At 41.0% G+C, this 492,396-nt stretch overlaps 2 protein-coding genes and 1 non-coding gene across 8 annotated transcripts; 2 read left to right on the top strand and 1 right to left on the bottom strand.

Annotated features, from left to right (window-relative positions):
• The first annotated feature begins 63,410 nt into the window (after window positions 1-63,410).
• Rtn4 (reticulon 4) lies at window positions 63,411-112,084 on the top strand. Of its 6 annotated transcripts, XM_052198124.1 has the most exons (10): window positions 63,411-64,003; window positions 77,709-77,765; window positions 78,608-78,637; window positions 80,852-80,977; window positions 105,864-106,071; window positions 108,217-108,355; window positions 110,115-110,184; window positions 110,628-110,674; window positions 110,827-110,885; window positions 111,140-112,084. In XM_052198124.1, the coding sequence occupies exons 1-10, from the start codon at window positions 63,496-63,498 to the stop codon at window positions 111,180-111,182; spliced, it is 1,287 nt and encodes a 428-aa protein (XP_052054084.1). In that variant the 5' UTR covers window positions 63,411-63,495; the 3' UTR covers window positions 111,183-112,084. The 6 variants fall into 6 exon arrangements, with proteins under 6 accessions (XP_052054084.1, XP_052054083.1, XP_052054085.1 ...); XM_052198123.1 differs by having other exon boundaries at window positions 78,608-80,977; XM_052198125.1 differs by lacking the exon at window positions 80,852-80,977.
• A 36-nt stretch (window positions 112,085-112,120) lies between these two features.
• Window positions 112,121-437,132, bottom strand: Eml6 (EMAP like 6). The gene is made up of 42 exons (XM_052198122.1): window positions 436,873-437,132; window positions 435,334-436,052; window positions 283,137-283,296; window positions 276,762-276,860; window positions 266,236-266,304; window positions 260,125-260,310; window positions 258,622-258,757; window positions 234,820-235,021; window positions 231,214-231,351; window positions 228,670-228,926; window positions 219,832-220,044; window positions 212,109-212,276; window positions 210,782-210,888; window positions 207,761-207,879; window positions 205,116-205,302; window positions 204,548-204,653; window positions 185,407-185,500; window positions 180,327-180,427; window positions 178,931-179,133; window positions 176,937-177,048; window positions 176,152-176,279; window positions 171,174-171,315; window positions 167,965-168,117; window positions 167,654-167,785; window positions 160,900-160,988; window positions 159,237-159,413; window positions 147,229-147,430; window positions 146,993-147,119; window positions 133,261-133,339; window positions 130,794-130,923; window positions 129,475-129,573; window positions 128,388-128,561; window positions 124,549-124,757; window positions 122,974-123,131; window positions 122,369-122,483; window positions 120,101-120,289; window positions 118,721-118,893; window positions 118,179-118,341; window positions 116,596-116,699; window positions 115,942-116,095; window positions 115,437-115,537; window positions 112,121-113,886 (listed from the first exon to the last, which is right to left on the bottom strand). The coding sequence occupies exons 2-42, from the start codon at window positions 435,528-435,530 to the stop codon at window positions 113,862-113,864; spliced, it is 5,877 nt and encodes a 1,958-aa protein (XP_052054082.1). The 5' UTR covers window positions 435,531-436,052; window positions 436,873-437,132; the 3' UTR covers window positions 112,121-113,861.
• On the top strand, window positions 229,313-229,451 carry LOC127696939 (small nucleolar RNA SNORA81). The gene has a single exon (XR_007980373.1). It is a non-coding gene; the product is annotated as a small nucleolar RNA SNORA81 (small nucleolar RNA).
• Window positions 437,133-492,396: the final 55,264 nt, after the last annotated feature.

Consider the following 492,396-nt stretch of genomic DNA (forward strand, 5'->3'; position numbering starts at 1 on the left):
TTGGTGTTTCATCGGCTCCCTGGAGTCACTGTGTGGCCAGGGCCTGCTGTTCAGTCATCAATTCCCCCCTATATCAGATACCACCAACACTACCGCAGCCACCACTGCTGCCACTGCTGTCTTCTTTATTTTATTTTATTTTATTTTATTTTATTTTTATTATTGGGTTTTTTCTTTATTTACATTTCAAATGTTATCCCCTTTCCTGATTCCACCCCCCCTCTTGGAAACCCCTTATCCCATCCTCCCTCCCCCTGCTTCTATGAGGGTGTTCCTCCCTACCCTCGATTCCCCTACACTGGGGAATCAAGCCTTCATAGGACCAAGGGCCTCTCCTCCCACTGATGCCTGACAAGGCCATCCTCGGCTACATACGCAGCTGGAGCCATGGGTCCCTCCATGTGTACTCCTTGGCTGGTGGCTTAGTCCCTAGGAGCTCTGTCTGGGGTCTCTGGTTGGTTGATATTGTTATTCTTCCTATGGGGTTACAAACCCCTTCAGTTCCTTCAGTCCTTTCTCTAACTCCTCCATTGGAGACTCCATGCTCAGTCCAACAAGTTATTTTATAACTCCATTTGAGGGTTAACAGAAAAAATAAAATAGAGAAGTCAGTACCATGGTGAATTATCTTACAGAGAACTTTGCCTCTGTCATCAAGAGAATTGAGGATTGTCTGTTATTTTAATTATCATTGATATTCAGCCACTAATTATTTGGCTATAGGAGTGCAAACCTGAACGTTCAGGAAATTTGTCTTCAGTAAGTTGACTCAAGCTGCAAGACTGGGCCAGGAGCACATGGCGGCCTGGGTGCAGGGATTGCATGGTCAGGCTCCAGGTCCCACTGAGAGCTGTTGCAGTTGCAGCTGGGCAACCTAGCTTGGAGTCTGCAGGAGGGAAGTGTCTGGAAAGAGCTGCTCTATATAAAGTGCAGAGGTCATTCAGAGGCTCTGCATTCCTTAAATCTGGAACAGCATGAGCATGGAGAGTGAAGTTTTCTGTCACCCACCATCTAGACTCACACCTTGTAATTCACTGCTTGGCTTGGTTCTGTGACTTTTGGTTCCTCACTTGTAAGATGATTTAACTGTCTACTTTTTTCCAGGACTGCTATAAGAGACAAGAGCACATACCAAGGGCTCAGTACCCAAGTACTGAGTCCATAACATCTTGTTCAGTAGTATTACCTACTGTCATTGCCATCACTGCCACAGGCCCACATTCACAGCCTGGGAAGTGGGCCTGGACGGACTCTTAAGCAAACTTACCTACAGGGAGAGCTTCTGGGGCCTTGGAAGGATGAATGGTGAGTTAGAGGCCAGCCTGAGAACACATTTGCAAAAACAACCTAAAAACAGCCACTAAGCTCTTCAGCTCTGGTGGGCTCCTATAGGGGAAGGGTCTGTCCTTCTGAGTATCAGCATTGCAGCAGAGTCCCTGGACACTCATTGCTATCAGCTGATTCTGGTAGTCAAAGCAGGTCTGACAGCTCGGCATGCCCACAAAGCTAGATTCATGTATGCTGAGTCACACTGCAGGGCTTTAGGGCAAAGCCAGACACTGAGGCAGAAGGCAGACAGCAAACAGCAGGCCCCGCCCCGCCCCGCCCCGCCCCGCCCCGCAGCGTTAAATACAGTCATGTGGTGAATATTGGTTCCTGTGTTTGGATGAAGAGAAAGAGCATGAGTGCTAATGTTCATATGCACCACCACTCAGCTTGAACTTCTCAAAGTCCTTCTTCTCACACTGCTCCAGACCCCGCAGCCCAGGGGGTCCCCACAACCCAGGGAGTCCTTGAAATAGTTTTCTGTTTCTCGGTGGGAGGCATCTGTGAAAAGCAAAAAGCCTCTTCTGTGGCTCTGGTTAGGAGATCCCCGCCCCCCCCCCCACACACACACAGAGAAGCACTGTAGGTGAAGTTATGGGATTATGTCTCTGCTTCTGCAAAGGTTGAGTGAGGTGTCACAAGAGGGAGGGGCTCACAGAGGATGCACTAAGATCTGTTTTCTGTAAGGCCTATGGACATTCAGTTGTTTCTGCTGATCCTGCTGTTGGGGCATAGGATCAGAGAATGTCTCTTATCCCAAAGGCTGCATCAGTCACCCCTGGACAGTCTTGTGAGACATTTCAAGAAAGAGTTAAAGTAAAAAAGTTCCTTATCACAGGGGTATTTTAAAATTCCCTCATAACTTAAATAAAATTTTAGAAAACAGAAAGTAACATATTAGCAGACAACTTAGTAAAAAAATAAAAAGAAGATGCATAAACTCTAGATCTGTGTCTTTACTGATTGAGGTTGCCTTTCACATTTTATTTCTAGGGTGAATAGCAATAGTATCTATTTAAAGACTGCTAAACAAATTTTAAAGTCTCCAGATGGATGAATGGCCTGCTGAGATAGGGTGACATCCGTCTGCATTATTAATAAGGAGTCAGGAGATGCTGCCTGGGAACTCGCTTTCATCTATAAGACTTTTGTTTTTATTTTGAGCCTTTATTGACTGTGATATTTTACAAGGTATTACTGATGGTTCTGTTTTGAACTTCCTATAACCTTGAGTGAACATCCACCGTCATCAGAGCACAGGCAGTGAGAAGGAAGAGGTACTGGAGTCATCTTGGTTAAGTCAGTTTCTTGCACAGAAACAATTGTGCTTCATATTGATAAGATATTTGAGATGGCGATCTTAGAAATTTTTCCACTATTTAACTTCTTCCTTTTAAGTGAGAAGAGTCACCATATCCTTCCAGGAGCCCGAGACGCTGCACCCCGTCTTTTCAGAGCTGTGAGGCTTTGTGGCACTTCCATGTGCTACATGTGGAAGGTGGGAGGTAAAGGCGTCCCTTCGTCGTGTGCTGGAGGAGCCCTGGCACAGGGCTGGCATAGTAACGTGCTTTTGCTCCAAAGCATGGCTGCAAAATAACTGCCCTGCCTAAGTGCTTCCTCTTCTAGATGTTTCAGTAGAGTGGTTGAGGAATAGCAAGTGAATAATTTTTGTAATTTCAGAGGACAGAAATTCCAGCAATGAATAATCTCATCAAAACTGAGCTTTTCCTATTGAAGGCCCATACAGCCCTGATACTGAACACGTGTGTCTCTCTGTAGAATGTGAGGATTGTGAGACATTTGCTTTTGCAAGCACAGTTCGTACCAGAGGAGACCGGTGGAATGAACTGTGCTTGGCTCGTCCTCAGTAGTTTACCATGGGCATTGACATTTCCTTCACTTTGCATCAATTATTGACATGGATCATGAAAGCAATGGCTTCTGCTCTGTAGGCCTCTGCTGGAGGTTTTCGTTATGGCTAGACTTTGGGCAACTAGAGTATTTATAAAGCAATATAGCATTTTAATATATAGCTTTTTAAAAAAATTTAAGGCTTCAAGACCTTGTAGTTTGTCAATCTTTAAAGATTATGGTTAGAATATTTGACAACGGAGATTAGCCCATAGATTTTTTTATTTTTTTATTTTTAGGTTTTTGAGACAGGGTTTCTCCATGTAGCCCTGGCTGTCCTAGAACTCATTCTGTAGACCAGGCTGGCCTCGAACTCAGAAATCCACCTGCCTCTACCTCCCAAGTACTGGGGTTAAAGGTGTGTGCCACCACTGCCCGGCTAGCCCATAGATTTAATAAAGCCTCACTTCCCCTAACTCAGAAACTTAACTTGGAGCAATGGGCCCCTCAACTTGCCATCACTGGCCCTCTGTGGTCCATGGCCCCGAGAAAGCTTCCAGCTGACAGTTGTGCCATGGGGCTTCCCTCAGCAACACAGAGAGGGCTTGACAGAGTGTGCAAACCTTCAGCTTGTATGGCTTCCTGCAGTTTTAGTCATTGGCATTGGTCACTGCTTCTTTGTGGGACAGAAAGAGAAACAGACAATAAACAGGACTTGGTGATTCTTATTTCTAACTCCAGTTCCAACAGGTTTGGTTAGCTATGCCCCCTCTTCACTTGAGCTGCTCAACCCCTCAAAACACTGTTAAAACTAAACTAAAACCTCAACCGAGGCTGGCAAAGATGTCACATTTCATCAGTTTGTGGTTCTTAATATAGTGTTCTTCCCTGTTCTGCTGTCTCCAACACTGACATCCTGAAGTTGACAGCTAGGAAAGCTCTGGGTGCTCAGAGCCCTTTGTCTGTCTAGAGCCTCTCTGGCATCACTTCCACTTTTGTATCTGTTTAGCCTGAAGTGTGTGAGTTTGTTCTACAAATACCAACCGTATTCAAATAAGGATTGCCTTAAATCCTCTATCATAAAGCCCTCAGATGTGCAAATATGCCAGTCCCATCCTGCCTATGAAGGTTCATCTGATATTTCTCTGCAGGCTGGGGGCCAGCAGTCCTGGGGTAGAGCCTAAAGCTGCTATTTCTCTCCTTTTCTTTCCATAAGTATATGAGGCCTCAGATGAGAACTGTGGAGAAAAAAGAAGAAGAAGAAGAAGAAGAAGAAGAAGAAGAAGAAGAAGAAGAAGAAGAAGAAGAAGAAGAAGAAGAAGAAGAAAGAAGAAGAAGAAAGAAGAAGAAAGAAGATGGAGGAGGAAGAAGAAGAAAGAAGAAGGAGGAGGAGGAAGAAGAAGAAAGAAGAAGAAGAAGAAGAAGAAGAAGAAGAAGAAGAAGAAGAAGAAGAAGAAAGAAGAAGAAAGAAGAAGGAGGAGGAGGAAGAAGAAGAAAGAAGAAAGAAGAAGAAGAAGAAGAAGAAGAAGAAGAAGAAGAAGAAGAAGAAGAAGAAGAAGAAGAAGAAGAAGAAGAAAGAAGAAGAAAGAAGAAGAAGAAAGAAGAAGGAGGAGGAGGAGGAAGAAGAAGGAAGAAGAAGGAAGAAGAAGGAAGAAGAAGAAGAAGAAGAAGAAGAAGAAGAAGAAGAAGAAGAAGAAGAAGAAGAAGAAGAAGAAGAAGAAGAAGAAGAAGAAGAAGAAGAAGGGGAAGGGGAAGGGGAAGGGGAAGGGGAAGGGGAAGGGGAAGGGGAAGGGGAAGGGGAAGGGGAAGGGGAAGGGGAAGGAGAAGGAGAAGGAGAAGGAGAAGGAGAAGGAGAAGGAGAAAGAAGGAGAAGGAGGAGGAGGAGGAGGAGGAGGAGGAGGAGGAGGAGGAGGAGGAGGAGGAGGAGGAGGAGGAGGAGGAGGAGGAGGAGAAGGAGAAGGAGAAGGAGAAGGAGAAGGAGAAGGAGAAGGAGAAGGAGAAGGAGAAGGAGAAGGAGAAGGAGAAGGAGAAGGAGAAGGAGAAGGAGAAGGAGAAGGAGAAGGAGAAGGAGAAGGAGAAGGAGAAGGAGAAGGAGAAGGAGAAGGAGAAGGAGAAGGAGAAGGAGAAGAGAAGAAGAAGAAGAAGAAGAAGAAGAAGAAGAAGAAGAAGAAGAAGAAGAAGAAGAAGAAGAAGAAGAAGAAGAAGAAGAAGAAGAAGAAGAAAGGAGAAGGAGGAGGAGGAAGAGGAGGAGGAAGAGGAGGAGGAAGAGAAGGAGGAGGATGACGAGGAGGAGGAGGAGGAGAAGGAGAAGAAGAAAGTGAAGGAGGAGGAGGAGAAGAAGGAGGGGGAGAAGGAGGAGAGGGGCAGACCCAGTCATAATTGTCAATGGAAAAGTCAGAAATACAGCGAGTAATAAGACAGGAGAGAGACTTCCCCAGAGCTCATGTAATAGTTCTGGTGTTGAAGATCACACAAGACTGAAGTATTTAGAAAACTTTTACTTTTGACAACTGGTTTATATTGAATTCCAAATTCCAATCATTTGCTGATATTTAAAAACAAAAACAAAAATTTCCTGATATTTAAAAATAAAAATTTTCTATAGCAGAAAATATGATTGAATAGTAGCATGATCTTGAGATAGGGGGATATGTTTTAATCCTGACTCCAGGTCTTTCCGTATAGTTTAGGCTGGTCTTGAATTTGGAGAACATCCCTTCTCAGCCTCCAGAGTGTTGGAAGGATCCTTGTCCTTAATGTGACTTAGTGGGAAGTTAGTTTTAAGTGTCAGAGAAAAGAAATAATTTTTTTAAAATAAAGAAAAAAAAAGATTGCTTTTGACAACAATGAATGCACAAGATAAAAGAACAAGGTAAATATTTATGATTTAACAATGGATAAAGTATAGTATCATCAATACACAGAACTTGCATACAACAAACTAGAAACTAAACATGATAATAGAAAGTCAAAAGACAATGAACAGTTCACACACACACACACACACACACACACACACACACAGGTAAAAGCCTATGAAGATGAAAACCATTTTCATCCAAAGTGTTGCTGAAAGTAAGGGAGATGATCTCACACTGCCAGTGTGGGCACTGCACTCTTTTCCTTTCCTAGAAAAAAAAGAAAAGAAAAAGAACAAGAAAAAAAACTGTTCCCCAATATCTAGCAACAAAGAAAAAGGGGGGGATAGGCACCTCTTTTGCTTAAAGTTAACATTTAAAATTCACTGCTTTTTTAAAAAAGCGTATTTTGTGAACTTGGTTTTAAACTGTGGTGTGGTATGTGCTTCCCCTGGGTGTGGGCACACATACATGAAAGCCTGGCACTCAGGAAGTGGGAAGCAGACATGGTCCAGGGTTCAAGGCTATAGTGGGTTTTGAAGTAAGTTCCGGGCTAGCCTGGGCAAAGTAGGGCAAACCTGTCTCAATGGAACAAAGCAAAATATGTTCTTTATAATAGTAACTTTGAATTAATAAAGGGATTATGTTTCCTTCATTGTGGAAAACAATAGTATGATGTTTTGTTTTATAATCTCTTAGATCCTATCCTGCCCTCCTCCCACTCCCACCCCAGCTCCCACTGAAGGAAAAGTACCAAACATGAACTGACCTGGCCTTGGCCTTGGGTCAAGTCCAGTGTGACACCATCTTGTTGGGAGGTTGGCCAGCCAAGAATCCAATTGATATTGTTCAATAATGGAAAAAGTTGAAAAACAACTTGTGAAATGGAAATTACATAATTATAATGTTCAGTGTACATAAGTCAGGTTTTATTGAAGTGCTACTATGTCTATTTGTTTTTGTATCGTTTGTGGCTACTTTTGTCTGACCTCAGCAGTGTTGAGACTATTTCTGCTGCATCTCACTCAGTATTGACATGGGTCCTCCCTACCTTTCCCCCTCATCCTCATCTGTTTCATAAAAGTACACATATGATTTGGACTGAAGGTTATGAAATAAAAATTTCATCTTTAAACATGTTGATATGGATGGTATTAAAATGCTGACTTTGTAAGTCAAAATAAAATAGCTTTAGAATTCAGAACTTGAATATGGGGATGAAATAAATAATCTTTTCAATCTTTTCTTATCAAATGAAAAAATAACCTTAGCAGTAAAAATTTGATTAGAAGTTGTACTGGCTGATTTTGTGCCAACTTTAACTCAAGCTGATGTTATCACAGAGAAAGGATCTTCATTTGAGAAAACGCCTACATAAGATCCAGCTCTAAGGCATTTTGTCAATTAGTGATCAATGGGGGAGGGCCCCTTCCCTGTGGGTGGTGCCTTCCCTGGCCTGAGCAAGCCAGGGGAAGCAAGCCAGTAAGGAACATCCCTCCATGGCCTCTGCATCAGCTCCTGCTTCCTGACCTGCTTGAGCTCCAGTCCTGACTTGCTTTTCTGATGAACAGCAGTGTGGAAGTGTAAGCTGAGTAAACCCTTTCCTCTCCAATTTGCTTCTTGGTCATGATGTTTGTGTAGGAATAGAAACCTTGACTAAGACAGAAGTATAATTAATTTGCATATGACTTATTCTTGTAAAGAAATGCTGTAGTAAATTGTTGATGTGCTCCAAAACACACTCGGTGCTGGTTCATAGTATAAGATGAGAACAGAACCTGAGTTCATCCTTTTTATCATTATTGAGTTAGTACTGCGGATGCTTAGCACATTGCCTGCTACATGCCATGTAGCAAAATGTATGCTGAGAGAATGAAAGTGGTTAGCTGGTTGTTCTGAAGATATCAAAGTTTTAATACTTTCTGTATTTAACTTAAATTTAAAACTTTGTATGTATATATGTATAAACACATACACATATATACATACAAAGTTTTATATAACGTATGCTAAACTATTTTGGAGTCAACAAAGACTAAGTATAGAGTTTTCAAATACTTTACATATATTTTAGTCATAACTTTTATTTTTCAGAAGATTATTAATTAATATTATAGAAGTTTCCCAAGAAATTATCACAAAAAATCTCATTAAAATTGTTATTACAATAAGTAATACGTGTTCTGAACAAGTTATAACAGTAGTGACTTTCCAAAACATTTTTTTGATTGAAAGAGCAATACGTATTCATAAGAAATTAAAAAAAAAATTCAAAATAGATTCCAGCTCAACATGAAACCTTAGCTCCTTGGTTGGTCCACTACACGAGCTGTTCCTGCCAACTTACCCCTTTCCAGACAACGCTAAAAAGCAGAAAATGCCCTGGTACTCAGGACATCTGAATACTTCCAGTTCTGTAAAGCTGTAAAGCTTGGATCCTTTCACAGGAAATGCTTTAATATGGGTGTTCCTCTCTATTTCCTAGAAGGAAGACATCTTCCTGAATCTCTGAAGACAACTTAATTCTATTGACCACCTGGACTGTCTTCTGTCATAATTCTCCATATAGTCTAGCATGTATGACAATTATTTTTCTTTTTTATTTTATATATATATATTTTTCTATATTCTTTGTTTACATTCCAAAAGCTTTCCTCTTTCCCAGTTCCCCCCTCCCCATATGTCCCATAAGTCCTCTTCTCTCCATCCATTCTCCTATCTTTTCCCCTCCCTTTTCTCTGTCCTGGTACTCCCCTACAATGCTGGATCAAGCCTTTCCAGGATCCGGGCCCTCTTCTTCCTTCTTCATGGGAATCATTTGATATGCTAGACAATTATTTTTCTAAAATACAATCTTACTCTGTAATAATGTTTTGAAATTTCTTTTTTCCTGAAAAGAGAATTTCTTTGATGATACTCAAAGTCTACTTTATTACTTTTAGTAACTGAAGAGTATTCATTATATGAATATATCATTTCTTTCTGTTACAAACATTTGGATTACAATTCATTTTAAAGTGCTTTAAATTCCAAATAGTCTCACTTGCAAATATCTACTTTATAAAAGGTCAAGTGATGTCAAGAGGGAAAAAGTACAGAAAAAAGAAAAGGAAAAACTAAAGCAAGCTAGTATCTTCTGTAGAGGCAATGAGAGGCCTCGGTGCTCTGGGGAGTTTGTAGGCAGCCAACTGCAGATGACTTGGTGTGACCAGAGCAATGACAGCACAGTGGGTCAAGGACCTCAACACAGAACTAGACACATTGGAACTAATAGAGGTGAATATGGAGAAGACCCTCGAACACACGGACACAGGGGAACAAACAGTTCCTGAAAGAACACCAATGGTTTATGCTCTAAGATCTAGAATTGACAAATGGGACCTCATAAAACTGCAAAGCTTCTGTAAAGCAAAGGCCACTGTCAATAGGACAAAACAGCAACCAACAGACTGGGAAAAGATCTTTACCAATCCTATATACAATAGATGGATAATATTCAATATATACAAAGAACTCAAGAAGTTAGACTCCCGAGAGTCAAATGACCCTATTAAAAATGGGGTACAGAGATAAACAAAGAATTCTCAACTGAGGAATCTCAAATGGCTGAGAAGAAAGGTTCAACATCATTTAGACATCAGGGAAATGCAAATCAAAACAACCCTGAGATTCTACCTCACACCAGTCAGAACGGCTAAAATCAAAAACTCGTGACAGCAGATGCTAGCAAGGATGTGGAGAAAGAGAAACACTCCTCCATTGTTGGTGGGATTGCAAGCTGGTACAGCTATGCTGGAAATCAGTCTGGCAGTTCCTCAGAAAGTTGGACCAGCTGTACTACTTACCTAAGGGCCTAGCTATACCACTCCTGGGCATATACTCAGAAGATGCTCCAACAAATAACAAGGACATGTGCTCCACTATGTTCATAGCAGTCTTATTTGTAATAGCCAGAAACTGGAAGGAACCCAGATGTCATCAACAGAGGAATGGATACAGAAAATGTGGTACATTTACACAATGGAATACTACTCAACTATTAAAACAATTAATTCATTAAATTCTTAGGCAAATGGATGGAACTAGAAAATATCATCCTTAGTGAAGTAACCCAATCACAAGAGAGAATACACATGGTATGCACTCACTGAGAAGTGGATATTAGCCCAAAACCTCTGAATACTCAAGATTCAATTCACAGACAACATGAAACTCAAGAAGAAGGAAGACCAAAGTGTGAGTGCTTTGGTCTTTCTTAGAAAGGGGAACAAAATACTCATGGGAGCAAATATGAAGACAAAGTGCAGAGCATAGACTGAAGGAGAGGCCATCCAGAGACTGCCCCACTTGGGGATCCATCCCATTACAGTCACCAAATGCAGACACACTAGTGGATGCCAAGAAGTGCATCTGGCAGGAGCCTGATGTAGCTGTCTCCTGAGAGGCTCTGCCAGAGCCTGACATACACAGAGACCGATGCTCACAGATCACGGTGTCCCCATGGAGGATTTAGAGAAAGAACTAAAGGAGCTGAAGGGGTTTGCAACCATACAGGAAGAACAACAATATCAACCAACCAGTATACCCAGGGTCTAAACCACCAACCAAGGAATACACATGGAGGGACCCATGGCTTCAGCCGTATATGTAACAGAGGATGGCCTTGTCCAGCATCAATGCAAAGAGGCCCTTGGTCCTGTAAAGGCTCGATGCCCCAGTGTAGAGGAATGTGAGGGCCGGGAGGCAGGAGGGGGTGGTTGGGTGGAGGCATACGCTCATAGAAGCACGAGGAAGAGAGATGGGATAAGGGGGATAACATTTGAAATGTAAATAAATAAAATATCCAATAAAATTTTAAAAAAGAAGAAGAGCATGCAATTGCCAACAAACGCTGCTTCTAGGCCCTGGGGAGCCCCAGGCTTAGAGAAGTACCCTGGGGCTTTCTTGAGACCTGATGGGTCACAGGAGTACCCATAGGACCATTGCTCTTGATTGTCATCAGACTTTAAGAAAGTCCTCAAACTTGCAGAAAGAATGGAGTGGCATAGACTCCAGACTTCAGTATCGATAGGCTTCCAGGTGGGTGGGGTGGGGTTCATGTGATCAGGAGTGGTTGCAGCTCTACCTGTTTGATTAGAGAGGGAGCTGGAGGTCTCAGAGATGGCTGCACTTGTAGTTCCCCAGGTTTAACCAGGGAAGAATACACATGTGGCTTGTCAAAGACTCCAGCTTAGCGAGAAACATTCATTCCTTGGTTGGTTCACTTCTTCCTAGTTCCTGCCAACTTGCCCTTTTCCAGACAAGTCTAAAAAGCAGGAAATATCCTGGTATCTGGGACAATCTAAATACTTGCAGTTTTGTAAAGCTTGGATTCCTTCACAGGAAATGCTCTAATATGGGTGTGGGTTGAGTCATTTTAGAGCAACATGTTATTAGGATAAATGCCGTAGATAGAACACTAGAATAGATTTATTAAAATAAACCATTATGTCACTAGGTCTGAATAAAATGCAGTATGAGTAAGCACAGTGACTAGGCTAGAAAAACAGTAGTAATGAGAACAGTGAAAATCGTATTACACAGAGCCAAGTGGCAGTCCCTATTCTACATTCTTTATGTTACATTATTCAAATCTCACCAGAATCCTACAAATTCAGCCACAGTTATTCACATTTTTATAAACTATTAAACTACAGTACAAATAAATCAGTAAACTGACTCCGTGTCATGCACATAATAGGTGGTAGGAGAAATGATTCAGATGTGGAGCCTCTGATATTAGCCACAAATGAGAAACCCACAATTTCAAAGTTAATGTCTAGCCAACACTGAAGCAGTAAAAACCCTTGGACTCCAAGTCAAGGTTTTGAAATAACATCTTCCATCAGCAAAAGTCACACTACTTCATAAAATGGCAACTCACAGTCTGAGGCAGCAAGTCTGAATTCACAGCAGGAAGCAGAACACCTGTCAGACATGGTGACAAAGCTGGCAGAGATGTCCAGGGCTGTTTTGAAGGACTCCAGAGCCACCTCAAAGAGGCCAAAGGTGTGATAATTGGAATATTAGTAGGATTAGCAATGATAAAATGGAACATATCAAACATGTTTAAATCTGTGAGCTCATAGTACTAAAGATAATAGTCATGTTCAGAGGATGATGAGAAAGCAATTCATTGCTCAAATCAGAAGCTGGTAAATAAATGCTACCAGGTTTTGCTGCTTTCCTTGTGTAGACTGTGTCCTGAAGTAACTATTAGTCAAGAGATAAGAGAGAGTTAGAGCATAGGCTGAATATATCTTGTCTGAAATACTCTGAGATGTTATATGAGTCAGGTGTGGAATTTTCCATGTATATCAAGTTGATGCACGAAGTTTAAGACATTAAAGACTTCTGGGTTTTGGATTAGGATGCTGAGTCTCAATCATCTTTCTACAGGCCCTAAAGATCTGCTGCAGTGGCTCCAGTAGATTCTGTGAGACAAACTTTTACAGACTGAGGTGAGAAATGTCTCCTGGAGCCCTCCGGAACACCTCTATTCAGAAGCCGAAAATCTCACTTGGCAATTTGCTTTGCTCCTAAACTCTCCCCCTTCTTAGTAGCTGGGACTAAGAAAAACCAAGCAAACTAAGATGTAAAAGAATCCATCTTGAAGTAAGTCACTAGCCAGAAAATTCTGAGCCGTAGTTCTCAAAATGCAGTTTACTCTAAATTTCCTCTTTTTCTCTCTTCACAAGGATTCCTAATGGCCCGGCCGATAATCCGTTCTTTGAAGTTGACTCACTGCCCACAAACTCCTTTTTAAGAATTGCAACACTTTGCCTCATAGTCATTTACATAATTACAACCTTCCAACCACATGCAGGCTTATATGGCCATGCATATGTGGATGAGGGTGGCTCTGACACTCTGGTACAGAAAGCATTGATTAACTCAAGAAGCTAAATGTTAGATAAGAATTTCTCACAAAAACTTGTTAAGACCCAGGGGGTATAATAAACTTCAAACTCTTTGAAGGTTTACTGTTAACTGCAAATAACTCTGTATTCTAATCAGGAAGATTGATGACATCTATAAATTGATCCTCTGAATCTGTTACATGAGAAACATTGTACCTGATTGATTTTGCATTTCCTTATACCAAATGGTTATGATAATTGTGCCTGGCTCACTGGCTACATCTTTTGAAATGGTAATACCAACTCTTCGAGTATAAAAATCCTTGTTTTAGAGCTTCTAAATACATTCAGATTCAAACCGCCTCTGTGTGTGGTTGTTTCTGTCTGTCATCTCGCCAAACCTGTGCCTTTTCCGGAAATCCAAAAGTTCCCCCTTGGATCTAAATTTTCCCGGCTGGAGTGTCCGTGGCAAAAAAATCAGGAGAACTGATTGCTAACACAGGAAAACCACAGTTGACCAAGCAGTCCATGCCTCCCGGTGGTCAAAAAAGAGCAGGCCCTCTCTCATAAAAAAATTGTCCAAAATAAGCAAAATCTTGGACAACACAAGCTTTTCATTCCAACTTCAAATTCCAGAAAGATTATGGGAAAGAGGAACATCTCACACAGTGCTGGCAGCACGCAAGCAGCAGAGATACAGAGATGATCTGATCTCTTCAGTAAAGAATTCCCAACAGGGAAGGAAGGTGTGAGATCAAGTGAGACTTTAACGATATACTAACCAACTGGAACACAAAGACCATTACTGAATCTTAACTTCCTAAAACCATGAATGAAATTATAAACGAAAATGGATTGCTTGAATAATGACTATGCATTTGATGATATACTTTTTGGAGCCTGATAACGTGGTTATTAAATTTTTTAAATTTAACTCTATGTATATGTATGTGTGTGTTTGTGTTTGTATGTGTATATGTGTTTGTGTATATGTATATGTGTATGTGTTTGTGTGTATGTGTGTGTATGTATGTATGTATGTGTGTATGTATGTATGTATGTATGTGTGTGTGTGTGTGTACATGCTTGTAGATGCCAGAGGTATTGGAGTTACCAGTGGTTATGAGTTGACTGACTTGGGTCCTAGGAATCAATCTTGGGTTTCCAGCAAGAGCAGTACATGCTCTTGATAGTTTCATCATGTCTCCAGCCCAAAAAGTGGTTATTTTTAAAAGCTTTTCCTCTACTGATGAGATTTTTCCCCCAAGATTTGCTTCAAAACAATATATTCTGTGATAGAATGTAAAGTTGAATAGATTGTTGAATTGATAATTCCTGGCATTGGGGGCTGGCTAATAGAGGTTGTCACTTTTCTTTCCACTATTGTGGTAGGTTGATGATCATCATAATACATTTTTAACTAAATGCTGACATTTGTATTGTACGAAGTGCACACTGATTCTGACCTAAGAATTCACAGGTAATTTGGTCGAAAGTATGTAGAAAAGGATTGGTTATACCATAAATTTTATTTATTTATTTATTTATTTATTTTACTATTTTCGTGTTTTTCAGACCAGGTCTTACTCTGTAACACTGGATGGCCTGGAACTTGCTATCTAGAATATGCTGGCTTCAATGTTTATAGCAATCCTTCTGTCTTTGCCTCCCAAGTATTGCGATCACAGACACACCTGCTGCTCCTAATCTATCATTTGCTTTATATCACCCATGAGGTTAAGTTATTTATATGTTATCCAGTGGTATGGAAAAGATAGGTTTGAGTAGCTATTGTTAAAATAAACTATTACAGCTGCAATTAAAAAACAGAGCCAGAGGCCGGGCGGTGGTGGCACACGCCTGTAATCCCAGCACTCTGGGAGGCAGAAGCAGGCGGATTTCTGAGTTCGAGGCCAGCCTGGTCTACAGAGTGAGTTCCAGGACAGCCAGGGCTACACAGAGAAATCCTGTCTCCAAAAACACAAATCCAAAAAAAAAAAAAAAAAAAAAAAACCCAGAGCCAGATATATTATGTTATCTATATCATAAAACAGAGGCTTGCCATTACGGGTCATCAGTTACTTTTGTATAAACTCATTTACACTTTAAGTGTTAGAGTTTAAGTATAGATTGGTAATTTATCCTTAAAATTTTACCACATTGTCACAAACATCTACTGAATACCTACTCTGTGCTAACTGTTAGGAGCCAAGACAGGAGATGCAACCCAGGAAAATATGAAGATGGACTGTGGCTCCATATGAAGATTAATATGTCTAGGATGGTTAGGATGTACTGGGGAAGAGATTAGGAGAGGGGCCTCTCATAGAAGCAAAGGAGGAGGCAGAGGGTGAGCCAGGGCAGCACTTAGTGCTCCTGCCTTTGCCCAGCAAAGATGGCCTGTGTGGCTGGGGAATCTCATTTTCATGGCCTACTCTCCTGAGAAGGATTCAGAAATCACCCTCTGTAGCCACTACCTGTATTCCAGAACCTCTAGCCTCTCATTTCACCCTACTTTCCATTTTGCGGTCTGAGTATGGGGGCTCCAAAGCTCCCCTCAGACATGCTGATCAGAAATGCAAATGACCAGGCTCTCCTGGGAAATCCTGATTGTCTGAGTCTTGGATGGGGCCAGGGAATTTAGGGAATTTATGTTCTAAGAAGGACCTTGTTTTATCATCTTAAGGAAGTGTGAAAAACAGTTTGGAAATGCAGTCCTGCTGACTGGCCTTGCAGCACCGCTGGGAGCAATGTGTTGTACAGCTCATGTAAAAGGTGATCTCTGGTGAAAAAAAAGTTTACATTGCAAGTCCAAACATGCATACACACATGTGCGCGCGCGCGCACACACACACACACACCTATATGTGAGGGAAAAGAAACACATTTTCCACAAAAATAATGTTTCTATTTCACATTAGAATACTCATAACTAGAACTCACTAAATGATCCACAAGTTGAAATTGGCTGTTCTTTGGATGAAAATTCAAGCTTTAGTCCTGTTTAATCCTCTTTTGAAAATTTTCCATATTATCTGAGGTTGTGGCTTAACAGTATGATATTTCCTAGGATGTGGAAGTTTCTAGGTTTAATTTCTAAAAGTATTAGTTAAACAAAACAACAGAATTTCATGGGCTAGAAAGACACACTGGTTCAATAACCTCAAAATTGTAAAGATTATCAAAAATAGGTAAGTTTTATGAACTCATATAGCCCAAGGAAATATGACTACAAGTTGTATGTTTTCCTGGATGGGATCCTAAGAAAAAAGGAGTACTAGGAATCTGAATCAAGTGTGAATTTGTGTTAATGATGTATCAGCATTGGCCTATTAAGTGTAACAAAAGCACCCCACTGATTTTTAATTTTACAAGTGAACACAATAAATTGTGGATGTAGTTAACGTCATGGTGTCATACAGATGTTGTATGGATAATCGGTCCTTCTGAAACCATCATTATTTTACTGTTATTTAGAAGCCAACTCTTCCTGAATCTTCTGGCTATCCAGCTCTCACATCCATATCTGAAAACTAATACTCAAGTCTATCTTGTACTTATGTCATTCTTTACTGACATAACTCAGAGTGACTTTCCCATCTTACATAAGCACAGTATTGGCAGCTTGGTTCTCAGTGCTTGAGTTGTTTTTCCACTAGACTGTCTCCTACTCGCTTCTCCTTGCACTTGACTCAACTACTCCATCTTTAGAGCACCCTTTGCCTGCTTTTAGAGGCACCTGCCTGCCTGCCTGCCTGCCTGCCTGCCTGCTTGCCTGCCTGCTTGCTTGCCTGCCTGCCTGCCTGCTTGCCTGTTTTCCTGCTTGCCTGCTTGCCTGCTTGCCTGCTTGCCTGCTTGCCTGCTTGCCTGCTTGCCTGCTTGTCTGCTGCTTGCCTGCTTGCCTGCCTGCCTGCCTGCCTGCCTGCTGCTTGCCTGCTTGCCTGCCTGCCTGCCTGCTTGCTTGCCTGCCTGCCTGCTTGCCTGCTGCTTGCCTGCTTGCCTGCTTGTCTGCTGCTTGCCTGCTTGCCTGCCTGCCTGCTGCTTGCCTGCTTGCCTGCTTGCCTGCTTGTCTGCTGCTTGCCTGCTTGCCTGCCTGCCTGCTGCTTGCCTGCTTGCCTGCTTGCCTGCCTGCCTGTCTGCCTGCCTGCCTGCCTGCCTGCCTGCTTGCCTGCTTGTCTGCTGCTTGCCTACTTGCTTGCCTGCTTGCCTGCTTGCTTGCTATGGTCTGCAGCAGAATTTCCCCAACAAAATCAAAGTCCTATGAAAACTAAACCTTGTCTGATTTACTGCTGCTTTACCAACAGAGATGCATCTAGAAGGTTGCAGTACCTGGGAAGTAGCTTCTAGGTGGGTTGTTGTAACCTGGGTGCCTTCAGTAGACACTTATTCTGCAGTGTTCTGAAGGCTGAAAAGTCAAAGAATAAGATGCTAGAAGATTCTGTTCCTGAAGGGAGGGGTTCTGCTCCTAGTCAGCAGAACATAATCATGCTGCTGTCTTCACACTATAGGGAGGAAGCGCTCTCTTGTTTTTTTTTTGTCTAGAGCACTAAACCCACCACATGGTCTTATTTAAACCTAATTATCTTCTAAAGGCTTTAACCCCCTCTTATGACATTTGGGTGAATTTTAGGCATATGAATTATGGGGGGAGGGAGTTGGTCCCAAATAAATACCATCATGGCTTTACTGTTATCCAGATACATTAACTTAGGGTGTTAGTGATAGGGAGCAAAAGGAGTGCCTCTAACACTCTTTGTAAAAAGAAAAAATAATCAAGATAGTTTTTATTATAATCTTTCCTGAGTTTTTTTTTTCTCTTAAAAAGGAATGAAGCACTCAGGCACAGAAGCAAGTGCACCAAAATGCAATGCCCTTGCAAGACCTAAACAGGAGTTCATTTAAAACCTCTCAAACTACCTGCTGTCCCTGGTTATGATCAGGAAAGGGAAACACTGACCCCATTTACCCCTTCCATCTTCCTGTGCTCTCTTCCCTTTCCTTCATGTCTCACTACCTCCTACTTTTCCAGGCATGATTAGGGCAAGAGCAGTGTGAACGCTCTCAGGGAGGAGCTGGGAGCTTATTTCTAGAGAACTCTTTCCTATAAGCAGTGGTAGGAAATTGCCTGGAGATTATCACAAGAAATCCCTTCAACACAGCAAATATCATTGTGCCCTGTTAGGAGCATGGGAGTGAGGTCATTGTTGCTTCTTTATTCAATACATGCACTTTAGAAAAGAGGCTGTGCCTAAGGAGCGTCTCAATTTCTCACATTTAGGAAATATTAACAGAAAAGACTAATGCACTACACATCAGCTGACAGTGTTTGCTTAGTTAGGGTGGAGCGTTTCTGTGCTTTAAACCCTGAATTGTAAGCATGTCCACACAGAGAGACGGCTTCTGCAGTTGACATATGCATTGATGCAACTAATACAAGAAAGCAGCTATACTGACCAGAGTCAGAGGTGAGCAGAAAGAACTGTAGCAGTGGACAGGGAAACATTGCATGTTTTCTTTCCTTTTCTAATTAATTAATTAATTAATTTTTAATTTATTTACACTTTTTGTGTGTGCGTTTGTTAATATTTTTATTAGATATTTTCTTTATTTACATTTCAAATGTCTGCTTTCCTCTTTTCCCCTCTGAAAACCTCCTATCTCATCCCCACTTCTACGGCTCACCAACCCACCGACTCCTGCTTCCCTGTTCTGGCATTCTCCTACACTGGGGCATCGAGCCTTCACAGGACCAAGGGCCTCTCCTCTCAATGATGTCCAACAAGGCCATCCTCTGCTACATATTCAGCTGGAGCCATGGGTCCTACCATGTGTACTCTTTGGTTGGTGGTTTAGTCCTTGGAAACTCTGGATGTACTGGTTGGTTCATATTGTTGTTCCTACTATGGGACTGCAAACCCCTTCAGCTAATTGGGTCCTTTCTCTGGCTCCTTCATTGAGGACCCTGTGCTCAGTCCAATGGTTGGCTTAGAGCACCTGACTCTGTATTTGTCAGGCACTGGCAGAGCCTCTCAGGAGATAGCTATCCTGAGAGCCTCCTGTCAGCAAGCACTTGTTGGCATCCACATTAATGTCTGGGTTTCATAACAGTATATGGGGTGGATCCCCAGGTGGGACAGTCTCTAAATGGCCTTTACCTTAGTCTCTGCTCCACACTTTGTCTCTGTATCTCTTCCCATGGGCATTTTGATCCCCCTTCTAAAAAGAACCAAAGTATCCATACGTTGGTCTTCTTTCTTGAGCTTCATGTAGTCTCTGAATTGTATCTTGGGTGTTCCGAGCTAATATCCACTTCTCACTGAGTGCATACCATGTGTGTTCTTTTGTGATTGGGTTACCTTACTCGGGATGATATTTTCTAGTTCCATCCATTTGCTTAAGAATTTCATGAATTCATTATTTTTAATAGCTGAGTAGTACTCCATGGTGTAAATGTAGCACATTTTCTGTATCCATTCCTCTTTTGAGGGATATCTGGGTTCTTTCCAGCTTCTAGCTATTATAAATCTGCTATAAACATAGTGTAGCATGTGTCCTTGTTATGTTGGAGTGTCTTCTGGGTATATGCCCAGCAGTGGTATAGCTGGGTCCTCAGGTAGTACTACGTCCAATTTTCTCAGGAACCACCAAAATGATTTACAGAGTGGTTGTACCAGATTACGATCCCACCAACAATGGAGGAGTGTTCCTCTTTCTCCACATCTTTGCCAGCATCTGCTGTCACCTGAGTTTTTGATCTTACCATTCTGACTGGTGTGAGGCGGAATCTCAGGGTTGTTTTGATTTGCATTTCCCTGATGATGAGCCACGTTGGACATTTCTTTAGGTGCTTCTCCGCCATTCGAGCTTCATCAGTTGAGAATTCTTTGTTTAGCCCTGTACCCCATTTTTAACAGGGTTATTTGGTTATCTAAAGTCTAACTGCTTGACTTAAAGATCTTTTCCTAATCTGTTGGTTGCCATTTTGTCCTATTGACAGTGTCCTTTGCCTTACAGAAGATTTGCAATTTTCTGAGGTCCCATTTGTCAATTCTTGATCTTAGAAAATAAGTTATTGGTGTTCTGTTCAGAAACTTTCCCCTAAGCCCATGTGCTCGAGGGACTTCCCCAGTTTCTTTTCTATTAGTTTTAGTGTCCTTGATGCACTTGGACTTGAGCTTTGTACAAGGGGATAAGAAATGGATCAATTTGCATTCTTCTGCATGCTAATTGCCACTTGAACAAGAACCATTTGTTGAAAACACTGTCTTTTTTTCCCACTGGATGGCTTTAGCTCCTTTGTCAAAGATCAAGTGACCATAGGTGTGTGGGTTCATTTCTGGGTCTTCAATTCTAATCCATTGATCTACATGCCTGTCACTATACGAATACCACACAGTTTTTGTTTGTTTTGTTTTGTTTATTTTTTATCATGATTGCTCTGTAGTACAGCTTGAGGTCAAGTATGGTGATTTGGCCAGAAGTTCTTTTATTGTTGAGAATAGTTTTCACTATCCTGGGTTTATTTTTGGTTTTGGTTTTGGTTTCTGTTATTCCAGATGAATTTGGAAATTGCTCTTTCTAACTATGAAGAATTGAGTTGGAATTTTGATAGAGACTGCACTGAATCTGTAGATGACTTTCTCAGCAAGATGGCCATTTTGACTATATTAATCCTACCAATCCATGAGCATGGGAGACCTTTTCATTTTCTGAGATCTTCTTCGAATTCTTTCTTCAGAGCCTTGAAGTTCTTGTCATACAGATCTTTCACTTGCTTAGTTAGAATCACATCACGGTATATAATATTATTTGTGACTATTGTGAAGGGAGTTGTTTCCCTAATTTCTTTCTCAGCCTGTTTATCCTTTGAATAGAGGAACAGCACTGATTTGAGTTAATTTTATATCCAGCCACTATACTGAAGTTGTTTATCAGTTGGGGAGTTTTCAGGAATTTTTGAGGTCACTTAAGTATACTATCATATCATTGGCAAATAGTGATATTTTGACTTCTTCCTTTCCAATTTGTATCTTTTTTACCTCCTTTTGTTGTCTAAATGTTCTCACTAGGACTTTGAGACTATATTGAATAGGATTAGGACTACACTGAATAGATAGGGAAAGAGTGGACAGCCTTCTCTTGTCCCTGAATTTAGTGGGATTGCTTCAAGTTTCTCTCCATTTAGTTTGATGTTGGCTACTGGTTTGCTGTATATTACTTTTACTATGTTTAGGTATGGGCCTTGAATTCCTGATCTTTCCAAGACTTTTATCATGGAGGGATGTTGGGTTTTGTCAAATTCTTTTTGGCATCTAATAAAATGACCATGTGGTTTTTTTCTTTGAGTTTGTTTATATAGTGAATCACATTGATGGATTTCCATATATTGAACCATCCCTGAATCCCTGGGATGAAGCCTACTTGGTCATGATGGACGATTCCTTTGATGTGTTCTTGGATTTGGTTTGTGAGAATTTTATCGAGTATTTTTGCATCAATATTCATAAGGGAAACTGGTCTGAAATTCTCTTTGTTGGGTCTTTGTATAGTTTAGGTATCAGAGTAATTGTGGCTTCATTGAATGAATTGGGTAGTGTTCCTTCCATTTCTAATTTGTGGCATAGTTTGAGGAGTATTCATATTAGGTCTTCTTTGAAGGTCTGATAGAACTCTGCACTAAACCCATCTTATACTAGGCTTTTTTTTTTTAATTGGGAGACTATTAATGACTGCTTCTGTTTCTTTAGGGGTTATGGGACTGTTTTGATCATTTATCTTATCCTGATTTAACTTTGGTACCTGGTATCTGTCTAGAAAATTGTCCATTTCATTCAGATTTTCCAGTTTTGTTGAATATAGGCTTTTGTAGTAGGATCTGATGATTTTTTGAATGTCCTCAATTTCTGTTATTAGGTCTCCCTTTTCATTTCTGATTTTGTTGATTTGGATACTGTCTCTGTGCCCTCTGGTTAGGTTGGCTAAGGGTTTATCTATCTTGTTGGTTTTCTCACAGAAACAGCTCCTGGTTTGGTTGATTCTTTGTATAGTTCTTTTTGTTTCTATTTGGTTGATTTCGTCCCTGAATTTGATTATTTCCTGTGATCAACTCCTCTTGGATGTATTTGATTCTTTTTGTTCTAGAGCCTTCAGATGTGCTGTCAAGCTGCTAGTGTATGCTCTCTCCAGTTTCTTTTTGGAGGCACTCAGAGCTATAAATTTTCCTCTTAGCACTGTTTGGGTATGTTGGGGCTTCATTTTTATTAAATTTTTAAATGTCTTTAATTTCTTTATTTCTTCCTTGACCAAGTTATCATTAAATAGAGTGTTGTTCAGCTTCCATGTGTATGTGGGCCTTCTATTATTTCTGTTCTTATTGAAGAACAGCCTATTTTATGACCAATTATATGGTTAATTTTGGAGAAGGTACCATAAGGTGTTGAGAAGAATGTATATTCTTTTGTTTTAGGATAAAATGTTCTATAGATATCTGTTAAATCCATTTGTTTCATAACTTCTGTTAGTTTCACTGTGTCTCTGTTTAGTTTTTGTTTCTATGATCTGTCCATTGATGAAAGTGGAATGTTGAAGTCTCCTACTATTATTGTGTGATGTGCAATGTGTGCTTTGAACTTTAGTAAAGTTTTTTTTATGAATGTGGGTGCCCTTGCATTTGTAGTATGGATGATCAGAATTGACAGTTCTTCTTCGTAGATTTTTCCTTTGATGAATATGAAGTGGCCTTCCTTATCTTTTTTGATAACTTTAGGTTGAAAGTCGATTTTATTTGATATTAGAATTGCTATTGCAGCTTGTTTCTTGGGTCCATTTGCTTGCAAAATTATTTTCCAGCCTTTTACTCTGAGGTAGTATCTGTCTTTGTCACAGAAACTTTGACACTGTTTCTGAGATGGGTTTCCTGTATCCAGCAAAATGTTTGTGTATCCATTCTGTTATTCTATGTGATTGGGGGAGGGGAATTGAGTCCATTGATAGTAAGAGATATTGAGAAAAAGTGATTGTTGCTTTCTGTTATTTTTCCTGATATCTTCTTTTTGGTTTGTTAAAAGAAGATAATTTTCTTGCTTTTTCTAGGGTGTAGTTTCCCTCCTTTTGTGGGAGTTTTCCATTTATTATCCTTTGAAGGGGTGGATTTGTGGAACGATATTGTAAAGATTTGTTTTTGTCATGGAATTCCTCTGTTTCTCCATCTATGGTGATTGAGAGTTTTGCTGGGTATCATAGCTGTGTTGTCTTTTGTGTTTTCTTAGGGTCTGTATGGCATCTGCCCGGGATCTTCTGGCTTTTATAGTCTCAGGTAAGAAGTCTGGTATAATTCTGATAGGTCTGCCTTTATATATGTTACTTGTTCTTTTTCCCTTACTGCTTTTTTTTTTTTTTTTGGTTTTTTTGGATTTGGTTTTTGGAGACAGGGTTTCTCTGTGTAGCCCTGGCTGTCCTGGAACTCACTCTGTAGACCAGGCTGGCCTTGAACTTAGAAATCTGCCTGCCTCTGCCTCCCAAATGCTGGGATTATCCCTTACTGCTTTTAATATTCTTTCTTTGTTTAGTGCATTTGGTGTTTTGGTTATTATGTACTGGGAGGAATTTCTTTTCTGGTCCAGTCTGTTTGGGGTTCTGTAGGCTTCTTGTATGTTCATGGGCATCTCTTTCTTTAGGTTAGGGAAGTTTTTTTCTATAATTCTGTTGAAGATATTTATTGGCCCTTTAAGCTGGAATCTGGAAGTCTTTGCTCTCTTCTATGCCTATAATCCTTAGGTTTGGTCTTCTCATTGTGTCCTGGATTTCCTGTATGTTTTGAGTTAGGAGCATTTTGTGTTTTGCATTTTCTTTGACTGTTGTGTCAATGTTTTCTATGGTATCTTCTGCATCTGAGATTCTCTCTTCTATCTCTTGTATTCTCTTGGTGATATTTGCATCTATGACTCTTGATCTCTTTCCTAGGTTTTCTTCTTTCTTCTCCTCTTTCTTCTTCTTCTTCTTCTTCTTCTTCTTCTTCTTCTTCTTCTTCTTCTTCTTCTTCTTCTTCTTCTTCTTCTTGATTTTTCTTTTTCTTTTCTTTCTTTTTTTTTTTTTTTGTTTTTTTGGGTTTTTTTTTTTGGTTTTTTGAATTTGTTTCGAGACAGGGTTTCTCTGTATAGCCCTGGCTGTCCTGGAACTCACTCTGTTAACCAGGCTGGCCTCGAACTCAGAAATCCACCTGCTTCTGCCTCCAAGTGCTGGGATTAAAGGCATGCACCACCACGGCCCGGCTCCTAGATTTTCTATCTTCAGAGTTGTCTCCCTTTGTGATTTCTTTATTGTTTCTACTTCCATTTTTAGATCCTGGATAGTTTTGTTCAATTCCTTCACCTGTTTGGTTGTATTTTCCTGTCATTCTTTAAGGGTTTTTTTGTGTTTCCTTTTTTAATGGCTTCTACCTGTTTACCTGTATTCTTCTATAGTTCATTAAGGGAGTTATTTATGCCCTTCTTAAAGTCCTATATCACCATCATGAGATGTGATTTTAAATTCAAATCTTGCTTTTTCGTTGTATTGAGGTATCCAGGACTTGCTGTTGTGGGAGAACTGGGTTTTGATGATTCCAAGTAGTCTTGGTTTCTGTTGGTAAGGTTACCTTTCACCATCTGGTTACCTCTGGTGCTAGTTGGTCTTGCTGTCTCTGGCTGGAGCTTGTCCCTCCTGTGGACCTGTAAGTCTGTGTTAGCATTCCTGGGAGACCAGCTCTCTTCTGGTAGGACCTGTTTATATCGTGCTGTGGAATAGCCCCAGCTCCTGTGTGCAGTTGGAGATTGAAAGGATCCTGTCCCAAGTACTGCACCATTTTCGCACCCTGTGAGCTCATAGCTGGTCCCACTCCAGCCAGTTATTGGAGAGAAATGTGAAAACTCACCTCTGAGCTGACAATGCCATCCTCTAATGCATATGTGGCTGGAGCCATGTGTACTCCTTGATTGGTGGCTTAGTCCCTGGGAGCTCTGGGGGGGTCTGGTTGGTTGATATTGTTATTCTTCCTATGGGGTTGCAAACCACTTCAGCTCCTTCAGTCCTTTCTCTAACTCCTACATTGGGGGACCCCACACTCAGTGCAACGGTTGGCTGCAAGCTTCTGACTCTGCATTTGTAAGGCTCTGGCAGGGCCTCTCAGGAGACAGCTATATCAGGCTCTTTGCAGCAAGCTTTTCTTAGCATCTAAAATAGTATCAGAGTTTGGTGACTGTAATGGGATGGATCCCCAAGTGGGGCAGTCTCTGGATGGCCTCTCCTTCAGTCTATGCTCTGCACTTTGTCTTCATATTTGCTCCCATGAGTGTTTTGTTCCCCTTTCTAAGAAAGACCAAAGCACCCACACTTTGGTCTTCCTTCTTCTTGAGTTTCATGTTGTCTGTGAATTGAATCTTGGGTATGCTATGCAGAGGTTTTGGGCTAATATCCACTTCTCAGTGAGTGCATACCATGTGTGTTCTCTTGTGATTGGGTTACTATACTCAGGATGATATTTTCTAGTTCCATCCATTTGCCTAAGAATTTAATGAATTAATTGTTTTAATAGCTGAGTAGTATTCCATTGTGTAAATGTACCACATTTTCTGTATCCATTCCTCTGTTGAGGACCTCTGGGTTCCTTCCAGTTTCTGGCTATTACAAATAAGGAACTATTGAACATAGTGGAACACATGTCCTTGTTATATGTTGGAGCATCTTTTGGGTATATGCCCAGGAGTGGTATAGCTGGGTCCTCAGGTAGTAATATGCCCAATTTTCTGAGGAACTGCCAGACTGATTTCCAGCATAGCTGTACCAGTTTGTAATCCCACCAACAATGGAGGAGTATTCCTCTTTCTCCACATCCTCGCTAGCATCTGCTGTCACCTGAGTTTTTGATCTTAGCCATTCTGACTGATGTGAGGTAGAATCTCAGGGTTGTTTTGATTTGCATTTCCCTGATGACCAAGGATGTTGAACATTTCTTTAGGTGCTTCTCAGCCCTTCAAGTTTCCTAAGTTGAGATTTTTCTGTTTAGCTTTGTTCCCCCAATTTTTGTCTGACCAGCACCAGATGTGAGCGGAAAGAACTGTAGCAGTGACCAGGCAAAACAGTGCCTGTTTTCTATGGTACACTATTCTTGTGCTTCAAGGAATTTCTGTTTTTCATCAAAGAAAAAAAAATTTTTTTTTTGCTACCCCAGTCCTTTTGAAAAAAACATGCTGTGTGCCCTCATCTGAAAGAAATGCATGTATGAGTTTGTATATTGTTCGTGCTGCTAACTCCCCAGGGGCCAGGGAAAGACTGTGAAATAAGGGCTGTGCTCCTGCCTCGCTGTGGGGACCTGGCCAGCTCTGCTTTCATCCTTGTTACCTATGAGTATAGCCAAGCTTCTTGTTATCTTTTCTGGAAAATGAGACATTGGAGTTAGATGATTTCTGTCATCTCCTTAGCATATTCTCTGAAGGTATTCAGAGAGTATTCCTCCACATTGTGAGAAAACATTTATATAAAAGAGTAGGTCTCCGGTGCCATTAATCCAAGGTGAAAACTGTTTACATTAAATACATTGTGGCCAGAGTGCCTTGTATGTAGCTGTGATAACTGGTAATGAAGTTACTGGTAAAGAAGAAGCCGTCTCTCTGTGTGGACATGCTTACAATTCAGTGTTTAAAGCACAGAAACGCTCCACCCCAACTAAGCAAATACTGTCAGCTGATGTGTAGTGCCTTGGCAATTGTCAAATTACCTAATACTTAAAAGAATATTTGTGTGGTTTACATCTCAATAAATAAATTTTACGTGTGCTTCTAGATATATACGCTCTTGAACAAAACAAGCACACACACACATTTCCATTTTTCTTTCTCTTTCTTCCCTTCATCCTTGAAAACTCATTGAGTCCACAATGAGCCAGGTTCCACAGACATATTCATAGACTCTGTCTCTTCCAACCCAGAATCCCATGATCTAGTTAGACAAGGTAATATAGCTACAGACACATGAGATAACTTCATTACCAATTATCACAACTACTTTCAAGGCACTCTGGCCACAATCCTTAGCATAAAGGCCCAGACGTCTATGTGGATGGTCAAGCAGGTTCTTGGGTCCTCCTTAGATAAAAAAAAAAAAAAACCCAAGATTATAGGACCACAGTTCTATGGAAACAAAGGTGAATCTTTCCTGTTGGCAAGGGTCAGAAGTAATAGACAACCTCAGGGTTTACCTATGGTAGAGTAAGTTGGTGCAACCATGTCAGAAAGCAATTTTGAGCACTCTTTGGTGACAGACATCTATAATTCCTGATGTTCTGGAGGTCAAAGGGTGAGGATCACAAATTTGAAGCAAACTAAGAAAATATATCAAGATTCTTTTCCAATCCACCCTACAAAGATAAAAAATGAAGGTATACTATTTTTTTCTAATATAATTGAAGGTGTACTATTTATATTGCTGAGAAATTCTCACACATAAGCCAAAGAGTAGTTACATCATTATCTATAATCATGAAAAAAATAGATGTCACCTCAATGATCAATAGGACTCAGATGTTAAACACTGGGAACTATAGTGGTGAAAGGCAAATGAAAACTGTATGTGTGAACACAGATAAATCTCACAGCATGACAAAATTCCTATGAAGTGTTAAAGACTTACTTTACGTTGTTATAGATTGATTTATGTAAGAGTATAGCATTATACAGAGAATTAATAATAGTTAACTTTATGTCCAGCTTTTTTGGTCAAGCATATGTGAGACATATTTTAAAGGTGTGGCTAACGTTGAAATCAGTAGATTTGGGGTAGATCAGATTGTTCCTTGTTATGGGAATGGGCATCTTCAGCCCAATGGGCATCTTAACAGAAATGCATGGGATGACACGATACCTTTGCCTTTGAGTGAAAAAAAAACCAAAACATTGTATGCTATCTCTAAAGGTCATTTTTTTTTTACTTCTCACCATCTGTTCATTTTCAATCAGAATCGAATGTCCTTAAAAAGCCATCAATGTAAGCAGATACATGAGAATCCCTGAAATTATATTATAAGTGATACACATTAAATCCTTGGAACAACTGATACAGCACTGCAGCCTCATATATAGTATAATAGCATTTCTGTCATAATTCCAAAAATTATCTCCAAAAGACACAGGGTTGTTCATGAACCAGTCCCTTGTGAGACTGGCTTGCTGTCAACTCTCCCTTGATCTCTCTACTCTGAGCCCCATACACATTATAGCTGCTGCTGTTGCTTCCCCAAGTCACCAGTGTAGGGTTTTACGGTGCTCTCTGTAGACGGGTAAACATAAGGATATGATGGAATGCACATTGAATGATGAAATTAACACTGCAAGTTGTTCGATATGTGTGGGAAGAAGTGATTAATGGGAAGGGATTAAAGGTTGTACACCATGTCTAGCAAAAGGGTTCTTCTGAGTAAAAGAAGTTCTAATTGTGTGTGTGTGTGTGTCTGTGTGTGCATGCGCGCGCGCTTGTGTGTGTGTGTGTGTGTGTGTGTGTGTGTGTGAGAGAGAGAGAGAGAGAGAGAGAGAGAGAGAGACAGAGACAGAGACAGAGAGACAGAGAGAAAGAGAAAGAGAGAGAGAGAGAGAGAGATCAGGGCATAGGGCATGTACATGTGTAGGCAGAGGGCAACTTGCAGGAGTTGCTTGTCTTTTTCCATTACAGGGATCTCAAGGATTGGACTCAGTTCCTCAGACTTGGAAGCTATTGTGGGAGCCTGAATTTATTAATAAAATTGGTTTAGTGAGAAACATAGTTTCTGTATTATTATTTTACAGTATGTTCAACACAGTTATTATTTATAATTTATTTTAAAATATTTAAAGCCTGAGAGTGATGAGATGGCTCAGTGAGTAAATGTGCTCACACTGAGCCTGACAACCTGAGTTTGATCTCCAAGACGCATAAGTGGCAAAACTGAACCCAGCGTTCTTCTCCTTTGATCTCCACATGCACACACTGACACACACATAAATAATAAGCAAAATTAAAACCATAGACAATCAAGTTGACAAGGGGTCAATTGTACTGGCTGGTTTTGTGTGTCAACTTGACACAGGATGGAGTTATCACAGAGAAAGGAGCTTCAGTTGGGGAGGTGCCTCCATGAGATCCAGCTGTGGGGCATTTTCTCAATTAGTGATCAAGTGGTGAGGGCCCCTTGTGGGTGGTTCCACCTTTGGGCTGGTGTTCTTGTGCTCTATAAGAGAGCAGGCTGAGCAAGCCAGGGGAAGCAAGCCAGTAAGAAACATCCCTCCATGGCCTCTGCATCAGCTCCTGCTTCCTGACCTGCTTGAGTTCCAGTCCTGACCTCCTTTTTGTGATGAACAGCAATGCAGAAGTGTAAGCTGAATAACCCCTTTCCTCCCCCCCCACCAAAAAAAAAAACATAGACAACCAAACCTACTTTCTTTTTTCTTTTTTTTCACTTACATGGAAAATATTTCTGATAAAATAGAAGAGATATGTAGAAAAACATGTTAAAATTGACAATTTTCATGGAAAATTAAAGAGTAAAGTGGTAGGCATAAAAACATTGCTAAGTTAATTGAGAAATGAAATAGAAACATTTTATGATAGATTTGAAGATTTTCTTGGAAAATATTTATGATAAAATTGAAGAAATATCTAGAAAAAATAAAAATTGAAGATTATCATGGAAATTATAGATAAAATGGTAGGCATAAAAATAACTCTAAGTTGATTGAAAGTGGAATTATAAACATTTTCAGGTAAAATTGAAGATTTACATGGAAAATATTTTTGATAAAATTAAAGAAATATATAGGCAACATATTAAAATTGACTATTTCATGGAAAATTATACAGATAAAATGGTAGATATAAAAAACCTTTCTAAATTAATTGAAGGTGGAATTAAAACATTTTGTGATAAAATCAGAGATTTACATGGAAAACATTTCTGATAAAATAGAAGAAATACACAGAAAAACATATTAAAATTGAAGGTTATCATGAAAAATAGTGCAGTTAAAATGGTAGACATAAAAAATTACTAAATTAATTGAAAGACGAAGTATAAACATTTCTGATAAAATTGGAGATTTACATGAAAAATATTTCTGTTAGTCTATGTCTTTTTATTGGGGAATTGAGTCCATTGATGTTAAGAGATATTAAGAAATAGTGATTTTTGCTTCCTGTTATTTTTGATGTTATTTTTATGTTTGTGTGGTTACTTTCTTTTGGTTTTATTGGAAGAAGATCACTTTCTTGCTTTTTCTAGGGTGTAGTTTCCCCTCCTTGCGTTGGCGTTTTCCATCTATTATCCTTTGTAGGGCTGGATTTGTGGGAAGATACTGTGTAAATTTGGTTTTATCATGGAATATCTTGATTTCTCCATCTATGGTGATTGAGACTTTTGCTGGGTATAGTAGTCTGGGCTGACATTTGTGTTCTCTTAGAGTCTGTATGAGATCTGCCCAGGATCTTCTAGCTTTCATCTTCTCTGGTGAGAAGTCTGGTGTGATTCTCATAGGTCTGCCTTTTTAAGTTACTTGACCTTTTTCCCTTACTGCTTTTAATATTCTTTGTTTAGTGCATTTGATGTTTTGATTATTATGTGTCAGGAGGACTTTCTGGTTTGGTCCAGTCTGTTTGGAGTTCTGTAGGCTTCTTGTATGTTCATGGGCATCTCTTTCTTTAGTTTAGGGAAGTTTTCTTCTATAATTTTGTTCAAGATATTTACTGGCCCTTTAAATTGTAAATCTTTGCTCTCTTCTATATCTATTATCCTTAGGTTTGGTCTTCTCATTGTGTCCTGGATTTCCTGGATGTTTTGGGTTACAAGCTTTATGCATTTTGAATTTTCTTTGACTGTTGAGTCAATGCTGTCTGGGGTATCATCAGCACCTAAGATTCTTCTATCTCTTGTATTCTGTTGTTGATGTTTGCATCCATGACTCCTGAATTCTTTCCAAAGTTTTCTATCTCCAGAGATATCTCACTTTGTGATTTCTTTATTGTTTCTACTTCCACTTTTAGATCCTGGATGGGTTTGTTCAGTTCCTTCACTTGATTGTTTGTGTTTTCCTGTAATTCTTTAAGGGAATTTTGTGTTTCCTCTTTAAGGACTTTTACCTGTTGACCAATGTTCTCCTGTATTTCTTTAAGGGAGTTATTTAAGTCCTTCTTGAAGCCCTCTATCAGCATCATGAGATGAGATTTTAAATCCAACTCTTGCTTTTCCAGTGTGTTGGAGTATCTGGTACTTGCTGTGGTGGGAGAACTGGGTTCTGATGTTACCAAGTAGCCTTGGTTTCTGTTGGTAGGGTTCTTGGACTTGCCTTTTGCCATCTGGTTATCTCTGGTGCTAGCTGGTCTTGCTGTCTCTGGCTGGAGCTTGTCCCTCCTGTGGGCCTGTAAGCCTGTGTCTGTACTCCTGAGAGACCAACTCTCTTCTGGCAGGGGCTGTGCACAGAAGGCTGTGGAGCCACCTGGCTCCCTGGTGCAAATGGCAGCCTGAAGACCTCTGTCCCAGCTGCTCCACTGATCTTATGCCCTATGTGCTCCTAGCTGGTCCCCTCCAGAGAGGAGGTAGAGATCTCACCTCTGTGCTCAGAAGTGAAAGTGCTGCTGGGAGATCACTCTCTCCTGGAGGCCATGCACAGAAGCCTCTGGAGCTGCCTGGCTCCTTGGTGCAAATGGTGGTGGGAGGACTTCTGTCCCAGCTGCTCCACTGAGTCTATGCCCTGTGTGCTCCTAGCTACTCCTCCAAGCCTACTTTCTTAATAGAATTGTCTAACAATGCAAACATTTGTAATTGTTTGGGTGATGGCAACCAGAAGAGACCATAGTATAAGGGGAGAGATGGGTAGATCAACCCAAGGCTTGTCTTGGGGTGGAGGTACAGACCGATCACTTAGCAGCCGCTCTTCTGATTACACACAGCACACTTAAGCCTCCAGCAGAAACAGCAAGCCTGACAGAGAAGACAAAGAACCACTGTGATTATGTTCTATCTATTTAGAGATTCCACAAACTTAAGAGCATACATACATTTCTTTGGAAAATTCCAGAATTAGGATGTGTATTCATTTCCACTAGGCATGTGCTCAAGGGCTAAGTGGCAAATTTACAAGTAACACAGCAGGAGGTACATTATGAAACCTAAAAACAAGCAATTTCTAAAAAATAATGTGTATAAAGCTTTAAATTGTGTACAGAAGTTGATAAGGCTTTACAATCCAGAGTATATCAGAGTGAAACATTGTTAGCCATTTCTTTATGATTGCTTTTGTTTTATTTATAAACCTTAGTTATAATTTTAGACATTTATTTATGATGTGTGTGTGCATGCCTGTGTGTGTGCATGCATGGGTGAGAGTATACTCACACATATTTGTGTGGAGGCCAGAGGTTGACATCCTCCATCACATGCATTTAAGGAAGGATGACCTTTGCAGATTTAATTTGTATTTATTATGATTGTGCAAGAGAGCAGGAGAGCAGATGGACGTCAGGACACAGCTTTTGAGCACTGACTCTCTGTCTCCACTGTGGGTCCCAGGGATCAAGCTCTTCTTGCCAGGCTCATGAGGCTTGTCACTTTGACTTTCTAAACCACCTTGCCAACTAAGAGAGAAAGGAAGAAAATCATGAAACAATGTGTATCTTTACCAATAACATTATTCATAGAAACTGAGGCTCACTTGACTATGAATAATCTTAATAAGTTAAGTTTTGATGGAAGCCATTTAGTTCAGGAAGTAGAAAGATGAAAGTTATCAACATTGTGACTTTCTTATGCCTTGGAAAGTTTTCAAGTAATTGACATTTATCTTGGCAATCTTGCAATTTCCCCTCCCGCCCTTTTCTCTGAGGAGTCGGCTCCTCTTTCTGTCAGAGCCTAAAATCTTAAAGCTAATTCAGTTGCTATGGTGTCTATGCCCCATACAGTTTGGATTCATCTCTCCTAAACTCTTCATCCCTGGAGCCTCTGACACAGCTCTGGCATGTTTGCTTTGCTTGTTTCTGCTGACAGCACTACAGTCTATAACTGGGCATGGACGAAGAAGGCTGTCTCAGTGTCTGAAGCCAGTGGATGCAGGGAGTATCTTTTACACCGGTCAGAGCACATTTGTTCTGTGTTTAGCAGTAGCAAATTACTGCCATTTAGGGGGAAAAGGATCCTCTCCTATACTAGTAAGACAAATCATCCATAGTTAAAAATAAGAAAGCACGTGGAGCACGTTATGCTGTTCTTAACTCCATGATGTGATGTGCGTGCGGAGGTGAGAGCACACTTGAGGCAGGCAGTCCCTTTCTCCTGTCCACAGTGATTTACAGACATTGGCTCAAGTCACTGAGCTTGGCAGCAAGCACCTGTACCCACTGAGCCATCTTGACGATTCTATTCATGTGCTGTGTTTATTTTGTCCCCCAGACAGTACTGACTTGTTAGTGTTTGGTATGTCGTGTAACATTCAGAAGACTTTCCTAGCTCTGCTCACTTTCTGCTCACAGGCCATCCATGTTTATAATGAGGGTGAGGTACAATTTCTCTCACTCGAAAAAACAGTAAAACTGGGACACAAGGGGTTAATTGTAAGGTTGTAACAGAACCCAAGATGACGACTCTGAACCAAGCAGTCTTTCTTGCAGATCACAGGCAGGGTCTATCATCCCTGTAGCTAGTAAATTATTACTATAGCAGCCAGGCAGACTTTGAAACCATTCCAGGAACTCATCCTGGAGCTTTGAAGAGAATTTTATATGCAAAGATTAATACATCCAGACAGTAGTGTTTAACTAAGGTCAGTTTTACTTCCAAACCTGACCTTTTAACTCTTGCTTGATGGAAGTGTGTTGAGCCAATTATGGTTGTCAGGAAAGGTAGCAAATATTGCTGAGATTTGGTGGGCAGCAGCCAGGGGTTCTGATAAATATCCTACAAAGCATAGGACACGGCAAAGAAGACTGGGGCTCATGAAGGGCATAGTACTGGCGTTAAGAAGCCAGCCTCAGCTCGTTGTGGTGGTGCACACCTTTGATCCCAGTACCTGGGAAGTAGAGGCAGGAGAATCTCTGCGTTCTAGTCCAGTCTAGTCTACAGAGTGAGTTCTAGGACAGCCAGGGCTACACAGGAAGCCTCAGCCTCAGCGTCAGCCCCCCGGCTGCCTTATGTAATGGTGACTAGTACACTCCTGTTTGTCACATGTATAACTTCTTCCTTATCCTGGGCCAGAGCCACAGTGAGAGAGCTAGGATCTGGCCCTACGCTTTCCAGTTTAATCATATTTTTATAATAGTACTTGTAAAATAGATTTAGAAACCATTAGAAATTAGTTTGTGGCTGGGCAGTGGAGGCACATGCCTGTAATCCCAGCACTCTGAGAGGCAGAGGCAGGAGGATTTCTGAGTTCAAGGCCAGCCTGGTCTACAGAGTGAGTTCCAGGACAGCCAGGGCTACACAGAGAAACCCTGTCTCCAAAAACCAAATCCAAAAAAACCAAAAAAGAAAAAATAGTTTGTGAATAAGCACATTTTACAAGTTGATTAAATTACTTTTGGAAAAGGGCATAAAACTCATATGTATGTGTGTGTGTGTGTGTATATATATATATATATCACATTGGGCTTGAGTTATGCAGTACGTAGTGAACATACAGATTATTTGAAATGGCTGAATTAATGATAGCTAAATCAGGCTGCAGAGATGGCTCAGCTGTTAAGCACTGACTACTCTTCCAGAGGTCCTGAGTTTAATTCCCAGTAACCACATGGTGGCTCATAACCATCTGTAATGAGATTTGATGCCCTCTTCTGGTATGTCTGAAGAGAGAGACAGGTACTCACATAAAATAATAAGTAAATAAACTTTTTGTTTTGTTTTGGTTTGGTTTTGGGGGCTTTTTTTTTTTTTTGATTTTGTTTTTTCGAGACAGGGTTTCTCTGTACAGCCCTGGCTCTCCTGGAACTCACTCTGTAGACCAGGCTGGCCTCGAACTCAGAAATCCACCTGCCTCTACCTCCCAGAGTGCTGGGATTACAGGCGTGCGCCACCACCGCCCGGCATAAATAAACTTTTAAAAAAACAAAAAAAGGGCCATGGTGGTGCATGCCTTTAATCCCAGCACTTGGGAAGCAGAGGCAGGTAGATTTCTGAGCTTGAGGCCAGCCTGGTCTACAGAGTGAGTTCCAGAACAGCCAAGGCTACACAGAGAAGGCTATACAAGGCTATACAAAACAAACAAACAAACCAAAAGGCTAAACCAATTATAAATAACTTTTATTTCAATTTCGAGTACTGATATTCTCCCAAATATTACAAAATGATCATTTCATAGGACCAACCTAATAAGGTGCTAAAATACAGAAAATATTAACAAAGCCTTATAGGATAGGTTAAAAATAAAAGTATTAAAAAGTATTATAAACTAAAAAAGTAAAAACCTGTATATAGGCCCCAATCCTTAGCCCTACCCTCTAGTATATCCTTCTAACAAATCGTCCAAGCACATACAACTATCTGTAATATATAAGTATGTGCATCCTATGTGTATATATTTTATTTAGTGAATTCAAACTTCTTAAACTCCGGGCTGCTCTCCACATGAGGCTATGTAACTGATTGTGGAAGTTGATAAAAATTTGGTGACTGAAAAAGTTTCTGAAGGCACAAGCAAAAATTAACCCAAAGGGCTGTGGGCTTATTGTATCCCCCAGCCTCATAGCAGCTGTGGTTCTGAATGGGTGGCGTATTCACTTTGTAGAGTGCATGCAACACGCATGGAACATCAAGGAGCATGTCTGCTGAGACACCAGCTCAGCACCGAGACTGTTCTGTCATGAACTGCAGTGTTTTTAATGTATGTGCAATGCTTTCTGCCCTTATGGTATCTTACAGCATAATTATGGGAAAGAAAAACTTTTCATATTTTCTTATTACCATTACTTAGCAAGTAAGCATCCAGTTAGTCCATCTTTGAGTTATATTGTGTTAGAATGTTCTTTCCCCCCCAACTCCCTCCCAGAATGTTTGATTTTGAAAGCTTCTTCTTTAAATTGCTGACAAGTTTCTTTTTAAAAAATTGTTCAATGAATTTTATCTTGGGATTAGGATGGAATTTCCAATTTTTGAAATAGCCCTAAACACATATTTATTTATATGAAATGGCCTTCTCACCCTTAATGACTATAAAATCAAAATATTGGCCAAAACTGTGTTCTACATTAGCAAATACTCAGCAAAATTTTGTCTTTATATAAAGATAAACAAGTATGTTCATTTTGATACTATTTAATTTTGTGGTTTAATATCTGTAAATGTTCCATTTATATTCCTGTATATTGTCTGTATACCTGCAATGACATAAAAGTTTCTTGGATGAGAAAGGTTATACATGGAAAAAGTATAGAAAGCCCTGTCTTAAAAACACAGGCATAGGCATGCATGCATGTACACACACACACACACACACACACACACACACACACACACACACACGCACGCACACATCACTGAGAGGTTCCCTAGATGCTGTTTTGAACTAAGGATTCCTGCCTGCTATGTGGACAGTTCACAGAAAGACACCCATGGATGAGTCCCCAGACAATGTATGTCGTTACACTGTCAAAGAGCAGGCGCCCAACTCAGCTGTTCATCTCGGGTAAGAATCATGTGAATCCTGATAAGCCCATGAGCCTCCTTTCTCTCCATTAAGAGATGTGCATAGGCCCATGTCCCCAGGGGCTTTCATTTTTGACTTCTTTTTTTTTAAAGACTTATTTAATTTATATGAGTATACTGTAGCTGTCTTCAGACATACCAGAAGAGGGCATGGGGTCCCATCACAGATGGTTGTGAGCCACCATGTGGTTGCTGGGATTCGAACTCAGGACCTCTGGAAGAGCAGTCAGTGCTTTTAACCACTGAGCCATCTCTCCAGCCCAATTTTTGAATTCTTGTAGAACATGTTTTAACAGGACATTCGGATGCTATCACATCTGTAAACACAAATAAGGCTTTGCTTATTTGTTGTACGAAACCATCATTATTGATATATTAATAGCAGTGTTATCAAATGGATATCTAATAAGAAATGGGCACTTATAAAATACCAAAATAATTACACATAGTTGACTTTTTCCTTAAGTAAAATTTACCGTGGAGGAGTTGGGATTGTGCTGGATCTCTGAGGAAAAAGGTATCCTGGCAGGTGAGAGCCAAAGAATATCTATCACAAAGTCACACCTTACAACAAATATACACAAATTTATTAGGAGGTAAGGAATCAGGAGAGTGGTTGCCTCTGCTTGGGTGAGAAGCAGCAGAGAACAGAGCAGAAGATGTGGTATAGACAGGGCTTTCTTGTGTGTGGGGCTGGAGGCAGAGCTTTTCAGGGAGGAGATTTCCAGGGTAGGGATTGGTGGGATTTGAAGTCCTGAGCTTGAGCTTCTTAATCTGTAGGGCGGGGCGGGGCGGGGCCTTAGGGCAGTTAAGAGTGTTCTGTGAGTGGAGCCTAGTGCTTAGAGGTCCTCAGCAGAGGGCTGGCCACTCACATACATCTATGGTTATTTTACCCATTGCTCAAATATTCTGTCCCATTAGACTAATGGTGCGATCTTGCCCAAATGTTTGGTTTGAGTCTAATAAAGCCCTTTCAGCCCAGCCTTTTGCTAATTACAAAAAAATGTAAACACATGGCGCCTAGAAGAAAGGAACAAACTGAGAAAGCTGGGACATTCTACACAAGAGGGCCTATATTTCTGCACAGGAGGGCCTATATTTCTTTCTCTAATATTTAGTAACAGCAATAAAAGAACTATTTTGTACATATTCTTAATTTACCTTTTTAATTTTTAATTTTTTGAGCATTTTATGGATGAGTCCTAAATCTGCATCACTATTTTCACACTTCCCCAAGCACAACAAGATGTAGCACAGGGCCCTCAGCTGGATCCCAGGCTCAACAAAGCTGCTGTAAAGGGCTCAGGAGGAACAGTGAGAGGAATTTCAGTGTGTGAGGGTATGCATAGCACATAATAATGGAGTTATTATCAACTGTAACACTCTTTTGCCTAGGTCTTAGTTTTTCAATATATATATTAAGCTTTAGGAGAAAATTTTATTTAATTGATAATTTCTAGCATGACATAGGGAATGTGCTTCTGAAGAAGGTAGCAGATTTGAGGGCCCATGAGGACATGTTAGCACACTGCATGCTGGGCCCCCAGCATGGGAATAACTACTACAGCTGGTTGTAAGCAGAGCCTAGTGTGGAGGAGGGACTCCAGCACATTTGTTAAAGGACTGAAGATGCAGAAGGAATGCAAAGATTATGTACATTGAGAATCCAGAAAATGTTAACTCTCTATACCTAAAAGAGAGTGTCCCTGGCACATCGCAGCCATGCAACAGTGAGGGCTACAGAGCTAGGAAGGATCTTTAGGTAGTGTATGGCTCAGTGGCTAATGTAGTGGAAGCAATTGCAAGGACTGGAGTTAAATCACTGTAAATGCTGGGTGGGCATGGTATCTGACCTGAATTCCAGCTCTCAGAAAGCAGACCCTAGAGCACGCTGGCCAGCTAGACCAGCCATGCTGGAGAGCTCTGGGTTCTTCTGGGAGACCCTGCCTTAATGAATAACGTGCATAGAATTCAAGGAAGACCCCAAAGTTCAACTTTGTGCCTTCAAGCACATGTGCACATACATGTGCACCTACACACACAGGCAGAACATATGCATGCATGTGTGTGTGTGTGTGTGACACACACACACACACACACACACACACACATGAAAAGGAAAACTATGAAATTATAAAGAGTAAAATGGAAAGGAGAAATCATTGAAATTGTAAAATAACTGTTAAAATAATGTTCTTAATTTAATTGTTCCATAGTCACTCAAAATCTGTGGTATTGAGATGGTTTGCTGCGGTAGGAGAAAAATAACCAAATATTAAATACTAAATTCTGGGTGTTTTTCAAGAGGTTTTATAAATAGACTTAACTCCTTTTTCTCCCCTCTCCACCTTCTGCCTTTCTCCTTATACAGTTTTAGTGAGATAGTAAGACACACATTTGCTGCCTTGCTGGCAACATATATCCAAGTAGCTAAATACATCCAAGTAGACATTTTTCTCTTTCACCTTTAACCAAAAGAATTATATATTCAATATATATATATATATATATATATATATTGAAAAATGGATTGACTTTAAATGATAAATCTCTCTCTTGAAGAGTTAGCATCAACACAAAGAAAATACCGTGCTGAAGGTGTACTCAGACTAGAGTGCTCACCTTGCGTGCTTGGAGCCCGAGACTCAAGTGTGGTATTCATGTCTGTAATCCCAGCCTTCAGAAACTCAGAATCATCGTTGGCTACATGGCAACTTAGAGGCACAGCTTAGGCTACATGGGACTCTTTCAAACACACACACACACATACACACACACACACACACACACACACACACACACACACGTTTTAAAAAAATTTAGAAGATCTCCAAGGTCACCTTTTTTATTCTTATATTTACATTCACAATGAGCTTTGACAACAAAATTTCATTTATTCTTGAAATGAGATGTTACTATAGGATAGGTTTTAAAAGTGAAAGGCCGATGGATACAGATTAGTGATAGAGTACTTGCGTAGCAGACTTAAGAACCTGAGTTTTACTCCTAGCATTGAAAAGATAGACTTTTAAAAGATTTTTTTGGTGGAGGGCAGGCAGTAATCCCAGCACTCTGGGAGGCAGAGGCAGGTAGATTTTTGAGTTTGAGGTCTACAGAGTGAGTTCCAGGACAGCCAGGGAGGGCTACACAGAGAAACCCTGTCTCGAAAAAAACAAAATCCAAAAAAACCAAAAAAAAAAAAAAGATTTTTTTTTAAACATACACTCACCAGGCAGTTGTGGCACATGCCTTTAATTCCAGCATTTGAGAGGCAGAGGCAGGTGGATCTCTATGAATTCAAGGTCATGGTTTATAGATTAAGTTCCAGGACAATCAGGGCTACACAGAGAAACCATGTCTCAAAAATCCAAAACCAAAACAAACCACTACCAAAAACAAAACAACAAAACAAAAACAAAGCATGCATTCATACAAACGCTAAAGCACAACCTTCAGGTGTTAGCACTCCTTTTCTGCCATGTGGGTCTGGGGCCTTAAACTTAGGTTGTCAGCCTTGGCAGGAAGTTCTTTACCCACTCTGTCATCCTGCCTCACTCCTTTTTTAAAGTAAGCTGCTCCATGGCTGTAATCTCAGAATACAGGAGGGTCCACGGAGAGCTTGCATCTGTAGATCAAGTGATCACCAAGAGAGAAAACAGTACATCACCTACAAACCATGCTGAACACCATAAAAGAACATTTCAGATATGCTACCAACCTCTGCTAGAATCCAACAATTCAGAAACTGTAAAGCATAGAGCAGGCTGTAAGTGGCTCTAGTCGCTGGCATGTATCCCATGCAAAGTCCATATGGGTAAAAAAGGGGGATCTGAGATTTTGTGTGGCATATTTAACATTACCACCTACACATTCAGTGTAAAGCTGTTCATGCTGAAGAGAAACCCCCTTTTCCCTCCTACATGGTATCTCAGCTTAGTGTTGGTGAGAACCGAGGTAGTTTCCTATATGCTCAGAACAAATATGCTAGCAGTGCTGTGCTCACAGCATCCACACTAGGCAGACTGACTTAGTAGTTAGTGTCTGATAGATCATAATGGTATGCACTCAACAAAATTTAAGATAGCTTCTTTTCTTCCTTATCCTTTGTAGTCCACCAGTCCTGGAAGCCTTTCTTCAACTGTGCACATGTATGTAGCACATATACGAGAAGGTCAGAGGACAGCTTGCTAGAGTTGGTTTTCTCCTTGCACCTGTGGATCCTGGGGATCAAACTCATGTCATAGACCTGGTAATGATATCTCTGAGCCCTTTATCAACAGTTTTAAAGGTAAAATTTTGAATGGTAATATATACTTTAAAGATCAAAACGGCATAGAAAGATTAGGCAGAGATGCCTTACTCCCACCTGAGTTTATAGGCAATTATTAACTAAAAGCATTTGAGCAGATGCGGTGACTCATGAGAAGATCACAAGTTCAAGGCCAGCCTGAGAAACAAAATGAGTAATTTAACCACCTAGATATTACATGATGTCTGTTGCTTCATTAATTAAGGTTCTTTGGGAATTAGGTAAGAGAAATTTATTTCAAAACAAGCATAAACAAAAAATATATTTTTAAAATGTTTCAGGGAAGATAGAAAGTACTTGTTTTTATGAAAGATATGCACCAGGATTTGGGAAAGAACCCATGAAGAACACAAATCCCTATTTTTGTCTTCAGCTGCCCACTGATGCCCCCACCCTCTCTCCATGCCCTGTGTTCCGGCTTAGGTATGCATAAGGAAAAACACGGCTATGTCCTTGCTGCTTAGTCTACACAAACTCAGCTCACATCCCTAGTAGAATTCCTACCAAAATAGAAACTGGCCTGACCTGAGTTATGCACACATCCTTGCTTAATCAACTCTGAACTGTATGCAAGAAATAGCGGTGCCAGTGCTTAGGCCCCATGTAAGGAAATTTTGATAAAAGAACTGTGAACCAACCTAATATTTCCCAAGCTGACTGCCTGAGTTGTGCTAACCACAATCAACTGGGTGTTTACTTTATGGGCCTAAGGTCATTTTCAGCCCAGATGGGTAGGTTCTGCCAATGACTCTGTTGGTGGGACAAACCTAGCAGAAAGTCTTCCTTTGTGGAATAGTCTGGAGGGCTCTGTGTCCCTAATTTGTGTTCTAACTTGTGTGTAGCTGTGAGTGTATGCCATGTGAGTAGGATTCCCTGGGAGGCTGGAGGAGGGCATCTGACCTTTTAGAGCAGGTGTTACAAGGTGGTTGTGAACCATCCAGTATGGGTTCTTAGAACTGTACTCTGGTCCCCTGGAAAAGCAGTTAAGTGTTCTTAACCACTGAGCCATTTCTTGAGTCCCCAGTTTTCCTTTCTAGTAGAATTTCTTGTTTGACCATGTCTATCTTCTAGGTGGTCAATGCTGAACTGCATCAGATTTCTGAAAGTAGAAGTGTTAGCAAAGCTTGGGTGAGACCCGACAGTGGGGGAGACCATAATGGGATTCAGGCCTTGGGGAGGCTTTGATCTGAATAATTGATTACAGTGTCTTTGTAAGGCTCTGAAGAGTTAGTGTAACCTGATAAAGATGGCTTGAGGAATGCCATGCTGAAACCAAATCACGACCCTGCAGTGCCTGTGGTTCCCAGAAAGACACCCCCCCCCAAAAAAAGTATATCACACATGGTATGATTAACAGCCAACATTGAGGGTGCACTTGAAGTCACTACCCATGACAAGAAGGTTAGACTCGGTAGTCAACGGTATGTTTGAAGGGTTTCTATCATGCACTTGTCGGATGCCTTCATGTAAGTGGCCTTATAAGAGTTTGACATTTTAGGATTACCGCAGAATTCTGAAATCGATTATTGCTCTTAGATTTCTATTTTGGAGACTCAAATAGCTTTCTACTGACAAGTGCTGGGGTGGCTCTGCCAGGTCAGTTGTCAGGCAGGTGTCCTCTAAATCTTTACCCTCTGAGTCGGCTGTTGGCCTACTCAAAGATGCCTTGATTCTCCCTTGCGACAAAAATCTTTTCTAGAGATACTGGAAAGGATCAGGTGGTGGAGAGAGAAGGGGAAATAGAGGGCAAAAAACCAAAGTAATACACTATTAAAATATGTACTGTGATGGAATTTTTCCAGTCACTTTGGCCTTTGTGGAATTTCTACTTTTTTTTAACTTTGATAAGAGCTCCGAAGGCATTATTGCTTATATTTTGATTGATATATATGATCAAGTCAAAGACTTGAATACAGTTTTCATGAACATTTTTGCAAATCTACTCGGCTTCTCACAGTTTGCTTCTAGAGATGAGGAATGAGTAAAGCGCCCTGGTAAGTTCAACAGGCCGTGCGGGTTTTCTTCTCTCTAGTTTGTTGCTCTGAAATGTGTAAAAGGAAAGTATCTGTCTCTCAGAAGCCTGAGAAGACTCCCATAGGATCCATCAGAGCCTCTTTGTGTGTGTGTGTGTGTGTGTGTGTGTGTGGTGTATGTGTGTGTGGTGTGTATGTGTATGTATGTATGTGTGTGTGTGTGGTGTGTGTGTGTGTATGTGTGGTGTGTGTGTGTGTATGTGTGTGTGTGGTGTGTGTGTGGTGTGCGTGTATGTGTGTGGTGTGCGTGTATGTGTGTGTGTGTGTGGTGTGTGTATGTGTGTGTGTGGTGTGTATGTATGTGTGTGGTGTGTGTGTATGTGTGTGTGTGTATATGTGTGTGTGTGTGTGGTGTGTGTGTATTGTGTGTGTGTGTGTGGTGTGTGTATGTGTGTGTGTGTGTGGTGTGTGTGTGTATGTGTATGTGTGGTGTGTGTGTATGTGTGTGGTGTGTGTGTGTGTATGTGTAGTGTGTATGTGTGTGTGTGTGCTGTGTGTGTATGTGTGCAGTGCTCAAGGAGTCCAGAGAGGGCATTGGACTTTCCTGGAACTGGAGTTACAGACAGTTTTAAGTCACCATATGAGTGCTGAGAATTAAACCTAGGTCCCCTACAAGAGCACCCAGTGCTCTTAACTGCTGATCCATCCTTCCAGCCTATTACTTAAATTTATAAGATACACACACACACACACACACACACACACACACAGGATTTGAACTACGAATACCTTGTGGAATGACTGAGTTAAGCAACATCTCTTAGCTCATTTGTGCTTCAGCTAATGTATGGAGAGCACTTAAAATCCAATCTGTTGTTTTCAGGACTCAGTGCATTGTTACTATCTGTGGCCTGAAATTCTATCTGGAATTTTGTCCTCTTTTCACCAAAATTGATTTTTCAAAAAGTTCCCCCCATTTCCATTTTATTTTTTCTTGATGTAACTTTTTGTTCATTAAAAAAATACTCTTGGAGTTTCTTCAACTTTATTTTTTAGTGATTCTATTAATTAAAAACATTGCAATTAAAAATTTAGTGTGGTATACCATTTGTGATATAAAATGTATCATTTTAGTCAGTGCTGTTTTGTTCAGTGCTGGGGATCAAAACCAGGACAGTGCTGGGCAATGCCCTACCCATGTGCTACAGCCTGGTTCCTGGTTTCAAGCATTTCTAAGAATATAATGCAGGGGCTCTACGTGTTTTCATACAGCCATTCCCACTATCCAGCTCCAGAATTTTTGTATCACCCATATTGAAACCCCCTAAAATTCTCCATTCCTCCCTTCTACTAGCCCCTAATCCTCATTATTCCTTTTGTCTCTACGGACTAAACTGTCTTCAGCGGCTATATAGGTAGACTATGTGGCTCCTGTACTATGTGGTTCGTTCACTTAGCACGGTGTCGCTGAGGCTCATCTGTGTGGTGATGTGGACCCCGGCACCGCACTCCTTATAGAGGCTGATGTCTACCCCACAGTCATCCCATTTTCCTAGCTATGTACCGATGAACACTTGGTGGTTTGATTCTTTTATCTATTGAGCACGGTGTTGCTATGAACATACAATTGATTTTGTTTTATGAACTTGTCTCTCTTTTTAAAAACGTTTTATTTACTTATTTGTTTGTTTGTTTATGTTATATATGTGAGTACACTGTCACTGTCTTCAGACACACCAGAAGAGGGCATCAGATCCCATTCCAGATGGTTGTGAGCTACCATGTGGTTGCTGGGAATTGAACTCAGGACCTCTGGAGGAGCAGTCCGTGCTCTTAACCACTGATCTCTCCAGCCCTTGTCACTTATTTTTAACTTTGTATTTTTTGCTTTGTTTGTTTGTTTCATAGAAGCACTATTTTCTCAAATATCCATGACAGAGTTTTTTGTCCATATAGTAGTATACAATTTTTTGCCCATTTGTTTCCATTTCTAGATTTCATTGAAAGGTTTTGTCAAACATGTTATATTTTATTTGTTTCACATGTCAGAGTGCACACTGAATGCAGAGGCCTGGACTCTGTGGAGAGGAAGCAGAATGCTAAATGAACGGGCGAGGTGGTCAGGCTCTCCCCTTCAGTATCACAGATGCCACTCAACTGAAACTTTCCTCTGGAGCTGATTTTCTCCCTGGAGGAGTCATCCCACTGGGAAGAATCTCAGGGGAGCAGGCTGCAGGGGATGCTGGCAGGAAGATGTCCAAGCCTCACTTCCGCTTCGGGCTGCTGCTGCTGCGGGGAGAACCAGGACTTTGCTTTTTCCTTCTCGGTCACAGCATCACAGAACAAACTGTTTTGTTTCTAGTTGATATCTGCTTCTCTCCCCACGCTGGGTTGTTTAGGCTGTGATTTCATTTATTCTGCCAAGCCAGTAACTTCTCCATTTGCTTTTTTGCCTTCCAAAGATTCACTGTGATTTTTCCTTCATTCTCTCTGTCTTTATCCTGCCATCTGTATTGCTTTGATGACATTGTGACAGTTTGGGCTGCAAAGAACAGAAATGCATACTGCATCATATTCATCAGAGTAACTAACATTTACCATTTATAATTGACATTTCTTTTACCACTTGAAAAAAATACTGCTCAGGATAATGAATAAAGGTAGGATAAAATTTAAATTCTAAATAGAAATAACTTTTTATTTTTAAAGTACTTTTAAATTTTTTTTATGAGTATGAATGTTTAGTTCACACCATGTGTCTGTGCACACACTAGTGTCCAAGGAGGTCAGAAGAGGACACTGAGTTAGCAACAATTGTCAACTGTCATGTGGGTGCGGGGAACCAAACCTCTGTAAGAACCTCAAGTGTTCTTAACTATTGAGCCATCTCTCCAGCTCCATAATAACATATTTTATTTTATTTTATTTTATTTTATTTTATTTTATTTTATTTTTGTTGTTGATGTTTTTTCAAGACAGGGTTTCTCTGTGTAGCCCTGGCTGTCCTGGAACTCACTCTGTAGACCAGGCTGACCTCAAACTCAGAAATCTGCCTGCCTCTGCCTCCCAAGTGCTGGGATTAAAGGTGTGTACCACCACAATAACTTTTAAATAGTAAAAGTAAATGAATTTTAAAAAAAAAAAAACACAGGCAGCACCACCTTGCCACAGCTGTCTGAGACTGGCAGGCCTCAGCCCAAAGGTCCTTAGGGGGAGAGCAGCATGCAACACTCACAAGGGAGGCATATGGGGACGCCTGCAGAATGCGGGCTGTGCCCTGAAACTGACAAGAAAGCTGAGGCGGGAGCTGGCTTAGCAACTGAATTCTGTTTAGAGAAGGCTTTCGTTGTAGATGTGGTCAGTCACCTCAGTGAAGTTGGAGATCATGTATTTCATAAACTTTAAAGAAAAAAAACCACATGCAGATGATATAGTGCTTCTGGCCTAGATGTCCTGGGAAAGGCCGTGTTTGGAGGAATCTTGATTTACTGGGCTGGAGAGATGGTTTAGTTGTTAGGAGCACTGACTAATCTTTAAGAGAATCAGGATTTGATTCCCAGCACCCACATGGTGGCTCACAAATATCTGTAACTCCAGTTCTAGGGGTTCTGCTGTCCTGTTCTCAGTTCAGAGGGTACCAGGCCTGCTTGTGGTGTGCATACATACCTGCAGGCACAATGCTCATGCATAAAATACATCTACATTTTAAAAATAGATTAATTTACTTTAAATATAATTGTATCATTTTCTCCCTTCCCTTTTCCTTCTTCAGCTCCTCCCAAGTCTCCTCCCTCCAACTTTTCCCATGCTCCCCCCACTCTCAAACTGATAGACTACTATTCCCTGATCATTGATATTTTACACACACACACACCCAGTGTATGTATACTTATATACAAATCTGTAAACACAGCCTGCTGAATCCATGTTTGTGTTTGTGTGTGTATGGTTTCGGGGCTCACCGCCATATTGGACAATGACTCTAGAGCTTCATGCCTGGGGAAGGTTAACTCTTCCTCTGTTATCAGTTGTCTGTAGATCCTTGCCCAGGGCTGGGATCCTATGAGATTGCCCCCATTTTGTGTGAGCATTTCTATTGATATTGCAATCGTTCAGGCCTTTGTACAGAGTCATATTGGGTGTCCTGCCACTTGGTAGGAACTCCACATTGATCAAGGTGAACTTCCTCTCCCAGCCTTTGTTGAGCAGGGATTCCTGTGCAGTTCAGGATCTTGCTCCACCTAGGGTAGAGTGCTCAGAGTGAAGGTGAAGTTCATTGGGGGGGGGGGGGAGAGGGGACTATGTTAAACTATCATCCTGGCCTCCTTCTTTTCGCCCTTTTCCCCATCCATCCCTAAGTTTCTCTTCCAGAACAGTTTGCAGTAACAAAAAAGGCATTGTTTATGCAGCCATTTCTAGGAGAGATATTTCACTCAGACTTCCAGGCGTTCTGGCTCTTACAATCTTTATACTCTTTCTTCTTAGATGCCCCCTGAGCCACCAATGCAGAAGTGGTTATGTAGATGTATCTGTTGAGGTTGGACTCCTCATGATCCATTGATCTCTGCACTCTCCAATTGTGGGTTTCTGTGATGGTCTCCATTTGCTGTACACAGAGGAGTCTTTGAGAGCTGGTAGCTACACTTATCTGTGGGTGTAAGGATACAATTTAGAATGCAGTAAGGAATTATGTTGGTCAAGGGAAAGTGGTGGAAGTATATTCTGTCCTTGTAAGGGTCCATGATTTGTGATACCCGGGATTCAGATAGTATGTAAAAGCAAAGAGAGTTTTATTCTGCAGAAGCCCAGCATGCTGTGCCTTCCAGGATGGTGGTGCTCCTGTGAGTTTGCAGGCCTGATTTAAAGCACATTAAGGGAATTCCGGGGAGGAGTGGGTGACCTCTATCTTAATCTGTTGGCTCTATCTCTAGGGACATTCCAGAACCATTGCTAGGGCCTGGGAGGCTGGAATCTGTTGCTAAGGAAGTCTGGAAACTGCTGCTGACCCATTGTCCTTGCCTCAGGCCAGGTGGCCAGTCAGCTTCTGAGGCCTGGACTTGCCCAGTTCTTGGAAACAGAGATTTAGGCCTAGGCTCTAGAACTGCCGGTTTGAAGCATACTGTGGAGTGAGTGAGCCTGTCTCATTCTAAGATCTATGACCTCACTAGCCTCAGAAAGTTGGCTACATTTCTAGTACTAGGCATGTTTTCCCTCCTGTTGAGTGGGCCTTAAGTTTATGTAAGACAGCTGTTAGTCACTACTAACATGAGTACCTTGTTTAAAAAGTATATAAAAATATAAGGTGTCATTTATTTAGGGTTTTTTGTTTTTGTTTTTTTTTTTTGTTTTTGTTTTTGTTTTTTTTTTTTTTTTTGGTTTTTTGAGACAGGGTTTCTCTGTGTAGCCCTGGCTGTCCTGGAACTCACTCTGTAGACCAGGCTGGCCTCGAACACAGAAATCCACCTGCCTCTGCCTCCCAAGTGCTGGGATTACAGGTGTGCGCCACCACGCCAGGCTTGTTTAGTCTTTAATTTAATGGAACTTTTCTATCAACCACTTCTTTTTGTATGCTAGTGATACTGGAGTTTGAACACAGGGCTGCTGTAGTAGTTACTTTTCTGTCCTGTGATAAAACACTGTAACCAAAGGCAACTTACAGAAGAAAAGGCTTATTTTGGGTTATGTTCCCAGATGGTGAGCCTATAAAGGCAGAGGAGGTGTGGGAATAGGTAGCTGGAGCAGGAATCTGAGACAGCACATCTTCAACAAATACGCAGCAGAGTCAGAATATTTGAAGTCAGGCAAACTATAAATACTCTATGATCTGCCCCAGTAAAATACTTTCTCAGGCAAGGTTGTACCTCCCCATAACTTCTACGAACAGTGCCTCCAACTGTGAACCAAGTGTCAAATGCTTGAGCCTAGGGGAATATTTTCTTTTTCTTTTTCTTTTTCTTTTTTTCTTTTTCTTTTTCTTTTTCTTTTTTTTTATTGAAAAAGTAAGTAAAAACGTTTTATGATAAAATTGAAGATTTACATGGAAAATATTTGTGACAAAATTTAAGAAATAAATAGAAAAACACGTTAAAATTGACAATTTTCATGGAAAATTAAAGAGGAAAATGGTAGATAGAAAAAACATTGCTAAATTAATTGAAAAAGGAAGTAGAAACATTTTATGATAGAATTTAAGATTTATGTGGAAAATAGTAAGACCAGCTAACACAAGAGATAATGAGTTGGTCAAAGGAAGACACAAGATCATTACCAACAGAAACCAAGGCAACATGGTAACATAAGAACCCAGTTCTCTGACAACAGCAAATCCTGGATACTTCATCACATCAGAAAAGCAAGAGCTGGATTTAAAATCACATCTCAAGATGCTAATGGAGGCCTTCAAGAAGGACATAAATAACTCCCTTAAAGAAATACAGGAGAACATGGGTCAATAGGTAGAGGCCATTACAGAGGAAACACAAAAATCCCTTAAAGAAATACAGGAGAACATGGATCAACAGGTAGAAACCCTTAAAGGGGAAACACAAAAATCCCTTAAAGAAATACAGGAGAACATGGGTCAACAGATAGAATCCCCTAAAGAGGCAACACAAAAATCCCATAGGGAATTATGGGAGAACATGGGTTGACATGCAGAAGCACTTAAAGACGAAACACAAAAATCCCTAAAAGAAACACAGGAGAACATGGGTCAACAGGTAGAAGCCCTTAAAGAGTAAACACAAAAATCCCTTAAAGAATTACAGGAAAAAACAAACAAGTGAAGGAACAGAACAAAACCATCTAGGATCTAAAAATGGAAGTAGAAACAATAAAGAAATCACAAAGTGAGACATCTCTGGAGATAGAAAATCTTGGAAAGAATTCAGGAGTCATAGATGCAAGCATCAACAACAGAATACAAGAGATAGAAGAAAGAATCACAGGTGCTGAAGATACTATAGAAAACATTGACTCAACAGTCAAAGAAAATGCAACATGCATAAAACTTGTAACCTAAACCATCCAGGAAATCCAGGACACAAGGAGAAAACCAAACCTAAGGATTATAGGTATAGAAGAGACTGAGGATTTATATCTTAAAGGGCCAGTAAATATCTTCAACAAAATTATAGAAGAAAACTTCCCTAACCTAAAGAAAGAGATGTCCATGAACATACAAGAAGCCTTCAGAACTCTAAACAGACTGGACCAGACCAGAAAGTCCTCCCAGCACATAATAATCAAAATACCAAATGCATTAAATAAAGAAAGAATATTAAAAGCAGGAAGGGAAAAAGGGCAAGTAACCTATAAAGGCAGACCTATCAGAATTACACCAGACTTCTCACCAGAGATGATGAAAGCTAGAAGACCCTGGGCAGATGTGATACAGACCATAAAGGAACATGAATGCCAGCTCAGACTACTATAGCCAGCAAAACTTTCAATTACCATAGATGGAAAAAACAAGACATTCCATGACAAAAGCAAATTTACACAATATCTTTCCATAAATCCAGCTCTACAAAGGCTAATGGGTGGAAAATAGCAACACAAACCTGGAAACCACACTGTAGAAAAAGCAATAAAGTAATCTTTCAACAAACCCAATAGAAGATAGCTACACAACTAGAATTTCACCTTTAACTAAGAAGATAACAGTAAGCAACAATCACTTTTCCTTAGTATCTTTTACTATCAATGGTCTCAATTCCCCTATAAAAAGACAGAGGCTAACAGACTGGATATATAAACAGGACCCAACGTTTTACTGCATACAAGAAACCCACTTCAACTACAAAGACAGTAACTATTTCAGAGTCAAAGGTTGAAAAACAATTTTCCAAGCAAATGCTCCCAAGAAACAAGCTGGAGTGGCCATTTATATCAGATAAAATTGATTTCAACCAAAAGTTGTCAAAAAAGATAAGGAGGGACACTTCATACTGGTCAAAGGAAAAGTCTACCAAGATGAACTCTCAATTCTGAACATCTATGCTCCAAACGCAAGGGCACCCACATTCATAAAAAAAATTTTACTAAAGCTCAAAGCACACATTGCACCCTACACAATAATAGTGGGAGAATTCAACACCCCACTGTTAACAATGGACAAATCATAGAATCAGAAATTAAACAGAGATACAGTGAAACTAACTGAAGTTATGGACCAAATGGATCTAACAGATATTTATAGAACATTCCACCCAAAAGCAAAAGAATATACCTTCTTCTCAGCACCTCATGGTACCTTCTCCAAAACTGACCTCTATAATTGGTCACAAAACAGGCGTACCTCACACTGGTTAGAATGGCTAAAATGACAAACTCAGAGGACAGCAGATGCTGGAGAGGATGTGGGGAAAAGGAACACTTCTCCATTGCTGGTGGGAACCACTCTGGAAATCAGTTTGGTGATTCCTTTGAAAATTAGACATAGTACTACCTGAGGACCCAACTCCTGGGTATACCACTCCATACCACTCCTGGGCATATACCCAGAAGATGCTCCTACATGTAACAAGCACACATGCTCCACCATGTTCATAGCTGCCTTATTTATGATAGCCAGAAGCTAGAAAGAACCCAGATGCCCTTCAACAGAGGAGTGGATACAGAAACTGTGGTATATATTGCCACAGTGGCCCCAATGAAATCTGAAAAAAAAATTTTACAGACTGAGGCGAGAAATGTCTCCTGGGGCTCTCCTGAACACCCTATTCAGAAGCCGAAAATCTCACTTGGCAATTTACTTTACTTCTAAAGTCGCCTCCTTCCTAGTAGCTGGGACTAAGAAAAACCAAGCAAATTAAGATGTAAAAAAAAATGCATCTTGTATTAAGTCACTAGCCAGAAAATTCTGCAACGCTTTGCTCCAGTCATTTACGTAATTACATTTACCTCCCAACAGGATATAAATGAAGTATGGCTCCAACACTATGGTATAAAAAACATTAATAGCAGGCACTATAATTTTCCAGGAGCCCTAAAATTACAGGTTCCTTTGTTTTTTTTGATCCTCATAGTCACCCTTACAGGACAGGTGGATTTGAAACAATAGGCCCAGACTAGAAGATATTTATATCTGAAGAACCTTATACAAAGCCCTGGCTGAACAGGTGGGTGTTGGGCAAACTAGAAAGAATTTACGTTTGATTTGGGGCAGAGCTCAGAGTTGCCTCAAAGGAAGCTTGTGAGGAACTGCTTTTGTCTTACAGACCCCACCTAGGGAGTCTTTGACCAAAACAACATTCTTAGCTTATCCAGGTGTGATTCAGGATATAGTTCATACTTACTACTCACAAAGACTCATTTAGACTCAGGGAGTTTGACAAAATTGCCTTTAAAATATCTTTAAAAGTTTATATCAAGAAAATTGTTGTTGTCTGTGTTTGAGTTTCTCAATTTGTTACATGGGAAAACATTTTTACCTGGTTGATTTTATACTTCCTTGTACCTAATGGTTATGCTAATTGTTCCTTGGGCCTGCTTTAATGGATATATCTTTTGATATGTAAATGTCAACCCCTCATGCTTAAAGGCTTGTGCCTCAAAACAAAAAATACACTCAGATCCAAAAACTACCTCATTGTCTGTGTGTCATTTTGCTGAACCCGTGCCTTCCTGGACCAAAAGAATCCTGGTTATCCCATGGCTGAGTTTGGACTGTGGCAATATATACACAATGGAGTACCATTCAGCTATTAAAAACAATGAATTTTCTGGGCAGTGGTGGCGCACGCCTGTAATCCCAGCACTCTGGGAGGCAGAGGCAGGCAGATTTCTGAGTTTGAGGCCAGCCTGATCTACAGTTCCAGGACAGCCAGGGCTACACAGAGAAACCCTGTCTCGAAAAAAAAAACCAAAAAAAAAAAAAAAAAAAAAAAAACACCAAAAAACCAAAACCAAACCAAACCAAACCAACCAACCAAACAAACAAAAAAACCCCAATGATTTCATGAAATTCTTAGGCAAATGGATAGAACTAAAAAGTGTCATCCTGAGTGAGGTAACCCAATCACAAAAGACCACACATGGTATGTACTCACTGATAAGTGGATGTTAGCCCAAAAGCTCAAAATAAACAGGTTACAATTCACAGACCACAGGAAGCTCAAGAAGAAGGAGGACTCAAGTGAGGGTGCTTTGGTTCCTCTGAGAAAGGGAACAAAATACTCACAGGAGCAATAAAGGAGACAAAGTGTGGAGCAGAGACTGAAGGAAACGCCACCCAGAGACTGCCCTACCTGGGGATTCAACCTATAAACAGTCACCAAACCTGACACTACTATGGATGACAAGAAGTGTATACCAAAAGGAGCATGCCATGGTTGTCTTTGGAGGGGCCCTGCCAGAGCCTTACAAACACAGAGGCAGATGGTAGCTGCCAACCATTGGACTGGGTGTTGGGTCCCCAATGGAGGGGATGGAGGGTGGTCCAGAGGAGCTGAAGGGGTTTACAGCCCCATGGGAAGAACAATGATGTCGGCCACCCAGATGCCCCAGGACTCCCAGGGACTAAACCATCAACCAAGGTGTTCACATGGTTCCAGCCAAAAATGTTGCAGAGGAATGCCTTGTTGGACATCAGTGGGAAGAGTGGCTAGGTGAAGGCTCAATAGATGCCCAACCAAAGGGAAACTGATGGGGGGGGGGGGTAGGAGTGGGTCAGGTGGAGGGGCATATACTTGGAGGCAGCGGGTGTGAGAAGGAGTTGGGGGTCTTTGGTGAGGGGGGAAATCGGGAACGGTTTTACCATTGGAAATGTAAATAAAGAGGATATTCAATAAATAAAATTTAAAAAAATTTCTAAGTTGATTGAAAGTGGAATTAAAAACATTTTCTTTCTTTCTTTTTTTTTTTTTTTTGTTTTGTTTTTTGAGACAGGGTTTCTCTGTACAGCCCTGGCTGTCCTGGAACTCACTCTGTAGACCAGGCTGGCCTCGAACTCAGAAATCTGCCTACCTCTGCCTCCCAGAGTGCTGGGTTTACAGGCGTGCGCCACCACGCCCGGCTTAAAGATTTATTTATTTATTATATGTAAGTATACTATAGCTGTCTTCAGACACTCCAGAAGAGGCTGCCAGATCTTGTTAAGGATGGTTGTGAGCCACCATGTGGTTGCTGGGATTTGAACTCAGGACCTTCAGAAGAGCAGTCAATGCTCTTAACCTCTGAGCCATCTCTCCAGCAAAAAACATTTTCTGATAAAATTGAGGATCTACATGGAAAATATTTCTGATAAAATTCAACAAATATATAGAAAAACACTTTAAAATTGATTATTTCATGAAAAAAATTATACAGATAAAATGATAGACATCAAAATATTTCTAAGTTGATTGAAAGTGGAATTAAAAATATTTTGTGATAAATTGGGGATCTACATTGAAAATATTTCTGATAAAACTCAAGAAATATATAGAAAAACACATTAAAATTGACTATTTCATGGAAAAATTATACAGATAAAATGGTAGGCATAAAAATATACCTAAGTTGATTGAAAGAGGAATTACAAACCTTTTCTGATAACAATGAAGATTTACATGGAAAATATTTCTGATAAAATTGAAGAAATATCTAAAAAAAAAACATGTTAAAATTGAAGATTATCATGGAAAATAATACAGATAAAATGGTAAGCAAAAAATTACTAAATTAATTGAAAGAGAAATTACAAACATTTTCTGATAAAATTGAAGATTTACATGAAAAATATTTCTGTTAGTCTAAGTCTTTGTTATTTTTATGTTTGTGTAGATATCCTCTTTTGGGTTTTATTGGAAGAAGCTTACTTTCTTGCTTTTTGTAGGGTGTAGTTTCCCTCTTAGTGTTGGTGTTTTCCATCTATTGTCCTTTGTAGGGCTGTATTTATGGGAAGATATAGTGTAAATTTGGTTTTATCATGGAATATCTTGGATTTTCCATCTATGGTAATTGAGAGTTTTGCTGGGTATAGTAGTCTGGGCTGGCATTTGTGTTCTCTTAGGGTCTGTATGAGATCTGCCCAGGATCTTCTAGCTTTCATCATCTTTGGTGAGAAGTCTGCCTTTATAGGTTACTTGCCCTTTTTCCCTTACTGCTTTTAATATTCTTTCTTTGTTTAGTGCATTTGGTGTTTTGATTATTATGTACCGGGAGGACGTTTTGATCTGGTCCAGTCTGTTTGGAGTTCTGAAGGCTTCTTGTATGTTCATGGGCATCTCTTTTTTTAGGTTAGGGAAGTTTTCTTCTATAATTTTGTTGAAGATATTTACTGGCTCTTTAAGAAATAAATCCTCACTCTCTTCTATACCTATAATCCTTAGGTTTGGTTTTCTCCTTGTGTCCTGGATTTCCTGGATGGTTTGGGTTACAAGTTTTATGCATTTTGCATTTTGACTGTTGAGTCAATGTTTTCTAAGGTATCTTCAGCACCTGTGATTCTTTCTTCTATCTCTTGTATTCTGTTGTTGATGCTTGCATCTATGACTCCTGAATTTTTTTTTTTTTTGAGACAGGGTTTCTCTGTGTAGCCCTGGCTGTCTTGGACTCACTCTGTAGACCAGGCTGGCCTCGAACTCAGAAATCCGACTGCCTCTGCCTCCCAAGTGCTGGGAATACTTTCCAAGGTTTTCTATCTCCAGAGATGTCTCACTTTGTGATTTCTTTATTGTTTCTACTTCCACTTTTAGATCCTGGATGGTTTTGTTCAGTTCCTTCACTTGTCTGTTGTGTTTTCCTGTAATTCTTTAAGGGATTTTTGTTTTTCCTCTTTAAGGGCTTTTACCTGTTGACCCATGATCTCCTTTATTTCTTTTTTTTTTTTTAAAGATTTATTTATTTATTATATGTAAGTACACTGTAGCTGTCTTTAGACACTCGAGAAGAGGTTGTCAGATCTCATTATGGATGGTTGTGAGCCACCATGTGGTTGCTGGGATTTGAACTCAGGACCTTTGGAAGAGCAGTCCTGCTCTTAACCACTGAGCCATTTCTCCAGCCCTGATCTCCTTTATTTCTTTACGGGAGTTACTTAAGTCCTTCTTGAAGTCCTCTATCAGCATCATGAGATGAGATTTTAAATCCAACTCTTGCTCTTCCAGTATCTTGGGGTATCCAGGACTTGCTGTGGGTGGTGGGAGAACTGGGTTCTGATGTTGCCAAGTAGCCTTGGTTTCTGTTGTGAGGGTTCTTATACTTGCCTTTTGCCATCTGGTTATCTCTGGTATTAGTTGATCTTGCTGTCTCTGGCTGTAGCGTGTCCCTCTTGTGTGCCCGTAAGCCTGTGTCCATAGTCCCTTCTGTCAGGGTCTGTGCACAGAAGGCTGTGGAGTCTCCTAGTTCCCTGGTGCAAATGGCAGCCAGAAGGGAAGACTCTTATAATGCTTTTATAAGAGTTGCCATGATCATGGTGTCTCTTCACAGCAATAAAACCCAAACTAAGACAACTGCTACATTAAATCTCATCTATTTTTACATTGCTTCCTGGTCCATTCTTCCTATCTTCCTCCCTTATTTCCTTTCCCCTTCCCCTCTGTCCTTCTCTTCTGGTGTGTGTGTATGTGGTGCATGCAGTGTGTGTGTGCAGAGCCGGAAGGAGGTTTCCTCAGCTATCACTCCTTCCTCATTCCCTCGAGACAAGCCTGCTTTCTGAATAGGCTAGAGGTCAGCAAGCTCCAGCAATCCTGACTCCAGCTTTCCATCCCCAAGCAGTGTTTTGTTCTTGAGTGCTGGGGATTTTACAGGACTTCAGGCTTGCACAGCAAGAAATCTTCCCCATGGGCCATCTCCCAACTTGCTTTCTGATTATTTATAACCCATTGTTCCATAGTCAACTTAAGATGAATGTATTTAAAGCTTAGACCATTGTATTCTTTCCAGCATGACTCATCTAAACTGTACTACATTGCCTGGTTTTCCTTGGGTAAAGACAGCAGCACTTTATCTGGCCACCCAAGCATAAATCTTTGAATCATCTTTTCTATCAGACCTTCATTTTATTAGTCATCAAATTCTATGAATTCATCTTAGTACCTTTCAACCTTATTTTCTCCCATTTCCTATGTTATTGGTGTAGGTCTAAAAGGGCATAGGTATACTTTAGTTTGGATTTCTGTTGCTATATGAAAATTTTTTTTTCAGGCTACAATATAACCTTTTGACAGATCAAAATAGATTTCACAAGAGAAATCATGCATATTGAAATTGCCCAAGGAAAGGTAATACTGCAGAGGAGGTCCCATGGAAATTAAAGAGATTAAAGAGATTAGCTCCTTTCTCCCTTCCCTTCCTCTTCTTTGGTACAGTCTCCTGCCATCCAGGCTAGCCTTAAACTCTCTTTGTAGCAGAGAATGTCCTTGAATTTCTTCTCCCCCTGCCTTCATTTCCTGATTGCTAGGATGGTAAGTGTACCGCCGCCTGTAGTTTATATAGTCCTAAGTCTCAAACTCAGAGCTCTCTGCATGTTAGGGTCACACTCTATCAACCAGAGCCCTGAGCCTAGGTTCTTTTACTTGCCTGTTGGCTTTTTATTTTCACTGTTTTAAAAGTAAATATTTAGGTGAGTATGAAAAGTACTAGGTTTCACCATGGCATCTTTGTGCATATGTGTACAAATGTGTCATTATACTATGTCCTCATTTGTTCCTCTCACCCTATGCCCTACCTAAGCTAGCTAGCTTTCTTCCCTGCTGAGTCTCCCTTCTCTATTCCTAGTATGTGTTTTCTATTGTGTGATGGTTTGGATATGCTCGACCCAGGGAGTGGCACTATTAGAAGGTGTGGCCCTGTTGGAATAGGTGTGTTACTGTGGGTGTGGCTTTAAGACCCTCACTCTAGCTGCTTGGAAGCCAGTATCTGCTAGCAGTCTAAGGAAGAAGATGTATAACTCTCAGCTCCTCCTTCACCCTGCCTGCCTGGATGCTGTCATGCTCCCACCTTAATGATAATGGACTGGACCTCTGAACCTGTAAGCCAGCCCCAACTAAATGTTGTCCTTGTAAGAGTTGCCTTGGTCATGATGTCTGCTCACAGAAGTAAAACCCTAAGACATATTGTCATTGCTTTCCCCTACCTCCCTTAAAATCTCCTCCTCTCTCACAATCCCAGATTGGAGATATTTCCCATCCATTCACATAGAGGCAGTAAGAGGCCAGTGATTGGAGAAAGGAGGAGGCGCTAAGAGAAGTGAGGGGCGGGGAGGAAGAGAGAGGTCTGGGCAGGGGAGGCTGCAGGAGCAGAGAGAAGGGACACAGACATCCAGATGGCTTCAGATGTGTTTCTGGTGTTCTGAGAGGCTAGAAATATTGGGCTAAAACTTTATCATTGTAAATTAGCATTATATAATTGGGAGTTTCATGTACATAAATATATTTGGCTAACTATTCTAGTTTAAGAGTCATGCTTTACCAGATACTTGGAGCAGAGGTTTGGTAGGGCAGAACTATATTATAAATATTTCCCACTACAAATCTCCTTTGTAGTTTTGTGACCAGCAAACATACAGAGATAAACATGCTCCCAACATGCGTATAATTCTGGACTTAGGTTTCCCTTCTGGGAGAAAACAAGCAATCTTTGTTTCGTGTCTGGTTTATTTCACTTCACAATGTTCTACCCATTTCCCAGCAAATTCCATTTGATTTTTCTTTACAGCTACATGCAGTTCCCTTGTGTATCTATGTCACATCACATTTTCATTTTGCTCTGAAGCAAAGATAGATTTTGTTTATGAACAAATACATTTCCCAGAAAGCTTTCTAAGTTACAGCTTCTCGCAAAGCTACTATCTGTGGAAGAAAAGGTTGAGAGGGAGAGGTGTGAAGAGGAAGAGCGGCCCTAGAGGAAGAGAAAGAGGGGCAGGAAAAGCAAGAAAAGAAAGGGGAAAAGGAAGCCTGTAAAGAAGGAAGGATGAAAAACGGGCAAAACTGAATCGCTTACATCGGCACTGCAAAGGGCTGACTATGTCACACACATATCCTTGGGTCTCAAACTGCTTCACCTGAGCCCGCTCCAGAAAAAGCAGCTGGACCTAGAGGAGACATCCCTGGGAGGGGTTCCCTGACACAACGCCCTTACAAACCTTCACACCACACACCACACATAGGTCCCTGAGGCCTCCCTGAAGGGCATGAGTGAGACCACACCCAGCACAGTCTTCTGGAGCAAGGTCTGTTGCTCCTTCTTACATTTAGCCTCTGAAAGCCTAGGCTGTTCTTATACTACTGTGGCCAACACATCCTCTTCTGGAACCTGCAGTTATGACATCGGAAGTTTGGAGACGGCTGGAAGCTGCCCCTCAGGTTTTTCTGGCTTGTGGTAGAGACAGCAGAACTTTCCCAGGGCTGGTTAAATGCAAACAGGCTTTGTTTTGCTGCTTCTGGACCCGGGTTTGCTTGCTGGACTTCAGAACCAGCTGCCCATCACACGTTCTTGTTCAAGAAGAACTAGGAGAGAAACCGAGGGAGAAATGGGTGCACAGGTTTGGGCACTCTTGCTAGCACTCCGGACATGTCCTACCAGGCAGCATTCAGAGCCCATCACTTCAGGAAGCAGAAGGTGTTTATGACCTGAGCAGGCAGTCAAGGCAGGAGTTGTAGTTGGGATACCTTTTACCACTGAGCACCAAACTGCAGTTGAAGGCCCTTTCCTGCTTTGACAGGAGCAGAGATAACTATTGATAAATGGCCCAAAGTGGGGCCTGGTGTCCCAGGTTACTGAGCAAGCTACTCATCCAATTCTGCCCTGGTTCCCTTACAAGAATACCACGTTGCCTACCTAATAGCAGTCAATGGGATGTTGGGCTGTACTCGGGTCCCCCAGAATGGTTACACGATGGCTAGCGCAGACTTCTGCTCAGATCTGCCCATAGAAACAAGCCTTTCAGAGGCCTCGGCTCCTTAGGCTTCCCGGGATCGATGGGGCAGTGCATAGCAGATAGGGTGGAGGCCTTCTTTCCCTTACCACGGGTGGATTTTGTACTGTGAAATGAGGGCCTTGCCCTCACTATCCAGCTTTGCAAGGTCCCTTTGGTGAACTCATTTGTGTTTCTATAGCAACTAACATCCCTGTTGTAGCTGGCAAAGCGACCGCTCAGGGCTTCCGTGCCACTGGAGCAGTGCTGTCTTCACAGCTGCTGCTGATACAGAAATAGGAGCTCCTGCTCTCGACGATAGATAGCTAGGGACATCCACTGTTAGTAGATCACTCTGGTCTGCTGGAGACAGACAACATCAGCATCCAGTTTGTTCAAAATGTGCCTCAGGGCCGTGGGGCCATGGCTGCCTTTCTGGCAGCTCAACCCTTATACGAGCTTCACTGATGTCCCTTGTGATGACACACGACTTAGCACAGGTGGGGCGTCCCAGGGAGGCTGGCGATGCTTCGTGCACCACAGCAGGAATTCCTCCGCATTTCCCAGTCATCTGTTGATAGATGTAAATGCCATCGCCTGGCTATTTGGATTGTGGGATTCCTTTTTCTGACTTAAATTTTTATTTTAGGTCTAAGACTAATTACTACCATGGCTGAAGAAATTGATCTCATCTCTGCTTTTACTCTTATTAGTGAATGAATGTACTCTGAGCCAACACACTAATTAATAGGATTACAAAGCTACATTTCATAAAATGCTATACTATATGGAACCTAAAACTAGGGGAGTGTTAGGGCAAATCATGCAGGAAGCTGTTAAAACTTCCACTTAAGCAAAATTATGTCTCAGTAATTTTTTTTCAGTAGAAAGATTGCACTTGAAAAAAGGCAAGTCCTTTCCAGTAAGTGAAAGAGCTGTGGCAGAAAGTTCTTGAAACAGGTCTTATGTCGGAATCCATCTTTCATATTCTAATATGTATACATATATATATATATGTGTATATATATATATATATATATATACACATATATATATCCATCACTGGCCCTTTAACTTTTTCAAGGGGCATACATGATACAAGGCAAATTCAGTTTGTTCCACATATGAGGTTAGGTAGTGATTACGTGTTTTTTAATAGTATTAATACTACAGAATTAGAACAGCCTATTCTTCTGAGTAGTGACCCTTCCTTTATCTGAAAATGTATAAACGCACTTTGTATCTGCTTTGTTTGGTGCTGGTATAGAGTACACACCTAATGTATATTTTCGTATAAACCAATAAAACATAAAATGCAAACACAAAATAGATGATATTTCAAGAAATTTCTGCTGTGTAATGAATCACCTAAAAAGGCAGTAGTTTAAAACAACAGTAACACATTGTCTTTCATGACTGTATATTGGCTCTATGAAGTCACAATTCTGAGAGAATATCACTATGGCTGGGATAGTTAGGTGTTTCTTTCAATGTCTCTTTTCTTCCACAGTGAATTCGACCAGAATGTGTATGTTTGTTATGCTGTGTATATGGGGCACACTCTGCAGGTGCCTGGCCCCTGAGGAAGTCATAAGACTTTGTATTTGCTGGAACGGGTGTTATGGAGAGTTGGACATCACCATGTGAGTACTGACACTTGAACTTGCACTGTCTGCAACAGCAGTAAGTTCTCTTAACTAGCCGTCTTTCTACCCCCTTTACATTTTTTAAGTTATTTTTTTAAAAGGTGCGCGCGCCTGACCAATGTGTACAGGTTTCAGAGGAGGCCATTAGAGACTGAAGGAACTCCTGTAACTGAAGTTACAGTGAGTATGAGCTGCTTGGATGCTGGGAACAGAACTCAGGTCCTGTTAAAGATATTGCTGAGTCATTTCTCCAACAGAAGTCCACTCCACAGAATTCTTTCTTAAACGTTAAACTAAATCTACGGTTGGGACTAAGAATTTGCTTAAAAACCAACAAAATACATGACAATCAAATTTCTTAGTTATTAGAACATGCATTTAAAAGTTTCTACAAGCTGTTCCAAAAAGAATGCAAGTGAATTTGATAGTATATTGTACTCATCCCACTATATCCCAAATGTTATCAATGCCAACATAAAGTCAAGGTGAAGCGGAAATGATAACATTTCTTATAAATTCTGGCCGGGTGGTGGTGGTGGCGCACGCCTGTAATCCCAGCACTCTGGGAGGAAGAGGCAGGCAGATTTGAGTTCGAGGCCAGCCTGGTCTACAGAGTGAGTTCCAGGACAGCCAGGGCTACACAGAGAAACCCTGTCTTGAAAAAAACAAATCCCAAACAAACAAACAAACCAAAAACCCCACAAAAAAACAAATTCTGGGGATGTAGTGTATATTCTATTCACACAGCACACCTCATTTCGGTGCTCAGGAGCTAAAAGCAGCCAGTTGCTCCATGACTAGACAGTGCACGTAGACTGAACAATTGGAATGCAGGAGCCTCTCTCCAGGCCTCCAGTATTTTTGAAAAGTGTATCGGAAAGATAAAAGGACTCTCCGAACCTTTGGAGCAAAGTTTTCTACGTTCTACCGGTTTCCTTAAAGTGCAGCTTTGGGGGGTGGGGGGGGTGGGGAGTGGGGGGTGGGGGTGGGGGAGCACATCAGGAGACTTGCCCTTCCAGATCAAGCCAGTGAGTGCTGGGCTTCCTGACTCCTGGAAGCCTGAATCATCAGGGAAGTTGACTCATCAGCCTAAGGTGACTGAAAAGTAGTGAACCAATTTTGCCTTCCAAGGCATCTATTTCAATGTTCCTTCCCCCTTCTCCCTTTCTGGTGACTCATTCTCTTTGCACTATTACAGTCCAGCAGAAGGCAAGGACGAAAGCATTTTAACAGTGAGCCCAGAGCTCCAGATAATCTAGCACAGCTGTTTTGCCTATCTCATTCCAGACCTGCAGTCTAGAAAGGGGGGTGAACTTGAAAGTGTCAAATAAATGTTTTCTTTCTCCTTTTGAGATGATGGTGGTTATGCGTTGGGACCTTGTCTGAAATAAGTCTTTTATTTAGAAAATCGGTAAGGCAGTCTTGTTAGTACCTTTCTCGACTGTTTTTTTTTTTTTTTTTTTTTCTTTTTCCTTTTAGGGGAGGAAACTTTCCACTCCTAGGTCCCCAGGATAACGCCCTTCCGCAGGCTCTCGGAAAAGTCTCCAAATCCTGGGGCCGCAGCCCGCCCCCTTTCGTATTACCATAGACTAAAATCCCGCCGTAGGCAAGGCCAAGTCCCCACCCCATTCCCCTTCTACTCTAGGAGGGGGTGGATCGCAGCTCCAAACCCCGCCCCCCGCAACACCGCCAGCAGGAGAGAGGAAGTGCGGTAAGTCCCGCCTATACCCTATTTCTGTTGGACAAGTCCATGGTCCATCTTCCCTATCCCGTAGCCTATTGGCTCTTTGTCTCCCGCGCCAGCCAGCCCTCCCCTGCCAGGAAGGTGAGTCACGCCAAACTGGGCGGAGAGTCTGCTGGCCTCTCTCCGTCGCTCGTCTGGGCGGCGGCGGCTGCAACTGGGGACTGGGCGGGTGGCGCATCTCGAGCGCGGAGGCAGGAGGAGCAGTCTTATTGTTCCGGGAGCCGTCGCCTCTGCAGGTTCCTCGGCTCGATTCGGCCTGCCCGGCCCCTGCCAGTCCTGCCCAACCCCCACAACCGCCCGCAGCTCTGAGGAGAAGCGGTCCGCCGCGGCAGTAGCTGCAGCAACATCGCCGACCCGCCAGCCATGGAAGACATCGACCAGTCGTCGCTGGTCTCCTCGTCCGCGGACAGCCCGCCCCAGCCCCCGCCCGCCTTCAAGTACCAGTTTGTGACGGAGCCCGAGGACGACGAGGAGGAGGAGGAGGAGGAGGACGACGACGACGACGAGGACCTGGAGGAACTGGAGGTGCTGGAGAGGAAACCCGCAGTCGGGCTGTCCGCGGCTCCGGTACCGCCCGCCGCCGCCGCCGCGCCGCTGCTGGACTTCAGCAGTGACTCGGTGCCTCCCGCGCCCCGCGGGCCGCTGCCGGCCGCGCCCCCCGCCGCCCCTGAGAGGCAGCCGTCGTGGGAACGCAGCCCCGCGGCGTCTGCGCCATCCCAGCCCGCTGCTGCAGTCCTGCCCTCCAAGCTCCCGGAGGACGACGAGCCTCCTGCGCGGCCTCCGCCTCCGCCGCCCGCAGGCGCGAGCCCGGAGCCCGCCGCGCCCCCTTCCACGCCGGCCGCGCCCAAGCGCAGGGGCTCGGGCTCAGTGGGTGAGTGCTGCTGCGCGTTACACCCCTCCCTCTTTTGTTTCTTGGCCGGGGGAGGTGGGAATGGGCAGGGCTGCTCGGGACCCTAGGGCTTTGTCTGCGAGTGGCAGGGCGATGGCGCCCCCGCAGGCGGGAGACGGGCAGAAGGGTGGGGCGGCCGCGGAAGCCTGGGTGCCTTCATTGTCTGTCGGGTTTCGGGGAGCACGTGCACCCCAGCCAAGTCTCTAGTTCTTCCTTTTGGCTCCCATTCCAGCACTCTTCCGAAGTTATCACCGATCAGCAGCTAGGTGTGTGTGTTGAAGAACTAGGATGTAGGAATCCTTGGGCTGGGCTGGGCTTGGAGGTGGGAATGGGAAGGCTGTGGCGCCCTAATCCCTTTATTTAAAGGATGGGCATCTGTCGACCACTCTACAGTTGTTTTTTAGGACCTGCCTTCCTTCCTGTCAGGCGTCGGGGGGCGGGGGTGGCCTTGCCCTAATCCCGTTTCTTTCTCCCCTTACTGGTGGGGAACTGGCCGAGCTGCTGCGGTCTATGTGGTGGCCCAACTGCGGTGAAGGGGGAGCGAGCGCCTCCAGTGGCGTGGTTCCAGGAGAATTGGGAAGGAGAGACTTTTGGTGAAGTTCTGCCACCGCCCAGCTCATTAGGGTTTAATGTCCCGAGTCCTACACCAGCCAGAGAAACGAGATCTGGGCATTGTGTTCCGATGGGGCATAGCTCTCCAGGGCCTCAGTTGTGCAGTAAAAGAAATTGCCAAATTTAATGTGCATCTCTCAGCCTTTAAATGCATCGCGATTGACTCTTAGAGAAAAGGCAAAATGGTTGACCTTAAAAAGGGGTAAGCCTGTGGATTCCTGGTCAGGAATTAGTCGAACTTGTGGTAGATTTATCCTGAGACATAATGAAATGTTTTAGGACAAAGATTTCATATATTAGAAGTTTTTATAAGTATATGATTTAGATTGACAAAAATACATTGAATATTGTACATAGTTTTATTGCCCTTTTTATTTTGGAAAGAAAAAAATGAAAATCGATAGAGCACGAGAATGCATCTTTGGAACAAAGTGTCTTGCTAGCAATAAGCCTTTTTTTTTTTCTTTTTGTAAATTAAGGTAGAAAATTAGGTGGTATAACTGCCTGCTGGGAAATTTTCACAACGTTCCAGATCTTGGAGGTTTTATTTTTTAGGGAAATAATATCACCCTGAGCTCACACTATCTTTTTTGTTACAATTAACTCTTTCACAATGGGGATAATGAACCAATAACAATGTTTCTGGGTAACAATTCATTATGGACACACTCAAAGGCACTATCAAAAACAGTTCCTACAGTAAAGAATTTAGAAGGTGAAGACTACCTTGCTTTTTTATTTTTCTTTTCCTTTTTTGAGGGACACTAAAGTAGAAAAAAAAAAGTATTAAAAATTTAAACTGGAAACATGATTGACCAAACTATACTTTTCGTTTTTGTACTCTCATAGAAACACGATTAATAGTTTTGTCCTTTGAATATTGAGGAGACTCAGGCAGCACCAGCATTTTCTTGAAATACTGACAAATTTTAGAAGATTTAGAAATATCAACAAAGTTTAGAAGACAAAAGAGGAATGTTATCTACCCAGGTATTCTGTACTCATTGTATTTATTTGGAAGCTTTATTCCCTTTATTGAACACAGCAATGATGAGTTGTGGTAATTGATAGTTAAATCATCACAGTGCATTAGATTTCTTAATGCACTGAAGAGTTTGTTTATTGGCTGATTCCTATTATTGATTACCTAGGATACTTTACGAAGCACTGTTCTGGGCTTCCAAGTTGTGGCAGTGAGCAAGACTCGTGCTCCCCTCATGGGAGTAATACACTAAATAAGCACATATATAAAAGAACTAAGAGTGATGGTGTTATGAGGACGATAGCAGCTGGAAGGGGTGAGAATAATTGGAACATGCGGACCCTTTTTAAGGTCGTTTGATGATAGGAAAAAGAACTAAGGCTTGAGCTGCAGAGAAAAGAACCTAAAGGAATTCCTGGGGCAGGACTGAGCTGCTTTATTAACTAAGATTAGTGAGGAAGACCTGTGCAGAGGCAGGGCAAGGTCAGGTAATTAGGAGCCTCTTGGGTGACTTAAAAAATATTTTAGGAATATTCCACTTGAATAATTACATTGTGATTTTGGAACAAAAATGTAGTTTTAACGGTTTAGAGAGGATTAGAATAAAGACAAGGGTGAAAGGACTCTGTACATGGTTAGAATAGACAAACTAGGAAAGATCCCTAGCAACTGTGTATTTAACTAACATTGCTATTTACATTCATTTTTTTTCCTTAACTCTGATATCCATCAGTTAGTAAGTTACAGTTTTCTTGATTGCAGTTTCTCTGTTGTAATGTGCTGAGACCTGTACCTTTACTTGATGACCATTTTTCTAGAAAGAATGGTTCATTTGTTCTAAGGAAACATAGAGATTGATTTGAGAAAACTGCAAACATCAATTAAGATGACTAAGCTGATCTTTAGACACATTGGTAACATGAGAGTGACTGAAAGTGTGTGATAGATTAATTGGGATTCTAAAGGGTATTGAGTCAAAATAAAAGAATCTGGATCTTATTATACTTTAATTGATATTCTGCCATCTAAAACTGCTTTTACCATCATGAAACCAAACTGGTTCTAACAACAACAACAAAAAGATTAGTACATTTGTTTGTATGTGTGTGTATGTGGGTGTGGGTGTCAGGAACAAGAAGATGGTGCCTCTGTTGTTGAGTACAGACTTTTAGATGTTGGTATCCAGCTTGATAATGAGATTTTATAAGTTGGCTAGTCTGTTTTGCTTAGTTTCAAAAGAAGAAAGATTTATCAAGCTTCTGGTTATGGTGGTTTCAAGGCAAAGCATCTGCCATCAGCTCAGCTGTGGTAGAAACTTTGTAGATAAAGTCACAGTGGTGAGAGCCTGGATTAGAGGACCACAATTACACGGTGAGACAGGGAACGTGGGGGAAGGTAGGAACTAGTCTTGGCCTTTTATAACCATCATCTGAGAACTTAGGTTCTAGTAGAAACTTTATTCATCCTGGGATTACAATCCAGATTACAACCACTTCCCAGTAGGCTGGTCCCTTTTTGTCCCAGGGTATTGAATTGATGGCGGCATGTTCTATAGTGAAGCCACTACTGACCGAGTCACTTCTCCAACCTCCCCACCTTTTTTATTTTTGCGATTTATTTATTTTATGTATATGACTACACTGTAGCTGTACAGATAGTTGTGAACCATCATGTGGTTGCTGGGAATTGAACTCAAGACATCTGCTTGCTCCAGCCCAAAGATTTATTTATTATATGTAAGTACACTGTAGCTGTCTTCAGACACACCAGAAAAGGGCGTCAGATCTTATTAACGGATGGTTGGAACCACCATATGATTGCTGGGATTTGAACTCAGGACCTTTGGAAGAGCAGTCAGAGTGCTTAACGGTGGAGCCATCTCTCCAGCCCCCCTGTCCTCTTCCTCCTCCTCCTCCTCCTCCTCCTCCTCCTCCTCCTCCTCCTCTTCTTCTTCTTCTTCTTCAGTTTGTTGTTGTTGTTTTGTTGTTTTTTTGGATTTGGGTTTTTCAAGACAGGGTTTCTCTGTATATCCCTGGCTGTCCTGGAACTCACTCTGTAGACCAGGCTGGCTCGAACTTAGAAATCCGCCTGCCTCTGCCTCCCAGAGTGCTGGGATTACAGGCATGCACCACCACTGCCTGGCTCCTTGCCCACTTCTAATATTAATGTAAGTTAATTTATTTTGTGACTTGGGATCTTTCTGAGCTTCTTGAGTATCTGGAATTACAGGTTTGGACAGACGGGCCTACCTGTGATCCTTACTTTTTCTTGTTTTTTTGAGACAGGGTTTCTCTGTACAGCCCTGGCTGTCTTGGAACTCACTCTGTAGACCAGGCTGGCCTCAAACTCATAATCCCCACTTCTTAAAGATTCTATTATCTATTGATGTAGCCACATGGGAGCCAAGCCATTTTCTAGTATTTTCAAACAGTACTGAAGTAATGCCAAAAATACCTTTTCATCAGCTTTTCTAAGTTGTAATCTTGAAGATCGTACCTGTTCCAAGTGTCTTTGATAATCTGTCTAGAGTTCTATGGAATAGCATTTATATATGTATACCTTTTCCATTTTGTACCAAAGTGTCTGCAGAGGTCCTGGGACTATGGCTCAGTTGTAGAGCATTGCCTCAAGGATACCAAGTCAGGGGTTTGATTTCTTTTTTTTTTTTTTATAAATTTTATTCGATGTATTTTTTATTTACATTTCAAATGATTTCCCTTTTCATGGCTCCCCACTCCCCGAAAGTCCCACAACCCCTCTTCCTTCCTCCTGTTCCCCCATTCACCCCTTCCCACTTCCCTGTTCTGGTATTGCCCTATACTGCTGCACTGAGCCTTTCCAGAACCAGGGGCCATTCCTCCGTTCTTCTTGGACATCATTTGATATGTGGATTATGACTTGGGTAATCCAAGTTTCTAGGCTAATATTTGCTTGTCAGTGACTGCATACCATGATTGATCTTTTGAGACTGGGTTACCTCACTTAGTATGATGTTCTTCAGCTCCATCCATTTGTCTAAGAATTTCATGAATTCATTGTTTCTAATGGCTGAATAGTACTCCATTGTGTATATACACCACATTTTCTGTATCCATTCCTCCGTTGAGGGACATCTGGGTTCTTACCAGCTTCTGACTATTATAAATAAGGCTGCTATGAACATAATGGAGCATGTGTCCATATTACATGCTGGAGAATCCTCTGGGTATATGCCCAGGAGTGGTATAGCAGGGTCCTCCAGAAGTGTCATGCCCAGTTTTCTGAGGAACCCCCAGACTGATTTCCAGAGTGGTTGTACCAATTTGCAACCCCACCAGCAGTGGAGGAGTGTTCCTCTTTCTCCACATCCTCGCCAGCACCTGTTTTCTCCTGAGTTTTTAATCTTAGCCATTCTGACTGGTGTGAGGTGAAATCTCAGGGTTGTTTTGATTTGCATTTCCCTAATGACTAATAATGTTGAACATTTTTTAAGATGCTTCTCAGCCATCTGAAGTTCTTCAGGTGAAAATTCTTTGTTTAGCTCTGTACCAGGGGTTTGATTTTTAGCATTGGAAAAAACACTGCTAAGCACAGGTCCCAACTGATCAAACATAGCATGCAGAGAATTCTGTATAGCATAGTAGTCCTCATCTCCGATTTCACTGCATGAATTTCAGTACTTTATGTTAAAAGAGACTAAATGGAAAGATTCCAGAAATAACTCACTAGCTTTAAATTACATGTTGATCTGATCAAGGTAATAAATTATCCCTTTGCCCAATATATCTATGCCGTATGTCTATACCTCCCGTTTTGTCTCTTAGATGCATCCTTTGTTAGGAGATAAACTAGTGGCTTCAGATGAGCTTATATTTGAATGAGCGCTAAAGTAAAATTACTTCCCTTGATTAAAACATGAAAATTTGCCGGGTAGTGGTGGCACATGCCTTTAATCCGAGCACTTGGGAAGCAGAGGCAGGTGGATTTCTGAGTTCGAGGCTAGCCTGGTCTACAGAGTGAGTTCCAGGACAGCCAGGGCTATACAGAGAAACCCTGTCTTGAAAAAACCAACCAACTAACCATGAAAATTTATCTTAAGTGTATATGTATATGAGAGAAAATCAGTTTATTTAGATTTTATTTATTGTGCTTTCAAGTGTCTACTGTTATCTGGCATATATATCCTGGTTGATGATATGTGATCTTTATTTCACTTAGTAATAGCCCCAAAGGTGTGTGGTATAAGAAAATAGTATATGGAGTTGAATATTATTCCAGTTTCAGGCATCCACTGGCAATTGTAAAAAGTATGAATAGGAGACTGCTGTATTTAATGACTTCTGCTCTGTAGTTAAGTAGATTAGCCTTTCTGTTGCAAACAGTGTTGCTATGAACACCTTTATGTACTATTTCCTTGCAGATGAATGCTGAAGGGTTCACTGTAGGCTTGTAGAATAAATCCATTCAGGCAAGATTTCTAGTTCAAAAGGAGCTTGTGATACAACCTTGGGTGCTAACCAAGTGCCCTCTGGAGAGGTGGCACTGCTTACACTTCCAGTAACATTGTGTTACAAGGACTAATTCTTTCTTAAGCCTTTATCAACACTACATTGGTAAACTGGTAAATAGTTTAGCAAGTAGTTATAATTTACATTTGTAAATATTTTCTATAGGCTTAGGTTGCTAAGATGTTTTTCTAATCATTGCTTTTGCCTGTTTTGAGTTTTGATTTTATGGCTGCAGGATCATTTGAGCTTATCATAAGTTTCTTTACAAAATTATTTTATATGTATGGTTGTTCTGTGTGCTTATCTGTGCACACCTTGCATGCACAGAGGCCAGAAGAGGGCATGGGAGCCCTTGAAACTGGAGTTAACAGTTATGAGGTCCATGTGGTTGCTGGGAACCAAATTCCAGTCCTTTAAAAGAGCAGCCAGTGCTCATAACTGCTGAGCCATTTTTTCAGCCCAGGTGATTAGTTTTTTAGCATGTTTTTCTTGAGTGGTATTTGCATTCTTTGATTCATTTGCTGCTTAGTTCTAGAGTGTAAGGTTTAATATAATTTTCATGATTCAGTTCCATTTATTGCGTACTCTGTCTGACCTGAAAATGGATATATCCTCTGTTCTGCTCTGTTGTCTATATATAAGTTCAAAATTGTTTTGATTACTAAAGGTTTTAAATAAAATACTTAATGATAGGGTTTTTCCATCTGGATATTAATGTATGTATAATCTTTTTACTGATTTTAAACATTAAGCTGGATGCTTCTGTTAGGTTATATTTATGAATTAATCTTAGATAATTGATATATTTTAAAACTGGTACTATGTAATTTTTATTACTATCCATTAATGAACAATAGTTTTTAATGTATAGATTTATAAAATCAGCTTTTGTGGTATATGGCTGTAATTTATGTGTATGTGTGCACACATACTCATGCACATGTGCATGATGTGGATGTGAGAATGTAGGAAGTCAGCAGACAACTTTGTGGCGTTGGTTTTCTCCTCACCTGTCTGTCAGGTAGCTAGATTTAGACATCTCATCAGCCTGATATTATGGGTTTAAGTATTAACACTAGTATTTTACTCAGCATGTAACATTTGAAGTACTGGATTGTATAGTTGTTTAGCTATTTAGTTCTCATAGATCATAGATAGACTAAAAAAGAAAGATTTCCAAAACCATTTTTCTATTGAAAAAGAAAAATAGTGTTCTCTGTACTTCTGTACCAAGAGCTGCATCTTTGAAATACTGGGTCTATAATTCTAGTTTAGGCTGTGCATGCATGTAGGCAAAATACTCATACACATAAAATAAAAATAAATATGTTAACTATTTAAAAGATAATTTATATATTATAGAATGCATAGATCTTAAATATTTGTTTTGACAGATGTCCATGCATATTCTAGAAATTTGCATATTGTTTGGTTATATGTCTTTTGGTTATATGTTGGATACATTTTTGCTGAAGTGTTTGTGATTCATTCTCCTACTTTGATTTTATGTTTTTATTTATTTTTAATTTATTTATTGAGACAGGGTCTCTTTCCTGGACTTGGCTGACCTTGAGCTCTCAGAGATATGGCTGCCTCTGATTCCCAAATGCTGGGACTAAAGGCCTGTGTCACCATGTCTAGCTCTATTTTTAAGTTTTAATTTACCTTTTCTTTTTACAGGTAATGTTTATTTAGTGTGTGCTAGTCTCCTCCAAAATTGCTGTTTTTATCTTGATGTTTAATTCGTTGCTATGTTCATTTATTATTATTATTATTATTATTATTATTATTATTATTATTATAGTTTATTAAGCTCTATTTTGAAGTAAATTTTGCTTATGGGATATGGGGCGAGTTAGCTGACAAGGAGACAAGAAAAGAAGCCTGCCTAAAACAGACGCACTATAGCTACTGACAGTAGTGTCAGTGTCAGCACTGTCTGCAGCTATGGTGGATTTTATTACGGGGGAGGACTTTTGAGCTGAGTGAAATGAATTTTTTATACTGTAAAGTATGTATGATCTTTGTTGAGGAAGACACTGATGATGTTTGCTGAGTCCTGTTTATCACAGGATAGCCTTTGCAAAGGTACAAACAAGGACACTCAGTGTCCAGGCTTTCCACTCTTAAAATGTGTAAAATCCCAAGAAGTCCATAGAAACATGTTTACTGATTCAGAATTAATGAACATGTCTGTTGATACAGGATAGAGATTTTGTATATCTCTTGTTAAATTTGTGCCTAAGCATTTTATTGCTGTTACTAATGATACTTTTTCCCAAGCCAGGTGTAATGCCTTTAATCCTAGCACTCACGAGGCAGAGGCAGGCAGATCTGAGTTCAAGGCCAACCTCAGCTATATACTAAGTTCTAGGAGAGCCAGGACTACATAGTGAGATATCTCAAGTGGTTTTGTTTTTCCCATATTATATGGAAGTGCAGTTTGAGTTTTGTTGTGTGTTATCTTTATATCTGTCTTACACCCTTGATAAGTTCACTTTCTTTCTAGAAATGTATGCCCATTATATATTATATTATATATTTTGAGTATTTTTGTGTCGGATCTTCCAGCATTGTGTGACCTTCACAGTATTCATTTAACTGATAGATCTGACTACCCCTTTGCTTAGCTTTATACATGTGCAATAGTTCCCCTTGTCTTATTAGATAATTTTTTTTTAATTCATCAACTATATGTTTGGTAGGTAAATCTTTAAAATGAATGTGTTAAAGAAAACAGTATTTGAGTTGTGGACATTGGTGAGATTGTAGTAAAAAGACAAATTGCAGTAATATATTAAAAACTAACATTTTAGTTTTACTTTGTAAAATAATGGACTTTTCAAAGAATAAAAATAAAAAGAATAAATCTCATTAGTAGACTTCCATTTGGAAACTGGTCCTTGTAAATGTATTTAGAATTCAGAATAAACTCTTATTGAAGTTGTGTACACAGATTTGGATTCTGTTAAGAAAATGCAAAGTCATGCGAACAGTCAATTCTGTTCATTTCACTGGGGGTAAAGGAAAACAAGCACTGATTATAGGGATAGGTAAGTTAAAATTCTGTAGCTTTGTCATCATCTGACTTTGTGACTTCGAGGTTTTATAGATGTGACATTCAGACACAATGGGAAGAATTAAGTTTGGCCAGCACAGACGATACTGGAAGAACTGGGATGTGTTGGGACCATTTTACAGAGGACCTTATTTTAGCCAAGGTTTGATAGTAAATGAACAACTGGGAGCTTTTAATTTTTGACCAAGAGAAGGGATAGCTCTGCCTTGCCTTGCTTCTCCCTCCCTCCTTCCCTCCCTCCCTTCCTCTCTCCCTTCTTCCTTCCTTTTCTCCCTCTCTCCTTCCTTCCCTCCCTCCCTCTCTCCCTTTTTCCTTCCTTTTCTCCTTCCCTCCCTCCTTTCCTTCCTCCCTTCCTTCCTTTTTTCCTCCTTCCTCCCTTCCTCCCTTTTTCCCTCCCTCCCTCCCTTCCTTCTTTCCTTCCTCCCTTTCTCCCTTCTTCTCTCCTTCCCTCCCTTCTTCCCTCCCTTCCTTTCTTTATTTAAAGGATCTGAAGACCTTTTTTTTTTTTTTAATTATTTTTTTATGTGAGTTACACTATAGCTATCTTCAGACACACCAGAAGAGGGCATTGGATCCATGTACAAATGGTTGTGAGCCACCATGTGGTTGCTGGGAACTCAGGACCTCTGGAAGAGCAGTCAGTGCTCTTAACCTCTGAGCCATCTCTCCAGCCCTCTTCCTTGTTTTCTAAAGTAATATTAGTGTGATGGCAGTAGAATGGAAGGACCTGCAAAGTTGTGATTTCCTCTTTAGCATATTTTAAAATAACATTTTCATATAAATATAGTTGCCTTTATATAAAATACATATACAATGGTCTTACTGCTCACAGTAGCACAAGTGAGGTAATGGAGAGCGTGCTCCTGTTCTCAGTGCTGGCGCTGCAGACATACACGCCACGGCTTAGCTTCTGTTTCATTCAGTAAAGCTTGGCATTCCCAATAGTTCTCAGAAAAGAAGCCATTTCCCCCTTTTTATGAGCTTAATTAGTGTATATGTAAACTTCCTCAGAAATTCAGAGTGTTACATCTTTTTATTTAACATAGTCTCCCTGATTGCATTCCTTTGCAAAAGTGAGGATCTTTACAAAACAGAAAATGACTAAGCTAACACCAACAGCTGTTTTTCAAAATAAGCAATTTTCTTAGGTATTTTTAGACTAAAATTTGTTTCCCCTTCTGAACAATTTGCGATAGATGCTAGTATGTTGTTTTATGAGTGAGGGGTTGAGGAGGAAAGCTAGAACATCACCTTCCAGGGCCGCACGTGTGTAGAAGACCTGAGATTTGAAGTCATTGGTACCTGTCGCTCACCACTGCTTGAAGGCCCAGAAGGCCTCCCCTCCTGCGAAGCATGTTTAAAAATACAAAACTTATTTTTGTGATTAGTCCTGGATGAATTCCAAGTTTAGATAATGAGGATTTTGTTTTCTTTAAATTAATTATTTGAAATACTAACTTAAATGCCTTAGTTACTTGGCTAAATGCCAGGTTTTTCTACTTGGGTGGGGGGAAGATTAGATGAAAATAAGATACACTTTAAGAGATTCTTGAAAAAAAATTAGCACAATTTTAAATTAGTTCATTTTGTGTCTAGTCTTAACAATAGCTTTTGTTGTTGTTTGTTTGTTTGTTTTTTGGGTTTTTTTTTTATGTTTTTGGGGGGTTTTGTGTTTTGTGTTTTTTTGGTTTGTTTTTTTTTTTTCGAGACAGGGTTTCTCTGTATAGCCCTGGCTGTCCTGGAACTCACTCTATAGACCAAGCTGGCCTCAAACTCACAACTCTGCCTGCCTCTGTCTCCCAGAATGCTGGGATTATGGGCGTGTGCCACCACCGCCCGGCTAACAGTAGCTTTTGAATCAATGACTTCTAACGATATTGTGTAGAAGGTACCATTTTATTTAAGAATTTTCTTTTTAAATTGCTTCATCTAATTGAATACCTTGGTTCTGCCTTTTGAGCCCAAATTTGTTTTTTCTTTTTCATTTTTGATTCTTCAGCTGAGAGCAAGAGGATTAATTGTGCACAACATACACTTGGCCACAAGTGAGAACAGAACTAGTCCAGAATGCCAAAGGTCCAGGGCAGAGGGCCAGCAGGACTGTTCTGGTTGTAAGAAAGGCAGTCAGTTTCCCTGGTGATCAGAGCAAGAAGACATCCAGGCCCACTGAAACTTACTACTGACAGCAACATGCTGTCCAAGCACTGCACCAGTGCCCTGGCCTGCCTTCAGCATCTCTGCACTCCTGTCCTTCCTGGGTGCACAAGCTAGCTTACTCGGCCCTCTGACTCATCTCTCTTGAGCTGCGCTTCATTCTGAGCATTCTCTTCTGCCATTTTGCTCTCATGGCACAAGAGGTTCTAGGAAGATGGTGCTAAGGCTGAGAACTCTTCTTCTTCTTTTTTTTTTAAACCTGATATCACTGTGATGCTTATCTTTGTTGGCTTGACACAACCTATAGTCATCTGGGAAGAGAACCTTAGTGCAGAGCTGTCTATATTAAGTTGGTCTGTGAGTGTGTCTGTACAGGATTGTCTTAGTTAATCCACTGTGTAGGTTGAACCATTCCCTAGGTAGGGTCCTTGAAATCTCTAAGAGCAGAAAAATGGAGCTGAGCTCAAGCAAGCATGCATATTGTTTCTTTTTTGCTCTTGACTGGGTATGATGTGACTAGCTGTTCCTACTGTGATTTCTCTATAATTATGGACTGGAATTGTAAGTTAAAATGAATCCTTTCTCCCCCAAGTTCCTTTCAGTGAGGATATTTTATCATATGAGCAGAAATGAAACTAGGAGAGTCACATAACATTTAAAAAATGTGTCCATGCTGTACATACCGCAGAAAGTTTCCTAAGGCATTGCTGGCCTTCTGGCTGGGTGATGCTCTTTCCTACCTATTCCTTGTTTTAGGTTCTAAGAGATCATACGTTTTACTGTTTTTAGTTTGACTATGCTTGTTTGTGACCAGTGTCTAGCCAAGTTGTTTAACCTGGTCTTGAACATGTGAACTCAAGTGATTCTTCCTTCTTAAGTCTTATGAGTAGGTTGGGATTGTAGGCATGCACTGCCATGCCTGAGATACGGAGACCTTTAAAAACATATTTCAGGGTTTTTTCCTCACCATCTATTTCATCTAAGGGTGCTAGGACATTGTGCATTGTGGGGATTTAGTCACAACTTATTTGGCATTATGAAATTAGCTATCCCCTGTTTATCAAGGGGACTTTGAAGACAAGTCCATATTTTTGTTAGATATATACATCTCTTTTACTCTGTTTTAATCAGCCTTTTCTAGCTTGTATTTACTGGTAGAAGTGTCTTTCCAAATTTACTGGGTCTTCTTTCCTATTATGCCTTGAATTATTCCAAGTAGTCCTATGCTGGAGTCTTTCCCTACTATAAAACAGAAGATATTTACTTTTCTGAACCTGTAACGATAGGCACAAAAGATATTATATACAGTGTTAACACTGTAGTATATAGTGTATTGTCTACTTGAGTTGACAGTACAAAATGTAAATTGGGTAGCTTAAACAATAGACTTTTCTCACAGTGCTAGAGATTAAGAAAATTCAAGTTACCTTGTTAGCAAGGTCGATTTTATTGTGAGACAACCTCCTGGTAGCTTGTTCTCTGTGCATGCTCTCTGGTATCTCCTCTTGCAAGGGCAGTTATCACATTGGGTCAGAGCCTCATTTTCAGGACCTGTCTAATTCTGATCACCTCCCCTCAACTGTGTCTGGACATCTAACGTAGGAGGTTAAAGATTCAACCTAGGAATGAGGCCAGGGCACAAACATTGCTGTATTTTATGTAGGAAAGACTGGAGCTTAATTATGGAAGTGCCTCATGGTAGTTGTGAAACTAGTTTTTGTTGTTGTTGAATTGTTTTTAATTTTTATTTAAAGGGGAACTATTACCACCATTATGACAATAGGGTGGTAAGCAAAGTAAATTGTAGGGTATAAAATACTGAAAACAAATGAATAGGTAGCTAATAATAATAAGAGGAGGGTTGCTTTTATTTTTGAGTGACATTTGGACAGTGGCACATATGACTTCAGTACTGCATAGTGGCACATATGACTTCAGTACTGCACAGTGCTGCCACGCATTATAAGAGAAGAATGTAAAAGAAAATATGTAATTCTCTGAAAGTGTTCTTTTAAATGAAACATATGCTAGGACCAAATGATTACATGAAATAGTTATTAATTTTATCATATTTAATCTTTTAAAGTTTTGATTTGAGTAGGACAAGACTTGGATGCAGTATACTAAATGATAATACTGTGTGGAAAACTGCTTTGGTCAAAAGTCAACATAAACATGCTGTATTGCCTCTTAAAAAGTGACTAACATTTAGTCATACGTGAGAATTAGTTACTATTTCCTGCTTCCTTTCTGCCTTCCTTAGCCTTTTCTCTGTGTGGTTAACTTACTGTGAGCTTCCCTGCTTAGCCTCTAGCCCACACTCCTCCAGCCTGCTTGTATTTCTGCTGAGGTCGTATTCTGTTTGTTTTTCAGATGAGACCCTTTTTGCTCTTCCTGCTGCATCTGAGCCTGTGATACCCTCCTCTGCAGGCAAGTTTCTTCTGCCAGCCTTTGTCTCTGTATATTCTAACTCACTCTAGTGTTAACTCAATAGAGTACTTTGCATTTACTAGAAATCAATGTTGGTCTGTGAATGTTGTTTTTACTGGAAAATAAAAGACTAAATTTCCTTTTTATATGTTACATCCAAGAGAAGCATGCTCAGGATTTGATTCATAAGGAATTCTTGGACCCTTGGCTTATATTTACATAATCATTCATTTTCTTCAAATAGTTTGTCTTTGTATAGCCTTTGATAATCCTGTACCCTGTCTAGCCTATGCATCTGGGTACTCATTCATCAAATCTTAGATTCTCTTTAAAGTATTTAGAAGTAACTGTTTCCAGTTAGTAACACCTGAGGTTTCCTCAGATTTGATTTGTGTCTCTGCATAGCATTTAACTGCCTCTGAAAAATGCATGTCATTTTTTTCTTTAGGTATTTTAAATTAATATTTAAAGGTATTTATAGGGTGCAGTGTGATGGATCACTTTATTATTCATTGTTGCATGGTCAGGTCTAGTTGATTAGCATATGCATCATCTTAGATGTTTTTAATTACTTTGTAGTGACAGTATTTAGAGTCTTCACTTTGCTGTGTGATAGACAACATTGTTAACTATGTTGTACAGTAGCCATGCACTCTTTAAAATTGACAACAGTTCATATTTTCAGTAATGATCCAAGTCTGTGTGTATTTATTAACTAAATGCTATTCATATTTCACTTAATAATAAGTGTTTACTAACACTTTTATTAATATGTCATAAAACTTGCATTAGATCTGAGAACACTGGCATTCTCTAATTTTCCTTTCTATCCATGGCCACAGAAACAATTATGGATTTGAAGGAGCAGCCAGGTAACACTGTTTCGTCTGCTCAAGAGGATTTCCCATCTGTCCTGCTCGAAACTGCTGCCTCTCTTCCTTCTCTGTCTCCTCTCTCAACTGTTTCTTTTAAAGAACATGGATACCTTGGTAACTTATCAGAAGTGTCATCCACAGAAGGAGCTATTGAAGAAACTTTAAATGAAGCTTCTAAAGAGTTGCCAGAGAGGGCAACAAATCCATTTGTAAATAGAGATATAGCAGAGTTTTCAGAATTAGAATACTCAGAAATGGGATCATCTTTCAATGGCTCCCCAAAAGGAGAGTCAGCCATATTAGTAGAAGACACTGAGGAAGAAGTAATTGTGAGGAGTAAAGACAAAGAGAATTTAGTTTGTAGTGCAGCCCTTCATTATCCACAAGAGTCACCTGTGACCCTTACTAAAGTGGTTAAAGAAGACAGAGTTATGTCTCCAGAAAAGACAGTGGACGTTGTTAATGAACTGCAAGTGTCAGGGGTAGCACCTGTGAGGGAAGAGTATGCAGACTTTAAGCCATTTGAGCAAGCCTGGGAAGTAAAAGACACTCCTGAGGGAAGTAGGGCTGTGCTGGCTGCTAGAGCTAATATGGAAAGTAAAGTGGACAAAAAGTGCTTTGAAGATAGCCTGGAGCAAAAAAGTCATTGGAAGGATAGTGAAAGCAGAAATGAGGATGCTTCTTTCCCTAGTACCCCAGAACTTGTGAAGGATGGCTCCAGAGCATACATCACCTGTGCTTCCTTTACCTCAGCAACCGAAAGCAACACAGCAAACATTTTCCCTTTGTTAGAAGATCACACTTCAGAAAATAAAACAGATGAAAAAAAAATAGAAGAAAGGAAGGCCCAAATTACAACAGAGAAGGCTAGCCCCCAAATGTCAGATCCTTTCCTTGTGGCAGTACAGGGTTCTGAGGCAGATTATGTCACAACAGATACTCTATCAAAGGTGACTGAGGTAGGAGTGGCAAACATGCCTGAAGGTCTAACGCCAGATTTAGTTCAGGAAGCTTGTGAAAGCGAACTGAATGAAGCCACAGGTGCAAAGATTGCTTATGAAACAAACGTGGACTTGGTCCAGACATCAGAAGCAATGCAAGAGTCACTTTACCCCACAGCACAGCTTTGCCCGTCATTTGAGGAAGCTGAAGCAACTCCGTCACCAGTTTTGCCTGACATTGTTATGGAAGCACCTTTAACTTCTCTCCTTCCAAGCGCTGGTGCTTCTGTAGCGCAGCCCAGTGTACCCCTACTAGAAGCATCTCCTCCAGTTAGTTACGACAGTATAAAGCTGGAGCCTGAAAACCCCCCACCATATGAAGAAGCCATGAATGTAGCACTAAAGGCTTTGGGAACAAAGGAAGACATTAAAGAGTCTGAAAGTTTTAATGCAGCTGTTCAGGAAGCAGAAGCTCCTTATATATCCATTGCATGTGATTTAATTAAAGAAACAAAGCTCTCCACTGAGCCAAGTCCAGATTTCTCTAATTATTCAGAAATAGCAAAATTTGAGAAGCCGTTGCCTGACCACTCTGAGCTGGTGGAGGATTCCTCACCTGAATCTGAACCAGTTGACTTATTTAGTGATGATTCAATTCCTGAAGTCCCACAGACACAAGAGGAGGCTGTGATGCTCACGAAGGAGGGTCTCACTGACATATCTGAGACAGTAACACAACACACACATACAGAGAGATTTAGTGCTTCACCTCAGGAGGTAGGAGAGCCGTATTTAGAGGCTTTTCAGCCCAATTTACATATTACAAAAGATGCGGCATCTGATGAAATTCCAACATTGACCAAAAAGGAGACAATTTCTTTGCAAATGGAAGATTTTAATACTGTGATTTATTCAAATGATGACTTACTTTCTTCTAAGGAAGACAAAATAAAAGAAAGTGAAACATTTTCAGATTCGTCTCCAATTGAGATAATAGATGAATTTCCCACATTTGTCAGTGCTAAAGATGATTCTCCTAAATTAGCCAAGGAGTACACTGACCTAGAAGTATTCAACAAAAGTGAAATTGCTAATGTCCAGAGTGGGGCCAGTTCATTGCCTTGCTCAGAATTGCCCTGTGACCTTTCTTTCAAGAATATATATCCTAAAGATGAAGTACATGTCTCAGATGAATTCTCCAAAAATAGGTCCAGCGTATCTAAGGTGTCCTTATTGCTTCCAAATGTTTCTGCTTTGGAACCTCAAACAGAAACGAGCAACATAGTTGAGCCCAAAGTACTTACGAAAGAAGCAGAGAAAAAACTTCCTTCTGATACAGAGAAAGAGGACAGATCCCTGACAGCTGTATTGTCAGCAGAGCTGAGTAAAACTTCAGGTAATAATCCATGCACTGTCTCACCAACTTCTTGATTTACAGTGGAATACAGATAACTTTTTATTACATAGCATTTATAGTGTCTAATGTATCATGTTGATGAGAATCGTTTTTACTAGTTCAGTTTTAGTTCTGTGTTGCTGGAAAGATGGCTCAGTAGTTAAGAACACTTGGTGCTCTTTTACCCTCTATAAGACTTATGTTTGCTTCCCCAGCACCCGTGTGGTTTCTCACAACTGGCTATACCTCCAGTTCTAAGCGATCTGATGTCTTCTTTGACCTCTATGCACACCAGACACATTTGATCTGTGCATGTGTGTGTGTGTGTGTGTGTGTGTGTGTATTCACACACACACGGTAGGTGAATCATTCATACACACAAAAAATAATTAAAATCTAAAATAGAAAATGATTAAGAAATTTTTTTTTTGTTATAACCAGGTAGTACAGTATAGTCCCAACTACAATCTGGAGCCCAAAGTAAGAGGATTATTGTGAATTTGTTGCAAATGTCAAAAATGCAAAAGTTTTCTGCTCTTTCTCACCCCCTTCTACTCAACACTCATCTTTGTTGTAGTCTATAGTTAACATTGTATCATGGAACTGGGACAAAAATTAGTATGATTATCTTTCATGATGCATTCTTTCCTTCAGTGTTTTCTGATACTGTGACAAGCAAGGGATATTAAAACAATATTTTCTTATCGGTTTATTTTTATCTTAGATATGATTTCATGCCAAATTTGTGAAAGATGACCATATCTTTAGCTTGCTTTTAGTATTTACATATAATACATTATTTTTCTAGTGAGATGTATGAGGCTAGAAATACTAAGTATAGATTTTTGGGGGGAAAGTAATTATTGAAACATGCTATCAATTTATGAAAAGCTCTGTTTTATGTACTTTTAAGTGTAGGAATGCTCTGTCTGCATGTACATCTATATGCCAGAAGAGGGCATCAGATCCCTTTATAAATGGTCTTGAGCCACCACATGGTTGCTGGGAATTGGTCCTCTGCAAGAGCCAGTGTTCTTAACCGTCCCAACTGCCGAGCCATCTCACCAGCCCCCATTTATACTTTTGATTCAACATTTGCTATGCTTGTTTTGAAAGCTTTTTAAAAAAAAAAAATTGGCATTCTGTTAGCTGTGTTTTCTAGTAGTAATTATGTTGTATTTACTTACATATTAGAGACAGCATCAGATGAGTATAGAAATTAATTGTATTACAAGAGGAGATTCTGAATATTCAGATAATGAATCAGGAATGGAGATTTCCTATTTGGAGGATTTGGAGGATATGGAGAGAAGTGCCAAGATTCTGGGTTCGTGTCGTGCCTGTGTGCGTAGTTAGCAACATGAGAAACAAAGGTGGGGCTACATGAGAAAATACAATGGGTTTGGGAGAAGACAAATTCAACTTGAATATGTTAGTACTGAGACAGAAATTAGTACCATATCTAAGAAACTTTGAAACAACTTGTCAGGCTATTATATGCACAATTTGCCCTGAGCTTGGAGCTGAAAATTGAAGCCACAGATAGGAACAAGGGAAAATCAGAACACAGAGATAAATGGTCAACACATTAAGAGTTAAGGATTGGAAAAGGCGGGAAGGGCCTGACGTAAGTGCATGGAACCAGGACCCATACAGACTCAATTCTGATAACCGTTTGGGAACAAGAAGAAAAAATGTTAGCCAGCAGAGGAATGGAACTGAAGAGGGGATTCCCTTTCCCCCTCACTTTAGGAGGGTCAGAACAGTTGATGATAGGTGCTGATAAAATATCCATAGGTGCTGGGGTAAACTCCAGAGTTCAGGTGAAGGGCTTTGTAGAGGAAGAAAGAATACTGCACGTAGAGGGTAGAAAGAAATCTGTGGATGGGTATTGGTACTACTAGGGAGGGTTTTGTGTCTGAAACTGACGGACCTAGTTGATCTTAATGTTAAAGCAGTATGTGAGGTATTTGCTGAGAATAAGTTGAAACATATTTGGCAAAGTAAGTATGAAATTGTTCCAACTAGAGAAAGCAAAGGCAGTGTGTTAAGAGCTTATTCCAGGGCCTTGTGACAGCATGCTAGGCAAGTGTGCTTTATTACTGAGCTATACCCTCTGCCCAGTGACTTTCAGTGTGCTAAATAGTCTGCATATGGGATCAGAGAAGGCAACAGGTTTTATTTGAGATAGTTCTGTTTTGTTGCATGGGTGGGCCAGTGGAAGGACAGGGAGCCAAGAGAGTTGAGAATAATAGGAATCGGAGTAGTCTGAGGTCATTGAAATAATGGGCTCACACCCAGGCTGAAGTGAATAGAACATTGATAGAGAATAGTAACTGATCAAGTGGATTGTAGGTCCAGATTGGGTCTAAGAACCAAAAGTGTTAGGAAGAAAAATGTGACTCTTAGAATGTTGTGGGAAACATAGTAAGATGTATGTGTTGGCATTGAGTTTAGAATTTTACAGCAAAAGTAGTTCAGTGACCAATGTTTGGCCATTAAGAAAGTTGCTGAGACCAAGAGGTGTCTGTATTGCATATGTGCTAACATCGCTTAGAATAATGACAGACTTCAGGTAGAGATTATGGTAAGGACAAGGGAACTAGGGAGATGGTTCAGGGGATAAATCATATGGCCAGAGTCCAGATATCCAGTGCCCACATAAAAGCTTGCAGGCAGAAAGTGGAATCCTCTGGACGGGCTTGTTAGCTGGCCTACCTGAATCAGCAAGCTCAGGGCTGGGAAAGGAGATCCTGGCTCAGTAAACAACCTGTGGGCTCTGTATGATGTGCTTAAATGAGCACATGCACCCCCTCCCCAAAGGCATAAAAACAAATGAGGACAAGAGTCTTTGGTAAAAGGCATTTGGGTAACTGATGAGAATAGACAGGAGCAGCAAGAAAAGATAAGAGTGTGACCTAGCCAGGCTTCTGAAATCATCCTCTGCATTAGATAGCAAAGAGTACTTAACACTCCTTGTTTTCAGGTGTGCAAAGTATGGGAGAGTAAGCAGCCTTGATTTTGGAAGCACCACAGGGAAAGCAATGTCAAAGAAGAGTCAGGTTTTAATGAAAGGGAGGTGAAAGAAGGAATGCTTTGTAAATGAAATGGAGAATTAGAAGATATGGCTCAGGATTAATAGGAGGATCAATCAATACTTTCCTCCATGCTTAGGGGAAACTCTAAACATGCCAATGAAGCACAGCAGCATGCTAACACAGTGAGGTTAGCATGCATGTGAGCAGCAGCCACAGGCTTACCAGAATCAAACTAAGAACAGAGGAAAATCAGAGTTGAGTTTTGGGAGGGAGCTTGAAGGTAGAAGGTTTTGATTTTGGTAAACCTAGGATCTTTAGCCCTTAATTTGGAATTAAAAGCATTAAACAGCAGCAGTGCCTTTGAAGGCTAAATAAGAATGCTGAAGAATGGGTTGGTGCTGATTTTTAAGGAAACAATATCTTCAAGAAAATCATTTATGACTCTTTAGCTCAACCTTTTCTTCTTCTGAATGTATGTGGAGAGAGACAGTGGATGTGTGTGTCCCTGAGGCTGATGTTGGGAACCATTTGCAACCACTTTCTACCTTATATTGAAGCAGGTCTCACTAGACAGTCAGTCTGTTGTAGGGACCCCATCTCCACTTCCCATGTGCTGGGATTACAGGTGAGTCATTGCCCACCTGGCTTTTTGTGGTTCTAAGATGCACACTGGTTCTTGTGCTGGTGTGGATGGTGCTTTATCTTCTGAGCCGTCTTTCTGGCCACATTTTTAGAAACTCTAAATTGGATGATAAAATTGTTTTTAACTGAAAAAATTATAGATATATTTAGGGTATGATGTGATAATTTGATAAATATGCAGTGACCAAGGTAATTAGCATTCCCAGGTGTTTTTAATTTTTTGAGACAGAGTTTCTCTGTGTAGCTCTGGCTGTCCTGGAACTTGCTCTATAGAGCAAGTTATCCTTGAATTTTCAGAAATCCACATCCGTCCAGCTTCTGAGTGCTGGGTTGCACCACCAATGCCCAGCTTGTTCAGTAATTTTTAAACTTATCATTAGCTGCTATATCCATGCTCACTGGAGGAATAGAACATAATTTGCATATAACAAATGTATAAGCCTTTAATCCTAGCACTTGGAAGGCTAGGCAGATTCTCTGAGTTTGTGGCTAGACTGGTCTACATTGTGAGTCCAGGACAGCCAAGGCTACACAGAGAAACCCTCTCTTGGAGTAAACAAAACAAAACAACAAATGTGTATATTCCATAAAATCCAAAGAAATTGTTTGTATAATTTGGATGACAAGAACTAGTCTTTCTCACTATCTAGATGTTGACTTCCTTTTCTGTAAAAGTGGAGTTAGATTATTAGATTCTGTACTTGATATTTTTCTTTTCTTTTTTTCTCTTTTCTTTTCTTTTTTTTTTTTTTTTTTGGATTTGGTTTTTCCAAGACAGGGTTTCTCTGTGTAGCCCTGGCTGTCCTGGAATTCACTCTGTAGACCAGGCTGGCCTCGAACTCAGAAATGCGCCTGCCTCTGCCTCCCAGAGTGCTGGGATCACAGGCGTGTGCCACCTCTGCCCGGCTGATATTTTTCTTAATTAATAGACAATAAGCGTCTATTAAAAGCAGGTAGTTGCTTTGGCATGGTTGTTTGGAGCACTATACTATATTTCTTTTCTTTGAGAGTGGGGGGAGGGCTGGAGAGATGGCTCAGCGGGTAAGAGCACCGACTGTTCTTCCAAAGGTCATGAGTTCAAATCCCAGCATCCACATGGTGGCTCACAACCATCCGTAAAGAGATCTGACACCCTTTTCTGGAGTGTCTGAGGACAGCTGCAGTGTACTTACATATAATAAATAAATAAATATTAAAAAAAATTAAAAAAAAAGAATGAGAGTGGGGGGAGACAGAAAACTTTGTTCTCATGTAACTTAACTGACAGACACACAACACACACACACACACCACACACACTCACACGGTTTTGTTAGAGTAGCTTACAGGCTGTCGTCCAAGTAGTCCAACAATGGCTCTCTTGAAAGAAAGGCCAAGGATCTGGTTATAAGATTGAAGTCTTAGCCATCTCAGTCTTCTGCAGTCTCAGATAATTCCTTCAGAGGTCTTGAGTCTATGTTGGAACCTCACAGAAGTAGATTCTAATACCAGCAGAGGAGAGCCTTAGTAACGGGATAGATGAACTTGCCAGAGAGGTTGAAGATAAGGAGGCAAAAAGCAAAAGCTTCCTTCTTTCGTGTCCCTTTATGACTTGAAAGAGGAGGTCTTTTAGTTCTTTAACTACTCGTTATCTGGGCAGGCTGGCTCAGATTTAGGATCTTTTTCCACCATCAAACTATCCTGGTTTAAGGTGCATCTTCCCATCTCAAATGATCAAATCAAGAAAATCCTCCATAGGTGTGCCCAGCTACTTGGGATTCTTCAGATTTATTTTATGTGTATGAGTGCTTGCCAGTATTGCCTGTGTGTATGCATCGTGAGTTCCTGGTGCTAGGGAGGAAAGAATGTATTGAGTCTCCTGGAACTGGAGATAAAGATGGTTGTGAACTATCATGTTGGTTCTGGAAATAGCACTGTGGTCCAAGTGTTAATCATCAAGCCCTACTGCTTCAGTTTTATTCTTTAGTATCTTAAAAGTTTTCATGGTAGAGGTTTTTAACTTTCCTTGTTAGGTTTATTCTAAGGGTTTTAGAATTTGAAACAGGGTCTCTCTATGCAGCCTTGGCGGGATCCTGGAACCCTTCCTATGTAAAGCAGATTGGCCTTGAGTTTAATTCTCCCTCCTCTGCCTCCTGCGCGAGAGAGTGCCCTTCATCGCATTGGTCTTGTTCAGTGCGCCCTTTGGGATGGAGAGAATCTACTGCTGTCTGTTTTTAATGCTACTTTTGAATCCTAACCATTTTCATTTATCAGAATATGAGCCTTCTTGTGGGGTCTTGAGGGTCTTTGATGTACAGAATTTAACATCTGAAAATAGGATTTTTTTTCTTGACTCTTCCTTTCTTATATTCCTTTTAATAACTTCCTGTGTATTACTACCAAAGCCAGGATTTCAAACATTTATTGGTCATTTGTGCTTTAGTTTTATGAATTGCTTGTTCAACCTTTGCTCATTTTTCAATTTTGGTACTCTGATCTTATTTTTATGGGCAGGGTGCAAAGTCTTCTGTTTCTCAAGATTTTTATACGTGTCAGTTTGACTTTTCACAAAAGAAAGTCTGTTCATTTTTTTTAACTACTACTTATTTTATTCTTACTTAGTTCCAATTTATTTATAATTGTCTGGATTTTCACAGTTATTTTTATCATATCATATTCTGCCAGGTAACCGTTGTACTCAACTGTGGAATGATTGAAAATAGCTTTTGCTAGTTTCCCAGTGGCTGGTTAGGTGGTCAAATGCAGACTTAAGTGTTGGTGCCATCTAGTGTTTGTAATGGATACCCATTCCTATGGAATATTTGATAATTAGCCATACTGAATAAATGTGGTTGGTCACAAAATTCACCCTTGCCAATGATTTTAAAAGTGAATTTATAAGCTATTTTTAATTTTGACATTTCATACAGAATTAAATACTTGAGTTACTCTGTAAGCATTCTGAAATGACCCTGAAGATGTGTTCTCGTTAAAGACCTATGACTTTTAAATTTTAAATTTAGAGATACTTTGGGTCTTTAACTCTCTCTCTCTCTCTCTCTCTCTCTCTCTCTCTGTGTGTGTGTGTGTGTGTGTGTGTGTGTGCGCGTGCGCGCGCGCGCACACGCATTTCAGTCTCATATTTGATGAGGCATGTCAGTTTGACTTCACAAAGGAAAGCCCTTTTCATTTTTTTGTTTTGTTTTTTTGAGACAGGGTTTCTCTGTATAGCCCTGGTTGTCCTGGAACTCATTCTGTAGACCAGGCTGGCCTTGAACTTAGAGATCTGCCTGCTTCTACCTCCCAAATGCTGGGATTAAAGGCCTGCGCCACCACGGCCTGGTCTGTTTCATTTTTTACTACTCATGGTTTTATTTTTACATTTAGTTCTGATTTATTTATAATTGTCTGGATTTTTGCAGTAACCTCCAGTGCAAGAGAAACATTTTCAGTTTCTCTGGATTTTAATACTCACATTGAAATTGCTATGTGATGTTGTTAAGAGACTTTGAAAATGCTCAATCTTTTTTTTTTTGTCATTTTGAATGTTATTTATTTTTTAGATTTCAAGCCCTTTTCCACTTTTGAATATTAAGTTCACCATTGTTGAAGTGCTTACTTTCAGTCCATAGAGGGCATTAGATTACAGCATATGGTAGGATTTATGGTTGCTAATGTCTCTTAGTAGTAAAACATCTAGTTTTGTACCTCTGTGTACTTAGAATTCTAAAATTAGTTTCAAGACTGCTGTGTAGCTGTCACAGATTCATATTAATAAAAGATTCTGGCTCTCTCCATTGTTAGTAGACATATAAATTGTAGCTTCCCAAAACAGTATACAAGCAATGCAAATGACTGCTTTCTTCTCCCTCCCTCCCTCCCTCCCTCCCTCCCTCCCTCCCTCCCTCTCTTTTAAATTTCCCAGTGCCTTTAAACACTGTAAAGGAAAAGGGGAGGGAAAAAGCAAAAGAAACAAAATGTTGCTGGCATTAAAAGTAAAAGAAATGGGAGAATTGGGGCGAGCAGGGGGAGGTGGGCACCAGTGTGGGATTACTGTCTGAGTTTGTTTACTTTTTGAAGCAAAAATTACATAGCTTTGCTACATAGTGTTAGCTGGCCTTGAACCCAGAATGCTACCTGACTGCTTTTCTTGCATTTTAAAATGCTGGTTTAAAGGTCTGTCCCATTCTGGGCTTTAACATCTGCTTAGAGACAGTTCTCTTGTGCTTAAAATCCTTCCAAATAGATACAAGCTTTATAAAAAAAAAATGCTCACACAAGCTACTTTATTATTTTTTTTATGAACACTTTCAGAGATTATTTTTAAATTAGGAACTTATTTAATATTTTTCTTAGTTAACCATGCATTGTAAAAAACCAGTGTTTTGACTAAGTTAAGAAAAGAGACATTGAAAGTAGGTGATTTTAGAGCATCGTACTCTTTAGAAGTGAAGTGGAGAGATCTTGTAGATCTTTGGTTTTATTTTTTAGCATTATATTTAAAAGTTTGTTCTGTGACTCTTCCTTTGGGTTAGGGTTAGGACTTTTCCTTCTGTACTTTTAAGAGAAAATAAAATACTACACCAAATAATCAAAGCATCATGTTGCAAGTTGAATTGCATGTGCATTATTTGAGGACTAGTCTTGAGAGTTTTATCCTTTAAAGGTTGGAATTTAAATTGATTTAGATGAAGTTTGATCAGAAAGTATGATCCATAAATTGTGTACTCATAAATTTTAAATTAAACTTAAAATTAATTTTCAAATTAAACTATTTTTGCTTAGCTAACTTAAAAACTGCAGTTTTAAAACACTGAGAAAGAAGTGGGTAAAAATGTCAGCTGGTACCAATGAATTAGCTAGTTTTCAATTAGCTAATTGAACAACTTAGCATAAATTGTAATAACTAAAACTAAAATATTGAGTATCATTCTACAAGGTTGAAAAACTTCCTGAACTTAAGGCTTCCAATTTGCTTTCTTAAATATAAGCTTACAGTATGAAAAGTACATTTAATATTTATAAGAGTGGATTATTACACACACATTCTTGGCACCTTAAAAATTAGCAAACAAGTGAAGTTTTATAAATACGTGAGTTATGCTGAATACGTTTACCGTAGAAAATATGTAAATACTTACTGTCTTCTAGTATTTTTGTTCTAGTGGAATTCAGATTAGAACCCATACCTTAAGCCTGCTAGGCATACACTTTACAAGTTAGCTACACTCCCATTCCTTGTCTGTCAGTTTCAAAGAGTTCATTTAAAAAAATACTATCTTGAAAGTATTCTGTATTCATTGAACAACAGTTTTGGATGCTAAATAGTAAGTGAAGAGGTCACACAGTTTCATCCTTGATGTAATATGGTTCTGACAGTGTTCTCAGAATAATTATATACGGTCTCAGCAAGTACAGTTAAACATTAGTTCTTAAACTGAAAATATTTTAAATTTTTTTGTTCTTGTTTTTGTTTTTGTTTTTGTCTTTTTTAAGACAGGGTTGCTCTGTGTAGCCCTGGCTGTCCTGGAACTCACTCTGTAGACCAGGCTGGCCTTTACCTCAGAAATCCGCCTGCCTCTGCCTCCCAGAGTGCTGGGATCACAGGCGTGCGCCACCGCCGCCTGGCACTTTAAAATTTTTTAAAAATTAGTTTTATTTATAATTGAACAAGAGACACAAAAACGAATAATTGGCATTCTCAACACTTAAGGATTTTGCAAGGTTTTGCAATCCACACACTGAGCAAATTTCAGAAAAAAGTCCCCATTTCAGTGTGGTAACAGTCATGAGATGCATGTACTTCCCCCCCCCACCCCCACCCCCACCCGACGCAGGGTTTCTCTGTATAGCCCAGGCTGGCCTTGATTACAGGTGTGTGCCACCACTGCTTGACTGAGATGCGTGTGCTTTTATGCATTGATTATATACATTATATCTTGGATGCTATATGTATTTAAAAATATTTTAGCTGATTGAATTGCCACTGTGCATTTCCTTTTCTGCTTAGGCAAATTTAGTGTCAAGTAAAAACAGTTAGTAAAAACATTAGAAAGAAAGTCTACACTGGAATGACTGAAAGTTTAAGAAACTTTGAAAAAACCATAAATTCTGAAGGCACTTATTTTTATGCTTATTAAATTATGCCATTTTCATGGGCAAATGATATAGTTATGAGCACACGACTGTTTCTCTCCCAGCCAAAGATCTATTGCAGTGGTAAGTAGTTGAGTATTTATTAAAAGATTGAATTGGAGCAGCTGATAATTTTATTTGGAGGAATCTAGATTATTAGCAATGTAAAGGGAAAAAAAAGCATAGGTTACTGAAACGGAAAATTTCTCCACTGAAGTAATTAATAAACATAAATAACTACATTGATTTTTTTTTTTTCCCTTCTGATCATACCTTCCAGGATGCAAGGTATGAGTGCTTTGAGCCTCAGTAAACCCAGAGAAAAGGGCAGGTCGCAAGCTTGAAATTGAAGTTATTAACCCCTTTGATTAGTCCGTTTCTGTCTTGTGGGTTAACTGTGATTTTAGAGTTTCAAGTGAAATTGAAACACAGCAGCACAATTGAACTGTCCCTCGTAAAGAAAAGAGAAGTGTTTGGGTACAGACTCAGCTCTGTGTTTCAGCTGTATTTAGTGGTTGGCTCTGCTGGGAGAGTCTTTTCCTTTTTTTTTTGGTAGCTGCCCCCCTTCCATGCAAAGGCAGCTCCATTTGGCATGAACAGCAAGCAAAGGCTAGGACAATAAACAGAGAGAAGGAAAGCATTAATGTCTGGGTATTAGTAGCCTAGTTACAGCTTGCACTGCGTCAGCTTGCTCCACACCCCGAAGATGTCAGGTGACTCATTCCTACTGCAGTTGTGCAGCAGGGACTGCAGGCTTAGGTTGAGCAAACGGGTATCTCATGTCTCAGGGAGAATTGTGCAGTTTACAGCTCTTCTGTTGGTATGCATAATTTGTAATTGCTGCTGGAGGGGAGATCGTGGCAAGAAATGGACGGTCAGAAGAAACATTGGAAGGACAAGGGTATGTCTTTTAATCTTTCACTCATTTTTTTATGTAACCAGGAAGGTTTCTTTCTGTGGGCAAGCTTCACAGTTTATACTTAGGATTGACAGTGAAGCCTGTGCGCATGAGATGCTTGAGATTAACGTAAAACAGCCTCTGGTGTTTTTATAGTGGTCTGTGTGCAGGAAAGATGTCACACTCTGTTTCTGTGGTGTTCGGTTTAGTAATTTTAGACTTGTCGTTTATTTTCCTAATCTTGCGTGTTGAGATTGGTTTGGGATTAATATCTCCTTTGTTGGTCACTTTGGTGTGAAGAATGTATAACCCGTCTTAGTCTGTAGTCTTTTATGGGATTTCATGATGACTTTAAATAAAGCTCAGCTGGTGTGCCTGAAATCTATCCATAGGTTCGTAGGTAGCAGAATTGCATTGTATCTTTGAAAAATCAAATGTGAACCTCTGAAGTTCTTACTTGAATGCCTTTTAATTTTTATGTAACTTGAAACTATTCAGATGTATATATAGTTTTAATTGCATACCTAAATTTAAAGTATTAACCTTTGTCCTGGTAATAACCTGTCAGTGATCTTGATCCCCTTTGTCTCAGGGGCTCTCTGTGTAAGAATTTAAGCCTGCAAAAGTAGTAGTAAAATATCGACTATTGAATATTTCAACAGCATTTTATTATGTAGCTTGACAAGCCTTATGAGAGAAGGGGGTTATCTGACTACCTAGAATAAGTTGTCTTAAACATTGTTAGAACTGTTTTTAAGTGGCTGAGATAAACATATTACTCAGAGGTGGGGTTTGGTTTGGTTTTCCTGACTAATTTCAAGTTTTGTATTTCTTTTATTTTTATCATGGGGATAATGTTAAAAGCATTTCTGCAGCTGACAATGGCAGTGACCTGCTTTAAAACTAAAACCAAAACCGATCAGTTAAAAAAAAAATGTGGGGGAAAGGTAAGTTTAAAACATTGAATTCATAGGAGTCTTTTATTCAACATGAAGGGCCTTTTATTCAACATGAAGGGGAAAACAGCTTTGACTTTTAAAAAAAGATTTCATTAAAAAGCTTAATAAAAAAGGACTTTTCTTTAGCTTAGCCATAAATACTTTTGTAAATACTAAGTAAATACTAAGTTTTTGGCAAGTAAAAGATAGTAAGTGGTGAGAAGCCACAGTAAGGGCCCATTCTGCAACTTTGAAGTCTCTGTATGAACGACTTCAATTGTAGAGTATTAAAATGTTAAGTTCTTACTTATAATGTAGGGATATAAAGACAGAAATTAAGATGCAGCAGAATCTATCTTTTATCAGAGATTTAACTATTAAAGGCCCTTAAATTTAGAGTCACTCTTGAGTCTGCCGATCCTTGCTTTATGTGTTTGTAAATCTGGTTGGCTGATACTTTTTAGTGCCTTTTGTTTTTAACCCTTGTTTGAATAAATCAGGCCAACTTAACTGTTTTTTTTTCCCCTTATCCAGGTGTGTTATATTTTAGTGTTTTCTGTATCAGCTACTAATGCTAAAGATCATAGTGAGATTTAAATAGGAAATCACTGAGATGCCTGAGGTGAATGAGTTTTTCCATACTTTGAAAAAGTGAGGAACCTAGAAGAAGGAACCTAACCTGAGGTGTCTGGGTAAATGTAAACTATATACTTAGGCCTGGCCCCACACCTGCATTCTTGTGCTAAGCTGTCAGCAGTCACAAATGCCCTCAGTTCATGCTTGGCTCTGTCTTTGTTTTGGTGATGTTTTAAATTAAATGTGTTTGCTGTTTGGGTGATTTTTGTTTTTGCTTATTAGATGTCTAGTTCTTTTGGCAAAGAGCAGTATTATAATTGTTATTGTTACATTTTTACTATTTTCTGTTCATTAGCAGGATATTTTGGCAAATGAAATCTATAATATTTCATTATTGAGGTTATATGGAAAACTTAAAGATTAAGATGAAGGATGGGAAGACTTGCGAGTTTAGGTCAATTGGGTGGAAGAAATCACTATTTTATTTTATTTTTTGTTTTTTTGAGACAGGGTTTCTCTATATAGTCCTGGAACTCATTCTGTAGACCAGGTTGGCCTCGAACTCAGAAATCTGCCTGCCTCTGCCTCCCCAGTGCTGGGATTAAAGGTGTGAGGCACCACTGCCTGGCCTTTTGGGTTGTTAAGTAGCAGGAACTGTGTTGTAGAAAATAGAGAATGGCTTTGGGTTTTGTTTTTTTTTTTAATAATGAGATAAGGGATTAGAAGATTATATTATACATTGTATTCTGTAATCTTGAACAATTCAGTAGCTATTTCCACCTTTAAAATCACTTACATCATTTTAATATGTTGCTGGTTAAATTGAGTAAAATTAAATTCTGTTTTTATTCATGGATATTTATTGTTCAGTTGATTTTTATTTGGACTTTAGCGCATGCTTGCAGCATTGCTTTTCAGAAATATTGAGTGAAATGTTGCTTTGAGCAACAAGTTAGTGTTTGGGAGCCATGGCTAAAATTAGTTCTGATGGTTTTCAATTTAGGAATTTTTATCAGTTTTAAGTAAATTACAGAAACAGATTTGCATTTTTCAAAAGTGAATGTATATATGTTTTCAGTGGTTATAGAAAAATATAAAAAAGAATCTTCAAGGGATATATATTGGGACCAGTGGTAGAAATTTATTCTGTTGCTTTCCTTATTTACCCCATCTGAATATTCATATTTATCAGAACTGCTAACTGATCCATATTTCATGCGATGGCTGAATTAAAATTATCTTCTTAAAGGATAGTTCTAATTGTTCCACTGCAAGGGTTTTTCTTTGCTTTCCAAGTTAAGCATATACTGATGATCCTGGGCTAATTATAAAGGCATTCCATGACTCAGTCCCAGCTTACTCCCATCCCCACACCAAGCCCGAAACTGACCTGCTCCCTCAACGCGCCTGCTATTGTATTTCTGCGATCTTACCTCTTCCACCCTTTCTTCTTATTTTTATTTTGACTATGCAGTATTTAAGACCCATTTTCCCCAGATAGACATGATGTTGGCCTTCTTTAAACTCATTTTTTGAGTTCTGTCTTCTGTTATCATTACATCCAGAGTTTATGTCTGTAACATTCCTTAAGGCAAACATGGTGCTTCCCTGCTTGGCCTCCTAGTTGGCAGTGCATAAATAACAGGCAGCTTTGATGCTTTACTCCTTGCCTTGAACTTTGTACATACATTTTTTTTGGATTTGTTTGTTTGTTTGTTTTTGAGACAGGGTTTCTCTGTGTATCCCTGGCTGTCCTGGAACTCACTCTGTAGACCAGGCTGGCCTCGAACTCAGAGATCCGCCTGCCTCTGCCTCCTAGAGTGCTGGGATTACAGGCGTGCGCCACCACCACCCGGTTTTTTTTTCCCAGTTGGGGATTTAGGATTCTCCTTTCCCAGTTTCTTAAAGAAGCAATGAAACAACTTATAAATTAAGAATCTTAGGGGTTCAGAAAGATAGCTTAGCAGTTATAAGCACTGGCTGCTCTTGTGCAGGACCTAGGTTTAATTCCAGCATCCATGGTGACTCACAACCATTTGTAAGTCCAGGTACAGGGTCTCCTCCGTCCTCTCCTGCCCTCGGGTGCCAGGGTGACACATGGTGCACAGATTAAATGCAGGCACAATACATGTGTGAAAGTAAATACTTCTTAAAAAGAATTTTAGATTTCACCTGCAGATAATGAGTCTTGTCATTTACATTTATCCTAACCATTTTGTTTTGTAGGGAAGGAAACCAAGAAAACTAAATATGCTAAATTATTTGCATAGACTCACAAAGTATAAGGCCTTTATTTTATAGTTTGTATGAGAACAACCAAGGAGTGATGAGGAAAAATGCTAGATTGATCCTTGTTGTGATATTTTACTCATGCATAGTCTACTGTGGCAGCTTTTTGTATGTGATACCATTTACCACTTGTGTTTTGTGGCTCTCTCTCTCTTTAAAGATTTATTTATTTTTGTATACAAGTACACTGCAGCTGTCTTCAGACATGCCAGAAGAGGGCGTCAGATCCCATTACAGATGGTTGTGAGCCACCATGTGGTTGCTGGGAATTGAACTCAGGAAAGAGTAGTCAGTGCTCTTAACCACTGAGCCATCTCCCCAGCCCCTGGTTCTCACAGTAGTCTTATATGAATTGCGGAAAAAGGTAAGTGTGATTAGTAGCTTAGTATTACTGAGACTTCTACTGAGCCTGTGATATAATTTCTCTTAAGGACTAGATTATATACTTGATTGATTGTAGGAAGAACATTTAAGCAGTCAATAGAATTCTCTTTACTTTTGATCATTTATTTATTTATTTGTTTGTTTGTTTATTTCTTACTTAATCTCATCTGCTGCTAGAATTTGGGCTTACAGGTGTTAAGCTTAATTTAGCAGTGTTGTCTGAGTTCTTGGAGCTGTGTTCTGAGAAAAAATCATCCTTTTCTGCTTTATCATAGCCAAGGCTGACTATCACTGTTGGTATGTAACGTGCTGTGTGTGTGTGTGTGTATGTGTGTGTGTGTGTGTGTTCTGTTGAATGGCTTTGTATGCACGTGCGAAGTATGATAGTCATTAAAATACTAACATGTTGGATTTTCTTATGTAACACCACCATCTTTTTATTTTGTATAAATGCTAACCAACTGAAATATGAAAAGCCATGAAACATTAACAGAAACCTCGCATATCGGAAAGTGAAGAGTTGAATATTGAAACAAATTTGGGAATGTCTCCTTTCAGACTACAGACTTTGCAAAATTAAAATTTTTCTTTAAGAATATGAGGGATATGCATATATTCATGTATGCAGTCTTTTATAACTAATTTTATAACTAGGTTTTATAACTAAATATTGTCAACTTTTGTGCAAGGAGTGCTTAGGAGTAGATAAATGCCTATTAAAGAGAAAATACTTTAAAATGGTATTAAACGTATGGATTTTGCTAAGAATGAAAAATTATACCATGGTTTAGAGAAATTGGTAATGTGAAGTTAGGGATATTTTCTATTCAGTTTTTGTATGATGCTCCCCAACATTAAAATTTTTTATGTGTATAAGTGTGTGGGCTCCCATGTTGCAGTGTGTGTGAAGATCGGAAGATGCTGTGTGTGAGTCCTGGGTCCAGGTATCTGTCAGACTCTGGTCATCCAGCTTGTTGTCCTGTATGTATCTACCCACTGCACCGACTTGCCAGCCCTTTTTGTATTGAAAGCTATATGAACTCAATAAATCAACCAATGTTTTAGTTATTAGTGAGTCAAATGTAGTGTTGATAGGAGTTTATTATTCTCTATTTTTTTTAAGTTGTTTTTAAAATAGGGCTTTAAAATTGAAACTTGACTTCAAGCTAAGTAGAATGCAAATTTCATTTAAGGAAAATGTAACAGGATGACTTGTGCATGTAAGGCATGTGGTCTAGCACTATTTTTAGCTGTAACAGATGACAGCCTGTGATTACCAAATGTATGCATGCAGCACTTCTTTCTTTGCACTGAGTCACTGAAAGAAGAACTGGCTTCCTTTAAATTTAAATTTTAGTTAGGTAAGGTGCACCATACAAAATAATCAAAAGTTTTCTATATTTTTAAATTTTGAAAACAAAGATAAAACTATGGGGAAATACATCCCCTTTTCTAAATTATAGGTGTTTATTTAAATAGATTGGCATAACCCATGTGTGTGTGCCATAGTTGTAAGGGGAAATCACTGTTCAGTTCTTGGATCTTTAAAAGGGGTGTTCTATGAACATTTTATATATAAGAGTTTAAAAGTTCCTTATAAAAACATCCTTTATGCAATACTTTCATAAGAATTTCCTGCATGTGAGTGTGCTGACTGCCTGAATGTGTGTGTATCATGGCGTCTGCCTGGTGCCCACAGTGGCCACTAGAGGAGTGGGGTCCCCTGAACTTCAGTTACACATTGCTTGAATCACAGTGGGGTGATGGAAATCAAACCTGTATGTTTCTAAAAGCGCCTTCTTTCCAGCACCTCTTATCAACTTTGTGTTTTCTCCCATGTTGTAGATTGTCTTCTCACTTTCTTCATTATGTCCTTTGAAACATAAAATATTTTAAGAGGCTCAATATGTTTACTTTTCTTATGTTTATGCTTTAAGAAACAAAAGTCTTGAAGATCTACACCTACTTTTTTCTTTTAAAAAATTGGTTATTTTTAAAAGCTCCCCCTCATGTAAGCCTGTGTAGGAATGTGTATAGAGGTCAGAAGGCAGCTTATAGGGGTTACTTTGTCTTCTACCGCGAGGGTCTAGGAGATAAAAGGGCTTATCAAGCTCTGTGACAGCTTTACCCACTCAGCCATTTTGCCAACCGCCTAAAAGCATTATTATTTAAACACCTATCTTTAGATTTTTATTCTATTTTGAGTTAATTTAAGACAGTATTTTGTAGCCGAGCGTGGTGGTGCACGCATGTAATCCCAGCACTTGGGAGGCAGAGGCAGGCAGATTTCTGAGTTCAAGGCCAGCCTGGTCTACAGAGTGAGTTCCAGGACAGCCAGGGCTACACAGAGAAACCCTGTGTCTTAGTCAGGGTTTCTATTCCTGCACAAATATCATGACCAAGAAGCAACTTGGGGAGGAAAGGGTTTATTCAACTTAAACTTCTGCATTACTGTTCATCACAAAAGGAAGTCAGGACTGGAACTCAAGCAGGTTAGGAAGCAGGAGCTGATGCAGAGGCCATGCAGAGATGTTCCTTACTGGCTTGCTTCCCCTGGCTTGCTCAGCCTGCTCTCTTTTAGAACCCAAGAACACCAGCCCAAAGGTGGTACTACCCACAGTGGGCCCTCCCCACTAACTGAGAAATCACTAATTGAGAAAATGCCCCACAGCTGGATCTCACTCGTGGACGCACTTCCCAATTGAAGCTCCTTTCTCTGTGATAACTCCAGCCTGTGTCAAGTTGACACACAAAACCAGCCAGTACACCCTGTCTCGAAAAAAAAAAAACCCAAAAAAAAGACAGTATTTTGTTATTTTTAATAGTGTGTTTGTCATGAATGCAGATAGCTACTGCAGCTAGAAGGATCAGATCCTCTGGAGCTGAAGTTATAAAGACTTGGGAACCATTCTTAGCTGGGCCATCTCTACCCCATAAGTTAACCTTTCATGTAATATAAAGTACTGGAATCTCGGGACTCCAGTGGCATTCCTCTGCAGTTGGACATCTGCTTGTTCTTAGCTTCGTTACCTGACGATAGATATAAAGGTTGATTGTATTTCACTTATGTTCCTTGTAGGGTTAGCTTCTCTTTTTTTGAGACAGTCTTGCTGTATAGTTCCAACTGTCCTCTCGCTTGCCATTCTCTCTAAAAGCTTTGCAGGGAATTTTGCAGAGGAGAAATGTGAGCTCTCTTTTATTGTTTTCCACGACTGCTTTGTTTATTCCAGATTTTTTTTTTCAGCTGTCTTGTCAGTTTCTGTTGGAGACACAGCTGGGCTCTTGTTTTGATGGGGTTTGATCTTGGGGACTAATTAGAGGAATGTTATATGTCATCCAAGACTTTGGGATAGCTTTCTGTTTAATATATCTTTCTGTTTAATTCAGTCATTAAATTCTGAAGTTTTCAGTTTATTTCATTTGTTTTCAGCTATGTATGTTCCTAGGACTTACATTCGTTGTGAATGTTAACAGTGTTGTTTTGAGAATTTGTGTTGTCACATTGCAGTTAGCTTTGTATGATGTTGTACCCACAATGTCACTAAACTTGTTAGGGAATTCTAGTTGCTGTTTTGTGGTTTCCTTAGGAAATTCTAAATGTAAGATCATATTAACTACAAATACCTTATTTTATTATTTTTTTTTTTGCCCAATCATTCATTGCCCAAATTTTAGTCAAAAACTTCCAGGACATTTATGGGCGTGAAATGCCAAAGAAAGGTTACCTTTGTTTTATATTACTGCCAGTCTTGCACCATGATGTTCACTGTGATTTTGTTTTTGATCAGTTTGAGGATAATTCTTTTTTTTTTCTTGCTGTTTTGTTGACTGTTAACCACGAAATGATGTTGGACTTCATCATATGCTTTTTATGCAACTATTGTGGCGAGTGTGTTCTATTCCTATTTTGTTTATAGGGTGTATGTGTGGGTTATTCATATGTTGCACTAACTTTGCATTCTCAGAACAGATCTACTAAGCTATGATGTAATCTGTATGCATTGTAGGATTTCGACTTGTTAGTATTATGGTGAGATTACTGTTCTGTATTTATATAGTATGTTTATCTATAGTTGTCTACTGATGTCTTTGCCTGATTTGGGTATCTGAATTGAACAAATTTCTAAATTAATGATGTAAGGCTCTGATGAGTTACCAGAAGCATGTAGATATATCTTGGGATTTTTATATCCTTTTTTTTCCCCATGGAGAATCACTGCTCTTGGGTGACTTTAATCTTCCTGATTTTAAAAAAGTAAAACCAACATAAAGAGTCTATATGAAACTAAAGTACTTTTGACAAGTATGACTTAAGATAACTGTCTTTGCTAGAAATGTGTGTTTTTCTTCTTTGCAGCTTCACTAACAACCTCTTTACAAAATGGGATTGAAAATCTTTTAGTACTTGTCACAGTGCTATTCTGTCACAGAATGTATTCTGTCCTGTGTGTGCTCATCACTGTGCAGCTGTCTCACCTGCTGCCTGTACTTCCCTAGTGGTCTCATGAGCATCTCAACTGCTGCATTCCTAGGACTTACTTCAATTTGACTATCGTGGTGTTTGCTTTGAGGTAGTCATGTGTTTTCCTGTGGTATCTGTGAACTTTCATGTATGATTTCCAGAGTTCTTGCATTTATTGACAAGACCTGATTGCATCTGATCATTTATTAAATTATCAGGCAGCATTGTTCTTTGTGTGTGTAAGTATGTGTGTGTTTGCACACACAGGTGTGAGGCTATGGAGGCTCTAGGGCAGCCTTGTGTGTTGGTACAGAGACAGGGTCTTGTTGGCCTGGAGCTGGCGTATTATTAGTAGGCGGTTTGCCCAGGGAGCTCTAGATTCTTCCTCTCCCTGCTTTCCTGACATGAGGGTTACAGGTGTTTGCCATTGTGCTGGCCTTGATGTGTTTGGGGATTGAATTGAGGTCCCTGTACCAACTGAGTTGCTTCTCCAGTCCATGGTGTTCTTATAGTAGGAAATCCTACTGTACCACTCACTGAATAGGGATTAAGGCAGGATTTTGTGATTATAAATTGTGGTTGTCACTAGAACGAGACAGTTTCAAGTAGTTCAAGAATGCATAAAGGAACAGGTAAGACTTATCTATAACCCCAATATTAAAGAAGTAAAATTATTATTTAGTATATTTTTTCAGACTTCATGTTAGACATGTGCTTATTTGTTTGTTTCATAGAGACAGGGCCTTGCTGTAGCCCAGACTGGCCTTGTTCTCACGATTCCTTCATACTCTGTGTTCAGATATCATTATAGGCATCTTTCCTTACAGGCCAGTGTTTCCATTGCATGTATACTGGTTTTAATGATCAAAATCATACTGCTTTTAAAAGGTATTTTCAAAAACTTGATGGAACAGCGAGAGAGCTAAGTGGGTAAGGTTCACGGCACCAAGTCTGACCTCCTGAAGTCAATCTCTGGACCCCACATGGAATAAGATGAACTTTATACCGACTCCCATAAGTATCCCCCGATTTCCACACATGCACTATGGTATGCACATGCTCAATTCATTCACAAGCACACGAAAAGTGACTTTAAAAAAATGAGAAGTACTTGTTAGATGTCTTGCTCTTAGCTGCCTTGTCATTGGTGAGTAAGTGTAGGTATCTATGCTGGCTAGTATATGTCAGCTTAACGTAAGCTGAGTCATCTGAGAGGAGAGAACCTCAATTAAGGAATTGCTTCTGTAAGATTGTCTGTAGAGCATTTTCTTGATTAGTGATTCATGGGAGAGTGCCCAGACCATTTGGGTGCTGCTATCCCTGAGCTTCTGGTCCTGGTTCTTGTAAGAGCGCAGGCTGAGCAAGCCCTGGGGAGTGTGCCAGTAAGCAGCATCCCTCTGTGGCTTCAGGACCAGCGTCTGTCTCAGGCACCTGCCCTATGTGAGTTCCTGTCCTGACTGCCTTCAGTGATGGCTATGATGTGAAAGTGGAAGTCAAATAAACCCTTTCCTCTCCAACTTGTTTTTGGTCATGGTGTTTCACATTAGCAATACAAACCCTAACTAGGACAGTATCCTGTATCTTTTTAATTTCACATAGACGTTCTTCTTGGCCTTTGTGGTTCAATTTACATGCAATGACTCTTAGTCTATATTGTGCCCATGTATCAGATATGCAGATGTACAACATTCTGTAAAACTTTAATATGCGGACCCTTTAGTTTATGCACACACAGTGTGCATTAACAATAGGAAGTCTCATTGTATCTTACCTTCCATTTCTAAAGTGTAAAAAGCTGTTTATATATTTTTTGGTTTTCTCATAATTATAATTATATAATAAGTACAATCACAATTATGTACAATTGCTTGAAAAGTGATAGGATTAGGTACTTAGTGATTTCATGAAGTTTATGTTTGGCACATAATAATGTTTCCGAGATGGTTCAGTTTAAAACATTTAAGCCTCCTATAGTCAGGAGTATAGATCTTAAAAGGAGATCTGTTTTAAAGCTATATAGGCACAGGCTAATGCTAATAGTAAAAGTTCATTGACTAGGACCCACTAATAATAAATTTGAGTATAGAACTTTGTATTAAGTATGAATCTTGTTAGCTTCTGAAGGGAAAAGAAATGGGAAGACTTATTACCCTTTGTTAAAGGTAAAACTTAAGTCAAGGGAGGTTCAAGTGTCACCTAAGAGTTACACCATTTCAGAGCCCATGCTAGGAGGAGGTCTCTGAAGTTAACCTTTTCTTTCTACAATATTCACTAGTGTAGAACCTGTAGATTAATTATAAATCTTGCCTAATCATTAAACCTCTGAGTTTCCTCTGGTTTTTACACATGCACACAGACACTTTGCAAGATCAGTTTTGACTTAATAGTTTTTGGGTGTTCTTACCGAAGCACAGTGAGTGCATGTGCATTTATTTGATCTCAGTAGGGACACTACAGATGAATAAATGCCTTCGCGTGCTTTGAGAGCACTCACATTTTATATAAGTATTTTGATATTAATTGGAAGAAAAGAAAATTCTGATTGTTCAGTTCTAGGTCAGTGTTATTTTAAAATGTATTATTGTGTATATGTATTTGGGCATGCTTATGTGGAGGTCAGAGGTCAACCTTAGCATTTGCTCTCCTGCACTTGGGTTCCAGAGTATCATTAACAAGTACTTTTTCCATTGAGATGTCTAAATTTTAAAATCCTTTTTTTTTCCTGTGTGGGTTTTAAAGTGACATGTTTATGTGTAACATCATAGTTCAGGTCAATAACTTTATCATTATGTTGAGGTTTTCCCTTTTTATGTCTTTGCCTCTTAAGTTTTCCAGGTACTTAAGTACCTGGAAATAAAGGTGTTGGTTTTTTTTTTCAGTATTAGTAACATAACTAATAACAATCCTGAGTCCTATATCAAATACTTTATCATCTTATTGATAGAAAATCTCAATTAATTTTCCTCACTTAATGAATCCTGTCTCAGTGAGACAATTTCTATTTTTATATAGTTTAATGATGAGGCTGTAAGTGTAGAAGGGGCTGACTTGGCCCGAGGTTGCATTGCTAGTAATTCTGTGCTGCTGCTGGAGTCTAGGTCACCCAGCTCTGGAGCTTTGAGTCCGGGCTTATATAACCCACTGTTGCGCACACAAGGGAACCTCACAGGAATATGCTGCTGCTACTGCCTATGTCGTGTCACTCCCTACCTTCCTTGCATTTCCAAGGGGGATAGATAACATTATTATTAGAGCTTCAGGAAGATGTGGGCCCTGTCAGTGTCCCCAGCTTCTTCTTCTTTTTCTTATCAATGAATGCACCGTTGCTCTCTTCAGACACACCAGAAGAGGGCATTGGATGGATCCCATTACAGATGGTTGTGAGTCACCATGTGGTTGCTGGGAATTGAATCAGTACCTCTGGAAGAGCAGCCAGTATTCTTAAACCGCTGAATCATTTCTCCAGAACCCCTGGCTTCTTAATGGCAGTTGGATTCCTCTGTTTCAGAGTTTTTAAATTTCTTTCAGCTTCTTTGTCCCATTCTTGAGTTCCTAGTACTACCTAATACTTAAAATACTTTAAAAACTTTACTGACTGTTTTCTATAAGTCATGTAGTCCTAGAAAAGATACTTTTGCATTTTAGAATTGAAAAGAGCCTTAAAAGTACATTTCCCAGCTTTCTGCTCATTTCAGCAGGCTTACTTTCTGACTTTGAGTTATGATCTTGTTCTGTATACCTGGCTGGTCTGGCACTTGTGCTTTTAGTCTGGTTAGCCTGACACTTGAAATAGGTGCTAGAATGCCATTATCATGCCTAGCTCAATGTCAGAACTGTTGACGTTGACTGTGATCTTATTCACAGTATCATTTTGACAGCACAGATTAGGCTATTTCAAGGTCTGGTGAGTCCTCAGATGCATTGGTAGGAACAAGTCGCACACATCAGAACTGATGTAGGTATTATGGATGGAGGCCTAAAATCAAAGTGTGAAAACAGTCAACAGAACATGCTAGGCACATACCCAACTGGTAAGCTATACTTCTAGCCCCACTTACTAAGTGCTTAAGATAGATACTCAGGGGAATTACACCTTTGTAATAGTCCTTAGTGTTTTATAGTTTACATAATTTTCTTCCAGTGATAATTGGAAGCCATGCTCATCTAGGAGTTCTGGGGATCAAAACCAAAGCATCCCTTTAAAGTGTGTCTTAAAGATGTTACTTCCTTTATCTTAAAATTAGCAGGAATTAAAAAGTTCGACTGAGTATAATCCTGTTTATTTTACCATAAAGTGTGTGGAGTTTTGCTTTGTTTTGCTGCTCCTGGTTGTTCACTATCTAGAGAGGTGAATCCTGTGTAGTGTGTCAAAGAGTCCTTCTGTGCACTTTTGAATATAATCTGATCTTTTTGTTTGGTTGGTTGGTTTGGGGGGGGGGGAGTTGTTTTTGTTTTCTGAGACAGGGTTTCTCTGTGTAGCTCTGGCTGTCCTGGAACACACTCTGTAGACCAGGCCTCGAACTCAGAAATCTGCCCGCCTCTGCCTCCCAAGTGTTGGGATTAAAGGCCTTTGCCACCACCGCCCGACTAATCTGATCTTGAGACTATAAGCCAATGGTTATTTGAGCCTTGCAGTAGCTTTGTTTCCAGTGGCTAAAAGATGACATGCTAAATTGGATGGGGTATTGTAGTGTGTAAGGTGGGAGGGGGATGTCTTGGTTTTTTTTTTTTTTTTTTTTTTTGTCCCCTGCAATATTTATGACTTTTTTCTTCTGTTGAAGGAAATTAGTTTTGTAAATGTCTGAATGCTATTCCCCCTCCGCCTTTTACAGCAGGTCACTTCAGTTAGTATTGGCTAAGATACCATTTTAGGATTTTCAAAGGAGAGCTTCTAAAAGCCAAACTGTAAATCTTAGATTTTCAGCTGTTAGTATTTCAAATTTTCACATTTTTTTTTTAGATTTTTATTTTATTCTCTTTGTTTTAACTAAATTATTTATTTACATAAGGATTTATTTGCTTATTTTATGTATATGAGTACACTGTTGTTATCTTTAGACACACCAGAAGAGGGCATCGGATAGCATTGCAGATGGTTGTGAGTCACCATGTTGTTGCTAGGAATTGAACCAGGACCTCTGCTCTTAACCCCTGCGCCATCTCTCCAGCCCCTCAACTTTTTAAAAAATTTGATTTTCTATACTTATGTCTTACTATTTCAGTATTCAATATATACTATTTCTCTGTAATTTGAATATCATGCATAGTATGAAGAAAAGAGATGTCTCAAGATGATTTTAAGTGATCTCTGCTAGGCCTAAGAAGTGTAAGGGTAATGTGTAGCGAGAATGATTTGGTCACTCAGGTAGAGGTTGGTTCAAAAGAAGGACTACGGGAAAAGTACAAACTTAGCATTTTACTGATAGGTAGCATATACTGGGTTTGATGCTTTAGGTTTGTTTCTTCCATATAGAACATGTAAATGTGCTAGATCCAAATGGTTAAGAAAGCATTCTAATTTCAGACTTCTTCTTTGAACTTCTAGTTGTTGACCTCCTCTACTGGAGAGACATTAAGAAGACTGGAGTGGTGTTTGGTGCCAGCTTATTCCTGCTGCTGTCTCTGACAGTGTTCAGCATTGTGAGTGTGACGGCCTACATTGCCTTGGCACTGCTCTCTGTGACAATCAGCTTTAGGATATATAAGGGTGTGATCCAGGCTATCCAGAAATCAGATGAAGGCCACCCATTCAGGTGAGATGTGTGAAAAATGAGGCAACAGTGTTACTACTGTTAAGACTTCATCTCCTGTCTGTAGGATTGTAGTTGTGTGATGTCTTTGTTGCTTACTTTGAGATCTCTTATGGTAGACTGGACTTAATATTTATTAGTAGATATTTTTACTGTTTGCATTTAATATTCTCTAATGCTATATACCTTTCCCATTGCCTTCCCTAGTACATGTCCTTGCCTACATCTGCCTCAGCTTCTCAGGGCTTTAGATATAGAGGTGAGGTGTGGATTTTAGTAACTTCCAATTGAAGCTTCCAATGACAGTCTTATGCTAGGAACCACTGACAAATATGATTTCAAAGCAGTTGTAATGAAATACATGAAAATGTTGTAAACTTCTAATTTATCCACAGTATTAATTTTATATATCATTTAGTTTTAAAGAATTTTTGAAAAGACTACCAGTTTTGTTTTTAATTTCTTTTTAGACACACTTTTTTCATAAAGGCATTTACAGTCTTTTACAAATTCAGCTGACATGCCAGTTTAGGCCTGTTGAGTAGCTCTTTAGTTGCCTAGTCATACTAGTGCAGATGAAATTATACAGTGGTAAGTGGGAACAGTGATGAGAAGTGTGTTATATTTGTCATACAGATGTCTACCAGGTGACACTGATGCAGGATGCTCTCAAAGAACTAGCCAGTTTTTTTTTTTAATATTTCTAGGAATTGTATAGACAAGGCTCAGAAGATGGCTTTGTGGGTAAGACTTGTAGAAACAGGAGGGCCAGAGTACCACATAAAACTGGTCACTGCTATGGATGTCTATAATCCAAATATTGGAGTCAAAAACAAGTGGATCCTGAAAACTTACTGACCAGCCTTGCCAAAAATAATGGGCTTCACATGGGCCCACATATACCCATAAAAAAACTGCATAAGTAACTTCCTCTTCGGATGTTTTAATTTGATATTTATGAATAACATTGGTATCCCAGTATTTCCTGCTGTTGTTCTAACAGTCTTTTGCTTGGATGGGAAAGTGATGCTGTGTGCATTCAGAGCTGGACGTGGTCATGGAGTATAGCAGAGTGGTAGATTACTGGGTCTCAGGACGTGGGTCTGCCCAGTCTTCATGTCGGGCTGGGGTCTGAGAGGTAGCTAGTTCATGGTTGTCAGCACAGGAAGACGTGACCTTTGCTTTAGGAAAATGGCATGACGACCAAGGCATTATGGTTTAAAAAAAAAAAGTTTTAAAATGACTCATAAATTATCTCTAGCTTTAACATAGGGAGCAGAGGAAAGGTGACCAAAATTAGGTATGCTCTCTGCTGGAATAGAGTAGCAGTGCTTGAACTGGACATGATTCTTTATCTAATTTATAGAATTGGAAATGTGACCCAGAGAATTGAAATGCTTTTTTTGCAAGTTTAGCTAGAAAGTAGCCAATATTCTAATGCCCACCTGAGCTCAACTTACCCTGCTATGCTAGGAAGCTCAGATAGGCTAATCTGTCTTTGATGAAAAGAAAACAGGTTTGCGAACTGATAAGACTATCTCAGTATGCAAATAATAACAAATACTTAACAAGAGTGATCAGGAGACATACCTGGCGTACTGCACAGGTAGGAGTCTGAGATAGGGATTGTTTCAGAGGACACTGTGAGGAAATAGGGTTAGTTTAGGTATGGTGAATGTTATCTTTGAAATAATCAAATGATCTTCCCCAAATTATTATCTTGTTAAATATAACACTTCCCATTAAATATAACACTTCAGCATTCACGAGATCATGAAAATAGAGACTATTATCCTTTATTGGTATTGCCACTGTACTTTAAGTAGCCTTTTTACATGCTAGTAATTAACATTTTTGACATTTTTCTATAAAGAGAATATGGAAATTAGTAGGATCTTTTAGCAGACCCTAATAAGACTCAGGAAATAATTAGTAACAATCCTTCTGTCTGAGCTTCAAGTGCTGGGATTATAAGCATGAGCCATCACAGCCGGCTTACTTTGTATTTTTATAATAAGAGTAGGCCTTTATAGTAGATTGTTATACTCTATTAATTTCTTTTTATATAGCCGTGATTGGTGTTTAACATGGAAATCAGTGTCAGTTGAGGACTGGTTTTTTTTTTTTCTTTTTTCTTTTTTCTTTTAGGGCATATTTGGAATCTGAAGTTGCTGTATCAGAGGAATTGGTTCAGAAATATAGTAATTCTGCTCTGGGTCATGTGAACAGCACAATAAAAGAACTGAGGCGCCTCTTCTTAGTTGATGATTTAGTTGATTCCCTGAAGGTAAGTTTATTTTACTTTTCATTTCTATATATCAGAAAGATTGGCAATATAAAGTTCATGAAGATGAAATGAAATCACATCAATGTAAATTTAGGTTTGAAAATTCAGTGTCCTGTGTTTAGATTTGTATGAGAACTATAGCTTGACACTTTTTCTCCTTAAGGGAGTACTTTAAGAAAGAAATTGAGAAGACAACTTTGTTTTTGATTGTGGATTTAAAAACCCAAAGCTGAAGAAAAGTGGGTTGATTTCAGTCTTCAGATGTTCATGCTATCAGCATACAGAGTGAACCTGAGGAGGTCTGAGTCTGCCTTGGCACAAGTGTAAGACAGACTGTCTTCTCTTCCTTTAAATGTGACAGATAAACACATCATCATTCAGGTGCACACCCTACAGGGGAGGGTCTTCCGGGTGAATGGGGCTCTGCTACATGAGAATTTACTTTCTGCAACGTGACAGCTGGTCTCTTCAGACTGAGAAATTCTTTTTGGAGATCTACACCCAGGCATAACCTTGGTTTGTGACTTAGATGAAGAAACTTGAAATGGGGAACAGACATCACAATCCATCCCTTGTCAGTTTGACACATAGTCATATCTCCTTATGTCCAAATGAAGATAACCCGGCCATAGTAACACCCTAACAGTCTATGACTCTCACACAACTGCAAATGGATGAGTTTAGCTGTGTGGGGTCACCCTGAGATCACCATTCCCTTAATCTCTTTATCTCCTTGAACATCCCACTTCCTGTGCCCCTTCACTCTTTGAACCATACACCTTGTATTTTTCCCTTTCTAAGCTTGCTATGCTTGATCAAAATGCTCTTTGTGAGAGAAAAACTGGAGGACAACATCTATGCTGGGCTTTATCTTATTTTTTATTTTTTGGTTTTTCGAGACATAGTTTCTCTGTATAGCCCTGGCTATCCTGGAACTCACTCTGTAGACCATGCTGGCCTTGAACTCAGAAATCTGCCTGCCTCTGCTTCCCAAGTGCTGGGATCAAAGGCCTGCGCCACCACTGCTTAGTTAAAGTACAGTTTAATTTATTATGATATCTGGGCCCTGAAGGAAACAGTGAAATCTATATTGCTTTAGTTGGACACCAGGCAACTTAGTAAACCTTTCAGGTTTCCTTTTCTATGTGCTGTGGTTATGAATAGACAGAATTAGAGGAATAAAAGAGTTTGTCATGTCCAGTGCCTAATATTTGGTAAAGCCAGTTAAAGCAATAGTGATCAATTACATTGATTAATGTTTACATCCATTACATTAAATAATAATCTGGAAGGTTGAGATGTTGTTCTCCCTGGATTAATTGTAACCCTCATGTGTTAGACGCACTGAGCACTGAAATTTTGGTCCTGAAACTCTTTGTTCCATTGCTTATCTATCGTAGCTGCTATTTTGATGTCTGAATTACTCAGTTTGTGTATTTTTCTAGCATCTTTAGATGCTAGTTAATTTCATGGTGCTTTCTTTTCTCCCATTGCTGAAAAGCTAGACTGTGAGTAGAGCTGGAGGGGCAGTGTGTCCTTCCCATGCTCTCTGTTCTGGGAGAAAACAGTTCTGCTCTGTCATGCCTTCTAAGGAAAGTGGATCAAGTCCCATTTCTGGTCGTTAGGTCTCTGAAGTAAGACAATAAAGACTGAGTTTACTTGGTTTTCAAGGTGTGTGCCTATTAGACTGGCATCTAGATGTATACTTTTCGGGGGGAAAGTTTAATTTTGCTTATCATGGGCTCTTGTTTGATTACAGTTTGCAGTGTTGATGTGGGTGTGTACTTACATTGGTGCCTTGTTCAATGGTTTGACACTACTGATTTTAGGTAAGTCTACAAAAAGATTGAGAAGCACTTAGAGATATTTTTGTAGAGAATATCTTTATTCTAAGAAAAAATATAAATGTGAAGTCTTTAAGTAGCTGATATTAATACTGTTTTATTGAAATGCTATGTTAGCTCCTGAAGGCTACTCCAGCTAACAGCTGTCTTACCTAATGGTAACTCCTGAGTTTAAATTGGGGCAACTGTAGTTTATAAACTCTCTGTGATGTGATTGAAGCTAAGCATGGTTCCTCAGCACATGCAGGAGAAGGGGAGCATTCCCAGGCCTCAGGACTGTGACCGTTTATGTTGGCTTTTCGAGTACTGCCTGGTCCCTTGATAACCGTGGGCATGAGGGGGTGATGCTTTCCTAGCATGGTACCAGTCTTTGTTTGTTTGTTTGTTTGTTTTTTAATTATTTTAAAGCTGCGTGTTTACTTTTTCAGCTCTGATCTCACTCTTCAGTATTCCTGTTATTTATGAACGGCATCAGGTAATTTCTGGAGACTGCAGAATATAGAGCTCACTCTTACTATAAAGGGCTTAGAAAAATGAGCTAGTCTTAAGACTAATTTGTTGGTATGTAGTAGTGGTTGATAGTCTTTGGAAATGTTAATTTTGTAACGTTTTTATCATCTTTCTCAGGTGCAGATAGATCATTATCTAGGACTTGCAAACAAGAGCATTAAGGATGCCGTGTCCAAGTAAGCATTCCCTGTGGCCTCCTCACCAGGGTCGAGGCCACGCAGCACCCTGCAGTGTCTGTCCTCAGCCCCGCAGAGCTCTGGCCTTCCAAGGCCACCATTAACTCTTTTTAAAGCTTTTTTAAAACATTAGGCAAAGGTGGAAAAATTAGCTTTATGATTCTCTAAATAATGTACGGCATAGTGTTTTTTTTTTTTTTTTTTTAAAGAAGTAGGAAACAAAACAAATTTGACATTTTTCTTTTCATTCGTAGAATCCAAGCAAAAATCCCTGGATTGAAGCGCAAAGCAGAATGAAAAGGCCCCAAACAGTAGCCGTTCATCTGTTTCCCTTTAAAGGGGACACTCACTCGATTCCGGGGGTGGGCGGGTCAGGGGTAAGCCCTTGGTGGCCGTGCTGTTCAGCTCTTTATTTTTAGCAGTGCACTGTTTGAAGAAAAATTACCTGTCTTGACTTCCTGTGTTTTATCATCTTAAGTGTTGCAAGCTGCTGTGTATGGTCTCATTGTAGTCATACATTTTTCCCCAGATGAGGCACTTGGTGAATAAAGGATGCTGGGAAAGCTGTGTATTATATTCTGTTGCAGGTAGTCTGGCTGTATTTGGAAAGTTGCAAAGAAGGTAGATCTGGAGGCGGGGAAAACCCTTTTCACAGTGTACTGTGGTTGGTGTAAAATTGATGCAGATTTTTCTGAAATGAAATGTGTAGATGAGCATACTACTAAAGCAGAGTGCAAAAATCTGTCTTTATGGTGTGTGCTAGGTGTATTGTGAATTTACTGTTATATTGCCAATATAAGTAAATGTAGACATTATATATAGTGTTTCACAAAGCTTAGATCTTTAACCTTGCAGCTGCCCCACAGTGCTTGACCTCTGAGTCATTGGTTATACAGTGTAGTCCCAAAACACATAAACGAAGAAGAGAATGTATTTGTTACCAGCGCTACCACCTGTTTTCAAGAAAACATAGAACTCCAACATAAACGTCATTTCAAAGACTTACTATATGTGTAGTTAATTTTGTCACAGACTCTGGACTGAATTTAATGCTTCCAAATGTTTGCAGTTACCAAACATTGTTATGCAAGAAATCATAAAATGAAGACTTACACCATTGTGGTTTAAGCTGTACTGAGTTATCTGTGGAATGCATTGTGAACTGTAAAAGCAAAGTATCAATAAAGCTTATAGACTTACGTTTGTGTTTAGTGTTTTAGTTTCATGAATGCACAGCAAAAACATGGTTCTGGGCTTAGAGAGTGTACACATGGTAACATGCTTTTAGAAATGTTTTAGTTCATGAAACAGCTTAAGAACAAAGAATATATTTACATAGTGAGATTTATTTGACCCATAACAAAAGATTTTAAATTATTTTATACTTTGAAAATAAACTCATGCACCAATATTTTAACAGAATACAGTGCAAGATTTATGAATATACATAAAATTATACCATATAAATCTTACAAATAAGACTTCCAAAGCCTTTATAACAGACACTATTGCTCTTCAAATATATACGTACATATATCATTGATTAGTCGGTTGTTCATCCACATGGTTACATAATGCAAGATCTGTCTGAATGAAATGTCAGTAGTACAAGAGAAGCAGACACGGTTACCACTCATCACTAGATACAGAAAACAGAATCAGGGCTGCATAGGGCTCTACTGAGGACCCAGCAACCTGCTAGTGTGTTAATGTAAGGCATTAATTAATTGGTGTGTAAAATAGCTTAATGTGTAATCTAATCCTTTTAGAATGCTGAAGCACTTCTGTGATAAATGTTAGTAATCTATTCTTTAACTCAAAATGCTTATTTCAGCCTTTCTTCTAAATTGGCAACTTGAGATAGCTAGGAACTCAAGGTCTAGAATTTTAGTGCAGACTGGAAGGACTCAGTGGTGTGTACTGAGGACTCCCAGGGCCCACCAGCGGTCTTCCAGTGAGTGCCCTCTGTGTAACAGAACTTAGTGAGGGCCTTTCTCCTAATAGCCTTCAAGTCACATTCTGTCCTACAACTGACTGGAGAAACTCAAATACTCCTTATAGTAGGGAATATGTTCAAGAGGCTTTTAAAAATCTGAACTTACCCTGCATTAATCATCTGAAATGAACAGAGCCAAGCCGGCCCTACCCAAGAGGGTGTGAATGAACAGCAAGACAGGTTAGCCCACGGGTCACATTGGAGCTCTCCCCGCCACATGTTGTAGAAGCTGTTTTATTTGGGGGTGACAGGTTACGTTGAGGAATCTGACGCTAACATAAAATCCATGCTGCTTCCTGTAGAACTGGCCTCTCTTTGCTGCTCACCTTATAACTGCTTTCCAGAGCAGGACAGAGTGATGATGACTCTGCTAATCCCATAGCCTCCTCAGTTTTGAGGTTTTAGCACCACGTGAAGGAAGGAGACGACGTGGGAGGGGAGGCAGCAGCACACACAACTGGGAACTGTGAAGGCACTTAATGGATATAAAACTGCAAATGAAACTTTAGAAAAAATTTTAAACTTGTTTATACATGGCTCATTTGGTTTTGAAAGCTAAATGTGGCAAACCGGTATTTCTGTACTTAAGTGCTTTCAACTTATATTTTGTCCAATGAACATTCTTGAAATACATAGAAACAGAATAGCAAAACACCTTTGTAAAAGTCTTAATGCAAATTAAAAGCTACATATTGGTTAGGGTAATTGAAGATGTAAATTTTATCAGTGGGCTACATCATCCCAATTTTGTCGTTAATATAGGTTTTAGTCTCCAGAACAGAAGCAAACAGTCTTAATATTTGTAAGAATTTACTGTCCTTCTTAGCATCACCATCTTGCAAAGTTCAGATTGTGAGAGTCCTACAACATCACTAGCGTTCAGAGCTTGTGTGTCCCGTAGCAGTTGGCATCGAGGAGGTGGCCCTGCACTGCCTGTAGGGAGCTTGGGAAAAGCAGCCATAGTGCACGGGTTCCAGCGTTTACAGACATCGCCATACAAACACACTGAAAGGCAAACCGGACATTTGTGTGGTCAGATCCTATAACGCTGCCAGGTGTAAGAGACTGAGAAGTGTAAAGCCATTGCCACCGTTCTAGCCTACTCTTTTCCAATCACTGCTTTGTTTTTGTTTTTTTGTTTGTTTGTTTTTGTTTTTTTAAAAGGTCTTTTGGGATAGGGTTTTACTATATAGTTGGAGGATTATAGATGTGAGCCACCATGTCTGGTGTTCTTTTTTAGAGTTCTTTGATGTGTATCTCCTTAGATTCCCTTTGCTACCTTGAGCATTTGTGCAGAATGAAGTCACTGGGGACTTTTGGCAGCCCAACTTACACTGTCTGTCCTGTTATTGAAGACCGTTTATCAGTGTTTGAATGAAGCTCTTTTTACATGTTATACACCATGTCCTTAGGCCTTATGTTTTTAAGTCACTTTTAAGTCTTGTTTGTAAACAGAAGTCACCTTGTATTTCCTGCGCCAGGCTGGCCAGTTCATTTAGGTCTCTTCTTCCCAGCTTATTCTGTTTGGCTGGTACTCATTTTTCCAAAGGAATTGGCGTAAGTACCACCCCAAGCAATAATCCCCGCAGTAGCTAGTGCAGTGAGCTGGAGGTGGCTCAACAGGCGGTCATCACAGCGCACCGCGTGGCTCAACGGTGCCTCTCTTACAAATTACTCAGACCACTAAAAATGTCAAAATTTATTAGTAATGGCTTAAAATTAATTTTGTACCTGTACATGTACATGTGTAAGCTCAGGTTTTATTAAACAAAAACAATATTTGGTAATGTAATAAAACCTTTAAATATGTTGAAATTGAGTTATAGAATGACCTAGTCCTGTCCTCTTCGTATGCTAAGAAACCCTCTCCTACCTGCAGACATATGGGTCAGGTTGGTAGGGTTCCTTTCTGCTAAAACAATGGTTTCTAAACCATGCTTCATGCCAAATAACCTGAGTATTTCACCTCAAGGTCAAAAGTTGCCTTGGCTCTTTGTTGGACTACAGACTGGCCCTAAACCTTGGTGTCTCCCGCACTTCCTGGCAACTCATTTGCCTCCATTGTTTCTTAGTGCCACGAAAGGCTCGGTGTTACTAGCATCTTTAAGCTTAATAAGATATTATTAGCATCATTAAGCTAGGCTATAATGATGCATCTGAAAGACATTAACACAGATTGGCAATTCTGAAGGATACACGGAAGAAGGTTGATTTAACCTGCTTCTCAGAGATTGTTTCAACTGGAGTTAGCCATTCCAGATTTCTTACCCCTTTGCCCTTCACCCCCAGCAATGTTCAGAATAGCTTTCATATGACCTGAACTCAGCCAATCCCAGGATAGCCCTAGAGGGGACACAGGCCTGTCAAAATTTGTTAAGAACCCCAACAACAGAATATAGTAGGAAGTTTTTGTCTTCCCCTCAAAAACTTGTGAAGTTTCCTTTTTATTGTTCCATATCAGACCCCTCCTGTGTCCCTGGCAGAGCCTGGCCCAGAGGACACCCCAACTAAGCAGAACCCAGCCCGAGGAGCCAACCAAATTAATCCAGTACAACCTGCAGTCGTCCCCTCCGGTGCTGACCACATACTTGTCATCGTAAGAGAAACGGATATTCGTCACATGAGCAGAGTGACCAAAGTAACGTTTATGCTTGGCCTGTGAGGAAAAGCAAACAGCTGAGCACAGGTTGGTTCTGGTAACTTTTTGGGGTTATTGATCCACCTGATGCCCCACTCCCAGAAACCCTCACTGCTCTGTCTGTGTAAGGCCTTAATAAGAAGGGTGCCTGTAGTTCCCCTTCCTCTTGAGGCTGCAGACCTCTCTCCCAGGATACCCAGGCTCAAGGCTCAACAGTAAGCACTGCACTTTGTAGGTGCATCTGTCAGCTACACTTTTGCTGATTTCCCTGCCTGATTTCTTCCCCAACCTTGTGACCATTTGTCCATCTACCAGAGGCGAGCCAAAACCCCATAGGCTGGATCCATGGTAACTGATGGTCATCTAGATGACTGTGTAGAAGCATGGCCTGGAGATAGCTTGGGTTACTTGGGAAGACTCACAAATTTTTCTGTGCATGGAAAATCAAAGAGCTTCACCAGCCCAAAGTCATCTCCTGTGACAATGTTCAAGCCAGCATGGGTCACACATGCACAGTTGACATCAGCCTTGTCTGCATTTCTTGGCCAGATTCCAATGACTTCATCTCCGAGAACACTGTTCCAAGAGGAAAAGGTGTTAGGAAGATGGGGTAAGAAGTAGATAGTAATTGTACTGATTTGGTCATGTGGCTCCTGTCCTGAAACAGCCACACCCTGCTCTGCATTTTCACTACCAGGCACTGCCTTCCCCAACTCCCTCCCCTACATTCCAGAAAGAAAACTTTGATTTTTTTCTTCCTTATAGTTCTACTGAATATGTATGTTGTCAAGGACAGAGCTCCTGTACCTACTATCTTCAGGTTACCAGAAACTTCATTGTTGCTGGGCTTGGCAAAACGTTTGAACTTGCTCAATGTGGCTTGGGGTTGGGGCGATTGATTAAACAAGAAGGAAGCACTGGTCACCTCAAGTCCGCCCCTAGGCCAGTGCCAAGTGGCTTCGCATCCACCCTCCCGCTGAGGAAGGACTGGTTCATCCCAGCTCCCCCTGTCCCGGCTGTCCCAGCCCAGACGCAGAGCTGGTGCCTCTTCCTCAGGAAGAGTTCTCCTCATGTACCTTGTCCAGGAAGCCCAGGTGATCTTCTCAACGACCACGGCTTCAGTTACCTGCTTCCCCAGGGGAACCTCATGTATTTGGCGCTTATAGGCTCCTGTTGACACCTGTAAGAGGAGAGGAGCTAAGCCTGTGCTTCCTTAGTCCCACAGACTCGTGGTTCTCTTCCCCAGCACTAACTCTGCCCCAGTTATGCTTTTCTTTAAACCCAAACTCAGCTCCTGGTGACAAAGCCAGCAAACAGTCCATTTTTCCCATACCCCATGCTAAATTTCATGGGGTAGGTGTATTCTACCCATCCCCCATAGCCCATGCTAAAATTCATAGGAAGGGTGTCTTCTACTTCCCCAACCTCTACCAACATACATACAACAGTCCATGCTAAAATTCATAGAGTATCTTCTATCCATTTCTACCCCTACCCTGAGGGACAATGTACATGCAAGTGCCCTCTAGGAGTCCCCTCAGGGCAGCTGGCCGCTGTCTTCACATTAAAGGACATTTGCCAGCGTTTTAGGACCCTTCTCTCCCCGTGGTGATGATGCCTCTACCTACGTCATCAGGGTTTTCCTTGAGTTCATGGAAAGATCCTAAATCTTTCCCACCTCAGGTTTCAATGCAGATGGCTTAGAACAGAAATCCTGCCCCCGTTGTTAGCCCTCTCCTACACAGCAGACACAGTTGCTCAGCCTAAAGAACGCTTCTTTAGAAGGGAGGCAGGTCCACGCCGAGTACCGTGCCTCTCATGCTGCCCGGCATGCCTGCCACGCCTGGCCTTTTCCCTTCACTAGCATGGCATGCTGTTAGCCTTGCGTCTCCATGGAAGTGCGATCAGCTCCAGAGGAGAGGAACACACTGTCTCTCCAAAGCCCCCCTAGCTGATGCTTCGTTTGATACATTTGAAAAATGAATATAAGACTCCTCTCCAGGCTCACAGATGCGGGGTCTAAAGGAACTTGTTTTTAGCCATAAGGTAGGACCCCCCTTGATCTTGTCTCTGAGCTGCGCTGAGACCCTGGGCTCTCCACCCACTCTGGTATGCAGCAACCATGCTGCCCGATAGGATCTGAAGAATAAACAACAGCAAGTCTAGTACAGCCTAAAGAACGAGAGAGTCGGAAGTTTTCTAAAAATATTGTTAGTCCATGGGTATATGTGTGTACATGCATGCAGATGTCTGCTGTGCTACATGTCAGAGGACAAATTGTAGGAATCGGCTCTTTCCTTCCATCATGTGGGTCGCGGGGAGGGGTTGAACTTGGTTAGCAGCAGGCCATCTCCTCAACCAGAAATTAGGAAATGTTGATGATGAGTTGGTGAAAGTAGGCTAAAGGTGACTAGGGCTATCTCCCTGGTATTCACGTTTCATTTCTGTTTCTTACTAAAGGATGGGCACACACACACACACACACACACACACACAACTATTACTTTGTTAATTCTCCAAGCCTCTGTCTCTGCATTTATAAAAGAGGGATAGTACTTGGAAGTTGCCTATGATTTAGTGCCTAGGACACAGTAAGCACTCACTCTGGAAACACTGGTTTTTCTTGGCTGTCTCTGAGACAAGTTAACCAGAAACGTACCTGAATGTATTTGCTGTCTGCAGAAAAGTCCATCTGAATGACAAAGCTTGGGATGTCTTTGCAGTAGCCAATGCGGTTCAAACTTGTGCCCTGAGTAAGGTCATAGAAGTCAACTGTGTGCTCAGAAGAACCCACAGCTAAGAATCTGTTGTCTGGGCTGATTCTAGGGGGAAAATCAAATGCAAGGTCCGTGAGGAGGTCAACCTGGACACATGAAGATGGGCTAGCTCTGTCCCAAGCCTAAAGACATGTGCCTCGAGTCTCCCCAGGTTCTATGAAATTAAACAATTTTTTTTAAATCTAATCCCACAGGAAAAAATGGTGTTATGCAGTCTTTGGTAGAATTACAAGTACTTTTATCATCATATCTAAAAAGACTGTGTGGGAGGTACCCTTGATGGCTGGCTGTGGAAGCAACCCTCTCTACTCAGTTCCCCCCACTGTCTCCCCCACCAGCAGAAGGACCCAGGCAAGGGAAGAGTGCCTACCCCTCGGCCCCAGATCTCACTATGGACCTGAGATCTTTGTTGTTGTTGTTATACCTGATATCTTGGATGGCAGATTTCCGGTCTCGCTTTTTCCCCCAAACTTTCAGGCTGTTCACCAGCAAGATGACAAACTCTCCATTCTTCATGCCGATGGCCACCATCTCCCCGTCAGGGCTATAGGCTGCACATCTGGCCGAATGCCCCAGGCTCACCTTGTTTAACAGTTTCTACATGGAGACACAGTGAAGCAAGCACTCACCACCTGGGCGGATCTCTAGGGGAAGTCATCAGGACAGGGAAATCAGACTACCTCAGCCCCGGGGGGGTGGGGGGGTGGGGGGGGAAGCCACCCATGCCATCTCATAGTAGACATCCCTGGGCCTCCTGAGTAGAGCTGCTTGGGGGCTAACACCTTTTAGACGGGTTGGCAAACACCGCCTGTTATGTCATAGCTTTACATTGAGCACTGTAGGATCTATGTTCTAATCTATGTACCAGCTTTGTCATGCCAGTGTGGACATAGGTAACAAATGTGGTTTCACCTATTGCAACAGGCAGCTGAGCAGACACAGGCATTACCCTTTGCCATACTAGCCAAATCTTGACTGGACTCTCACTTTCTAGTTGGGTATGTGTGTGTACATTACTGCCATTACCACTGAACAGAAAGGATACTGATAGCAGTGTTGGAAGATTTTTGTAAGTATTAACAACAGCATATATAAAATATCCACTATACAGTGGGTTTTCAGTGATTAGAAGCTGGTTTAGTAGCTTGACAGCTTTAGAACTACAGTGTAACACATACAGGTGTTTGTATGGCTGTTCTTTGACCCTTACACTAAAAATGTAACTGAAACATTTCCTAGCCATTTTGAAACAGAATTTGGTGTTTCTTTTGTGTTGGATAAGGTTCAGTGACCTTTTCCTTGATATTTTACATTTTCACTTCGGATGAGCTTTAAAATTGCTTTCCCAACCTTCCTGGGATCTGATGGGAACAGCTGACATTCTCAAACACTTGTTTCCCTCGCCTTCTCCCTTGTCCTTTCATAAAAAGATAGTAATTCCTGGTTTGGTTATTCCAGAATTACCAACATCTGGGGCTTCGGAGAGTGTTTGCCTAACATGCACGAAGCACTTGGTTCAATCCCCAGCCCTGCCTTCCCAATGCTGGAGAAGTAGAGGCAGGAAGAGGCAGGAGGTTCCAGGCTTCCTTTATCTCACACTGAGCTCAAGGCCAGCCTGGCTAGAAGAGATCCCTTCATAATACAAGTGCATCTAGACAGATGAACTGCTGAAAGGGCACATGGCACGTGTGAAGGACTTTTATTAGTAGGCTTCCTAACAATGCTGAGCGACCCACGCCCATCTCTGGCTTGACACAGGCCCTCTCTGCTCCGCCTGCTGTGAGCCTGACAGTAGGCTCCTCACCTTGTCAGCCAGATCCCAGATCCTTGCTGTGCCATCATTGCTGGCTGAGATGAACATGTCCTTGGAGGGGTGTGTGGCTAGGCCCCAGATCTCCCCCTCCATGTGTCCATCAATCAGGATGTTTGAAGCAGCACTTTTTTCCCCAACTTCAATGATTTCACCATCTTTGGTTCCTACTAAGATTTTTCCCTGTTAGAATAAAATACTATTAGAAAAGGAGCTGTGTAAGTCCAGTCATCTGAGGTCCCCAGAACGACTCAGTTCACGGGTCCTAAAGGAGAGGTGGGTACCAGAGGCAGCAGGGGAAGGGGGAGCTGATGTTTGATAGTCAGATATTTTCTTATTACAACATTTGAAGGTGACAGAGGTGGTGGTCGACCAAGAGTGTTTAGTGGCCCTTTTCTTCCTTCTTCATGGGAATCATTTGATATGCTAATTGTGTCTTCAGTATTCAGAGCTTTTGGGCTAATTAATATCTATTTATCAATGATTGCATTCCATGTGTATTCTTTTGTGATTGGGTTACCTCACTTAGGATGATATTTTCCAGTTCCAACTATTTGCCTAAAAAATTCATGAATTCATTGTTTTTAATTGCTGAGTAGTACTCCATTGTGTAAATATACCACATTTTCTGTATCCATTCCTCCACAGAGGGACATCTGGGTTCTTTCCAGCTTCTGGCTATTATAAATAAGGCTGCTATGAACATAGTGGAGCATGTGTCTTTATTGCATGCTGGGGAACCCTTTGGGTATATGCCCAGGAGAGGTATAGCAGGGTCCTCCGGAAGTGTCATGTCCAGTTTTCTGAGGAACCGCCAGACTGATTTCCATAGTGGTTGTACCATCTTACAATCCCACCAGCAGTGGAGGAGTGTTCCTCTTTCTCCACATCCTCGCCAACACCTGCTGTCTCCTGAGTTTTTAACCTTAGCTATTCTGACTGGTGTGAGGTGAAATCTCAGGGTTGTTTTGATTTGTATTTTCCTAATGACTAGTGATGTTGAATACTTCTTAAGGTGCCTCTCGGCCATCCGAATTTCTTCAGGTGAAAATTCTTTGTTTAGATCTGTACCCCATATTTTAATAGGGTTATTTGATTCCCTGGGGTCTAACTTCTTGAGTTCTTTGTATATATTGGATATTAGCCCTCTATCAGATGTAGGGTTGGTGAAGATCTTTTCCCAATTTGTTGGTTGCCGATTTGTCCTTTTTACAGTGTCTTTTGCCTTACAGAAACTTTGTAATTTTATGAGATACCATTTGTCAATTCTTGATCTTAGAGTATAAGCTATTAGGGGAGTACCAGGACAGAGAAAAGGAAGGGGGAATGATTGGAGAATGGATGGAGAGAAGGGAACTTATGGGATATATGGGGAGGGAGGAACTGGGAAAGGTGAACACATTTGGAGTGTAAACAAAGAATATAGAATATATATATATAAAGAGTGTTTAATGGCAATGACTTGTACACAAACGTGGCTAAAATGCTGTTTTATGTGTTTTGCCATAGTTTAAAAATAACTTAAAAGCACTGCTAGTGAAACTGCCTGTTTTACTAAACGGACAAGCTGAGGCGATTTGCGAAGGACTGAATGTCTGTCAGTAAGAAGAACCCCTCCCTTCTCGCCATGGAGCTCTCCATCACCAACATCCCACAGGCCGTAAGCTCCCTCTAGACTGACTTAATTCCTTCCAGGGCCATGCTGGGTGACCTTGGCTGGTAAGTAAGTTGGTCTTAGACATTAATCTTGCGTACCCAGTGTAGCTTGTCAACCTCATTGCATCCTGGCAACTACAACTGATCCTGGCGATTCTCATTATATTCTGTTTCTAATAAAGGTATAGAAAGTCTGATTGCACTCAATAGACTGTGGACACTCAACAGGCCTGACTTAAGTCCTCTCAGCCATCACCAGCAGCAGTAAGCATGGCTGCTCACAGGTATTGTTCAGCTTATGAGAACAGTGATTGAAGTGACAGTGGCTAACATTTCCTAAATGACTTCCTGTCAGGTAGACAGAAAGACACCCCCATCTATGGAACAAGAAGCCCTCTGGGATGATCTAGGTGCTGGACACACACAGGTCAGAGACACGCCTGGCTCCTGGAGGAGCAGGTTCACCTGGCTATGACTAACTGATGAGCTGTAGTATAATCTACACATTCTATAGGATGAGCAAACACACGCTAGCAAAGTGACTGGAAAGCCAGCCAGCCTGCTGGGGTCCCATCTCCGTCCTCAGCTCAGCCCAGCAGCACTCACCTTGCCACGGCACACGGAGCGCACGCACTCCACCAGCTGCCCTGTCTCCAGCTGGAAGGCCCGACAGCGCTTCATCTCCTGGTCCCACAACTTTACAGCTCCTCCCTCCTTAGTCCTGGAAAGAAGGCGGCATAAGGAGGCACTTACCTATAGCCTCAAGGCTTCCCTTCCCAGCACCCTCTACACCAGCACTGATGGCATGACTGCCTCGGCCCAGAAGGGCTCCTAACTTGCCTTCAAATGCATAAATGTGGAGGAAAGCATGTGTAATCCTCAAAGCCAGTACGCTTTTATTACCCTACTCAGAGTGCTTCACAGATCTGCCTTCCCACCACAGGTCCCTCCTTTCTGTCGTCCCTTCCCCCAAGAGCTGCTGAGAAGTATTTATAAGAGCGAAGTCACAACAGCTTGTTGAGAAGTATCTCCTAAGGTCTTAACTGTTAGTGGCTCTCTATGCTGCCCTCTTGGAAAGACCTTGGGCTCTGCTACAGAGATGGCAGACTGATCTAATACAGAAAACAGAGGGACACCATAATTGGCAGAGGTTTCTGTCATTTTGCCCTGAGATAGTAGCACACAAGTCCCCAAGAGGGACCTTTGCTTACGGCCGTTCTTTTCCGCCAGTCACAATAAGTCCATCTCGGAGGGTGGTGTACATTGTGAAAACAGGGCCTGTGTGAGCCTTGGCCACCAGCCGGATGAGGAAGTGCTCCTTCCACACATAGACATCTCCATTGATGGCACCAGTAAAAGTAAGGTTGTTCTGCAAATGAAGGGACACGTTGAGAACCAGGAACACGCTGAAGTGCTCTCTCAGACACTGGCTTCTTTTTTAGTTTGAGATTAATCTTCATTATTTTTAATTTTGCATTTGTATGTGTGTGTTCAGGCACATAAGTCTAGGTACCTGTAGAGGCCAGAGGCACTGGATGCCATGGAACCAGAGTTATGGGCAGTTATAAGACACCCGTGGGTACCGGGGAGTGAACTAAAGGCCTCTGGGAGAGCAATAAATGCCCTTAGCCACTGAATGACCTCTTTGGTTACACTGCTCCTTTGCTTCAAGGATCAGCCACGCATGATCAGTCTGATTCAAATTAAGCCAAACAGATTTGCAGAGAACCAGGGAGACAGTCACCTGACTTTGTAATCTACTTGCTAATTGGTTGGGACTTTTTTTTTTTTTTTTTTTTTTTTTTGCATCCCTATTATGTGAAACTCCGGCACTCAGAGTGTCACTCAGGAATGACAGATCACCCCAGGCCACTGCCAGAGAGGAGACCTGTCTGGGCAGCAGTCTGCCGCAGACTCCAGGAGCTGCCTTACAGATGCAAATACCCTAGCTTCTACAGGGTCTTTGTGGAAGAGGAGGAGGAGGAGGAGGAGGGCCAGAAAGAAAAGGGGCCACTCCTTGAGGGTGGAAATTATCCTTGGCATCCGCAGGGGTTGCCTGGGCAGAGTTCACTCTGGAGTCACCTGCCCTGGGTGGGGACCTTACCCCTTCGTGGTTGCTCTCTGTCAGTTTGGATGGATTAAAAATCATCATGGAAACTACTTCTCCAAGTGTCTTCATTTCTAGAAAGGACAATGTAAATGGAAGGCCACCTGGGTGTGGATGAAAAGACCGCCGTTTCCGGGGTGTCAGACTGAACAAGGGCAGGGCAAGCTGAGCACTGAGCTCATCTCTGCCTCCTGACTGTGGACGCCTCGGGCTTGGGCTGTGCTGGAACGTCTCTCCTCACTGGCCACAATGGACCCTTCCTTGCTTAAGTTGCTTTTCTCAGCTATTCTGTCATAGCAATGAGGAAAGTAACTAATACTTTTGACTCAACATTTTGAGAACACCAACAATAACAACAACAAAGTGTAAAATGTAGTTAATTAAGGGACTTGCCTTTGCAAGAACGAGGTCCTGAATTCAATCCCCAGAACCTAACATTTAAAAAGCCTGGTGCGGGACGTGCTTCTGTGTCAGTGCTGGGAGCTGGAGGCAGGGCACACATGGCTCAGGGCCATCGGCCAGCCAACCTAGCCTAACTAGCAAACCGCAGGTTCAGTGGTAGTTCTGCACTTTGCCTGTTGATTTGAACTTCTTGGCCGGTCCCCTCCCCCCCCCCCATCCCATGTCTATGCCTAAGGGATTCAGGGCCCTCATTGAAGAAACATCTGCTGGAACTCACAGCACCAAAAGCCACGGACAGCATCGTCTGCATCTTGGCGGCTTGCATGGACCCGATGACCCCTTTCTTGTACAGCAGGGCACTTCCCGCTAGAGTCCAGAACTTCATATGCTTGACTCCAACAGACACAAACTGTGTGTCTGAGTCAGGGCGAAATTCCACCACAAAGATTCGTTCCAGGTGACCCCCTCGGCTGGCAACCTTGGTACCTGTGTGGGTGATAGAGGCCAATGATGCCAGTCCTTTTTCTGGCCTTGGACCGGGACAGGAATTCCAGCCAAGGCTGGTCTTCCATTCACTCTGAAAAAGGTCAGTGTTCCTTTAACTGCACCAGCAACCTCTCAGACATCCCAGGGAGGCCATCTAAGCAAGCTTCTAGGCAGGTAGAACGGATCATGCCCACATCTTCCTCCTCCCAGATCTATTTACCCCAGCACGCCCCTCCCGACTCAGGCTCACTTGGGCTCAGATTCTTCGACACCTTTTATTTTTTTCTGCATTTATTTTCCTTAACCTCAGCATTCCTTTTCAGTTTGTGGGGTTTAGGTTTAAATATTTCACTTTTTATATTTAGCTACTTATTTTTCTTACTCCATATTCTAAATGTCTTCTGTGTCTCGCTGAGCCTTCATCTTGAATCTGAACTCCACTTGAAGAACAGCTTTGAACATCCTAACCCCTCGGCTTTGCTGTCGGCTTCCTCGCCTGCAGTCAGCAACAGATGCAGTGAGGAGCCAAGAACCGACGCAGGGGCCGTGCTTGCTCATGGCGACCACTCCACATCAGTGGCTAATTTACCGCTCCTTTGGGTCTTTTTAAAAACCTCTGGGTTTCTATTCCTTTGGCCTGCTTTTGAAGACTCTCTTTTTATTCTTTTGTTATTTTTTGTTTTTTGTTTTTCGAGACAGGGTTTCTCTGTGTAGCCCTGGCTGTCCTGGAACTCACTCTGTAGACCAGGCTGGCCTCGAACTCAGAAATCCTCCTGCCTCTGCCTCCCGAGTGCTGGGATTACAGGTGTGCGCCACCACCGCCCGGCTTCTTTTTATTCTTTTAAACTCTTTAAGTTCACATTTTTATTTTAAACTTGTTACTTTTTCTCTAAGGCTCTTTCCACATGCTTTCAATGTTTCAGTTCCAATCTCTCCCCCTCTCTCTTATTTCTCCTGATCTTTTACTTCTCATTTTCTGTTCATTTGTTTTTCATGATGGCTCTCCAGGAGAGGAGAGGAGAGGAGAGGCTGTGTTGGTAGTGGATTTTGAGTGAAGTTGGCTTTAGAAACTCCACAGAGGAAGCCTTTTCTAGGGGAGGCCGTGTCAGGAGAGACCCTCTGTTTCATATGGTAACCAAAACATTTATGGCAACTGAAACTCATCACAGTTGTAACAGATGCCTCCTACTTGGGGCTTTAAAAACTTATGGGCTCCAAAGATAATATAAACTAAGTTTGAAAGCAAAAAACGCATAAGAAGAAAAGTATTCACAACTCTTATAAGAATCAGGATTAACATTAATGATCTATAAGGACCAACACATCATTGCAGGTAGACACTCTTGTCTCCAGGGGAAACACCTTTCACCAGACAGATTATAGAAGCAGCAGTGTAAGTGGCCAATAAGAGATTCAAAGGGGATCGGCCTCACTAGCTATGGAGAAAATGCAAAATTATAATGAGAGTCATATTTAAAACCACTGTTTTTCTCCTCTTGTTTTAATATCATAGGCAGTTTTCATTGTAGAGATGGTGACTTAGTCTCTAGTCTGTTCAGAACAAATTATACAAACATACATAGGACCTGAAACACATGTTGTATGTAATAAGTTCACTTAAAGTCATTGTTATATAATAATATAAAATATATATTAAGTATTTTATTACTCACACACGTGCTCTCCAAAATGACCCACTAGCAGCTCAGGAATGCACACTCTGCTCCTTACTATAACACACATGTATATATGTGCTCCCCCCAATATGTTCTACCTATAGAAAGGCAGGACTTGAAGGGAAAAACACAACATACTAGCAAAGGGAAGAGAAGCAATGTCCATTCAACTGTGAAGAGCCCTCGTGTGTCGACTGACAAACCCAAGGAGTCCACCCTCCAAGCTTCCCTCCTGGGAGCTGGTCGGAACGACTGGCTTCTAGTCCTCACTCCCCTGGGAGCTCAGAAGAGCCTCAGAGCTAAGGCTAGAGCAGGCCTGGTGAGCTAGAGGGACAAGTAGGGGAGGAAAAGAAGGAGCAGGCGCTTGAAGACTGCGGAGGGATGGGACACATGACTGGGTAGAGGCCGTGGCCTCACTCTTCCCTCAGGAACTGGAGCCAGAGGCAGCAGCCTGAGCAAAACGGCACCTGGAACAGAATTCTGTCCCATAGAGAGGACTCTGTGGAGAGAACTAACAGTGGGTGGGCTTCTGGGGAAGTGATGGGCTGTGTCCTTGGAGATACCCGTGTAAACGGAAGGAAGCCTGCCAGGAAAGAACTGCGGGACTTCTGGGTGTTGGTCCTGGAGGGTAGGTAAAAGATGTTCCTAGCCCTTCCAACTCTGAGATGCTTTGAGGCTGTAAGGTAAGAAACTCCATTTCTCATCGGCACTGTCTGCTTGGTTAACTGACTACCTAGTATCACAAGCAATCAGTCTGCACCCCAGAGAGATGGGTTGTGGGGACACTTGGACACAATGAACTGTCAATAAGAAGATGGTGGTGTGCTTTCCTAAAAATACTATGGGTCAGGCGGCTCCCAGTGCAGTGTCAGGAGACTTGTCCTTACCATTCGTCAACCTCCAGTCTCTCTTAAGTTGAGCTGAAGAAAGAGGGCATCTTCTCTCAGAATGTATACTTCCGTTTAAGACCCTTCTTCCCACCCCTTCCACGAGAAGCTGGGGAGATAATGGGATCCTGAGTCCCAGATTGGAGCCGTGCCACCTCTCACTTGCCTGCCCGGTGTGTCCCAGATAGCAGCTGCACACAGACCTCATTACTGCCCTTACTAATTGGATCTGCTTTTGCCAAGGCCGATCTGAGGATATACTCTGAAAATTGCATATTTTTAATTGTGAGACAATTACAAATTTAGTAGCAGATGGTGTGTGTGTGTGTGTGTGTGTGTGTGTTGGGGATGAATAAGGAAAGCATCATTAGTTATATTATAAACCAGTGCCTCTCACCCTTCCCGTGGCTGTGACCCTTTAATGCAGTCCTTCACGTCCTGGTGACCCCAGCCATCACATTATCTTTGTTGCTGCTGTAGAACTGTAATTTTGCTACTTTATGAATCATAATGTACATATTTGTGTTTTCTGCTGGTCTTGGGCGACCTCAGTGAAAGGTCGTTTGACCCCTAAGGCATCTTGACCTACAGTGATTAGTGATTAAGGTGAATCCTCATTTCAGAGGCATTAATGCATAAAAACACTTGAACAGCTAAAATTTGCTTTCAGTGACTTTCATCGCTTCACTTCTAACAAGGCAGCTAACCTTCTAATAAGGTAAAGCAGTTGGAACAGAATCCAGAGGCCCTCAGAGGCTCCAGAAAGAGCACTGAGGATGGTGTCTGGGTGGGAGGTGCTGGTGGCGCAGAGGGACAGCGTTGGCACTCTCCCAGCATACCCACACACCCTTCACTAGCCACCATGGTGTCCTGAGCTGCCTCTAACTGGCCATGGATGGGGCATGGGGTAAGGAGGGGTAAAGTGGGTCTGAGAGCGGCTCACCAGGGCTTGTGCTCGCCTTGACGCCGGACCCATGAGGGAGGGTTGGGGAAGGCACTCAGGAGCTTCATCCCAGCTCACTCTACAGGGGAGCGCTATAGGGGCGCCACGAAGCCCAGCATGTTACCTTCTTGCCATCTCCAGACAGTGATGGTGTGCTCTGGATCCACGCCCACAGACACCAGGAGCTTCCCGGTTGCACTGAAGTTGATGTAATTCACCCCCTTGGTGTGGAAGCACCGCAGCATGGAAAGGGTGTGCTTGCTCATTGCATCCCAGATATGAATTGAAGGTGTAGTCCCTGAGTGTGGGAGGCATGACAGAGATGGTGGCACCTCAGTGTTTGCGTTCCATTGAGGACTTTCCTCAGACAGTTACAGTGAGGGTGGCAGAAGAGACAGCTAGTCTGACCTGGCCAAAGAAAGACACTGAGGACCTTGCTGCCGAAGGCAGAGCACATGGACATTCACGTCTGACATGCTTGCAGAGGGGTTTAGTCAGAGGAAGCTGGCGAGGATGGATTTGTATCTGTAGCACAGCCAGATACAACCAGCAAATGATACATTGACAGGATCTTGCTGTGCGGGCGGGAACTGTGCCGGCTGGGACAGCCTTACCTGTGCTCTCTGCGCTGTCACCTGCAATGTGGGCAATGACAATGAAGAAGCATCAAGGGAAACAATAGCAAAGCAAGTCTTGTTCCTATGAGTGCAGCGCAGCCCAGCCCAGCGGCTCCACACGAAGCATTAAAACGGACAAGGCTTGGATGAGAGCAAGCAAGAGACTCTTGGGTAAGGACTTCCTTTGAGAAGACAAAGTAAAACCAAAAGCGGATGACTTCACAAATATGCCAGCTCACATTTGTGGCAGGCAGTTTCTCAGGGCAAGGAGCTGGCACACATGCTTGCTAAGTGTAACTGGCAGGCTTTAAGACATGGGGCTCACTTACACCTACGGGGCCAGTCTGCAGGGAAGAGGACCATCTATTGTTTGATTATCAGGCTTTTGTCTGATAGTTTGGTCCCTCAGAATCACTGGTCACTATGTGTATCAACACAAGTTACACAGGTGTTATATTTTAGGACTCAAAAAAAAAAAAAATCAAGAGAGACATCAGTCAGAAAGGGTCTAAACTGCTCCTCTCCTGAGAGGGTTGATAGCCCAGAGGCTTTGTACAGCCACAAGAACAGTGAGCAGCAAGCAAGGAACCCTACCTATCTGGCTGGTAGCCACCACATTTCTGTACTTTGGGTGCTGATTCACTGTGAGGCAGAGGATGTCATCCGTGTGCTCCAGGTAGAAGCTCTGGCTGCCTAGAAAAGAGGAATCACAGGGGGGAGCAGTGAGATCCAAGGGCTCTCTGCAGCTATCACAGAGCTGAATCGGGAAATCTGGAAATGCCTTATAAAAGCTTATACTTCCAGAAAGCCCAATTATCATTTTCAGAATGGTCCTGGAAGCTATGGTGGACTGTTTAAAAACATTCGCATGCTCTGAAGTAGGTCTGGAGGGACAACAGCTAGTGCCTACCATCTGCCTTTCAGACCAAGCACCACGCCCCTCAGAGACTGACGGATGGATGACCAAGGGGAGGAGGGATGCCTCTGCCCCTTGGCACAAGAGCCTTTTCTCAACAACTGCCCCTGGCCCGACAAGGGGCAGGGGCGCTGAAGATGCTGCTGCTGACGGCGATGCTGCTGCTGACGGCGATGCTGCTGCATGTGGCTCGAGAACTGCCCAGAGTTCCCACCACAGGGATCTATCCGCCTGCCGGAACGGCACAGGCGGAAGCTTTATCCTCAAGTCAACACGGTTCATATGATGGAAGGAAGTATTTTACCATCTATTGAAGTGTGTTTCCAGATTCCCTAAAGGCCTTTTAAAACCCACTCAAATACCCAAGTGGCAGTGTTGATGTTCAAGGGGACAGTGCTATTAAAATGATGGCATGTGCCTAAAAAAAAACTGAGAAAACATGAAAAACCTCAAAGCCTTCTACCCAAAAGGGAGGAAAATCTAAATGACTCAGTGACTGCACTCAAATCTATCCATGAATTACAAGAACTCAGCAAGGAACATGAACTATGAAGCTGGTAAGATATGGGCAGGTATATCTGATCTGGTGGCGAGTATACAGATGTGGGTCTGTTACACTCTGTTTGAAATGTTTCCTTTTAAAGCTTTATTTCCTGGTTGAAATCATGGAAGAGGGTACTGAATACTTCTATTCATGACATTATTTCTGTGAATATTGCTCCAGAGTCAGAACAAGCTAGGCCCCGCGGCACACACGGCACGGCACACACCCGGGAGACAGAAGCAGGATCACCACCACCCTGAGGGGAGGAACTGGCTCCATTTGCTTTACTCTTAGCCTCATTTCTGTTTCTACCCTGGCTTCTCCCCAGACTTTCCTCTCACTGAAGAGAAGCTGTCAGAAGCACAGGTGGCTCCCGCCACTGCCTACACCATAGTCAGATTGAGGCTAGAAAGGCAGGAGGTCTGGATCCAAGAGCTCAGTGGGCAGGGCTACCTGTGGAGAGGTTCTGCACAACGCCAGCAGCCGCAGTGTGGAAAATGATGTCCGCGCCATCATTAAGGTAATGCAGATTGTTGCGGCAGTCAAATCCTCGGTAGCCAAACACGTGGTCCAGAGCCAGCTCCTGTGCACACAGTTAGTCATCCTTAGAGGTGAACGGTGGAGAACATGCCACACTGCACATTGTACAAGTAGCCACATTTCTCACATGTGAGGCTGATATCACTTACTGAAGGCACTGGACCAGCTGAGGATGAAACACAGCCCCCTTTTCTAGTCCCCTGAGATGTTAAATAACAGTGACTTTCCCTAAATAAACTAAAGTGACTTCTAGGTTCTTCAGGTGAGTCACAATGTGCAGGCTGGGTGGCCTCCAGTGGTCACCCAGAAGTCACACACGTGTGCCCTGGCACATCCTCATTCCTTAGCTCAGAGACCACCATGAGCAGGTCCCATGAGCAGCTGTGACAGCTGTCAAGGCTGCTGGGTGAGCTGAGGCCAAGCCTGATGTGCTGGTTATGACTCGTCCCACAAAATTTCTGTGCATTTGCATTTTCCAAGCAACTAGACAGTACTCTGCACTCACAGTTTTCTCCTTTGTCTCATCCTCTGTGTCAAAGAGCAGTGGCTAATTCAGATCAGCTCTTGATTCCGTTCAACACACTTACATTGAACTCCCCCGTGCCTGGCCTCGTGTTAGCTCCAACACAAGCTTTCTAGTGGGTGGGCCCTGCTCTTCTAGGTTCCCCAATTCTGGCCCTAACTGAAGCTTGCCATTAGCAAGCATCCCATTATAGCTCCTAAAACGCAGTCATCGTCTTTCACTGTCTTTAGGGTAAAGCCCAAACGTCTTGAGTTGGCATGAGAATTACCCCCACACACCACCATCTTCTGAGCATACTGGGTGATCTAACCGGTGTTCAGCCCATTGATTCTCGGCTTCCCTAGTGTTTCACCTTGTTTTCTAATGTCCCCCTCACCTGAAAAGCCCTCCTCTTCCTTTCAACTAAGTGAGGCTCTGCTCACCCCAGATTCCTCCAAAGTGTTTCCCAGGAATGTGTGTAATATGGGCATTGCCCTGAATACAGAAGCCAATTGAACCAAGAGTGGTCGGTCAGAAAGTCTTCTGGGAATTTAGAACAGACATTGGTGGGCTCAGTAGAATAACTATTTCAGGAGCTGTAAACTCAGGTACTAGGAAGCACTAATAGTTCACTGTGTTTATGACAGCAGTTCAAGAGTTTCTCAGAGAAAAACCATTTCAGGTACCCATGAGTCCCTTGCTTGACAGAAGATAGGAACCATCTCGGCTCACGATGACCCTTCTACTGTAAGATCCTGTACAAAGTCCCACATCAGCTATTTTTCCTAACTTGAGCTATCTTCCAAAATAAATATCTCAAAAAAAATCCTTTCCAGAACAAATATATTCTGACACCACTGATAATTTATGGTCTATCAGCAGAGGCAGACATGGGAAGGGCAGGGAAGAATGTGCTGAGGCCTTAGAACATGGGTGTGGTAAAGCTGGGTAGGAGGGCTCTGGATGATGGATATTATAAATGAAGGTCCCACAGAGACAACCCAGAGAAAGTTCTGGAAGAACTAAAGTGTCGGGGGAACTAAGAGGTTCTGCATCCTGGTGGCAGAATTAAAATACAGGACTTCACATCTCCAGACCATTGGAGAACATTAGGTGGTGAGTTTGGGGTTAGAGGTTTTCAGTTGCAGGGAACTCATAGGTCACGAGCCAGCAAGGCCACTTTAGTTGAGGTTTTCAAAGCCTGAACATGACTCTCATTGGCAGGGTAAGACTCTTTTGGGTATTAAAGTCAGCACAAGGTATAAAAGATTTGAACTTTGAAGAGAGGACGCTGGGCTGTGGGTTTATGAAAACAGTAGGCTCACTGGAGCTGATCCTCAGGTCTCAACTATAGGCCCATTTCTGCCCCCTCACTGGACTGGTGACCTTGGGAACGGGTTCTACAAGCTGCTTGACTATCCTTCCACCACAGGAAAGTAACAGTCCCTACTTCTCTCATGAAGAGTGAAGAAGAAACACATACAGCACCTGGCACTGCGACAGAAGTGAGATAAGAGATGGTGACACTTCCTTCCTGTCCATAAAAAGGAGCTGAAGTCCCAGGAAGCAGAGTGCATAGGACAACGCAGCCAGGTTTGAGGGACACAGTGCTTTTATAGTTAGCTATGATTAGGTAAGGCTTGGTGACAGGGCTGAGGGAGAAGGGATGTGACCCAGTAGATGTAGTGTTGGTCCCAAAGATGGGACAGGGGATACAATGCCATATAGAATGGAGAGGGGGACAAGAGGGAGCCAACAGACCCCATTTGGGTTCATTTGATGGGCTGTGCCCTTTAAGTCAGGCAAATGTAGACATCACCTGGCTGTGTCAGAGCATCAGTAATCAGATGAACACGCATGGTGGCTGAACCTCCTCACCTCAACCAGCTTCTTTTTTTTGGTGATATTGTTCCTCTGGAGTTTCTCAGGCTGGGGAGCTGCACGGCTGACAGGTGGTCTGAAACAGAGGTCAGAAGCAGCACAGGGTTGAATAAAAGGCTAGCTAAAGGCTAGTCCAGCAGCTGGCTATAGCTAGAGTCAGGGAAGTCCTTGCTTCTCTCCCACCTCAGAGGACATTCCCCTACGGGAAGTTCAGTTCAGTTCTCCCCTCTCTCACCATTAGAAACAATACCTTGAAATACACGCTGTCCCACTGCAGATATGGGTGGGTCTGGGTTCACAGGTCAGAGGATTTTCATAGCATCAGGTCCCACTTCCCCAATACCTAACATTGTCTTGGGTCCCAAGAAGAATCCTCGGCTAGAGGGACTCAATTTAAAACTAAGGACAAGCCCATGTTTGCAAAAGAAGAGGTCATGCTTCCTGACCTCACTGGACATTTCTCCAACACATGGTCAAAAGCCTAGCCTGCTATGTAGCAGAACTTAGGAACAGAGCTTTGGCATAGGCTCTGAGGTGGTGTGAAAAGGATCTGGCTGGTCTGGCCACAGACAAGGGCAAGAAGAAGACAGGGCTGAAACCCTCGCCCCCACTCTGGTCTGCCACTTGGGGTTATGGTCCATGTTAAGCTGCTGCCACTACACCAAAGTTTGCTTTTCCCTTCTACATTTTGGTGAATGATACTCCCAACTTTAGCTAAGAGATTTTACTAAGAGGAAACCCTAACGGACTCCTGCAGAAGCAGGCCAGCTGTTCTGCAATTTTAGCATGGGAGGAGGGAGTCCTGTGACGAGCCCCACACCAGCTGTTAGTGTTCTAGGGAAACACAAAAGGAAGAATTACCTGGAGCCCCTTGGAAGCAGAAAACAAAGGCAAGTAAGAAACTCAGTACAGGTCACGGCAGCACCGGCAAGCACCTCACTCATGCACAAGCATGGCCCAAGTGACCAGACATTCCTGTGTAGTACAATCCATGCTTCCCCAGCATGCCAACCAAGAGGTAAAACAAATCAAAGAGTGCACCAGGCTACACGTTTACAAAGTGGCATCTTTGGGCAGCCTGTACTAAGTGCCTACACGGTGGGACGAGAAAAGGAGGCCTTGCCAATGTTTCCTGCACACTTGGTTTCATGCTTGGGGCGTCTGCTTAGTTTAGATGTGCTGGCGAGAGACTCATTGTCAGGAAACTGCATCCTCTTGGACGTCTTGAACAAAGCACAATGGGTGGCTTTGTTCCCAAGTTAATTTTGACTCATAATTTAGCTTAATCTCAGGTTTTTCAGTAGGTCAGCTTGTCGGCTGGAATAGCTAATGGATTGGGGGGGGGCAGGGGAAACAATGTACCTTTATTTTCTCAGAAATTCTTCAATCAAAACACATTATGTAATCATAAGTGATAACTGGACCAAGTGGTATTAAAACGCGGAGAAAGGACATCTGTGTAATGACATCCCAGCTGACATTATTACCGTCAAATTCAGCAAAATGTTGGGATTGTGGCATGCCAGTTCAGTTCTCTCAACAGATGTTTCCTGCACTTTCATTATTGCTTCCCATGACATCTTCTCTTTCTCCTGTTTTAGCGGGACTTTCAAATACAATCTGTGGGTTTCTTTTTTTACCTAGGAATGTTGAAGTATGTGACAAAAGCAAGCCGGGGCTGCACTGGGAGCAAGAATGTGCTAGATCCACTGCGTGGGTCAGAACTTCCAATCAACACAGGACTTGGTTCCAGGGTACACACAGTTTGTATAATATACAACATATTATACAGTATAGAGTATGCATATAAGCGCAAACACTGTGTTTATATATATACATGAGATTGTATATATACACAGAAAGACAATATGATGCTTTTTGTCATCTTTCTTTTCAGTTAAGAAAGAAAAAAAGACCCAAACTCTAAAGAACCAAAGCAGTAAAGCAGTCGGAGAGTGTGCCTTTCTTCACAAGCACAGTCTAGAGCTGCATTGTTTCAAAACTGAAGGCGAGAGGAGCAGAGGGCAGAACCTGCCCCAGGTAGAGTCAGCCCCTTCAGGACCGACCCTTCCCGCTTGCTCATGGAGCCCCAGTGACACCTGAGCTATTTCCAGAGCACTGTGGATACTTACTTGACAATTCCCTGCCTCCAAAGGAAAGCAAGTTAAAACATAATACAAGTATTAAAAGCTTCTTTCCAAGTATCTATAAACAGTGTTCGAAATATCAGACGTGGGAGGAACTGCCAAAAATCTTAAAGCACAGCTAAATGCTGTTGGGTTAGCATTTTCAGCGCATCCAAATCCTTCTAGATTTAGATCCTACTGGAAATGCCACTCTGAGAAACTCTGCCGAGGTGGAATGAACAGAAGACACAAGAACACTCACTAACTTTTTGGTCTAATATACTCTTTACAGTTGCCTAGTTGTTTTGGCTCAAGGTCGGGGAGCCAGGAGCACAGCCAGTGTTTGGGAAGGGACTCAACAGATTTAAGAACTGCAGAGGTGATCAGGATAGCCGGGATGGAAGGGTGATGGGGGGAGGGGAAGGAACCAAGACACAAAAGAAAGGGGGGCTTGAAATGACTCAGGGCAAGAAGCTTACAGGACAGCCGCTAAGGGAACTGGCCCTGAAAGAAAGCCAGTGGGTGGACAGGAGCCACAGCAGCCTTATTCCTGGGTGAAGTACTGCTGAAGGCCTGTCTTATTCATGTCGGCATAACCTGTGCACAGGCAAGGACCATGGGAGGCTCAGCACAGTGCCGGCTCTTCTTCCCACTGGCCTGGCTGCTGACGGAAAGCGGTCCAGACACAGCCTTTCTCATGAACGCCCCCAAGGGAGGCTGCTGTGCTTTAATTTCCCTTCTAAAAGCTGCTAGGTGGAGAGATCCCTAAGGAGGCTTGAGCAGAGCACACTATGACCTGAATGCGTAAGAGAGCAGAGTTACAGCCCTTAGGAACGTTCCTGCAGCCACGGGACAAGCTGAATGGAAAGTGAGGTTCTGAGACACAAGAGGCTTCCCTTCACTACAGAAGACAGGTTTGAAGGTTTTTAGTTTTTAGTTCGACAATGTGCAATGTTGAAAGTATTCTTAGAGGAAATGTAAATTGGTTCAGGTATTAAAATGGCTCCTAGAATAATGGGCCAGAGATAGGATCCTGGGGTTCCATGAACAATATTTATAAATATGTAGGAAGGGAGGCACATGTCAGAGAGGGGGAACTACAGGGAGGTGGGAAGAGAGAGAGAGAGAGAGAGAGAGAGAGAGAGAGAGAGAGAGAGAGAGTGTGAGTATGAATATCTCTACCATAGTCTCAATGTTTCAAGATTAACTCAGGTTTAGAGAAAGTCTCCAGAACTGTGGGAGCTATATAGTACCCAAACATTCTATTAGATCTGTTCCTATGTCTTCCAGAACCATCTAGAGCAGTGGTTCTCAACCTTCTAATGCTGCCATCCTACGATATAGTCCTTTATATAGTGGTGACTTAAACCATGACATTATTTTCATTGCTACTTCATAACATTTTTGCTGCTGTTATGAGTTGTAATATAAATATCTAATATGCAGGATATCTGATATGTGACCTCTGTGTAAGGGTCCTTCAACCTCCCAAACGGTTGTGACCCACAGGTTGAGAAACGGAAATCTAGAGGGTTGCTCAGTGTCGAAGTGGAATGAAGGGCCAAGAACTGGGCAGAGAATCATGGGATGTCCCGAAAAAGCCTGCCATCTTGAAAATGTCTCTGAAGTCTAGGGCAACACACGGGTTCCACAGAGCGTGGACTCACGTGGCTGAAGGCAGAGAGGGAAGCGAAGAGCAACACTTGTTGGGTTACTGAGGAGACCTCTGTACTGACACAAAGACGGATGAAGAACCTGACTGGGGGAGTGGCTGGGGAGAAGACAGGTAATTGTGAAGCAGGCGTCACGGTGGCGTTTTAGAATGAAGTAACCCCAGCAGAATTTCGAACAGGAGCCAGCCTGCAGGGGATGATAGGTTGTGAGGGGAAATCTTGACTTCAGATGGGCGTGGGAGCTTTGAACAATTCTAACCCAAGCTAACTGCAATTTGACCTGAACAGAGGTAGTAGCCAGGAGTCCCCAGCACTTTACCTCTGGAAAAGCCTGGCTGCTCTATCATGCCTAGCAGTTTCAGTTTTATAAATTGTCAGTTTTATATAGGCGTCATTGCTTTGCTTCAAACCAACCTAAAAAGTCCTGAGGTTTACAGAAAGAAACCCACTTATGAAAACATCATTAAATTCAATTAAAACTATGCAGGTTTTTGGTGACCACCCACCTAAACATAGGCCTTAGAAATGATTAATTTTAGCACTTCAGGGTTTGAACAGATATTTTAATTTTAGTTTATTCCACCCACCTTAATAAAAAAGCAAGAATCTGCTACATTGTACTTGCTCAGAGAAGTCACTGAGAGCGAGTTTTTCACAGACAGTGGGGTGAGGTGAGGAAGGAGACTTGAGCTCAGGGAGAAAAGACTGGGAATGGGACCTGCGGGCTCCTCACCAACCGATGGGAATGCTGGATTAAAGGAGCTCCCTCCCAGTGGGGCACAGCCAGATCTGTAGTGCTGCCTGCTTAGGGGACTAAGGATTAATGGAGGGAGGATTTAGCAGTTCTCAGTATGACCTATTCTGCATGCAGCACTTGCTTAAAGATTGTCAGTTCTTGGCAACAATGCAAGCTTACAGAGCAGCTATTGACAAAGCAGGGTCTCTGTGAGGCCCACGAGCCAAGGAGGGTGCTCGCTCGCTCCCAGCTGTGACCCTGGAGGAGAACCTTGTCCCGCTTCATCTCCACTCTGGCTAGCTTGAAATGCCACACGCGGTTACTGATTAAAAGTGACACTTTTTTTTTTTTTTAAATTGGGGGCAGGTTCTCTCCAGAGATTTCCTTCTCCAAACATAGCATAAAAGCTTAGGGGAAAAAAAAATCCCCGAGATTGCCTATATATGGTGATTTGCTTTAACTCAAGGAAGTGTGTCTACTTTCCCTGTGTTTTTAACGCTGCCAGTCTTGAACATGTTCTAGCCTGCTCTTCCTTCTATCACAGTTGGCTGGCAAGGCAGCTTTGTATGTAAATTAGATACACGATAACTCAAATTTGTTTATTTTCAGCTCCCTTTGCCTTTTGTGGCACAGACTTAAACCAAACAAACATTCAATTTCTATTTCTTCTTCTTCTTCTTCTTCTTCTTCTTCTTCTTCTTCTTCTTCTTCTTCTTCTTCTTCTTCTTCTTCTTCTTCTTCTTCTTCTTCTTCTTTCTTCTTCTTCTTCTTCTTCCTCCTCCTCCTTCTTCTTTCTTCTTCTTTCTTCTTCTTCCTCCTCCTCCTTCTTCTTTCTTCTTCTTTCTTCTTCTTCCTCCTCCTCCTTCTTCTTTCTTCTTCTTCTTCTTCTTCTTCTTCTTCTTCTTCTTCTTCTTCTTCTTCTTCTTCTTCTTCTTCTTCTTCCTCCTCCTCCTCCTCCTCCTCCTCCTTCTCCTCCTCCTCCTTCTCCTCCTCCTCCTCCTCCTCCTCCTCCTCCTCCTCCTTCTCCTTCCTTTTTTTTTTTTTTTTTTCTCGAGACAGGGTTTCTCTGTATAGCCCTGGCTGTCCTGGAGCTTACTCTGTAGACCAGGCTGGCCTCAAACTCAGAAATCTGCCTGCCTCTGCCTCCCAATTGCTGGGATTAGAGGCATGCGCCTCCACTGCCTGGCAAACATTCAATTTCTAATGTGTACATGATGTGGATAAAACATCATTTAATTAAGTTGTCCCCATAGCCAGTTGGAGCATCCTCGGCTTGTGCATGGGTCACCTATCTCCCACAACTACAGGTGCTAATAAAATGAGAGTAAAAGCAGTTCCTGACAAAGAGTGGATTTGCAGAGCCTTTGGAGGATGGACTTACTCATTCAAGAAGTATTTGCTTGCTATTTACTATGTGCATAGCACTGTACCAGCTACCTACTATGTGCAAGGCACTGTACCAGTTGCCTACTATGTGCATAGCACTGTACCAGTTACCTACTATGTGTAAGGTACTATACCAGCTACCAACTATGTGCATAGCACTGTACCAGCTACCTACTATGTGCAAGGCACTGTACCAGTTACCTACTATGTGCATGGCACTGTACCAGCTACCTAATATGTGCATGTACTGTACCAGCTACCTACTATGTGCAAGGCACTGTACCAGTTACCTACTATGTGCATGGCACTGTACCAGCTACCTAATATGTGCATGGTACTGTACCAGCTACCTACTATGTGCACAGCACTGTACCAGCTACCTACTATGTGCAAGGCACTGTACCAGTTACCTACTATGTGCATGGTACTGTACCAGCTACCTACTATGTGCAAGGCACTGTACCAGTTACCTACTATGTGCAATGTACTACGCCAGCTACCTAGATGGTGGTACTATGATCATTAACCTTGAGGAAGCCAAGAGTTCCACAGGAAAAGTCTGCATTAGTAGAAATATCTCAGTGTTACAGATGAACATATTAAGAAATTACAGGAGGCAGCCAATTTGGAGCAGAAACAAGGAAATGAAGCCAGACTGGAGAGCCAGCTGGTTACTTGCTAGTCCTGCCTTTCTGAGCCCAGCTCGGTTCCCAGTGCCCACACATGACAGCTTATAAGACCTGCAAGTGCAGCCCTGGGGGTCTAACGCCTCTGATCTCTGAGAACACCTGCATACGCGCACGCAGATATACCTGAGTAAAAAAACTAACAACAAACAAAATCCCTGTAACATTTCTTGATAGTATATGCAGTAGACATTCTATTATAAATAGGGTTTTTTGTTTTTGTTTTTGTTTTTTTTTTTGCTTATGTCTGTCTATAAACATAGTCAAAATAAAATTTTAGATCATATCCATTTAACCATAAGTATATAAAAAGTTTGGAAAATCTTAATGCCACAGTGGAACGCTGAAGTCATTTGCAGGTATCCCGTCAGTTAGCAGGTAAAGACACTGTCATTTAAAAAATGCTCATAGTCAGGGCTGGTGAGGAGGCTTTGTGGATGAAGGCACTTGGAAACTCTCAGGTCTGTGTTTGACTCCTATACTGACATTGTGGAAGAAGTAGTGCATGCCCCACACATATAAACACATACAAACACATACGTAAATGCAAAATAAGACAAAACAAAAAATGTGTTTTGAGTTCAAAATCTGATTTTAGGAATGGTAAAGTGCATTGCTTTCCTCAGGAATAAATGCCATAGACTTAAGAGTGGATATGTATCTAAAATATTAATGTAAGAGACAACTTACAGGTTCTTTTTCCATAATCCCTGCTAAGACTAATTCTTGTCCTGCCACCTCAATGTTATAGGTACCATTCTTGGATAAAAGTGAGCTGGGCCTAGGAGGTTGCTGTTGTTTCTGAGGAGGGACCAAAAGAGCTAACCTGAAGCTAAGCCCCATCTGCAGTCTGGTTTAGGTTGCCACGGCACTGTTGCAGAGAACTCATACTTTAATAAGCAAGCCGGGAGTTTGGGAGTTTGGCTCCTAGAGACTCAGGCTGTTTTATACTGACAGTCTCAAGAAGAAACAACTGTGAAATTTATTCCTCCAAAAGGAATGGCATATCCACCTTAACACCCAGATGTGGGCCCCACAGCATCCTTCCACTCAGCAAGACCTCACCTGACACGGTGCAGCGACACTGAAATACCATCTGTCCACATGGAAGCTGACCTGTGCAGGGCAGCCCCTCCTTACTGTCTTATCCATTATAGCTGTCAACACCATGCAGCCAATGAACGACAAACCTCTGCCTTTTCCCTCTTGGAAAATGTTTTCACTGTTCATGTGTCACCGGCCTGTCACTGCTGATCTGTTAGCAAGTATTTCTTCCTGCTGGCTGATGAGACTCAAGGAGGGTGAGCTATCTTTGTGGTAGACGGACGCTTTCCTCAGTCCCCACAAAGAAGAATGGGAAACGGCTCACGTGGAACATCCCCAGGTTTAGGGGGGACCTAAACCCTATGTAAACAAGGAGACTGTCTCTTATAGGAAAGTCGTTAGCCCCTCTCGTTGCTAGGGACAGGGAGAAGAGAAAAATGGTGAATCCCAAAGAGGGGCATTGTGGGAGAATCCGAACTGTCTACAGGGTCCGCAGCTGGGATTACGGAAAGATAAGAAACTGACAGCCAAGTTCAACTCACGATGGGGATTGTAAGGAAGTGGGTGCCACTGTATGTACTACCCTCAATACACATGGAAAGAAACCTGGCAGAAAAAGAGGAGCCACCTGATCCCCAAATCCCTAACAAACACCCACTGTCACACATTCCTGAACAAAGGGGACAGAGGGCAGCCGCACTGAGATTCAGCCTGAAGGCAAGGGCCTTCCACTTCACGACGTGCCTTACAAAATGTCTACGGTACAGAGGTCTTCCCAAACCAGCTAAAGCAATGAAGGCTGTTTAACTGGTTTGGGAAGCCGCTCTGTATCGTAGGCATTCTGTGTTTCTTACTCTATCGGCCTTTGCTCTAACTGGAGAGGTCATCCAGTCGGCTGTGGCCACTGCTGACCCGTTTGCTGATATTAGGACATGCTTCTCTGAGCCTCAGATGGGGAGTAAAGTTCAGTCACTCTGCAGTAATGCCCCAGGCCTTCGGCAACAGACTGGAACTCCTGCGCACCAGCCTCAGAGACTGAGGCGCTGCTGGGCTGTCTTTTCAGTGCACCACATTCATCGTTGGGCTATTCTGACTGCATTGTATAAGCCAATCCAATAGTTTCCTCCTTAAATATATATTCATTCTTCCAGTTCTGTTCCTCTAAGGATGCTGACTAATGCGGCTGCTCTTGTCAGGTTTGCCACCACAATGGGAAAAGCAATCTAAAATGTTTTTATATTATAATGTAATATTGTATTATAATATAATATACACATAATTTAAGTCATTTTAAAACTTTTTAGAAAATAAAGTGGTTATTGATACACACCTTCTCTCTCTCTCTCTTACACACACACACACACACACACACACACACACACACACACACACACACACACACACCAGCTGAGTATCTAGACCAAATCTATCTGATCAGAGCCAGCGAGAGGCTCAGCAGGGAAACTGCCAAGTCCAAAGACCTGGCCCACATGACAGAAGGCAAGAACTGGCTATTACAGGCTGTCCTCTGACCTGCTCAATGACACAAGTATACCCGCCCTCCACGAATGTAAAAACATTAAATGTATCTGAGACCTCAGCAACTAAAATAGGTGCCATAATTGTATAGTTACTCACAGCTAATAAGTACATAAACTGGGGTAAGACAAGGTCTAGGCAATACACTTTGCTACTTCACTTTTTAAGCCTTTCCCAGGCTAGAACAAAGCACGAATGACTGGCAGCAGCACAAGGCCTTTCTGAGCAGAGGAAACTATGCCTTAGGTCAAGCAGGATTTTGATTTGTGGTCACAGGTTATGCAACTTCTGGGAGAAGAACACAAAGAAGGTGGGGTTGAGCCTGCCTTAGTCGTAGGTGACAAGGACCTTAACTGCACCAGGATATGGAAACTGCATAGAAGCAGAGAGTGGGTGTCCTAGAGCCTTTGTTTATCCTTGTTAGATCATCAACAGCGACCAGACTCGGTGCTTATTAATTAAGGGTCTTGAAAAGAGTGTAGGCTTCCCGTACACGTGCAGAGAAACTGACCTGAAAGAGGGCTACTTCTCATAAGACAGCCCAGGCTGTGCCCATGCTGTATCTGTGCCTCTGCTTCTGTCTCAGCGGTGGGTCCAACTGAATGCAGTAAATAAAAATCTCTACTATTACCATCTTTCACACAGTTTATATCTTTAACATTTTTGTTAATATTTTTAAATGTATATGGGCATTTTGCCTGCATGTATATATGTTCATTGTATGTGTGCCTGGTGCCCACAGAGGCTAGAAGAAGATGCCAGATCCCCTGGAACTGGAGTTACAGATAGTTGTGAGCTGCCATGTGTGTGCTAGGAATCAAATCGGGGTTCTCTACAAGAGCAGCCAGTGCTCAGCCCCTGAGCCATCTCTCAGTCCTAATACCCATGCTAAATGGTAGGCACTTAAAATTAAATGGCTGGTGGGAGGGCGCAGAGACCAAGGGGAGGCCAACCTGAGACCCATTCCATGGGCAAGCACCAGTCCCTGACACTGTTAATGATCCTCTGTTATGTTTGCAGACAGGAGCATGCTGCCCACCCAGCAGCTGACTCAGACAGATACAGACACCCACAGCCAAACAGTCGATGGAGCTTGGGGACTTTTGTGGAAAAATAGGAGGAGGATTGAGGCCCCAAAGGGTCTAGGAACTCCACAGGAAGACCAACAGAGTCCATTAACCTGGACCTGGGGTTCTTGGCATCTGAACCACCAACACGTTTGACCTAGGCTTCCGCATACTTGCAGCAGATGTTCAGCTTGATCTTCATGGATCCAGGGCAGTGGGAATGTGGGCTGTCCCAAAAGTCGTGCCTGTCTGTGGGATATGATCTTGTAGCTGGGCTGCCTGGTGGGGGAAAACCTGGGGGGGGGGAGAGGTTGTCCCTCTGCACTCACAGGAAAAGGGGAAGGGGAATGGGGGAAAACTGGGAGGGGTAACCAGGGGCGGGGCAGTGAGTGGGATGTAAAATAATAAAATAAAATAAAAGGCTGGCTTAAGGATGTAGCTCAGTGGCTAGAGTCCTATGCAAGTATGAGGACCCAAGTATGAGGACCCAAGTTTGAATCCCAGAACCTATGTAAAAGCTGTCAATTTTCAGTCAGCAAAAGCAATTAAAGGAGAATGTTTTAGGCATTGTAGACCCTTCCCACATCTCCTGCCCTTTTCCTCCCACTAGCCCTTATGGTCAGCATCCACAAGTTCTTCCAGCCTTTCTGCTTCTGACTGGCTTCAGCAAAGGCGAGGACCGTGGGAGGAGAAGGTTGGGGCTGCCCGAGGGGGGTATGGTAAGCTGGGACAAAGCTGAAACATGATTGGCATATTTCCCATTTGCTAAGTGTGGTCCAGTATTCTCTTCAGGGCAATTATTCTTTTTCTTCAACTTTCTCACTTCCCAAAATATTGGAACTGAAGGTCATATGACTTTTGAAGCATGAAAGTCACAATTATGTTAGAAGTTGCACAAGAAGGCGTCATGGAGTCTCACAGCTATTTAAGGTCAAATATCTAAATGTAATTAGAAACAATCCATGGCTGTCTTAGAAACTTAAAAGTTCAGTTGCTTCTCAATGACTGAAGCAAACTGTGCAGCTGTCAGCTGGCATGCCGATCCTCTGAACGACAGCTGCTGCACCCTTCTCAGACTGCAGGGTTGGGCGGGGTTCAGCTAGACTCGGGAGCAGCTGCCGCTGGGAGCACTGCGAGGAGGAGCCACTGCTCCTAGGCACGCCTCCATCTGTGCTCCGGTGCTCGGTGCTCGGTGCTGTCTGTCCCACGTCCACTGGCGCATGCCCTGCCTTACACACCGTGGGGACACGGAGAGATCAGCAGGGCTTGGAGGAGCCAAAGGAAGGCACTGGCTTTAACACCCCGGGGAGAAGCTGGCTCTGCTTGATGCCACACTCCTGACACAGGGGGCACCACCTCCTTCTTCCCCCTTTCCCAGGAGGCTAAAACTCATGAAGCCTGCTTTCTCTTTCATTTGAAAACTAAGTTACACACATGATTTATTGTCACTCGAGGCTCCGAGGCCTCAGCCCCATCCAGCCATTCTCTCTCACTGCGGCTTCCCACTAACTCCCTGAAGGCACCACCACCTGCCCGATACTTCCTGTCTTCTGTGGTCACAAGCTGCCTGTTTTATCTCTGAGGTCGAGCCCCCTAAAATTACTGGCGAGGATGGTGAGAGACTGCTTGGTTCAGATTCTGACTTTCTCGCTACAGGTTAACTGGTTGCTGGGCACTGGGCTCCCAGCATGGCGTGCAGCGGCTACTGCTACCGTCTCTGGTTAAAAGCCCGTCTATAAACTGGGGCTGTCAAGTGGGTTTGTTTTTTTTTTTGAGACAGGGTCTCTCTGTGTAGCCCTGGCTGTCCTGGAACTCACTCTGTAGACCAGGCTGGCCTCGAACTCAGAAATCCGCCTGCCTCTGCCTCCCACACCTTACAGGTGTGCGCCACCACTGCCCGGCTTTTCCCCTTGGTTTTAAAAAATAAAGATTAACTCAGTGTACCCTAACATGCAGCAACTCTTCAATATGGAACAATAAAGTAAATAAGGTGTGTTCACAGCCTTAATCTTAAATGAGAAGCTGTGGGCCTCCTCATCCCCTGTCTCATCCTAAATCAGGCCACACGGCTTTTTACACAGTTGTGCTAAGAGGTCATGAGATGAGGAGCTATCATGTGATCGTGGGTTTCGTGAATCAGATGTAGGACCAGGGAATCCGCACGGTGGCTACATGGCTGGATACGGCTGAGTTTTATAGAACCAGCTTGAACACTCTTGGAGTGATGCATAAGTCAAATCCACTGACAATGGAATGTGAAATTGGAGAGGCTGGATACTTTATTTTTAAAAAGATTTAACCCAGACCAAATGTCTTTCTCAGATAGATCGGTTAAGTGGCAGGCCTACTCCCCTATTCCTGCATTTGTGTGTGTGTGTGTGTGTGTGTGTGTTTATTTGTTCAGTTCTTAGGATTAAGTCCTTTAAACATTATTTTCTCCTTGTAGTCACTTTCAGAAAAAGAAACTGTATTTTAAAAATCACTGCCAGAAAATTTATCTTTTAAGCAAAAGAAACTTTTCTGTTAGCACTGTAACATGTGATAAAGATGTAAGGGGAGAATTAGGGCTTTTCTGCCTTGTGCATCTTGCCAACAACACGCCCACCACTGAGCAGCTAACCACAAGGCTGTCACTAAACGGAGGCAAGAGGTCAGATCTAAAGCTACATCTTGAGAGTAAGTGGGGGGGGGGCATCTTGTTTACCACATAGCTTTATTAGGCAGATGGATCTGTCAACAGCAAACACTTGAATCTCCCAGCATACGGTGCAGTGAAGTCATTGTGACCATTCAGCAAGGAAAAGAACCCACAGACAGCTCTCCTGAGGTGGGTCAGATCTTTGAGATTCTCTTCAGATTCTAGTTTTTATTCAGTATTTTCTCTTCCCAACTAGGAGCATAGTCAATTATGTAATTACGAACATTGTATTTTAAAATTATGCGATGTTTGGTAATTTCTCTTGCCAATACTTAAAACTGAATCAGACATGTACAAAATAGAAGCCCACTGTCTATGCAAGTGTTCAGGGTAACAAAATCAAGCAGGTCAGGTCTAGCAATTACAGCTCCTACACAATGAGGATGCAGTAAGAGGAAGCACGTCCAGTGACACGGTGTTAAAGAAAGACTGGTCAGAATGGAAGGAGAGTCCCACAAATCCCACCTGTGTCAAAGTCTGACCTGCTCCTACCCTGCTGATCAACACGCTGTCTTGTTACCTGTGCATTTGGAACATCCCCTGCGTCTTCCCCTACTCAGGGAAGCCGAGTCCAACCAAATCTCTTACCTACCTAACTAGACACAATAACCAATCTGTATTGGTCGACTTCCTTCAACTTAAGTCTGTGTTAAGACTCTAGGCAGATAATAACACTCTCATTTTGTCATAATTTAAAGGGTAAATAAAATGTACTCTGGTTCAAATCGGTTTGCTGTCAGGTACAAATGCAAAAAGACCTTGAAAACACCGTACCTTTCTTCCATAGACACCTCTTTCAGCTGCTGGTGTGGTTTGGTGCCTTCCATTTCTCTGATGCTCACGGCATAGATCTTGGTGGTATAGTCAATGGCTTTCTCTCTAGCAACATCACTGTCATAGCCTCAAACAACAGGAAGAGAATGGGGGTATGAGAAGGTTTTCAAGTGCTCAGGAGGATACCAGAAAACCAGGCCACCGTACTGGATGGCACATGGCTGATTGGGGCTCACCTCCGTCTTCCTCTGCGTCTGTGTCAGACTCTTCACTATCAACCAGCTTGCTTTCCTGAGTCCCCACAAATTCCCTGGTCCAGATCATCAAGGCTGTGTCAGCGCCTCCTACAGTGAGCAGCACAGAGTCATTGTGTAGCCACCTCACATTGGTAACATGTGCACTGTGCCCCACATACTTCTTAAATCTTGCATGCTGCCCCTGCAAATAAAGCCAGAAAGTGGCAGTTACCAATCATTCCTGCTGTTTTTACTGTTATCTAGGATGTAACAAAACTGCTCATTTTCTAGTTTTCTAATTTTGCTAGTATCATGAGAATACATGTGCCATACAGGCTGTGAATGGTCTCCCCTTAAGATTGGCTCACAGTAGGTCTTCAACAGGTATTTTTGAGGTGGATTTGAGAACTAAGGAAATATAAACTGTTTGTTTCCGTGTCTGACATCAAAAGAATCAGGCCTGTAGGGTTTTTGTTTTGTTTTGTTTTTTGTGAATTCCTGATTGACACTTTTGTGGCCACCCCTACAGTGGGTTTTACATACAGTCCTGACAAGGAGAGAAGGCAGCAAGGGACCTCAAGGAACGTTTAAAACAGTTTCATCCTGGGACCTGTAAAGCACCTCTAACCCCAAAGTCACTCAAAGGACTGCTTTTAGGATAACACAAGCTTCTCTCCACTAAGTAAATCTAAATAAATATAATTCAGTTTTCAAGTCATTACTTTTGGGCTGTGGTGCCAGCCTGCACCACTCTATCAGCAGGCGGTGAGGGGTGAGGGCTAAGGGTTTGACTGTGGCTGGCCTGACAAGGGCTGGGAAGCCAGTGTTGGCACCAGGAAGAGCTTCTATTCTGGGCTCCGGAGACACAGCAGGGCAAGAATAGCTCCCGTGGGAGCCACTTAAAGAGGTAGTTTTCCTATCCTCTCTGTGGCTCCCAGGGAATACCTTATGCAATGTGGTAAGCCACATGAACTCTCGGGTCAGGAGCCAGTAGCTGGCTTACCAGATGAAAACTTCAGCACATAACTGACAAGAAGCTACCCTGGGGCTTTGGACTGGTGTACTAGGAAGTCTAAAACTGCAGGACACAAGACAAACGGGGGTGGGGGGGGGGGTGGGGGGGTGGGAGCTGGGAAGGTACTGGGGCTGCAATCCTACAGATTTCTAGACCTGGCTGACCTGTCCCTGTCACTTGGAAATTGCCTACTTCTCAAAAAAACACGGAGAGTGAGAAGAAAAGATAAGCCAACAGGCAGCTAGTGTTTCCAAGAGCTCCGTGCTCCAGAAGACCTCTTGCCCCTCTGCCTTCTGAAGGCAACCGCACACACACACAGACACACACACACACACACACACGCACACACACAGGCGCGCACGCACATCCCCGCGTGCACACACACACACACACACAGGTGCGCACGCACATCCCCGCGTGCACACATACACACACACACACATACACAGGCGCGCGCGCGCGCACACACACACACACACACACACACACACACACACGCACGCACATGTACACGTGCACGTGCACGCCCACTCCACTCACATACATACATATACATTCTTTAAAAAGTAATAAAAATATATCTTAAAAGAAGAGAAAGAAACTAAAATTAAACAAATGACCCGAACAGACATATTTCAAAGAAAGCGTGAAACTGTAAAATGACTCTAACAGGAATATATTTGCCAAGTGAAGAACAATGCCTAGAACATGTGCCTAGTAACTGAGAAAAATCCACCAAACCCAGTGGTGAAATGATCAAGGAGACTATTTACGATATAGTAGCTACAAATGGACTAAGAACTACAGGCATCATGTCGGAAGCAGGGTTTTATTACACAGCCCAGGCACAGCTTACACTTACAACACTCCACACTACTGAGTGCTGGGATTCTAGGCATGCAGCACCACATCGGATTCAGGCAGCCCCTTCTGTAGCTCACTAACTGGTTCAGACATTGCTCCATGCTCATCCTGCCCCACTATCTTCAAACACAGTCACAGTTGAGTCAGAGGTACACTGTGTTTAGAGAGAAGATACATTCACTTCTTTTTTTCTTTTTAATTTATTTATTTTATTTTAACATTTTTATACAAGTATACTATATTCATATCTTTTCTTTCTTTTTTATTAGATATATTCTTTATTTATATTTCAATGATTTCCCTGTTCCTGGATCCTGCTCCCATAAGTCCTCTTCCCTCCCCCTGGTTCCCAACCCAACCATTCCCGCTTCCCTGTCCTGGTATTCCCCTACACTGCTGCATTGAGTCTTTTCAGGACCAGGGGCCTCTCCTTCCTTTTTCTTGGACTTCATTTGCTATGTGAATTGTTTCTTGGGTATTCCAAGCTTCTGAGCTAATTTCCACTTATTGGTGAGTGCATACATGTGTGTTCTTTTGTGATTGGGTCACCTCACTGAGGATGAAATTCTCCAGTTCCATCCACTTGCCTAAGAATTTCATGAATTCATTGTTTTAATAGCGGAGTAGTAATAGCATAGTGTAAATATACCACATTTTCTGTCTCCATTCCTCCATTGAGGGACATCTGGGTTCTTTCCAGCTTCTGGCTATTATAAATAGGGCGGCTATGAACATAGTGGAGCATTTGTCCTTATTACATGCTGGGGAATCCTCTGGGTATATGCCCAGGAGTGGTATAACGAGTATACTATCATATCACCTGCAAATAGTGATGATTTGACTTCTTCCTTTCCAATTTGTATCCCTTTGACCTCTTTTTGTTGTCTAATTGCTCTAGCTAGAACTTCAAGTACTATATTGAATAGATATGGAGAGAGAGGGCAGCCTTGTCTAGTCCCTGATTTTAGTGGGATTGCTTCAATTTGGACACTGTCTCTGTGCCCCCTGGTTAGTCTGGCTAAAGGTCTATCTAGCTTGTTGATTTTCTCAAAGAACCAGCTCCTTGTTTTGCTGATTCTTTGTATAGCTCTTTTTGTTTCTACTTGGTTCATTTCAGCCCTGAGTTTGACGATTTCCTGCCTTGTACTCCTCTTGGGTGTATTAGCTTCTTTCTGTTCTAAAGTGTTCAGGTGTGCCATTAAACTGCTAGTGTATGCTCTTTCCAGCTTCTTTTTGGAGACACTCAGAGCTATGAGTTTTCCTCTTAGCACTGCTTTCATTGTGTCTCATAAATTTGGGTATGTTGTGCCTTCATTTTCATTAAATTCTAAAAAGGTTTTGATTTATTTCTTCCTTGACCAAGGTATCATTAAGTAGAGCATTGTTCAGCTTCCATGTGTATGTGGGCTTTCTGCTGTTTTTGTTGCTATTGAAGACCATCCTTACTCCACAGTGATCTGATAGGAGGCATGGAATTAGTTCGATCTTCTTATATCTGTTTAGGTCTGTTTTGTGACCAATTATATAGTCAGTTTTGGAGAAGGAACCATGAGGTGCTGAGAAGGTATATTCTTTTGATTTAGGATGAAATGTTCTATAGATATCTATTAAATCCATTTGGTTTAAAACTTCTGTTAGTTTCACTGTGTCTCTGTTTAGTTTGTGTTTCCCTGATATGTCCATTGAGGAGAGTGGAGTATTTAAGTCACCCACAATTATTGTGTGGGGTGTGATATGTACTTTAAGTTTTAGTAAAGTTTCTTTTACAAATAAGTGTACCCTTGTATTTGGAGCATAGATGTTCAGAATTGAGAGTTCTTCCTGGTAGATTTTTCCTTTGATGAGTATAAAGTGTCCTTCTCTATCTTTTTTGATGACTTTAGGTTGAAAGTCATTTTTATCCCATATTAGAATGGCTACTCCAGCTTGTTTGCTGGGACCATTTGCTTGGAAACTTGTTTTCCAGCCTTTCACTCTGAGGTAGGGTTTGTCTTTGACACTGAGATGTGTTTCCTGTATACAGCAAAATGTTGGGTCCTGTTTATGTATCCAGTCTGTTAGTCTATGTCTTTTTATTGGGGAATTGAGTCCATTGATGTTAAGAGAGATTAAGGAATAGTGATTGTTGCTTCATGCTATTTTGGATGTAATTTTTATGTCTGTGTGGCTATCTTCTTTTGGGTTTGTTGAAAGACGATTAATTTCTTGCTTTTTCTATGAGTAGTTTCCCTCCTTTAGTTGGTGTTTTCCATTCATTATCCTTTGAAAGGCTGGATTTGTAGAAAGATACTGTGTAAATTTGTTTTTACAAATTTTGTTTTTTCATGAAATACCTTGGTTCCTCCATCTATAGTAATTGAGAGATTTGCTGGATGTAGCAGTCTGGGTTGGGATTTGAATTCCCTTAGGATCTGTATGACATCTGCCCAGGCTTTTCTGGCTTTCATAGTAGCTGGTGAGAAGTCTGGTGTAATTCTGATAGGTGTACCTTTATATGTTACATGACCTTTTCCCATTACTGCTTTTAATGTTATTTTGTTGTTTAGTACATTTGGTGTTTTAATTATTATGTGATAGGAGGAATTTCTTTTCTGGTCCAATCTATTTGGATTTCTATAGGCTTCTTGTATGTTCATGGGCATCTCTTTCTTTAGGTTAGGGAAGTTTTCTTCTATAATTTTGTTGAAGACATTTACTGGCCCTTTAAGTTGGAAATCTTCACTCTCTTCTATACCTATAATCCTTAGGTTTGGTCTTCTCATTTTGTCCTGGATTTCCTGGATGTTTTGGGTCAGGAGCTTTTTGTAATTTTCATTTTCTGACTGTTGTATCAATGCTTTCTATGGTATCTTCTGCATCTGAGATTCTCTCTTCTATCTCTTTTTCTTTTTCTTTTTCTTTTTCTTCTTCTTCTTCTTCTTCTTCTTCTTCTTCTTCTTCTTCTTCTTCTTCTTCTTCTTCTTCTTCTTCTTCTTCTTCTTCTTCTTCTTCTTCTTCTTCTTCTTCCTCCTCCTCCTCCTTCTCCTCCTCCTCCTTCTCCTCCTCTTCCTTCTTCTCCTCCTTCTCCCCCTTCTCCTCCTCCTCCTTCTCCTCCTTCTCCTTCTCCTCCTTCTCCTTCTTCTCCTTCTTCGGTTTTTTGAGACAGGGTTTCTCTGTGTAGCCCTGGATGTCCTGGAACTTACTCTATAGACCAGGCTGGTCTCGAACTCAGAAATCCGCCTGCCTTTGCCTCCCAAGTGCTGGGATTAAAGGCATGTGCCACCACTGCCTGCCTTATCTCTTGTATTCTGTTATTGATGCTTGGATCCATGACTCCTGACTTCTTTCCTAGGTTTTCTATGTCCTGAGTTGTTTCTCTTTGTGATTTATTGTTTCTACGTCCATCTTTAGATCCTGGATGGCCTTGTTCAATTCCTTCACCTGTTTTGTTGTGTTTTCCCTTAGTTCTTTAAGGGCTTCTCCCTGTTTACTTGTGCTCTCCTGTAGTTCTTTAAGGGAGTTATTTATGTCCTTCTTGAAGCCCTCTATCAGAATTATGAGCTGTGATTTTTAAATCCAAATCTTGCTTTTCTGGTGTGTTGGGGTATCCAGGACTTGTTGTTGTGGGAGAATTGGGTTCGGATAGTGTCATTTTGCCTTGAAATTTTTTAGTAATGTTCCTACATTTGCCTTTTGCCATCTGGTTATCTCTGGTGTTAGTTGGTCCTGCTGTCTCTGGCTGGTGCTTGTCCCTCTTGTGTGCCTGCAAGCCTGTCTCAGCACCCCTGGGTGACTGGCTTTCCCCTGGCACAGATTGTTGTGTGGCTGTCCAGATCCTGGGTGCAGGTCGGGCCCTGGCAGACCAAGTCCCAAGTGATCTTACACTCGGGTGTTCTCTGCGTTCCTGGCTGCAACAGCCTGCTCAGTCGCAGTAGAGAAGATGTTGGCCTCACCTCTAATCACGGGACTCAATGCAGAGCAGATAGCCCCTAACAGACTAGGTGCACAGACTGCTGTGGCAGTGCTCCCCAGGTCCTGGGTGCAGATGGGACCCTGGAGGGCCATGCCCCAAGCACTTTTCTACTCCGGTGATCCCTGTGTATCTGTCTGTATCTGTCTACACAGTCACAGGAGTAAAGATGGCAGTGCCTCACCTCTAAACGTGGTACTCCCTCTAACTGCCTCCTGCAGGGCAGATGTCCCCTGGCAGGGTAGGTGCCCGGATAGCTGTGGTGCTGCCAAGCTCCTGGGTGCAGGTGGAGCCCTGGCAGGGTGTGTTCCAAGCGATCTACTGGGGTGATCCTTGCGTACCTGTCTGCACCTCTACACAGTCACAGGAGCCTACATTCACTTCTTAATAGTGAATTTGTTCAACAGACCCAGAACACTGGAGAAGCAACTATATTATCCCACATAGTGTGCATCAATTGGGTAAAGGAAGTGAGTTAGAAAAACTAGATTTAAAAAAAAAAAAAGGAACTAGGTATGGTGCTACAGACCTGCAATAGCAGTATGTGGAAGGCAGAAGTAGAAGAAATACAGCAAGTTCAAGGCCAGTCTGATATATGAGTGGTGGGTGAGGGGAAGAGAGGGTTTAATAGCCGTGAGTGACAACCCCTTGTCCCGTGGACTGGGGTTCTCGTCTTAGCACAATATTAGGCACTCAAACCACTTTTAACTTAGTTCCAGGAAAGCTAAAGCTCCCTTTGTGGCCTCTGAGGGTATCTGTTCTCATATGCACACATACTTTTTAAAATAATAAAAATGAACCAGAGAGGAAGAAAGAAACAGAAAGAAAAAGAGAGACAGAGGGTGGGGTGGGGCTGGGGAGGGGAGGGACACAAGGACCTGAGCAGACATTGTTGCTCATGTGAAGGGAACTGCATGGAAATGGGGGCAGGCACGGAAAGCCTCTGGACCTCACTCATCTGGGCATGCAAATAGAAACCACAGTGAGATAGCACCACATATATTAGGACAACAGGTGCCCAAAAGACAAAAGAACAAGTGTTTGGGAAGTTGTGGGGAAAGGGGACACTGTTGGTGAGAACACAAATCAGTGCAGCCCCAGGGAAGACAGCGTGAGGGCTCCTCAGACACCTCAGGGGTGAACCTCTACCTGTTATTTCAAAGTTGTGATGATTAAAACCAGTACTGTGCCAGGCAAGCACAGTTCCACTGCTCCTTAGATCTGACTTCTGTGGAACTGTGTGAGTTCCTAACATGTTTGGGATACTAATCCTTTATTTGACACTAGGAATGTGTTCGGTCACTTTGTGATTGATTTTTTTTTTATTTCATTGATCATTTCATTGTATCTTTCGTTTAGTGCAGTCTTACTTGCTTATTTCTGCCCTTCATTAGTTTTGCTTTGGGTGCAGTATCTGAAGGGCACAGCTTTAAATGCCTGCCCCAGGCATCCCTCCTGGTCAGGCTGGAGAAATGGCAGAAGACCTTGCTAGAACAAGAGTAAAATCCAATAATGCCAAAAGGTTTCAGCTAAGTACTTGTTAAACCTTGAGTCTACTAAAACCAAGGTATCACAATTAAAAGAATTGTCCTAACAACACAATTTAATCTAAAGTAAAGACGAGGGAAGGGCTGAGGAGGGCTTAGCTAATAAGTGACCGCCCTGAACCAGTGAGGGCTTCAATTTGGATCCCCAGTGCCCATGTCAAAAATTTGGGCATGGTGAGTGAAAACAGAAAGGCTCCTGGAGCACGCTCGTTAGTGACTCTAGCCAGCTGGTCAGTTCTAGGCTTAGCGCGAGACCCTGACTCAAAATCTAAGAGAGAGGCCTGGAGCTATGCCTCACAAGTTAAGAACACAGGCTGCTTTTCCTGAGGATCCAGGTTTGATTTTCAGCACCTACACAGTGGCTCACAACATCTATAACTCCAATTCCAGGGGCTGGATGGCCCCTGGCTTCCAAGGGCACAAACACATTCATGGTGCCTAGATATATATTCAGGCAAAACACCCATGTACCAAAGGTTTTTAAAAATTAAAAACAAGGTGTAAAGCAACAAAGGAAGACATATAACATCTGGTCTCCATATGTAAGTATGTACACATGCACAGCACACCAACACACACACACAACACACACAGACAGACACACACATTAAGAAGTAGAAGAATCAGGAGAATGGCTGCTGACAATTGAATTCTGATCAACTAGGCAAGCTTGGGAGGTGGGGGAAGTGATGTCTACACTGGGCACAGCCACTAAAGAAGGCTTTTGACACTGATGACCTCACTAGGTCTAATAACAAAGAAGTAAAGCAAAAAGCATCCCAAAAAAGATCTGAAGTGGGTGCTTATTTTAAATGTGTTAGTTTTGCATAAACCTTGGTTTCAGTACAAACAAAGAAAATAGAGGAAAGTTAAGATTAGATCTTTGACTGGATAATATGTTAACAGACAGTGAATTTACTTATTTTTCTCTTTCAAAGAGAATGTCCTTTAAAGCAGAGGGGCAAACAGACCATGGTTCCACGTATTGTCAAATGTGACCCCAAAGCTGTCGCTAGCGGCCAAGGAATTTAGAAATCAGAGGAGCTGGTGTCACAGACACAAAGGCTATTCCACCCATCAGAGCAAACAAGTAGGCTCCGGGAAACAAGGACTCAGAAACTGCGTGCATGTGACGTTAGACAGGAGTTCAACAAGGGTTTCAGAGAAGATCAGGCAAGAGCTATGACTCCCAGGAACCGATCTCATCTTTTCTATTGGGTGCATCATTAGCAGGGACTGGAGACAACTGAGGCACAATAAACACAGCTTTCAGCTATACGTTTACCCTATTTTTTTATTGTATGTTTGTTTTGAGACAGGGTCTCATGTAGTCCTGACTGGTCTCAAACTTGCTGTGTTGCCAAGACTGGCCTTAAGCTCCCTCATCCTGTGCCTGCCTTTCAATGACAACATTATAGCCCAAGCTTGCTGCCTGGCTGATCTCAGCACGCATTTTAATGATGTCTTTGAGGAGGCCACAGTATTGTACAGCTAGAGAGTTTTAAATATCTGGTATCAGTTGCAGTTGAAACTAAATGTGGATTGATACATGGAATGGACATTGACAGGGGTGTCTGGCCCTAGTGCTTGGCTGTTACCTCTTTCCACACTTTAGAAATAATAATATGAAACCAATATGGCATGATACTGGACTGGAGCAAGCACTTCAAAGGCATTTTAAAGATGTGGGTAGGACTGACAAGTTAAGTAAGATCAAAGTTTTCTTGGTATAGACATTAAGAACTATCACCAGATTTCAGAAACGATTCTGCAACTATAGGCTGGGAACACTTCTGAGAATGACAGCTACATGCATAGCTCAGCTATGGTTTCAACTCCACTGGTGCCATTTTAATTTTATTCAATGAAACTATAAAATCTTATAGTTCTTTATAAAATAAAGAAGCTAATAGTCCAGGTGTCCTGTGAGCTAGCCAGGCTGTATCTGAAGCACTGGTTCAACTCTAGGTAGTGGAGAAGATACTGATAATATAATACCCATGGGAGGAGATACAGAGACAAAGTGTAGAGCAGAGACTGAAGGAAAGGCCATTCAGAGACTACTCCACCTGGGGATTCATCCCGTATATAGCCACCAAACCCAGACACTACTATGGATGCCAACAAGAGCTTGCAGACAGAAAGCCTGATATAGCTGTCTCCTGAGAGGCTCTGCCAGTGCCTGACAAATACAGAGGTGGATGCTCTCAGCCAACCACTGGACTGAACACAGGGTCCCCAATGGAGGAGCTAGAGAAAGGACCTAAGGAGCTGAAGGGCTTTGCAGTCCCACAGGAAGAACAACATGTACCAACCAGTACCTCGCAGATCTCCCAGGGACTAAACCTCCAACCAAAGAGTCCAAATGTAGGGACCCATGACTCCAGCAGCATATGTAGCAGAGGATGGCCTTGTTAGACATCAGTGGGAGGCGAGGCCCTTGTTTCTGTGAAGGCTGGATGCCACAGTGTAGAGGAATGTCAAGACAGGAAAGTGGGAGTGGGTGGGTTGGTGAGCAGTGGGAGTGGGGATGGGATAGGGGGTTTCTGGAGGGGAAAAGCAGAAAGGGTATAACATTTGAAATGTAAATAATGAACATATCTAAGAAAAATATTAATATAGAGGGAGAGGCAGCTAGATAGAAATCATGGCTCATGGGAAATGGTTGAAGGAAGCTCTGAGATGCCCAGATGGGGAGCTAAGCCTACGGGCTACAACCTTCCTGTATGCAAAGGCTGCTAGAAGACTGGAAACACGTGTCAGTGATCAGGAGGCAGGGTGCAGGCTACAACAGGAGCTTAGCTCAGAGTCTAGTGCCTATTGCCAACAGAAGCTGATGGAGGCAACAAGGGTGGGGCCTCTGGCATCTGCTGCAGAGCACCAAGGAGCCTGAGACACCAGGGAGGCCCCGAGAAAAGTGAGGAGAAAGGTGACACTGCAGCAGAGGAGGAGTCTACAGAGCCCATGGTAGGTCCAGGACACAGCTGCAGCAGCAGCAGCAGCAGCAACAGCAACAACAACAACAACAACAGAAAGAAAGGAAGAAAGAAAGAAAGAAAGGAAAGAAGAAAGAAAAGAAAGGAAAGAAAGGAAGGAACAAAGAAAGAAAAGAAAGGAAGGAACAAAGAAAGAAAGAAACAAAGAAAGAAGAAAGAAAGAAACAAGAAACAAAGAAAGAAGGAGTGGCCTCATGAAATTGGAAAGAAAGATGGAGCCAAGCAGGGCAGAGAATGAGGAATTTACACCCTTTACTGCCATCTCAACTAGCAAGCTATAAGCACAAAGGCTCTTGCTATGAGCCCAGGGGCTGCCTTCTCATCAACAGGGAGATGTGCTTTAGCCTGGAGCTTCCACAGAAACAAGTCAATACGGAATAGGAGTGGCCAGCCCCCGCCCCGCAGGAAACACCACCTCTGCAGTGTGTCAACATGCAGACACCACTCTCCACAAGGCATGCCAGCACTGGGGAGGTGCAACAGCAGAGGTGCTTGTCTGTAGGCTAGAGACACTACAGGAGAGATGGAGGCGCTTCAGTGGACTGGAGCACGCGTGGCTGCTGGGTGGGGCGCTTGGTGATATGCAGCAGCCTGGAGCTTGCACAGACTCAGCCCCCAGAACACACTGTGCAGCCTCAGGATCATCCTGGCTCTGAGCGATGGCAGGATACCTGGGAAAAAGAACATTTCATTTTTCTGGATTGGACCTCCTTGAAAGATCTCTATGGTCCACGCTGCCCCTGGAGGCCATGTGTATGTCTGAGGCCTGTGCCACCTTAGAGGTCAGGGAGATCTCTGTAGTCTGTGTGTCCATCGGAGGCCATATTAGTGTCTGTTGTCTGGGTTGCCTCTGGAATCCATGTTGATGTGGGTGGCCTGTACTGTTGCCTGAGGCTATGCTGATGACTGTGGTTCATGCTACTACCAAGGCCATGTTTGGGTCTGTGTTCCTGTTGCAGCCTGGGGCTCTGTTGATGTCTGTGGGCTGTGTCACCAACAAAGTCCAGGTTCGTGGTTTGTGTTGCTCCCTAAAGCCACGTTGATGTCCAAGGGCTGGACTGATGCCAGGAACCATATTGATGTCAGCGGTCCATGCAGTGGCAGAGGGCCATGTTGACGCTCATGGTCTGTACTGTCACCAGACCATGTTGAGGTCCATGACACAGCTGTCACCAGAAACCATGTGGAAGTCCATGATCTGGGCTCCCACTGACTGTAAAGGGCAAAGAAGCTACTTTTGCAGTGGTGTCGATCACAGTTGAGAAGGAGAGACAGAAGGTTTCTGCCAAGCCCCCAAAAAGTAATAGCCTAGAGAGGAAGCTATTGAAGAGAATGCTTACAAACTGTGATACGGATGCTGATGTGTAGCTCTTCACAACAGCTTCTGGCAGGGACGCAGGCAGAGAAGGACTCCGTTTTCTCTAAGGGGCTGGCACGGGGACTTTGGCTGTAGTATCTGGGGACTTCACTAAACTTATCCACTTAAAAACAGCATCAGGAAAGTTTCTACCCAACATCACAGAAGTAATAAATACATTTCTGACTATGCATTCAAATAAAAAGAACCATTCAGGTACAACAGATAATTAGGGTAACTAACTGAATAGATAAAATCTATAACAAACATACAATATTACCTTGACAGGATATGAAAAAAGCTTCACAAAACCAAAGTCATCTCCAGTGGCTAAGAGGGAGCCATCTTTGGTAAGGCTGGCAGCATTGACATCAGTCACATCACTGTGAGCAGGCCAGATTCCTTCACAGGTGGGCCCCAGGACACAGGTCCATGTGTCCCACTCTATCTTCTCAACCTGTGGGGGATGAGCAGTGTGGTCAGTTTGTATAGCCTCATTTCTTTTTGTTTTATTTAAGAGGGATGATTTGGGGACAGCAGGCATTTGTGCTGGGTGATGAGATGCTCCACTTCTTAGCTGCCACTGTTGTCTGTCAGCCTTTTTTTTTTTTTTTTTTTTTTTTTTTTTAATGAGCCAGGGTTCCATTCTGCATCCCAGGCTGGCCTTGAACTCTACACGTGCAAATATTACAAGGGCGCAAGCATTGTATCCAGCAACTGAGCTGCGTATTTATAACATAGTTTCTCGTTAAGCAAACACTACTGTCAAATATACTCAAATGTTTTTTTTTAGACCAAAAGCATACTTTGGAATTATAGAACTCTGAGCACAATAAAGGATTGTAAGATTTTAACTATATTTTAATCACTCCATGAGCTAGATCAGGTTGTTTCAGCACACTGCAGGTAGCCATGTTTAATGGCATGCCCGACTGTCACCCCTTGGATGCCAGTACTGTCCTTCTCCATGGACAATGACAAATGTTCCTGGGGGGGGGACTGCTTCTGGGTAGGAATTATTGGGTTCATAGATAAAAAATGTTTACTTACATTCGGTGTGTGTATGTATATACCTGTGAGTGGAGGTGCTCACATGCTACAGTGTACGTAGGGAGGTCAGACAAAAACTGTGGGAGTCGCTGCTTTCCTTCCATAGTGTGAGTTTCTGAGGACTGGACTAAAACTACCAGCCTTAGCAGCAGGTTCTAGACTCTACATTTTTCATTGGCCTGATCTCAGTTATTTGAAAAATTACTTATGGGGCAAAGGGCATAAGGAAGACATAGGAAAAAGAAAATAGTTTGACATTGGTTTAGTTGGACTTCTGTTTCAGAAGGCATCTTTCATTATCATTATGGATAAAATTGCTTATTATTACAAATGAACACTTGGAAAATACCTAAAAAATTTACAGTCATAAAAAGCATTGCACCAAATAGCATGATGAAGGAAAAGGAAATGTGCTGTCCAGTTAGTTAGCATACAGGGTCCTCAGGAAAACCAAACAGTAGAATACCCCATCACCATAACACAGTCAGCCCGTGTCCTCAGCAGCTAGGAAAACAGACCAATAGATCATATTTAAGAAATTAAAGGTGTAGGGTAGAAGGTGACCTATGTTCATGACCTATGTTCATGATTAAAATTGACAGGTTTGATTAAAATCCACATTTTCCACCAACCATATATATATATATATATATATATATATATATATATATATAAATATGTCATTTATTTTCTTTTTATGTTCACTGCTGTCTTATCTACGTGTTTGTTTGTTTGAGGATGTCAGAAGTCCTGTTACTGGAGTCACAAACGTGTGAGCTGTGGATGCTGGGAGCTGAGCCCAGGTCTTCTAGCAGTGCAGCCAGTGCTCTCAACCGCCGAGCAAACACTCCAGTCCCCAAATATCTTTTAACATCTTTATGTAAGGCAGGTACCTCTGATGGCCTTATTGTGTGTTTTCTGCCTCTTGGAGCTTCAAAGAAAAGCTGTTCTTTGGCACCTGAATTAACTTGCAACAATTTTCCTGTTATGGTAGAAATAAATGGTAGGAAAAGAGAACAAATTAAACTGTGCATTTATCATTTTGTTATAAGATACTAAGCATAGCTGCCACAATTTTATTCATTTTAGTTAGTCTAATAAATTGAGTCAAAGGTTTGTTATATTATTCCAAAAAGCACATAAATATCAACACAAAACATGGAATAATTCCCCAAACTCTTTATTTAAAACACATGGACCTCATAAAATTTGACCTTGAGTGTCTGTCAAGTAACAAGAATCAAGTTTGCTGTTTGTTCCACAGCACTAAAATGAACTCCGATTTTTTCTAAGATTTATTTATTTTTATGTGCATTGATGTTTTTCTTGAATGTATGTGTGTTCAAGTGTATCAGATCCTCTGGAACTGGTGTTTTAGACAGAAGTGAGCTGCCACATCGAACCCTGGTCTTCTGGAAGAGCAGCCAATGCTCTTAACTGCTGAGTCATTGCTCCAGCCTCAAGGTCTAATTTTACAAAATAAAATTTCCACTCATTTCTCCCACTGCTGTCTATTAAGAGGTAAAGGCAAACAGCCTGTCATGAGTCTGGCATCAGAAGTGAGATTCATGTGGGAACATGAATTCATTTGCTTAGTTTTAAATTCTAAATCTGCTTTTCAAGTTAGGGACACACAAAGCAAAATAAAAATACTGACCCTCCCAACCTTGTTTTATCTGAAACTTCTAAAGGAGAAAAAGGCTATCCTCAAACAACTGAGCTACTGGCCTTTCGACCATCCTGATACACAACTATGGTCTCATCACTGATGTTGAAAAAGATTCAGCTTCCAAATTCTCTGAGGGCAGCAATCCTTGGAAAATGTCATATGTTGGAGGATGGTGTCTACTATTTTTCTGTAATGGTTTAATTAGGGAAAATCTCAATCAGCCTTGGACATGAGAATAGTTTAGAGAACCACGATGTGTCCACGGTCTAGCTTCCTCTGGCTTCCACAACTAGGAACTCACTTGACTCGGGACCCTCTGTTGACTGCCTCGGCCCAGACGTCATGCATTTGCTCGGTAAATAATTTACATAAAATGCTATTTCCCCTACAACTGTGTATCTAGGAACTTTGGGGTGCTCTTGGAAAAATAAATACCCAAGATTCTTCTGTGGTTTGCATGCATGTGGTTTGCATGCATGTGGTTTGCATGCATGTGGTTTGCGTGATATCTGTTACATTTGTTATATGGTCTGACCTGAGTAAGGTCTAAGTGAGTGTTTTCAAGTGATAAACTAAGAAATGAAGTTCTCCAGTCCCTTCGCTGCTGATACTAATAGTTTCTCATGACTGGTGGTGGGACCACACAGACTCTGAGGGTCAAAGGATCTGAAAGAGGGCCACGTGAAATAGACATGCTTTGCAGATTATATGGTAAACGGGATAATGGCGAAAAACAAAGCAAGAAATGAGGGCGGTTAAGGGCTCTTTTCCTGGCTAGCATTAGAAGGAAGTGAGCAACCATTACTTTTCTAATGAGCTAAACATATGTGCAAAGAAACTATATATTAGGACTTTCAAAAATGGCTGCAAAATATGTGGGAAATAAAATTGAGGCAAGCCATTTTCTGAATGACTTTTGATAGCTTTTGAGATAGAAGGTACTAGACAGAAAACTCAGAGACAACTGCAGCATCTCAGCAGCTCATTGTAATAACTATAGTTTCAAAGATCATAATTTAGAATTAAACCTCCAAATACTGAGCTAGCCAGGTGAGGGATTGACTACAAGGGAGTTAAAGACTCAAGACAGACAGGCCCAAGCAGGGCCAGACACCTGTGGGCCATCAGCTGGCTCACCCCACCCCCACCCCCACCCCCAACAGTCACCTCTACTGAAGGCCAGTTTAACTCTGGGAGCTGATGCTGACCCAGGAGGAACCAGGCCCACACTAGGCTAGGCAATCAGAAACCTGTTTCTTGCAGGAAGTTGCCATCAGGGATGCTGGGACGTGCCATGGCAATCTGTAGGTGCCCAGCTGGGATGAGACATGGATTTCAGAACTGAGAGTCACATTTGGGGGTGACTGAGACTGGGCAGCATGAAAATGAATTCCCTTCTCTCTTCTCCTGTCCTCTCCTGTCCTGTCCTGTCCCGTCCCGTCCCGTTCCGTCCCGTCCCCTCCCCTCCCTTCCCCTTTCCTCTCCCCTTTCTCTTTCCCTCCATCCCCTCCCGTTGCTTTCTCAAGTCTGGGTTTCTCTGTGTAGTCCTGGCTGTCCTAGAACTCACTCTGTAGTCCAAGCTGGCCTTGAATTTAGGGATTTGCCTGCTTCTACCTCCCAAGTGCTGGGATTAAAAGTGTGTGCTACCACTGCCTGGTTTTCAGTTCATTAGTGAAGCCAGTTACAGTTTCCTGCTCTTGGAGGCTATGAACATTCTAGATCTCTCAATAAACTTATCCTTCATCATTATTTTGAATTTGACCTAGTTTGAGTGGGCTTCTGGTCCATGCAAGATATAATATGACTTAAAAAACAACTATTTTTTGTATTTAAGAAAACCATAATTATGAGTATGTGTTTTTTCCCTTCTTTTAATTATTACATGAAGAAACATTTAGGTCACCACTCTTTCTTTCCCTCTGCCTGCTGTACATTCTATTTCTTTGCTTTCTCTTCTGATCCATGCCCACAAGTACATGTATTCACACACACAAATACATCTATTGTGTATAAACATATACACAAACACATATACAAACATACACACATACACAAACACACACAAACATTTACACATACACAGAAACATACACACAAACATACACAAACATACACATACACAGAAACACACACATACAAACACACCCACACTCAAATACACCTACACACAAACATGTACACAATCATACATACACATACACAAACATATATACATACACACATATATACACAAACATACATACAAACATACACATACACAGAAACATACATACACATACAAACATACAAACACACCCATACCCCCACCTGCATACACACACTGAAATCTGAGGACAAGGAGCAGAAGCAAAGATGAAAAAGTCTGCAGTTTGATCCATATATTTTTGCCCCAAATAATAGAAACTAAATTATTTCAAAATCCACATTTTTATCACTAGAAAAGTCTGCTCACACAGAAAACAGGACAGAAAAACAAAACAAGCAAACAAACAAAAAAACCAAACCAAACCAACCAATCAACTAACCAAAAAAATGTCCTCATTGCTAAGGAGAGATAGATAGATAGATAGATAGATAGATAGATAGATAGATAGAGAGAGAGAGAGTCACATGGAGCAAACGCTGCAGGCATCAGCCTGGCTGCCGTATCTTACAAGTCAGGCTAATTCCAGAATTGTACTACATGAATCAAACCGATGCACTATATGATCCAAATCAATGCCCAACCATTTGCAATGAAAAGAATGGAGCTTCATATGAAGCTCCAGCTGTTGACTGCCTACGATCATACAGTCCTCCTGTTTTCAAAAATGAACTTTTGCTATCTAGAATAAAGCCTGTATCCTGTCTCTTCCCATGTATTCTTTTCTCCAGTGTTCCATGCACGAGCTTTCATTTGGGGCACTGCTGTTCCTGCAAAAGCAAAGGCGCACGAGGGTTGCTGAAGCTGCGCCTGCGCCTGCGCCTGTGCCTGCGCCCACACCACCCCCCACTCCTGCCAAGCCAGCTGGCTCTGGCAAATGCTTGCACTATTTCTGATGAGATGAGATGAACAATCAAACTCCTGCATGTAAGTCTTGCTCTTTACCCTGTCCATATTCTCGGGGTCTCTGCTATCAAAAGCTAGGCTGGTCTTGGGGAACATGGCACTTTCCTAAGATGTAACACCTTGGGACCTGGCATTCTGGATGACAAAGGGTTCACAGCTGATGAGACTGTAGTTAAAGTAGGCAAGCGGTATGGGTGCACCTGCTCCTGTTCTCCAGACGGCATAGATTTTAGAGGTGACACATATTCTACTATGCTCGTAAACTATAGGGCCCGCGGGGTCTGCTCCTATTCTCAAGATGGAGTAGATTTTAGAGATCACATGTGTTCTGCTCTCAAGCTCTAGGGTGTCAGGACCACTGCTCTGCCACCCTCACTTACTGAGGGACCTTTTGGAGAGGGAGGTCACTGCTTCTTCAGAAACAGTGACCCCTCCCTCCTTTTACTCTGAGTGCCTCCCCAGTCCTGGGGGCTAGCCTTGGGTAGAATAAAGGACAAGGTATTGCACCTCTCCCTTTCCCTTTCCAAGTGATGGCTCCATTTTGAGGTACTTTATAAGACCCCCTTTCAGTGCTCCCCATCTCCCATAGCAATGACATTGCCAACAGTCTTAGTGACCATGCGATTCACTGCCTTCATTCCTGGGCATCTACCCAAGGCACTGAAAACAGGGTCCTGGAAAGATACTTGTGCACCCAGATTCACGGCAGCTTTGTTCACAATAGCTAAAGTGTGGAGGCGATCTAGGTGTCTATCAACATGTAAGCAACAAGTGGGACAGACAGATAGCCAGCTATCATCTGCCTTAAAGGAATTCTGACACAGGCCACTGTGTGGGTGATCCCTGAGGACGCCATGTGGAGGGAAACGAGGTAGTAATGAGAGGGCAGTGTTGTGTGATTTCACTAAGATGAGCTACATAGAGAAAGTACCTGTTCCTAGGGACTGACAGGAGAGCTACTGTGTGCTGGGTGGCGAGTTCTTATCTTGTCTCACAAGAGGAAGTGAGTTCTGGAGGCAGGTAATATAATGGCCATACCACAAAGAGAATATGCTCCATGCGTGAGCTGGCATATTTAATAATGGTAACATGTTTATATATTTTGCATTTGAAATTCCTTTAAAATCTTCCAAATAAAAATTTCATACATCCCATTTTTTCTGTTGCCCCTTCACTTCCAAAATAAAATGGCTGAAGGGTTTCCTTCCCTCGCAATGACTTGGGAAGGGAGGCAATGTCCCACATGACACATCCTATGTGGTGGTGTGTGCAGTGGGCTCAGAACAGTCATCTTACTCCATCTTACACACAGAGAGAAGGAATGGGGACAGGCAGCTCTTCCCACCCGCCCCCTGCCTCACCAAGGTAAGGTGACTCAAGTTGCAGTATGCCTGCCTGACCCATCTCACACCCTTGACTTTCTGTCTGATCTGAAAGCTGCGGGGACTTAGTTGATTTCTCCTGCCCTTGTTGGAACTGGCACCTTGTACAGTAAGTTACATGGTTTTTTTGGTACTGACTGTACTGCAAAAACTCCCGCGGGCCGTAAAGCTCAAACAAAGTTCAAATTCTAGTGCAGCACAGCTAAACATCTGTCTGGCCTAGTCTGTGACTATCTCAAAAAATAATTAAAATAAAGTATGATTTATTAAATAATGACATATTTATTAAACATCACTTATTAATTTATTAATAATATTTTTAATTTAATAATGTATTAAATATTAAATAAAAATAGAGTCTGTGCAGGAACCTATTCCTGGGCCAGACTCCTGCTGCCGCTGTCTGACTTTTATCAGCTGATTCTGGGAATGCCCCAGTGAAAATAACCTGCAGCTACACAGTACCTCCAGAACAAACTCAGCGTGGATGAGGTGATGGAAGAGCCCCTCTTGACTCTCTCCCAGGCTGGCTTTCCACAGTCCTCCCTTTCACCCACTCAGCTAGGTGCTCCTCATCATTCTTTAACCACTCACTGGTCCTCCTCCCCAGCTCAGCACCATGTTCCCTTTGCTGGGAGACCCACTTACCTTTGCTATCTGGTGAGCCATGCCTACAAAGGCATCTTGAATTTCCCTTGGAGCTATCTCCTCAGAACAGACACAGCACTTGCTGCTTTCCTACCACAAGAGTCTAGGACTTCTATGCAAGTGAGGATCCTGCCTACTCCTAAATGCTTGCTCTGGTGTCTTAGCGTCAGCCACGCCCCCAGACAAGATCTAACGGTGACACACTGTGTAGCACTCACAGGGACTCAGAACTCCTCAGCCCATACCTAGGTCATTGTATTCTTACATTCTTTCAGAACAAGCCCATTTCCCTCCCTAAATTATAAGGTTTACAGAGAATAGAAGCCATGTCTTACGTCTAGATCCATATTTTCTGACTTAAGACTTTGCAAATGGTAGATGCTAGATGTAGTAAATAGACAGGAAGCAACTTGGAGGACACAAAGGGGAAGCTAGGTGCTTTGGAGAAAGATATAGTCAGGTGAGCTGAATATAGCTTTCTATCTCTGCCAACGGCTGAAAATTGCTTGAGACATCAGGGCTGAATTCCTGGAGACAGAGTCCTGGTCAGGAAGGATGAATAGATAAAAGCAAGGACAGATGATACGCAACCTAAAGCATGGTAACTCAACACACCACAGGCTGTCTTGATCTTAAGCCATAGTGGCTTCCATTAATAATGAGATGCTTATGGATAGGAAAATTATTAAAATGTTAACAGTAACCGCTCCTGGACTGTCGGGTTAGCCTGGGTTATGCTGGGCTAGCCTGGGTTATGCTGGGTTAGCCTGGGTTATGCTGGGCTAGCCTCATACACTGCCATGGATCTTCTTCCTGTTTTCCACTAAAATTCAATGCCATTCTCTCTGGAAATGATGCATGAGTTTAAGTTTTATCTTAAAAACCACAGCCTCTTTTACCTCTAGAGTCCCAGTCAATGTGTGTGATGTAACTAGAAGCTCCTTTACAGATGCCAACCCTCTTGCTTGTAAGCACGTTGTAAATGTCCACGAAGTTATCATGAGATGCCACAGCAAGGTATTTTCCTGTATCTATAGAGACAAGTATGTAGTTAACAGAAACACAGTACCAGAACACAAGTTCACCTCCAGGGACTTAAGATTTGAGGTGGGAGAAAGGTCAAAGAAACTTTTAGAACAGTCTATTTTTATATAAAAAATGGCCTCAAGATTGTTATTTTTTTTTTAAAAAGTATTACTGCCATCTTCACCTTTTGAAAATTTTATGTCAGAGATCATTTCTTTTCTGTGATGGAAGGAGAGCATGTCTTCCACAGTGTCAGCGTTCACTACCAAGAAGCTTCCATCATTCAGTCCAACTGCTAAGGCTTTCCCATCAGGGGAGAAGGCACAACATCTTCCTCCTACAAAAGGACCCAAGAGAATCACAACTGAGCACTTAGCTGTTGAGTAAAGCAGATGGAGACACAGGAAAAATATGCATGTGTGCATCACATGCTTGCATGTGACTGGGCCTTTAGCACCACTACCCAGGTGGGAATTAAAATGTCATTATTTGGGGACTAGTGAGATGGTCCTGTGGGTAAAAATACTTCTTGTGTAAGTCTGACAACCTGAGTTTGAACCTGAGAACCCATGGTTGAAGGAGAGAACCAATTTCCAAAAGTTGTCTGCATGTGTATGTATGTACAGATAACATAATAAATGTGCACTTTTAAATCTTTGAAAAATAGCATAATTTAAATGTCTTTTTCCCAGAGTATCAAACTCGTATTTTAGGACTAGAGAAATAGCTCAGCGGTTGACAGCACTTGCTGCTCTTACAGGACCTCAGCCTGGTTCCCAGCACCCACATCAGTTGTTGACTCTCAACTTCCTGTAGGTACAGCTTCAAGCAATCTGTCGTACCCTGATGTGGGCACCTGCACACACATGTACATAGCCCTACACAGACACACAATTAAAAAATAAATCTTAAAATACATTTTTATTTTCCATCATGTTTTTCCATTCATTTCTTTATCTTGGAGTATCTGGGCTTCTCAAGGCAGGCAGGGTGAGTTGGTACGGGAGAGGGTTAGGTAGACAACAACCCTCTGAGGAAAGAGGACACATTTAAGAACATGTGTTCTTTAACAAAATTTCTAGAAACCACTCTTTGGACTTCATAACTGGAAACACATTTGTTTTATTTAGAAACCCTCATAATTTTAATTTTTCTGCTTCATGGATCATAATGCAGTCAAAAGGTAGAAAATTCGAGCTGACACAGCCCAAGTCATGCTGGTCTTGCTTCTGTAGGGAGCCATGCCTCGCTGATAGATGTTGACTCTGGGTAAAGCTAGTTGACTTGGACTGGCTTATGTATGCAATGTCTTCCTTCATTTGTCCAGTTAATGCTTCCCTCCTGTGAGTCCGTCAAACCAAGCGAGATAGCAAAAAGGCCAGTTAGCCTGAGGACAGCCATCAAAGTGGGTAAAGCACAATTTACCATACAATTTAGGCCATGGTTTAGAGCAAAAGAAGAGATATTTATACCAGGATAGCAAGGGCAACTGGAGGAGTTGTTATCTAAGATAACAGTTGCTCCTTTGAACCAATTTTTAACCTAAAGAATGAAGTCCATTGATTAGCTTCTACTAAGGCCTTAGTTTCATCATTTTACAATGCAAGCTAATGGGCAAATGATTCAATTATTCAGAGCACAGCTCTGAACTTGGTTGAAATCCCTGCCCCACCTGCTGCCAAGCCATAGGAGTCCAGGGTAAGTGAGGCCATGTGGGGGAGGGGCAGGCAGGGTGCAGCGCACTCTTGCGGGCGGGCGACTTGCTGCGGTGTGCACTGCTTCACTACTCATTGGTTAGGTGATGCTGGATGACGTGCCACCAGAACCTGGCTCCGTGTCCTGATCCGTAAGTGATGTGCTAGTGTGGGCCCTGGCTCACCCTGATACTACCAGTCAGTATGATTTCATTTGGCATTGTTATGTCCCTGCATATAGAACGACCAAGTACAAATATTGAAAGGCCTGAGCCCAAGCTCAGCCTTTCCTGTCTTTTTTTAAATTTATTTATTTATTTATTTATTTATTTATTTATTTATTTATTTATTTATTGAGACAGGGTTTCTCTGTGTAGCCCTGGCTGTCCTGCAACTCACTCTGTAGACCAGGCTGGACTCGAACTCAGAAATCTACCTGCCTCTGCCTCCCAAGTGCTGGGATTACAGGCATGTGCCACCACGCCTGACTCAGCCTTTCCTGTCTTAAGAAATTTTGTAAGAGCCTCAAGGCTTGGGAACTGGAGAGATGGCTCAGCGGTTAAGAACACTGACTGGTCTTTTGAAGGTTCTGAGTTCAAAGCTCAGCAACCACATGGTGGCTCACAACCATCCATAATGAGATCTGACGCCCTCTTCTGGTGTGTCTGAAGACAGTGACAGTGTAATATATATATATAATAAATCTTAAAAAAAAAAAGACCTCAAGGCTCACCTCTTGTTGCCTCTCTGAGAAAGCAGTGCTCGGTGGCAAGTCCGAGCTGAGCCTGTGGCCTCTGGCTCTCATGGGAACCTCATCTACTCTGGCTAAAGCTGGCCCAAGCAGTTTGTGTCAGAGGCTCCCCTGTGTCTTGCTGTCTGGGGATGGAGTCGGTGAGACTGGAAGGTGGAGAACTGGCAGGCTGAACTGTCTGCTCCTCCAGATACCTCCTGAAATGCCACCATCTCAGACACTCCACCAACCACTCTGTCCTTTTGTCTTTTAAAGCCCAGGCCTTGCGAGGACACCTGCAGTTGCTGCAGTGCACATTCCTGGCCATTTCTTTAAACCCTACCCACTCCTTTATAAAGAGTCCTATTTTTAGGCCCTTCTCAAATTATCTGAGTAAGCAGGCCAGCTGCTGCTGGGCTCCTTTCAAATCTTGTCTATGTCTGATTTTAGGGACTAGACTGTCTCTGGAACGTCAGGGCCTGACATACAGAGGCATGCGGAGGCTTTTGCTGAACTGTTACGGCCTGGCAGATGTCTGTACTGTGGGCAGATGTCCAACAGACATTTATGACATCAAGAATTGTTTTCTACCAAACTGACCTTTTATTTTCCACAAATTCTGGGGACTATTAGTCATAGACATAACTAGTGTTTTTTCCCTTTGTTTTGTTTTTATAAGCTGACACACTTCAGCTCTCAACAAGAAGAGAACACAGGGACAAGCACCTACGTAGTTCAAGCAAAGAGAACGGACTGGAGCACTCTGAGATCAGACCAGCCTTCTGGAAAGTCTCCACACACTCTTAATTTTTACTGCACAGTGAACCCTGAATTGCCTTGCTCATATTTTTTAGGATTGACACAGGTGCTCTCATTAAATAGTGGCTGAATGAGTAAGTGAGTGAGTGAACCCAACAGAATCTGCTGCCGGTAAACAGACACCTTTACCTGTAAGGAGATGTTATGTACCTTTTTTAAGTTTCCGTACTGCCAGCATGCGGTGCTGGGAGGATAATTCCCAGATCCGAAGTGTTTTGTCATCACTTACTGTTGCACAGATGGGCAGGAGTGGGTGTGCTGCCAGCCCCCACACTTCCCCTTCCATGTGTCCCTGTGGGAGAGCAAACAAGGCAAAGTAAAGCCATGCTTTCTGCCCAGCCCTGTGCTGAGAACACCTCAGGCGGAGAGTGCCTCGGACAGGTGAACACATGAATAAATAGCTCCCTTCAGCCACAATGGCCACACCATTTCATTTCTTCCTTCCTTTCCTTTCCTTTCCTTTCCTTTCCTTTCCTTTCCTCTCCTCTCCTCTCCTCTCCTCTCCCCTCCCCTCCCCTCCCCTCCCCTCCCCTCCCCTTCCTTCTCCTCTTTTCTTCTTTTCTTTTCTTTTCTCCTCTTTTCTTTTCTTTTCTTTTCTCTTCTCTTCTCTTCTCTTCTCTTCTCTTCTCTTCTCTTCTCTTCTCTTCTCTTCTCTTCTCTTCTCTTTTCTTTTCTTTTCTTTTCTTTGAGACAGGGCTTTTCTGTATAGCCCTGGGTATCCTGGAACTCACTCTGCAGACCAGACTGGCCTTGAAACTATTTCATTTCTTATGTATGACCTTTAAGCTAGGTGTTCATGAAACAAATCATTCTTTCAGAAAGAAATGCATAGGACTCACTGCTTGTGGGCTGATAGCATGGAAGACATTTTCCCACCTAGCAACAAATATCCAGGTAAGTGATAAACTTTCTACCCCTCACCCTTGCTTGTATATGTGTGCACATACAGATGATTAAGTACACAGTGTACCACACGTATTTGCTGCAAGTGGTAAAAATAATGTGATAAAAATAATGATCTTTTCCTCACCCGTGGGAATCATGTCTTCGTCCATATGTCCAGGCTCCTCACTGAGATGTCTCCTGGAGAATCTTAAACCTCTAAACCTGGCACCTGATTTAAAGACTTCTAGACTCATATTCCTTTGCAATCAAACTTGGCCACAATACCCATTATATAGTGACTCACATAGCCTCCTAATGGCACTCTGATCCTATCATTATAAGGCATCTTTACAATGATTGCTAGCGATCTGGAAGATGGAAGGAGGCTTCCTGTGTTCAGTTGTTTTTCTTACTTTCACTCCAAACCTTCTCTCTGTTCTTCCTGTTTTCCAACCCAGCTCCTCCTAGCTATGAAATCTCAACTAGAGGAAACGTCCACTATCGCTGATCCAGCTCGTGGGCCTCGTCCTTGCTGTCCCCATTGGAAATGTCCACTATCGCTGATCCAGCTTGTGGGCCTCGCCCTTGCTGTCCCCATGGCTTCTTCTGCTTATCCCACTCCCCTAGCCTCTTCAGCTTCCTCTGCTCTCTCAACTTCTCCAGATAGATTCCTCTACTCCCTCACTAGCTACAAGTCACTCTAACCACCCCACAGGGACATCCGTCCCGAACCATCCTTCAGCCAATCTCCTAGGCCTGCCTGGCCATGAACAACTGAAGGGGCCTGAGCTCCCTTTACCAGGTCCCTCCCATCACCAACAGGGAGCCCTGTGTGGTCATTATGGTATCCAGTCGACCATCTGCCTCCTTTTGGACATTGGGGTCACTTACTTGGTCCTGATGGAGTTTTGGGGCTCTACCTCTCAGGGTAGGGGGTAGCCTTACCAAACTTACCAGATCCCTTTACTTAGCTGCAGTTTTTAGAGGTGTTACTCTCACCATTCTTTTCTGGTAGTGCCAATGTGTTCTGTTCTCTTATTAGGAAGGAATCTTCTAGGCAATGTGGAAACCTCTATTTCTTTTGCCCCCCTCCATTCGCCTGAACTCAAGCTTTCCAGCAGTCTTTCTCCTCCTCCTTCTAGCTAGCCAACCTACTGGCTCTAACATTTCTTTTGCCATTCCCCCCCCCCAGGTGGACCCCCAAGTCTGGGACATGGAGAACCCCTCTGTTGACAAACACAATTCCTCTGTTGTCATCCAACTATAGGATTCTACCCAGTACATCATGCATACTCAGTGCCCACCCTTTCTCCAGAGCCTCAGGGGACATAAGCCTCTCTCTGACCTCCTAAGGAGAAAAAAAACATCTCCATCCCACTTCTTCCCCTTTTAAGACCCCTATACTTCGATTAAGAAACCCAACAGGACCCTATCTCCTGGTTCAAGATCTCAGGCTCCTTAATTTTGTAGTAGTTCCTCTCTCCCTGTTGTGGCTAACCCTTACATACTTCTCTCTACTAACCCCTCAGGGCCTTCTTGTTTCTCAGTCCTAGATCTCGAGAAGCATTCTTTTCTATCCCTTAGATGCCCAGTCACAAAACATCTTTGCCTTGACCTAGACTGACCTGACATCCGTTTCTCTCCCTGACTCTTCAATCCAGTTCCACTGATCCACCTGCCTGTTGCTGTACCAATACCATGCAGTTTTTATCACTATTGCTCTGTAGTAAAGGTTGAGGTCTGGGATACTGATTCCCCCTGAAGTTCTTTTACTGTTGAGAATAGTTTTAGCTATCCTGAGTTTTTTGTTATTCCAGATGAATTTGAGAATTGCTCTTTCCAGCTCTATGAAGAACTGGGTTGGGATTTTTATGGGGATAGCATTGAATCTATAGATTGCCTTTGGCAAGATGGCCATTTTAACTATATTAATCCTGCCAATCCACGAGCATGGAAGATTTTTCCATTTTCTGAGATCTTCTTTGATTTCCTTCTTCAGAGATCTGAAGTTCTTGTCATACAGATCTTTCACTTGTTTGATTAGAGTCACCCCAAGATACTTTATGCTGTTTGTGGCTATTGTGAAGGGTGTCATTTCCCTAATTTCTTTCTCAGTCTGCTTTTCCTTTGAGTATATAAAGGCTACTGATTTGCTTGAGTTGATTTTGTAACCAGCCACTTTGCTGAAGTTGTTTATCAGCTGTAGGAGTTCTCTAGTGGAGTTTTTTGGGTCACTTAAGTAGACTATCATATCATCTGCAAATAGTAATAGTTTGACTTCTTCCTTCCCACTTCACTGTTCTGGTTTTTTATTTTTTAAATTGTAGCAATTCTGACTGGGGTTAGATGGAATCTAAAAGCAGTTTAACTTTCCTTTCCCCAGTGGCTAAGGGTGTTCAGCACCTTATAAACTGCTTATTGGCTATTGAAAACCACTTGTTCATATTTACTGGCAGAGTTTTGTCTTCATGTTTAACTTGCAATTCTTTATATACTCTAAATATTGCTTGCTTTATGGAGTGCAGCTGGCCAAACTTCTCTCCCACTTTGTAGGGTGTCTGCTTACTCACTGGCTATTTCCTTTGCTGTATATTCCCTTCCCTTCCCTTCCCTTCCCTTCCCTTCCCTTCCCTTCCCTTCCCTTCCCTTCCCCTCCCCTCCCCTCCCCTCCCCTTCCCTTCCCTTCCCTTCCCCTCCCCTCCCCTCCCCTTCCCTTCCCTTCCCCTCCCCTCCCTTCCCCTCCCCTCCCTTCCCCTCCCCTTCCCTTCCCTTCCTTTTCCTTTCCTTTCTTTCCCTTCCCTTATGTAGTCACATCTGTTGACGTGGGGTCTATTTCTCGTGTTATTAAGAGACCTGCTCAGAAAGTTCTTGACTACACCTGTGTTTTTTTTAATAAATCTTTTTAAAAGATTTATTTATTTTTATTTATATTGTAGCTGTCTTCAGACACACACCAGAAGAGTGCATCAGACCCCATTACAGATGGTTGTGAGCCACCATGGGAATTGAACTTGGAACCTCTGGAAGAGCAGTCAGTGCTCTTCACCTGTTTAAAATGCACTGTTCCCCTTGGCAGTTTCAAAGTTGCAGGTTTTAAGTTATGGTGGGCCGTAAGTTATAGAATGAGACAAACGCTTTCCTCCTCAAGTTGGTTTTGACCCTGGTGTTTTATCACAGCAATAGAAGCCTGAATGACCGAGCATATTTCTTCATTTCTCCTGAACACACCCTCATGTCCCAACATGCCTTTTCACTTGCAAGGTCAGTGTCATCAGACCTGGCCGGACGCCTGCCCGTCTGTGATGTTTGAGTCTGGTTCTTCCTAAGCATGAATCCTAAGGGAAGGGGCTGAGAAGAACATAATGCAGCTGTGTAAAGCAAGGCCTGAAGAAGTGTGCAAGGAGCAGCTGAATTATCCTCAGTTTTATGAACCAACAGATCAAAGGAGATAAAGCTAAGGTGCCTCACCCACACTTAGATCTGCCTTGGATAATGAGATTCTGAACTTTGAGCATGCATCATCAAGAGATAAGGCTCTTAGAGACACAGAAATGGGTTTTACATGTGGCTGGGATATTTGTGGTTAGTGGCCAGGAGTAGCTCCTGGGGTGATCCCTGTGAAGTCTCTGATTTTCAGAGCTGGCCTAACATAATCACCTCCTCTTGAGTGTGGCATGACCTGTGGTTTGACTCGAACCAGTAGACTGTGTAGAATGTGGTAAAGGTGACAGAAAGTTCCAGGGAACATGTGACTTAAGTATGTTGCATAAGATCATGGTGTCTTTTTTGTTGTTGTTGTTTTGTTTTGTCTTGCTTGCCTGCTTGCTCTGAAAAAGTAAGTGTATGAGAAATCCTATGTGTGCCAATGAATGCTGAGGGTAGTCTGGGTAACAGCTAACGAGAAAATAAGTGCCATTTCTACAGCCACAGGAACTAAACTCTGCTAGCAGCCTAAGAAAGGGATAACGTTCTTCCTTCTGCTGAGCCTCGGCCTTGATTGCAATAAGAAGAGGAAGCAGTTCAGCTGAGCTCAGGCTCCTAGCCCGCACATATGGTGAGATATTAAGAAATGAGTGCTGCTGTTGGTGTGTGGCCATGCACTGCACACCAACAGGCAGTGAACACCACGCTGGAGCATCCCAGGGAGTTCTGTGTAATCTTTACACCCCATGCGCCTACTTTGTCCCACACCATTCTCAGCCTTGTTGTGAACATGGTTTGCTACATATAATAAATAAGGTACCTGAACAAGCAGAGTCATTGGGCCACTCTTATCAATTTCTAGAATCTCTCCATTTTTTGTCCCCACGAGAATGTGTCCATGCCCCAGAATGATTGCACGAATTGAAGGGTTATCCTCTAAAAGCAGGCCTGAGAGGGAAAATGCTGACTTTAGTAAACAACACCAAGGCAGGTTAACATAGAGTCTTCTATCTTCAAAACGCTAGGTGACAGGTATTCTCCACAGACAAAATAAGCCAATTCCAGCCATGTTTATTGGGGGCAGCTCTCAGGTGGGTTCAGTGATCTCACAGGATGTCAGTGAAATCACCATGGAGGAGACAGAGATGGGGGGGGGAGAGAGGGAGGGAGAGAGAGATATATAGAGAGAGGGAGAGAGAGAGGGAGAGGGAGAGGGAGAGGGAGAGAGGGAGAGGGAGAGAAGGAGAGTGAAAGCCAAAATGTCTGGATTATAAAGAGCTTCTTAGGTGAGAGGAAGCCCAGCCCCTGGGCTGGAAAGTTTTGAGTAGAGGGCAGGGTGTGCCATCCGTGCCCTGTGATAGGAACTGAGGGATGCTAGAAGAGCCTCAGGTCTGCTTTGCTATGTTAAATATGCATCTCAGTCACTTGTCCAGGGTCTGGATCCTAACACTGGATACTAGGCAATCATCCTCAATATACCTGCCAGAGACTGAGAGTTCTGACTGGAAGAAAGTAATGGCTAAGAACCACTACTATTAAGAAGTTGATATCACTGCCCCCATTCCTGTGAACAGAATGCTTTCAATTGCATATTGAGTATGGTACCTTTTGAGCTGGTTGACAATGCAGTCCTTTTGATGGCATAAGTCTTCAAGCATCTTTCAAACATATCATCCCAGAGTTCCACAATTCCATCCTTTCCACCTGTTACAAAGCCCTGCGAAGGCATAAGAAACACACACACACACACACACACACACACACACACACACACACACACACACATCAAAACTACAAGTCACGTTCCCAGTCTCACAAGGACTCAGGTATTTCTATGGATTCTTCTAAGTGAACAAAGCTGAAAAAAAAAAACCAGTAATACCAGTGTTTAAACATTTTCATTATTTTTATGTGCATGAGTATGTTGTCTGGATAAATATATATATGCATCATGAGCATGAAGTGTCTCTGGATGTCAGAAGAGGGTATTGTTTTCTCAAGAACTAAAATCATACACGATTGTGAGCTACCACATATGAGTGTATGGGTATATGGTACCATATACCATACCTGAGTCCTCTGAAAGAATGGTCAGTGCTCTTACCCACTGAGCCAATTCTCCAATCCATGATAAAACCTAGTTCAGTATATTTAATCAAGCTCACAAGGAAATAGTATTTTGAAGTTCATTATAGTAAAAAGCCTTATTCTTATTACATGTCTGGATTCTTCACTCACAGACAGAATATGAGGGAAACAGAGCACTGCCTCTGTCCTGAACATGCACAGCTATGTTTCTTGTCATTGTTTTCCTAATGCAGAACATCAGTGGCTTGCACAGCATTTGCATTGCATTAGCTTGTTATAAGTAATCAAAGTGCACAGTGGGGTGTTCATAATTCTAAGTACATGGTGTGTGTGTGTGTGTGTGTCTGCCTGCCTGTTTGTCTCTGTGCATGTGTGCATGTGCTTAGGATATAGGCAAATGCTATTCCAGTTTTTATATAAGGAACCTGAGAATCTTTTGATCTTAGGATCCCCTAGGGTTCTAGATGGGCTCAGTGGATACTGAGAACATCTGGGTAGACTGTAGTACAGAGAGTCATTCCTCAAACTAAATATAAGTATAGTACATGAGATTGAGCAATTCTTGCCTTTATGGTGATTTTACAGCTTAATTTATTAAAAACTAAAAGCAATTGAAGGTTATACCACACTGACTTCCAGGCCTCCACAAATTTTACATTATGTTTTAATTTTTTTCTATTATTTACAATTCAGCCAAAATTAAATTTGCTAGTAAAGAGCAGCTCTACCACACACACACACACACACAAAACCCCCCAAAAACCAAAACAACTATCATTATAACTGCACTTCTAAAAAAGACCTACTTTGTTGTGGGTTCAACATATTTACTTGATATATTTTTAAAAATGTGTTGAGTAGCTCAAACTAAAGGTGAATAGTGAAGAGATGAACTAGTACTACCAACAAATTAGAACTGAGTGAAAACTTGTCATTCTCAGGCATATTAATAGAAAGAGGGCTTTAAACACACTGACTGGTAAATAATGTCTTTGTAGGGAACACAGTGAGGCAGATGGGTAGCTGGGAAGTCTAGAACAGTGACCTGGTATGGAAACACAACCCATACATAAACTCACCTGCTCACTCTGGTAACTGAGCCTGTCTATTCAGGAGCAAATGGGTTATGAATATAACCGTTGGTCGTAACAAACGAATGCACTGGGCAATGAGCTAGACCACTTGTACTTCTAGGTCTTGCTGTGTCACTGGAAAGCTTGTAATCACTGAAACGCACCTGTGGTCTCTCCTGCTGTTCTATGTCCATATCTACCTCCAGACTCCCTAAGTGACTTCTAGGGGTGACAGCCAGGAAGTCCAGATATGAGAAAATGGAGAAATGGTACATCTACCAACAAAATAAATTACAAAATTCCATGTGTTCTCTTCCTTATTATCCCTTGCTTAGTCCTTTCTGAGAACTTCCTAATTCAGCTAGGACTGTTTTTAGATACAGGGATCTCAGTGGTTCTAAAGCAGATAAGGAAAAGAACCTGACAAACATACCATACCTTGTCCAATGCATACATGGCAAACACAGGCCCGTCATGAGCCTTCACCGTCTTCAGTAGCAAAACATCCTTCCAGATGAAAATGTCTCCAGTGGCTGCACCTGAGAACACCAGATCTTCCATTCGCCCATAAGAAACACACATCATTGTTTCTAGCTTTCCAGCACTTCCAAAACTTCCTCGTTTAGAGGTGAAGCCCCCTCCTGGAATGGAACGAGGGGATTTGTTACCCTAGAAAGCTGAAGCTTCCCAAGAGCCCATAAGGGATTGTCTTTAGAGGAAAGAACAGTGTCTCCATTATGTATCAAAGTAACAAAAACAGCAAGGGCATCATGAGGGTCTCAGCCATTCTGTCAGTATCTGTGGCATTCCTGCCTGCCCTCAACTGTGGTACTGAATGTCAACATATAATCCTGGACAGAGCCCCTACTTTCAGGAAATAGGGTCTGGTTAGATGGAGGAATTAATATGCCTTCTAGTTGGCACACATACATAAACTAGGTCCTTCTCCTAAGGCGAAGACAGAGACTCAGCAGCTGGGAGCAAGGGAAGCTAATGAAACAGAAGAAAAGAACACAGCAGACAGGGTATGTGAAATGTCAGGGCTCTGGGTGTCTGCCTCCATCTGTTCTCTTAGCAGTTCCGGAGTAAGAAGGACCTGTTGCATAGGAGAGATGATATACAGGGTAAAAATCATCACAATTTTCTGTACTCTTTGACCATCACTGACAAAACCAGCTCCATTCAGGACGTTACATCCAGGCTGACTTCAACATACACTGGGCGCTACTCCTGTCCTTCCTGCCAAAGCCTAAAGCTCCAGGACATCAGCCTGCGCACATTCGTACACCGTACGATTGGGCGTTGGTACTCAGAATTCAGATATGGTTGTAATAAAGGCTTAAAGTGAAAAGAATTGGTCACTTTCCTATTGCTATTCAGGGTTCTTTGTCCCCCACTCTTGTCAACATAGAATCTAACAGATACTTACTTTGTACCTTTTATGTACAGAGTCAGGGTTTAATTCACATGCTAAATTTGGTGATGTATTACTAAAAGAATCCTCAAAATATTGAAAACTTTATTCATTCAACCATAGTAATTACATCCTACTCATCACTAAAATATAATTACAGCTTTCAGTTCAGATGACTAAATATAAAAATCATTGTTTTCATGACAGAGCATTTCCCAGAACATTTTAGACATGGTGACTATGCATAGCATCATATATGGTTTTAAGTTTCACATTCTCCCTGTTAAATAATCCAATGAAAAGCTGGGGGAGTGTATTAACCAGGTACAGTTTCACTGAGTTTGCAGGGAGACTGGCCACATAGTGGCAATAGGTTCCCTCATCGCTGCGTAAGGAGAAATGCAAATAATGCAACAGTACCTGCTTGTTGCCAGAACCTGATGTGCTTAATTCCGACTGTCACCAGCTTGTCAACGTGGTGTGGATTACATTTTACCACAAATATTTTATCTTTGTGTCCCCTGTAAGAGACAAACAGGGAAAAATAATGTCTAGTTTGGATGAAAGTGTTGATAGAGTTATATTAAAAGCCTGTATTTGGTTTAATTTTCACTAAGGGTACCTAATAGGATAAATAAGCAGCCAAAAATAGTTTAAAACATGCAAGAGTCTCCTACACAATATATAGCACGGGGGTGGGGCTATTTTTACCTAATTATTCCACACTTATATGCTTAGTTATCAGGAAAAAAAAAGTCTGAAGTCTCGATAAGATAAAATTAACGACACCACTATAGGATTTCATGTAATTCTGAGATAGTGAGCTCTTGGGTAGGAGAAATAGAAGAAATGGACAACCTGTGTAAGATCTTTCAGATTAAGCTGATCTTTGGCTAAAAATGTATTCACTATGAATTGGAGCCCTGACACACACACAGCCATTGATAGAGAAAGGGTGTCATCTACTGATTCAGCACCTTAGAATGGCCATCAGTGCAACAGTGACAGTTACTTCCAGGCAAGATGCGTCCACTGGTGGTTGTGGAGGTAACCAAGCCTTTCTCGCGGCATGTGGCACTGACTCCACAGTAGGGAATGCATGCCTTGTACTGTAAACCTGATCAAAGCCTGTGGCTGGACAAGCCACACGCCGTCATGGGGAAGCTACTGCTGCTTTGCTAAGTGGACATGATGTCTCTTGTCAAATTGCCTTTTGAATATTTTGTTTATGCTCATAGTTTAGTGCTACTGTCAGCTTGGGTCATGGAAACTTCTTTTGTTGTTCTTGGAGGTTATTGCAGAGCTTTATAACTGGCCCAAATGCTGAGAAGAAGTGACTGCTGAATACTCGCTCTATATGGGACATACGTATCGCACCTCCAACTCAAGAAAGGTAGGAAGCAGTGTAAGAGCCGCAGGAAAGGGTGTTGTGGAACACTGTCTTCCTGGCACTCCCGATCCTCAGCATCTGTGATTACCTGTATAAGTCCTACACAAGGGCCCACCAGCATTCCATTATGGAGTTGGCGGGATTTAAGAGGCCTCCTTCTGTGCATTTATAGGCAACTAATGATTGCTGGTAGGGAAAGACATCCTCAGGAGGGTAGTCACTGATAAATTCCATGTTCCTTAAATAATCCCCATCCATGATGCTGTATATTACCCTAATACAGACACACACACACACACACACATACCCCACAAAAAACAGAAGCTAACTAGTTGGAAACAAATTAGAGGGGAAAAGAAGATGATAATGAAGAGGAATATAATCAAAATACATTATCTACATGAATAAAAATATCATAATGAAACCCATTATTATGTAAAATTAACATACTACCACAAAGCTTAGAAATAAAATAGGTATACTAATATTTTCTTTTAAGAATTAAAATAAATTTAGTTTTATAATCAGAGGCAGACAGATGCACATACATCTAAAAATCCCATTTGTGTAAATAGCTGGCTGAAATCATTCATGAAATTAGCAGTGGTACAAAGATATCCAAACAGAGTGGCTCGGTCTTAGTGGAGATCTTATGAGACCCCTATTTGATAATTCTAAATGTCTGTTTTCCTGAGCTGATGATGAAGGGCGACCCAAACCGTGCAGCGGAGATGGCACAGGCGGGCACTGGGCATCAGCAGCAATGCCTTGGATGTCACCACAGCTATGTGCTGAGCACTCCACCCCCAAGGGGGACATTCCCAACCCTGGTGACCACACTGCTGAGGAGCAGCTGTCCTGCTAGAACAATCTGCCAGAATCAAGGCCGTGGTTAGAAATACCATGCTTCAAAGCAACCCTGGCAACAACTTAGACTCAGCAGGGCAGAGCTACGAGCGGCACATAGCCCGTCTGCAGAAATTATTCAGCAGAAGCTGAGAGAGCTACTGCAAGCCAGGAAGGGGCCACTTTATATAGCATGCATTCTCTGTTACCTGTTTAAGATTCATATTTACCTTAGGACTTCACTAGGGCCACTCTACAATTTTTTACTTAACTAGTTGTATTTGTTCAAACAGCATACATACTACATAAACATATTTATCCAGTATTTTAAAAATCTAGTATTCTCCCACAGCGCTTCACTGATTCCTGACTTTCCACTGGGAAAGAGTACTAATTAATGCCACTGTCACAAGAAATGCTCTCTCTCTCTCTCTCTTTTCTCAGACAGGGTTTCTCTGTGTAGCCCTGGCTGTCCTGGAACTCACTCTGTAGACCAGGCTGGCCTTGAACTCAGAAATCCGCCTGCCTCTGCCTCCCAAGTGCTGGGATTAAAGGTGTGTGCCACCACTGTCCGGCTACAAGAAATGCTCTTATAGGGCAATACTTTCTGCAGATTTCTTGTCTTTGGCCTGAACATAGTCCTGGGGAACAATTTCAAACGTAAACTGTCACTAACATGATGGAATTAGCTTGCTTTGTGCTAATTAGACAGACGTGATATTCTCCATAGCCTGTAAGAACAGACTTTTTAATATAGAAAGTCCCCTTGTGTTCTCATAGTGTCTCCCTCCGCGTGCAGCTGTGAGCCATCCACAACTACGGAGGTTAGAATGAGGGACACCAGCGTGAGAGAAAAGAGAGAGAAGCGCACAGGCAGGTGGAGCTGTGTGCGCTCCTGCTGCCAGAGCTGCCTTTCGACAGCCATCCCGGGACAGCTCATTTCCTAAGGTCAGCTGCAGTCCTCAAGACTCCAGCCGCAGCTCTGTCATCGCCAGCAGTTCGTCGCTCTTCATGCATTACAATCAACCTCTGTAAGCTTTTGATCCCATGTAACACTGTGTAGACAGTTTTTATTTAAAAAGTGAATATTAGAGTCCAAGGCCATTAACACTGATACTGCAACAAAGACAGAATGTTGGCCATGTAGGTCATAGCTCACAGAGAGGGTATGAAACTGTGCCAGGGCAACAAGCTAACCTCCCGGGCTGTGGCTGTCAGTGGTCCTGACCTCTCACCAGCCCTTGTGCTTGACAGAGCTGGATGTGACTAGAGTCATGTTCAGACTTAGTGCTGAGAGGGCAGAAAGAGAAGCCGGGGTAAGGGAGGACAGATGGGCTATAAACAGCAGTCGGCCTTGAGAGCCTATTTATAGGGTGTGGAGATTAGGGAAACAATTTGCCTGCTCTGAAACTGAGCAGCAGATGCACTCGATAGGGCTTCCTCTCCAGCAGGCCACAGCCTCATGACAAATGGAGCTTCTGACTCCAGTGACACTGACAACCCTTCCCAGCTGCTACAGAGAGACAGAGAGACAAGAGGTGAGGCACACAGTTTTCTGCTGCTCGGGTGTACTGGCTGGTTTTGTGTTTTAACATGATACAAGCTGGAGTTATCACAGAAAAAGGAGCTTCAGTTGAGGAAATGCCTCCATGAGATCCAGTTGTGGGGCATTTTCTCAATTAGTGATGAAGGGAGAGGGCCCCTTCTGGGTGGTACCACCTTTGGGCTGGTGCTCTTGGGTTCTATAAGAAAGCAGGCTGGGCAAGCCAGGGGGAAACAAGCCAGTAAGAAACATCCCTCCATGGCCTCTGCATCAGCTCCTGCTTCCTGACCTGCTTGAGTTCCAGTCCTGACTTCTTTTGGTGATGAACTGCAACATGGAAGTGTAAGCTCAATAAACCCTTTCCTCCCTAACTTGCTTCTTGGTCATGATGTCTGTGCAGGACTAGAAACCCTGACTAAGACATGCAGGGAAAATCAAGAGGACAGATCGGCAACCAACAAATTGGGAAAAGATCTTCACCAATCCTACATCAGATAGAGGGCTAATATCCAATATATATAAAGAACTCAAGAAGTTAGACTCCAGAAAACTGAACAACCCTATTAAAAAATGGGGTACAGAGTTAAACAAAGAATTCTCACCTGAAGAACTTCGGATGGCGGAGAAGCATCTTAAAAAATGCTGAACTTCATTAGTCATTAGGGAAATGCAAATCAAAACAACCCTAAGATTTCATCTTACACCAGTCAGAATGGCTAAGATTAAAAATTCAGGAGACAGCAGGTGTTGGAGAGGGTGTGGAGAAAGAGGAACACTCCTCCACTGCTGGTGGGGTTGCAAATTGGTACAACCTCTCTGGAAATCAGTCTGGCGGTTCCTTCGAAAACTGGGCACCTCACTTCCAGAAGATCCTGCTATACCACTCCTGGGCATATATCCAGAGGATTCCCCACCATGTAATAAGGATACATGCTCTACTATGTTCATAGTAGCCCTATTTATAATTGCCAGATGCTGGAAAGAACCCAGGTATCCCTCAACAGAAGAGTGGATGCAAAAAATGTGGTATATCTACACAATGGAGTACTATTCAGCAATTAGAAACAATGAATTCATGAAATTCTTAGGCAAATGGATGGAGCTAGAGAACATCATACTAAAGTGAGGTAACCCAGACTCAAAAGGTGAATCATGGTATGCATTCACTAATAAGTGGTTATTAACCTAGAAAACTGGAATACCCAAAACATAATCCACACATCAAATGAGATACAAGAAGAAAGGAGGAGTGGCCCCTGGTTCTGGAAAGACTCAGTGAAACAGTATTTGGCAAAACCAGAACCGGGAAGTGGGAAGGGGTGGGAGGGAGGACAGGGGAAGAGAAGGGGGCTTACGGGACTTTTGGGGAGTGGGAGGGCTAGAAAAGGGGAAATCATTTGAAATGTAAATAAATTGTATCGAATAAAAAAATTTTAAAAAAGGAAAAAAAAAGCTTTCATAGAGATAATGAAAACATTACAGAAAGAGACGATGAAGAGCTGTTTGGGAAGCATTCTAGAATGTTCTAATTTTTTTTAACCACAGACATTTAAAGCAGTCTTGGCACTATGAAAGGGAGCAGCATGTGTTCACCAATGTGTTAAGTTTCTATGTGAATTTCGCCTGACTTTGAAGATGAACTCCAAGCAGAAAATGCAAAGGGTTGACTTTGGCCAAGGGGAGCTATGAGCAGGGTGTCCTGAGCAGTCTACAATTCTTACCTGGTTGTGGCTATCTTTTCTCCCTTTTTCCAGTCCCAAAACACAACACTGTGGAAATCGTCTAAACCAACCGACACAAGACATTTTCCGTCAGCTGTATGAAAACAACACAAATGTCAAACAGGTCATTTCTTTGATGAAAACCTGAAGCATTTTACATATTACAAAAAGGAACAAGAAATTCTGCAATACTCTTTAGGCTCAAATGCATTTGACACAGAGTAAACTATGTGACTAACAATAGGAAAGATACTGAATGCACACCCTGGCTAGTGAGGTCAGTCACCCATTGGACTTCCAACAGGAGGCAGTTGATGGGGCCTCTCAAAGAAGCGACTGAGTCTTGTTTATTCTGAGACAGACCAATCTCAGGAAATGTAGTAGAAGGAAGAAAATTTAGCTGTGTGACTCTGAAATGTGTGTGTGTGTGTGTGACTGTGAGAATTGGGCTATTTTCAACTCTAAACATTCTAAAAAGCTGAACTCTGGTTTAACTCTCAAGCTACAGCATTACAGAAATAAAGTGCAGCTTCGGATGTTCTTACAAAGGATCACCTCACAGCTGAAAGGTTTGGATTTGTTATTTTCCAATTCAAATGGAATGTGCTTATTATAGACCTTTAGAAAACATGCATGAAGAAAATTTTAAGCTGAGAGAGTGGCTCATTAGTGCAGAACTTGCCTGATAGGTATATGGCCCCGTGTTTGAGCCCAAAAATGACACACATACAAAATTACATGTGCATGTGCAAACATGTGCATGGACATATACATACATCTGTTCTTCCAAATTTCTTGTAGTGCCACATTTGATGTCAACCTACTTGTCTTTTTCTCCACACAAATCTCCTTTGAGAAATAAAAGGAAAGCCACACTATCTGCTAATTTTTTTTTATTTATTTTCTATATTCTTTGTTTACATTCTAAAAGCTTTCCCCTTTACCAGTCCCCCCTCCCCGCCATATGTCCCATAAGTCCTCTTCTCTCCATCTATTCCCCCATCTTTCCCCCTCCTTTTTTTCTGTCCTGGTACTCCCCTACAATGCTGGATCAAGCCTTTCCAGGATTAGTCCCTCTTCTTGCTTCTTCATGGGAATCATTTGATATGCTAATTGTATCTTCAGTGTCCAGAGCTTCAGGGCTAATTAATATCCACTTATCAATGATTGCATTCCATATGTATTCTTTTGTGATTGCATTACCTCGCTTAGGATGATATTTTCCAGTTCCATCCATTTGCTTAAAAAATTCATGAATTCATTGTTTTTAATTGCTGAATAGTACTCCATTGTGTATATATACCACATTTTCTGTATCCATTCCTCCATTGAGGGATATCTGGGTTCTTTCCAGCTTCTGGCTATTATAAATAAGGCTGCTACGAACATAGTGGAGCATGTGTCCTATTGCATGCTGGGGAATCCTCTGGGTATATGCCCAGGACAGGTATAGCAGGGTCCTCCAGAAGTGTCATGTCCAGTTTTCTTAGGAATCGCCAGACTGATTTCCATAGTGGTTGTACCATCTTACAATCCCACCAGCAGTGAAGGAGTGTTCCTCTTTCTCCACATCCTCGCCAACACCTGCTGTCTCCTGAGTTTTTAACCTTAGCCATTCTGACTGGTGTGACGTGAAATCTCAGGGATGTTTTGATCTGCATTTCCCTAATGGCTAATGATGTTGAGCATTTCTTAAGGTGCTTCTAGGCCTTCCAAATTTCTTCAGGTGAAAATTCTTTGATTGGGTCTGTACCCCATTTTTTTAATAGGGTTATTTGGTTCCCTGGGGTCTAACTTCTTGAATTCTTTGTATATATTGGATATTAGCCCTCTATCAGATGTAGGGTTGGTGAAGATCTTTTCCCAATTTGTTGGTTGCCATTTTGTCCTTTTGACAGTGTCCTTTGCCTTACAGAAACTTTGTAATTTTATGAGATCCCATTTGTCAATTCTTGATCTTAGAGCATAAGTTATTGGTGTTCTGTTCAGGAACTTTTCCCCTGTGCCTATGTCCTCAAGGGTTTTCCCCAGTTCCTTTTCTATTAGTTTCAGTGTGACTGGCTTTATGTGGAGGTCCTTGATCCACTTGGAGTTGAGCTTAGTACAAGGAGATAAGAATGGATCAATTCACATTCTCCTGCATCCTGACCTCCAGTTGAGCCAGCACCATTTGTTGAAAAGGCTATCTTTTTTCCACTGGATGTTTTCTGCTCCTTTCTCAAAGATCAAGTGACCATAGGTGTGTGGATTCATTTCTGGGTCTTCAATTCTATTCCATTGGTCCACCTGCCTGTCCCTGTGCCAATACCATGCAGTTTTTAACACTATTGCTCTGTAGTATTGCTTGAGGTTTGGGATACTAATACTTCCAGAAGTTCTTTTACTGTTGAGAATAGTTTTAGCTATCATGGGTTTTTTGTTATTCCAGATAAATTTGAGAATTGCTTTTTCTAACTCTGTGAAGAACTGAGTTGGGATTTTGAAGGGGATTGCATTGAATCTGTATATTGCTTTTGGCAAGATAGCCATTTTAACTATATTAATCCTGCCAATCCACGAGCATGGCAGATTTTTTCATTTTCTGAGGTCTTCTTTGATTTCCTTCTTCAGAGACCTGAAGTTCTTGTCGTAAAGATCTTTCACTTGTTTGGTTAGAGTCACACCAAGATACTTTATATTGTTTGTGGCTATTGTGAAGGGTGTCATTTCCCTAACTTCTTTCTCAGCCTGCTTATCCTTTGATTATAGGAAGGCAACTGATTTGCTTGAGTTGATTTTATAACCTGCCACTTTGCTGAAGTTGTTTATCAGCTGTAGGAGTTCTCTGGTAGAGTTTTTTTGGGTCACTTAAGTATACTATCATGTCATCTGCAAATAATGATAATTTTACTTCTTCCTTTCCAATTTGTATCCCTTTGACCTCCTTATGTTGTCTAATTGCTCTAGCTAGAACCTCAAGTACTATGTTGAAAAGATATGGAGAGAGGGCGCAGCCTTCTCTAGTCCCTGATTTTAGTGGGATTGCTTCAAGTTTCTCTCCATTTAGTTTGATGTTGGCTACCGGTTTGCTGTATATTGCTTTAACTATGTTTAGGTATGGGCCTTGAATTCCTGTTCTTTCCAAGACTTTTAGCATGAAAGGACGCTGAATTTTGTCAAATGCTTTTTCAGCATCTAATGAAATGATCATATGGTTTTTTTCTTTGAGTTTGTTTATGTAGTGGATTGCATTGATGGATTTCCTTATATTGAACCATCCCTGCATCCCTGGGATGAAGCCCACTTGATCGTGGTGGATGATCGTTTTGATGTGTTCTTGGATTCGGTTGGCAAGAATTTTATTGAGTATTTTTGCATCGATATTCATAAGGGAAATTGGCCTGAAGTTCTCTTTCTTTGTTGGATCTTTGTGTGGTTTTGGTATCAGTGTAATTGTGGCTTCATAGAACGAGTTGGGTAGTGTTCCTTCTGTTTCTATTTTGTAGAAAAGTTTGAAGAGTATTGGTGTTAGGTCTTCTTTGAAGGTCTGATAGAATTCTGCACTGAAGCCATCTGGTCCTGTGCTTTATTTTGGTTGGGAGACTTTCTATGACCCCTTTTATTTCTTTAGGGCTTATGGGACTGTTTAGATGATCTATTTGATCCTGATTTAATTTTGGTGTTTGGTATCTGTCTAGGAAATTGTCCATTTCCTCCAGATTCTCCAGTTGTGTTGAGAATAGGCTTTGGTAGTAAGATCTGATAATTTTTTGAATTTCCTCGGTTTCTGTTGTTATATCTCCCTTTTCATTTCTAATTTTGTTAATTTGGATACTGTCTCTGTGCCCTTTGGTTAGTCTGGCTAAGGATTTATCTATCTTGCTGATTTTCTCAAAGAACCAGCTCCTGGTTTTGTTGATTCTTTGTATGGTTCTCTTACTTTCTACTTGACTGATTTCAGCCCTGAGTTTGATCATTTCCTGTCTTCTACTCCTCCTGGGTGAATTCGCTTCTTTTTGCTCCAGGGCTTTTGGGTGTGTCATTAAGCTGCTAGTGTATGCTCTCTCCATTTTCTTTTTGGAGGCACTCAGGGCTATGAATTTTCCTCTTAGCACTGCTTTCATTGTGCCCCATAGATTTGGGTATGTTGTGTCTTCATTTTCATTAAATTCTAAAAAGTCTTTGATTTCTTTATTTCTTCCTTGACCAAGGTATCATTGAGTATTGTTCAGTTTCCATGTGTATGTAGGCTTTTTGTTGTTTTTGTTGCTATTGAAGACCACTTTTACTCAATAGTGATCTGATAGGAGGCATGGGATTATTTCGATCTTCTTATATTTGTTGAGGTCTGTCTTGTAACCAATTATATGGTCGATATTGGAGAAGGTACTATGAGGCGCTGAGAAAAAGGTATATTCTTTTCCTTTAGGGTGGAATGTTCTATATATATCTCTTAACTCTAATTGGTCCAAAGCTTCAATTAGTTTCACTGTGTCCCTGTTTAGTTTCTGTTTTCCTGATCAGTCCATTGAAGAAAGTGCAGTGTTGAAGTCACCCACAATTATTGTGTTAGGTGCAATGTGTGCTTTGAGCTTTAGTAAAGTTTCTTTTATGAATGAAGGTGCCCTTTCATTTGGAGCATAGATGTTCATGATTGAGAGTTCTTCTTGGTATGTTTTTCCTTTGATCAGCAAGAAGTGTCCCTCAGTGTCTCTTTTGATGACTTTAGGTTGAAAGTCAATTTTATCTGATATTAGAATGGCTACTCTGGCTCTTTTCCTGAGACCATTTGCTTGTAAAATTGTCTTCCAGCCTTTTGCTCTAAGGTAGTATTTGTCTTTGACACTGAGATGTGTTTCCTGAATGCAGCAAAATGTAGGATCCTGTTTCTGTATCCAGTCCGTTAGTCTATGTCTTTTTATTGGGGAATTGAGACCATTGATGTTAACAGATATTAAGGAATAGTGATTATTACTTCCTGTCATTTTTTATGTTATCTTTTATATTTGATTGGTTATCTTTTTGGGGGGGTTGATGAAAGAAGGTTACTATATTGCAATTTCCAGGGTGAAGTTTCTCTCCTTGTATTGGTGTTTTCCTCCTATTATCCTTTGTAGGGCTGGCTTTGTGGATAGATATTGGGTAAACTTGGTTTTGTCATGGAATAGCTTAGTTTCTCCATCTATGGTGATTGAGAGTTTTGCTGGGTATAGTAGTTTTGGCTGGCATTTGTGTTCTCTTAGAGTCTGCATGAGATCTGTCCATGATCTTCTAGCTTTCATAGTCTCTGGTGACAAGTCTGATGTGATTCTGATAGGTCTTCCTTTTTATGTTACTTGGCCTCTTTCTCTTACTGCCTTTAATATTCTTTCTTTGTTTAGTACATCTGGGGTTTTGATTATTATGTGACGGGATGTATTTCTGTTCTGGTCCAGTCTGTTTGGAGTTCTGTAGGCTTCTTGTATATTCATGGGCATCTCTCTCTTTAGATTAGGGAAGTTTTCTTCCATAATTTTGTTGAAGATATTTGCTGGCCCTTTCAGTTGTAAATCTTCACTCTCATCTATGCCTATAATCCTTAGGTTTGGCCTTCTCATTGTGTCCTGGACTTCCTGGATGTTTTGGGTTACAAGCTTTTTGCATTTTCTTTGACTGTTGAGTCAATGGTTTCTATGGTATCTTCGGCATCTGAGATTCTTTCTTCTATCTCTTGTATCCTGTTGTTGATATTTGGATCTATGGTCCCTAATTTCTTCCCAAGCTTTTCTATCTCCAAAGTTGTCTCCCTTTGCAATTTCTTAGTTGTTTCTACTTCTGTTTTTAGATCCTGGATGTTTCTGCTCAGTTACTTCACTTGCTTGTTTGTGTTTTCCTGTTATTCTTTATGAGATTTGTGTGTTTCTTCTTTCATGACTTCTGCCTGTTGATCAAAGTACTCCTGTAATTTTTAAAGTGATTTTTGCATTTCCTCCTTATTGGCTACTATCGTTTGACCCATATTCTCTTGAATTTCTTGAAATGATTTTTGTGTTTCCCTTGTAAGGGCTTCTAGCTTTTGATCATTTTTCTCCTGAATTTCTCTAAGAGATTTATTTATGTCCTTCATGTATTCTTGTAATAGCATCATGACCAGTGATTTTACATCCAAATCTTGCTTTTCTGGTGTGTTGGGGTATCCAGGACTTGCTATTAATGGAGAATTGAGTTCAGATGCTGCCATATTGCCTTGATTTCTGTTAGTAACGTTCCTACGTTTGCCTTTGCCATCTTGATCTCACTGGTGTTAGTTGGTCTTGTTGTCAGTGCAGGACTCACCCTTGCATGATGCCTCCCTGCAGCTGGCCTCCAGATGCACCGCTGGCTCTCTGCACTGCTTGGGGACGGGCGTGTGGCCCAGGCTGCTTCCGATCTAGAGGTGGGGACCGGAAGGCTCCTGCCAGTGGCCTCTGGATGCTCTGCTGGGTCAGACAGACTCACTGGAGCAAGCAGCCTCTCTGTGGCCGGCCTCCAGATGCACCGCTGGCCCTCTGCACTGCTTGGGCACGGGGCGTGTGGCCCAGGTTGCTCCTGATCCAGAGGTGGCAACCGGAAGGCTCCCGCCAGAGGCCTCCAGATGCATCCTCAGCTTTGCTGGGTCAGATGGACTCACCCTAGCAAGATGCCTCCCCATGGCCGGCCTCCAGATGCCTGCTAATCTTTTTTTACATACTGTATTGTGAAATATTATTATTAATAATGCTCTTATAATAAAACTTTATTATTAAATATTTATAGTATTGCCCACGATAACTATAATTTTGACATATAGGCTGTTTTTATGTTCTAAATGTAGTTAGTGTACAATTAAATCAGAAATGAATATAGCTAATACTCATTTCCTCTTCAAGATGGAAGAGGAAGCACAATCAATCAGCACTTCCTTTGTGTCTCGTTGCAGGGCTAGGTTCAAAGGAATAGTGTCTGTCACAGGGCAGCGTCTCCTTCCTCCCAGCACTGCACAGTTGCCAGGAGATGAGTGATTCAGTGTCTTCTGCATCAGTTAATCAGGAACTTCTCTCCTTCCACAAAGAATGAGCATTAACCTGAAGACATATGGGGGTGTGAGGTACTGCTTTCCTGGGTTGCCTCATCCACTTAAGGTATCAACTGTCACTGTCAAATGCAGGCAGGGATGAACCCCTAACCAGGGTAAAGGAGAGGAAGCTTAATGAAAGCGGAATGTCAGAGAAGTAATGAAAGATGCCTGATGTGTCTCATGCAGTGTCTGAATTGGCTCTGCAGATTTACATTTGTGTTGCATGGAACTTACAGCAAAAAAAAAAAAAAATTCTTATCAAAATTTATCAAAATCTACTTGAGCCTCTTGAACTTTTTACAGGATGAATCTTTGGCAACCCAAATTCAAGTGCCAACCAGAGCCTAAACTTTGAGTGGCTATATTTGTACAGATGGGAAAGCTTATTCTAAGCAAATGGGAATGATAGTCTACTCCCACTTGTCTGCAGGACGCAGGGTAAGTAAAGTGGAATCCACCTTAACAATGTGGATCTTCCCACCTCAGTCTCCAGGGAGATGTGCAGCAAGGGTTTAAAGATGTCAGGTGAGTATATTACCTTCAGGCACTGACAGTGTGCTGAAGGACTCAAGTACTAGCTGACCACTACACTCCAGCAATTCATGTCCTTCTTCTCACAGGAGATAGAGCTTTGATTTTGGAGCAGACACCTCCTATTCATTACCCACACCACCGTTCTTTCCCTATTTCTTGGCATCTAAGCTAATGAACTCCAGCAGTTGGCAATTTTATTTTTGGCGCTTTTCCCCCTCTCCTTTCAGATCATAAATTCTTTTAAAACCCAGAGTAAGCACATCCTATTTTGTAACCCTACACCAAACTGTGTTTGGGTCCATGTTGGTAGTTTGGTGAAGGAGGACAGGGATGATAAAGATGGCATGTGCCTATGGATAGTCAAGTAGAAAGAGAAAAACTGTACTGTTATGACTATGTTTAAGCACCACAAGTGTCTTAGACAACAGTGCACACATATGCCCTGACTCACGCTAAAACTTAGGATGTCAGGAATGCTGTCTTGATATGTCAATATGACCTTGGCATGTGAGATCCATACTAAAGGGTCAGTCTTTACAATTCTCATCTTCTGAAGAAGCTCTGTATGTAGACAGATAGATTTTGGGGGGAGGTTCTGGAGGCTCCTTTTTAGAGTTTCTCTGAGTCCCTCATCTCACTCTCACAGTTATGTGACCTCTCTACCCCAACAAAAGTGCACACTTTTCTGGGATGGGAGTTTTCTTGAGAATGGCAAGTATAAACTATTTCTGTAAAACACACTATTTAGAAATAAAATTGGGGCCTTTTAATTTTTTCCCCCTAGCTTCCATTTTCCCTGTAAAGACTTGACCTTACCTTTGAAAATCTATTGTTTCTGGACCCTAGTGAGTTGGTTCTTTTCTCCTATTCTTATAGTCTAAGTTCTTTGCCGTCTTTCTAGGCACAGTGTTTATTGATTATGGATGGTTGTGACATAGTCTAAAAATAGTTCTAAGACAGTTAATGTCAACAGTAAAGGGCGAATTAGAAAAAGAAAAAAAGTATTCAGACAATTATAAGTCAGTCTTCCTATTCAGGACTCATTGAAAGCACACATGTAGACATAGCCTGAGGCTAAGATCGCTTGGGTCTCAGCCTGTCAGGCTTTTGCCTGCACCCAGGGCCTGTGCAGCTCTGTGGGCAGTCTGTGTGCCAACCCTGTTGGGGAGTTGTTTGTCCTGCAGACTGCCTGGCACTTGGAGGAGCACACTAACATCTGGGCTCCCAGACGCCCATGTCTGAGATCTAACAGACAGCATCAGCTACTCAGACATAGCCCGAGGCTAACATACTTGGGTCTTAGCCTGTCAGGCTTTTGCTTGCACCCAGGCCCTGGGCAGCTCTGCAGGCAGTCTGTGTGCCAACCCTGATGGGGGGTCGTTTGCCTTGCAGAGTAATCAGCACTTGGAAAAGGGCCCCCCAGCATCCATCTTCACTTTCTGACAGAGCAGACGGGCAACACCAGGTTCACAGAGACAACCTGAGTATAGAATTGCTTGGGGCAAGACACACCAGGTCTCCAAGGGCACCCAAGAGGAGGGCAGCATATCAGCAATCTGTGCCAGGGGAAACCCAGTCATCCAGGGGTACAGAAATAGCCTTATAGGCTCACAGGAGGTTCAAACACCAGCCAGTGACAACAAGACCAACTAACGCTAGAGATAACCAGATGGCAAAAGGCAAAGGTGGTAATGTTACTAACAGAAATCAAGGCAATATGGCAGAATCTGAACCCAATTCTCCAACAACAGCAAGTCCTGGATACCCCAACACAACAGGAAAACAAGATTTGGATTTAAAATCATTGGTCATGATGCTGTTAGAGGAACACATGAAGGACATAAATAAATCTCTTAAAGAAATACAGGGGAACATGAATAAGTTAGAAGCCCTTACAATGGAAACACAAAAATCACTTAAAGAAATTCAGGAGAATATGGGTCAACAGATAGAGGCCTAAAAACAGGAACCACAAAAGTCCCTTAAAGAAATGCAGGAGAAATTGAGTGAATAGGCAGAAGTCATGAACAAGGAAACTAAAAAATCTCTTAAAGAATTACAGAAAACTACAAACAAATGAGTGAAAGAACTGAGCAAAACCACCCAGGATCTATAAACAGAAGTAGAAACAACTAAGAAATCACAAAGGGAGACAACTTTGGAGATAGAAAACCTTGGGAAGAAATCAGGGGCCATAGATGCAAATATCAACAACAGAATACAAGAGATAAAAGAAAGAACCTCAGATGCCAAAGATACTATAGAAACCATTGACTCAACAGTCAAAGAAAATGCAAAATGCAAAAAGCTTGTAACCCAAAACATCCAGGAAATCCAGGACACAATGAGAAGATCAAACCTAAGGATTATAGGTATAGATGAGAGTGAAGATTTACAACTTAAAGGGCCAGCAAATATCTTCAACAAAATTATGGAAGAAAACTTCCCTAACCTAAAGAGAGAGATGCCCATGAATATATAAGAAGCCTACAGAACTCTAAACAGACTGGACCAGAACAAAAATACCTCCCATCACATAATAATCAAAACCCCAAATGTACTAAACAAAGAAAGAATACTAAAGGCAGTAAGAGAAAAAGGCCAAGTAACATATAAAGGAAGACCTATCAGAATTACACCAGATTTCTCACCAGAGACCATAAAAGCTAGAAGATCCTGGGCAGATCTCACGCAGACTCTAAGAGAACACAAATGTCAGCCAAGACTACTATACTCAGCAAAACTCTTAATCACCATAGATGGAGAAACCAAGATATTCCATGACAAAACCAAATTTATACAATATCTTTCCACAAATCCATCCCTACAAAGGATAATAGGTGGAAAACTCCAATACAAGGAGGGAAAGTACACACTGGAAAAAGCAAGATAGTAACCTTCTTTCATCAAACCCAAAAGAAGATAACCATTCAAATATAAAAATAACATTGAAAATGACAGGAAGTAATAATCACTATTTCTGAATATCTCTTTATTATCAATCATTGATATTATCTTTAATATCAATGGACTCAATTACCCAATAAAAAGACATAGACTAACTGACTGGATACAGAAACAGGACCCTACATTTTGCCACACACAGGAAACACACCTCAGTGTCAAAGACAAACACCACCTCAGAGTAAAAGGCTGGAAGACAATTTTACAATCAAATGGTCTCAGGAAACAAGCCGGAGTAGCCATTCTAATAATATCAGATAAAATTGACTTTCAACCTAAAGTCATCAAAAGAGATACAGAAAGACACTTCTTGCTGGTCAAAGGAAAAATCCACCAAGAAGAACTCTCAATTCTGAACATCTATGCTCCAAATGCAAGGGCACCCTCATTCGTAAGAGAAACTTTACTAAAGCTCAAAGCACACATTGTACCTAACACAAAAGTTGTGGGTGACTTCAAGACTCCACTCTCCTCAATGGACTCATCAGGAAAACAGAAACTAAACAGGGACACAGTGAAACTAATTGAAACTTTGGACCAATTAGAGTTAACAGAAATATATAGAACATTTCATCCTAAAGCAAAAGAATATACCTTTTTCTCAGCACCTCATGGTACCTTCTCCAAAATCGACCATATAATTAGTTACAAGACAGACCTCAACAAATATAAGAAGATCGAAATAATCCCATGCCTCCTATCAGATCAATGTGAAGTAAGAGTGGTCTTCAATAACAGCAAAAACAACAGAAAGCCCACATACACATGGATGCTGGATAATACTCTACTCAATGACACCTTGGCCAAAGAAGAAATAAAGAAAGAAATGAAACACTTTTTAGAATTTAATGAAAATGAAGGCACAGTATACCCAAATCTCTGGGACACAATGAAAGCAGTGCTAAGAGGAAAACTCATAGCCCTGAGTGCCTCCATAAAGAAACTGGAGAGAGCACACACTAGCAACTTGACAGCACACCTGAAAGCTCTGGAACAGAAAGAAGCTAATACACCCAGGAGGAGTAGAAGACAGGAAATGATCAAACTCAGGGCCGAAATCAATCAAGTGGAAACAAAGAGAACCATACAAAGAATCAACAAAACCAGGAGCTGGTTCTTTGAGAAAATTAACAAGATAGATAAACCCTTAACCAGACTAACCAAAGGGCACAGAGACAGTATCCAAATTAACAAAATTAGAAATGAAAAGGGAGATATAACAACAGAAACTGAGGAAATTCAAAAAATCATCTGAACCTACTACAAAAGCCTATACTCAACTGGAGAATCTGGAGATAATGGACAATTTCCTAGACAGATACCAAATACCAAAATTAAATCAGGATCAAATAGATCATCTAAACAGTCCCATAACCCCTAAAGAAATAGAAGGGGTCATAGAAAGCCTTCCAACCAAAAAAAGCACAGGACCAGATGGCTTCAGGGCAGAATTCTATCAGACCTTCAAAGAAGACCTAACACCAATACTCTTCAAACTATTCTACAAATAGAAACAGAAGGAACACTACCCAACTGGTTCTAAGAAGCCAAAATTACACTGATACCAAAACCACACAAAGATCCAACAAAGAAAGAGAACTTCAGACTAATTTCCCTTATGAATATCGATGCAGAAATACTCAAGAAAATTCTTGCCAAATGAATCCAAGAACACATCAAAACGATCATTCACCATGATCAAGTAGGCTTCATCCCAGGGATACAGGGATAGTTCAGAATAAGGAAACCCATCAATGCAATCCACTACATAAACAAACTCAAAGAAAAAAACACATGGTCATTTCATTATATGCTGAAAAAGCATTTGACAAAACTCAGCATCTTTTCATGCTAAAAGTCTTGGAAAGAACAGGAATTCAAGGCTCATACCTAAATATAGTAAAAAGCAATATACAGCAAACTGGTAGCTAATATAAAACTAAATGGAGAGAAACTTGAAGAAATTGCACTAAAATTAGGTACTAGAGAAGGCCCCTCTCTCCATTTCTTTTCAAAATAGTACTTGAGGTTCTAGCTAGAGTAATTAGACAACATAAGGAGGTCAAAAGGATACAAATTGGAAAGGAAGAAGTCAAACTATCACTATTTGCAGATGATATGATAGTATACTTAAGTGACCCAAAAAATTCTACCAGAGAACTCCTACAGTGGATAAAAAACTTCAGTAAAGTGGCTGGTTATAAAATCAACTCAAGCAAATCAGTAGCCTTCCTATACTGAAAGGATAAGCAGGCTGAGAAAGAAATTAGGGAAATGACACCCTTTACAATAGGCACAAACAATATAAAGTATCTTGGTATGATTCTAACCAAACAAGTGAAAGATCTGTATGACAAGAACTTCAGGTCTCTGAAGAAGGAAATTGAGGAAGACCTTAGAAAATGGAAAAATCTTCCATGCTCGTGGATTGGCAGGATTAATATAGTTAAAATGGCCATCTTGCCAAAAGCAATCTACAGATTCAATACAATACCCATCAAAATCTCAACGCAGTTCTTCATAGAGTTAGAAAGAGCAATTCTCAAATTCATCTGGAATAACAAAAAACCCAGGATAGCTAAAGCTATTCTCAACAGTAAAAGAACTTCTGGAGGAGTCAGTATCCCAGACCTCAAGCAACACTACAGAGAAATAGTGTTAAAAACTGCATGGTACTTGTACAGTGACAGGCAGGTGGATCAATGGAATAGAATTGAAGACCCCAAAATGAATCCACACACCTATAGTCATTTGATCTTTGAGAAAGGAGCTGAAAACATCCAGTGGAAAAAAGATAGCCTTTTCAACAAATGGTGCTCGCTCAACTGGAGGTCAGGATGCACTATGTGTAACTATTTACGTGTTGTCTTGTTTTACTCTGGCCTGCTTTATATGTCCACCACAGTTTGCTTTTCTAATAAAATGCAAACTACTATTTGCTGGTTCCCATGAGACCCCCACAAGGAGCTGAGACAGGTGATGTGGGGCACATAGCTGGGACCAACAGTCACAGAACTCTTTGCACCATGAGACCACCAATTGGCTCTGGTCACCCGTTCACACAATGTTGGCACCCTGGGTACATGGCAGAAGAGGGGCAGCTGAACAGCTGTGTGAACCAAGCCACTTACTTTGCAGAAGACACTTTCCTCTTTTGTTACTTCCAGTTATTCAGGCGTTCAGAGCCACGCTCTGTGCTCACGGGAGCCTGTTCCACTCGGTGGCCTCTTGATACCACTTGCCTCTACACATTTAAACTGGAGGATGGGAGGGGCAACTTCCGCTGCTGGTGAGTGCAGGGAGAAGGGAGTAAGGAAGCACACAGGGTGCTACACCAGATGTTACACAGGTGGTCCACATCTGTCATTTCACCAGTGAAAAGTAGGGACAGAACTAAAGACCAAGAATGCAGCATTCCCAAGAGACCTGCCCGCTGACACTCCCAGAAAGAGAAGCAGGAGACCTGAGTTCTTGTTTGATGTCCCCAAACTGCCTCAGTTCTTACTGAAGCACAAGAGGCTTAGTCTACAGTTACATCATTATAACACTGTACTAGCCATAGAAATTAACCCCAAAACTTCTCCATACAGGGGCTGCGGGGATCAACCACCTTTCCCATTCATCTGGAGGCAACCGTTTGTGGTGCTGAACCACTTATAACAGATCTCAGTGAAAACTCCTGACTAGTCCTCAGGGGTTCTCTCAAGCCACCAACCACATTCCTCTCTGGTCACTTTCAGACCAGCACTATACTTAACTTCAAAGACAAAATGCAATTTCCCGGGGTTCTTCTTTAGTGGTTATCTGGGAAATGGGGGCAGTTAAAACAAAAATGTTCTTCTTGTGCAGAAGTACTTCACACCCTAGAACTCACAGAACAAGGTGTCTTAGAAACATAAAGTGGGCTGGTATGAGAATAAAAATCATAACTGTTACATGATAAAAGGACTTCAATTCATCTACTCTTGCCAGTGTTCTAACAGAAACAAAGACATTTCTTTAAACATGGGTAGGAGATGAAGATCATCGACAGAATCATCTTCCCCACGTCCTCCTAAAGAGTCTGATTTCCTTACCCCACAATGATTAAATTCTAGTTGTATTATTGTTTCCTTTATATGCTAGCATACATTACATAGGAAATTGGTGGTAGACATTACCTTTACTTTATTTTTGTCCAACATGAAAGATACTAATAGTTCACATGATTGAAATTTTAAGGTACAATTTTTATAAAACACTGAAAAACTGCTTGCTACACTTATTGAATCAATTTTCAATGTCACCAAAATCAAAGATATATGGGATTCTCATAATCCTATGAACTTCTAAGCTTTACTAGTTTTATTTCACTATTTTAATAAGGGCATTGCTAACCTTCTAAAGCAGTTACTTATGTCTCTTCCGTGGAAATAAGTGTGAATGTTTCTCCCAAGGAAAAGAAAATCTAGAAGTCTATCATGAGTTGTAACCCTCCTTTGCCTTTACCCTACCCAAGGACTCTTAAGTCAACACAGCACAGAGACGCCTGCACACCTCATGATTAATGAAGTTCTATGCACAGCAGGTATGGTACTAGCCTAGGTGTCCAGAAATAAAGGGATGGATAAGAAAACTGCGGTTTATAAATGCTGTATAAGTTTTCAACAATAATGAAGAATGTCTGCAGGAAAATACATGGAACTGGATATTATAGACAGCAAATTAAACCAATTGCAAAAAGATAAATACTTTGTTTTTCTGCTTTGTGGTTCTTAGAGTTTATAGACATATTCATGCATTTATATGTTACAATCTGTATTAAGTGGAAATTGAAGTAAAATTGTTTAGGGGAACAAAGAGATGGACTAAAAGACGAGGATGAGGAATGGGGCAGGGAGAGTATGTTTCATATATAGTATTTATTATATATAATTTCTAAGAAAAAATTAAAATAAAATGCTTTAAAATTATTATAAAGCAATATATGCTTATGTATCTGTGGGTAAAGTCAATTTTAAGACAAAGGTGGTTCAGCTTTTGAGTTAAAAAGAAAACAAAAGAGGAAATTCCTAAGAGTCTTTGGGAAAGAGCCACACAGGAACTAATGGCTTTGCTTCTTTGAGATCTTGCTATTTTGTCAAGGATCCATGGCACGCATGTATCCTTTTAAACCTGCATAAAACCCTTCCTGAAGCCCAAGGCCTTGCATGCACTGTGCTCTGAGGTGCAAGCTGAACATACAGCAGGCAGTGTGCTGTGGAGTGGTCTCTCCTTGTACTGCACGCCTCCTCTTGTCACACCAGCCTACTGGATTAAGCATAAACTGTTCACCATTATTTCTACTAATTCAATAATCACTTTCAGAAATGCTATAGCAACTCAGATTTGTGTAGCATGTGAGAATTTGAAATTTAATAAAGGAAAATACTGCCTTATCTTGGAGTGGCTAAGAAAATAGACAATTTTCTCCCAAACATGATTTGCAATGTGAAACAGAACAAAGCTCATTAAGCAAAGCCTTATGTGTTCATTCATCCATAACATATTCTGAGGTAAATTCTCTACCTACAGCACATATACTGTGGGAGAGAGAGGTGGGCTCTTCTCAACACCCTAACCATAGTCTGTGTGGGATACAGAGATTCTGGAACAGTACTGAAAATGCATGGCCCCTGACAGGTCCCATGGAAGCTCTCAACAGTGAGCTGCAGGAGACAGAAGAGGCACATTATCTCTGCCAGGCAGGATGGAGGAGAAGAAGCCTATCTCACTCCTCAAGAGTTGAACTGACACATGGGAGCCCTGAATAAAGCCAGGAGCAGAACGAGATGGAAGCACGCAGCAGGCAGGCGTGAGGAAGCACACTGCAGGCAGGCGTGAGGAAGCACGCAGCAGGCAGGCGTGAGGAAGCACACTGCAGGCAGGCGTGAGGAAGCATGAGGGCTGTGGGTAAAATGCTGCCACGAGAAGCTGATGCAGCACCATCCATCCAAGGGTACAGCTCTGTCAACTAAGCCCAGGGAATCTACAGGAGAGATGACACTGTGCTTCTGGAAGACTCCAGAAATGAGCAGGATGAACTGAGAGCAGCGTTAATACGTTGTTTTCAAAAGCCCAGCCCAGCATCATTGATTGTCTGAGGCACGCTCACTCCTTATTCTCTCCCCTCCCTGCCCCTCCCTCTCTCTCCTCGGCTATCTTCCACTTTCTCTGTTTACTGTGGTGTCGATGCAGGGATGCAGGCCAAGGACTCTGTGAGTGAGGCATGACCACAGAGAATTAAAGCGGCATGACTAGGGGAGAGGGCGTGAGTGAGGGACACACAGTAAGGGACAATAAGAAGAGACTGTGCAGTCTTAGAATTTAGTTACCACTATTGCACATGTGAAACATCTGACGGCTACTTAGAAAAAGGAAATTATACAATCAATTTTACTTTAAAAGTTTAGGATTTGGCTTTATATTTACCAATTTCTATAATGAAATGTTTAAAATTGTCTTAAAGGTAGTAAACTCTATACTTCCTTTTTTTTATTGTATGTGTGGGTCCTTTGCCCCCATGTATTTATGCACACCATGTGCGTGCCTGGTATCTGTGAAGGCCGGAAAAGGGTTGGATCCCATGGAACTGGAGTTATAGACAGAGATACGAGCTGCATGTGAGTGCTGGGAATTGATCCACAGTCCTCCAAAACAACAGCCGGTGCTCGTAACTATGGAGTCAACTCTCTAGCCCCTGGGATAGACTTCTCTTACATAATTCTAGCTTCAAGCAAATTTACTCTAAAGACAGCAGTATCTACAAGTAGTGTTCTTATAGTGTTGAGTTTACAGCTTAACTTGAAAACGCTTCTTTCGGAACAGGAAATGTGTTTCCAACCAGTTTTATAAAGTGACACTTCGCAGATCTGTAGCCCTCTTTCTAGCTCTTTATAGTGCGAGTCAGAAGCAATGTGCTTCTACGTATTTGGAGACAAACTGTGGAACTGATCTCATTTTTGTTTTCTAAATAGAGTCTCACAGTGTATTCCAGGCTGGAAGTGCTGGCTCACTTCCATCCAGTCCCTTCCTGGCTAGGCCTCATAATGGCTCTAGTTAGAGGTGAAAATCAACATGTCTGGCTTAAATTTGATGTTCTTCATCACTGCAAGATGCTTACAGTTAAGACTTTCTATAGCAACTGGTGTTCCTGACTTCAAATCACTCAAGCAGATTGCAGAGCTTCATGTGAACTCCAGATGATGACTTGGGAGAGTATGAAACTTGAGAATATCATTCTGAGTGAGGTAACCCAGACCTAAAAAGATATCCATGTAATGTACTCACTTATAAGTGGACATTAGCCATAGTGGACAAAGCTATAATCCACAGACCCCAAGAAACTGAGTAACAAGGAAGGCCCAAGAAAGGATGTGTGATTCTCACTCAGAAGGGGAGCAAGGAACTTGGAGGGGAGGAGGTGAAGAGGGGTACTGGGTGACAATTAGGTACAGGAAGAAGGTGGGGTGGGAGAGGACTGGGGGTGAGAATGGAAATTGATGGGGGGCATTTCTGAGACTAGCTGGAGGCCTGAGACAGGGGAGGCCATGGGGAGTCTGTGGGGGTGACCCTAGCTGACATTCCCAGCAGCTGGGGATATGCAGACTGATGTGACCACCCCCTCTAGTCACAGGACTTCCAATGGAGGGAGCAGGACATCAACCCATCTACAAAACCTTCAACCTAAAAACTGTGCTGTCTACACGATGTGCAGGGCTACAGATGAAGCAGAGACTGAGAGAATAGCCAACCAATGACTGTCCCAACTTGTGACCTATCCAATGTGAGAGAGCCAAGCTTTGATACTATTAATGATACTCTGCTATGCTTGCAGGTAGCATAACTATTTCCTGAAAGACTTCATCCAGCAGTAGATGGAAACAGATGCAGAGATCTACAGCTAAAGATCAGGCAGAGCTCAAGGTATCCTGTGGAGGAGTCAGGTTGGGGGGCACGGATTGAGAGAGTAAGAGGAATCAAGGATACAACAAGAAGAACTAACCTGGGCCCAGGGGATCTACAGAGACTGAACCACCAACCAAAGAGATGCAGGGGCTGGACCTAGGCCCCCTACATATTTGTAGCAGATGTGCTGCTTGGTCTTCATGTGGTTCTCCTAACCAGTGGAGCAGGGGGTGTCTCAGTCTCTATTCCCTGCCTTTGGATTCCCTTTCTCTCTACCTGGACAGCCTGCTTGGGCCTGAGTGGGAGAGGACTTGCCTAGTCCTGATAGAACTAGATGTCTCAGGGTGAAATGGTACTCTGAGAAGGGGAGGGGGGAATGTGGGAGGGATTTTTAAGGATAGGGCTGGGAGGAGAGGAGGGGGCAGGGCTTCTGCTGGCATATAAAGTTAGTAAAAAAAATATTGGAAAAAAAAGTGACAAGGAAAAGATGTGCAAACTAAAGGCCACACTCTCATGGTGAGGTATTCCCATGTGGTTTCCAGACTCATGGAAGGTGGCGTGCAAACAGCTTACCTCATCACAAACAGAACTCAAATGAGTAGAAGGCTGCTTGTTTGTTTTTAATCAGCCACAGACTCATATATTATACTAGTGACAGCTTACCTGAAAAATCCAGAGCACACACTCCTCTCTGATGGTGCCCTTTCAATAATGACAAACATTTTAGAGTCTGAGTGTCCCACACATGAACAGCAGCATCTCTTCCAACCTACATAACAGGATGAATACTGTTAACCACGCATTCATGGCAATGAGAACATCATAGCTTCTTAGGGTCAATAGCAACTCAGAAATAAAGCAGCACACATTATTTGTAAGCTAGTAAGATGCCTGGAAATAAGCTGGTCTGGCCCAGGATTTTCCAGATGAAGAAACAGGCTTAAAGCTTCTAAGAGGCTCATTGTGACCTCCTTGTGAGTTGGGTTTTGGCAGATTCTTGTCCTGCATATGGCTCCCTGTTAAGGGACTTTTGAAGGCATCTCTTTAAATGTATGCTTTGCTGTTATTCTGTCATGGCCTTTGCCCTGCCCCTGCCTCTGCAGTGTTCTAAGAACTGTTATGTCTTATGCTTGTTCCTACCAAAGACATTTTTCCTATTTCAGGTAAACTGGATTAGAAACTAACTACCCTTTCTCTTTTGATAGGTTCTGGTCATTGAGGAGGGACAGACCTGTCCAGTGGCCACAAAGTCCTTCAGCGGATGAATGGTCAGGCTGAGAATGTCGTCATCATGCCCCAGGTATAGCCTCTGGGTGTGTTGTTGCCTGTTGTACACCACAGCAACTGCAGCAATGTGGTACACCACTTCTCCAGCTTGTGTGTAGAACAGATTGTTTCTACAGTCATAGCCTCTGTAACTGAAGCACAGGTCCAAGAGGCACAGTGGTTGAAGGAACAGCACATGAATAGAGCAGGAATTGTTGAGGCAAAGCAACTGTATTGATGTGAACTGTGTAAGTGGAGGCACATGGAGACTGGTTATTGTCACAGAATCTACTTGCAGACCTTCAACTACTATCTGTGTTCTTTGCTAAAGCAGTCCTTATTCAGGAGTTAGCAGTGTGCACCTTCAGTCCTAGCACTTGGGAAGAAGAGGTAGAAAAACTAGAAGGTCATCCTCAGCTATGTAGCAAGACTGAGGCCAGCCTGGGATACATGTGACTCTGTCTCAAATCAAGCCAACCAATCAGCGATCCAATCCTGTGACAGGTAGGGAGTGAGGTTCCAGCTCCCCTGTGCTATCTTCCACACAAGGTGTGACTTTGGGCGTGGTACCTTCAGGGCGCCAACGCAAACAATTCCAAATACAACTGAATAACTGGTTTGTTTTTCCTTTCTTAGAAATAACTCTATTTACTTCTCACTGTGTAGCTCTGTATGTCTTAGAACTAAACTATATAGACCGGCCTCAGATTTGTAGAGCTCTGTCTGCCTCTGCCTCCTGAGTAAGTGCTGGGATGAAACAGTGCATCCTTTTGTAAACCTTGTGCTGTCTTTGTTCAACAGAATTAAACAGACATTGTATTGAATAATATCAATGAATTAGTATTTTTATGATATCAAAATCAAAATGTTGTTTCTAGCTTACAACATAGGGAGAATTTAGAGAACTGGAAAACATTTGTATTTTCTTTTTTCCTATTTATTTGTGAGAATTAGTCTAATGCCTTAATCTTTTAAAAATAGCTGAAAAGTGGATCTAGACTCAGAGCTAAACACTGCCACATTATATCCATAGATAACAACATCCATCCATCCGAACATGAAAGCTGCATGGGCTGGGAAGAGGGCTCTGTCAGTCCATGTTTGCTGTGCTTAAACATCAGTTCAGAGTCCTAGTGCCACATAAGAAGCCATGTGCTGTGCTTAGTACTCACTGCTGGCACCCCGGCCATGGGTCACAGACACTGCCAGCAGCCAGGGAGGAAACTTCAGGTCCAGTAAGAGACTTCTTCAAAAAGTAATGTGAAGCGGCAGTTCTTAAGCTGTGGGTTGTAACCACTTTGGCAAACCTCTATCTTCAAAAACTATTCTCATTATGATTCCTAACAGTTGCAAAATTATAGCTATGAAGTGACAGTGAAAAATAATTTTACGACTGGGGGTCACCACAACTTGAGGAACCTTATTAAACAGTTGTGGCATTAGAGAGGCTGAGAGCCACAGACGTGGGGAGTGGCTGGGGAAGGAAGGCAGCAACTGCTCTCTTACCTACACACATACACATCATCTTACGAAAATAACATCCAAATAAAGTTTTCTGCCCTTAACAATTAAATATATCAATATGAAGTATAAATATTTGATTTACTCAGCTTTTCAGTAATAACTGAATTTAAAAAAATTAACAGTAGTGCTGTCCAGTAGAAATATGTGAGCCAAAGAGCTAACAGCATGTTCTCATTGCATAGCATGGAGGATACTGAGGCAGGAAAATTCTACAAGTCTGAAGCTAGCCTGGGCTACAGAGTAAGCTTTGTACCTGTTTTGAGAACTTTTAACTCACTGCATTTAAATCACCATATCAACATGCACATGCATTTGGTAAGATAGTCTGTTTTTTTCTGCCACATCTTTAAGGCCAAAGTTTATTTCACATGCTGAACACATCTCATTTCAGACAAGCCATGTTGTCTTAGATTATTTTTTTTACATTTTACTTAGTATTTGCATGTATATGTTTATGAATACGTTTGTACATGCATACTGTGAGCATGTATGTGTCTTACTGTGCACTGTTTCCCACTCCTAGACTTCATTTTCTTATAGATGGTATGATACAATACCTGAAGACTTTTACAGCATATATTAAGTACAATTTATGGGATAACTATAATGAATTTAGAAGTTTGTATAAGCCATGAGTGATGGGGAGTAGCATCACGATAGGACAGTCACCCTTTTGTTTTCAGAGGTGACAACAGTGAAAGTGAAGCCCAGAATCTGGGTTCCTTTGGCTACATGCTGAGGTATCTGTACTGTGACACAGACATTTTTATTCTTCTCAGCCATTTAAGCTCACAAGGAAAATACCTGGGTGTCTACTGTGTATAAAAAAAAATAAGTATCTGAAGAAACCTTTGTCCTTGGGTGGATCTAGAAGCACAAGCCACGGTTAGAGGGGTCGACCGTGTGGACATTGTGGTGGCAAAGCCCTGAGTAGCAGGGAACTGCCCAGGAAAGCTGGACAGAGCCAGCTGAGACCTCACTGCAGGGATAGGTACAACCTGGAGAGAGGAACATTTAAAAGAAGGTTCTTTTTGGCCTGGCAGGGACAGAGGAAGAAACTCAGGGTTCCCAGGGCAGGCTCCCTACCCGTGTATGAACTGCAGTCTCAAGCTGTCCTCAGGAGCCTTCTCCCTCTTCAGGAATGGCACTGCATGGTTTTTCTCTTTACTTTGTTGTTTTAGCTGAGGTAGATCTTCTTTGTAAACCTGCAAGCACAATAAAAATGTTTAGCCAATAACCCTCCCCTCAGGCTTCTAGACAGTGTCTGGGCATTGCTTCACTACAATGAGGGGTTTATGACCAATAATACTTTTCCCTAATAGAGCAAAACTAACATGAAATCTTTCAAATATCCAGATGTAAAATAATTTCCTCTCCCCCCTTGATTGATACTTTCTTAAAGTAATTATATCCATAAAACAAAGGAAGCAAAGAAATTATTAATTAAATATATTTAACTTCGTAAGGCAAGACATCTTTGATGATTCAGATGTTTGTAAAATGGGAGCTTCCTTGGTCATTTTCTCTCTAGATTTTTTTCTTTGTAGTTTCCGGTCTTTCCTGGCTTCATAAAATTTGCAGATCTGAATCTGAAATACCGTTGGGTTCAACCAAGACTCATGGACTGCTATTAAAAGAGTATTTTCTACAGTTTATATGTACATGAAAAAATTAAATCTGTTATTTATCTTTCTCATGTTTGATTCTCATGTAAAAAAACCAATTTATCAGTAATTCCCCATCTTCAGGAAAGAAGCTTTTCATCTTGAAGTAGAATATGATAGAAAACACCAATTATTAGATACTGATTTATTGATTACTTAAGCGTTGCCTGTAGTACACATTTGTCAAGCGTGACTTTACTTGCTACCTGGAACAGAGTGACCTGGAGGAATGGCTGAGACCATACGCCATTGCCCTTAACATGCTTCCTGCTCAGTTTGCTTCTGTCAAATCTCGATTGTATGCTCACCCCAGCATGTGGTTTTAGGATATAAATGAGAATATAAACTGGATCCAGTATCAAAGCTGTCCTGGCTTCCAGCACACTTAGTAGGAATGTCCACTAGTGACATTTCTCCTCCATTTGCATTGGTGTCAGACAGAAAATTTTCCACAACAATTAGGTCAACGGTCAACTATATTACTGAAAAATGAAGAACTACAGCTACAATAGTTCCTTTGAGGACATGGCCTGAGTCATCCAAAAGAAAGTCAGAGGCTATTTCATCTGTCTTAGATGCAATGAACTCCTCTTCTCAGTGTAAAGAGAATTATTCATCTGAATGCATCAACTGTTTATTCAGAGCACTGAATTCTGGGACATTTCTACTGCTTAGATGATCATATGTTACAGCATCATGGGCCTCAATTTCCCATCAGTAGAACAGAATAAAATTCTCTCCTCAGGAATAACTTGGATACAATTAATACAATAACATATTGTAAATCAATATGTGGAAACACTGAAAAATAAGTCACAGATAATAAGCAAGCCCAAGGCATGATTTCACCAGCCATGCTGTGCCACTGTTTCCTAGCAACATTAAAGAAAAACCTTCCAACAAAACAAAGTGGCATCTCTCCCAGAGCTTATACTGTCTGCTTAAACTGCAGTTCTCCTGGGCACATTGCTTAGTGTTTGTGTAATATTTTCACTGTTAGAATTTCCTTCCAAATCTTTTTTTGTGCTTTATACTGCATAATAAATTGTATTGGTTCACAGTTAAAGTGATCTAATTATGAGGTTGATCTGAAGCGTCAGCTGCACTGTCTTTATACTAATCAGACTTTTCCAACATGGAATTAGGAAGAAATGACTATAGTAAGAAAAGCAGTAAATTTGGTGCTTATACGGAGTCACACTTGAAGTGCACAGAGAGAAGTCCAGGTCAGCATTATCTTAAAACAGCAGCCATGTAGAAGTGGGTGAGCCACTTAACTAACCTGCCTGGATTCTTATCAGTCACACAAAGACAGTTGTTGTGTGGCAGCAACCATAGGCCTATCTGGTACATCTGCCTGAGCAACACTGACAGCTATGTATCTGGGCCTTGGTATCTTATTCACTCTATATTCATGTGTAGAATCTGTTTTACCTATAGACCTATAAACACATGTTGCTTATATACATACTTCTACTTTTTATAGGATAAAAATACTGTATCTATATGAAGGGGAGAAGAATCAGACCCCAGCAGTTACCATTGTGATCTGGTGCTATGTGAAGATTCCTTCAAAGCACTACTTTGACAGTCTCTGCTTTCTGCTAAAATGATACTAATGTTTGTAGAAGGAAAACTGGATTCAATAGAAGTAGGTTTTTACTGGAGACACTGTAATTGGATTTACTTAAATAAACAGATAATGGCTGTCTACATTGAGCAAGAAATGAAGATGACAGTTACCATTCTTGGAGGACACCCATCCTAAAAATATACATTTTTATGATTTTTCTTTGCAAAATAATAATAATGTAGGTATGTATACAATACAGCTTCCTATGAACCAAATGGCTCAAATATTCAGAATTTTTCTTGAAAACTTTGCAACTACCTTCCATTTAATGAAAAAAAAATTGTTTGTTCTTTTTCCTCTCTCCTTCCCTACCTCCCTTTCTTCTTTCCTTTCTTTCTTTTTTTTTCTTTCTTTCTTTGAGACAGCTCTGGCTGTTCTGGAACTCACTATAAATAGACCAGGTAAGTCTCAAATCCACAGAAATCTGCCTACCTCTGCCTAGCTAAAAATTAATTTAATGTGTAAAAGTGTTTTGCTTGCAAGCATGTCTGTGCAGTCCATGTCTGACTGGCACATGCTGAGGCAGGAGAAGATAATGGATCACTTAGAACTGGAGTTAGAGGTGGTTGTCACTATGTGGCTGCAGGGAGTTGAACCCAGGTCCTATGGAAGAGCTCTTACCCACTGAGCCCTGTCTCCAGCCTTTCATTTAAATACTTAATGATGTGGTACATGTTATTGTTAACCTGCATCCAAAGGCAAGGTATGGACATTTTTCTTATTTTTGCTGCATTTTTGTTCTGTTCTTCTGTGCTGTTTTCAGGGCAGTGTTAATATCTAATGTGGTCCAGGCTTTTATTCCTTACTGACCTGGCGATCATAATTGATCTGAGTTTCTTGCTCAATATCAGAGTCCAGTTCTGGAACATCAGAGAGGTCTGAGTCGGATTCTTCACTGTAGGAGTCGGCACCACCTGCTGCAGAGACAGAACCCATTACAACAGAAAATGCTGAGATGTTAAAGATCATGAAGGCACTTCAAGTAGCTTTTTAAATGCTAGCAAAGCAAAGAAAACAGCCTCTGTCATAGTTTTCATTTAATTCAGGCCTGGAACCTGATATGTAGGCAGGGCAATGTTGACCTCCAGAGGCTATTCCCAGGAATAATCAAGGACTCCAGAGCCTAGCCCTAGGGATGACCTTGAACTCCCAAGCCTAGAACCAGAAGTGATTTTGAATTCCCAAGGCTAGCCCAACTTCTCAAGTACTGGCATTGCAGGCACGTGTCACCGTACCTGGTTCCCTTTTCTTTTCTTTCTTTCTTTTCTAAAATTAGATTTCTAGATTTTAAATCTTGCTTTGTAAAATCAGAAAGCATAGCGTGTAGCAAAGCCATAGGTAGGGCTAAAGAAAACTCCAAGCGTTCACTACCATCAAGACAATCTTTATTTTTAAATATCCCCACCAAGCACTAGAGGCCGTCATGGTCAAGTCCCTACAGACTCATGTGGGTGAGCACAGTGACTCACATCACTGAAAACTTTCTTCTGCTTGTTTCCATGGACACCTCAAATGGGTGTAAGTAAGAAGACTATACAACATGGAGGTGGGTCGCCTGGCTTCACGTGCTAGGCTGTGTCTTACTCCCTTAGCTTACACCCTGAAGTTCCCTCTCTCCTCGCACACTGGCCGAGCAGGTCCACTCTCTCATCTCCCTGGGAGCTGCAGTGTGTGCTTTCACCTTTTCCCCAAAGACCACTTTTCCAGTGTGAGCCTTCAGTCGATAACCTGAGTCTTGTTTAAGCAAAACCCTCCAACGACCATTCCTTAACCAACCTATGCTAATCTCCCATTTCCCCCCTTTCTTTACATTTATTTTATGGCTCTGAGAGTTTTGCCTGTGTGTATACCACATGCATGCCTGGTGCTCTCAGAGGTCAGAAAAGGGTGTCAGATTCCCTGGAGCTGGAGACAGAATGGTCATGAGCCACCATGTGGGTGCTGGGAACTGAAACCTGGTCTTCTCCAAGAGCAACAAATGCTCATACCTACTGAGCCCCTCAGAAGATTTTCTTTACATCAAATGGATTTTAAAAAAATACACCTTATCTCTTTAGCTCCAGAACAGATACTAAGATTATTCTTTGAAATGATTTCTGAAAAATGAAGACATTGAAAAGTTCCGACTGCTGTTTACCCTGGGGTGTGGTTTCCAACACGTCATTGCTGACTGCTTCTGGGATAAATCTCCACTGGAAAACAGAGTGGTCAGCTCCTCCCGTGCTTAACACCCACTGGAAATCATGGGACCAACGGACATTTGTGACATGTGCAGAATGGCCCACATACTTTCTAAATTTGGCTCCTGAAACAGTATTTTGAGATTAATTATATTTCTTAATCATTCTTTAAAAAGCAATCACATTCCTCTCTACATCAAGTAAAAAATTTCAATATACCAGAAACATATTTTCAGTCTTATACATTACAATAAGGAATCACATGCCCCCCAAAAGACCTCAATTATTTCATTATGCATTAGTCTGAAGATGTGTCTTTCAAATTCAAGCTCTATAGCTAAATGTTTATTAAACCTACTCCAACTAATGCTCACAACTTCAATGTTGCTAATAAAACAAATCCAAGAATTAACATTTTACCCATTTTTTCTTTTTGTTTGTTTTATTTTTAGTAAAGATAAAAATCTTGTCTCTTATTGTAGTACAAACCCAAAATAAGAACAATTTTTACACATTGGAGTTCATTGTAATAAGGCTATACTTCAATGTCTCTCACATCACCGAAGGATTTTACCTCCATAGTAGCTAAAAGGAGACAATTCTGTTGCACCAAGGAATGAATTGTAGGCACAGTTATTTGGATACAGATTTCCTGCTATGATCAAAGCTATTTGACTTGAGTGATTGTCATCATTCTCAGCCCACAGGAACAGGTTACATTCATTTAAGAAATGGTGTGTGTATTAAAGATGGTCTAACCATGAAGCCATTTACCAACTGTTTCAATGAACAATGGTTCTGCTTGGAAGATGGCACAGACATTAGGTGGGGGTAAGATTTAGGTCCATTGACTGTGATGATTTTGAAAAGCATTATCTCAGAAAAAGAGTAACTTATAAGGTCATCCTCTTCACAGTTGATACAATAATTATAAATATCAAACAAAAAATTCAGTCTCACTCTTTGTTGTTCTCTTATAAGCCATCTCCCAAATTAATTGTCTACATTTCTTTTGGCTGCATAAATAAATTGAAATATGTAAGCTGTTCTGAAAAGCATACTATATTGTAAAAACATCAAATAAACAATCCTAATAATAGAGAGGCTGAGATAGGAGAAGCATGATTTCAAGACCATTATGTGGTACATAGAAAGACACTGTCACATACAAAGAAGCCGAAAATGTAGATGAATTGTATAATATTGGACATATTTCTCCAATTACCAAATTAGAGAGAACACTGAGTGATAGCCAACAAATTTCTAATTCCTCATATATTTGAATTTCAATCGATTAGGATATATTGGTAATATTAATTTTCATATTGATAAATATTAAGAAAAAGTGATTGTTACTTCCTGATATTTTTGTTGTTAGAGGTTGTTTGTTTGGCTATCTTCTTTTTGGTTTGTTGAAAGATTACTTTCTTGCTTTTTCTAGGGTGTAGTTTCCCTCCTTGTATTGGTATTTTCCATCTATTATCCTTTGTAGGGCTGGATTTGTGGAAAGATATTGTGTAAATTTGGTTTTGTCACGGAATATCTTGTTTTCTCTGTCTATGGTAATTGAAAGTTTTGCTGGGTATAGTAGTCTGGGCTGTCATTGGTGTTCTCTTAGGGTCCATATGACATCTGCCCAGGATCTTCTAGCTTTCACAGTCTCTGTTGAGAAGTCTGATGTAATTCTAATAAGTATGCCTTTGTATGTTACTTGACCTTTTTCCTTTATGGCTTTTAATATTCTTTCTTTGCTTTGTTCATTTGGTGTTTTGATTATTATGTGACAGGAGGAATTTCTGCTCTGGTCCTGTCTGTTTAGCGTTCTGTAGGCTTCTTGTATGTTCATGGGCATCTCTTTCTTTAGGTTAGGGAAGTTTTCTTCTATAATTTTGTTGAAGATATTTACTGGGCCTTTAAGATGTAAATCCTCACTTTCTTCTATACCTATTATCCTTAGGTTTGGTTTTCTCATTGTGTCCTGGATTTCCTGGATGTTTTGGGTTACCAGCTTTACACATTTTGCATTTTCTTTGACTGTTGAGTCAATGTTTTCTATGGTATCTGCAGCACCTGAGATTCTTTCTTCTATTTCTTGTATTCTGTTGTTGATGCTTGTATCTATGACTCCTGAATTCTTTCCAAGGTTTGCTATCTCCAGAGATGTCGCACTTTGTGATTTCTTTGTTTCTCCTTCCACTTTTAGATCCTGGATGGTTTTGTTCATTTCCTTTGCTTGTTTGATTGTGTTTTCCTATAATTCTTTAAGGGATTTTTGTGTTTCCTCTTTAAGAGCTTCCAACTGCTTACCTGTGTTCTCCTGTATTTCTTTAAGGGAGTTATTTATGTCCTTCTTAAAGTCCTCTTTCATAATCATGAGAAGTGATTTTAGATCTGAATCTTACTTTTCCAGTGTGATGGTGTATCCAGGGCTTGCTATGGTGGGATAATTGGGTTCTGATGCTGCCAAGTAATCTTGGTTTCTGTTGCCTATGTTCTAACGCTTGCCTCCTGCCATCTGATTATCTCTAGTACTACCTGCCCTCGCTATATCTGAATGAAGCCTGTCCTTCCTGTGATCCCACTTGTGTCAGAACTCCTCAGAGTCAGGCTGTGTCTGTGATCCTGTGATTCTGTGATCCAATGATCCTGAGATCCTGGGTGTGTCCAAACTTCTAGGAGTCAAGCTGCCTTTGGGACCCTGAGATCCTGGTGTAATCAAGCTCCTGGGATTCTGGGATCCTGGGTATGTTAGAGTGCCTGGGAATGGAGCTGCCTTTGGGTGATGTTGGACTGGCTGTGTAGTTTGCATCTGAAGTCTGCCCAGGGCACTGCCCCAGATCAGAAGGAACCCATGCCACTGGTAGGGCTGAGTTCCCGTGTGTCTGGGTCCTGCTGATTCCAGTTACTCCCAGTGTTAGGACAGATGTTGTGTCTTCCTCACCTCTGATTCTATGATCCTGGGCGTGTTAGAGAGCCTGGGAGTGGAGCTTCCTCTGGGTGTTGTGGGACTGACTGTGGAGTTTGCGCCCAAGGCCTGCTCAGGGCACAGTCCCAAACCAGAAGGACCATCTTACCTATTCTTAAAACAGGCAGTTCCCATAAACAAAATATTCCTCCTAGATCTCTATAGATCCTGAAATGTGGGGCTAGCCTTTTCCCTCCACAGAGATCATGTAACGTGTCTCTTCAGTGGGTTACGAAGATGCCAAAAATAAATAAAATAAATAAAAACATTAGTAGAATTGATCAGGCAGTGGTTGCACACACCTTTAATCCCAGCATTGGAAGGCAGAAGCAGGCGGATCTCTAAGTTTGAGACTAGCATGGTCTACGGTGTGAGTTCCAGGACAGCCAGGCTACACAGAGAAACTTTGTTTGGAAAAACAAAAACAAAGACAAAATTAGTAGAATTCGAACCAAAGTACCAAAAGTAAAAATTTGTGATGCCTAAGAACAATCAGAAGTCACTACAGATTCCTCCTTGGTGTCTCGGGCCATGCCATGTCCTAAGGACACATAAATAGCCTGTGGAGTGATTTTAGAGCAAGAAACTGTGGCCCCCAGTAGAAAGTCACATCAGTGAAGTGAAACAGAACTTCTGGTCTTGGTCCTAGCCTCCAGATGGGTGTAAGTCATGACAGACCTTGAACTAAGAACCACCCAGTAGGATACTCATTAATTCCCCAACCCCATCCCATTTCTACCTCAGCCTCCTCCACAAAAAATCTGTGAGATCATTTCTCATATTAGCTTCTAAACTTAGAGACAGAGTTACTGTACAGCAACAGATAAGCAATACACCCTCAGAAGGCTGGAACCATTGTCACTAATAATTGTCACTAATAATTAAGCCCTTTGACCCCATTTTCTCAGATCTCCCCTTGGCCTACTCTGCTTCAGTCACTTGGCAGTTCCTTAAGCCTGCTAAATGCTCTCTGTCTTTAAGTCTTGTATTTGTTGCTGTTTCTTTGTGATGTTCTTTCCTGGGACATCTGAATGTCAGGTTCTCTCATCCTGCAGGTATCTAGTTTATGAAACCACACAGTGAGCCCTTCTTTGGCTGCACTAGTTGAAACAGCACTGTGCTGTTCTGCTCAGCATTCTCCTCTTTGTTTTTCCTGGCAGCATGTATGAGCATCAGGTATATTGTCTGTAGTTCTGTATCCTCGGCGCTCACTCTGGAACAAAGCTCCGCTGCTGGCAGCATGTATGCGCATCAGGTATATTGTCTGTAGTTCTGTATCCTCGGCGCTCACTCTGGAACAAAGCTCCACTGCAGTGGGGACTTGTGCAGATGTGCTGAAGCACTTTCATACTCTAGCACAGCACTGCACAAGTGTTTGTCCAGTAAGCTGAGGCATATCATCTCCCAAAGCTTCCCTGGGGATAAGCAGTGACTATACAAGATTTCCCTCTGGTTTTCTGTCCAAGGAAGACTTGTGTCTCGGCTGTCATCTCTTCTCTACTGACCTCTTCCATAGTGTAAAAATCTTTCCATGTACACCTGAATAACAAATATTTATTTTGTTATTTGAACCTTGGAAGCTCCCCAGAGGGACAAGAGTCAGATCTGTTTGAGTGTCTAACAGGTACATTACCACTTGGCTGAGACAAACTGCAGGACCCCCTAGCTATTCTGCCCTGTCTGTTTGAGTGTCTAACAGGTACTCAACCCTTGGCTGAGGCCGACTTCAGGGCTCCCCAGCCATTCTGCTCTTACCCCCTACAAAAGCACCTTTTCCTTCTCTCATTTCCTGTCACACTGACTCCTTCACTCCGGCTGCACAGGCTGGAAACTCAGGAGATATTCTCAATGACTCCTTTTTTTTTTTTCTCCCTCTAGTCCTAATCCAGTCTAGAAACAAAATCTTCAGCTTTAACTAAACAAGTCACCTCTTTTGACACCTACTCTAGACACAGCATCACTCAGATGAATGCTTAAAAAACTGGTTTCAATAAAAAAAATTAAAAAAAAATAAAAAAATAAAAATAAATAAATAAATATAAAATATTTCTGAAAAAAATATCGAATAAAAAAAAGAAAAAAAAACTGGTTTCATACAATAACAAAGTAGTCTTTCAGAGGATTAAACTGGCTGTATAACTTCCTAATTTATAACAGTTTGCCAGTGCATACAACACAGGAGACCAAAGGGTGGGAAGTCACACACAGGATTCAATCTACATGGTATCAGGAAAAAAATGCCTTATTTATTCTAAAGGATTTGAAAACTATTGAGATAAGAAACACAAATTGCTCAGGCTATGTGAAAATGTAAATTCAGCAATTTTCATTAATTGTAGAACACTTACATCTAATTTTTACACAACAGAATATATACATATATGTAATTCCAAATGTGTCAGATTGGCTTGGTTGTGAGGTCTGTTTGCTCAAAACAGAAACCTATAAAGTTTGCTCAGTCCTCCATGCTGGCTCATGGTTCCCAGCCTCTGCTCAGGTTTGTCTTTCTACAAGCTCAGCAATTAAAACCATTTGATAATGGCATCCTGATTTGTAAAGAGTCAAGTTTTATCAGTTTTTATTTGTAGCAAGACTCCCACATAGTTTTATTAACCTTTCCCGGTAGTTTTGGCACAAAAGCCTGAAGAACACAGGCAAAACTGCAAGATTTATGAACGGTGCCATACAAGGTAGAATCTGAGTTGTTCTGAGGACCTTGACACTTGAGCACATGGCTGAGGAAGGCTCCACTGCTCCCCTCTCACTCACCCTGTGGTCGCTGTGTCCTCGTTCATTCTGTGGTCTGCTCTGCGTCTCCCCACAGGGTTGTTTTATTCATGGGCATTGAATTTTGACAGTACTATTCACATCCTCACCAGCTCTCATAGCAGACCCTCACACACATCTCTACTTCTAAGACTCGAGTCCACTCATAAGGTGTGGAGATACAGAGAGGACACCAACTCTCACTGACTTCATGTTATTCTTGAGTCCAGACACTGGAGACCAGTAAGTTACTTCTAACCTGTGATTTTCCTGAATTTTGAATTCCCAGACACTTTCTTTCTTTTCTTTCCTTTCTTTTCTTTCTTTCTTTCTTTCTTTCTTTCTTTCTTTCTTTCTTTCTTTCTTTCTTTCTTTCTTTCTTTCTTTCTTTCTTTCTTTTCTGTTCTTTCTTTCTTTTCTGTTCTTTCTTTCTTTCTTTCTTTTCTTTTCTGTTCTTTCTTTCTTTCTTTCTTTCTTTCTTTCTTTCTTTCTTTCTTTCTTTCTTTCTTTCTGTTCTTTCTTTCTTTCCTGTTCTTTCTTTCTTTTCTTTCTTTCTTTCTTTCTTTCTTTCTTTCTTTCTTTCTTTCTTTCTTTCTTTCTTTCTTTCTTTCTTTCTTTCTTTCTTTTAGTGGTCCAATAAAACTTTATTTATAGACACAATGTAGATATCCTATCACTTCATGTGCTGTAAAAAATGACTTGTCTATTGGCATTTTACTCATTTAAATATTTGTTTTTATTTGATATATTTTTTATTTACATTTCAAATGATTTCCAGACACTTTCTAACACAACTTATTCTCAAATGCACATTAATTTAAACAAGCTATGCCCTATTGTTACCCACAAGGTCCACTAGGAAGGGTGGGGAGGTCTTGAATTTGGCACACTGAAGTCTTTTTGTGCTTCAAGCCCCTTGAGCTGACGACCATTCTGTCCAGTTCAAGTTATGGTGGTTTCATGGTGCATTTTATGTTCCATTTTGTCTTGTAACTGTCACTGCTTCAAAACTACCAGTAAGCTGAGAATTGCTTTTGGATTGTACCGTTTGTCCCCTTCTCTACTTATGATAAAATACCATTTAAGTGAAAAGTTTGCAGGCAGCGGCGACACATCCCCACTGACCACTCTGCCAAGATCTGGCTTTCTGAGCACAGTGCAGAGGAATTTGTGGAAGGCTTTCTCTAAATTTGCAAAACAAGCCCAGGATCATTGCTAGGTGGCAACAATCACAGTCTTCAAAGCTTACAATGCTTTGAATGCTTCCATAGGAGTGCAAAACATGGAAAACTGTTTTCAACCCAATTTCTCTTTCAAAAAAAATCACCTAATACAGTCTTGAAAGATTAGTCCTGAGACAATGGGTCCATAATTGTAGAATTGCCACATTTATATAATCATGTTTAAGAAGAATTGCTTTTGTTTTCATATAGAAGTGTAAGTAGGTGGATGTATCAAAGTTAAATTATAGCCAGGTGGTGGTGGCACATGCCTTTAGTCCCAGCACTCAGGAGACAGAGGCAGACAGATGTCTGAAGTTGAGACCAGCCTGGTCTACAGAGCAAGTTCTAGGATAGTCAGGGCTCCACAGAGAAACCCTCTCTTGAAAGACAAATACAAACAAACAAAAAGTTAAATTGTAATATTTTAAAGGAATAAAACCTCAATATAACTCATGAATATTTGTTCCCATAAATATAACCTAACTGGAAATGTGAAACACAGACATGGAAGTCTCATGATATTAACTCTTAACAAATTCTCACTGAAATTTGCAAAACCATATAGGACAGCAGAAGTAGAGGACTGAGCAGCGCATTCTATATAAAACAGATGAAGAATAAATGCAGACCCAAGAAAATGAAGTGTCTGGGGAAGAGGTAAGAAACTCCACTCAACTGGCAGCATCAAGAGTACAGAGAAAGGCTTCACATACCCAAACAGCTTACCTTTTTTGAGACAAGGAAATTTGAACAATTTGACCAGTCCAAAATCATCTCCAGATACCAACACTGAACTGTTATAATTGGCGTCCACTGAATTGATGTCAATAACCTCAGTGTATTTGGGCCAAATTCCACTCACTTCAGGGCCTCTCACACATGTCCAGGAGGCCCAGGGGATCCCCTTGATTTCTTCTTTACTTGTTAAAGGCTTCCCTGCTGAAATAGTCAATATGATGTTACATTTATATGTGAAGTATATTCCAATATATTTTAATAATTTTTCTTTTTTTAGTGTCTAAAGCTTTCATTACATATATAAATCAGAGGAACTTCAAGTTTTAATCTCTTCACACAGTTAATAACTTTTTTGGAAAGAATGTAAAGAAAACATCAGCTCAAAATTTAGAAGTGAAGAGAACAGGAAATGATTATTGCTAAATGTAATGTCTCAAACTATTGATACCTCTTTGACTATTGATACCTATTAATTTCCAAGGTACAGTTGCTACTACAGTGTATTTGTATTCATGTGACCTCATTAGGTTACACGTTGTCAATACTGAGTCACCAACATGTTATTAGGCTTTTAAAACCTTGGCCAAGCTTGTCTTAAAGTTTATTTTTCATATTTTTTGGGGTGGGTTATATGCATGCTCAGGACAAAGGACAACTTGCAGGTCTTGGTTCTCTCCTTCCATTGTGTGGGTTCTAGGGACTGAGTTCAGATCATGGGTCTCAGCAGAAAGTGACACCTTGCCAGGCTACAAATGTTGTTTGAAATCTTTATTTTTAAGATTTAAATTATATGCATAATGTATGTGGGTGTGTGCCTGTAAATGCAATGCTCAGTGGGGCCAGAGATATTAGATCTAGCAGAGCTGGAGTAAGGATGTCAGCCATCTGTCAGTACTGGAAATCAAATTCATGTCTTTTACCAGATCAATAAGTTTTCTTAATCACTGAATCATCTCCCCAGGCCCCCACAAGTGATTTTTTGCTTTAAACAAAATTCAGGCTTGAAGAATTTTAAAGTGGATTTTATTATTTAAGTTCTAATCACTGAATACACAAGATATGGTGAGCTAAGTGTATCTGGTTGTAGGATAATGGTCCTAACAATGGCTGTGGGTTGGCTGCTCCTATACACAGCTCAGTTCCCATTTCTGTCAGCAGATTGGTAAGGTTCACAGATGGCACAAAATACATCAAGTCACAGAATCAAATGAGTAGAAATATTTAACTAGATGCCATTTTAAAATTAAAATCAATACAATTAAGCATATATTCTCACTCCTACCCTATTAGAATAAGCATATATTTTCAAATAAAGAACTAGAACAGATACCTCTTAAAAATGGTACTCCAAAATTCTGAACTATATCTAAAAGTTCTGGACTGTATATTCTAAAAGAATGCATTTAAATGAGCATAGACTTAGAGAGGGTAGAGTTGGAGCATTATCTGTGACCGGCTCCTACTCAAGGGATTTATTTCATTCCAGGAAGTGACTCAGAATAGAGAGTGATCTCACCACTGCAGGCTGCAGAGGCAATAGAAGCTGCACTGCCTAGACAGTAAATACACTGGAAATAAATGGAGTGTCCATCACAGAGTGATAAAGTGAGCTTCAGCCCCATCACTGAGCAGGGTGTGATTTCATTCCAACTGACAAACGTGTTCCAGATGTTCTCACACATGAAAAAGTGAAGTCTGAAGCACAACACCTCCCATAGCAGGCCAGGGCTCTGCCAGTAACCCACACCTCTTTTCTTCTAATATTTTGTTTTGTGGCAGAGCCTTAGTAAACTGCCAAAACAGATCCCAAACATTGACTCTTTCTGTCTCAGCCTCCAAATTAAAAAATTCAATAAAAATTTCAAGACAATATATAATTATTGGAGGTTAAGATCTATGTTTTCTTTGTTCTCTCCTTGAAAAATCACTAAAAAAGCCAACATAATCATGATCAAAGAGGCTTCAATTAGCAGCTGATGGGAGCAGGTGCAGAAACACACAGCCAAATATTAGGCAGAGCTTGGGTTCCAGATAAAGAGGAGGAGGAAGGATTGTAGAACCCAGAAGGGTCAAGGACACCACAAGAAAACCCACAAAATCAACTAACCATGAATGCAGGAACTCACAGAGACTGAACTGACAATCCGGGAGACTGCATGGGTCTAACCTAGATTCTCTGCACATGTTACAGTTGTGTATGTAGCTTGGTGTTCTGGTAGGACACCTAACAGTTCAAGCAGGGACTATCTGTGACTCTTTTGCCTACTTTTTTGACCCTTTTTCTCCTACTGGGATGCCTCTTCTAGCCTTAACATGAGGGGAGGTGCTTAGTATTACTGCAACCTGATACACTATGTTTCGTTGATATTACTGCTATTTCCCGAAGGGAAATGGAGGAAGAGTGGATTGGGGAGAGGGTAGGTAATTGGTGTGCATGGTGTGCATGTAAGGAACTGTGGTTGAGATGTAATATATGAGAGAAAATAGATAAATAATGATTTAAAATTATTAAAGATTACATTATGGACATCATTATGTTATATGTGACAAATGTCATTAAATTTCTGTTACATAAGACAGGTAAACCTCATAAAAGTTGCAAGGTGAACACAAATACAAAATGTGCTCATTGGGATTTTAAAAAGCTACATTTCACCAGATAATAAAACTATGATAATCAGACCTGGGTCTAACTCACTCATAGCCACTGAGGACTACAATCTTCAAAGATTTGAGGACTCAGTTCTTGTCTCAAGGCTCTAAGCCGCAAAGATAGTCTCAAATTCTCTGTGGTTCCACAGACCATCTTGTTCCTTTTGAATCTTGGCAGGAACTCATTTGTCTAAAGGTCACATATCTAACGTGTATGACAGAAAAAAATGAGAAAGAAACCCTTTAGGAATGAGTTTTAAATTTTAAAGGGGAGTATAAAAGAATTTTATAGCCAGTTTGCAAACATTAAAATAAAAATGAGGTAATACTTTTTTGGCTTTCAAAGGTGAATGCAAAAAACTTAACCATGAAGATTATCCCTTTGTCTTAACCTCTGTTGCAGAGATGCACAAGAAGACACTTATAGAAATAGAATGAGCATTTTATAGAATGGCCATTCAGATATTTGTTCTTTGAGAAAGCTGTCAATGAAACATGTAAGTGGCAAAGCAGGAAGGAGATGGAAGCAAGAGAAGGACACAAAACAAAGGACTTGGGCAGCTTCTATCAGCACCTGAGGCTGACCCTGTGACACAGCTCTCTGTATGCAAGTTCTTCCAGGAGAGAGCTGTTAGCTCAAGAGTACTGACACACCTGAGATTACAAGTAAGACTCCCACTTCCACTAAATTATCAGGCACAAGAGGGGCCTTCCTGGAGATCACAGGACACAGGAACCAAGGAGCAGTCTGGGACAGGGTGCTTCCAGTTTCTGTCTGCACCCCAGAGATGAACCTGAGCCACAGCTCTCCATACCCAAATTCCTCCCAGAGAGAACTCTTCTCCCAGGGGGTACTGACACACAGGCTTACAAGAGGGACAAGTCACAGTCAGAGATAGAAAGACCAGCTAACACAAGAGATAATGAGATGGCCAGAGGAAGGGGCAAGAACATAAGCAACAGAAACCAAAGCTACTTGGCACCATCAGAACCCAGTTCTCCCACCACAGTGAGCCCTGGATAACCCAACACACCAAAAAAGCTAGACTATGATTTAAAAATCACAGCTTATAGATGGATGACTTTAAGAAGGACATAAATAATGCCCTTAAAAAAAACAGGAGAAAATAGGTAGACAGCTTGAAGCCCTTAAAGAGGAAACACAAAAATCCCTTAAAGAATTAAAGGAAAACACAAAGAAATAAAGGCATTAAACAAAACCACCTAGAATCTAAAAATGGAAATAGAAACAATAAAGAAATCACAAAGGTAGACAACTCTGGAGATAGAAAACCTAGGAAAGAGATCAGGAGTCATAGATAGAAGTATCGCCAACAGAATATAAGAGACAGAAGAGAGGATGTCAGGTGCAGAGATACCATGGAAAACATTGATACAACAGACAGGAAATACAAAATGCAAAATGCTCCTAACCCAAAACATCCAGGAAACCCAGGATATAATGAGAAGACTAAATCTAAAGATAATAAGAATAGAAGAGAGTGAAGATTCCCAACTTAAAGGGCCAGTAAATGTCTTTAACAAAATGATACAAGAAAACTTCCCTAACCTAAAGAAAGAAATGCCCATGAACATACAAGAAGCCAGAACTCCAAATAGATTGGACCAGAAAACAAATTCCTCCCATCACATAATAGTCAAAACATCAGATGCAAAAAACAAAGAAATAATATTAAAAGCAGTAAGGAAAAAAGATCAAGTAACATATATAGGCAGACCTATCAGAATTGTACCAGACTTCTCAACAGAGACTATGAAAGCTAGAAGATCCTGGACAGATGTCATACAGACCCTAAGAGAACACAAATGCTAGCCCCGTCTACTCTACCCAGAAAACTCTCAATTTACCACAGACAGAGAAAACAAGATTTTCCATGACAAAACCAAATTTACACAATATCTTTCCACAAATCCAGCTCTACAAGGGATATTAGATGGAAAATGCCAGCAAAAGGATGGAAACTACCCTAGGGAAAAAAAGAAGAAGGTAATCTTTCAACAAACCAAAAAGAAGATAGCCACACAAACTTAATTCTACCTCTAACAACAAAATATCAGGAAGTAACAATCACTTTTACTTAATATCTCTTAACATCAATGGACTCAATTCTCCAACAAAAAGACATAGACTAATAGACTGGACCCAGCATTTTGCTGTGTACAGGGAATGCACCTCAGTGACAAAGACAAAATCTACCTGAGAGTAAAAGGCTGGAAAACAGTTTTCCAAGCAAATGGTCCCACGAAACAAGCTGGAGAAGCCATTTCTAATATGAAATAAAATGACTTTCAACTAAAAGTTATCAAAAAAGACAAGGACGTGTCATACTGGTCAAAGGAAGAATCTACCAAGATGAACTCTCAATTCTGAACATCTATGCACCAAATGCAAGGACACCCACATTCATGAAAGAAACTTTACTAAACCTCAAAGCACACATCACACCCCACACAATAATAGTGGAAAACTTCAACATCAAAATCTCAGCAATTGACATATCATGGAAACAGAAATTAAACAGAGACACAGTAAAACTAACAGAAGTTATGAACCAAATGGATCTAACTGATATTTATAAAACATTTCATCTTAAAGCAAAATAATATACCTCTTCTCAGAACCTCACAGTACCTTCTCCAAAACTGACCATATAATTGGCTACAAATCAGGCCTCAACAGATACATGAGGATTGAAATAATCCCATGTACCCTACCACAGTCTAAGGGTGGCCTTAAATTCCAACAAAAAGAACAGAAAACACACATACACATGGAAGCTGAACAATGCTCTATGCAATGATAACTTGATCAAGGAAGAAATAAATAAAGAAATTAAAGACTTCTTAGAATTTAATAAAAATTAAGACACATCATACCAAAAAACTTATGGGATACAATGAAAGCAGTGCTAAGAGAAAAACTCATAGCTCTACGTGCCTCCAAAAAGAATCTGGAGAGAGCTTATACCAGCAGTTTGACAGTATATCTGAAAGGTTTAGAGCAGAAATAAGCAAATACACCCAAGAGGAGTAGATGGCAGGAGATAATCAAACTCAGGGTAGAAATCAACCAAATAGAGACAAAAAGAACTATAAAAAGAATTATATGGTTTTTTGAGATCAACAAGATAGATAAACTCTTAGCTAGACTAACCAAAGGGCAGAGAGACAGTATCCAAATTAACAAAATCAGAAATGAAAAGGGAGAAATAACAACAGAAACTGAGGAAATTAAAAAAATTATCAGATCCTACTACAAGAGTTTATACTCAACAAAGTTTGAAAATCTGGATGAAATGGACAATTTTCTTGACAAATATTAGTTGTCAAAGATGAAACAGGATCAGATAAATAATCTAAACAATCAAATAACCCCTAAAGAAATAGAAGCAGTCATTAATAGTCTCACACCCCCCCCAAAAAAAAACCCAACCAAACAAACAAACAAAAAAAAAAACAAAAACAAAAAAACCGCCCGAACCAGATGGGTTTACTGCAGAATTCTATCAGACCTTCAAAGAAGACCTAATACTAATACTCTTCAAACTATTCCACATAATAGAAACAGAAGGAACATTAACTAATTCATTTCATGAAGACACAATTATGCTTAAACCTAAACTACACAAAGACCCAACAAAGAAAGAGAACTTCAGGCCAAATTCCCTTATGAACATTGGTGCAAAATACTCAAAAAAATTCTTGGCAACTGAATCCAAGAAAACATCAAGAAGATTATTCACCACAATCAAATAGACTTCATCCCAGTGATGCAGGGATGGTTAAATATATGGAAATCCATCAATATAATCAATTAGGTAAACAAACTTGAAGAAAAAAGCATATTATCATCTCATTAGATGCTGAAAAAGCATGATAATGTGTCAGAATAGTTACGATAAAAAACTTAGGTGACAGCACATGCTGGAGAGGTTGTGAAGAAAGAGGAACACTCCTCCATTGCTGGTGGGATTGCAAGCTGGTACAACCACCCTGGAAATATAAAAATGGACAAAGTATTACCTGAGGACCCAGCTATACCACTCCTGGGCATATACCTAGAAGATGCACCAACATGTAATAAGGAAACATGCGCCACCATGCTCATAACAGCCATATTTATAATAGCCAAAAGCTAGAAACCCAGATATCCCTCAACAGAAGAATGGGTACATAAAATGGTATATTTACACAACGGAATACTACTCATCTATTAAAAACAATGACATCATGAAATTTGCAGCCAAATGGCTGGATGTAGAAAATACCATCCTGAGTGAGGTAACTCAGTCACGAAGAATATACATGATATGTACTCATTGATAAGTGGATATTAGGTAGAGTGTGGAATACCCACGATAAAATTCATCGACTACATGAAGCTCAAGAGGAAGGAAGACCAAAGAGTGATTGCTTCAGTCCTACTTAGAAAGGGGAACAAAATAATCAGGTAAGTAGAGGGTGGAGTGGACTTGGAAGGAAGAGAAGAGGAGTAGGGGAAAAGAGGGGAAGAATCGGGTATGGGAGGAGATGTACAGAGGGCCAGGAAATTGAACAGAGGTGAGTCACAATGGAGGATGGGGAACTGGGCATAGCAATCAGAAAGTCCCAGATGCTAGGAAAGCAAGAGCCTCCCACGACCCCACAGGGATGACATTAGCTGAAACATCCCACAGAGGGGAGGGAGAACCTATCCAAAGCTCAGGCATGGCCCCCCTGGTTGAAAGATGGGGCCACCCACCCATCTCCTAAATTTTAACCCAGAATTGCTCCTGACTAAAAGAAATACAGGGACAAAGAATGGAACAGATACTGAAGGAAAGGCCATCCAGAGACTTCCCCACCTGGGGATCCATCCCATATGCAGACACCAAACCCAGACACTATTTATTGCTGATGCCAACAAGTGCTTGCTGACAGGAGCCTGATACAGCTGTCTCCCACGAGGCTCTGCCGGCGCCTGATGAGTACAAAGATGCATGCTCGCAGCCAACCGCTGTGCTGAGCACAGGGACCCCAATGCAGGAGTTAAGGGAAGGACTGAAGGAGCTGAAGGGACCTTATCTGACATCAGTGGGATGGGAAGCCCTTGGTCCTGTGAAGGCTTAATGCCCCAGTGTAGAGGAGTGCTAGGGTGGTGAGGTTGGAGTGGGTGAGTGGGTAGGGGAGCACCCTCATAGAAGTGGGGCAAGGGGGATAGGATAGAGGTTTGCAGAGGGGAAACTGGGAAAGGGGATAACATTTGAAATGTAAATAAATAAAATATCCAATAAAAAAACAATAAAAACGGAAGAAAAAAAAAGCAAAAGGCAGGGCATGGACCGAGGCAGCCATGGACTTCACATGGAACAACTATTTCAGGCCATCTTTTTCTAAAAGTAATGAAATAGATCAGTTATGCAGATGATGATAAGGAGCAAGTGTTTGTAGCACTGAGTTTCAATGAGTATTGCTGGTCTTTATCATAGAAAATCATTTGTTACTATTATTGTGGTGTGTGTGGGGGTATCCGTGTGTGTGTGTGTGTGTGTGTGTGTGTGTGTGTGTGTGTGTGTGTGTAGGTCGGAGAACAACTTGATGAAGTCAGTTCTCTCCTTCCACCTGTATGGTAGGGTGTGGGTGCGTTCTGGGGATCAAACTCAGTATTCTAGGATTGCATGGCAAGTGCCATTGTGTGATGGGTCACTTCACCAGTCTCTTTACAACGCAATTTTAAGAACATATTATAACCATTTAAAATCTACTGGACACTCATCCCTAATTTAATTTCTTTTTGTTTCCTTAGAGGCAACCAGTACCCTGAATTGAATGCTAAACTTTCCCATACATTTAAAAACCATTTTCTCTGTGTGTAAGTGGCTATAATATGTGAACTTATATCATAATACTCTCTATCCTTTACCCCTTAGAACCATGCAGGTATGTATGCCCACTGCGGGCTTTGTATTTAAGTCTTCCTTGTGTTTTCCTAATATAAATTATTAATGTGACCTGACTCACTAGCATTTTCTCTGTAGGCCATGACTTAGGGATCTTGTCTCAGAGAACACTCCTTACCCTGAGGTCCCAGGACAGTCTCCACCCTTCTCTGTGTGACTCCAGGTGTCTTTCATGAGTACCTACCACAAGCATAATCATCGACCTAGGACTCACATGGCATCTTGTAGAACAGTCTCTCCCCGGCACCGTCATTGGTTTGCAAGTATTTACTATCCAGAGACCAGTCGATGTGTGTGATGAAACTAAGGGACTTGTTGCATTCTCCTATTTTCTTATAGCGCTGGGCAACAGCATAGACATCTACAAGGCCATCGTTGGACCCTACTGCTAGGTAAGAGCCGTCTGGGGAGAATTTCATCTCATGAATGACTTCTTTCCTGTCCTTGATATGGACCACTTCTGTCATATCTCTGTAAGAATCAAATACAAAGTGACAAGCAGAAAATTGAGAAATAAAAAACCCAAGTCTCATTTTAAAAGATATGTGTCATAAGAGAGAAAAATCCTACAGGAATTAAAATATTTATGTTCATAAAATGATACAACATGTTTTAAAGTTATACCCTGCTTATAAAAACTAAAACAAACATTTGAAATAATATTTTGTGCCCTTGGGTAAATATAAAATTTTTTACAAAGGAATATTTGCTTTCATATTTAACTATATATTATTGAAATATTTATTTAAAAATTAGACTTAAAAGCCACTTAAAATGTGCCAAGCAGAAATTCTAAACATTAAAAATTAGAGTAAAAATAATTAAAAATAAAAAATAATATAAAAATGATCTGTTTATGCTTTTAAAATGAGAGATGATTAAAAAAAAAAGTATACACAAGAAGAAAAATAACTAACTGCCCTGGATTGCAAAGACTGGGGTGGACCTCTTTCTTAATGTCTAGTGTCCTGTATCATAGGATTTAGTGCAATGAATCTTTAGAGAAGAGAGAGAGAGCTGATATGGGAGGTATATGCCTTTAATTCCAGCATTTGGAAGGCAGAAACAGAACGATCTTTGCGAGCTGAAAGCCTACTCATCTACATATAGGCCAGACAGGGCTTTATAGTGATATCCTGTCTGAATGAGAAAAAAAATATAAACAACTATTATATTTATTGTTATTTAAAAAGAATGAGTATTCATATATATTAGTACTCTATTTGCATATACGCCTGCATGACAGAAGAGGAATCAGATCCCATTATATATGGCTGTGAGCCATCATATGGTTGATGGGAAGTGAAATCAGGACCTTTGGAAGAACAGACAGTGCTCTTAACCACTGAGCCATCTCTCCAGTCTAGGAATAAGTCTAAAAGGAAGAAAAATATTTGCTTTTAAAATGTGAAAATGGTATTCAATCTCTCAGTTCTTACCATGAAAGATCATAATGAATATGCCAAATCACTAAAACATTTTGTATTTTTTTGGTCAAAATCTTTCTTAAATTATTAATTCTTGGAAAAATGTATACATAGTGTATTTTGATCATTTCATCCTCTTCTTCAAGCCTCTCAGATCCAGCCAGACCTTCTTTGTGTCATCTTTTTAAAAAAATCCACCAAGTGTAATTTGTGCTGCCATATATTTTTGGATGTGTGGTCAGCCACTGGAGCATAAAATTGGCCAAATTCTGTTAAGATTAATTTCTGTTCATATCTGAAAGCTCACTGGGGTTGCTTTTCCCCTAAATAGAGACAGCATTATGACTTGCAAGTCCCCTGAACTAGTGAAGGTGGAGTCAACTCTAAAACAGAGTGCATCCAATAAAACAGCAACAGGATTTGTTTTCCTATAACAACCCAATTCATGTTATCATTTATCACAGCACTATGCTGTACTATAACAACATAAAATAGATACATGGTTTTCTTTTGTTTACACTTGAGAGTTCTATCAAAAAGAAGATTTGATAATTAGCTACCTTATCAATCACTCAGCAGAGAGCAGAAACATTGCTCATTAATTTGGTAATGAGTTGTGTGTGGGTGGTAATGAGAATTCAGAGTAATAAACTGTCCTAAGAGCACTCAACACTGTACAAAATTTTCTCCATATAAAACATGTAGCATTCATTTTACAGCTGTATTTCCTTGAGTAATTACAAAAACAGTAAGCCAAGAGAAAAACTAGTTCATTCAGAGGAAATTCTATAGGTAAATGATGGGTTTTATGCAGTATAAACAGTATATGATGCCAGCAAGCAAGAAATACTCCAGTTCTGTGCACATGAATTTGATTCAAGTTTTACTTATAATAATTTAGTGCTGTTGGGTGCCACCTTATTATTTCTTCCTTTTTTTCTGGCTTAACTACAAAGGTCACAACTTTTCATTTCAAGTCCTTGGGATCAGATGTCTTTGAGGGGTCACTTAGATTTTAGAAAGGTTCATGTAGAGTGTGTTAAGGGGTTTCTAAATGTACAGGCTGGGGTAGCATCCTCCATGAAAAATAGTATTTTTTGCAGCAAATCAAACAACACATTATTTCTATGAAGAGACCGAAGACTATAAACAGATGAACATCAGGTTCCTGGATTCAGTTCTACCTCCAAACAGTTTACCAAAGACAACTGGATTTTCAGTGTTTTGGATTTCAGAATCACAGGTGAGGGATTTCCTATCAGCCTGAAATATTTTATGATCAGGATACTCTTTAAATTCTAGCAAAGTACCCTTTTCAGTACTGAATGTACCTGACTCGGAGGACGATGAAAGAGCCGTCCTTCATGCCTAGGGCCAACTGAGATCCATCCGGGCTGAAGGATACACTGCGAACTGCTTCCTCCATATTGCAGCGGGCAATCAAAGCATGGTCAGCCAGACTCCACAGCCTAGGGACCAAGATCAGAGCAGAAAAAAGGCCAAACCAACCCGTCCACGATGTGCCCTCAGCCATCATCAGGGCAGGAAAGCCTGCACGTCACACTGACAACAGTAAAGAGCACAGTGACCGCACACCTGCCTCCTTCATCACGGCCTGCCAGAAAACCCGTGCAAGTGTTTGGTCTATCTTCGGGCCACTTTCATCATTTAAAAAGCTCAGCAAGAAATACGAGGTGAAATTACATTTGCAAAGATTTTGAGATCTACAGACCAGAAGATATAAACGCCACTTTATATGTCTTCTCTTTAAAAATTAGAAATTGTCCTGCATTTATACCAATGGCTGTTGACCATGCCCCAAGGATAGGGCTGCTAGTGCTGCGTCTTAGTTAGGAGGGTTACTGTTGCTGAGACGAAACACCACAACCAAAGTAATTCGGAGAGGAAAGGGTTTATTCAGCTTATACTTCTGCAGTACTGTCCATCATTGAAGGGAGTCGGGATAGAAACTTAAGCAGGGCAGAACTCTGGAGGAAGGAGCTGATGTAGAGGCGTGGGGGGGGGGGTGCTTACTGGGTTGCGCACACAGGCTTGCTCAGCCTGCTTTCTTACAGAACCCAGGACCCCAGGCCAAGGAGAGCTGCACTCTTCTTGACCTGGCCCCTACCCCATAAATCACTAGTTAAGAACATGCTTTATAGCTGGATCTTATGGAGGCATGTTCTTAATTGTGTCTCCTTTCTCTCAGATGGCTCTAGCTTGTGTCAAATTGACAGAAAAGCAGTCAGAACATTTGGTCACTGTTAGTTTCTCTCTCTCTTTTTCAATTGGATATTTTCTTTATTTACATTTCAAATGTTATTCCCTTTCACAATTTCCCCCACTCCAGGAAACCCCCTATCCCATTCTCACACCCCTGTTTCTATGACGGTGTTCCTCAACCCACCCCACTACAATCTCCCTGCCCTCAATTCCCCTACACCGGGGCATCTATCAAGCCTTCATAGGACCAAGGACCTCCCCTCCCATTGATGCCTGACAAGGCAATCCTCTGCTACATATGCAGCTGGAGCCATGTGTACCCCTTGGTTGATGGCTTAGTCCCTGAAAGCTCTGGGGTCTCTGGTTGGTTGATATTGTTGTTCTTCCTATGAGGTTGAAAACCCCTTCATCTCCTTCAGTCCTTTCTAACTCCTCCATTGGGGACCCTGCCATCAGTCCAATGTTAGTTTCTCTTAAGCATTTATGAAAAGTTTCACATACTTGGTGCTTAAGCATATGTAGACAGAAATGCACATCACATTTACTGGCTTCCCTGGTGTGTGAGAGGAGATATCTGAGATATGAGAACAAATGATGTCTTTTATACAGCCCAAGAATTTACTCATGGTTGCCATTTGGAAGCCCTGGCGGTCCACTACTTATAGGGCAATGCTTCATGATGCTGGTAACCAAAACATACTGCTTCTGGTGAGAAATATGGACCATGAGGTAAGCACAGTTCACAGAGCTTTGGGCAAAACTACTAGAGAGTACCTAGCTCCAGACACTTAATCCAGGTACCCCAAGCTCAGTGAACCCAGAGGAAGTATTTACAATATACAAATAACAGCTTCTGTGTTGGTTGGAGGTGTTGCCTTTGATCTTTGTAAGGGATTACTTTATGACGATGGTGGTGGTGGTGGTGGTGGTAGTGGTGCTGGTGCTGGTGCTGGTGCTGGTGGTGGTGGTGGTGGTGGTGGTGGTGGTGGTGCTGCTGCTGCTGCTGCTGCTGCTGCTGCTGGTAGTGGTGGTGGTGATATATACTGAATTGATTCTCTCCTTCCCGCATGTGACTTCCAGGCACTGAGCATGTCATCAGGACTGGCAGCAGATGTCTTTACCTGCTGAGTTATCTATCTGGCCCTGTGAAGGCTTTCTTAAGACAGTCTTCTCTTCACACACTATAAATGCCTGCTAGAAGGACCAGGAAGAATGTGCAGTTCTGAAACAAGTGTTAAGTTCCAAGTGGCAGTTTCCCTAAGTGCACCCGGCCATCGGGAGGGATGAGGAGCTTCACAGTGAGTGCCTTGATTGCTCCCTGAGGAAGCCTTAAGGCTTCAGCCTAAAGCCCAGGATATTCTCTCAACACCTCATCCATTTTTCAGGACTCCATGCTGTAAGTAATATAAGTTTTCCTTTAGCAGGATGAAGACACACACACTCCCAAGTGAGCTGTTCCAGCTCCCTAAGGCTTCTGTTTATCTCAAGAAAGCATGGTATCTACCCTTCTCACTTCAAAGTTCTGTAAAAATACACTCAGATGTTTCATCAAACTAATTGCTGAAAAAATAACATTACAGGTTCTGCCAGTTGGAGTTTCTCAGACACATTTATAACTTTGAGACTTAACTCTAAAAATATAAAAATGAAGGACTTTCATGAACTCTTTCCCTTGGACGGGTAAGAATTTGGTTAATTTCGGGTACTCTTTTGGCTGTTTTAAAGATGCTCAGGTGAAAAAAAAATGAAAACAACAACATGCTCAGAATGGCAACTAAACATTTATGTTGCCTGTTAAGAACTATAACTATTTCTACCCAGTCTGAAATTAATGAGGTTTATACATTTGGTAGGAACTAAAACAGAGAATTGTGCATCCTATGCCTTGAGAGCTATATAAAATTATAGAGTAAGTGGGAAACACCAGGGGCCTTTAGCATAGCTTACATGATTATATTTTAATTTATAAGGCTCAGAAACAATAATCCATCAGTAGATGAAATGATCACTCTCAATCTTCCCTGAAAAAAGGATTTTGTTGTTGTTGAGTGCTTTAAGTTTATTATTAACACATTGTAGTCTGAAATGAATATAACAGTTGTCAGAATACTAGATCTTGCTTAATTTGCTCATTTTACCCAATATTGTACATTTAAAGAATAAACAACTCATAGCAAGAACCATTCAAGTCCTGACAAAGTCACTGAGTACATTGTCTCAGAAATTAGCATTCTCATGTGTTTGATGATAATGTCTAAATTCCCAATTCAGAATTTACAAAAAAGAAATAATTTTTTCATGTGTTGAAGACATCTTTAAAATTAGAGCTGAAGGTCTCATGAAGAATGAGAGTCTAATTAAGTCCTAAAATGGCTTAGCAATCCCCATACAGAAGGGCAAGTGCATGAATGGGAAGAAATCTTGTCTTACCAGAGAGTAGTGTGTTTGGCTTTTAGTTTGAATTAAAAATACAATTGGAAGAAAGACTAAAGGTACCCATGCATTTTCACTTTTGAAAAGGTTTCATGACTTTAGTCAAAGGCAAAAAAATAACAACAACATGCTAAGAAGTCAACTAGCAGCTGGCTAAATGTCCTAGTTTCCATTCGAAAGTGTGTGTGCCTATGCTGTGGCTTATCCTTAAATCATAAACATATTTGAGCAAAAGAAATATGTTACCCCAGAAAGTCCCTGAGGGTATGGTGGAGCCTTACCTGACAGAGCGGTCATCACTGCCTGTCACAGCCAGAGGCTTCTTGGGGTGCAAGGCCAGGGCCCAGAGTTCCCCCTCACAGTGGCCCTGAAGGATGAGCATTGGCTTATCTCGCTCTCGAACGATGACTTCAAATATCTCACTGTCCTGGGTTCCTGCTAGAAGGCGGTCAGCTTTCCAGCACACACTCCGAATAGAGAGGCCTGGCAAAGAAAAGAGAAAGCATTTATTCACACCATCCATACTCAAAACCAACACCCAAAGGGCGTACCTTTCATCAAGCTAGCATCCGACATCATACATTTGTGCAAGGCCCAAAGGTGGAGAATCCATTCTACTTGCTAGTGGATGGTGCTTTTACAAGCTGGATATTGTTTGCTAGAGTGACCACCGTGTCTGACACAGGAAAACTATGAGTTTTTACTGCTTAATTTAAATACTACATTTAAAATAGTAGAGAAATCAGACATTATGAAAACTGACCCTCAGTGAATCCTATCTCCTTTCCAGTCTGCACTTCCATGGGGCAGAATGGCATGTCTGCCCCTTTATCCAACCCACATCTGCAAGTCTCCCAGATCTGCTGTAACCAGGGACACAGGTGAGATCTCTGCCCAAATAACTCCCCTAGCTGGGACCCTTACAAAGCCCAGTAGAAGGGGAACCCCTGCTATCTGTGCAAATCCCATCTCCCTTCCAGTCTATACCTCCACTGGGACAGATCAGTGTGCTTCTTCCTCTCTCACACCCCACCATCTGTCAGTCTCTCAGAAAGTCTACTATAACCAGGGACACAGTCTGCCTGTCTCTCAGGAATTTTATTACCAGGTCACTGAAGACTGCCCTAACTCAGGGACACAGGAGACCTGCTTTAGCCAAGGATATAAGAGATTCCCCTAACCAGAGACAGAACAACCTGCCTCCCAGGAGACTGGCTCCAACCCATGTCACTCCAAGGAGGCAGGCTCTAGGCAGAGACACACAGGCCAGTTAATAACAGAGATAACAAGATGGCAGAAGGCAAGCACAAGAACATAAGCAACAGAAGCCAATGCTATTTAGCATCATCAGAACCCAGTTATCCCTCCACAGCAAGCCCTGGATACTCCAACACACTTGAAAGGCAAGATATTGACCTAAAAGCCCATCTCATGAAGATAATAGAGGCCTTTCTCAGAGGATATAAATAACTCACTTAAAGAAATACAGGAAAACATAGGCAAACAGGTAGAAGCCCTTAGAGAGGAAACGAATAAATCCTTTAAAGAAATACAGGAAAACATGATCAAACTGGTGAAACAATTGAAAAAAAAATGGTCCAAGACCTAAAACTGGTAATAGTACCAATAAAGAAATCACACATGGAGGCTACCCTGGAAATGGAAAACTTAGGAAAGAGATCAGGAGCTACAGATGCAAGTATCACCAGCAGAATAAAAGAGATAAAAGAGAGATTCTCAGGTGGAGAAGACAGCATAGACGATATTGATACAACAGTCAAAGATATTACAAAGTATAAAAAGTTCTTTTTAAAAATTTTTTTATTGGATTTATTCTTGATTTACATGACGAATGTTATACCCTTTCCCAGTTTCCCCCCTTCCAGCTACCCACTATCCCATCCTCCCTCCCCCTACTTCTATGAGGGTGTTCCTCCTCCCACCCCTCCCACCTCCCCACCCTCAATTTACCTACAATGGGGCATCTATCAAACTTTCATAGGACCAAGGACCTGTCCTCCCATTGATGCCTGCCTGACAAGGCAATCCTCTGCTACATATGAAGCTAGAACCATGTGTACCCCTTGGTTGATGGCTTAGTCTCTGAAAGCTCTGGAGGGTCTGGTTGGTTGATATTGTTTTCTTCCTATGAGGTTGAACACCCCTTCAGCTTCTTTAGTCCTTTCTCTAACTCCTCAATTGGGGACACTACACTCAGTCCAGTGGTTGGCTGTGAGTATCTGCCTCTGTATTCGTAAGGCTATGGTAGGGCCTCTCAGGAGACAGCCATAACAGGCTCCTTTCAGCAAGCCTTTCTTGGCATCCACAATAGTGTCGAGGTTTGGTGATTATATATGGGATGAATCCCCAGGTGGTAGAGTCTCTGGATGACCGTTCCTTCAGTCACTTCTCTCCCTTTTATCTACATATTTGCTCCTGTGAGATTTTGTTCCCCTTCTCAGAAAAACCAAATCACCTACACTTCAGTCTTCCTTCTTCTTGACCTTCATGTGGTCTGTGGATTGTATCTTGAATATTCAGCACTTTTGGGCTAATATCTAAGTTCTTTTATAGTTGAGAATAGTTTTTGCTATCCTGGGTTTTATGTTATTCCAAATGAATTTGCAAATTTCTCTTTCTAGCTCTATGAAGAATTGATTAGGAATTTTGATGGGGATGACACTTATTCTGTTGATTGCTTTTGGCAAGATGGCCATTTTTATTATATCAATCCTGCCAATCCATGAGCATGGGAGATCTTTCCATCTTCTGAGATCTTCAATTTCTTTCTTCAGATACTTGAAGTTCTTGTCATACAGATAATTCACTTGTTCTGTTAGAGTCACACCAAGGTATGTAATATTATTTGTGACTATTGTGAAAGGTGTCATTTCCCTAATTTCTTTCTCAGCCCATTTATCCTTTGAGTAGAGGAAGGGTACTGATTTGATTAAGTTAATTTTATATCCAGCCACTTTTCTGAAGTGGTTTATCAGCTTTAAGAGTTCTCTGGTACAATGTTTAGGGTCACTTAAGTATATGATCATATCATTTGCAAATACTGATATTTTGACTTCTTTTCCAATTTGTATCTCTTTGACCTCCTTTTGCTGTCTAATTGCTCTAGCTAGAACTTCAAGTACAATATTGAATAGATATGGAGAGAGTGGGAACCTTGTCTAGTCCCTGATTTTAGTGGAATTGCTTCAAGTTTCCCTCCATTTAGTTTGATGTTGGCTACTGGTTTGCTGTATGTTGCTTTTAGTATGTTTAGGTATGGGCCTTGAATTCCTGATCTTCCCAAGAGTTTAACATTAATGGATGCTGAATTTTGTCAAATGTTTTTTCAGCATCTAATGAGATGATAATGTGCTTTTTTTCTTTGACTTTGTTTACATAATTGATTATGTTCATGGATTTCCATATATTTAACCATCCCTGCATCCCTGGGATCAAACCTATTTGATTGTGGTGAATGATTGATTGCTTTGACGTTTTCTTGGATTAGGTTGCCAAGAATTTTGTTGAGAATTTTTGCATCAATATTCATAAGGGAAATTAGTCTGAAGTTCTCTTTCTTTGTTTGGCCTTTGTTAGGTTTAGGTATAAGTGTAATTGTGCCTTCTTAGAATAAATTTGGGAGCGTTGCTTCTTTTTCTATTTTGTGGAATAGTTCAGAAAGTATTGGTATTAGGTCTTCTTTGAAGGTCTGATAGAATTCTACACTAAGCCCATCTGGTCCTGGGCTTTTTTTGGTTGGGAGACTATCAATGACTGCTTCTATTTCTTCAGGGGTTATGGGACTGTTTAGATGCTTTATCTGTTCCTGTTTTATCTTTAACACCTAGCATGTGTCTAGAAAATGGTCCATTTTATCCATATTTTCACATTTTGTTGAGTACAAGCTTTTGTAGTAGGATATGATAAGTTTTTGAATTTCCACAGTTTCTGTTGACATGTCTCCCTTTTCATTTCTGATTTTATTAATTTGGGTACTATCTCTGTGCCTTTTAGCTAGTCTGGCTAAGGGTTTATCTATCTTGTTGATCTTCTCAAAGAACCAGCTCCTGGTTTTGTTGATTATTTGTATAGATCTTTTTGTTTCTATTGGTTTATTTCAGCCCTGAGTTTGATTTTTTCTAGCCATCTATTCCTCTTGGATGTATTTGCTTATTTTTATTCTAGAGCTTTCAGGTGTGTTGTCAAGCTGCTAGTATAAGGTCTCTCCAGTTTCTTTTTGGAGGCATTTAGAGCTATGAATTTTCCTCTTATCACTGCTTTCATTGTGTCCTATAATGTTTGATATAATGTCTTTATTTTCATTAATTTTCATTAATTAAAAGTCTTTAATTTATTTCTTTATCTCTTCCTTGACTAAGTTGTCATTGAGCAGACTGTTGTTCAGCTTCCATGTGAATGTGTGTTTTCCATTGTTTTTGTTGGAATTTAAGACCACCCTTAGACAGTGGTGATCTGATAGGTTGCATGGGATTATTTCAATGTTTTTGTATCTGTTGAGTCTTGTTTGTGACCAATTATATGGGCAATTTTGTAGAAGGTACCATGAGGTGCTGAGAAGAAGGTATATTCTTTTGCTTTAGGATGACATGTTCTATAGATTCATTTGGTTCATTACTTGTTTTTTTTTTTCCACCGTGTCTCTGTTTAGTTTCAGTTTCCATGATCTGTTGATTGCTGAGAGTGGGGTGTTGAAGTCTCCTACTATTATTGAGTGGGGTTCAATGTGTGCTTTGAGCTTCAGTAAAGTTTCTTTTATGAATGTGGGTGCCCTTACATTTGGAACATAGATGTTTAGAATTGAGAGATCATCTTGGTAGATTTTTCCTTTTACCAGTATGAAGTGTCCTGTCTTGTCTTTTTTGATAAGTTTTTGTTGAAAGTCGATTTTATTTAATATTAGAATGGCTACTCCAGCTTGGGATCATTTGGGGACTTAATTCCCCAATAAAAAGACATAGGCTAACAGACTGGGTATGCAAGCCGAATCCAGGATTTTGCTACACACAAGAAACACACCTCAGTGACATGACAGACACTACCTCTGAGTAAAAGTCTAGAAAAAAGTTTTTCAAGCAAATGGTCACCCCCCAAAAAGTGAGAGTAGTCATTTTAATATCCAATAAAATAGACTTTTAATCAAAAGTTATTAGAAGAGATGGAGAAGGACACTGCATACTCATAAAAGGAAAAATCCACCAAGATGATGTCTCAATTCTGAACATCTATGACCCAAATGCAAGACCATACACATTCATAAAAGAAACTTTACTAAAGCTCAAAACACATAATTGAACTCCACACAATAACAGTAGGAGACTTCAACACCCCACTCTCACCAATGGACAGAGCATTAAAACAGAAACTAAACACAGTGAAACTAATAGAAGTTCTGAACCAAGTGGATTTAGTAGATATCTATAGAATATTTTACCCCCAAATAAGAGAATATACCTTCTTCTCAGCACCTAATGTACCTTCCCCAAAACTGATCATATAATTGGACACAAAACAAGACTCAACTGATACAAGAAGAATGAAATAACCCATGCATTTTATCAGATCATCACAGACTAAGGCTAGATTTCAATAGTGACAAAAAAACAACAGAAAGTCCAGATACACATGCAAACTGCAGAACTCTTTCGTACTCAATGATAACTTGGTCAGGGAAGAAATAAAGAATGAAATTAAATACTTTGTAGAATTCAATGAAAATGAAGACACAGCATAACCAAACTTATGGGACACAATGAAAGCAGTGCTAAGAGGAAAATTTATAGCACTAAGTGCTGTGACAGAAAAAAAATGGCAAGATTCTACATTAGCAACTTAACAGTACACCTGAAAGCTGTAGAACAAAAAGAAGCAAACACACCCAAGATGAGTAGACAGTAGGAAAGAATCCAACTCAGGGTAGAAATCAACCAATTAGAAACAAAGAGAACGATACAAAGAATCAACAAAACCAAGAGGTGGTTCTTTGAAAAAAATATCAACAAGATAGATAGTCTTAGCCAAACTAACTAAAGGGCACAGAGATAGTATCTAAATCAACAAAATTAGAAATGAAAAGGGATACAGACACTGAGGAAATTAAAAAAACTCATCAGCTATTACTACAAAAGCCTATATTCAACAAAACTGGAAAATCTAGATGAAATAGATGATTTTCTAGACAGATACCACATACCAAAGTTAAATCAAGATCAAGTAAACTATCTAAACTTTCATAACCCCTAAGGAAATACAAACAGTCATTAGCAACCTCCCAACCAAAAAAAAAAAAAAAAAAAAGCTCAGGGTCAGATGGTTTTAGTGCAGAATTCTACCAGAACTTCAAAGAAGAACTGATACCAATACTTCTCAAACTATTCCACAAAATACAAACATAAGGATTAAGTTATCTATGCAAAAATGCTCAATAAATTTCTAGCAAACTGAATCCAAGAACACATCAAAACCATCATTCACCATGGTCAAATAGGCTTCATCATCCTAGGGATGCAGGAATGGTTCAATATGTGAAAATCCATCAATGCAATCCATCATATAAACATATTCAAAAAAATCATATGATCATCTTATTAGATGCCAAAAAAAGCATTTGACAAAATCCAACACCCCTTTATGTTAAATGTCTTAGACAGATCAGGAATTCAAGACACATATCTAAACATAATAAAAGCAATATACAGCAAGCCAACAGCCAGCATCAAATTAAATGGAGAGATCTGAAGCAATTTCACTAAAATTAGGGACAAGACAAGGCGGCCTACTCTCTTGAAGTTCTAGCCAGAGGAATTAAAACTTACAAAGAGAACAAAGAGCTACAAATTAGAAACTATTGCAGATGATATGATAGTATACATCAGTGACCCCAAAAATTCTACCAAAGAACTTCTACAGCTGATAAACAACTTCAGCAAATGGTTTGATATAAACTTAACTTAAACAAATGAGTAGTCTTCCACTATATAAAGGATAAATGGGCTGAGAAAAAAACAGGGAACCTTCACAATCATCACAAATAATATAAAATATCTGGGTATAACTCTAACCAAACAAGTGGAGGATTTATATAACAAGAATTTCTAAAGGGTTGAATGAGATACCTCCTTTATCTGTTTTCTGGTCTTCCTTCCTCTCCCTCCCTCCCTTTCTCCCTCCTTCCCTCCCTCCCCCCTCCCTCCCTCTCTTTCTCCCTCCTTCCCTCCCTCCTTTTCCCCTCCCTTCCTCCCTCCCTCCCTCCCTTCTTTCCTTCCTCCCTCCCTCCCTTCCTTCCTTTCTTCTTTCCTTCCCTCCTTCCTTCTTTCCTTCCTTTGGCACAAGGCTATTTGTATGTGAGATAACTCCCCTCAGCTAACATTGGCATCCTATTTGGTACAGTATGCAAACCTATGTGGAAAGGGTCAGAAAAGTACTAAGAAACTCATAATCTATGTCTTATAGAGGGGGGATCAGCTCAATAGGGGCTGGAACATGATCGGTTGGTAATGTTGACAGCTACACCACCTATAGTAAGCAAGTGTCAGGACCTGAGTTTGATTCTCAGCACCCATATAAAAATCTGGGTACAATGGCACATGTCTTTAATCTCAGATCTGGGGAGCTGTGAGGATCCCTGGGGTTTACCAGACAGTCAGCATAGCAAAATCAGTGAGCACCGGGTTTAGTGAGAAACTCTATATCAAAAAATAAGACATAGTGCATTTGAAAAGAACACCCAACATCAACATCTAGAACACACACATACACACAGAGACACAGACACACTGACATACAGAAACACACACCAGTACATGCAATCCCAGTTACACATTCCCACACGTCCCAGAGAATCCATACACATACATGCCAGTTCAGCAGCATATACATGTGTACACACACACACACACACACACACACACACACACACATACATCTGTGTCTCAAAATCTTATTTTTTATAGATTTCCTTGGAAAATGCTACTGGTGAACTAAATAGTTTAGCAGGGAAACTTAACACTTAGCAAAAGCAAGAAAGCTGATTGACAAGAGTGTGTGTCTAGGTGAATGTGGTGGGAAAAGGGAGAACAACTAGAAAAAAAGGATGGGAAAGAGGAGAGACAGAAGGAGGCAAAGAGAAAGAGGAAAAGTACACTTTTGTCACTTATAATGAACTTAATGGGCTGTGAACATTTCCTCTCAGAGACCAATTCAAGTTCTCCACACATTCCTGTTCTTTAAACAGATAAAGTATCTTTTGTCATATCAGACTAGCCTACTCTAAGGGCCCTTAATGACATCAAGTCACTTTCTTTTCTGAGATAACCATTTTAAATAGAAATTACTTCCCAAAGACACAGCAGTGTGAGAGCTGTATTTAAGCTTCTTATTCACGCCCACAGTCTTTGTTCTAAGCCAAATTGCTCCTCTGCTCATGAGCTCTGCACAGAGCCTTTAGCCTCTCCCAGGCGGTTCTGAGAGGCCCTGCAGAGAGACACTTCCCTGCCTAGGCCTGTATTTTCATTCTCCTGTCCATCCAGGCTTGGCATAAGTACAGAGAACAGGGCTATAATTAGAGTCTTCGTTGAGCTGGCCAAGGCAGCCATTGCATCTGCAATTAAGTTGAATTTGATTATCTTTTGCTCTGCTACTATTTGGAGTAAGGTTAGACACCTGCTAGTAGAAATGTGAAAGCAGAGACAGCTGCTACAGAAATGCTCTTCGTCTTTGAGATGCATACTGTGGGTATTTTTGACAATGTGGCAGTGTCTAAGTCATGAGGCCCCCTATGCACTATGATGAAAAAGATAGCACGCTGGCCTGCTTGGTACATGTGGACAGCAGATGGCAGTAGAGAGCAAACTACCCATCCAAACCTGAACATTTCTCTAAGGCAGAAACCAAATTCTTCATTTGCTTTTGCTTTCTATTCCTTCTAGAAAGTGGGGAACATCCTGCCAGTGCTCTCTGCTATAGCTCCAAGGCCAGCTTGAGGGGAGCGGGCCAATCGGTGCTGACAATGCCTTGTTGCTAAAGGGGAATGCCTACTTTGCACTAGTTAAGTGAATAGATGGATTTATACTCTGGCCCTCTTAGCTAGGGACACCACAAGCTATTTAACCTTTCAAATCTTCAGTCACCACAGCTGTAAGTGAAGCCAACATCTGCAGTCCCACTTCACAGCACTATGTGGCTTCAACACCAACCTAGACCTAGAGCCTAACATCTGAGAAAGTAACCAATCAGTTCCAAGTATTATTCTAACCAGCAAGTCTTTGTGCATTGTAGGGTCTTTTTTTAAAAAGTTCATCTCTCAATATGAACAATTTTCTGAGTGTGGGTCAGATTCTAACCCCATGGGAAGTCACACAGGACCTCTGAAGATGCTGCTACCCTCTTCTCCCCTAGATGGGAAGCTACTCCTTGCCTTTTTGCTGATTCTTTTATTAGTCTAATGTGCTAGTATTATGAACTCTCAGAAGGCAGAGTGGTGGTTTAGCAGAGAGAAAACTATCACTGGACTAAAATGTCCTTTCTCACAGTTATCTGGCTGGAGAAAGGAAAACCAGCAGCAGGGAAGGGTGTGGCTTAAACTCATAGTGTGAGGCCTAAAGACATGGTAAAGGGCACAAGGCAACCTGCCCAGCCTTTCTGTGCATTAGAATCTTCATGAAGTATCTAAAATATATGGATACCTGGAACCTACCCAGACAGTCCTCTCAGTTTGTATGGAGTTGGACATGGGTGGTGGTAGGTGGGTCCAACACCAAGATTGAAAAACGTTGTCTCCAAAGCCCAGCTAGAGTGTTCTCCAGGTGATGGTAAATAATATTTCTTTAGCTGAGGTTGAAAACTCCAGCCTAGTGAGTCAAGGCAAAAAGCTTGCATTTTTTTTACTCCAACAAGCAAGCACTGCAGGTGGACAATGAGGATTCCTACTGACAGCACTGAGCTGAGAGACACTATCAACTCTGTGGACCAGAATGGACTCTGGAGAAGCATCAGCAGATCACAGCATAGAAACTCCACATTTACTGGCTGGGAACAGCTCAGTGGGCCAAACTGCTTGCTATTCAAGAAGGACCAAGTTCTGACTCCTAGGCATGGAGGCACACACCTGTAATCCCAGAATGGGGAGAAAGAGAGAGAGAGACAGGAGGACCCTGGGGCTCACTGACAAGCTAGTCTAGCTAAGAGGTGACTTTCAGGTTCAGTGAGGAAACCTATCTCAAAAAATTAGGCGGAGGGTCATAGAACCTGAAGAAGCTGAGTGTTCCACTAGAAGCCGCAGCCCCACTGACTGGCATTCAGGGTTGGAAGGCGCGCTTCATGCTATGGAGGAGTAAGGTAAGCATCAGGGTCACCCAGCTACAAACCTTGTGAGCTGGGTGCAAGATACACCAATGCAATGGTGGCACAGTGATGGGAGGAGCCAAGCACATTTGAACTGATTTTAAGGCTAATTTCATGGGATGGCACCCACATCTGACACTGCTAAGGTGGTCAAGACCCTGAGACTGGATAGGTCACAGACCCAGGGGAAACAAACCGCACAACTCTGCTAAAAGAGCATAGCAGTAAAATGACTCCTAATGACATATCGCCATAACTATAGTAGTACGGCAGAGAGGCTCTGATTGGATGCTTTCATCAAACCCCACCCCTTGAGGCTCAGGAATCTGTGTGTAAAGGAAGGCAGAGAGACTCTAGGAGCTAGAGGTGGTGTCTGACTTGAAGCAAACAGCAGCTTCTAGACATAAGAGGATTGATGTACATATGTGTACAGTGTCACAAAGACTGTGTAAGCATGCACAGGACCTGCACAGTGACAAACCAGACAAAATCCCAGCACTGAGAGGAGGAAGTGAGCACGAAGTCCCACACCCAACTAGGAAGCTATTTGCAAGCAACACCTGCTGGGAAAGGTAAAATCATTTTCATTTTCTCTAATGGAATGCCATGAGTTTATCAACTACACTTCAGGGCAAGCCCAATGCCCAGGAGTTCTTGGCTAACACAAAACAGACTTCATTTTGGGGAATGGGGGAGGAATTTTTGTTTTGTTTTGTTTATTTTTTTGTCTTACTGTTTTGTTGTTTGTTTTGATTTTCATTTTGCTTTGATGTGGTGTAGAGAAAGTGGGAGTATGAATGTGAAGTTTGGTGGGTAGAGAGATGTATAAGATCTGAGAAGATCCAGGGGAGAAAAATGTTATACAAATATCAATATATGTATAATAATTATTAAAATAAGAAGAGTAATAGATGAAGGTCTGGCATTGACCTCTGGCCTGCATATGTGTACCCACATCCACACATACATACATATACATCCACACACACATCCACACACATACATGCATACATATACCCCTACATGTGCTCACACATGCATACACCACATGTCTGAATGTGTGCACAACATAGGTTACATTATCTGCTGAAGCATACAAAGGAAATTCAGCAGTTCAAAGATTCCCATAAAAGGTATATTTCCTATCTTTGTCAATGTACCCAGGATGAAGATGCAAAGGGTATGGTGGTTTGATAGGAATGGCCCTCATAGACTCATGTGTTTGACTAGTTGGCCATATGGAGTGGCACTATTTGGGAGTATGTCTTGTTGGAGGAAGTGTGTCACTGTGGAGGCACCTTTGAAGTCACACATACTCAAGCTATGCCCAGTGTGGGCCACAATCTCCTTTTTCTGTCTTTGATCTAGATGTAGAACTCTCAGCTCCTTTTTCAGCCCTATGTCTACTTGCATGCTGCCATGTTCCTTGCTATGATGATAATGGAATAGATCTCTGAAACTGTATACCAGCTGTAGTGGCTATTCCTGGTTGTCACTTGACTATATCTGGAAAGAACTACAATCCAGAATTGGAAGGCTCACCTATGATCCTAATCTGGAGGCTCAGATACAAGTTTCTGACCTGGATCGTGGCTTGGAGATCTTGAAGCATAGTGGCTATGAATTCCAGAAGATTAAGATAAGATGATCTCTGAGTTCAAGGTCATCTGGGATTAAAGGAGAGGTATCACACGCCTTTAATCTGAGCCACACCTTCTACTGGAGACCTATAAAAGGACTTTGTTCCTCCCCTCTCCCCAAGACAGGGTTTCTCTGGGTAGCCCTGGCTGTCCTGGAACTCATTCTGTAGACCAGGCTGGCCTCAAACTCAGAAATCTGCCTGCCTCTGCCTCTGCCTCCTAAGTGCTGGGATTAAAGGTGTGCACCACCAACACCCTGCAATATATTAGGACTTTGAAAGGAAGACTTACTCTCACTCTTCCTTGCCTTTGCCTGCTTGCCTCGTGGGACTGAGCAACTGCTAGATCCTTGGACTTTCATCCACAGCTGCTGCTGACCATTGTTGGGGAGTTGGACTACAGACTGTAAGTCATCAACAAATCCCCTAACTATATAGAGACTACCCATATGTTCTGTGACTCTAGAGAACCCTGACTAATACACCAGCCTTAATTAAATATTTTCCCTTATATGATTTGCCTTAGTCATGGTGTCTCTTTACAGCAATAAAACTCTAACCATGATAGAAAAGTTGGTGCCAGGTACTGGGGTATTTCTATGACAAGCTTGACCATGTTTTTGTTTGGAGGAATGTGGACTTTGAGAATTCAGGTTAGAAAAGCAGTTGAATGGGTTTCCTAGGGCTTAAAGCCATACAAGTAGAAACATGAAAGACAGTGGTACTGAGGGTGATTTTAACTGTGGGAGCCTAGCTCAGGACCTCTCAGAGAACAATGTTAGCATGTGGCCCAGAAACTATTCTTGGGATATTTTAGTGAAGAATGTTGCTGTTCTTTGTCCTTTTCTGAAAAGTCTGTCTGAGACTAAACTTTTGGATAAATTGCATTGACAGAGGAAATACCAAAATAGCTTAGTATTGACTCTGTCATATGGTTTGTTATGTTTACTTTCATGAAAATCTATAATGAAAAGGAGAAGCTAAGCAAGTAAAAATAAAAAATGTACAATTTGAGCAGAAAAGGGAGACTAGGGAGTGGAATGGAGCTAAATCATGTGTTTAAGGAGATAAACAGATTAAAGAAAGCCTGATATTAAATGGAATAGAGTGGTGACCTCAGGGTGAGACCCCACACAGCTTCTGAAAGGGAATTAACGAACAGCTGAGATCCAGGAATGGTGGTGTATGCCTTTACGCTCAGTACTCAGAAAACAGAGGCTGGTAGATCTCTATGTTAGAGGCCAGCCTGGTCTACAGAGCAAGTTCCAGAACAACTGAGCGTAGGAAGTGAAGGAAACCATTGAAAACAGAAAGCTGGTGAAGATGTAGTTGAACAAGAAGCCATGTTCCAGCCCCAGCAAGCAGCAGAACTTGGCAGCTTCAGCCATATGGTCCTGGCTTTAGAGACAAGGATAGGAGAAAGGGATTATAGAATCTCCTTCCAAGACTAAGGAAAGTCCCTGAGGCCTGGCATGTACCAGGGGTGTCTCTACATAAACGTCTAGAGAGGCTATGAATCTGTGAAGGTGAAACCTGGGTTGCCTTGGAGACCCCAAGATGCTGGAGATGCCAGAGTCATGTGATACCTGTTCAAGGAAATCTGCTAACAGGGAGTAGTAATAGCCCGAGAGAAAGAGAGAAAGAGAGAAAGAGAGAGAAAGAGAGAAAGAGAGAAAGAGAGAGAGAGAGAGAGAGAGAGAGAGAGAGAGAGAGAGAGAGAGAGAGAGAGAGAGAAGTTAGAGTCAACAAAGATGAAGGTAATGAAGGAATGTTTTGACATTTGACATGGCAATGTAGAGTTTGGAGTTTGCCCAGCTGGTTTTGAGCCTTGCTTTGATTCAGTCTTTTCATTGTGTTCCCTTTTGGACTGGTAATGGGCATCCTGTGCCATTATATGTTGGAAGTACTTGATCTGTTTGTTTTTATCTGTATGTGATTGTATGTAATCAGTTTGATTTTACAGGGGACTACAATTAAGTGACTGCATGAATCCCAGAAGAGACTTTGAACTTTGGACTTTTAAACTAGTCTGAGACTGTTTTAGACTATGGGGACTTTTGAAGTTGGACTGAATGCATTTCTGCATTATAGAATGGCTACAAACCTATGGTGGCCAAGGAGTGGAATGTGGTGGTTTGAATAAAAATGGCCCCATAGGCTCATAGGGAGTGGTATTGTTAGGAGGTGTGGTCTTGTTGGAGCAGGTGTGGCTTTGTTGAAGGAAGTATGTGTCACTGGGGATGGGCTTTGAGGTCTCAGGAGCTCAAACCTGTTCTGCTGCTGCCTGTGGATCAAGACATAAAACTCTCAGCTCCTTCTCCAGTACCATGTCTGCCTAGATGCTGCCATGCTTCCCACCATGATGACAATAGATTGAACCTCTGAAAGAATGGGCAGCTCCAATTAAATATTTTTCTTTTTGAGAGTTGTCATGATCATGGTGTCTCTTCACAGCAATAGAAACTCTAGGACATAATCATTAGTGGTGGGCTTTGAGGTGTCAAAAACCCACACCAGGCCCAGTCTTGTCTCTGTCTCTGTGTGTTTCTTTCTTTCTGTGTGACTGTCTGACTTTCTGTCTCTGTCTCTCTCTCTCTGCCTGCTGCCTGTAGATCAGCTACTGCTACAACATTATGTCTGTTTACTTCCTGTCATGATAATAATGGACTAAGCTTATGAAATTGTAAGCAAACCGTAACTAAATGCTGTTTTATAAGTGTTGTTGTGGTCAAGGTGACTCTATCAGAAAGACAACATTAACAAAGACAAGCACCTGCCTTCCTAAATGTGAACTAAAATAACAACACATACTGACATTGTGAGGTGGGCATGGGTAAACGCTAGGAATCAACAAGAGAAAGATAGTGACATTCATTATAAGATTCAGAAACCTGGAACAACAGCATAAGAAAGCCACCAGCCGTCAAGGCACAGCCAGAGCAGGAGAGAGATGGCAATCTGTCAGTGCTAGAACCCAGCTACAGGAGGTACACCGAATAAAGTAGCCTGCTCTCTGCGCAGAAGCCCTGCTTTGGGAGGAGCTCACACCATCTTCCCAGAGAATTCCTAGTGCTACAGTCAGAGGCTATCTTTAAAAGGAAGCTACTGGTTGGATTTGGGATTTCTACAATGTCTCTAAAGTCATTACATTGGCTTGGGGTGGGGGTAGCCTACCTTGAAAATCTGAAATAACTCAGCATAACAACTTTAGGACACAAGTGTCTCACCACAGAGAAATTAATAGGCAGAATCCTGAAGAACCAGGTGTTCAGTAACATGCCTTCAGAGACTAAAGGCACTGCCAATTGCACGTGGAAGTTGCCAGTGCCAGGACTGAAGGAACAGGTTCAGCCTCTAACACATCTTAACCCTGAACTGTGGTGCAGCACCTGTGGCTGGCTCACAGGTAATGAGGGTGTCAGCGGCTCCCACTGCTGCCCCACCATCAGGTTTGCCACATGTCCCTCTGAGTCAGAGCTTAGACTGTCAGGACCAAATGTGCACGGCACAAAGGATGAGCTTCAGCTTCTGTCACTACTTCTGCATAGTGTCTGCAGCAGCGCCACTGACTGGTCAGAGGGAGAGAACTTCAGATGCTTAACTACTATGGGGTCCACCATCCAAGAAGCCTTTACTATTAGCAGAGAAAGCATTAACATTAAGAGAGGAAACCTCTACTGCCTGATTAGAACCATCCCTCCAAAGTTTATTAGAGAGACAAGTAACAGAGCCAGCTCACCCTCAGCTGTTGCTGGGAAGGAAGAGATGAAAAAGAGACATAGTCAGGCCTTTAGAATGAGGAGAAAAGGAGGAAGGTCGGCAGTGGAGGTTGGCTGAAAGGGATGCTTAGCTTCATATAGTAAGAAAGCCCAGAGTACCCTGGGAAATGTACTTTGGATTTTGGCAGTGTTCGAAAGAAAAAGAAAAGAATAAGAAAACATTATGCTTTTCTGAGTTAGAATTCAGAAGTACATGAGCAAGCCACACAGGGGAGACTCTGCATGTGATTATATATATATATATATAATCTCATTACAGGGGTAATTATTTACTAGACGTAGCACAGGGGAAAGGGCTAGCCTGTCACTCTAGGCAGCAGTCTCACCTGGAAGAGGAAGAATGCTTTGCCATTTGAGCCTGGACCATGTGGGTGATGGTGTTGCCTACTGTCTTAAGGTCTAAGGCCTTTGAGTCTTCAGTGTGATTGTGCCATTACTTAAGAAATTACTGGCATTTGATATCTGCTGGGAAAGATAACTTAGTTTTCTTTAGGGGTATGACCTCTGATAGATTAACCATACTCCAAGGCATGAAGTTAGGTGGATAAGGAGGTAGAGTTAATCTAGGAAAAGATGGGGTTGGGGGGCGCTGAATATGATTAAAATGCATTGTATATGATTCTCAAAGAATACATTTAATTTTTAAAAGCTTAGATAGCAGATTAGAACAAGCAAAGGAAGAGTATATGAACTTGAGAACAAATCTTTTAAAATATCAGGAAAGGGTAGATACACTTACCTGCTATGTGTCAGGCCTGAGGTTAATCCTCTGACACAAAACAACTTTAAGGAGGCGTTGGTAGCTCAGAGAGGGAGATAACAGTGATGACATTGGAGGAAGAGGAAAATGGGAGAAAATGGTGTCCCTGGTGACAGTTATTAAATGAAAAATCTCCATATTTGTGAATGCTCGAAGGGAACAGAGGACTGAGTGAATGTGTATGGTTGATAATGGCACAATCACACTGAAGACTCAAAGGACTTCATGTAGACTTCAGTAGGACTTCATGCCCACTCTCACCTGATTCATGCTAGAATTTTATCTGCCTTGGGCTTTGGTCATAGCAATAAAACCCAAACTAAGACAAAAGACAATTTGGTACCAAGGACTGGGGTATTACTATGATAGGCCTTTGTTTGGAGGAATATGGATTTTCAGACTTTGAAAAGCAGTGAAATGATGTAAGTGGGGCTTAATGGGCCATACTAGTAGAAACATGGAAAGGCCGTGGTGCTGAGGGTGACTTGAATTCCAAGGGCCTGGATCAAGAGGTTTCAGAGGAGAATAATTTTAGTATGTTACCTAGAGATCATTCTTGTTCTAAGAGTCAGCCTAGGACTAAGGTGAAAAGATTTAGATTAATTGCACTGGCAAACAAATCTCAAAACAGCCTGTCCTGTGGTTCAATCTTAGGAAGAACATTTTAGCATTTTAGCAAGCTTAGAAAGGAAAAATACAAAATGTATTTCCTCCCATCTCCTTAGCATGGCTTTGAGTGATTCAGATATTCTATGGGTGGAAATCTGGCCAGTTGATTGATGGGTCTAGTTGACTTAAGTGTTAAAAAAAATGGCAGTAGTATATAATGCTGTAATCTTTGGAGCAAACCAAGAATATCATTTCTCTAGCCAAGGCCTGAGGTACTCCATTCTATTGAAAAGAAAAAACAAAAAAACAAAAAAGAAAAAAAAAGACAAAGCATAAAAGGACATAAAATCTGATTTTGAGGCATACTAGAGAGCTACCATGGCAAAACATTTGCATGAAAACAAGCAGATGGATGAAACTAAAAGGATACCAGAAACAAACTAGCAGAGTGAACAAAACTTGAAATAGGTCCTGTCTAGTCAGGGTTTCCATTGCTGTGAAGAGACATCATGGGCAAACACAACATTTAATTGGGGTTGGCTTTCAGGTTCTGAGGTTCAGTGCATTATCATGGCGGGAAGCACGACAGTGTCCAAGCAGCATGGTGATGGAGGAGCTGAGAGTTCTGTATGTTGCTTCTAACGGAAACCAAGAGAAGACTTGTCTTCCAGGCAGTTAGGAGGAGGGTTTCCTTCTGCACTGAATAGAACCTGAGCATAGGAGCCTCAAAGCCCAGCCCCACAGTGACACACTTCCCTCAACAAGGACACACACACTCCAACAAAGCTAAACCTCCTAATAGTGCCACTCCCTGGGCCAAGCATATTCAAACCGACACAGACGCCATACATCACATGGAGAAAGAACGGTCTTTTCAATACACAGTCTTGGGAAACTGATTATTCTCTTTGCTCACATATTTGATCACTGTCTCTCACTCTAAAATAAAAATCAACTTAAATATAAGACCTAAATATAAGACCTGAAACTACAAAATAAAACTTACAGATGAGATTACACACTAAAATAAAAACTAAAACTAAAACTAACATCCTGTATGACAAAGAAATCACCAAGTGAGCAAAGAGACAATGAATGAAACTGGGAGAAAATCTCTGCCAGCTATGCATCTGATAGACAGCTATGCATCTGATAGACAGCTATGCATCTGATAGACAGCTAATATTTTCAACACACAAGGAAGTATACAACCAAACCCTCAAGTAGTCTACTTTTAAATGGACAAATGATCTGAAAATATAATTTTCAAAAGAATACAATGGCCAACAAATGAATAAAAATGTCCACTATAATTAGGTTCTAGGGCAAGGCAAATAGGAACTATAGTGATATGCCAATTTAGGACAGTTATTACAGAAAGTAAATAACAATGTTCATGAAAAAAGGGAACTGTTATTCACTGCTGCTGGCAATTTGGATTAGGACAGCCGAAGGGAAGGGAGAATAATGGACGCCTTCCGGGACCTGGAGAATGTGAAGCCTTCCGGGACCTGGAGAATGTGATGCCTTCTGGGACATGGAGAATGTGATGCCTTCCGGGACCTGGAGAATGTGATGCCTTGGTTGCATTTCTTTTGAAAACATAGGTACTCCAATTTGAGAGCTGATCTTTGAATATTTTCCTTGGGTTTCTTCACTGCAACATTTGTGCCAGAAAATTCTTCATTGCAGGTCCTGTCCTGGCCAGTGAAGTACATTGGGTAGCATCCTTGATCTCCACCCACAACTTCTCATAAAACTTATGAAGTTTTTACAATCAAAAATGTTTCTAGACAATTCCAAATACCTTCTGTCCAATTTGAGAAATGTTATACTATATGATCCCTAGGGTATTCTGTGGAATAAAAATAGTCAAAAATGAATAACAGCGAAGAATCCAGGCCTCCTGGCCCACCTACCCACTCTCTGCTTAGATAAAAAAACATGTTCCAAGTTGGGGAATTGTTTTGAATCAGATGTTCCCCAGTCTTGTTCATCTGCACACTTGGTCCCTATTTGGCAGCACTGTTTGGAGAGGCTTGAGGAGGGTGGCACTGGGGACAGTTTATAAAGATTCATACTATTTGTAGTTTGAACTCTGTTTATTGTTTGTGGTTCAAGATGTGAGTCCTCAAATTCCTATTTCTGCAACCATGCCTTTGCTCTGCCATTATGGACTCTAAACCATGGGAACTATAAGCCTAGACAAACTCTTCTATTAAGTTGACTTAGTCATAGTATTTTATCACAGCAGTAGGAAAGGAACTAATGAAGTAGACACTTGAGGGAGACAGACAAAGAGGACCCAAATGGACAGTTGTTAGGTCCTTCTGAAATCTTCTAAAAGGCACATTTAGTGTTAATGGGTATTATAATCAATTCTGGTATTCACTTTCCTGTGAATAAAGAAAGACATTAGAAACAATGTCACTCACTCATTTGTAGCAACTGGATTACCCCATTGCCCTGACTATCTTAAGCAAAAAGACTATTAATCAAATACACAGCTGAATTACCCATCCTTATACAGCATGAGCTCACTTTGACAGAGAGACAGACAGATTGTGAGAGTGAGAGAGAGAGACAGAGAGAGGCACACACACACACACACACAGAGAGAGAGAGAGAGAGAGAGAGAGAGAGAGAGAGAGAGAGAGAGAGAGAGAAAGAGAGAGAGAAAGACTGCTGTGGAGACTGGAGAAAACTGAAAGGCTATTAAAGTCCAGACAAAGTATGGGCTCTGGTAGCACAAGAAATAAAAGTTGCATAAGACCAACCTTCAAAGAGCTTCTAGTTACAGCTTCTGTCTAGGAAGCACAAAAGCACCCTACAGACTGGCAGCAGAAGCATAGTACTCATTTCCCTAAACCCATACCAGGACCTTCTATCCAGGTCCTTGTGGGCCATGGGCAAAGTCAGAAGTTGACATGAAGAAACCTAACTATGTGTTTCTCCTTAAGTTGAGTTGGCTCTTGGTTTTACCACACTCCAGTCTGAATGTGATACTCACTGTCTGACCTGTTTGCAGGACTCCAGCACATAAGAGGACCTACTACTGTAAGCTCTCCTTAGGCATCAGGGAAAAAAAGATATCCAGTTGACATAAACAAAGCCACGCACATTGCAGATGGGTAAGTGTGCTGTATGTTACAAGGTGCACAGCATTAGCACAACTGCAAAGAGGTATCAGGAATGCCCAGGGGCTGGAAGAAGAATGAAATTTCAGGCAGGGTCAATCAGTGCAAGATTCAGTGGGTAAAAGGCTCAGGTTGGGAAGGGACAAAGAAGACAGAGTGAAATGTGCGAGGTGGCCTGGGCAAGGCAGAGGCAGCAGCAGTTGCTCTGAGGCCGTCATAAGGACTTTGGGTGTTTCAGAAAAATGGTGAGTCGTTGGAAGGTTTTGAAAAAAGAATTATTACTTGGCTTGTATAAACAAAACAACTTTTAAAGCTGTTGGACACAAGTGATAAAGCAACTGTTGAAATCCACGTGCTCAATGATGTTCCAGACCAGGAAACGCACAACACACCTTGTGTCCTGCAGAGCCCAGCCCCAGTCCCAGCTCTTGCTCTGTGATTTTCCTGATGAAGATCTCTTCCTATTCACACTTTTTAGCTCGTTAGACAAATATCTATTATGTGTTTATAATCCCCAGAAAAAATGTACTCAAGCATGCTTTTCAGAACTGCTTTTCTAGTTCTTTGGCACACATCTCAATAGATGCTTAATAAATGTTTATTGAATGGATAAATAATGCATCTTGTATTGGGTGAATAATTACTGTATTTCTTTTATACTCTGTAACAATTAGGTGAACATACTCACTTTGGTTGACACATTTTAAGAATTATTTTTACCTTTTCTTGCCAACCTGATGCATCAAAATTTAAAATGGAGTTACTGCTTTTACTGGAAGTTAAGTGTTTTAATTTGCCTGACTAAAAAAAAACATAAGAAGATTGATTGGCAATCTCTTTATAACAGAGCTATCTCATTTTCATAAGTGTAGTATTTACTTTAGTTCATTTGGAAACTCTTCATTTTTGACAACTTGGAAATTGCTAGATTCATTTCATAGACCTAGAAGTCTACAAGAGAAGCAAGAGAAGTCTTCATATGTTGCACACTAAATAGGATCTTGGAATAAGAGTTTGGGAAAAGATCTTCACCAACCCTACATCAGATAGAGGGCTAATATCCAATATATACAAAGAACTCAAGAAATTAGACGCCAGAAAATCAAATAACCCTATTAAAAATGGGGTACAGAGTTAAACAAAGAATTCTCACCTGAAGAACTTCGGATGGTGGAGAAACATCTTAAAAAATGCTTAACTTCATTAGTCATCAGGGAAATGCAAATCAAAACAACCCTGAGATCTGACCTTACATCAGTCAGAATGGCTAAGATTAAAAACTCAGGAGACAGCAGATGTTGGCGAGGATGTGGAGAAAGAGGAACACTCCTCCACTGCTGGTGGGGTTGCAAATTGGTACAACCACTCTGGAAATCAGTCTGGCGGTTCCTCCGAAAACTGGGCACCTCACTTCCAAAAGATCCTGCTATACCACTCCTGGGCATATACCCTGAGGATTCCCCACCATGTAATAAGCATATATGCTCCACTATGTTCATAGCAGCCCTATTTATAATAGCCAGAAGCTGGAAAGAACCCAGGTATCCCTCAACAGAAGAATGGATGCAAAAAATGTGGTATATTTACACAATGGAGTACTATTCAGCCATTAGAAACAATGAATTCATGAAATTCTTAGGCAAATGGATGGAGCTGGAGAACATCATACTAAGTGAGGTAAACCAGTCTCAAAAGATCAATCATGGTATGCACTCACTAATAAGTGGATATTAGCCTAGAAAACTGGAATACCCCAAACATAATCCACACATCAAATGAGGTACAAGAAGAACGGAGGTGTGGCCCCTGGTTCTGGAAAGACTCCGTGTAGCAGTATAAGGCAAAATCAGAACAGGGAAGTGGGAAGGGGTGGGTGGGCGAACAGGGGGAGGGAAGGGGGCTTATGTGACTTTCGGGGAGTGGGGGACCAGAAAAGAGGAAATCATTTGAAATGTAAATAAAAATATATCGAATAAAATAAAAATACATCGAAAAAAAAAGAAAAAAGTTTACAAATGCTAATAAGTGGTAGTCCCTTAATTTTAAAATGACATTTAGTTATTTGTGTGTGTGCATGAACATACACATACATAAATGCATATGTAGAACGCATATGAGGGTCATAAGACAACTTACAGGAGTCAGATTTTTCTTCCTATCATTGTTCAGGGATTGAAGTCAGGCCATTAGGATTGGCATCAAGAATTTTTATGGTTGAGCTATCTCACTGATCCTGATTAATATTTTCAAACTTGAGACACAAAGTAGCAAGTATGGTGTTAGAGAAATAGAACATGACCATGAAAATGTTCTTGCTGAATGTTTAGAAAGTCTTTTTAATAAAATGAAGAATAAAACCAAAACCATACAAAAAGAGCCATAAAACATAGTTTCCATGGAAATGAGGTCAGCAGTCATTGTTACCCAATAGCAAAAAGATGGGAGGAGAGAGAGATTCATGCATATCAAACGTCCTTCTGAAGATAAAGTCACTCCTACAGTCTGACATCCACATCAAGACCAACTCAATCCTGACACTGTTTTGCCTGAATCTGCTCTTCCCAAATGTACTTTACTTCCGTTTTTTGAAGCAGGCAGTAGGCAGAGCAGAAGGTTACAATCTCTCTGAGGATGAGACAGTGTATACAAACCTGCTGTCCCCTCTGTCTCCTCCACACCCGCCTTTCATCCTTGCTCTACCCCGACTCTCTGCAAACGCTCATAGGGTTGGGGTCTGGAGTTGTTTGGTTGAAGAATTTTGTCTTTTTAAAATGTGGCTCTTAGAAAAACTAACTTGCTTCTACATATTTGTATATTCTTCTGAGTAAAGTTGCTTAAGCCCACGTGATATTATAGAGCATTTAAGGATCTTGACCTTGTCCTAAATGATGGAAACCAAATTCTACAACTTTCTAAGAAGCCTGGTGTTAGGTATCCACAGATCCCTAAGACAGATCCAGTGCCATCTCCAGAAGAGCTGTGCTGCACTGTTTATAGTGAATGGCAGAAGGAAGGAGGTAGCCTGTGGTACGAGATGAGTCACTATGTGAATGGCAGAAGGAAGGAGGTACAAGGTGAGTCACAACATGGATCAGCTGCTAAATTTAAAAATAAAGTTTGATAGGAAACAACGCTGCTTAGGAAGCATGAAGACATACAGTCCATGTTTTCTTCTCTCTGCTCTCTGATGTCTACCTCAGCCACCTGAGTGCTGCAGGTAGCCACAGGTTTATTTTCACTTTTATTGACTTCCTTGTCCAGAAATTCTCCCTTTCATCACTGAAAATAATCCTGTATTCTGAGAAACCACTCAGCTTTTTCACTGTAAAGTTATCATCTGTCTTTGCTACAGGATGACTGTAGCTTTGTGCCAAGCAGGAGAAAAGATATCCACTCATGTTCAACATACGTTGGAGCTTGTATTCAATATTTTTATGTAAACCTTTAAAGTCTTCATAGAACAAAGCAAATATCAGATAGAATATAAAACTCACATATTTAACTCTTTTAAAAACTTCCACTTGTATAAGTGATATGCCCCATGTATGTACACATGTATGTGTACTCTGTGTATAACTAATATCCACAGAAGCCAGAAGAAGGCACGAGATTCCTGGAACTGGAATTAGAAGCACTTGTAAAGCACTCTGTGGGTGGTGTGAACTGTATCCAGGACTTCTGCAAGAGCAGCTGAACTGTTTCTCCAGCCCTTATATTTACATCTATTAATCAAAAAGACAAAACTTGACATTGTATGTAACCTTCTTAGAGCACACGCTAAATACTAATGCACATGTTACCTTTATATCCTTGTTCTGTCTCCCTGAGATCAATTTTGGTTATTGGTTTGAAATCAGTGTCCCATAATCGTATGCAACCATCTCGACCACCAGTAGCGAAGCCCTCTTCACATGCATACAAGCTGAAAATCCCAGCCTGTAAATTAGAAGAGGTAGAATCCAGTCCTGCAGTCACAAGTGCCATTGCTGCTAAATCTCCATGATTAAAAATAATAGATCAAAACTAATTAAAGCAGATGCTGTTTTCTGTTGAAATCTGACAGCAAACCTATATACTCTATCTCAGCTGGATTGAGTAATTACAGCTACCACCAGAAAGCAAAGCAATTCCAACACATCTAATTTGATAAGATTATTACCACCACCACCTCCAAAATGTTAGTTATAAATGCCTTGGTAAAAGCAGATACAGAATCACATTTCTGTATGACAACTGAGCCTTCTAAAAACAAAGACATGACATAGGTGTCACCCTTAAGTTCTAAATTAGTGAATTAGAGACACAGACTTTGGGCACGTGCTACACCATCTGCTAGTAGAGAGGTGCCTGAGACAGTTCTCAGCCTTTCAGGGTGGTGTCACTTTTGACAAACCAAAAACTACAAATAGTATTGTGTCAGCATTGTGTACTATTACATGACTCCCTTTTCATTTGCCTTCTTAATTATTTTAAGAGTCATTTGGCAATGAAGCCAAGACAAATGGTTTTCACCATAGACAACATGAAAGGCTCTAAAGAATGTAACTATTTAACTGAGTTGTCTAAGGTTTTCTTCATGGGAAGAGTAAAGAGGTCTGGGGATGCAGCATAATGACAGAGGTCTTGCCTAGTGTGTGAGGCTCTGGGTTCAATCTGCAGCACTAAAAGTAGTAATGGGGAATAAATTTGAAGGTATTAAGATAGGCCATTCTTTATCCTATTTCTACTATACCATGTGGGTGCTGGAACTGCACCCAGGCCTTCTGTAAGCAGAAAGTGATCTTAACCAGAGTCATCTCTCAACCCATTAAATTTAACTCTCTTAAACTGAAAGACAAAACTTAACAGCCCAGGACCAGTGAAGCAGGTGTGAAGTTAACAAGATCCCAGGACATTAGCAGACATGCAGTAATTTAAAGAGTGATGAAGTGTGCTTATGGCAAACTACTACAGAAGAGTAACACTTATCGGCCAATTTAAAGTTAAGGTGAAGGCTGGATTTAGTATGGAATTTTTTCCCCAGGTAAAAAAAGTAACTTGAGAAATCTTCATGAGTGATTTCATGTGTGTGTATGTGTATGTGTATCTGAGCATACAACTGGTGAAATCTAACTGTAAAGCAAAGGGCAAGGATATAGAGATGCGTGGCCTTAACCCATTCAGTACACTATCCCTCATTACATCATCCCTCATTACATCATCCCTCATTACATCATCCCTCATTACATCATCCCACATTACATCATCCCTCATTACATCATCCCTCATTACATCATCCCACAGCCTCATATGGCAATACTCACACTATGTGCTCCTTGAATAGTGCGGACTAAGGTGAGCCCTTTCCAGACATAGATGTCACCATTTAAAGCACCAGAGTATGTGATGTCTTCTTTGGCACATGCAAGGCAAAGGATAGTCTGAAGATCTCCTGTTTTGCCAAATATGCCTCTTTTTGCAGTCAGGGCATTTCCACATAGCGTCCAAAACTAGGAAGAAATAAAATAAATATATGCTGAAATAGAGTGCTCTCGATACATTCCATTATTGGTATTTTCAGTAATTTTACAGAATATACGTTATCGGAACTGAACATAAATTGTTTCTCTGAGTCGTTGGAGAACTATGAAAAACCTGCATACTTCTAGAAGATTAGAAAAGCTCAAAGATATCTGTTAAATTTAAAAACTCCAAAATTTCAAAATGTTAATGTTTAATGGCATTTAAATGACCCCAGTGTTCACAGAACGGAACTGGCCTTTTGTCAAATGGATACAGATTGTAGAAAAGTTCAGAAATACAGATAAGTATAAGAAGAAATCCACGTCTACAGCACATGCCTGTAATCTCAGCACTTGGGAGGCAGAGGAAGGAGGAACATTGCAGACTAGAGGCTAGTGTGGTCTACATAGCAACTTGTAGACTATCCATAACTACTTATAAGGCCATATGTGGTGTGATGTGGGGTGTGTGTGTGTACATTAATGTATTACATAAAGAAAAACTGGTTAGGAATAACTTCATATTAGCATAACACATATCACATCGTCATTTTAAAGTATATGTGTATATTTTAAAAACTGCTTTCTGGCTGATTGGTAGAGTTGGTTGGAGCATGATGGCAATAAAAATAATTCCTTTTTAACCAAAGTATTAGAGTTGTTTTACTATAGAATTGCTAACATATGTTTCTAAATACAAGTGATACTTCACAAAGGCACACAATCACCTAGGCTTCTCCATCTGATTTGCACAGATCTTGTGGATGATTTGTAGATGACAGCAGGGACACCACCATAGTTATACAGGAAGCCAGCAGTTTTCCTTGATGCAGTTTGCAATGTATGAATTGGTGTAACTTTGGTGCCACTACCATGCCCCCACGATCTCCAAATGCCTTGCACACCTGTTGTTTAGTCTCACAATACTCTTAAGTACAGGTTAGGACAGAGTCTGTTATTGTTTCATATGCAAATGTGGGAAAGCAGGCAGAAATACTTTGCTTTTTTTTTTTTTGGTTTTCAAATGAGTGAGTTTATTAAGTATGCATCAAGGACAATTAGGACAACTTGCAAGCAGTAGATAAACATGGCAGATGCACAGCAACGCATCCTGTGACCCTTGCAGTGTCCATCAGAGACCACTGGAGAAACAGTGAGGTGAACTAACAACAATGGCAACATCCATCAGGGAGAGCACGCTACGGGAAAGTGGGCAGAGTGGGGTCTTCACGGTGGCGCTTCCAGCTTCTCATTTCAGCACAGACACTCTACATACTGGATAAGCAACAGTAACTCCTGCTGCAAATAGTCCACTTTCTAGCTGTGTCCAAGGGCACAGTGTTGTTTAATGCCCTTTACTGTCTGCTAGTCTCTCTCTCTCTCTCTCTCTCTCTCTCTCTCTCTCTCTCTCTCTCTGTCTTAGGATGACTTTCTTTTCTTACTTTAATTTTAATATTTTATTATATTCAACCCAATATATATTTTTATACCAATCATAAAAATGATGGATATGTTATTAAATGTCTTTTTGTTTGTTTGTTTTGTTTTTAGCAGAGCTTAAAATCTTGGCTCTTACTGTGGTACAAACCCAAAATGAGAACAATTTTTAGACATTGGAGTTCATTGTAATAAGGCTTTACTTCAATTTCCCTCACCTTACCAAAGGACTTTACCTCCATAGTAGCTAAGCTAAGAGTTGACAGTTATATTGCATCAAGGAATGAATTGTAGGCACAATTATTTGGATACAGATTTCCTGATATGGTCAAAGCAATTTGACTTGAGTGATTGTCATCCTTCTCAGCCCACAGGGAACAAGTTATATTCATATAAGAAATGGTGTACGTATTAAGATGGTCTATCCATGAAAACACTCATCAACTGTTTCAATGAACAATGGTTCTGCTTGGAGGATGGCAGAGACATTAGGTGAGGGTAAGATCCTGGTTCATTGACTGTGAAGATTTTGAAAAGCATTCATCTCAGGAAAAAAGTAACTTATAAGGTCATCTTCTTCAAAATTGATACAATAATTATAAATAGCAAGCAAAACATTCAGTCTCAATCTTTGTTATTCTCTTACAAACCTCCCAAATTAATTGTCTATGTTTCTTTTGACTGTATAAATAATTCTGAAATATTTAGGCTGTTTTGAAAACCATAATATAGTGTAAAAACATTAAATAATCTTACTAATAGAGAGGATGAGATAGGAGAAGCATGATTTTAAGACCATTATGTAGTACACAGCAAGACACTGTCACATACAAATAAGCAGAAATTGTATATGGATTGTACAATATTGGACATACCTCTCCAATTACCAAATTAGAGAGAACACTGGGTGACAGCCAACAAATTTCTAATTCCTCATATTTTTGAATTTCAATCAATTAGGATATGTTGGTAATCTTAATTTTCATATTAAGAGATATTAAGGAAAAGTGATTATTTTCTGTTATTTTTGTTGTTAGAGATAGAATTATGTTTGCGTGTGTTTGTTGAAAGATTACTTTTTCTAGGGTGTAGTTTCCCTCCTTGTGTTGGTGTTTTCCATCTATTATTCTTTGTAGGGCTAGATTATGTAAATTTGGTTTTGTCATGTTGTTTTCTCAGTCATCTTGTCATCTTTTGTCATCTTGTTTTCTCAGTCTATGGTAATTGAGAGTTTTGCTGGGTATAGTAGTCTGGGCTGGCATTTGTGTTCTCTTAGGGTCTGTATGAGATCTGCCCAGGATCTTCTATCTTTCATCATCTCAGGTGAGAAGTCTGGTGTAATTCTGATAGGTCTGCCTTTATAAGTTATTTGCCCTTTTCCCCTTACTGCTTTTAATATTCTTTCTTTGTTTAGTGCATTTGATGTCTTGAGTATTATGGGCCTGGAGGACTTTCTATTCTGGTCCAGTCTGTTTGGAGTTCTGTAGGCTTCTTGTGTGTTCATGGGCATCTCTTTCTTTAGGTTAGGGAAGTTTTCTTCTATAATTTTGTTGAATACAGGGTCTGTCATTTTTGGACATTTTAGGAAATAGAGAAAGAAGTAAACATTACTGTGGCCATACTGGTTGTACCACTCAGTGGTGAAGTCTGGAAGTAGAAGCCTCCATAGTTTGGGAGCAAGAGCAAGAAAACAAGTCCTGAGGAGATTGTGTACTCACGCACTAGAACATGAACATATACAAGAAAAGGAAAAAGTAAGCAATGCTTGTTATTTTGGAATAACTTATAAAGTACAAAAGAGAAAAATCTGACATCATTCACTAATTTTACTCAGAGACAACAATTTAATGTTTAGTGATATTTCCTAAATAAATATATACTGTGGAATTTAGGGGCAATGGTGAGGAAAGAGCATGAGCCAGTGCAGCTCTTCAGAGTTGGTGATAAACTGTTGATGCAGGCTCACTACTCTACTGCTTCTGTTTAAGGTAAGAATGCCTTTCTAATAGCATCTGTCTGGGGAGGGAGGGCAGGTGCTTCACTGAGCTTAAGAGCTGGGATGAGAGGTATATTCTAAACTCAGAAAGACAAAGTACACATTTTCTCTCATATGTGGAACTAGATTTAAAGTGTTATATTTGTATATGTATATTGATGGGTCATGAGATTGGGAAGGTGGTCATAGGTGAGAGGAAAAGGTTAGGGAGGGAGGGAGGATAAAATAGTGTGGTACTTATTGTTGTGTAACAAGAGAGCAGGAAAGGGAGTTGTGGAAGAGAAGAACCATGGGGGACACAGTGGTGGTGGGGGGCTTTGCAGGAGGGAAGGAATTGGAACAAAGTACAATGACAAGGTAATGCCATAGCGAAACCCACTCCTCAGAGCCACAAGTAGACCAGACCACCCCATGGAAACACATTTTCATTATTTCTCGGTATTGGTAATTAGCCATCTAAGCCATGACTTACAATGATCCTACATAGCATCATAAGAATGTTGTGTATTTTATTGTGTATTTTATTTCACCATGGGGGTAACTGGGCAGTCTCATGTTTTCTTCACTTTGGCTTTGTTATTGCAAAATTACTCAGCAATGAATTAATTCTTGGTTCACATTCCTCATAAATCACTTGGTAGAAACTTCACATTATGAAATTACTGGACTAAAGGGGATTGACATTTCTAGAGCTATCAATAAATACTGCCAAACTACTGATCAGAAAGACTAAACTTACCCATCCACAGCAAGTGGCCCCTCATTGAATCCTTATCAGCACCAGATACAATGTATTAAGATCTTAATATATTCATTTTTTTAAAGTCTGCATTCTATAAGATTTAGCATTTTCATGTATCTCATGGCCAAAACTGTTTCTATTTTTTTTGTTGGTTATTCATGTTTAAGCTACAGATTTGTGTTTATATTCCATGAATATATTAATACTGTTTGTCCTTTATTCTTGCTTCCATGTGGTTTTCCTCCAGGGAGAACAAATACATAGCATATGTTAATTTATATATCTGTATACCAATACTATTATTATAGCTTCTTTCTGCACTTACAGATAGAAAACCTTTCCACAGTCAGAGAGCAATCACACATTTACTTAAATACTTCTTGTAGAGAAAGAGAGTTCTCCAGGGCCTTTATTTTATAAACGGTGACCTTATAGAAGGTTCTGTATATTGAGGCTATATGCCACACTGCAGCAAGCCAAAGACATCTTTCCAACAGCATGATGGGCGTTTTTTTGCTGATAAATTTTCTAGTAAAGACAAAGATGAAATGTACGCAGCTATGTAGCTGTTCTTTTAGTCTGGTTTGCTTCTGCCCTCTGGTGGCCTCTGCACAAATTGTAACTCTAACCAGGTGGTTGTTTTTGTCTGTGTGGGGAGGTGGCCGAGGTGGCCTTGAAAGTCTGCAGCTGCCCAGTCCATAGGCTTTCCCTTGTGACCTCTGCTAATCTTCCTCCATCTAACTACACATGTTCACATGTCTTCTGGCCTGTAAATGCCTTCCCAACATGGAAGCAACCATTTTTTTACATTACCCAGGAAAACACCATACTTCTTTAGTTATCTATGGTTTCTTAAATATTAAACACTTTAATTGGCTTAGAATTTACTTTCGTGTATAGTATAAAGTATATTACATTCCTCATTCAAAGAGTTTTAGAACCCAGTAGTTAGAGATGCTACCATATTCTAAACTGTTGGCTAGAGATGCCACTGTGTCTAAACTGTCACAAATTGTTCACTTTGCTGCTTTAAAATTTTTTATTTATATAATTTTAATTATAACTTCTAACATGCTTTAGTAAATAGTGCATATTCTTCCTCCTAATTAGTTTTACCCTGAAGTAAAACTGGTTATTATCATTGTCTTATTTATCCAGACTAATTTAGACAGGGGCTATGCTTCAGGATTGAAAAACAATGACAGTCAGGTGAAGTGCCCAGCAGCAGCTGGACAGGAAGTTTTGTTCATTTAGTACTATTCAGAAGTTGCCTGATATTTCTAAGATTCTATGTTTTAAAACAAAACCTGTATTGATGAGCGTGGTGGAGCGTGCCTTTAATCCCAGCACTCCAGAGGCAGAGGCAAGAGAACATCTGCGTTCCAGGCCAGCCTAGCCTACAAAGTGAGTTTCAGGACAGTCAGGGCTACACAGAAAAACCCCGCTTCAAAAAATAAAATAAAAATAAAAAGCAGGGTCTGGAGAGGGGTCTCAGAAGTAAGGAGTACTGGTCTGCTCTTCCAGAGGACCAGAGTGCTAATCCCAGCAACCACATGGCAGCTCACAATTTTCTGTAACTCCAGTTCCAGGGGATCTAACACAGACACACATGCAGTCAAAACACCAAAGCACATAAAATTAAAAAGGAAAATAATCAAACATACAAAAATCATCTGTTATTAATACCTATTTTTTTTTCATGCAAGAATTCAAGGCACCAAACGAAAAACCAGCATACCTTTATATGCTTCACTCCACAGCTAACCATTCTATTTGGCTGATATGGATCCCATGAAATATCAAAAATCTGTCAAGAAATTAAATGTTCTTTAGAGACCAATGTAATCACAAAGACTATACCCTAATACACTGTTAATGTGGACTGCAGGGTAGGAAAAAGGAGGACCAAGCTCTATGAACCAGTCAGAACAGGTTGGTCCTCTGTCCTAGAGGTTACTTACCTTCAGCCCAGGCAGACAAGTAACTCACCTTAGTTTCTGAGTACAACTGATGCATCCATTAAAAAATTCCATTTGCCCATTCCTTCAGATGTGGTAGACTTACGCCATTTCTGCCACAGGGATGATCCTACTTCCTGATACTTTTTAGAGAACTGGCAGCCCCAGAGCATTCAGCAAGAACTACCCCCCACCTCTAGAGGGCCAGAGCCACTCTGGGACTCAATACCAGCAACCCCCCCCCCCTGCGTTCCTTTGGATGTGGTAGACCCATGTCACTTCTGCCACTGGGAAGACCCCGGCTCCTGATACCTCCTGGAGAACCAGCTGTATTTAGGGCATTTGAGAGAAAGGGAATCCCAGGAGTATATAAACACAGGCCTGCAGGACAGAGAAGTTACAGACAAGACCAGCTAACACCAGAGATAACTAGTTCTCCCAGTTCTCCCACAACAGCAAATCCTGGATACTCCATCACATCAGAAAAGCAAGAGCTGGATTTAAAATCATATCTCATGATGCTGATGGAGGAGTTCAAGAAGGACAAAAATAACTCACTTAAAAAATTACAGGGGAACATGGGTCAACAAGTAGAAGTCATTAAAAAGGAAACACAAAAATCCCTTAAAGAAATACAAGAGCATATGGATCAACAGGTAGAAGCCCTTAAAGAGGAAACACAAAATCCCTTGAAGAAATACAGAAGAACATGGGTCAAGAGGTAAAACCCCTTAAAAAGCCAACACAAAAATCCCATAGGAAATTATGGGAGAACATGGATCAACATGCAGAAGCCCTTAAAGAGGAATCGCAAAAACCCCTATAAGAAACACAGGAGACATGGGTCAACAGACGCCCTTAATGAGTAAACACAAAAATCTCTTAAAGAATTTCAGGAAAAAACAAACAAACAAGTGAAGGAACTGAACAAAACTATCCAGGATCTAAAAGTGGAAGTAGAAACAATAAAGAAATCACAACATGAGACATCTCTGGAAATAGAAAACCCTGGAAAGAATTCAGGAGTCATAGACGTAAGCATCAAGAACAGAATACAAGAGATAGAAGAAAGAATCACAGGTGCTGAAGATACCTTAGAAAACATTGACTCAACAGTCAAAGAAAATACAAAATGCATAAAGCTTGTAACCCAAAACATCCAGGAAATCCAGGACACAAGGACAAAACCAAACCTAAGGATAATAGGTATAGAAGAGAGTGAGGATTTATATCTTAAAGGGCCAGTAAATATCTTCAACAAAATTATAGAAGAAAACTTCCCTAACCTAAAGAAAGAGATGCCCATGAACATACAAGAAGTCTACAGAACTCCAAACAGACTGGACCAGACCAGAAAGTCCTCCCATAACATAATAATCAAAACACCAAATTCACTAAACAAAGAAAGAATATTAAAAGCAGTAAGGGAAAAAGGGCAAGTAACTTATAAAAGCAGACCGGCACATAATAATCAAAACACCAAATGCACTAAACAAAGAAAGAATATTAAAAGCAGTAAGGGAAAAAGGGCAAGTAATTTATAAAGGCAGACCTATCAGAATTACACCAGACTTCTCACCAGAGATGATGAAAGCTAGAAGATCCTGGGCAGATGTCATACAGACCATAAGAGAACATAAATGTCAGCTCAGACTACTATACCTAGAAAAACTTTCAATTACCATAGATGGAGAAAACAAGACATTCCATGACAAAAGCAAATTTACACAATATCTTTCCATAAATCCAGCTCTACAAAGGATAATGGGTGGAAAATAGCAACACAAACCTGGAAACCACACTGTAGAAAAAGCAATAAGGTAATCTTTCAACAAACCCAGTAGAAGATAGCTACACAACTAGAATTTCACCTTTAACTAAGAAGATAACAGTAAGCAACAATCACTTTTCCTTAATATCTCTTAATATCAACGGTCTCAATTCCCCTATAAAAAGAAAGAAACTAACAGACTGGATATATAAACAGAACCCAATGTTTTGTTGCATACAAGAAACCCACCTCAGTGACAAAGACAGTCGCTATTTCAGAGTCAAAGGTTGGAAAACGATTTTCCAAGCAAATGGTCCTAAGAAACAAGCTGGAGTGGCTATTCTTATATTGGATAAAATTGACTTGCAACCAAAAGTTGTTAAAAAAAAAAAAGATAAGGAGGGACACTTCATACTGGTTAAAGGAAAAGCCTACCAAGATGAACTCTCAGTTCTGAACATCTATGCTCTGAATACAAGGGCACCCACATTTATAAAAGAAACTTTAATAAAACTCAAAGCACACATTGCACCCGGCACAATGATAGTGGGAGACTTTAACAACACACTCTGACAATGGACAAATCATGGAATCAGAAACTAAACAGAGACACAGTGAAACTAACTGAAGTTATGGACCAAATGGATCTAACAGGTAGTTATAGAACATTCTACCCTAAAGCAAAAGGATATACCTTTTCCTCAGCACCTCATAGTATGTTCTCCAAAACTGATCATATAATTGGTCACAAAACAGGCCTCAACGGATACAGAAATATTGAAATTATTCCATGTATTTTATCAGATAACCATGGCCTAAGGCTGGTCTTAAGCTCAAGCAAAAGCAATGGAAAACACACATACACATGGACCTTGGACAATGTTCTCCTCAACGATAGCTTGGTCAAGGAAAAATAAAAAAAGAAATTAAAGAATTTTTAGAATTTAATGAAAATGAAGACACATCATACCAGAATTTATGGGACACAGTGAAAGAAGTGCTAAGAGGAAAACTCATAGCTCTGACTGCCTCCAAAAAGAGAATGGAGAGCTTACACTAACAGCTTGACAGTGCACTTGAAAGCTCTAGAACAATAGGAAGCAAATACCCCCAAGAAGAGTAGACGGCAGGAAATAATCAAACACAGGGCTGTAATCAACCACATAGAAACAAAAAGAACTATACAAGAATCAACAAAATGAGGAGTTGGCTCTTTGAGAAAATCAACAAGATAGATAAACCCTTAGCCAGACTAACCAGAGGGCACAAAGACAGTATCCAAATTAATAAAATCAGAAATGAAAAGGGCAACATAACTACAGAAACTGTAGAAATTCAAAAAATCATCAGATCCTACTACAAGAGTTTATATTCAACAAAGTTTGAACATCTGGATGAAATGGACAACTTTCTAGATACATACCAGGTGCCAACATTAAAACAGGATCAAATAAACCATCTAAATAATCCCATAAGTCCTGAGGAAATAGAAGCAGTCATTAACAGTCTCCCATCAAAAAACAAACAAACAAACAAACAAACAAACAAACAAACCCAGTAACTGATGGGTTTAGCGGGGGAATTCTACCGGATCTTCAAAGAAGAGCTAATACCGATATTCTTCAAACTATTCCACAAAATAGAAACTCAAGGAAACGACCCAACTCATTGTATGAAGCCACAATAACGCTTATACCTAAACTAAATAAAGACCAAACAAAGAAACAGAACTTCAGACCAATCTCCCTTATGAACATGGATGCAAAAATACTGAACAAAATCCTGGCCAACTAAATCTAAGAATGCATGAGAACTATAATTTACCATGATCAGATAGGCTTCATCTCAGTGAAGCAGGGATGGTTCAATCCATCGATGTAATCCACTATATAAACAAACTATAGGAAAAAAAAAAAAACACTTGTGGTCATTTCATTAGATGCTGAAAAGGTTTTTTTTTTTTTTTTTTTTTTTTTTTTTTTTTTTTTTTTTTGACAAAATCCAGCATCTCTTCATGATAAAAGTCCTGGACATATTGGGAATCCAAGGCCCATACCTAAACATAGTGAAAGCAATATACTGCAAACTGGTAGCCAACATCACATTAAACAGAGAGAAACTTGAAGCACTCCCACTAAAATCAGGGACCAGACAAGGCTGCCCACTCTCTCCCTACATATTCAATATAGTACTTGAAGTCCTAGCTAGAGCAGTCAGACAACAAAAGGAGGTCAAAGGCATCCAAATTGGAAAGGAAGAAGTCAAAATATCACTATTTGAAGATGATATGATAGTATATTTATGCGACCCCAAGACTTCCACCAGAGAACTCCTAAAGCTGATAAATAACTTCAGCAAAGTGGCTGGAAATAAAATCAGCTCAAGCAAATCAGTAGCCTTCTTCTACTCAAAGGATAAACAAGATAAGAAAGAAATTAGGGAAATGACACCCTTCACAATAGTCCGAAGAATGAAATCGAAGAAGGTCTCCAAAGATGGAAAGACCTCCCATGTTCATGGATTGGCAGGATCAATACAGTAAAAATGGCCATCTTGCCGAAAGCAATCTACAGATTCACTGCAATCCCCATCAAAACCCCAAATTTTTGTTATTCTTCATAGAGCTAAAAAGAACAATTCTCAAATTCATCTGGAATAACAAAAACCCCAGAATAGCAAAACCTATTCTCCACAACAAAAGGTCTTCTGAGGGAATCATCATCCCTGACCTCAAACTCTACTACAGAGCTATCGTGATCAAAACAGTTTGGTATTGGTATAGAGACTGGCAGAAAGATCAATGGAACAGAATTGAGGACCCAGAAAAGAACACACACACCTATGGTCACTTGATATTTGACAAAGGAGCTAAAAACATCCAGTGGAAAACATCCATTTAACAAATGGTGCTGGATCAACAGGAGATCAGCATGCAGAAAAATGCAAATCAACCCATTCTTATCTCCTTGTACAAAGCTCAAGTCCAAGTGGATCAAGGACCTACACATAAAACCAGACACACTGAAACTGTGTGACAGGAGAAAGTGGGGACAAACCTTGAACACATGGGCACAGGGAAAAGTTCCTGAACAGAACACCACTGGCTTATGCTCTAAGAACAAGAATCAACAAATGGGACCTCATGAAATTGCAAAGCTTCTGTAAGGGAAAGGACACAGTCAATAGGTCAAAACGGCAACTAACAAATTGGGAAAAGATCTTTACTAATCCTACATCCAATAGAGGGCTAATATCCAATGTATACAAAGAACTCAAGAAGTTAGTCTCCAGAGAGTCAAATAACCCTATTAAAAATGGGGTACAGAGCTAAACAGGGAATTCTCAACTGAATGACTCTAAAGCACCTAAAGAAATGTTCAGCATCCTTAGTTATCAGGGAAATGCAAATCAAAACAACACTGAGATTCCACCTCACACTGGTCAGAATGACTAAGATGACAAACTCAGGGGACAGCAGATGCTGGAGAGGATATGGAGAAAAGGGAACACTTCTCCATTGTTGGTGGGATTGCAAGCTGGTAAAACCACTCTGGAAATCAGTTTGGCAGATCCTCTGAAAATTGGACATAGGTATATATGGTTCATAGACCATTCCCGGGCATATACCTAGAAGATATCCCAATATGTAATAAGGACACATGCTCCACTATGTTCATGGCTGCCTTATTTATAATAGCCAGAAGCTGGAAAGAACCTAGATGTCCTTCAACAAAGGAATGGATACAGAAACTGTGGTATATATACACAATGGAGTACTATTAAGCTATTAAAAGCAATGAATTCAAACAAATTCTTAGGCAAATAGATGGAACTAGAAAGTGCCATCCTGAGTGAGGTAACCCAATCACAAAAGAACACACATGGTATGCACTCACTGATAAGTGAATGTTAGCCCAAAAGCTCAAAATAAACAAGTTACAACTCACAGACCACAGGAAGCTCAAGAAGAAGGAGGAATTAAGTGAGGGTGCTTTGGTTCCTCTGAGAAAGGGAACAAAATACTCATAGGAGCAATAAAGGAGACAAAATATGGAGCAGAGACTGAAGTAAAGGCCACCCAGAGACTGTCCTACCTGGGGATTCATCCTGTAAACCGTCACCAAACCCTGACACTACTATGGACGACAAGAAGTGCATACCAAAAGGAGCATGCCATAGTTGTCTCTGGAGAGGCCCTGCCAGAGCCTTACAAACACAGAGGCAGATGCTGGCAACCAACCGTTGGTCTGGGTGTGGGATCCCCAATGGAGGAGTCAGAGGGTGGTCCAGAGGAGCTGAAGGGGTTTACAACTCCATGGGAAGAACAATGATTTCAGCCACCCAGACACCCCAGGACTCCCAGGGACTAAACCATCAGCCAAGGGGTACACATGATTCCAGCCAAAAATGTGGCAGAGGAATGCCTTGTTGGGCATCAGTGGGAGGAGAGGTCCTTGATCAAGTGAAGGCTCAATAGATGCCCCAACAAAGGGAAATGGGGGGAGGGGGAGTGTGTCAGGTGGAGGGGCATATACGTTGGAGGCGGGGGTAGGAGGAGGGGTTGGAACTTTTTGGGGAGGGGGAAATAGGGAAAGGTTTTACCATTGGTAATGTAAATGAAGATGATATTCAATAAATTAAAAAAAATTTCCATTTGTGGAAAACAACTTTTGACAATTAGGGTAATTTTTAAATGGAATTTTCTGGAAGTCTTCTCGGTGCTGATAAAACACTTTGGAGACAGCTTTTCAATAAAAATTAGAATAAATTATAAATAAAAATTAAATAAATTTTCAATAAATTATTAGAATAAATTAGAGTAAATGAAGATGATATTCAATAAATTTTAAAAAAGTTCCATTTGTGGAAAACAACTTTTGACAATTAGGGTAATTTTTAAATGGAATTTTCTGGAAGTCTTCACAGTGCTGATAAAACACTTTGGAGATAGCTTTTCAATAAAAATTAGAATAAATCATAAAACTTGGGAGTGTAATTAATGGCTATGTATACTGTATTGTGGACATATACCCTGAACAGTAACAGAAAGTATGAAAGAAGGCATTTACCTGGATCCAGATCATCCCAGTCCTTTAAATCATTTAAAATGCTCCCCAAACTCGTATACTTTCAATTTTCCAAGGAACTGAAAACATACCAGCTATCACCATTTTTTATTCTCTATGAAGAAGCTATGAGACAGTTTGCAGGGAGTTCTAGTTCCATTTCGAAGACAGAAAATACCCCTACCAACCTTGAAAACTAAGTTACCTATCGTAAGTGTTGACAACATACATGTCCAAGGCTTTTCCAGTCTACTGGTATAGAATGAGTTCTGTTATTGGCATTTAAAAGCAGATTCCAGGATGTTCTGAACAGGTGGCCTATGAGCCAGATTCTGTAAAGTGTTGATAGAAAGGATTGGAAAGTGAGTGTGATTAGGGTGCATTATATAAAATTCCCAAATTTAAAATATTATATTGGGGAAAAAAGGAAATATCAAGCAACAGAATAATGAGAGAGAAGAAAGAGAGAGGGGGGAAGAGGAAGAAGAAGAATGAGGAGGAGGAGGAGGGAAGGGAGGAAGGGAAGAACCAATTGTCAGGGTCAAAAATTGAAAGAATCCAGCCATCACTTCCTATCACCCAGGAAGAAGATACAATGAACTCCAGGCTGCTCTGAAGAGTACAGATTCAGTCCATGTGTCCATTTTAGCATCTGAGTTCAGCCAGGTTTTGGTACTTCTAACAGTTATATCATCTTTTCTAAAATTAGCTAGTTTTGTTGTGAAGCTAGTTAAGATAATGTAGTGAAATGATTTTTGAAGACTATAAAACCTTATTAAACACATATAAGTAAGTTTTTAGCACTAAAATAATCTCTTGAAGTTAATCATAAGAAACCAATTATTCCCGCTGGCACCAAGGCATCAATAATGAAGAATAATAAAACTATGTGATACTGATTAAGGAGCCTCTCTCAAAACATTCTACATTCACATTGTAACTGAGTCCTAAGCATTAAGAAATATTTTTGAAGATTGTCTTTTTCACCTCCAGCTCCCTACAGAAATACCATGCTGGAGTAAAAGCAGCCACTCTGACTCCTGGCATGTGAGAAACAGCCCAGTGATACGCATAAGTGTAGGTTTCTGTTCTGATCTTTCCATAGTTGTAACAGTGCTACAGTGAAAGGCAGAGGTACATTGAGAATTATTCCCTCCTGTTTGGGGCAAAACTGAAAATAGATTCCTTTTTACACACACACACACACACACACACACACACACACACACACACACGCCACACACACACACACACACACACACACACACACGCACACACAAATACATATATACATGTGCACATATACATACACAAATACATACACATATATATGCACACACAAATACAGGCATGCATGTAGCTATTCTCTTTTAATTTTAATTTGGCAAATGTTTGGACCTAGAGCCAGGCTTTATGGCTAGGTCTCCAGTAACAAATTCTCACTAAACTAACGATCTGCCCCTAACTATTAATTATGACAGAGCGAAGGAGCATAGTCACTGAAATCAGACAGGCAAACCATGTGACATTCTGTAATGCTAAAAGAGAATGGTTAGACAGATTAAACTTAACAGCATTTGATTGAGTAGAGGACAGTTTTGCAAAGTGGACTGCCCTCAAAAGTAGCAGCAGTCTACCACATGCACAAGTAGTATGTACAGACCAGCAGGAGACTGAGGTCCAAACACTGCTTGGTGCTAGGACTTGGCATGTGCCTTGTTTAGGCACGTCTCTCTGCCTGTGGTTTGCTATTTGTTATGAAAATATCCTCTAAGCTAACCTTTTGGTTTGTTTACTTTCCAAAGTACTATCCTCTCCATATTCAGAGACTCATAACATAATGACGGGTTAGCTAAATTTCCTTTAATAGGAATTCCACAACCTGACCAAACAGAGTGGTGTTAGTCTTTCTAAGAAGCTATCAACAATGAAGAATATTTTCAAATTTAATCTACTATTTTCCTCCAAGATAACAGGTCAACAAGTCTGATAAACAACATACTAATTCATGCTAGATACGAAACACAAGTAGCTAATTACAAAATTAGCTATAATTACAAAATAAGTTGGATGAAATACTTCCCTCTCAACAGAACCCAATGTTACATCACGACTTTGTATACTGGGTCTCAAGTCCACCTTCTGTGATCAAAGGAAACCTGTATACCAGTCCAATCCAACTCATCTCACTTCACCTCACAGGATACCGATGGAGTGAAAAAGGAGACATCTAGAACTTCTAACCTAAGCATTTTACAAAGTACAGTTACAGCTTACACATGAAGCATTACCTCGGAAGGCTCACTGTTGAGGACTTTCCCCAGTGGGACCAACTCTTGAAAAGTGGCTGCATCACAGGGTGCTAATCTCATTATCTATTAATGAGTTCATTGGAGCAGACTTCATCAAGAGATAGCGGCTGGTTGGAGGAATTGGATCAGTACCTGGCGGGTGTCTTTGAAGAGTATGTGATTTGTTCCAGGTTTCTTGCCCTGTCTGGTTCTGAGATGAGAGGCTTGTTGCTCCCAAGGTGTTTTGCCAAAAATGTGCTGCGTCACTACAGGCCCAGCAGGAAGCAGCTACATAAGCCTGGAGCAACACCACTGGCACCATGAGCCAAAATCAAGCCTTCCTCTTTTACTTCTTCATGCATTATGTCACAGCAACAGAAAACAGTCTCAATAAAATTCAAATCCCTGAGAGCAGAGCCCTCATCACTAGGCTGCAAAGCCCCTTACATGTGCAGTTACAGTTAGGAGCCAGTTGATCAAGGTACCTGATCCTTTAGCAACACTTGGTTTGAGTTCTACGAATGGTCAGTCTGGGGTTTTCTGAAGACTTGATTCTGGAAGGGAACTTACAATCAGTGTGAAGTTCCTTTATTTTGTAAACACACCATTAGAAACAATCTTCAGAATTCATACTAAGTGAGACGATGACTTTTAATGTTTAACTAGGGCCTCATTAGATATGGACAATTAAAAAATACAAAAAAAGGAAGGTAAGAAACTAGAAAGCAAGGCATACAATTATGTAGTCCACAGAGAAATTAGTGTCTGGTAAGGTACAGGCTGTACCCACATAATCCCTTATCTTGCCTGGTATACCTATGGGATTACCATTTTTGATCACACTAAATTCAGTATTAATGACAAGTAGACATTTTACATTCAGCATTAAGAAAACAAATCAAATACAAGCACTTATAGTAATATTTTTGTGAATGTTTTCTAACAACAATTTCAAGGAGGCAAACGACTATGATTTCAAATTCTGTTCTATTTTGAGTTTATAAGAAGCCAAACTCCAGCACTGAAAATCTGCTTTGCTAATGAATAGCGATAGTTAACCACTATTCATGAGTAAATTGTGTTTATCAGTTAAATATGTAGGAGAAAATTTATTTATGGCAAATTTACTTTTAAAGACATAAAATGATAGTTAGTTTACAGTTTCACAAAGGTCTTACCCGGTCAGAATGGCCAGTAGCTGAGGCCAGAAGTTTTCCCTTTCTCCAGTCCCAAATGCAGACTGTGTTTTTGGCATCCAATCCCACAGAGGCTAAATGCTGAAAGAAAAGAGAGAAAGAGAGAAAGAGAGAGAGAGAGAGAGAGAGAGAGAGAGAGAGAGAGAGAGAGAGAGAGAGAGAGAGAGAGAGAGAGAGGATGGAAGGAAGAAAAGAGAAAAAGAAAGAACAAAAAATAATTTGAATAATTTAATATCTGAAAGTAAAGAAATGATGTCCTGTTATCCATACCTTTCAATGAATAGTTACTGATTATCTACCAGAGACTAGGTATTGAACCCAAACCCATCCTAACCCCATCACTAACAGTATCCCTGCAGAGAGCCTCCAGTAGATCACACAGCCACTACAGTCCTGTATTCCTGCAGAGGGCCTCCAGGGTATTACACGGACACTGCAGTCCTAAAATATTACACTCATTCGTTCTTTTTTGACCACAGGATCCAACTGTGCAAAGTCTGTAAAGTTGCTGACAGGCCACGAAACTCTTGAGAAGATAGTTTGAAGGCAGAGATTAATAAACACTTAAAATGTGTTTTAAGTGGGAGATCAGAATGATGACTCACACCTGTGAACTCAGATCCCAGGAGGCTGAGGCAGAGGATTTATAACTCTACAGCCAGCCTGTGATACTTAGTGAATATCATTGTGAAATTCTGTCTAAAAAAATTGACATATGATCTCACTCAGGCTGACCCAGAACTCACTCTGTAGACCAGGCTGGCCTCAAATTCATGGCCATCCTCTTGCCATAGCCACCTGACTACTCAGATTATAGATTTATGCCGCCATAGTCAGATTTTTTACTGCAAGATAGAGGGAAGTGTCTTAGTCAGGGTTTCTATTCCTGCACAAACATCATGACCAAGAAATAAGTTGGGAAGGAAAGGATTTATTGAGCTTACACTTCAACATCGCTGTTCATCACCAAAGGAAGTCAGGACTGGAACTCAAGCAGGTCAGGAAGCAGGAGCTGATGCAGAGGCCATGGAGGGATGTTTCTTACTGGCTTGCTTCCCCTGGCTTGCTCAGCCTGCTCTCTTATAGAACCCAAGACCACCAGCACAAAGGTGGTACCACCCACAAGGGGCCCTCCCCCCTTGATCACTAATTGAGAAAATGCCCCACAGCTGGATCTCATGGAGGCATTTCCCCAACTGAAGCTCCTTTTTCTGTGATACCTCCAGTCTGTGTCAAGTTGACCCACAAAACTAGCCAGGACAGGAAGTATGAAGTCCAGCCTAAGCATCTCCATCACACTACATTTTGAAGAATCTGACAAACACATACCCAAAAAAAATCCAATAAATGAGCCTGATGTTGTCCTTAATTTATATAATTTCACAAACAGCTTGTGTGTAAGGATATATAATCCTATAAAAGGAACATGTTATATGCTACTCATCATTTGAGGTCACATCAGTTTCCTGTCCTCACAGTCAAACTCAACTTTTAATTACAAGCAAAATGAAAAGCATCAAAGGTAGGTAGGTGTATGTGACACTGATACAGGGGTTCTTGCAGGACACCTCTTAGAAGACAGAACCACATGTTAGAGGTCTTGACTCAGAGTAAGTGAACGCAGTTTGTTTTCTAATTAGCCAAATGGCAGGACTTGGAAATGTAAGATAATTTATTATCTTTTGAGAATTTCATCCGTGTATTTTAATTATATCCACTTCTCCCTTCCCTATTTATCCAACTTTGTGTCTTTTGATTTCCTCACCCATCAAGACTAATCTGTGCTGTCCAAATATTCTCCAATGTGTTCCCATCTAGTGGAGCACAGTTGATTTTCCAGGGGCTACACTCTTAGAGAAAACCGATTCTCTCTCTCCCAACAGCTAACGATTGCCAACAACATAGAAATTAGTAGAATTTCATGTTCAGCTGCCCTCTCTACACTGGGTTGTCTGGCCCGGCCTTGTACGGGTCTTACGTGTGCCATCACTGCTACTGTGAGTTTACATGTGTAGCAGCCCTGCTGTGTCCAGAGCATTTCCTTTCACTTTTTTCACCGCAATATTTCTGCCCCCTCATCCACAATGAGGCTCAAGTCTGGAACGTATGTAATACGTTCCATTTAGGACTGAGCAATCTTCAGTCTCCTATTTTCTGTGCTTTAGACAGTTGTGAGGTCTGTGAACTGTGAACTGTGAACTAACAACAGTTCTCTCTGTTAATCGGCATCTACTGCAAAAAGAATCTTCTCTGATGAGGGTTTAGATATGCATACATAATTGGGTATGACAAAAATACTTTGGAAAATTAATCAACATCAATAAATCTTAGTTTTCTCATTTGTGAAATGAGTACAAAATTAGCATTTACCTTGTCAAACTCCACGAGTTAGGTGAAATTATAGAAATCCAATGATTTGGACTGTGGTAATACAGAGATATGTGGGCTCACATTTCTCACTGATTTATTACCTACTTGTCTTGTTGCTGTGATAAAATACCTGATAAAGCAACTTCAGGAAGGTAGGTTTTGGCTCACAGTTCTGGGGATACGGTCTATTGTGGTAGGGAAGGGGGTGGCAGGAGCAGGTGACAGATGGTCTCAGTGCACCCAAAGTCAGGAAACAGAAGGCAAACAATGCTCATTGTTGCCTCTCTCTCTCCTTTCTGTTCAGTTCAGGGCACTACCCACAGCTCAGGAGAGTTGTTCCATCTCAATTAACCCAGTTTAGATAATTCCTCACAGGCACACCAGAGGCTCTTAAGTGATTCAAAATTGTGTCTGGCTGACGGTATTAACCATTACTACTCTACCCCCTTGTCAACTTACACCCACATGACCTACTTTTCAGCTATAATCTTCTCCTTGGTTCCACAGGCTCATAGCCATCTATATAAATGTATTTAGTTCAACATCAAAGATTCCTACCATAGTCGTTTACAGTTCTAACAGTGTTAATAGGTCTAATGGCTGAGTTTCTCCAGAGTCGAACAATATCTTAACTGTGAAGTCCTGTACAATGTTTCTAAGTTGCACACTTCTAACATACAAAGGCACAGAATAAACACTCCCATTCCAAAGGGAAGAAACAGAGCACCACAAGGAAAGACTGGAGCAGTGAAGCCTGAAACCCAGCAGGGAAAAGACCATGTCCTGAAGTTTGTCATATCTGGGGCTTGTGCTAGAATTATCTGAGTCCTAAAAGGCTGCAGCTCTGTTGCCTGCAGCACATATATTCTCTCTCGTAGCCTGGCTGTACTTTGTGCCTGAAGTTGTCCTCAACAGATGTCCCATGACTGTGACATCTCCACTATTCTGGGATCTCCACTGTAACTGATGCTTCAGCTGCACAGAATGGCTTTTGCAGGGGCCTCCTTGCAGGACCTATGACATGATGCCTGGGCTCAGCGTTTCTCTCTCAAAGATTTTATGACTAGCTCAAACTTGCATTTTCTATATTTGCAAAAAATATAACCATGCACACAACATGACTAAATTCTGTGGGTATTGGCTTCCTCAATGATAGCCTCCATTTTCTCACTCTGGGAAAATACTCTCCTGGCATTTGCTTTCAAGGAATAGAAAAACCCTTCAGATGCCTTCAAGGCACAGGCTCCACAGTTTCAAATTATTTTGCCTTTTCGTGGTTGGGGCCTTTAATGAGTGGAGTCTTGCTGTGGAGTTTGTGGGGCAAGTTCTCTGTCCTGTGCAGAGCGGCAGGTTCTCATTCTCAGTGTCCAAGTGCAGAGCAGCGGGTTTTGATGAACAGTTTTAGCCTCTTTTTTTTTTTCAGCACACACCTTGGCAGCAACTTTGAACTCAGTTAAGGTGTTTTCCTCATCAAATTATGCATTTTTAAAATTCTGTCTGTTTCATTTGTTCTTCTTTGCACTGACCTGGAGAAAGGTGGTGAGGGATAATCACACCACAGCCTGAATGCTGTCCTGCCTTCGACTTTACTCCACCAAACAAACTGCTCATTACGCTAGTCCTCAGCCTCACTCAAGGCCAGAACGGATGGACACGGCCAAACCCATTGCTGGACTATCACATCAATGACCTCTCATCCAGTTACCAGTAGAATTCTCGCTCCTGTCTGAAGCACTGTGAACCAAGTCTCTATTGTCCATGCTTCTTTGTTTTGTGTTCCAAGGTCCAATCATACGGACATACTAAGTTCTGCTTATGATACTCAATGGTTTTTCTAGTACAAACGTCCAAACTCTTATACATTAACTAAATTATAAAACATGATTTATATTTTCATCAATACAAGAATATTGGAATGGGTGAATTTTATTCAGCTTGTTTTTAATGGAAAATCAGTTTACAAACATTAGCAGTTGCACTCACTTTTCCTGAGTTCAAAAAGCAAATCAATAGAAAAAAAAAACCCGTTTTGCTCATTTATAGTGACAGGCCCCACAGCTACTGAGATAGCATTTCTATTGCCTTTGTCAATTATGAGGTAGTGATGAATTTGTCATTTCCTCAGTATTACTACAGTTCAGCGAACTCTGCCCAGAGAATGCAGCAGGCCTGAAGAAGTGGGCACCAGCAAGCTGAAGTGTCTCACCTGGCTAATAGGCTACTTTTCTCCACTGACACTTAAAACCACACAGCCCGCACAACTCCCCACCTCTCAAATAAAACCTCAAGACAAATAGCCAGGAATCCAAAAGGAGACGGATGAATAAAATGGAAATAAAGAGAAGTAAAAAGAACAATGAACTCATAGTCACAGCGGGATTGCCCTCCAGGGTAACGCATGTTTGTGATACTGGAAAACAAAATAGATTAAAAAGTGAGGGAACATGCACGAGAGTGGGGGTGCCAGCCTATGTCTGTGGCCGTCCACGCTGCATGTCCCATTCAGTTCAGCCATTCATATCAGTTCCAGCTCTCTCTCACAACAGCAGAAGATGGCACAATATTAATTACCTTAAAATGATTCTATTCAGGTCAACTCATTGTCACATGCAGTTTTCTTCCACTCTTAGTTCGGGTGAATGTCTAGGTATAATTTTACTGGTTTTTCTATGACACTGACTCACAGAATGAACACTGGAATTAGCTAAACACTGATTGAATAAAATAATTGCTATACAAAGGATGAAAGAGACAGCCGAAGGAATGCTATGTAGGGACCGGTGACGGCTGCGGTGGGAAGCGGCAAGGCACATGTGAGTGCAGCCTAGCCAGGAAGAAGCCCTCAGTTCTGCCATTCACCTTTCAAAGATACATTAGCCTTCTTTCCGCCAGTGTTGTTGTATGTCCAAGGAAGGAGACACAACTTGTGGGGACTGGGAATGTTTCATACCTCTGTGGCATTTTCAAAATGAGTCTCTTCAAGAGGGTAAAACAGGCAGATAGCAAACTTCAGATGCGGATTGGAACATGAGCCAGGGCATGCAACTACAAAGGCATAGTCCACCCTGACTACATGGAGAATGTGGGTAAAAAAGCTGGTTAACAGAGAACGCTCACCTACAGTGTTTGTACTTCACTCAATGCTACTTTCCAGGGGCTTTGCTGGCTTTAAGATACTTGGACATTTTCAGCTGGTGAAATGAATTACTGAGAAATTGTGCAGAAGAAACTAGAGAGCTGGCCAAGTGGCCTAGAGCCATGTAGTAGTCCACAACCATCTATAACTCTAGTTCTAGGGGATCTGATGACTTCTTCTGAATTCCAGGCACGACTGTGCTACACATACATACATACACATGAAATAGTAATATATGCTAAATAAATAAATAAGAATTACAAGGACAGTAATTCAGATAGTGTTTAAATAGCATGATATATGGCTCTGACTTGGAGTGAAAGGGGCTGGGCCTGAAAGTGGGGGAAGGGTAGAATCCATGTGAGTGTTATTACAAAGGAAAGCATAAACACACAGGGATTGCTGGCTGCTTGAATTAGACGGGGGCTGGTGGGTGGAAAGAAGAAGGAATAAGAAGTAACCTCACGATAGAATTAAAAGGAGTCTTGAACGGACCCCTAGGAGGTGCAGTGACCACCTGAAGCCCAGCACAGCATTTGACCAGGATGTGAGGTCTCCGCAAATGGCGTGGTCCAGCCTGGGTTCCAGGAGAGCTGCCAATGACAGGCAACAAGCTTGGGTCACTGCACCCATGGTCTGGAATTCAGAGTTCCTTTATGGAGCTTTTTAACCAGATAGTGGAGTGGAACCAGGACAGCCCAACCTGACACCTGCTGAGAGGGACGAACCAACAGTGAGAAACTCTAGGAGGTTGCCAAGGGGAGGCAGCCAACATTCGTAGCTGCCAGTATTACAATTTTAGGTAAATTTAAGGACTCGTTAAAGAAATTATAAATTAGAAAGATACGCACCTGTCCATCCGAGTCAAAAGCCAGGCATGCGACTCCATGTGTATGGACATCTTTAAGAATAGACACAGTATGGACATTATAGGAATCCCATATGCATATATATGGCTCCTTTCCAACTTGGCCAGTTGCAATCAGAGTTTTATCTGGGTGTAAGGCAAGGCTGAAAAAGAAAAAGACCTTTTATTTTTAACATTCTCTCTTTGAACAAAAACCAATATATATTGATCCTCCTTTACCCCAATTTGTTTATTTTAAATCATCAAACCAGATGATCTCAGAACAAAGAGTCTATCTGTTCCCAAAGCAGCCAACTGCCTGATTATTATAAAATAAAGTGTTCAGCTTTGGCTTAGTAAATCTTAGTAAATTTGATGGAAATTTTTATCTAATTTTACCTACTTAGTTACCTTATAAGTCTATATTAACCATGGTCTCAAGTCTCTAATAACATATTTTATATGGTCCTACCAATTTGTTAAGTTATATTTACTTATTTTCAAAATATTATTAAACATTCAACCTAGCTTTTGACTTAAAAAAAAATGCTGTTGCTGGAGTGGGTAAGCCAGCGCTGAAGACAGAGCAAGGGAGAGATGGCCCAGGTGGGGGTAAAGATGCCCTCTGTCTCCTGGTCCCTCTGTATCTGAGGCACTTTGGAGAGCTGAGCCCAGGGTCATGAGAGTAGGGAATAGCTGACCCCGAGGTAATGAGAGCAGAGAGCTGGCCCTGCCCCTCATCAACAGCGACCCTGCACCTCATCTGGGCAGCACGGTAGAGCCTGGCCCCGGTGGACTGGGCACAGGTAAGCAGGCCCCAAATGCATGAGTGTGGGAAAGCTGCTCCTGCCCCTTGTCTGGCATGAGGTGGTATGTGTGTATGTCGGGGGAGGGGGATGCACCCCCTTGACACCTGAAGTACCTAGGAGAGCTGACACTGGTGTCATGAGAACAGGAGAGCTAGCCTTCCCTCCTTACTGGCTGCAGTACTCATGAGAACAGGCCCTGTACCTCACCTGAGCAATATAGTGGAACTGGCCTTAATGCCAAAGGCATGGGTGAGCCAGCCCCAATGGTGTGAGATCAAGAGAGCTGGCCCAGCCCTCACAGGCTCCAGCACTTGGGACCCCCACACCTCGACTGGACAGCAGAGTGGAGCTAGCTTTGGAGGCATGGGTGTAGGTGAACTGGCCCCACAGAATGAAAGCAGAAAAGCTGACCCTGCTCTGGCCAATGGCTGCACTGGATGGCCTAGCCAGAGCAGTGTTGGAGAGCTTATCCTGGTGGTGAGGATAAGGGAGAACAGGCAGGCTGACCAGCTCAGCAACACCCAGGACCAGCTCTAAATTGGCCCATCAAAAATCTCTGTCATCTGTGAATGGTTGAGGTGCACGAAAGGGTCAGTCCTGCTGTTCCAAAGCTGCAGGATCTCCATGACACAGGGCAACAACAGGATAACAGGGAGAGTTCCAGTGAGGTGTCACAGAAGCCAGAGATCTCTAATCAGAACAATGACTCATTGCAGTGAACATTTGCAAATGAAGATGTGTGGACAGAGGGATCTACTGTGTGACACACTGACACACTACAGCTCCCACAGTGAGATGTTTCCCATGCTTTGTTGTTGCTGTTGTGTTTTATTTTGTGGGGGAGGCAATGGCAGAAGGTGGATATGAGGAGACAAGGATATGAACAAGAGTGGGGGACATGATGTGAAAATCACAAGGAAGCAATGAAAACAAAACTGCTATTGCTGGAAATTCACTTTTCCATTAATTAAGCAGGTTTGCAGAAACATAAGACAGATCCTGTTCTCATTAGGAGTCCAAAGGACAGAAAGGTCCCAAGGTCAAATATTGCTATGTGTCTGTTGTCATAGATTTTGCATTTGAAGTGAAACTTTCTTTTACATAAGCCACTGTGATGCCAAGGGAACTGCAGATTATTAAGCATGTGGCTTGTGGAATAGTTTCCCTCTGTAGTTCTAGCAAAATAAAACTTCAGCAAATAACAAGCCATGTTCCACAACACCTGCAGCAGCCAAGAGCAGAATGCAAGGGAGTCAAGCCGGGAAAATCACCATGTCCAACAACGTGTAAAGAAGACAACAACGTGTAAACAAAGACTGGTGCTAGGAATCAGGAAAAACGGCAGAGCCAAAACCTGGGGCTTTACCAGTCTGGAAATCCAGCCTGTTCAGCTCTCCACCCAAGCCCTGAGGGGTGAACACACAGACTCTCACATACACTAAATAACTAAATCTTCTTATAAGTGAGTCTGACATGTAACAAGTAGGTTCTCTGAAACACATATTCAGGGTCTGGTGAGATGCCCTGAGGGTAAAGGCACTTCAAACCACCAACACAGTGAGAGGAGATATAAGTGATTCTGACAAGTCATCTGCAGACTTCCATATATACACCATGACATATGTGTACCCATATACATGCACAAGTGAATAAATGAATGAATGAATAAATAAATAAATGAATAAACATGGATGTAAGTATAACAGTTTTAAAATAATGTTATTATTATGTATCTTTATAATGAGTAATAAGACAACTCATGAGAGTAGCTCTTATACTAACAGGGAATGGTAGGGACTTAGACCCTTTTAAGGTCAGAGAGCACTTTCCATGTTAGTTGAAAAATGATTTTAGTTTAAATAGTGTCTTCTCTTCACAGTATGGTTAGAATTTTCCTGTGTCTGATATTTAATAGTATTTAATAGTTCACTGGGTTTCTGTTACCATAAATAACTAAGTGCACCAATTCATACAAAGAAATTATATATTTGGCTTCAGATTTACCACTTTTTCTTTGTGAGTAAGTTGTCCTTGCATTGTGGTGGAAGCAAAATGGCTCCTATCATAGCTGGGAGGGAAAAACAAAGGAAAGAGGCAGAGCGCCTTAGCTCTAGTAAGGCCATTTGCCTCAAAAACTCCCTCCAGACTCTTTCTTAAAAGCTCCACCACCACACTCCTGAGGAGCAAGCCTTTACCCCTTGGACGTTTGGGAATACTTAAGACCAAAGCCGTCACAAAAGCTGTCCTAGAAAACTACCAAAAGGTTATGAAGTGTCATACTGCTCCATTAATAGAGTGAATGGAAGCTGTCTGTGAAACGCCCGTCTAAGACACAATGGCACATACTAAGGAATGCATTCACTATAATTTTAGGGATTTGATATGTAAAGTACACAAATAGAAAAACACAAAACAGTTATTTGTTTCAAAGTGGCCCTAAAAAGGAGTGTCAGCCGCTATACATGGTGAGGTAGAAAGATGGAGAATGAGTACCCAGCCTCCCAGGACACCAGGGGCTACCCAACTTCATATAAAATATAGGGTATGAGAGGGCGTTTGTTATGAGAAGACAATTTTCACAGTTTGGCAAGAGCAGGAAATGATATGGGTATATCAGGCAGAGGTAGCTCAGAAAAGATCCTGACAAGGCCAGAAAGTTAGGTTACAAAAGGACACAATGTGAAGGCTTCTATGGTGATGGGCTGGAGGGAAGATCTGAGAAGTCTGTAGTAAAGGGAGAAATGGTTGTAACTCTTCATATGTCTTAGAGGGAAACTTCTCAGGTTAGCACCATGATTGAAGACCTACCAGTGATGAAGAAAATAATTTGGATGACTGTATGCTTAGGGGGGGAGCTTTCCTTCATTATCTTGACAGTTTCTGAGCAGTCTCCTGGCAAAGTAAGCATTACAGAAATGCTTTGCTGAAGATGCTCACTGATATTGCTAACAATTTGGCTGTTGCAATCTCTCTCCTCTCTCCTGTGGGCCTACTCAGGGCCTAGGAAAGAAAGAGGAAGGGTATACTACCCCTGAGTGGCTAGAGACAACCCAATAGATACAACTCAATTACTGTATCATAGCTTCTACTTTAAATGACTGAGATACTTGGCAGATTCTTGGGATTCTCAAGCAGCTGGGGTGTAACCAGTAGCCTTGCGTTTTCTCAGTTGTTTGAAATGAGGGAAATTATTGGAAGAAAAGGGTGTGAACAACCTTTAAAGAGGCTATTATGGTTTAGATATGAAGTATTCTCCAATGTGCATTGAAGAATTGGTTCAATACAGCAAGGGTTTGGAAGGTGAGTTGTGAGGGCTTTGAGTTAATCAGTGGATTAAACCATCAATGGGTTCAAACTTAGACAGCATTATTGGGAAGTGGCTCCAGGAACCTGGGAGTGGGGGGTAGTAGGAAGGTCATTGGAGTGAGTGACTTGTCTTTTCCTCTAATTCCTGGCCACCATTACTCCACAATACTCTTTTGCCCTAACATGCTCCCTTACCATGAGTCAAGATAATTGGACCTTGTAAGCATGAACTTTGAAACCATAGTCAAAAATCAACTTTTTTCCTTCTCTTTCTTCAGTTGTTCTATTATAGTGACAAACAAGCCAAACCAAACAAAAATGTCAGTGAGACTTTCATGATTTAGACTTATCAGTTGAAATTACTCAGTATTGCTACCAAACACTCCTGTCTGAATGCATAGTGCCTTTACTGTGGGGTTAACTATCTCAGATGTTATCTTATACCCACACATTCACTAGATGCATTTAAAATCTCCCATTGCAATTAGCTTTTTAAATCAAAGTTATTTTATGCTTTTCTTGAAACTACCTCTTTCTAGTCCATGGTTCTCATTTCTCTAGGTTCCTTCTTTACCACTTGAGTACAACAAAAAGTAAGCTATTTCTCTTTTTCTAAGCCTCAAGTCTCAGGCTTCCTTCCCCAGCTTGCATGCAAGATGTGCATCTTAGAAAAGGGGCCAAATTATTTTCTTCATAACTGGTAGGTCTCCAATCATGGTGCTAATCTGAGAAACTTCCCTCTAAGACATACGAAGAGTTACAACCATTTCCCCCTTTACTGTAAACTTCTAAGATCTTTCCTCCAGTCCATCACCATGGAAGCCTTCACACTGTGTCCTGCTGAAACCTAACTTCCTGGCCTTGTCAGAATGGATGTAGATCAATGGGAGACTGGCAGAGTGATTGCTTGACATGCACAAGTCCCAGGGCTCAGACCCCAGCACTAGAAACAAACAGATAGACAGGACAGAGATAATGACTTCCTGTGGTAGAACATTTGTCTAGCACACCATGAGGTACTAGGTGCAGTCCCTTAGCACCAGAAGCATAAGTGCAGGCACCAGACCAGTAAAGGACAGCCCACATGACTTCATCCTTTGGCTCTTCTTTGCTGGCTTCCCTGAAACGCCACTCCTCTCATCTGATAATAAACTGACACCATCCATGTATTCCCTAGAACACAGGCAAGTTGCATTTACATTTATCTTAAATGTGCCAGTTCAATAGCACTTTGAAAGCTTAAAAAGGTTAAAAAAAACTTCATGAATATCAACAACTGGACTGTTAAGAATATAATCGGTAGCATCAGCTTGCTGTTTAGAGCAGCACAATTCTTAATTTGGTTTAGGCTATCATAGGTGTCTAGCCACTTTCCTCATACCTTGAATACATTCATGGACTCCAAGAAAACCATTTCCAGTGACTGTGGAGAACACAGCCCCAACAGATATATTTATGACACAGCTCTTGCACCTAAGGGTCAGAGAACATCAGAAGAGAGGACAGAAAGGTTGTAAGGGCCAGAAGACCAGGAAGTCTGCTGTGACACTGTGTCTCCTAGAAATAGCTACCTAACAAACCTGAACAATAGCAATATCAATAGACATTTAAGGCAAAGGGGGGATTTCATGGGGACCAACCCTTAACAAAGAACAGCAGGCACCTAATGACTAATGAGGGAGACTTAGCCTTTCCCAAGGATGTGTTCCCTAACTTATCCAGTACAAAAGGTTAACCCTAAAATCATATACATAAATCACAAACATGCATCCAGGAGACTATAGTTATATATTTGTGCATCAGCACATGCTTGCTTGCATGTGTGTGTGTGTCTATATGTCTTTTTGTCTGTGTCTATGTGTGTATTAAACAATAATAAAAGAAAAAAGTTCACCAATTTGAGAGAATTTGGGTACAGAAGATGAGATGGGCTGGAGGGAGGGGATATAAGAGGGGTTAGATGTAGCAAAGGAAACAGGGAAAGTAATGTAATTCATTTTAATTAAAAATATTTTTAGCCGGTCAGTGGTGGCACACACCTTTAATCACAGCATGTGGGAGGCAGAGGCAGGTGGATTACTGAGTTCGAGGCTAGCCTGGTCTACTGAGTGAGCTCCAGAACAGCCAAGGCTACACAGAGAAACCCTGTCTCGAAAAAACCAAAAAGAAAAAAAAAGTATTTTTAAATATAAAAACATATTTTAAAGTAAATAATAGTTTTAAAAGAATCTTTTAAAATTAGCAAAACAACAGGATCTTCCTTCCTAATCCCAAAATACCTTACATCAGTCCAGAAGCATTTTAAAAATTGGTGTATTTCTATGAATGGATTCTCCTCACATAAAACCAAGCCTATTCCTTTATAAATCATAAAGGATATTTGCTCCTTCTATACTGTTCCATGCCTAGGCAGTTCCCTATAAACCAACCATCAGACTAAGATATGGATGTCTGCATACTGTGCAACGACGCACTGTGATGACAGGTATTGTCTCCTGCACTTCTCCACATGGGACAAGACTACACTCCGTAAAGATATTCTCCCGCGTATTCCCACAAGGAAATCATCCCAGCGGACAGCAAAGGCATCCTGCAACATGTTTCAAGCCAAGGCTTGTCTCCTCGCTCCCCACAGCTCTGCTGGGATTTACTCTGAGATGGGCAGCATACCTGGTCTCACCTATATTTCAAGTCTATCTGACAGCTCAGAGTCCATAAATCTAACTCTTTGCAGTCCTAAGAAAATTTGGACTTCTTTGTCAATCTTGAAAAATTTAACAGTGGCCTGGTTGTACTATTAAAATATTTTAAATTGACTCCTGTCATCAGAGGTCTTAATCAAAGGGAAAGCTCATCCCACACCCACACTGAACAGTTTGCTGTGGTTTTGCTTTCCTTTCCCTGCTTGACTTATTGCATCTACTGTATCATACACATAGGAACAACAAACAGACCAAGTGTCAAGAGACTGATTGTCTCTGTGTGTATATAAATTGAGTCCCCACAGGAAATCCTATCTTTTGTTACCATGGTAATAGAAATCTCTGCAGAGGAAGACTTCCACCAACTTATCCAGGGGAAGAAACTGATTTGTTTCTGTAGCAGGCCAGGGAGACGGCAGATAGTATCACAATGATTTCCACATATGTTGAGGAGGGGAAACAAGATTTAACAGGGCCATGGAAAGAGAAGCCTTGCTTACCAGGTTAGACAAGCCCCCTAATTAGCAATGATCAGTCTTGATCGTCTGATATAATATTTATTTTTTGAAAATCCAATTGTTAAAAATAGTTTGAGTACTTGTTCTAAATGCAGCAATCTAAAACAATGTTCTTGATTCTAATATACCTTTGAAACCTTGTTTCCCAGTTATCCAGAGTGCTTAGCAATTCTCTCAGTGATACCTTAATAGTGGTCAAGGTCATTGGGCTGGAACAAGGAGACTGTGGCTGTGCGGACTCAAAGGGGAGTTGTCAAGGCTGAGTGGAGATGCATTTGTAAGATGGAAAACACAAAAGCAGGCTTGATTTGAATACCATGACCCCACATTACACAGCCTAAGACAGACTGAAATTAGTTTCAGTTCCTGGGGATGTGTTTGGAATTAGGACACAGTGCCATCGCCAGGACAGTGATCTCTTTTAACACCATGGAGATGGACTTTCTTTCCAGATGGACCTGGATGGGCAAATGGGAGTGAGAATCTCTCAAAGAGACTTTAAGAATCCATTGCAACCCTTTCCTCCGCTACCACCTGCTACCCATTCGTACTGCTGTGGTAGACCCCTGCCAGTTCTGCCACAAGGAGACCCCCATCTCCTCATATTTCTAAAGAACCAGCAGCATTAAATGTTAAAGGTTAAATAACATTTAACCCTTGCCAGCTCTGCCACAGGGAAGACCCCATCTACTGAAACTGGAGAACCAGACAAATGCAGGGCATTTGAGAGAAGGGGAATACCAGAAGTACAGACACACAGGCTTGCAGGACAGAGAAGCTATAATCAAAGACAGCAAGACCAGCCAATATCAGAGATAACTAGATGGCAAAAGGCAAATGCAAGATCATTACGAACAGAAACCAAGGCAACATGGCACCATCAGAACCCAGTTCTCACACAACAGCAAATACTGGATACCCCATCACATTGGGAAAAAAAGAGCTGGATTTAAAATCACATCTCATGATGCTGATAGAAGACTTCAAGAAGGACATAAATAACTCCCTTAAAGAAATACAGCAGAATATGGGTCAACAGGTAGAAACCTGTAAAGAGGAAACACAAAAGTTCCTAAAAAGAAATATGGAAGATCATGAGTCAACAAGTAGAAGCCCTTAAAGAGGCAGCACAAAAATCCCATAGGGAACTATGGGAGAACATGGGTCAACAGGCAGAAGCCCTTAAAGAGGAAACACAAAAATTCCTTAAAGAAATTCAGGAAAAATCAAACAAACAAGTGAACTGAACAAAACTATCCAGGATCTAAAAATGGAAGTAGAAACAATAAAGAAATCACAAAGTGAGACATCTCTGGAGATAAAAAACCTCAGAAAGAATTCAGGAGTTAGAGATGCAAACATCAACAACAGACTACAAGAGATAGAAGAAAGAATCTCAGATGCTGAAAATTCCATAGAAAACATTGAATCAACAGTCAAAAAAAATGCAAAATACAAAATGCAAAAAGCTCCTAAGTCAAAATCTCCAGGAAGTCCAGGATAAAATGAGAAGATCAAACTTAAGGATTATAGGTATAGAAGAGAATGAAGATTCCCAAATTAAAGGGCCAGTAAATATCTTCAACAAAATTATAGAAGAAAACTTCCCTAACCTAAAGAAAGAGATGCCCATGAACATACAAGAAGCCTATAGAACTCTAAACAGACTGGACAGAAATTCCTCCCATCACATAATAATCAAAACACAAATGCACTAAACAAAGAAAGAATACTAAAAGCAGTAAGGGAAAAAGTCAAGTAACCTATAAAGGCAGATCTATCAGAATTACACAAGACTTCTCACTAGAGACTATGAAAGCTAGAAGATCCAGGGTAGATGTCATACAGACTCTAAGAGAACATAAATATCAACCCAGACTACTATACCCAGCAAAACTCTCAGTTACCAAAGATGGAGAAAACAAGACATTCCATGACAAAAGCAAATGTATAAAATATTTTTCCACAAATGGAACTCCACAAAAGCATAATGGGTGGAAAATAAAAACACAAGTTGGGAAACCACACCCTAGAAAAAGCAAGTAATCTTGTATCAACCAACCCAAAAGAAGATAACCACACAAACAGAATTTCACCTTTAACAAAGAATATAACAGTAAGCAACAATCACTGTTCCTTAATATCTCTTAATATCAATGGCCTCAATTCCCCTATGAAAAGACATAGAATAACAGACTAGATATATAAACAGGACCCAATATTTTGCTGCATACAAGAAACCCACCTCAGTGACAAAGGCAGTCACTACTTCAGAGTGAAAGACTGGAAAACAATTTTCCAAGCAAATGTTCCCAAAAAACAAGCTGGAGTGGCCCTTCTTGTATTGGATAAAACTGACTTTCAACCAAAAGTTGTCAAAAAAGATAAGGAGGGAAACTTCATACTGGTCTAAGGAAAAGTCTACCAAGATGAACTCTCAATTCTGAACAACTATGCTCCAAATGCAAGGACACCATATTCATAAAAGAAATTTTACTAAAGCTCAAAGCACACATTGAACCCTACACAATAATAGTTGGAAACTTCAACACCCCACTCTCAACAAAGGACAAATTATGGAATTAGAAACTAAACAGGGATAGGGAAACTAACTGAAGTTATGGACCAAATGGATCTAAGAGATATTTATAGAACATTCCACCCTAAAGTAAAAGATATACCTTCTTCTCTGTACCTCATGGTACGTTCTTCAAAACTGACCATATAATTGGGCACAAAACAGGCCTCAACAGATACAGAAATATTGAAATTATTCCATGTACCTTATCAGATAACCACGGCCTAAGGCTGGTCTTAAGCTCAGAAACAATGGAAAACACAAATACACATGGACTTTGAACAATGCTCTTCTCAACGAAAGCTTGGTCAAGAAAGAAATAGAGAAAGAAACTAAAGAATTTTTAGAATTTAATGAAAATGAAGACACATCATACCAAGACTTATAGGACACAATGAAAGCAGTGCTAGGAGGAAAACTGATAGCTCTAAATGCCTCCAAAAAGAAATGGAGAGACCATACACTAGCAGCTTGAGAGCACACCTGAAAGCTCTAGAACAAAAGGAAGCAAATACACCGAAGAGGAGTATATGGCAGGAAATAATCAAACTCAGGGCAGAAATCAACAAAATAGCAACAAAAAGAACCACACAAAGAATCAACAAAACAAGGTGTTGGTTCTTTGAGAAAATCAACAAGATAGATAAACCCTTGGCAAGACTATCCAGAGGGCACAGAGGCACTACCCAAATTAATAAAATCGGAAATGAAAAGGGAGACATAACAACAAAAACTGTGGAAATTCAAAAAAAATCATCAGATCCTACTACAGGAGCTTATACTCAACAAATTTAAAAATCTGGATGAAATGGACAACTTTCTAGACACATACTAGGTGCTAGCAGTAAAACAGGATCAGATAAGCCATCTAAATAGTCCCATAACCACTAAAGAAATAGAAGCAGTTGTTAATAGTATGCCATTAAAAAAAAGAAAAAAGCCCACAATAATTCTTATACATAAACCAAACAAAGACCAAACAAGGAAAGAGAACTTCAGAACAATCTCCCTTATGAAGATTGATGAAAAAATACTCAACAAAATTCTGGCCAACTGAATCAAAGAATGCATCAAAACAATAATTCACCATGATCAAGTAGGCTTCATCCCAGGAATGCAGGGGTGATTCAATATTCGGAAATCCATCAATGTAATCCACTACATAAGCAAACTCGAGGAAAAAAAAAACATGTGCTAATTTCATGAGATGCTGAAAAGACTTTTGACAAAATTCAGCATCCATTCATGATAAAAGTCTTGGAGAGATCAGGAATTCAAGGCCCATGCTTAAACATAGTGAAAGCAATATACTGTAAATTGGTAGCCAACATCCAATTAAACAGAGAGAAACTTGAAGCAATCCCACTAAAATCAACCAGACAAGGCTGCCCACTCTCTCTCCCTATGCATTCAATATAGTACTTGAACTCCTAGCCAGAGCAATCAGACAACAAAAGGTCAAAGAGATACAAATTGGAAAGGAAGAAGTCAAAATATCACTATTTGCAGATATGATAGTATATTTATGTGACCCCAAGACTTCCACCAGAGAACTCCTAAAGCTGATAAATAACTTCAGTAAAGTAGCTCGATACAAAATGAACTCAAGCAAATCAGTAGCCTTCCTCTATTCAAAGGATAAAACATATGAGAAAGAAATTATGGAAATGACACCCTTCACAATAGTCACAAATAATTTTACATACCTTGGTGTGACGCTAACCAAGCAAGTAAAAATCTATGTGACAAGAGCATCAAGCCTCGAAGAAAGAAATTGAAGAAGGTCTCAAAAGATGGAAAGATCTCCCATGCTCATGGATTGGCAGGATCCATTTATTAAAAATGGCCATTTTGCCTAAAGCAATCTATAGATTCAATGCAATCCCCATTAAAATTCCAAATCAATTCTTCATAGAGGTAGAAAGAGCAATTCTCAAATTCGTCAGGAATAACAAAAATCCCAGGATAGCAAAAACTATTCTCTACAACAAAAGATCTTCTGGGGGAATCACCATCCCTGACCTCAATCTCTACTACAGAGCAATAGTAATAAAAAAACTGTATGGTATTGGTATACAGACAGGCAGGAAGATCAATGGAATAGAATTGAAGACCCAGAAATGAACCCACACACCTATGGTCACTTGATATTTGACAAAGGAGCTAAAAACATCCAGTGGAAAACATCCATTTAACAAATAGTGCTGGATCAACTGGAGGTCAGCATGCAGAAAAATGCAAATCAACCCATTCTTATCTTCTTGTACAAAGCTCAAGTCCAAGTGGATCAAGGACCTACACATAAAACCAGACACACTGAAACTGTGTGACAGGAGAAAGTGGGGACAAACCTTGAACACATGGGCACAGGGAAAAGTTCCTGAACAGAACACCAATGACTTATGCTCTAAGAACAAAAATCAACAAATGGGACCTCATAAAACTGCAAAGCTTCTGTAAGGGAAAGGACACAGTCAATAGGACAAAACAGCAACCAACAAATTGGGAAAAGATCTTTACTAACCCTACATCTGATAGAGGGCTACTATCCAATGTATACACAGAACTCAAGAAGTTAGTCTCCAGAGAGTCAAATAGCCCTATTAAAAATGGGGTACAGAGCTAAACAGGGAATTCTCAACTGAGGAAACTCGAATTGTTTTAAAGCATCTAAAGAAATGTTCAGCATCCTTAGTTATCAGGGAAATGCAAATCAAAACAACACTGAGATTCTACCTCACATCAGTCAGAATGGCTAAGATGAAAAACTCAGGGGACAGCAGATGCTGGGGAATGTGGGGAAAGAGGAACATTTGTCCATTGTTGGTAGGATTGCAAGCTGGTAAAACCACTGTAAATCAGTTTGGTGGTTCCTCAGAAAATTAGACATAGTACTAATAGAGGATCCAGCTATACTACTCATGGGCATATAGCCAGGAGATGCTCCAACATGTAATAAGGACACATGCTCCACTATGTTCATAGCAGCCTTATTTATAATAGCCAGAAGCTGGAAAGAACCTCGATGTCCTTCAACAGAGGAATGGATACAGACACTATGTTATATATACACAATGGAGTACTTACTATTCAGCTATTAAAAACAATGATTTCATAAAATTCTTAGGCAAATGGATGGAACTAGAAAGTGTCATCCTGAGCGGGGTAACCCAATCTCTCTCTCTCTCTCTCTCTCTCTCTCTCTCTCTCTCTCTCTCTCTCTCTCTCTCTCTCTCACACACACACACACACACACACACACACACACGGTATACACTCACTGATAAGCTCAAAATAAAGAAGTTACAATTCACAGACCACAGGAAGCTCAAGAAGAAGGAGGACTGAATTGGGGTGCTTTGGTTCCTCTGAGAAAGGTAACAACATACTTACAGGACCAATACTGGAGTCAAAGTATGGAGCAGAGACTGAAGGAAAGGCCACCCAGGGACTGCCCTACCTGGGGATTCATCCTATAAACAGTCACCAAGCCCAGACACTATTATGGATGACAAGAAGTGCATACTGAAAGGAGCCTGTTATGGTTGTCTTTGGAGGGGCCCTGCCAGAGTCTTACATATACAGAGGCAAATGCCAGCTGCCAACCATTGGACTGAATATGGGGATGTGGGGGGCTCAATGGAGGAATTGGAGGGTGGACTGGAGGAGCTGAAGGGGTTTACAGTCCCATGGGAAGAACAATGATGTCGACCACCCAGGTGCCCCAGGACTCCCAGGGACCAAGCCATCAACCAAAGGGTATACACAGTTCCAGCCAAAAGTGTGGCAGAGGAAGGCCTTGTTGGGTATCAGTGGGAGGAGAAGTCCTTGATCCTGTGAATGCTCAATAGATGCTCCAACAAAGGGAAATTGAGGGGGGAGGAGTGGGAATGGGTTGGGTTGAGGAGCATATACTTGGAAGCAGGGGGTGAGAGGAGGGGTTGGGGGTTTTGGGGGAGGGGGGAACTGGGAAAGGTTTTATCATTTGAAATGTAAATGAAGAAAATAGTCAATAAAAAAAATCCATTCCAGCCTTCTGGTTTCCATCTGCTCCTAGAGCTGATCCCTTCCACAGCACTCCAGACCCAAATATTGCTGGGAGCAAGCTGCTTTCCCAGGAGTGCTGACAGGCCTTTGAGTACAGGTAAGAACAGGACTTCTGCTCTGAAGGGCAGCCTGGAGCCCTCAGGACACAGGAACCGAGGAGCTGCCTGGGACAGGATCCCTCCTGTTTCAGTCTGCACCCCTGAGCTGACCCTGTGTCACAGCTCTCCATATCCAAATAACCCCAGGAGAGAACTGGTCTCCCAGGAGTGCGGACACATCTGTGAACACAGGTAAGACCACCACTTCTGCTCAAATTGCTGGCTCAAGAGGGACCCACCCAGAGCCATTATAAGTATAGAAGAGAGATTTACAACTTAAAGGGCCAATAAATATCTTCAACAAAATTATAGGAAAAAACTTCCCTAACCTAAAGAAAGAGATGCCTATGAACATACAAGAAGCCTATAGAACTCCAAACAGACTGGACCAGAACAGAAAGTCCTCCCATCACATAATAATCAAAACATCAAATTCACTAAACAAAGAAAGAATATTAAAAGCAGTAAGGGAAAAAGGGAAGACCTATCAGAATTACACCAGACTTCTCACCAGAGACTATTAAAGCTAGAAGATCCTGGGCAGATGTCATACAGACCCTAAGAGAACACAAATGCCAGCCCAGACTACTATACCCAGCAAAACTCTCAATCACCATAGTTGGAGAAAACAAGAAATTCTATGATAAAACCAAATTTACATGATACCTCCACAAAATCCAGCCCTACAAAGGATAATAGATGGAAAACACCAACACAAGGAGGGAAATTACACCCTAGAAAAAGCAAGAAAGTAATCTTCTTCCAACCAACCCAAAAGAAGATATCCGCACAAACATAAAAAATAACATCAAAAATAATAGGAAGCAACAATCACTATTCCTTAATATCTCTCTATATCAGTGGACTCAATTCCCCAATAAAAAGACATAGAGTAACAGAAATATTTTTCATGTAAATCTTCAATTTTATCAGAAAATGTTTGTACTTACTCTTTCAATTAATTTAATAATTTTTTAGGTCTATCATTTTATCTGCATTATTTTTCATGATAATCTTCAATTTTACCATGTTTTTCTATATATTTCTTCTACCTTATCAGAAATGTTTTCCATGTAAATCTCTGATTTTATCACAAAATATTTTTCTCCACCTTCAATTAATTTAGAAAGGTTTTTTTATACCTACCATTTTATCTGTATAATTTTCCATGAAATAGCCAATTTAACATATTTTTTGTATATTTCTTGAATTTTATCAGAAATATTTTCCACATAAACCTTCAGGTTTACCTGAAAATGTTTATAATTCCACTTTCAATCAACTTAGAATTATTTGTATGCCTACCATTTTATCTGTATAATTTTCCATCATAATCTTCAATTTTAACATGTTTTATATATATTTCTTCAATTTCATCAGAAATATTTTCCATGTAAATCTTCAACTTTATCAGAAAATGTTTATAATTCCACTTTCAATCAACTTAGTAATACTTTTATGCCTACCATTTTTATATCTATATAAAATTTTCCATGATATTCTTCAATTTTAACATATTTCTCTATATTTTCGACAATTTTATCAGAAATATTTTCCATGCAAATCTTCAATTTTATCATAAAATGTTTCTACTTTCTTTTCAATTAATTTAGCAATGGTTTTATGTCTACCACTTTACTCTTTAATTTCCCATGAAAATTGTCAATTTTAATGTGTTTTTCTATATATATATCTTCTATTTTATCAGAAACATTTTTCCATGTAAATCTTCAATTTTATCATAAAAGGTTTTTACTTCTTTGTTCAATAAAAGAACATGCTTTTAAAAAAATCATTATTTAATTTAGAAAATAAAAAGGCTAGATGAGGCATCACAGAAGGAGGAGAGGGTTCCCGAAGGCAGGAAATAAAGACAGAGACAGCTCCTGCTCCCACTGTTAAAAGTCACACACTGGGGGATGGAGAGATGACTCAGTGTTTAAGAGCACTGACTGCTCTTCCAGAGGTGCTAAATCTTTTTTTCTTTTCTTTTTTTCTTTTCTATATTCTTGGTTTACATTCTGTCTTACGGTTTCTATTCCTGCACAAACATCATGATCAAGAAGCAAGTTAGGGAGAAAAGGGTTTATTCAGCTTACACTTCTGCATTGCTGTTCATCACAAAAGGAAATCAGGACTGGAACTCAAGCAGGTTAGGAAGCAGGAGCTGATGCAGGGGCCATGGAGGGATGTTCCTTACTGGCTTGCTTCCCCTGGCTTGCTCAGCCTGCTTTCTTATAGAACCCAAGAACACCAGCCCAAAGGTGGTACCACCCACAGTGGGCCCTCTCCCCTTGACCACTAATTGAGAAAATGCCCCACAGCTGGATCTCATGGAGGCACTTCCCCAACTGAAACTCCATTCTCTGTGATAACTCCAGCCTGTGTCCAGACACAAAACTAGCCAGTACAATTGGCCCCTTGTCAACTTGACAGACAAATACATCACTATTAAGCCTCAACCCTTACTTTTTTATTCATCCCCAAGTAAGTCCGACAGTCTTTACATATTAAAAGTTCAATCACTTTAAAATGCCCAATATCTTTTAAAAATTCAAAGTCTCTTAATGTGGGCTCCACTAAAATACCTTCTTCTTTCAAGAGGGAAACATATCAGGGCATAGTTAAAACCAAATGCAAAACTCAAACTCCAATGATTCAGTGTCTGGGATCCAACTCATGATCTTCTGGGCTCCTCCAAGGGCTTGGGTCACTTCTCCAGCTCTGCCCGTTGTACACAGCTTGTCTTCTAGGATCCAGCTGCCTGTACTCCACTGCTGCTGCTGTTCTTGGTGGTCATTGCATGGAACTGGCATCTCCAAAATGCTGCTGTCTTCCACTGTAATTAGGCTTCACCAATAGCCTCTCATAGGCTCTCTTCATGGTGACAAGCCTCTGCTCCTATGCATGACCCCTTCAAGTCCTGGGACATCAATTGCAACTGAGGCTGCACCTTCACCAATGGCCTTCCGTGGCCTCTCACTCTGCCAAGAGCCTCAGCTGCTCTTCATGACCCCTTCATGCCTTCAAAACCAGAACCATCTGGGTGACTCTTACACAGTACCAAGTCCAGCCACAGCACAAAATACAACTGTGGCTATCTCTGGAACACACTCTGTGCTTTCAGAAAACACTTCCCAGAAGATTTCACCTCAGTGATGTTGGTCTCTTCTTAATCACTGCTAATTTCTTAGCTCCAGCTAACCAGCATCAATAGTCCCAGTAACACAAAGGTTTGCTTTAGTGGTTCTGGTATCTTGTTAATCACAGCTGATTCTTCAGCCCCAGCTAACCAAAACCACAGAATCTTCACAATCAAAACATGGCCCCTTTAAGAGTCTTTAATCTTCCCTCTGAAATTTTACAAGCCAGGCCTCCATTTTCTGCAATGTTCATCCAAGCCCCTACAGAACATTCCATAGAGCTCTTAACACCAAATGGATCATCTCGCCCAAAGTTCCAAAGTCCTTCCACAGTTCTCCCCAAAACATGGCCAGGTTGTCACAGGAATACCCACTCCTGGTACCAATTTGTCTTAGTCAGGGTTTCTATTCCTGCACAAACATCATGACCAAGAAGCAAGTTGGAGAGGAAAGGGTTTATTCAGCTTACACTCTGCATTGCTGTTCATCACAAAAGGAAGTCAGGACTGGAACTCAAGCAGGTCAGGAAGCAGGAGCTGATGCAGAAGCCATGGAGGGATGTTTCTTACTGGCTTGCTTCCCCTGGCCTTCTCAGCCTGCTCTCTTATAGAACCCAAGACTACCAGCCCAGAGATGGTACCACCCACAAGGGGCCCTCCCCCCTTGATCACTAATTGAGAAAATGCCCCACAGCTGGATCTCATGGAGGCACTTCCCCAACTGATGCTCCTTTCTCTGTGATGACTCCAGCCTGTGTCAAGTTGACACACAAAACCAGTCACTACACATTCCAAATGATTTTCCCTTTCCCCCGGTTCCCCCTTCCCCATAAGTCCCATAAGCCCTCTTCCCTCTGTCTATTCTCCAATCAACCCCCTCCCACTTCTCTGTCCTGGCAATCCCCTACAATGCTGCATCAAGCCTTTCCAGGACCAGGGCCCTCTCCTTCCTTCTTGGGAATCATTTGATATGTTGTGTGTTGGGCATTCAGAGTTTCTGGGCTAATATCCACTTATCAGTGACTGCATTCCATGTGTGTTCTTTTGTGATTGGGTTACCTCACTTAGGATGATATTTTCTAGTTCCAATCATTTGCCTAAAAATTTCATGAATTCATTGTTTTTAATTGCTGAGTAGTATTCCATTGTGTAAATATAGCACATTTTCTGTATCCATTCCATTGAGGAACATCTGGGTTCTTTCCAGCTTCTGGCTATTATAAATAAGGCTTCTATGAACATAGTGGTGCATGTGTCCTTACTGCATGCAGGGGAATCCTCTGGGTATATGCCCAGGAGTGGTATAACAGGGTCCTCAGAAGTGTCATGCCCAGTTTTCTGAGGAACCTCCAGACTGATTTCCAGAGTGGTTGTATCAGCTTGCAATTCCACCAGTAGTGGAGGAGTGTTCCTCTTTCTCCACATCCTAGCCAACACCTGCTGTCTCCTGAGTTTTTAATCTTAGCCATTCTGACTGGTGTGAGGTGAAATCTCAGGGTTGTTTTGATTTACATTTCCCTAATGAGGTCCTAAATCTTAAAAAAAAAAAAAATAGACCAAGCTACACAATTGGAACATACATATAAAGGGCCTAGGTTGGTCCCATGAAGCCTTCCTGATTGTAGGTTCAGTCTCTTTAAGACCCTATAGATCCAGGTTAGTTGACTCTGTTTTGTTGTTGTTGTTGTTGTTGTTGATGATGTTGTTTTGGTTTTCTTGACCCTTCTGGCTCCTACAATCCTTCCTTCCTGTCTCTAAGCTCTGTCTAATATTTGATGAAGTATAATTGAGGATGGAAAACCACACTCACTGCAGGTGGTACCATTCTATGACGTGCGGCTCTAGACTGAATGGAAAGGGGGAAATAACCGGAGAGATGGATCATCAGTAAAGAGCTTGCCCACAAGCATGGTAACCTGAATTCAAACCCTTATGGTCAATCCCCAAACCACAACTGAAGGTGTGCAGTAGTTTGTGCTAGCAATCCCAGAACTAAGAAAGAACAGGCAAGATCCTTTGGGCTCACTGCCCACCAGCCTGCTCATAAATTAAGGTTGGTTCTGGGCCACTAGTTATTTATCTAAACAAACAAATTCACAAAGCTGTTAAGACTCATGAGGATTGTAGTTTACATCCCAGAATACATATAACAATCTAGGAGTATACACAGATAAGCCTACTCATATGTAGACATGCACATTCATGTACACAGACATACACTCTCAAATAAATAAAGTAAATAAATAATAAATAATTAAAATAATATGAGAAGGAGGAGAAGGAAGAAGACAAGGAGAAAACAAAATGGAGAACCCCAAGGAACAATGCCTGAGGAAGTTGAACTTCCCCCACATGCACACAAATATGGGCATCTGCACACACACAATATAGCAAAGAAGGTGAACTCAGCACCAGGATTTCTCTTGCTCTGCTGCCTATTTGCAGATATAATGCAACCAGTCACCTGATGCTCCACTGCTGTGTCTTCTGTGCCTTGATACACTATATTCTCTTAAGCCATCAGCCTTTCCCTCTTTTACTTTATGCACATTGGATTTCGCCTGCATGTGTGTCTGTGTAAGGGTGTCAGATCTTGGCATTATAGATACTTGTAAACTGTCATGTGGGTGCTGGGAATTGAACCCAGGTCCTCTGGAAGAGTAATCAGTACTCTTAACTCCTGAGTCATCTCTCCAGCCCCAAGCATTTTTCTCTTCAGGTCTCTTTCTTTGGGCCATTTTTTACAGTAACAAAGGAAGTAAGGACTACACAAAGCAACAGAGACAAATCACATCAAGTACAGGAAACTTGAAGATATAAGCAACACGACTGCTCCAAGAGACCCTTACTCCTCAACCACTAACATAAAAAGAACTGAAGTAAGTAAAACTTCAGATGAAAGCCCCAAAGTCTACTAGTAGTAATCAGTGACCTCACAGGGGGATATAAACGAGGCAGAGGAAGTCAAGAAGTAATGCACCACCTAGAGAGGAGAGAGTGCTAGGAAAATGCACTAGGGAATCAGCAGCATAGATAAAAACAGCCAACAACATGGAAGAACTCAACAAGGAAAATGAGATTCATGAGGAGAAAAAGCCATAAATATAAATATTGTTGTGGACTATATCTATACTGGCTCAAAAACACCTGTAACTCCAGTTGCAGGGGATTTGACATTTTCTTCTAGTTTTTAAGGGCACTGCACTTATGTACACAATCCCACTGGTTTTCCACACACATACACATACACACACACACACAGCATATATAAAATATATTAGATCATATGTAATATATAACATATATTATATACTTATTATATATCACAATATATAAATATAATATATGAATATATTATAAGGATATGTAATATGTTATTTGTATATATTATATATAAAAGAAAAAAGAAAATATTTAAAATAAATATGGAAAATTTAAAAACTCAATGGATCAAAACTATGGAAAGCAACACCAATAGGATAAAAAAAATCCAAGAGAAGGAAAATCCAAGATGGACAACAAGGAAATGCTACTACATTCAAACATCGTCATCAAAAACATATGAACTTGAGTAAAGCTAACAATATTAGGATATGATAAAGAGGCCAACCCTAAGAATCTATGAGGTAGAAAAGGAATCTTTTACAAAAACATGAGGCACAGAGATAACACTCCCCAAATCTAGAGAAATAAATGTACACCTAAAAACAAGAACTATTTAGAATTTCAAATAAACTTGACAACAGGAGAACTTCTCCATGATACATTAAGGTCAAGATATCAAAATTACAAAGTAGGACAAGTGATATTGTAGGGAGCTACCTTAAAGTTGGTGCCGGCTTCTGCCTTCTGCCCCCTCGCTGGCAGGAGCCCCCTGAGATGAACAACTCCTTATTTGGAAAGCCTGCTGCTTCTTGCACCTTCCGCATAGAGATAGCCTACCCGCAGTACCCACGGGGCTTAAGCTGATTTGATCTTGGGACAGCATAAAAAGGGTCAGTGGGCACACCCTGGGGGAAGAAGAAGCTTGTTCAAGGTTCCCAAATAAACTGCTTGAGGAAGAAACTGTCCGGTGTCGCTGGTCAAGGGTGGTTGCAACAATTGGTGGCCCGTACGGGGAAAGGTCTTCAGAACCTCCTGCAGTCAGGGTGGTGCAGGTAAGTTCCCAAGGTAAGGTGGGACGATAAAGTCTGCAGAAAATAGCGGCTAGTTTGCTCTATCCTGTAGATAAAGGAAGAGTGGAAGAAAGTTCGCGAGTATAGCGAACCGAAAGTAAAGTCCAGAGAGTCAACAGACCGAGGGAAATAAAAGAAAGTTTATGGACCCTGCTCTCATAGCAGTGTGTTATCTGCTCGCCTGCGTGGTATTTTGGGGAGTTTTTTGGTTCTGCTACCCGACTTGTACCAACACGCAGCAGCAGTGATAAAAGAAACTTGTTAGGATGGGGACGTCACAGTCGCATCCAATTTTTTTTTTTTTTTTTTTTTTTTTTTTTTTTTTTTTTTTTTTTGGCTCTTCAAGAGCTGCTCTTATCCAAAAACTTAAAACTTAAGAAATCCACCCTGGAGAGATTCCTGAATGAATGTGATACGGTGGCTCCTTGGTTTGCTGTGTCAGGAAACCTCACGGTAGCCTGCTGGGATGAATTAGGCAGGGACTTGGATTTTGCCTGGGAACAAGGCACCCTGAAACCGGGGATGAAGCCTGTCTGGAAGCTTGTGAGAGGCTGCCTAGAAGATCAAAGATGTTGCAAGGCCCTCGAGAATGGCCAAAGTGCTCTTGAAATGCTCAAAGAAGAAAGGTCAGATGAAGCTGAAAGTGAGAAGGGGAGTAGGGGACGGTCGTCCCTATATCCCAGCCTCTGGGACTTAGAAGAGACGGAATCCGAGGATTCTGATAGCAAAGAGGAGCTTCAGGCTCTTGTGAGTCAGTTAGAAAGGATGGTCATCAAAAGGAAGAAAAAGGAAAAGGACAAAGGACAGACGCCATCTAGGGTGCCGGATGGCCACTCTGCTCTGTCAGCCCCGCATCAGTACGCCCCCACCCTCTCCATACTTTCTGGGCGTTCCTTTTGCCTGGAGGTCTGGCGACAGGTGCGCACGGAGCTCTCCTTGGCTTATCCAGTGCTCCAGGATCCGCAGGTCCAGAGGATTTATGAGGCCCTAGATTTTAAATCTATCAAATCTTTAGCTGAATCCGTCAGAAACTATGGGGCCTCTGCGGCCTTTACGGTGGCTCAGGTCCAGTCCCTTTCAAGGCAGTGCTTGACTCCCGGAGATTGGAACTCGCTCGTTTGAGCTTGTTTATCCCCCGGACAGTATCTAGAGTGGAGAGCTTTTGTCCTGGAATTTGCTACTGAGCTGGAGGCTGCCAATATCTCGGCAGGCAACCCGCAGTGGGACAGAGAGATGCTTTTGGGGCTCGGGAGACATGCCAATCAGCAGCTGCACTATCCAGTCCAAGTATATGATCAGGTTGATAATATCTCTATAAAGGCTTGGAAATCCCTCCCTAATAAGGGAGAGGGGACTGGTAACATTACCAAGGTTATACAAGGACCGATGGAGCCCATTTTTGATTTTGTTGCCTGACTTTTAGAAACTGCCACTAGAATTTTTGGCAATGTGGATCTGGCAGGACCCATGCTGAAACAGCTCATACTGGAACAGTGTACAAGGAGTGCAGAGCGGCTATAACTCCCTATAAAAATAAAGGAATTGAGGAATGGATGAAGGTGTGTAGGGACCTGGGGGGACCACTGACTAATGCAGGCCTTGCTGCGGCCGTGGTACAGCTAACACAAGGCAAGAGGTCACAGCCAGGAGCATGTTTTAAATGTGGCAAGATGGGGCACCTTAAACGCCAGTGCCCTGGAAGAGGAAATCCGGCTACTGCTGATGGTCCTCCATGCCCTAGACAGACAGGGCTGTGTCCAAGATGCAAAAGGGGAACCATTGGGCTAATGAATGCCGCTCAGTCAAAGATGCCCAGGGATGGCCGCTTAACCTTGGCTATGGAGGCACTCGGCCAAAAAATGGCCAGCGGGGCCGCCGCCCTCAGGGCCCACAAATATATGGGGCAGTGGAGGAGCAGAATCTGAGCCAGAATCAAGAACAATGGCCATCCCTCACTCATCCAAGAGACCGCGGAGAGCCACTAAGGGCTCTGTAAGGTGGGACCTTTCCTCCACCACCAGGCTTGTATTAACCCCTCAAATGGGGGTCCAGCTAATACTGATTTTAAGGGACCCCTTGCCTCTGATACTGTGGGCCTGCTTATTGGGAGATCCTATACAATCCTTAAAGGAATCAGGGTCCACCCAGGAATTACAGACCCTGACTATACAGGAGTAGTCAAGGTTATGGCTGAGTCACCAAAAGGGATCACTGTCATTTCTCCTGGAGATAAGATAGCTCAGTTAATAGTCCTCCCCAGTCTACATCGCACATTTAGTGCCCATCCTATACAACGGGGGACCCAAGGAGTTGGGTCCTCGGGCAATTCCCTGGCATACTTAGCATTGGATCTTGACTAATGGCCTGTTATGGAGCTCAGAGTAGAAGGAAAAAGATTACAAGGCCTGTTAGATACCGGAGCTGACAAAAGTATCATTGCAAAAAAGGACTGGCCATCAAGTTGGCCACTTCAAACTTCCTCCCAGACCTTACAAGGCCTGGGTTATGCAAGGACTCCAGATATCAGTGCAAGGCAGTTGAGCTGGCAAGGCCAGGAAGGACATTCAGGGACGATGCAACCTTATGTGTTGGAACTACCCATTTCCCTTTGGGGAAGGGACTTGTTGAAGGACATGGGTTACAAGTTAACAAATGATTATTCTGATGTGTCACAACACCTCATGAAGCAAATGGGGCATGTTCCCGGAAAAGGATTGGGGAAGTATTTACACGGCAATCCCAGTCCTATTATAGGCCAGCCGAAATCCGACCAGCATGGCCTGGGTTTTTCCTAGGGGCCGCTGAGGAGAGTATATCCATTACCTGGAAGACAGAGGAGCCGGTGTGGGTTCCTCAGTGGCCTCTCTCCTCTGAAAAACTTGAAGTTGCGAATGCCCTTGTGGATGAGCAGTTGGCCCTTAAACATATATAGCCATCAGTTTACCCCTGAAATACCCCCATATTTGTTATCAAAAAGAAAACAGGAAAATGGAGACTATTGCACAACCTCCGGGCCATCAATCAGCAAATGCAAATTATGGGCCCTGTGCAGCGTGGGCTCCCTTTATTATCATCATTGCCCAGTACTTGGCCCGTGATAGTGATCGATATCAAGGATTGTTTCTTCTCGATTCCCCTCTGTTCGAAGGACAGGGAACTGGCCTGTGATAGTGATCGATATCAAGGATTGTTTCTTCTCGATTCCTCTCTGTTCGAAGGACAGGGAACTGGCCTGTGATAGTAATCGATATCAAGGATTGTTTCTTCTCGATTCCTCTCTGTTTGAAGGACAGGGAACTGGCCTGTGATAGTAATCGATATCAAGGATTGTTTCTTCTCGATTCCTCTCTGTTTGAAGGACAGGGAGAGATATGCCTTTACAATCCCGTCTTCTAATCATGAAGAGCCTGATAGGAGATTTGAATGGAAAGTTTTACCACAGGGTATGGCAAATAGCCCCACTATGTGTCAATTATTTGTGAGCAATGTTATTGCCCCTATTAGGGAAAAGTATCCAAAGCTCAGGTGCATCCATTATATGGATGACATTTTATTGACTAGTAAAGAGGAGAAGGCCTTGGACCATACTTATCATGATTTGGTAAAATTATTAGGAGATAAGGGGCTGGAGGTAGCCCCTGAAAAGGTTCAGAAAGGCAGTTTGGTCTCCTACTTGGGGGCAAAAATAAGTCCCTTAACTATTGTACCCCAAAAAATAGAGTTGAGGAAAGATAATCTTAAGACCCTTAATGATTTTCAAAAATTGCTAGGAGATATAAATTGGATTAGAATGTATCTTAAGATCCCTAATTATGAATTGAAGCCAATGTTCAGGCTCTTGGTGGGTGATTTGGCCTTGGATTCACCCCGAATATTAACACAGGAGGTCAGAGTAGCCCTCAAGAGAGTAGAACAAGGGTTGCAAGATGCAGTGTTGTCTCGCTGCAAGGAAGGAGAGAAAATCATTTTATGCATTTTGTCTACCTTTTTTCAGCCTACAGGCCTGCTATGGCAGGAAGGTCCCCTGTTGTGGGTGCATCCTAGAGCCTCACCAGTAAAATCTATTGATCATTACCCTACTGCAGTTGCTAAATTGGCCCTCCTTGGGATGCAACAATGTCTACAGTTTTTTGGGAAGAATCCTGCATCACTGATCATTCCCTATACTGCCTCTCAGGTGCAGGTTTTGTGTGGGACAATTGATGACTGGGCCATATTGCACTGCTGCTTTGATGGATTAATAGATAATCATTATCCCAGACATCCTTTGCTTTCCTTTTTTAAGGAACATCCCGTGGTGTTTCCAAAAGTAACTGCACAAGCACCCTTGCCGGGTGCCCCCAATATATTTACAGATGGATGAAAAACAGGCTACGGGGCTTATATGATCGAGCATAATGAGCCTGTTTTGTGCCAATATCAGCCTGGCTCCCCACAGGTGGTTGAGTTGCAAATTGTGTTACAAGTTTTCAAAAAATACTCCTTTCCATTTAATTTACTTTCGGATTCATCTTATGTGGTGAATGCTGTTAGGATATTAGAAGTAGCTGGCCCCATAAAACCCACTAGTATGGTGAGCCATTTAATGAAGGAATTACAGAAAATTATCTGGTCCAGGGATTCAAAAATTTTTATACAACATATTAAAGCCCATTCTGGTCTGCCAGGCCCGCTAAGTGAGGGCAATGACCTTGTTGATCAATGCACCAGAATGGAATGTGCCTTCCAGGCCTCACCCCTGGAAGCTGCACAAAAGTTCCATCAGCAATTTCATGTTTCAGCCAAGACATTACAACAAAAATTCCATCTTTCCCATGCAGATGCACGACAGATTGTGCTGGAGTGCCAACAATGCATAGTTTTTCACCATCCCCCGGGTCTAGGAGTTAATCCAAAGGGCCTATTGCCCCTATAATTATGGCAGATGGATGTGACTCATATATCTGAGTTTGGAACCTTAAAGTAAGTTCATGTCTCTGTGGATACATGCTCTGGCATTATCCATGCTACTGCCATGAGTGGAGAAAGGCTCGCAATGTGATTGGACACTGCCTTGAAGCATGGGCTGCCTAGGGGCAGCCTTGTCAGTTAAAAACAGATAATGGCCCAGCTTATATTGTTCAGTCGTTCCAGTCTTTCTGCAAACAAATGAACATACAATTAAATCATGGCCTTCCCTATAATCCCCATGGTCAGGGCATTGTTGAGCATGCCCACCGCACCTTGAAGGAATGCTTAATAAAACAAAAATGGGGAATAGGAAATGGCAGAACACCAAAGGAGTGACTCTCATTAGCTCTCTTTACTTTAAATTTTTAAAATTTTGATCATGATGGCCGCTCTGCCGCTGATCGACATCAATGTTATGATAGCTCATTGAAGGGCTATATAAAATGGAAAGATGTGCTCACTGGTCTGTGGAATGGCCAAGATCCAGTTTAAGCATGGGCGAGGGGTTCTGTTTGCATGTTCCCTCAGGATCGACAAGACCCGATGTGGATTCCTGAGAGATTGATCTGGAAGTGCAACAAGAATGAAGAGTCTATTGTTGCTACTGATCCTTAGCGGGAGCCAGACGATGGTTTGGATGGAGCAGAGATGGGGAATACTCTCTGTGTTTCCCAAACACATGCCGATACGCCATGATGCCAAATTATTTCCCCGTCTTTTTTTTAGTACTAACAAAACTTTTGATATTCCCTATTTACCTTTAGATAAAGATATAGCTGGAATAGGTGAAAATATAAATATGACCTTGCCTGGTAGCCTATGCTTCGCATTTGGAGATAATACGTTACCTGCCTTTTCAAAATGCATCCTGGCACTATTTTGATTTAAACAATGTTGAGAAGCTGGTGGAGAGTTGTGCGGATGGTCTGACTACATGGTTTGCTGGCTGGTGGCCAAAGGAGACTACTAATAAGACCATACAGAGGAGAGGGATTGGCCAGCCAAAAAATGGCACCGCACTGTTATAGTCAGGATTGGGGACATCTATGGCCCTGGACAGGGTGCCAATCTAACCCACTTTTTTTTTTTCCGTTTTTTTCGAGACAGGGTTTCTCTGTGTAGCCCTGGCTGTCCTGGAACTCACTCTGTAGACCAGGCTGGCCTCGAACTCAGAAATCTGCCTGCCTCTGCCTCACAAGTGCTGGGATTACAGGCGTGCGCCACCACTGCCTGGCTCAGGGTGCCAATCTAAAAGAGTGAGCCAGATTAATGAGTTTTTTACATTTTCCCCATGAGTAAAGGCCATCAGGTCGTTGATAGTTGCTGTAAATTTAGGCTTTAGAGCTAGGGAAGAGGATTGTGGTGGAAGTTTGTGCAAAATCATTTATTCTACCAATCCCTTTGATGATTGGCTTTTGTGTGGCATTAATGGTAGTTGTATGAATTTAGAGCCCATGGCTATGCTTGGTGGTGGTGAACATAGAGTAGTCAATTGCCCCATAAGAAAAGGCAGAGAAGACAGTCTCAATAATAAGAGGGTTGTTTTTAAGCCGACCCCAGTGTGTGTTTTTCCTCCTTTTGTGTTTATTGTTGGTAATGCTAGTAGCGATTTTGATGGAATTTTAAGCTGCTTTGATACTTGCTTTTATAGCCAATGCTGGGATGTAAGAAGGTTTAATATTGCCATGGTTGCTCGCATGCCCAGATGGGTGCCCATTCCTGTGGATGTGCCACATGCTATGACTTTGTTTAGACAGAAGAGGGACTTTGGCATCACTGGGGCCATTGTTACTGCCATATCCCTCGCTGCTGTGGGAGCCACTGCCACGGCTGTTTGCCATGAGCCAATCGGTACAGACGGCTCATGCCCTGAGTAATCTGTCATCTAGCGTTGCCCATGCAATTGATGTGCAAGCGAGCCTTAATGGTCAACTGAAAGGAGGCTTAATGGTTATAAACCAAAGAATTGATTGAGTACAAGAACAAATTGAGACCTTGTGGCAGCTAGCCCAATTGGGATGTCAGTGGAAGTATTCTAGTTTATGTATTACCAGCATTCAGTATGAGAATTTTACAAGAGCTGCGAATTTGTCTAAGCAAATGTCTAAGTATCTTTTAGGAAACTGGACTGGTGAATTTGATGCTCTGATGGACCAACTCCGTATGGCCATCATGACCGTGAATTCCACTCGAGTGGATGTGTCTTTGGCTGAAGGACTGTCATCATGGATCAGCTCGGCGATGAATCATCTGTAGGAGTGGGCGGGACTTGGAGCCCTTGCTATTCTCATGATTTTAGTAGCATTTGCTTGCCTGTGGTGTATCTGTAGGATGAGGTTTGTCCAACAGAGACAGGCCGCGATGATGGTACAGGCACTCACAGCTATTGAAGCTGGGCAGTCCCCCCAGGCCTGGCTGGCAGCCTTAAAGGCCTAATAAGACGATTTCCATGCTCAGGATGCGAGGCTAAACACTGCACTCAGGGGACCATGATTGATGAGCCCTTGAGGGGAGCACGTTTGACTGCATACGGGTTGGTACCCCAGAACCCGTCCCTGAGCAAAAGGTACCGGACGAGTTTGATGAAATCCATTAGGCCGATGGCTCAAAAGGGCATCGAAACAAAGTCCATGAGTCCACTTGATGGGCTGAGAACATCAGGGGTCAGACCTCTATTCTCGCCTGATAGCGTGTTTAAAATAAAAAAGGGAGAACTGTAGGGAGCTGCTAAGCGCCAGGTTAAAGTTGGCGCTGGCTTCCGCCTTCTGCCTCCTCGCTGGCAGGAGCCCCCTGAGATGAACAACTCCTTATTTGGAAAGCCTGCTGCTTCTTGCGCCTTCCACATAGAGATAGCCTACCCGCAGTACCCACGGGGCTTAAGCTGATTTGATCTTGGGACAGCATAAAAAGGGTCAGTGGGCACTCCCCGGGGGAAGAAGAAGCTTGTTCAAGGTTCCCGAATAAACTGCTTGAGGAAGAAACTCTCCGGTGTCGTGTCATCTCTTGCTGGTCAAGGGTGGATGCGACATGAGATGGCTCAGCAAGTAAAGGCCCTGACTACGAACCTCAAGTCCCAAGTTCAATCTCTAGGATCTGCAGAATGGAAGGACAGAACTGCAAATTTTCCTCTGATCTCCATTTATGATCATACATACATACATGCATGCATTTTACACACACACACACACACGCTTTTAAAATTTTGTGCTTGGCTGCAAGTGCTTAAAAGACACTTAATTGGCTTATAATTCTGAGGGTTATAGTCCATTATGGTGGCAAAAAGAGATAGGAGCTCACATCTCAAACAGCAGGCAGGAAACAGAGCATCAACGGGCATGCCTTGTGGCATTTGAAACCTCAAAGCCGGGGCTGGAGAGATGGCTCAGTGGTTAAGAGCACTGACTGCTCTTCCAGGGGCCCTGAGTTCAATTCCCAGCAACCACATGGTGGCTCACAACCATCTGTAATGGGATCTAATGCCCTTTTCTGGTGTGTCTGAAGCAACAGAGTACTCACATACATTAAATAAATAAATAAACAAATAAATAAATAAATAAATATTAAAAAAAAAAAAAGAAACCTCAAAGCCTACCTGTCCACTCCCTTGCCCATGACTCCTTCATAGAGGCCACACCTCCTGATCTTTCCTAATCAGTTCCATCACCTGGAGTCAAATAGTCAAAGAGGAGTTTACACGGCCATTCTCAAACCACCACAGTAAGAAACTGCAAACCAGGTTTGCTGTGTCTAGCAACACTACCTTCTTAAATTAATAAAATAAGGATATTTCAAAAATGCACAAAGCAAAAGCTTCTTGACTACCAACCCAGCATTGCAGAAGACTCTCAAAGGCATCTTCACACACAGAGGGAAGGCAATCTCAATCATCAGAACACAGGAAAAAATAGATTTAATGGGTAGAATAGATGAACAAAAAGATAAAGAAAGGAATTTAGGATTTATAACACACACAAAAACCAACAAACCCTTAATACTAGTAGTGAAGAAAGAGTAAACAATGTAATCAAAAAGAAGAACAACTAACAAAATCTCAATAGTAATCTTAAATACAAATATTCCTAACTCAAATATAAAAAGATGAAAGCATTGAAGAAAAATATACCTACCCTCTCTAAAACATAAATATTTTGTAAAGGTTAAGAGTGAAAGAGTGATGACAATTCCATAATGCCACAAAAGACGAAAGATGCCAGGTGTGATGGTGAACACCTTTGATACCAGCACTGGGGACAAGAAGCAGGAGGATCTCTGAGTTCAAGGCTAGCCTGGTCTACAAAGAAAGTTCCAGGAAAGTCAGGATAAATGGAGAAACCTGTCTTGGAAAAAAAAGAAAGATCAGAGAGGTTCTTATTGAGTAACAGTAAGAGTGGGTGACTTCAATATCTCATTCACATCTTTCAATATTTTTTGGTAAATTTTATTATTATTACATGTATGAGTTGTCCTCTTTACATAGGATATTCAAAGTATCAACAAGGAAACTGCAGAACTAAACTACACCATAGATCAGACAGACATAATGGGTATCTACAGAATCTTCCCTCCAACATAGAATACACATTTTTCTAAGCAGACACAGAACTCTCTCAAAATAGATGACATTCTAGGCCACAAATGATTCCAAACAATATAAAAGTATTGAAATAATCTCTTATATCTTATCTGAACACAATGGAACAAAGCTAGAAATAGATAGCAAGAGAAAGTATGATAACTACACATCTACACTGAGCTCATTAGGGCAAAAATTTTAAATTTCTAGTATCAAGTGAAAATGAAAGCACAGATTCTCAGGGTCTTTGGGATGTACCTAAAGAAGAAAGTTTGGGGTTAGAAGTGCTTATGTCCCAAAGACCACAGGGCTGGCAATGTAGTGTACCAAGAAGGAGCACTTTTCACCAAGCCTGGTACCCAGATGGTGGAAGGAGAGAACTGGCTCCTACAAGCTGTCCTCTGATCTTCACATGCATACTGAGACACATGTGTGACATACAGATGATAAAAATAATAAACATTCAAATTTTAGATGGCTCAGTGACATAATTATGACATAATTAATGTCATAATTAATGACATAATGATGCATCTCAAGGTCTTAGAAAAACAGAAACAATCCAAACCCTAAACCAGAAGATAGCAAGAAGACATAAAAGAGGGGCTGGAGAAATGGCTCACCAGTTAAGAGCATTGATTGCTCCTTTAAAGAACCATGTTCTGTTTCCAGCACCCATATAAGGTGGTTCACAGAAGTCTCTAACTCAGCCTCATTGCATCTAATGCCCTCTTCTGGCTTCCGCAGGCACTGTGTGTGTGTGTGTGTGTGTGTGTGTGTGTGTGTGTGTGTGTGTGTGAGAGCGTGCTCTCACACACATACATTTAAAAATAAAATCTTTTTAAAAACAGAAAGGGAAGGAATATTATTATCAAACTCATTCTATTAAGGCAGAATTACCCAAGAAAAAGAAAGAAAGAAAGGGAGGGAAGGAAGGAAGGAAGGAAGGAAGGAAGGAAGGAAGGAAGGAAGGAAGGAAGGGAGGGAGGGAGGGAGGGAGGGAGGGAGGGAGGGAGGGAGGGAGGGAGGGAGGGAGGGAGGGAGGGAGGAAGGAAGGAAAAAGGCAGAAGTGGAACAATTTCTCTGAAGCATAGGTATAAAAATTCTGTCAGATCATATTTCGTGACCAACTTTGCTTTATTCCAGATACACAAGGATTTCAACATAACATGTAATATGGCACAAAGGACAGAAGCTGTAGAGTCACATCAACAGACATAGAGAAGGTCTTTAACAAAGTTCAGTATTGCTTTATGATAAAAGTCCTGAAAAAGCTGAGAACAGAAGGAATGTGACTGAACACAATAAAGGCGAAACATAGTAAGCACTACACTAAACAGGGGAAAGCCAATGGCATTTCCTCTAAAATCAGGGATAATACAAGGGTGCCCACTCTTTTCATTTGTTTAATACGGTGTCCAATGTCTCAGCTAAGACAATAAGAGAAATAAATAAACTGTATATAAATAGGAAAAGAAAAAGCCAAGCCTGTTTGCAGATAATATAATTCTTTACTTAGAAGACCTTAAAGAGTTCATTAGAAAACTCTTACGCTCATAAACATTTTTGGCACAGTAACAGGACATGAACTCAACATTCAAATACTCAGCAGCTTTCCTATATACCAATAACAAACTCACTGAGATACACAAGTGATCAGAAAAGAAAACCTAGCCAGAGAGAAGCCTAACCACTCAGATAAAAGACCTTTATAAAGAGGACCTTAAAACCCTGCAGGGGATCAATTCTCCTTCTGGTTTCCACCTGTGTGGAGACCAGAGCCTTGGCTCTAGATCAGAGCCCACACAGCCCACATCTCAGATGTAGCTTGACTCCCTAGGTATTCTGACACATCCAAGATCACAGGATCACAGAAGAACAGACTCTAGCTAAAGACAGGGAGGCCAGATGACACCAGAGATAACCAGATGGTGAGAGGCAAGCATAAAAACATAAGCAACAGAAGCCAATTTGACTTGGCAACATCTGAACAAAGTTCTCCCACCACAGCAAGTCCTGGATACCCCAACATACTCTTATAACAAGATTCAGATCTAAACTCTCATTTCATGATAGAGGACTTTAAGAAGGACATAAATAACTCCTTTAAAGAAATATAGAAGAACACAAGTAAGCAAGTAGAAGCCCTTAAAGAGGAAACAGGAGAACACAATCAAACTGGTGAAGGAATTGAATGAAACCATCCAAGATCTAAAAATAGAAGTAGAATCATTAAAGAAAACACGAAAGGAGACAGTCCTGGAGATGGAAAACAGTAGAAAGAGAACAGCTGTCATGGATGCAAGTTTCAGCAACAGAATACAAGATATAGAAGAAAGAATCCTAGCAGCAGAAGATACCATAGAAGACATTAATACAACAGTCAAGGAAAACACACACAAAAAAGCAAAAAGCTCCTATCTCAAAACATTCAAGAAATCCAGGACACAATGAGAAGACCAAACCTGAGAATAATACTTATAGAAGAGAGTGAAGGTCCCAACTTGAAAGGCCAGAAACACCTTCAACAAAATTCAACCAGAAAACTTCCCTAATCTAAAGAAAGAAATGCACATAAACATACAGGAAGCCTACAGAACACCAAACAGATGGGACCAGAAAAGAAATTCCTTTTGTCAGCTATATAATAATTAAAACACCAAATGCACAGAACAAAGAATATTGAAAGCAGTAAGGGAAAATGTCAAGTAACATATGAAGGCAGACCTATGAGAATTACACCAGACTTCTCAACAGAGACTTTAAAAGCCTGAAGATCCTGGTCAGATGGCATACAGACCTGAAGAGAACAAAATGGCAAGTCCAGGCTACTATACTCAGGAAAACTGACAATTACCATAGATGGAGAAACCCAAGTCTCTCAAGACTAAACAAAATTTAAACAATATCTTTATACTAATGCAGACCTACACAGAACAACAATTAAAAAAAAGTCCAACACAAGGAGGAAAACTACACCCAAGAACAAGCAAGAAATTAATCTTTTCACAACAAACCCAACAGAAGAGAAACACACAAACATAATTCCAATTCTAACAACAAAAATAACAGGAAATGTGACTTCCCCCTGCCCACTGCTCTCAAGAATAGCAGCCAGCAACCTGACCACCCACCTCCTGAAGAACAAGAAGAACCGGTTTCCAGCCTTCAGGGGAGGGGCTTGGTCTGCCTTTGTTTCCTGGGAGAGAGGCATTATTAAAGATGGAGACTTAAACCAAAAGCCATGTGTTTTGTGTCTCTCCATGTAATTTCTCTTGCAGCCTGTTCCTTACCCATCTTTTCTTCCAGAGAACCCACGATTAAGATGTATGAGCTGGCCTCTACAAGGAAAACAATGATTACTGGGCACTAATATCTCTCAAGATCACTGCACTCAATTCCCCAATAAAAAGACATAGCCTAACAGACTGGATACATAAACAAGATAGATCAAGCATTTTGCTTCATAGGGGAAACACACCTCAGAGTCAAAGACAGACATTCCCTCAAAGTGAAAGAATGGGAAAGTGTTTTTCCAAGCAAATGGTCCCAAAAAACAAGCTGCAGTAGCCATCTAATATCCAACAAAATAGACATTCAACCAAAGTTATCAAAAAAGATGGGGAAGGTCACTACATACATATAAAAAGAAAAATCCACCAGGTTGAACTCTCAATTTTGACAATCTATCCACCAAATGCAAGGGCACCCACATTTGTAAAAGAAATGTTACTAAAGCTAAAAAGCATATTTAACCTCACACAATAATAGTAGTAGATTTCAATATGCCACTCTGAGCAAAGGACCCGATCATGGAGACAGAAACTAAACAGAGACACAGTGAAACTAAAGGAAGTTATGAAACAAATGATTTGACATATATCTACAAAACATTTCACCCTAAAACAAAAGAATATGCCTTCTTCTCAGTACCTCATGGAACCTTCTCAAAATTTCACTATATGCTTGAACAAAAAATAAAGCTCAAAAGGTACAGGAACATTGAAGTAATCCCATGTATTATATTGGACCACTACAGACTAAGGATGGTCTTCAATAGCAACAAAACAACAGAAAGCCCACATATATGTGGAAGCTGAACAACTATCTACTCAGTGATAATTTGATCAGAGAAGAAATAAAAAAAGAAAAAGACCTTTTAGAATTCAAGGCAAATAAAGGCACAACATATCAACCTTATGGGACACAATGAAAGCAGTGCTAAGAGGAAAACTCATAGCCCTGAGTGCCTCCATAATGAAATTGGAAGAAATTTCATCAAAGTAAAAGGCTGGGAAAATTTTTTTCCAAACAATTGGTCCCAAGAAACAAGATGGAGTAGCCATTCTAATATACAACAAAATAGACTTTCACTAGTAGGTTAACAGCTTATCTGAAAGCTCTAGAATAAAAAGAAGCAATTATATCCAAAAAGAATAGAAGGCAGGAAATAATCAAACTCTGGGCTGAAATCAACCAAGTAGAAACAAAGAGAACTATACAAAAAAAAAAAAAAAAAAAAAAAAAAATTCAACAAAACTAGGAGCTGGTTCTTTGTGAAAATCAACAAGATAGATAAATCCTTAGCCAGACTATCCAGAGGGCACAGAGACAATACCCAAATTAACAAAACAAGGAATGAAAAGGGAGACAGGATTGATAAAGATTTTTTCCCAATTTGTTGGTTGACATTTTGTCCTATTGACAGTGTCATTTGCCTTACAGAAGCTGTGCAATATTATGAGGTCCCATTTGTCGACTCTTGTTCTTAGAGCATAAGCCATTGCTGTTCTATTCAGGAAATCTTCCCCTGTGCCCATGAGTTCAAGGTTCTTCTCCACTTTCTCCTCCATAAGCTTGTGTGTCTGGTTTTTTGTGTACAACTTGGATCCACTTGGACTTGAGCTTAGTTCAAGGAGATAAGAATGGGTCAATTTAGCCCAGCAGTGGTGGCGCACGCCTGTAATCCCAGCACTCTGGGAGGCAGAGTCATGCGGATTTCTGAGTTTGAGGCCAGGTTGGTTTACAGAGTGAGTTCCAGGACAGCCAGGGCTATACAGAGAAACCCTGTCTCGAAAAAACCAAATCCAAAAAACAAACAAACAAAAAGAATGGGTCAATTCAATTTGCATTTTTCTGCATGCTGACCTCCAGTTGATCCAGCACCATTTGTTAAAAATGCTGTCTTTTTCCCACTGGATGTTTTTAGCTTCTTTGTCAAATACCAAGTGACTGTAGGTATATGGGTTCTTTTCTGGGTCTTCAAGTTTATTCTATTGATTTTCCTGCCTGTCTCTGTACCAATATCATGCAATTTTTATCACTATTACTTTGTTTTTATGGGGTTTTTTGTTTGTTTTTTGTTTTTGTTTTTGTTTTTGTTTTTTTTTTTGGATTTGGTTTTTTTTAGACAGGGTTTCTCTGTATAGCCATGACTGTCCTGGAGCTCACTCTGTAGACCAGGCTGGCCTCGAACTCAGAAAACCGCCTGCCTCTGCCTCCCAAAGTGCTGGGATTACAGGCGTGCGGATGAGGTCAGGGATGGTGATTCACCCAGGAGATCTTTTGTTGTGGAGAATAGTTTTTGCTATCCTGTTTTGTTATTCCAGATGAATTTGATAATTGCTCTATGAAGTTCTATGAAGTTCATATGAAGAATTGATTTGGAATTTTGATGGGGATTGCATTAAATCTGTAGATTGCTTTCAGCAAGATGGCCATTTTTTCATCTGATAGAGGGCTAACATCCAATGTGTACAAAGAACTCAAGAAGTTGGGCTCCAGAGAGTCAAATAACCCTATTCATAATGGGGTACAGAGTTAAACATGGAATTCTAAACTAAGGAACCTCGAATGGCCCTGAAGCACCTAAAGAAATATTCAGCATTCTTAGTTATCAGGAAAATGCAAATCAAAACAACACTGAGATTCCACTTCATACCAGTCAGAATGGCTAAGATAAAAAACTCAGGGGACAGCATATGCTGACAAGGATGTTGAGAAAGAGGAACACTTCTCCATTGTTGGTGGGATTGCAAGCTGGTAAAATCACTCTGGAAATCAGTTTGGCGGATCCTCAGAAAATTAAACATAGTACTACCAGAGGACCCAGATATATCACGCCCGGGCATATACCCAGAAGATGCTTCAACATGTATTAAGGACACATGCTCCACTATATTCATAGTGGCCTTATTTATAATAGCTAGAAGCTGGAAAGAGCCCAGATATCCTTCAACAGAAGAATGGATACAGAAATTGTCATATATATATATGTATATATATATATATATATATACACAATGGAGTACTATTCAGCTATTAAAAATAATGAATTCATGAAATTCTAAGGCAAATGGATGGAACTAGAAAGTGTCATCCTGAGTGAGGTAACCCAATCATAAAAGACCACACATGGTATACACTCACTGATAAGTGGATGTTAGCCCAAAAGCTCAAAATAAACAAGTTACAATTCACAGACCACAGGAAGCTCAAGAAGGAGGAGGACTCAAGTGAGGATGCTTTGGTTCCTCTGAAACAGGGAACAAAATACTCACGGGAGCAATAAAGGAGACAAAGTGTGCAGCAGAGCCTGAAGTAAAGGCCACTCAGAGACTGCCCTACCTGAGGATTCATCCTATAAACAGTGACCAAGCCCAGACACTATTATGGACTACAAGAAGTGCATACTGAAAGGAGTCTGTTATGGTTGTCTCTTACACATACCTAGGCAGATGGTAGCTGCCAACCATTGGCCTGAGTGTGGGGCCCCAATGGCGGAGTTAGAGGGTGAACTGGAGGAGCTGAAGGGGTTTACAGTCCCATGGGAAGAGCAATGAAGTCAGTCACCCAGACATCCCAAGACTCCCAGGGACTAAACCATCAATCAAGGGGTACACATGGTTCCAGTCAAAAATATGACAGAGGAATGCCTTGTTGGGCATCAGTGGGAAGAGACGTCCTCGGTCCTGTGATGGCTCAATAGATGCCCCAACAAATGGAAATCAGGAGGGGGTGGTGAGGTAGGAGTGGGTTAAATGGAGGGGCATATACTTGGAGGCAGGGGATGGCAGGAGGGATTGAAGATTTTGGGGGAGAGGGGGAAGGCAGAAAAGGTTTTAGCATTTGAAATGTAAATGAAGATTATATTCAAGAAAAAAAGAAAAAAAAGGAAAAAAAAAGAAAAAAAAAGGGAGACATTACAACAGAAACTGAGGAAATTAAAGAAATAATCAGATCCTACTCCAAAAGCCTATACTCAACAAAAATGGAAAACCTGGAGGAATGGATGATTTTCTAAACAGATACCGAGTACCAAAGTGAAAGCAGGATCAAATAAACCATCTAAAGAGGCCTATGCAGTGCAGGAAGTCAGCTGTGAACCAGAGGCAAGCTGGGAAGAGGCAGCATGCACTGGTGAGTCCAGCATTGACAACAAGACCAACTAACACCAGTGAGAACTAGATGGCAAAAGGCAAACGCAGGAACGTCACTAACAGAAATCAAGGCAATATGGCAGCATCTGAACCCAATTCTCCTTTAACAGCAGTTCCTGGATACCCCATCACACCAGAAAAACAAGATTTGGATTTAAAATCACTGGTCGTGATGCTGGTACAGGAACACATGAAGGACATACTTAAAGAAATTCAGGAGAAAATGGATCAAAAGTTAGAAGCCCTTACAAGGGAAACACAAAAATCATTGAAAGAAATTCAGGAGAATACAAAAGCCAATAAGGAGGAAACGCAAAAATCATTTAAAGAAATACAGGAGAACTTTGGTCAACAGGCTGAGGTCATGAAAGAGGAAACACAAAAATCTCTTAAAGAATTACAGGAAAACACAAACAAGCAAGTGAAGGAGCTAAGCAAAACCATCCAGGATCTAAAATCAGAAGTAGAAACAACTAAGAAAACTCAAAGGGAGACAGCTTTGGAGATAGAAAACCTTGGGAAGAAATCAGGGGACATAGATGCAAATATCAACAACAGAATAGAAGAGATAGAAGAAAGAAACTCAGATGCTGAAGATACCATAGAAACCATGGACTCAACAGTTAAAGAAAATGCAAAATGCAAAAAGCTTGTAACCAAAAATATCCAGGAAATTCAGGACACAATGAGAAGACCAACCCTAAGAATTATAACCATAGATGAGAGTGAAGTTTTACAACTTAAAGGGCCAGCAAATATCTTCAATAAAATTATGGAAGAAAACTTCCCTAATCTAAAGAGAGAGATGCCCATGAATATACAAGAAGCCTACAGAACTCCAAACAGCCTGGACCAGAACAGAAATACCTCCAGTCACATAATAATCAAAACCCCAAATGTACTAAACAAAGAAAGAATATTAAAGGCAGTAAGAGAAAAAGGCCAAGTAACATATAAAGGAAGACCTATCAGAATCACACCAGACTTCTCACCTGAGACTATGAAAGCTAGAAGATCCTGGGCAGATCTCATGCAGACTCTAAGAGAACACAAATGCCAGCCAAAACTACTATACCCAGCAAAACTCTCAATCACCATAGATGGAGAAATTAAGATATTCCCTGACAAAACCAAGTTTACCCAATATCTATCCACAAACCCAGCCCTACAAAGGATAATAGGAGGAAAACACCAATACAAGGAGGGAAACTTCACCCTGGCAAAAGCGAGAAAGTAACCTTCTTTCATCAAACCCAAAAGAAGATAACCAATCAAATTTTAAAAAATAACATCAAAAATGACAGGAAGTAATAATCACTATTCCTTAATATCTCTTAACATCAATGGGCTCAATGCCCCAATAAAAAGACATAGACTAAACGACTGGATACGTAAACAGGACCCTACATTTGGCTGCATACAGGAAACACACCTCAGTGTCAAAGACAAATACTACCTTAGAGTAAAAGGCTGGAAGACAATTTTACAAGCAAATGGTCTCAGGAAACAAGCTGGAGTAGCCATTCTAATATCAGATAAAATTGACTTTCAACCCAAAGTCATCAAAAGAGACTCTGAGGGACACTTCTTGCTGGTCAAAGGAAAAATACAACAAGAAGAACTCTCAATCCTGAACATCTATGCTCCAAATACAAGGGCACCCTCATTCATAAAAGAAACTTTACTAAAGCTCAAAGCACACATTGCACCTAACACAATAATTGTGGGTGACTTCAACACTGTACTTTCCTCAATGGACCGATCAGGAAAACATAAACTGAACAGGGACACAGTGAAACAAATTGAAGCTTTGGACCAATTAGATTTAACATATATATATGTTATATATATATATAATCCTAAAGCAAAGAATATACCTTTTTCTCAGCACCTCATGGTACCTTCTCCAAAATCGACCATATAATTGGTCACAAGACAGACCTCAACAAACATAAGAAGAACGAACTAATCGATGCCTCCTATCACATCACTATGGAGTAAAAGTGGTCTTCAATAGCAACAAAAACAACAGAAAACCCACATACACGTGGAAACTGAACAATATTCTACTTAATGATACCTTGGTCAAGGAAGAAATAAAGAAAGAAATTAAAGACTTTTTAGAACTTAATGAAAATGAAGACACAACATACCCAAATCTATGGGACACAATGAAAGCAGTGCTAAGAGGAAAACTCATAGCCCTGAGTGCCTCCAAAAAGAAATGGAGAGAGCATAAACTAACAGCTTAATGACACACCTGAAAGCCCTGGAACAAAAAGAAGCTATTTCACCCAGAAGGAGTAGAGGCAGGAAATCATCAAACTCGGGGCCGAAATCAATCAAGTAGAAACAAAGAGAACCATACAAAGAATCAACAAAACCAGGAGCTGGTTCTTTGAGAAAATCAACAAGATAGATAAACCCTTAGCCAGACTAATCAAAGGGCACAGAGACAGTATACAGATTAACAAACTTAGAAATGAAAAGAGAGATATAACAATAGAAACTGAGGAAATTCAAAAATCATTAGATCCTACTACAAAAGCCTATACTCAACACAACTGGAGAATCTGGAGGAAATGGACAGTTTGCTAGACAGATATCCGACACCAAAACTAAATCAGGATCAAATAGATCATCTAAACAGTCCCATAACACCTGAAGAAATAAAAAAGGGTCATAGAAAGTCTCCCAACCAAAAAAAGCACGGGACCAGATGGCATCAGTGCAGAATTTTATCAGACCTTCATAGAAGACCTAACACCAATACTCTTCAAACTGTTCCACAAAATAGAAACAGAAGGAACTCTGCCCAATTCGTTTTATGAAGCCACAATTACGCTGATACCAAAACCACACAAAGATCCAAAAAAGAAAGAGAACTTCAGGACAATTTCCCTTATGAATATTGATGCAAAAATACTTAATAAAATTCTTGCCAACCAAATACAAGAACACATCAAAACAATCATCCACCATGATCAAGTAGGCTTCATCCCAGGGATGCAGGGATGGTTCAATATAAGGAAATCCATCAATGCTATCTACTACATAAACAAACTCAAAGAAAAAAAACATATGATAATCTCATTAGATGCAGAAAAAGCATTTGACAAAATTCAGCATCCTTTCATGCTAAAAGTCTTAGAAAGAACAGGAATTCAAGGCCCATACCTAAACATCATTAAAGCAATATACAGCAAACTGGTAGCCAACATCAAACTAAACGGAGAGAAACTTGAAGCAATCCCACTAAAATCAGGGACTACACAAGGCTGTCCTCTCTCTCCATATCTTTTCAATATAGTACTTGATGTTCTAGCTAGAGCAATTAGACAACATAAGGAGGTCAAGAGGATACAAATTGGAAAGGAAGAAGTCAAATTATCACTATTTGCAGATGACATGATAGTCTACTTAAGTGACCCGAAAACCTCCATCAGAGAACTGCTACAGCTGATAAACAACTTCAGCAAAGTGGCTGGTTATAAAATCAACTCAACCAAATCAGTTGCCTTCCTATACTCAAAGGGCTGAGAAAGAAATAAGGGAAATGATATCCTTCAAAATAGTCACAAACAATACAAAATATCTTGTTGTGACTCTAACCAAACAAGTGAAAGATGTGTATGACAAGAACTTCAAGTCTCTGAAGAAAGAAATTGAAGAAGACCTCAGAATGTAGAACTCCCATGCTCATGGATTAATATAGTTAAAATGGCCATCTTGCTGAAAGCAATCTACAGATTCAGTGCAATCCCCATCAAAATCCCCAATCAATTCTTCAAAGACTTAGAAAGAGCAATTCTCAAATTCATTTGGAATAACAAAAAACCCAGGATATTGAAATCTATTCTCAACAGTAAAAAAACTTCTGGGGGAATCACGATCCCTGACCTCAAGCAATACTACAGAGCAATAGTAATAAAAACTGCATGGTATTGGTACAGAGACAGGAAGGTAGAGCAATGAAATAGAATTGAAGACCCAGAAATGAACCCTACACACTTATGGTCACTTGATCTTTTTTTTTTTCAAATTTTTAAATTATTTTTATTATTATCCTTTTTTTATTATCCTTTCTATATATTTCAAATCATTTCTCCTTTCCTGCCCCCCCCCCAAATCCCATAAGCCATCTCCTCTCCTCCTGTTCCCCAGTCAATCCTCTTCCGCTTCCCTGTCCTGGTATTTCCCTACACTGCTGCATCAAGCCTTTCCAGGACCAAGGGCCTTTCCTCCCTTTGATGTCCAACAAGGCCATCCTCTGCTGCCTATGCATCTGGAGCCATGGGTAACACTGTGCATACTATCTGGTTGATAGTTTTGTCCCTGGGAGCTCTGGGAGTACCGGGTCGCTCATAATGTTGTTCCTCCTATGGCACTGCAAACCCCTTCAGCTCCTTGGGTCCTTTCTCTAGCTCCCCCATTGGGGATCCTGTGTTCAGTTCAATGGCTGGCTAAGAGTGTCTCCCTCTATATTTGCCATGCACTAGGCAGAGCCTCCCAGGTGACAGCTATATCCAGCTTTGGTCAGCAAGTACTAGTGGGCATGGATAATAGTGTCTGGGTTTTGCAACTGTATATGGGATGGATCACAAGATGGGGTAGTCTCTGGATGGTCTTTACTTCAGACTCTGTTCCACACTTTAGCTAAAACCATCCAGTGGAAAAAAAGAAAAATGGTGCTGGTTCAACTGGCATTTTGCATTTAGAAGAATGTGAATTGATCTATTCTTATCTCCTTGTACAAAGCTCAAGTCCAAGTGGATCAAGAACCTCCACATAAAACTAGGTTACTAAATCTAATAGAAGAGAAAGTGGGAGAAAGTGGGGAAGAGCCTTGAACACACAGGGGAAAACTTCTTCTTCTTCTTCTTCTTTTTTTTTTTTTTAAGATTTATTTATTATATGTAAGTACACTGTACACTTCAGACACTCCAGAACAGGGAATCAGATCTTGTTACAGATGGTTGTGAGCCACCATGTGGATGCTGGGATTTGAACTCAGGACCTTCGGAAGAGCAGTCGGTGGGTGCTCTTAATCACTGAGCCATCTCTCCAGCCCGGGGAAAACTTCTTAAATAGAACACCAATGGCTTATGCTTTAAGATCAACAATTGACAAACAGGACCTCATAAAATTGAAAAGTTTCTGAAAGGCAAAAGACCCTATCTATAGGACAAAATGGCAACCCACAGATTGGGAAAAGGTCAAAAATGCAGGTAGATTTTGGTGAGGATGTGGAGAAAGAGGAACACTCCTCCATTGCTGGTGGAACTTCAAGCTGGTAAAACCACTTTGGAAATCATTCTGGCAGTTCCTGAGAAAACTGGAAATAGTTCTGCCTTAGAATGCAGCTATACCACTCCTGGACATATACCCAGAAGATGCTCCAACATAGAATAAGGACACATGCTCCACTATGTTCATAGCAGCCTTATTTATAATAGTCATAAAGCTGAAAAGAACCCAGATGTCCCTCAACAGAAGAAAGGATACAGAAAATGTGGTACATATATACAATGGAGTACTGTGGAAGTGATTAAAAACAATGAATTCATGAAATTTCTCAGACAAATAGATGGAACTAGAAAATATCATCCTGAGTGGCGTAACCCAGACACAAAAGAACACACATGGTATGCACTCACTGATTAGCCCAAAAGCTCACAACGCCCATCATACAACACACAGACCAGACATATCTCAGAAGGGAGAAAAGCCAGGTGTGAATGCTTCAGTCCAGCAATGAAGGAGGAACACAATGATTGTGGGAGGGAGAGGGAGAAGGAGACCTGGGCGGGAGAGAGTCTGTGGAGGAAATAAGGGAGGCAGTATCAGGATCTGGAGGGGATGTGAGAGAGGTGCAGACGGTCAGGAAATTGGAACAAAATATGTAGCAGGGGGATGAGAACTGGGGATAGTCACTGGAGGGTCCCAGACACCAGGATGACGTTAGCTGAAATGTGTAGAGAAGGGTGGGATAGAACCTGCAGAGACCACCTCCAGTAGACAGGCATGGCCCCAGTTGAGGGACGGGGCCACCCACCCATCTCAAAGTTTTAACTCAGAAATGTTCCTGTCCAAAGGAAGAACAGGGATAAAAAATGGAACAGAGGCCGGGTGTGGTGGCACATGCATGTAATCCCAGCACTTGGGAGGCAGAGGCAGGCAGATTTCTGAGTTCGAGGCCAGCCTGGACTACAGAGTGAATTCCAGGACAGTCAAGACTAAAAAAAATTAAAAAAAAAATTTTTTTTAAAATGGAACAGAGACTGAAGGAAGGGCCAATCAGGGACGGCCCCACCTGGGGATCCATCCATCATGTCTGCAAACTCCAAACCCAACACTGTTGCTGTGGTCAAGAGGCACTTGCTGATAGGAATCTGGTATGGTGGTTCCTTGGTTGGTCCAGCCAGCAACTGACTGGTGCAGATGTGGATGCTTGGAGCCAACCATCAGTCTGAGCTCAGGGAACTTAGTGGGGGAGCTGGTGAAAGGGTGGGGGTGGGGGGAGTGGAGGGGATTGTAACCTCATTGGAAGAACAGCATAGGCTGGCTGACCACTCAGTTCTCCCAGAGACTAGGTACACCAGCCAAGGGGTGTACCTAGAGGGATCCATAGTTCCAGATACATATGTAGCAGAGGATGTTGACAGCAACAGGAGGGAGGTTTGATGCCCCAGCATAGGGGGATGCTGGACCAGTGGGGCCAGAGAGTGTGAGTGGGGAAGAGCACCCTCAAACAGGCAAAGGGGAGGGGAGAGGGCAGCTCTGTGACAGGGTGGTGGTGGAGGGGTAACCGGGAAGTGGAATATCATTTGAGATCTAAGTTGTCGGGAGCCATAATGGGACAAGCTAATACACTAGCAGGCGATCGTCCTGAAATGGCTGCTTCAGATCAGTATATAATCTGCAACAGGCGAGCCTCATTAAGCAAGGCTGTGTGGGACTAATTTTAGGAAAGATTCCTGCTATTAATCTGCTTTCCCTGTTATTGTTAAACATAAATAATAATCAATAAGTAGTAGCCCACCCCTCTGGAGCAGATATCTGCAGATCCATGAAGTTGTACTGTCTTATAGTGATGAGAACTCTGCCAGTCTCCCAAGTGTCACCAGTTAATTGCTCTTAGGCCAGACTTTCTGCTATTCAGAGTACATTCCAAGAGGTTGTAAAAGAATTAACCAAAGGTCATAAAAGGGAACTAGGATTTATTATAGGTGCTAGGACAGAAGATAAAATATTAACTGGGTTTATCTATACAAAACTTCACTTCTAACTTAGTTATGGTTTTAAACTTTCAATGAACTTTTGAAAGTCAAGTGATAGATGTTGAGCTAGATGATTACTCCTAATGGATATGCATATAAACATTCTCTGTTGCAAACTTCTATTTCAATTTATGGTTTTATTTTTGAGTGAACTTTGTGATGAACTTTGTAACATGTGATCATGTATTATGAAATATGTATAAGTACTGAGGACAAAGAGATGAAAGATTAGAGCAGAAAATTTTCCCTTTCCCCAGTTAGAATAGATTTTTTGCGTTTCCCCTATCAGAAGAATTTTTCCCTTTCTCTACTTAAGATCTTTCCGATTTTTCCTCTTAGATAGCTATCATCTAAGGATGATTAAAAAAAAGAAAACTTTTTACAATTTAGTAATAAATTCATTAACCACTTCTCTAAGTGCCCCATTTTTTTCTCCCTGTAACTTCTGACTAGCAGGCTGAAGGATAGGGCCCAGCAGTTCCTGCAGAGACAGTACAAAGGCAATTTACCTAATCCTTAGCAGTTTGAGGAAGGGGTGCTAAATGCCAGGAGCTGCAGTCTCTGACCTCAGAGGATTATAGAAGACAGGTCAGCTACAGTAGCATAGCAACCTAGATTTAGATAAGTAAACCTTTTATTATACAGTAACTCTAATTTTTCTATAAGACAAAGTCTTACCCCAGAATTTCTTCCTTTTTTTCTATGTTCTTTGTTTACATTCAAAATGATTTCCCCTTTCCCAGTTCCCCCTCCCCATAAGTCCCATAAGCCCTCTTCCCTCCACCCATTCCCCAATCACCGCCCTCCCACTTCTCTGTCCTGGTAATCCTTTACAATACTGCATCAAGCCTTTCCAGGACCAGGGTCTTCTCCTTCCGTCTCCTTGGGAATCATTTGATACGTTAATTGTGTTTTGGGTATTCAGAGCTTCTGGATTAATATCCACATATCAGTGACTGCATTCCATGTGTATTCTTTTGTGATTGGGTTACCTCACTTAGGATTATTTTCTAGATCCAACCATTTGCCTAAGAATTTCATGAATTCATTGTTTTTAATTGCTGAGTAGTATTTCATTGTGTAAATATACCATATTTTCTGTATCCATTCCTCCATTGAGGGACATCTGGGTTCTTTCCAGCTTCTGGCTATTATAAATAAGGCGGCTATGGACATAGTGGAGCATGTGTCCTTACTGCATGTAGGGAATCCTCTGGGTATATGCCCAGGAGTGATATAACAGGGTCCTCCAGAAATGTCATGCCCAGTTTTCTGAGGACCGCCAGACTGATTTCCAGAGTGGTTGTACCAGCCTGCAATCCTACCAGCAGTGGAGGAGTGTTCCTCTTTCTCCACATCCTAGCCAACACCTGCTGTCTCCTGAGTTTTTAATCTTAGCCATTCTGACTGGTGTAAGGTGAAATCTCAGAGTTGTTTTGATTTGCATTTCCCTAATGATGAATGATGTTGAACATTGCTTAAGGTGCTTCTCAGCCATTTGAAATTCTTCAAGTGAAAATTCTTTGTTTAGCTCTGTACCCCACTTTTAAGTAAGGTTATTTGGATCTCTGGAGTCTACCTTCTTGAGTTCTTTATATATCTTGGATTTTAGCCCTCTGCCGGATGTAGGGTTGGTGAAGATCTTTTCCCAATTTGTTGGTTGCCGTTTTGTCCAATTGACTGTGTCCTTTGCCTTACAGAAACTTTGTAATTTTATGAGGTCACATTTGTCAAATCTTAGAGCATAAGCTATTGGTGTTCTGTTCAGGAAATTTCCCACTATGCCCATGTCCTCAAGGTCTTCCTATACTCAAAGGATAAGCAGGCTAAGAAAGAAATTAGAGAAATGACAACCTTCACAATAGCCATAAAGTATCTTGGTGTGACTCTAACCAAACAGGTGAAAGATCTGTATGACAAGAACTTCAGTTCTTTGAAGAAGGAAATTGAAGAAGACCTCAGAAAATGGAAAAACCTTCCATGCTCGTGAATTGGCAGGATAAATATAGTAAAAATGGCCATCTTGCCAAAAGCAATATCCAAATTCAATGCAATTCCCATCAAAATCCCAACTCAGTTCTTTATAGAGTTAGAAAGAACAATTCTCAAATTCATCTGGAATAACAAAAAATCCAGGATAGCTAAAATTATTCTCAACAGTAAAAGAACTTCTGGGGAATCAGTATCCCAGACCTCAAGCAGTACTACAGAGCAATAGTGTTAAAAGCTGCATGGTATTGGTTCAGTGGCAGGCAGGTGGATCAATGGAATAGAATTGAAGACCCAGAAATGAACCCACACACCTATGGCCACTTGATCTTTTACAAAGGAGCTAAAGCCATCCAGTGGAAAAAGGAGAGCCTTTTCAACAAATGGTGCTGGTCCAACTGGAGGTCAGCATGCAGAAGAATGCGAATCGATCCATTCTTATCTCCTTGTACTAAGCTCAACTCCAAGTGGATCAAGGACCTCCACATAAAACCAGACACAGACATGCTGAAACTGATAGAAAAGAAACTGGGGATTGCCCCAGAATTTCTAAAAACAGAGTCTTACCCCTGCCAATACACTTGCCCACTCTGCTGCCTTAAGACGAACCGACAAGAAGAAACACCTCTGCCGGGTCTAGCTCCCGGAAGTAAATGAATGGATTGATTAATAATAATAAAAACAAACCTGTAGGAAGAACTGAAGACAATATTAGAAAGAGCCCCCCTCTACATGGATCTGCATAATGGTGTCAAAATGGCATTCTCACCACAAGCTAACTATAGATTTAATGCAATTGCCATCTATATTCCGGTGGTATTCTTCACGAAGTAGGAAAAGAGATCTAAACTCATGAAGGGACAGGACTCCAAGTAGCCAAGGCAGTCCTAAGCATTATAATCAGGTCTCATGCTTCACTACAGAGTCACAGAATAAAAGACAGCATGCTATTGTCATAGAGGCAGATATGCAGACCAATAGAGCACAACAGAGAAGTAAGCCCACACAGACACAGCAATCTATCCTTGATACAAGTGTCAGAAATGTATGCTAGAGAAAATCCTCCTCAAAGAACGAAGCAGGGACAACTGGACCCCACATTTAAAGAATGAGTATGAAAAACAAAATAAGATCAAATGCTGGCAGGGATATGGGGAAAGAGTAATCCTTGTGCAGTGCTGGTGGGAACATAAATTGGTACTGTCACTTTGGAAGTCAGTTTGGAGGCTCCTGAGAAACCGAAAAATGGAACAACTAACTGTATACTCATCTCTAACATTCTTGGGTATACACTCAGCGGATTCTAAGTTGGCACACCATAGTGACACACTTGCACAACTGTTTTTATTGCTGTACTATTTACAGTAGTCAACTATAAGCCAGCCTAAATTGCTATTTATGGGTAAGTACATAAAGAAAATGTGGTATAGGCCAGAGAGTTGGCTCAGTGGTTAAGTGCACTACCTATTCTTCCAGAGGTCATGAGTTCAATTCCCAGCAATCATATAGTGGCTCAAACCATCTGTAATGGAATCTTGATTGCCTCTTCTAGTGCATGAACACAGGGCACTTATAAACATTGAATAAATAAATCTTTAAAAAGAGGGTTTTTTTTTTCCCATTGGAGTTCTGTCTAGGAAGTTTCCCCCTGTGCCAATGAGTTCAAGGCTCTTTCCTACTTTCTCTTCTATTAGATTCAGCATATCTGGTTTTATGTTGATGTCCTTGATCCAGGTAGACTTGAGCTTTGTGCAAGGTGACAAATATGGGTCTATTTTCATTTTTCTACATACAGACAGCCAGTTAGACCAGCACCATTTATTGAAGATGTTTTCTTTTTTCCATTGTATATTTTTGGCTTCTTTGTCAAAGATCAAGTGTCCATAAGTGTATGGTTTTATTTCTGGGTCTTCAATTCTATTCCATTGATCAAAGTGTCTGTTTCTGTACCAGTACCATGCAGTTATTACCACTATTGCTTTGTAGAAAAGCTTGAGATCAGGGATTGTGATTCCCCCAGCCATCCTTTTATTGTTAATAATTGCTTTAACTATTTTGGTTTGTTGGCCTTTCCAGATGAAGTTGAGAATTGCTCTTTCCATGTCTCTGAAGAATTGTGTTGGAATTTTGGTGAGGACTGCATTGAATCTATAGATGGCCTTTAGTAGGATGGCCATGTGAGATCTCTCCATTTTTTGAGATCTTCTTCAAGCTTCTGTAAAGGCAAAGGCATAGTCAATAAAGCAAATCAGCAACCTACAGAATGGGAAACAATCCTCACTAACCCCACATCTGATAAAGGTCTACTATCCAAAATTTATAAAGAACTCAAGAAGCTAATCACCAAAAAAACCCAAACAACCCAATCAAAAACTGGGTTATAGAACTAAGCTGAGATTTCACAATGGAGGAATCTCAAATGGCTGAGAAGCACCTAATAATGTTCAAAGTCCTTAGTGATCAGAGAAATGCAAATCAAAAGGACCCTGAGATTCCACCTTACACCAGTCAGAATGGCTAAGATCAAAACACATGTAGAGAAATACTCCTCCATTGCTGGTGGGATTGCAAACTGGTACAACCACTCTGGAAATCAATCTGGAGGTTCCTTAGAAAATTGAAAATAGATCTACCTGAAGACCCAGCTATGCTACTCTTGGGAATATATCCAAAAGATCTCCCACCATGCCACAGGGGCATGTGTTCGATTATGTTCATAGCAGTCTTATTTGTGATAGCCAGAAGCTGGAAACAACCTAGATGTCCTGCGACAGAAGAGTGGATACAGAAAATGTGGTTCATTTACACAATGGAGTACTACTCAGCTGTTAAGAATGAGAACATCCTGAGTTTAGCAGGCAAATGAATGGAACTAGAAAATATCCTGGGTGAGGTAACTCAGACCCAAAAGGACATGCATGGTATGGTTTGTACTCACTAATAAATGGATATTAGCAAAGAAAAATGTGCAGAATACTCAAGATACAGTCCACAGAACTCAAAAAGGTCAACAAGCTGAAAGACCCAAGTGAGGACACCTCAGTCCCACTTGGGAGGGAGAAGAAAGCAATCACACGTGGGGAGGGAGGGATCTGGGAGAGAAAGTGGATGGGTAGGGATGTAGGGGGTGGAGAGGGGAACCAGATCTAGTATTGGGGAAGGGAAAAGAACTGAAGCCCTGCGAGCCAGCAGAAAGAATGGAAACAGGCAGATAGGAGGTTGGGGGGAGGGGCTCCAGAATGCACCATGGACCTGGGAGGTGAGAGACTCTCAGGACTAAAAGGGAGGGACCTTAGATGAGATGCCTGACAGTAGGGAGGGAAAACTTATAGAGCCCACCTCCAGCAGGAAGACAGGACATCAAATGAGGGAGAGGGGAGCCATCCCACAGTCACAACTCTGACCCACAAGTGTCCCCATCTGGAAGCATACAGGGATGGAAATGTAGAGGAGCCTGAGGAAAAGAAGGTCCAGCAACAGGCCCTAAGTGGGATCCAGCTCAAGGGGAGGTCCCAAGGCCTGACACTATTACTGAGGCTATGGAGCGCTCACAAAAAGGGACCTAGCATGACCACACTTCAGAAGACCCAATAAGCAGCTGAAGGAGTCAGATGCAGATATTTGCACCCAACTAATTCAGAAGCTGCTGACCCCTGTGGTTGAATTATGAAAGGCTGAAAAAAGCTGAGGAGTAGGGAGACCTTGTAGGAGGTCCAGCAGTCTCAATTAATCTGACCACCCCCCCCCAGATCTGTCAAACACTGGACCACCAAACAGGCAGCATGCACCAGCTGATATGAGGCCCCTAGCACACATACAGTAGAGGACTGCTGGGTCTGTGTTCATTCATAAATGATGCACATAACCTTTAAGAGACTGGAGTCCCCAGGGAGTTTAGAGGTCAGGTGGGGTGGGGACATCAAAGTGGAGATGGGGGAGGGGAGGAGGTATGGGATGTGGAACAGTAGGAGGGTGCACAGGGGTGGCAGGGTGGGGAATAAAATATGGAGTGTATAAAAATAATTCATTAATAAAAAGTAAGGAAAAATTTTTAAAAAAAGATTTTTTTTTTTTGGGAAAAAGAAAATGTAGTACACATATACAGTGAAGCCCATCCTATGTTAACCAAGGGGAGAGGGATATAACTTAAAGCCACGAAAGTGAATGTTGAGAATTTTAAAATGCTTCTTTGGAGAACTGAAAGCAAACATAAACATGGCATAAAAAGTCACATCTTCAGGTATATTAACAGGAAGCCTATGTCTAAGGCAATCGGAAGCTGTATTAAGCAGATGGTTTGGAGGCTTAAAGAGCGCAGAACAAGAATGAGCAGACATATGCCACAGGAAGGCATATGGTCGTTTAGAAGTCATCCAGAGGCAGGAAGTAAGAAGGAGGTCTGAGGCCAGCCCCAGATGTTCTCATCAGTATAATTGTTACTGATAAAATGAATGTGATCAACATGGCTAGTCTTACAGGAGTACTACCAAAGACTGCAACCCAACAATTTACTAATGAGAAGTTTCACTAATGAAGGGTCTATGCAAAACCCAGCTTTCTGGTACTACTTATCTTTTCTTTCCTCTTTAAGCAAAAGCATGACTCAAGCACAGAGGGTTCTATCTGGCAGAACTCCTCTTAACTTGGGATAATTAAATATGCCAGTCATGTTTTTCAGTAAGGTCTGTTTAAATACTTTAGAGAAGTCATTAGTGAGTCCATCTGGACAACAGCTTTGCCAGATGGCAGAATGTTACTACTTCTATCTGTTCTGTTTCTGGAATATTCTACCTCTTTGGTAGTGTAACATACAGTTATTTTCAGGGTCTTATTCTGCTTGTTTGCAGAGTGTTGGGTTTGGAAAGGTGAAGGGAAATGTAAGAACCATATTATACACCTAGACTGAGCATGAGATCATGAGAATCCAGGAATCCAAAGAGACCTCAACATTTCTGTCTCTAAAAAAGGTCTGCTAGATGTCAGTATTACAGGGTGAGGTGACCACTGATATCCCCACAGGAGACTGTAGGACTCCTAGATGAGGAGAAACCTGGAAGAACTTTGCTCCTGGAAGGCAGACACTCACATGCAGGTTTGATTTTTCTATAATCACACAGAAGCATTGCCTGTGTAAGTGCATAAGAATGGTAATCACAATAGTTCCAGTTACCATTGACCTACCAACTCCCTAATCAGTGGGTAAAAGTACAGGATACTAGCCGGGCAGTGGTGGTGCATGCCTATAATCCCAGCACTCTGTTCTACTGCAGAGAGAAGCAGTAATAGCTTTCTATGAAATGGAGTCCAAGGCAGAGGATGAGCCTCTGTAAATAGTAAATAGTAAATAGTAAGTAGTAAGTAGTAAGTAGTAAATAGTAGTTACATAAGACCCTTCTTCCAAACAACTAAAATTATTTTTTGACAAGTGAAAAGAATTCAAGTTTAGAAGTAACAGATGAGGTGCTATTACTTCTAGACATGAAAAATGTCTACAGTGTCTTTTAGCTGATTTCACCCTAGAGGAGGTTTTCACTCTAACTCAGCCACTATCTGGAAATCTTTAAATGCTGGGTTAGAATTTTACTCTCTTCCATGACACCTAGAACAATACAGCACTTGACATCAAGTGAATGCCCTGAAAATACATGTTGAACAAGTAAAAAGCCAGCACACACAGTTCTAGGTGCTGAATGAGAAAAACAGCTGAAATGAGTAATACAAGCCTACTCATGTGCAGAATTCTTGTCAGAAACTCTACAGGCAAGAAAAAAGTTGGAAAATACCATTTATGCTTGGTATTAATAATTCCCTGAAATATGTGAAATTATCCAGGAAATCAAAATCCAATTTTTAAGGTGTCATTCAGAGAAGTAATGGCAGAACACTTTAATTCACAGGGCCTCATGTTTTTCTAACTAAATTAGATTCAAAACAAGGCATAACCAGAAATATTAGATTTGAAGACTTGAATATTAGATTCTTTTTAATGATTTGCTTAGAAAAACATTCTATGTAAATGAAGATTCCTCGAAACCCAAACATACTACAAAGAAGAATACTTCAAGATCACTGATTTCCTTTTGTATTTTGGTTCAGCACAAGTAGTTTCTTGAGGAAACAGAACTCATCTAAATTTTATTAACATGCAAGAAAGATAAGCATGCTGCAGTCTTCAAAGCTGGGAGCGGTGAGGACCTCAGCTGGCAGGGAGGGGTGCATTGTGGTCCTTTTCAGTTCCCAATATCAAAAAAGACAAGGGGCAGTAAGAGGCATCTAACAGGCAAATCCAGGTGTTTGGTTCAATAGGTTTGAATCATGCTGTCTATATCAAATTTTAAGACAAATCCTTATAAAGCACAATTGTCTATGAATATGAGTAAACTAGGCTTACATCATAGTACAGGGAAGGAGTGAACTTCAATTAAAATTGTCCTCAAATTCCCTATGTGGCCAAGAATGACCATGAACTCCTGATTCTTCTGTGTCTACCTCTCAAGCAGTAAGGTTACAATCCTGCACTATTGTGCCCAGCTTTTAAATTTGTCTTCTTATTCATTCAATAAACATTTAAAGAATGCCACTGTGAAAAATGTCCGATGTACAGTGATGAGTAGGTCACTATAATACACAGAGAATTAAAATACTCTTAGGAAACAGATAATGAGTATCAAGCAAAAGATAGAAGAACATAAAATCAAGAGAACACGTACTAAGAATGTTCTGGAGCTACTGGGAAAGAAGAGTAGCTAGAGCAGGGAAATGGCTCTCAGCAGAGTTGTGTGCCTTAGTGAGTGTCCATTGCTATGAAGAAACACCATAACCATGGAAATTCTTATAAGGAAACATTTAATTGGGGGCTGGCTTACAGTCCAGAGGTTTAATCCATTATTGTCATGGCAGGAAGAATGGTGGCACACAGGCAGACATGGTGCTGGAGAGGGAGTTGAGAGTTCTACATCTGGATCCACAGGTAGCAGGAACAGAGTGACACTGGGTCTGACTTGAGAATTTGAAACCTCAAAGCTCACTCTCACTCTCAGTAACACACTTCTTCCAACAAGACCATACTTCCTAATAGTGCCACTCTTTCTGAGCCTATGGGGGCCAGGTCACTGAGGGTGGGAACCTCGTCTCTCATGTGTAGAAAATGATAGTCAGATGAATAAGAAGTTTGTGGTATTCTGGGTCGTTTAGTTTGGGGGTCGTTTAGTTTGGGGGAAGCCTCATAAGGACAGTTAGGGGCTGTAGATGTCAGTCTGTGATCTGGAAGAGAGATCTGTAGACAGATTTTAAAATTACACAGGGATGGCCATATGACATGACAGTCAAAGTTTCATCTTTACTTACTTTCGTCTGCTTGTCTTCTTGGTTTTGAAAGAAGCAGTAGCCTCTGAATTCTTGGGCTTCCTTTTTCCCTTCATGGTCATCTATTAAAATATTCTTAAATTATTGCATATTAAATGTCCTTGTCCAAATGCCCTAGAGCAATGTCTCAGCCCACACACTCTCACATGGAGGCACCTGGCGCTACAGCCTGTACCCTCCTCCTTAATCCAAAAAGGTGATCCAACAAATTGGGAAAAGATCTTTACCAATACTACATCCGACAGAGGGCTTATATCCAAGATACACAAAGAACTCAAGAAGGTAGACTCCAAAGAGCCAAATATCACCCCTAAAAATGGGGTACAGAGCTAAACAAAGAATTTTCACCTGAGGAATATCGAATGGCTGAGAAGCACCTAAAGAAATGTTCAACATCTTTAGTCATCAGGGAAATGCAAATCAAAACAACCCTGAGATTTTACCTTACACCAGTCAGAATGGCTAAGATCAAAAAGTCAGGAGAAAACAGGTGCTGGCGAGGATGTGGAGAAAGAGAAACATCTCTCAACTGCTGGTGGGGTACAAGTTGGTACAACCACTCTGGAAGTCAGTCTGGCGGTTCCTCAGAAAACTGGGAATGATACTTTCAGCAGACCCCGCTATACCACTCCTGGGCATATACCCAGAGGATTCCCCAGCATGTAATAAGGATACATGCTTCATTATGTTCACAGCAAGCCTATTCATAATAGCCAGAAGCTGGAAAGAATCCAGATGTCCCTCAGCGGAGGAATAGATACAGAAAATGTGATATATATATATACAATGGAGTACTACTATTCAGCCATTAGAAACAATGAATTCATGAAATTTTTAGACAAATGGATAGAACTAGAGAACATCATCCTAAGTGAGGTAACCCAATCTCAGAAGAACACTCATGGTATGCACTCATTGATAAATGGATATTAGCCTAGAAGCTTGGAATACCCAAGATACAATGCACATATCAAATGATGCCCAAGAAGAAGAAAGGAGTGGCCCCTGGTCCTGGAAAAGCTCAGTGCAGCAGTGTTGGGGAATACCAGGACAGGGAAGTAGGAAGGGATGGATGGGGGAACAGGGGTAGGGAAGACTGCTTATGGAACTTTTGGGGAGAGGGGAATCCAGGAAAGGGAACCTCACTTGAATGTAAATAAAAATGATGCTGTTGTCATATGAATTTTCTGTCCCTTTGAAAGGCTCCAGACTCCAGATGAAGCCCAGAAGCAAGCCCCTGTTGAAGCCAGTGGTTGAACAAAGCACAAAAAGTTCCAGTTATCTAGAGACCTCAGGAAAACATAAAAATCATCTGCATTACAGCAACCATGAGTCACATACCTAGAACAGGAGATGAAGGCAAAAGTCTACTAGTACAGGGTTGTATCTGGAGCAGGGGCTAGATCCCAGAGGATCTAACATGATTTGTGAGGTAGCTAGATAGTAGACTTGAAGATCATTAGCAGTTGACCATACCTCATAATCACTAGTGTCCTAGTTGGGTTTTACTTCTGTGAACAGACACCATGACCAAGGCAACTCATAAGGACAACATTCAATTAGGGTAGCTTACAGGTTCAGAGGTTCAGTCCATTATCAAGATAGGAACATGACAGCATCCAGGCAGATGTAGTTCAGGAAAAGCTGAGAGTTCTACATCTTCATCCAAAGGCAAACAGAAGACCAACTTCCAGTCAGCTTGGATGAGGGTCTTAAAGCCCACACCCACAGGGACATACTTTCTCCAATAAGGGCACATTTATTCTAGCAAGGCCATACCTCCAAATAGTACCACTACCTGGGACAAGCATATTCAAAACACCACAACTAGCCTGTAAAATCAAGAACTGGTCAAGAGAGTGGGATTTGAATTCTATCTCCAGCTTGGGTAGACACATGACATACTACCATCCCCTACCAAGAGTTAAAATGAGTCTGTTTATAACCCAGACAGCAAAACACTCTACAGAAAAGCTAGCTGTTCAAGAGTTGTTTTTTTAGAGACAGGGTAACTTTGTGTAGCCTTGGCTGTCTTGGAACCAGCTCTATAGATCAGCCGGCCTCAAACTCAGACATCCACCTGAAAGTACCAGGATTCAAAATGTGCAGTACCACTGCCCAGCTAAGAGACTTCTGAAAATAGTACAAAGCCAACCTCAACATGTATATTGGCACAATAATCCACATTCCACTCACTTTCACCCCATGTGAGTGTCCCCTACATGATGGTCTCTATGGCCAATCTACTCTTTTCTTCTACAATGGTCCCTCTGCTCACTGCTAATTCTTATTCTTGGATATATCTAGTATTATGCTGCAATATATTTTACCTATCTTCTATACTCCACTCTGTGCCTCTCCTGAATTCACTGGATGGCAACAACAAGGACCAGTTAGCCAAGGAGAGGCCAGATTAGGGTCCCACTAATATCTCCACCAGATTCGTCTGGGGAACAGAGCCAGAGCAAAGCCTGAAAGCAGAAGACACAAAAGACTTAGATTAGGTCTCAGATAAGTGTACCACAGAGGCTCATAGAGTGATTGCTTCTAGATTGTTGCTTTAGGTTAGATAGTGACTATTCACTAAAACATACCAAATATTTGCAGTTTATGAAATTCTTCCACACATACAAATGCAAACTAGGTAAATTATTCATGTTGAGAATGTATTTAGACTTTTCTTTTTTGAGACAAGGTCTTACTATATAGTCATGGTAGGCTTGGAACTCACTTTGTAGGCCAGCCTGGTATTGAATTCACCTGAGTTTTCCTGCTTCTGCCTCCCAATCACTGGGATTAAAGATGTGCACCACCACATCCAGTTCATGACATTTTTGTTTCATTATCATCTCTTCAGTATAGTAACAATCCATGTAAATTTTGCTTTGAAATGGTAAGGAGTGTGAAATGGTAAAGCAGTGTGCCCAGAAAGCACCTGGTAAGTACTTACTAAGATGAGAAAAGCAAAAGACTCTTAGTGTCCATACAGGATGTGTTCATTGCTACATCACTGCCACTCCTTGGAAAGACCTCCATCCTCCTCAGAGAGAGCAGTCCCATTTCATCAACATCACCCTCAGCAAGTGTTGTCCAAGCTTGCAAAGTGTTACTAATGAAAAATGCCAAGGGTACTATTTAAACCACTATTTCCTTGACACAATGGGAAGCAATCATCAGCTTGAATGCACTCCACATACAGTAAAAAATGTAGCTCTCGACATCTGGGCCTACTCTCTAGGTCAATGGAATACTGTGCTTGATAGGAATATCTTTGTTTGCTTTGTAGGTCTTGAGTAATAACCTTTCCATATGACTCATGGAAAGAGCTGACCATATTCCTCATGAACTCAGGATTGTGGCTGGATACACTAGAGAAATCAACAAGACTTTGATCTATGCAGTATCAGTGGACCCCTAAGACTGAGGCTATACATCTGCACTATCAATCACAGAGCCCCAGTGCAAACACAGAATATGAACTGCTGTAAGCTTTCAAGTTGGCAATTAAACTGTAACGCTTGGGAGAGTGACACATTCTGGTGCCATAGGATAAGACATGGAAGCCTCTTGAATGTTGCCCTGATGGTAATCTGGACCTTCAGCTGCAGTAAACCATGACTTTGTGGATAATGCCTTTTAGTGAGTTATGTGACACTGTCTAGCTAATAATCAGAACAGGATAACATGAGAAACTTTTGTCCTTGCAGCAGGTGTGAATAAAGACTGTACCCCCCTTCGTGCAGTATAGCTGCTCATAAAACCTTGCATACTCTCTGGAAGCAACTATGCTTAATGATTTAGTAAGAAAGGAGCATGACTAAGAATCTTGTGATAGTCAACAGGAAATTTAAGCATACTGACTGACTATAGTATACTCTAAAAACACTCTAGACGGTTGTCCACACAGGACCAACCCGTGTCAGTCACTTATCAGACTTAGATGGCATTCTCAAAGGTTTGTCATAAACATTCACTCATGTTGCTACAATATTCAATAGACTAGAGTTTTCTTCTAAGTCGGGACTGGAATAAAGCTTAGTTTACAAGACTTTTAACAGAACCCTCACATGCTAAAGCCTATTAAAGTCTTTTGGCACTAAGCCAAGGACTGCTGTTTGAAAGTGTGTGCTACCAGGCACAGTGGCACACAACTGTAATCTCAGAACTCAGGAGGCTAAGGCAAGAGAATCACAAGTTCTAGGCCATCTTTGGCTGTACAGAATAGTATGTACCAGTCTGGGCATCAGAGTTAAATCCTGTGTCAACAAAACAAGAAAAAAAAAAACAAAAATGTGTATATGTGCATAATATATTCAATTTTATTATTATATAAAATCTTTTAAAATAATGAAAATTCCAAGTATATTTAATATGAATTAAACAAAACAAAACCTCTTCATTCACTCAATATTATGTAAAAAGGCATAACATAAACCACATAATTATAAAGAAGGAATATTGTTTTTCTTTAAGGAATTGGTTCTTCAAATAATTAGGTTATTTTGTTTCTTTATGCTGGTATTGTGTTATTTTGGGTATAGTGAGCAAAGATCGAAAAGAATGGGGAAATTTAGGAGAATATTTCCTTAATTAGACCGATTCTCAGAGTGATTTTATTGGGTACAATTAGAAATGTAGACAGAAAACTGTCATATCTGGATATGATATCCCAGAGTTTTATTTATATAGTAGAAAGGTTTAAATCATCCCTGCCTTTCATTTCATTCAGAAATCCTTTGAAATCTTTGTCTCAAACATTTTTATATAGAAAGATTATAGTTTTGACCATTTATATAATTTTATCTCATACTTAATGTTTTTAATAAATGTGGCTCTATTGTAATCCTAATAAGTATACTCATGAAGCAGAAATCATGCATGCTCTGAAGAGACAGGTTCATTGAGAGCCAAATGAGTATCAGTCCTTAAATTCTCAAGACATACCTGTCTAAAATACACCTCTACATGCATCACCATTCCAAAGTCCAGATAGTCATATGCATTCAATTACCACGTGGCAAACATCAGGGAGCAGAATCGGATACTGGGAGCTAGGTTCTAAAGTCACTTATCACCAGGTCCTCAGCTCACCCTCAGCACAGCATGGTGCCTATGAAACTGGATGGAACTAAGGTGCAGGAATGGGAGAGTACAAAACCATGCTTTTAAAATTGGTCATACTCTGCCTTTCTCTTATATCTGTGAGGTAGAGCTGTGTTTAACAGCATTTCCTATACTTGTTTTGTACCTCAAGAAGTTTACAATCTAGTTCAAGAAAGAAAATCAATCTAGCAAAATAACTGACAACATGACTTCTTAGTGGAGGATGGCAGAGAAAGGGAGGAACCTGTGAAAAGAAACTGTGTCAATGTCAGCTGGAGACATTGCCAATGTGCCAATGACTTCTCCAGACAACATTAGCGTCCTGAGAATAGTTAGTTGCTATGTTACAGATGAGGCCCAGTCTTAGCTTCTCAATACAATGAAGCTACAAGGCTCTGTCCTCTCCAACTCCTTCAGGCATTTAAAAAATGAGGATTATACTTGACATAACAGAATATTTAGAATTATTTACTATTGAAGGCAACCCCTGAAGTTCACATTTACAATTGGCCTAGAGGAAAGGGGCATTTTCTGGGAGACCCAGACAAGAACTTAGAGGAAGTTTCAGAGCCAGACAGTTTAGAGAATTCCCAGGTATAGTGGGAAGGGTCTGAAGCAAGGGGACTTGGATCAGTGTTGCCCTCCTCTCCACCCAAATATTCAACAGACTTCAGTATTTGTGTGTTCCACATCTACATAATCAAGCACAGAAATAATTTGGGGAAATTGTATCTATAGTGAGCATTACAGACATTAAGAAAGTTATTATTCCCTAAAGAAAATAATGTAGCTACACCACATGAACACAGGGCTTGGCATAACAAAGGATGCACAAACAGTTAAAAGTATTTAAAAAGACTAGAAAGTATTGTCCCTATGTGTAAGGAACTTCAACCTCTGCAGACATTGGGTACCTTAGGGGGTCCAACTAATCCTCTGTTTAATACTAGGGGTGACTGAATACACTACAAGTATTTCTGCCATAAGAAGACTGGGAATTGATATTTTAATAATGAAATTGTATGGTCAATAATTCAAATTAAATCATGTGCTGTGAAAAAATATGTAGTAGAGGAAAAATTATATTCAAAAATAAAAAGGTTGTGGTTAGGAGTCTATGATGCTGAATTCAACACCTAAACAATTTGTAGCAACAAGATTTTAGACGGGAACAAATGGGAAGCATAATCAATGGCAGAGTATAAAACCAAAAGGCTTCACTCAGCTTCTTTGTGTAACCAAGCACCATGGTCAGCTACCTGATCTTTCCTAGCCTGTTCATATTTCATCTGTTAATTGTGGGGAGAGTGGTTTTCACAGACCTACTGGTGTCTGTAATGGATGTGGGAAGTACTTAGTGGGGTGTTCATGAGGGGTGCGGTGAAATATTCTTAGTGACTGCAGAAATGTCTCAGTGTTACTGAGGTGGTAGTGAAGAAAAAAGGCCCAAGACTGGAGCTGCAGACATTGTGACTGCATATTCAGTACAGTGGAGGTAAGGGACACCACCACTTCCACTGCACATGAGCCAACTATGGAGTGATCCACATCTGACTCCAAAGTGTCAGAAAAGAATGGGGTCCTGTTGGTAAGAGAAAGAAGAAATTATTGTATTCTGAAATGTATATACCTCAGTAGCCATTAGAATGGCAATTCTCATTGTGGGATGTGGGGAAAGTTCATCAGATTTTAATGGTCTCAGTAAACATTTGCCTTCCTTGATCTACACAGAAGATTTAAATGCATAGGCATTCTTGCCTAATGTGGTTTTTTTTTTGAGATGGGGATTGTCAAAAAGAGCTACATACTCAGATTAAAAATCAACTCATATATATTTACCTCACATTTTCTCAGAAAAACAAGATTGTTTTAACATGCCTTTTGATTCCCAATTGTTCCGACCAGGAGCAGAGACGTGATTCCACACATCCAATGCCTCAGTTGCATCTCAGCTCTCCAGGTATTTAGACACATCCAGTGTCACAGGTGAGACTTTAAACCCCACCCAAGGACCCTCCCTACCAGAATCCCTGAAAACCTGTGAAGGAGATTCCCTACCCATCCAGAGACCCAACAGCCTTCCTGATCCCACTACACACACTCAACTCCCCAGGCTCACAGGCTCAGAGAATCACAATATCAAAGGATCACAGGATCACTGGATCACCAGAAGGACCAGCTCCAGCTAGAGGCAGGAAGGCCAGATGACACCAGAGATAACCAGATGGTGAGGGGCAAGCATAAAAAACAGAACCCAATTTGACTTGGCAACACCTGAACAAAGTTCTCCCACCACAGCAAGTCCTGGATACACCAACACACCCTTATAACAAGATTGAAATCTAAACTATCATTTCATGAAGATGATAGAGGACTTTAAGAAGGACATAAATAACTCCTTTAAAGAAATATAGAAGAACACAAGTAAACAAGTGGAAGCCCTTAAAGAGGAAACACATAAATCCCTTAAAGAACTACAGGAGAACACAATCAAACTGGTGAAGGAATTGAATGAAACCATTCAAGATCTAAAAATGGAAGTAGAATCGTTAAAGAAAACGCAAAAGTCCTGGAGATGGAAAACAGTAGAAAGAGAACAGGTGTCATGGATGCAAGCTTCAGCAACAGAATACAAGAGATAGAAGAAAGAATCCCAGCAGCAGAAGATACTATAGAAGACATTAACACAACAGTCAAGGAAACCACACAAATAAGCAAAAAGCTCCTATCTCAAAACATTCAAGAAATCCAGGACACAATGAGAAGACAAAACCTGAGAATAATACTTATAGAAGAGAGTGAAGATTCCCAACTTGAAAGGCCAGAAACACCTTCAACAAAATTCAACAAGAAAACTTCCCTAATCTAAAGAAAGAAATGCCCATAAACATACAGGAAGCCTACAGAACACCAAACAGATGGGACCAAAAAAGAAATTCCTTTTGTCAGCTATATAATAATTAAAACACCAAATGCACAGAACAAAGAAAGAATATTGAAAGCAGTAAGGGAAAATGTCAAGTAACATATGAAGGCAGACCTATGAGAATTACACCAGACTTCTCAACAGAGACTCTAAAAGCCTGAAGATCCTGGTCAAATGGCATGCAGACCTGAAGAGAACAAAATGGCAAGTCCAGGCTACTATACTCAGCAAAACTCACAATTACCACAAATGGAGAAACCCAAATCTTTCAAGACAAAACAAAATTTAAACAATATCTTTTTTATTTTATTGTTTTTATTTATTTACTTTTAAATTTTTTTTCTAATTTTCTATATTCTTTGTTTACATCCCGAATGCTTTCCCCTTTCCCAGTTCCCCCCTCCCAATCAATCTCATAAGCCCTCTTCCCTCCTCCCATTTCCCAATCACCCCCCTCCCATTTCTCTGTCCTGGTAATCCCCTAAAATGCTGGATCAAGTCTTTTCAGGACCAGGCCCTCTCTTCTCTTCTTTGGTATCACTTGATATGCTAATTGTGTCTTGAGAATTCAGAGCTTCTGGGCTAATTAACATCCTCTTATCAGTGATTGCATTCCATGTGTATTCTTTTGTGATTGGGTTACCTCACTTAGGATGATATTTTCCAGTTCCAACCATTTGTCTAAGAATTTCATGATTTCATTGTTTTTAATTGCTGAGTAGTATTCCATTGTGTACATATACCACATTTTCTGTATCCATTCCTCCACTGAAGGACTTCTGGGTTCTTGCCAGCTTCTGGCTATTATAAATAAGGCAGCTATGAACATAGTGGAGCATGTGTCCTTATTGTATGCAGGGGAATCCTCTGGGTATATGCCCAGGAGAGGTATAGCAGGGTCCTCCAGAAGTGTTATGTCCAGTTTTCTGAGGACCAGATACTGATTTCCAAAGAAGTTGTACCAGCTTGCAAACCCACCAGCAGTAGAGGAGTGTTCCTTTTTCTCCACATCCTCGCCAACACCTGCTGTCTCCTGAGTTTTTAAACTTAGCCATTCTGACTGGTGTGAGGTGAAATCTCAGGGTTGTTTTGATTTGCATTTCCCTAATGGCTAATGATGTCGAACATTTCTTAAGGTACTTCTCAGCCATCCGAAGTTCTTCAGGTGAAAATTCTTTGTTTAGCTCTGTACCCCATTTTTTAAAATAATTTTATTTTCTATATTCTTTGTTTACATTCCAAATGATTTCCACTTTCCCAGATCCCCCCCCCCCAATAAGTCTCATAAACCTTCTTCTCTCCACCCATTCTCCAATCACCTCCCTCCTTTTTCTCTGTCATTATATTCCCTTCTAATGCTAGATCAATCCTTTCCAGGATCAGGACCCTCTCCATACTTCTTCATGGGAGTCATTTGTTATACAATTTGTGCCTTGGGTATTCAGAGCTCTGGGCTAATTAATATCCACTTATCAGAGATTGCATTCCATGTGTATTCTTTTGTGATTGGGTTACCTCACTTAGGATGATATTTTTCAGATCAAACCATTTGCCTAAAAATTTTGTGAATTCATTGTTTCTAATTGCTGAGTACTATTCCATTGTGTAGATATAGCACATTTTCTGTATCCATTCCTCCTTTGAGGGACATCTGGGTTCTTTCCAGCTTCTGGCTATTATAAATAAGGCTGCTATGAACATAATGAAGCATGTGTCTTTATTGCATGCCGGGGAATCCTTTGGATATATGCCCAAGAGAGGTATAGCAGGGTCCTCTGGAAGTCTCATGTCCAGTTCTCTGAGGAACTGCCAGACTGATTTCCAAAGTGGTTGTACCATCTTACAGCCCCACCAGCAGTGGAGGAGTGTTCCTCTTTCTCCACATCCTCGCCAGCACCTGCTGTCTCCTGAGTTTTTGACCTTAGCCATTCTGACTGGTGTAAGGTGAAATCTCAGGGTTGTTTTGATTTACATTTCCCTAATGACTAATGATGTTGAACACTTCTTAAGGTGCCTCTCGGCCATCCGAATTTCTTCAGGTGGAAATTCTTTGTTTAGATCTGTACCCCATTTTTTAATAGGGTTATTTGGTTCCCTGGGGTCTACCTTCTTGGGTTCTTTGTATATATTGGATATTAGCCCTCTATCAGATGTAGGGTTGGTGAATATCCTTTCCCAATTTGTTGGTTGCCGTTTTGTCCTTTTAACAGTGTCCTTTGCTTTACAGGAACTTTGTAATTTTATGAGGTCCCATTTGTCAATTCTTGATCTTAGAGCATTAAGCTATTGTTGGTGTTCTGTTCAGGAACTTTTCCCCTGTGCCCATTTCCTCAAGGGTTTTCCCCAGTTTCTTTTCTATTAATTTCAGTGTGTCTGGTTTTACGTGGAGGTCCTTGATCCACTTGGAGTGGAGTTTAGTCTGTACCCCATTTTTAATAGGGTTATTTGCTTTTCTGGTGTCTAACTTCTTGAGTTCTTTGTATATATTGGATATTAGCCCTCTGTCAGATGTAGGGTTGGTGAAGATCCTTTCTCAATCTATTGGTTGCCATTTTGTCCTTTTGACAGTGTCCTTTGCCGTACAGAAACTTTGTAAATTTATGAGGTCCCATTTGTCAATTCTTGATCTTAGAGCACAAGCTATTGGTGTTCTGTTCAGGAACTTTTCCCCTGTGCCCATATCCCCACGGGTCTTCTCCAGTTTCTTTTCTATTAGTTTCAGTGTGTCAGGTTTTATGTGGAGGTCCTTGATCCACTTGGAGTTGAGCTTAGTACAAGGAGATAAGAATGGATCAATACTCATTCTTCTGCATGCTGACCTCCAATTGAACCAGCACCATTTGTTGAAAAGACTATCTTTTTTTCCACTGGATGTTTTCAGCTCCTTTGTCAAAGATCAAGTGATCATCGGGGTGTGGGTTCATTTCTGGGTCTTCAATCCTATTCCATTGATCCACTTGCCTGTCATTGTACCAATAACATGCAGGTTTTTTTTTTTTTTTTTTTTAATCACTATTGCTCTGTAGTAATGTTTGAGGTCCGGGATACTGATTCCCCCAGAAGTTCTTTTACTGTTGAGAATACTTTTAGCTGTTCTGGGTTTTTTGTTATTCCATATGAATTTGAGAATTGCATAAAGAACTGAGTTGGGATTTTGATGGGGATTGCATTGAATCTGTATTTTGCTTTTGGCAAGATGGTCATTTTAACTATATTAATCCTGCCAATACACGAGCATGGAAGATTTTTCCATTTTCTGAGGTCTTCTTCGATTTCCTTACTCAGAGACCTGAAGTTCTTGTCATATAGATCTTTCACCAATTATATGGTTGATTTTGGAGAATGTACCATGAGGTGCTGAGAAAAAGGTATATTCTTTTGCTTTAGGGTGAAATGTTCTATATATAGATAGATATAGATATAGATATATATCTGTTAAATCCAATTGGTCCAAAGCTTCAATTAGTTTCACTGTGTCCCTGTTTAGTTTCTGTTTTCATGATCAGTCCATTGAGGAGAGTAGGGTGTTGAAGCCACCCACAATATTGTGTTAGGTGCAATGCATGCTTTGAGCTTTAGTAAAGTTTCTTTTATGAATGAGGGTGCCCTGGCATTTGGAGCATAGATGTTCAGAATTGAGAGTTCTTCTTGTTGGATTTTTCCTTTGACCAGCAAGAAGTGTCCTTCCGTGTCTCATTTGATGACTTTAGGTTGAAAGTCAATTTTATCAGATATTAGAATGGCTACTCAGGCTTGTTTCCTGAGACCATTTGCTTGTAGAATTGTCTTCTAGCCTTTTATTCTAAGGTAGTTTTTTCCTTTGACACTGAGGTATGTTTCCTGTTTGCAGCAAAATGTAGGGTCCTGTTTCCTTATCCACTCTGTTAGTCTATGTTTTTTTATTGGGGAATTGAGTCCATTGATGTTAAGGGATATTAAGGAATAGTGATTATTGCTTCCTGTCATTTTTTTATGTTAATTTTATATTTAAGTGGTTATCTTCTTTTGGGTTTGATGAAAGGAGGTTACTATTTTGCTTTTTCCAGGGTATAGTTTACCTCCTTGTATTGGTGTTTTCTCCCTATTATCCTTTGTAGGGCTTGATTTGTGGAAAGATACTGTGTAAATTTGGTTTTGTCATGGAATATCTTTGTTTCTCCATGTATAGTGACTGAGAGTTTTGCTGTATATAGTAGTCTTGGCTGGCATTTGTGTTCTCTTAGAGTCTGCATGAGATCTGCCCAGGATCTTCTAGCTTTCATGGTCTCTGGTGAGAAGTCTGGTGTGACTCTGATAGGTCTTCGTTTTTATGTTACTTGGCCTTTTTCTCTTACTGCCTTTAATATTCTTTCTTTGCTTAGTACATTTGGGGTTTTAATTATGATGTGACAGGAGGTATTTCTCTTCTGGTCCAGGCTGCTTGGAGTTCTGTAAGCTTCTTGTATATTCATGGGAATCTCTCTCTCTCTCTTTAGGTTAGGGGAGTTTTCTTCCATAATTTTGTTGAAGATATTTGCTGGCCCTTTAAGTTGTAAATCTTCACTCTCATCTATGCCTATATTCTTTAGGTTTGGTCTTCTCATTGTGTCCTAGATTTCCTGGATGTTTTGGGTTACAAGCTTTTTGCATTGTACATTTTCTTTGACTGTTGAGTCAGTGGTTTCTATGGTATCTTCGGCATCTGAGATTCTTTCTTCTATCTCTTTTATTCTGTTGTTCATGTTTGCATCTATGGCCCCTGGTTTCTTCCCAAGGTTTTCTATCTCCAAAGTTGTCTCCCTTTGCGATTTCTTAGTTGTTTCTACTTCTGTTTTTAGATCCTGGATGCTTTCCCTCAGTTCCTTCACTTGTTTGTGTTTTCCTGTAATTCTTTAAGAGATTCTTGTGTTTTCTCTTTCATAACTTCTGCCTGTTGACCAAAGTTCTCCTGTATTTCTTTTAGTGATTTTTGCATTTACTCCTTATTGTCTTCTATCTTTTGACCCATATTCTCCTGAATTTCTTTAAATGATTTTTGTGTTGCCCTTGTAAGGGATACTAACTTTTGATCCGTTTTCTCCTGAATTTCTTTAAGAGATTTATTTATGTCCTTCATGTGTTCCTCTAACAGCATCATGACCAGTGATTTTAAATCCAAATCTTGTTTTTCTAGTGTGTTGGGGTATCCAGGACTTGCTATTGTTGGAGAATTGGGTTCAGATGCTGCCATATTGCCTTGATTTCTGTTAGTAACATTCCAATGTTTGCCTTTTGCCATCTAGTTCTCACCGGTGTTAGTTGTTCTTATTGTCACTGGCTGGTGCTTCAACCTGCTGTGAGCCTTTAAGGCTGTTTCTGCAACACTGGATGACTGGGTTTCCCCTGGCACAGATTGCTGATGTGCTGCCCTCCTCTTGTGTGCCATTGGAGCCCTGCTGTGTCTTGCCCCAAGCAATGTTATACTTGTGTTGTCTCAGTGAACCTGGTGCTCCCTGTCTGCTCTGTCATGGAGCGAAGATGGCGGCGGGGAGTCACTCTAAATGCTGATCACCACGTACGGCACAGGACCCACGACCAGCTGGCACATAGACGAACCGCTGATCTACCCAGGTCCTTGGCGCAGGCAGACCCCTGGCGGATTGCACCCCCAGACATCTTAAACTCGGGATATCTCAGTACCTAGTGATGCCCCTCTGCTCCATCAGGGAGCAAAAATGGAGGTGGGAGTCACTCCAAATGCTGATCACCTCACAGGGCACAGGACCCACAACCGGCTGGCACACAGACGAACCACCGATCTGGCCAGGTCCTGGGCGCAGGCAGACCCCCGACGGTTTGTGCCCCCCAGCGATCTTAAACTCAGGATACCTCAGTACCTGGTGATGTCCCTCTACTACATCTGGAGCGAAAATGGCGCTAAACAATATCTTTATACTAATGCAGACCTACAGATGTTAATAGAAAATTCCAACATGAAGGGAATTACACCCAAACACAAGGAAGAAATTAATCTTTTCACAACAAACCCAAGAGAAGAGAAACACACAAACATAATTCCAATTCTAACAACAAAAATAACAGGAAACAATGATTACTAAGCAATAATATCTCTCAACTGCACTCAATACCCCAATTAAAAAACCAATCTAACAGACTGGATATATAACCAAGATCCAGCATTTTGCTGCATAAAGGAAACAGACCTCAAAGTCAAAGACAAACATTCCCTTAAAGTAAAAGAATGGGAAAATAGTTTTCCAAGCAAATGGTCCCAAAAAACAAGCTGAAGTAGTCATCCTAATATCCAACAAAATAGACATTCAACCAAAAGTTATCAAAAAAGATGGGGAAGGTCACTACATACTTATCAAAGGAAAAATCCACCAGGTTGAACTCTCAATTTTGACAATCTATCCACCAAATGCAAGGGCACCCACATTTGTAAAAGAAATGCTACCAAAGCTCAAAACACACATTTAACCTCACACAATAATAGTAGTAGGTTTCAACACACCACTCTGACCAATGGACAGATCATGGAAACAGAAACTTAACAGAGACACAGTGAAACTAAAAGAAGCTGTGAAATAAATTATGCAAGAAGAGGGGTACAAGGGAGGGAGAAAGGAGAAGGAGGAGGAAATAAGGGTGGCAGTATCAAAAACGTGAGGAGAAATGAGAAAGGTGCGGAAGGTCAATAAATCTAATGAAAAAGAGGTAACGGGGGAGGGGACGGGGGTGGGGGGATCAGAACTGAGGATAACCACTGTAGGGTCTCAGACATCAGAGAAATGTGAGGCTCTCAGGACCCAATGGGAATGTCTTTAGCTGTAATGCGCAGAGAATGGGGAGATAGAATCTGTGAAGACAACCTCTGTAGATAGTTTAGGGTTTTAGTCTTTTGATTTGCTTTTGAGGAAGGACCCTGACTCACTATGTAACTACAGCTGGCCTGAAACTTGCTATATATAGATCAGGCTAGCCTCAAACTCATAGAAAGATCTGTCTGCCTCTGCTTCTCAAATGCTGGAATTAAATGTTTGTGCCACCAAGCCCAGCTAATGTGTCCCTTTAAAACTCTTAAACATCCTGGTTGACATAGTAATACTCTTGCAGACGGCATGAGTTTGGTCCTAGCATCCATAGGGCACCTAATTATCAGGAGCAAATTCAGGTACTGGGAACTCAGTGGCCTCTCTGGCCTCTGTGGACACTGCACTAATATGCACAAGCCCACAGTCAGATACAATATATACAAATAATTGGAGAATAGTTAGTCCTGCTGAGCCTGGGCTTATGTTGAGGCAGCAAATTAAGGTAATAACTCATAACTGAGTCACCTTGTAGTCAGGACCTCAAAGGGAGAGGAAGGGACTGGGGTTCTACTGTCTCTTAACAGGGTCAATTCCAATGACTAAAAGAATTCCTACAGGCTCTCCCTCTTAAATCTCCATCACCTTCCAACAGGATCATACTAAGGAAACCAAGTTTTTGCCACATGGACCATTCATGGACAATTAAGACGCAAACTATAGGATAACAAATACCTTTAATTTTAGAAGTAATGTCATTTACACACTGGAAAACTGACTTTCCAAAGTATCCAGTTTTATGAGTTTTGACAACAACTCTAATCACGTGACCACAGTATACTCTACCTCCAAAAGTTCCTACATTTCCTTTATAGTTATAAACATAGTTATTATGATGTGTGTAGCCTTGTGTGTAAATGTAGGTTCTAACTCACTGGAGTAAGGATCTGAGATCATGCCTGCCAGGTCAGAGTGCAGAGTCACAGCTCCAAGCAGTAGTTAACTTAGCTATCAATTTTCTATTAAGAATCTTGGTAATCAACCCCGAAGATCTTTATAATGACTTACTAAAAAGAGAAACTAGAACTAATACAACTGCCGACACAGCCCAAGGGCATTAACAAAGTAGGCTAAAACTAGAGAGACACAGTACAGCAAGTTCCATTCTTCATTCTTCCCAACATGAATGACAAAAGAAAATGGTATAAGAAAGAGATTAGATGGGATAAGAATGGGTGAGGAGAGAGAAAGCTGTTGGAATAAACATGAACAAGCACGGTGATCTACTTACACAAGAATGCCATTATGAAATCTGTTAATTTTATATAACAAAATAATAAAAATAAATAAGGGACAAGAAAATATAGCCTTGAGATGAATGTGTGAGTGTTTTCTATTTCCTGCTGTAATTTATACTCCCTTCTATTCCTACACATTATACTTCTGAATTCTTCATGGTTTTGGGGGGCAATAGTGGAGATGTTAGAGGTTCTTGAACATCCCAGTGTCTAAGAATGACTGTAACAAATGCTACAAGAAGCTTTTAGAGACCTAGTTGGATGTTTTGCATCAAATAAGACATGTCATTCCTTCAGTGAAATCAACGAAAAGGTATCTCTAATGTAATTTCATCCTACACTCTCAGCTCACAGATTTAAATAAAGCTGAAACCAGAGGCAAGAAATGGGTGGTTTAAAAGCAGGAGCTGCTTAATGGTATATCCAGAGCAAGACCCTGAAAGTGTAAATTGAAAGGTGGACATTACCAGAGTTTCAGAACAGGTCCCCTGTGAAAAGTGTCTACTCTCAATGGCCACAGCACACAGAGAGGATGCTAGCCCAAGATGCTGAGAGAGCAACAGAGGCTCTGCCACTATGCTTAACGCCAAGAAGTTGTTTTTAAAATTATGTACCTCATTAATTCTTCCTTGTCCTTATGGAATATGCTCTCTGAAAGATGAAGGGTTTGAACTGTTGAACTTCCATCAATTATAAATTATCTATTACAGTATGTGAGAGAGTAACACCTGTAGATATGTTTTCTTTAAGGAGGTATGTATGCTGCAATAAGAATCAGGACTCATTCCCACCATAGCAGCACCTCTCCCATACATTATCTTAAGAGGGAAAGGAGAGAGACCGACTTGCACTGAGCATTCTGGGGGCTTCTCTGTGTTGTTATCCTAACTGTCTGTTTATTCCTCATACCAGCTGAACTCTGAAGGACAGCTCAGGGGAGCAGGAATCACATATGGCCTATCTCAGTTCACCTCTATACCTATGCTGGTTTTATAATTTTTTCCTTGAAAACAGATTTCTTCCTGCATACTATGTACGGATTGTGATTTCTCCCCCTTCGCTCCTCCTCTCAGTTTCTCCACTCACCCCAAATCTGGATCCATCCCATTCTGTCCCTCCAAAGACAATACACATCTTGAAAATCAAAAATTTTAAAAAGAAAACAGAAAACAGATTTCTAAGAAATGAAATATAATAAGTTAATACAAAAGCTAACAGAATTGGACAAGACAAAGAAAGAGAAAGAAAACTTCCCACGAGAAAGCATAAAAACCAGAGACCCATTCATTCACACACTCTGGAATCATACAAAAATGCTAAAATCTAGAAGCCACAGCAGAAGTGCAGAGGCCCTGTGCCTCCTGCCACAGTCTCTGAATTCCTCAGAGTGTAGCTCACCTAGGTTTAGAGGCCTTGTTTCGTGGAGTGCTCCATCCACTCTGGCTCTCCTGCTCTTTCCACCTTCTCTTCAGTAGAGCCCTGAGGGGAGGGATTCCATTTACTGCAGTGTTCCAAGGTCACAAGGAATAAATGTAAGCAATAAGAAAGAAATGGCAAATGTAGCCCAGCCCAGAGTGTGTGAATGTGTGTGAAATGTAATAAGGTAAACACCCTGACTAAATGAATGCCTTAATTTTAATTGACTAAAATGTTACCATAGAAACCAAGTCTGGAGTATAAGAGGAGCTGATAGGGCTCAGAGTGTCAGATAAACTAGTGCTGAATGCTTGCGCTGAAAGAGACTTAAAAACCCTGGCCTGGCAGCTAAGGTTGGCCCATTCCCGAGAGCCCCAACAGAGACTGACTCATTCCTGGAGCCAGCCAACTGATTCCAAACACCACAACCCTGGACTGAGGCTCCAGCAGGGATCCAAAGCACAGTGAGGAAACACCACTGGCCTTGCCTGTGCTTCCATCGGAACTAGGCTGCAACACTTACTAGACCAGAGATAAGTGCGTACGTGTGTGTGTGTGTGTGTGTGTGTGTGTGTGTGTGTGTGTGTGTGTGAATGAATGTGATCCCTTTTTGTTTATATTTGTTCATTGTTGCTTATGAATAAATACTGGTGTAACCTGATGCTCCAAGTCACAGGCACTAACTTTCTCTCACTCTCAGCTCCATCTCTAAACCTGCCTCCTGGCAGTCACTCACTCTACATAGTGTCTGCTTTGAGCCTCTGTATTTGTTCACAGAGAAGGAGGAAAGGACTCTGTTGATGGCTGCGCAAGGCACTGATATGAGTATAGCAGATGCCATTAGGTGACACTCTGTTGCTACTTCCTGTTCTTTTTAAGAACAGTATTATTTGGTTTTACCCCATGTCTCTGGGCTATCTAGTGTCAGGGTCTTTCTTGGTGACTTAAGCAGTACTTTTGGAGTCTGTTGGTGAGGCTTGCCTCTGAGCTTCTTGTTCAAGTTCAACCTTTCCATTTTATATTTCTCTCCATTTGGTTTTCCTTATTGGTCTATTTCTAATCTCAGGTCTTGAACTGTTTTATTCATTTTCTTCCACCATTTGTGTTTTCATAGAGTTCTTTAAGGAATTTATACATTTCCTCTTTGAGGACCTCTACATAATGGCTAGTTTAATGTCTTTTTTGGGTGCTTCAGCTATGTTGTCATATTCAGGGTCAGCTGGGGTAGTGTTGCTGGGCTCTAGTGGAGGCATATTGGTTGCTATTGTACTGCTGTCTGGACATCTGGATTTGGAAAGATTGTAATTCTAAGTACTGAGTAAGATCTGGTCTTATCTTTGTTGGGTGGATATTTTTGTTCCTTGGTTTCTATACCCTCTCAGTTCTTAGGAGAGTGTGGGGGATGTGTGATATTGCATATGAAATTTTACTGGGGGGTTCCAAGTAAAATGTGTCTCCAGGTATTGGAAGCTGACACTGGGGATGGGCTAGGAGGAAGGGCTGAAGAGTTCATAGGAGGGAGGAAAGCGCGTGCTCCATTAGGATCTGCTTAGTGCTAGGGAATGGTGGCAGTGAGTGAGGAGAGGCCACACACAGTAGAAGGTCTCCTACAGACCTGGGGATAGGAATAGAAGATTGGACTTGGAGGAATGGAAAATGAAGATCTTCAGTTTGCCTACCTGCTTTACTGCACAAAGTGGTCTGGGGTTCCCAGGGAAGATCTGTTGGATTTGGGGGCTGTGATAAAGCAATGAGTAGGGCAAAGGCAGTTAGGAGGCAAGTTCTGTGCGACTCACTAGAGATGAGGATGTGTAGGTTAGGGATTGGGTTAAAGCAGGTGACTGCTACACAGCTAGGGATAAAAATGGAGGATTGGTTTTAGAGATGCTGAAGAGGTAAAGATCTGCAGTTAGCCTGTCTGCTTCCAGGCTACAGTCTGTTTTTGCAATTTTTATTCATAAGAAATGCTGTTGATCTTAGCCATTCTGACTGGTGTAAGGTGAAATCTCAGGGTTGTTTTTATTTGCATTTCCCTAATGACTAATGAAGTTGAGCATTTTTTAAGATGCTTCTCAGCCATCCTAAGTTCTTCAGGTGAAAATTCTTTGTTTAACTCTGTACTCTGTTTTTTAATAGGGTTGTTTGGTTTTCTGGAGTCTAACTTCTTGAGATCTTTATATATATTGGATATTAGCCCTCTATCTGATGTAGGGTTGGTGAAGATCTTTTCCAAATTTGTTGGTTCCAGATTTGTCCTTTTGATGGTGTCCTTTGCCTTACAGAAACTTTGTAATTTTATGAGGTCCCATTTGTCAATTCTTGCTCTTAGAGCATACGCTATTGGTGTTCTGTTCAGAAACTTTCCCCCTGTACCGATGTTCTCAGTCAGAATGGCTAAGATTAAAAATTCAGGAGACAGCAAGTGTTGGCGAGGATGTGGAGAAAGAGGAACACTTCTCTAGTGCTGGTGGGGTTGCAAATTGGTACAACCACTCTGGAAATCAGTCTGGCGGTTCCTCCGAAAACTGGGTACCTCACTTCCAGAAGATCCTGCCATACCACTCCTGGGCATATACCCAGAAGATTCCCCAGCATGTAATAAGGATACATGTTCCACTATGTTCACAGCAGCCCTATTTATAATTGCCAGAAGCTGGAAAGAACCCAGGTATCCCTCAACAGAAGAGTGGATGCAAAAAATGTGGTATATATACACAATGGAGTACTATTCAGCCATTAGAAACAATGAATTCATGAAATTCTTAGGCAAATGGATGGAGCTGGAGAACATCATACTAAGTGAGATAACCCAGACTCAAAAGATGAATCATGGTATACACTCACTAATAAGTGGATATTAACCTAGAAAACTGGAATACCCAAAACATAATCCACACATCAAATGAGGTACAAGAAGAAAGGAGGAGTGGCCCCTTGTTCTGGAAAGACTCAGTGAAGCAGTATAGGGTAAAACCAAAACAGGGAAGTCGGAAGGGTTGGGTGGGAAAACAGGGGGAAGAAAGGGGACTGATGGGACTTTCGGGGAGTGGGGGTCTAGAAAAGGGGAAATCATTTGAAATGTAAATAAAAATATATCAAATAAAAAATTGTTAAGAAAGCAATTTTTAAAAAAAGAAAAAAAAATGATGTTGAAAATGCACTCATTTGGGCCTGTAGAAAATGTTTGCCCAAAGTTTAGTTATTAAGCAAAATGTGCATTTACTTTATGAAGTTCTGATATAAATATGGATGTGATGTATCACCAAAAAACCAAACCTAAACAAAACAAAAACCATTGCACAGTTTTAAAAATACAATGAATTTTGAGCTTCCAAGTCTCATATCCTCACTGTCAATGGGAATGAACATCAGGAGACAGAAAGACTTGAGGCCTTCAATTGTGTGGGGATCATGAAGAGCATGTGTGGCCATGTTCTCAGGTTCAGGGTCTACTCCACACAATACTTCCTGTATTCCCTTATTTTTTCCTACAATTCAGAGTAGGGTTCACAATGAAGATGCTTCCTCGAAACAAATCAACTGCTAAGATTTTCCGCTTAGAATATTCTGCATGAGCTCAGCAATATGTCACTGATATGATCCACTTGAGGAACAAGTGGTAACTGTGGCTGACACAGCAGTATGATACACTGAGAGGTAGTAGAAACTAGCCAAATACCTAGTGTTTTAGTAAAAATTATGTTTGCTTATTTCACTAGCATTCATGCTATTCATGCTATTGTATCTTCTACTACACTCTGTCTGGACAGCAGCTGTCAATTCTAGCCCTTCTGGGCAGAGGCAGACCTGGATGCTCACCTGTGCCTTTCATGGGATACTTCTTGATCCTAGCGGACAGCCTAGTGCCTCAGGACCTGACAAGTGGCCAGATGACTCGCACAGAAAGCAGGCAGATGCCTTCTAACTCCTGCCTGCACTCAGTTTTCACTTACAGAGAGGGGGATAGGTGAGACATGTGGAGGTCGCACACTGGAGGAACATCAAATGGAAGAAAGTACACGCTTGTTCACAGATCTCACAGGACCTCAGATGAGCTCCAGAGGGCGGGGAGCCAGGCCCGGTACTCTCAACCAGAAGCAGGGAATGAAGAAATTCAAGAAATTGTTAAGGCCTATGATGAAGAACCTGTGGGATTCCTGTGACATTGTGAATTGGCTAATTTGTACACAACACACAAAAGAGAAGTCTTACTTTATTTGACTGTTGTGCCAACAGCTATGTTGTGTGTTGACTTTGGTGAGGATAAAAAACAAGTAGGCTATCACATGCACCAATGACCATACAGGTGTTGGGAAGTTTCAGCCTGGCCAAGGGGATGCGGCAAACATTACTTTTATCAGTCCTAAAATTGAGTGCGTAGGAAGTTGTTATATAAGTCAAATGTAAACAACAAGTGTATGCATTCATTTACACTTAGGCTACCTTGAGTAAAGCAAATATCCTATAAAGTCTGATTTGAGAGACCTAAAGAATATACATGGCTTTTTGTTACTATTCCAATCCACTTTATCATTAAAGTCCATAAGCATTAATTAATGCTTAGATGACTGTCACCATCTGCTTAAAGGTGGCTGCTATGTGCTACTTTACATGTCTCAACTCTCACAGGCAATCCATTGGAATTATCAGACTTCTCATCATAGGAAAGGACTCTGAGGCTCAGAGAGGCCAAGAACAGAGGAAGCCACAGAGCCAGAACTCAGATCCAGGGCACAAGTACAGAGTCTTTATCATAATTCCCCCTTCCAAACTGCCTGGCACTTGCAGGGGTACTCCACCATCTTGGCTCCCGAATGACAGAGAGATCTAACAGACAGCACCAGGTACTCAGACATAGCCCAAGGCTAACATCATTTGGGTCTCAGCCTGTCAGGGCCTTGGCAGCTCTGCAGGCCGTCTGTGTGCCAACCCTATGGAGGGGTTGTTTGCCTTGCAGAGTAATCAGCACTTGGAAAAGATCCCCACAGCATCCGCCATCTTTGCTCCCTGACAGAGCAGACAGGTAGCACCAGGTTCACAGAGACAACCCAGTATAGCATTGCTTAGGGCACGACACACCAGGGCTCCAAGGGCAGCAAAGAATATGGCAGCACATCAGCAATCTGTGCCAGGGGAAACCCAGTCACCCAGTGGTGCGGAAATAGCCTTATAGGCTCACAGGAAGTTCAAACACCAGCCAGTGACAACAAGACCAACTAACCAGAGATAACCAGATGGCAAAAGGCAAATGTGGGAATGTTACTAACAGAAATCAAGGCAATATGACAGCACCTGAATACAATTCTCCAACAACAGCAAGTTCTGGATAACCCAACACACCAGAAAAACAAGATTTGGATTTAAAATCACTGGTCATGATGCTGTTAGAGGAACACAAAAATGACATAAATAAATCTCTTCAAGAAATACAGGGGAACATGAATTAGTTAGAAGTCCTTACAATGGAAAAACAAAAATCACTTAAAGAAATTCAGGAGAATATGGGCCAATAAGGAGGAAACACAAAAATCACTTAAATGCAGAAGAAATTGAGTCAAGAGGCAGAAGTCATGAAAGAAGAAACACAAAAATCTCTTAAAGAATTTCAGGAGTGTTAAAAACTGCATGGTATTGGTACAGTGACAGTCAGGTAGATCAATGGAATAGGATTGAAGACCCAGAAATGAACCCACACATCTATGGTCACTTGATCTTCCACAAAGAAGCTGAAAACATCCAGTGGAAAAAAGATGGCCTTTTCAACAAATGGTACTGGTTCAATTGGAGGTCAGAAGGCAGAAGAATGTGAATTGATCCATTCTTATCTCCTTATACTAAGCTCAACTCCAAGTAGATCAAGGACCTCCACATAAAGCCAGACACACTGAAACTAATAGAAAAGAAACTGGGGAAGACCCTTGAGGACATGGGCATAGGGGGAAATTTCCTGAACAGAACACCAATAGCATATGCTCTAAGAGTAAGAATTGACAAATGCCACTTCATAAAATTACAAAGACAAAGGGCACTGTCAAAAGAACAAATCAGCAACCAACAAATTTGGAAAAGATCTTCACCAACCCTACATCTGACAGAGGGTTAATATCCAATATATATAAAGAACTCAAGAAGTCAGACCCCCAGAAAACCAAATAACCCTATTAAAAAAGGGATACAGAGCTAAACAAAGAATTTCACCTAAAGAACTTTGGATGGCTGAGAAGCACCTTAAGAAATGCTCAACATCATTAGTCATTAGGGAAATGCAAATCAAAACAACCCTGAGATTTCACCTCACACCAGTCAGAATGGCTAAGATTAAAAACTCAGGAGACAGCAGGTGTTGGCGAGGATGTGGAGAAATAGGAACACTCCTCCACTGCTGGTGGGATTACAAGCTGGTATAACCACTATGGAAATCAGTCTGGCAGTTCCTCAGAAAACTGGACATGACACTTCCAGAGGTCCCTGCTATACTCCTGGGCATTTACCCATGAATTTCCCTGCATGCAATAAGGTCACATGCCCCACTATGTTCATAGCAGCCTTATTTATAATAGCCAGAAGCTGGAAAGAACCCAGATGTCCCTCAATGGAGGAATGGATACAGAAAATGTGGTATATTTACACAATGAAATACTCAGCTATTAAAAACAATGAATTCATGAAATTCTTAGGCAAATGGTTGGAACTGCAAAATATCCTAAGTGAGGTAACCCAATCACAAAAGAACACACATGGAATGCAGTCACTGATAAGTGGATATTAGCCCAGAAGCTCTGAATACTTAAGACACAACTCACATATCAAATGATTCCCAAGAAGAAAGAAGGAGAGGACCCTGGTCCTGGAAAGGCTTGATGCAGCATTGTAGGGCATTACCAGGACAGAGAAGTGGGAGGGGGTTGATTGGGGAATGGGCAGAGGGAAGAGGTCTTATGGGACTTAGGTGGGGGGGGGGGGGGTAACTGGGAAAGGGAAAATCATTTGAAATGTAAACAAAGAATATAAAAAATAAAAAATAAAGAAAATATCCAATTATTTAAAAAAAAAAACCTTCCTCTTAAGCACATGGAAGGCAGTCTTCTCCCAATTCTCCAGGTAGAGGTTGTTAGTCTAGCGACCTTTTTATGATATTTTCATTTTGTGAGGCTCTTTGTAATAAAATAGCACATTTCTCTCAATTATTAGACTAACCTGTACAGGGCCTGTGGTTCAGTCCATAGCAAGTGCCCTGTCTTCCTCTAAATTCTCCATTCCCCCACATATTCCCCAGACTTCTGCTTGAATGAATTAGCAAACTCATTGAGCTCCTTAGTAGTGTGGTGTGTTTCCTCATGGGCTACACTTTCTATCTCCCCTCTAGGGGACTGTGTTGCCTTGAGGGTTTTACTACTGTGAACAGATACCATGACCAAGGCAACTCTTATAAGGACAACATTTAATTGGGACTGACTTACAGGTTCCGAGGTTCAATTTGTTACATCAATGTAGGAGCAGGATATTATCTTGGCAGTGAAGGGACTGAGGTAGCAGAATAAACTCCATTTTGTTTTTAAGGCTCCATTATAAGTTAAGGCCCCTTAGAGGAGGCATGGTCCTCTACCCTTGAGGTCTGAGAAAAATCACAAAATGTCCCTGGCAGTCGCAAAATAGACAAAGCAGTTGCAGCTAGCTGATAACAGAGTATGCTGAGAAAACATGTCTTTCCTAGGTCAAGATGCTCTTTTTTGATGTATGCTTGCTCCTTGTGGTTTAACCAGGTGATGTAACCCTGTAAGCTTAAGGCCAACATTCCTTCACCCTCTCATGTCATGACAAGGCTTGGAAACCCCCACTTGTGGTCTTTTCCCTAGACCTGGGGGCTGTGCTCCTATCCTGTTGCATCAGGAAAGTTTGTGGCCCCAGCTCAAGCTTGAATAGAGACTCACATGTGCTTGCACTGGAGCTGTTGTTCCTGGTGGTCTCTTTGGGGTTTTGCCAATCTGGCATAACAAGGCATGGTACAGGAGAAGCTGAGAGTTCTACATCTTCATCTGAATGCTGCTAGGAGAAGACTTGCTCCCACACAGTTAGGAAGAGAGTCTAAAAGCCATGCCCACAGTGACACACTTCCTCCAACAAGGCCACAACTCCAAATAGTGCCACTATACTCAAACTACCAAGTATACTCAAACTACCACAGGCTCAAATACTTACAGGAACTCAGAATGGGATTATTTTGCAAATTTATAAAAAGCCAAATTAAACAAATTTCACTTGGTCAGTGTAAAATGTGGAAGAATTTGTATGGGAAGGGATCTAAAAGGAGGGAAGGAAGGAAGGAAGGAAGGAAGGAAGGAAAGAAGGAAGGAAGGAAAGAAGGAAGGAAGGAAGGAAGGAAGGAAGGAAGGAAGGAAGGAAGAATGAGATTTTAGCTTGGGCTTTAGAGAACAGACTCTTAAGGAGTCTGAATTCAGTGTGGAGATTCAAAAACAGAAAAGAACTACAATTCTTTGTTCACTGAAATCTGAACTCAATGGCATCCTACAGCTATTGCCAGAAATTCCTTAGTATACTAGAAAGGTGCGTGCATGCGTGCGTGCGTGCGTGCGTGTGTGTGTGTGTGTGTGTGTGTGTGTGTGTGTAATTGTGAGTTTGAATGTGTATGAGTGTGTGTGTGAGAGAGTACATGAGTATGTGTGTGTGTGTGAGTATGTGAGTACATGAATATGTATGTATGTGTGTCGTAACTACGTGTGTTGTATGTGTATGTATGTGTGTGTGAATGTGTGTGAGTGTATGTGTACTTTAAGTATGTATGCTGTGAATATGTGAGAGTGAGTACATGTATGTGAGAAAGTGTGTGAGTATGTGTATGTGAGTGTGTATATGTGTGTGTGTATGTGAGTATATGAATATGTATGTATGTGTGTCATAACTACGTGTGTTGTGAGTATGTGTATGTATGTGTGTGTGAATGTGTGTGAGTGTATGTGTACTTTAAGTATGTATGCTGTGAATATGTGAGAGTGAGTACATGTATGTGAGAAAGTGTGTGAGTATGTGTATGTGAGTGTGTACATGTGTGTGTTGTGAGTATGTGAGCATATATGTGAGAGTGAGTGTGTATAAGAGTGTGTGAGTATGTGCGTCAGAGTGTATATGTGTTTGAGTGTGTGTGTTCTACTATATGAAAACCATTCACCTTCCAACCATGCTCCCTAAGAAAGCTCCCTAAGTGTGCTTCATTCTCCATAGCACACTGGGAAGGGTAAGAAAGGAGCACACACGGGAACATCTGAGGGTAAACTAGAGTCTAGGGTAGCTACACTGTCTGGTCTCTGGCTCACCTACAGACCTGCAAATGCCCCCACTGTCCCTTGAAAAAGTACTTTTATGTTTGTGTTGTCAACAGCAAAACTGGCCAAGAACTCTGAGACCCCAGTCCAATACATCCCCAGCTACCCTACATACTGAAGACAAGAAGAGCTATGAAAGGCGGGAACCAGAGTCTAAAGGGAGGAACAGTTCTTGTGGGGATGGAGCAGAGTGGAATGCAAGCAATGGGGTCTCTCCAGGAATAAGCAGAGATCATAAAGGCCAGTCATGCTGTCATTCTCTTCACTGTTAATTTCCTAATCCCTAGACTGATTAAAGCCACGAAGCCAGAGGCTCTGTACAAATCCCAGCTAACTCCTTAAGCACAACACTCCTGATGGACTCTTCTTTGTCCTAGCCACACCGTAAATGGCAGGGAGTTAACTAACCGTAACACTAAGGGCTGAGATGGCTCACTGGGTAAACCACATGCCCTATCTGTCTGACAATTAGAGATGGAAATGTGGGGAAAGAGAATCAAATCCACAAAGTTGTCCTTGCCCTCCACATACATGCCATGGTACATGCACATGCATGCATGCACACACGCGCACACACTCACATGCACACGCACACACAGTGTAGCAAAGTTGGTTATACACATTCACTATTGGTACTACAGTGAAATATTCCAACCTTGGAAACATTAAACTATGTAGAAAGGGTTGTACTAGTAGTTGTACTGCTTTTATAACCTGGTAATTATACTTATGCATTTATCCCAATACAACAAAACTGTTAAATGCAATAAAGTACAGAGTTTGCTAATTGATTTTAAAATGAACAACTATAAAAAGATCTAACATTATTGAGACAATTTGATAGCTTGTGAAATGTGAATAGAATAACCTTGTTTGAAGTATTTAAATAAGCTGTCTGTTATGTGGGTCTACTTTACTAATATTATATACAATAGCATCCAAAATAGTAATGTAATGCCAGTGCAACTATATTACAGTGCACCCTCCACAGATTATCTGTATTGGTCAAGGGAATATCAACTCTTAGCTTTGTAAAACATGAATTATTTTAATCTCACCTTTAAAACTCTTTTGTGTTTTTTTATCTCTCTCCACCCCCCCCCAAAAGTTGAGGGTCTTGCCTATTTGAGACAGAGTCTCACTGTATAACCTATGATGGCTCTTAATGTAAGATTCCTCTTCCCTCTAGCTCTTAAGCATGGAGATGACAGGTTTTTGACCACAGGTAGCCTCATTTTTTCAGTGGATATTGAAGTCATAGTTGAGTCAAGCTAGCTTTCAACTAAGCATCTGCTGCAGCAGTTTATGTGTATGGGTTATGTTTCCTTCTATGCACACAGCAATCCACACTCGACTTCTTACTACATTTTAAAACTTGGAAAAACCCATAGCCTCTTTTCACCTCCTTATCCAGTTAGATGTGTTCCTAAAGGTAAACATAATTTTGCCCCAGATGTGCAAGGAGCTTTAAAGGCTATATAAAAATTGATTATATTTGTAATATTTGTAATTCTATGAGAATTATTTAAAACATTAACTAAAAGGAGACTTTAAAATGTAAATTAAAAATTCAACCTTAAGCTTGGTGCTTCCTTGCAATATAATATAGGATTTTGTAACATACTTAGATGGCATCTGTAAAAATAAAACAGAAATAAACATATACCTCAATTGTGATGGGATACATCTCATTTTACAAGATGAGTGATAAAGTCAGAGAAGGGTATTTCCCAGATACTGCAATAGACAATTTCCAAGTGACATAATATGATGTGACTAGTTGACATAATGCATATATAGAGACATATATTAACTTTCCTACCATGCACAGTAACTACAGGACAAAGCTAATGATCACTGACAGCAATAAAAAGCTCTAATTTACTGGGCTCTTACCATGCTCTGGGTAGGACACTAACTCTTTACACAAATTGTTATTTACATTTAATCATCCCAACAGGCCTAATGAGATGTGAGACTCATCATCCGTTCACTACCAGACACCTGGGGCTCCCCACAAGTTATGTGATGGACAGGTGGTGGGATAGGTCTGAAACCCAACCTTCTCATTAATGAAGCTTACAGTCTTCAGTGAAGAATCAAGAGAGATACGAAACAGATAAGCAGTAAATGAGGGAGAGGGGTACTGAAGCATTTTAGGCAACAAGGAAGACAGAACTCATCACAAAGGAAAACTTCAACTGACCCGGAGAGCTCTTTACAATCCCTTAAGATTCCCTAGCATCAATAATGTATCCACACTATCTAAGCTCCAATGAACCTTAAAGTTCTGAGCACATAAAGTGTCTGCTAGAATTTAGGCATTTCAAGCACTCAGTTTAGAGATAGTGGTGATATTTTATTATTTACATTTTATAAAAGCCTTTCTTTGCCTTGTGTTTAAAGGTGATTAAAGGTAATCAGGGTAGAGAACCCAAGACTGAATTAATAATAGCTTTAAAAGAGGGGGGGAGGGAGTACAAGGTACACACCAGCACATATTGGGTAGTTCCCATCTCTAGCCATATGGTGCTGCCTTATACCATGCCAGGAATTTTTCCAGCTAGAAAGCCATTAACAGATGTGTCCCCTCTACCATAGACCTCCAGAATCTCAAGCCAAAATAAAACCTTTTTCTTTTTAATCTGTTCCAAGTATTTCATTATAATACTATAAAAATACTATATTATATTAATACAGTGGGAACAATAATAAATCTATATGATTGGGATACTGGGGAGATGCAGCAAACACTTTGAAAGGCAAGTTATTCTTACTGCTGTAGTAGTGCGTGTTCATGTACACTACATAGATGTGTACTAATATAATACACATATACTAGAATTACCTTTTTAGATTGTACATTTGTGCCTGTTCTGCTAGAGTTAACAGTCCCTTTCCTATCTCCAGATCTTGAGTAATCTTGAATCTGCACAATGTGGACATAATCATTATATATATATATATATATATATATATATATATATATATATATATATATATATATATTTTTTTTTTTAACATTATCTGCCCTGCCCTTCCTTGACTTCTGGGGAAACTGAACACAAAATAAAAGAAGAAACAGAGTTCTTTTTAACTAGCCACCCCAGGGCAGTCCTCTTTAGAAAGCACAAGATGATCTCCCCATTAGAAGGGCAATTATTTTCCTGGACAGTCAATCATGTATCCATGCAAGTCTCAAGAGAACAATGTCAGTTTTACCAGCGCATTCTAAAAGCTAAGGGATAGGAAGTCACTCTGTTTTTTCAACTTCGACTTTGGTCTGTCATCTGATACAGGGTCTTGCTATATAACTTTGACTTTGGCCTGTTATTTGATACAGGGTCTTGCTGTGTAACTTTGCTTTCTCCGTACTGGCACTATACCTAGCTGTTTTTTTTTTGTTTTTTGTTTTTTGTTTTTAACATTAAACCACTAGGAACCAACAAATTTCTTATGCTTATGTATGAATACAGACTTACAATAATTTTAACCATGCCTGATTATTCATTTTAAATTATATTTAAAAATAAAAATAATGAGTGAGTGGTGGTGGTGCATACCTTTAATCCCAGCTCTTGAAAGGCAGAGGCAGGCAGAGCTCTGAGTTCAAGGTCACCCTGGTCTATAGAGTCAATTCCAGGACAGCCAGGGCTACACAGTGAAAATATGTCTTGAAAAACCAATAAATAAATAAAATATAAATATAATAAAAATAATAAAAACAATGAAATCATATCATAACATCTTACTACATTTGGACAAGAGAACATTTAATTGTATCATTATTTTTGACAATGAACTATTACCAGCAATCAAATTAAATGCTTTCATGTTAGCATTAATGCAGATTAGAATTTATAAATATAATAGCCAACTATGAACATTAGTGACCTCTGGAAAGTAGAATTAGTTAGGAAGTAAGAGGGTCTCAATCCACATTGTACATTCCTGTATTATTTCAAGTTTTACAACCATCTTGTTCTACTTTTTAAACATTTATAAAGATTCACCCATCCCCCCAAATGAAAAGGTTAGTGTCATGTTACCTAACATTGTAAAAAACTAAGATGTCAAAAATCTTGTGATTTCCCCCCCTCCATTTCTTCTCCTAAATATTTTCTTGGAGCTCATTAACACTTATTTAAAGAAATTGAATTTCCCGGCCCCACACACATATACATATAATTTTTGGGGGGAGGGTTTACTAGTTAAAAGAAATTGATGTTTTTCTAGAGGACCTAGATCCAATTCTCAGCACTTATGTCAGATGGCTCACAGTGCTATAACTCCAGTCTCAGGGGATTATAATGCCCTTTTCTGGCTTCCACAGATAACCTCTTACACATAGCAGATACACAGACAGACAGACAGACAGACAGACAGACAGACAGCAGATGGATGGACGGACGGACAGATGGACAGATGGACAGACAGGCAGGCAGCAGATAAGACACACACACACACACATACAGAGATCTTTTTCTTCTGCAGTAAAAAGAGCTATGCAGTAACAGAGTTTGGTGTGTCTTCAGAATCTCTCACAGAACAGCAGACTATGACCGTATTTACCATTTAGAAGTGCAAGCAACTTTAAAACAGAATGGTACTTCAGCCCCAATTTAAGAGGAACTTTCTCATACCAGATAAAAATTAAACTCTCAGATAGACAGATGATAGATAGATAGACAGACAGATAGATAGACAGATAGACAGACAGACAGACAGACAGACAGTAGACAGATAGGTGATAGATATCTTCAAAGCCTTCCTTAGTAATACATTTTGAAATTTTAATAAGATTTGCTGCAATCTTATATAAATCCTTAAACTGTCTCAAGCTGGTTGTCTGGATTTGCATACTCCTGACATAATCCCAAGTAATCTAAACACTGTCACATTCACAGATATACATACATGGGAAAGAATACCTCTTCCCAATAGCATGCTAAGGCTTGTTTTTACGATCCAGGGGTTTGAATCATTATGCGGTTCCATGTCCACTGAGCAGTTATCTCCATCTTTTTTTTTATACATTTTTGAGGTTCACAGTGTGGCCTTGGACTCACTGTAGCCCAGGCATACCTAAAGTTTTATCCTCCTTCCTGACCTCCCATGTAGCCAGAATTACAAGCCTGTGCCATCAAGCCTGGCAAGCCAGCTACCTATCAATGCCATCACTGCAGGAGTAGGCTAGTTATTGTCAGAGAGATCGTGTTACAACATCCATTTGTCCCCAGCTTGCTCACTTGGCTTTGCCTCTTTTGCCTTCTCTCCACTAGGGAGGATAGAGCAGAAATACCTCACAGAAGCTCACAACTGAACAATCTCCCATACTCTCCTCAAGAATTGTGAACAAACAAACAAACAAACAAATAAACAAACCTGTTCCTTGTTACCTATTTACTTGTGCTCTGCTATCCTGCTTAGAACAGTAAAATTAAAAGAGCCTCAATAAAGGCTTTTTTGGTTCTGTTTTTAAAAATGGAGTCTAGTTTATCAAGCTGACGTTTGAATGTTTAAGGATGTGAAACCTGGGATTTGGAACATGCTCCAAAGGCTTGTCTATTGAAGGTTTGATCACCAGCTGGTGACTCTGTAGGAAGGTGGTGGAACTTCATGAGGAAGGATGTAGCAAGAAGTAGTCCTTGGGTAGCATGGCCTTGCTGGGACCCTGGCCCCTTCCTCTATGTCTTCTGCTTTCTTGACACTAGGAGGCAAAGAGCCTCCATTGCCTACTCTCCCGGTACCTTGATGTTCTGCCTCATAAAAGTCCTAAGAACAATGGAACTTGCTGCAGACTGAACTTCCAAAATGAGCCAGAATGAACTTTTCCTCCTATTGAATTGTTTAGCTCGGGTATTCTGTCATGATGACATGCTGTTTAACTCAAGTGATGAGCACCTAGGCCATGCTATAAGTTAAACATTTTATTTATCTTTTTTCTTTTCTTGAGATGTTTAGATCTGAAGAAAGAACTATTGAAATGTAAATATTTCAAAATATTTTTATCAAATTCATTTTGGAAAATCTATTATGTGGGCAACAGAAATAAGCTTTAAATAATCATATTTCAAAATAGCTTGCCTCTTGAACTTTAGGATAGTATATTTATCAAAGAAAATGTATACTTTCAAGTAAACTCTCATTCATGTCGCAACCAATGGCAAGTTGAACTACTCAACCATGCAAGGGCTGTCCCTACTCAGATCTCTGGGATGAAGTCAGACGGTCACTCTGCGATTTTGAGAACATTATGGCCTGAACAGACCACATTTCTCCCAAATAGCCCATTACAACACTAAATGAGGCCCAACAGGAAATACTGAGGTAATGATGAGTCTTCTGGTTTCTGAGCTCTTTTCCAACACTATCAAGACTATGGTCTTCCTTTTCTTAAATTAAAATACTGAAGAATGGTGTTAAAAGCAAATCCCAAACTTTACAAGCTATCTCCTAGATAAAATGCAAAGTTCTTAGATTTATTTGAAACCTAAAGCAAAAATCCTTCAAGGAAATATGAGCCCCATATTGGGCTGGGTAAAATGTTAGCTGCAGGTGTAAGAATTCGGCTTTGATCTCTAGTTCCCCCATAAAAAGCCAGGTTCACCAGGTATCCCTCAACAGAAGAGTGGATGCAAAAAATGTGGTGTATATACACAATGGAGTACTATTCAGCCATTAGAAACAATGAATTCATGAAATTCTTAGGCAAATGGATGGAGTTGGAGAACATCATACTAAGTGAGGTAACCCAGTCTCAAAAGATGAATCATGGTATGCACTCACTAATAAGAGGTTATTAACCTAGAAAACTGGAATACCAAAAACATAATCCACACATCAAATGAGGTACAAGAAGAACGGAGGAGTGGCCCCTTGTTCTGGAAAGACTCAGTGAAGCAGTATAGAGCAAAATCAGAACAGGGAAGTGGGAAGGGTTGGGTGGGAAAACAGGGGGAGGGAAGGGGACTGATGGGACTTTCGGGGAGTGGGGGTCTAGAAAAGGGGAAATATTTGAAATGTAAATAAAAAAATATCTCGAATAATAATAATAAAAAAAGCCACGTTCAGTGGCATAAGCCAGCACTGGTGCAGGGACAGACATAGGCAGGTCCTGGGGACTAGCTGGCTAGCCCAACCAGCCAAAATAATGAGTTCTAGAGTCACAAGAAACCCTGACTCAGAAACTTAGGGAGAGGGTTTTGACAACATCTGGCACCAACTTCTGGCTTCCACATGTACATTACAGGTGAATCCCCCACAAATGTGCATGCCTATACACCCGATACATACATGTGCCTATACACCCAATACATACATACATACATAAACATTTAAACAAGCCCAGAATCCAAGCTCACAATTAAATATAAGAAGCAGAAGTCTGAGAAGATTGGTACATCCCAAAAATCCTAGCAGGTGACAAGATAACACGTGGGTTACACAGTGAGATCCAAATGGGGTGAGACGGGAGTTAAGTCATCAGGACCCTGAATTAAATGGCTTCCTGGAGACGATCTGGACCAGTTATTGGTACCTTTTCATCACCCCATTACAACTCTGTCATCCCCACCATGTAGACAACTGCACTTAACCTTGTGCAACAACCTGAAAATCTGAACCAAATGAAGAATTCAGAGCTGAAAACATTCTACTTCTAGGCATAAACTTTTTTGAAGTGCTAGGATTGAACATGCTGAGTTACACTTCCAACCCCTGTGGTATTTTCCACTACAGTCTACTCAAAGAGCATCTTCTGCAGCTTTCCCTGGCTACTCTGCTGGAATGACCTTTGTAAACTCTCCATTCCATGAGAATGTCATGCATAGTTGTCTTTGTGATCTCATTCCCAGAAATTAATATACTCTATTGTATCTATTGCAGGATACTGAGGAGTGCTACTCCTTGTCATGTTCACAGTAATTACAAAGTGCTCTCACTTTCAGATTCTATAGGGTTAAGATATGGAGCATGAACAATAAACAAGAGAAACCAGTGTCAGGGAACAATCAGACCTGTGAACGGAAGAAACTGAGGTGAGAGGGGTAGAATGGCAAGTGAAGGCATCGCAGGAAGGAAGGTCAGACACAGCGTGTGAGGAAATTGCAGGGCACGGTAACCTCCATGGTGCGCTGAGAGGAGGGCTTCAGGCACTGTGGAGAACAGATGCAGACATCCTCATTCAGACACTTCCTGGTTGGCCTGAGAAACTGCAAAGAAGCCACTGCAGCTATAGCAAAATGACTGGGCCAGAAAGGCAGTCAGAAGGGGTGGTGAGGGGTCAGTGATTTCCGCTTCTGGGAACCAAATCTATGATAAATATTTCTCTTTTTTTCTCTTAACTAGGACATCCCAATGGCAGGTGAAGAAATATCAAGAATTAGGACTATGTTTGTTTGTTTGCCTATTTTTTTTTTTGAGTCCATCGGATTTGGCATTCAAGCTCTGGTCCATGGAAAGAGAATGGAAGTCATGTATGCAACTTCTACAAAGAGGAGTGTTCCTCCCTGTGTCTCAATCCAAGTCTAGAGTGGAAGCAGCTATCTTACTCACTACTGACAAGCAACAAGAGAAAAGGCATGCTTCATACAGTTGTTGGTAGAGGCACTTCATGTGTGCATCAATGTATTAGGCTAAATTAGTTGATGTGTCCTAAGTTACAGTAAGGAATGGGGAAGAACCAGCTCTAAATCCAGAATGGACTTCCAAGGCATGCTTAGCACCCTAAGTCACTGCTAATAGGAAAACTCAATGGTAATTTTGTTTAGAGAAGTATACATTGTGATGATGTAAATTATTGTAGAAATAATTCTCTAGTGATGCTTTTCAGGAGCTATAGATGTCAGTAGCTAAGAAGCTCATAAATCATGTAGAATTACAGTTCCTCTCTAATACAGTGAAACCTGTCACTGTCTGGGGTGATGAGAGGTGGAAGCAGGCTTAGCTCTACTGGGATGAAGGAAGAAGCAGCAGTGGTCATTCCCAGATAGAAATAAGCAAGTGGCCCAGGAGGGGATAAACATATGTTTATCTACATATCTGAGACAAACAATGTGACAGTCTCAGTGTGAAGACTCCTGTCAAGCCGTAAGTGTCTAATCTTCCTAGCTTTAGGCTCACTGTACCTCACTGCTAATAGCCTTCCAAGCCTTAGTCATTGCAACTCTACTTCCTCCAAAGAGATGTTTTTTTCTAATGGATCCAGGGTCTCTGAGTTTTAGAACCTCAGAGAGAGAGCCACAGCCTGCAGGCAGCCAGCTCACAGGAGCCACCACAGATTAGGCACTGCTGGGATAGCTCCTGGCCCAAGATTCAGCTACTCCCTAACACGGGACAGCAGCATATGCCAGTGTTGTCCTGTGTCGGGCCTAACCAAAACTAATTAATACAGAACAGAATAACAAACATGGGCTCCATTCAGTGTCATTACCTTCGTCACAGAGCAGTCACCATCATAGTAGTCCTGGGGGGGCGGGGGGCGGGGCTGCATCTGTGTGCAGAGAGGCACAGCCTCTGAAGTCCAACAGACCAGATGTAAAGTCCAGCACTGCCATTTGCCAGCTGCACGAGTGTGCGGGTCCTGAGCCTGCTCAGCTAATTACATGGATACCAGCCGCACTGGGTAGCTGCTGCTCCTGAGAGTGGGATGGGAGCGTCACGACAGGCGTCCAGCACACAGGAACTGTTCCATGAGTGTTTCCCATTCTTACAGAAGCCAAATCATGAAGCTCATGCCAGTCGTAGTGCTTACTGAACTGGTGTAGTTTTTACCAAGTATCTACAGAGCATCTGCTCGGCACCAGACATGTGCTAGGTGTTAGAGACAAGGGAGGAATAACATGGGTATTGTTATCAATACATGATGAGGGAAGTAGCTGTCCTTCCACAAGTAACAAGCCACATGATGACAGGGAATTCATTCCATAACATTTAATCATGCACAAAATATTGTCTAATTTCCACAGCCCTGGTGAGTGCGCTCTCCCTGGAAAATCTGCAAAGTCTACTCCTCATCTTCTCTGTTTCTTTCTCACAAAACCAGCCAGATGGAAATGATGGCCTCTCAGTCCATAATCCCCCAGTCCGGGAGGAAACTGTTTCATTGATTTTGTTTCGAGATGGGGTCTTGTTTAGCCCATATGACCTCAAATTTACTAGTATCCAAGGCTGACCTTGAACCTTTAATTCTCCAGCACCCACATTCCAAGGCTGGAATTTCAGACCTGCACCACCAGCCCCATTTTACAGGTGTTAGGATCAAACCAGGCCTCATGAATGCTCAACAAGCATCCTTCACTCACACACATCCTTTATCATCTCCAGCCAAGTCATTAAGCTTGGCTTCATAAACAGCTCCTTTCTTCATCAGCTCAAAAGCTGCTTGATAACAATATTCCATTGCTCTCCATGAACACCTAGCACGTGTCTGTCACAGAGTGGATGCTCCATAGATACTTGGTAAAACTGCACCAGCTTAAAAAAACAAAGTGACTCCCACCAGTTTCAAGAATCTGTTCTCAGTTCCATGATTCTGATGGCAGAGTGAATTTCAAAGGCATTCAGTGCCGGTACGTCTCGCCTGAGAGACTGTCAGTTTAGTTTGTGTAGTCCACAGGGTCCTAGTTAACACTGTGTTAGACTGATAACTTTGTTGTTACAAATATGAAATTAATTCAAGTTTAAGTTTTGCCTGCTGTGTCACCTCAATTGAAAAGGGAACACACAAAGCTATCAGAGAAGAATAACAGGTAGTTTGATGCTCAGTGAAGAGTTTATTTTATTTTTATTAGATATTTGCTTTATTTACATTTCAAATGTGAACCTCTTTCCATGTGATGCCACCAAAAGCTCCCTATCCCATCGCCCTTCCCCTGCTCATCCCCCCCCCCCAATTTCCTGACTTGCATTCTCCTACTCTGGGGAAGTGAGCCTTCACAAGACCAATGGCCTCTCCTCTCATTGATGTCTGAAATGGTCATCTTCTGCTATATGTAGCTGGAACCATGGGACCCTCCATGTGTAGTCTTTGGTACTTTAGTCCCTGTGAGCTCTGGGGGTACTGGTTGGTACATGTTATTGTTCCTCCTGCAGAGCTGCAAACCTCTTCAGCTCCTTGGGTCCTCTCTCTAGCTGTTCCACTGGGGACCCTATTCTCATTCTATTGGTCATCTGTGAGCCATGAATGTTTTGATCCACTTTCCAATAAGGATCAAAGTATCCACACTTTGGTCTTCCTTCATCTTGAGCTTCATGTGGTCTGTGAGTTGTATCATGGGTATTACCAGCTTTTGGACTAATAGCCACTTCTCAGCGATTGCATACTGTGTGTGTTCTTTTGATTGGATTACCTCACTCAGGATGATATTTTCTAGCTCCATCCATTTGCTTAAAAATTTCATGAATTCATTGTTTTTAATAGCTGAGTAGTACTCCACTGTGTAAATGTATCACATTTTCTGTATCCATTCCTCTGCTGAGGGACAACTGGGTTCTTTCCTGCTTGGACCAATGGAATAGAATTGAAGATCCAGAAATGAATCCACACACCTATGGTCACTTGATCTTCGACAAAGGAGCCAAAAACATCCAGTGGAAAAAAGATAGCCTTTTCAACAAATGGTGCTGGATCAATTGGAGGTCAGCATGCAGAAGAATGCGAATTGATCCATTCTTATTTCCATGTACTAAACTTCACTCCAAGTGGATCAAGGACCTCCATGTAAAACCAGACACACTGAAACTAATAGAAAAGAAACTGGGGAAGACCCTTGAGGACATGGGCACAGGGGAAAAGTTCCTGAACAGATCACCAATAGCTTATGCTTTAAGATCAAGAATTGACAAATGGGACCTCATAAAATTACAAAGTTTCTGTAAGGCAAAGGACACTATTAAAAGGACAAAACGGCAACCATCAAATTGGAAAAGGATATTCACCAACCCCATATCTGATAGAGGGCTAATATCCAATATATACAAAGAACTCAAGAAGTTAGACCCCAGGGAACCAAATAACCCTATTAAAAATGCGGTATAGATCTTAACAAAGAATTTTCACCTGAAGAAATTAGGATGGCCGAGAGGCACCTTAAGAAGTGCTCAACATCATTAGTCATTAGGGAAATGGAGATCAAAACAACCCTGAGATTTCACCTTACACCAGTCAGAATGGCTAAGGTCAAAAACTCAGGAGACAGCAGGTGTTGGCAAGGATGTGGAGAAAGAGGAACACTCCTCCACTGCTGGTGGGGCTGTAAGATGGTACAACCACCGTGGAAATCAGTCTGGAGGTTCCTCAGAAAACTGGACATGAGACTTCCAGAGGACCCTGCTATACCTCTCCTGGGCATATACCCAAAGGATTCCCCGGCATTCAATAAAGACACATGCTCCATTATGTTCATAAAATCTTCCATATTATTAATAGGATAGCCCATTAAGCCCCACTTAAAGTATTCCACTGCTTTCCAAATCCAAAGTCCTCAAATCCACATTTCTAGACAAAAGCATGGTCAGGACTATCACAGCAATACCCCAGTCCCTGGTAGCAATTTCTGTCTTAGTTAGGGTTTTACTGCTGTGAACAGACACCATGACCAAGACAGGTCTTATAATGAATAACATTCAATTGGACTGGCTTAAAGGTTCAGAAGTTCAATCCATTATCAAGGTGGGAACAGGACAGCATCCAGGCAGGCATGATGCAGGAGGAGCTGAGAGTTTTATATCTTTATCTAAAGATTACTAGTGGAAGACTCTCACTTTTTCTTCCATTACAGGTATATCTATATGTATGTGTATGCATATGTATATATGATATCTATATATATATATGTTCATATATATGTACATATTTATGTCTGTGTGTTTATGTGTGTGTGTGTGTGTGTGTGTATGTGTGTGTGTGTGTGTGTGTGTGTGTATAATGGTTTCCAGGGTTGTGTTTTGCAGAATGCTGGGTGTCTGTCTGTACAGATATTTATTTGTGTCTCTGTATCTATAGATGTTTCTTGGTGGGGGTAACTCTTTTTTCTCCTGGTACTTTTTTGCTTTGTCCAATTTTGGCTGACTTGGTTATTTGCTTTTATATTATCTTATTATCATTTTAATTCTAATGAAAGGGGGAAAGGATGAAATTTGGGTGGGTGGGAAGTTGAAGAGGATATGGATGGAGATGGAGATGGGAAACTGTAATCAGTATATATTGTATGAAAAAAATCTATTAAAAACAATGCTATGATACTTCATCAGTGGGGCGGGGCTAAAATATGTATATTGAATTTTTTATAGTGGCTTTCTGGTATCTGAGTGAGAATGAAACAGGGAGGAATTAGGACAAAGAATATATATTTCCAGTTAGAATGTTCTGATTGTCTTAGTCTATCATCTGCTGCTATAACACAATGCCACACAGTGGAAAAAGAGAAACAATTTTTTTTTTCGGAAATGACAATTGCTGGGTGCAGCAACTAAAATCCTAACTTACAAGCCTTATTAAATCTAAGTCCTACGATGGTGAAACCTGACAGATCCGCCATTGAAACCAGGAGACACTCATGGCAACATCTTATTTTTACACTATCCCAATCCAAAAGGACCCTCTATCTCTCACCTCCTCCTCTCTTCCCCTCTCCAAACTGGAAGTCACTCCTACTTGCCCAGTGATTGGCTCCTTTATTCATTAGGGGATTGGTTCACAAGAAGTCACCTGAGTTGGAGTGAACTTCTTGTGAACCAATCCCTTAATAGATTCTGGCTATTATAAATAGGGCTGTTAGCCGGGCGGTGGTGGCACACGCCTGTAATCCCAGCACTCTGGGAGGCAGAGGCAGGCAGATTTCTGAGTTTGAGGCCAGCCTGGTCTACAGAATAAGTTCCAGGACAGCCAGGGCTATACAGAGAAACTCCATCTTGAAAAAAACAAAAACAAAAAACAAAAACAAAAAATAAATAGGGCTGTTATGAACATAGTGGAGCATGTGTCCTTATTACATGCTGGGGAATCCTCTGGGTATATGCCCAGGAGAGATATAGCAGGGTCCTCCAGAAGTGTCATGCCCAGTTTTCTGAGGAACCGCCAGACTGATTTCCAGAGTGGTTGTACCAGGTCAGGATAAGATAGACTATCTAAATAGTCCCATAATCCCTAAAGAAATAGAAGTGGTCATTGACAGTCTCCCAACCCCCAAAAGCAAAAAAGCACGGGACCAGATGATTTTAGTGCGGAATTCTATCAGACCTTCAAAGAAGACCTAACACCAATACTCTTCAAACTATTCCACAAAATAGAAATAGAAGGAACACTACCCAACTCATCCTTTGAAGCCACAATTACACTGATACCAAAACCACATAAAGATCTAACAAAGAAAGAGAACTTCAGACTAATTTCCGTGATGAATATCGATGCAAAAAAAATCAATAAAATTCAATAAAATTCTTGAACTCAGGAGACAGCTTGTGTTGGCGAGGATGTAGAGAAAGTAGAACACTCCTCCACTGCTGGTAGGATTGCAAGCTGGTACAAACACTCTGGATTTCAGTTTAGCAATTCCTCAGAAAACTGGGCATGATACTACTGGAGGGCCCTGTTATACAGCTCCTGAGCATATACCCAGAAGATTCCCCAGCATGTAATAAGGACACATGTTCCACTATGTTCATAGAAGCCCTATTTATAATATCCAGAAGCTGGAAAGAACCAAGATGTCCCTCAACAGAGGAATGGATACAGAAAATGTGGTACATTTACACAATGGAATACTACTCAGCTATTAAAAACAATGAATTCATGAAATTCTTAGGCAAATGGGTGGAACTGGAAAATATCATCCTAAGTGAGGTAACCCAATCACAAAAAAACACACATGGAATGCAGTGACTGATAAGTGGATATTAGTCCAGAAGCTTGGAATACCCAAGACACAATTCATATATCAAATGATGCCTAAGAAGAAGGAAGGAGAGGTCCCTGGTTCTGGAAAGGAGCAGTGTAGGGAAATACCAGGACAAGGAAGAGGTTGACTGGGGAACAGGGGGAGGGAAAAGAGGGCTTATGGGACTTTCAGGGAGGGGGGGACCAGGAAAGGGGAAATCATTTGAAATGTAAATAAAGAATATATCTAATAAAAAGAAATGTAAATAAAGAAAATATCTAATTATTAATATCTAATAATTAGTTAATTAACTAAATGCAAATCATTTTCAAAACCAAGTAAGATATACAGAAGATATATTTTGATAGGAAAAGGGGGTAGAAAAATTTTTATTAAGGAAAAAATATTAAAAAAACTGAAAAAAACCACCTAAAGCAGAAAATATTGACCATTGATATTTATGATTAATCCAACAAGTCCAAGTGCAATAAAACTGCTAACAGCCTTTATGAAAACACTCATGGATAAGGCTCAGCAGAGCTTGTGAGTGGTGGAAGCCATTGCTATTCTGAGCAGAAAGGAACCTGGCAAAGCTGCCTTGGCTTTGGGTGCTCCACCTCTCCAAACAGACTCTTTTCTCCCCCCCAGGCGGGCCGTCTCTGGATGGCCTTTCCCTCAGTCTCTGCTCCACACTTTGTCTCTGGGTCTACTCCTATGGGTATTTTGTTTTTTATATATTGGTTAGAGGACACCAATATCCTCTAACCACCTATTCATCCAACAAATTTCTCTATTTCTTCCTTTTCCCAAACATGTTTCTTGAAACAGGTTCTCTCATAGACTTGAAGGTTGGCAAGCTAGTCATCAAGCCCCAAGGACCCTGACTGAGCCCTCCCTCCCCCCAACACAGGGATTGCATAGAAAGGCATGTATCCAACCAAACCCTTTCCTATACACTAATTGTTAAAGAGACACAGTTAAATGAAAAATATGTACATGTGCAACACAGACATTTTTTTCCCACATTTCCAATCTAGAATTGATTGAATCCATAGCTATTGAACTAGTGGATAAAAAGACTCAGTATAACTATATTTTCAGCAGCAAGCATCAAGAATCAATAGTATCCCTTAGAGCAAAGATCACAGTTGTTTGTCTTTTGAGGCAGGGTCTCATAATTTATCTCAGGCTAAACTGGAACTTATCATGGTCTCAAACTCCTTATCCACATACCTCATTCTCACAAGTACCAAGATGATAAAGCAGGGCCACCATTTCTAGCCTAAAATTAGTTTTGTTTTTCTTTTTCTGCTGTTTTTATGTGTATGAGTATTTTGCATGAGTATATATGTTCCATGTATGTGGCTGGTGCCCTAGAGGCCAGAAAGAATCAGATCTCCTGGAACAAGAATTACTGACAGTTCTGAGCTGCCATCTGGATGCTGGGAACTGACCTTGAATCCTCTAGAGGAGCCAACATAGAAGCGAAGTCACCTCTCCATTCTTTAGAAAATATTTTTTAAATTGTAGTTCCAGTAAAAGAACCAGGGCTCCTTGGAGAAAGAAATCACTTCAGTGTCGAAGAAAGGTAAGTATAGGATGGCCCTAGAGCCATCAATCTAACAGTAATGAAATGTTCAAAACAGCAGCAAACTCTATCAAACAGACATAAAATATAAATTGATAATTTTGACATCAAAATGAATGAGAGCAGAAAGTTCCTCATTATAGCTGAATGTCAAATAATTGATATAGAAAGACTGCAAGAGACCCATGAAGTTACCAATTCAGATTTAAAATAACAACACATATGAAACCTGTGAATGGAACAAGCTCGATGAGAAATAAGATACTTATCTAGCCTTAAAGCATTGCCTCACAAGGTACTTATTCTTTATCAAAGGGAAAATAATAAATGTGGTCTTCAACCCACTAGACAATTCAACTGGACATTCCATAAGACAACTGACCTTCAGACTTTCAATACCTTAAACAATAAAGAAAAATCAGAAGTGTTTTCCTAGATGGAAGGAGGCTGAGCCTGCCTTTCTAGTTCAAGATAATCAGCGAGGACTGAGCAGCCCAGGCTTCTCAATATAATCAAGCAGAGATGCAAATCGAAAAGAAGGAAAAATAAGGAACGCTCTTGAGTGAGGAGCAGGTTGGGATGACACTGTGTGCTCCAGGAGGAGCCTAACAGAAAACAAGCACCTGCAGGCGACTCTCAGTACTGTCACTTAAATTAGAACACAGTATTATGTCAGCACACTATAATTATTTGGAAGAATATTCTTCTTGTGCTTTAGAATTGAGGGCTACAGGAATAATGTTTGCAACCTATTTTTAAATGATTCAGGACAAAGTAATAGTAACTGTGTATCTGTAGAAAATAAAGCAAAGTGTCCAAATACTAAAATGAGTGAAACTTGTGGGTTATTTTATTTTGTTAGAAGTTATTTTAAAAGTGAAAGCAACGCCAATTAAATTTTTAATTTAAAGGACAAGTACCAAGAGCTAGATTATATTTACTTTGTTTATAATTTAAGTTCTTACAAGAATTTCATAAGATGTATCTTGATCATACAGACACTCTCAACCCTTCCCAGATTTACACCCTTACCCACCCACTCAACTCTGTAACCTCATTCTCTTTAAATCTATGGAATCTAATTTGTGCTGCCCACATACTTGTGACTGTGTGGTAAATCACTAGAGCATTGTTGATCAATGGACGTTGGCCTTTAAATAAAATACTTTCCATCTCCAGGAGCTATCTATGAACTGATACTAGCTTCTCAGCTGAGATAGGACTCAGTGCCCACGCCCCCTGTCCATGCTGGGATTCTGTCTGGCTTGAGCCTGTGAGGGTCTGATGCACGATGTCTTTGCCACTGTGCAGCTGTCCTATTGTGCTCAGAAAACAATTTCCTTGTTGTCATTTTAAAAGTTTTTATACTATAATCTAGGCAAATTAAAGTCATGCTATATCTACACAGTTAATAATTTGTGTTAGTGAAAAAAGTACTTTCAACCAAGTTCACTGAGATTCATAAATGTCTACTTTATGCCTTTGTGAGTAAAAACTGGTATTTGATATTTTCAGTCAATACATTCACATTTTAAGGCATACTTTGGATTAAACTAGTAACTATTCTGAAAATGAGTAGTTTAACTTTTCAATTTTCTTATTAGTAATTATAAGCATAAAAGTAGCAAGATTTATTTAATCTCTGATATATCCCCACAATTACTAAAAACAGGCATTCCGCCAGGCAGTAGTGGCACACGCCTTTAAACCCAGCACTTGAGAGGCAGAGGCAGGCAGATTTCTGAGTATGAGGCCAGCCTGGGCTACAGAGTGAGTTCCAGGACAGCCAGGGTGATACAGAGAAACCCTGTCTCGAAAAACCAGCCAACCAAACAAACAAACAAAAACAAAAAACAAAAAAACCCAAGCATTTACCTTCATTTATACATTTTTCAATCAAGCATTCATAAAAATAAAGTATATGCGCTAGGAAGATGTCTCAAAGATGTCACAGAGCACGACACCCTGAGTTGCTCACTAGCAGAGCCCAGTGGAAGGAGAGGAGGACTGACTCTCACAAATCGTCCTCTGACCGCCACACACTTGAGTGCCCATCGTGCACATACATATAACAAAAACCCACAAAGCACACTATGCACTGGTCAATTTTTCAGTTTGCAAAATTCAAGTTTATAATATTGAACAAGTATATTGCACAGACTTGAGAACTATCACATTCAGAATCCATTTAAACTCATATTCTCAGATGAAGTAACCATATGGGAAGTAATTTCTCATCAATGAACAGCCTGGGTATTCAACACTGCCACTAAGACTAATGCAGGAATTAAATCATAATGCACCAAAGCTAAAATCTACTTCTTAAAATGCCCTGAGATTAACTTCACTGGCATGAACCTAAATATACTGATTACCACACTCAGCATTTCTGAGATGAATAAAAGCCCCACTGGTTACCCTAACCCTCATCCTCTGTATCCAGGAAATTTGTATTCCCAGTGCAGAGGGGAACTCTGTGCATCTCATTTGGCCCAGATTCTTTTTTTCTCATAAAAATATGCTCCCTTCATTTGGTAGCAGAGGAGAGAAAATGGATCTCACAAATAACCCCACCATCTTTTAAAGCTTTTAAGTAGACAAGGATAACAGAAACTCACCCAAAGCAGGGTTGCTTATGTAAGGGAGAGATAGAACATGCACACATTCATTTCCTGTGCAAGGAAGCAAACTCACAAAGAATTGCATTTGGCAGAAATGATGCAGAAGCACCATTTACTAGCAAGACTATCTTTAACCTGCTGTCTCTTGGGAGTGCAGTTCTACAATGTCAATTAAGCAAGCCCTCCTCTGAGCATATCCCCAAATAACAAGGCTCCCTCCCCCAACCCTGCCTGGCAAACAAGTATCTACCAAATCAAGTTTGGAAAGTACATAAAAATTTATCAATAGGAAATTATGTTCAAGAGTATAAACACAAAATAATCTTCCATGTGATCTTTGTAAGAATGTTAATATAAAGATCTTAATGAATACTCATCAAATATACACAGCAGCAGTAGTTAGCCTCCACAGCCTAGAGAAGAAAGCAGGGAGTCATACAGACCCTAAGAGAACACAAATGTCAGCCCAGGCTACTATACCCAGCAAAACTCTCAATTACCATAGATGGAGAAACCAAGATATTCATGACAAAACCAAATTTACACAATATCTTTCCACTAATCCAGCCCTACAAAGGATGATAGATGGAAAACTCTAACACAAGGAAGGGAACTACACTCTTGAAAATCAAGAAAGTAATCATCTTTCAACAAACTCAAAAGAAAATAACCACCCAAACATAAAAATAACATAAAAAATAACAGGAAGCAACAATTATTGGTCCTTAATATCTCTTTACATCAATGGACTCAATTCCCTAATAAAAAGACATAAACTAACAGACTGGATATATAAATAGGACCCAGCATTTTGCTACAAAGAACTTAAGAAGTTAGACTCCACAGAACCAAATAACCCTATCAAAAAATAGGGAACAGAGCTAAACAGAGTAATTGTCAATTGAGGAAACTCAAATGGCCCCATCTAAAGAAATGTTCAACAACCTTGTCATCAGGAAAATGCAAATCAAAACTACCCTGAGATTCTACCACACACCAGTCAGAATGACTAAGATCAAATACTCAGGTGACAGCAGATACTGTTGGGAATGTGGAGAAAGAGGAGCACTCCTCCATTGTTGGTGGGATTGCAAGCTGGTACAAGCACCCTGGAAATCAGTCTGGCAGTTCCTCAGAAAATTGGACCCAGCTATACCACTCCTGGGCATATACCTAGAAGATACTCCAACATTTAATAAGGACACATATTCCACTACATTCATAGCAGCCATATTTATAATAGCCAGAAACTGGAAACAATCCAGATGTCCCTCAACAGAGAAATGAATACAGAAAATGTGGTACATTTACACAATGGAGTACTACTCAGCTACCAAAAACAATGAATTCATGTAATTCTCAGGCAAATGGATGGAGTTAGAAAATATCATCCTGAGTAAGGTAACCCAATCACAAAAGAATACACACAATATGCACTTGCTGATAAGTGTATATTAGCCCAAAAGCTACCCATTTGACCATAAGGAGTGGCACTATTAGGAAATGCAGCCTTACTGAATTAGGTTTGGCCTTGTTGGAATGGATGTGGCTTTGCTGGAGTAGGTGTGGCCTTGTTCCAGTGGGTGTGGCCTTGTTGGATGGATGTAGTACTGTTGTAGTAGGTGTGGTCCTGCTGGAGGAAGTGTGTTACTGGGGAGAGAGACTGAAGTTTCAGAAGCTCAAGCAAGGCCTAGTGGTTCATTTTATCCTTCCATTGCCTGCCAATCCAAATGTAGATCTCTCAGCAACTTAGCTCATCCTCAGCACCATTTCTGCCTGCATGCTGCCACGCTAGTAATGGACTAAAGCTCTGAAAATAAGCCAACCTCAATGAAATGAATGAAATAGTTTCCTTTATTTAAAAAAATGGACGTGTGTGTGTGTGTGTGTGTGTGTGTGTGTATGTGGAGTTAGCTCTATTGACAAAGTTTATAACTTCTATAAAAAATGAGAAGCTTATTATTCCATGTACTCTATAAATTGGTGTGTAAATTCTTGTGGCAGTCATTTAACATACAGACTTGTAGAAGCTTCATGTTAAGCCACATTTGTACCCTCTTCTTAGAAGGAACTTATACAGGCAATGTGGCGCACGCCCTTAATCCCAGCTCTTGGGAGGCAGAGGCAGGCGGATTTCTGAGTTGGAGGCCAGCCTGGTCTACAGAGTGAGTTCCAGGACAGCCAGGACTACACAGAGAAACCCTGTCTCAAAAACAAAAACAAAAACAAAACAGAACAAACTTACAACACTTTACCTGATTTAGTCCCTAAAGTCCTTTGAACTAGAATGCTAATCATTATCACATATGTTTTAACATTTACACCTGTAAGCTTAACAAGATGTAACTATTGATTAATACAGTCAACGCACACTGACCCACATGGCTAGCTCTGGACAGTCTTTGACTCCCCCTCTGCTGCAGAAAGATCCTAAGTACACTTGCAGGAAATCCTCTGAGGTCTTTTCAGAATGTTAGCTGCTTTGTTTCTCCCTCAATCCTTGCACAGTTGCCACAGAGAAGTTGGCTTTGGAATTGTCCTTAGGTAAAGATAACATATCTTCCAGCAATTTTCTCTGCTAGATTTTTCTTATCTTCTCTTTATCACTGGTTATCTGCAGGTGCACTGTTTTATAGTCTAGATGAGAATTTCTTGTTACTTATCCTTGTTGGAAATCTTTGTGCTTCTCAAATATAAGGGCCAATGTTTATCACCAATTCTGAAAAGGTTTTCAGACATTTTGTCTTTGAACATTACTTAACCCCATTTCTTTCACCTCTCCTTTTCTGGATCACTAAAAGAACACATCTCTCTTGATTTTCACACACACAGCCTTTTGTTTGTTTGTTTATTTACATGCCTACTCATCTCTCATTGCAGCTGAACAATGCATCTGAAAGGTTTTGTAGAAATACCCCAAAAGTGAATGCTATTAATATTCTCTATAAGAATATTAATGTTTGTTTGATTCTCCCAGCTCCTGAACCCTAACCACCACACTATCCAAGTGTCACATCCACAGACCCTGGGCCTGATTTTACAACCTCACTGGGCCACTGAATACCCAGATAACAAGATAATCATTGTTTTAGGCCTGTGTACCTGAAGGTATTTGCAGAAGGCATTAGCATTTGAATCAGTGAACTGAGTAAAGGCTCTGGAGGGATTGAGTCTTTCACAGTAGGGTGGACATCACTCAATCCCTCCAGAGACTAATTAGAACAAAAAGGTGGGGTTTGAGCTGCCTGGATCTCTGATCCTTCAGGCTCTCCTCCATCCACTGCCATCCTTATCCTTTGGCCTAGAGATATAGATAGAACTATAGTTGACACCTAGAGATATATAGGACTATAGTTGACAGACGAGGCTTCCAGCTCTCTAACTTCTAACTCTATCACAAAGTTTTCTGGATCTCCAGATTGTAGATTATAAGATGACCTGGTTCTCCTAACCACATGAATGAATAATACCTTCTTATAAACCCCCAGATATTGATAATAAAGATATGGATACATAGATATTGATGTATAGATAAACAGAAGTCTTTTTGGAGCTTTGTAATGTGTTTACATTTAATTCAGCCTTTTTGCCTTTACTTCACTGGAAGAACTATATTAAATTATGTAATTAATCTGCCTTTAATAGGTACTGCCAGAAACTGAAGGGTAAATTTGCTCAAAAACAAAAGAATTGTAGCAACAGTTGGCTTTACAATTTGGATGACTTTAAATTACATTCTAGTTGAACAGACTCTGAACTCTCCTGTGCTTCATACAATAGCTTTCTTACTATAGTTTGCTAATTTTAAGTGAACATTTGTTTAGATTTAAATGAGTTGGCATGTATAACAGTTCTAAAAAACAGCCAGCATATAGTAAGAAATTAATAAACATCATCAAATACTATTTCTAAATTTAATACAATAAATGAAACATAGTATTTCCTCATTATATTATAGTGGTTAATACTGCTATGCTTTGTTCTAATCTTATCATAAGATAATTGTGAAACTTATTAACTTAGCTATTAAAAAAAAAAACCTTCCAAACAGCATTCGTTCAAGAACAATTTGAAAATAGCTACAAGAAAATTAGTCAAAGCCACTACAGATAGTAAGCTTAATTGACATGTAATCATTACCTTCTCAACATAACTTGTCATTTCTTACACTTATAAGAAGAGCACTTTCAAACACATCAGCATATTGTCAAGCAGCGGTTTCACTGCCACAACACTTCACCAGTAAAAAAATGGGACTGAGGCATCCCCTGATGAAAGCTGTCTTACTCAAAGAGTAAGCCCCAGGAAAGTCCCCTGTGCAGGATGCCAAACATCCCATCGTGATGTTACAGCTTCATCCCATGATCCATTTATGAACTGTATAAAGAAAGTGGGGAGAATGGAGGAGCCCTGATCAGGTTCTGTTGGACACTGTTCCCTGAATGTCACTGCTTTAGACAGCTTCTGCTCAGGGCTCCAGTAGTCATAACCAAACCAGAATGCAGTCATGTTTGACATAACCAAATAGAAGTTTTAAACAGACTGAAATTCATAGAATCCAGCTGAGTACCTTTTTGTGGCTGGTACTTATCTGTGATGCTGAGGGTGAACTCAGGTCCTTGCACATGATGGAGGGAAGTGTTACCGTGAAACCACACCCTCATCCCAGGAGAGTCATTCTGAAATTACTGGTATATCTACTTTTGTTACTTACTTCTGCCCTCGTATATCATCTGCCTTTATAGTAAGCTGTTCTGGTTAGCTCATCAGAGCTACTGTTCGCTTTTACAGTACAAGGTGTTGTCCCACTCTAAAAATTACAAATAAAAGCCAATTATTAACAGATCTTTAAATTCTCAATTCAACCTGTTGACAGTTCTAAAGGGAGCCTGTGAACCATCTGTGCCCTCACATTTTATGTATGCAGAGCATCTGTGCCTTGCTAATATATGAAGGAGGCCCTGGAATGTAGCCAAACTAAACAAAACAGAAGGCTCCCCAACCAATCTGCAACCCACTGTACAAAGCTTACAAGACGCAATGTGACATCCACTTAGAAAATATTTACTGACACCTACTTCAGTAGGTATTTAACAGTGAACTAGGTACTGCTCACCGATCCTGCCTCCTAGGATTTAGTATTCACACAGAAGAGAGGCAATAAGCACATGACTATGTGAAAGGATAACAGATAATATAATAGAAGAAGCTCAGGGACAGGAGGTCAGAGAACAACAGATCGTAGAAAGGAGGCCACTTCTAATAGAGATTTGAGAGATACATTGAAGAGCACTAAGAAATATGAGAAATAACATTGTGGAAACCACACATAAAGAAGTTCAGAATAGAAAAGAATGGGACTACAGGAAAAGGTACATTCTGGCCAAGTAGAAGCAAAGACAAACTCTACTGGTAGAGATGCAGCTGGGATCCATCCTAGCACTAGCCAAGCAGCAGCACTAGCCAAGATGAAGCCAAATGCTAGAATGTCTCCCGGAGGCACAACACACAAGAGAATTCAAGCAGCCCACTTACTACAAGACTTAAAAAATCATACAGGAATTTGAAAGATTATAAATATATTTAAATCAGCAGAAAGACAAAATACCACTTATTTTTGGTAAAAATCATTTAGATCATAGAACACAGAAAACTGGAATCAAATTGAACTTTTATAAATGAAAAAGGCAATCTGTAACATCCAAAACCCAATGCAAAACTTTTAAAATCTTTGTCTCTGCTTCTTGCTATAGCTAAACCAGAAAAGATCATTTTAACCCATAAAGCACACAAACCCATAAAGACAAAGAAAGCAAAAAAGAAAGTGTGAAAGAGAAACGTAAAGGATGAAAAAGGAGCAGCAAGACAGATAAGTGGCGACTGGTTCTTGAGCCCCACAAAGTCAAAGCCAACTGGTGGGAGGATGTAAGGAAGAAGGAAGCAACTCACAGCCAGACATGAGAGCATTTGTGAGACTTAAAAAAGCATACATAAGCACTGGCTAATTCAGCACAGACTCCTCCTCCAAAACCCATGCAAAGGCTGAAGACTTCCTCCCTAGGAACACTGACCTGCTGAGAACCACACTGTAACTGGAGTCTGCCTAGTACTAGCAGCCAGGCTACTTCCTGTCCACTGAAGCAATGGGAACAAAAGGCCATCTCTGGGGAGGGTTACTATCAGAGGAGAAAATGCTCATCAAAACGTTGTGCACACAAGGGAAAATTTCCTGAACAGAACACCAACTGGCCTATCAAGAATTGACAAATGGAACCTCATAAAATTGCAAAGCTTCTGTAAAGCACAGGGCACTGTCAATCAGACAAAATGGGAACCAACAAGTTGAGAAAAGATCTTTACCAGCCCTACATCCAACAGAGGGCTAATATCCAAGATATACAAAGAACTCAAGAAGGTAGACTCCAGAGAGCCAAATAACCCTATTAAAAAAATGGGGTACAGAGCTAAACAAAGAATTCTCAACTGAGGAATATCGAATGGCAGAGAAGCACCTAAAGAAATGTTCAATATCCTTAGTTATCAGGGAGGTGCAAATCAAAACAACCTGAGATTCCACCTCACACCAATTAGAATGACTAAGATGAAAAATTGAGGTGGCAGCAGATGCTGGTGAGGATGTAGAGAAAGAGGAACACTCCTCCATTGCTGGTGGGGTTACAAAGCTGGTACAACCACTCTGGAAATCATTTTGGTGGCTCCTCAGAAAATTGGACATAGTACTACCTGAGGAAGGTGCTCCAACATGTAATAAGGACACACATTCCACTATGTTCACAGCATCCTCATATATAATAATAGCCAGAAGCTGGAAGGAACCCAGATGTCCTTCAACAGAGGAATGGATACAGAAAATGTGGTATATTTATACAATGGAGTACTAATCAGCTATTAAAAACAATTAATTCATGAAATTCTCAGGCAAATGAATGGAACTAGAAAATATTATCCTGAATGAGGTAACCCAGTCACAAAAGAAAACCCATGGTATGCACTCACTGATAAGTGGATATTAGCCCAAAAGGTCAGAATGCCCAAGATACAATTCACAGACCACAGGAAGCACAAGAAGGAAGTCCAAAGTGTGGTTCCTTCTGTTCCTCTGAGAAGGGGAACAAAATACTCATGGGAGCTAATATGGAGATAAAGTGGAAAGCATAGACAGAAGGAAAGGCCATCCAGAGACTGCCCTACCTGGGGATCCATCCCATACACAGTCACAAAACCCAGACACTATTGTGGATGCCAAGAAGTGCATGCTGAAAGGAGCCTGATACTGCTGTCTTTTGAGAGGCTCTGCCAGAGCCTTATCAATACAGAGGCAGATTCTCGAAGCTAACCGTTGGACTGAGTGCAGGGTCCCCAATGGAGGAGTTAGAGAAAGGACTGAAGGAGCTGAAGTGGTTTACAACCTCATAGTTAGAACAACAATATCAACCAAGCAGACTCCCAGAGCTCCCAGGTTCTAAGTCAACCAAGTACACATGGCTCCAGCTGCATATGTAGCAGAGGATTGCCTTGTCAGGCATCAATGAGAGGGGAGGTCCTCGGTCCTATGAAGGCTTGATAGATGCCCCAGAGTAGGGAAATTGAGGGTGGGGAGGTGAAAGTGGGCTGGATAGAGGAACACCCTCATAGAAGTAGGGGGAAAGAGGATGGAATAGGGGTTTCCATGGGGGGGAGGGAGAATGGGGAAAGGGGATAATATTTGAAATGTAAATTAAGAAAATATCCAATAAAAACATTTTTTTAAAAAAAGAAACCAATGTACTTCATTAAAAAAAAATGTTGTGCATAGGGGCTGGAGAGACGGCTCAGGATGTAAAAACACTGCTGCTTACAGAAGACCTGGTTCAGTTCATAGAATCCACATAGCAGTGTACACCTATCTATATACTCCAGCCTCAGGGAAAATGGCACCTTCTGGCTGCCATGAGCATTGCTTGCATTTGGTGCATAGACACACGTGAAGGCAAACATGCATATACATAAAAATAAATAAAATGCAAAGTTAAAAAAATTATTGGTATATGATCTTAACTCCAATAACAAAGTTAATAGTCAAGCCCTGACCACTCACACAGGTCTATAATGCGCTTTTAAAAACTTATATTTATTTTTATTTTTTATTTTATCTGATTCTATTTACTGTGTTTGAATCTTTTGCCTGCATGTATATCTGTGGACCATATGCTTGCCTGGTGCCCACAGAGGCAAGAAAAGGGTATTGGATCTCCTGGAAGTGGAGTTAGAGACAGTTGTGGGCTGCCAAGGAGGTACTGAAAATCAAACCTGAGCCCTCTATAAAGAAAGAGTATCCAATGTTCTTAACTGCAGAGCCATCTCTCCAGGTCCAACTTTTGAGGGTCCAGCTCTTAAAGAAAAGGATGATGAAGAGGAGGAGGAGGAAGGAGCCAACATTGGATGAAAGTTATAAATCTAAAACTTAAAGATCACTGCATATATTTAGGAGAAGAAAAGAATGACAAGATGATAGAATTGGAAGAAAACAAAAGGGAAAAAGTAATATCTTCAGATGAATAAAAGCTAATATTGTAATATATAGACACAGCTACAAAAAAGAAAGATTCTATGAATTTTAAAGAACTTTTCAAAACACAAAATTTGTTAGTAAAAATAAAGATTCAATAGGTTTGGATGATAAAATTAAGAGATATATAAGAAAATAGCTAACCTATAACAGGATTTTAAGTACTGATCCAGGAAGTCTTAAAAAGACTTCCAAACATAGAAAATATGTTACCACTACAGCCATGCAAGAGAACTTTCCAAAACTGAGGCACATAGGTTGAAAGATCTAAACCAATGGCTAAGAAAAGATCCGAACAAAGACATATTGCATCAGCATATAAAGACTAAATGGAAATTCCTAAAAAATTTTACAGAAAGCAACAACAGAAACAAATTAGAAAGTCTGCTTTTTAATAATCTTAAATCCAGAAAAAGCTTTCATTCAAAATTGCTTATGAGGAATAGGGAGAAAGCTCAGGGGTGAAACGTTTGCTGTGCAAGCCTGAAGAGCTGAGGTCAGACCCCCAGCACCCACATAGAAGCCAAGCCTGGCTACATGTACTATAGCCCTGGGATGAGGGACAGAGAGAGGCAGATTCTGGAGGCTTGCTGGCCAGCTAGCCTAACCCAAATGCCAAGCCCTAGATTCAGCAAGAGACTGTACCTCAAAAGTTAAGGCAAGAGAGAATAGCAGAGGAAGACACCTCTCTGCTCTGACCCCCACCAGTGTATGAATAATCTAAGGACACAGTTAGGTTTGCAGAGTGCTATTGTGCATAAGTCCCGGTGTTTGCTCTCCATCACTTCATGCACAGGGAATGGTGGTGTGCACACAGCAGTTCCAGACCTTAGGAGTTAGAGACCCTATGACCTTATGAAAGAAAGCAGCTTGTTCACAGTCTCAGAGGATGAGTCCATAGCCATCACGGCAGGGAGCATGGTGGCAGGCAAACTGGTATAATGGCTGAGAGCTTACATATGATTCACAAGCAGGAGGGAGAGAGAGAGAGAGAGAGAGAGAGAAGGAGGGAGGAAGGGAGGGAAGGAGGGAGGGAGGGAGAGAGGGAGGGAGGGAGGGAAAGAGAGAACTGGGAATGGAATAGGATTTTGAACCTCCAACAAGACCACACCTCCTAAACCTTCCTAGACAATGCACTGAAAATCAAACACTCACATATATAAATGAGAGCCTACAGGGCTCATCCTCATTCAAACCACCACAGCTACTTAGTAAATTCCAGGCAAACCTGGAACACATGAGACCCTTGCCTTGTGAAAAATTTAAAATTTAGTTTATACTAAAAATATTTCAAGTAACCGGCAGTGAACTGTGACCAGTGGGATACCACTTCAGAGAGTACAGAGAGAGGACATTCCCATGCCACAAACAGCTTGATCATCAGCACTATTTTATAGGATAACATTGACACAACATGGAAAAAAACTAATCATGGATCAGAGGTCATCTAGGATAGACCCCTCTCACATTTTTGGACCCCAGGTGAAATATCCCTGCTAACACAGAAAATGGAAAAATCACAATCGCCCCTTCCTTAGGATTTAAAATACTATATACAAATATGAAATTATCAGGGATGTTCTGAGGACCATAACAATAGTTACTTCCTCCTGACCGAAAAACAAAATTTGAGTTCTAGTGCTGGCCCCGGCTAAAGACACAACATTCTGATCTGCTTCAAAGATTAGAACATTCCATCCAGATGGGCCTGTCAATCACCTGGCCAGAGACCAACCCTCTGGAAATTCATTTTCATGAAGACATGTTAAGCAGATGGAGGGATGATGCAGTGAGGTCCCAGATGCCCCTAAACAGCCTCTCTACCAACAGCACTGCAAAGCCTGCCTGCTCTTCTAACTCCAAACACTTCACTCTTCCCTTCTGACTCCTTCAAATACTGGCTAAAAGCTTAAGCATGTTTTCCTTGATACACTGAGGGCTTTCTCCTCACTCCCTGAATCCCTCCCACACTGCCATCCAGCTGCTTGGCAGCATCCATTGCTAAACGTGCCAGCTTTCTCTTCTTCTCCAGTTCTTCCTCCAGGCAGCTGCCAGGATTTGCAGTTCACCTGTCCTATTGTTTCTTCACAAACGTTCTTAAATTGTCCTCAAGTTTCCTTCCTACTCTGTATCTAAATTCAACTAAAGAACCCATAAATGGAATCTGAATTTCTGAGGTAAAGCTTAATCACGGCTCCCAACAACAAAAATAGTGCATACTGTGTGATTCAATTTGTATGAAGTCCAATAACAGGCAAAAATTAACAGCCAGATACCTGGGAGATGCCATCTTAACTAAATGAAATTACAATGTTCCCAATATTGGGGGGGGGGGGAAACCAATTCATTAAAAATGTTTCCTCAAAGAGTCCATCTGCACTCTGAACTGATCCTGTGCCACAGCTCTCCATACCCAAATACCACAGAGAGACAGCTGGTCTCCCAGGAGTGCAGACTCACCTGTGCGCACAGGTAAGACCACCACTTATGCGCAAATTCCTGGACAAAGAGGGACCCACCTTGAGCTATCAGGACACAGGAACCATGGAACAGTCAGGGACAGGATCCTTCTGGTTTCCGTCTACAACCCAGAGCTGACCCTGTACCATAGCTCTTCATACCCAAATTCTGCCTGGGAAAACTGGTCTCTCAGGAGCTCTGACACACAGACTTGCAGGAGGGACAAGCCACAGTCACAGAGAGCAAGACCAGCTAACTCCACAGATAACCAGATGATGAGAGGAAAGGAGAAGAACATAAGCAACAGAAACCAAGGCTACTTGGATTCATCAGAACACAGTTCTCCCACCACAGTGAATACTGAATATCACAACACAACAGAAAGGCAAGACTCTGATTTAAAAATCACATTTCATGATGATGATGATGATAGAGGACTTTAAGAAGGACATAAATAACTCCTTTAAAGAAATACAAGAGAACACAGGTAAACAAGTAGAAGCCCTTAAAGAGGAAACACAAAAACCCCTTAAGAATTGCAGGAAAACACAACCAAATAGGTGAAGGAATTGAACAAATTCATCCAGGATCTAAAAATGGAAATAAAGAAATCACAAAAGGAGACAACCCTGGAGAAAGAAAACCTAGGAAAGAGATCAGGAATCATAGATGCAAGCATCAACAACAGAATACAAGAGATAGAAGAGAGAATCTCAGGTGCAGAAGATAACATAGAAAACATTGACACAACAGTTAAAGAAAATGCAAAATGCAAAACGGTCCTAACCCAAAACATTCAGGAAATCCAGGACAAAATAAGAACACCAAACATAAGGATAGTAGCTATAAAAGAAAGTGAAGCTTGCTAACTTAAAGGGCCAGTAATGTCTTCAACAAAATTGTAGAAGAAAACTTTCCTAACCTAAAGAAAGAGATGGCCATTAGTATACAAGAAGCCTACAGAACTCCAAATAGATAGGACCAGAAGAGAAATTCCTCACATCACATAATAGTCAGAATACCAAATGCACAAAACAAAGAATATTAAAAGCAGCAAGGGAAAAAAGACAAGTAACATATTAAGGCAGACCTATCAAAATTACACCAGACTTAACCAGAGACTATAAAAGCTAGAAGATAATGGGCAGATCTCATACAGACTATACGAGAACACGAATGCTAGCCCAGGCTACTATTCCCAACAAAAGTCTCAATTACCATAGATGGAGAAGTCAAGATATTCCATGATAGAACCAAATGTACACAATATCTTTCCACAAATCCAGCCCTACAAAGGAAAATAGATGGAAAACACCAACACAGGAAGTGAAACTATACCCTACAAAAAGCAAGAAAGTAATCTTCTTTCAACAAACCCAAAAGACAGACATACAAACATAAAAATAACTTCAAAAATAACAGGAAGCAACAATCATTGGTCCTTAATATCTCTTAACATCAATGGACTCAATTCCCAAATAAAAAGATATAGAATAACAGACTGGATACATAAACAGGATCCAACATTTTGCTGCATACAGGAAATTCACCTCAGTGTCAAAGAAAGACACTACCTCAGAGTAAAAGGTTGGAAAACAATTTTCCAAGAAAATGGTCCTAGGAATCAAGCTGGAGTGGCCATTGCAATATTGAATAAAATCAACTTTCAAACAAAAGTCATCAGAAAAGACATGGAAGGACACTTCATACTCATGAAAGGATAAATCTACCAAGATGAACTCTCAATCCTGAACATCTATGCTCCAAATGCAAGGCTACCCACAATCATAAAAGAAACTCTACTAAAGCTCGAAGCACATATTGCACCTCACACAATATTAGTGAGAGACTTCAACACCCCACTCTCATGAATGGACAGATCATGGAAACACAAACTAAACTGAGACACATTGAAACTATCAGAAGTTATGGACCAAATATATTTAACAGCTATGTATAGAACATTTCATCCTAAATCAAAAGAATATACCTTCTTCACAGCACCTCATGGTACCTTCTCCAAAACTGACCATATAATCCTTCACAAAATAGGACTCAACAGATATAAGAAGATTGAATAATCCCATGCATCCTATCAGATCACCACAGACTAAGGCTGGTCTTCAATAGCCACAAAAACAACAGAAAGCCCATACACACATAAAAGCTGAACAACATCGCACTCAATGATAACTTGGTCAAAGAAGAAATAAAGAAATTAAAGACTTTTTAGCATTTAATGAAAATGAAGGCACAACATATCCAAACTTATGGAACACATGAAAAGAGTGCTAAGAGGAAAACTTAGCTCTGAGTGCCTCCAAAGAGAAACCGGGGAGCGCAAACAGTACCAGTTTAACAGCACACCTGAAAGCTCTAGGACAAAAGGAAGCAAATACACCCAAGAGGAATAGACAGCATGAAATAATCAAATTTTGGCTGAAATCAACCAAATAGAAACAAAAAATACTATACAAAAAATCAACAAAACCAAAATCTGATTCTTCAATAAAATCGACAATATAGATAAACCCTTAGACAGAAGAACCAGAGGGCACAGAGACAGTATCCAAATTAACAAAATCAGAAATGAAAAGGGAGATATAACAACAAATACTGAGGAAATCCAAAAAATCATCAGATCCTACTACAAAAGCCTATATTCAACAACTGGAATATCTGGATGAAATTGACAATTTTCAAGACAGATACCAAATACCAAAGTTAAACCAGGATTAGATAAACTATCTAAACACTCCCATAAGCCCTGAAGAAATAGAAGCAGCGATAAGGATGGGGTGGCGGCGGCACTGCAGCAGTGGCTGGTCCAGCTGAAGGGCCATCAGCAGTGGAACCAAGGCGACACAGGGTCCAGCTAGCCCCTGCGCCCACGACCACTGACCTTCGCTGACCAGCCGGGCTGCAAGCAGCTGTGGTTTTGCGGTGCCTTTCACTGCACGGAAGCCACTTCAGAACTCGGCCTCCCGCCAGTCAGGAGAGGCTCACCTCCATCTTGGTTTCGGACTCCAGAGAGATCGGACAGACTGAGATCAGCCTGGGCAGCGGCACCACATCTCCAGGTCCTGCAAGAGGCTAGAGAGGCTTCCGGCTGGGAGAAGTCAGTGTGCTCCGGTGAATCCAGCGGGCCCCAGCGGGAGCCTTCGGGTGCCTGCTTCGGGATCTGAACAGCCTGGGCAGCAGCACCCTGTTTACAGGCAGTGCAGGAGGTAAGCTGTGCACCAGAGGCCAACTGGGAAGGGGCAGCTTGCACTGGTGAGTCCAGCACTGACAAGACAAACTAACACCAGTGAGAACTAGATGGCAAAAGGCAAACGCAGGAACGTCACTAACAGAAATCAAGGCAATATGGCAACATCTGAACCCAATTCTCCTCTACCAACATGTCCTGGATACCCCATCACACCAGTAAAACAAGATTTGGATTTAAAATCACTGGTCATGATGCTGGTACAGGAACACATGAAGGACATACTTAAAGAAATTCAGGAGAAAATGGATCAAAAGTTAGAAGCCCTTGCAAGGGAAACACAAAAATCATTGAAAGAAATTCAGGAGAATACAAAAGCCAACAATGAGGAAATGCAAAATACAAAGAAATACAGGAGAACTTTGGTCAACAGGCTGTGGTCATGAAAGAGGAAACACAAAAATCTCTTAAAGAATTACAGGAAAGCACAAACAAGCAAGTGAAGGAGCTAAGCAAAACCATCCTGGATCTAAAATCAGAAGTAGAAACAACTAAGAAAACTCAAAGGGAGACAACTTTGGAGATAGAAAGCCTTGGGAAGAAATCAGGGGACAGAGATGCAAATATCAACAACAGAATACAAGAGATAGAAGAAAGAATCTCAAATGCTGAAGATTCCATAGAAACCATGGACTCAACAGTTAAAGAAAATGCAAAATGCAAAAAGCTTGTAACCCAAAATATCCAGGAAATCCAGGACACAATGAGAAGACCAAACCTAAGGATTATAGGCATAGATGAGAGTGAAGATTTATAACTTAAAGGGCCAGCAAATATCTTCAATAAAATTATGGAAGAAAACTTCCCTAACCTAAAGAGAGAGATGCCCATGAATATACAAGAAGCCTACAGAACTCCAAACAGACTGGAACCAGAACAGAAATACTTCCCGTCACATAATAATCAAAACACCAAATGTACTAAACAAAGAAAGAATATTAAAGGCAGTAAGAGAAAAAGGCCAAGTAACATATAAAGGAAGACCTATCAGAATTCCAGAGTGGTTGTACCAATTTGCAACCCCACCAGCAGTGGAGGAGTGTTCCTCTTTCTCCACACCCTCTCCAACACCTGCTGTCTCCTGAATTTTTTTTTAATTTTTTTATTCGATATAATTTATTTACATTTCAAATGATTTCCCCTTTTCTAGCCCCCCCACTCCCCGAAAGTCCCGTAAGCCCCCTTTTCTTCCCCTGTCCTCCCTCCCACCCCTTCCCACTTCCCCGTTCTGGTTTTGCCGAATACTGTTTCACTGAGTCTTTCCAGAACCAGGGGCCACTCCTCCTTTCTTCTTGTATTTCATTTGATGTGTGGATTATGTTTTGGGTATTCCAGTTCTCTAGGTTAATAACCACTTATTAGTGAGTGCATACCATGATTCACCTTTTGAGTCTGGGTTACCTCACTTAGTATGATGTTCTCTAGCTCCATCCATTTGCCTAAGAATTTCATGAATTCATTGTTTCTAATGGCTGAATAGTACTCCATTGTGTAGATATACCACATTTTTTGCATCCACTCTTCTGTTGAGGGATACCTGGGTTCTTTCCAGCATCTGGCAATTATATATAGGGCTGCTATTTAACATAGTAGAGCATGTATCCTTATTACATGGTGGGGAATCCTCTGGATATATGCCCAGGAGTGGTATAGCAAGATCTTCTGGGAGTGAGGTGCCCAGTTTTCGGAGGAACCGCCAGACTGATTTCCAGAGTGGTTGTACCAATTTGCAACCCCACCAGCAGTGGAGGAGTGTTCCTCTTTCTCCACACCCTCTCCAACACCTGCTGTCTCCTGAATTTTTAATCTTAGCCATTCTGACTGGTGTAAGATGAAAGGGCAAGTGGGTGGAACTGGAGAAAGTCATCCTGAGTGAGGTGACCCAGTCACAAAAGAACACACATGGTATGCACTCACTGATAAGTGGATATTAGCCCAGAAGCTCGGAATACCCAAGAAACAACGCACATATCAAATGATGCCCAAGAAGAAGGAAGCAGAGGGCCCTGATCCTGGAAAAGCTCAGTGCAACAGTGTAGAGGAATACCAGGACAGGGAAATGGGAAGTGGGTGATTAGGGAACAGTGAGAGGGAAGAGGGTTTATGGAACTTTTGGGGAGTGGGGGATCCAGGAAAGAGGAAATAATTTGAAATGTAAATAAAGAATATAACAAATAAAAAAAAGATTTAGGAATCTTGTTACTCATAGGCGAACTCTGGGGATTCAGCAATCCTGAGATGCCGTCTGTTCTGCTATTGAGTTCTTGGTGAAGGGCACGAAGGCCATCAAGTGTCTTCTTCCCCAATGATCTTAGCTAAGAGGGTGAATCTGCTTGAATTGATCAACAAAGCAGAGATTTACATGGCTTTGTTTTCTTAGGACAAAGGCTTGTGGTCTTGTCTGGATATTTCTTATATGGATATTTTAAAAATCTGAGTATCTTATATGGATATTTCAACACACTATTTAAATGTTTTAGTAAAACCAAGAGAAGAAAACATTTTTTTAAAGAAAAGTTAGTTTGTCACATTACAAATATTGAGTTATTGATTCAGGTTTCACAGAATTCATGGCTTCAAATTTTTTCTGAGTAATAGCAGCTATTTTCTTTGTGATGCTTTTTTGTTTCCTAAATAGAAAATGATTGATCTGTTTACAGGAATATTTAATTCCATCTGTACCCTGGTTTCATTTGCTAACTGGGTTCCTTTGGTTTTTTGTTTGTTTTTTGTGAGTGCCACAAAAAAAGAGAAAATCCATTTTCTATAAAGTAATGAAAATATTGAGTATCATCATGGCACTAGTGGTCACCTGGAGGCATCACATTAAGGAAACAGTTGCTTGGTAACATGACAAAGAATTATTGGCTTTCTGTTATGGGCATCCAGGCTGCCCGCTCCAGCTGCACATAGCACCCTCCAGAAAGACTGGAACTGTGGTTTTCTGTGCCTTGACTCAGAAATGAGAGGTAAATACAAACCTTCATTTGACCTTTTCTCTTAAAACTTCATAGGAATTTTAACTAAGGGCTCAAAAAAGTGATTTTTATTAAATATCAAGGTGATGCTTAGCATTTTGGCAGGTATAAAGTATAAATAATAGCTAAACTAAGGATTTTAATGTGGCTATTGGGCTGCTGGGTAGAAGAACTTTTGATTGAGGCTTCAGTCTGAAAGGTTTTCATGCTGTCATAGCAGGATCTTTGCCTTTTCAACCACAGAGAAAGCAAATCTTTCTCTTCACATCTGCAAATCTGTTATGCAGATGTTCCTGTAATGACAACAGAAGCCAGACACATCAGGACAAAACAAGATCTCAAGAAATCCCAATGACAAAACTCACTAATGAGGTTTTGGAACTATTTTAAAGGGTTTAAAGTAGTCATGTCTGAGGACTCCAAAAAATCCCCTGATCCAGGGACTAAGACAGTCAAAATCAAGTCTCTGAATGTGCTCCAGTCTTATCGTGATTGGCTCAGAGAAAGTGGTGCCCTGTGTCCGAATCATACATATGCAAGTGTTCCTTCTCATCACAAGAGAACCAGTGTAGGCATCGGGGATGGAGCACTCAGTGAGTGGTCAATGGACATCGGGGATGGAGCACTCAGTGAGTGGTCGGTGGCCATGAGGGGATGGAGCACTCAGTGAGTGGTCAATGGACATCGGGGATGGAGCACTCAGTGAGTGGTCGGTGGCCGTGAGGGGATGGAGCACTCAGTGAGTGGTTGGTGGGCATGAGGGATGGAGCACTCAGTGGGTGGTCTGCTTCAGGGCTTGATCTTACTCTGTTTGAACCCTAAGCAAAACTTAGTATTAATTAGCACAGTTGATGTGGGGAATGATGAAAAACTAACCCTTGAGGTAGATGGAACAAACATTTTTATTTTCATACACAGAGCTAGCCAGGATTACTGATTTGTATTAATACCCACACTGTAGAATTGAGTTGTCACTTACCTTGATCCTAAGGTTTTCCCTTGTTAATTTTTTATTATTAATTTTATTTTTTTTACAGTCCAGTTGTTACCCCTGTCCCCCAACCGGTTCCTCATCCCATTCCTCCTCCCCCTGTCTCCAAGAGGATGTCCCTCATCCCTACTCAGGCCACCCCACGCCCTAGGGCCTCAAGTCTGTCCAGGGTTAGGAGCTTCTCCCACTGAGGCCAGACCAGGCCGTCCTTGGAGGGGACATGTGTATACGTAAGAGGGGAGGTGTGTCTCGGACCAGCTATTTATGCCACCTAGTTAGTGGCTCAGTCCCTGAGAGATCTCAGGAATCTGGGTTAATTGAGACTGCTGGTCTTACCATGGGTTTGTCCTCTTTCTCAGCTTCTTCCAGCCTTTCTCTAATTCAACTTCAGTCCAATGGTTGGGTGTAAGTATCTGTTTCTGTCTCAGTCACCTTCTTGTAGGACCTCTCAGAGGACCTCCACGCTAGGCTCCTGTCTGTAAGCACACAGCCTCAGTGATAGTGTCAGGCCTTGGAGCCTCCCTGTGAGATGGTTCCCAAGTTGGGCTGGTCGTTGACTGCCTTTCCCTCAGTCTCTTCTCCATTTTTGCCCCTGAAGTTCTTTTAGACAGAAACAATTCTGGGTCAGAGTTTTTTTACTGTGGGATGGCAACCCCATCTCTCCACTTGATGCCCTATCTTTCTACTGGAGGTGGATTCTACAAGTTTCTTTTTCCTACTATTGCATCTAAGGTCCCTCCTTTTGAGTCCTGAGAATTTCTCACCTCCCAGGTCTCTGGTACTTTCTAGAGGGTCCCCCACTTCCCACACCCCAGAGGTTGTATATTTCCATTGATTCTGCTGGCCCTCACGGCTTCACTCCTGTCTCCCCCACCACATACCTGATCATGTTCCCCTTTTCCTCCCCTCTTCCCTCTCCCACCCAGGTCACTTCCTCTCTCTGCCTTCCGTGATTATTTCCTTCTTCCTTCCATGTGGGATTGAGGCATCCTCACTTGAGACCTTCAGTTTGTTAACTTTGTTGAATTCTATGGATTGTATTCTAGGTATTCTGTACTTTTTTGGTTAATATCTAATTATTAATGAGTACATACTATGCATGTCCTTTTGGGTCTGAGTTAACTCACTCAGGATGATATTTTCTAATTCTACCTATTTGCCTGCAAAACTCAGGATGTCCTCATTCTTAATAGCTGAGTAGTATTCTATTGTGTAAATGAGCTATATTTTCTGTGTTCATTCTTCTGTTGTGGGACATCTGGGTTGTTTCCAGCTTCTGGCAATCACAAACAAGACTGCTATGAACATAATGGAACACGTGCCCCTGTGGCATGGTGGGGGAATCTTTTGGGTATATTCCCTAGAATGGAGTGGTATTGCTGGGTGTTCAGGTAGATCTCTTTCCAGTTTTCTGAGGAACCTCCTGATTGATTTCCAGAGTAGTTGTACCAGTTTGCAATCCCACCAGCAATGGAGGAGTGTTCCTCTTTCTCCACATCCTCACCAACATGTGTTGTCACCTGAGGGTTTGATCTTAGCCATTCTGATTGATATAAGGTAGAATTTCAGGGCCGTTTGATTTCCATTTCTCTGATCACTAAGGACTTTGAACATTTCTTTAGGTGCGTCTCAGCCATTCAAGATTCCTCTGTTGTGAATTTTCTGTGTAGTTCTATAACTCATTTTTTGGTTGGATTGCTGGGTTTTTTTGGAGGTTAGGTTCTTAAGTTCTTTAAATATTTTGGATATTAGCCCTCTATCAGATGTGGGATTAATGAAAAATTTTTCCCAGTCTGTAGATTGTCAATTTGTCCTACTGAATTTGTCTTTTGCCTTACAGGAGCTTTCCAATTTCATGAGGTCCCATTTATCAATTCTTGATCTTAGAGCCTGAGCCATTGGAGTTCTGTTTAGGAATCCCTGCCACCCACCATGCCAATGAGTTTGAGTCACTTTCCCACTTTCTCTTCTACTAGATTCAGTGTATCTGGTTTTATGTTGAGGTCCTTGATCCACTTAGAATTGAGCTTTGTGCAAGGTGACAAACATGGATATATTTTCAATTTTTTTTTTGCATATAGTCTGCTAGTTAGAGCAGCACCATTTATTAAAGATGCTTTCTTTTTTCCATTGTATATTTTTGGCTTCTTTGTCAAAGAGCAAGTGGCCATAAGTGGGTTTATTTCTAGGTCTTTAGTTCTATTCCACTGATCGATCTCTCTGTCTCTGTACCAATACCACTATAAAATATATTTTAGATTGTTTTTTGTGGGATGGCCATTTTTACTATGTTGTTAATACTACCAATCCATGAACATGAGAGATCTCTCCATTTTGAGGTCTTCTTTGGTTACTTTCTTGACAGACTTCAAGTTCTTGTCATACAGACCTTTCAGTTGTTTGGTCAGAGTTACACCAAGATATTTTATATTGTTTGTGACTATTGTGTAGGCTGTTGTTTCCCTATTTTCTTTCTCAGCCCATTTATCATTTGTATAAAGAAAGACTACTGATTTTTTTGAGTAAATTTTATATACAGTCACATTGCTGAAGTTATTTATCAGCTGTAGAAGTTCTCTGGTAGAATTTTGGGGGTTGTTTATGTATACTATCATATCTGCAAATAGTGATACCTTGACTTCTTCTTTGCCAATTTATATCCTTTTGATCTCCTTTTGTTGTCTTATTGCTCTAGGTAGAACTTCAGTACTATATTGAAAATATATAGGGAGAGTTGGCAGCCTTGTCTTGACCCTGACTTTAGTGGGATTGCTTATATCTCTCCATTTAATTTGATATTGACTGTTGGTTTGCTGTATATTGCTTTTATTATGTTAAATTCCTGATCTCTCTAGTACTTTTAACATGAAGGGGTATTAGATTTTGTCAAATGTCTTGCCAGCATCTAATGAGATGTACATGTGATTTTTTTCCTTTGAGTTTGTTTATATGGTGGATTATGTTAATGGATGTTTGTACATTGAACCAATTTTGCATCCCTGGGATGAAGCCTATTTGACCATGGTGAATGATGGTTTTTGTGTGATCTTGGATTCAATTTTCGAGAATTTTATTGAGTATTTTTGCATCAATATTCATTAGCAAAATTGGTCTGAAGTTCTTCTTTGTTGGGCCTTTGCTTGGTTTAGGTATCAAAGTAACTATGGCTTCATAGAATGAATTAGGTAGTTTTTTCTGTTTCTATTTTATGGAAAAGTTTGAGGAGGGTTGGTATTAGCACTTCTTTGAAGGCCTGGTAGAATTATATGTAAAGCCATCTGGGCCTGGGCTTCTTTTGGGTGGGAGGTTGTTAATGACTTCTTCTATTTCCTTAGGGGATATAGAACTATTTAGATAGTTTACTTGATCTTTATTTAACTTTGGTACCTGGTATCTGTCTAGAAAATCATCCATTTCATCCAGACTTTCCACTTTTGTTGAGTATAGGCTTTTGTAGTGGGATCTGATGATATTTTTTTAATTTCCTCAGTTTCTATTGTTATATCTCCCTTTTCACTTCTTATTTTACTAATTTGGATACTATCTCTGTGCCCTTTAGTTAGTTTGGCTAAGGGTTTATCTATCTTGTTGAGTGTCTCAAAGAACCAGCTTTTGGTTTTATTGATTTTTTTTTTATTGGTCTCTTTGTTTCTACTTGGTTCATTTGGGTCCTAATTTTGATTATTTCCTGCAGTCTACTCCTCTTGGATGTGTTTGATTCTTTTTTTCCTAGGGCTTTCAGATGTGCTGTTAAGTTGCTATTGTAGTGTCTCTCCAATCACTTTACTGGGACACTTAGCACTATGAATTTTCCTCTTAGTACTGCTTTCATTTTGTTCCTTAAGTTTGGGTATTCATTGAATTCCAGGAAGTCTTTAATTTCTTTATTTCTTTACTGACCAAGTTATAATTGAGTATAGAGTCATTTAGTTTCCACTGTATGTAGGTTTTCTGTTGTTTTTGTTTATTGAAGTCAATCCTTAGTCAGTGTTAATCTGATAGGATGCTTGGGATTATTTCAATCTTATTTTGGAGAAGGTACCATTGGATGCTGAGAAGAAGGTATATTCTTTTGTTTTAGGGTGAAATGTTCAGTATATATCTGTTAAATCCATTTGGTTCATAACCTCTATTCATTTCCCTATGTCTCTGTTTAGTTTCTATTTCAGTGATCCATCTATTGGTGAGAGTGGGGTGTTGATGTCTGCCACCATTATTGTGTGGGGTTCAATGTGTTATTTAAGCTTTCGCAATGCTTCTTTTATAAATATTGGTGCCCTTGCATTTGGATCATAGATATTCAAAATTGAGATTTTTCTCTTGGTGACATATCTTTGATGAATATGAAGTATCCTTCCCCATCTCACTTAATAACTTTTGGTTGAAAGTCTATTTTGTTGAATGTTAGAACAGCAACTCCTGCTTGTTTCTTGGGATCATTTGCTTGGAAGACTTTTTCCCAGCCTTTTACTATAAGGTAGTGTCTGTCTTTGTCATTGAGATGTGTTTATTGTATGCTGGATTCTGCTTGCATATCCATTCTGTTAGCTTATGTCTTTTTATTGGGGAATTGAATTTGTTGATATCGAGAGATATTAAAGACAGATGATTGTTAGTTCCTGTTATGTTTGCTGTTGTAGGTGGCATTATGAATATGTGACTTTTGGTTTTGTTGTGAGATGATTAATTTTTTGTTTTTCCTTCTGTGTAGATACCCTCCTTATGTTGGAGTTTCCCTTCTAGAATCCTCTGTACAGCTGGATTTATAGACAGATATTGTTTAAATTTGGTTCTGTCATGGAATATTTTGGTTTCTCCATCTCTGATGATTAAGAGTTTGGCAGGGTATAGCAGCATGGGCTGCCATTTATGTTCTCTTAGGATCTGTGTGACCTCTGTCCAGGCTCTTCTAGCTTTTGGGGTCTTTGTTGAGAAGTCTGTTGTAATTCTGACAGATTTGACTTTATATGTTACTTGGCCTTTTTCCCTTGCTGGTTTTCATACTTTTTTTGTTCTGTGCACTCAGTGTTTTGATTGTGTGATGAGAGAATTTTCTTTTCTGGTACAATCTAATTGGTGTTCTGTAGGCTTCTTGTATAATTATTGCCATCTCTTTCTTTAGGTTAGAGAAGTTTTCTTCTATGATTTTGTTAAAAGCTTTTGGAAAATTTTGATTTTCTGGTCCTTTGATCTGGGAATTTTCAATCTCTTCTATTTCTTTTCTTCTTAGGCTTTGTCTTTTCATTGTGTACTGGATTTCCTGAATGTTTTGGGTGAGGAGTTTTATATGTTTTGTATTTTCTTGACTGTTGTGTCAGTATCTTCTATGCCTGAGAGTCTCTCTTCCATCTCTTGTATTCTGTTGTTGATGCTTACATCTGTAGCTCCTGACCTCTTTCCTAGGTTTTCCATTTCCATAGTTGCCTCCATTTATAATTTCTTTATTGTTTCTACTTCCAATTTTAAGTCTTAGACTGCTTTGTTCAATTCCTTCACCTGCTTGATTATGTTTTCCTGTATTTCTTTAAGGGATTTATTTCTTTCCTCTTTAAGGGCTTCTACCTGTTTACCTGTATTTTCCTGTATTTCTGTCAGTGAGTTATTTATATGCTCCTTAAAGACCTCTATTATCTTCATGAGATAAGATCTTAGGTCAGCATCATGGTTTTCAGGTGTGCTGGGGTATCCAGGGCTTGCTGTGGTGGGAGAACTGGGTTTTGATGGTAACAAAGTATATTGGCTTCTGTTGCTTATAGCCTTGTGCTTGCCTTTTATAATTTGGTTATCTTTGGTATTAATTGGCTTAGGTGTCTCTGTCTTAATTGCTTCCTGTGTTCCTGGGTTGCTACAGGTCTCCTAGGAAACCTGTGGCCCTAGCAGCAGCAGATCTCCTGGGAGGCCTTCAGACTGTGGGGTCTTCAGAGGGGCAGACTTGCTGATGATATGCCCCAGCTGAAGGCAAAGGCTACCTTTGTTACATTTGTAAAACAACTTACAGGTTTGTAAATTTTCACATTAACATGTACAAGGTGTTCTAAAGGTGTTTTTTGTTTTGTTTTTGTTTTTGTGAGCTTGTTTTTTACTTAGCTAATAAAACAATTCATGAAATTCTTAGGCAAATGGATGGAGCTAGAAAATATCATCCTGAGTAACCCAATCACAAAAGAACACATTGTATGCACTTGCTGATAAATGGATATTAGCCCCAAAGCTCAGAATACCCAAGATACCACAAGAAGTTCAAGTTAAGTATCCACATGACAAAAGTGTGGATACTTGGATCCTTCTTAGAAGGTGGATCAAAATATCCATGGCTTACAGTCAACCAATAGACTGAGCATAGGGTCCCTAATAGAGCAGCTAGAGAAAGGACACAAGGAACTGAAGAGATTTGCAGCCCCACAGGAGGAACAATAATATGTACCAACCAGTACCCCCAGAGCTCCAAGGGACTAAGCCACCAACCAAAGAGTACACATGGAGGGATCCATGGCTCAGCTACATATGTAGCAGAGGATGGCCATTGCAGACATCAAGGAGAGGAGAGGCCATTGTTCCTATGAAGACTCGATGCCCCAGTGGAGGAAAATGCCAGGTCAGGAACATGGATGGGGAGGTTGGTAAGCAGGGGGAGGGGAGATGGGATAGGGGGTTTTCAGAGGGGTAATAAGGAAAGGGGATACCATTTGAAATGTAAATAAATCAAATATGTAACAAAAACGAAAAAAAGAAAAAGAAAAAAAAAGAAAATGGGTTAATTTTGCTTTATTGCAAAAATTCTAAAGGGTAAATAATTCACTTATTTTTGGTTTTGGCACACCACCAAAAAGAAATTATAGCTATCTCACAGAAAAATTAAGGAGAAATAAACAATAACATAACATACATAATTATCAAAACTGGGACTATATGGTGTCAGAAAGATTTAATAAAACCTTACTTCCTTTGCCCAATGCTTGTGATTGGCATGGTTTCTGTAAGAGTCTTAGTAGACGTCACAAGCTCTAAGTTATGGGGCTATTAAAGGAAATCTTGCAAGAAGCTACCTGGATTGGATTTTGGTTTTGGTTTTTCTTTGGGCTAAAGGCCTGAGCCTGTCCAAAGCGCTGATGTCACTGAAAGTTTACTGTAGGAAGGAATATAACACTTATTTGTTCCCTCCAACATTTGCACCAGGAAGCCGGGAGACTCCACAGCCTTCTATGATCAGTGCAGCAGCTGGGACACAAGTCGTTCTGCCATCATTTGCACCAGAGAGCCAGGAGACTCCACAGCCTTCTGTGCATAGCCTGCCAGGAGGGAGTGATCTCCCAGCAGGCTTTCACTTTTGAGTGCAGAGGTGAGATCTCCACCTTCTCTCTGGAGGGGACCCAGCTAGGAGCTGCTAGGACAGAAGTCTTCCCTAACCTAGAGAAAGAGATGCCCATGAACATACAAGAAGCCTTCAGAACTCCAAATAGACTGGACCAGAAGAGAAAATCCTCCCGGCACATAATAATCAAAACACCAAATTCACTAAACAAGAAAAGAATATTAAAAGCAGTAAGGGAAAAAGGGCAAGTAATTTATAAAGGCAGAGCTATCAGAATCACACCAGACTTCTCACCAGAGACCATGAAAGCTAGATCCTTGGCAGACCTCAAACAGACCCCAAGAGAACACAAATGCCAGCCCAGGCTACTATACCCAGCAAAACTCTCAATCATCATAGATGGAGAAACCAAGATATTCCATAATAAAACCAAATTTGCACAATATCTGTCCACAAATCCAGCCCTTCAAAGGATAACAAATGGAAAACACCAACAAAAGAAGGGAAACTACACACTAGAAAAAGCAAGAAAGTAATCTTCTTCCAACAAACCTAAAAGAAGATACCCACACAAACATAAAAATAACATCAAAAATAACAGGAAGCAACAATCACTACTCCCTAATATCTCTTAATAACAATGGACTCAACTCCCCAATAAAAAGACATAGACTAATGAAATATTTCTCATGTAAATCTTCAATTTTACCAGAAAATGTTTGTAATTTCCCTTTTAAATAATTTAGTAATTTCTTTTATGTCTACCATTTTATCTGCATTATTTTTCATGATAATCTTCAATTTTAATGTCTTTCTATATACTTCCTCTATTTTATCAGAAATGTTTCCAATATAAATCTTTGATTTTATCACAAATGTTTCTAATTCCACCTTCAATTAATTTAGAAAGAGTTTTTACATCAACCATTTTTATGCAAAATTTTCCATGAGCTAGTCTAGTCAATTTTAACAGATTTGTCTATTTATTTCTTGAATTTTACCAGAAATATTTTCCATGTAAATCTTCAATGTTATCTGAAAATGTTTATAATTCCACCTTCAATCAACTTAGAATTATCTTTATGCCTATCATTTTATCTATAAAAATTCCATGATAATCTTTCATTTTAACATGCTTTTCTATATATTTCTACAATTTTTTCAAAAATATTTTCCATGTAAATCTTCAAGTTTATCAGAAAATGTTTATAATTCCATTTTTAATCAACTTAGGATACTTTTATGCCTACCATTATTATATTTATATAATAATCTTCAATTCTAACATGGTCTTCTACATTTTTCTACAATTTTATCAGAAATATTTTCCACATAAATCTTCAATTCTATCATAAAATGTTTCTATCCCATATTTCAATTAATTTAGCAATGTTTTACATGTCTACTACTTTACTCCTTAATTTTCCACGAAAATTGTCAATTGTAATGTGTTTATCTGAAATATTTTCCATGTAAATCTTTAATTTTATCATAAAGTGATTTTACTTTCTTTTACTTCCCTTTTCAATAAATAAAAAGAAAAAGAGAAAAACCCACATATTTGTTGTCTTGAATTAGGTCAGAGGTCAGCATCCACCTATATTGCCTGAACTTACAGCTTGTCAGTTCAATATCTGTTTTGTGTCTAAGAGTTCCTATCGATGGGCATTTGAATTATTGGCTGTTAAAGACACTACTATACCACATTGCCATGTATGCTCTTTAGAACATTTGTGTGTCTGTAACAGTTATTTTGGGAAGTAGAACAGCCAGGGTCAAAGAGTGTGTTTATATGATTTGGGAAAGTAAGGTGTTTATCAGGAATGTAAATGGAATTTCTTCTCTTTAATTCTTTGTGCATGTGAAGATTTACAGAAATAGTTCTGTTCATGCATTAATTTGGATAATCTTTCACAATGTAAACAAGAGTTTATTTTATAAAATTTTCTATGTATTGGTTACATATATTTTTTCTTTTTTTTCAAACTTTTTATTGATTCATTGTGAGTTTCAATCATGTATCCAAGCCCTGCTCATCTCCCCATGCCCTCATATCTGCCCTTCACCCTTGCAGCCTCTCCCCAAAATATCACACACACACACACACACACACACACACCACCACCACCACCACCACCACCACCACCACCACCAACAACAACAACAAAGTAAAACCCAGAAAATATCTGTTTATGGAAGCTATAGTACGTCATAGTGTGTCCCACAATATATCCCTCTGTCCTCACATCTTCACTTACAAATATATTCATTGCACTGAGTCTCTGGACTGGTTCAAGATCTCTGGCTTTGGTAACACCATCAACACTGGATTCTCATGGGGACTTTTGCTGGTTATCATGTTGTTGCTCTGTGTCATAAAGATCCTGCAGCTTTGGAACAGCAGGATCTCTACCATTTGCAGATGCTATAGATTTGGGGGTAGGTTAATTCAGAGCCCTGGACCTGAGCTTGGGCGGTAGCTGAAACTGATCTTCCTGCCAGCTCTCCCTTACCTGCTTCACCAGAGAAAGCTCTCCAGCACAGTGTCAGCTAGCCCACCTAAAGCTACGATCAATAGAAGGCAGGGTCAGCTCGCCTGCTTTCATGCCCTTTAGACCCTCATGTGCACCGACACCTCCAGAGTCATCTCCACTGCGCTGCCCAGTCACGTAGGGGCCTACTCCCCCAAATACTGAAGACTCTGAGGGGCTGGTCCTGCTCTTACTCCCTGAGGGCTGGCTCACTCATCCCTTTACCATCACAGAAAGCTCCACTGTGTTGCTCAGGTGAGGTACAGGGTCTCTTCTCCTGAGAGCTATAGCTAGTGAGGGGGAAGGGCTAGGCCTTCCCCTCTCATGGCTCCCAGTGCCAGCTCTCTTGGCTATTGCAGGTGGTGAAGGGCATCACCCCTAAACCTACCTCACATGGACAGTAATGGTCAATTCTCTAGTTCCAACTCACCTGTACTTTCTCTACCAAAGCCAGCTCTACTGTGCTGCCCAGATGAGGTCCAAGGCCTAATCACCTGATTGCTGCAGGTGGGGAGGGAGAGTGACCCACTCTCATGGTCCATCCTTCAACTGCTGCAGGGTGTGGGGGGAGGGCATCATCCAGGCACCCATGCCACCTCACAATAGACCAGTGACAGGGTCCAGATCTCCTGTACTCTCACCCTCTGGCCCAGCTTAGCTGTGACCACTTCCCCTACCCCCACCTCTCCATCACCAGGTACAGCTTTGCTGTGCTATCCAGGCAAGGTGCAGGGTCCCACTTTCTGAGTGCTGCAGTTGGTGAGTCGCAGAAATAGCTCTCCCAACTCATGACCCTCTGGGTATTGTTCCTGGCTGCAGGAGGTGAGTATATGTGTGGAAAATAGAGGGTGGGTACATCACCTCTAAGCTGCCCTAGCCCATGGCAGACTACTGTCAGGGTCAGATATCCCACATACATCCTTGGGTGGCTCACCCACACCCCTGCCACCAGGGCCAGCTCCACTGTACTGTCTGAGGTAGGCACAGGGCCCACTCTCTCAAGTGCTATACTGGTGAGAGATGGGGCCAGCTTTCCAGATTGCCATATTCAGTGAAGGGTGGAGCCAGTTATGCACAGCCCCTGGCCATCCACATGGACCCTGACGGCTGCCCTGGCCAGGGGCATTCCTGTGTTCTCTAGTAGTAATATGAGCCACGGACATTGACACGGAGCCTGTTGCTGTGTAACTGAGGACTCAGACATGACCCTCAGCAGTATCTCAGGCTGGGACCTCACCATGACTGTTGCGATTTCAAGTATACATTTCTCAGTCTTACGTATCATCGGGATCTTTATGAAGGTGTAATAAATTTATGTGTATATGTTAATTTAGCTAGGTTTTAAGGAGAAACTAAGACTGAAATGAAGGACAGCATCAGGAGGCTCCTATAACTACACAGACAAAAGCTAACAGTATTCAAACTAGGATTCTGTTTGCATAAGCTGTAGGACAGGACAAGATGGTTTATACTGGGAGCTAGCTGGACCTTGGGAGCAGGAGAGGATGGGGAGGCAAGCCCTCGGATTTCCCACTAGGTACTGCCACACTGTGAAATGTCTTCTTACTTTTTGCCTATAGATTATACAACTTGTACACAATAGGAAACTAAGTCTGGAGAGATGGGTCAGCAGTTCTGAGCACTTACTCTTCTTGCAGAGGACCCAAGCCCATTTCCAAGCACCCACATTGTAACTAGTAACTCCAGAGTGAGGGAACCTAGCACTCTCTTCTGGCCTCCACAGGTCCCATACACATGTGGCATACACTCACATAGAAATATATACACACATATACACAGGAAAGATAATTATAAAACATTCTAGAATTTTTAGGTCCTCCATAATATTTTATTATATGTGGGCTACAGATAGACTTTCAATTAAAACAAGATGGATGACCTAGGAATTCATTATGAGCAGGCCAAGTTCTTACAGAGACACAGGCCAGCTAGAGTGATTGTATTCTACCACGCAGCAAAGCAGACCTGCAAGGATTTTCACGGAGAAGTGATGCCTGTCACAGCTTCTCTTATTTTCCAAGAGAAGCACAAGTTGGCTGGGGATGGACGTCATTTGCCTACATGCTGCTCATCACTGCTACAGCATGCAACCAACTAAAGAGTAAGCAGCATGAGTAAAGAAAATGCAAGAGGCCGCCATGTTTGCTCCTGTGACTGAGTGGACAGGTGTAGACAGAAACACAGGGAACACACCAGTGTCAGAACAGTTGGGACACAGTCCACCAGGGCCCCACCTGCACCCAGGAGCTGGGCAGCACTGCATCCATCTGTGCATCTATCCTGCCAGGGGACATCTACTCTACAGGGAGTCCCGCATTTAGAGGAAGTCCCACATTTAGAGGTGAGTCCCACATTTAGATCTTTGCTCCTGTGAAGAAGCAGGTGAGTACAGCCAGGAATGCAGGGAACATCCAAGTGTCAGAACCACTGGGACAGGGTCTGCAAGGACCCCACCTGCACCCAGGAGCTGGGCAGTGCCACAGCACTCTGTGCCAGGGGAAAGCCGCTCACCCAGAGGTGCTGAGACAGCCTTGCAAGCACACAGGAGGAACAAGCACCCACCATAGACAGTAGGAACAACTAACACCAGAGATAACCAGATGAAAAAAGGCAAACATAGGAATGTTACTAACAGAAACCAAGGCAACGTGGCACCATCTGAACCCAATTCATCCACAACAGCAAGTCCTAGATATCCCAACACACCAGAAAAGCAAGATTTGGATTAAAATCACAGCTCATGATGCTGATAGAGGGTTTCAAGAAGAACATAAATAACTCACTCAAAGAAATACAGGAGAGCACAAGTAAACAAGTAGAAGTCCTTAAAAAATGACAGGAAAGCACAACCAAATAGGTGAAGGAATTGAACCAAACCATCGAGGATCTAAAAATGGAGGTAGAAACAATAAAGAAATCACAAAGGTAAACACCCTTGGACATAGAAAACCTAGGAAAGAAGTCAGGAGCCATGGATGCAAGCATCAACAACAGAATACAGGACATAAAAGAGAAAATCTCAGATGCAGAAGATACCATAGAAAGCAACAGTCAAAGAAAATGCAAAATGCAAATAGCTCCTGACCCAAAACATCCAGGAAATCCAGGACACAATGAGAAGACCAAACCTAAGGATTATAGGTATAGAAGAGAGTGAAGATTTCCAACTTAAAGGGCCAGTAAACATCTTCAACAAAATTATAGAAAAAAAACTTCCCTACCCGAAAGAAAGAGATGCCCATGACCATACAAGAAGCCTACAGATCTCCAAATAGATTTGACCAGAAAATAAATTCCTCCCATCACATAATAACTAAAACACCAAATATACCAAACAAAGAAAGAATATTAAAAGCAGTAAGGGAAAAAGGTCAAGTAACATATAAAGGTAGACCTATCAGAATTACACCAGACTTCTCATCTGAGACTATGAAAGCCAGAAGAGCCTGGGCAGATGTCATACAGACTCTAAGGGAACACAAATGCCAACCCAGACTGCTATACCCAGCAAACCTCTCAATTACCATAGATGAAGAAACCAAGGTATTCCATGATGAAAACAAATTTACACAAATCTTTCCACAAATCCAGCACTTCAAAGATAATGAATGGAAAACACCAACAAAAGGAGGGAAACTATACACTAGAAAAAGCAAAAAAATCAGTCTTCTTTCAACAAAACCAAAAGAAGATAACCACACAAATATAAAAATAGCATCAAAAATAACAGGGAGCAACAATCACTATTCCTTAATATCTCTTAACATCAATGGACTCAATTACCCAATAAAAAGACATAGACCAACAGACTGGATATGTAAACAGGACCCAACATTTTGCTGCACACAAGAAATGCATATCAGTGTCAAAGACAAACACTACCTCAAGAACAAGGCTAGAAAACAATTTTCCAAGCAAACAGTTCCAGGAAACAAGCCAGAGTAGCCATTCTAATATCAGATAAAATTGACTTTCAAACAAAAGTCATCAAAAAAGACACGGAAGGACACTTCACACTCATGAAAGGAAAAATCTACCAGGAAGAAATCTCAATTCTGAACATATATGCTTCAAATGCAAGGGCACCCTCATTCATGAAGCTTAAAGCACACACTGCACCTCACACAATAACTGTGGGTGACTTCAACACCCCACTCTCCTCAATGGACAGATCAGGGAAACACAAACTTAACAGAGACTCAATGAAACTAACAGAGGTCTTGGACTAAATGGATTTAACAAATATCTATAGAACATTTCATCCTAGATCAAAAGAATATACCTTCTTTTCAGCACCTCATGGGACCTTCTCCAAAACTGACCATATAATTGGTCACAAAACAGATCTCAACAGATATAAGAAGATGGAACTAATCCCATGTCTCCTATCAGATCACTATGGAATAAGGGTATTCTTCAATAGCAACAAAAACAACAGAAAGGCCACATATACATGGAAGCTGAACAATTCTCTACTCAATGATGCCTTGGTCAAGGAAGAAATAAGGAAAGAAATCAAAGACTTTTTAGAATTTAATGAAAATGAAGGCATAACACACCCAAATTTATGGGACACAATGAAAGCAGTGCTAAGAGGAAAACTCATAGCTCTGAGGGCCTCCAAAAAGAAGCTGGAAAGAGCATACACTAGCAGTTTAACAGCACACCTGAGAGCTTTAGAACAGAAAGAAGCTAATTCACCCAAGAGGAGTAGAAGACAGGAAATCAACAAACTCAGGGCTGAAATCAACCAAGTAAAAACAAAAAGAACTATACAAAGAATCAACAAAACCAGGAGCTGGTTCTTTGAGAAAATCAACAAGATAGATAACCTTTAGCCAGACTAACCAGAGGGCACACAGCCAGCGTCCAAATTAACAAAATTAGAAATGAAAAGGGAAATATAACAACAGAAACTGAGGAAATTCAAAAAATCATCAGATCCTACTACAAAAGCCTATACTCAACGCAACTGGAAAATCTGGATGAAATGGACAATTTCCATGAACAGATACCAAATACCAAAGTTAAATCAGGATCAGATAGACGATCTAAACGGTCCCATAACCCCTAAAGAAATAAAAGCGGTCATTAAAAGTCTCCCAACCAAAAAAAGCACAGGACCAGATAGTTTTAGTGCAGAATTCTATCAGACTTTCAAAGAAGACCTAACACCAATACTCTTCAAACTATTCCACAAAATGGAAATAGAAGGAACACTACCCAACTCATTCTTTGAAGCCACAATTACACTGATACCAAAACTATACAAAGATCCAACAAAGAAAGAGAACTTCAGACCAATTTCCCTGATGAATATCGATGCAAAAATACTCAATAAAATTCAATAAAATTCTTGAACTTAGGAGACAGCAGGTGCTGGTGAGGATGTGGAGAAAGAACAATCCTCCACTGCTGGTGGGATTGCAAGCTGGTACAATCACTCTGAAAATCAGTTTGGCGGTTCCTCAGAAAACTGGCCATGATATTATTGGAGGATCCTGTTATACCACTCCTAGGCATATACCCAGAGGATTCCCCAGCATGTAATAAGGATACATGTTCCACTATGTTCATAGCAGTCCTATTTATAATAGCCAGAAGCTGGAAAGAACACAGATGTCCCTCAACAGATACAGATAATGTGGTATATTTACACAATGGAATATTACTCAGCTATTAAAAACAATGAATTCATGAAATTCTTAGGCAAATAGGTGGAACTAGAAAATATCATCCTAAGTGAGGTAACCCAATCATAAAAGGACACACATGGTATGTACTAACTGATAAGTGGATATTAGCCCAGAAGCTTAGAATACACAGAAGAAGAAAGAACAAAGTAGTGCTTGTTCTCCTTCTTAGGAGGGGGAAAAATACTCACAGAAGGAGATACAGAGACAAAGTGTGGAGCAGAGACTGAGGGAAAGACCATCCAGAGACTGCCCCACGTAGTGATCCATCCCATATACAGTTACAAAACCCAGACACTATTATTGATGTCCATATGTACTTGCTGACTAAAGCCGGATATAGCTGTCACCTGGGAGGCTCTGCTAGTGTATGACAAATACAGAGGGGGACACTCTCAGCAAGACATTGAACTGAGCACAGGGTCCCCAATGGGGGAGCTAGAGAAAGGACCCAAGGAGCTGAAGGGGTTTGCATCGCCACATATATATATACCTTAACCCAAGATCACACCTTGCATTTAATATAGTACCTATTTCATCCCTTGTAAATCTGAATACTCATATTTGCTTTTGTCCTTTAGGAAAATATAATTCTTTTTTCAAGTATAGATCAGATGTGTTATAAAATGTTCCTTATGTAATAAGTGATATTGGGGACCCCTTGTATGGAAGAAATGAGACAGACAAGGGCAAGCCAGGAATGAGCGAAAACTAGGTGTCTTAATGTCAGTGAGGAAACAGACGATATGCTTGATAGAAGTGATGCTCAGCGGGATCTGACTCCACTCAGTACCAGAGCATTGAAGCGGCTTCATAGTAATCCCTGTAGGCTGCTGGAACCAGGAACCCATATAGTACATAAATACATGAGAGATAAGAAAATGGACACAACCAAGGACCTCAGTATCTTCAACAGAAGAACCTGAGAAAGTCTTAGAGTCAGCCTCCTCCTCCTTAACTGAGGCCCAGAACAGTCACAGGCTTGATGACAGATGGAGCTAATTGCCTGTGCAACAAATCCCATGAACAATGTCCTTCTCTCTCTCTCTCTCTCTCTCTCTCTCTCTCTCTCTCTCTCTCTCTCTCTCTCTCTCTCTCTCTCTTGCCTTGCTAGTCGCCAGCACTTACAGAATGAGCTGGGAAGTCCTCGGTGATCCCCAACCCCGCGCTCTCTCAGCTTCATGTCCCACACCATGCCCTTACTCTCTCTCATCTGCAGCACAGCAGGAGTGACCTACCTTCTCCAGGGCACCCTGTTCTAAGTCCCCAGCCTCTGCACAAGCTGTGGTTTCCCTGCCTATCAAACAGCCCTTCATCCTTCAAAGGTCACTCTCTTCAATCTCTTATAGCATTGGTTCTCAACCTTCCTAATACTGCAACCCTTAATACTGTCCCTCATGCTGTGGTGACCCCATTTATAAAATCATTTTGTTACTACTTCAAAACTATAATTTTGCTACTGTTGTGAATTATAATGTAAATTTCTGTTTTCTGATGGTCTCAGGTGACTCAGGGAAAAGGTCACTCAACTCCCAAGGGGGTTGCAACCCCAGGTGAGAACCACTGTCCTAAACAGAACCCCTGCCTTTGAGTTGCTATTTCTATCCCTTTGGGTCAAACTCTTCTCGCAGGAAGACCAACTTTAGTTTATTTAGAGCTGGCAGGTGCTACTTCAAAATCTATGCATGCATCTGGACTTCATTTCCCTTTTGTAAACATTTGATCATAGTCCCAAAAATTACCTCAAAGACCATATATTTCCTAAGTCAGAAGGATACAAACCAATATTTTCCTTATAATGCAGTTAAAAAAAGAACTTAAGTATAAGTCACTCGTTGCATATTAGTAACTTTTTTCATTGAGACTAGATAACTGTCAATCATTAGAGAAGAAAGGTTTGTTTTAGCTAATGGTTCAAGGGCACAGGGTTCAGGGGTTCACATCTTGACAAACAAGCAAGCAAAGGGTACTAGAACTCAGCTGGCCTTCTCCTTTCCCCTTTACTCTGTCCAGGACCCTAGCTCACATGATGGTGCCTCCTGTTTTCCGAGCAAGTCTGTCCCACTCAGTTAACCTTCTCCTGGAACAAGCTCACAGGCACACACACCAACATGTGCTCCACAGAGCCTGGCTACTTCCTCCATGTTGCTTAATTAATTAAAAATTAATCAGTGCTCATTGTAAGGTTTCAGTAGAAAAACATCATATTCATAGTATTTTCCTATATTTTCTATATTTCTATATTCTATCCAGACCAGCATAGCAGAAGGAACAAGTCAAATGAAGTTTTGTATCAGATTGTAAAGCACTATAGTAATTTATCATTAATATAACTGAAATTTTTCTTCATTTTTTTATATTTTTATTTTCTATATTCTTTGTTTACAATCCAAAAGCTTTCCCCTTTCCCAGTTCCCCCTCCCAATATGTCTTATAAGTCCTCTTCTCTCCATCCATTCTCCTATCTTTCCCCTCCTTTTTCTCTGTCCTGGTACTCCCCTACAATGCTGGATCAAGCCTTTCCAGGATTAGGGCCCTCTTCTTCCTTCTTCATGGGAATCATTTGATATGCTAACTGTATCTTCAGTATTCAGAGCTTCAGGGCTAATTAATATCCACTTATCAATGATTAAAGTCAGGGTTTCCCTATATAGCCCAGGCTGACCTCTAACTGATGTTCCTTCTGGCTTTCATAAATATTGGAATATCCTAGCTGACAGTATTTTCAGAAATGTTCTCCTGCCAAACTATATTAAAAAAAAAAAAAAAACAATTTCAACAGAAATCTTCCCCTATATCATCCCTGAATAGCACCAACTAATATGGAAAGAAATCAAAGGGCAAATAAAATATATTAGACACTTACTGTGCCCCAGTGAGGCAGCTAGGCCTGGGGACACACATGGAACTGGAGCCTGGTGGAAAGGAAGTCAATGAACATGATATAATGCAATGGTTCTGTAATGAAAGAACGGACAGCATGGTCTGACGCATGGAGAAAGGAAGGCTTAAAATAGTCTAGAGCTGTCAACTAAGGCTCAAGGAAAGATGACACTTGCTTTAAGACTGAAGGAAGGGAAAGGCTGCATCAGTAGAGAAGAAAGAGGCCATGTCAAATCGCTGGAGTGGCGTGTTCAGGATGAGTTTGCAGTCCAGAGAGGCACAGTTGCATACCCACTCCTGGGAACTGAAAACTCTGTAACAGACCACTCATCTTTGGAATGTAAGCTCTGTTTATATGTCTACCTCCACCTTCTCTCCTCCTTGGCTCACTATTTCTCCCCACTTAGCTCTTCTTTTCCATGTATCAAGAATGGCTGGCCCACTTCTTCTCTCTCAGCCTGCTTCTACAGTGGACTCCCTGTTCGTTCTTCTTCAGTGCAGGCGTATTAAATAATTCTCTTTAAAGGGAAGATCCTGTGAGACACAATCTCACTTTCTAGAATACAGCTTGTTGGACTAAGTTGATCTCAATCCCTCTTAAGTCAAATAGATTCTCTTTCCTGACAATTTGGATTTAAGGCTCAGAAAAAGAAAAAAGAAAAGAAAAGAGATTCTATTGCTTTTGCAGAACCAAGGGACTGAGACAGACCAGGAGACAGCCATGTAATTATTAACTTAAACAGTCAGTCTACAGCCAGAACAATTAAAAAATAAGGAAAGATGAGAATCCATCCTGTGGAGAATGGGAGATTTGCAAGAAAAATAATAGGGAAAGCCCAGCTGCCTAGCACCCTGGCCCCTGTGCAACTCCTGAGAGGCAACTGCACATTCTATAATACTTTGCAAAAGATTTCCTTGTCTTGTTACAATCCCTTCCTTAATGGTTCTCACGTTACTTTTAAGTCTTGTTTTAATTTGCATTTCCCTAATGACTAATGATGTTGAACATTTCTTAAGGTGTTTCTCAGTTATCCGAATTTCTTCAGCTGAAAATTCTTTGTTTAGCTCGATACCCCATTTTTTAATAGGGTTATTTGGTTCTCTGGGGTCTAACTTCTTGAGTTCTTTGTATATATTGGATATTAGCCCTCTGTCGCATGTAGGGTTGGTGAAGATATTTTCCCAATTGGTTAGTTGCCGATTTGTCCCTTTGACAGTGTCTTTTGCCTTACCGAAACTTTGTAATTTTATGAGGTGGCATTTGTCAATTCTTAATCTTAGAGCATAAGCTATTGGTGTTCTGTTCAGGAACTTTTCCCCTGTGCCCATGTCTTCAAGGGTCTTCCCCAGTTTCTTTTCTATTAGTTTCAGTGTGTCTAGTTTTATGTGGAGGTCCTTGATCCACCTGGAGTTGAGCTTAGTATGAGGAGATAAGAATGGATCAATTCACATTCTTCTGCACGCTGACCTCCAATTGAACCAGCATCATTTGTTGAAAAGGCTATCTTTTTTCCACTGGATGTTTTCTGCAACCCTGAGATTTCACCTCACACCAGTCAGAATGGCTAAGGTTAAAAACTCAGGAGACAGCAGGTGTTGGTGAGGATGCAGAGAAAGGGGAACACTCCTCCACTGCTGGTGGGATTGTAAGATGGTACAACCACTCTGGAAATCAGTCTGGCGGTTCCTCAGAAAACTGGGCATGACACTTTCGGAGGACCTTGCTATACCACTCCTGGGCATATACCCAGAGAATTCCCCAGCATGCAATAAAGACACATGCTCCACTATGTTCATAGCAGCCTTATTTATAATAGCCAGAAGCTGGAAAGAACCCAGATGTCCCTCAATGGAGGAATGGATACAGAAAATGTGGTATATTTACACAATGGAATACTACTCAGCAATTAAAAACAATGAATTCATGAAACTTTTAGGCAAATGGTTTGATCTGGAAAATATCATCCTAAGTGAGGTAACCCAATCACAAAAGAATTTACATGGAATGCAATCAGTGATAAGTGGATATTAATTAGCCCAGAAGTTCCGAATACTCAAGACACAATTAGCATATCAAATGATTCCCATGAAGAAGGAAGGAGAGGGCCCTGGTCCTGGAAAGGCTTGATCCAGCATTGTAGGGGGAGTACCAGGACAGAGAAATGAGAGGAGGGTGATCGGGGAATGGGTGGAGAGAAGAGGGCTTATGGTACATATGGGGGGGGGGAGGGAACCGGGAAAGGGGAAAGCATTTGGGAAGTAAACAAATAATATAGAAAATTAAAAAAAAAGTCTTGTTTTAGTCTTAGGTAAAAATTAAAACTTAGGTAAAATTAACTAACACTGAGCATTATTACTAAGAATAATGTTTAATGGCATTATTCAATAGTAATTAAGCCCCTATCACATAAAGAAAGCTGATATGCTGACATCTTAAAATAATTCCACCTAAGGCTGGCACTATAATCAGAGTATTTGCCTAGCATGTGAGAAGCCCAGGGCTCCATCTCCAAGCTACAAACAAAGTAACTCAATCCTCAGTCAATTCAAGCTCCAGTCTACCACTGTAGGCTGTGTGTGTGTGTGTGTGTGTGTGTGTGTGTGTGTGTGTGTGTATGAAGAGAGAGACAGAGACAGACAGAGAGACAGACAGACAGAGACAGAGAGACAGACAGAAAGAGATAGAGAGAGAACACTCCTTTTATCTCTAGGAAGAAGATCTGTTGCCCTGTTGCTCCCTCCTCCATGGTGAAGAGAAAAAGACAAAGTGACAGAGAACCAAGGGCAAATCCTAAAATTCTTGAGTTTCCAGGTAAAGATCATCAGCCTGCCTCCCTTTGGTGGAAGAAAGGTATGAACTTTTTTAAAAAGAAAAGAAATAGAGAGGGGATCTGGGTGTGACAGCACAGTGTTGCCAATCCAGCATATGGGAAACAACATCAGAAGGGTCAGGAGTTTAGGGTCATCTTTAACTATATAATGACATGGAGTCTAGTCTAGACTCATGAGACCCTGTCTCAAAAAAAAAAAATGGGGACTAGGAGGATAAAAAGGCACACTCTTTTATAACTGTCTCTCTACATAACCAATGCCACTTTACAATGACTCAAAAGACTCATCTTTAGCAACAGGGATGGAGTCTGCAAATTCACTTTAAATAAAACAACTCTGGGAGTAAGGCAATCTATTGTCTTGGCTGCAGCTTTCTCTAAACTATTTTTTCCAAATGTAAATGTCTCCATTCTACCAATATATAAGATCTTCAAATTATTTAAATTATGAAGTTTTTAGCCAATGTGAAACAGCCAAAGTCCCTGACTTTTATCACTTCCAGGTCAATCTTTTTTTAAGATATATTTAAGTGTGTGTGTGTGTGTGTGTGTATGTATGTGTGCACGCGCACATGTGTGTAGAGAGTGTATGTGTGTGCATGGGTGTGCAGGTGCCTGTGAAGTCCAGTGTTGGGTCCCCCTCAGACTTAGAGTTACAGGTGGTTGCTAGCCACCTGATGTGGGTGCTGGGTGAAGAACTCTCATCCTCTAAGCGGATAGCATGTGCCCTTAGCTACTGAGCCATCTCTCTAGCTCTTAAGTTAAACTTTTTAATGGTTGTTTCTGCACACCACCACCACCCCTGCCCCATATTCAGTATCTTTTATGGAAGGAATGTGCTCCTAGAAGAATTCAATGTCTTTAGGAATTCATTGCAATTCCACAGGGAAAAAAATGTAATCTCAACATATAGATTGAGCACAACTGGATGCCTACATGTAGAAGCCTGAAACTAGATCCCTACCTCATACCTAAAATGAGACATCAAACTAATCTAAGAGTTAGACACTAAAACCATATCACTATTAGGAGAAAACAAGAAAAAAGTTATGATCTTGGATTGGATGATGGGTTTTTGACTATAATATGAAAAACTCAAGAAAACAATAAGCAAATAAACTGAATATCTTCAAATCTTAAAACTTTCATTAATCAAAGGGCACAATCAAAGAAGTGAAGACAACTCAGTGAAAAAGATAAATACTTATAAGTAACATATTAAAGCCTACATTCCAAATATATAGAGAACTCTTACAACTCATTAATAAAAAGATAAATACTTATAAGTAACATATTAAAGCCTACATTCCAAATATAGAGAGAACTCTTACAACTCATTAATAAAAAGATAAATACTTATAAGTAACATATTAAAGCCTACATTCCAAATAGAGAGAACTCTTACAACTCATTAATAAAAAGATAAATGTGATTGAGAAAGGATCTGACGCTGGGCAGTGGTGGCGCATGCCTGTAATCCCAGCATCCTGGGAGGCAGAGGCAGATGGATTTCTGAGTTCCAGGACAGTCAGGGCTATACAGAGAAACCCTGTCTCAAAAAATAAAAAAATAAAAAATAAATAAAAATAAAAATAAAAACAAATCCAAAAAACCAAAAAGAAAAAAGAAAAAAGAAAAAGGAAAAGGAAAAGAAAGGATTTGAATTCCTTTTCTCCAAAGAAGATATACAAGAGGTAAAAATCAGTATATAGCAACATGATTGATACTGATTATTAGGAAAATAATAAAATAATAATAAAAAGGCTTAGCAAGCATGTGGAGGAATTAGGATTCTTATCCACTGTTCCTCCAGACCTGCAAAATGGGTGGTCCATTCTGAAAAACAGAGGAGTTGGGTGTGGTGGCTATGCCTTTAATCCCAGCAGTCCCGGAGAGAGATGCCAGCTGGTCTACCTAGCAACACCCCATACAACCTAGCTATCTATCTACTCCTAGGCATTATCCTGAAGGCTAGAAACCATGTCCACATAAAGACTATGAAGAGTCTTATATCACTGACAACGGGGGAATCTTCTGACATCTCTTTAACTTGTTTTAATCAATAACTATTTGGTTCTTTTTGGAACCAACTAAACTACGTACAAATGTAACTGGAAAAGGGAACTGTTAATATAAAATTGTAGTAAGTATACATTTTATATGTACATATATATGACTAAAACTTTGCTCCTTGTAATACTTCAGCTTGAAAACACTTGTGTTGAGTTCTGAGGCTTCCCAGTGCATTCCTTCTAAGCTTACTTATGATGTGTGTAGTCTGTAGGTGAACAGCACCAGTATCAGCCAGGGTGAGACTCAGCATGCAGACCTCACATAAACACAGGTTTAATTATACTTAAAACCAATCCACACATGAGAGACTCAAATACACCTACAAAGGAGGCCTGGCTGCTGAAGGTATGTAGCCCACGGACTGTAGCCCACAGACTGTAGCCCACAGGCTGGAGGACAGCTTCTCAAATAGCACCACTCTGAAGCCAAGACAGTCCCAGAGAAGGGCACAGTAAGTGGTCTCCCTCGAGCTTCCCTTTTATGTGGCAAAGTCACTTCCATTATAGAGACATTTAGATCCTCACACAGCCCACTTACAGAAGCTACCATGAACAAGTTTTACTTTGCCATAACAAAATTTGCCCTTGTAACCATTGGTGTTGGTGGGTTGATTTCACTTGCAGATGGCATGAGATTCAGGGAAATGTTTGCAAGGAGTTACCAGATTATAATCACATTTTTTTCCAAGAAAAAAATGTGTTTATATTTCTGAATTAAAAATTGACCATAATAGCATATTAAGAAAAACTGTATTCATGACAAAAATTGAATAGCTGTCCTAGGAAATCTAGGACATATGGTACTAAAACCCATGAGTCATTAGTGACCTGGTTGAGAACAAGGTTGTCTTTGGTCTTTCTCTGGGTATCTAACACCAGAATTCTGGGCACCATAACAAGGCTCCAGATCCTAGCTGGCCCTGAGACCTTAGCATAGCTGACTCCATGATGGAAGCTGCATTCAGGCTGTCAAGCTCACACGGAGACAGCGCCCCTGCCAGAACTAAAGCAAAGGCCCGATCTCTCAAACTCCATGTAATGGGAGTCTCTAAATGGTTAAGCTTGCCTTTGGCTTTTGTAGTTCTGTCTCTGGCTAATTGTTCTTGCTAGAGGAAATATGTCAACTCAGAACATAGTTTTTATACTTACAAGCTTACCCTAAGAAAGGCTCTGTGCTACACTAGGATCCAGAACACCCAGTGTCGTCACCAGCCAGCTAACACACACTTTCTCTTGACCTGTTGACTTAAACTTATATCTGAGCAGTCTTTTCTGGTGAATGACCCCACAACATTTCTGGAGACCCCAGTGAGATTCCAGAGGCTGGATTTCCAGACACAGGGGGTCTCATAGCCCCTTGGAGTAAGGAAGAATGTGGCAGTCAGGGAATTCCTAGGGGTGGGCAGCTTAATACTTCAGAGGGACTGACATTCGGATATATGAATGCATGGTGGCCACCCCTGGTGTTTTCTCTCTCTCTCTCTCTCTCTCTCTCTCTCTCTCTCTCTCTCTCTCTGTGTGTGTGTGTGTGTGTGTGTGTGTGTGTGTGTGTGTATCTCTGTCTGTCAGTTCTGTTTCCCTGTAGTGACTAGTGGCTTTCTCTGGTATGATGCCAGGAGCCATTCTCACGCAGATGAGATAAGTATTGATGCCAGAGAATGCAGCCTGGACAGAATAGATAGATTGATTGATTTACCGATTTATGATTTATTTGTTTTAGTTAGTTAGTTAGTTAGTTAGTTAGTTAGTTAGTTAGTTAGTTACCTCTGCCCAACACTGACCAAGGAGACCTTAAACAAATTCACTAGGTATTTTTTGGAAAGATTAAAGATAGCTGATAGAAAGATTTCCTTTGTCACTCAGCCAGTCCAGATACTAAAAATAAAAATTATAAAGGTTAAAAAAATATAGGTATAATTAGATCTCAGTTTTTGGAGGTAGCTTAAAGGGTATTTAACAATAGAGAACTGGTTAGGAAATGACTTAGTTCAAGTTGTATTTATGTGAAGATATACTATGACCAAGGCAACTCTAATAAAGGAAAACACTTAATTAGAGCTGGCTTATCGCTTCAGACATACAGTCCATTGTCATCATGGTGGGAAGCATGACAGTGTCCATGTAGACAAGGTGCTGATAAAGGAGTTAAGAGTTCTACATCTTGATCCAAAAGCAGCAGAAGGAGACTGTGCACCACACTGGGTGGAGACTGGGCATAGGGAACCTCAAAGGCAGCCCCACAGTGACACACTTCCTCCAACAAGGCTATACCTACTCCAACAAGGCCACACCTCCAAAAAGTGCCACTCTCTATGGGGTAAACCTTCAAACACATGAATCTCCGGAGACCATACCTATACAAACCACCACAGGACAAGACCTTTTGACTAATCTGAAAGACATCTTCTCTAAAGATGAGACAGACTTACAAATATGTAGAAAAATTTAGGTGTCTCACCCTCTGTCAGAAGAAATCAACTCCCCAGGACTGGCCCAACACCAAGTTCCTACAATTATCCAACTAACCAGTTCAGCTACCTCTGTCCAGATTAAACAATAGCCAAGGACCCTGGAAACAAAAGGAGAAAATGCCATCCTTACCGCCCTGCTTGAAGAGACAGGCATCCTGGTGCCCTGCCAGTCACCCTGGAATACACCTCTCCTGTCTATGAAGAAACCTAACACTTCTGCTTCCCATGAGTCTGATTCCTCCATAGAAACAGGTACACACTGTCTCAGATATGAGAATTTACTGAGGTTTCTAAATCCACTCAACCTTTCCAGTTTTTGTCCAGTGACACAATTCCACTTGTCCTACTAGTAAATTCTCATTTCTGAGAATGGTAGGCATTTCATCTTCCCCCAGGCCAGTTCCTGTCCTGCAGCATGTGACCATGATACCCCACATGATGATTATGATAGCTAGTCAAGTAGCAGAGCACAGAGTTCTCCATGCTAATGAGGTATCTAGAGGCCCTAAGGGTTTAGCCAATAAGCTTCCCTTCCCAGACATTTCTTCCTGCAAAAGGTATTTCAATCTCTGGTCCACTATGAGTAAGTTGTATACACCCATTTTCAATGATAATAAATAGTCAGTTTGGACAAGTAAGGACTGTCTCTCTCATCAAGAACAAGCATGGGGGAGGGGAGAGTCTTCATCCTACAGAGCCGTGCAGGCTATAAGTCTCTAGCAGAAGGCCCCTCTGTCCTCCAGACCTGGACACTCACCGTTGAGCTAAACCAGAGTTCCCACCCCCTAGTCCCTAGCTCTGGCCAGCATAGTCCCCTCATTCCTGACTTGACCCCACATGGTTGTAACTGGATGCCCAGGAGTTTGGGAACCCCAGACTCCTCAGCCTCAGCCTGTGATGTTTCTCATGAGGGCTTGGGCCCCCATCATAGACTGCGTTCTGTCACCCCTGCACCCCAATGGTAGAGAGGATGGAATGCAGCCTAGCATCCGCCTGTTTCATCTATCCTAGCAGCATTCACACACCCAGCAGACCCACCTGAGTAAGAGCTATGGTGGCTATTGCTAGTTTAATAATAATAATAATAATAATAATAATAATAATAAACAAGTTAGCCTCGGGTCAAGATTTTATACTCACAGTACCCTCAACATAGCTCAGGCCCTCCGCTGAGGAGCACCAGAACAATGGCTGTCTAATGGCTGTGTAATGCAGCACCAGGCCCTACCCTTCCTTGGTCTACTCTCAGGTCCAGTGTGAGACGCCTACCATGATCAATCATGCTATCTGCTGACTTGCCTGATGAACCAAGCACACGGGAACTGTAGTAGCTACGTTAACCAAAACAACTGGGTTCAAGCCGGGAACCTCAGCCTAGAGCTCCTGACTCAAGATCTCAGAAAGAGGAAAGGAAAGGCCACCGACATGTACAAGCACCGATATGTATACGCACCGACATGAACAAGCACCGACATGTACACGCACCGACATGTACACGCACCGACATGTACAAGCACCGACATGTACAAGCACCGACATGTACATGCACCGACATGAACACGCACCGACATGTACACACGCCATCAGTATGCATAGTTTAACAGCTGGGCATGTCCACGGTATGCTCATCACAGGGAAAGGGACATTAAAAAACTTGACCCTCCTAGAGGCTATTTGGTTTCCCCTACAACTTGCCATCCTCCACTGCCTGGCTACCTAAGTAACACCCTAAGACCAGTGGAGCCTATTGATATTCTGATGACATATCATGATCCAGTGTTGTCTGAGACTCCATGGTAGAGATGAAATGGACAGCTCAAACCCACAGGTTAGTGGAGGGCACTAGAAGAAAAGACCATTCTCTCAGAAACAACTGGCAGGACTCTTGTAACTAACCTTCACCAGGGAACTCATCTCTGGTCCATAAAAAAAAATGTTACTCAGACCAAGGTATATTATACCTAGACTGGACAGGCTAGCAAGAAATGTCTCAGCCAAATGCCAGTGCTCAAGTGAACAGGGCCTTAATCCAGCCAGGAAGAGATCCAAATGAAAGACCAACACTCCAGCAAACTGGGAAAACTGACTTCACCGAGATCTAGCCTGCTGGGGAGGATACTTGCTAGTTTTGAAAGTAAAAGTAAAGATGGAATATGAGGTGCTGGTCTCCAGTCACATTGGCTAATTCCTTCCTTGTGTCTGTCTTCCTCAGTTTTCAGTGCAGGCCTGAGGGTGGTGGGGCATAACCCTATATTCACGACCAAGCGTAAGTCTTAGGAGAAAGTAGAGAAGCAGAGAATGGAAGGGCCCGTGGACCACGGACACCTTCATTCCAATGGCTCCATAGTTTGGGAGACAGTCCATTTGACAGCACTGTCTGCAACTTCATCTCTTACCCAGGATTTAATTTTTTAAAGACAATTCTGTTTCCCTTACTCAAAATATAAAGTAACACGTACAGAACCCATGAGAACCAGACAATCTAGGCTCAGCCACTGCCATTAAGCTGCTCACTTCAAACTCAACAACTTCAGTTATAGTTCAGCAGTAGATTGCTTTAGCCTGTCACGTTTTCAACTTCTGAACTTTTTATATAAGATCTTCAGCAGATGATCATTTCCAATCATTGGCTCAGGGCTGGTGGTGATGCTAAAGTGAACCTGAATGTTATTCTGTCTAGACTGAGATCCAACAATCTGTTTCAAGGGTTCTTAAAAAATAAGCCCAGGATTTATAGGCCCACTGATGAAAAATGGGGCTGCAAAGAGAACAAGTTTCCTGAGCTCCTGTTGCCAACTAGCACAATGGAGAACCACAGTGACTAAGAACAGGAGCCTCAAGAACAGTGATGCAATAGCTGTGGGCTTTGGAATCAGACCAACCTGGACTCTAATTTCTATTCTAGAGCCAGTCTGTTGCTAAGCACATGCAAAATCCTTAATGCCTGTGTGCCTCAATCAGTCTTGTCAGTAAGCGGGGGTCAGGCAAACCTGCCTCCCCAAAAGGTAGACTGAAAGAATGAATGGGATAAATCTGGAGACATACTTAACTCTGGGTCTTTATCAGGAAATATTAACTCTGCCCATGTTGAGATTCATTCTCAACATCAATGAGCTATTTCCTCTACAGGCAGAGATATCTGGAGTGAGAAAATGGCATCAGATATCCTAAAACAATCTGAGGAGTACATGATATCCCTTTCCTGAGTGTAGTGGAAGGTGTCATGGTAGAAGTGACACTGAAGCCAATGGACAGAGTTTCTGTGATGAGCATACACCCTTTATGACGTGCTGTGACTGACTTCTATGTAACCTCAACAACACTACAAATACTATAAACCCCATTTTATAAGTCAAAACTGTTTTACTGATGACACTGATGCCCAAGTTGTAGCTGATGTAGGCTTCACAGAAGGGGAAAATATCATTCCAGTATGAAGCAGGGAAGAACGGGGTACTTGCATTAGACAGCAAGCAAGAAGCAAACACAACTTTTGGCTTTTATTGGAAAATACAGGCAGAATGAAAAGCTAGGGTAAAAGAGAATGGAAAAATATGGAGACTATACATTTGTGTGTGTGTGCAATGAGGAAATATTTTGGTGTGTATGTGTTTACACACATAATAAATATTGATTGTTTACCTACTAAGAATGACCCCCCAACAAAACATTTTACAAATGTCGTTTCTCTAATAGTCCCAACAATGCTGCAGCCTAGGCATTGGCAGCTCCATTTCACAAATAAGGCCCAAAGCAGTCACATCCTCAGTGGATGCTCCTAGTGGGGTTCTTCCCAATTCTGACAGAGACAGGGCCCTTTCCCCTATGAGAGCACTGCAATTAATCCTCCCCTGTAACAGGAAGGGAAGTCAAATAAAGAATAAATGACAAATAAAATGGAGATATGGAATTATCTAGAAATAACATAGGGACCTGGAGTGTGGAGACAAACTTCACTGTGAACATGAAAAGGACAGTGGCAGAGAATAAACGTACAAGTGACCCTCCAATCCATGTCCTTCTGATGACCAGGAAAGTAAAGCAGTGACTATCCTGGTCACATCCCTGCCGCCTCACCTTCAAACCCAATCTGAGTCTCGTCACTCCAATAGCAAAAACTAGTTTAGGCATTTACATGTCTCATGTATCAAGACAAAAACAAAACAAAACAAAACAAAACAAAACTGGCATCGTTCTCCCGTCTATTATCTGCATTAAAAGCCAATCACTCAAGAGAATAAAACTAAGTCTCCTTATCCAATAAATGACATTATGCCTTACATACCAACATTTCTTTAAAAATATGCCTTAAATACATATCCTGTCAAAGCAAAGGACACATGCTGAGCCCTAATGTGCTCTGCCAAATCCTATATCATTATTAAGGTTCATTGTGATCAAGAGAGCATACACAGTTTGATAAAATGGAGTATGTTATCAGTATGTGTTAGGCTGCTTTATAGCTAATATTCTAGATAAAGCTAAATAAAACAATACAGTATTAATTTATATGCAGATATTTCCTTTGAAATCCAAGGACCAAGTGAGCAGTTACTGCAGTCCGTGATTTGCTGAAATCAGGAGTTTTACTATTCAGGTAATGATTCAAAAAAGACAAAATATTTTTGCATTAAAATCTTGGATTCTACGATCAACCCCATTCAATGACAAACTTTGATGTTTCAAGTGGGAAAAACAGTGGTGTGTCAGAGTACACAGAGATGAACTGAATACATAAAGATAACAGGTTGAGCATTGTGGCTCATGCCCCGCCTCCCAGGGCAGGTGGGGGGTGGGCGGTGCTTGCATGTGTGAGCTAAAGCAAAACTGAAGGCACACACATCCCAATTCACAGCCCCTAACTGCATAAAGATTCGTGGCTTGTGGCTCTTAATCTACCGGACTTCATTTCATTCCAAATGCAAAGACAGATGGCTGTGTTAGAACTCCCTATCCACCTGCACACACTCAGACCCAGGCAAACCCTGAAAAATTTAAAAGTCCTTTTCTATGAAGTCACACTTGCTACACTGTACCAGTGTTCAGCTCAGGAGATAACTCCCTCAAGAAATGGAGCAGAAAAGAAACAATCTCTTTTGCCTGCTGGTCAATGAAGTCTACCTGTAACAACTGTAACTTCTTCATTCACCTTTTCTTCAAACCTTAATGCTTCTTTATCCACCCAAGCCAGATGTCTTCACAGTCCCACTAGCCCAGCTGCTTATTATAACAATTACTGAAAACCCACCTTTCTCCCACCTTCAGTTCCAACAGTGCATTTGGTTTTTTTCTCTTTAAGAGAAAAACTGTTTACTAAGACTCCATATCCCACCACCACCACCACCAAGCAGTTCAGTGAACTGTCACATTAAAATCCTCTAACCCCAGGGAATCTTCTGTTAATTGCTACTGTTCCCCTTCCCCCAAAGGATTACACCTTATGTGGATGTTGCAGTGGAAAGTGCGGCATGGAGAAAGAAGAACAAACACACAATGGATGTAAATGGTTACACACCCAACATTTTCAGAAGTCACTGCTAATCATTTGCACCTGTGCCTTTAATAATCAGCCACACAATTAGCAAGGCAAAATCTGCAGGATCAGTCGGAAGAACCTAAGTAAGGATGCCCCAATCACAACCATCCCCAAATCAGAGAAGAAAGGAAAGGGGACTTGGTCTATGACAAAAAGAAACTTTTACATGTCAATTCCACCAAATCTAGAGAGCATTAGAGCTGCCTGCCAGTGTTCAACATCTTCATCTTCTAACAGTAGAAGTAAAAGCTGGGTGTGGTGGTTCACAATTATAATCTCAGCACTCTGAGGCAGAAGGATATCCACGAGTTTGCTGTCAGCCTGGACTCCATATTGCATTGCAGGCCAACCTAGGCTACAAGTGTATAAGATCCTATCTCAAAAAAACAAGGTGGGGGGTTGGGGGGGGCAGAGTCAAGATCTCGTGTGTATGTGTGTGTGTGTGTGTGTGTGTGTGTGTGTGTGTGTCCAGACACACAGACATACACTCCTGTATTTCCAGGTATTAAAATTCACCTTCTGTAACCATTTTCAACACAATAAGAAAAATCACCCTAATTGAGGAAGCTAATCTCACTGCCCCCAGTGAGAAGGCAGGACCATGGACATTACACTACCTCATCACTTATCCCATGAAAGTGAAAGGCAAATTTAGAGCTTCAGGAAGAATACCTGGGGGTGGAGGAAGGGCACTGCTTTGCATCAGTGGAACACACACATTAGGACAACACAAGAAATAAGATCTCTGCTTCCTTCAATCTATCCTCAGCAATCATTGTCGCTGTGAGTGGATGTATCCATACCCTGGAACGCACCCTCGATTGCCATAGGCAGAAAGGGACTCCCTATGAACAGCATCTGGACCACACCTTAATTGGCCATAGGAGATGCTGACAAAGGCTGGGAAGAAATAGGTCTAATTTAGATAAGAGGATAGCACAAAGAATCAAATATGCCCCCTTTTTAATTAAACAAGAAGGACCCTAAAATGACTATTGTGTGCAATGGAGTTCTCCTCAGACCATCCACTGCAACATACTGCTCATTCTATGGGCTAGATAGTAAGATTTTGTGGTCCAGCTGCTGACAGCCTTTTAAAACCCTTAAAATGTTGTATAAATCATCTTTGTAGTAGGTAAATATGCTTTGGGGGCTAAAACAGTACTGAAATATCAGAAAATACTCCCCACCTGCTAAAAAAAAGTCCTAGGTCCAACACATATGGGATGAAGACTGGAAACTGTCTGTATCGATTTCTTTTCTTTCTTTCTTTCTAAGATCACTTGCTTACTGAAGAACCTACTGAGGAGCCCTCCAAAAATGCCACCCACAGTTCATCTATCGCTTCTACTATTTACCTTGCTAGGGGAGAATAGGGAGTGTTTGGTAGTCATCCAGTCCTTCCACTTGTAGCAGGAAAGAACAAAAATGCAGCACAACACTAAACTCAGAAGAGATGTAAAAGCCTTTGAAAGGACAGACCCTTGCCTTCCTGCACCGTGCTCCCTAGTCCGGCTCCAGCCCTAGCATCTGCAGCCCTTCTCTAAGCGGCTCCCATGGAAATCCTTTATTCCAATAAGGCTCTTGGACATGACCCCGGTTATTCCCACCCTTCCATATCCACCCTTCCCACCGTCCCAGTGGTCCTTACCTGATAATGTCGTCGTTGTGTCCCAGGAAGAATTTTTGGCTGTGCTCTCGGGTGTTGTACACCACCCCTACCCCAGCTACAAAGTAGACCACCTCCTTGCCGGCGGTGTAGTACAGGTTGTTGCGGCACTGGTGACCCCGGTACCCGTACACCCACTCCAGCCGGAGCTGGCATCTGGGAGCTGTCCGATCCGCCATGATAAGCCGACACCGCGCGACCCCCGCGTGCCCCGCGCGCCGGCTCTGTTCTCTTCAAGGCTCGAGCTGCGACGGACCTGCAGGGGCTCAGGGTCCAGCGCCGGGCGCCAATTTCCGCGGCGACGCACAGACACAGCCCAGTACGCCAGCCGCCACCATCATCTGCTGCTGCGGGAGAGGAGCCGCCGACGCCGGTGCGCAGCAGCCAGACCCCGCTGGGCTCCCCGATTACTTCCCTCGGGGTCAAGCGGGCTTCCGGGGTGCCAGCACCCGCGCGCACGCCTCACTGCACCTGTGGGCTCTGGGTGGCGGGAGAGGTTCTCCCCGGGGTCACCCCGCCTTTAAAATCAGAGATCTGCATACCCAGACATGGATTACCAGTTCGCCAAGTTTGAGGAACGCGGAGGGGGGCTTCGCAGCAGGCGGCGGGATTTATTCTGTGACAGGTCTGACGGGCAGCCGGTTTCTCCAGCTTACCGCTTTACCATCACCGTCCTTGAATCCAAAACTGACAGTCTATATCTAGGATGCGAGAACGAAGAAGAGAAAGAGATTTTGCATGTCACCTAGTACTAGAAAACAATTACCAAACCAAACCCAAGTTGTGGGGTTTCTGTTTGTTTGTTTTTGTTTTTTTAACTGTCCACATTTCTCCTTCCATATCCAACTTAATTATAGAAAATACGCCCTAAACACTACTGGCCGGTAGATGCTAATCTAATTTGAAATAACACTTGCTGTTTCCTCCATAAAGCCAGGATGAAAACGCAATGGGCATTTTTTAGATATTCCAATTAGCTGTCAAATATATGTTTAAAAGCCAAACCCTCTATGAGCCTTCTCTTCACAAATTAAAAAAAAAAAAAAAAAAACTTAGCCACTCTCCCCGAATCAGAGTGTCTCTCCCCAATTGCAAGTGTCCTGATTTTTTTTCTGAGTAGGAGGACACCCGGCACCAGGGCAACTAGAGAACAGCTAGTTGTAGCTACCTACAAATGTTCCCGATCAGAAATAATAATAAAAATAATAAAATAACAGCAACAATAATAAAGTGTCAAAAAATCATGCTCCTCTCCCCACGAAGATTTGAGCTACCTATGAGACCCAAGAGCTCGGATCTTGCCTTTAGCTTGGCGGGAGGAGAACGGGAGGCGGGAGGCGGGGTCTCCGGTAGAGCTCGGGTGTCAGCGACACTCCAAGCTCAGCCGGGCGCCTGCCTTAGCGGTTTTGGGGGTTGGTAGCCCCAGGGACACCTGGCTCAGGCTCTATGGTTCCAGAGGATTCCTGCACTCCCACCCGGACCAGCCTCGCACGTAGCATCCCTGCTCTCTCCGCCTCTAACCTCTGCTGCCCGCTTTGCGTCCAGGATCCCGCTCCAGCCACAGAAATCCCCAGCCTGCCCTCCCTCCCACTCCGCGCGCTCCCGGGTAAGGCTTCGTCACAGGGGCGCCGGGAACCAGCCGGGAACCAGCCGGGAACCAGCCGGGAACCAGCCGGGAACCAGCCGGGAACCAGCTCTTCTTCCTTCCCTGGCTCCGGGGGCGGGGCCAGCGCGGGGACCAGTTACTAGGCGAAATTGCGGCGCTAGGAAACGCAGACGCCCGCGTTGGCTGAAACCTCCCCACCCTCTGCCCGCTTATTCCCTATGCATCTTGGGAATCGTAGTTCTCTTGAAACCAGCAGCGGAGGCGAGCGCCCGGAGTGTACCACAAGTCCCAGAATGCCATGCATCCACAAGGCCCTGGTACCCATGCCTTGAGAGCCTGCATTTCTCCTGTTGGACTCAGCAGCTCACCCAGGATGGCCTTGGTGTTCGGTAGTGACCCAGGCCCGCGGCCTGCGCGGCTGTGCAGAAAGCAGAGAAGATGACGTGAAGAAAATTCAGGGGCTTTCCTCAGGGCTGTCTCTTGCGCCAGCCCCTGAGGATTGCTGTAGCCCATCTCTTTCCTTGTTGCGGCACTTGACTCAGGCGGTTTCCTACTTCACTTTCTCCCGTTATTCCAAAAGATTCTGATTTATCCAAGTGCAGTGTTACGAAGTTTAAGAAAAATACAGTGGTATGTGGTCACTGTCATGTGAAGGTAAATAAGCGCCTTCCTGTGACCTGCCTTGTGCCCATGCAATAAACAAGTAATTTTGACCTTAAAAAAACAGAAGGCAGCGGCCATTCTAAAACTACCTGAAATAAACTAATTTGTTTGTTCTGATTTTCAGGTTATAGCCACAGACAACATTTAGGAACAGATTTTAAAATCCACTTGACTAAGAGGCATCGAAAGATTGATACTTTTGACCCTTCTGTGCTCAAAAAGATGTTTCTTTATGTGGAGATTTAATAAGATGCTGTCATGGTAGAAAAGGCAATGCTATAGATTAGAAGCACCAAAGTTTGGATGAGCAGTTGCCTACAATGATGAAGAGAATTTGAATACACTTCATATTTTCTGAGAAAACAGAATCAAATTCAAGGGGTCTTTTTTTTTTCAAGGTAATAAGGACTCTACTAAAAATTAAAACATGGCTTAAAGGGGTTTGAAAATGTCTTGGTCTGCTTTCTATTCCTATAATCATTTATGAAGAATATACATTTGTTTTGTTTGCTTAGTTGGTTGGTTGATGATTCTAGAGGCAAGGAAGACCATGGAACTCACCTGATGACGATGACCCTTACTGCATCCTGTGCATGAAGCTACCATTTATCTGTATTATTTTCCATGATAATCTTCAATTTTGACTTGTTTTTCTATATATTTCTTTAATTATATCAGAGATATTTCCATGTAAATCTTCAATTTTATTAGAAAATGTTTATAATTCCACTTTATTTCTCTCCCCCACCCCCCCCCCCAGACAGGGTTTCCCTGTGTAGCCCTGGCTGTCCTGGAACTCACTCTGTAGACAAGGCTGGCCTCGAACTCAGAAATCCGCCTGCCTGTGCCTGCCAAGTGCTGGGACTACAGGTGTGCACCACCACGACCGGCCTATAATTCCACTTTCAATCAACTTAGAAGTATTTTTATGCCTACCATTTTATCTGTATAATTTACCACGAAATAGTCAATTTTTAAAGTATTTTTCTATATATTTCTTGAATTTTATCAGAAATATATTCCTTGGGGCTGGGAGGAGGGGTTGGTGTTTTTGGGGGAGGGGGGAACCAGGAAAGGTTTTAGCATTTGAAATGTAAATGAAGATTATATTCAATTTAAAAAAGTTTTAAAAAAAGAAATATTTTCCTTGTAGATCTTCAATTTTATCAGAAAATGTTTATAATTCCACTTTCAATCAACTTAGAAATGTTTTTATGCCTACCATTTTATCTGTGTAATTTTTCATGATCTTCAATTTTAGCATGTTATTCTATATTTTCTACAATATTATCAAAAATATTTTCCATGTAAATCTTAAATTCTATCATAAAATGTTTCTGCTTCGTTTTTCAATTAATTTAGCAATGTTTTATGTCTATCATTTTACTCTTTCATTTTCCATGAAAATTGTCAATTTTAACAAAATTTTTCAATTTTGTCAGAAGTATTTTCCATGTAAATCTTCATATTTATCATAAAATGTTTTTACTTTTTCTTTTTTTTCATTTGAAACCATGAGGCAAAATATATTTTTCATTTTTTAAATCAGTGTTTAAAGTAATGTTTTAATATTGGTATCAGTATAGATCAGTAGAAATCAGAAAGGGGATAGGCCTCATACAATCCCATAGACACCAAAGAATCACTCAATTTCTTTTGAGCAGAGAAGTGAAATCATTTTACACATTTTTGAAAGGATGCCTCAGAGTTAAAGAGTTACTGTGAGGGAGAAGATCAGAAGTTTAATGGCCAAAGTGACTTAAGCAACACACATGAGAGACTTTGGCTTAGATGAGATATCATCCAAAATGTTGACAAAGCAGAGAAGTGACCTCCTGTTGGAGCTTATTCAAGGTGGGTCTAATAAGGATTATATTATATTATAATATAATTATATTATATTATCAATATGAAAGAGAGAACAGAGCTGTAGATGGCACTGAGAATTTTGTTATGAATAATAGATGGGTAGGAAGCCATGATGTAAGTGGGACTGTAAGTACAGGTACTGTTCTGGATTAGCATTAGAGGAAGGCCAGGAAATTATGTTTTACACATGTTAATTTGAGAGATCGCAAAGAAAGTTGAAAATAAACTTACTGGTATTTATTTTGGCTATTTTAAGACTGCCTATATACCTTACCATATTTTTTTTCTATATTTTTTGTTTACATTCTAAAAGTCTTCCCCTTTCGAGTCCCCACCCCCTATATGTCCCATAAGTCCTCTCCATCCATTCTCCTATCTTTCCCCCTCCCTTTTCTCTGTCCTGGTACTCCCCTATAATGCTGGATCAAGCCTTTCCAGGATTAGGGCCCTCTACTTCCTTCTTCATGGGAATCATTTGATATTCTAATTGTATCTTCAGTGTTCAGAGCTTCAGGGCTAATTAATATCCACTTATCAATGATTGCATTCCATGTGTATTCTTTTGTGATTGCGTTACCTCGCTTAGGATGATATTTTCCAGTTCCATCTATTTGCCTAAAAAATTAATGAATTCATTGTTTTTAATTGCTGAATAGTACTCCGTTGTGTATATATACCACATTTTCTGTATCCATTCCTCCATTGAGGGATATCTGGGTTCTTTCCAGCTTCTGGCTATTATAAATAAGGCTACTGTGAACATAGTGGAGCATGTGTCCTTATTACATGCCGGGGAATCCTCTGGGTATATGCCCAGGAGAGGTATAGCAGGGTCCTCCGGAAGTGCCATGCCCAGTTTTCTGAGGAACCTCCAGACTGATTTCCATAGTGGTTGTACCATCTTACAATCCCACCAGCAGTGGAGGAGTGTTCCTCTTTCTCCACATCCTCGCCAACACCTGCTGTCTCCTGAGTTTTTAACCTTAGCCATTCTGACTGGTGTGAGGTGAAATCTCAGGGTTGTTTTGATCTGCATTTCCCTAATGGCTAATGATGTTGAGCATTTCTTAAGGTGTTTTTCGGCCATCCGAATTTCTTCAGGTGAAAATTCTTTGTTTAGGTCTGTACCCCATTTTTTAATAGGGTTATTTGGTTCCCTGGGGTCTAACTTCTTGAGTTCTTTGTATATACTGGATATTAGCCCTCTATCGGATTTAGGGTTGGGGAAGATCTTTTCACAATTTGTTGGTTGCCGTTTTGTCCTTTTGACGGTGTCCTTTGCCTTACAGAAACTTTGTAATTTTATGAGATGCCATTTGTCAATTCTTGATCTTAGAGCATAAGCTATTGGTGTTCTGTTCAGGAACTTTCCCCCTGTGCCTATGTCCTCAAGGGTTTACCCCGGTTTCTTTTCTATTTGTTTCAGTGTGCCTGGTTTTATGTGGAGGTCCTTGATCCACTTGGAGTTGAGCTTAGTACAAGGAGATAAGAATGAATCAATTCACATTCTCCCGCATGCTGACCTCCAGTTGAGCCAGCACCATTTGTTGAAAAAGCTATCTTTTTCCACTGGATGTTTTCAGCTCCTTTGTCGAAGATCAAGTGTGGATTCATTTCTGGGTCTTCAATTCTATTCCATTGGTACACCTGCCTGTCCTTGTGCCAATACCATGCAGTTTTTTAACACTATTACTCTGTAGTATTGCTTGAGGTCTGGGATACTAATACCCCCAGAAGTTCTTTTATTGTTGAGAATAGTTTTAGCTATCCTGGGGTTTTTGTTATTCCAGATAAATTTGAGAATTGCTTTTTCCAACTCTGTGAAGAACTGAGTTGGAATTTTGATGGGTATTGCATTGAATCTGTATATTGCTTTTGGCAAGATGGCCATTTTAACTATATTAATCCTGCCAATCCACGAGCATGGCAGCTTTTTCCATTTTCTGAGGTCTTCTTCAATTTCTGTCTTCAGAGACCTGAAGTTCTTGTCGTAAAGATGTTTCACTTGTTTGGTTAGAGTCACACCAAGATACTTTATATTGTTTGTGGCTATTGTGAAGGGTGTCATTTCCCTAACTTCTTTCTCAGCCTGCTTATCCTTTGATTATAGGAAGGCAACTGATTTGCTTGAGTTGATTTTATAACCTGCCACTTTGCTGAAGTTGTTTATCAGCTGTAGGAGTTCTCTGGTGGAGTTTTTTGGGTCACTTAAGTATACTTTCATGTCATCTGCAAATAGTGATAATTTTACTTCTTCCTTTCCAATTTGTATCCCTTTGACCTCCTTATGTTGTCTAATTGCTCTAGCTAGAACTTCAAGTATAATATTGAAAAGAAAGGGCAGCCTTGTGTAGTCCCTGATTTTAGTGGGATTGCTTCAAGTTTCTCTCCGTTTAGTTTGATGTTGGCTACCGGTTTGCTGTATATTGCTTTAATTATGTTTAGGTATGGGCCTTGAATTCCTGTTCTTTCCAAGACTTTTAGCATGAAAGAATGCTGAATTTTGTCAAATGCTTTTCCAACATCTAATGAAATGATCATATGGTTTTTTTCTTTGAATTTGTTTATGTAGTGGATTGCATTGATGGATTTCCTTATATTGAACCATCCCTGCATCCCTGGGATGAAGCCCACTTGATCGTGGTGGATGATCATTTGATGTGTTCTTGGATTTGGTTGGCAAGAAATTTATTGAATATTTTTGCATCGATATTCATAAGGGAAATTGGCCTGAAGTTCTCTTTCTTTGTTCGATCTTTGTTTGGTTTTGGTATCAGTGTGATTGTGGCTTCATAGAACGAGTTGGGTAGTGTTCCTTCTATTTCTATTTTATGGGATAGTTTGAAGAGTATTGGTGTTAGGTCTTCCTTGAAGGTCTGATAGAATTCTGCACTGAAGCCATCTGGTCCCGTGCTTTTTTTGGTTGGGAGACTTTCTATGACCCCTTTTATTTCTTTAGGGGTTATGGGACTGTTTAGATGATCTGTATAATCCTGATTTAATGTTGGTGTTTGGTATCTGTCTAGGAAATTGTCCATTTCCTCCAGATTCTCCAGTTGTGTTGAGTATAGGCTTTGGTAGTAAGATCTGATGATTTTTTGAATTTCCTCAGTTTCTGTTGTTATATCTCCCTTTTCATTTCTAAGTTTGTTAATCTAGATACTGTCTCTGTGCCCTTTGGTTAGTCTGGCTAAAGGTTTATCTATCTTGTAGATTTTCTCAAAGAACCAGCTCCTGGTTTTGTTGATTCTTTGTATGGTTCTCTTAGTTTCTACTTGATTGATTTCAGCCCTGAGTTTGATGATTTCCTGCCTTCTACTCCTCCTGGGTGAAATCGCTTCTTTTTGCTCCAGGACTTTCAGGTGTGTCGTTAAGCTGCTAGTGTATGCTCTCTCCATTTTCTTTTTGGAGGCACTCAGGGCTATGAGTTTTCCTCTTAGCACTGCTTTCATTGTGTCCTATAGATTTGGGTATGTTGTGTTTTCATTTTCATTATGTTCTAAAAAGTCTTTGATTTCTTTCTTTATTTCTTCTTTGACCAAGGTATCATTGAGTAGAGTATTGTTCAGTTTCCATGTGTATGTGGGCTTTCTGTTGTTTTTGTTGCTATTGAAGACCACTTTTACTCCATTGTGATCTGATAGGAGGCATGGGATTATTTGATCTTATATTTGTTGAGGTCTGTCTTGTGACCAATTATATGGTCGATTTTGGAGAAGGTACCATGAGGTGCTGAGAAAAAGGTATATTCTTTTGCTTTAGGGTGAAATGTTCTATGTATATCTGTTAACTCTAATTGGTCCAAAGCTTCAATTAGTTTCACTGTGTCCCTGTTTAGTTTACTTTTTCAATTAAAAAAAAAAAGAACAAACATAAATAAATAAATAAATAAATAAATAATCACACCTTTTGGGATTGGGACATTGTTCTCTTAAAATTGCTCCCTGTTGATTTTGAATGCAGTTTTTCTTTTGGGGGAATCAAAGGAAATTGGGGAAAGGCCAAGTCTTAAGAAATTTAGTTGTAATGCTTTTTGTCCAGCCTCTATGTGCTATGAAAATGTAGGCTTAAATGAAGTCCTAATCAGAACAGTCTGAAAGACTGGACCAAATAAGCTAGCAGCTTTGAAGTTGTCCTAAAGGCAAGTTTTGATGCATCAGGAACTGAGACAGCCTGAGGCTGGATCAATCAAGATGTTGTAATATGTCCCAGCATTCCATCATCTTGGAGTTGAGGCTTCATCCATTCCATTGTTGTCTAACCCTATCTTTCTGTAAACATATAAACTCTTAAAAGTAATATACCTTTCTGCAATAACATATGTACAGAGTGTGAAAGATGCACTCATCAGTTAAGGATGATTCTTTGCTCTTTGAGCAGATGAAAGGCATCTGTCTTCCTTAAGCTAGTTTGGGTTATACAACCAAACTCCAATACAAATCTCCATTCGTGCCTTATGAGAGGAAAGCATAGAACAGTAAGTCTTAGGACTTCATAGCCAATAAGATTTATTAGCTATGCACACCTGAAGTTCTGGCTGGAGACATTTTCATGTGTCAGCCAGACTAAGATCTGCTTCCATGTAAAGGGATTAGCGTATACATTGCCCGCGTTATCCATCTTACTGATTTCTTTCTTTCTGTCTGTCTACAGCCAAAAATCTTCATAACCTATCATATCTTGTTTTTATAAATTTGGATGGAATCCACAGTTTCTCTTCTGTGGAATCATATACAGACTTCCTTCCCCAGCGTAATACATTCCTGCCATTCATGTCCACTGTGAGCTTAGGACATCCTTAAAATAAACGGGCTGATTCAGTTCAAAAAGTTTCTTCCACAACTCAGTGTTTCTCCACAGCTGTTGTTCTTTGCTCATCAACATTTAAATTTTTTAAGTTAAATAAAGCATTATGCAATCTATCTTTGAGTTTTTTACCCCTTCTTTTTTTCTTTTCTTTTGAAGTATCATTAGATTTCTCTATAATTTTTTAAGCATTTCTTTTGAAGTATCAGTAGATTTCTCTATAATTGCTTAACCTGTAGATTGTGTGTGGTATATCTGAAATATGCTTTACATTATAATATGTTAAAACTTGTTTCATTCCACTAGAGACATATGCTGGAGCATTGTGGGTCTTAATTTGTACAGGTATTCCATGATAGCCATAACCTCTGATAAATGCATAAATACAGAATCAGCCTTTTCAGAATGTCACACAGTTGCCCTTTGAAATCCTAATATATGTCTATAGTAAGGTGCACATATTTCAGTTAACCAAACTCTGCAAAGTAAAACACATCTATTTGCCAGACTTCATTTCTTTGGGTAGTTATAGAGATGGTCACCATAGGTAATGGAGTTTGATTATGTAAAGAACAAGTAGAACATTTCTTTACAATTTCCTTGGCTTGTTGCCAAGTGATTAAAAAAAACAAAAACAAACAAAACAACAACAAAAATACCTTTCATTAAATCTTTGCTGTTAACATGGTGGTTTTTATGAAATTCTGAAACTCCTAGAATATTTCCTATTAATAGCCAATTTCAAGATTACCTTGTGTTAGAAGGCCTGATAGACCTGTATGGCATCTGATATATGCTAAATATAAAGGATGATTTCTATTTGATCATTTATTTAAGTTGAATAAACAGTGAAGTTAATTCTGAATCATCCTGAATAAGTTTAGCAGTTTCTATATGAAAAATGACTCTGCATATTAAGAATCAGAAACTATATTAAGAGATTCAGAAAATCTAAAGATACAATAAGACTGACATATAATTCTAATTTTTTAATGACTCAACCACATTACTGAATTTTCCTGACATATACACTGTCTTTCCTGATTTATTTGCATCAGTATAAAATGCAGTTGTTCCAGAAATTGGAGTCCTCTTTAGTATATGAGGGAGAATCTAATTATTTTTATAAACTGAAGTTGCTTGATTTGGGGGTATTTGTTGTTAATTTTATCACCCCAAAATTACTGTAAACTCTTTGCAAATTTTATCTTGTTCCAATAATAAGGTAATTTCTGTAATGAGGCAATCTCTGCATTACTAAAAGTTATCACAATCTCACAATCTCAGCTGGATCTATTCTAGCTAATTGACAAAGTTTTATTTTTCCCTTTAGTATCAATTTAGAAACCTTTTCTATATAAGTTTTTAGTGTTTTATTCTGTTTGTGTGCTAAAAAAAAAACAATCCACCCTAAGATATAATCTTCCCTCTGCATAAGAATTCCTTTATGAAGAATGAAGAGAAAGCAAGATAAGTAAAATACAGGCCATCTTTGGATCAAGGCAATCTATAGGTGCATCTTGCAGTTTCTTTTCTATTAAAGCCAAATCCTTTTCAGCCTTGGCAAAAAGTTTTCTTGGACTATATAAGTCTTTATCACCTTGAAAGTTTGAAATAAATTATATACCTCTTGAATAGTCAATCCAATTATGGGACATAGCCAGTTAATATCTCCCAGCAATTTTTGAAAATCATGAAGAGTTCTTAATTGGTTTTAACTGATTTGTTCCTTTTGTGGTTGAATTTCTTACAAATTTATCTTAAAGCTTAAGTAATTAAAGAATCTCTCCTTTGTACTTTTCAGGAGTAATTTGTAATCCCTCAAGAAGGCAAATTTCTTTTTGCTTCATCAAACCTTTCTAAGGTATTGCCAGTTGAATCAGTCAGCAAAATATCATCTATATAGTTGTAAATTACAGATAGAGAAAATTGCTTATGAATTATTTCTATATCATACAAAATATTGACACAAGTTATTCAACATTCCTGTGGCAGGGCCCTCCTCCAATGATACCCTTTGGTTGGCATTAAGGGTTAAATGTGGGCACCATCAAAGTGAATCTCTATCTTGTTCTTGTAAAAGAATTATGACAAGCAATCTTTTCAATCAATCACTATGCTAGACCATTCCTTCGGTAGCAAGGAAGGCAATGGGATTCTAGGCTGTAGAGAACCCACTGGCTGAACTTTTATTAATTGTTCTCAGATCTGTCAACATCCTCCATTTGCCAGATTTCCTTTTAATGACAAATACAGGAGAGTTCCAAAGACTGGTTGACTCCTCTATATTTTGAACCTCTTTGATTTGGAGCAGCTGTTCTCATGCCTATAATTTTTCCTTTGTCATTGCTCAGTCTGAACAGGTTGGTCAGTAAACCTTAGTGGTAAGGTATTGGTGTTTTATCAGCAGTGGCTCCCTGTTGTAAACCTGAATGGTCAGCCTCTGCTGTACCCTGCTGATGGACAGCATGAACAGTCTGTAACTGTCTTTGATAGCATTTTTAAATTTCTTTATCATGAGTATCTCCTATTTTGCAGCTTGTCTCTGAAATTTGAGGGATACTTATCTGTGCCTTCCACAAATCTCTTCCCCCATCATTTCATGGCTAAAAGAGCCACATATGACCTTAATCTTCCTATTTGACCTTCTGGTCTTACATAATTAAGCCATTTTTTACTTTGTTTTACCTGTGATAAAGTTCTAACTTTTTGAAATTTGTTATCTACCTCTTGAAAAGGCAAATCTGAAGGCCAGGATTTTGGTAAGATTATAGTTACATCTGCTCCAGTGTCAACCATTTATTTAATTTCAATATTATTTATAAGTATCTTTATTTTTGGTCTCTGATCATCTATGGAAGTTTGCCAAAATATTTGTTTCTTGGCTCCTTATGGGTTTTTTGTTTTAATTATAGAAGTTGCTTTCACTTTGATATTCAGGTTTTTTATGTCTATCCCTAGAGCAGTATTGTCTAATTATTTTGCAGTTGAGTATCTCTTCTGTTGCTCTGAAATGGCTGATTTGAATTTGGTATTGGGGCCAACAAGAGACATCTCCTGCCTTGGCATTTTTTGACAAGTGTTCACTCCAATTGTCTTTCGTTGATCTAAATTCATTATTCGTGTCAGCCTTTGCTGCACCTTCTGTATGTTCCAGAAGGTATAGGCCCTCTTTCAAAATTAGTTTGGTGTTCCTTACCATTCTTTTTAAGATGATCTTGCTCACCACAATTAAGACATTTGAGAGTTTAGCTTTTTTTCAAAACCTTTAGAGATCATTCTATTAAATCCATATCATATGAATGATACCAACATCAACCATAATTCTAATTTATTCATTTATAAGTGTTGATATTGCCGTTAAGGGCCTGATCACTGTTTTGCATTCAGCATTAGCATTTTCAAAAACCTAAAGATTTAACTAATGCTTTCTTAGCTATTGGATCTGATACATTTCTGTCTATAGTTGAAATCAATTTCTGTAAAAAGTCAGTGAATGATTCTCTAGACCCTTGCATAATCTGAGTCAATGGTTCAGGTCTTTTTCCTGTTTCTGCAACTTCCCAAGTGCTCAAGGCTGCCAAACAACATAATGCCAAGGTTGCCTCATCATATACGACTTGAATCTATACTTCATCATACGGACCTTCATCTAGTAGCTGATCTCAGGAGATATTGCCCCTGGCCCTATGTTTTTGTTCCATCTCCCTAGTCTCTTCTCTTCAACACAAACACCATTGTAACTAGGAGCCTTGTTCTAGTATTGCTCTTGTCATATCTTTTCAGGCTCAGGGGATTATTTTATTTTGAATTGCCCAAGAATTTAATATTTGTTTCATGAATAAATGCATTCTATACTTTGCTACACTTTCTTTAAACTTTCTTAAATCCAGCAGATGTATGAGGCGTCATCCATATTGTTCATGACCTTGTTGCTTTTCTAGATCTCCTGGTATTTGTTGTACACTAACCAGATAAGCTAAAGATGTTTTCTAACAACCTTTGTCTGACTCTCCTGAGTTTTCTAATATGGTGTTGCATTAGACTTTTGCCTTATTTCTTCTATCTATTAGTGCCCTTTTCAATTTTATTTATTAATTTTCATAATTTTTCTTCCAAGGCCTGTATCCATTTTTCACACCCCCACTTTCTGTTGTATCTCTAATATTTTAGCATTTTCATTAATCTTATTTATAAATTTCCTGCAACCTCTTCAAAAATGTTTGCCTTCATATTTCATTTTTCCTTTTCCTGTATTTCTGATACCTTAGTATTTTTCCCATCCTGATTTATAAATTTCTGCAATTTCTCTTCAAATGCTTGTTTCCATATTTCATCTTTCTCCTACTGTTTCATCTTAGATATCTTAGCATTCTCCTCAGTCTAATTCATAAAATTTAAAAATTTTTCCACTGAAGCTTGCATTCATCTTTCATACCTTTCCTTTTGTTGTTTCTCTAAAGGCTTCTTTGAGAAGAGATTTAAAGCCAATATGAATATCAGGATAGGAATGCAGATTATTAATGCAATAGTCATAGTTAATAATGTGTTAGTTTGCATTAGTTCATTTATCTCTTTCTCTTTTGTTTCTATATTTGATCCATTCAAAACAGCAATAAATAATCTCCAAAAACATTGTGGTTTTGTATCTCTCACTTTTATATGCCCTATTCCTGCAAATTTATTCATTTCAAACTATTCATATTCATCTATGAAATTTTATATCAAATTATTTCCCTTTTAACATAAAAACATAATTCTTACCTTTCCTGAAGTTCTGTTGTGTATGGATTCCTATTGTGTGTACTCTGTCTTCCTCTGCTTTTCAGCTCTGGACCTCAGCAGTTGGCCTTGTCCTGATCCTTTTGCTCACAGGTAGGGGTGGAATGGCCTTTCCACTGAAAAAACTGACTTTGGTCCACCTGTGTCTTGGGTCTTTGTGCCACCTTGCTTAGTTGGGCTGAGCAAGTGCCTGTGACCTCCCCTGCCTCTGGTAAGGTGGCAATACATTCCAAACTTGAATCCGGCTGTGATTCAAGTCTGCTGTCTATTTGGTATGCTTTTAAGCCTCAACACTGGTGTATGGGATAGTAAAAAATATTTCATATGCAAATTGTACAGATTGCCCTGTGAGTAAGACTTGTTGGAAAGCATGAGGACATGAGTTAAAACCCCCAAAAAAATCTACATAAAGCTCCAGGCTTAGAGGCTACTCTTTCATATGACCTAGGTTTGATTCCCAGCACCCACATCGCCACTAAACATTATCTATAACTCCAATCCAGGGGGTTAACTGTCCTTTTCTGGCCTCTGTAGGCTCTGTATACATTACATGCATAGACACACATGCAGGCAAAATATCTACATGCACAAAATAAAAATAATTTTAAAATTAAGTTCAGGCTTGCCTAAACATGTTCCTATAATGCCAAGCATTGTGTTGTAGGGTTTAGGGGCCATGCAGTTAGAATAAGTCAGAGAATAATAAATTCCTCCTCTTGTGGCCTCTACCTGAATGTGTGCACACCACATATACACTTTTTAAAGAAAATATTGCAAAGGGTTGGGTAGAATGGTTGTCATGAGAGTATGTGAATTTGATTTCCATCCCAAGAATCTATGTATATATTTAAAAGACAACGTGTGGTGGCACAGGTTTATAATGCCAAAGCTGGGAATGCAGAGGCATATATAGCCTTGGTACTCACTTGGAGACTGGGTATATGGTTCAATGGGTAACAGTGCTTACTCTGTAATCATAAAGACCTGAATTTGAATCCCCAGCATCCTTGTAAAAGCCTGGGCAGGGGACCATATGCCTGTAAAGCATGGGGGCTGGCACAGACAGAACCTGAGAACTTACTGGTTAGCCAGCATAGCCAAGGGATAGTTGAAATAACAAGTATGCAATGATATTACATCAAAATGTAAATAATAAAAATATATGGAGGAATATTCTTGTATAAAGAGAGCCGGGCAATTGCACTAATAGTTGTATAATGATGACTGTACCAAGTGGGTGGATTTTTGTAGACTGTGATTTAAGTCTCAGTAAAACTCACAAAAATAGAAACATGGATATTGCCCAAATGTCCATTTGTCAACTTATGGCACATCCATTTATGAAGCCATTAAAATAGTAGAGTATATCTATGAAAATATTATAACCTGTACTCATATCCAAGATTTTATGTTAAGCTATAACCTAAGATGTATGTATATATGAGATATATGTATAACAAGGATACATTTTTAAGCAAAATAGTTCATATGCATACTTTTTAGAGATAATTTCAAAACAAATGTAAGAAGAATGTAGTGAATGTGTATAGCAGGCTGTAAACCTTCTGGATATGGAACTATACAAGCTGAAAAGACACCATCTTGTGAACATTTTTAGGAGGTGTGATTTGGAGTAGTTTTTATATTTTTCAATATTTTAAAATTAAATTAATTTTTAAGTATTCTTACAAATAATTGCTTCCAGAATATTTATCAGACATGCTCTGAGGATTTCTGACTTTACTCAAGACAAACTTCTATTTATTTACTATATTGATCATGATCACTTACGATTCACGCTCTGACTTTTGATAGTGTTTAAGAGATGAGAAATGAAGTATCCTGGTTACACACATCACCCTGGGCCACACTTCTCAGCTAGGTTTTTCAGAAGGGACTGCTTCCTCTCAGTGGGAACCTTTCCTCCTCCTTACTAGGCATACAGGCCACTTAAAAATGAAAAAATAAAATAAAATAAAATAAAATAAAATAAAATAAAATAGAGGACACCTTCCAACTGGCTCTGAGATATAGAAACTGTCATACCCAGATGACAAAATTCTACCCAGCAATAGAAATCATGGGACCATATATGCAACAGATCATAAATGTATTTTGCTAAGTAGAAGAAGCCAGACTCAAATGTCTGCTTACAGTTAAATTTTATTGGTGTGTTTTTTTTGAAAGGGTGAAGCAAGGAGAAAGAGAAAAGAAGAAGAAGAAGAAGAAGAAGAAGAAGAAGAAGAAGAAGAAGAAGAAGAAGAAGAAGAAGAAGAAGAAGAAGAAGAAGAAGAAGAAGAAAGAAGAAGAGGAGGAGGAGGAGGAGGAAACCAAATGTTGCACAGCTGTTTGTTTATAATGGGAACTTTCAGTTTTTTTTTTTTTTTGTACTTTCATGATGTATATGTTAAAACTCAGAGGATTGTATGCCAAAATAATATATTTTAATGAGCAAAATTTTAAATTTCATTTATTTTATATTTTGTGTCTGTGTAGGGATTTAGGACCCCCTGGAACTGGATTTACAAACAAATGTGAGCTTCCTTCCATGTGGGTGCCGGGAACTGAACTCAGGTCCTCTTAAAAAGCAGCCAGATCTCTTAATCCTAATCATCTCTCCAGCCATGGATTTTTAAAACAAATGAAATTTTATGAAAAACTAAAAATAAGAACAAGAAGGAAGGGAGGGAAGGAGGGAAGGAGGGAAGGAGGGAGGGAGGAAAGAAGGAAAGAAGGAAAGAAGGTCTGTTAAAGGCCTCAAAAGAAAACACAGAAAGAAGCAACAACTGGAGAAATTTGAGCACAGAGGACATTATTTTAGGAAAATGCTGGTTGGGAACAAGGCATATAATATTGTCTGGAGTTTATCTTCAAATGACTCAGGAAATGTTAGTTACTCTGGCCAGATTCCTGGGTGTTTTGCCTGTGTGTGTGCTATAGACCATGTGCATACTTGGTACCTGCAGAGGCCAGAGGAGGGTGTTGAAGTCCCTGGAACTAGAGCTATAGGCATTTGTGAGCTGCCATACAGGTGCTGGGAACTGAACTCTGCTCTGCATGAACAGCTCGTACTCATTCCAGTGAGCCATCTCTGCAGCCCCAATCCAGTGTTGTTGTTAAAAAATCTGATTTTTGAAGCCTGTGTGATGATAATATTTTATTTATTGGTTACACTTGAACATCTAAATAAATTTAAAATGAAGGAAAAATAGTATAAAAAAACAAAGCCATTAATTATTTTTTAAAAATTTGACTAAATTCAGCCACAGAATGAATCTGAGAAAACATGCCTTGTCATAAAAAAAAAGTATAAAAGCAATATGGGCAACAAATGAAACATCTAATTGTCAAAACTGTAAATATTTTTTGCATGACAGAGAATATAATATGAAGGAAAACAAAATGAGCAAGAATAACTAAGATAATATTACTAGCCAATCTTATAGAAAATGCTAAGCATATCTAAAATATAAGAGCAACCTTTGGTGAAAATAAAACCAGTATTTAAAAATAAGTTTATATAAAATTATACAAAAATGACCCCTAACTAAATGGAGGGAAATATTAAATCATACTGATTTGAGACAGGATCTTATTTAGCCAAGGCTAGCCTCAAACTTACTATGTAGCCAAGAATGACCTTAAACTTCTGAGTGCTAAGATTACAGGCATGCACCATGATACCTGACTTATTTCATAGTGAGATTCAAACCTAGTGCTTTCTTCCAGATAGACACTCAACCAATTGAGCTATATAGCTCCAGCCCCAGCCCAAATACTGGTTTTAAAATATAGAAAACTGTTAACTCTCTGAAAGTATGCCTAAGGACCAAACACATAAAAAAGATATTTCCCTAAGCATGCCCTCTAAATTAAAAGAAAAAAATGTTTTTTAGTCCTCATATAAGAATAGATTGAATTACATCACAAAGTATAATCAAAAAATCCAAATTTGAAGGGAATTCCTAAAGTCAAACTGGAATTTTTATCATCAAGTAGATTTTTTTATATTTAAAATAAAGATAGAGGAAAGAATTTTATTGTTGAAGCTACTCTGAAATAATTACTATTATTCAGCAAATATAAGTAACTGCTTAAATTGTACTTGCTTTTAAGGTTTAGATGCAATAATTTAGCACTGTGGATTTAAAAATAAGAACATCTTTCTATTGATTGACCTATGTCTCTATTCATTTGTTCATTCATTTACACAAGCTTCTGACTAATTGGTCTAGAACACTCTGATTCTTCTGCCTCCACATTCCAACAGCTAGCAATTGTAAGTGTGTACCATTACTCCTGGTTAGCTAATCTTGAAGCTATTTGCCCGTGAAAAGCTTTGAGGTCTGAATCTGAGTAGGGGAAATGGGTAAAGTGATAGATAAAACCCTACTGGCCAGGAGTTAGGAGCCCTTGGTGCCTTTTCAGTTTCTAGCACATCGGGTGACTTACAAATGCCTGTACCTCCAATTCCAAGGGATGCCGTCTTCTGGACTCCAAGAGTACCTGACATTCACATGCATACACGCACACATGCATGCACATGCAAATAAATCTTTTTTAAAATTTTGTTTTAAAAAAATAATATTTCAAATTGTTCCAAATAGTTTTAGAGCTAGGATCAGGACGCTGGATAGGGCTTGCCCTTCCTGTAAACAGCTAATATGCTCACCCACATAGTCTGAAAAGTAGTATGAAAAAAGAAAGTTAGAGAGTGTACCTGCTGGTTTTGTGTGTCAACTTGACACAGGCTGGAGTTATCACAGAGAAAGGAGCTTCAGTTGGGGAAGTGCCTCCATGAGGTCCAGCTGTGGGGCATTTTCTCAATTAGTGATCAAGTGGGGAGGGCCCCTTGTGGGTGGTACCACCTTTGGGCTGGTGCTCTTGGGTTCTATAAGAGAGCAGGCTGAGCAAGCCAGGGGAAGCAAGCCAGTAAGAAACATCCCTCCATGGCCTCTGCATCAGCTCCTGCTTGCTGACCTGATTCAGTTCCAGTCCTGACTTCTTTTAGTGATGAACTGCAACGAGGAAGTGTAAGCTCAATAAACCCTTTCCTCCCCAACTTGCTTCTTGGTCATGATGTTTGTGCAGGAATAGAAACCCTGACTAAGACAAATTAGTACCAGGAGTGGGATATTCCTGTGACAACCTGACCATGTTTGGGGGAGGAGTGTAGAAGGACTTTGGAACTTTGAGCTAGATGATCGATACATTCGGTGTTAAGAGCTCTGTGGAATGTTCAGTAGAAGCTCGGAAGACAATGTCAAGAACAGTGCAGAAGATGAAGGCCTGGCTTGTGAAAGTTCAGAGGGAAGATTAAAAACTCTTACAGTGGCCATGTTTTGATTGTGAAGATTCTGTGGTTTTGGTTAGCTGGGGCTGAAGAATCAGCTGTGAGTAACAAGATACCAGAACCACTAAAGCAAACCATTGTGTTACTGGGACTATTGATGCTGGTTAGCTGGAGCTAAGAAATTAGTAGTGATTAAGAAGAAACCAGCATCACTGAGGTGAAATCTTCTGGGAAGTGTTTTCTGAGAGCACAGAGAGTGTGTTCCAGAGATAGCCACAGTTGTATTTTGTGCTGTGGCTGGACTTGGTACTGTGTAAGAATCACCCAGATGGTACTGTTTTGAAGGCATGAAGGGGTCATGAAGAGCAGCTGAGGCTCTTGGCAGAGTGAGAGGCCACGGAAGGCCATTGGTGAAGGTGCAGCCTCAGTTGCAATTGATGGCCCAGGACTTGAAGAGATCATGCATAGGAGCAGAGGTTTGTCACCATGAAGAGATCCTATGAGAGGCTATTGGTGAAGCCTAATTACAGAAGAAGTCAGCAGTGTTTTGAAGATGCCAGTGCCATTCGATGACCACCAAGAACAGCAGCAGCAGTGGAGTACAGGCAGGTGGAGCCTAGAAGACAAGCTGTGTGCTACAAAGGGCAGAGCTGGAGAAGTGACCCAAGCCTTTGGAGGAGCCCAAAAGATCGTGAGTTGGAGTATTGAGTTTTGCTTTTGGTTGTGACTGTGCCCTGATATGTTTCCCTCTTGAAGGATGAATGTATTTTAGTGGAGCCCACAGTTAAGAGACTTTGAATTTTTAAAAAACTTTAAATTTAAAAGATACTGGACATTTTAAAGTGATTGAACTTTTAATATGTAAAGACTGTGGGACTTTTAAAGTAATTTAGATCTTGGGGATGAATAAGGAAGTAAGGGTTGAGGCTTAATAGTGATGTGTTTGTGTGTCAGGTTGACAAGGGGTCAATTGTACTGGCTGGTTTTGTGTGTCAACTTGACACAGGCTGGAGTTATCACAGAGAAAGGAGCTTCAGTTGGGGAAGTTCCTCCATGAGATCCAGTTGTGGGCATTTTCTCAATTAGTGATCAAGTGGGGAGGGCCCCTTGTGGGTGGTACCACCTTTGGGCTGGTGCCCTTGGGTTCTATAAGAGAGCAGGCTGAGCAAGCCAGGGGAAGCAATCCAGTAAGAAACATCCCTCCATGGCTTCTGCATCAGCTCCTGCTTCCTGACCTGCTTGAGTTCCAGTCCTGACTTCCTTTAGTGATGAACAGCAGTGTGGAAGTGTAAGCTCAATAAACCCTTTCCTCACCAACTTGCTTCTTGGTCATGATGTTTGTGCAGGAATAGAAACCCTGACCAAGACAGAGAGGAAGATGCTGTTCTGAGACTAAGGCTCTGGAGTCAGACACTTACCATCAGCTCAAATTCTGCTGCTGGGGGTTGGCTCTTGAATGTATACATAAGGCCCATATATTGAAGGCTTGCTACCTAGTTTAACACAATTGGAAGGTGACAGTCTTTAGGGGTAGGGCCTTAGGCTGAGACTATATCTTAGTGGTAGAGTATTTGTTTAGTGTGCACAAGGCCCTGAGTTTGATCCCCAACGCTACTACCTCTGAAAGGGAGGGACAGGAAGTGAGGGAGAGAGAGGTAGAGCTTACAGACATTTCATTTCTTTGTTTATTTGAAGTCAGGGTCTCACTGCTAGATCTAGTCAACTCAGAACTTGATATATAGACCTAACATGCTTTGAGTTTATAGAAATCTTTCTGGTTTTGCCTCCAAAATGCAAGGATTAAAGGCAAGTGCCAATATATTGACACAGGGCTCTGAGTCCTTAGAACAACTGACTCCATGAGGGAAGTATCATTCAGGTTGTAAAACTCAGCACGTAGACAGCACCACCTGCCAGAACTAAAACAAAGGTAGAATCTATCAAAGTTCACAGTTATGGGAAAGTCTCTAAATAGACCATCCTTGCCTTTTGGCTTCTGTAGTTTTGCTTCTGGTTAGCTTTCCTTGTTAACTGAACTATGTTAACCCAGAACATGGTTTTGTGCTTAAAAGCTCACCCTGAAAAAGGCTCAATGCTACACTGGTACCCTGAACACCTAGTGTAGTCACTGGCTGGCTAAAAAAAAAAATCCTATTGGCTTAAAGCTATGTCTGAGCACTCTTCTCCAGGGAATAACCAACCTTCTTCTCAAATATTGATTCAATGAGGTAAATGGTCCTCTTCCACCACATAGTCTCATCATGATGTGTAAAGTTACTATATTTCTTTTAGATTTTAAAAGATTACATATATGTGTGTGTCTTAGTGTTCTATTGCTGTGAAGAGGCACCATGGCCAAAAGCATTTTGAAGTGGAGACTTCTGGTTTCTTTGGAAAGTCAATTATGTCAAAAAACACAAGCAAAAGGATGTTTTGCTAAAGCAGGCATATGAAAGGATAGATGATGAAGGGTTCTTTGCTAAGGACACTCATGTATTGGTTCACCTTACATTATATAACTGAGCCTCATTTGTTGTGACTCCATACAAAGAAACACACCAAAAAACTTCGGGTGGTATTCTAGTAGCTCCTTGCTGCTTTCTTGGACTTGGGATGATTGGCAGAGTGATACAGACTCACAAGGAGTTTTGCTATAACATACTCACATGTTGAAGCAAGATATGGTTGAGTCAAGACCCATGGAGGACATGTAATATTTGGAGGGAGTATAAATAGGACTCAACAGACAGTGACAGAGGAGTGCTTCCATAGCTAGCTTTGCAACTCTTCTTGGTCTCAGGTCTTTGCTGATCTTCACTTCGCTGAGAGAGGCACAGCAAAAAATTTCTCCTGGTGTCCCTGTTGGTCCTGCTCACTACTGCCAACTCATTCCTGTTAGGCTGAGGCCTGGCTTTGTCTGCTGGGTCATCCACTGCTGCTGAATCATGTTTGCTATCCCGACATGACTGAACTGGACTGCTGATATGTTTGTGAAGTATTGGCAAGTGGACTGGACTGATGCTGCTGACCTGTGAACTGAACTGCTGATTTCCTGATAACACAGATGGGATTTACTCCAAAGAACAATTTCTAAATAGGACCAGTTCCCCCATATCCTAGTAACCTTTCATTTCTACTACCTCTACTTGGTGGTGGGCAAGAAGGGAGGTTAAGAGATTTAAGAATCCATATTAAAAGTAGGCTTTGGAACCAATTCAAGTTTATAACATTTACTTGAAGATTACTTACAGTTCAAAGGTTTAGGCCAACACCCTTATCTCAGGGAGCATGGCAGCACACAGGCAGACAAGGTGGCTGAGAGTTCTACATCTAGATACAAAAGCAGCAGAAACATAGCTGCTGGACCTGGCTTGGGCTTTCAATACTTCAGAGCCCAACTCCGGTGTCATAGTTCCTTCAATAAGGCCACACCTACTCCAACAACAAGGCCACTCCTAATCCCTGTGAAACAGTATCATGCCTTGATGACTAAGCCTTCAAATATATAAACGAGCCTATGGTGGCCATTTCTATTCAAACCACCACAGTGTGTCTGTGTGTGGTGCATGTTTTTTTTTAATTGAAAAAGGAAGTAAAAACATTTATGATAAAATTTAAGATTTACATGGAAAATATTTCTGACAAAATTGAAGAAATATATAGAAAAACATGTTAAATTTGACAATTTTCATGGAATATTAAAGAGTAAAATGGTAGACATAAAAACATTGCTAAATTAATTGAAAAGAAAGTAGAAATATTTTATGATAGAATTTAAGATTTCTGTGGAAAATATTACTGTTAATATTGTAGAAAATGTGGAATAACATGTTAAAATTGAAGATTATCGTGGAAAATTACACAGATAAAATGGTAGGCATAAAAATATTCCTAAGTTGATTGAAAGTGGAATTATAAACATTTTCTGATAAAATTGAAGATTTACATGGAAAATATTTCTGATAAAATTGAAGAAATATATAGAGAAATGTTAAAATTGAAAATTATCATGGAAAATAATATAGATAAAATGATAGACATAAAAACATTACTAAATTAATTGAAAGAGGAATTACAAACAGTTTCTGATAAAGTTGAAGATCTACATGAAAAATATTTGTTAGTCTATGTCTTTTTATTGGGGAATTGAGTCCATTGATGTTAAAAGATATTAAGGAAAAGTTATTGTTGCTTTCTGTTATTTGTGATGTTATTTTTATGTTTGTGTGGTTACTTTCTTTTGGTTTTATTGGAAGAAGATTACTTTCTGGTTTTTTTAGGGTGTAGTTTCCCTCCTTGTATTGGTAATTTCCATCTATTATCCTTTGAAGGTTTGGATTTTGGGAAGATATTGTGTAAATTTGGTTTTATCATGGAATATCTTGGTTTCTCCATCTATGGTGATTGAGAGTTTTGCTGGGTATAGTAGTCTGGGCTGGCATTTGTGTTCTCTTAGAGTCTGTATGAGATCTGCCCAGGATCTTCTAGCTTTCATAGTCTCTGGTGAGAAGTCTGGTGTTATTCTGATAGGCTGCCTTTATAAGTTACTTGACCTTTTCCCCTTACTGCTTTTAATATTCTTTGTTTGTTTAGTGCATTTGATGTTTTGATTATTATGTTCCTGGAGAACTTTCTATTCTGGACCAGTCTGTTTGGAGTCTGGTTCAGTTCTGGTCTAGTTCTGTAGGCTTCTTGTATATTCATGGACATCTCTTTCTGTAGGTTAGGGAAGTTTTCTTCTATAATTTTGTTGAAAATAGTTACTGGCCCTTTAAATTGTAAATCTTTGCTCTCTTCTATACCTATAATCCTTAGGTTTGGTCTTCTCATTGTGTTCTGGATTTCCTGCATGTTTTAGGTTACAAGCTTTTTGCATTTTGCATTTTCTTTGACTGTCCAGTCAATATTTTCTATCATTAGCACCTGATATTCTTTCTTCTATCTCTTGTATTCTGTTGTTGATGCTTGCATCTGTGACTCTGATTTTTCTCCAGGGTTTTCTATGTCCAGAGTTGTCTCCCTTTGTGATTTCCTCACTGTTTCTACTTCCATTTTTAGACCCTCGATGGTTTTGTTCAGTTCCTTCACTTGGTTGTTTGTGTTTTCCTGTATTTCTTTAGGGGATTTTTGTGTTTCCTCTTTAAGAGCTTTTACCTGTTGACCCATGTGCTCCTGTATTTCTTTAAGGGAGTTTTTATGTCCTTCTTGAAGTCCTCTATCAGCATCATGAGATGAGATTTTAAATTGAACTCTTGCTTTTCCAGTGTGTTGGGGGATCCAGGACTTGCTGTGGTGGGGGAACTGGTTCTGATATTGCCAAGTAGCCTTGGTTTCTGTTGGTAGGGTTCTTGTGCTTGCATTTCACCATCTGATTATCTCGGTGTCAGTTGGTCTTGCTGTCTCTGGCTGGAGCTTGTCTCTGGCTTGTCCTTCCTGTGGGCCTGTAAGCTTGTGTCTGTACTCCAGCGAGACCAACTCTCTTCTGGCAGGGTCTGTGCACAGAAGTCTGTAGAGCTGCCTGGCTCCTTGGTGTAAATGGTGCCTAGAAGGCTCCTGTCCCAGCTGCTCCACTGATCATATGCTCTGTGTGCTCCTAGCTGTTCCTTTCCAGAGAGATATTGGAGAGAAGGTGGAGATCTCACCTCCACACTCAGAAGTGAAAGTGCTGCTGGGAGATCTCTCTCTCCTGGTGGGCTGTGCACAGAAGGCTGTGGAGTTGCCTGGCTCCTGGTACAAATGGGGGCTGGAAGACTCCTTTCCCAACTGCTCCACTGATCAAATGCCCTTGTGGTGCATGTTCTTACAGAGGCCAGAGGCACTGGATTCCTCCGGATATATGCTCTTAGTCTCTGATCCATCTCTCTATATCTCTGTTTCCACATAACCCTTTTAATTTTTTTAACTCATAAATTAAATACTATAGACCCAGAAGCAGCAGGGTGATTATCCATGGACAGAAACTTAAAAATTGTGAACCACAACAAACTTTTTCTTAGTCTTTGGTATTTTGTTATATAACATATGACTACCATGTGGCTGCAATCCAAGACATATTTAAAGTGGGGGACTCCCAGGCCCCCACTTTAGTTTCTTTATGGTAATAATTTAATAAGCTTGTGACTATTTAGTTCACTAAAGATTTTGCATTTAAGCAGAGCATCATATCAGTGTTTGTGATGGCTATTCTTGGTTGTCAACTACATCTGGAATTAACTAAAATGTAAATGGCTGTGCGTACCTGTGAGAGAGGTTTTTTTTTTCCTTTCAGTTAAATCATTTGAAGTAGAAAGACTCACTTCCAGGTCTTTGAGATGGGGATCTCCACTATTAACCCGGGCCCCTCCTTCTCCTGGAAGCCTGTATAAATGACACAGAAGGAAGAAATTACTCTTTTTGCCTGCATGCTCTCAGTTGTAAGTCCAATTCTTCACCACCATTTGACCTATGTCCTTAGGATTCTGGCATATACTGAGGACTGGTTGAGGCATCCAGCCTCATGGACTGAACAACTACTGGGTTCTTGGACCATTTCTCTAACACTTGTGTAAAAGTGTGTTGAGGTTTTCTGCTTACTGGAGGTTAAGTACTCCTGACTTAGTTCAAGCCCTGAGACCTGTGTGGTGGTATTGTGGGGTGTTATGTTTTAGAAAAGGCTACAGATCACCAGTTGAAAAGTTGACATAAACCGTGAACGAGGAAGAAGTGGAATTCCCTACCCATCCACTCTACCCCTCTCTTGAAGGAGCCTCTTAGCCCTAACCCTTCCCCAGGATGCAGTAAGCTCTTTAAAGAAGGTAGGGGAGGAAGTGGAGAGAATTTGAAGCTTGAAGAACTACTTCTTCTCTATGAGTCGAGGAATAGTGCATGCTAGCACTAAACTCTGGGAGCTGGAGAGGGGGATATTAATTATACTCTGGAAGGGCTAAGAGAGCAGGTTTTAGATTTCTCTGGGTGACCTGGCAGAGACAAAAGGATTCTGGTCTCCAACAAGAAAATCCAGAATTTTGGGAAATCTGCACAAGAGAAATCCACTTGTTAATACAGGGAAACTGGTCAAAGTGCCTGGGGGGTTAACTTTTTGATGGCCTAACTCATTTGGCTACCCTATTCCAAAAGAGGACCAATTACGTTGGGATAATATTATTGTTCATTGTGTAAAAATTGTCTCTGTCTTATTCACATGCTGATTTCTGTGTTGGCAGAGAGCTGAGGGAGGAATAGTTTTAGTATTATTACTCATATGACTACATGATTGTAATGGCAATTCCTGACTGTCAACTTGACTATATATGGAAAGAACTACAATCCAGAATTGGAGGGCACACCTGTGATCCAGATCTTGAAGCTGGAAGACACAAGTTTCTGACCTGGATATTGGCATGGAGATTTTGAGGCATAGTGGGCATGAAAAGCTTATGCCCAGGCAAGGTGGTATGTGCCTTTAATTCCAGGAGACTGACACAAGGTGATCTCTGAGTTCAAGGTCAGCCTAGGACAAAGCAAGTCCCAGACTCAGTCATGGTGGTATACATCTTTACCTGGGGCATACCTTCTGCTGGAGACCTACAGAAGGACATTGTAAGAAGGAAGAGTCACTCTTTTTCACCTGCTTGCATTTACTTGCCAGCACATCTGTTGGGACCTATTTCTGTAGAAGACCAGATGAAAGAACTAGCCTTGGCCAGGCAGTGGTGGTGCATACCTTTAATAGCAGCACTTGGGAATCAGAGGTAGGTGGATTTATGAGTTTGAGGCCAGCCTGATCTACAGAGTGAGTTCCAGGACAGTCAGGGCTACAAAAAGAAACCCTGTTTTGACCCCCCCCCAAAAAAAACAAACAACAGCAACAACAACAAAAACCCTAGCCTTGTAGGACTGGGAAACTATTAGATTCTTGGACTTCCCATTCACAGCTGACCATTGTTGGGTTAGTTGGACTACAGACTGTATGTCATCACAATAAATTCCCTCAATATAGAGAGACATTCCATAAGTTCTGTGACTCTAGAGAACTCTGACTAATACAGAAGTTGGTATCAGGGACTGAGGTATTGCTGTGATATGTCTGACCATGCTTTTGTTTGGAAGAATGTGGATTTGGGGACTTTGGATTTGGAAAGCTATGGAATGCTTTAAGTGGGGCTTAATGAGTCATTCTAGTAGGAATATGGAAGATTTTGTTACTATGAGTGACTTGAACTGTGCAAACCTGGCTCAAGAAGTTTCAGAGAAGAATTTCAGTATGTGATATAGAGACTATTTTTTGTAGAGTTTTGGTGAATAATGTGGCTGTTTTTTGCCCTTGTCTGAAGAGGCTACCTGCGGCCAATGTGAAGAGATTTATATTAATTGTATTGACAAAGGAAGTCTCAAAAAATTAGAGACTTTGTTCTCTGGTTAAGTCTCATGAAGAACATTTTGAACTAGAATGGTTAGCTTAGAAAGGAAAATTATAAAATGGTTCAAGTATTAAAGGAGCACCAGGAAGTGAAACAGAGTTGAATCCTGTATTCTAGGAGAGAGCAGATTAAGGAAGTGGGACGTTGAGGCACGGTCTACCCAGGTAACTTTAGATCCGGACATGGTGGTACACACGCTGAATCCAAGGAGTGAAAGCCATCAGATCTCTGAGTTAAGTCAGTCTGCGGAGCAAGATCCAGGACAGCCACGCTTGGCCAGAGAAGGAGTTGAAAAACGAAAAACTAATGATAATGTAATAGAACAAGGGGGCCATGTTCCTGCTCCTGCAAGCAGCAGAACTTGGCAGTGTCTCTGGCTTTAGAGTCAAGAATAGAAGGGACTATCATTCGGACAATTGATGCTATTTAGCTGGAGCTAAGAAATTAGCTATGATTAAGAAGAGACCAGCATCACTGAGGTGAAATCTTCTGGGAAGTGTTTTCTGAAAGCACAAAGAAGCTGTGTTCCAGAGATAGCCAAGATTGTACCTTGTGCTGTGTCTGTACTTGGTTATGTATAAGTTATTGGTTTTGAAGCATGAAGGGGTCATGAAGGACACCTGAGACTGAGCACTGAGAAAGGCCACAGAAGGCCATTGGTGAAGGTGCAGCCTCAGTTGTAGATGATGGCCTAGGACTAAAGGGGTCATGCAAATGAGTTGAGGTTTGACATGGTGAAGAAAGCCTATGAGAGGCTATTAGTGAAGGCTAATTGCCCCTGTAGACCCTAGTGTATTGGAGATGACAGTACCATTGGATGACCATCAAAAACAGTAGCAGCAGCAGTGGAGTCAACCAGAGCCTAGAGTGCTACAGAGGGCAGAGTTGGAGATGTGATCAAAGGCCTTTAGAGGAGCCCAGAAGATCATGTGTAGATCCCATACACTGAAACAAAGAAGCTATGAAGTTAGAGTTACCTTGGAGACCCAAAGATGTTAAAGATGCCAGAGTCATGGGATACCTGCCAAGGAAAGCTGCTAATAGGGAGGGGAACCAGCAAAAGAGAAAGAAGGTTGTTGCAGTCAAGAAAGATGAAAAAGGAGTGGAGATTTAAAGACTACTTTGACATTAGACATGGAGATGTTTGGAGTTTGTGCAGCTGGTTTCATGTCTTGCCTGGGGATTTACAGTTAAGTGATTGGATGAATAGCAGAAGAGACTTTGAACTTTGGACTTGTAAAATTGATGAGACTGCTATAGACTATGGGAACTTTGGAAGTTGGACTAAATGTACTTTTTTATTATGATATGGGTGGGTATGGCTCCCATAGACTCATGTGTTTAAACAAGCCTATGGGGACCAGGGATGTGATAGTTTGTATATGTGTGGCCTGGGGAGTGACACTATTTGGAGGTGTGGCCTTGTTGGAGTGGGTGTGTCACTGTGGGTGTGGGCTTTAATACCCCAGTCCTAGTTGCCTGGTAGCTAGTATTCTGCTAGCAGCCTTCAGATGAAGATGTATCACTCTGAGTTCCTCCTGTATCATGCCTGCCTGGATACTGCCATGTTTTCATATGAATTATTGTCAAGGACTGAACCTATAAGCCAGCCCCAATTAAATGTTGTCCTTATGAGAGTTGCCTGGATTGTGGCATCTGTTCATAGCAGTAAAACCCTAAGGCAATCATATTTGGTGAATACTCCCTCTCTTCCTTCTGATTGGTTTATTAAAAAGCTGATGGCCTAGAGCAGACAGGAAATCACAGATGGGACTTCCAGGAAGAGATAAGAACTCTGGAGTCAGGTGTGGAAGGATTCACCAGAGAACACTGAGGAAGAAGCAGGCTACGACTGCAGAAGCGGTACCTAACAGGCCATGTAGCAGAACCTAGATTAGAATAAATGGGTTTATTAGGTTATTACATGAGCCAGTTGGAAACAAGCCTAGCTGTGAGGCCTGAACACTAATAAATACAAGTCTCCATGTCATTACTCAGGAGCTGGAGGTCCAAAAAATGCCCCAAACTGATTTCACAGAAAGTCTGCATGGAGAAACAGGCATCACATCTGTCCTCATCGACAAAACTCCTCTTTGGCCTGCAGCAGCTTGCATGGGCCATTGTTTGTGTCCAAGTCACCACCACAACCCCAGGGATACAGACAGCATGGCCAGTGAGCCTGCTGCAAGTCCTACACCATACCAGGAGCATCCGTTGATGCAGTCTCAGGAGAGACCATTTCCCCTTCCATTTTATCTGCTTCTCCAATAAACAGACCTTGCAGAAACTAAGAGAAACACATAGTAAAGCCAACCAGGGGTGACCACCATATATTTCATTTGTATACCTGAGCAGACCAGGGGACATTTCACATGGATCCTGGACACTGGCTGAATGGTCACACCCAGTCTTATATGTGTCCTAACCAGAATATTCCTTTACTAGAATTGCCTCTGAAGGTGACAAACCAGGTCATTTTTTAATTTGTTGTCTTTAGGGTGTAGTTGTCAGAATCTTCTAAAGCATTAGGCAGCAATTGTTTAAAGGGAGTCCTTAGGCCCTGAAACATCTTCAGGTAGTGCACTCCCTAGGAGCCTCTTGATCACTGTGTGACCTTGCTTCAAGGGTGTCTCTAAGACCCTGGTGTTTCAAGATCTGGTCTCAGGGAGTCTTGGTGGAACTTCCAGACATATTGTGGATTGTTCATCAGAGAAGACTACTCCAACACAAGTTTAAGCCAGTACAATGTCTTTATTAACTGACCAGACACTAAAGTAGGTGTTCAGGATACTAGTGTAGCTCCAAGCCTCTCTCATGGTGAGATTTAAGCACAAAAAAACATGTTCTTAGTCAACTTACTTCAGTTAGCAAGAACTGTTAGCCAGAAGTGGAGCTACAGAAGCCCAAAGTCAAGATTTAGAGCTTTTCTTAGAGCTTTGACAAATTAGGTCTTTTCTTTGGTAGAGTTTTATAGCCTAAATGGTATTATCATCATGGAGTCAGTTGTGCTGAGGTCTGGGGCCTGTTAAAGTAGGAGAAAACTGACTCACAAAAGTTATCCTCTGATCTTCATATGCATGCCGTGACATATACACTGTACACACACACACAGAGACACACACACAACACACATTCAATGGCACACAAACACAAATAAATACAATTCAAATATGTTTATACATAATAAAAATGTTAATGTTGTAATAGAAGACTAGTAATTCTAGCACTGAGGAGATGTAGATAGGGGAGCATACTGGCCAGCCAGACTGGACTAATCAGTGAGTCCATGCCCCAGTGAGAGACCTGTCTCAAAACACAAGATAGACAAGTCTTGAGAAATAACATTGGACAGAGGCTGATGTTGGACCTTTACACGGACTTCCTTATACATGTACCCATACATACGAACATGTACACAGATAGACTCATATGCACACACAATTGTACATAGGAGGCGAAGTACTATCATCTCTTCTGTGTACAAATATGGTCTCCCTACAAAAACTCTGGCTGTCCTAGAACTCACCGTGTAGACAAGGTTGGCCTTGAACTCATAGAGATTCAACTTCATACTCACAAAGATTCACTTGTCTCTACCTCCCAGTGCTTGGAATAAAGGTGTGAACCACTTCACCTGGCTACTGTCATCAAATTGATGTTAACACAAAGACATCAAAGGTAAGTGATCATGCTTTGCCTAAGAAAAGAGTACTTATCCAAAGTATTTTAATCCCCTATTATTTTGTCATTTAAAATTCTTAATTTAGAAATTTTTCTACTAGAAAAAAATCTCCATAAAAGTGAAACATTTGCTCCTGCTGATAAAAAGTGAGCACAGAATGGAAGAGAAGTGTAAGTCAGGAGCGTGTGAGACTAAAGCGGGGCTTGAGATCTGCTCCTAAAACTTCCTTCCACCATGGGATGGGATAAAACAAGGTCTTTAGATTTCAATTTGTTTAACTGTAAAATGGTGAAGTAAATATATAGTCAATTGTTCTAGCTTACTCTCTGTTTCTGGGATAAAACAATGACCAAACAAACAAACAAACACACCTTAGATGGGACTGGAGAGATGGCTCAGGGGTTACTACTGTTCTTCCAGAGGTCCTAAGTTCAGTTCCAACTCAACCATTCATAATGGGATCTGATGCCCTCTTCTGGTGTGTCTGAAGACAGGGACACTATACTCACAAAAATAAAATAAATAGATCTTTAAAAAACAAAAAATACCTTAGGAATGTGGGGCTTAGTTTAGCTCACAGCTTGCCCCCCCCCCTTCTCCTCAGAGAAGAGGGCCCCTCTTAGAGTACAACCCAACTCTGGGACATCTCGTTGCAGCAGGACTAGGAATAGCCACTCCCACTGAGGCCTAACCAGGCAGTCCAGATAGGGGCAGGGGATCCAATGGCAAGGAACAAAGACTAAGAGAGCTCCCGCTCCGCCTGTTAGGGGACCCACAGAAAGACAAAGCTGCACATTTGCTACAAATGAACCGGGAGCTTAGATCCACCCCTCGACACTCCCTGGTCAGTGGCCCCGTTCTGTGAGCCCCCATGGTTCCAGGTTAATTGACGTTGGGTCTTCTTGTGATGTCCTTGACCCCTAACGCTTGCTCACTTCTGTTTTCCCTTCTTCCACAAGACTCCCTGAACTCCACCAGATGTTTGACTGTGGGTGTCTGCATCTGCATCCATCTGCTGCTGGATGAAGCCTCTCAGGAGACAGTTATGCTAGGCTCCTGTCTGCAAGCATAGCAGAGTATCATTAATAACGTCAGGTCGGCTTTCTCACATGGGATGGGTCTTAAGTTGGGTCAGTAATTGATTGGTTGTTCCCTCAGTCTCTGCTCCATTTTTATCCCTGCATATCTTTGTAGGCAAGACAATTTTGGATTGAAGGTTTTTATAGGTGGACTGATGTCTCCCACCCTCCTCTGGGAGTCCTACCTGGCTACCGGAGGTGGCCAGTTCACGCTCCTATATCCATCTGTGGTGGGAGTCTCAGCCAGGGTCACCCCCATAGATTCCCATATCTTCCGCTGTCCTAGGCCTCTAGCTCATCCCAGAGATGTCCCACACCACTCCCAAGACTCTTACTCCCACCACCCCAGCACTTGATCACCATTCCCATTTCTCTCCTCACTACCCAGTTCCCTCCCTCTCTCCAACCATCTCTGATGACTATTTTGTTTTTCCTACTGACAGAAATTCATGAATCCTCCTTTGGGGCCTCCTTATTACCCAGTTTCTTTGGGTCTGTGGATTGTAGCATGGTTATACTAAACTTTATGGCTAACATCCACATACATGGCTCTGGATTTCCTCACTCAGGATGACATTCACAAGTTCCATCCATTTACCTACAAAATTCATGATATCTTTGTTTTAAATGGCTATTAATAGCCATTGTATAGATGTAACACATTTTTCTGTATCCATTCTTCAGTTGGATATCGAGGTTGTTTCCAGCTTCTGGCTATTATGAAATCTGCTATGAACATAGTTGAGTAAGTAAGTGTCCCTGTGGTATAGTGGAGAATCTTTGTGATATATGCCCTGGAGTAGTATAGCTGGGTTTTGAGGTAGAACTATTCCCAATTTTTTGAGAAACCACCAAATTGATTTCCAAAATGGTTGTACAAGTTTGCACCCCCACCAGCAATGGAAGAATATTCCCCTTTCTCCACAGCCTCACCAGCATGTGCTATCACTTGAGGTTTTGATCTTAGTCATTCCAGTGGGTGTAAATGGAATCTCAGAATCATTTTTATTTGCATTTCCTTGATGACTAAGGATGTTAAACATTTCTTTAAGTGTTTCTCAGCCATTAGAGATTCCTTTGTTGCAAATTCTCTCTTTAACTCTGTATACCATCTTTTAATTGGGTTATTCGGTTTGTTGGTGTCTAACTTCTTAAGTTTGGGTATTTGGATATTTGTTGGATGTAGTGGTGACAAAGATCTTTTCCCAATACATAGATTGCTGATTTGTCCTGCTGGCAGTGCCCTTTGCTTTACAGAAGCTTTTCAGTTTCATGAGGCCCCATATATCAATTGTTGATCTTAGAGCCTGAGCCATTAGTGTTGTTTTCTGTACCAATTCATTCTATTCCATTCCCCATTTTCTCTATTAGATTTTAGTGTGTCTGGTTTTATGTTGAGGTCCTTGATTCACTTGGACTTGAGTTTTGTGCAGGGTGATAAATATGCACCTATTTTCATTCTTCTACATACGGACATTCAGTTAGACCAACAACATTTGTCGAAGATGCTTTCTTTTTTCCATTGTATAGTTTTGCCTTATTTGTCAAAAAATCAAGTGTCCGTAGTGTTTATTTCAGGGTCTTTGGTTAGAGTCCATTGAACAACCTGTTTGTTTTTATACCAATACTATGCAGTGTGGTTTTTTGTTTTTGTTTTTTTTTTGTTGTTGTTGTTTGTTTTTTAATCACTATTGCTCTATAGTACAGACTGAGGTCAGGGATGGTGATTCCCCTAGAAGTTCTTATATTCTACAGGATTATTTTAGCTATCCTGGTTTTTTTGTTTTTCGATATGAAGTTGAGACTTGCTCTTTCATGGTCTGTAAAGAATAGTGTTGGGATTTTGGTGGGAATTGCATTGAATCTGTAGATTCCCTTTGGTAAGGTGATCATTTTCACTTTGTTAATCCTACCAATTCATGAACATGGGCGACCTTTCCATTTTCTGTTATCTTCCTCAATTTCTTTCTTCAGACACTTGAAGTTCTTGTCATACAAGTCTTTCACTTGCTTGGTTAGAGTTACACCAAGATATTTTATATCATTTGTGGCTATTGTAAATGGCGTTGTTTCTCTTCTTAGCTAATTTGTTGTTTATATAAAAGAGAGCTACTGAATTTTTTTTTAGTTAATTTTGTATCCAGCAATTTGTTGAAGGTGTTTATCAGCTGTCAGAGTACTCTGGAAGAATTTTGGAGGTCACTTATATATACTATTATATCATCTTCAAATAGTGATACTTTGACTTCTTCCTTTCCAATTTGTATTCCCTTGTTGCCCTTTTGTTCTCTTATTGCACTATCTACAACTTCAAGTACTGTATTGAATAGATTCAGAGAGAGTGGGTCACCTTTTCTTAGCTCTGATTAGTGGAATTGCTTTAAGTTTCTCTCCATTTACTTTCATGTTGGTTATTGGCTTACTACACATTGCTTTATTGTATTTAGGTATGTTCTTTGTATCTCTGTTTTCTTCAGGACTTTTAACATGAAAGGGTGTTGGATTTTGTCAAAGGCCTTTTCAGCATCTAATGAGATGAGCATGTGATTTTTTTCTTTCAGTTTCTTTATATGGCAAATTACATTGGTGGCTTTTCACACACTGAACCATGTCTATATCTCTGGAGATAAAGCCTATTTGTTCATGGTAGATGATGCTTTCAGTGTATTCTTGGATTTGGTTTGTAAGTATTTTATTGAGTATTTTTCAAACAACTTTCAGAAGAGAACTTGATCTGAAATTCTCCTTTCTAAGTTTTTATGTGGTTTAAGGATCAAGGTGACTGTGGTCTCATAGAATGAGTTTGCCAATGTTTCTTCTATTTCTATTTTGAGAAATAATTTGAGGAGTATTGGTTTTAGCTCTTCTTTGAAAGTCTGGTAGAATTCTGTGCTAAAAAACATCTGGCCTTTGGCTTGTTTTTGTTTGTTTGGTTGTTTGGTTGGTTGGTTTGGCTTGGATTGGTTTTGGTTGAGGTATTTTTAATGACTGTTTCTATTTCCTTAGGGTTTATAAGATTGTTTAAATAATTTACCTGATCTGGATTTAACTTTGGTTAAGTGATATCTGTCTAGAAAATTATACATTTTGTTTAGATTTTTCAAATTTTGTGGAGTACAGGCTTTAGAAATAAGACCTAATGATTCCGTGAAGTTCCTCATTGCCTTTTTTATGTGTCTCTTTTTTTCTATATTCTTTGTTTACATTCCAAATGCTTTCCCCTTTCCCCGGTCCCCTTTCCCCGTTCCCCCCTCCCCATATGTCCCATAAGCCCTCTTCTCTCCACCCATTCCCCAATCACCCCCTCCCATTTCTCTGTCCTGGTACACCCCTAAAATGCTGGATCAAGCCTTTCCAGGACCAGGGCCCTCTCCTTCCTTCTTCATGGGAATCATTTGATATGCTAATTGTATCTTGAGTATTCAGAGCTTCTGGGCTAATTAATATCCACTTATCACTGATTGCATTCCATGTGTATTCTTTTATGATTGCATTACCTCGCTTAGGATGATATTTTCCAGTTTCAATCATTTGCCTAAAAATTTCATGAATTCATTGTTTTTAATTGCTGAGTAGTATTCCATTGTGTAAATATACCACATTTTCTGTATCCATTCCTCCATTGAAAGACATCTGGGTTCTTTCCAAGTTCTGGCTATTATAAATAAGGCTGCTATGGACATAGTGGAGCATGTGTCCTTATTGCATGCTGGGGAATCCTCAGGGTATATGCCCAGGAGTAGTATAGCAGGGTCCTCTGGAAGTGTCATGTCCAGTTTTCTGAGGAACCACTAGACTGATTTCCATAGTGGTTGTATCATCTTACAATCCCACCCGCAGTGGAAGAGTGTTCCTCTTTCTCCACATCCTTGCCAACACCTGCTGTCTCCTGAGTTTTTAAACTTAGCCATTCTGACTGGTGTGAGGTAAAATCTCAGGGTTGTTTTGATTTGCATTTCCCTAATGGCTAATGATGTTGAGCACTTCTTAAGGTGCCTCTTGGCCATCTGGGTTTCTTCAGGTGAAAATTCTTTGTTTAGATCTGTACCCCATTTTTTAATAGGGTTATTTGGTTCCCTGGGGTCTAATTTCTTGAGTTTTTTGTATATATTGGATATTAGCCCTCTGTTGCATGTAGAGTCGGTGAAGATCTTTTCCCAATTTGTTGGTTGCTGTTTTGTCTTTTTGACGGTGTCCTTTGCCTTATAGAAACTTTGTAATTTTATGAGGTCCCATTTGACAATTCTTGATCTTAGAGTAGAAGCTATTGGTGTTCTGTTCAGGAACTTTTCCCCTGTGTCCATGTCCTCAAGGGTCTTCCCCAGTTTCTTTTCTATTAGTTTCAGTGTATCTGGTTTTATGTGGAGGTCCTTGATCCACTTGGAGTTGAGCTTAGTACAAGGAGATAAGAATGAATCAATTTGCATTCTTCTGCATGCTGACCTCCAATTGAACCAGCACCATTGGTTGAAAAGGCTATCTTTTTTCCACTGGATGTTTTCCACTCCTTTATTGAAGATCAAGTGACCATAGGTGTGTGGGTTCTTTCTGGGTCTTCAATCCTATTCCATTGGTCCACTAGCCTGTCACTGTACCAATACCATGTAGTTTTTAACACTATTGCTCTGTAGTATTGCTTGAAGTCTGGGATACTGATTCCTACACAAGTTCTTTTGTTGTTGAGAATAGTTTTAGCTATCCTGAGTTTTTTGTTATTCCAGATGAATTTGAGAATTGCTCTTGAAGAATTGAGTTGGGATTTTGATGAGGACTGCGTTGAATCTGTAGATTGCTTTTGGCAAGATGGCCATTTTAACTATATTATTCCTGCCAATCCACGAGCATGGAAGATTTTTCCATTTTCTGAGGTCTTCTTCCATTTCCTTATTCAGAGACCTGAAGTTCTTGTCATACAGATATTTTATTTGTTTGGTTAGAGTCACACCAAGATACTTTATATTGTTTGTGGCTATTGTGAAGGGAGTCATTTCCCTAACTTCTTTCTCAGCCTGCTTATCCTTTGAGTATAGGAAGGCTACTGATTTGCTTGAGTTGATTTTATAACCAGCCACTTTGCTGAAGTTGTTTATCAGCTGTAGGAGTTCTCTGGTGGAGTTTTTTGGGTCACTTAAGTAGACTATCATATCATCTGCAAATAGTGATAGTTTGACTTCTTCCTTTCTAATTTGTATCCCTTTGACTTCCTTATGTTGTCTAATTGCTCTAGCTAGGACTTCAAGTACTATATTGAAAAGATATGGAGAGAGAGGGCAGCCTTGTCTAGTCCCTGATTTTAGTGGGATTGCTTCAAGTTTCTCTCCATTTAGTTTGATGTTGGCTACCGGTTTTCTGTATATTGCTTTTACTATGTTTAGGTATGGGCCTTGAATTCCTGTTCTTTCTAAGACTTTTAGCATGAAAGGATGCTGAATTTTGTCAAATGCTTTTTCAGCATCTAATGAAATGATCATGTGTTTTTTTTTTCTTTGAGTTTGTTTGTGTAGTGGATTACATTGATGGATTTCTGTATATTGACCCATCCTTGCATCCCTGAGATGACGCCTACTTAATCACGGTGGAATACCATTTTGATGTGTTCTTGGATTCGGTGGGCAAGAATTTAATTGAATATTTTTGCATATTTACAAGGGAAATTGGCTGAAGTTCTCTTTCTTTGTTGGATCTTTGTGTGGTTTTGTTATCAGTGTAATTGTGGCTTCATAGAATGAGTTGGGTAGTGTTCCTTCTGTTTCTATTTTGTGGAATAGATTGAAGAGTATTGGTGTTAGGTCTTCTTTGAAGGTCTGATAGAATTCTGCACTAAAACCATCTGGTCCTGTGCTTTTTTTGGTTGGGAAACTTTCTATGACCCCTTGTATTTCTTTAGAGGTTATGGGACTGTTTAAATGCTCTCTTTGATCCTAATTTAATTTTGGTATTTGATATCTGTCTAGGGAATTGTCCATTTCCTCCAAATTCTCCAGTTGTGTTGACTATAGGCTTTTACATGAGTAGGATCTGATTTTTTTTTAATTTCCTCAATTTCTGTTGTTATATTTCCCTTTTCATTTCTAATTTTGTTAATTTGGATACTGTCTCTGTGCCCTTTGGGTAGTCTGGCTAAGGGTTTATCTATCTTGTTAATTTTCTCAAAGAACCAGCTCCTCGTTTTGTTGATTCTTTGTATGGTTCTCTTTGTTTCCACTTGATTGATGTCAGTCCAGAGTTTGATGATTTCCTGTCTTCTATTCCTCCTGGGTGAATTAGCTTCTTTTTGTTCCAGAGCTTTCAGGTGTGCAGGTAAGCTGCTAGTGTGTGCTCTCTCCAGTTTTTTTTTTTTTTTTTTTTTTTTTTTTTTTTTTTTTTTTGGAAGCACTCAGGGCTATGAATTTTTTTCTTAGCACTGCTTTCATTGTGTCCCATAGATTTGGGTATATTGTTCCTTCATTTTCATTAAATTCTAAAAAGTCTTGATTTCTTTATTTCTTCCTTGACCAAGGTATCATTGAGTAGAGTACTGTTCAGTTTCCATGTGTATGTGGGCTTTCTGTTGTTTTTGTTGCTATTGAAGACCACTTTTACTCCATAGTTATCTGATCAGAGTCATAGGATTATTTTGATCTTCTTATATTTGTTGAGGTCTGTCTTGGGACCAATTATATGGTCAATTTTGGAGAAGCTACCATGAGGTTCTGGGAAAAAGGTATATTCTTTTGCTCTGGGATGAAACGTTTTATATATATATATATATATATATATATATATATATATGTATATATATATATATATATATATATAATCTGTTAAATCTAATTGGTTCAAAGCTTCAATTAGTTTCACTGTGTCCCTGTTTATTTTCTGTTTTCGTGATCTGTCCTTTGAGGAGAGTGGGGTATTGAAGTCACCCACAATTATTGTGTTAGGTGCAATGTGTGCTTTGAGCTTTAGTAAAGTTTCTTTTATGAATGAGGGTTCCCTGGCATTTGGAGAATAGATGTTAAGAATTGAGAGTTCATCTTGTTGGATTTTTCCTTTGACCAGCAACAAGTGTCCTTCCGTGTCTCTTTTGATGACTTTAGGTTGAAAGTCAATTTTATCTGATATTAGAATGTCTACTCCGGCTTGTTTCCTGAGACCATTTGCTTGTACAATTGTCTTCTAGCCTTTTACTCTAAGGTAGTTTTTGTCTTTGACACTGAGGTGTGTTTCCTGTTTGCAGCAAAATGTAAGAAAAGGAGGGTGTTTCCTTATCCAGTCTGTTAGTCTGTCTTTTTATTGGGGAATTGAGCCCATTGATGTTAAGGGATATTAAGGAATAGTGATTATTGCTTCCTGTCATTTTTGATGTTATTTTTATATTTGAGTGGTTATCTTCTTTTGGGTTTGATGAAAGAAGGTTACTATCTTGCTTTTTCCCGGGCAGAGTTTCCTTCCTGTTATTGGTATTTTCCCCCTATTATTCTTTGTAGGGCTGGTTTGTGGAAAAATATTGTGTAAATTTGGTTTTGTCATGGAATATCTTGGTTTTTCTATCTATAGTGACTGAGATTTTTGTTGGGTATAGTAGTCTTGGCTGGCATTTGTGTTCTCTTATGGTCTGCATGAGAGCTGCCCAGGATCTTCTAGCTTTCATGGTCTCTGGTGAGAAGTCTGGTGTAATTCTGATAGGTCTTCCTTTATATGTTACTTGGCCTTTTTCTCTTATGCCTTTAATATTCTTTCTTTGTTTACTACATTTGGGGTTTTGATTATTATGTGACGGGAGTTATTTCTCTTCTGGTCCAGTCTGTTTGGAGTTCTGTAGGCTTCTTGTATATTCATGGGCATCTCTGTTTTTAGGTTAGGGGAGTTTTCTTCCATAATTTTGTTGAAGATATTTGCTGGCCCTTTAAGTTGTAAATCTTCACTCTCATCTATGCCTATATTCCTTAGATTTGGTCTTCTCATTGTGTCTTGGATTTCCTAGATGTTTTGGGTTACAAGCTTTTTGCATTTTGCATTTTCTTTGACTGTTGAGTCAATGGTTTCTATGGTATCTTCGGCATCTGAAATTCTTTCTTCTATCTCTTATATTCTGTTTTTGATATTTGCATCTATGTCCCCTGATTTCTTCCCAAGGTTTTCTATCTCCAAAGTTATCTCCCTTTGCGATTTCTTAGTTGTTTCTACTTCTGTTTTTAGATCCTGGATGGTTTTGCTCAGTTCCTTCACTTGCTTGTTTGTGTTTTCCTATAATTCTTTAAGAGATTCTTGTGTTTCTTCTTTCATGATTTCTGCTGTTGACCAAAGTTCTCCTGTATTTCTTTAAGTGATTTTTTGCATTTCCTCCTTATTCCCTTCTATCTTTCGACTCATATTCTTCTGAATTTCTTTAAATGATTTTTGTGCTTCCCTTGTAAGGGCTTCTAACTTTTGATCATTTTTCTCCTGAATTTCTTTAAGATATTTATTTATGTCCTTCATGTGTTCCTCTAACAGCATCATGACCAGTGATTTTAAATCCAAATCTTGTTTTTCTGGTGTGTTGGGGTATCCAGGACTTGCTCTTGTTGGAGAATTGGGTTCAAATGCTGCCATATTGCCTTGATTTCTGTTAGTAACGTTCCGACGTTTGCCTTTTGCCATCTGGTTATCTCTGGTTTTAGTTGGTCCTGTTGTCACTGGCTGGTGCTTGAAACTCCTGTGAGCCCATAAGGCTATTTCCGTACCACTGGATGACTGGGTTTCTCCTGGCACAGATTGCTGATGTGTTGCTCTCCTCTTGGGTGCTGTTGGAGCCCTGGTGTGTCCTGCCCCAAGCAATGTTATACTTGGGTTATCTCTGTGAACTGAACTTGGTGCTGCCCATCTGCACTGTCAGGGAGCAAAGATGGTGGCAGGGATCCCACCAGTACCCCACAGGGCACAGGACCCACGCCTGGCTGGCACACAGAAAAACTGCTGCTCTGCCCAGGTCTTGGGTGCAGGCAGCAGCCCGCAGTTCGATGGTCTGTGTCCCCAGTGTTCTAAGACTCGGGATATCTTGGTACCTGGGGCCACTTGTCCTGTTCAACCTGGAGCAAAGATGGTGTCTCTTTTCATATCTGATTTTGTTAATTTGGATACTGTTTGTCTTTTAGATAGTTTGTCTAAGGTTTGTCTATCTTGTTGATTTTCTCAAAGTACAAGCTCTTCATTTTGTTGATTTTCTTGTAATGTTTTCTTTATTTCTAATTGATTGATTTTGACCCTGAGTTTGATTATTTCCTGCCATCTACTCCTTTTGGGTGTGTTTGTTACCTCTTCCTCCTCCTCTTCCTCCTTCCCCCTCTCACCCTCCCCCTTCCCCTTCCCCTTCCTCCTCCTCCTCCTCCTCCTCCTCCTCCTGCTGCTTCTTCTTCTTCTTCTTCTTCTTCTTCTTCTTCTTCTTCTTCTTCTTCTTCTTCCCTTCTAGAGGTTTCAATAGTACTTCTAAGTTGCTGGTATGATGACTTCCAATTTCTTTATGGAAGCACTTAGTGCTAGAACTTTCTGTTCAGCACTGCTTTCATTGTGTCCCATAAATTTGGGTATGATGTGCTTTCCCTTTCACTGAATCCTAGAAATCTTTTTTTTTTTAAATTTATTATATGTAAGTACACTGTAGCTGTCTTCAGACACCAGAAGAGGGCGCCAGATCTCCTTACAGATGGTTGTGAGCCACCATGTGGGTGCTGGGATTTGAACTCATGACCTTTGGAAGAGCAATCAGTGCTCCTACCCACTGAGCCATCTCTCCAGCCCCGAATCCTAGAAATCTTTACATTCCTTATTTCTTCTCCAATCCAGTAATCAGAGTGGAGAGTTGTTCAGTTTCCATGAATTTGCTAGCTTCCAGTATCTATTCTCTTATTCGTACATTTGACTCATTCCTGAGAAAAAACACCAAGGTCCAACAATCAAAATTTGTAATTTGGGTAATATTAAGCATGCAGTTTTCTCACTTTCTAGACTAGGCAATGCCCTTCCACTTCATCTAACAGCAGATAATTGGTGAGTTTTCCCTTACTACCCGTCCTAAACGTCCCCCCACACCCCTAAGACATCAGGTGATATCTGTTGAATGTCTGGCATCCTTGCTGTGTCTTGCACAGGTGAGAAGAATGTACCCCACTATGACCCCAGCAGCCATGGTGGACTCTCTTGGTTTCCTGTAAAGGACATTGTGTTCAGCTTGGCTTCGTAGGCAGTTTTTCTTTCACTAGGTGGCCATTTCATCTGAATCCCATGACCTTCCTAACTATCAGAAATTATGTCACAGGTTCTGGACTTCGCCTCAGACCCACTCTGTCCTTCTCTATGTCATGGAGCTCAGGTTGACAAGGGGGCTCTCAACCCTAATTCCTGGCCACTAGCAAAGGTAATCCTCTTCCCCCCATCACATCCAACACTCACACCCACATTATGAGGGCATCCTAACACTCAAAATATAGACCTTATACTCTCAATGAAAACAATCAAAATGAAAATCTTTACAATTTTGTGAGCACAAATGAAAAAGGAGATAGCTATAGCCCTCACATATGCAGACATGTCCCATGTCTGCCCACCAGTCCCTGCCTCCCTTCTCCAAGATGGCCTGGCATCATCTCCCCCACCTTCTGTCCTCCTATTGGCCGTCTAAACCTCTCAAGAACAGGCTGGCTGCTAGTCGCAGCCAGTTGCCTTCCTTTCCCTCTGCTCTGAAACCAGACTGCTGGCCTCACAGATTCCCCCTTCTTCCTCCTGCCCTCTTCACAGAACTCCTCTGAGAAAGCTGTCGCCCTCTGCTACAGTCTCTGCTTCCCACAGCTTCCAGCCCCTCCCCCCTTTCCTTTCAGCACACCATTCAACTAGCCAAAGCAAAGCCTCCCCACCTCCCCACCTCCCCACCTCCCCACCTCCCCACCTCCCCACCTCCCCACCTCCCCACCGCTCCAGTAGCCGCCTCTGGCTCTCCAACAGCCCCACCCCCACGGCTTTTACAGCTGCTGCCACTGGCCTCTGCCGTTAAAGCCAATCTCTTGCTAAGGCTATAGCCACTCCACAGCTTAACCCTTTCCTGTCCTGAAACAGACTCTGTTTCCTCTCCTGACTGGCCTACATACTGCGTTGTTTCTCACCTCTCAGCTCCTGTCCACAGTCTGTCCAGCTTGCTTCTTTGAGCTACCTCCAAAAGTTTAGTCTCTCTCTTTCTCTCTCCAAACTCCTCCAGCTTACAAACTCAAGATCCTAAAGTATCTTCTATCTTACTCTGTTCTACACCTCCAAACTCTCTTATCTCCCTCCTCCCCTCAGCAGAATTTCACTTTCCACCACTCTTTCTTCCTTAAACTACATACATACACCTAAGTCAAAGCTAACGCTAAAATCAAGCATGCTAAATAGATAGTCCTCAAACTCTTCAGAGATCTGCCGAATAAGGCATTAAAATGTTTAACTTTTTTTTTATAGGGACATGCTCATGGTTAACATAAAGCCTATGGTGTCTAAATAAGACAGATAACACAAAAGACAACCACTCCACCTCAGTTGTGGTAGCACTAGCCAGTCAGCATGCCTCCACCTGCTGCCAGTACTCTGCTCAAACTGTAAATACTTTTGGATTGATTATCCTATTCTGCCTAGTCTAAGTAAGGCCAATTTTCCTAACTTCCTAACAGAGAAACCTCTTTCTAACAGCCCACTGCTCACTGCCCTGTATGACACTGAAGATCTAGCTCTGCTGCCCAGCCATTGAGACCACGGCCTAGGACAACTAGCGGAGTAATGAAAACATCTGCCATTTTAATTGAGACACAGGCCACACCTCTGATTGTAACTTATCCTTCTCTGATGATCTCTGATGATGTTGCCTGAGCTGCCTAAACCCACAACTGCCCATTCCACTCAGCCCTCTCCTTCACCCACAGCCAGAGAACACAGCCCATCCTGCAGACACCTCCTACTCCGCCTGAATGCTCCTGCTGGGGTTTTCTTTTCCTACTCCTCTCTCCTCATTTCCTCATGGCCTATTTCCTCAGTGGGAAAGTCTGGGCTCCCTAACAATAACATAAGTTTTGCCTTCTACCCTGACAACAACTCCCAAGACACCTTTATATATCCCTCCTTTTCTTTTTCTCAGCCTCCATTTGTACACTCTCTCACTTCTGTGGGGCACCCACCCTTGCCTCCCTTGTTGGCATTTCTATTAGACTCAAGGACTCCTCTGCCTGCGTTCACAAACCCCACTGTGCCTATCTTTGCCTAGCCCCCAGCTCAAGCCAGTCACTTCCTGACTACCTCCCTGAGAGTCCTTTTCTTGCTTTTGGCCTCATTTGTCACTTTCCTCCGCTCCAGGTGTTACCAAATCTCACCTTCTAAAGCTCAACTCTCTTCTCCCCTAGTCACCCATCTTAGATTCTCTCTCACCCCAAGCCATAAACACCTCACTTTAAACTGGCTGCACATCTCTGCTCCTTCTCTCCATCCTCAACAAAATCTCTCCTCACATGTGCTCCCAATTCCTCTCTCAAGTCCTGACTTACAGAGGACTCCAATCCCTCCCACCATCTTGGATTCTGTCTGTCCCAACTTCCCTTATCAAACTGATTAGTCACATTTCTTGACACTAGCGCCAACTGTGGAAGGCAAGGTTCCTTCCCAGTAACAGTCTGGGAGGCAGGGACCGTAGCAGAGGGCTACAGCGTTCTCAGAGGAGTTTGGTGAAGAGGGCAGGAGGAAGGAGGGGGAATCTGTAAGGCCAGCTCTGTGAGGAGCTGCTGAAATCTGTGGCTTCCCCTTTAGGAAATACAGAGGCCAGCCTGGCTGAGGACCTGACAGGCTCCTGGCCTTCCATAGCTAGAGAGCAGAGCTTTCTGAGAATATAAAGTTTTCACGAACAAAGTGACCAAGCTGTTCTGACCATTCTAACCAAGACAAGACAAAATAAAAGTAACAGTTCTCTGAATCACACTCCTGCCCCTCCTACCACTGGGTCCTAGGGAAGGCCACAAACTGTCAACAATCTAATTGTAAAAGTCCCTCTTGGCCTGTAAATTTAAAAATATATTACTCGTAGTAATCCACCCCCTTGCAAATAGGGTATAAAAGATGTCATGTTCAGGGTGGCTCTCGCTGTGAGTATGAGTGACCCTGCCTGCGTGGCTGGGCAACCCCACGTATGTGGGTACGTGGATGTCTGCTTTCTGTGTTTGGGGTGAACTCTCCCTGTGAGGATGAGTGACCCCATGTACGTGGAACAATAAACCTCATGCTCTTGCATCAGTCTTTTGTCAAGCTGTGTGCTGGGGGGTTGTGCGCCTGAGCTCAGACCCTGAGGGGCTGTTGAGTTACAACATTTGGTGCATGGGCCGGGAACTGCACTCCCCCTGGACTCACAATTGGTGAGGAGATTGGAGGTAAAGGTTGAGCAAATCTGTGTTGTGTCTGTGTTATGTGTTGTTCCCTGGTTTCTGTTTTATGCTGTCTGCTTGTTTCTGTTTTACATTGTCTTGATTTGTGTCTGCTGTCTATGTTCTGTAACAGGTTCTGGGGTTTCAAAGGAAACCTGTCTGGGATCTCAGGAGAGATCTGTCTAGGTGGTTGCTATTGGCACCATTAGGTGCTTATAGCCATGGCGAGAAGACGTGCCAGGGACATCACAGGCCACAGGAAGCTGGAGGACGCTCCCACCGAGCGATCCCACCGAGGAGTGGGATCGGAAACGCTCCTTCTCTGTCTGGCGGCAGCTAGGGTTCAGCATCTGCTGTCTGTACCTGGCACTGAGAGTCTTAGGCTTCTGTGAGAATCGTGTGTAGGATGCTCTGTTTTGGTTTTGTCTGGCTTATTTGTTCTCTGTAGTATTGTTGTGATTTTGTATTTGGACGAGACGCTGAGATGGACGACTTTGACCCCCACCACCACACCCCCCAACTGGACTCTTGACTATTGGAAGGATGTTAAGGCTAGGGCATAAAATTTGTCTGTTGAAGTAAAAAAGAGAAAGTGGCAGGCAGTGTGTGCTTCGGACTGGCTGTCTTTCTGGCCAACTGAGGGTTCTTTTGGTTTGGACAAGACAGAGGAGATTAAAGACAAGATTTCCGTATGCTGTTCCCTATGCTCTGGAGCAGCTGCTCCAGAGCCCACAGACCCCCTGACTCTGCCCACACGAGCTCCCCAGGGGCCGGGAATCTGGCCTGGTTAGACAACAGGGCCCTGTAGCCGGGACACAGAGTAAGGGGGCGGGAACCCCTGATTCCATCCTGGATCCTGTCATTTTACCCCTCTGGGCCTATGGCCCCCAGATAATCAAGGAAGCTAGGGAGAATGTGCGCAGACCAGATGGGAGTCCCTCCCTTCTGTCTAGTGCGATAGATGCTGGATTTCCCCTTGTGAGGCCTTCGTGGGAGTGGGGAACTCCTGAAGGTCCAATGCCAGACTCTAATGGTGGGTCTCCAAGGGGCAGCACGACGCCCTACTAATTTGGCAAAGGTAAGAGAAATAGTCCAAGGGCCAACTGAGATGCCCTCAGCATTTGTAGAACGCTCGGTGGAAGCGTTCCAACAGTCTATACCCTACAACCCCACAGCAGAGATGCATAAAGCTGCTGTTACTGGAGCCTTCATAGACCAGTCAGCCAGAGATATTAAAAAGAAGCTGCAAAAATTGGAAGGGTTGCAGGTTAAGATGTTGAGAGAACTAGTGCAAGTGGCTGAGAAGGTGTTTTATAGTAGCGCAAGAGAAGAATAGAAAAAGAGGAAAGAAGGCAAAAAGAGCAGGAAGCTAGAGAAGGGAAAAGACAGAAGGAACAGGAGGTTAGGAGATTAAGGAGAGAAAAGAGACAAGAAAGGAATCTTCATAGGATCTTGGCCACCGTGGTTCTTAGTCAGGGTTTTATCCCTGTGACAAGACATCCTGACCAAGGCAATTCGTATACAGGAAAACAGTTACTTGGGGCTGCCTTACAGTTTCAGAGGTTCAGTCCATTATCACCATGGCAGGAAGCGTGGCAGTGTGTAGGCAGGCATGATGCTGGAGAAGGAGCTGAGAGTTCTACATCCTGATCCACAAGCAGCAGGAGACTGGGTTTGTTTTACACTGGGCATAACTTGAGCATTTAAAACTTCAATACCCTGCTCCCAAGTGACATACTTCCTCTAGTAAGGCTCATCTCCTAATTCACTCCCTATGGGCCAAGCATTCAAACACAAGAGTCTATGGGGGGGCAAACATATTCAAACCATCACATCTTATAAACCCCGAAAATGTATGAGTTGAGACCTTATGTGGTAAGGTTTATGTTATATTACTTCTCAATAACACTTTGACTTAAAATGAAGAAGCATGTGGACTGAGACGACAACAAGGATGCCAACTTACAAGTGAATGGCAGCCTTCACTAGGCCAGAGTACATAACGTGCACAATATAGGACAACAACGAAAATGCAGAGCTTGGTTCAAAGATTGTTAACAATGGCAGGACAGAAAGTACGTGTGAACTACTTCTGCATAGGTCCCATGCCCACGAAGTCAGTTGTATTTATTTACTGAGTTATTAATGTTTTCTAAGCCAAGGAGCTGGGATGTGGCTTTGTGATGGAGGGCTTGCTTAGAACAAGCCCCTGAGGATTCCAGCCTCATCATCAATAAACCAGTCAGCCAGTAATCAACTAAAGCATCTGAGCTCAGGCCTAGCAACTTCACATACTACTCATCTGTTTCTCGCTTCAGCCTTGGAAACTTACTATTATTTACCTCCTTATTATGAAAGGGGAAATAAAGACTAAAGAATCTGCTAAAAGCCAAGAGTGGTGGTGCACACCTTTAATCCCTTCACTCAGGAGGCAGAAGTAGGATGATATCTGATTCTGAGGCTAACTTTGTCTACACAGCAAGCTCCAGAACACCCAGAACTATATAAACATACCATGTCAAAACAATAACAAACAGCAGCAAAACAACCAAAAAAAAAAAAAAATAGAAAACTTTAAAAAATCTTGCCGGGCATTGGTGGCACACACCTTTGATCCCAGCACTTGGGAGGCAGAGGCAGGTGGATTTCTGAGTTTGAGGCCAGCCTGGTCTACAGAGTAAGTTCCAGGACAGCCAGGGCTACACAGAGAAACCCTGTATTGAAAAAAAAAAAAAAAACAAAAACAAAACCAAAAATTTCCCTTTTCCAGCATCTGTAGCTGAGAGAATAAACTGTCAGCTTAGTCCTGGTTCCAAAGTCATAAAGGAAAGCTTTTACCCAGCAACCATGATGGATTTCCACAGCTGCATAGATGGAGACACTCCCACCCCAGTGTTCCCTGGCCTCTATACTCTAGTTTATAGACCACATGCAGTCAAGTCAGAGTTACACAGAGGTTGGTAAGGAACTATATGATCCTCCCAGACCTCCATGAAGGGATAGAAACAGCCAGCAAAGCTGAGATGGTCCTTTTGCAAGGAACACAGCTAAAATCCCCAAAATGTCAGTTGCTTGACTCAAAGGATAGACATGTATAACACGTATTTTAACCATTAGTGTTCAAACTCATTAGAAAATGTTTCTGAGCAAATACCCTGATGTGTGTGAATGTCACATGCTATATAAGTGATGTTTCTATCTATGAGAGATGACAAATATGGTTGTCCTATAAGATTGTAAAGAAGATGAAAAACTCCTGTGCCTAGTGACATCATATCCATAGTCCTGTCAAAGGGCAACCATGTTTGCAGGAGGCTGGAGCAAGCTAACACACTTGCATTGGACCTATCTTTATGTGCAACAGTTTTTATGAATAACAGTTGATAATGATTCTGTTAATGGCTTGTGTATAAATTATTGTCTCAGAATGGTCTCCTCTACCTATAAAATAATTTTATGTGAACCCATGTGCTATGGTTCGGTGGCATCAGCTTCTTGATCAAGTGTTCCCTATATCTCTTGATTGCATGAAGGAGCCATACTGAGACATAACTTAAACCATTTAAAGGTGTACAATGCTAGTTTTTCAGAGCGAAATGCTATCATTAAGCAATCCACTTGTATAGATTAAAATCCATTATATATAGGGACTTCTAATATGCTAAATAACTTTGTAATTCATACAAATCAGAGACATTTGTTTTAAAGATATAATATATGGACATCCTAATAACCTCTTTTTAAAATTTTTATTTTCTATTCTTCAAGAACATGCATACATGTTTTCACCATATTCACCCCCTCCAGTTTCTCCCAGAACCCGCACTGCCCTTGAAGGAACATTCTAGACACAAACTAGAGTGTATCTCATACACTGAGAATTCCTTTTCACAGTTAGCCCTTACTAAATATGCTGTTCAGTAGCACTTAGTGACCTTAATTTCCCTACAGATCACAAACAGTAAGAATTATTGAGGAGTAACACTATAAAGTAATTTTTCCCCAGAAAAAACTTCTTTTCTTAGGCCCTGTGAGAAGCAAAGGTCTTTGTTCTGAAGGCTAATGGCCTTAGATAAAACTAACTTCCCTCCCTGAAAAGTCAAACTGGGCCTGAGCTGGAGTTTGACTCAGTCTAGGTCATCTGCAAAGCTGTGCAGTAAACATTGGTCTGCTTTGGAGCACAAGGACAGAAGCACTTATTTATGAGTGTTTACCACAAGCCTCACTGCTGGGGACAGGGCAGGGTTGGTTCCTGCCAGCAAATAGAACACAGCCCATGGATAGGCAGGCATCCAAATTTTCCTTTAAAATGTTAGAATCAGCAGTTTGTGATGTGCTTCTCTTCTTGAACTGTGGCTTTCGGATCCTCTTTCAAGACTAGGCTGCTACGAAGTGTAAGAAGACACTTGCTTTCCAGTTTACCTGTTAACAGACCTTGCAAGACGGAGCAGATGTCTCTGTCTCTTCCTGATGATGGTGATACAGGAACATGCCTTTGACACAGGGTCAGCCAAGACCCATGCTGTTGATGCTGAAAATAAAAGTCTTTCCTTTACTTACATACATTCTTTTAAAGTATAAATAAGCACAATAGTTCTGGATCAGTTCATTTAAAGATGAACTATCTAGACAGTGGTTCTCAACCTTGCTGCAACTTTTTTTTTTTTTTTTTTTTTTTTTGGTTTTTCAAGACAGGGTTTCTCTGTGTAGCCCTGGCTGTCCTGGAACTCACTCTGTAGACCAGGCTATCCTTGAACTCAGAACTCTGCCTGCCTCTGCCTCCCAAGTGCTGGGATTAAACGCGTGTGCCACCACAACCTTTTAATACAGTTCCTCATGTTGTGGTGACCCCCCAAACCATAAAATTATTTTTGTTGCTACCTTATAACTGTAATTTTGCTGCTGTTATGAATGGTAATGTTAATATCTGTGTTTTCTGATTGTCTTAAGGGACTCCTGTGAAAAGGATTTCAACCCACAAGTTGAGAAACACTGATCCGCACAGTTGTTTTCTTTGTAGCAGTAGGAGAATATACCTGTTCCCAGGTGGTCAGGATTCATTTGGTCTCTGGATTTTCATTTGATCATTGATTTTAGTTTTCACATAAAGGATTTAATTTAACTGCAAAAATCTCAGTTTCCTCACTACTATCCCTCAGCTAATTTATCCTCTATACAATGTTGCCTTCCTGGTCTACCTGATGTCCAAGACTGAAGCCTTTTGGGAGAAATGAAGGGCAGGCCTATACCAAGAGTAGATACATTTGTATATACTCTTCAGCCTCATGGAAGAATGGTAGAGAAATCCAGGGCCACACACAGAGATCTCCCCTATACTCTGGGAGAAGTCATGAGAAAGACTAAATGCTTTAGCTATTGTGCATTGCAATTGCTTATTACCCAGAAACATGTAGCTGAGACACATGGTATTAAGTTGCCCCAGTGATGGCATACAGGGCTGAATAGATTGGGAAATGTGGCTATGCACACACATTTCATTTTCCTCAAGATTGAGCCCTAATATTATATCCACATAAAGTGTCAGGAGGATGTGGCACAGGGTATGCTGTGTTTCTGAGCCATTCAGGAAAATATGATCCAGCACAGCCCTGTCCTTGCCAATGTCTCTACCAGAAGCCTACCTGTTGTTCAAAGTATTTAATCCCAGCCCAAGGTTTCTATGCATCCTGTGCTATTTAAGTTCCTGGGTATAAGACACACACAGCCTTTATATTTACAATAAGCATTAAACAGTACAAAGCTGGGCAGCTGCCTAGCCTCTGTGCGGTTAGAACCTACTTTCCTATTGATAACTCTGAGTTGTCACTAACTCCTTGGTGTACTTTATCTGGGCTGCTCTTAACTCCAATCAGCCAACCCTCTGGGCCATGCTCTCTCAACTCCCAACCTATGGCGGTGTCTCCTTTCTCCTCCTGCCTTCTTCTTCACCCTCAAGGTCCCTCTCTGACCCCAAGACTGTGAAACTTAAACCCTACCTTTGTATCTTCTGTCTAGGTATAGGCTATTGGCATCTTTATTCACCAATCAGAAATAACTTGGGGGCAGGGTCACTTAGTGTCTTATGTGGGGGCAATCAGTATTGGGGTCTAATATTAGACTACCAGGAGTATTTGGCCAACCTACTACATCTGCCTGGCTTGGACTTGGGCAATGAATCCTATTTCTGTACCTGCTGACAAATAGTTCAACAGAGCCACTATGATTTTTTTTTTTAAATCTCTAAAATTAGAAATGTAATTTTTCTAAATTACAATTAATACCTATAAACTGGGTATCTTGATTTATGATTATAATTTCATCAGCATTCAAGAGGCTGAGGCAGGAGTATTACCATGACTTCAAGATCAGCCTGAACTATAGTGTAAGACTTTATCTCAAAGTGGAAGGGGCCTTACTGGTTAAGAGCACTGGCTGCTCTTCTAGAGCTGGTGTTCAATGCCCAGCACTCACATGGTGGCTTACAACTGTCTCCATTTCTAGGAGACCTGGCATCCTGAAACAGACATAAATGCAAGCAAAACACTAATGAAGATAAAAATAAATACAATCTAAGAAAACCAAACCAACCAACCAACCAACCAATCAACCAAACAAACAAACAAAAAAACCCCACAAAACTCAAAGCACCAAAACTCAAGATTTAGACGTCTAACATTCAAATAAATCACCTGAGTTGTCAAATCTATTAATTAAATATAAATCCTTTCACTAAAATACAAATTATTAAAGATAATTTTGAAAATTTGGGAAACTGTAGGAGGAAATTTACCCATTTAGAAAAAGCAATGAAAGTCAACTGGTTAACTAAATGAAGTGCTGTTCTGATTAGATTTTGTCAACTTGAAACAACCTAGAGGGATCTGAGAAAGGTGTCTTAGTCAGGGTTTCTATTCCTGTACAAATACCATGACCAAGAAGCAAGTTGGGGAGGAAAGGGTTTATTCAGCTTACACTTCTGCGTTGCTGTTCATCACAAAAGGAAGTCATGACTGGAACTCAAGCAGGTCAGGAAGCAGGAGCTGATGCAGAGGCCATGGAGGGATGTTCTCTACTGGCTTGCTTCCCCTGGCTTGCTCAGCCTGCTCTCTTATAGAACACAAGAATATCAGCCCAGAGATGGTACCACCCACAAGGGGCCCTCCCACCTTGATCACTAATTGAGAAAATGCCTCACAGCTGGATCTCATGGAGGCACTTCCCCAACTAAAGCTCCTTTCTCTGTGATAACTCCAGTCTGTGTCATGTTGACACACAAAATCAGCCGGTACAAAAGGGAAACCTCAAATTGTGTTGTGGGCAAGCCTGTGGGGTGTTTTCTGATCGCCCTGGAAGGATCCAGATCATCTGGGCATGCTGTGCCTGGTCCTGAGGTATATAGGAAACCAAATGGAAGTCAGGAAGAGCAAGCCAGGAAGTAGCATTTCTTCATAGTTCCTGCCTTAGTTCCTGCCGCAATGTTCTCATTTAGATTTTCTGGGAATATCAGATGTCTTAATACTTATAATTCACCTGTAATTCTGATAATTCAGGGAAGGAAAAAGAAAGGAATAGTATCACACTAGGCCCTTGCTGGCTGGTTCTAAGTGACAATATCTGAGGTTGTCTTTGGGCCACCACATACTTGCATACCTAGGCATCTGCACAGAACCACAAACCACACCAAACACAGAAACATAGGTTTGCCCTGGGAGGCAGAGTCAGGAAGATTATCTAGGAGTTCCTACCCACAATAAGACCAGTCAATCAATTAATCAATCAATCAGTCTGGGTTTGTACAGCTTCTGTGGTCTATATTAGTCATTTCCCATGTAGCCGTGACAGCAATGTCTAACAGAAACAAGGTAGGAAACTTTAATTTTGCCTCATGGTTTCAGTAGTTTTGGTCCATTGTGGCAGGAGTGTTAGGCTATTGGGTATTCACTGGGACTAGGAAACAAGAATGGGTAGAAACTAGAGCAGCAGGTCTGACCTCCAAAGACCCCAGATCTAATTCCCTCAAAACAGTGCCACAAACAGCTTACAACATGAGCCCATGAAAGGCTCATGTCAACCGCCCATGTCCCTTTTCAAGATCGCCTGCCCTCAGGGTGGTGCTGGGTCACTATTAGCTTCTTCTTCGCTGGTATTTTCAAGGCCACTGCTTCTCAGGTCAGAGGAGCAGGAAGGAATGCAGTGGGTATTAGTACAGAGTGAGCGTGAGCACTGGAGAGGGTGTCACAAGTCCAGTCCCTGGAATTGTTTGTCTAAGCACAAATGGTAAACAGCATGTACCTCCCCTATGCAATCAAGATGTTACTGCAGGTGCAGATAACTCACAAGCTCAGCATTTTACTTGGCATGACATCATAGCCAATGGTACCTGTTACTATTAGCAAGATAAAGTCACTGTCTGAGAACAAAGAGAGGAAACAAGTAGAACCAGTTGCTCAGCTCCACAGCACATCACCAGCTGACTGGCCTACAAGCTGTGCTTGCCTGCTTGCTTCTGCTCAAGCTCATTTCTTAGCAAAGCAGTTCTTTCTTCTGTATGCTATGCTCACACTCAACTCTATCCACAGAGCCTATGCCTACGCCAAAGAGAACTGGACAAACATCCTCCTTCCAAGATCTAGACATAACACAGCTGAGCAAAATGAGGTCGTGAGATGTGCGGTCAGGAAGGCCTTGTTGAAGCTTCAGACATGATCTATGGTCTTGGCCTGCCAGCTCTGGCCTGGTTCTTCCCTTCTTTGTGGTGATACTTCTGCTCTTAGTAGTAGCAATACTTCAGTGGCTGTAGCATCACTCTGAGGTCACATGAGGGAGGTGACTTGAGGCTAAGGGGAGCACCTCACACATGCACTAGCAGCTAACACTTGTAAGTGCTGGTTACAGCCAAAGTGGCAATGGCACTTCCCTTGGTTGGGTTCTGAGTGCTATACAGGCCTTCAGCCCCAAAGGCCAAGGACCATATCAGGGTTCCTCTTCCTTCTCCCTTCCAACCATGTTAAATGACTTAATTTAAATGAACAGGTCCGAGTCCCAAATTTAAGTCCTTCCCCTCCGGAGGAATTCAGGACATTCTGCCTCCGTCCAGCCTCTTTTGGAGGACCTTATTTCCAAACTTGCTTCTTGTGACCCCAACAATGGCACTGTCCAGTCCATCTCTGCTGGAACACAATGAACAGAGTCCACCAAGGAGCAGGCACAGGCTTTGTGGATACAGGGTAAACAAGCAAGTAAAATTCTTCTCTATCTTAACTCAAGGCTCTTCCTGATTAGTGCTTTTCTTGCTGATTCTTTGGCAGCTGTGGTGATTTGAATAGGAATGACCCCCAAAGTCATGTGTTTGAATACTTGGCTCAAAAGAAGTGGCACTATTAGGAGATGTGGACTTGTTGGAGGAAATGTGTCACTGTGAGGGCAAGCTTTGAAGTCTCCTACACTCAAGCTATGACCAGTGTGGCAGTCCTGTGGATCAAGATGTAGAACTCCCAATTCCTGGACTAGAGAGATGGCTTAGAGGTTAGGAGCATTGGCTGTTCTTCTGGAGGTCCTGAGTTCAATTCCCAGCAACCAAATCGTGGCTCATAACCATCTATAATGAGATCTGGCAACCACTTCTGGCATGCAGGCATACATGTAGGCAGAACATTATATACATAATATATAATCTTAAAACAAGCAAAGAAAAAAAAACCCAAAAAACCTTGCAACTTCTCTAACACCACGTCTACGTGCATGCCATCATGTTTGCTGCAATAACAAACAATAACGGACTAAACTTCTGAAACTGTAAGCCAGCCCCAGCCCCAATTAAGTGTTTTCCTTTATAAGAGTTGTTGTGGTCATGTTGACTTTTCATAGGAAGAAAACCTTAACTAAGATGGGGGATTTTGCTAAAGTGTAAATTTAAAAGATTTATGTGTATGTCTGTGTGCCGGCATTTATGTATGTGCACCCCATGAATGCCTGGTGCCCGTAGAAGCTGGATATGAGCTGCCATGTGTGGGTACTGGGAACACAACCTGGTTCCCTGCAAGAACGGCCAAGTGCTCTTAACTGTCCAGCTGTCTACAGCATCACATGTAAATGTGTATCACCCCACATCAGCTCTTTGCGGCTGAACTAGAGGTACATCTGAAGTATTCCTCTACCAACTTCTGGAGCAGGGACCTTTGCAGATTGCACTTTAAGAGCAATAGGAACAGGGGCACTTGGAGCCCTTCCTACTTAGTAACCAGTATCTGCTCTCCTGAGTCAGTTGTGGCTAGAAAATAAAGGGGGAATATTAGGATCTGCGATGCTACTTGGGAAGCAGAGGCAGGCAGGCCTCTAAGTTTGAGGGCAGCCTGGACTACAGAGTGAATTAATTCCAGGCCAGCCAAAGGACAGGTTTAAGTGTGGTAGCAAACGTGTTCAAAAGCAAAGTACTACCAGGTAGACAGAACATGCACTATTTACAGTGGTGATCACCCAAAGGCGAGAGAGAGGCCGGAGCACACACCAAGTGCGGCCCTTACACCTCTGAGCACTGCTTCCCGGAGTGGCTGGCACATGAAGGGTACTTGGCAGAGGGAGTGAGTGGGGGGATCCTTGTCATGGTGCTGGCAGGAATCCTACTTTAACCATCCTATTCTCAGAGAGCAGAAGGTGATGTGTAAACTAACAAAATGATCACATGTGCAGAGGAACAAGGCCCTACAGCCAACAAGGAAAGATGTGGCAGGGACATTTAACAGCTGACAGCAAGAAAGTACCTGATTTGTGCACCAAGTACGGGCTTCAATCCACAGTCTGTGCCATCTTCATAGAGTGGGTTGTAGTGCTCTCAGAATCTAAGCCATTCTTACATTAAATTCTCAGCATTCCCAATGCTGTGACCCTTTAATACATGTTGTAGGGACCCCAACCGTAAAATTATTTTGTTGCTACTTCGTAACTGTAATTTTGCTGTTATCAATCATAAGTATCTCATATGCATGATATCTCATATCTTGGCCCAGAGGTTGAGAACCACTAAGTTAGATGAAGACTTTGGGTGAGAGATTAAAACACTGATTGTCGGATTTCCCTCAGAAAACTACGCTTAGGAAATAAAATAATGCACTAAAAGAATCTAAAATGGCAACTCCACTCTTGGATAGATGTTCCTGGGAGATGTACCGTGTGTGCTAGGATTTGGCCTCAGTGCCTTGGCGAAATCTCCTATCCTACCCAGACACCTCATAGACAAAGTCCCCGTGTCTGTGAGATGAAATGGCCTTTTAAAAGAACTACTTTCAGGAACCCGCTAGCATTCCTCTGCCTCCATTCCCAGTTGAGACACAAGAGGTCTCCAGAGCGTAACAAATTCTCAAAGGGGTGAAGGCCAAATGGAAGCTTTCATAAGCCTTTCCTCTCTGTGGCCGCATCATGTCTGTCCGCCCTCCAGGGTGTGTGGGGACATGATAAACCAGGGCTTGGCAAGGTCCT

Source organism: Apodemus sylvaticus, chromosome 11 (assembly GCF_947179515.1).
Source record: "Apodemus sylvaticus chromosome 11, mApoSyl1.1, whole genome shotgun sequence".
Classification (NCBI taxonomy): domain Eukaryota; kingdom Metazoa; phylum Chordata; class Mammalia; order Rodentia; family Muridae; genus Apodemus; species Apodemus sylvaticus.

Coding starts and splice junctions, on each gene's coding strand:
- Rtn4 (XM_052198123.1), top strand. CDS start 63,496: ATGGAAGACATCGACCAGTCGTCGCTGGTCTCCTCGTCCGCGGACAGC. Junction 77,766..78,607: donor TGTGATACCCTCCTCTGCAG/GCAAGTTTCTTC, acceptor CCATGGCCACAG/AAACAATTATGGATTTGAAG. Junction 106,072..108,216: donor GATGAAGGCCACCCATTCAG/GTGAGATGTGTG, acceptor TTTTTCTTTTAG/GGCATATTTGGAATCTGAAG.
- Eml6 (XM_052198122.1), bottom strand. CDS start 435,530: ATGGCGGATCGGACAGCTCCCAGATGCCAGCTCCGGCTGGAGTGGGTG. Junction 147,431..159,236: donor TTTTTTCATATCCTGTCAAG/GTAATATTGTAT, acceptor CTTTATTTGCAG/GGGCAGCATGCAAGATTTAA. Junction 120,290..122,368: donor GCTCCGTGTGCCGTGGCAAG/GTGAGTGCTGCT, acceptor TTATTCTAACAG/GGAAAAATCTTAGTAGGAAC.